At 41.1% G+C, this 415,045-nt stretch overlaps 7 protein-coding genes, 1 long non-coding RNA gene and 2 other non-coding genes across 53 annotated transcripts; 4 read left to right on the top strand and 6 right to left on the bottom strand.

Annotated features, from left to right (window-relative positions):
- Positions 1-29,673: 29,673 nt before the first annotated feature.
- DCAF6 (DDB1 and CUL4 associated factor 6) lies at positions 29,674-113,166 on the bottom strand. Of its 13 annotated transcripts, none has more exons than XM_040567586.1 (22): positions 112,896-113,166; positions 100,261-100,322; positions 94,944-95,036; positions 89,474-89,659; positions 84,941-85,054; positions 83,799-83,934; positions 81,563-81,777; positions 77,583-77,676; positions 74,531-74,650; positions 74,053-74,298; positions 68,789-68,950; positions 62,805-62,864; positions 57,043-57,148; positions 53,072-53,214; positions 52,226-52,309; positions 51,726-52,050; positions 46,793-46,834; positions 41,156-41,294; positions 35,032-35,188; positions 33,662-33,750; positions 31,704-31,809; positions 29,674-30,111 (listed from the first exon to the last, which is right to left on the bottom strand). In XM_040567586.1, the coding sequence occupies exons 1-22, from the start codon at positions 112,987-112,989 to the stop codon at positions 30,047-30,049; spliced, it is 2,838 nt and encodes a 945-aa protein (XP_040423520.1). In that variant the 5' UTR covers positions 112,990-113,166; the 3' UTR covers positions 29,674-30,046. The 13 variants fall into 13 exon arrangements, with proteins under 13 accessions (XP_040423520.1, XP_040423523.1, XP_040423534.1 ...); XM_040567589.1 differs by having other exon boundaries at positions 53,099-53,214; XM_040567600.1 differs by lacking the exon at positions 62,805-62,864.
- Positions 113,167-113,448: 282 nt separating this feature from the next.
- MPC2 (mitochondrial pyruvate carrier 2) lies at positions 113,449-120,915 on the top strand. Its single transcript, XM_040567744.1, has 5 exons — positions 113,449-113,686; positions 116,551-116,591; positions 118,780-118,864; positions 119,919-120,030; positions 120,673-120,915. Exons 1-5 carry the CDS (start codon positions 113,581-113,583, stop codon positions 120,728-120,730), a joined length of 402 nt encoding a protein of 133 aa, XP_040423678.1. The 5' UTR covers positions 113,449-113,580; the 3' UTR covers positions 120,731-120,915.
- Positions 120,916-127,137: 6,222 nt separating this feature from the next.
- On the bottom strand, positions 127,138-169,198 carry MPZL1 (myelin protein zero like 1). Of its 3 annotated transcripts, XM_040567719.1 has the most exons (7): positions 169,194-169,198; positions 161,430-161,476; positions 145,172-145,332; positions 143,377-143,590; positions 135,582-135,714; positions 132,120-132,225; positions 127,138-127,473 (listed from the first exon to the last, which is right to left on the bottom strand). In XM_040567719.1, the coding sequence occupies exons 1-7, from the start codon at positions 169,196-169,198 to the stop codon at positions 127,372-127,374; spliced, it is 768 nt and encodes a 255-aa protein (XP_040423653.1). In that variant the 3' UTR covers positions 127,138-127,371. The 3 variants fall into 3 exon arrangements, with proteins under 3 accessions (XP_040423653.1, XP_040423645.1, XP_040423664.1); XM_040567711.1 differs by lacking the exon at positions 169,194-169,198 and having other exon boundaries at positions 161,430-161,548; XM_040567730.1 differs by lacking the exons at positions 161,430-161,476; positions 169,194-169,198 and adding an exon at positions 148,490-148,694.
- Positions 149,545-161,076, bottom strand: LOC121075006. Its single transcript, XR_005822686.1, has 2 exons — positions 154,329-161,076; positions 149,545-154,139 (listed from the first exon to the last, which is right to left on the bottom strand). It is a non-coding gene; the product is annotated as an uncharacterized LOC121075006 (long non-coding RNA).
- Positions 163,698-163,769, top strand: TRNAP-AGG. The gene has a single exon. It is a non-coding gene; the product is annotated as a tRNA-Pro (tRNA).
- Positions 164,044-164,115, bottom strand: TRNAP-CGG. Its single transcript has one exon. It is a non-coding gene; the product is annotated as a tRNA-Pro (tRNA).
- On the bottom strand, positions 165,689-199,987 carry RCSD1 (RCSD domain containing 1). Of its 2 annotated transcripts, none has more exons than XM_040567703.1 (7): positions 199,004-199,987; positions 175,586-175,693; positions 172,997-173,086; positions 171,668-171,739; positions 170,148-170,351; positions 168,686-169,331; positions 165,689-167,706 (listed from the first exon to the last, which is right to left on the bottom strand). In XM_040567703.1, the coding sequence occupies exons 1-6, from the start codon at positions 199,007-199,009 to the stop codon at positions 168,702-168,704; spliced, it is 1,110 nt and encodes a 369-aa protein (XP_040423637.1). In that variant the 5' UTR covers positions 199,010-199,987; the 3' UTR covers positions 165,689-167,706; positions 168,686-168,701. The 2 variants fall into 2 exon arrangements, with proteins under 2 accessions (XP_040423637.1, XP_040423630.1); XM_040567696.1 differs by lacking the exon at positions 199,004-199,987 and adding an exon at positions 176,073-176,459.
- A 7,940-nt stretch (positions 199,988-207,927) lies between these two features.
- Positions 207,928-215,599, top strand: CREG1 (cellular repressor of E1A stimulated genes 1). 2 transcript variants are annotated; one of them, XM_040567568.1, is made up of 4 exons: positions 207,928-208,403; positions 210,981-211,100; positions 213,117-213,301; positions 213,927-215,599. In XM_040567568.1, coding segments are annotated over exons 1-4 (582 nt in total). In that variant the 5' UTR covers positions 207,928-208,127; the 3' UTR covers positions 213,928-215,599. The 2 variants fall into 2 exon arrangements, with proteins under 2 accessions (XP_040423502.1, XP_040423509.1); XM_040567575.1 differs by lacking the exon at positions 213,927-215,599 and having other exon boundaries at positions 208,047-208,403; positions 213,117-213,305.
- Positions 215,600-221,048: 5,449 nt separating this feature from the next.
- On the top strand, positions 221,049-279,094 carry CD247 (CD247 molecule). Of its 2 annotated transcripts, none has more exons than XM_040567558.1 (8): positions 221,049-221,239; positions 269,726-269,832; positions 271,727-271,780; positions 273,152-273,235; positions 273,894-273,929; positions 274,957-275,013; positions 276,744-276,785; positions 278,293-279,094. In XM_040567558.1, exons 2-8 carry the CDS (start codon positions 269,749-269,751, stop codon positions 278,356-278,358), a joined length of 423 nt encoding a protein of 140 aa, XP_040423492.1. In that variant the 5' UTR covers positions 221,049-221,239; positions 269,726-269,748; the 3' UTR covers positions 278,359-279,094. The 2 variants fall into 2 exon arrangements, with proteins under 2 accessions (XP_040423492.1, XP_040423489.1); XM_040567555.1 differs by lacking the exon at positions 221,049-221,239 and adding an exon at positions 224,980-225,881.
- Positions 279,095-292,781: 13,687 nt separating this feature from the next.
- POU2F1 (POU class 2 homeobox 1) lies at positions 292,782-399,393 on the bottom strand. 27 transcript variants are annotated; one of them, XM_040567382.1, is made up of 17 exons: positions 398,322-399,393; positions 397,861-397,905; positions 336,402-336,467; positions 329,619-329,719; positions 326,747-326,800; positions 324,985-325,104; positions 323,109-323,288; positions 317,374-317,500; positions 309,085-309,179; positions 306,570-306,743; positions 302,714-302,855; positions 300,346-300,491; positions 299,331-299,510; positions 296,611-296,716; positions 295,415-295,760; positions 294,512-294,600; positions 292,782-293,307 (listed from the first exon to the last, which is right to left on the bottom strand). In XM_040567382.1, the coding sequence occupies exons 3-17, from the start codon at positions 336,457-336,459 to the stop codon at positions 292,997-292,999; spliced, it is 2,229 nt and encodes a 742-aa protein (XP_040423316.1). In that variant the 5' UTR covers positions 336,460-336,467; positions 397,861-397,905; positions 398,322-399,393; the 3' UTR covers positions 292,782-292,996. The 27 variants fall into 27 exon arrangements, with proteins under 27 accessions (XP_040423316.1, XP_040423446.1, XP_040423263.1 ...); XM_040567512.1 differs by lacking the exon at positions 398,322-399,393 and adding an exon at positions 398,242-398,297; XM_040567329.1 differs by lacking the exon at positions 398,322-399,393 and having other exon boundaries at positions 397,861-397,976.
- Positions 399,394-415,045: the final 15,652 nt, after the last annotated feature.

The raw sequence follows: 415,045 nt of genomic DNA, 5'->3' as shown, positions 1-415,045 counted from the left end.
ACAAAGCCTACAGCAAAGTAAACCAAACTGTAAATGCACAGTCACCAGATACAGTCTACACATCTATATCACGTGGATCCACATTGAGCCCAGGAGTCTGGTCTTGGTTCTGACATCCTGTGAAGTTCAGCTCACCTCGCAGCTGCTTTGGGACATTGAAAATACAGCCTTGAGCACATTTTTGCAAGAACTTCTCTGTTCTGACACCTCCTCTAGCCAAAGACCTGGTGTCACTATTCCAAACCCTCAAACACTCCCATAAATAACAGAGCTAAAACTCAAATCTGCAATCTAAACTCTAGAATTGCTATTGGGAAATGACATTAACTCAGAAGCCACTGTGAGAAATACAAAATATTTGGCTTCCAGTTGGCTTCACTGGCATTTGAGTGGTCAATCCATCTTAAAATCAGTACTCTGAAAACTGTACACAGCCAAGTCAGCAGGAAATGCTGATGAGATATCAAAATCCTAGAAATCAAATTTAACTTCAGCACTCTGCTTTTTCTTCTCATCAGTGAGCATCCAGTTCTTATGGCTCATTAAGAAAAAGTGCAGTTCATTAAAAAGTAAAGGATAACTAAACAATTGCCTAAACCTCTCTGATTCCTCACATTCCCTATTTATACAGCCTCTAAACTGAGGATTCTTTCCCCTTTGCCATTTTGCCCTTGACAGACTAATCATTTAATTAAATTAATCCCTAAATCCTTTTACTTAGCTTCTACACCAGCAATTTTGAAAGTAAAATAATCAGTTTTACTGCTTCCTGTTAAGGAACAACCTGTGTCTTGAGGGATATCTCTGGAAAAAACAGGCAGCCACATTCATCCTAGATTTACGCTTATAAACTCACTGTTTTCTGTGGCAGAAAACAAGGCATTAACTTAACCGTTTTGCCTTTCCACTATCTCATGTTGATCACAGGCACTGGATACAGCTACTGTGCTCCTGCATTCACGTCCATCTCATCCCAGGAGGAGTTTCCAGGGTTTGCTTCTTTGTGTCTGTAGGATACACTCTTTAAAAATCTTAGTGCCTTTCACTAGTGAGGGAAGAGAAAGGGGATGACCCATAAGCCTGAGCAACTCAGAGAAAACAAGGGCGTGCAACAGTATGGTGTATCCCCAAGAAGGAAGCTAGTTTGCCATCTGTATGGCCTGAACACAGTGCTTCAATATGAAAGCAATATAGACTGCATCAATTTTTTTTCTTTCTTTCTTTCTGCCTTGGCAGTTTGGCAAATATCACTGTCTCTCAGCAGTGCTCACCAGTTAGTCCTAACTGCTATTTGAGGCTCTTTTGGCTCATTTCCCTCCACAGACCGAAACAAAACAATTCAGCAACTGTGTTTACCCTTCTCTTGCTGCCACCCTGATGTTCATTAAGAACCTTCTACAAAAGGGATATCAGAACAAGCCCAGTTTGCTGTCCGGGAGTTAACAATATCTCAGATGGGAAGTAATTTCTGAGATGCGTTGCATCTCTACTAATCTCCTTTTTCTGTCACCTGTGAACATGAGGAGAAAAAAACTGTTGAATGATTGGAAATATGTGCCTTTGAGCTTTAGCACTACAAACTTTTTTGATTTACAATCAAAACAGAGACAGATTTATTGATTAAAGTCTGATCTCTATTGGACATAAAACAGCCTCAGAAGCCATCAGGCACAATTCAGTGTGGCTGTTTTCCAGGCTTTTCTTTCCCATTGATAACTTCCAGAGAAACATATGTTCACACCACAGAGCAGGTGCTCATTTCAAACTGGGAAGCCAGTTTTAACTAACCAAATCATATTCTTAAGTAAATACATATTTAAGTTTTATATACTTATCTCAACACTTGATAGGGGGTACCCATATTTAGTTTTTTCAGGGTTTGGCAATCTCTGTTTTCCCAGTGGCTGCCAAAAGAATGTATTTCTAAATCAAAAAAAAAAAAAATTGAACAATTCACATTTCTAAGCAATGAATTAAAAAAAAATTGCTATTTTCTACATAGTTTATTTCTATATGTGTCTGTGCCAGTTCTTTGACCAGTCCACCCTGCAGAAGAAATGAGCAGCATTTGAAATGAAGCAGCTGTTAAAAACAAGTAACTAGATCATGGTGTGTTGCATAAACAATAGATCCAAGATGCACCTAAGTGTACAACCAGGCTATTTCCATGGAAAATTTACAGGTAATGCTACTGTTGGGTTTCTTCCATTTCTCTCTCTCACACTCCTTTAACACTTGTGTATTAAGAAAACCTTGAAGGAGAGAGATGTTAAGTGATGGACAACAGCAGTGAAGGTTGGTGTGAAATTTGTTCTATGCATGAAAATCTTTGTTCCGGGTAAGAACAGCTCCTTCTCGTAACTTTGATAAAAAATCCTGACATGAAGGTAGAAATAACCAAGATGGCAATGGGAGGAGATAAAATTTCACCCTTTCTGCTGCCTGCAACTGACAGGTGAAACCAACAAGGATGTGCATTGAATCTAATCGGGTTTCTGAGGTCTTTCCCTAGCTCTAGCTCTCCTGTTCGTTGTTTCACTGCTAACATAAAGATAACTCCATGTAAACGTTTGGGCTGTGATCTGCAACACGGGTGTCCTGGCTTTGCCACGTGCCATCTTTTTATTAAAAATACAACTTTTAAGAATACGGCGGGCCGGCAGCAAGATGGCGGTTGCTGCCTGCCAATGGCCGCAAGGTGGCAGCGCCGCTCCCCGCCCGGAGGCGGGAGACAAAATGGCCTCCGGCGGCTATTAGCGCCCTATCGGCGGTTTGGACCTGGGGACAGCGGGATGTCCTGCTTCAACACCGATCTGCGAGAGCAATAGGAGGAGGAAGAAATTAAAAAAGAGGCGGAATAAGTCAGCTGGGGGCGGAAGGGCGGCTCTTCGGTAGTCCCAAGGGAGAGGCACCTCATCCAGGGGACGAAGTGATGCAAAGCCTAGCGGGCAGATTTAGCTGGGAATTTGCAGGATGGATAAGCTGATGAAAAGAGTCAGGGACAGTAACAGGAAAAAGGGGATGTAAGGCTCGTCAGATGTCCTGCTTTGGCTAAGAGGAGCCCCGCTTACAAGCCTGTGCAGATTTTCTTTAGCAGATACTTCTGTCACAGCTTGTCCAGAGCAACTTCCCTGACGTTTCTTACAGAAACTGATTTCCATCTGCTTTGTAATAAGATCCAGTGACTGTAATTTGATCTCAATTACTTTACTAGACCATAGTATATTATGCACTGCAAAAGACCATTAGAAGTCATTTAGAATTGAAATAAAGGTAGCAGCTTTTAATTTATGACAAAAAAGATTGAAGCTGTATGTGGGCAGATGGGCTTCAGTGAGACTGATATAGGGAATAAGAATACTTGTAAAAGGCGAAGAAATTCATTAGTAAAGAAGAGAGCAGACTTTTCCATGAACAAAACCCAGAAAAACTAATTTAGTGTTGCTAATATACTAATTACCTTATGTAGATTAAGAATATTTTAGCTAGTGATAAGATACAGGAGGAGCCTGCTCAGAAATAGTGTTCCTCCTCCTTAAGTTCCTGTCTGCAGAGACCGTGTCCAGAGCACCGTCATCTGTAACAGCCTGCAGCAGGGAGCTCCACAGTGTCCTTGCCCAGCATGTGGATAAATACCTCCTCATACTTGCCTTGAACTTGCCACCACCACCACCTTTTATTGTTGTTCTTTGCCATTTATCTGCCCTGTTTTGTTCTTCATTTACTTGTGATCGTTCATGTTGGAGATCTTGTAGTTCACGTTGCATGTAGAGGGATACAGGCCCCAGCGCAGACACTTTTGAGCCATCAGGTTCCTTGTATAAGCCCGCCCAGATGGTGTGTCCTACTGTCATATGGCCCCTGCCAGGTAATGTGCCATCTGCACTGACTTCTGTGACTTGATGCAGGTGGCATGACTGTAACACATTTTAAGAATGGGAAGAGGCTCCTTATATCCCACATTCTTTTTTCAACTTTTAATCTGATCACCTTAGCACAAGGCATTCATAGAACCTCAGCAATGGCCTTCATCTATCACAAATTTTAGCAGGAGTGTCAAATATGTAGTGGAAATAAACACCACAGATTACTTGATGTGGAAATAATTTGGGAAATAATGTCATAGGTATTTTTCCCCCAGACTTCAAAAGTTGTCAAGTGCAAAAATTGAGGATGACTTGAAGGTAGATGATTTTAAATAGCAAACACACTGTTTTGCCTGACTTCTACTTTGTTAGTCTTGAATGATCACATTTAGAAGCTTTTCCAGTAACAAGAATAAGAAACATAGTTTTGTTTTACAGGGAGCGTGCTTTTGACAAGTTTTACATTACAGTGTGTTCTAGATCCACAGCATTCAGGAAAATGCAATAGAAAGGAATGTGGTAAACTTGCTAGATGTAGCTGTGGGAATCAGTCTATAGTGTGTGGACTTGGAGAACAGGAAGAGAGAAAAAAAAATATGTTTGGGAATTGCAGAGATACTCTGACACCTTGCAATGGCAGGAGTATGATTAATACTGTATGAACAGGGGAAATGTACGTGCCTACCGCAGCTGAAAGATTTCCAGAATTGTGAGCTAAGACTCAACCTTGAGTCCTAGTCAAGAATTGGGTTAATTTTTAGTGGCACAAAATGTACACCTCTTTGTGAATAAGCACCAACTTGATTAAAACCTGTAGCAAGGCATTGGGTTTCTCAGGCTCGGAGACAGAGCGTGCGAGACTTGCAGTAAAATTCTATCCAATATTGCTGAGGTGTTTTGTTTGTTTGCTTGTTTGTTTTGCTGTGCTCTGTTTTCTTTCTGTAACAAAGGATCTGCATTCAGCAGATAGAGGACAATGTGCAGCTGCTATCAGTGCACACCATTGTGTAACTCACGGGCTGGAAGAGCATGACCCTCCCATGACAGGAGATATCTCTCAGTCCCAGTGCAGGGACTCTGAATACACCCAGGCTTCCAGACTTACAGTTGACACCCTCCAACAACAGCTCCAGCCCCATTAACCTTTCACAAACACACCATGTCTATGTGCTCTGATGGCTTATTGGGTATAGCTTCCCACCAACGGTGATACGGATTTTTTTTCATTACTGAATTTTAAAAAATTGCACTGTGATGTGATAGCATCCCTGGTTGTATCATGAGAGTTTCATCACAGTGCATTGAGAGGAAACGGAACAAGAGGCAAGAAATTCAGGGCTCTGAAATCATGTTTTGTGAAATGCTAGGGAAAAAAAATAAACTGATTCTGATTGCTTTACTGAAAAAACATTACTCTCCTTTCTGCTTTTCAGAAGGCTTCAGGCTGCACACTAAGGTGCTCAGCTATAGTGAAAAAGATGGTATAAAAGATAGAGTTCGAGCATATCATGATTCAGTGCAACAGACAGGGTCAATTATTAAATCTGCCTTCTTCAGTCTGCAATGTTTCCAGCATTTTGTAAGTAAAGCTGTTTGAAAAGTTATTTTCTGTACTGCAGCATTAAATTAATGTATCTACTTTTTCATTGTATTTATAGTTGAAAGAATTGAGCAAACTTCCCCTGCTCATTGTTTCTGGAGTTTCTGTCCCTTCTATACGTCAATTCCCTGATCCTGCAAGACCTTAATTCCAACCTGTATAAAACCCATATAAAAATGTACATTAATACAGATAATACTGCTACTGCAACAGTGAGGTAGGCAGATCTATCACTACTGCTGCATACTTTTCTTTGTTAAACACTAGATCAGCAAGGCTCTGTTTCCAAGCTGTATCTACAGGAGGAAAATGTAGGGTTTAGAAAGATTGCACCTAGTCATTCAGAATCAGCCTGAAAAGACAGCTGTATGCAAATTGATGTAAAAAGCAGTCATAAAGCTTAACACCCAATGGCAACAATTCACACTCTTGTTCACACTTTGAAAATCCTCCTTGCCTTAGTTTTTCTCTTAGGGACACACCTTTCCATGTGTTTTTATAAGACAATTTCTCACTTTCATCTTCTGTTGCTCACAACATAGCTAGTCAAGTAAAGGCTATAACTCTCAGCAAACCCTTCCAAGTACATGACAGGATAAGGTAAGAGTGTTATTATTGGCATTGTCATCACTGAAAATAATGCATTTTCATTACACTGGAATATACTTCTATTTCTAAGATCTTACACAAGACAGAGGGGTGATTCCCGCCTTGATGCAGCTAGCAGTTCAAATTCAAGTTGGTCAGGATGTATAGTCACAGCGAAGTAAAAGCCCATGAACATGGCTTAATGAGTGTCAAAACACTATATTTTTTTTTTAAGGGAAGGCAGAATAATTGTTATTCATGTAAAAATTCCAGAGGAAAACAAGGGATCATCAAAAATCCATTTTACCCTTTCTGGTCAGGGAGGGATTGTAAAATGCTCTAAAAGACCCTTTACATAACTCAGTGGATTGATCAACACATGGTAAGGAGAAACAGGACAAATGCAAACACACCTCATCTAAACAGCTATATGCATATACCCAGTATGATCAAATACGGTGGGCCCCGTTCCTATTTCTTTTCTTTAGTAGCAAATTTTAGAGATAAAATGCAATAGCTCACAACATCCATTGGATAGAAGACAGCAAGTGATTTTCCTCGGGTCCTTAAAACCTCCTGAATACAAATTTATTTCTTAATAAGAATATATATTTTTTAATATAGGAAAGTTTCTAAAGACTTTAGTCAAGCAGCAGACCAAGATCCTAAGGATGGATATCAAAAAATTATGGCCTCCGTTCCAAAACACATGTTGTATAAGGCAGAGTCTTTAAATGATAGCACAGCCCATCACCATCATTTGCAGCCACAGGAAATTAAAGAGCTAAAATTAAAGCTGACAGGCAGAGCTCAGCATAGCACTGCCTGCAGCACGTTATTTCCTCCATGTCATTGCCTATGGATCTATGAAGCCTGCAGTCCACTCATCTATAGATCTGCTGGCAGCTTACAGACTGACAGCCTAAAGGCACTTTGATACTGCAGACTCCAAAATGCAGAGCTTTGTGAGCTGTCAGCAAGGCTGATTACCAGGAACAACCTGACAGCTCCGGAAGAGAGCTCAGCACAGGCAAAGGAGTGGAAATTAGCTGCCATTCAGCTCCTTGCCACCCTCACCATGCCCTCGCTGCTGCAGCTCCTGGGCCAGCGTCTCACGGACGCAGGACAATGCAAAAATTGTTGGTCATTCATTAGAGTGGTCTGAAAAGGGGAAACCAATTTCTCTGATCCTGCTTCATGTCTTAAACTTAGCTCACAGCTAAAGTCAACACACGTCATGGCTATTTGCCTCCATCTAATACCAAGAGAGAAATTAATTAAATTTCTACTTATATCTCATTTTATACCTCGAGCAATATTAAAAAGAGCGTTACAGAAAGACACTTTTACTTATATTTAAAGACAGAAAACACATTCTTCCTCACAAAGGAGAAGCCTTTTCTGGAGTCTGAACTGGGCTGAGTCTATTCTCAGAAGAACTTGGAATGAAGGGGTTTCACCATGAAAAGAGTTGTTGAATAAACTCCCACCAAAAAAAACAACATTTTTTTCTTACGTTACTCATCTCAGATAAAGTGGTGCTGGTCCTCCAGAGCAATCTGCTCATCTGCGAAGTATGGTCAGGGTTACATGTCTCCAAAAAGCCAAAATCCTCTTGATGGTTATTCTGAAAAGCAGAAGAGTCCATGTTTCATTCAGAGTTTTTTTTGATGGTTATTCTGAAAAGCAGAAGAGTCCATGTTTCATTCAGAGTTTTTTCTTAAACTCAGTCTTGCCTGAAGCCAAGATACAATTTCTCCACCAGCTCTGTGGGATTTCTTGAAGTTACGAAAACAGCATACTTACTGAGCTTTGACAAGTCTGGGACACAATTTACTAGAGCCTTTCAGATTTAAGGGTCACTCAAGCACCCCAAAACCAACATTTAAATTTCCAGTGCAAGGTCCCAGGGTCCAGTGTTTTTTAAGGGGGGGACCTACAAAGATCATCAAGTCCAACTGCTTGACCACTTCAGGGCTAGCCAAAAGCTAAAGCATGTTATTGAGGGCATTACCTGGATGCCCCTTGAACGCTGACAGGCATGGGGCATCAACCACCTCTCTAGGAAGCCTGTTACAGTGTTTGACCACCCTCACCCCTGGTGACCATCTGCCAGACAGATATACCTCCATTTACTACAGCCCTTTGAGCTCTACCATTGAGCCAGATCATCACCCAGCATAGTGTGAACCTGTTTATCTCACAGCTGGACAACTTGTCCAGAAGGATACCTTGAGGGACAGTATCAAAGGCATTACTAAAATCTGGAAAAAATTACATCCAGGGCCTTCCCTTCATCCACCAAGCGAGTAACCTTGTCATACAAGGAGATCAAATTAGTAAGGCAGGACTTTCCCTTCATGAACCCACATTGACTTTGCCTGATAATTGCTTTGTTCTTTAACTGCCTTTCAATATTGCCCAGAATATCTTCTCCATAACTTTTATTTCCTTATGTTTAAGTGGAAACTTTGTGCTATTGTAGCTTTTAATTAGTGATATAAATGCAATGTTACATTTCTTTGTATGCCCAGCCCACCTTACCTAGTGGTCTGGCAGGTATGAATTCCTCTTCTTTTATCAGTGTTGAAACTCACCACTTCACATGCTATTTAGAATAGGCTGGCATATAATCTTCCTTATAAAGAGTCAGTACAGAATACCCTCCAAGAACAGACTATAGAAAACAAATGTAGAACATGAAACTGGAGTTTGAAGTTTTAAATAAGTGTACTCAGGAATTCAAAGTCTGAATCAGTATGATTAAATAAAACAGCCTAAAAAGCTTATTGCCTAATTGCTAGCCTTAATTTTGACTGCATTCTTGTTTATCCTGTTGTCTTTTTTTGTTGTTGTTGTTTGTGTGGTTTTTTTTGTTTGTTTTGTTTTTGTTTTTAACTCTATTTATTGTTTTCTTTCATTATGTTGGCATGGTGGTTCCTCAGACCAAGACAGTCAAGTTGATATCTGGTATGCACAGTGCTGGAGAATCAGCAGACTCAAGGGGACATGGCAAGAGAGTCATCTGAATGCAGTCTCTTCAGACATGGTAGACCCAGGAGTTGAGAGTGCATAAAATCCCTGAAATACCAGTTTATTTTGAAAACAACTTTATTTCAATAACTCTCTGTTCAACATCACAGCAGGACGGAGAAGAAGCTACATCCTAGTAACCTAATAATCCTAATAAGGTTATAAAGGGATTGTATGAATCTTGCCTGATACCTTCACATTTCACATGCATGGAGCATCAGACCTTCATTTACCATCAACACTGTACAGAGAGGGCATTGGTTTACAGAGATGCAAAGAGGCAATGGTGTAATAGCCAGCCTAGCCACTGCTCTGAAGGACCACTTTAGGGTAGCTGCCACAAATGAGGCTTCTTCTACCCTCCTGGAAGGATAGCTCCTGGACTTTCCCCATGACTTCTACCTAGCGTTTTCTTTGTGTCCCATAGATCTCAGTTTAAATGGCCCTGAACATTTTCTGCATTTGTAGAAAACCTGGCCTAAAAGTAAACTAGTCTGTTATCCCCTGAGATAAAAACAGGGGTAAGGAGAGCAGGGATTAATCCAAGCAAGTGGAATGGAGTTTTGGTGCTGGATATTGCCTGAGCTCCCTTGTCTTTCCCTGCCAGCTGGGGATAACTCACCCAGCAAGGCTCAGAAATTTCTGAGCATTTGGGTAAAACTCACAGAAGAAGGATGACAGGCATCTGGATGACTCTGCATCTGGAGAGCAGGCAGTCAGAATTGACTAGGTTACACAGCACCATGGTAGGATCACCAGCTCAAACGCAAGATGCAGCACAATGGAGGAATTGTGCACGTGACTGCTTGGTTCCTGCAACAGTGAGGTTGTGTGGCTAGGAGAGGCAGACGATTTGTGAGAGAGACAGATGCTGTAATCTAGCAGTTGGAGTTGGCAGCTGTTTTGCACAGATCACCTTTGAGAACATTTTAATTATTCCCCGGTTTTATAGAAATCTATTTCCTCCTCCCTCTTTCTTCTGTACCTTCCATCGAGCAGACCTGCCAGCTCCAGTGTGAGTGAGCGTAGGAAGCTATTGCTCATTCCTAGCCATATGTTTCTGTCACATGTTTGTGTGCACGAGTGACAAATCCTTCTGAGCCTCTGAAAAGCTATGGGAGGTACTGCCGTTCCGCACTCCTACCTCCTTGCTGCAGTCACAGCCTTTGCTGCAGTCAAGGCAGCTCCCAAACCAGCAGGGAAAAGGAACAAGACCGACAGGCCGGGCAGATGTGGGCTGTGGGGGAACACCCTTAAACTGCAAAGGGGAACGCTCTGGCCATGAAGCAACCCCTCAGGAATTACAGAAGTGCCGGTCACTCTGGAGAGGAAAATGTTCCTTTCTGAAGAGGAAAAGTTATCAAGGGAAAGGAAGATGGTGAGATTGAAAGTCTGGCATCTCTGTTATTGGCCCTCTTTTTCCACTATCTAAGGATTTTTACATATCTGCAGTTAACACTTTGTGTCCTCTTAGTACCATTGTCATTAGCTGCAGTGAGGCAAACGAAGCTTAAAGGTAATGCTTCAATTTTCTCTCTGTCTTTCTTTCTTGAAAGAGTAAGGGCCCCAGATATATATATATATATATATATATATATATATAGTCCATGTTACTTTCTGACAAATTTGGACGCCCGCAAGACCTTAAAAGAAATTCCGTTCCACAAGCAGAAGGTAAAAAGAAGCAAACCTCAGCTAGAAGCCGCATGAAAGGGAGCGCTGTAACAAAGATTTAGAGGATATGACAGAATGAGATGTTCCCTTCAGGAGTATCTTGTTATCCTTGGTACCTTCTCTGATGGCAATAATGACTTTGGGCTGGCATGCTTAACTCCTGAAACTGACATTGGTAGCTCTTGATTAATCAGAGGCTGATTAGTTAAGAGCTTCCCACCAGCATCACTGAAAAGAAGACAGAATTTTTTTCTTTTCAACGCAGAATGAAAGACTACAGTTTTTTGCTTTTTGATGTGAAGAGTACATGGAGGCTTGAATGTCTCACTGGAGTTGGGAGTTGGTGGGTAGTAAAATATAACCCTCTGACAGTCTGGACGTCCTGTTGTCCACACATTACAGTATTGCTAGTTATTCTTTAAACCCAGTAGAAGAGTTTTTTTATAGCAATTTGTGATTTGCTAGATGTTTCTCCCAGCTTTCAGGAGATTTTATTTTCTATGAGAGATGTCAGTTGTGCTAAGAGCTTGGTCTTTGCAACACCTCAAGAGAAAGTAACCCATTTTTTACTCCCTTTAATCCATCCCTTCATTTCCTTTGCTTTTCACATCCTAGTGTTCTCCTCATTATTTTCAACCAATTTGTCTTCTTGGAAAAATTGTATTTCCTCCCTCTATACCTTTCTGACTTTCAGTAAATTAGCTGGTGCCTCCATGACAACAAAATTGATCATCTCTTCAAGCTGCCTCCATAGGTCTCAGGCAAGCTGTCAGTTCATGGGACCTTGTCTTCTCTGACAGCTCTCTTGCTGGTTTTCCTCCAGTGTACTTCACCGGAGACTCTCTCCCTGCTAAGTTAAAGGAGACATTTCTATTGGTGCTTTACCCAATTGTTCTGCCACATTTCCTCCCCTGGCTGTCAATGATCGCTCTCTTTTTATCCTGTTTGCTTCACAGACTACTCTGACTTGATGAATCTGTTTCGAACCTTTCTATTTCTTTCCGCAGGCAGCATCAGTGCGTGCATCTCCCCTACCATTTACTTGTTGCATTTTCTCACTGGAGCCCTCCACAAAACTGGACTGAAAGGTTCAGTTTTTGCATCCTCTATGTTGCCTGCCCATCACAGACGGCTCCACTGCCCACCATGTCTCATAACCTCAGTTATCCCTACCCCTTTATTTCCTTGTTCATGTCCTGCTTTGCCTCACTCGGAACTTAAAGGCACTATTTTCCAAATAAAAAAAGACTCCATTCCCCAGGTGTGATGGCTAAAATGCAAGAGAGAATTCAGCTTTTACACTGCTTTCCCTCCCTCCATTTAAGTTGCTCAACAGATCAGTCAGGAAACAGATTACGTAACTCAGTGTTATAGACTTATTGCTGTTTTTTTTTCTAATTAAGCCAGACAAGATGATTGCTTCTCATATTTCCCAACATCATTTAAATCCATTAACTATTCCACAAAGAAGGTACATGTCTGGTTACAAACCTGCCATAAGGGTAGAAGAGTCACCATTCATAACATTCATCTGTTCAGTCAAATAAGCATTTTGAAAAGATTATTATTATTATTATTATTATTATTATTATTATTATTATTAGGATACTCTGACCTGGAAAGATGTCAAAAAAATGAAGGTGAGCAGACTGCCAGAATACCTGCTAATTAGCTTTAGCTTCCTCCAGTCTCAGCCTACAAGCGGACTATAGTCTGAAATCATTTGGCTTGGGAAGCCTGTAAGACATCGTTAACTACCTTGCCCTAGCTGAACACTTCTGGAATCATGGGGATATGACCTTTCACAAAGAGGTATTTGACAGCAGGAATTCAATATTAATGTCTAGTCACTAGCTCAGAAAAAAACAAGGGACACTTTGGTGGAGAACAATATCTGCACTGTCCAAATGTACACTGGAGAGCAATCAGATTTTCTCAGCCCAGAGGAAATAGGCATAACTTCTCCAAGTGAAGGCTGAAAAAGTCATTTGGGTTAGAGTTAGAAAAGAAGCCATGGCCAGAAAGGTTCTGTCCCCCCACTCCCTATTGAGCAATACATCCTCTAATTACACAGAAGTTAAACAAACAACAACAAAAAACAGAAGAAAAAAACCCACTTTCCAAGTGATTTTTATAGGCAGCAGGCTGGGTTTTTATCATTGCTGGGGGAATTCTGTGATTCAAGACAGCTGCACTAAGACTATACAGCTGTCAACCCCCTTTTGAGAGAGAGAGAACTGTAATCTCATTTATACCCAGCTCCTGGAGAGGATATTTCTGTTCTAAACATCCTTTGGTAGCAGTGACAAGCAGTTGAGTAAGAGGAAAAAGTCTGTGGAGACAGGCTAACCCAAGGATTCCTCTGCTGAGTGGAGAAGCAGCCACAAGCAGCTCTGTGCTGATGCTCTAACCTCTCACCTCAGGTACCAGTATGTCCTTTCTTCTGAGTGGGTTGCAACTCACTCAGAATTTCTGCTTGTAAAGAGCTTAGAAATATTCTGCATGTTCCACACACACTGTAGGTTTCACCCTCAGCCACACAGCAAATTCCTTGCCACTAACTGTGCAGCTATCAGCTTCTTACTGCCCTAAATAGCTCCTCTGCATCACATTTGAACAGCTACCGTGCTCGAAGCTGGGATTCCCAGCCCACAGATATATTAACGTTCCTGCACAGCTCCTCAGCATGGGAAATCTAGTAATAATATTATACCGTTTCTTTCTCCACTGATACAGTTTTGCAATAAAAGACTTCTGGATCTTCTGGAGCTGGCAAAAATAGGAGGAAAACCAACCAAACAAACAAACACTCAAATTCAACAATGCACCATTTGGCTTTCTCACAGAATCATGAACACATTTGTCATGGTGGAGAGGGTAAGTCCCTAGCATAGTTGTTGTGTTGTATAAGAGGCGCCAGGATAGTTTGGCCCTAGACTTAAAAAGGTGGCTCTAATTTCAACTAAAAATATATTTGCATTCCTTCTGCCTTATTCTTAACCACACAGCTTCCATATCCCAAAGGCATAACCCTTGTGTTCTCCCCTTCCTCACCAGGTTCTCTTTGCCCAGAGAAGCTGTGGATGCCCCATCCCTGGAGGTGGTCAAGGCCAGGCTGGATATGGGGCCTTGGGCAACTTGGTCTAGTGGGTGGCATCCCTGCCCATGGCAGGGAAGTTGGAACTGGATGATCCTTAAGTCCCTTCTAACCCAAACCACTCTGTGATTCTGATTTAGTCACCAGTTCTTCTAAACAAGACACAACCCTCTGTCCTTGACCCAAAGAGTTTCTCAGCTCTTTCCTATCTCCCACTTTAAAGAGCCATCTCTCTCCCAGCTCTAAGTGATTCACATTTAACACAACACACCAAAGAAAAACAAACTCCAATACTTATTTGATTTCTTCTCAGTTAGGCAAAGACAGGAAAAATTTATGTACTTGAACACTGTATTATACACAGTGCATCAGTAGGTAATATATTAAAATATTCTAAGATCACAAAACAGACAGCTTTTTCCATTTGCACTAAAGTTGACAATTATTTTGTATTTCTTCTTGTTTAACTAAGGCAAGCTCTGGATTCTTTCTGAACAGTATTTAATTACATTAAATGTTGAAGTACATTATATTGAATCATGTATTTAATGAAGTAAACCTTGTTTATTTCCAAGTTAATCACACAGTGTTGCTTTTACCCAAATTTAATCTGGAGGGTACATTTTCAGTTTCACTATCTTAACAGCTCAGTATTACATAGATCTTGCTATCTGCTTAACAGATGTTATAGCTTAAGGCCATATTTTTCTCTAGTTATCACACTTTCTGTAGAATTTACTGAGGTTCAAGGTTGTAGCAGTCCATAAAGCATGAGGGAGTACTTCTGTGAGGTATGGCCCAGCTAGGCAGTAGAGAAGGCGCTGAACAAGCCAGGTAGGTATGGAGCCTCTGGGTCACTTTGAAAAGCCCACCACACATTTCCCTGCTATCACATTGCATTTTGCAGGCAGCCTCAACTTTGCCCCGTGGTCTGCATCCAACAGTCCCTTACAAAAGGGTGCAGTTTTTATCAAATCACATGTAGCTAGGGTCCTTCTTTCCATGCCTCAGAGAGAAGACATCACAAGTAATTTCTCCCACAGGAATACTCCACTACCAGCAAATGCCTATATGAAAACTTTCACCTTATCCCAGAATATCCACTTACCTACAAACAAAAGACCCACTATTCCCGCAACGGCCAAAACACTCCAATGGTTGGTGCAAAGTTCTCCCCTTTATGTATCTCCCATACTCGGAAGGTGGTGCAGGAAAATACCTTCACAGCAAGTACTTTGTAGGTCAAATTGAGAAGGGCTGTCCTCCAACAGGGCTTTGAGCAACCCGGTCTGGTGGGAGGTGTGGACCTACATGATCTTAAAGGTCCATCCCAACCCAAATCATTCTGTGAAAGATTGTGTACTGCAAAGGAAAATGCAAACAGGTTATCTGGCAATTGACAGCAGAGTAAAGGTTAACATTAGTAATTTTTTCCCATCCTGCCATAATCTTGCATCTTCCACAGCAGAGAAGAGGTGGGAACTTGAATCTTGGCTGAAGCTGGGGAAGACCATGGTGTGGGACACTGAGGACTCAGCTGTGAAAACTAGTGGAAGAGCCATTCTTGCTCAGCGGGTGATCAATCCCAGCCAACTGAGTACAACAGCAAAAAGGATAGGAGGGTCAGAGACTTGGACACAATTAAAAGGAGGGTAGTCATAATATATGTGGTAGAAGAATTATATCACAAATCGTATAGCTCATAAAACTCCACCATCAAGGGAACCTCTCATCCCACTCATGAGCATTGGCCCATCATGGTCCATCAGCGATGCCAGCAGGCTCCCTGCCCAAAAAGTGCCTTGGCATTTAGTCAGTCACTCACGTTCCGCTTTGCTGGCTCTCTGGGCTTCGTCACTGACCTTTCCTCCAAAAGGTCTGGTGGTTTCTGAGCCACACCATGGCAGCACAACCAGCAGCGGAAGACTTCAGCACTGGAGGACAAAGTGCTGCTGAGTGTGATTTCTCTTCCCCCTGGCTGACTCCTGTGGCAGGGTAAAAGGCTCCGTTTTTTTCTGAGAAGACGATGCTGGGGAAACCTCATGCCAAAACTGAGATTCAAAGGGCTGCAGCAGACCAGGGTTCATAAATGAGGCAGAGCAAAAATACAGATTAACACCATTCACACACAACTCCTTCAACTATTTTTTGTTTTTTGATCTGTGTCCCATACACCATCAAAATTATAGTTCTGTGACCTGTGATTGTTGTTATAAAACAAAACAAAACAAAGCAAAACAAAACAAGTAAAGTGCAAAATAGTCATGATCTCCTTCAAATGTCTTCATATCCCACACCTCCTAGGTGAGTAGAGAAGCTGGAGATAAATAATTTCTTTTACATTAAAAAAAAAAAAAAAAGTCAGCTCGTTTTGCACGGTGTTTGGTTTGGAAGAACTAATATCATTTGGAATTGCTGGCTTATTGCATTTGTTAAAAAATATTTTTTTCTTACAGTGTTTTTTGCCTTCTCAGTACTAGATTTGGGCAATTTTATTTTATTATTTTTTTTTAAATTTGGGATTATTTTCTATTACCCAACCAACTTGTAGTTGGCTGTAGAGTCACGTAAAGCCTTCCAGTATCTTTCCAAATGTCTAACAAGATTCTAATAAGACTTTTTTTTTTCCTGCCAACATATATCTTGAAGAATACAAATTGGAATTTTAAATATTCTCCGATCCCAAGCCCACTTTCCTATGGTTTATGAGTTCCTCCTAACTTCACTCATCTGGAGGAAAATGACTGAGGCACATAAGACTCCGGTAGACAGTACTTATTGGTAATTACAACAAGCCCCACAGGTTTATCACTGAAAGTTCAGTATTTTGAGACCAGCGCTTACACAAATTTTATGCTAAAATGTCTCTAAATTGTAAATATAATCCACTTGGATTATTTTTTTTTTTTAGGAATGAGAATGTTTTTCCTAGGGAAAAAAAAATAACAACACTGAAAGGGCTCTGTCTTAACTCTGGGGACCTACTGAGATGAAAGCAAAGATGAGGAGGTGACCAGCTGGCTCAGAGACATTGAGCAGGATTAGAAAATCCTATTTGTTTATTGCTGATTTTGGCATTAGCTTTCTGGTTTGAAAAATCCTGGTGTGGTCTGGAACCTTTTCTTCACTGGCCAGCGCTAACCACAGACTGTTTCCATTTCACAGCTTATTGGCAGCATTTGCAAAACTGCTAATGTGTGAGTATGTTTTCTGATAACTTGAGTCAAGTGCTGCAGGCACTCAAGAGTCTCATGAGACCATCCTGTGTAATGTAGGTATGTATATGTAATGGTTTTGCATAAACCATACACATTTAAGTCCTCTTGCTTTTCCTCTGCTGTAAAGTTGGTGTTCATCTGCATCATTCAATACATAATTATTAACTTATTTTTAGCGTGTGCATTTCTTTAGCTGTCATTTTTTACCAGCTTTTTGCTCACACATTACAATTCATATTTGTTGATGTCCTCTGTGTTTGATACATCATTTTAGGAATACAATTATCATTTTCTGCTGGCATCACCACCACTTTGAGTAATAAAATGAAATTTACCTTCAGAACCATTACAACAGGAGATTTTTTATGAAACACTAAACAAGAAGCTCTCCCTCCCCTCAAAAACTGACTCAGACAAGAACAAAAGGAGTAATCATGGATGATAATTGCATTGTCTCATTCCATTTTCTCCTTAAATCTTATTATAGCTGTCCCAAGAAAACATGCATTACACAGTCTTAGTAATGAAATAGTAATTCTAAAAGCTAATTGTCTATAAAAATCTAGAGTTGATCCTTTAGTCCTTGGTAACAGGGATGTAATTGCGTTGGTGTGCCACTTCATGGAGATCAGCACTAGAATATTAAATCCAGGTTCAGAGTACTGACTTTTCCATCTCATAAAGTGGTGGAAGAATAAAAACACATTAAAATATTGCAGTGAGAGTATTCCAACACAGAGATGACTTTTCATTCTTCATGGCTCCGTATGTGGTAGAAAAATGCATGCAAGATCCAATGGCTAAGAGCTGGTGAGAAATTCCAGGGTCTGAAGCAGGAGGATCAGACAAGCTGATCATCCTGGTACCTTCAAACCTTAAAATCTCTTAAAAAGATACACAAGTTAGGAAAACAATAAAATATTTTCAAGAATTCCAGCCAAGAGAGGAAGCTAGAATGAGAAAAGAAAACTTATCAGCTGTGTTATGGACAAGTAATTTTTTTTCTCCATTCATCATCTTTTGTGCCATGGTAACTACCTCAAAATGTTGTTCCAGAGGTTCCGAACAAAGGCCAGACCTGGAAAGTGGAGCTTCAGCCATCAAACCTTGCCTTCCAGCCATTGCGAGGCAGCAAAACAAAGCAACAAGAAACATTGCTGCTCACCAAGGGAAAAGAAGATATTGAAGATGGAGTCTGAAATGCTTTATGACTCAAATTTACCCCTGTTGAAAGAAAAATACATCAGCTCTGTTTGGGAGTGGCTGAATAAAGTGTTAAGAAAGGAACATGAAACAATATCATAAATTATCCTTTGTTTTTCCCCAGCTTTTTCTGCAGAAAGAAATCATTAGGAAACTTAATTTGGACCCAAGCCCGCCATTTATTGTCTCTGCAATGGCCCCAAGTGGATGGTACAACAAAGTCCAACATCTGAAATGCTTTGGGAATTCAGCTGACAGAGATGTATCTCTGATGAGAAGTATCACATGGATGCCTGTGATGCAGATCAGCAGTATAGACACTGAACAGTGAAATTTCTGTGTAGATAATGTTTAATAGATCAATAAAAATACATAGGCATGAAATACCATATTCCTGTATTTTATAACAGAAAGAAACAACCATGCTCATCTTGTGAAAGAGAGAAAAAAACAACCCTGAATTCAGTTATTATGTACATCCCTAGCAGACAAGCTCCATAATCGTTAATCTACACAGATGAAAGGATGGACTGATATGTGCATCTCTTTAGACTAGAATTTAACTCTGCTTGCTGCTAAGGTGTAAGAGGTTCCATAAATGGAGATGTATGTAGGAAAACTTATGTAGGAAAATTGTATCTAGGAATTTATCTCACTTTAAGATAGACCACTGTATATCTGAAAATCATTGGATATAAATTGAAATTACAGAAATGTTTTTGGTTGTGTTTTTCATAGGGGAAAAAAACACATCTGTAGTAATTAAGATCTCTGTGATGTAGTGAAATGCTACTGCCCATGTCAGATTATAGACTATAATGGTCTCTCATTTCTAGTCAGAGCGTGAACAGTATGAGTTAGAAAGAGAGTGAGCTGAAGATAACTGAAGGTTAACTGAAGGCTTGCGGGACTGATAAAGTGTTAACTACAGTTTAAAAAAATACCCGTTTGTCTTTTATTTTCACTGACATACCCTGGGGATAAGGGAAAGTGATTTTTTTTATGCACGAGAATAGCATGTCTTCCAGCAGTCCCAAGAGATGAACAACATTAGTTACAAAAACTACAAAGGTAATCCTGGGTTTTGATCCAAAATTGTTCTGAGGAAGTGTCAGATTTAGATTCTGTGCCTTTAAAAACTGGCAGTTTAGCAAAAATGTCAGGCCGCATAATTTCCCACTGGCTAGAAAAATACTGCTGATAAATTTTCAAGTGGAACTGAGCAAAAATCCTTATCTCACTCAAACAGTGATTATATTTTTTTTCTGTTTTATAATAATAAATAAGGTGTATTCTTTGCTTTTCCTAGTATACCAAACTGTAACATGACATTGGTAAATTCTGATTCCTTATTTCTACTGATGGTTTTTAAGAGCCTCCCCATATCTTGGTTAAAGGATTGAACATTAATCTATTAAAAAAAAAAAAAAAAGAGAGAGAATTAAATTCCTACAAACTCAATAGAGATTAATTAATCTACAGCTTCAGCGACACAAAATCCCTGAACTCATCCCTCAAGCAATGCTGTTGATAAGTAAAGCAGAAACATTTCTCCTGGACTTTTCAGGTTGTATCACACATCCAGATGAGAGGAAGCCCAGAGCAAATGGACTTGGTCTAAAACCACTGCCTCTCACAGCTCAAAGCCATGCTCTTTAAATCAGTGCATCCATCAGCTGATAAGAGCTTCAAAGACGAAACAGGGAGGGACAGGTGTCAGATTAGAACAGTACCAGGTCTCTGATATGAAATGTTTAGAGTGAGGCAGAAAGCCTGAGTGGGGTCTTTTTGGACAAAAGGGTAAAATGGAAATGTCCTATAAAAACAACTAAAAAGTAATTAAATAGGAAACCATACTCAGCCCTGCATGGTTTTAAGCGTGGATTTCTAAAGCAATTCTGCTTTGATGACTGTTGAGCTCAGTGATATTGAAGTTGTAAATGGATGATACTGAGAATAGTGGCAGTAGCAATAAAAGGAGAGTCAAAAATAGCTCAAAGTGGGCCTCACCAGAGATCTTTGACCTGATCCCCATAAGCACACTGACATTTTGGCAGCTGGTACCCTCACCAAACATTATCCTGAGGTTTTGCAGTCCTAATAACGCCTTGGTCTAGTTTGTTGAGCTATACTCAAATTTACTAGATCCAGGAGCTCTAGCTCACCTGACATCAGGCAGGGAAAAAAACGGCACAGATTTTGTTGGTACAATCTGTCTCTGGGAAAACATCATTAGAGAAGAAATGCATTTTTAATTGCCTCAAGGCTTGTGTTGGATTCCAGAACCTAGGATGACTCTTAAAATCAGGACCAAAAGTCCTAAGAAACCCAGTTGATACAACTGAATTCAACTGAAAGGATGAAACATGTGCAGGTTCAGAAGCAGAAGCACGATGATGTTTTCCTGCAGAAACAAAATAGGTATTTTGCTATTCCTAAAGAGCCAATTCACTTCTTAATAGTCTGCTTTTTTCAGCAAGTGGAGCTGAATTTTTTTTTAAAAAAATGTGCTTGTAAAGCCAGGCAAGTTGATTAGAAATAGCTAGTATTTATCATGTTCTTTGGCGGAATAGTTAGATACATTGGTTAAAATGAATACATGCTGCTGGTCTCTCCAAATAAATGATTTTAAATAAATAACTGAAATTAGGGCTGTTGGACAAATGAAAGAAAAATGAAACCAGAACAAAAGATAAGCCAAATATTATTAGCTCTGCAAGAAAATGGTGTCCAAATTTAGCCCATGCGTTTTTTGTTGGAAGAGAGAAGCTAAAATTATCTCCAACTAAACCAAGGCTCTTGCATCCTTGTCATTTAGAACATATTTCAGTGACATGCAGGCAAATACTAGAATTGTCAATTATTTGCAACCGAAAAAAAAAAAAAAAAAGAAAAGAACAACAAAACAGAGGTTATAGGAAGAGTTATTTATCTGCTCATCTGACAGCCCAAATGAAATGAGATTAGGCAGAAGAACCCAGGCACTATTTACAACAGGAACCTTCTCTGGAAGTAGAATTTTATTTCCCTTTGCTATGCCATAATTAGGAATGTCACATTTCCTGGGAAAACAAACCAACAAACAAAAACTAAAGCATAGAAGAAGGAAGGGTTTTGCTTCTTTTTTTTTTCTCCTCAAAAAAATGAAAATATGAGTAAGAACTGAAATATTTGCTCAATTAGACTAAGATTTGTTAATGTTTTGGAAAGCGCAGAATGCATTGTTCATAACCTAGTAAACGTATAGGAAGTATATTTGGCTCTGTTAAATACATGTAGTTTTTTAATATGTTTTAATGATGATATATTATCAGAAACAGTACTCTGATGCACACTGACTAACCTGAGATAACAGCAAAATAGGAAAAAAAAAATAAAAATACTGCAAGTGGAAAGCAGCGACGGCTGAGCTGTGCAGGGAAAAGAAAACACTCAGAAATTGTATGTAGGTTGTGGATACCAAAGCATATCATGTTTCTGAAAACAATCTTGGAAAATGAATTTAGTATAAGAATATATTCATTATAAAATACTTCACAACATGCACTATATAAAAGCCACAGTAAAAGTGATTCAAAAGAAAACAAATAAACAAAATAGAAACACAAAACACACAGAGAAAACAACCACCACCACCATCACCAAAAAGCAGTAACTGCCTGTAACTACATTGACTTTTTATACAACATTTGTGCTGGCTGTTTTGTTTTTCCTTATTTCTGCTGTGAGGTACAGAAGCTTTCTATGTACTCAGGTGTTGCATGCTTGATAGAGATGGCTGACAAAGCACGCTGTCTCTCTCCCTTAAGATAAATGTTCCTATTAAAATGTGGTCTTGGGCCATGCTGGAACAAGGTGTTTCTTTCTTTTTTTTTTTTTTTTTTTTTTCCATTTTAATTTGTTTTGTGAACAGAATGCTTTAGGGAAATTTATTTAGGAGACATTTCAGTAATGAAATCCATTACCTGTGCTCTGGTGCGTGTGGGTGACACTGACAACACCAGGTTCACGATTTGGAGCTGCTCAGGATCCCAAGCCCTCGGCTTGGGATGTGGTTGTCGCTGCCGGAGCGCTTTGCACCCCGGGGGAGCGGGCAGCCCTCCCTGCCTTAGCTGGCTGCTGCCCCCGGCACCATCCCTGCATGTTTTAGGTCAGACTCAGTGAGTGGATCTGGGAAGGAATTAATGTTTCGAATCATATTTTGCCTCCAACCGGATCTCCTCCCATGTGCCAGCCCAGGGAGGTTTCTGGACCTACGTGCCCACACATCCCTGTCAGGGCTTGCTCAGGGAGCGCATGGAGCCTGTGGGGCACCCCCTCTGATGCTGCCTCTCCCAGCCCAGCATTTAGCCCAGAAGTTGCGTTTTTTTTAACCTCACCACATCCTCCTCAGTTGCCATGGAAACCCACGAAAGACTGTGGGATGCCAACGCTGGTACAGCTCCGCTTCTGTCAGGACACAGCTGCACCGGTAATGGGCTAATGGCTACAAGTGGAAGAGGCACCTCGTGGCCTTTGTGCCCTATGGTGAGTGAAGAGCTCCAGTTTTACCTGTGCCAAACCACCTCATCCGGAACTGTTATTCCCATAGCAATCACAAGGAATCACGAATTTAACCAAACCTTTTCACACTTACTGTATTGAGAAAGAGCCTTACGAGCAGGCGGTTCTGTTGCTGTGTGATCACCAAGGGCTCCCCCTGCTCTCCACCCTCGTGCTCATGGCCACACAAAGCCCCCAGGGGCAGGGCTCCAGCCACCCACTGCATCTTGGGCTCAGGGTCTTCTGTGTCCTTCGTCCCCACACCGAGCCACACCGCCAGGATAGAGATTGTGAAAAGCAGGGCGAGATAAATCATTTTTCAAATGAAAGGATCACGCTCGTTCGGTTTCCCATTTCTGTATTGTTTGCCCATCTCTCCTCTGTGGGAGTATGTCATGAGCCACATTTAGAGCCTGCAGGCAGCAATCAAACCCATTCAAAAGAGCAGTGTGACACTCCTGTGACGGGAATGAAGCAGCTGGGTTTTGGAGCAATCAGGCAGATTTTCAGTGAGGTGGGGGAAAGCACACAACACCCGCACACCAGTGGGGAGCAGGAGCAGGTGGGGCTGGGACAGGGTGAGGGGCTCCTGCCCCATGGGGGGCCCGCTGGAGGCACTGACTGCGATCCCACTGTGTGCCAAAATTGAAGCCAAATGGTTCTGTCATGGCACCTAACACACACAGGGCTTAGCTGAAAGGACGTATGTACTTAAAGAGTTACAGAAACCTTCCTTGCTGTTTATAATCCTAGGTAAAATAACCATAAATTACTTTAAAGCATAGCATTTTCTCTTTGAAATGCTCATGAAATGAGACAGATAACAGCCCCATGTATATATATTTTTTATGTACAAATGTGCTGAATCAGCTTCTCATGCCCTTAGAGCTAACTGCTGAGGACCATGACAACATTAATTAATCCAGTAAGAATTTAAATGAGAGCACTAACCCATCTTGCACATACTACTGAATGGCCATCACATTCTGATGAATAGAAGTCCAGTTCAGCATTTGAGCTGGTGCGATGTTCAGCCCACTGCAAATAGTATCTTGTATTAATTATATTTCTTTTAGATGATTTAACAGTTGCAGGTTGATTTTCAATGTATTTTGTTTTTAATCAAATTTCTTTAGCTATGCATGGGGATCCAATATAAAAATGAGGAGCAGATATGCAAGAAGTACCATATATAACATATGTTTGGAGCACCAGACTCAGCACTGGTACATCTTGCTCAGTGACAGATGCATCTCTGTAAACAGATGAGAACTAGAGGACAAAAAGGCCCATTAAAAATTAATATACTAATCATAGGGCATGAATTATAGCACATTCATGCTGGACACAGAGGGGACATCAGGGTATTGCATCTGAGAGGGAAGCGATGGAGCGTGGAGATGAGTGCACCTGAAGCGCACACATAAATCTCCCCGGCAGCTACCAAATGGGATGCTCACTTGTATTTGTCGGTGCAGCAGAGGTGTCCTGGAAAGGACTGGAGCACTGAACTGCTTGGTGCCGCTAAAAATTTACAGCCACAGCTCTTATAGCTCTCCCACAGCCAGTTTCTTCTTCCCTCCCAGCTCTCCATCTTTCACTACTCACCAGGAGAAAAAAATAGTAGCTAAGTGCCAGATTGCTTGGGGTTAGGTCAGGCAGGAGGAAAAATTGGAAACAGGATCTGAACCTTGCATCGTACCCGAGGGGAAGGAGAAGACCTGCAGAACTGTGTGAGAGCAGCTGCAGGTCCCCTGGGATTTGTTTTCTAATTAGTAACAAGCCCATTAACAAACTCTAGTTAGAGAGCTTTTCACTGAAATGGAAACTGCCTAAATTAGTAACCATCAGGCCTGACTTGGAACAAATCTGTCAGATCCCATGGATTTGCGCACAGCCCTCCTCCTGCAAAATAAGGGAAGCCTGGTAACAGGTTGAATCATGATCAAATGAAAAGATCTTGCTTTGAGAGTAGCATGTGCCTACTCTTCAAATCAAAACATCTAATTGTGCCCATTCTTAGTAAGTTTTTGGACTTTAATTGGCTCTATCAGCAAATGGAAATGGATCAAGTGGGGGAGCATTGGCAGAAAGTTCTTAAAAGTCACAGAGAAGACAGACGGTACCTTTTCATCAAAAGAAAAGAGCAATTACAAATAATAAAAAGAACATTTAAAACACAGATAAATAAATTTAAAAAAATAACTCAAACTCAACAGTAGAGGATGCCACCGAAGAGAAACTGGATGCTTTCACAGATAAAAGCGTTCAGGCAGGCTATAATTCATGAAAATAATTTAAAAACGATTTAGTCCTGGGTTTTGAAGACAAAATCAATCTGTATTTAGGCTGGGCAGATCACCTCATGCCTGCCCTCTGTGCTGTTCCCTGTACTTCGGCTGAGGTCTCTCAAAGCGACGTGACCAGACCGGGAGGAATGCGGGCTCTGACCTAAGCCGTGCTAACTGGCACCTTGTTTTTTGACAGCGCTGTCAAGCAGTGACATGAAACAGTGAAGCACAGAGGGAGGATTCCCAAGGATTTGGTGGTCTTTGCATTAGGTTCACTGACTCTATGAATAATAGGCCCCAGCCTCACAGACTGAAACTGACTCGGTGGTATCTTTCCATACAAAAACGATTTTGCAGACATCACCACTCAGCTTTCCAAGACAATGTCTCTGAGCAGATTCTCCCATCCCTTGCACACAAGCACACACACCTCCAATGATATCTATTTTAAACGCTTATTTCTGGAATTTCCTCCTCAAAATCATCCTCTAGGGTGTTCTCAAAGTGTTTAAGACATACACAGTATTCTACCTTAAGGTTTTATGGAAACAACATTTATCTACTGCTTACAAAGATTTTACTATTAAAGGTAAGGCAGGACGATGTCCTTAGTGAACCTCATCCTGCCTCCGCCAGGGGAAGAAGGCATAAAGGGAAGGAGTTTAGGCAGATAACTGTTTCAACAGGCTCAGCATCTCCGACATTTAATCAGGAGAATGCTTCCTACAGCGACCATCTGCCCAAGCTTCAAGACACCAAATTATTTGCCAGGAATCATAGCAGCACAGCAAAGGAGTCGCTTTTGATGCTTGCAGCAATCCTAAGAAATATCCTTCTAAGAGACATTCCATATATCTAGAATTCTATATACTATAAAAGTGAGTTCAATTACATCTGAACCTTGGCTTTAGATAATGGCTCTTTGTTTTAATCAATTTTCTTCCTGGGATGTAAAGATTTACAGCAAGCTATTGCAGGAGAGAAAGGCAGCAGAATAGGGGAAGAGCAGCTTGAGCAGACTGACAATCTTCAGTTCACTTAGCAGGAAAATAAGATGCACCCCAAATTCTCACTCACCATCCTGTCCATCAAATGTCGGCTCTTAATATGGTAATTAGAAACTAGAAATTTTTGATATGTATCTCTCAGCATCCAGCTAAAAGAACTGGTCAGCTGATGTGTAACAAGAGCATTATGGCCTGCTACTGGTGGGTCTTTTCCTCTCATTGAATTTACTGAAAGGAAGAACAATGGTCCCAGGCATTGTATCACCATGGTGGTTACCAAATCGGCGTGAAGTAGACATCCACCGATTTTCGTTTCTACACGCAAACGAGTGGTTGTACACGTACAGATGCGGCTCGAGTGGCAGCGCTAGGGGGAGCTCCAGCGACATCACCGACCTCAAAGGCCCGTGTCCAAAACCAGACCCAGACCATCAGGTTGCCTCCGGAGTTGTGAGGTTTGGGATTGTGGGATGGTTTGATGTTTTTATACTTGTTTGATTGCTTCTGTGTACGCTTGAATAATATTTTCAAGTTTTTCCTTTGTTGCTACAAACATTAGAAATTTGCCACTGTCCCTCCAGCTCCTGCCACCAAGTCCTATTATTCATAGAATCACTGAATATCCCAAGTTGGAAGGGAGCTGGCAAGGATCATTGAGTTCAACTCCTGGCCAACTCCTGGTCCAACTCACAGAACCACCCAAAAATCAAAACCTGTGTCTGAGAGCATTGTCCAAACCCTTCTTGAGCTCTGGCAGGCTCGGTGCTGTGACCACTGCCCTGGGGAGCCTGTCCCAGTGCCCGACCACCCTCTGGGTGCAGAACCTTTCCCTAACACCCAGCCTGACCCTCCCCTGTCCCAGCTCCATGCCGTTCCCTCGGGTCCTGTCGCTGTCCCCAGAGAGCAGAGCTCAGCGCCTGCCCCTCCGCTCCCCTCGTGAGGGAGCTGCAGGTCGCCATGAGGCCTCCCCCAACCATTATTGCATGCTTCTAGGAATGGAGACCTAGACCAATTTGCCTAAAGGGTTATGAAAAAGAAAACAAACACAGTGGATATCTTAGTTTAAGAAAAACTGCTTGAAAAGCTTCACTGAAGTTTGAAAAATGTTTCAAGTATTAAACTTTTGCGCTTATTGAGGTTCAACCCTCCTTTTAATTAGTAAACCCACATCTAAGCATCTGTAAAATAATAATTAGCCTTTGAATAAACAAGAGACCTTCTGACAATAACATGCTTATTGGAGATCTCTGGAAAAAATACTCACAAAATTTTTGCTTTTGTTCTGTTTTGTACAGTCTTCGCTGGCAATTGCTAAGACTAAAGCAAAAGCAGCAGAAGCAGCTTTTCTATTTTTAGAAACAAAGACATCCAAAGTGATGATTTATAAAACCTCTCTTGTAAAGACAAAAGCTGTCATTTCCATGCATTTACTTGAGAGAAAAAAAAATGAATTATATGTAATATGTATACACGTTTCAAAGAGATGGTTTGACTCTATACACAATTAACTGGTTAAAGAACTGACAGATTTTTACAATACATCTTTACAAGGCAATGGACCAAGAAGGGCCACAAAAAATTCTCCCTGAGGAAAGACACTGAATTTGATAAAGCCCCGCAAAATTTTCAATCTGTGAGGAAAGAAGAAGAAAACGCAGCACAGCAGGGGGAGTGTTTTAGAAATTAAAGCCAAGGTCTGCTGCTTGCAACTTTTGCATTAGCTTGTTTTCAAAAGGCAAAAGTTATTAATTTCTACAAAGAACCTCAAGCTTCAGTAGGAACACCACTGTCAACCATTTTGGAAGAAGATACATCTCAAGTATTGTCTTCAGAGGCTCACCTATAGAAGGCCTAACAACTACACCAAACACTGTGCTGTTGTGTTTCCTTCACAGAAATGCTCCAGACTCCTTGCTGTGGAAGATGTCCACCACGGTGACAGATGCCATGCAGAACAGAAACACAGCTCTGTTCCTCTCACAGCTAGCAGCTAGACCAGAGCAGACAACCCCACTAATATACACACCAGGTATGCTACATATAGCTACTGTATAGTTCTTTAAATCGAATGAAATGAGTGCTGTGTTCTGTTATAGAAATTTAAGGCTAATTTATATTTGATAGTAAAAATATTCCTCAGTGCTACGAGCAGTAAGATGTGCAAGGTTCTAGACCACTGTGTTTCCACCACAACCGTTAAAAAAAAAAAAAAAAAAAAGGAGGGGGCATATAACAAAATCATGGAATATTCTTCCTTTTCTTGCTGGTCTGAAAATGGTTGTCCAACGCAATACATCCTGAGGAGAAACTCATGTTTTGTTCCTTCCTCCAACACCAAGGCCACTTAGACAACCTTTCTCCTTTTGTCACCAGTAAAGAGAAACACCCATACCAGAGATTACTTTCACTCCATGCCTTAAACAAAACAACTTACCTTGATTTCTCTCACTCTGCCTTGCTCATGGGTAGATACACTCTCAAAATGCTCACCAAATTCGCATCCCCTGTTGCACTCACCTCCTCTGGGTGTGAAGTTTCCCATTTTCCACAACTCTCCAGTGTTCTGTAACATCCAGTTTTCTCAGCACCCTCTGCCTCCAAAATATTTCCCCCCCCCAAATATTTCTTAATTTTCTAGTTTCACTTTGGATCGCTTTTAAAGCTTTTATACTTTGCTCTTCCTCACTAATTTCATGTATTCCCCAGACCAACTTTTCTTCTCAACTAGTTTAATTCCTTTAAAAATACAAAAAAGTTAAAAAATCCCTATCCATCTCCTTGCTCTTCTCCTCCTCGTGTTGTTCTTCCCTCACCCTTTTGCTACCACTTGGGTTTCATGTAATTCCCATTTATTTTGCCTCACAAACCTCTCTCTCTCTCCAACTCAAACGCTTAGTTTTCCCATTTCCCTCTATTTCTGTAATTTATATCCTTTCTCCACATCTTTTTAACATGCCTGCACTGTAAGACTCAGGGTGCAAAGTCTCCCACTCTGGTGAGAGAGTGAGAGATGACCCATCTGATTTATAATCCTTCTCGGCATTCCCCAATTCCTCCTGATGGAGCCTCTTGGCACCTGCATCCTTGGCAACAACAGCCATTAAGCAAAGCTGCTCTGTTCCACGTTCTTTTTTCTTCCTTCACTTCCTCTTCTCCACTGCCATCTAAAGCATACGGAGGATGGTTATGGTTTGGTACCTTTGTGACTGAACTACCTTGCATCCCAAACAACTACTCCCAGGAAGTAACAGAGGAATTTCCAAATTCACATTCCTCTAGATAATCTATACTACATTTTCTCTGTTCTATATCCAATGGACATTAAGGTAAATCTGCCATTGTTGCAAAGAATGCATGCTCAGACCTATCAGTGAAACAGAACTATTTCACCAGCACTACCGATTCAAGCATGGAGAGTATGAAGTGGCACTATACTAAGACTCACAGAGAGAGAGTTTTGTGTATGTATGTGTGGGTACAATGGGGATAATGAGGATATAATTACAAGCTGATAAATCGATGGTTGAACAAAGAGAAAACACGGCACTACTTAAAACAACCAAATCTTTTAATTAGAAAGCAACAAACATGCAAACAGCAGGTATAGAAATTTATTTGAACCAACGTTTTTACTATAATGAAAGTTACTTGAAAACATTGATCCAAGCTCCCACATTTGCAGGTTAAGGAAAATATTGCACTTTGCATCTTCTAGCACCCCTCATACATGGCAAAACATTTTAAAAACATTTTTGCTTATTTTACTTGCACACTCTCCCAAAGTCATGCACACGGTCATTCAAAAACAAAAGGTTAGGTTATCCAAAAGCAATACCTTAGAATTGCACTAAAGCTCTGTAAGGAAAAATATAATTAATGTCTTATACAAATTCCATTAACGTCTAGGTGCTTGCACACAACTGCCAGTTACTCTTCATCTTCATTTTCATTCTCCTGACCAGATCCTTCTGATCTGTCACCTTCCAATCGGTCTGTAAGGCACAGAGAAGATTTAGTAAAGAGAACTTCTGAAGCTTTGGGGTATTGGCAATTTTTATAATTTAGTATCCCTCTGGGCTATTACACAATGCACAGTGGCTGTGGGTTATACAGTAACAGAACCATGAAAGAATCTGAAACTGGACTGACAGCAGAGATCGGGTAGATATATTGTAACAAGAAAGAACAGTGACAGCAAAAGCTCTAAAGGACTTCCAGGCATAGAAGTGAATTTTGTGTACAAAAGGAGAAACCTTGTAGGTGCTGACTGGCTGTCAGCACAGGAAAGATGAATGCAAGCATGATATTAAAAAGAGACAGTGAATCCAAGAGACTGAGAATAATTTTCTGAGGAGCTAAAACTAGAATAGCTGCGATTAGAAAATCTGTATATTCCAGAAAACAGGGGAACTGCTATTTGTCACCGTATACATGAGGAAAAAAAACAGTACTTTTTGATGTAAATATTTAGAGAAAGGCAAATACAGAAATGTGTGTGGGAACACGACTGCCTCAAGATGTATCACTCAAACATGCACTGTTAGGTTAAGAAAAAGTTCACCCAGCAGGAACACAGAAAACATAATAAATGAAGAAAAACACCAGCTAATGTATTCATTGACAGCAGAGGTGAGGCACGCCACTGAGCTGGATACAGTGGCTTTGCTCTTCCTTTCCTGTCCGTCTGCTCCTAACAGATCAGTGGGAGGTGAAAGAGGAGCAGCAGCTGCTGCCAGGCAGAGCTTCCCTCCTGCCTCACTGTACAAGCCCACTATTCTGCTCAGCAAGTGCTGGACTCCTCACGTTCAATATTTAACACCATCGTCACCCTCATCTACTAGGTTTCTATGCCTTGTGTCATACCAGCCTCCCAAAACTTCCCCTCTCTGCTTCTTACCCAGTACCATGCCTCCATTGTCCTACTTCTTCAGTTTCAACCCACTGCAGTCAGCTTAAGCACTAACATCCAGGAACATGAGTTTCCAGTGACTATTATCCCTGCAACCCCTCCTATCACCAGTTTCAGACCCTAGTGAACAAGGAATGCTAGTACCTGCAGCAAAAGGTTTGCTCACTACACAGTCCTGGATCTTCCCACCCTCCTTCATTCCCAGGCAATCCCAAGTCCACAACGAGTGTCAGTTTCTTATGATTCATTCCAGTCACCCCAACACTTTTTCCATCACAGCCCTCACCTCCTAGAGATCTTTTCTTACTGAATATGTTTCAGCATAGAATTAGTACTACATTACTAATAAACACATTACTAACAAACTATTACAGGGTGGAAACTATTACAGGTATGGGAACATCTAAAATATATTGTGCGTTTTTCTTGTTCTTTGTTTTGAGATAAAACAATCAAACAAACAAACAAAAAAAGAACAACCAGCTGCAAAATGCTGCAAGTCTCACAGTACAGAAGCTATTCCTAAGTACTTCTATTAAGAGACTCATGAAGAACCACTGAAACCTCTCACAAACCCCAACGTAGCCACATACAGCTGAAGATCTTGATGGTTCCCCGGTCCATCTGCTATTTCATAGATCAACGTGGTGGTCAAGTTCTAAAGAAGTCTCTCACCTGCTCTTATATGATTCAAAGATGCCAACATTCGTAACATAAAAGAAGCTGGAACAGTAATAGTGTTTCTTGTTTCTTCCAGCATTAATTCATTACGCGTTATAACCTGGCAGCAGGGAAGGGGGAAAAAAACAGTGTAAAAATGAATACAAAATTGTAGTGCATCAGTATTAGTTTGACAATACAAAGTTTCTAGTTTCTATGCATTTACAGAACCCAAAATTACAGTATTTGTATGTGGTATGAAAAGTAAGCTATCTGCAGGCAGAGTTCACTGTCTAGTTGTCTAACTAAAGAGTATTCTAGTAAGATCATCATTCTGTTGTCTGTGTCCATGGTAGATACTGAGACAGGCAGCTGAGAAAAAAACTTTTGTAAATTAGACCTTGCAAGAAATAAGGAGGACTGATGAGAGAATGTGCTGTTCCAGATGGCAACTGTTGCAGACAGCAAAGATCTAGCACTAGCACTGGCCAAGAATGTGGGAAGGAAAAGAGATGAGGTTATCCTAAACTCCTACCTTCATGCTGCTTAAAACTTTTGGAGAAAATCCAAGGAACACAAGCAATTATTCTATCCCAGTTCAGGAACATTCTTCAGCTCCATAATTCTTTCTGAACATGTCTACAGCTTACCTCTAAATTACTTGAAATAGCCATCTCTTACTGCCTTAGTTTCAAGGAAGAGAAGTCCACTAACAAATACCTTTAAGCTCTTTTGCCTCCTTCCTTCCTCAAGGTAGTTCCTTGCCAACGCTCTTGCTTTGCCATTAAATTCTAATCCCACACCTTCACTTGCCTCTCAAACCATGTTTTTTTTGGTTATCACAAAGCATAAAAATTTCTTTAGGTGGAGACACATTCGGACCTTAGTACGGTCCTTCCTCAAAGACCATATGCTGTAAGGCAGGTAAATAAAGCATTTCTTTTTTCCTTGAGACTCATTCTCAAGCCTGTTCATCTTCTGAGGAAAATGTTCTTGCAGATGTCTGCAGTGTGCTGTTCCCAGCCAAATCAAAGCTCCTCTTTTCTGTTATTTTCATCTATTTATCAAGCACTTTTCACAGCTGATCACTCCCAAAAAGAAGCAAAGTGAGAAGATAGCACGCTGCCATTTTTCCTCTTTCATCTTCTATTTCTCCAGTGCATCATCAGTAACACCTTTTTGACAGCCTGTTCATCTTTTCAGCTCCTTCTGAGGCTTTTTCTGTGTCCAGAGATTTGTTCCCATCGTCGCCATTTTTTCCTACTCCCTAAGGTCATGTCCTCTTTTAATTTTAAATGTGGTTCTATATCTATACTAAACACTCTCCAAATGTAATTCTTCCTCCTCTCTTGCCTTTCCATGGCTATAAAGAAGTCAGTTCAGCTATTTTGGATACTTATTGTAGCCAAAATTAATGTGGTAAAAACTCTATCAGGTTCTCTTGTTCTCTACATAGATATTTCGATACTAGGATCAAATTAAAGAAACAAACAAATCAAAACCCATGTAAAATCACAAACTATACTGTTGTCAAATTTACTGCAAGTCAATTTTTAATTGAAAAAGCTACTAAAATTCAAAATTACTAAAAATCAAGTGACAAAATTCTCAATATGATAATTACTTTTTAAACAAACTAACATAAATGTGTGCTAAGACAACTAGTGCCTTGATTTCTGACTCCTGCCAGTTTTTCTTCCTTATGTGACTGTTCATACCTTTTCCAACTTTTCTCCGTACATAATTTATTACTGTATTTCGTACCTATAATTTCTAGGAGTTAATGAAATACAAAGTGCCTCTGTGTGCTGCCAATTATAGGAAAGTTAGCTGTCGTAAAGGACAGCTTTTTATTTGTAGCTCATTTGTTTAATATTAAATAATTGTTAATTTAATATTAATGATTTACAATGAAGACTTTTGTAGACCTGGAAGATGCAACATTACTGTGGAAAAGGAGGGAAGGTTCTTACCTCATCTGCAAGTTTTCTGTTAAAAATCCTGGATTCTTCCAATGGTGACCAAATTTTTATATCATAGTCAATACCGGAAGAGGCCAGAACTAGAAATAAGTAATATTAATAATTCTAATTAAATATGCCTTTACCAGTATTTTCTGCACTTAAGTGGAGTTGAAGAAAAATAACTTCACTTACTGTACTACTAGAAACATTTAATTGCAAAAGTCAGCTCTATGCTGAACACACAACTACATAATTCTCCCTATGGGACGCGAGAAAGAAGACATATGCAAACTTCAAGAGACCTTTAAAATAAACAAAAAAGAAACCACCATAACATAGGAGCAGAAAGTAAGAACAAACTCAGCTACTAATATATTTCTGATGGTGATCTGATAATTATACGCATTAGTAACAAAGCCTTAGGACTTCTGAATTCAGTTACAAAGACAGAAGCAAGAAAATTTCAAATATAGTTTTATATTCGATAATTTTGATGTCCTTCATGTAAATTTCTTTGACATTCAAATATACAAAAGCAATGGACACTCTCATAAACAATTCTACAACACCCAAAACAAAATTCCATTTTCTAGATCATTGCACAAAAACACTATGGAGATAAGACTTCCATAGAAGCATCTCAGTAACTTGAAAACTGTACAAGTTTAACAATCTTATCCTCGTCTGGTATTATTATAACTTTATTTGTTTACAGCTGACTGTTACTCTAGAGCCATGTAGGCTATGAAGAAAAAAGAAATAACATGAATGCTTTCTTTGACTGTGTCAGAAACTGTAGCATCGTTCAGATATTCCATCCACATGTCAGATGACATCTGATTCCTTCTACTACTTCTGTTCATCTTTTCTATAAATATTTCTCCTGAAATACAAACTGATAAAATTTCTATGAATTTTATTTCTTTTAATCTCACAAAGACAGCGAGTCTGAGACACACTTCACTCAATTTTCAAACAGAGAAAGTAGAGACCAGACTCAAGTATCAATTCCCACAGTGTTGCTGGCATCTCAGTGACCCCATATTTCCCTCACTGTGTCATGGAAAACATTTAATGTACTGGAGGGAGCAATAAATTGATATTCTTTTTACTGCATCTTAACTTTCTATAAATACTATGTCAGTAACATTTTCATTCCAAGAAGTTATTGAGTAAGGAGGCTTTCAAGGGTTGAAAAGTCATTAGTAAAAGACCAAATCATAAGCAGTATTATCTAATTTATATTGGAAGAACAAAAAAGAGTTTGATGAAAATCTACCATTACAATGCTCTATTGATCTACACAGAATTGAAGATTGAGTTTTGAGACTTTTACTACAGATAACCTGAACACAGCCTGTGAAAAATGATCATCTTACTTGGGTCAAATGGATGAGGCTGAAGACAGTTCACCACATGATTATCAGCTTCCAGCAGCATGAGATGTTCGGCAGTATGTCGATCCCATATAAAAATATGGCCACAATCTGAACCACTCATGACAAAGTTAGATCCCCAAAAATTGGCTTCTTTTATCTGCAGTAAAAACAGAAATAAAACTTACTTTATAACACCAGCTTGGGAAACACTAAAGAGCATACTCCCATTTCTACAATAACATTGCATCTGAATTAAGAGCTCTGCAAATGGAGAAAGACCACTTAAAGAAATCTGAAAGATACATTTAAAGAAAAACAATAAAAAAAAAGAAAATTCAGAAGGTTAAAGATCTTCAGAGCAAATTGGCTGCTAACAGAAAAATGGAGAGGAGCTGGTACAGACACAGCAATTTGGAAATAAGAGAAATTATATTGTATCTGAAGTTCTACAGATAATGACAGCAGATATGTTACTTTCCAGAGTGATGAGATGGATACTGGAGACAGGGGTACACGAAACACTTTTTGGGACGAGTTTGGTAAACTAAAGTGAGTGACAGGCTAATAACTAGTGGGGATTTTCCATTTACAGAATAAGAGGAGACAGAAGCTTATTAAAACTGGGGGGTGGGAATTAACTGTCTCTGACAGATAAAAAGGGGTCATGGAATCAAATATTTTAGTTTATTTTTCTCTATAATCTATCAGATAAGAACTAAGACTTTCTGGTTCAAGTCCAAAATTAAAGTTAGAAGCCTTGGAAAAGGAAGACATGCAAGTAGAAGTGAGTCCTAAGCTATTACAGCAGTACTTAAGTAGATGAAAGTAGAATCATGCCTCCCTGCAAGTGCAACCAGTAATATTATAGTTTTACTGTGTTGTTTTTTTTTTACTTTATTTATTATTGTTTTTGTTTGTTTTGACACAGTGATGACACATTCTACTATATATGGTTGCTCCTACCTTTGTTTTGTTAGGATATCCAAGCACCTTTGTGAAATGTTTGAAGTGATATGGCTAACATTTGACACATCTGTAGTTTTCTCATTCTACCAGTGAAGAGTACTTGTAATAAGGGCCAAATTGATTTTATTATATATATATATTACTTTTTTTAAATTTTAAACACAGACGATGCTTTACTAAGTTTACAGGTGGCATGTTCTATGAGGACCTACAGTTCATACTGAAGGTCATTCTATCTTGGACCAATTTAGGGAATTTTACTTTACAGTGACCGGACTAATATCATACAAACTATATTCAGTATTAAATCACTTATCCATCAAAAATAATAATTGGATCATCTCCGTTTTCAGCCTACAGCCAACTCCTCTGCAACTTCATTGATAAGTTAGTTTGACCCTGGATAATAATTGGCTGTAGCTAAAATAGTCAAGGAAGATTTCTTTGGTGTTCACTGGAGAACTATACATTTGTAGGAGGAAATTCACCCCTGAGAATAAGACAATGATAATTTTACTTGAAAGATGCAAAAAAATACCAAGTTTTTTTTCATAAACCAGAAAAAATATGAGAAAATTCACAAATACAGCATTGTGAATAAAGAGCGCACATTTTTTTGTGAGTGAACACAGGTGGACTGGATGTGCCACTGACTGAAGCATATGACAGAAGAATCCAAGGTCCAGAGAAAGCTTCTGGAAAGACGGCCACTTTTCACTGTAAATGTATAGTTCGTTGCAGAATTTCACAATCAGTGAAATGATGCAGACAACATGCATTGGGCTCTACTCTTCCGGCAGCTTCTTCAGGAAGATCTGAATGTTAAGGGAAGATGACGGACAGCTTCCTTTGGAGCAGAGGGACCATCTCAATAGAGATGGCAAAGGCTTCCTCTCTCATTCAGCCTCTTCCCTCGCAATCAGCCTCTGGTATCTGCTTGTTCTCTCCATCCCATGAAACAAAACACCCTCTTAGTAAAAGGAGAGGGGGTCTTAGGGAACAACATACTCATGTTGTTAGGCTAGCATACTATACAGGGATTTACTGCATCTTCCATTCCCTTTTCCTTGCATCAAGCGCTATAATTCAGTAGGTATTTATGTCTTAAACTCCTTAAACATTCATAGTCTCATCAGCATCATTGTTCCAGATATTATTTGCTAACAATGCTGTGAACGCTTTTGTCATGAAGTCACCGCCTCCTGCTAAGAGGCTTCAGAATGGCTAGACTGTCTTGTCCTTGATTCTGAGGATTAAAGAAAATAGCAATATAGCCAATTCCCAGGTAACTAACTTGACCTGTATTTGACTTGCAAAATATTCTGGGAGACAAGTGAGGAGCCAGATCTAAACTGTTTTCTTCTCTTTGTCCCCATCCCTTCCCTGAAAATATGGTATTGTCACAGGCTTATAAGAATAATGTATCATCCAGTAATCATATTATTTGTATTTATATTGTATTGACTCATATAATTATTTTATTAGACTAATATTATTTTATTTCTTAAATACTATTTACTTATAATTTAGTATTTACTATACAAGTATTCATTTATTTATTATAGATTTACTGAAAATCTATAAAAAAAAAGTGGGAAAATCCTGACTCACTGAGTGTCTCACAGAACTGCAATCTCATGAGTTCTGGAACTAACACGGCTGAAGCAGTCCTACAAAACAGAGTAGTATTACAATGCATATGATCATGTAAACAACAGAGAAATCACAGGCCAGAAGAAACTGGCAGGAGTATCAGATATCCATTTTCTTGAAATATAACACATTATTACACACCTGTTATGTTCATGATAGTCTTATGACTACAGCCTAAAAGATTGTGACTTGTTTAATTTCTGTGCCAAAAAAAGAAACTTAGACTAATTTTCAAGAAACAACAATTACGTTGTTAAATGTAAAGTAATCTTCCCATCCCAAGGCCTCTCTTGCCTTCACATCTGTAACGCAAATGACATCAAACTACTAGTCTGAGCAAACAAGAATGGGTTACTTCCTTCACTAAATGTTATAATCACCTTCAGAAGTCATTTCTGTATTTACTCAAAGTTAAACAGTAAAGTAACCACTGCTCAACTATTTGAAGTAAGAAAAGGCTAGGCAGCAGTATCTTTCTCACTCTCTATCTTCTACATCATCCACAGGGTCAGAGGTTAGATGGGATGGCAGAGGGAGGAACAGTCAAAGAATGATGGCAGAGGAAGAACATTCAAAACTCAGTCACAAACAAGGTATCAGCTGAAAGCTTCAAAATAATCCAATATTTGGGTGAGAGAAAAGTGTTGGGAAGTCAGAAATGTAAATCTACACAAAATATTACACCTTAAAAAGTTATTAAGTACCTCTTATTATTTTTTTCAAATTGACACATGCTGGGCAGAAGAGATGCCTATATAAACAAAGTATCCTATACAGCAAAGTTCACACAGATGATTTTCAATGTTTGAAGTTTAGCATAAAATAATTTCATAATTTATGGTATTTAAGAATGTCTCATATGTAAGGGACAGAAACTTGACTTTGAGAGAGGGCTAAAGACCATCTACACAGAATTCTACTATGGAATTATTTTCCAAGTAGCACATCACAATAAAGCTCTAAAGAGGGTAATGCCTGCATCCTTTCTTTTTGCATAGTCTTCTCAGAAAATGCACAGGCAAAAAGGACAGACACATAGTCTTGCCCTGCACTTTGCCCCAACTATCTTACTTTAAAAATTGCCATGATAAAACAATCATATTAGTAAGCTGAACCATTACCACTGTTAAAAATATGTACTGCATTTCCAGCATAAGTATGTCCAGTTTCAAATTTCAGGCTTGGGATCTTGTTAGACCTTTGTCTACAGAATATGTACCAGTGATACAGTCAGTGCAATCAAGTCATCTTTAAGACTAAAAATAAGCCAGACAAATAGCATTCCTGGATTCTGTAGTGCAAGACACATTTCCAATATTTTTCTCTTACAGTTCTATTTTTATTTTTCAAATAGAAGTGCATCCTAAGTATGTCCAATAATAAATAATCTTATATTTTAATTCTCAATTGTGCCTTCTTTCTGCTTTCTTTATATTCCCTTAAGCAACTGTTTATTTTATATTTCTAATACTTACAGAACTTAATTTTAGTGTCACATAAAATCAACAGATTTCAGATTCACATTAAAATATTTTGTGTTTTCAAATTTATATGCACATTTTTACTGTATGCATACATAACCTATCTGCTTATTAGTTACATACAAATGCTCTATTAAAGAAAAGAGTTTCTTTAAAGCTAACATTTTAAAATGGGAACTTGGGGTGAGTGGATTGAGAGGAAGAATGGCAAATATATGAAAGAAGATACAACTAGGACAGGAGAGAAAAATACTAAGGAAGAGACAACAGAAAAGAACTGAAGGCACGAGGCAGAAGACAAATTTTGAAGAGAAAGGACAGTCTGGGCTCACAAGAACATTCTTTTTTTCCTAGAGGTAAAAAGAAAGAAGAAATCCCACTCCTCATCATTCCACTACCATTGCACAACCTGCTGCCATTGTACTTTAAGGTCTGTTTCATGGAAGAATGGTAATATCCACTCTCCTGGTGACACTACTCAAGGGGATATGTGGCAGGGATGTGTGTGCTGGACATAAAAAGTTCCGGGCCTGCAAATGGGGCAAGCAAACATCAACATAACATTACTATTTTTATTTTTTGCAAAAATCTTTCACTTTCTGACAAATAGAAGAATTACCCTCAAAATATGCTATTAATTTTTTTTGTAAGATTGTCAAATTAAACTCTCAGAAGTAAGGAAGTACCGGAATTATTAATATAATATGATATTATTATATTTTTACTATATATTAAAATAATTGATGTTCATGTAATTGACAAGGCAATTTCAACCCTGGATAGCTCAGGTGTATAGGATGTAAGACCTCTCTAACCTGTCTCCTTCATAAATTCCAAATGAAAATCATCTCTCTTCTTGCAGAAAAGAGGGTGTCCATCAAAAAATAAAAATAAAAAAAGATTAAAATGAATTTTGCCACCATAGAAACCTATGTGGGAAATTACACCCTCTTCTTCCATTGCATACATTCCTTGTCAGAGGTGCTCACGCAAAACAAAAGCTGAAACACAAAATCAAATGCTGAAGAAACTAAACAAAACGCATGAAATAATCCATAATAACAAAACATACACAGATGGAGACTGAATTGAAAACACTGACGCAAGCTTAGCTTTAGTATCTCCTGTCTCTAACCGTTTAATGCTATGACTTTTAAACTGATGTTTGTTTTTTTTTGAGTATTTAATATTAATTTGTGAAATCAGTGCAAAATCTTGTCATTAATCAATTTTATTCTAAGTGCTTATGCATATTGAAACATGCTTTTACTGAATCATTTTCCCAAGTGTAATTAAAGCCATTCATACAAACTCTAGAAAACTGGTTTTGGAGGAAGAGGAACTACTCTCAGATCAGCTGCAAAATCATACACCCGCTACTTCTACAAAATACCGCCTAGTATTGAGAACTTGACATCTTCAAAGTACTGTAAAAAAGACAAAAAGAAATATGAAGGAAAAAATGCACTACTGCTTTACATACAGTAACTGTATTTTTCTTAAAATACAACATTTTATATGAAAAAGACAGGGTATCTAGTACAGATATTAAAAACTAATAACTAACAGTATCTGCCTTTTTAAAATTTAAATATGTCAAAGCTCTTCAGAATTACTATTGAAGTATATTTGAAGCTCTTTTAATAGAAAGTAATGATTAAATAAGAATTTGAAGAGCTTGGAAGGAAAAGTGAGGATTCAATAATAATTTTGAAGGTAGTCACATTTTATACCACTTAAGCTGACAGACAAAATGAAAAAGAAGTTAAGAGAAACACCCAAGATTTAAAAGGAAGTTAAGGAGACGATCAAACTCCCAAAAACTTACATGCTTAACACGGTGATACACAAGTCATGCTAATTTTAATTTTCATTTAGAGCAAATTATATGGCTGCCAACTGAATATACAAGTAGAAGTGCTGACAATGTCTGTTTTGGCAGGCATACTAATTCACGCCATAAAAAATCAACAAAAAATTGCCAAAAAAATCTACAGTTCCAAAAGCAAACAAAGAGTTTGTACCATTGTCCGGGAGTTCCGATGACCTTTATAAACCATCTTTATTAAAGGACGTCTAATATTCAAAGTCTCCAGTTCTTCCATTTCTTTTCTTTCTTTCCTCCTTCTGAAGAGCTCCTGAATGCGGGCAACAGCAGATCGTCTACAAATAGCACACAAAGAGAACGCTACTGAAAGACCATCTCCAAACACTGAAATGAGCTATCAAAACAGGGCTATTAAATAACAATTAGGCACTCAAACACACTCTTCATAAGTTTGGTACAAACATCAACATTATCCCAAATGTAAAATTACAGACTTTAAATTTTTCCATCCTGGCTTAGAGCAAGAATAGCATGCAAGACAGTGGACTGTCAAGTGATGCAACATTTTATTGCCTCTCTGAAGTATAAACTTCAGATGTTATTTTAATTTTATTATTATAAAATTAATGTGCTGTTTTATTCTTCAGTGCTAGAGATATACTCCTAAATTCTGAAGTGAAAAACCTATGCCCAAACAATTTTTTTCGATTTAAAAAAGTTGAAGGATCTAGTGTGTCTTCTAGTGTTTTGTTGTTGTTGTTTTTTTCCGATTTTCATGAAATGCATTTCTCCTTGCTATTTCCTTATGACAAGACTCAAGGCTTAGACAGCTTTAAAAAGTTCCCACTACAGACAGAAATGACTTGAAATCATTTATAGTAGAAACTATCTGTATATTAGCACTGGTCCTACAGCAGAAGACTTCCTAGAATAATAGAAAAAAAATAGCTAAATACTATATTCTGTTTTGTGACTGTTTAGTTCCAGGAAACTACTTTTTGATTAATCTGTGAAAAGACTCTTGGTGCTGTGTTTTTCATGTTAAGCTCTTAGTTTTCAGATTCTCAAAATTCCAGTTATAAACAAACTGCCACGACCCACCACCTGCATCCAGCTCTTTTTCTTCTTTTATTCTGTGTCAAGGTTCCTATTAGGCTTGAGGTCCAGAACACTGTCCAAGGGGAACGTCATTCCCAGAAGAAGCAGGTACTCATTTTTGCAGAAAGCAAGTAATCAAGCTATAACAGGAATTTATAGAATCCCAAAAACTAATCTGAGCCAGAACTGAATACATTTGTAACCTCAGTACACTGCTATGAGAAGGCTAATAACCTGAAGTAGTCCTTAAGCAATATGGTAGTATTTTAATTGCTGATTCTAGAGACTCTTGCAACATGAGAGTCTTCTTTCCCCCCCCCAAAAAAACACTGGTTCTCTCTCTTAATTCCCTCTACCAGTGATCTGTACAGATTTTTGTTTCATTTTTGTCATAGGAGAAATTTGGACAAAAAGAAGATAAAACAAGTGTTATTCTACAAGCTAAACAAAGATGGAAAATGAATGCAAGCAATGAGTTATTAATACAGAAGATATATATATATCTTATACAAAACTGTCATACTAAGACAGGTCTTCTAATACAGCTGAACTTTTAAAATATATTTTAATACTATTTTTTTTTTACAGAAATTAGAAGAGATTTGTAAATGTTAGCCAATAAATCCACTTAACAGTGGACTAATACATTTCCTGAAAATTTGTCTAGCAAACAATCCCAGAAAAAGGACTACTACTATTAACATTGTGAGACTTTTCTACACCCACTCCCCCAGCAATTTCGTATCTAGGCAATTTTCTGGTTCCTCCTTCCTATACTACACTAAATAAATACACTGAGTTTGTTATTTAGTCCTTACAATATATGGAGTCTCAACTGTAATTTTCAGCAGATTTAAGAACAAAGATCTTCAAAGTCCTTATACACTGAAGAGGAAAGAAAACAAAAAAAACAAACTCATGTTCTACATCTATTATGCTTTAAAGACCATCAAATTATTTTCCTTACTGGTTTACTTCCATGTGAAGGAAAACGATGGGTGGCATGTATATGATAGACTACATAAATAAAATACTTGCAAAAATTTAAGTAGTTATTCATACACATTTGGTTTTGTTTGAAAAAAAAAAGATATTGTTTCTGTGAGAAAGTAAAAGCAATAATCATTTAATAATTATTCTGTTACCAACCACATCAATGATCATGGTTTTGGAAACAACACACAGCTATTCAGCACAGTGAGACCCTTTTGGTTCCAAGACAATGCCTGCTAGCCTTACAGCTACTGCTTACTATTATTCCCATTTGGATTTTGGGATGGAGTGTATTTATCCACATTAATTATCAAAACTACGTGTAGTAGAAAAGTTGAGAAGTTAATCATTAGGTCTGACAAAGCAGTAAACTTGTCTAGCTCTTTTAGAAGGGTTACTTGCTAGATAGCAGCTAAAAAGGTCTTGGGATTAGAAGATGGTGTTAAAAGTAACTAACCAGTATCCCTGAGTAGTTTCTTGAATAATTTTTGGTTTTAGCATCTCTATAAAAGTTAATGTCTCTCTCTACATTCGTCTAACGCACACATTACAAAAAAAAAGTCAAGGATATTCGACACTCAGAATCATGCATTTTTAAATAAAAGCAGAAGCACAAAAGCAACTTTTGATAAAAACACTGTCTTTCAACTAGATTCATTTCAAAGTTAAAAAAAATCATTTTGGCTCTTATTTTTGAATGGCATGAACGGGCTGATATTAATTCTCTTTTACAGTCAATGACTACCTTCCACAGTGAGAATGTAGCCAAGCACATGTGACTATAACTGTGATACTGTTATCAGGCATTCTAGTAACACACTGCTAAAAGCAGGAGCCTGGCAGAAGCAAGTCTTCTGCAGTAAAGATATATATGAGCCTAATCTAATGCTATTTCAGAACTAAGAACCTCTCTTAGAGGTTTGGTTTCTCCATAACTACAGATTTTCTGCACATTTTTAAGAAACGTGAAGAAAAAAAAGATGGCATTTGTTTTAATGGCTTTTTAATTTACACTTATATTTGTGATAAGCAATTCCTGTCCATGACAACATGAACTTAGGCAGTAGCCTAAGCATTTGCATCATCAGATACAGAAGCATGCTGTGCAATTCTTTCCTCTTCCAAAGTTTGGCCAAAGCTAAGCCTGACTGCGAGCTGCTGTTTCCTCTCCGAACTCTACACTCTTTGTAGTAAATTTAATTATCTGAGTATCAGATAATTAAATTTATGCACATTGTGTTGGCATTCTTCAGGCAACTCCATCAACTGATGAAACTAAACATTATTTCTTCATATTCAGGCATCAAATAATGAAGATGCCTGAGAAATGTAGGATATAGATTATTATTATTATTATTAATTTTACAGAACAGAAAATGTTATGTCTTGTATTGCCAAAGAAACTGAACTTTGGTTTAGTTATGCACTCATACCGTGGGTAGTTCTCTGACTTTAGAATAATTCAGTACTACTGTTCCCTCTGAATGTATAAAGCTAAAGAATGTTTTGCCAAATTTTGTGCTACTTCATGTACTATCTTACAATAAAGTTGGTGTGGACAGTCTTGATGAGATTGCGCCCAAGACAATATACAGTACTTCCACCATCTCAGTGGAATGTACCTTGAGGTAAGATAAAAAACATTATTTCTAAAAATAAGGACACAGGCATGGAGTAGAGTACAACTTTGTTCCTTACAATCAGCCAGATTGAAGACTTTGAAATCAGTTGTTACAAACATTAAAGATCAAAATAGCATTTAAATTAAACCCTACATGAGTGGAATAGGCATTCAGAAATGAAACCATTATATTCTTTCAATTAATAGCCAGAAAAATGGAAAAAGATTTAAACATACAAGCTAAGTCAAAAAACTTTTTGTCACATAGGATGTTTTCTGTGTGTTCAGAAATTGTGACATCTAATAAAGAATCACTTTAAGAAAAGATATGCAATTAACACAATTAAACCAGTTTGTTTATTACAGTACAATATTTTTCTTGAAAGTAAAACACAAGATTTCTCTTAAAAATATATTTTTGAGAGCTGCAGACCTCAGTTCCCCATGTATGTTACCCAACAATTTCTGGCTAACTAGCCCTGCTTGTTTTAAAACAACTATGCTTATCTATTAGTTAAAAGAGTGATAGTCAAAATTAATGATACGTTTTTCAGAAGAGGGAAAACTGAACATCACAATTATCCATCAGCTGAATCTGTAAACAATCTACAGGAATTCAGCTACAAACTGATCCAGTGGAGGCCTGATGCAGTGGCTGTGACAAAATTAATCTGGTAACCTTGATAACCCTGCTTCTTCTAAACACCATTATTCCAAACTGATCACCTCTTGAGCTGCAGCAGATAGTTGTAGAGTTCATGTGTAGTTGCTTCCTTTTTGCATCCCTTGTCTCAGCTCTGATTACTCAACTAAAACAATATTGATTCATCCAATACTAAGGGTCTGTGTCTTCTAAGTTTCCAAATTCACTTACACAGCCAAACACCTCTTTCTGCTAAGTACCAGGAACCCTGCTCTCTTCTCTTCTGCTCTTTGAAATTAGTCTTTTTTCCTTGTTGTCATCTTCTCACTTCAACTATTTTTCCTATCCAAAACAACTGCAGGGAACCCAGGATACATCGCCATTAACTTAAAAGCTGTTTCTCTGATGCCTTATGGTCATTTTTTCATTGACTGCAGAGAGGAATCCACCTGCCAGCTACCATGTTCCCGCCCAAGAAATTCCAAGCGTGTGTTGTAACACAGCGACTTTTTACGCAGGCAGACAGCGACAGGACAAGGGGGAATGTTTTTAAATGAAAAGATGGGAGATTTAGATTAGATACTAGGAAGAAATTCTTCAATTCCAACTAAGTTTGGAATGCAAAACAATGAAATGTGTCTGTGGTATTTTCCTCAAAGCATTTAAAATGCAGGATTCAGGTTAAGTTTTCTATAACACCACATCCTATGCCTTTTCCTTTCTGGCCACGCAAAAGCAATATGTTAACTTTCATCATTAGAATTATTTTTACTCATTTGTTTTCCCATTTCCCTTATCTATAGCCTTTGACATTAAATCACTGTAGATTGTTTCTCCCTCTTATCGCACACGGCCAAACACAGTTGCCCAAATTACTTTATACATTCTTAACAACTAATTCACTCAAGTATTTCAGTGAGGAATATGAGATCAAGTGACTATTTCACTTAACTTCATTAACAGAAATATTCTGTAAGACTTAAAGCTTCTTTTGCTAAATATGTATTATCAAATATAACTTTGATAATTACACCTTGTTCAAGCAAAAGAAAAAATATATGTATAGAATGGTCTTTGAGATGTGTATTCTTATATCTTTTCCAGAACTGGGTGTTCTGCACTGCAAGACAAAGCAGATCAGCAGTGACACATGCAAATATGACACGTTCCTCAGCTGCTGAATAAAAAAAAAAAAAAAGGTATTTGCTTTTCACAAACTACACATTTTTCAAATTCCATTAATTTCTGCGACACACAATAAAAAGGTTAATATGTTGTTAAATGTTTATATTGCCATTTCTTTTCAATTTCCATGCAATACATGCAGCTAAATATAACTCAAGCAATATGTTCTGTAATTCATAGCATTTAAAATATAGCAATTCTTAAAATACCAGTTAGACATGAAAAACATGAACCTGATAAATCCATTATACAGAAATAAAAAAGAGGAGGGGAGGAAGAAAATAATGAATTACCTCATTATTCTATCACCTATCGCTGTTCCTCTGATATTATATCTAGTAAAGGGAACAACAACTGAAGTCATTCAAAATTGCTGGATATCATGTTTTTAAAGGTTAGCATCTATTACAAAATGAGTTCTACTTCTTCCGAGATTTGTTTTCGTTGATGCGTTAGTATATGAGACTATTTTGATATCAGCAAAAATAATAGACAGATTACATATTAGTACACAACGTTGATTTTATAAAATGCAGTAATTCTTCATAGATTATAGCAGAAATGGAAGCAGCTGCATAATCATTTCCATTTTACATTTGCATTTGTTTCAAATTTTAACCTAGTAGTTTAAAATTTTCCAGGCTTAGCATTTGCTCATAGATCAGCTTCTGTCGAAGTCCAGATAAAATTAAGTCAGTCATTTAAGTAGGAAAACAGCCCTGAAACAGTTACTTTGACTAATGTGAAAAATAAGTTCAGTCAGTTAAAAAAAGCTGCACTCTCTCTACATGAAGCACGCATATCTTGCTTAGATTGCCCCCCAGCCCTGCCTCACACAGTTTACAATGTACAGTGTTAAGGTAAGCCATGTTATCTATCTGTTCCAACTAAATTTACTGAACTTAGTAAGATTTAAAGAAGATATGCTATCGGCATACTTCATCAAGACTTAAAAACCTGCTTATCTCCTCATGTTTGTAAGAGAAGGGATCATTTCCTATGGATTCCCTAAAACACCCAAGAGGTTATTTTCTCTGTTGAGTATTTAGCTAAATGCTCTGCAGTGCAAAACGGGCTTTTTTTTTTTTTTTTTTTTTAATTGAAATATACTCTGGGCAGTTCCTTCTACAATTACGTTAAAAAGAGCATGTATTGACTAGCCCATTATCAACATAAAAACGTAAGTAACTATTTAGCTTCTTTCTGTCACTGGTCTTCATCATCCCTATAGTGATGCTCAGGGGTTGCAGAAATGCTACAGAAAAAAAGAGAGATGGCACATTCCCAATTATTTCTTTCAAAGAAAAACTATTCCTAGATGATTTGTAGTCAACATTCAGTTGACTTACCCAATTTATCAACCCACAAAGGACTGTGATATTTCTACTTATTTTGCTGCTAGGCCCTTTTAGGGCCCTTTTCAAATTATTAATGTAGGGCTGCTAGGCCCTCTAGGCCCCTTTCAAATTATTAACGTAGGTGTTGAACAGTCTTTCCTGACAGTTCAGTTTCAGGTTAGTTAGGGAGAAACTATCTACCCTCATTATGTTTTGAAATTTTTAAGCATCTACAATAAGAGTTTATGTCCCTTGTATCAATACTTAGATCATGTAAGTGAAATATAAAGACCCAGTTCTTGGTTTGAACACATTAAAATTTGGATTTCTACCTAAGCACAATTCAAATAATGAAGGTTCTGTAAACATGAGGTTTGCAAGTGGACAAAACAAATCTATTCACAAATCTGAAATCTACATCTATCTTACTAAAAAAATGCACAAAACCAGCAAAGTTGAAGCAGCAGGAAATTCATCTATTTAACTGCAAGTACTGACAAAACAGATATCAAAGGGGTGCTTTGGCCATTTCTTTTCCTTAAGAAGTTTAAGATCATGATTTCAGAGACTCAGAAGTATACCCTCCCTTTCTCAGTGGAAGAAGTTGCACTTTACAGTAAAAAGCTGACTCTAAGACAGTTTTCTTTATCTTTAATTCCCCAACTATCAAGTTTCTCCTCTACATAAGCAATATGTATTTATTATGTATTAGAAAAAAAAAGCCCTAGAATTTACTGCAGATAAGAAAAATACTGATGTTATATACTGGAAAAGGCTTATTAGTCAAACAACTTTTAGCATTGTTTCAGAAGGCTACAGCCTATTATTTTGTCCTAGAGAGATTTTGTTTTTTTTTGCCACTGTATAAAATAGGCTTATAAAAAAGTAGATTATTGCACTCTAATTTTATAACCTTCTCTGGAAAGAAAAAAAGCCACAAACAACTCCTCCCACATATTCTAGAGAGATGAAATCTACTATATTACTTCTGTATTAATGCCATTAATTATCTCATAGAGGTGACACATGGGAAACACAATTATTAAGTAAACCTGGGAAGATGAGATTTAGTAAAGGAAGTGTTAGGTAACAATTTACTAAGTGAGAAAAGAGAAAATGTAAGCCTATAGGAAATATTCTGGTAGAGTTAAGCACCAGTCTTACAGGCAATTTTATTTAATATATTGCTAATGATCTTTGAGCAAAATGTAGGAATGTACTCATGCTGTGCATTGAGGACACAAAGTTTGTTAATTTTATGAATATAGAAGGGACTGTAGGACCTTGAGAAAAAGAGCTGGGAATAAATTCAGTAGTATAAAATTGATGGTTATGTACTTCCATGCTTCCTTCTGGTAAACAATGGGAACACATTAGCTGGAAATGAGGAAGTAGGAAAGAGTTCAGTAATTTGACTGATCTTATATCTCAGCAAAAGTCACTACTATGAGACAGCCATAGGTGAGAGAGGGAAGGGATGCAACTACAGCCCATTGGTGCTTCTGAGAATTTTGTCTAGACAAAGAGCAATCATACTATTATTCCTAGCAAAATCCAAACAGCACAGTGTGCATAATTCTGGTCTCCAGCTTCAAGAAAGTAGAACTAGGAAGAGCAAAGGTAGGAACCAGTAGGATGGTGGAAGAACACCACAAGTTTTTACTGCTAAGAGTACAGAAAATCTCAGCATGCTAGCAAAATAAAAGCTGATAATGAACAGGGTGACCATCACTCAAATGATAAGCATTGGGCATGGAAAAACTATTATTTCAATCAAAGTACTATGTTAGCACAAACCAAAATGACTAACTATAAGAATGTTTAAACGCAACTTTCCACTTGCTAAGGTGCTGGGGGAATTTTATGGAAATTTGGTCAGTTTCTGAAAAAGATTATAGGTTGTATCATCTGTCTTAACAGTAGAGAGGACTTCCAGTTCCTTTCACTCCTTTTCATGAGAGATATAAATACTAAGATCGCTTATAGCTAGCCTTTAAGACCACCAGTGCCTACTTTTTCTCTCTGGAAGTCCAAATTGCTTTGGGCACACATAGCTGGTCTCACTTTTCTTCAGTATAACAGTGGGCATTTAGAAATGCCTGAAACCAGAAGAATAGGAGGAAAAAAAGTAAACATATATCTGAGTCACTCGAAATTAAACTTCACTGCTTGCACAAACAAACAAGACAACAAAATGAGGTGGTCAGGCATTAAACCTGAGTAATGAAAGCATGGAAGCAATCCTAAACCAGTACTGACTAAACAGAAGCTTTTGTCAGATTTTATCTGGGGGAAGAATAAGGAAGGAGGGGGCTGCATAAAGAATTTTAACTGCATTATTAATTTAGTTGAATGATTTTTCCTATATGACAGATTTAAACTCCTACAGGAAGAAATGTTACTATATGCAAAGGAGGAGAAAAACAGTGCCAGACAAAAGTGCAACTTCATTTAAGATTTCCACACTAGTGGGAAGCTAGTGGGTGAGGCTATATGATACCAGGAATTGTCATTCTTATTACATTACTCCAAGAATTATTACATAATAGAGATAACGAAGTGCATGAAGAGAAGCTAAGAATCCTACTTGAAAGCAGAAATGGGATTAAAATTGCAGAGCTTTTCACAGCTTGCTCTTTGACTGCTTCAGCCACACAATGAACATTGGCTTTGCGGTAGAAACTATTTCAGCCATTAGATATATACCTGCAATTAAGGTCTACTTACTACTGCATGGACAATTAATGGATTCAGACAGAACCTGTACAAGACGACTATTTCATAAAAAATATCATTTAGTAAGCAGAATTATTTATGCTGTGTAATAAGAAACCACCAGCCTTTTTGTCACTACTAACAATGTGGTGGCTTATAATTGTATTTTTTTTAAACTGCAAATTATTCAAAACTTCTTCTATACTCAATTATTAAATTTGTTCTGATTGCCTAATGAAAACATACTGTAATGCTTCCAGTAAAGAATTTGCATTGCTAGCATAAGAAATTAATAGCAAGAGAACACTGCCTTTGAAGAGGACAGGAGTAAAGCTAAGGCACCTGACAATGGGTTACATAAACATCTGAAATATGTGAAAGGTATTTTCTTAACTCTAGCAATAATGAGGTTGCTTAAATAATTACTATAACTTCTAAAAAGTCCAACAACTGAATTTGGTGAACAAAAGTATTAAAAACAGCAATACTGAACTGGAGGCTAAGTTTACTGAATGATCAAACAATAATGAATATATGTCTACATTTTACACAGAAAAAATATACAAAGTGTACCAAATGCACCTTTTATTAGTGATGACAACCTTTAGTAAACTACCTTGTTTTTGGACTGCTATACATAGATATTCAATAACTGAGAAAAAGGATTACAGAATTTCTCCTTCAGATAATAAAAAGAAGAATGATTGTTCACGTAAGTCTTAATGTATGTAATGCAGAAAAACAAAACATTAATGAACAACAACAGAGAATAGCTCTTGCTTTGTCAAAGACAGAATATGCAAAATACAGTTCAAAGAGAAAATTTAGGCCCCTGTGCCCTATATGCAATTTTATGAGCTTTTGATAATTATGACTCGAGTGAGAATATTCAAAAATGAACTGCAAATGTTTAGCCTTGAGGTGCTCAGCAGGCACAAAATAAGCAAAAGCAGGTATTAGGTCCGTGGGAGCTTGCCTGGCTAGGAGGGAAAATACAGCTATACATATCTTATATATAGGCAAAATAAAACTCAGTCATTAAGCTTGTCTAGCTGTCTAAAGAACAACTTCTTATAATTAAGTACATAAAGCACTGGCCTCTAGTACTTCCACTCAAAAAAAAAAAAAAAAAGGCATTTTGCCAAGCAGTAACAGAGACAAATACTCCTCTAACCTGTGTCCTGGTCCTCCTCGGTATCTTGCCCCTGGGATCAGAACAGGATCATCATCGCTATCATCAGTTTCTTGAAGAGCTGAGGTCCTGGTAGAGGACTCTTCTGGAGCTGCAAGCCCTGAGGATTCTGGGTGTGACTGAGGTTCATCGTTTGCAGCAAGCAAGTTGGCAGTGGATTCAGTACTTTGCTGACTTGAAATGTCTTGATGTGCACTTTTTTCACAGGAGGTTTCTTCCTCTATATTTCTGGATCCAGTGTCAACACTGGGGCTATTTTCTTCTGGTTGGATTCCAGGACGCTCAGTAACAGGTTGATCTGATACAGCTAATAGAAAATATTAGTGAAAATAATCCACTGCATCAATTATTATTGCTTATTTTAGAAGGCATTATAAATGGTCATAGGAATTAAATTATACATATTGAGTTTATATTAGAAATCTAGTTTTCCATTCCCTACTTCTTCATATAACAATACTGAAAAGAGTACAGACACATACTTGCTTCTGTCGTCTCTATAGTTTCATCTGTAGTTTTCAATTCTTCATTACTTGTGTCTTCCTTGTGAGATTCATCAGGAACTCCTGAATAACAACTTAATATTAATTGCATGATTTCACTTAGATATGCATCTATAGTGTAAGAAAATCTACATGGTACTAGCAGTCCTAGATCAAACCAATCAAAACAATGCCCTCCACATTCTACATCTCACTTTACTGAATTTTTGGATACTAATCACATGAAAGTCAGTATATAAAAAACTATCTAGTTGCTCAGGTCAATACATTAACAAAGAAAAAAGTATATCTTGTTCCTTAATAAATTTATATCCTACGGATGAGAATTTAGCTGCAAAAATAGCACTAATAGTCTTGAAACAAAAAGATCACTTACTGAAAGCTATTATTCCTGAAGACAGAAATTAAGTTATCCCTCCATTAAAAGAGATTTAAAAAAAACAACCCACAATTCACTAGAACCAGTAATTTGACTTGACTGCCCTTTTAGCAATGAATTGCTGCAAGACATCCTCACATAACAAAATACCTAGCACTCATTATGACTGCAAACAGAAGTGCTACTATTTTTCAATAAAAATTAGGGCCAAAATGCCCTTAAGAAAAAAGAATGAGGGTTTTAGAACTAAGAACCAGAAAAGCTAATTTTGTTTACGTTTATTTGCATCTATCTCAGGTCAGTATCTTTTTCCTTCCAAAACGAAAGGAAAACAAACCAAACCATGTTCTCTTATGGTTATATTCTGCCTTCACATGCATGTGTATGAGACTCCCATTGTGTTCAGTGGTAGTCATGAACATATGACAGCAGAATTTTTACCTTACCATTACAGAAGTAATGATGTATCTTACTTGTTTCTTCATCTTCAGGTCCTGACTCTTCTGAGGCTTTTGTTTTTACAGAATCTTCCTGGCCTTCAGTTTTGCAATGACTTCCACTCCCTCTAGAGCTTGAATTTGTGCTGCTCCTGGCAACGTAACATGTAAAAAACAAACAAATAAACAAACCAAACTTAGAAATAATGTAAACTAATAAGAAAATCAATGCAAGAGCACAGCCTTCATCATCTTTCTCACTGCAGTCTCACTGGCAACTAACAACCTTCACAGGAATTTCAAAATTTTCTCTTATGTCCATTGTCACTCATTCCAGAGCCTTCCTCTGCATCACACAACCCTATTGTTCTCTCCTTCCACACACATGCACACACTAGTTTGTTTTTTGAAGAATAAAGGATAAAGGATTTCCTTATCGCTAATCACATTTCTCTGTGAGAACTCAACAGGATTTGCTCTCTTTCATTATTTACACAGTTTCGGTACATATAAATGATCAGAGAAGAGACCTTATTAGGGGTATTACAAGCTGTCAACTGAGCACTAATTGCATACATGCTCTTATCACATCTAATTCAAAAATTACTTTAGATAGCATTTTCTGTTTTCTTCACTGTTAACTATTGTTTCGCTACCTTCTGAGCCATGGACTTCTGATGTTGGCTTTTAGTCCTCAACCTTTTGTTATTTTTCAAGGTTTACTCTAAGCTGCTACTTTAGATTTACTACCCATTCATGTTTAGATTAGATAATTACTGTTGAGCACAAGTTTTTCTTTCAGAGAAAAATTCCTCAGGAAACATAACACTGTTTTTGCAAATATTGTCAAAACTAATGCTTTTGGACTCCCTAAAAAACACCTTATTTTAGAAAATGAAAAGCCTTCTTCCTGATCTCTCTTATTCTTTCCCTGTCCTCATCTTCATTTTGGCCTCTAAAAGTGAGGCAATTCACTAGACAAAAGTAGATACAAAGATGAGTTATAAGAGTTATAAGCACGATTCTTGAGAACGTAGACAAGTATTTTCTTACCTGTGTACATTAGTACTAAACGATTCTACAAGTTACATTGTTAGAAGCAGCACGAATCATGCTTTGCCTAGATTCTTGAGAATCTAACCTAGGCTTCAATGTTTTTATTTTTTACATTAAATATGAAAGATTTTACTCATCTTGATAAGCCATAGTCAATTTACTGTTGTACTGGATTTGGAGTATGCGGAAAGTTTTTCTTAGCCCTTGCATTTCTTCTTCTAAATCAGTATTTTTCAGCGTTGTTTTTGGACAGACAGGAAGGGACCTTTTGGATACCAAGCTGAGTTTTTTTTTTCTAAGTCATGCCTCATATGATATAACCACTTTTATGAATGTAATCACACTCCACCATAGAAGTGATGAAGATTTTTTTTTTTATTTTTTTACTCTTAGAAATCTACTTTTCATCGAATTTACACTCATCTATTACTCTGCTTTAATTTTTACTTCAGTGGTATTTTTCACACCAGCAGAGGTGTAGAGGGTGTTTTGTAGAGAATAAAACAACACCCTATGCTTTCTTTACACTAATTAAGCCTTACTATCTGCTTCCATAGCAAGTTTTCTGTTTCCCCAAGTTTCGGAAGGCCCTCTATTTCATTCTCACAGCACTCCCAAATTCTAGATCACCTTTCTGTTACTTGTCCTCAACTGCATGATTTTTATTTATTTTTTACACAGGATTTCACCCTACCTCTACTATTTCATTCTACACGGGTTTTTATTTAGCCTCTGGACTGACAGTGCCTGCAGTTTCGTCACACCAGGAAACACTTCTTCCTCTTAACACAACCCACTGCAAAAGCTCCATTAAGTCAGCTCACTCTTACGTGCAGTTTCTTTATTAATTTACCTACCACACCTTGAACAGAAGTTCAACACAGCAAAACATCAAATACGTTCTTGGAAGTCCAGACAGGCTCTCGATACTACACCATTTATGGTTCTAGAACCCATTATTCTGTTGGAAAACAGTACTGCATCCTGCAAATTCCAGTTCCCATAATTTTGGTTCATTTCCCATGTACTGCTTCTTTTAATGCCTTTTTAACAGGACTGTTCTACAGCCTTCAATACTGATACCATTAATCTTAACAGATCATGATGTTTAGTCCTTCATTCTCCTTTGACACTATATTCGATGTTTCTTTCTCATTCACATGGTGTTAACTGTTGGTGCAAGAGATTTGTTAAAATACTAGCTATTAGACAGAATGTAAGTACCATTTTCTTTTTCCAAATTTCTTAGATGGAGAACCTCCAATTTTCCTGAATTAAATTCCAACTCCTACTTTCACTTGAGTTGCATCCAGCTCCTGTGACCTTTTCATCAACATACTCAACTTTACAAGTAATATACAGTATTTATTTACTTTTTACTTACTCACAGTATTTCTTAACTGCCATTCCACCCTTGCTTCAGTAAGATTAAATCATTAAAAGACCTTTATCCCATCTGTTTTATTACTCTTTGAAAAGTTTAACCGAAGTTAGGTTTAGTAGTTTTCACTTAGCCTTTAATTCTTCAATTACATATTTTTGTAATGAGTAGTTTTCCTGTCCCTCATCTCCATCTCCTGTACACACTACTTTTTCTCAATATTGGTTTTGATGCAGCAGTTCATTGAAATTTGCTGCCTTCAAAATCATTAGGTGTTTGAAGTATAAAATTCATTTTTCAATTTATATATTAAAAAAAAAAACACAAAATTTTGATGGTGTTTAAAAAAACTGTTTTCTGTGATACAGTGATAGCTAGTACTTCATTACAATAAAAAAACACTATCAAGAAAAAACGAACAAAACATTTGTTAATGCTCTGTTCCTCTTGGAAAAAGAGCCTATCCTAAAAATAGTAAACAAAAATGATGACAAATCTAAACACAGAATTAGTTAAAAGCATTACAACAAAAGTAATTCTTTCAAAGCTTGCTAGATTTGGACTCTAAATAGAAATACAGTCTGAGAGACTGCTCTAACAGAACTGTCACAATATTTCAAGTTCATTATAGACAAAGTGTTCACGCTGTGAAAACACACAGATCACCGTTTGAACTTTCCAAACTGCTATGGACAGAATTGTCCATATTTGTTTTACGTTTAAAGCCATAGCATTTAAGAATAGCTATAAACTTTTTTTTTTGTTGTTGTTGCTTTTTTTTTTTCTTTAAGTAAGAAATGCTAGTGAGCATTTTTATTTACTGTATTTACAATAATTTTAAAAACATGGGTAAAGGAATAGAATTAAGAGGAGATGAAATAAGGACTGTGGTTGTTTTGGTAGGTACTGAGATGTTCTAACAATAGACATCCATACAAAACCAAGTAAGTCAGGTCAGTTAGACAGTATGGGTTTCTTTATTATTTAAAAAGGATGCCATCACTGTAATATCTTAGCAATCCATGAAGTTGATATTTTAACTATATGAATTAACTTGATGAATGCATATTCATCAACACTCCTCAATCACAGAAATAACAACTCCATGTTTTACAACTCAGGAAGTGTGCCACAGAAACACTTACTTGCTGAATACTGTATAAGAAATCTGGTAAAGCAGACAATCAAAACTTGATTGCTAACTTCTGGACGACCTTTCCATCACCATACTACCTTGCTTTAATAAGATTAGTGAATGCGATAATGATTCTCAGTTTTGATGGCAATAGGTAAGTCTTTTTAATGTTAACATAGTGGGAAACCTATAGCAAAATACCATAAACAAACTCTTGCATAAATTCCTCATTAAAGTATGACTGTCGTTTACATTCTATATGCGCTAAAGGCTCCAGCCATTTCAAATTGCATATATACCTACTGGAAAACACACATATATCATACGGAAAAAATATTTGTACCTATGCTAGATCAGTGTCAGTGAAATACAGTTGTCATTAACAAGTCAAAAGCAAAATTGTCTTACCACTCATCAGTGAAGTCCAGTTTTATTGTGCTCGTAGTTGTTCCTTCTGTACTGTAGTGCAAACTTAAAACTGGTTCACCTGTTCCCGTTCGTGGCTTGTCGCTCTCTGTAAATATGGGGTTGATAAAGTTTGGATGAGCAACAGCAATGTACATAAAGATGTTATATTTCTGAAAATTCATTTAATTATCTTATAAAAGGTCAAATATGGTAGTAACATGTACAACATCTATGTAAGATTGGTTACAGCCCAAGCAAAAAGTTAAGAAGTTTCAAAGAAAACACACCAAATTTATACTTTGCAATGCTTTAACAATAGCCTAAAATTATTTGTATTTACAAGAGCAAACAAAGAAAATGCTGCCCTTCAACATGCAGGTGAATAAAATTGTCAGCTAAGTATGTGTATACACAATATGATCCTTTATGAGCAGATCTCTTTTCTATCAAGTATCTTAATAAGAACATACAGTGCTTTAGAAGTGGTGTTCAATCCTCTCTGTCTCATGTAAATACACATGAAGAAAGATGATGAGCTATATTATATCACATTACAATAACTCTAAGCAGTAAATATTCATGACATCCAAAAGCAAAAGAAGTCAATCACATTGAAAACCATTGCAACTCTAGCAAACTTCAGCTGAATATATAGTTTGGAGGACTGTTCAGTGGGCACTTTCAAAACGGAACTGCTAAATAACATTGACCTTGAATAAAATCCAGTCACACTACTTACATGCATGGCCCAATTTCCATTAATGCTTAAGCTAGCCGTGGGCAACACTAAAAAGTTAACGTAAAGTCCCATCAGATCAAGCCTCACTACAGAGGTGCCATTCTCTCAAAATTCAGATGATAGCGTTTGCTTAGTATTAGGCACCACTCAAATGACCTGAAAGTAACCTACATAATTTCTCTTTGCACAAAACCTGAGCTTTTTATTTCAGGACTGTTTGGACAAAAGTGTACCAAATTTTCTTTGTTTTATAGAGTACAGAAATTTGACTAAAAGTATACCTGCAGTACTCGCAGCAGACTGGCACTTATAATAAAGTAAAAACTTCAGATCATCTTTGGGTAAACAACAACTGAAAGCTAACACTGAAAAAGCACAAGCATACAAATTCCCCATGCAGAACAGCAATGGCTACAATATTGCCACAGGTTATTTATTTTAAAAAGAAAAACGAAACAAACAAACACAATTAAGTTGTAAGAACCATGAAACAGCACGTAAGAATTTAACCTAACCATTAATGCTCATTTGTGAACTGCTGGCGAGAGAAATCCACTCAAAGTGTCACAGAGCAGTAATCAGTGCTCTGAAGAACTTTGACTATGTATTTCTATTCTGAAGAGAATCTTTTATGTGAAAGAGCATTGATATTTGGGCATCCCTTCCTAAACAAGTACAAATACTGATTGTTCCAGGATACTGCGTATGTTATCAGTAGCTGGACACTATTAGAGTAAAAGATAACATAGTTGAGGGATTGTTTATCTTCTTTGTCACAGGTAGAGTCAAGACATATCTTTAAATCAGGAACTCAGATAATTAGAAGACAGACAATTTACCACCTTGAATAGTCCAAGACAGCCATCAAACAATGGTAATGCTATAACCTGATGCTACTATGCAACATTTGCTTCATCACAAAACTAGTTAATATTACCAAAGTAACTGAATAGCATTAAACTATAATGAATCGAATTGAATGTTTATGAATTCATAAGAGTGCTTTCCTGTCTTGAAATCCTGTCTTAAAAAACCTAAAGCAGGATGCTGAAAGACTGTCTTCTGACTTACTGTGGAAGCAATGCCTGTATTTATTCAGACTCAAAATATTGGAAGAATTGCCCTCTTTGCTTATATGCTTACAGAAATAACTGAGAAATGACTTTTATAAATTCCTGGAGAAAGACAGCTCTTAAACCATACTGTGTAATCATTTTTTCTTGTACCTACAAAAATGAGCTATGATTTGGATTGGGTCAGTTTCTTCTTTAATCTGTCTTTAGGACATGAAATTGACACTAATAGGAACATGAAACTTTAAAAGATCAGACAAGAATGTGATAATAAACTGGAGAGAATTAGTTGTGTAGTTCAACTAAATTATACTAAGCTCACTGCTAATGGGAAGCTGAATGGGTGCCTATGTGGAAAAGGCTAATAAGCTTTGCTTAGTGCAAAATTGAACAACCTTTTAGAAAAGCCACATAAAAATCCAGAAGTTGTGAACTCTGTTTTCAAGCACAGAGTGACTGCCAAAGACTGAATAGATCAGAGGAAAGCAATATTCTCTTTTAAAAGCTTAATCTCATCAGACCAGATCTATTTCACATTGAGAGCCTAACAGGGAAAGGAAGAAGAAAAGTTGCATAGCTTTTGTGATTTAGGGGACAGCTATTCCTAAAACTATTAATCTACTTAAAATCCTAGTAAAGTAAAAACTGCTCCAACAGAAAGCTATAGCACGTCAACACCTTACTAAGCTCTATTTCATATTCCTCAAAAATACCTTGAAACTTCACTTTGATTTTACAGCCAAATACATTATACTTTAAAGATACTATCAACAACTTAGTCTTATTTCATATTCAGTCCTGTCATAGAAGACATACTCCCACGAAACAGTCTATTCTCAAGGTTCCTATATGAGGAAGGTACTTTTTAACATCAACCCTTACAACTGAAGACCAAATTTCATTCATAACCTTTTGAAAAATAAAAACTGAAGGCAATGCCCCATGCCTTTTTCTCTTAGAAAATGAACCTGTGCAAGTGTAACTTCACAAAGATTCGGATTCTTACCTATGAACTGGTAAGAGCATAAAGACAGGTTTCCAGACTGTATTATCTAGTTAAACTAACATTATAAGGAACTTTACGCTTGTTTCCCACATCTCAAATGCTGGCCTCTTCACTGATATATTAATAAACACATGTGAAGAAGACAGATGTCTTTTCATTAAAAACTTTCAAAATAATTCCCATCCAGCACTAATCATGATCTCCTCATAAGACAATAAGCTTTGTACATTCTTTGTACATTCTACAATTTCTCTGTCTGGTTGATTCCCCTTCTAATTACACTTTGTACTGTGTTTTACGGAACAAAGCAGTACAGTAACATGCTGTGCCATGCAAGAGGCACAGTTCTAAAGTGAGCTCTGCAGGTATAAGCTGAAGAATTTTGGATCTGGAAAGCTCTGTAGGCATACCAATGCCCAAGAAATTTGTCTGTCTGAGGTATAGCCAATCAGCTGGGACACAACACATGCTGACATTTTCCAGGACTTAAGGTACAAAGAAATGAAGAATTAACTGTGCTGTAGTTGACACACCTGCTTGTTCAGACCCAGCTCACATATCTGTCAAGTGGCACTGAACAATCTGGCATGGACATCACACCGTCATGTTGACGTCCCATAAAACCTAGAACTAATGTGCAAATACCTACAAATATCACTGCTCAGTATGGCACCTGTGTATTTAGGAAGAAGCATTAATATGGTATGGCATGCATATACTCATTTGCACTTCAAAGTTACCAAGCTAGTGCTCTGCCTTCAGGTTCCCTCTACTCATATCAATTCAGGAAGTTCCTAGAAGACATACTATTGCCTTTGCACTGGAAGAACTCTTAGAGTCACCCTTCATTATTACAATCACAGTCAAACTAAACCTCCAGCGTTGATCATTACAATCCATTTGAAACCTATTTTGTACAGATGGGAAGAACTTACAGCTTCTGCTGGAATGTCAGAAAAATGGCATTGTAAATATATTTTTGTAGTAAGTATCAAAAGATATTTAAACCCAGAAACGGTTATAAAACATAAATGCCAACAAGAGGCTGGTCCAACAGAAAGCCAACTAATTCAGTACAAAGTCAAGAAAAAAGGAGTAAGAACAATAAAGAATTTCTATACAATAAGAACTGACAGAACTCCCTTATACTTGAACAGAAATCTCAAAAAAGTATCAAGTGAAAATAATGCAGTTTAACTTCAAAAATCTACCCTGGATCTCAGCAAGTTTTTTTTTTCTTTTCTCTTTTTCAGGAAAAAATATCCTAATATATGACTTCTGTTTCCAAATTCTTATTTTATGAAACTAAAATTTACACTGTCTCTGTTCAGGTGATCCTTACCACCACAAAAGAAAAATATTACCTTAAAAATTTCAGACAACAGGTTTACCAACTAAATCCAGATAAATACATTTTGGGATTTTTTTTTTCCTATTAAAAGATAGTTCTTTTACGAGAAGAAACCTCTTCACATTAGTTTAACTTATTTCTTAATGCAGGAAAAATTATTAGAAAAAAATAAAGAGTCTATTACAACTACGCAATTAACAATAGTACTGGACAAACCAGTTTTCAAGGCAACCAATCCTGCTTGAAGAGGACTCTGATGCAGACTTGGGAACTGATTTCTGGGACCATAACTTCTGCTTTTATTTTTGTTGTCGTATGGGTTTAATTCTCAACCTCAACAAACAAACTATTTTATCAATAACTATTTTTCCATTTTTTTTCTGTTGAAGGAACTCCAATAAGCATATAGACTACATATGTTAATTCTAGCTCATTCTACTACCATCAAATAATGCTTTTTCTGAGTTCATAAAAGAGAGCATAACTTGGCCACTCATAATAAAAAAAAGTTTTCCAGCTAAACATGAATAGTGGTGTTGACTATTGAACCATGAATAATAAGCAAATGTACATAGTTAGATTTAAAACTATTTCATCACAAAATGTAGTTCCACAACATGAATTTATTATGTCAATAAAAAGCACAGCTTGATTTTTTCCCCCATGGTCTGGCATCCTAAAATTAACCATATCTCAACAGTTGCCAAACAGAGCATCTTTCAGAAATGGGACTTCAAAAGAGCATTCTAGTTTAGAATATGAAACAAGAGGAAACAGCCAGCTCTTTTTTGATATTTGAGATACTAAAGCTGTACTGAGGCTTTCATATGGAAGTAAACATAAAGTAGAGTGTATGGAAATCTATTTTTAAATTACCCTCTATCATTTATTAATTATTCAGGCATAAATATTCACCACAGATGATGTTGGTTCAGCTGGAAAAGGGTGTCCTTTGGCCTAGTTCACTGCTCACAAGTTAGACTGATGAATAATGGGCCTAGAGAAAACTCACGAGCTTGCTTTCTACCACCAGCCCATGAGAAATCTACAGAGAAATAGTAGTACTTGTCTAGCAGAAGGGGTACAGGACAAAGGATTACAAAGGTAAGATGCATGTGAGTGCTATAGATGCTCTTGAGTTACCCAAACCGTGCAAGTACAACAATGCTGCATATATCTCTTGCATAAAATAAACTACTTTGGCATTACATGATTACAAGTTACTTCAATGTTGACAGTTGCACTCTGATCGAAGAAGAACCATCCAGAAAAAGACTGCTTAAAGAATTAAATTTTGCTTTACATTTAAAAAAAAAATCTAAATGTCTGTAGACTGCATAAGACATTTGTTGTACCTACATCAAATGCATTTAGAATTGAGCATAGGATGGCTTTTGAAAACAACAATTAACCTTACTCTGATACTGGTATTGAGAATTAAATAATTAATGAGTTTCCAGCAGATCTGCTTACAGAATGCTACTTTATGCAGATGAACAGCATTTTGGACTGTTTATCATCATGAAAGGCAATTTTAAAAAAGAAGCATTGCAATCAACTATGGCTGGGTATAGTGCATTTCCTGTCACGCACCCTGTTGCTCATCAAGTGACATGGATCCAAGCTGTTTGTTAACCACAGAAGAAGGAGAATCTGAAACAAAAATGAGATTTCAACTTAAAACATAAGCAGCAGAGAACTGCACAGCAACGTCACGATCACATGTTAGTTTAAAATAAAAAATAAAAAGCAGCAACATAAGGAAGCTTTGGGTTTGCTTTATGAGCAGCCAGCCATATTGCATTTTCTAGGCATGACAGAAGCAAAGCCACTTGTTTCAAATCACTACGTATTTCTTTAGGTAATCACTGAACAGCCTGAAGCTTGCTGACATTGATATTGAAAATGCTTGTCCATTACCAAGGCTTTTGGCATGTTGTTCAAATTTCTAAAATGTCACAAAGAACACTGAAGAGTTATGACTTCAAAGCCTTTACCGGCTTCCAAATGTATTAAATGACAGTAGTACTTCAAACCATGTGCTAAACGTAACTTTCAGAGTATTTATACTTCAACATAAAATACTCATGGCATACCAGTATCTTCAATATTTATACCTATGAACATAAAATGTAAAAGATGAGAGGATTTGCAGATATAACAGCATATAAACTGTTTTTGTAACATTAAAGCACCAAAATAAATCCCACTCAGATGACAGTTCAATTCAATAGCATTCTTAGATGCGATACCTCTATAGCATCTGATGATTGAAAATTTTTTCATGAGTTTAACACAGTACCACATCAACCAGTCTCATAAAAATTCTCACCTAATCACAGAAAAAAAAATGGAGGAAAAAAAGCAGCAGTTAATGCATTTTCCCACTGGATACTACCAGTTAATAACCATCACCAGCACTGCATTCATTGTGCAAACAAATGACAGATGCTAAGTTCAACATCGTCTGTGAAGTCTATTTTCCTTGTCATCTCTGAAGACCAGACATTACTTCCATATTGCTGTAAAATGGGCTGATGTACATAAATTAGTGCAGTATTTCAAACATAATATTGGCTAGGCTACCATATCTGAGTTCCACTTGTTGATATTCTGTTATAAACAAATTCATGCTAAACTAAATGGCTTTAATATCCTGTATTATAAATACAGCCATAGTGTGAAAAAAAAAATCACAGCATGCTGAAATAATTTTAACATTAATTTAAATTCTATATAGGGAAAGCAATGAAATAATACATTCTCTCCTACAGGAGGCTCACTTTGAGGTTTGGGCCAGAATCAACAGCATGACCCATTTTGTAGAATAGACATATAACCTGCTAAATTAACAAAGCTAATTTAAAGATACATCCTCAAATGAGACTTCATTCCCAGCTACCGGTGCAAGAATCACAGCTTGTTTCTTCATTACACTAATACCTAGCATTGCGTGGGAGGGGAGAAGCAGTGAAGACTAAGGGAGTCTGAGGCAAGTTCCATGTGTTTTGGAGGCTGGCTTGTTTTGGTAGCTGGGCTCGTACCCTACTTCCGTAATTAGGGAATAGAAATTGGCCTTAATTTGTCTTCATCTTTGTTCAGCCCTACCCATGTCTTGCACCCAAGAAACCTAAGCCAGACCACAGAATTTGTCCTCCGGATTTAGATGGGGCTTAGCTCTTAAGTATGAGACCTGTAACATTAATATATTTCACTTTCCAAAACTGAAGTGTACTTTAAATGTAATTTCTAATTTAGAAGGGAAGTGCTTATAGGAGAGCATTTTCAATGGAGTAGTAACCCACTTTTAAGAATGCAAATATGAGGAAAAAAGCTGGTGTAAAGATGCACTGTGTCATACAATGATCTGCTTCTATTCCAGCTGACTCAGCACAGGAATTGGTATGCATCTCCCAAGGGCGGACTGGGTTGAATCACATTCACAGCTATGAGCCCACGGCTGGGATTAACTTCTAGCGAAGTGCTAAAGGCAAAGGAGGTCTTGTATAGCAAGCTGAGAAGACTAAATCACAGAAGACAGTGATTCTCAGTTGAGCCCTGTTCTTACAGTCCAATTCTTTCCACATGCTTATATGTCCTGTTTAAGAGGCATATCATGCTGCCTATCATTTTACTTGGCTGGAAATGCTAATCTCATCAGCTCTTTAATTCGGGCCAACACAAATAGAATAAATATGACTAAATAAACGCAGTATAATTATAAGCATAAGAGATTACATTTACTACCCTTACCAGTACTTCCAAATTTTATTGGCTTTAAGTTATAGAACAGTAAGTAAACAGCAGCTTTGTTTTGCCATATGTATCGTTCAATCACTCAGTAAAAATGAAACAATTTCTAGGTAATAATGCTAATATAGGCTTAAGTGTCCCACATTTCACTATTATTTTGATATCTTCTTACAATTTTAGTGGAATTAATCCACTAAATTGGACATTAATCCAAGAAATTAAACACTTGTTCTAATAATTATGAGTAACTGCTTTGTGCAATGACTAAGCTCCCTGTTACATATTTTGAACTTAAAATAGATGCATTTCCATACTTCAGCATTTAAAAATTGCAAAGAATCTAGTAATAAAAACTATCTAGTAATAAAAACTGCATTTTTATTACTCAGATTATATAAGATACGTGCACACTACACACAGCTACAGAAACATGTCCTGTACACATTGACTTGTAATACCAACTCTGTTTCTTTTCCTTCAAGATCAGCTGGTTCATATTTCTGTAACTTCTCGTATTGTATTTTATTCACTTGAAGTTCTCAACAAGAGAAACAAAGATCTCTTCAACGCCTTGCTTCAGTTTATGACCCATTACTAGTTAACGGTGATATATACGTGGCATATCAGCATGTGGCAGAGGAGCAGTAACTACAGGTTATAAAGGTTTAATTTCTTTGTCGTTTGCATATAGCACATATACAGTTATTTAAATTCTGTGTAGGATGTAAATGTTATGAAATGCCTCAAAAATGAAAGCCAAGTCTAGACTTTACTGGAGAAAATATAAAATAAAAAATTTATCGTAGTTTCCTCTTAAATAAAGTGGCTACCAAAAAAAGTCCACATCTGTTCAACAGCTAAGAAAAGGCTTGAAGACAAAACAGACCTGATACACATAGCATAATCAGCTTCTGAAACCCTGCCAAGTTTACACAATACTTTATGTGAAATATCCACTGAAACATAGTCTCTTTGCCATCTGAAAATGAAGTATATTCTTCTCCAGCATCAAATCAGCCCACTGTGAATCATTACTTAGTTAACTCATCTTTGTATCCAACAGCATCATAAGCTTTTGAACATACTTCTCACACTCCTCTAAATAGTATACTCTACCACTCCCCTCAATAGTGAGGGCTGACTATTACAGGAAGTTTACAAATCTTCATGTAACCACTACAAGTCCTTAGGCTAGGAGAAGACTGAGTAACTACCATACAGTCTAATAGCATGGCAACCTTTTCTATTAAGCCAGTAAGAGCTTTCAGCACTTGACATTTTCTACTGTTAATTTCTTACATGACTGAAGTATTTTTCTCCCCGTGTCTATGGCTATAATAGCTGAGCTGCTGTAATTGCAAAGACAAGGACTGAGAATGAAATACAGGGCAGAAGAAATGACCTTAGTCTTACACTGACTTCCCAAGAACATAGCAAGTATAAATTATATCAAGGTAGAGATTGAGAATTTGCAGCCCTGGGCCAAACGAAAGCTATGACTTCATTTCATATGGTGGCAGATGCATTTTAGGGTGTAATTTCTGTTTGAAAATTTACAACTAGTAAAAAGATGGTGAAGGGTCTGGAGGGCAAGATGTATGAGGAGCAGCTGAGGTCACTTAATCTGTTCAGCTCAGAGCAGAGCAGGCTGAGGGGAGGCCTCATGGCGGCCTGCAGCTCCCTCACGAGGGAAGCGGAGGGGCAGGCGCTGAGCTCTGCTCTCTGGGGACAGCAACAGGACCCAACGGAACTGCATGGAGCTGGGACAGGGGAGGGTCAGGCTGGGTGTTAGGGAAAGGTTCTGCACTCAGAGGGTGGTCAGGCACTGGGACAGGCTCCCCAGGGCAGTGCTCATGGTGCTGAGCCTGAGAGAGTTCAAGAAGGGTTTGGACAACACTCTTAGACACATGGTTTGATTTTTGGGTGGTCCTGTGTGGAGCCAGGAGTTGGACTCAATGATCCTTGCCAGCTCTCTTCCAACTTAGGATGTTCAGTAATTCTATGAAATCTACCTTTCAAGGCAATCATTTAATAAGTAGAATGGTTAAATTTGCAAATTCATTGTTACATGAAGAATGACATAAATATTTGAGTACTAGTTCCATCTAAGTCTGTGTATGTGCTCTTTTGCTCCTCAGTGATACTAAACAAAACAATCGGACCTTCCCATTAATTACCCTAACATTCAAAGGACATTGCAAATCACAACTCCAAGAGGCAGAGGTAGGATCCAAACTAACTACAGTACATTTCTGATTCCTCTACTCAGAACAATCACTTAACTTAAAGCTTCAAGTTTGTGTCATAAGGGATTCTACAGCATGCAGACCCACAAGCAACACCAGGAGTAAGAATTACCGTGCATATTTGAAGGAGCATAAGGAAAGAGATGGGCAAGACAGTATCGAGTGATACTCAGACCAGTGCATACTTCAGATAGGCAGTAAAATATCCACAGACTTAATTCCAGCTGAACATTCTACAGATACGGTTATAACCTAACTTTTTTTCCACCTTAATTTCAATTTTACAATCCAAAATGAAAATTGGAGATCAAGATCTACTTACTGCAAAGGTTTTGCCTCTATCAGTACATATCTTTGAGTTAATAAATTCTGATGTTCAGTTTGCTAAAATAAGATTTGTAGGTTTGTAATTTCAGATTCGATTATTATTATATTAGCTTTTCCTGCCAGGAAACTGATGCCACCTACAAAAACACTGCCAACGTCAGTTTTCTTGTTCTCTTCCTGCAAGTAAACAGGCACCTATAATCAACATGACAGCCCTCCAGGATTAATGGTTTTCAAACAATCTGAAAACTCTGTAAAACTTCCTGCTGTAGGAAATAATTCAAAGTTTCAAAGTTCAGTAAATACATATTGCAACTAGAACACTAGCCACTGTTATATCAAATTGTTCCGCAAGGCTCCAGATAAATGAATATATTAAACCATAGCAAGCCAAGCTGTGAATGTATGTCAGTCCTTACAAGCAGTTTAGCCTTACCCCAACTACCACAAAATTTATCCACAGAAAAAAGCTGCTAGATATGTTGCCCTTATATTTACTTTAACACTAAATATACTGATTTTTCACACTTACAGCATGCACCCTGTTCATTTCTACATAGTGCCATGACAAATTTTGCTTCAAGCTTATGTCTTAGGTTTAACTCTTTATTCATAAACATGCTTCTATTCCAACTTAGAACTTTCTCAAATATGTCTTATTATAAAAATCTCCAAAGCTTTCTTATAATCATTTTTAATCTAAGACAAGAATGATGAAAGGAAAGGTCATATTTTAAAAAACAAAGCATATTTGGGGACTTAGGCTTACTACAAGTACTTTCCCGTATATTTACTGCAAAAACATAGCATTTAAGAGTGTCAAACTTCTGTTTTTACTGAATTGTTACCTTGATTTAGAACACATGCTAAATCAAAGCCATCTTAAATGTTACTACCAGATACAATTAACTGCAATTCAGTAACAAGTGTGTAAATAGATTGCCCTGTTCAGGACATAGCAATTTCTTGGTTAGCTGCTCTAACAAACACTGTACATACTTGATTGTGTGCACCTAGGAAACTTTTTCCATATATTATCATTGAACTATATAATCCAAAAATGTTAGATAAATGAAATCTGTTATTATTACTCTTTCCCTAACCATGTGATGATAAACACCACCACATGCAAAGTAAGACGAGCAGCAAATGCATTAGCTGTCTTGTTCTGGAAGTGAAGCATCTCAGCAAACAACAGCAGCACAAACTATAACTACGTTAGCTGCTTAAGAAACCTTGACAAATGACAACCTGATGCCTGAGGGTCCTGTGAGGAGCCCTTAGAGGATGACTGATCAGAGGAGGACTGTGGTGCTGAACCCTCAGCTAGCTCTCGCTGTCTCTGTTGTTCCTTCTTAAGCCTCAGCCGCTGTAGACCCCTACGGATTATAGCTAACTCGGGTCCCATTAACTCTGACAAATGGAAGAAGAAAAAAAAAAAAGTATGTAAAAGAAAGAAGCATCAAACATACAATATACAGAAGCGGGGGTGGAACAGGGGACTGACCAAAGAGAGAAGCAACAGATACTAAGTGTAATTAAAGTGATAAAAACTTTACAAATCAGTCTACTGACATCTAGAAATGATAAAATTAAATATTTTAATTGGTCTTCTCTTCTTAAATGCACAAATCATAGGATTTTAAAGTTCAGAAAGTTCAAAATTCACGTCATACAATGCACCCCTCCCCATCTATAACACTTAAAACATTTATCAAATAATTATGAGGAAAACAAGACAAGATAGAAAGAAAAGAAAAAAGAAAAGATCCTGACTGATACAAAACAAAGCAAATGACAGAAGTATGCATTCTCAGGTTCCTAGCACACAGAACAAATCAGAGCATTTGTAGTGGAAAATTATGCAGCTGTGGTATACAGGTAGATTTTCAAAATCAATGTGATGGCTTTCTGATGTGAAAAAAAAATTCAATTTTGGTCAAAACAAACCTGTGCAAAAAATAAAATGTGGATTATGGAAAGAGGTGACAGAACAGCATCTAATGAAAAAAAATTACATTTTACCATGAACTCATGTTTATCTCAGACATTTCCAATGGGTGAGGACTCAAAGTTTAGAAGCACTGTTAATTGGTCCACCAGAGAAATCAATTTATTGGATCATAAAGATTTCTTAGTATTATTCTCTTAACGTACTATTCTTGCAGATCAATCTTTAGGGACTTCAATGTGTTCGTCATTTTGTCTTTATTCATTTTTAAGTTATAGCATTTTGGCATAGACCAGTCTACTGTCTGATTATCAGTATTTATTTATTTATTTTGCAAACTACTATAAAACAGGTGTCTAAGTCATTTTTCATTCTTTCTATGTTCTTTGCAGATTTCCTCCACTTACACAAGCACTGTACGGGAAGTGCTTCTGTTCATACAATACAGACTGTCTCATTATTAGCAATAGCTGAAGCACAACATTGAACTGAACCGCTGCTAACTACTCTCACCTATAATAAAGGAGGGTCAAGAAGCTGATTCAGACTCATATATTCACATCAAGTACTCTAGCTAGTTTTGCTACAAACTGGTAGCCCAGATCTATCCTGAAAGCATTTTTATCAAGGACACCCTGGAGTACTTTGTAGACATAAGGAAATCTGCAAAGAAAAATATCAGCACTATGAAATCTTCAAGTACTAAAGAGCATTACATTGGCATATCACCTTTCACCCAAGCAAAAACTAAGCTTTACACATATTCTGTAACCCTCGTTCACTTAATGAAGCACGCAAATTTAAAATTTTGTTTCACGAGAAGAAACAAACACAAAGCTATAATCCAATCATTCAACAATTTAGTGGCAGGCACTGGTTAATACCCACTGTCTTAAGCTTTAATGTCTTCGCCATAATACCACTTCTGGAAAATACAACCTGCCAGTTTATGGTTGATGACGTATAACAAGAAGGAAAAAGATATAATTCCTAAGAGGAATATGGTATGAAAGAAATTTGCTATGAATAATTTTCGTGTGATGTGAACGTTTATGGAAATTAAAAAAAAAAGAGGAAGTACTTTATGGAAGTATCAATGGTGTCTCAATGGTTGTCAGTACTTGCTGCTGATTAATCTCCACTCACTTCCAGAGACAGTTACAATTTAAGACTTAATAAGAACTACAATTCAAAATGTAAAGATATAACTACTATCTGGAATAAGTTTAATTACAGCATCTTTTAACACATTTCAGAATCTCTAAGCAAACGTTTATTTTGCCAGCAAATGGACCGAGGAAAGAGAAACTGAAAGGAAAAAAAAAAACAAAAAACGGAAGCTATTGCCCCTTTCCCATTCAAAATTTATATGCAAATCTACTTTATATCAGGAAGACATTAAATTATTTTTTACCTTCATGACAAGCATTAAAGTCTCCAGCAATCGTACCATCTCATTATAGAAAAAAAAATTATTCAAATGTACTGACAAGAGCAGGCTACTGAGATGTGCCTCAATGATCTTGTTGATTATTTGCAACTTATTCAAATGCTTCAACTGTATTCCTCTAGAATATACATTCTTATAAAGAGACTTTTCCCAACAAGCTCCAGCACTGATTGGAGCTCCGACTATTTTTTGAATACATACTTCTTTTTTTCCTAAAAACAACAACCACCACCACTACCACCACCACATTAAGGGATGAAGTAATGCACATGCAGAAGCTCAAATGCTCATCACATGGTATATTTTCTGGAAGACCACACTAACAATGTATTTGAATTATATGTGTAAAGGTATTGCTATTTCAAACAGAGGCTTACTATCAGCATCTCTATTCAGTACAGAAATCTGTAGAAATGAGTTATGAAAAGCTGTTTGTAAGCCTGTTCCATGGTATGCCACAATTCTAAAAAAGTCATTACCCTAGATCATATTCCTCATTTGCTAACACTTTGCTATGACATTCAAGCTTGTATCTGCTACCACTTAGAAAGCCTCTCACTTTTCTTCTTCCATTTTGCAAACTGTTTCTCCAGTCATCCGTCTTTTACAACACACCTCTATCTGGTCTTCTTACTCAACCCCACGATATTTAAACTAACATGCCTGTCATCACTTTCCCTGTCCTGTCACCCCCAAAAGCAGCAGGTTTTATTCACATCTAAGTGCAGCTACACAAACTCAGGGAAATCCTGTTCTTGACACAGAGTTCAGTGTTTTCATATTATAAACTGGAGGCTGCAAGAAAAGAAACTCTTCTGACTGAGCACCATCATGGGTTATGTAAGTACACAAACATTGCAAAAGGAAAATCTACATTGAAGCGTACCCATTCATAACTCGATTACTGCTACTCTTCCCAAGATCTTCCCCTCTCTCTGAATTTGTCCATGTTACCCAAAGAAGACTTCTACAACATAAGTGTTTTTTAAAAGCAGTGCAAAATGCTTACTTTGGCATGTTTAAATTAATTTAGATTTAATACTTAATACTATTAAATTTACTCCTGCAGGAGTCCTGTAGACTACTTGAAGATGATACTTGATCCTAACTAAATCTGCATATGGTAATAAGGAATACCAGACATAGGGACTTTTTTTTTTTTTTTGAAGCAGCAGCAGCCCATCTGACACCCTGTGTAGGTATAGTCAAAGAACCTATCAAACGTTATACTAGATTAAACTAGAAAGTTTCCACTGTCTGTCAACAAAGCAAAACAACCACCACTACCACTACCCCTTCCAAATCTGAATACAAGGAGAGTCTTAAGTCTAAAGTAACATTGGGAAAGAGGAAATGCTCTACACAAGAGCTGAATTGAACAATAACAATTTCAGCTGCATGCTAGCACAATAAACTTTTACTTAGAAATTCGGACATTCTGAGACAGAGAAGAAAATATATGATAAAGGTGGCATGCATTCTTTAAAAGGCAGGATAGAAAATGAGTAATTCCAGAAATGTTATTTAGTGCATTATCATTATGCAACCTACAAATTTTCAATGATGTATCTTGAAGTAATTACTTTTAATGTGGGACATACTCAATGCTGGTCAATGCTCCAGAATATACGAACTACTTTAAAAAGAAAAAAAAAAAAAGAAACACAACTAAATGGACCAAAATGAACCCTTGGTAATGGTGTGTGTGGTCTTTGGTGGCTATTCTAGTTCCAAAGATAGAAGCTGCTGAACTGGGTTACAATGAATTAGAGCAGACTCCTAATTTTTTGTGTGTTGTGAAAAGCTTGATATTGCAGCAAGCCTACACAAACAGTAATAAAAAACATAGGTGACTAAAAGCCTCAGCTACTAAACAAGTTTTCTAACACTCACTTATGGAAATAGTATCTGGATTGTTTGTATTGTTATGCTTCTCCTCACTGTTTATTTTCTTTAAATAAGAAGTATCAGAATAACTGCAAGGTTTGAAAGAATGACTCATTTAATTAATTTCAACGTATGTCTTTAGTTTCCCCATCTTTAAAATACTATATACCTGGTCATTTCTCAACTGTCTCAGAGATTTTGGCTGCAGCAGCCACAGTACTCTGGAAGGCAAAATTTTTTCTGTGAAATCCCAAACTCTGCTATACTCACTCCCCTACATCCACTTAGGGCCTGAAGATGCTGTCAGTCATCTTTTCTAATTACAACAACGTGGCATGTTTGTTTTTCATTTCCCCAACAGAACTGGTATAAGATAAAAGGTGAATTTATACCAAAAAAGTGTGATTTTAAAAAAAATCAGATTTGAGCCTCTAGATGTTCACATCAGCCTATCTCCCACAGTTTTGAAGTCTAGAAACTCACTTTAAAAAAGTAAAAAAAAATAAAAAAAAAATCTTATGCAACTCTAGTGGCTGTGGCATTTTTTCCTGCATGGAGATGCAAAAAGGAAGGTCAAAGCATAAGGTGCTCTTTTACTTCTGCTCAAATAAGTTTCTGACATTGACGGTGAAATATATTTTCTTCCCCCATCCTCTTACCCCACCAGAAGAACAAAGTCTGTATTTAAAACAGATGAGCTTCTTCAAGATTGACAAACTTAAAAAGCAATATGTAGTACAAATTATCAACCAATAATGGAATCTCATGCAAAGTGAGTCCTGTCTACCCAGATACTTTTGAGAAGAAACCAGTAACATTGCTGACGTGTGTATTACCTCTGATTAATAACAGGCATAGATTCTGCTGTTCATTGCGCTGACACTGCTACAGCCAAATCACAGTTGAAGAAGGCATGACGTTAATTATACGTCAGGAAGAGAACAATGAGATAAGGAAAAAATAAACTTTTTTTTTTTTATACACTTCTATTTCAGAGGACAATAATGCTTACCCCTTTCTTCAGACAAATGAACACAGTTGAGTTTTACTCCTTCTTTAAACTGAAGCTGTAGTCACTTTGTAACTATGAAATACCTAGTCTCACTAAAGATGTTCATGTGAAAAAAACCAACAGATTTAGATCAATTACTCCAAATACCCTAATATAAAATTCTTTCTTATTGGAAGGGGTTTTCATAAACAGTGACAAGATGAATTACTTCTCACCAGACTGATGGAGCACAGGTTGAGCTGAGGCCCCCAAAGAAGGCCTTTGTTCATTATCAGGAGAAGACAATAATGAAGTTGAAGGGGGACTTCCTGTTGAAGATGATGTTGAAGGAGCTTGGGCTGACATTGTAGAAGATGAAGATGATTGAAGTTGTTCAGAACCATCTACTTCCATTGCAGTTTCTGATTCTGTACTATGTGGCATGTTATTAGTAGCAGGAGCATCCGCCCGATTAGTCCCACCTTTGTTTAAAAAATAAAAAAAAGCAAACAACAAAGGCTCAAAGGTAAACTCACTCTGTCTCCAAAGACCCCTTTGCACTATCATTCACACGACATCCAGATGTATTCATTTCTTCAGAATACACTAAAAATTTAGTTTACACCTCAGAAAGACTGATATTCAAGGCCTTTACATTCAGCATAAGCATACTTCTTATTGTAACTATTATTCTTGAAAAAAAAAGGAAATCACCTCTGGACCGCGATCTTCCTCGCCCCCGATTGCTTTGTGCAACTTCACTAGCTTCTTCAAACCATCTTGACAGCATGTCTGACATCCTCTGCATTAGAGAGACATTAGGACTTTGCTCCCCTGTAAAAATAGTAATGCTAAAGTTTGACAAAAGCATTCTTCTCTTCCATTCATTCCTCCCCCCATTACCTCTTCCATTGAAAAAAAGAATGCACTACATACTACATAATTACATAACTAGTAATCCTCTGAACCAATGCCACTTTTCCATATAACAACAGTGCAAAAATTGCCAGCTGAGCACGGCATTACAAAAAAAAAAAAAAACAACTCCTAAAGCTTTTAATTATTCTCTACTTTACAAATAACTTTTGTAAACATGACATTGCAAAATTTATGTCATTCAGTTTAAAATGCTGGTTAAATAAGAAAGCCCAGATTATGTTTTTTACAGCTAATTATAAAACAACAAATTTTATCATAAAAAAAGACATGATGCTTTTAACATTTCCAGAATGCTTTGTGATTTACTTTTACCTCATGAGCACAATTTAGTAAAACAGTAGAGCTCTTTTAGGGTATTTAATTTTTACATTTGGATTGCAAAGACTCTTAAGCAGCAAAATCTTTGCATGCATTTTCTTTTAACACAACCCAAAGTATTTCCTTCTCATTTTATTTCTGATTTTATTACATATGATTTTTTTTTCCAGGAAAGAAGATTCCATTTGTAAAGGGCTGAAATGGAAAGTTTGAATCTTTAAATGTGTTTTGTATTCTATAAAATGTTTATTTATCTTCTTGAACACACTGACAGCTTCCAATAGAAAATGATTCCACTGGACCTGACCATTCCATTCATACTGCTGTATAATAACTTCTGCTGGTCCCTCAGCCTCTTTTGAAATATGTAACTTTTAAGCAACTTTTGAAAAAGTTTTGTATTCAAAGACCTTAAGAAATGAAATCATTGTGAAGTACAATTACTTATCAAAACATATATGGAAAAGATATTTTAATACCCTGCAGACTAAAGCTAACATTGAAAGATTCCAGAGCATACTCAGGAAAAACATGTACAATGAGAAAATGCCTCTCCTAAACATCAATTCTGCTAACCACATAGATGCTATAAAAGCTGCCAGACTCACCAAGTATCTGGAACAACTGGTTATCTGTCAGGGCTGCATATAAATTTCACAGCTAGGATATACCTTGAATATATCATCACCAGACCTTATTTTTAGATTACTTCCTTCACAGTTGAGTTTAAGAGACATTGTTGGGAAGGGAGAAGGGAAGGGAAAACACCAACCTAACCCACAAGAAACAATGCCCCTCATTCTCATTCCAGTGTCCACATCTATCCTCATTTTCATACTGTGGGTCTGACCCTCCCCTGGGATCCCCCACTCCCTCTCTATCTATACCCCAGGTAGAAGAGTTCTGGCCTCAAAAGCTTAAAACAAATGGAATGCAACAGCCAAAGAAAACAGGCAAAAGCCAGCTAATGATGGGAAAAGGGAGATAATGAACAGTTAACAGAAAAATAAGTCACAGGTCACTGCCTGCCTAACTAATGCAATACAGGTATTCTCCTGAACACATCAGTCACTATTCTATCAAGCAACACACAGTAAAGATACTGAAAGTTTGTTGTGACAAAGGAAAATCTAGCTAGTGTCTGTACTGGAAGAGTCCTTTTCTCATGTTTTATTTTCTCCCTGGAAGATTTACTTGATAGCATGGGGAAATAACAGCTAGAAGGACACTTAGGGTATTTAACTAAAAAACAACTCATATAACAAGTAATTTTGAGCAGAGACAAAGCTGCTGTGGAATCATGAAAGCACCAAGTGAGCAGAATGCGAAACTGCTAACAATCAAATCCTGTGATATTAGAACAAGGGTCACATGATAAAGCTAACAGAAACTAAATTTAAAAGACAGGAAAGAAAGAAATAATTTAAACAGTAAGCAGTGAAATTCTGGATTTTTGTTTGCCATAGGAAATACTATGGACAGGTTCAAGAAGGGACTACAGAAATTCACAGGCAATAGAACCATAAGGAGAGCCTAAAGGAACAGATAGGAAATGTACCCTCTGAAGTTTCTAATCCAGTAACTGCAAACAGTGGCAGAGCAGCAAAGGCAACAGACTAAAGTAAGAGGACAGGCTTGCAATCTCTCCCCAGATGGCATCACCTATTGTCAGTGTTGGATACAGAACCCTAGTCTACATGGACCATTGGTCTGTCCCAGCTGAACACATCTATTCCAGTTTCGGGAATCAAGAAGATGAGAAAACCAACAAAGAAGATCTGGAAAGGGAAATGATAGGCAGAAAAACGGAGGAAAATTTAAGGGAATTATTAGTATCCCCACAACCTTTCTGAGCTAAACAGAAAGGCGTTATTAGACAAAACAGTGATAAAGCATCCTCTGACATGCTTCAGTATCTCATTTTTTGACACTAAAGCATAACTTTTGAAATGTTCCACCTTCTGAAACCTCAAGTAGTTGTGTAATATATTTACAAACATACATATTATATTATACATTACAAACATGAATATATGAGCATAAAAATTTTGTCACTACATATAAGTGGTTTTATAAAAGTGAAAGAAAAAATATTAGAAACCTATTGCTTTGAATTCCAGTCCCCTACAGAGCATTTCATTTGCAACTTTGACTGTAGATGCAGCTTAACTACAAAAAGGGAAATATGCATTTGTTTTACCTCATAACCAACAATAATGAAGCAAGCTCCCCTTGATTTACAGCAACCTAACAGAAGCAACGTAATTTTTCTGGAGAGAAGATTTTCAATTTAGACAATTTAAAAAATCACTACAGAACAGCAGTTCTCTGTTAAGTTATAAGTAAACACTCTTAAGACCTGGCTGATTCTTAAAACATGTGGACAGTTTTTTATCTGAAGCATTTCCATATTTCAGGAATACTTAAGAAAAACTGGAAAAACAAACAAACAAACAAACAAAACAACAAAAGAGAAGACAAAGGCAGCTCCCAGCAGCAAACACATTACCATCTCTCTCCCGTTCACTCTCAGGCCTTGCTCTTGGTCCAGTATCTGACCAATCTCCTCTTAGCCTCAAACGTTTAACAGGAGGTTGCCGTAACTAGGAAAAAAAAAAAAAGGTATTATATAGTTATTCATATTGAACAGTACAGAATTCTGAGTTTAAAAATAAATGCCATACCTCCATTTTCTTAAGTTACGTAAATTTGTCTGTCACACAAAAAAATTAGTATCAGCCATATGCTCAGATCAGCTATCAATAAGCACAACACTGTATATATATATACTGGCAATAGTTTTAGCTATACAGAATTTCAGCAGTCTAAATCAACTCTTAGAAGTACTGCAGCTTCTATTTTACTCAGTATTACCTTTACCGTATTAATTGCGACATTCCATACTGAACAACAAATTCAGCCTGAATTCCACAGAAATATTCACCATACAGAAATTCATGCAGAAATTTTTATGAACAGAAACTTAAATTTCTTTTCTACCCTGTAATTTGTTTATTTTTTGATAACAGTGTTGTTTTTTCAGCAAGAAGTACAAAACAAGTACTATATATGTGGTGCTACTTTTGCTAACTTGAAAAGAAACAGCTTTGCACATTCAAGAAGGCAGTTCAGAGTTTGAAATTAAGAGCACTGGCTGGATATATATGGCTTATACAAAGAAAACCAAACAAAAACAACAGTATTGAACTGTTGTGCTGTCAACTTGGGATTAAATGTGAAACCACTGCAGTAAAAGCATATTAAAGTATTAACTTTCAGGAGCCTGCAGATTCAGAAAAAAGCTTTACATTCCTTCTACTCTGTAGAACTTAAAACCAAACTGAAATAAAAATAGAATTTAAGTAATATTATCTGGCAAGAAAAGAATACAGGACATATTCTGTGCCTAAAGATGAAAAGAATACATAAAATCTGCTAACAGGTGGTCACAATCCTCTCTCTGTATAAGGCAAGCAATGAGTTCTCTACTGAATTATTTCATATCAGATTGCCGTTACATAGGAGAAAGGGAAAAATGCAGAACCATTCATTTGTGACAAACATTTTTCTGTGTTTTTCTTTGCTTTTTTTCCTGTCTCAATCAGATAACAGTCTAACTCAGCTGGACATTCTTTCTCAGTCCTATGAATCTACACCCAGTTATGGTCAACAGTATTTGTAGTAGTAATAGGTGACTATTGCTCATTAAATACATCACTGTCTTTGCTACTAACAGGCCACAGACTTAATATGAAGCTAACAACAGCATGTACTGCTGGCTCACTGGGCTTTGTCTAGACTTTACTTGATTGGAGCTTTCTTGTAGCTCATTTAGCTGCAACAGCAATTGTCTAGTGACTGGTTGATTATTACCTAATTTGCTGTAGTTTTCCTTAGAGTTGCATAAATGCATGGTGTGCAACCTGTTATTAACAGCTTTGACATATACAGGAGGCTGCCAGCTGCTTAAATTGCATAAAAAGAATCAACTATGCCCATGGGTAACGAGCATAAATGCGGCATTAAGAAGTACAGGCATGGAGTGAGGGCAAGAGATTTTGCACATGTGGACGCATGGGAGGACACCAGAGGCACCTTTCTCAGCAGCCCATCAATGGTTCTTTAATGTACTGTAAAGGTTGTGCCACAATGAGAACAGTTTCAGGGGGTAACAACAAGTATATAAAAGCAAAAAAAACATGCCACATTGGCAGACTAATAACTGTCGTCCCAGTGAAGACAGCAGGATGCTGACTTACTGTGAACTCCCTTGAGGCTCCTGTTTCAGATTAAAGATAAAGATCCCTGGACCCTGAGGAGCTTGTGAAAGGGTGAACATAATGCCAGAAAAATTGAGTGGATAGTTGGGGTTAGGTGCAGGGGGAGAGAATTATATAATTTAACTGTAGGTAAAGAGATGCGTTTTAAATTGATTAGAAAATTTAGGCTGGAAGGGTCAGCATCACTGTAACTGAACTGATAATAAATAACTGCTTGCGGTTTGTTTACACTGCTGAATCTTTTAATTCGGCTCTATAGCAGTGGATCACCTCATTGGTCTAAACATTTTGTCTCCCCTCATTTCTGCCATTAAATGACAACTTTTACTAAAGAAAGTTTATACTTGATTTCAAGTAATATACATTTGGTGATGTGGAAAACAGAGAATACACCTGAAGAGTGACTTGCCACAATTGCTGGTCTTATATCCTGATGTCACATAGATGCTTTCTTATCTTTAGAAAAGGAAAACCAGACAAACCTCTGTCTACAGTGCCTGATGCCTCACACAGGTAAGTGAACATGTGTGCAGACTAACACAATACTCTGCTCCACGTACTTATTTTTAAATTCTGCAACTCATTAAGTTGCTAAAATGAAAACATCCTGAAGACTAGCACAAAAGACAAGACTTTCCTCTAAGCAAAAGCTCATTGTAGCCAGAATTGCAATTTGCTTGTAACTGCCTGAAATAGTGCATATCTACAGTAAATATGTATTAAGAAAAGCCAGTTACTAATTCCATCATCAATAGGTGCTGTGAATTCACAACGTACTGAAGAGCAGGTAACAAATAACTGAAAACTGCATGCCCATATAATGGTAGGCAATACCAGGCATTTTGTGTCAAAGTGGTTGACTCCATACATTAGATACGGAGTACACAAGTTTTGTCACACCGCGTAATTGACACATTTCAATCTGTGAATAGACTTTCCTTGACCTCAGCCTACTACTGAAAAGAGGGAAGAAAAGTTCCTTTTCCATTTCATACATATGGCAAAAGCTACATTCTGCTTTTAACTACGATTCTCTTTCTGCTTTAGTTCACAAGTCTTCAACCTTTTGTGTTTTTTTTTTTAATAAGTATGTTCAGAAAACTGTACTGCACAATTTCATTGTTATTTCAGAAGATATTCTCCCTTAAAAGCTACTGATACATATCAAGTGTGCTTTAAGGCATTTTGGCTAAGTTTTCAGAATCTCAGAATATATTATATCTTGAATTTAATATAGTTCTGTTTTATATGATTGAATTACAGGGGTACAATAACTGAGACCCTCTTTGTCCACGGGGATGAAGCAAGTCAAAGTGCTCCGTGTCAAAACCCCTATAACGTAACTCTTCTTTCAGCAACTTTTAGTGTTAAACTTCCACTGAAAGCCTCTATGAGTTAGGAACAGCAAAGTTTCCTTTAAAATTCCCCTGACCTACTATATTAGTAGGATTATGGTTGGACTTGATGATCTTAGAGGTCTTTTCTAACCTACATGATTCTACAGTAAGAAACTCTAAATTATCACAGAAATAAAGCTAAGAAGTGATCTGTGGTTCTCATTTCAACACAGGTACTCCAAACTCTAATCAACCCTGAGAAGATACTATAATTTTCTAATAAAGTGAAACGGTCCCAGAACCCATTTGCAAAAAAGGCACTAAACGGTCAGCATCCACAAGATAACTTACATCCCATCTTGTGTGTCTGGATCTAGTTACAGAAAGATTATAGCTAACTGTGAATCTCTGCAGCACTCACTTATTTGTAGAAAACGTGAAACTGGGAAGAATTCAGAGATAACCATTTTGTGTGCTTCCTGCTGCAAACAGCAGGTATTCCTCTACGGTCAGCCTATTTTATGCAAGACACTGAACAGTCAGGGTACCAACTTCTGTTCATATCAGCCTCTGCTGGACTTCCAGCGTAAGGGAAAGAGTCTATATTTGCTAATCATTGGTACAACCAAGACCTGCTTCTTTGTTGTTCTCTTATCAAAATATACTGGACCAAAAAACAACAACACACACACACAACTCCCCAGCCCCCCAAACCTGTCTGTGTAGACATTCTACAGCTATTTTTAAAACAATGCTTGAGAATGAAATGATGGCTCATGATTCATTTCAAGGGAAATACAACTAATAGGTGTGCCCCAAGGTGGTGGTAGTCGTGAGACAAAACATGAGAACAGGTCTTCTTAATCACTTGCCTCTTCTCGCCTCTCCTCAGCAGAAGGAACTTTAAGTTCTCGTGCTGTGTCATCCTTGGGATCGAACAAGTAGATGTAATCTGAAGAATAACTAACAAGGATCTCTTGACCATCTTCACTATAACATAGAGACGTTACTCTGCAGGATTTGTTATTGAGATGAGGAGGAACAAAACGTGCCACCATTCCAACAGTGCCCCTACCGGCATAATTCCCTGTGGGAGAGAGAGAAAGAGAGAATACATTTACTATTGCAAACTTTCAACCAGCAGTTTCTATATACTCCTTAGTTAACATCCAAAGAAAGATGACCAGATTTCTCTAGGATGACCTAGAGACCTATGGATTCTCTAGGATGACCTAGGCAATCTGTAGCTTTTGCATTAATTTGGTTCTGAATACTAACATATCAGATCTTTCCAGTATATTTTAATTTTTGTTTACACACTCCGTATGTAAATTATAGAGAAAGATGAAAATTTATACACACAAGCATGTTCATACATCACCCATCACATGATGGTGTGTGGACACTATCTGTAAAATTTAATACAAATGGAAATTTTGAAACATATGAAAACATATTTACACAGCAATAATGCAACTATGTATCACCACACAAATTAGGAATTCATTCTACAGAACTTTGAAAATTTAAGGACATCTGTCTCCTCTTTACTCCCCCAAATGATCTAAAAATTACCAGTTTTTCCTTGAGACATAACACTTATCCCTTTGAGACTGCAGAACTACATGATATATCAGACTTACATGATAACTCACCTCCATTCTATACACTACAACAATCTTCAATTCTAGAATTAGAAACTTGCAAGCAGAATAAAATTACCTATAAGACAACTAACAGAGAAAAACAAACTGTTCCCAAAACACATTTGCCACAAAACTTTCCTGCACAGCCTGTCTGTTTTGGCTCAGCATGTGCAAAAGTCTGTCCTTGACAAGTTTGGAGTTTATCATCTCACACTGCGTTAAGGACTAAAACTGAAAGTTTAAAAGGTAAATCAGTAGCTTGCTTACTAGCAATTATCATGGAATATCTCATCCTTTAAAAAAAAGAAAAAGATACAAAAAAGCAACGCAACAGCAAAGCACTAAACTCTACACCAATAGAACCAGAAAAACAAGTCTTCAAAATTTTGTCTTCTCTCTACTTTCCCCTATAGGCCTGCATACCCAAATTCATCTTACTGTTGTATTGTTACAAAAGTAGGTATAAAAATGAGAAAGTTCTGGTGGTTTTGGTTTTGTTTTGATTTTGTTGTTTTGTTTTTAAACAAAACTTCAGGGGAAAAGTAAAATCTAACATTTACGTAGTACCTTTTAATCAACCTCCCCAGAATCTGTTCCTCAGGCAGTTCTCACAGAATTTTGCTGACCACTATGATATAAGGGAGAAATCTTGTAAGAACATTAGCCAGCTGAGAAGATTGTTTAATGTTTATTAAGTGATCTTTACTGTTTCCTTTCTCCTCCATCACAATAATCAGCAGGAAATGCTGCAAGAAATGACAGATTGTGACACTGATTACTTTTATGAATGTGTATACACAGCTATGTATATTAATTCGCACATATGTCCAAACATAATCATACATTATGAGTAAGAGACACATTAGAATTGCATATTCACTGTGGCTTGCCACTTTAATTTTTTTATAAAAACCTTTTAGATAAGCATCTGATGCATGCTTCCATCTGAAGAATTTGTAGCTTTTCAGTAAAATTATGTTCGATATAGCAACAATAACTGCAAAGCTAAACATATTGAATGACATTATGGAGTTCATAAGAACCCTTCCTGTAAGGAACAACACACTGCAGCACAGCAGAATATAAGAAGGAAAGACTTTAATTAAAATTTGAGTAGATCAGAGAAGACTGCAATCATTTGCTTTTTGGAATCTTGAAGTCATGTGTTTCAAGACAAAGGAAGAGACGTGACAGAATGGCCTTTTCTGCATTCAGTATATAACGTATTCTAAAATGGATAAAGAGATTGATTACGTATTTGAAGATTTCTATATTACCAAATATTAAAGTGAAACGACTCCACTACTGAAAAGCACAGTTCTCAGAGAACAAACCTACACTTCAATCAGTATTACACTTCAGTCATTCACCACCTATTTTGGAAACAAACAAACAAACAAAAAGAACCTGAAATTGGAACTGCAAATAGTTAGAAAAGCTTACTATATTGTATGTTTCCCACCTGTTGCTCTTGTACCAAGCATTCGTCGATCATATATTCTTACTGAGCTATCAGAACAACCCACAGCAAGATAGTACGGGATTGGTGGACAGATAGCAACAGAAGTGGCAGCACGCCGACAGTTTATTAAAATATCCTGGAACAAACAAAAATACAGCGTTCAGACAATAGATTCGAGCATTTGGAGCATAATTTTATTTTTTACTTTAAGACACAGGCTCATTAGTCACAGAGTTTTTGAGAAAAACAGATCTGGCCTTGTGTCGATAGACTGTAAACATGCCAAACAGAAAATTCACTACAGAGAAGGAAAGCTATCAGAGAAAGAAATATATCATGAGATCAAATGAAAAAGAAAAAACAAAAACAAAACAAACTAACAAAAAACAAACCACAGGAACAAACATTTGAGAACAGATAAGCGTAACAGATATAGAATTATAAACTAGCTTGCACGTTACATTTTCCTATGCAAACACAGATAATGATTTAGCTGGAAGAGGACCACACAGAAAGAGTCTAAGAATTAGAATAAGTTTCACCTATGAGCAGATAGTTGGATAAAGAATTTTATTTTAATATGATTGGGATTCAAAGAAACCCCTAAAACCAGGAAATGACACTTCAGTGTAAGTTTTTCTTCAATTCAACACTGCTTCTGAATTCCAAACACAGCAGACACAACTAATACCTTACCTTCTGGAGAGTATTACCCATGACTAATTTGATCTAGTATAAATCGTTATCAAATCTTTCCCTATGGAGGGACAAAAGATGGTCAAAAATACAAGGGTGCAGCTGATTTTCCAAGATAATTTTTTGCCTCCAACTCTGCACTCTACTGTAACTGATGTAATCAAAACCAACAGATTCAGTTTCAAGGTAGAATCGTTTCTACCACATCTGAATCATCACACCAAAGCTCATAAACTAAAAAGATCCTAAAGTGATACTAAAAAAATAATAAAAAAAAAAATGCCCAAACAAACTTTTTATTTTGTTTCTTGGGAAATATGTTGTCATCTCCACCAACGACCCTGAAATCTATTATTTCTAAAAGCCTTACCAGAATTCAAATCCTATGTTTGTATGATGTACAGCTCTACATTTAGGTCATCTTTATTAAAAGATTTCACTCTTACATCTTTACAATCTTCCTTTGTGCAACTTGTTTTGATTCGAGTATCAAACCATCTTACAGTGCCATCTTCACCACAAGAGAGGAAAGTATAGGGATCATTTGGTACTGTCATAATCTGATCAGGAAAAAAAAAAGTATTAATACTTCTGAAAATACCATTAATTTCAAAAGAAAAGCATCAACATTTTGAGCAGACTGAAGCAGTTACAACTCAAGTCATGAATTCTACTTACAAAAAGACGAAAATTGAAAAAATGCTGATATATCTTCATTTTCAATAAAAGATCTGAACTACTGAAAATAAACTGTGTGGTATGATGCACAATGTGAAAAATGTATAGGCTGAATCTTATATTTATTTCTATTATTTTTTAACAAGCAACAAATTTATTACTTTTAGTTTTCAGATAAAGAATCGATTTGCTGCAATAGTTCATCAGAAGCTCAGTTTAATTTCCATCGAGTAATAGAAGGCAGTAAAAAACAAAACCCTCAGAAGTCTGAATGACATGAAAGTACTAAATTGCTTTTATTTCCATTGATTCATTCATTTACATTCACAATAATCCCCTGAATCAACTATGCATTAAAGGCTGTTACTAACCTACCCTCACTGCATTTTATTGTTGTTATAAAAGGGCACTGTACTGCACCGTTTTCCTGATTTTGGCCCTGCTCAAACTAGGGAAGACTCAGCTGGTGTCTCTTGTCTATGGCTTCATTTAAGAACCTCTCTTAAGAAAAAATAAAAAGGCAAGCAAACATGTTAAAGCTGAACACAGGCTGATGAACACACATGAAATATCATTGAACTTCTATGAAGTTACTGATAGTAGCAGTATTGTAGGTAAACAAAGATTCCGCCAGTTTCTGCAACATGCTTTGTCTGGTATTTAAGGGATAACACGTTTCAACAATGTTTCATAGAGCTACAAAATCAATAACAGTGTAATACACTAATTCAACACAGAGCAAAAGATTGATTCTTTGATGCTTTTTATGCAATGATTTTCTTCAAACTCTTAATAAAAATAACCTATGGATATCTGTAAATCTCTCTACCTAAAATGTGATTACAAATGTAATCTGCAGGATTCAACTGTTCCTCTTGTAATGCTCAGTATGTTAACTAAAACAATGCATGCTGTGGCAAATTATACTGCTGACAAATAAGAAACTTAACAAACAGAACAAAGCCAAGGGTTTAATAACAATGGAACAATAAAATTCCAAGATATGACTATGATTCTTCAATATGTGAGCATAACATACTGAAAAGAGCATTTTTCACTCCACATTTACTCATGTTAACAATTTTATTGGTATAGTTATGAAAGACAGGAATTGCTCTTCAGTCCATTAAATCCTTCCAGCATTTTTGATGTGCTGTGGTGCAAAATTTGCCTTAAAAACATTTACTTTCTCCCAAGAATGTTGTTGAACGTGGTATAACACAGCAAACTCTTTTTTCTAGTAGCCATCGTTTATGTTTGTTCCCACTTATACTATTTCACAGTATACACGTAAAAATGTGGTATATACCTACACTTGCAGGTGCCAGTTTTTATGCATGGTGCTTAAGAACATCCTAATTGATTTATAAGCACTAAAATAAAGAAACAGAGAGGTACAGACCCCAATAATTAAGAGTCACTGTTAACATATTTAAGTTCAAACATCATAAAAAAATCTTCTCCTGCCTATTCCAATAACTTGAAAAAAATATATAGTGATGTGATGATTTTACTGTGTAGAAAATGTGAAGTTAAGAGTTGTACTTTCTCCTCCTAAAATGGAATTAACAAGAGCAGTAGTAAAGAAAAGCACTCGGCTGAATAAAAATAAACTTGCAATAGCCTTGTATAAACAAATTCTCCAGAAACATGTTTCAAGAACTTCTCTCTCCTTCTCTACTTACTCTATTCTCCTCAGAACTAAAAACAATTGTCCAATTATCTCACAGTTCATAATGATCTACACAAATTATTCCCTTTCAATGGATGCTTTTGTAATGTCTGAAGCTCCAAGTTTGAAGTGCAACATAAATCCAAATCACATTCAAATTTAGAATTAGTACCTCCAGGCCAGATTATGTTAGCTTTTGTTATTTAGAGAATCCAGTGAGTCAAAGTTCTATATTTAATACGATGATGTGGTTATATACAGCTGAACTGTAACATCACAAAATTTTAAATGATTTTCCCACTCCAGAAAGCTCCGAGCAACGAAGTTGCATTATGCCAGAAGCTGAAGCTGCACGTCAGTCATTTGTTTCAAAAGAACTGCTATTTACTCCATTGTACTTTCACATGTCAAGGCTCAAACAAAAAAGGTCTGCTATGCCACACAATAACACAAGCATTTAATGTTCAAGTATCAAACAGGTTTAAGACACAGTAACAGAACTTACAGTCTTCACAAAAGTACCTTTTCCTGACAAAATGTTTTATAAACCTATGCATCAAAACTTTTTGAAGATAGCTCAAACTATTAATTTTTTGTTATGTTAAACCTTGGTGCAAAACAGACCAATAAGATTAATGTCAAAAAGGCACTTGTTAAAATATGCATCATATACGGGAATTGGACATAACTTCCATTAACTGTATTTAAAGACAACCAAAACAGTATCCTATACTGTCATTCAAAACAACAGTAATGCCCTCTTTTTCACATTATTTGCTGGTTTCAGTCACTTCATGTAATCAACCAAACTGTTGGTCAACCCAAGTTCAGGCAAACCAAAACTTGGGACTGCCACAGTGACTTCTCCCGGTGATACTTATGCTGCCACCAGCACTTCCATTTGCAGTACTCATAGCAGCTTACCCATGACCCTGAAACTCCAAGCACCCCAACCCACTGTTCTAATGACACTTCTGCCACCACCCACTTGTCTCCTCAGCCCAGTGTCCATAACTGTTCTCCTATTCCCAAGCCCAAAAGCTGTTTTATACCATACCCCAGGAAACAGAGGTACCAGCTGAGCCAGTAACTGGCTGCTCCTCAAGTCTGTAGCCAGCCAGCAAGGAGGCTCTTACTGCCCCAAGAAGCCAGAACACTGACCCATCCTCAACTGAGGACATTTCATCTTTAAGAAACAGTATCTTTGTCTGCAGATGTTCTTATGAAAAGGCAGGCTTTATCTGAGGCACAGAGCACATCCAGTCAATCTGCAGAACCCGAAGACTAATATACGCTGCTATATATAGTCAGCTCCAGCGGCAACTGAGGTAGTTTAAGCTTCTGGCTGAGGGCCACAGGACTGATGCTATTCAAAGGGAATGGCAGTTTCTCAGTCAAAGCAATCTCAAAACTAAAAGCAGACAATGTGAGCCTGGGATCCAGTTTTGCAAAACTGAAATTTAGTACTTAGACTACAATTTTGAATTAAACCCAGGCAAAAACAAACATAAAACAAACAAAACACCTACGATCCCATAAACATCTACTCAGTGAATACCACAGGGTTTGCAGGACTGACTGACCTATAAGGCCACTGGCAGGCAGGAAATGTTTCTTGACAAATCCTTTAATTGAACACTTAATATCAACTGTAAGGACACTTGTTACATGATCAAAAATGAATCCTAGCAGTGCTTCAGCCATCTTGTTTGCTCACACAACCTCTTCATACAACCCAAATTCAGTCATAATCTAACAATTTTTTAAATACTTCATTCACTTAATATACAAAAAAGAAAAAGATGTAAAAACTTCCAGTGAAATCTGAGCTAAATAGTAACAAAAGCAACGGATTTGGAACTTAATTTTCTTTTATGGAACATTCATAATCTAATAAGAAAATAGCATGATTTCACCTATTTTAAAAATAAGTTTTACAAGCAGCAGATTTTGCTGTAATTTAAATAAGTACGTAAATTAATTATTTTGCTAACTGAAGTAACACTTTGCTTCTTCATTTGCCTATTTATATGACCAAAACTTCCAAGTGAAGATTGAAAACACTGGATCTAAATTTACAAATAAACTGTTAACATATGACAAAATAGAGAAATTGCCTAAAACTTTAAATACATTTTCAGATTAAGTTATTTACATACATTTTTAAATAACAGTGTCTTAGGATTATAATAGTGAAAAAGGGTTAAACTGGTGAAGAGTTGTTTTTGTTGTTGTTTTTTTTTTTTGGGGGGTGGGGAGGGGAATAAAAATAAAGAAGTGAAACATAGCCATCACCCCTTTCCCAATCACCAACTTCAGAAAGAACTTCACAGCACAATTTAAGCCATTTTTGCTCTGCAGAGAATTATTTTAGTGAAGGTTCATTCAGCTAACGTATTTTTATAGAAGGTGGTCTTAATGACACTCCCTTTTGGAAAAACCTCCATTTAGATAAAATATGTCTCTTTTAAAGCCTACTCTGTAAGGAAAAAATCTAAAAAGGTAGAAGGAAGGTTCTTTAATTCTTACTGAAATAAAGCTTTCATCGTCTGATTAAAACCTTATGAAACAATAAAAGAAAACATGTATTCTAGCTCTTTTAAAATTACTGTATACTTTTGCAAGGTACCTCATAGGTGGTTCCATAGTGGCACGTATACTGGCATTGTCTGTTGGTCTCCGCATCCTGCTCAACATTAGTATAAAAGATGACCCCATCTCCAGAACAAGATACAATCTGTTTGTCATTGGTGCATGGTAAAAATTTTGCACTAAAAATATTGGCCCGATGTCCTGAGCGAATGGTTGTTAAAACCTATGAAAGAAAAAGATAGGCTGTATCAGGTTAACCTTTTTAAAGTAAATAAAGAATGGCAAAATAATACAGACTCTGGTACTATAAAACATCAGTTACGTACAGACTGCTGCCAGTGATGAATAGTTTAATGCCAACAGAACAGAAAAGCTGTCTTTACACCAAGTTTCTTCTAAGAACAAATTGGTTCCACAAGAGACATTCACTTACGCACTTGCCCAAAGTACTCTGCAAAATGAAAGAACTGCCACTGTCTCTTTTTAAAATGCTAGCTATGTATCACATTAGGTTTCTCAAAGTAAAACATCAGTGCAGGATAATGCAGCCACCCTGCATGACAGTGAGGAGAGACTTAAAAGATCTGGAATGCTGTGGGTAAAGAAGAATTAGGCATTCTAATCCAAGCCAACTTTATAGACTTTAAAATTTGATACTATCCTTAAAATTAATCCACTTTAAAATGAGATCTAAAGCTTATAAGAAAGGATATTTTGAAACCAGTCAAATAAAAATCTAAGAACATGACTACCAGGCAGTAAACTAAAAGTTTAATTCAGTCTCAATGAATGTCATCCATCTACAGTACAGCAGAGAAGCATATAATTTACTTTCCAGTTGGTTTTAAGCATTTTGTGATGAGTCTTTATGTTTCCTAACATAATTTTGATTAGGCTATTAGAACTGAAAAAATCATTCATGTGCTTTCCTGTACACTGGTGAACATTCTATACTTACATTATTTTGCCTATCTGTAGCGTTTAAACCAAATTTTTTTTACTACTACTTTTACTACTACTTTTACTACTACCAAGTTGTTTACAGTAACAAAATCACTTCCAAATTTCCACTCAGTTAGCTTAATCAAAGAAAACATTATGCAAACGTAGTTGCTCTGTCAGCAATAGCTGGTGCGTAATATTTTACAAGTTTACAAGTATTTACAGTATTTCATGGCTTTTAAACAATTCGCACATAAACACAGGGAAAAAGATTGTGTATCTGCATATTTTAAGATACACAAAGCTTGTTATTGGAAAAAAAAAATCAGGAGATACAATCAATTCATTTTATTTCAATAAATGTGCCTCAATTTAGATTTGTTCAGACTTCTCCATTTAACTGAAAACCTTAAAAATCTAGATATTCAAAAGAAATGAGGAACTCATTTCAAAGAAGTAACTTAGAACAAGGAGTCCATAAGGTACCCTAGTTCACGGCTTAAAGAGGTGTCATCTGACAATCCCACCTCTGATTTCAGTCATTGCTACTGTGAAAGAAATATTTTTGACCTCACAAGAAATCCTTTTTGATCTCCCTAGTAAAAGTCTAAACCATACCATATTAGATTTCCTTTCCAGTTCTCCACTGCTTCCTCCCTATCACTGAATATAAGCAGGCAAGGCAGCCTTACTCTTTTTATCCTTCTCTCATCAAGTTACACGTGTTTCCTGAAACTTCACCTTTATTCCTCACAAACCCCAAGCTAACGCCTTTGCTTTTCATTCAGTCAATAGCTAATCTATTTTAATCTGCTGCTTCAGTTTTCCCCATATGCATATCTCAATGTAGATGTGGTGGAGACCTACATTTGATGATTACGCTCAAGCCCAGATAAACTTAGATTTTTCTTTCCCTCTCTTCTTCTCTCCTCCGTAGTAAACTGAAAGAGCATTCAGAAATGTATATATGGTGACGTTCTCAGGAAAGGAAAGAGTTTTGTCACAGGCAGACCCAGCCCAATCTTGCCTGTCCCTCGAGATCCTGACTATGTTGCGTAGTATTGCAATAAAGAGTATTAAAGTATTACAGCGTTTATTATCTGCAGATTTTCCATGCCCTTCTCGACTTGCACTATACATCCCTTTCTGCTCTGGTTATTACACTGCCTTGGAGGCGGGGAAAAAGAGAGGCACCTGTTACAAAAAAGTTGCTTGTCCTTTGGCTGTAAAACAGATGAGAAAATTAAATGCAGACAGCCAATCCCCAAAAGCCTAGCATTAGCTACACAGTGTAAATGCCACTGTCTTACTCCATTGGGGCATTTTACTACCAATGTACAATAGGCTACCAACAATTAACAACCAAGTAAAAACAGGGGAAAAGATTAACAAAAAAAAATTAAACATGTTTCAAGGCTTGATTAGCTATAATTCAGATATCTTCACAACTTTTGCAATTGCTTAAGTAATACATTACACAGAAAATCAATTGAAGAGGCAACAAATTCAAGATTTCAAATTGCATCTCTTAAGAGCAAAGAGTACATCTTAGGGACATGATTACTTATTTATGTAGCAATCCCAGAGGCTTACTACTTCCCTAACAACACATATTTTGCTCCAAGAAACACTACACAGTATGAGCACTTTTTGGCAAAGTAAATGAAGAAGTAAAAAGTTGTTCTTTGTAGTTGTGTTTTTTTGTTGTTCTTGTTTTTTCCCACCATGTTGCTGTTTGGCCTTTTTCTTATAAAAGGACTAAGCTATGAAATTGCCTGTTTGATCATGCACTTTTAGAACTTGTGGTAGCTACCAGGCTGTCTTTTTTAAACTTGAAATGTTTAATTTCCATACCCAGGTGGAAACTCTTTATGGTGACTTTATTTTCCTTTTTACCATAATGAACAAAACAGAAGTCTTAAAGTCCCACCAAAAAAAAAAAAGTTTTTTAAAAAAGTGGTTTTACTTATCTTCCACTTTAGCTCACTTTTTGAAAAGAGGCCTGTTGAAACAAATGCAAGTCAAATATCAGTGGTTTCCTAACTCTTCCAGGATGTAGCTAGAGATCCCATTCAAGATATTTAGCACAGAATCATTTACAATCCAGCCACTTCAACAGTATTTTCTTTGTGCCTTTCAAAGCCCCTCATCCTCAGGTGAAAAGTAGTAATTCGAACTCTGGAAAAGATGTAAACTCCCAGTCCCACTAAGCACACTCCAAAGCCTCTAAAACACTTTCTCACAAGCTGGACCCTTTACCTCTCTGAAGGCAAACCAGGGTACAGATTCAAAAATCCTGAGTAACTACAGGTAAGAGTCCTGTGTAAACACAGGACTGAGAGAAGTCTTAGGCCACATTTAAAGGCTTTGAAAACTGAGCGCTCAACCTGATGTAAATACACAAATTCCCATCTTTCTGTACTTGTGGCATAAAGAGCTTTAGCTCCAGCCAATTCTTTTTTCTTTTTTTTTTCTGGGTGGGGGGAGACACCCCACAGGGACAGGGTTGGGACATACATTGAGATGCCTAAAACATTTATTTTGATGGAGGTAAGTAGGCTATAGTGGGTAGAGTGAAATCAAACGGGAAAGAAAGGATCCACAAAAGGAATTAGTCTCAGCCATCTCAAGGTATAACAAAGCACTTCTCTTTTGATTTAGACTTGCAATTACTATTAGAAATCACGGTAATACATTCCTCCTCAGATGCACAAAGCACAAATATAAAACCTATTCAAACTTGAGAAATATTATTTGGAAAATTTCTCCTTTTGAGGCACGTACTAACAATTAATACCTCTATGTGACCATACACAACAAAAACTAGACTTATGTACTCAACACTGGTGCAAATGACAAGTAAACAAGAATAAATGCTTCCTTATTAAACAGAATATTTTACTAACACAGAAGACGATATTGATGGCTGAAGTCTATTTCAGCTAATCCAGCTAGCTCATAGCAGAAAATACGGTGGTAATGATATCAGCCAAAATGACAGAATTACAGCAGAGTTCTGGTACCAACTCCAATTTGTTCCCTATTGATTCTGTTATTTACGCCAGAGAAAATAAGCTAACACAATTGTAACAGTCATTTAAAAATAAAATGACTATAATAGTAATGAAAATCATACCTCTACTACATTTCAGGAAGAACACTGGTTATTAGGTCTTTTTGCTAGTACCTGCTGTTTTATAATTGCATTTGCATATATGGAAAATCTATCTGCTCTGCTGTTATGCAAAATGCACTTAAAAGCAAAATAACTCCGCTGAATTAAAAACAGGAAAACGAAAAATCTCCTACATTTCTCATTTCTCTTAAGTGGTGCAGTAGTACACAATGTGGGGGGAGGGGGACAAAATCTTCACATGGAAGCATGAAGTTTAAGTTGCTGCATATATTAAAGTGTTAGAATATTATTACATAATAAGATAATTAAACAGTTGCCAGACAGTGATATATTAAAGTCCCTCCGATAACATTCACTTTGAATTATATCCTTCATCCTCTTCCTAATTGTCTCTGACACCTCTTCTTCCCTGGTCTAATGACACTGATCTGGACTTTGTCAGATTGGCACCAACAGTTGAAATGACGAGATCAAGTTTGGAAGCTATGGTTCATTTGGGGAAGTAAGGAAAAGGGCCTTACCTGTAGGCATCACTCCAAATCACTACTGTTTTTCCATCACAGCTCTGCATTGCTGCCTCCATAACCTCCTATTAAAACTTTCTTCCATCATACCAACCACACATTTTGGTTCTCCCCCTATATTTAATTTCTCAGCGCCTCTTCTGGGTTTATTTCTCAAAAAGTTCTGAGTTTGGTTCTAAGCAAGCATGAAAGAGCAGACTTCACCTGAACACTGCTGCATAGAATCCCCAGGACTGAAGGATACGTGCAGAGTATCTGTTCCTGCAAACTACCTGCAGTTCCTTCAAGAGCAAAGTATGGAACATTGCTACTATGTGATGGACACAAGTAGCTGATATTACTGGAAGTCACTTGACTGGATCTTAACTCTTGTCAGTGCAGAAGTGGAAAAGCAGAGGTTTTTACAGCACTTACCTTCACAAACCTGCTTCCCCTACTTCAGCACAAATTTTTCTCCATCCACATACGCGTACACACAAAGCAATGTCATTTCAAATGGTAATAACTTTTTAATAAAGGTTGACACTTCATTTCAACAATGTTACACAAAAAGACAACTTGGTATATTACACAGCAGAAGCTAGTATAATATTTTAAAGCTAAAATGAAGACAAGTCATCTGACTAAAACATTTCACAATTACTGAATACTATTGCTAATTTTGACACTAATCTGTTGTGAGACCTTGTTCCTTTTGTGTCAGACCACCTACCGTAAAATGGGATAATACCAAAGTCACAAGGGATTAGAATACTAAGTTTTTTAAGCACCGTGAAGTTTTATTCTCATTTATAAAACACTATAAAGTGCCTGATATTATCTTTGTCAGATAATAATTAGTTGCTGTTGAAAAATAACAACTTAAAACATATTTGAAAACTATAAGTATTCAGAAACAAACCTACCTTTCTGCTGTAAGGATTACTAATTACCAGATTGGTATCATCAGAACCAGATAAAATATATTCTCCTGTATCATTCCAGCAAATTGTATTCACCTGCATGAATTAACAAAAATCTGTTTAGACTTGCATTACAATTTTCAGAATATTAAAACATCAAAATAATATACTTATTCAACACCACAAAGAAAAGGAGTTAACTAATGCAATTTAAATGATTTCATTTCTAAGCAGCTAGCACACACAAAAAGTACTTTTAAAATAAACTGATAAGGGAATCACCTGCTTTACCTACGGCCTCTCCATTTGCAACTCAGTTGCACCCTTTGCTCCTGAAGAGTCCATCAGGAAAATTAAACCTTCACACAAAGGCCTCATGTCCCACAATTTTACATATTCAAGTGCTTTCATGTAGCAAATATACTCCACACATTTCTCTGAATTTGAACTAGAGGACTTCAAAACACTCTCATCATTATATCTTCACATCATCCAAATTCTGAGCATCCATTGCTTCTTGGTCACCACACCTTCCCAGGGATCTTGTGAAAAGCAATGTAGAATCCACCCCAGATCCCCCTCTGAGGCGTGTGAGCATGCTGGGAAAGCCAAATCCTCCACTGAGGTGCAGATCATTTGGGGAAAAATTTACAATATATTTCCCAACCAATTTTCCTTTTCACGAGACTGCGTTTAATACTGTGTTAATGAAACAAAGCTGTAAATGCACTCAAAATCCAGGAAGCTCAAAAAGTATCCTTAGAGTGGGCAGGTTTGCCTTCAAGCAGCAGCTCATGCGTAAGCACCAGAGACTGAGTGCATGGCCGTTCTTATCTCAAATAGCCTCTAAAATAGCTTTAGCTGTCAAACAGCAGCCATCAACGCTTTCCACTGGCTCTTTCCTGTCAGCAGGATAACTCTTGTACTGTGATGTGTCAGAGTGGACTATATCATCAGTCAAACCACCCTCCACTTTTTCTACGTCCTTTTCTTATGCTTCCTTTTTCATTCGAATGTCTCATTCTTAATCTGAGCCCGAAAGACAAAAATCTTTTTGCTTAAAATAGAAATACCCGTTTTAGTTACTATTTTAAGCAGAAGCTTAGCTGGGGTCCTTAATTAAGCAAAGTTGCAAAATGAGAATTAGGTGCTCACATGGATGGATCATGTGGGCACACGGGCAAGCAAAAGGAATTACCAGAACTTGACATATTCATGGGGGAGCTTTACATTAACTCTAATAGGCACTCAAAAAAAAGAAGAAAAGAGACCTTAGCGTTACAACAGATATGTCTATAGCAGGCTTGGCACAATGCACAGCAGCAGTCAATGTTAAGAACCATTACGAAATGAACAGAAAAGCAAACATCATTCTGTCAGCGTATAAATCCAAGCACAGCAGATCTGCATCCACACTGCAGTTTTGGTTTACATGCCACTCCCATATTCTCAATTTCTACTAATGTCCATTTGAAATGAGAAGTTATGAAAAAGAATGACTAGGGTGATCATAAGTGCCTAATTAAGCAAATGAGGGGAGATGTGTCCCCCCCCCCAAAAAAAAAAAGATGGAAAGGAAAGCAAAGAGAATATAGGAAGATGCAAATGGGAGGCACGACAATTATCTGAGTTGCAGTTCCACAAGCCTAAACAAGACATCAATATTTTCCTTCTAAATTCTGATTTCATTCAGGGTTGAGCAATTTCAGCATTCCCTACCCAAGCCAAACTTGGTTCAGAAAAAAACGTTAAGTGAGATAACTTAACCAAATCTGTGCTAGAAGTCTGCAAACCATACTGCCTTTTTAATCTGTACCAGAACACCTTGTCAGAATTACTGGTAAAATCACTGAAGCCTTTCAGTGGAATGATCTTGACTCCTTCCCCTACCCCCTGTGAGCACTCCCTTCCAATAACTGACCAGTTAATACAGAACACTTTTCAGTGTTCAGTAGATCCTATTGACCAACAGTGACTAATAACCCCAATAAATATGTATATGGACACTGAAACCAGATGGTCAATGAGGGCAGATTAAAAAAAAAAAAGTCCTCATGTCCCATTCTAAGGTAGAAAACTCACTAGTAAAATACATCGTAAATGAGAACTAGCTAGAAAACTGGTTTGTATCTCCAAACAGTGTAGAAAAGCTACATATCTATTACCTTCAGGCCACTCAATGCCAAACTAAAAGCATAACATTACAGTTACTACACAAAGAGTTTGAAATTCTTCCTGCTAGGGCCAATGGGGATATGGCAAACACAAATGACAGAAAATTACCAATAAGATGAAAAAGTCAGAGGGTGTGTAATTAGTGTTTTTTTTGTTTTTTTTTTTTTCTATTAGGTATTCCACGCTATCATCTGTATCTAATTTTGTTTGCTTCTTGACTAGCCTTGAAAGGAAGCAGCAAGCACTTTTAATTCATTAATCGAATAGTTAAGTAAGTTTACTATCTTTGGGTTTTCCTCAAAGACAATGCAAGAGGCAGTGCAGCCAATCCTTGAGACTGAAAAAGCAAACTCCTCACTCCTATCCTTCTTCTGTAAGCAGGATAGATCAACAGCATAGGAAAAGGAAAAAGGAAATAAGAAAGTAAGAATGTCTTTAGAGACCCAGAAAATCAGAAAGATCTCCCAACCAAAGAAAGGGGCGAAAAGGCATTACTTGTTAACTATGGAGGAAGAAGTGAAAACTACACATTCTAACCACATGTTAAACATACTTCCTAAAGTCATTTAAGCATAGCTTTAAGGACCACGTTTAAAAGCGACTTGCTCAGAAATGCTGTGCTGAAAGAGATTGACAACTAACATTTGATACTGAACTGAATATGCTTAGAAATGAGAAATTACTCTTTCAGGTGATCCTCTTCTCTCTAATTTAAAATGTAGTATTTCCTCATATCAAAGGATCCACCATCTATCTACATTTATTTTTTCCCATTCAATATGTTTTAAAGTTACTGTTTTCTCTGCTTTCCTCACCCTTTGTTGCTGCTGGTCTAAATTGACTCTCAACATTTCTCCGTCAGATTTGGCCGCCTCATACAGAAAGCATCTCACCTAGTTTTACACATTTGCAGCTGAGCTCCTCACCACATAAGCTCCCTTTAGACATAACCCCAGAAACAGCAACTTCTGGGGGACATATGACCTCACTCAGAAAATGCGAATCGCGTTGAAAGAGGCAAATTTACACCCTGGAAGGGTGATAAGGTTCCCAGCAGACATAGGTGGCTAGGTAGACTAATTCAATTACTTCACCTATTACTGCTAGAGGTCTGTTCAAGTGAAGTTAAAGAACAAACGTAAGAGATGAGAGGAGTGGAAAACTGCACTGCTTCAAAGACTAAAGTACCTAAACTCTGAGATAGAAATACTCGTATCCCAAACAAAAAGGTGCTATGGCAATATTAATGCTGCAAGAACATGTATTGCAGTTGTTACTTTACTTCTGCATTTACTTTTATTTTGCAGGTTTTTCTTAAAGCAAGTAGTAAGAAATTATATTGAATGGTTTGTAAGTTATACTATACTGAGTGCTTTGTAAATTTAACTTCTATTTTTTTCAAATTGTAACATATCTTAAACACCTGTATATAATGCTATAAATTCAGAATTAAAACACTTTCCACCCAGCAAAATAATTAAGTTTGGCACGTGTTATAAAGCATATGTTAAAAGCTAACATAATAAACTCAAACTGCATTTTCAAATACATATCCACCACGTAGATCCAGACACCACCAAATTTGAAATTTCTGTTGCATGACACCAAGGTACTTAACTAAAATACAGATTAGTCACTCAATTTTTTATTTATTTATTTTTTTTTACAAGTAGCAAAGTATTACTGTTTTCCCCATTTTATAGGGGCAAATGGCTATTTTTACAAGGAAGCAAAGAAAACAACAACAACCAAACTAAACAACACTTCAGGAAAAGCATTTTGAGGAGTACATTTGAGATGAAAAACTACTAGAAAAGAATCTTCAAAATAAAAATCACTGCTACAATCTTAAATACAAAAGCTGGTAATTAACTTTCTACACAGTGTCATTATAAAACATTTCTGGTCAGGAGGGGAGGGAGAGAAATTAATGCATTTGGCATTTAAGCCAGCATCACCTGCAGCAAAACATTAAGGTTACAACAGCAGTCAGTACAGCAAGAGTAGCATACTTTTTAGGTACAGCAATTCTAATCCTTGCCTGTCCCAGTCTTTTGCATCTCTCAAAAATACACATAAGTTAAGATCCTACTTCTGAACTCCAACCAGAAGGTGAGATTTTATTTAACATGTTCTTTAAAATTACTAGTGACTGAGGTTAACAATTGTAACACTATTTAATTTAAAATATAAAGAAATTTTACATTTGAACAACATTTTAAATAAATTTACACTTGTGTTTTCACGTTTTATACCCTTCACTTTTCTGATATTTTCTACAACAAAGACAATGCTTTAACAATCCTGAATTTCTGCTCCATTTGTCAAAGGTAATATAGCAAAGAATTCTACCACGATAGCTGTAATTTCGTTGTTCAGAGGATAGAGCTAAGGGTATTCATTACACCAGTAATTCTGTATGTAGGCAAGTGTTCCCAGCTTGTTTTCTGACACTGATAAATGAGAAACAGTGTTTCTGCTAGAGCATGCAGCCACTGGATGTTAAAACGAATCTCTCTGCCGTGTGCCTAGTTTGACTTTTTTTTTTTTTTTAAAGAATATGGTTTATAATATTCGTAGCACTTTCAGAAATTAAGTATTTAAATAAGCAATATTTCTAGCTACGTTTTTGCCTTTCAGGGGAGGCTTATTTTTTTCTTTGTCTCTTTAAATAAATGTGCAGCACTTAATCATTTGCTTTTTAAGTGTGGAAAACAAATCACTTAAAACACTAATAGACATTTAAGTAAAAAACAAAAACAAACAAAACAAACAACAACAGAAAAAAACACATATCAACATAGCATAAAAATTGCTACAGATTCCACTCTAAAGTTTAAGGTTAGTTCTAACTGAAAAGATAAACTCCTATGTCAGGAAAACACATGCTTAACTCATTCTATAGCAGGATGGGTATTAAAGTATAGAAATGGGATTTTGTTTTTCTTCAAAGATAAATTGGCAAATGCTTAAGAAGAAACAAATACCTACAGAATTCATATGTAGGTCTCAATACACAGAGGTTTCCAGCTCAGCTTTAATATACGGAATTTGCATTCCCAAGTCAAGGAACTATTATTGTGGTAATGAAGTCATAATTTAACATCTTTTAACAAACAAAGAAAAAAAGCAACAAGTCACTTACACATCCATCGTGCACATTCAAGGTTGCTTCAAGTTTTAATCTTTGGATAAATTCTCTTCTCCCTGTGAAGAAAAATACTAATTACGTACTCTATTAAAACAGTAACACTGAGGAAACTAATTAAGACCCTACCAATGGGCACTAACGGGTAAAAACCTGAACAACAAAGAACTGGAATATAAATCTAAGTCTTGAAAGAATTCATTTCATTCTCATTTCATAAATGTTAGGACAAGCATCACATTTGCTAGCTTTTCCATCGCCTTTGAGAAGAGTGTAGAAATGGTGACATGCACGGTTCACAGGTTGACACTTCTCCTGAAAATAATAGCTAGAATGCTGAAAATAACCCTGTGGGTTTTTTGGTCAACTTAGCTGAAGACAGCAAGCATAACAGTTTTAGAAGTATGACGTATCTTATAAGGCATACGAAGGAGAACGTGTTTAGGTCTCAAGCAGCAAGTAAAACAGTGTATTGAAAACAACATGACCTCTTCCTAACCTAGGTGCTTAAATTAAATGAAAATTGGAGATATTAGGTTAGAGTGCTTTTGTTTCGTGAAAACAGGTTACAATGAACTTAATAACCCTGGGAAAAGACTTTTAGAAAAGGAAAACACTGATAAGCCCGATCTTTTTACTAAAATCCTAAAGCCTCTTAAGCTCAAAGGATGTTATCTTATTTTTTCCTGTATTTGTATAGCTCTGAGAACAAACCTCTAGGTAAGATGCTAGGCTATACTGTTTTTGAGTACCAAACCTACTCAGTTCATTCAAAATTAACTTTCCTTCGAGGAAACTAAGGAGACAGGGAGAGAAATTCCCTGCACCTGAAGACCCTACATCTCATGACTTGTTTTGGTCCAGCTCCCAGGAGAGCCCATCTCAGCGCCCAGTGTTGTTGCCTCCGGCACTCCAGCAGAAATTTGGGGCCATAATTTCTCCTCTACCTACTCATTTCCTCATTGTGTCTTTTACTTGCCCCAGATACAATCCTGAACTGGAAAAGACCACCTGATATCTGTGCCTGGTCCCTCAATCCCAAGCACCTGACCGTGAGCATGAGGTATGAGTTAAAGAAGAGGTAGAGTTAAACTTCTTTCCAACACCCTCTCTGTATTGTTGGTGGGCTGTTATCTACAGATAAATCAGGTGGTGCAATGAGCATTCAACAGAGATAGTACAGAAACAAAACGCAAGTAAGGGGCACTGAAGAAACGTTAAAATGTGTTGCTTCCCAAAGCCTTTCTAAGTGATAAAGTACTCAACTCAATAATAAGACAACAGAATGGATTGTTTCTAGTTTATCTTATCACTCAAAACTGGAACCAGCAGATCCCAAATGTTTTTTTCCCTAAAATAAAAACAAAACTACATGAAGAAAGAGATCTGAAAAAATCATCTCTGCATTTGCTGTTTTTAAAAGCTGAGTTAGCAGTTTGTGAAATCTTCCTTGTACTGCAGCAATAACTTCCTTAAAATTATTGGTTTGATTAAAAATTTCAGCCATAAATAAATACTAGGGTTTTCTCTCATTCGTCACCTGAATATTTTTGCAACTTCCACATTTTCACCATTAAAAACACAATACCATTTATCTTGCTAATAAATGATTAATAAGACTGCATCCCCATTTCACTCCAGGTGCATCACAACTCTTATTCCTTATACTTTCTAAAAGTCAAATTCCCCTTAGCAAGGGCTCTGCTCTCCAGGGTGACAAGACACTTGGCAAATTCTTAATTCTCATTCACGTAACACAGTGGCTACCCGTTCCCTCCATCTCCCACTGAAGGCAGCCCTCCTGTCTCTCCCTCCAGCTAACAAGATAGGGCAGATAGTCTTTTGACAAAAGCCCCTAGAGTACTTCTTTCTGGCATCAAGACCTCTATCATTTTGGTTTGTCTTTTTTTTTTTTTTTTTTTACCCCCAACACTATGTACGGGCTCTGTAAAAGCCAGAAAATGTTTCTTTTCTCCTCAGCTATGTGCCACCAGAAAATGAAAAATTCACGTCTGAGAGGATGCTTCAATACCCGATTTCCCCTATTTGAGTAAGGCCTGTTTATGATAGGGACCAGCACAGACCACCTCACTGGACAGCAGAACATGCGAGAGGTTTCCTTTGAAACCCTTTAGGTGAACCTATTGAGAAACAACTTACAACCAGCAAAGCACTGTGAAGTTTCAAATGGCAACGGTGACCTCCGTGTGAAGTGTTTACACATCTAAATTTGGAAAGCTCTCAAGCTAGCACTGCTCGCACCCATTTTCAACAGACTTGATGCACTGTTGAAGCTTCAAGGGATAGCATCCCTTTCAGTGCAGCCATCAGTAAGACTTTCAGTTTTTGTCCATCCGCCCTTTTTCACCAAACATGAAACACTATTGAAGACTCAAGGAACAGTGCCACCCTCCATACAGTACCTCACTACGTTTTTGAGTTTTTTTAAGCTAGAGACTATAGGGCCATTTCCATGGCCACATTCTATGCATGGAAGAAGCCCCACCCTGAGACACTCAGTATGTGAATTTACATATGGGAAAGCAGGCAAAAGAGAAACTGCACACTTACTTTTACAGTATTTCTTCAGGGTGCTCCCCTGCACACAGCTTCAAACCAAGAGATGCCTTGCCACACACGCCTCTCTGGAGAATGACCTAACTCTGGGGTTTGAGCACGTATACAGAGGTCCAGTCTCACTTCTGGGAGAAATACTAAAATACCACAGTGTCCCTCACATTCCCCACGTGTAACAGTTATGACATCATTTCAGCCACAATCCTCAGTTTACAAATTGCTGGTCAGGTGCTTTCTACATTGATATTTTGACAAGAATAAGTGTACCTCTCTTTTGTAAGTGATTTAGTCAGTGGTACTTCAGAACAGGTGACAGCAGCGAAGTTTAACGCTTCAAGCATGTAAGATCTTTGTATGTTTGAAATTGTACTCCAGAATTTCCTATTGAAAAAGTTGAGATCATTTCACGAAGGAGATCTAGACTTGAAAGTGTGTTTGTGCTATACAGCAATATAACCAAACTTTGATCCGAAGCCGCGCTACCACAGCGTGAGAAACTGAAGACAAGCCTTATTCCAAAAAGCAGTAATAGATCCTGTTTGTCAAATGAACGCGCGTTTATGTCAAGCTGGCTCTTCCCGAGGCCAAGTCCCTCGGTGCTCGCTTGCTGTGACATTTGAAATGCCCTACTTTAAAACTGAAACAGAGCCAGCGTCTGTTCCCAATGCAGAGCACATGTTATCTTGCACTCCAGGAGCATTTCAGAACCACTCTTGATTTTCCAGCATAGAGTTTACGTGTTGGCAAGGCCAACTCACGAAAAGATGGCCAGTCCAGGTAATTTGTAAACGGGTTATCTCGCTGGGCGATGTCAAACTCTGCACAATGATTGAGGATAACTTTCGATCTGTGTCTCAACACACTGATTTTCCTTAGCAAATGTCTTTGAATGTTCCACACAGCAAACAGAACTACCCCATGCAGTTAACAGGACTACAAACAATAAGCACTAAATTAACTTTCATCAGGAAACATTAAAATCCTTGAACATGAACTGAAATCTCAAAAAACATTTATTAGCTGCATTGACTGAGAGTGGCCCCATTTTACAGACACAGATCGTGACACACAAAACGAAAGCAGCTTATCAAAGGAGAGAGTGAATTACCAGTACTGCCAGAAACCACATCCATTAGCGTGACCCCACAGCCCTTTGATCGAGCCCTCCTATTATATTTTCTAATTGTTCTGTGCTACTGTATAAATGCCAAAAAAAATATGATAACTCTTAATTTTTAAAAGGTTGATAAAAGCACCTTTCAAGTTACAATGGACAACTGCTTCTTTATGATTTAAGTTCAAAACAGACAACCTAAATTCTTCTCTGCTTTTAATGATAATTTAACAAACCTAAAGGTCTGAACAGTATATGGAAACACAAAATATTTTAATTTCTATGAAGATATCTACTTGCCATTTTAATCTGCAAGAGCTTTGTTACAGAACACGCAGCACCAGGTGACTTAGTGCTAATCAAGCCTGTGCTTAAAACCCAAGACATACTTCAGAATAAGCTTCACGTATAAAGAAACACAGAAATTTCACATATTAGCACTAAGACTGAAACTACATAAGACAGGACAACATGCCCTGATCTACAATCCAGCAGGCCTATAAAGTCTCTTGGTGAGCTTTTAGATACAGAATTGTATAGCAAAAGAAACACAAAATTAGATGCACTGAAATTAATCAGCTCGGTAACATTATATATTTTAGGGTAATTAATAACCATTCGGAAAAATACTTCCATTTTGGTTTTCTTCTACCAAAACTGCAAGAGTAAGTTACTTCAGGTAATGACGCAGATGAGAGTTGTTTGCATCAGTAGAAGTGTCTGTAGCTGACTTTTACACGTATTTCAGATTCTGAAAGTATCTGCTTCTGAATATAAGCTTCCACTGGGCTCCACCACTGATAAGGCCACAAGCATTTAAGCTTTAAAGCAGAGAAAATAGTCATGGATATCTTGTTTATTTGCTGTTTTATATCTACCACATTTTATGCTTGAAAGGTACTTAATATATAAAATTCATTTGCATTAATGTCAATTTTTAAGGTGTTCGCAGTGGCACAAGTGTGCTGTAAATCTACCTGTTTTAGAGATGGCATTTATCAGCATATTGTAAGTACTGGCTTGTGAGTGAGCATGCCACAGTGGCAAGTACTAAGTGGATTTCATTCACAAGTACACCATATTCTGACAGCTATCCTGTCCCACTCACGCTGTCCATAGCAAAGTCTTTTGTATTGCTCTCACACCAGATTGTAGCTGAGCAGAAGATAAATCAGCGCGATTCTGCAACAGGAGAAATGAAAATGTGCAGTTTTCAGCAGGTTTGATATTCATTCAGGTACTTAAAGTAACCCAGTGATCATACACAAGCTACTCGGTGAGATAAAAGGCATTGGAAATTTGTATATTATGTGATGAATATTTCTAATTTCTGCAGAGCTGAGGACAAAAAATTATGCAATAATACAAAGAGAAGCTGTATCTATGCAACAGACAGCCAAAGGCAAAAAGATAACAGGTACCAACAGACTTTTCTCAACACAAACCTATCTGAAATAGCTTGTGTGATGAACCGGATATATGATTAACCCAATGCAAAACCACTTTCTGTTTTCTCCACAAGCATTAAAACACGTCTCTCACATAAACGACCCGAAATTCTAAAACAGATACCAGTATGAAACTGAATAGTCATCAGATAAAGAAAAATGCACTTGGGCCCTGTTTTCTTCTCGTCAAGAGGTTTCCACTAACTGAAGGCAAAAAGCAACAGTGTGCAGGATGTTGCAAGCCGGAGGAAACAGTGCTATTGCAAGTTTGGATGTCTTAACATACCACAATATTAACGTGGTATGAAGGGAGTAACATGGGCCTTGCTCACAAAACTTCAGGAAACACACTTCATCACATCAGGTACTCGGTGTCGTTTTCTCAAGTGCTTCTTGTAGCACCCTAGGCTAACGAGGAGCTCGGTATTGCAGCAGGAGCAGAGGATGTCTGTGAAGCAGAAATGGGGATATGACTGCCCCAGCGCAGCAGTGAGGATGGCTGGCAGCAGAACCACGAGCTTCTGCCACCTCCACGCATTTCAGATGAGTACCAGAGCATGGAAAACGGAGGCAAAGAAAAAGTTAGGGGAATCTGCTCTTAAGCACATCCAAGCAGGCTGAATGCTGCTGCCAGTCCTCGCATTCACCTTTCAGTGCCCATCAGCGGCTGCTGCCGCTTCAGCAGCGAGCACAACTAACCACCACGTGGTTACTCCCTTGCCCGTTTTGAACCAAGGTTCTGGGGTAAATAAAAGTCTCCTATTTAAAGTTGTCTAAGCTAACTCAACCCACATTTCTAAACAGATTAGGAAGTGATTATATAGGAGCTTACTGGCATATCTAGAGAGACGTGCCTTCTGGCAAAAAAAGCAGTCTGCCTTTCCCACAAAGATGTCTCAGCAAAACCAAGAATTTGGGCAGGCTGGGACCGAATTAAAGCTTATACCATTCTGCATACTTACCTAATTAAAAAATGCTGTCTAATCCTAGGCAGGATGGGAATTGTAAACTGTCATATTTGGGGGAAGACGTGAAGTAGACATAGATATACACAATCCATAGCAGACAGAGCTACATATCGCTGTGAGATTACAATCGTAAGCGCTTGGAAATTGCCCAGGATTAGAGTTTAAAAACAGACAACGTCAGAAGTTGAGCTAAAGTAGAAATCAGAGTCTTGCTAGTAGATGACTATTCAAGCAACACTGTGACATAAATTGGATTAGAAGTGGGGATTCAAAAGCTAATGAGAAAAAAAAAAAAAAGCTTACTTTTAAAAGTTGCTTGGTGCAATAAATTATATGTAAATGACAAAAACAACCAGCCTAACTGGTTGTTTAACTCCAGAGAGTCAATTTTTACTGAAGAGAGATTTCAAGACTTAACAGTGTTTCTAGAATAAAAACAAATGAAAAAGGAACCTAATTTTTCTTCCTTTCCTAGGAAAGCTAAATAATGGGAACTACTGGAAAAATAACCTCAAAGCAATGTAACCTAAAAAAGGAGGGATTTTTCTGGTTTTGTGTAATAGTTTTCTAGAGTGGTGAAGTTTCAGTAGTTGAACAGAGGCTGGACAAACATTGCTGACAGCTCAGACCACATTCAGTTCACAGGAAGGGAAGCATGACCCTCATCTTCCTCCTGCTAAATAGAGAGCAGCAGCATTTACGCATTCAGTTCTCCTGAGGAAAGCTTGCACATCACCGAAGAATGATATTAAAATTCACAGATGTTACTCAGATTCCATCTCATGATATTTATGCTCAATATTTAATGAGTCAACCTATACCAAAGCATCTGGGACACGTCTGATTCAGTGACTCACTGAGCCTCAAAGATGGACAAGAAGAAGCTGAGACTTGCATTTCATTACCGAAAAATCCAGCTTGCTTTCAAGACTGGCATACTTTATACATGGACTGATCTTCTTCCGCATTGCCAGGACAGGGCTGGTCTCAAGTATCAACTAGTTCTTGATACATGATCAGTTATACCCTACTGGACTATTTTGGGGACATTCAAAGCATAGAAGATCAGGAATCAAAAGCGAAGTCACAAGAACTCGTCGTATTGCAGTGCAACAGTTTAGAAGTGACTAAACACGAATGTACTCAGTGTTTACCCTAATGCACTTAATGGAAACAATCCAACTGGAGGAAGACTGCAGGGAAGGAAAGAAAGGAAAAGAAAAAAAAAAAAGATATCAAAGGGATCTCCCACATCACTGCCTCATCTTGAAATACAAATCCAGTACCCGACTTGTTTCTGCAGCAAGAGACAGCTTTCATGTATCCCGGGCTCATTATTACAAGATCAAGGTGCAACTTAACGATGAAGCTGTCTGAACCACTCAGGATCAAGACACAGGCAGTCACTTACAAAGCAAATACATTTTTTTGGACAAAGAGTGTCTTTAAAAGCATACAGTGTAAATTCAATGAAAATATTGCAATAAAAGAATAAAAAGATATTTAGAGCGCACACAGATCTATAGTCTCCAGCTGCCTGAGACTCCAAAGGATATGAAGTAAATATATTTGCATCCTAACACAGATTATATGAATGGACATATATATATATATGCAGATATCTGCATATGTATTCTAAGTCTTGGGACTACAGTACAGTATATATTACACATTATTTATACATATTACATATTATTTATATATATTACACAAAAGGTTAATCCCTTTTTAAAAAGTAAAATAGTTTAGCCCATGTCATGCAAAGGTGACAGAACTACTCAAAAGGGCTCTTGAATTTCTGAAGGACTGAAAATAATTTTTTCCACAAATTGATGTTAATACATAAAAACAGAAGCTGAATTCCTACCAATCTCACTCTCTTATTTCAGAAGAAAGCGACAGAGAGCAGCGAGTAATCCCATATCCCGTGTACCAATTTTCTTTTTAACAGCAAATGTAATAAGGTGTTGGCAATCACTTTAGAAGTCCTACTTTAAGTAGGAGCAAGGTGGGACTAGTTTTGGTGGGACTAGGAGACAGAAGCAGTAACACAAACCGTAACAATCAAACCACAGGAGCACACAAGGAAGACGTAACTGAGGTGAGGTCAGGTCAATGGTATCGCCAACCACAAACAAAGACCCCCTGGGCAGCAGCAAAAGAGGCTGGCAAATTTCCACTGTGCGATGCCACATGGCAACACTACTTCCAGGCACAACTGGCTCCTGCACCTCCCCTTCCATAGCTCAATTCACCTACAAGTGAAATAATCACAGGGGTAATAAGAGACAGCCCGTTAGAGCGTAACGAGAACTGAGCATTCAACACTCAGACACCAGAAATACCGAACCAGCCTCAGTCCTGCCTCCTCGCTCACATCCCTTTTTGGTTCTCTGGTATGTATCGAGTTATAGCCAGCCAGCTTCTCTTTATTTGTTGCCTTCTCCAGACGATTCACTTTTTATTTTGCTTTATCAATAGCACGCTGCTTTCCACAAATCACTCTATTAAAACCTTTAAAGTGGCTGCCTTGATTATCTCAGTCGATTTATTTGGAACTAGAAAAAAAATCATTAATCGTTATGGGGTAGGATCACCCCAACATTTTAAAAAAGTGGTTTTATACATATGCATTGTGCCTGTCTATTCTTTGGTACCAGCTTAAATGAGACTGTACTAGGGAATTTGCTTCAGACTTGGTCTCTTCATTAAACTCCTCCAAACCGAATTCGTTACCAACGGGTCTCAGTGACACACCACTCTTTCAATTGCCCATCTGTAAGCTCACCGAGTACAGTCTTTTTACTAACAGAAAAAAAAAAAAAGAAAAAAAAACCCACAGCCAATTTGAGGCAATACCTACTCACTCTACTCTCTGGTGTTTTAACAATTAAAAAGCAGCATTCTTTTCCTGTAAATGCTCTTACACATCTTAAACTTCTCTATACAACCACTGAAAATCCAGCGGCCATACACATAATAGACTGAGCACATTAAAGGTGTTTGGTATTGTTTCAAAGAAATATTTTCCTCTCACTCATTCATCATACTGCCAACTTCAATTCTGACTCCACTATTTTCTGTTATTCAGAAAGCATCACTAATGAAGCAAATCTGGGGAGTACAGCTGCATCTTTCAAAAATCTTCAGCTTCATAAAGCATTTGGTGTGTGCGAGCACACATCGATACAGAGCTGGTCTGCTGGGCACACACACACCAAGGCGCAGTGGAAGATGTACGTCAGGAAGCTAAACGACTCACATGAAGAGAGCAGTCATTCGAGCCCTTGCGATTGGACAACCAGGCAAATTTACAGAGCTCCTTTTTCAAGCAGCAGTTAATTTGCTAGACATGTAGAAGGAAAAGCAGCATAAAACACCTCTCTTAATTATGGTTTTTAGCTGTGACAGATGCAGTCTCTTTAATTGATGCCGGAGAAGAAAACTAATGCAAGAGGTTTAGAACATGAAATGTAACAGCACACCTGAAAATAACCAAACATCAAAAGCATTATGCAAAGAATTAAAGATGAAGGGCTGATTAAATACTCTGTGCCCATCTCCAACTACAAAGGTGGTAACTGTAATGCTGCCTGGCCCTTTTTACTCTGTGTTACTTACAAAGACTAAGATGCCACATGTTGAAATACAACTGTAGTGAAAGCTGGGGAAAATAACACATCCGTGTTCTAGCTGTTTTCCCTAAAATTCAGGTTTTCATCTCTGCTGTTTTGGGGTGGGGTTTTTTATTTGTTTGTTTTTGTTTGTTTTGGGTGGTGGTTTGTTTGGTTTTTTTGGTTTTGTTTGGTCCAAGAAAAAGGAACAGAGAGAATGAGAGCTTACGGTACTTTAGGAAATTCACTCCCTGGGCAGCGTATTTCAGGATGAATGAGACGTTCAACAGCAACACCCAATCCTACCCATGCGGATCCGGTAAGCTGCTACTAGTTTTATGTTATTAGTTGTTTATAAACTCATAACTTAACGAGCTGGAACACGGCTGATATCAAAGCTACATGGTTGGCCACACACCTACCGGCTGATGTGGCCTATCCTGTTCTTCATCCCTGCATATGAACAGTGCAACTAACTTGCTTTAAATCTGTGATTAGTTTTGGTTTGTGTGATGGTTCATCCTGGGACAGAGGGGGAGTGAATGGCGCTTGGTTTGTTTAGTAAGTTCTCCCATTTTCTACCTATATAATAATGTATTTGCAGTTCTCCCTGTAGCAACAGCGGCTGAAGCTTTACACAATTTGACCAAAACGAGCCTTACTATAAGAAAATCGGTAGTTTCTTTTCTTAAATTTATAGACTTCAAACCTTTTCTAAATCTTACAACACAGGATGAGAAAGCCATAGTATTAGATATGCTACACCCTGACAAAAATTGCCCTAGAACATGAAAGTTTTTTTTTTTTTATCAAGGTGGGAGGGAAGCTCAGCAGACAGCATCACAGCACTGTGTCTAACAAATCTAGAAAGCTCAAAAATGTCATATTGCAAGGAAAGAATATGATAGAAAACCATGCAAACAAGAGTACCAGAAGCTATGGAGACTTTACATTTTGAAACTCACTTTTATTGTACCAAGCACAATTCCTGACAATCATTCTGAAAACCTTGGACTTGATTACTCTCTGCAAACTATTTTAAACTAATGGAGTTTCTGTGGATAACCTACTACGCCAGTTAATTTAAAAAAAAAAAAAAAAAGCCTTCAGTCTTCTTCACAGCTACACGGAGCCATCCTTAGCAGCACGACCCTTCACAGAAAAGCAAATAAAGCTGTCACATTAAATACTTCAAAGGAATTATGGATCCACTTCCTTCTTGCAATAAACCCAGGCTGCTACTCCTCTAGATAAATTATTACCACAGTTCATTTGTACGTGGGTCCTCATTTTGGCAACATCAAACCCTTCACCTTCTATCAGAACCGATGTGTTCATTAGTCACAGAAACATTGCACAATGATAAAAAAAAAACTGCAGCAAAGATTTTGGGATTCTTGGGAAACTAGCCCGTCTCTGAGTAATTACATTTGTCCTCCTAAATTCATTTGCCAGTTTCAAGGCAGAATTTAAGTTGGATACTAGGGTTTACTGCCAATGTTTTTCACCATAAAAGCACTGTGATGTTCAACTGGAAGTAGCAGGAAGCTCAGCTTCCACCCATGGCCCAGCAGCAGGATTCTTCCCACTAGCATTAGGCTAAGCCACTGCCCCAAGTGAATGAAAGCAGAGTGCTACTGACAGCCTCCTAGAGCAGCTTGGCTTTCTCTGGAGACTTCAAATACAAGCACTGTCTGAAATCGAGACTAATTAGCCCACAAATGCTGAGGAAAACATAGCTAACACAGATACACTGATAAGACCCACTTTTTCCTTCTGTCACCACATGGTGAAATCGCTCTTAAGGAATGATAACGATCCAGAGGACACGTCCCAGGCACGCACTTAGTGCCCAATCTGCACTAGACTTTCCTTTGGAACTTTGTCCTGAACTGACAAGTTTCAGGGCAGTTATTTAGAGATCTTGCAAAACCAGACAGAGTTTTGCAAGGACATAAATTCCCGGAGTGAGCTATCTGCCTGGGAAGGTACGATACGATGTGCAGATCCCTCTCGGAGCAGCTGTTTTTGAAGGCTGGAAGAGGCTATAAATAGAGTGCCACCTGATTGCCAGTCCACATGAAACTCAAACACAGAGTAAATAAGAAACGGCAGTGAGTTCTTAGGTGTATTCGTCCAATTCCCAGGCACCTCTGGCATTCCCTGTATGTTATATTTCAGTATAAGAACATCACCCAGACGGATGGGTCAGTATAGAGGTATCAGACGTGTGGCACACATCTGCCAACACACTCTGAAGTGCGTTGTTAGTGGTGTACTTGCTGTGAGAGCTCTCTTGTTGGCTGCAAAAGAGCATACAGACGTATAACCTGCTTTATTTTGTACTGGTGCTCGTAAGGGTTTTGACAAATTTACCCCCCAAAAAAGGGGAAAAAAAGCACGAATGACGGCCAGGTGTCCTGATGCTACTGCTGAGAGCAAACAAAACGCTCGGCTTCCATTTGTTGTGGCGGCTGAGCCGGTGCAACAGGTAGCAACTTGCCTTCCAGCTCCGAGGAGCTGAGCGAGGCCCGACAGGCGGTGCCACCTGCCTGACTTCAACCAGGTCCCGGAGGCGAAGGTCCGGGGGAGCCCCGCCAGCCGGAGCCCGGCCGGGCAGGGACCCGCCCGCCAGGCGGCACAACGCCCGGCCCGGCGCCCGGTGCGCGAGGGCCACCAACGCCATTTTGCCGGAGGAGGGCTGCGGGCGGCGGGCTGACCCCGCAGCGCGGCTCCCGCTGCCCTCGGGTCAGGTCCCTCCCGGGCACGGGGCGCTCCCGCAGGGGGAACCCTCCCGGGGCGCCCTCCCGCGTCCCCGCCGCCATCTCGGGGGGCTCGCTGCCCCCCACCGACGGTTCCGACGGTTCCGACGGCCGCCCCCCAGCCTTTAACCGCCCCCCCCCCCCCTTACCCAGGTAGTGCCTCCGCAGCAGGCCGGGCTCCTCCAGCCCCAGGCTCCGCTTCCTCACGTCCCACAGCAGGTGGGGGCAGCGGCCGCGGGACATGGCCCCCGCCGGGGGGGGGCTGCCGGGCGCTCCGCTGCCGCCGGCCGCCCCGCGCGATCACCATGGAAACCGGCCGGCCCTCGGCCCCCCCCGCCCCTCCCCGCCCCGCGGCTCCGAGAGGGAGAGGGAGAGACAGAGCGAGAGAGAGAGAGAGAGAGAAAGGGGCGGGGCCGGCCGCCGCTCCGAGCCACGCCCCCCGTGGGAAGCCACGCCCCCCGCCGGTGAAGCTACGCCCCCAGGGAGCGCTGCCCCGCCCGGGAAGTGACGGAAGGGGTGAAGCCGCGCGGCGGGCGGCCATCTTGGGGTTGGGCGCCGGCCATCTTGGCGGGCCGCCATCTTTGAGGCGGGAGCGGGCCGGCGCCCTCGCCCTTCCCGCGGAAGGCCGGGACGACTCCTCCCGGCAGCGCGAGGCGGGCGGGGCGGCCGCAGCCAATCGCGCCGCGCCCCTCCCTCCGCCCCCCGATGGCTCCACCAATCAGCGCAGTTGTGGCCGGCGGTGGGCGGGGCGGCGGCTGACCCGGCGTGCTGTACCGAGCGGCTCGAGCGGCGCAACCGGAGCGGAGCGAGCGGCGGGCCCCCGCCGTGCACAAAATGGCGGCCGCCGCGGCGGGGCTGCGCGCCTCGTACCACCGCCTGCTCGACCGCATCGAGCTGGTGCTGCCGCCGCGCCTGCGGCCCTTCTACAACCACCCGGCGGGTAACGGCCCGAGGGGTCACCTTGGGAGCGGGGGGAGTGGGGACGGGACGGGGCTGGGCTGGGCTGGGCTGGGGCTGGGCTGGGCTGGGCTGGGCTGGGGCTGGGGCTGGGGCTGGGGCTGGGGCTGCGCCGCTTTTAGGGACCTCCGCCCCGTAGGCTGGGGGTCGGCGGTGTGAGCTGGGGGGGCGCCGACCTTGGCCTGTCACCCCCCGGGGAAGCAGAGAGGGCTCACCTTTAGGGACCGTGTACGTATATAGGTGTCTCGGTGAGAACAACGGCCATAATCCGCACTGATGGCTTCAGTAGGAAAAGCCACGGGACAAGCAGGTATCGGAACCGAACCCCTGCCGCTAGGTTTCAGCCTCGAATGCCTCGCAGGTGGGTCCTTGAGAAAGCCATGAGACAGATGTCACGCCGACTGCAAACACGCAGGTTAAAGATGAAAGGCTTGTGCTTCTCTTTGAGATAACCAGGTTTCTGGACTAATTTAGGACTGACTCCTCCAAGTGCCATTCTCATTAAATTATAAATCACTTGGAGCAAGCGAAGGACAATGCGTGCTTCTTCTGTGGCACAAAGAAAGCTTCCAGGAAAACGCCTGGTCCTCTGAAAAGCTGTTTGTTTAGTTGACACCACACAGACTGAGGTTGCTGGAGGACAGCAGAGGGCAAGGGGTACAGCACACCAACTCCCTGGCTGCTGCAGAGCAGGGAACATCGCTCTTTGCAGCCCCAGAGAAGTGTGGGCTGAGCTCCCTCCCCTTTGGCCTCCTAAGTTCACTTCTCCTGATCAAACTAAACTCTCCGGAACAAAGACTTCTTACATTTATTATAACTTTTTTTTTTTTAAATAATTTATTTACACACATGATATCCTCTGGTAATGTCCTTGCTCCGATGTGCTGCTGTCAAATTCATCCTTGAAAATTTCTGTGTGTCAGGATCTAGGACAAGCTCGCGCTGCCTGGCAAATCTTGTTTACTGGCATGCCTCTGGGAGAGGTATCCCCCTGACAGCACTCAACAGTCTTCCCTCATAAAAAGCTTGGCTTGGCACCAACTGCTTCTGCCTTTTGTAGTCCGTAGTTTTGAACTTTCAAGTTACCTAATGTTAATAAAAAATAACATCAGATGTCTTGAAAATCTTACTGCTTGTTTAGGGAATGTCGATTCGATCACTTGTACACCATCCCCCCAGTTCTCTGGTACTCCAAATTTGAACTTGTGCTTCAGAAGAAAATAGATGATAGCAATTAAATCTACTTTTGTGGAACCTCCGTAAGTTGGGTTTATAAAGAGCTGTATTTGCAGCCTGATACAGAAATACTAAGTAGCTGCCTGAAAGAAAACAATGACTGAAATTTGCATCCTGGAAAAAAAATTCACGTGTAGGGAGAAACGTTCTCTTCTTAACGGGAAAAGTGATCTGCTAGTAGCTGTTAACTGCTGTTTTAAACTTGATCGCTGTCACGAGCTGCCTGGGTCTTGGAGGGCTTTATGCAAAGCTGCCAAGCCCATTTTTGTTGCAGTTGTGCTGCCCTTCTACAGGGCTTAGTTGGCTTTAAGGTTATGGAGCAACTGATATTCATAACAATAAGCCTTATCCTGCAAATTGTAAGTGGCTTCACGGGTGCTTGCTGCAGAAACCTGACAGTTAATTTCTCCAAGTTACGGTTTCAAACCTGTTTTAAAACGCACAGTATAAAGAGTTACTGTAAGGCCTTTTATTAGGCTGAATTGTTAGTAAAAAATTAGCACGCGTAAAAAGCAAACAACCAAAGTCCTAGTGTTTATAATGCATACTTAAAAGCTTTGAACCGTAATATGTAACGTATTAAAGCAAAAACTTGGCTTCATCTTGCGTGTCATCTGAGTGCTGAGCAGTGGCCTACAAGACCTAAAACTGAATGTGGTTTGATGAAATCAGAAGCAGTGCCTTGACTGTACTCCAGTGCAACAGGTTGATATCTTGGGTTGTGGTCCCTCTTTTGAAGACTTGGAGCAGTAGTCCTAGGTTAACGATTTCCGGCACAGCTGATGGTCTGCGCGTTATAGGTGTGGCATTGCGGTGCTTTGTGTTAACCAACCAGTTGCCATTTTAGCACCACTGAGAGAGAGATTTTACCCTCCAGATCCCATTCGGTTGATTTTTCTCCCTTTCTTTCCATACACTTGTTCCTCTTCTCCCGTAATCCTCCTTTGACTATTGGTAGAATACTGGGGTGAGAAGTATTGTTTCTGCTAGACGAACGTGGTTATTCGGAGATGCGTGTTAGAGGTCCACGAGAACACCCTGATACCTGTATTTGCAATTTGTACTCTCTTTAAATGTCTAATGCTGCTGTGCAGGATGTCTTCTGTAGCATTAAGAGATAGGTTGAGATTTGGACTGACTTGTTACGATACCAGTAATAAAATATTTTGGGGTTTTATTTTACAAGATTCAATTTGCAAAGATTTCAAACACTAATTCCATTAGTCCAGTTACAGAGTAATTTTTTAATCATTATATAGAAACTGGCTTCATTCTTCCTGGGCCTGATCCTAACTTTTCCATTATAAATGCATCTTGTTTGCTGCAATACCCTTGTTTGCTTGAAAGTCCTTTTTTTTGCTACAGAACATCTATTGCAAAATCACATGGACTGATTATGTAACTGAAGGTTGATGCACTGAGTTGATGAAATGTGAGTATTAGGTGATACAGCCTGTACAGTGGTAGAAGCTGTTCTAATATATGCATGTGTGTATTAGTTTAATTCATTATCAAAAAGGAAAAAAAAAAAAACCTAACAACTCAAAACTTACTGTGGGCATTGTAACAACCAAATCCCACTGAGTAATTTAACTCTCTTTTCTCCCTTAGGTCCCAAAACAGTGTTTTTCTGGGCACCTATTATGAAATGGGTAAGTATAAGATGCCAACTTATGTCTGGATGTTGATCAGAGGGCAATCTGAAGTAACCCATTGGGCAAGCAATAGTTTCCCAGCAGGTATCTGAGCCTCCAGAAAGGTTTAATGCCAAGGCTCTAATTTTTAATATATGTGGAGGAACAATATTAGCCTTAAGAACATGTGGTGCAACATGCCATGGGTATAAGGGGAAAAACAGAAACAAGGCTTTGTGGAAAAACTGTGCTCTATATTGAAAGTTTCACAAAAGCTTTATTTTGTGAAACACTCGCTGTTGTTCAAGGTAGGCGTGAACTGGCATAATTCAAAGCTCTGAAAGCATGTATTTTGGGCAGCAGTAGCTCTCTGCTTCTTGTGTGGTTCTGCTTCCCAGTTCATTACCCTACCTGTCCTGTGTTTGTGCATGTGCGAGGTATATGGCTAGTCCTAATTCACTGCTTTCCTCCTGGTTATTGTATTTGTACAGATAAAGTAAATGAGCTCTAAAATCACAAAGCTGCTCAGTCTCCTTGTTTGATAACAAGCAAGGATATAACCTCCTCTTCCTATTGCCAGCTGGTTTGTAAGCGTGCTGTTGTGAAAACCCAGCTTCGTATAGGCCATGGGCAACAAGTTATGCTCCAAGCTGTAGCTCGTTTTCGTTGTCAGTCTGATCCGCTGCTGCGGTAACTGTGTGGTTAACCTTCCCCTTTTTCAGAGGGTCTCCCAGGCAGTGTGCTCCTGAGCATAGAGGCAACTCTTTTGAGCAGGTTTGCTGTCTGCTGCTGTATCACAAGAGCTAATACACAGGTGGTTTCTTCTTCTGCGAAAGTGCAGGAAGGCCTCTCTAAGCTCACAGTGAAGTTCTTCATTGAGAAATTAAAATGACTTTTCCCCTACATGGCAAAGGCAAGTTGACTGCTGTTACCCAAGTGGGCTGAGAATCTGTACCTCTGTGACACCACTGCAGCAACATCAACCCTGTAAGTGAGGCAGCACACAGAAATCTCTACCCTTAAAAACTTCTCTTGATTAGAGTACAAAGTAGCCCTTAGTGGCAGTGAGATAAAAGCTTTAGGGCTTTTTTGTTCATTTATTTTGGTGAACCTCTGTAACAGAACAACAAATTGCATTTCCAGTAGATGGCAATAACACAACAAAATAAATGAAACAATGTATTTGCTAGCAACATTCTCAAATAGGTCAGTTGAGCTATTTGTCACTTCACTGGGAAGTTTTCCACTGAAATTATATTAAAAAAAAATAAAATTCACTTTTACCTCCTCAGATGAAGTTGAGCGAAGACTGCATGGTGTCACATGTACGTGTGTAGCAACAATATCTTAGCCTGAGCTTTAGTAGGAAGGGCCTTATTTAGACAAGGTTCTATTTGCTGCATGAAAACCAATTAGTGCTTAAAGCAGCTGTGCTTAAGTTAACCTTGTTCTTAACCTCATACAAAGTTGCCACTGCCTGGGATTTTACTGCAAGCCAGTTGCACCCCCCGTAACTGTGTTCTTATTTCCACCACAAGGGACTAGAAGCATACCGGGTGTCAAAGGGTAATTACTCTGCTCATACAATGCATCCCATCTCCTGCATAATGCACACAGAATAAACACTGAGCTTTAAGGTAACTTCACAAAATCACTGAATGGTTGAGGTTGGAAGGGGTCTCTGGAGACCATCTAGTCCAACCCTCCTGTGCTCAAGCAGGGCCAGCTACATCACATTGCACAGGACCACATCCAGGTGGGTTTTGAATATCACAACAGAGGGAGACTCCACAGCCTCTCTGGGCAACCTGTTCCAGTGCTCTGTCATCCTCACAGTAAAGAAGGTTTTCCTCATTTTCATAAGGAACTTTCTGTGTTTCACCTTGTGCCTGCTGTCTCATCCTATCGCTGGGCACCACCAAGAAGAGTCTGGCCCTGTCATCTTGACACCCTCCTTTCAGAAACCTACACGTGTTGATCAGATCCCCCTGAGCCTCCTCTCCTCCAGGCTGAACAGGCCCAGTTCCCTCAGCCTTTGCTCATATGAGATGCTCCAGTCCCTTAATCATTTTAGTAGGCCTTCGCTGGACTCGTTCCAGGATCTCTGTGTCTCTGTTGTACTCAGGAAGATTCCCTTTGTGAAGCATTTGATATGTCATGGTATGTCCTGGTGCTGGATTTATGCTCGATGAATTTCTCTTTACAGGGCTTGGTATGTGCTGGAATGGCTGATATGACCAGACCAGCAGAAAAGCTCAGCACAGCGCAGTCTGCAGTGTTGATGGCCACAGGTAAGGCCAGTGTACACCATGTTTTTACAAAGCACCATCTGAACTGTATTCATTCCTTTTTGAATTGTCAGCACTAAGCCACTTCTTTAGAAAAGGCTCAGCTATAACATGCCAGATCTCACTGTTGCTTTTACATGATAACTGTAAGACAGACCTATACCTATTAAATCTGTAAGAGTCCTGTGAGTATTTACAGTTTTATACGAGTGTCTTAATTTGGAATTGTCCAAAGTGAGTTTTTTGAGTTAGGATACAAATTTGATCCCTTGAGTTACAATGATACCACTCGTTCCAGTAAGGGACCTCCTCTGCTTCAGGTCAAGAAATTTTGACATCAGTCCAGAACACAGTGGCTTTTTTAGAACAGACTCGAGGGGCTTAAACAATGCTAGAGTAATTATACTAACGTAACTGGAAAGAACTTCTATGTGCTACGAGAACTTGGAGTGGTATACAGACTACTGCACTGCTGTTTGCCATGAATTTTCACACCACCAATACCAATATTCCATACTCAAGTTGTTCTACCAGATCTTGTCGGGGTTAGACTTGTGACAGATAAAGCTGAAAATCAAAACTAAGGCTGCCACCTTCTTCCTTTGCTGGACTTTGTTTTGATACATGACTCAATGCTACGTGCTTTGCATGATATGTAAACCCTTCTTGACTGGTGGTTTCTATAATCTCTAAATGGGTGCAGCAAACTAGATATACTAAGCAAAATGCCACTTCCCTAGAACTGTGCCAGCACATTAAGGTTTGTACTGCTGTAGAGTATAGAGGATCTTGATTTGATACTAAGACTGATTTATGTTATTGTCTGGCTATGGTATTCTGGAAAAATGCAATACATACCCGTAGCTTTCCCACTGGCATTTGTTGTGCTTCTAACTGAGAAACAGCTAATTAGAAGAAAAACAGCTGTCCAACATGAGTTGTAAAACTTTTGTGTACTTAAACTGGCCCATGAGTCTGTCCTCAAGGTTAGGGGGAACGCCTGAGTATTTATCTACAAAGATGTAATGTTGTTTAAACTTTTCTTTTCATTCAACAGGCCTGATTTGGTCAAGGTACTCACTGGTTATTATTCCTAAAAATTGGAGCCTGTTTGCTGTGAACTTCTTTGTTGGCTGTGCCGGTGGCTCTCAACTCTTCCGAATATGGAGGTATGTATTAAGAAGGACTTCTCTATGCATTGTAATTAAGCACTCACGCCACCTAATCTTAACCATGAATTCATAAATTCTACCAGCCTTCATGTCAGTACAGCAGGAAAGAAGAACTGAACAATTAATTAAACATAGCAGAACTTTTTTGCTACATTTTTAGTTTTCCAGATGAGTAGGGGGAACACTTCTAAATATTTTCGTTATAGCTAGAGCACATTTTAAGGAAAGACCTATGTAAAGTTTCTAGGTTTAAGGCATTCTTTAAAAGCTGCAGGTCTGACCGACAAAAAGCCTAGACTACCTCGTAAGCTTTGTGCTTCTGTCAGCTTTCACTGATGAATCTGATCAGTTCCAGCGAGATCAAAGGGCTCTTAAGTAGAGCAGCATTTTGATTTTTTTTTTTAAAGTTATTTCTTGAGGGGAGAATTTGGAGTTCTCTGGCTCCTTCACTACTGGACAGAAATAATGCAAACTAACTTAGTAACTAGTTAGTAGCTTCTTACCTAAGCTGAGCTACACATGGACTTGAGGGTAGAAACTCAGGATAGGAATTTTAAACCTCCTTTGCTGAATAGGTTATGAAGATGCTGTTACTGTAACTGGAGCTCTATCCTCAGTCTGTGCTTTTTTTTCCTACAGGTATAATCAGGAGCTAAAAGCAAAACAACAAGATCAGCTGCTGCAAAAAGATGCTTAACCCTACAGGTCAAATCCAGCAACGCACAAACCCTTCCCCATGGGACCTAGCTTCACTAATTTTAACCTTTTTTCCTCTGAGAAAATGGATGGGGAATTCTAAATGTCTTGAAAGCAAGTGTTTTCTAAGTGCAAATAACAAAGTATCTCCATTCACTTAAATAAAGTGCAACCTTTTAAATTTAAGTAGAATCCTATGCCTTATGTTAGGGAAGTTACATTGTCTCTTTAAAAGAAACTGGTTGTGGATTGTGCCTTGAATTGTTTGTTGGGCCCCACCTTATCTGACTCTGCTGAACACATGTAGGAGTGACATGGTATCAGTGACTGTCAGCCAAAGTCCCAGACGGAAGTATTCTTTTCAAATATCATGCTGAGACGCTGTGTGGGGGTTTTACCATATGTTCAGAAGTCAGTGACAGTGGCATCTGCATTTTATTCTCTGATATTCTTCCTTGGTAGTTTAAGGGTATTCTTTTCAGCTTCAAGTTATCTGTATCTTGATTCGTTTCCCAGCCACCACCACCTTTATCAAAAGGAGGGCAAGCCTTTACATGCCAGTAGCGTGGGTTTTGGTTTGTTTTTGGTGGTGTTTTTTTGTTTGTTTTTAAGCTTCTGTCATCCTCTACAACTAGATGGCACAAGTAGATGGGCACATTTAAGTACCTGGTTCCTGGGAATGTGAAAAATAAACAGCCAAAACATCTGTTACTCACTTTCTGTGCCCTCCTTAAGTACATACAGATTTTCTATGAAGTTGTGCAGTCAGAAAACTTGTACGTGTCAATCCTCCAAAACTTTGGAGGAAGTGGTCTGCTCCCGTCTGTGGCATGTTCATGAATGAAACGTCTGAAAGTCAACCTCTCTCCCTATTTAATTTCCTGTAAAGAAAAAAATGCGCCACTGTGAGACAGCTTCAGAGCAAAGGCTATATGTTATGCTGCAAAATCCCATCTGTTGCTGAGAAGCATAAGGCAGTCGTGCTCAGAACATGGCATCTATTGGCTTCCCCTGAGATCAGAGGTCAGAGACCTCTTCTGCCAACCTTAGGAGTCAATATCCAGGGGGAAAGAAGATAACTGAGACAGAGTAGCTTCTTCAGTATTCAGGTTTCAGTAAAGTGAATGCTTTGAAATACTGGAGTTTGGCAACGGCCTCTGATTAAGTCTCTCCTCTGCCCTACTTTTCCCAATCCTATTCGAGGTACCACTTCAACCTGGGAAGGGTGGAGAGGGGAGGAAACTGTTCAATAGTTAACAGCTACGGCACCTCGCTGTGACACTAAAGTCCTTGCCTTTCTCAACTTATGTATAAAGTATTAGCCAGTAATTGTAAAGTAATTGTGCAGGGCAGCATTTTCCCTTCTAAGATATGTGCCTGATACTCAGTCAGATCCCCTTTTCCAGAGGCTGTCCCGCCATGGAGGTGTTTCTCTCCTAGCTGTATTCTGCTAGAGACCTGTGCTGTCCCCTCAAACATTTTTACTTGCATATCTTAGTTCTCTTAGCTGAAGTGGTAATACAGGGTATCATCTCAAATGGTGAACTCTCCAGCTGTGTGGTGTCTGCTGAGCTAACAGACTGCAGTGACTGAAGAACAACATTGCCAGGAAGAAAGGTAGCGTATTTCAGCCCCCCGACCCTTCCCAGTTCCTGACCAGATGAGACTCATCCAACAAACCAGTAATGGGGAAAAAAAAGTGTATTAAAATATTCACAAGATTACAATAGAAAACATGAAAGTCCACTCAAGAAAAAATATCTAAGATAACTGTTTCCAGATGAGTCTGTAAAAGCAAAACCACTACCAGTTGATACCCTGGCTTTTCATGTAATCAGGACATGCATTTCATATCTAGCTCCCTCACACAGATTATACACCTGTCTTACAGGTGTTTGTTCTCTTGCATACCTCCAAGATGGAGGTTTATGAAAAGCATCCAGTCTATGTTACCAGTTATATTTACCACATAAAAAGAGCTGGCATTGTAGGGAGATAGAAGAGATTGCACAGCACGCTGATAACAAAAGGCATTGAACTTCATTTTAGAGTGCAAAATCACGTTTAAATGAAAGGGCTTAGTAGCTTTAGGGCAGTGAAGAGAAGGAGAGGAGAAGCCTCAAGAAGAGTACAAATGCTGAGCATCGTTAATATGATTTTGTAGTCTCCCGTGTAAAATGTTACCTAAATATTAGCACCACAGTGGTATGGCCACAGCCCAGAAGTCTTACCCACCTTCACATCTTTGTCAGTTTACAGAGAAAACAATTCCATCACCTACTATACAGTAAGAATGTTTTGTATTTGAGGTCTTAGGTAGATACATTAATAATGCAAAATTCCAAGACAAGATTTTGAAACAGACTGAAAGTATTTTGATTATAAATCAAACGGCCCACACTTTACCTCAATGAATCCACTCTAAGGCAATGCAGCTTCTAAGTTGCACATATACATGTACTGCAGTTACAAGACAGATGGTTACCTAAGCAGTTCTCACAGGTTTAAAAAAGTTAAAAACCTAATTCCAGCTTTTCTAGTCACAAACTGAAATAGCACTAAAGCTCTGAGAAAACAAAACCCTACAGTTCTCCAGTTATCGATGACACATCATGCAATTAATTATAGGGAAATATGTGCCAGCCTGTAATGGCTCTCAATGCCATTCAATGAACATGCTGACCATCTCCCTCACAGAACAACTGCTAAAATCAAACAGTGATGGAGATTTGATGTACTGAGTACAACTACTAATTTACTTAGATTGATACTTTATACGTAATCATCTTCAAAATCCATTTCTGGTGATCAGTAATAAGGAAGAAAATATTCATTGTTAGTATGGGCAAAACCCTCACTTTAGTGTTCTGTTCAAAACTGGGGATGAGAAAAAGATGACTGATGCCATTCATATTCTTGTCTCTAGAGGGTGCAACCTGTCTTAGCAGCTAGAGCCCAGGCTGGCGCGCCAAAACTGCTCTACAGTAAGTACAAGGTCACTTTTACATGTAAAAGGGAAGCCAGTTGATGTATTTTTTTCAGATTTCAGTAAAGCTTTCGATACGGTTTCTCACAGAATGCTACTTGGACAAAATGTCCAGCATACAGCTAGATAAAAACATAACACAATAGGTGAACTATTGACTGACGGGTAGGGCTCAAAAGGTTATGGTAAATGGCGTTACATCAGGCTGGCGGCCAGTCACCAGTGGGGTCCCCCAGGGCTCCATTTTAGGGCCAGTTCTTTTCAATGTTTTTATAAATGATTTGGATGTAGGACTAGGTGTTTTGAGTAAGTTTGCTGATAATACTAAACTGGGAGGAGCTGTTGACTCTGTCAAAGGGTGGAAAGGCCTTGCAGAGAGACCTGGACAGATTAGAGAGCTGGGTCATCACCAACCACATGAAGTTTAACAAGAGCAAGTGCCACGTCCTGCACCTGGGACAGGGCAACCCTGGCTGTACGTACAGACTGGGCGACAAGACGCTGGAGAGCAGCCCTGCGGAGAGGGATCTGGGGGTTGTGGTTGACAGCAAGTTGAATATGAGCCAGCAGTGTGCCCTTGCAGCCAGGAGGGCCAACCGTATCCTGGGGTGCATCAAGCACGGCATTGCTAGTCGGTCGAGGGAAGTGATTGTCCCGCTCTACTCTGCGCTGGTGCAGCCTCACCTCGAGTACTGTGTGCAGTTCTGGGCACCACAGTATGAAAAAGGACATTAAACTGTTGGAGACAACTTCTACATCACACAGACCTTCCCCAGCTCCATCCAAGCCACACAGCACTTCTTTTCAAAATAGATGGACCTAAAAAGTACTAGCAGCAGTACTGGAACTGGTCAAGAACAACACGCTCCATTTTCCTACGATTACATGCTGTTTGTTTCCACCTGCAAAACAGCCTCGGAGAATTAAGAGAATACCAGCAGGGGACATAGAATTGAATTTCTGGTCACTATTACATCAGGATCTGATGACCTTGACTGACTTTAATCTTTGCTTGCTACCCATCGAGGAAATTGGAAGTCCTCTGTCACCTGAGACAAGTAAGCCAGCTAAGCATCAGTCCCTTTCATCAGCACAGGTTACCACACCTGATTAAACAAGCTAAGACAACCTGACTGACAGAAAGTTCAAAACAGTTTTGTCTCATACTGCCTCAAGTTCTCTTGACTTCAGCCTGAATAAGTTGTTTAACAGCTACATTGTAGAAGCTGTCCATTCCAGCTAAGCAACTTTGCTCATGATTCCATGACCAAAAAAAATAAATGAACAGCCTTCACAATGGAGAGGGATTCAGACCAATTTGTACTACTGTTCTTGGAGATAAAGGAGTTTGTTTCTTTCTTTAAAATAAAAAATAAAATAAAAATAATAAAAAATACTTCAAAATTCAATCTGCCTTCACACAGAGGATCCAAGCAGCTTTGCAATGAGACTCCTCAGTAGAGGCTATATGAGCATACCTGTAACTAAACAAACACAATGACATATTTCCTATAGTTAGCACCAGAAGTAACAGGATTCTGCTCAGCTTCTCCAGTATATTCCAGAAAGAAAATAAAAAATAAAAAAAAATCAGAGCCAAGGACAGACAGCCCTATTTTCTCACAGCACCGAGATTTTGATAGTTAAATTAATCACCCTTCTCCCTTTTACTCTAAAATGTCTAGGGAGAAAGATGTAATGCACAGGGATAAGCACAGGCAGATAAAAATCAAGTTTCCCCATCAACCATGTCAAAGGCTTTGTTTCTTGGTAAGTGTAAAATACTGGGGAGAAACAGCTTGGTTCATAGGGAAAGCAGCAGTAGGGTTCACCCTGATTTTAGTGATGCTCGTTACAAAGGCAGGTGTTGTCAGGAAACCAGCCAAGTGTGATCCCGATGAAAGTCTGTGTACCCAACTTTGTTGTGAAAAATGACTGAAGAGGAAGCCAGACTCTTCTCACTAATGTTCGCAGACAGGACAAGAGGCAACTTCTGACAGAAGTTTAAAACCAGGATATTCCATCTGAACACATGGAAACGCTTTTTTACTTTAAGTGGCCAAATAGGTTGCCCAGAGAGGTTGAAGAGTTTCCATCTGTGGAGATACTCAAAACCCAACTGGACGTGGTCTTGGGCACCTGCTCTAGCTGAACAGGGGTGGTTGGACCAGATGATCTCCAGAGATCCCTTCTAACTTCAACCATTCTGTGACTGATTTTGTGAAACAGATTGAATTAGGAAATGGCTAAAAATCAGAGAGAAGGGGTTATGGTAGATCAAACTAAAAGTTATCTACTGGTACGGAAAAGCCTACACCACATTAGGATGTACAAAACAGAAACCCTTCTTACTATATGCTAGTCTGAAAAGACCTCAGCTGGAGTGCCACTTCAAGTCCTGAACACTGGATTTCAGGATACAAATGGGTCAGCTAAAGAAAGATCCTCTTCAGCAGAAAAGGATGATTTGAGATCCCTATCAATCTATGAGGAGTATAATCTCGAAACAAGAAGCTGGGAAATTGTATTCAAGTAGTAGACTTGCAGAGAGGAAGGAAATAAACTGCCCTCCGCATCCTCTGTGCAAATAAAGATTATGAAAACACACAAACAAACAACAATAACAACAACGACAAAAAAAAAATAAAAACAGCAATAAAACAAAAGTGAAGCTCTAAATTTCTTCCAGAGGTCATTCAGCCTCCATTAGAGGCTTTTGAGAACTGATAAAGCATCTCTTAGGAAGTAACAAAGGTATAATGGAGTAACAAGGGAGAGATGAGGGAATACTACAACTTCCAGAGCCCTTGGAGCCCATTTTGTTGTGCTTATATGAAGTGACACAGTTATAAGGAAGAAACATTTCATTGCCTCAGACTTTCAGTGAACTTTTCGACCACCTAGAGTTACTGCTTCTTATCCCTCTAGCTCACTAGCTCTTAAATTTTCACAGGTAAACTACAATTTCACAAAAGTCATTAGGTCAGCACTATCGCTGTACCTTAAAGGACTAAGCTTGAATATATGGGCTTGACACAGAAGTAAACGATTCTGCGACCTGTGTTATACAGGTCAGGTAGGCCTAAACATTTCCTTCACTTGCAGTGGTAAGATAACCATTTCTGATAGCTAGGAGTCACAATGTGGCTTGCAAAACCAAGTGAGAATGTCTACCTCATGCAAGAAGGCAGCTTGTACTGAGAATCTGACCAAGGAAATATGAATACCCTGTGAAAGTTACCTTTATATTCACCTCAACAACAACAACTAAAAATAGGCCCCATAAGCAAAAAAAAGAATCTCGAGGTCAACCTAGAATCTTAGTTATCTTCCAGTTTCTCCGTTAATAATCAAGATAAAAATATTTAAAAACTGTGATGTGAATTTCCACTTTCTCATCATACAAGATACAAAAAAGAATATTGGCAATTTATAAGCAGAATTCTTACCGCATTTCAACATGCAACATTGGTCTCACTTCTGTACGATTAAATAGACTATTTACACACAATTCATATATATCTTTCCCTCTGTATGCACATGCATTGGTCCTAGCCTAGGCATCAAAGGCCACATGTGAGTTCTCTGGGTCAAATTTTGTTTAAGCAATTCCAGTCTGAATGCGTGTTTTGCATTGGATAGGTTAGGATCTCATCTCAGTTCTTCCGAATATCAGCATAGACCACAGACTCTGACTTGTTAATCTTGTCGCTGTGCTGTCCTCCGGAGTGATCTAGCTGCGCGTAAATGACTGGGCCCTGGAAACAGAATAAAAAAAGCACAATCAGTATTGCTCAGAATAGGTCATACTGCCCCTCCCTCCTGCAAGGGCTACAGCAAGACCAAAGCTAAAACAAGACCACACAGCTCTTATGACTGCTAGTGACACTTTAAAGCAAGTGGAATGAGCCCTCACCTATAAATGAGCTCTAGTCTGCCACCTTGCTCCTATTGGGAGCGTGCCAAACAGCAGGATTTCCTCCCTTTAATAATGCTAAGGCTGCTTGCCTTCTCACCATCAGCAAAATACAGAATCCTTCGTTCTGAAAAGCAGCAATTCTTAGATGTTGTGGTGCAGAGAAAGATACAAGGCTTACTCGTATGCATGCCAGATTTAATATTTTACAAGATAAACTACGCTACATCTTTACCAGTAGATAGCAGAGTGTACTTCATGTGCTTACTACCATTCAAGTCCTGTAAATCTCAGCACAGCTGTACCACTTGGATATAACTGAGGGATAAGATAAACCTGCAGCCACCTCAGGACACCACAGTCACTGCCCAAGCAAATGATGGGATCAAGGCCCACACAGCAGCAAGCCAGAAAATACTAAAATGGTGCAGTAACGCGGAGTCTTACCTCACTTTTGAGCCAACCCTGCACAGAGTTAAAAAAAAAGTGTAAAACTAAATCCTTGGTCAGCTAGGCCATCAAGGCTCTCTTTTGCTACCAACCAGTCCAAGGTATGGTGCAGATCTGCAAACAAGAGAACTGCCCAAAGCCATCACACCAGACCTCCACACGTCAGGTATGCTTGGCACCTTCTTGGGCCGGTCTGTTCAGCACTGCCCAGCACTGACAGATATTGCCAGGTTTTCCCTTGAAAAGACTGCAACACAGCCACACGCCTCTGTTATAGCTGCTGGAGTGAAGTGGAGGACATTAAAGCACCGTCTTTCAGCAGGGCATGCAAACACCCCAGCACTTTCCTAAAGGACCGTGTCCTCCAAAACACAGCCCACAGGAAAGCAAGCTGCAGCTGTTCCAGATGGGCTGAGGGCAGGACTGCAGCCTACAAAGAGCAAGTGCCTGACAAGACAAAGGTGGGACCTTTACGGAAAGGGCTGACCCGCAGCTCCAGTTCTGCACACCACAACTGACAAGCACAGGGCAGAAGGCTGCGACCACCTACCAGGAGATCTCTGGGGAGAGGCCACACACAAACATTACCTGCACAGGAGAGAAAGGAACTGTTCTGTTAGGTGGAGGGAAGAGGGGGAAAATTGCAAGGACAGATCTTCTTGTTCAGTTCTTCTTGTTCGAGGCTTTTGCCTTGAAACCATTTCACCTATTTAACTCCATTTCTGTTTCCCTTAGGTCCAAGGGAGAAGAAGCCTTCACAGATATTTCTCCCACTCTCTTCTCTCCAGTACTTTTGGTATGCTGCCAAATTAGAAAGCATCTCTACGGAATTGACACAGAAAGCTTTCCATCTATCTTCCAAAGCAACTAGCTAAAGATGAAAAGGAAATCTTCAAAGGACCATAGGTACACTTCTGTACAGCGGTTTTCCTTCCAACACAAAGGCAAAGCATGCACCTGCCGTATAACTCATTCTCCTTGAGAAGCAGTTTAAACCCAAACTTTCTTCCTTCCAGGTAAACCACTTCCCAAGTTTTAAAGAAAAAGAGTAGAGGAAGGGGATGGAAAGAAGGATGGAAACTTACAAGCAGATATAAAATGCTGAATAGAAATAACACTGTGGAAATGCTGAAAAAAAAATATATAGATGTCCTAGAAAAGTTGGGATTTAGAGTCTCATTCAAACCACCTTTTTTTACCCCACTGTTGATTCTCACATTGTTCTGATCTCCAACACTGTATCTGGATTGCAATTAGAGCTAATTGCAATCTAATTGCAATCTAATTGCAAAATATACAAAAAGGTAAAGACAAAGTGAGCCTAAAGTTTATTTGTAAGTAATTTAGGAATTCTCATTTGCCTGAAACCATAGTTTAAGGACATGGTAAATTCAGCTCTACAGCACTTTGTATCAGTTCAAAAAAATCTACAGCTTCATAAAATACTCACTATGACATTTCAAGTTTGCTCAAGAAATTCTGATGGGTCAGTTTTCTACCACAGGAGTTCACTACTCAGGATCAGTTTTATCACTATTCTGATTTTATGCCTGGTTAAATATAGTTATCCTGCACATCAGGTGGTGATGGAGAGGCTGACTTGCTGTGGTCACCTGATCCAAATCAAGCCATCGTTGTCTGGATATGTTCACTGTCACCTAAACAAATGGTAGATTAGCTGACGCAGAGAAAAGGAGGAGCAAGAATTTGCTATAAAGCCTCACCTGATTTATTGCCAGCTGAATCTTAGTGAAGACTTCTTACATAGGTAAAAGCTTCAGAAAAGTCTAAACAATTCAGAACTTTCACCGAAGTCCAACTAAGATCATTCTGACTCTTCAAAACTAAAAGAAAGAGCAGCACTGCCATAAAATAACCTGCATTTCCTGAAGTCTCGTGATTTTTTTCATTCAAACCAATGGAAAAAGAGGAGCAGGTATACCCATACCTTGCTAAAAGTTTGTCAGCAGAGTCATGAATTGCAAGTTACAGCAAAGAGAAAGGAGTCATGAAGTTAGACCACCATGCCATGTGGTTTACAGTATTCTCAAGTTCTTTAGATTCTGGAAGATGTTGGAACTACGACAGATTCCAGCCCCAGGAAATCTATCAGAAATTTAAGTCAGGATTCCCTGCACCATGAACTGCTCCCTCCTAGGGTCCTGGTGTCCAGCCCAAAGCTCAGAACAGAGCACAAACTAAGCTTGTTCAGGTATTCCTAAAGACCAAAAGCCTGAGGTCTACATTGAAGTTAATGTGGCTTTAGCGCTCCCAGCTTCTACACTGACAGGCCTACCCACTTGGGATCTCTGTGCCATACTGCTCTGTACATCATAAATGTACTTCTGAAGAAGTAATGCTTTAAGATGAACAGTACTTCAGCCTGCCCACAAATGAGTAATCAACAACTCGCAAAGCACAAATACAAATGACAGCCACCTTGGAGCAAGCATTTCTTGGGACAACACGCTGCCTCCCAGTTTGCCTGTTGCAACCCAGATTGTTAGCTAAACAAGGACACCCAGCTGGGAAATGCATTTAGTTCCTGCCTTCAACAGAAATGTATTTCTCTCTCATCCAAGTAACAGTCATAGTAGAATACAAGTCACTGCAGAATGATGGCATGGAAAAGAAACACCATATACAAATTTGACAGGACAGAACGTATCTGCTAAGAAGAAACAGTGAAAACAAATGTTGTTGAGTCACTCAGCTGAACATTCATAGAATAAGGCAAGCTTTATCTAGGTCTTAAAGGCAGACTGCTATTAACAGACCCACTCCCGTCAAAATCAGAACTATTTTAAAACCTTATCACTTGATTATATTGCTTTTATGTTCAGAGAATAACTGTTCTCTGAAGTCATCAGGCAACAATGTGGGCCTACATACTAAACCTTTGTCTTCTGGAAGTACTGCACATGTCAAGAACAAGATGTACTTCAAAAGCAGACTGTAAGCCCCCAACAGAGCAAGGACCTTGACTTTATCCATCTCACTCAGCACTGTATTTTTTTTCCTGTAGTATTAACACATATCTCCATTACCTCTTCAAGAGAAATGAAGAAAGCAGGTGTCAACTCTGATTTAGAAACCTCTCAGAGTCCACACACTACTCCGTAGACACTTCCTAAACGGTGACTTATTAAGAATTAGTCCATTTTGGACTTAAACTCACTCAGGACCCATGCCTCCATGGGAAAATTGCTGAGCATACACAAATCAAGAGGTAAGAAACACCTTACCAATATGGAAATCCTGCACATTGTTGGCCGATAATTGTATATTGCACAGAATCCCTGTTTGATGCATGCTCTCTGCACTCTGACTAATTTCCCATGAGATGACTAGTCTGAGTAAGAGCCACCTTGGTCCTTCAAAGTCAGCAGAACTTTGCCAACAGCAGCAAGAACAGGACAAAGTTTCATAATTTCAAGCCCACAAAAGCTAGGTGGCTCAGCAGAAAAGCACTCTGGGCAGCAAGAGTAACTTCAGACTAACCATCACTGGTCAGTGTTTGCATTGCACTGGCTCATTTTCACGTAAAGGCACTGCGTGCCACTTAGAGCATATACCTTCACATCGATGAGAGATTAAGTAAAATTCCTCCCCAGCACAATCCCAGAACAGCCTAGGCAGTTTTGTAGAGTGTTACACATCTAGTACATAATGTTATCTCCACGTATCTCCAGCAGCTACCCACTACCAATTCCTCATCTTCTTCAGGATCTCACACTTGTACTTCACTAACATCTGTCTATGTTAATGCACAAGATCAGAGCCATCTTTTTCGTACATAAGTACAAGAAGGACATAAAACTCTACCTCAACTAATATCAAAATGCTATTCTTTCAGATGCACTACATCTTTGAGGGATTACTGCCCATCTCTTGTTCAGATCAAACACCCCCCCCACCCTCATCACCTTAACAGACAGCACCTAATTCACGTGTCCCACCCTGCCTTTAGCTTTTCCATACCATCTCCCCCATGCTCCGGGAGGATCCTGCTTCGGAAAGAAGCAGGAAGCAGTTTACCTGGTGTGATCTGGCGGGTACGCTGTTTACCAGACCCTCTGTGTCGGAGGGTGACTTCTGCGGAGCCTGCTTAACCGGTGACATCAAGCTCTCAGATGTACCGCAGCTGACGAGGTGGCAGAGCAGAGTTTGCACGACAATGTTCAAGAGGCACAAACACACACACACACAAAAAAAAAAAGGAACAAAAACAAAAAACGAGTGATGGCGAGATGAAATTGGTGGCAGATTATGCCAAAGTAAAAGTGAACATAATGGATTCTGGAATAAACACATATAATTCTCCATCTCTCCCATGTCATTTCTCTGTCCTTCCTCCTAGAGTCTCACTGGTGAGCAACGTGAAGGAACAACTTTAACATGCGACAGCAGCTCCTTCAAAATTCTTGTTCCCTAGATATTCCCATTTAACCCAACCAGTCTAAAACTTTACAAACCCACAAATGTGTTTTCTTCACTGAGGCTTCAGACTCAATTAACTTCTAACTACAAGCTAAGTAGCCCCAGTCACTGAAGCAAGTGTTATACCACTGCTACAATTAAAGTGAACGCTTGCAAGAGCCACTAGCTCTCCATACTACAAAGGTACTTCCTAGCGAAGTCCACATTAGTTCCCTTGCTTTCTGTTTGGGCTATGATTCCAAAACAATTCTGCCCACTCACAACAGACACTAATCTCTGGAGTGATTACTTTAAGAGGCATACATGACATGTAAGCTATGTGTCCAGATACAGCTACGTGAATATCTAAACAGGCAAACCTTGTTTGAAAACTCAGAAAACTGTCTTGTGCTGAGAACTAACACCTCTGGAAGAAGGTTGCCAGTTTTCATTCATTGCTTGCTTCTTCCCATCCGCTTAGAGCAGGACTGAAAAGAAAACAAGCCAATGACAGAGAAATGAATACTACTGAGCTAAGTATATGAGCAGATGTCTTCAAACTTAACCTTGGCAGCTTCTGGGCAGTGCAGTAACGGGTCTCTAAATGCTTAGTCTATCTCCTCTTAACCCATGCACCCGGGAAAGAAAACGGGCCGTCTCCTCCACAACAAACACAGGAGTTCCCTTTGCTACCCTCTGATCACTGAGCATCCTTTCCCCACAGTCTTTTTAAAAAGACAGTGTACAAAGCAAGTACAGAAAGAAACAAATAAGGACAGTGACATCAAGCAGACCACCTCCTCACAGGCAATCATTTTTTAACCTTTGGGAAGTCTAACCATAGAAGATTTAGCTCTACAAACATGCCGCAGATTAAAAAAAAATAGAAATACTGCAGACCCAGTAACCACAGCAAGGGGTTTCCGCTCTGTCTCAGAGACAGAGCAGCCCTTCTGTGACCAAAATGACATAACAATGAATTGTTTTCTTTATTCACAAAATTCCTAAGATCCACACTACCTAAAAGTCATAATTCCTTTTTAAGCAGCTCATGCACTTAGATGACTGCATTTGTAAGTTTCCAAATGGCAGAGCTGTCCGAGCCAGAAGAACACTTACAGGGAGTGTGTTTTCCTTCTGTCATGGAAAGAACTCTGAATTTCCTGTGCTCTAGTCAATGCATTGGCAAGTTCACTGCTGGAAGAGATGGAGGGACACCATCTGGGATAAGCAGCAATCCCACCCCAGCCAGACATGAGACAATGAAACCCAAGCACCCAGTGAAATGCATTGTCCCTTTGCCAACAGATTCCAGCACAAATTACAGCGAAGTTATGTTAGCACAGAGCTAGCCGGTTAGTCAGCAAAAGAAGAGGATATGTGTACACATACACACAGGTATTAACAGCAACCACCAACTTGATTAGTTACCATGGTGTCTAGTGGGACTGGAAGAGAAGACCCAGCCCTGTTACATTCCCAATCTGGCGTCTATATCAGGATCTCTGTAAGGAGAGGAAGATAAGCAGGATCCGATCCCAGCACACCAAGGCAGAAAGGAAAACAAAAAACAAAAAAAACACCAAAGTCAGATCATGAACGGAAATTGTGGCCATGCAGGGTTCCAGATGCCGCGCAGTGCCCCAGCCCACCTCAGTTCAAGGCAGAGTTGTTATCTAAGAGTAAGTACATCTCACTGCTACCACCACACACTAGGTTAGTGTCATGGAGAAGAAAGTCCATAAGTTTGAAGGGGGTCACAGCACATTTGGTTTCTCTTAGCATGTCATGCAGAGCTGCCACGGTCAGCAAAAGCAGTATTCAAACTTCGGAGTTTACTTTCCTGGGAGAGTAGTTAAATCTATTATACGAAATTACTGCACGTGACCTCCTGCTCCAGGCTCAGCTCCAGCACATGTCCTTCAGCAGGAAGACAGTGGACAGCAGGTCACTCAGAAGCAAAGCATGTGGACCATCACATGTACACTCCTGGTGCGTGACTCTGCAGGTTTCTTCTCAGTTTTTAGCAGAAGGACACATGCAGAAAGGGGGAAGCAGACTTTCTGCACAATTTTGAGCACATGCAGCTGCCTTCACTGCACTCAGCCTTACCATTGGGAATAGCCAACTCACTTTCTCTAAGCTCTCCAACTGGGAAAAGGACAGGGCAAAGTTCAATTTAGAAATCCCCACAAGTTTATTTATGGAGTTGTTTTCTTTAATCTGACAGGCAACCAAGAAAACCTGCAGGAAGCAGGAATATTTGTTGGGGAAAGAACAGAAGAAGGTTATAAATCTTGATTTTGTTTCTAAGATTACAGACATAATTTTCATTCTTTCTTACCGAAGCAAATGGCCATCTAAATTAGAGAGAAAGAGAAAAGAGAAAGCACTTCCCCCACCACCAACAAGCTCCATCACCACAGGATTCAAGTTTGCTTTTGTTAGGTCTTGTTGCATTCTCACATCCCCACTCAAAGAACTGTGCTTTATTTAGGAAATATCCCCCTAACACACAAAAAAAAAACTTTGTAGGGATGGTAACAGTTAACTAAAACCAGACAGTTGAATGAGGATGGATGTGGAGTGGTTACTCCTTCCTTACTTTAAAGAGTGGTGATGAAAGGGATTTTGGCCAGTGTACCACTGGCTCAGGAGCAAGACACTGGTAACTGAAAAAATCAGTCCTCATCCCAACAGAGCATTCCTTAAAACCGCACGTGGCACTTTTTCTTTGGGAAGGGGGAGGCTAAGGGAACAAGGGAGTAGGGATGGGAAGGGGAACAGAACAGAGCTAGGGGATCTTAGGTTAGATGTTCATAGGGCACATAAGCTTGTGGCAGGGGATCAGCTGTAACATTTAGTGATTATCAGGTGCAACTCATGGTCAGTGGGTCTTTTCAAGCACAGCAGAGAAATAATCATTATGGGCAGATGGCCAGTCTTCCACATGGCTATACCCTACCTCTAGTTATGGTTGCCAAGACTTGGCTGAAACAACTCCTACCCCCCTCTAATCCCTCCCTCTGATCCTACTGCTGTTCCTCACATCATACACAGGTGAGGAGGGAGATCTCTTACCCAGAGTAACGTTTTTTAGAGTTGTTCTTTCTGATGACAAGACACACGACAATAGAGATGAGCGGTGTGAGACCTGTAACCGTACCGATGACTATCCCTGCCACCATGGCAATGGGGAACGCAGGCAGGCTGTCTGGGGAGAGAAGGGAGAAAACATTCAACTCTTCTGCATTCCCTGATTAACAGAAGTGCAAACCACAAATGTTCTTGACCTTGGATTCTTTTAGAGCAGAAGCACTAATGTAATTTCCAGGAATTAAAACATGCAGCCTAAATGGTAGCGATTGCAGGCAGCTAGCAGAATAATGTATGAACAGAGCAGACACCGAGAGTGTTCTTTAAGTCACCATCCTTCAGAAAAGGCTTTATATTGAACTAAGAATTTTTTACATGTCAAAGAACACAAGTGATAATGATAACAACCCTATCTCATTTTGTGTCTGAGAAAAAAAGTTACGTTCACCTTGCAATTCCCAGTGAGGTCAACAGGAAAAGGCAGGCACACTTGAAAGCAGATTTGAACTTAACACATTGCTAATCAACGAAGAGCGCTGAAGGTTGGGTGTTCTCTGGGTAGCATGCAGCAAACAGCCCAGTTACTACCCGCAATCACTCTAAGAGAATTTATACATGCTTCTGGTGTCTCAAAATACATTTCTATACATTTTCATAGCGTCATTCTTCCCCTTCTTAAGTCAGGATCATCAAAAGGTATTAGCAATATGCTTACAAGAACACAGTATTGCTTTACTCACATTTTCCCCAGTACAATTTGGGGGAAGGAGAGGCCAAGAAAGAGCAGCCAGAAATAAAAGCCAATCAGAGAATGAGTACAAAAGACTTACAGGAGAAAGAATACACAATCCACCATTATATCTTTTTGCAGTAGCAAACAACATTCCCCCTCTCATCTTGTTTAGTACAAGGAACACCTTCAACCAAAAGAATCATCTTCAACAAGAATCCATGGTACGATAGTTCCTTCCACCAAACACAAGTAAATCAGCATAAGATGCAATAGGTAGAACACCTTATATAGAAAATCATTCTCAGATAACTGCATCTGACCACCACAGAATTGCTGAGTTTGGACGGGACATCTTGACATCATCTAGTCCAAACCCTCTGCTCAAGCAGTGCCAGCTTGTGCAGCCTGCTCAGAACTCTGTCCAGTTGGGTTTTCGCTGTCTCCAAGGATGGAGACTCCACAAACTCTCTAGCAATCTATTCCAGTGTTCAACCATGCTCATAGGAAAAATGTGTTTTCTTATACTGAGATGAAATTTCTTGTGTTTGAATGCGTGCCCAACGCTACTTCTCTTGTTGATGGGCACCACTAAAGAACTTGGCTCAGTCTTCTTTAGATGCTCTCTCTCTATCCTCAGATATTTATGATTATAAATATTGATATCTTAAATATAATTACTGATGAGATCTCTCTGAGTCTTTCTTCTCTTTTGCAGGCTAAACAATCCCTATGAAAGGTGGCCTAGTCCCTTAATTATCTTAGTACCCTTTTGCTGGATTTCTCCCAGCAAGGACCATGGACCACGCTTACATACAGCATTCCCAACAAGTCTACAGTCGAGCCCATTTTGACACACTTATATAGGAGGGAATAGCACAACACAGTACCCTGCTGATGCAGGGGCATCATACTAACACAACATTTAGTATTGTTCATTTTGAGTTTAATGACTTCCAGGAGAAGGGCTGCATGATCTCTAGCCATTTCACTGTTCATACACTCATTTGACTGAATACCATATCAGCAGCTTTCCTAGCTTTTCAGTGTTTGATGCCAATTCATAACAACTCCGCAATTCCAAGTCTTAGTAAGAAATTAAAGATGAAGACATTAGTGCCACAATTTAAAGGGAGACATCCTTTTTTCAACAACGTTTGGCAACATCTGCCATTAAGGAGAAGAATCTTATGAACAATAATACTTTTCAGGTACAGAAGACAAAGATTGCCTTTGAGCCCCACGCAAAGAAAAGTGGATTTCTTTTGAGGCATTTAAGAAGTAGGAGTTCCGAAATTTCTCTACAGGTGTAGGAATGACTGTCTGTTAAAGCATCAAAACAAACATGCACTTCTGCTAGCAGACCACCTCCCACCTTGTACTTAAGGGAAAAAAATAAGCAACACTTTCAGAACAAGAAAGTGGCCATCCAAAACTATAGTGTCATGTCTGCTAAAAAACTGATATTAAAGAAGATGACAACAGACAATCTGATATATTTGTTATTTCTTTGATTCAGGTGAGATTTTTGGTTGACTGGATTTGAGTCAAGAACAAATTATGCTCTGTTGACAGAGTTTTTAACAGGCTACAAGAACGCAACTGTTTGCACATGAAACTAGAGGCTTTATTACCTATCAAAACACAAACCAACAGACTACAGAAGAGCCTACACAATTTTATGACTGCACAGTTCAGCTAAAGAATTGTCTCCCACCCCTTTTCTTATGTTCTTCAGTATTGCACTGTTATATGAATTCCTCATAAATATTTGCATAGCATACAATGATTTCATTGTAACAGACAGCCCCAACAACATAACCAAATGCTAGCTTTCAAAGCTAGTGTTTAAGTTCATAGTTTAACACGAGCCAAAACTCAAGCCTTTCAAGGAACATTTTTCACTAAGTATCACAGTGATTCAGAGCATCTTCCATTTTCTCTGGAAACGTGCTAGAATTTGTTTCATTTCATAAAGCTGAAGTTTTCCAATGCTGGTAAGTAGAAAGATTTCCATAAGACAATTCTAGTTTTTCCCCTCATGAGAGTTCAGATCAAAGAGGGACTGCCTCCAGATAACACCAGCTGTCTTGAACACAGTGTGTTAAGAAGCTTCTTATTACAGGTAGGGGAAGCCTAACATAAAGGACTTGGGATTCCCTACAAATTTCCATCATTTATGCTCTGAAGAGTAGTCCTTTCCAGATTCAGATACTCCAGTGAAACATCAGCCTTGCTTCTCATCCCCACTAACAGGATTTTTCCAATATACTTGAAGTATCGTTTTGTGCAAACACTGCGTAGACATTTCAATGAAAAACAGCTGAGTTAGCTTGGCAATTCTGAACAGTGAAGTCAACGCAGCAACTTATTAAATGTTTAATCCAAAATGTAAGGCTAACCAAGCATCTGTGATCAAGACCATTTAAACGTGTAAAGTATGGTGTCCACACTGAACCTTTAAAGGGCAGCTGACCCAAATTGACTAAAGGAATATTCCATATGGCATTCCATATGGCATCAGACTCAGCACTAAAATTGTGGGGAGTTGGCCAGGCAATGATGCCCTTGCTTGGGGACTAGCTGGACATCGGTCAGCTGGTACTGAGCACTTGCTTTGTGCATCACTTGTCTTTTTGTTCTTAATAAATGTTTTTTATCTCAATCCACAAGTTTTCTAATTTTGCCCTCCCAATTCCCAATTAGCTTCCCTGCATCCAGCTGGGCAGGGAAGAGGAGGAGTGAGCAAGCAGCTGTGTGGTGCTGCTCTTCCTGTGCTGCTGAACTGGGCAGGCTGCGACTCCAGAGTGAACTTGAGTCAGAGGGACTGGGACCTGTGGATGAGTCCACGTGGGACCATGTACACCCCAAAGTACCTGTGGCCATAGGTAAGTCCACTCCAGCAGGTGTCTGAAGGGTCCTCTGAAGGGACCGTGGCCCATGAAAAGGCTGTGCCAGAACAGGTACACCTTGAAGCAACTGTGGCTGTGGATAAGTCCATGACACAACAGGTGGACCTCTAAAGGGACTGTGGCTCACAGATAACACAATGCCAGAGCAGGTACACCTCTAAGGGACTGTGACCAACAGACAATCCCAAGCCGCAGTAGAGGAGAGGGGAGGAGTTCACTGCAATGTTAAACCTGCAGCAGTAGAGATTGCAGTGGATTATGCATTTAAACTGTTGTAACCCATCATCTGAATTGCACGTTATGGGGAGCACCACAGCAAGAACCACTCAAACCAACTGAGGATGATCCTCACAAGAAGCGGTGCAAGTGCAGCCGTGGCCCAACCTGAGCTGGCTTTGGCATCCAATAACCCTACACAACACACTTCCTCTCCGGTCCTGAACAACCACCATAACAGACAGAACCAAAATTACAGACTAAATGACCATTTTATGGACATTTCACAGGGGCAGTCAACGGACTAAGGGAATTATACCTGTATTAACCGACAGTTGATGACTAACAAGGATGTACTGGAAAGCATGGGACCTGGACATGATGTAAACGGTATAGAAAAAGGGGTGGATACTGTCCTGTTTTGGTTGGGATAGTGTCAATTTTCTTTGTAATAGCTGCTATGGCGCTATGTTTTGGATTTGTAATGAAAATAGTGCCAATAACAAACCATCGTCTTAGTTGTTGCTGTACAGTGCTTACACAGTCATGGTCTTCTCCATTTCTCATACTGCCCTGTTAGCAAGGAACTAGCAAAACTCCTGACCCAAACTGCCCAAATGAATATTCTGTACCCACATGATGTTGTTCTCAATAATAGAAGTAGGAGGAGTTGGCTGAGGGCTGCCATTGCACAGAGCATCTGTTAGCTAGCGGTGAGTAACTGCATTTTGCACCACTTTTATTTTTTCGTTTGGGGTCTAGGGAGTTGTTGTTTTTTTCCTCCTTTGCCTTTTCTTTCCTTCTTCTTTCTCACAAAATTCTGTCTCAATCCACAAGTTTTCCAACTTTTGCCCTCCCACTTCTCTTCTCCCTATCCAGCTGGCAGGGAGTGAGCAAGCAGCTGTGTTGCACTAAACTGCTTATCAGGATCAAACCACGACCATGCCTTTGAATAATTTACAACACCAGCCCCATGACTCAGAATAATTAAATTTATACCTAGTTAAAAAAAACATGCACAAGGGTCAAGATCAGCTAAGATGAGGATGGATTACATGCTATTACAAAAGCATTCTGCCTTTAACTGGAAGTACTACAAGACAGTATTACAGCTACAGCTATTATCGTATATATAGCCTGAAAGCCTGTTTTCAAGGTGTTCCAAGAGATCTGAAGACAACTGTTGTAGAATTTTCCCTGTGGTACAAAGTACTGCCAAACACAGAGTTCCTTTCAGAAGCGATGAGATTCTCTTGTCCCGATGCTCTGCCTATGGGGAAATGCTACACTAGACAACCTTTAATTTCTTTGATTTTAGGCTTGTTAGGAACCAGTAAGCAGAAGTACAACTCAAACTCTTGCAGCAGTCAAACTGGAACACCAGTTACTTTTCCTAAATGAATGATGAGGAAAAAAATACTTCAAGTTCTCATTGTTGTTTGGTCTGATGAAAAGATCCTAACAGTTGAACCATCCAGCAGCATTTGCATCCATACAGCTTTTGCAAAGGCAGGATGTTATCTGAAGGCACATTATTTCCTAGAACTATATCTTCAGAGCTATCTCTAACTGATCCTCCAATCCACACCTTTTTATCTTGCTGTTTCCCACACAGCAAATTGGTTATAGCTCTGTTGCAAGCTTCAGGACAGACATAAAAAAAAGAAATCAGGAACTTTCTTTTCCATAGGCGTATTGGGTTTACACAGTAAGGTGTCAGGGGAACTGCATGAGCTGCTTTCACAGCCAGCTTCAAGAGACCCAGGAGTTGCTTTCCACAGGCAGGATACAACTGAGCCCATCAGCCAAGCTGATGGCACCTCTGGGAAAGCATATTTAAGAGAACAAAATGTTGCACAGCAGTGAGGAGGGGAAAAAAAAGGAAAAAAGGAGGGACATGGACCTATGCACATCAAGGTCAGAGAAAGATGGAGAAGAGGTGCTCCAGGCACCAGAGCCTGCAGCCCATGGAAAAGACCACAAAGTATGTTATCTCCCTCCAGCCCACAGAGAAGATCAGTGTGGAGCTGCAAAGATATCAACACTGCAGCCTGTGGAGGACCCCAGGAAGTATCTACCTGCTTTGGGTTGAAGACAGCTGTAGCCCAGCCTGGAGCAGGTTTATCCTGCAGGACATGGAAGGAGGGAACCCATACTGGAACAGGGGAAATGTTTGTGGAGAAAGGACTGGCAGAGAGAAGCTGTTATGGACTGAACCAAACCTCTCATTTCCCATATTCCACACACCACTCAAGGCAGGGGAAGTAGATTCAGGAATGAAGGATTGAGGTTGAGCCTGGGAAAAAGGTGGGGAGCTGCAGAGGGGAAGGTTTTCCCTGTGACAGTAACTGGTAAGTGATCTCCCTACTTTTAAAATGACAAAGCTTGTACGTCAAGGTATTTTCTCTCTGTCTTGTTTCCAAATGGGAAGTGAGAGAGCAGTTGAATGGGCATCTGACCCATGGTCAACCCCCCAAAATATGCAAATTAAAGTATCACCTCTGTTGCAAGAGGCAGTTAAGTGAAGTAGCACAGAAGAGAAATAGGTGCAGACATTTCCTTCCATACATCATGATCCTTTATTTTAGGGAAATGCAGAGTCATTTGGAGATACTAAATTCCATTTTATTATCTGCAGATAATCCTCAGGCTTTGCTTTTCCAAGATGATTCATTTAATATTGAGTTCTTGTCTTGCTGAAGCCAACACGCAAGTCTGTTGAAAAATATCAGCTGAATTAGCATACTGAAATGTCTTCATTTGTTTAATTTGGGTTAAAATCTGAAGAGGCTTTGCCAAGACAAACCAACATTGCCAAACCAGTGGCTGCTTTACTGCTTCTTCATAGAGACTACCAATAGAGTAAAAGAAAAATAAACTGACTTGTTTTATATAGATTGCAAACTTCTTCCAAGAAATGGAAAACTAAGTGACCTCCAAAAGGTCCCATCCAACTTGAGCTATTCTGTGAAAAGACATGGGTATAGACCTTGCCTACAGTACATGGAATGATCTCATGAGCAAGGGTATACTTGTAGCAGCAGCATCATTCTAATTAGAGTATACACATGGGTAATCTCCTCTAACACATTAAAAACTAGTGGAATAGTTGTATCAGCATTGTCATTTATGAGTCCAACATTTACTCGTGTTTTATTAAATACAAATTTGGAAATCTGATCACTGTGAGAACTGTTTCTTTGCAGGAACTGTCACACTTTGGCTGAACCCCAGCTTACCTAGAACAATCAAATGTTTTGGGTGGCCGGGGAAAATAAACAGCCAAACTGACATATGGAACATAAGCGCTCTTGAACTGTGATCACCATTCCCAAATACTAATCAGAAGCTTTAAATAACTGGAAGTAGCCAGCCCTTGCAGCTTACAACGGTCACTACGGATACTTTAAGAATGGCTGTGTAAAAGAGACTAAGTGGACATCCAATAACCTTTGCATGGAAGATAGTAGCATCTCACTGTCAGCAGGTGCTCAGGCCAGATTATTAGTTTTGTTTTCCAGTATATATATATAGTATGTATTCAAAAAAAAAGAGCCTGCCACTTGCTCTCCAAATTTCGTAAGTCATCCTAACCTTTGATGTAGCATAATACAGAAAAAAACACGTTCATAGGAATCTTAAATAAGATGAGTTTTCAGCACAGTTTCCATCAGCTTTTGCTAGTACTTGTTAGAAGTTCAGGAATTCATGGAAATAGAGAAAAAGTACATGACATTCATTTTTTTTTTAAACAGCTGTCAGACTGTCAGGACTATTAGGACCCAGAAGAAGAGAATTAAAGAGATGGTTGTTCCCTCCAGGCCACTCTCCCACCCCCATGAAAAGTGATATAGACATGGAAGAGGGGAGATGAAGAAAGGGAAAATAAAATTAAAAAAGAAAAATCACACAGGGTGAATACCTTTCTCCACAACTCTAACTCGGATTTCTCCTGGTTTGACAACAATATCAGGTGGGTTCTTGACATCACAAATGTAAGTGCCGTTGTCCCGGAACTGCATGTTTGATATACTGATGGAAGCATCTTTCTTGTTAAGGTCTCCAGTCCAAGTGATCCTGTCTTTAAATGGTAAGTCCTTTCCAGGGTATGACCTTCCATTAAAGTAATAGAAAAACTGTAGTCAAGGAAAAGAGGATATAAGAACAATCCAATTAGAGATTATAGAGCTGCCATACTTCTCTCACTACTACAGCATTCTCCTAGAGTTCACTGTATAATACACAGCTAGCATTAGACATTTGTGTGTTGTGTTTTGTTCCCCCCCCCCACCTCACCACCCTAGTCTGACTTGTTATGTCTTGATCACGTAACCATGCTATGGCTTATACCTCAATCATACTACCTCAATAGACTGCAAGTTTTGATTTTCTGTTGTTGCTTTCTTTTCCCCCCCCCTCACTTTTTTTGGGGGTGCAGGGTTTGGTGGACCAGAAGGTGGGGAAAAGAGAACAAGGCTGGTAACCTGGGAATAATTAAAGAATAGAACTTCTTCCAGATCACAGCCATCTGTCTTTCAGGTAGAGGAAGCCTTCTGCATCCTAGCAGGAAATGGTTACCAAGCTTCCTATCTTGTGAGTTGCTGCGTGACTTGCAACTACGGTATAGCTTAATTAACATGCAATACGTTCCTTACCTGCACCCCTCAAGAAGTCCCACTAGCAATTTAGAGCACATCTAGCTGTGTTCCAGAAACCTTTAAGGTAACTAAATATAATTGTTTCCTGACTTCCAGATGATTAAGTCGCACATGGCTCTGCATTCCCTGGACCTGACCAAAAATCATTGAAGAACGAACCTCTTTAGTACTGTCTTTGAAAACTGTACTAAAACTGCACCATTCCTCACTATACCTGACCAAATTTAGAATATACAGCAGTAGAAGTGCATAGAGCTGCACGGGACAAAAGCCCACTTTCAGACATATTGGATGTTTAAGCACTGGTCATAATCTTAAGAGACAGATCAAGGCTGTAAAACAGAAGTACATTGTGAAATAAAGAATTAATCTTAACCAAGACTCAACCCAAGTTTTCTTCAGTTCAGCCTCCAGAGCATGGTTAAAGAAATTTAAGACTATATTCTAGCTTCCTCTTTCTACAGTCTTCTTTACAAAGCAGTCTCTGTGCCACAGAAGAGACTGTTTACAAACCAGTCCTCTTCCATTCAGGTCATCTCCCATTGCTTTACCTGGTCCTACCCTTGACCTGAGGGTTGTCTGTTCTGCAACTAAGGAGATTGATCTTATTACAAATACTTTCAAAGGTAGACTAAACAGTACACAAAGAGAAAATAAGCAACTTGCACAATGCACAATGTTACACTGTAGTAGTGATAATTCAGATTCCACGAGCAGCTCCACAGCCCATTTTCAAGTATAAGAAGATAAAGAATTTAGAAGATTCTTAGCTGCTCATCTACTTCCACAGAGCTACCACACCAACATACCTCTCCTCTGACTAAAACTACTAGTATATTTTCCAGATGCTGCACACTCCAGCCTTTGCTGAGATCTAACATATTGCAATACATTTAAATAACTCTTTAAAAAAAAATACTAAAATGAGAGTGGTGGAGACAAAACACACAGAAGAAGGCTCCAATCCACATTTACTTGACCTCAGAACCAACTAAAAGATCTCTGAATACTTATCACAGCCTTCCACCCCAGGTAGGTTCCTCTACAGCTGTTCCTTACTGAGATACGAGTTGCTGCTCCCTCTGGTTGAAAACTCCAAGAAACAGATGCTGCACTGCTGATCACTTCCACAGATGTAAACGTGCATGGAAGCTTTGCATCTGTCCCATTCTCCACAAACATTTCTTCTGGAGTGCTGACCTCTACTGCGGATACTTCAACTGTATGAAAAAGGCAAAGAGAAGAAAGAAGGAAAAGAAGAGGCATCAGTGCTGCTTTGAGAGTCAGGAAGTTGCAGTGGTAACAGTTCATATTGCATTGCTTTTAAGGGAAAATTAAGAAGTGGCAACAACAACTCCTACAGCAAGTGTGTGTACAGGCATTGCATTATACCCATAACATAAACAAGTATACAGCAGGTCAGCTCACTACTCTTTCCTTGTATTATCTGCTACAGGATGTTTTCCTTCCACAGATGTTTCCTCTACAGCACTTTGTGGAAGTCAATTCTATAGTGCAAAGGATGAGCTTACACTCTTCCCTTCTAGCTGCCAGCAGAGACTGTAATAAATAAGCCCCACTGGAGGAACTAACATCTTGGATCCAGCTATTACTCAATTTCCTCTAGAGCTCACATCTTGTTTCCCATTTCTTCAGCTTTTCTCAGCTGTAGCTGGAAAAAGAACTCACCTTTACTAAGCTGAGGATTAAACCTCTCTGGGTCCCAGCCATGCTATCAGCTTCTACTCTTTGGCATGGTTCAAGGTCTTCATGTCTAAGACCTCATAAGTAGTCACTCAGATACAGTTTAGAAGCACGAGAGTAGTTTTTTTTCCCCCCACCATGAGGCTTATGCATGGTAAAAGCAACAAATAGACCACATACACCGCGCAGCTATTAAGTAATCAGGGTTAACTTTGTGATTGCACCAGTAGTATGCCTACAGGGTAAGTGAAATTCATCAGGATTTGGAAAAAAAAGATGAATATATTCTTTATCTGTCACTTTTTAAACTGCAAAGACGCTATCCAGATTTAAACAAAGATATACCCATAGATTTATTCAAGTTTAGTTTAAAAAAAGGAGAGTGACCTTGTAACACCAAAAAATAATTTCTCTCATTGTCTGTGTCACATTCATATGAAAGCAAAAGTCTTGGAAAAATATCTCTACAGGTGGGGGCACACATGACACATGCCCCCAGTAACTCAAATGAAAACCATGTTTTGATAAGGTCAAGACTTACAGCACAGAGCCAGTACTAGTAAGCTGCTTCTGATCATGTGATTCTGTTTTTGGGCTACAATATCTTATATTTTCAGGATTTACTCCCTTATTAGAAGAGGAGAGCAAGCCTTTCTGTTTCCTCGGTATCTTGATTTACTTCTTCACTTTGAATAAACTAGTCTCAAAGTAGGCAAACTGAAGATAAACACTACAGTTGAAGACAGTTAAAAAAAATAAAAACACCACCCAAGTTAGTTCTTAAATGATGGGCTTTACGCTTTCAGTCAATGACAGCAAACACCTCGGTAACCAGGGCCACGAGCACAGCGGGTACCAGCAGCCAGCCCTGCAAGTGGTAGGTCCGTCGGTGAGACAAGTGAGCAAGGAAAGAGGAAAGCACCCCGGGTAAGCCAGGCACTCGGTGCGTGCACGGCCACGTAGGGTCTGCTGTCCCTCTCACTCAGCCAGCCTGGCAAACAAGGGCAAGGCAGAGCACGTGCCCAGGGGACACGGAAGGGCCATGCAAGCACTGCAAGGGTGGAAGAATTAAGCAAGACAGTTTAATTACAGTAACCAAAACCAGAAGAAGCCACCATTCATTCTTCCCTCTGCCTTTCGAAGGTCACGCTGTTCACTCCTCAACCTCACTCTCTCGACGGTCCCATCAGGTTATCCCCAGCTCCCCAGCCTACCCCGTCACCATTGCTCTTGCTGCAAACGAGTGAAAGAGAAACAGCACCCTAAGAGAGGGGGATTTTCATCAGGAGGTTCTATCAGAGCTTCTTTTCTCTTGTACGAACCCTTGACTGCAGGCCAAAAAATATTCTTTTGTAAAACAATTACCAAATATTTGTTTGGAACACACAAAGGCTTCTAGCAATTCAATTAAATGAACTCAGAGCTGCTGTGCTTTATGTAATTTTTCCAGCTAATGGAGTGGAGAAGAAAAAAACTAATCCATTGTTTTGAGTCCAAGCCACAGAACAAGTCTGCCTTTCAAGCATAAAACAAGCAAGATGCCCTCAGCATTTGTGTAGGAAGAAAATAGTCTGCGCAGACACTGTCTGCTTGTACGTGGTACAGAGAACCCCTTGCCACAAACAGGGAGTGGGTAGCAGAGATCTGCTTCCAAAGAAGTCCCTGTTCTAACTTACTAGCAACTTGTGAAAGAAATGTAGCAAAGCAAGAAAATCCAAGTTCTTCCTTCAGTCTAGAAAGGCAGGAACTATATAGTGTCCTGTACAGATGTTTACAGTTTAATTTTCACTTCCTACTTGCTGTCTCAACTTCATGTCTTTCTTTGCTTCTTCCCTCCCTGCCCCCAGTTAAATAAAAAGGTCACCCAATATTCGCTCTTTCAGCATGCACAGCTTGAACTTCTTCCACTCTACTGTCTTACAGCATCAGACAAAATGACTTGGAAGTGGTAGAGGGGCCACAACATTTGACATTTGTTTTTCCTTAGCTCTCTGCTCCCATACTTTTACTGATACAGTGGCAGTTCCCACTACCCTGAAATCTTTAACCTCCTCTACCATAAAAAAAATAATCCACGTGGGTTATCTCCAGCTTTAGCTCTTCTCCTTCTCTTTCCACTTTTGCTAGAGTGACATCCTTCTTCCAACTCCATCTATTTAAATACTTCAGTTGAAGAAAGCTGAATTTGGACTCATGTTCTAGTCCCACTTATCCACAGGTCCACTCCTCAAGCTTTCTCAGCCTTAACTCCACTAAAGAAGAGAAAAACTATCAGGAGACTGTCAGAGAGAATGCAGTTTTAGGAAGGGAAGGTCTGCAGGCTAGGTATGGCAAAGATAAACATTTATTTGCTCTTCTCCCATCGATCCTCACTTATCCCACCATCTTGTCCAACTGCCAAGTCCCAGTATTTCCATCCAAACACCTCTTCCAGCCTTCAATCACTTTAATTCTTTTCAAGAGAAAAATGCTTTTCTTTTCACCTACCGTCAAAATGTGCCTCTCCAGTCATTTCTTTTTCCATCTCTAGTGTAGTTGGATTTGTTTTACTCCAACTACATCAATCTTTCACAAGTTATATTTTCAGCCCCCACGCTCCAGTGAAAACACTCCAAATCACAAGTCCAATGACTCATCCCCTACCAAGCCTCAGGACCGGTGCTCCATCCTTACCTTCCTTCTCAGACAACCCTCCTATTCTTCAGGTAGGACTAGACACTCTCACTTCATCTTATCTTTTCTTCTTCTAGTGGATCTTCATCCTTCACCAGTGCTCTCTATTTTCTCTCTTCCCTCGGTATCCTGTCTCTGGGATCTCATCTGCAGAACAAGTTCAGCTGCCATCGCTGCACTGACTGCTCAGATCTGTCTCTCTGCTCAGGGTCTGTCTCCTTCTGTTCAAAGGAAAGTCTCAGTCTGACACCTTTGTCAATGCGAAGCTGCCAGCTCACACTAAATGGAACTAAAGCAGGGCTCATTTCTTCCCCCTGTGCCTTCCACCACCACATTTATCACCACGGACCAGTGCCACGTCCAGCTCAACCTGTGTAGCGTTTTTCACTTTGAACTCTCTCCAGTTTGAGGGTACAGCTGGACCTTGCAGAGTCTTTCAGTTTCTAGCCACCTGCACAGCTGACAGTAGTCTAAAAACTCCCTTTTGTATCTTACTCTTCATTAACAGATATTTTTCTCTGGATTTGAGGGGTATTTCTGGGCTTCTGTCAATAGATAAGATTCTTTTCTTAAAGTCATTTCAATTCCAAGCTGCCCTGCATCTCTCCCCTTTTTCCATTTTACAAAAATAAAAGCCATCTGCCTTTCACAGCAAGTGTCTCATGGCCTATTTCCTAGCAGTTCTTATTCAGGATCAGTTCAACATCATCTGCAACAGCTAACAAGTGGGCAGTAAGGGCTATCATTACTTTAAAAAAAAAAAAGAAACAGCACATCTGTTGTGCCCCCACCTCCCATGACTTTATAGGAACATCTATATGCCACATTTCTCCTAAAAGATTCTCTTTTAAATATTTACTATTTAAAAAAAAAAAAGCAAGCTGTTACGACAAGCTCAGCCACCTGCTGAAGTCACCACACAGCTGACAATGCCTGGTATCTCATTTCTCCTTTACACAATCCCTTTCCTCAACTGTACCTATCAGGCTTCTGAGGCAAGTTATCTTCTTGACATTTATATACAGCTGAGCATCCTGGGAGACCTGTACACCTTCGGGGTGCCCAGACGCTTTGGCAGTATACTTCAGTTGCCCACCCCACGAAGCCTGTTCCCAGCCCCCAGCAAGCCCAGGCACTGCAGACCACCTGCAGACCCACCATCAAGTTATACATCACACTTGTCTAGCCTACGCTTTGTCCTCCAACATATACAAACGATGTGACCATGGCTTTCAAAGCAGAAATTATTGCTCAGGTTTCCGTGCTGCAGCCCAAATCCTGAAGCACAGGACTTCGCAGATTTCAGGCGCTAGCCCTAAACAGTCAGGTCAAAATGCCAGTTCACTGCAACCTGGAAGCATACAAGTTTCAGTAAAAGCACAAGCAGTCTTTAGTCATAATAGTTTTATATTAACTGCATGACAGAAAGCAACTCTCATATGGGTAAAAGGGTTAACAGTGCTTCACACAGATCACACCTCCTCTATCAGGTTAGTCAAAGCAGACAGTCACCCTCGATACTTCAGCTGGACAAGAAATGAAGACATCTGACAAAGTAAAAACTAATTCACAAGCAGCAGAAGGCTCTCAGGTCATTTGAATTCTTAACTAGGTGGTCATTAGAAAGATACCCAGCTTTGCTGATGAGTTTCTTGGGTGCACAGAGAGAATTAAAACCATTGTTCAATTTTTGCCTCGAGTCACCGAATCCGCAGAAGCGCAAAAAGGAAGGACCGACCTTGGCTAGCCTCTTTTCCACAGTATGGACGAAGTTAAAAACATTTACCACGTACCAGAGCTTAAAAGCCGAACGCTCAGCTTCCATAACAGGAAGTTACTGCTGATGTCCTGCTCTTTGAACATGAGCTGAGGTTACCATAAAGAGCAATCATCATTCATTTTCCCCAAACACCACCCTCAACACCAGCTGGCTGACATCCAGGCAGTTACAACATCTAAGGCACTGTCTATATCTAGTGATTGAACAACCTACATACAGGTTATTTATTCTATATGTATTCTACATATAGAATAAAAGATTGGAGGGGAAAAAAAAGAGATATGCAGTTGTAAAATAGAAGCAGAGTATCTGCCAGACATGTATCACCCAATATGCGGCAAGGACAGCTGGAGAGTCTCAGGACTGAGAGCAACATCCCAAACGCTTTTTTGCTCTCTTGAAAAAGACAGGCATTAAGGCAGTTACTAGGAACTGCAATATTCACTGCTCCAAGGGTAACATTAACATTAGTAAGAAGACGACACCATATATGTAAGATCTCTGCTTTCCTCTGTGAATTGATGACGGAAGATGCAGTATTCACCATACACACGTCCAGAACAAGCATGATCCACTACACAGCATCTCCACCTAGCCAACTTTACTGATGTCATATTGTTTCCATTTACCTGTTGTGAATGAACAAGACCTTCCTAACTCCGAAGGTGCAGTTCTACAGTAGCTAAAGCAGACCTGAAGATCGAGAGCTTATTGATTCCATTGTAAAAACCCTGGCGTGTTTGCCAGGATGCACAAAACTAGTGAAAAAGTTGCATGTTTTCAGCTAGTTTGACCCTGACCCAGTTCACAGCCCCCTGGCATCCATACATCAGCAGTTCTTGTGAGTGGCAACAAGATATTGCTTTGAAATCACCTATGTGGAGGAAGCCTTTGTAATTACCCAGCAGCAAAGCATGGGAAGATAGAGTCAGTCCGAACGGGTAGCAGACAGGCATCCATAACCACAAGAGTTTGCATATGGTTAGTTAAACAAATCATGGTTAACTCTTCAGCTTTCAGTGGGATTAAGAGCAATCAAGCTCACAGTTTTCAACAGTAACACAAAAAGGTTGTAGTATTACACTGGTGAAGTTTACTTTCCAGTATCTTTGACACGGGGCACACCTCCACAGAACAACTCTTAGAGAGGATGGCTAACCGCTGCCTTCAGGGTGCTGAGAGGAGTCCTCCTTGCAGGTCCCTCAGAGGAAAGATCCCTCAGAGGGATCTTTGGCCAGGTCAGCTGAGACTAAGTGAAACGAGCTAGCAACTTAATCTGTAGAGGAGACATTGCATATGCGACTGGCTATCTAACAGGTCAACATCTGGATACCTCCCCCATCCACTACCACTAACTGGTGATATCCAAAGCTATACTCATTCTTACTTTTTCTCCTAGACATCGTCCCTCACCCTTTGGAGTGTCTGCTCAAACAGTGCAAACTTATTTCAGTTCCTTCAAAGTCTCTTACAATCATAGAAGCATTGAGGTTGGAAAAAAATCTCTAAGATCATCGAGTCCAACCTTTAACCTAGTACTGAAGTTCCCACTAAACCGTGCTATTAAGTTCTAAATCTACACATTTCACGAATACCTCCAGGGATGGTGACTCAACCACTTCCCTGGGCAGCCTGCAATGCCGCACAACCCTTTCAGTAAAGAAATTTCTTCTAATCTCTTGAAATGCCTCCAAAACATTTGGCAACACCATCTGTATAAATCCAACAGTGCCTAAGCTGGCAGTGCTTACAGATCGATGCCCACTCCAGCTGACGTACTTTCTCACCATTCACTTGTATCCCCTGGTTGCTTCCACTCTTTTCATACCGGTTAATGAAAACCTTCTGGGCAAGAAATGGTTTTATTCTACATTTTCGTATTTAGAAATAGGGCACGCACTAGCTGGGAAAGGTTGAAAATGGGGCTTGGAAGCACATACAAGGAAATCCTTTCTTGGCACTGAAGCTTTACACTAATTAGTTACACCAATAGTTAAAAGTCCTTTGCAGATCATAGTGTCCACACTGAGATCATGGACCCAATTAAAAAGTTCTGTTAATTAAGGCTATGAACACCCCAAAATAAACTTGATTCCTCTGGATCCACCTCAGCTTGATCACTAGGAGTCCTAACAAAACTAGAATGCAAATTAAAGCTGTAATCACAGGCATCTGATTTCCACAAGCACTAACACAGCTTAAGTGGAAACTTCTATCAGATCACTAAGCACTGCATGCTGACGGTGGCTGCAGTTCCATGCTGCACTGCCATCCTCTCAAAACGCCTAGTCATCGGTTTACTAATTAATACAAACAACTTGCTTCATTTATCTTAAAGATGTCTGGCAATACAGTCATTTATATCATTTATAAATAGCCTCGTATGGATGAAAAATCAGGAAATAATCAAAAAGTCTGATGAAAGAAAGATGAAAAGATTCAGACAGGCTGCTACAGGTAACAAGCTGACGACAGAGTCGCAGATCAGGAAGATGGAAATAGATGCATTAATACAACAGTCTCAGCGGCTCACATTTCTGTGGTTTTGTCGAGATCTTTAAAGTCAACATACCTGTATGTTCACTGTGGTTTCCCTAGCAGCCCAGAAGTTTCCAGGAGAAAAGAGGATGTGGGATTTTCTAGTGACTAAGCTTCGTAAGTCACCAAAACAATCCACACTTGCAAAACAGCGATATTGGGTATTCGTTACTGAAAGCAAGTGCATTGTGAAACAAAGTCCACTGTTGACATCTCTCTCAAACTACAGTCACATGACATTTAGCTATTTCCCCCACCTAAAGTTTCCCCATACATCCCTCAAGAAACAACAGCAGTCAGCTCCTTACAAAACATCTTATTTTAGAAAAGCAGCACAAAGTTACAAAGTTCTCCTCTTACAATACAGCCACCTATGTCTCTACATGCCATTATTCTCTCACTGTAAACAAAATATCCGGTGGAAAAATCCTGTCTTTGATGGTCTTAATAGCTAGGAGAAGACAGGCCTAAATCATTCCTCTGAAATTCCACTAAGATCTGTTTAAGCATCCAGACGTAGGATAAAATTTCCACACGAAGACGCAATTTTACCTTAATACACAAGCAAAATCCTCCATTCCATCCTTCCATATGCCATTCCACCCAGTAACAAAAGATGCTGTGTTTCATAAGAACACACAAGTATTAAGGACCACATACCTCAGCCTAAGAAAGAATATGCTGTGGCTGACCACCTCTACACCAGAAATCCACCATGGTGTTATCTCAAGTCCTAGTAGGTGTATAGGTATAAAAATGCATGTACACATGTGTATATTCCTACGTATGTATTCTTGTACGTCACTGCAGTAGGTTGACTTTGGCTGGCTGACAGACACCCACCCACCCAGCTGCCCTCTCACTCCTCCTTCCCAACCAGGGAAATATGATGAGAAAATAAGATGAGAAAGCTCATGGGTTGAGATAAGGACACGGTGATCACTTGTAGTTACTATCACAGGCAAAACACACTTGACATGGGGAAAGTTATTTTAATTTGCAATAAAAATTAGAGTTGGGTTGTGAGAAAAAAAGAAACTAAAACACCTTCCCACCCTCCCTCCTTGTATTCCCACTCCCCCAATCTCACCTTCACTCCTTCATTCCCAACTCCTCTGCCTCCTTTCCCTGGCCAGGCAGCCAGGGGTACAAGGGAGCTTACGATCAGTCCATAACAGCTCCTCTCTGCTGCTCTTCCCTCCTCACACTTCTCCCCTGCTTCTGCATGGGTCCTTCCCATGGGCTGCAATTCTTCAGGAGAACCTGCTTCCGCATGGACTCCTCCGTGGGCCACAGCCTGGATATCTGCTCTTCCCTGGTGCCCTCCATGGGCTGGGGGAAACACCTGCCCCAACACAGCCTCTTCCAAAGCTTCCACCACAGGGCAAGCGCTGCTCCAGTACTTGGGGCACCTCCTCTCCTCCACCTCACCCTGCCAAGATCTTGCCACAAACCCAATACATTCAGATAGGACACAAAGCAGTATCAGCTACAGAAAGGATGACTAGACTAAAATCATACCAGCCAATCTTGACACCTCAATTTCAAAGCAACAGAAACTAAGTTCTGCAGAGGAGGCTGGAATGGCTTAGTTTTGCTCTCAGTCACCGAGCACCAGAACAGCATTTTGCTTGAAATACCCCAGATATTTCGAGTATTTCAGACCACTGAAGGAAAGTCTTGTCTCTTCAGTAACATGGGCAGTCCTGCAGCACCCTACTTGTGCTAAGAAACTGAACTGCTGACTCCTAGCCCACAAATACCACCTTGCTGCTCATCCTTGTGCAGACACAAGCTCAGAAGAGCAGCTGCTAACACAACATTTGCTTGCTGTTGGCCTCTTTGCACATTCAGCTGAGCTCTGCCCTGACTCAGCAATGAGGAAAAAACACAGCATTTTGTCACCTCAAGTGAAAGTAAACCAGTTTCACTGCGAATCCTTAAGCAGGCTGCAGTAAAGCTGTCAAAGCAGTCAGTAACATCAGTGCACCTCAGCCCCGTATATCCCTGCGCACCTACTTTGACAGAACTTACAGACAGCAAGCCTTCAGAGTCCCTAAGTGCCGGTGCCAGCTTCAACTCCCATGCCAGAGAGTCAGTTTTTCACGTAGTCTTCTCCACCTTAGGCAAGGCTGCCCGTTGTTCTGCCGAGGTACAGCAGAACTTGTGTAAGGTTTACATCCCTGGTCAATGCTTTTAACAAGCAGTGAGGAGCACGCACGAGAAACAGCAGAGAACACCTGAGCTCCCCTGCAAGCTAGGCCATGGCTTTCTTGTCCTATCCTGAGGAAAACATTTAACTGGTGTATCTGTCCCTCAACCTGGAAAGCATAAAACTGCGACACTTGTGAAGGCACAGAGATCCATGAACAAGCGTTATTGTTGCCTCATGCCCCACTTAAAGAATCAGTCATATGTCAGGTTTGGGCAGATGCTTATTTAGTCTAGAAGCTGATAACATCTAGCACTGTTCTAATGCTTTTTCCCCAGGGATCACAAGACAATACTTCCCTGCCTATGCCGGAGACCGGGACACCAATCAACAGCTCAGGTACTTTCCAAACCAGACACTGCACTTTTCCATTCCACAGCCTTAAGTGGTTTTCCTTCCACGACCAAGTTTACAAGAGTTCAAATTCATGTAAACAGTTCTTGTTGACAAAGTCAAACTGAAAGAATTAAAAACCCAAAGTGACAAGTAAACTCACTCAAAGAGCAAAGGGCAGCTGGAATTGCTGATAACAACTGATTTACTTCTAATCATGGGATACTGACACAGCTACCAGCAAGCACGGCAGATTACTCCTGGGCACAGGGAAAGATTCATGAAAATAAGAATTACGACTAAAGAAGGGCGACGATAGAGAGCACACCTTAAAAGAGTCTCCTTGAAACAACAATTTTCTCCTACATTGAAGAATATCTTTAAGCTTGTTTAACTAAAGAACTGAGAGAAGCTGAGCACATATGCTCAACATGTGGCACAGGTATTGAAGAAAACATCCCACCATCATAAACATTTCCTGGGATGATCACAGCAATCCACTAAAACTGTCACAAAGTCTACTAAAGAAATTAGAGTATTAAGGGTCAGAAGCTGGAGACAAAAAAATTCAGGGATGTGGATATGCAGATTTTACAAGAAGACACAGTGCAAAGGCACAGCATCAACCAGACCCAAGAAGTTGTGTGTTTTTATTATTCTTACAAATATCAACCCACAAAGTTGCAATCAGCTCAGTGACAACAGATCTATAAGACACCAAAAACATTTGCAGAAGATACTTTGAATCATTCAAAGTATTAGTAACATTTTTACACTAGTCATTGGTGTTTTCACCAGCCTCAAAGGCAAACAGAGTTGTTGTTTTTCCCGCTGGCATACAGAGGGATGAGATTAAAGCCATTAAATAAAATTCCATCCCTTAACAGAGTGAGTATGAGACACATACAGGTAAAATTAAGTTATCCAAATGATTACCCTCCTCAGCTAGAGGGGTCACAAGGCCAATCTGTTCTGGTGTGACCAGAGACTTATTTCAGCAGCTCAAGCAAACGTGAAGCTCTTTGAGGTCTATATCCCTTACTGCTTCACTGATGCTTGCTCTCACTAATCTTTCATTTACTTGCTAACCAGACCTGGTAGCAAACTCAGTCAGCTCATAACTAGCTATAACATGCAGCAGCGCAGCCACAAAACCAAAAGGGAGAGCCCGTGTAATGTATTTCAAAGTAATTCTTGCTCACAAGAATTTGTCAGTGGTGGTGCCAATTGAAATAGCTCCCATGCCCACTTACAACATAACCAGATGAATCTGACCAGGAACTAATCCACGTTCAAAAGAGCACACACCTCTTCCATTATTGTTTTTTTTAAAACCAGACCAGCAGCCTAGCCCAATCCACTGTACCCCACATTTGGGCAACAGCTGCGCAAGGTCAGGAATGAGTGACTAGCAGCCAGCCGCTCAGCCGCCTCTTCCCAGGCAGGCTTCTCATTCTGAAGAAGCATCGATGGCCTTCCTTGTGGCAAACTCTACAGCAAACTCAGCTCATTTCTACAGACACCCCTCCCAATTAGGGCAGCACCTTCGTCCACGCCCATGCTCACTGTGTCAGGCAGCAGGGTATGCGGCATCTCCACGCAGCCATCATCTCTTCAGCTTCCACACTGGAAGAGTCAAGCAATCAGAAAACTCCAAGGCACGTTAACGAGTTGGATCTTAACAGTCCTGGTGCTTGTACAGCTTTATAGAATTTATTACCAAGAAGGAGCCTTGTTTGCCGTCTTTCACTTAAGCACATTACAAGAACAAATTACTAAAGTTGTAACAGATGGCAAATGGACAACTGAAGATAAGATCTCCTCCACTAGCTATGTTGCCTATCTGAAATAAAACTACCCTCATTTGCCCCCATATCCTGAAGTGCAAGTACTTAGTAAAGTGCCACCTCCCACTCAAGTGCTGCACAGCCCAGTGCTTTACCCCACTCAAGGCTCAGCCCCCTAATCTGCTTCCAAATACTGGAGGAAGGCTGTAACCAACATTTTGGAGCAAGCTCCCTGAAGTCCCCTTAATATTATGTGTATTAAGCATCGCAAGCATACTGCAAAGCAATTTGTGCAGGATTTGAAGTAAAAGTTCACAAGACAACCAGCCTTCCTGTTTTCCTTACGCACTTCAAGCCAAAACCTAGCAGCCAGCACAAACTGGAAACATCTATCTCAACAGTTAAACACAAATGCAGGAACTGAAAGACACAGGAGCAACAGGGAACAATACACAAGTTCCTTGATGTAACCATCTACAGAAAGTGGCATCTTTAGGACAAGGATCAGAACGATCCGGCCACTTCAAAGCCATGGGGGTGAGGAAGAATCAGTGGAAATAAGGGGAATTGCAGGACTGCAGGGTCGTCTGTCAACTAGCTCAGAAAACAGCACTGACGTTAACCCTGCCCTGAAATGCACATCCACAGCACTCGTGCTATGGTTATAGCTTGCTGCTAAACTCTATTCTGAGTAAACACTTGCTCTCTTAAATAACTGTTGTCTTGAGATAAGAGCAAATCACTGCAACTAGATTTGCCCCATCAGTTCAGTACGTCTTGTCCTTTCCTGCCACAGCTGTCTCTTACACAAGTCTTCAGCATCCTTTCCATCACACTAATCACTAATATGCGGGGTCTTACTAAACCCAGATCAGCCAAGTAATGAAGATAAGCAAAAACCTCAAAGCCAACTATAACGACGTAAACATTTTCATAATCAGAGCTTCCTGCTTTCATTTATTCCTAGGGTACCTTGAGATAGCATTCAATAATTCAAAGAGGATTTTTTTTATTATTATTATTATTTCTGCATACAAGACTGTTTACATTTTTATCAGTTAATGTAGGTGGTGGAAAGAGTCACACACATCTTATGTGATCAAACCACATCACATATCAAATCACTCAGAGCACCCCCACTATGGGTGCTAACAGATGACTTCACGATGACCTATATAGTACCTCTCTAGTCAGATAATAATTCTTCAGAAACTACTCAAAAATTCTTTCAAGTTAAACACGACAGGACGCCTGGCTTGTAAAACCAGGTTTCACTCCTCTGGTCTCCCATGCAGACTGCCAGTACCCCGTACGGTGCACAGGACGCTCACAGCCTACTACTCGCAGTCAGGATGAGACAAGGCCACAAGTGGAATAGCTGCTGAATGCATTCCTCGATCCACTGCGACTCAGCATGCAAAGCTTCACTTCTTACCCAGAGGTACAGGAGTGTTGGGAGGCTGGGCTCAGGAAGGACCTAGGCATTTTACCAGCCGTATTTTATCACCAAACTATTAAGCTACATTCTTTTCAACTTACTCAAGAACTCGCTGCTGCTACAAGGTAACCTGAGCAGCAGTCCCACCCCGGCCCAACTGGTAGAGGGAAGAGTTTTTCTACCTTATCTCTTCCCTCTGCAGAAACCACTGAAGTGCTGCAGGCAAGGAAGTCTTCCTACCTACAGCACCAGTTTAGAAGAACTAACTGCTTCTGACTGGGTGAGCATGGCAATCCTGACTAAACCTGTCACAAACACGAAGGGAGCACTGCAACCCTGACTCAAAATGTTGTTTTCATGAAACATTTCAAGCAGCAACTGAAACGTGCAAGTAAACTGAGAACCATAATACACGCTTGAAGTATTTAACATCCCAATACTTCTCTGCTTGTTACACTGACCTGTGTGTATGTGCATCTGTGTACGTGTGTGAGTGGGTAAAACAGGGTAATAAGATAGAGGGAAAAAGAAGATCAGCTTGGTTGGCATCAGAAAGATGAGTAGAAACATCAATAATATTCTTTTTGGTTATGTCTAGACTTTCTTTAAAAGTTTTGGAAGCAATCAGGCACCACCCTTGTGTTAAAGACAGATGCAATCTCACTAAGTGATTACTTACATGGCTTACGAACTCAGATAATCTCTTTTCCTGATACTGTAACTAGCTGCTCAAGGCTCACCCACCCTATGAGAGAACCTAGATTAACTACTCATGGCACAAACATCCACAGGATCACAAGTATTGCATTTGGGAATGATTCTTCGTTCTTACAAGTAAACGGAGCATTCAGGTCTTCAGACGACTGAGCGTAAGCAAGATAAACTCCTAATGCACACATGCAGTCGTGCACAAGGAAATAAGCTAAATACAGATAGCAGATTTTAAGCTACGGAGCAACGATTACCTGCCTGACAAAACAGACTGTGATGGTTAAACCAGGCCTGCACAACACATCCCACTTAGTAACATTTCTGTCTCGCTGCAGACTACTGGCCACAGCAAATGGGTCTGCCATCAAGGCCATCAAAAAGCAGAAGAGCCACAAACCACAGCAGCTAAACTATGCAGCACATTACCCAACCACACATCACATCTGAGCAACTGAGTGGCAACGGCCCTCCGAAAACGCTGCTTCTGCCTTTTCACTTGCTTGGCAGTTTTTCATTTCTCATCTTCTTATTAGATGAAACTACAGCACAAGGAAGGGGGAACAAAAAGGGGAACCTTGAAAAATGGGAGGAATTGAAACAACACGTACAAGTTGAAAGGCAGAGCGTTACAGATGACTGCTTACAACCTTAAACTCTAGAGAAGGCCATCTTTTCCTTACTGGTCACCAAGTTACCTTGCACTTGCAAGTAGAGTGAAGAGCCTGCACTGTAGTTGCTTATTCCCATGTAAAGACGTAAGCCTTGTGCCAAATCCATATACACAGAAAAGAAAAAAAAAGGGGCCTTTCCAAAGAAGACAGGAGGATTAAATGCGTGTAGTGTAAGCATGGAAAGAAAAAGCCAACATGGGAGCAACTTCTGATTTGGAGTTCAAAAAATTCAACAGTTTTAGGAATGGGAACAGAGTCACAGTTCAATACAGATAAAATAGTGCTTTTACCACCCATTTATTCCTTTAAATGGTAATCTTGCATCACCCACCCTACGGAGGGTCTCTTTCAAAAGAGTCTCCTAGCTTTGCTTGTTTTTAAGAAACTGTGTTTGGTTACACTGTAACATGTATTTGGTGCACTGCAGAGCAATCTTCTACTCCTAGCTTCCCATAGCGTGACTGTAGTTGTACCTTTTGTTGTGGTCGGGGAAGTATGCACCCTTCTTTCTCTTGTCTCCATGTTTACTTTCGAAAAACCTAGTTTTACAGTAAGCTACGCATACGCCTTATTTACCCACTTCATTCTAAATATTCAGCTGCCTCCAAAGGTAAACAGCAAGCCTTAGCAATCTCTACTTATGCTTACTGCAAAATACAGAAGTTTAAAGTAATCCAAAGAACAATACTATTTGGAAAGAAGAAGTTTGAAGTTTCATACACCACTGGGCAAAGGTCCTTATCATAGCTGTTCCCAGACAGACTTATCCCGAGATGCGAACTGAGAAGCCGTCGGGCTTCTGTAATGGTTGCTATTAGCTTGCTGCGCAAAGCGAGTATTGCCTGACAAAGCCACGTCCAAGTGACACACGCACCACCAGTCCCTGCCTGGCACCTACACACACACACAGGGCTACTCGGGGAAAGTTGTGTACTTCCATCTCAGAATTACGTGGCAGACGTGGAACTGCTCGCCCTACAGCAGAGCACGCCAAAGCGAAGTAAATCGGCATTCCTGCCTCTCTACCCCTCCAATACCAGCCTGGCACCCGCTCTCCCTTCCTACAAGGCACAATTGCATCAGCCCAAACGAAGCGCCCGTTCCTCCACCCGCACACCTCACCCGACCCACCGCAGGGTGCTCTCCCCGCCGGTCACCCCAGCTGCCGGTCACCCCTCGACGAAGAGGCCCCGCGGCCTCCCCGCCGCGCCGCGCCCCGCTCCGACCCCCCCGGCGCACAGGGCGGGGACGGCGGCTCGCTGCCACCACACGCGGGCACCGCGCCCTGCCCGCGCTGCGTGCCCGCAGCCTCCCCCCGGGGCAGCCCCGGCTCCAGCCCCCTGCGTGCCCGAGGCTCGCCCCGCCGCCGCCCGCTCAGCCCCTGCCCCGCTCCGCAGCGCGACCCCCGCTGGACCTCGCCCCGCCGGCCCCCCCCCCCGTCGCCCCCCGGCCGCCATCTCGGGCACTCACCGGCGGCCAGCGCGGCGGCGGCCAGCAGCCAGCCCGCTGCCATTTTCCTCCTGCCACCTCCCCGCGCCCCCATTGTCCGCCCCCGGCCCGCCGCCCCGCCCCCTGCCGCTTCACCGCCCCCTCCCGTCGCCGGGATAGGGCCGCGCCGCTGCCACTCGCGCACACCTCCCGCGGCCCCATCGGTTCCTCCCGCGGGGATTGGTCGGCGGGGCGGTCCGTCAAAGCTTGGACGCCCTATCCGGAGAGGCGCCGCGCGGTCCCGCCCCCCGAGCCTGGTCGGGGCGGCCCGAGCCGCTGAGGGGGCAGCGCTCCCTGCCGCCGGCCGGCACCTGCCCGGGGACGGGGCTGCTGTGTGGCACGGCGCGGGGCTGTGACAGAGCCAGGCACCCAAAGTTCACTCCTTACCTTCACAGCTAAATATATATGTATATATATATGTATACATATATACATATATACATGTGTGTGTGTGTGTATGTGTATATACATATATATATATTCAGGGTCCCCTAAACAGCCCAACCTTGGCCTGTCTAGGCGTTTTTCCAAGCCAGCGAATCTGAAGATTATTTTTTTTTCAGACCGTAATGACTGAAATAATGTCTTCTGCTATTTTCAGGAGACAAAGTGAGGTGCTAGAGGAAGCTCGGTTTGTCCTGAGGAGCACGTATTGCATTTCTACGCCGTGACAAGACTATTAAGGTTGTGACATGTTACTGTTAAGGTTGTGACAAAAAGAACTGGGAGCACTTCTCAGTGTAAACTGTTCAATATAGGCCTACAAGCTCTGCACTGAAGCAAGAATTACACAATTCCTCAGCACTTAATCTCCACGACAAAATAACCCAATTAAAGGTGTAAGTGCTGCAGTCCTCTTTCCCTCTGGCTATGCAATTCCACTCCCTGTCCATTGATAACATTGGTATTTATCAAATTTCTCAGTAATTCAGCTCATTTAGCTGGCCACAAACTCATTTTCTCTGTCTGTATGTGTGTCTGTGTGTTACCCTTCTTCCCACTGCATCCGTTCCCTGCAAGGTCAGCCAGGCAGCGGTGACAGAGCAGGTCTGCCCAGACAGGGGTCAGCACAGACAGCAAACTCCTGGCAGGCTGCTGCAGGGTTGCCCTCTTGGTTTCTCAGCTTTCTCACATGCTGTAAAGCCAGCATCCAGTTCCACTACAGACAGAAAATATTTTTTGTCTTGTTTGTTCCTGCTTGTCACAAAAGGAAGATCTAAAAAAAAATAAGAATAAATTAAAATTTTTTATCATAGGGAAGAGGTTAAATCATTTTTTTCATGGTTACTTTTTAGGTTAAAAACTCAGACCCTCCTTATCCTGATATTTTGGAGGATGCCCTAGTTTACTTGACAGACAACAAACAGGATTATCATACCAAATAAATAAATAAATAAATAAATAAGGATAACGTCTTCTAGGAGAAAGAGTAGATATATTCAGACTGATTTTCTATAACAAATACAAATTTTATATATCCAATTAAAAAACCACCCAACACAGTGATTTTGAAACAGCAACAGAGTAACAAAATGAGGGACAGAGGGAACAGGCTCTATTTGTAGAAGTTAGTATTGGGTGTCTCTCACAGCATTCCTTTTCCTCTGCAAGTTGAAGGCAGAAATTGTGGCTGGCAGCTCGTGCTACATTTGTTTTCTCTGATTAGATAGAAATGTAGTGGTTCATTCAAGACTCAAGAGCTGGCAGCAGCATGGTAATTACATATGATACTTGAAAAGATTTGTAAGTATTTTTCTGTCGTTCAATTAAGAACGGTTTGTGTCACCCGCTGTGTGAGGCTAAGTGTTGTGAGAAAAACACAGAGGAAAAAGGTGCTGCTGATTAGCTATTGCAGTGCTGAACTGATGTGAAGGAACAGCCTGAACCACAAGTATGCCCAATAACCTTGGTACGCAGAAAGTCTGTAAGATGAAAGCAATTATTTTTCCTGTCTCTCCCTCCTAGCTTTCTCCCAGTCTCTTGTAACATAGAAAAACTTGAAGCCTGGAGTCTGGTTAGAGCCTGTTACTGTAAGGAAGCAAGGTCCCGGTAACGAGGGACGTGCCTCGCGTGTAGAGCAGCACGCTCCATGAGCCCCACGAGCCCGGCAGTGACACCCATCCCCTCACGGGCACCCCAGGGAGCTCCGGGGAGCAGGGCGCGGGAGAGCGCTCGAGGCGGCCGCTGAACGGTCGCGGCGCCTCCACCGCGCGGCTTCGTGTGGAATGAGGAGAAACTGATTGTTACGTCGGCTCGTTGGTCTAGGGGTATGATTCTCGCTTAGGGTGCGAGAGGTCCCGGGTTCAAATCCCGGACGAGCCCTGCTTTTACTTCACACTTCCCTTTATTTTTCAATCCCTCGGTGCCTAACCGTCACTTCGTCGGACGGGCTGCGGCAGGCAGCTCGCAAACCGGCGGTGACCAGGCGAGACGCGTCCCCCAGCCGCAGCAGGGACGAGCGGTAGCGCGGCGGTGGCGCCCCTCTCGCCCCCTCCTCTTCTCCCCGCCGCGCCCCGCCGCCGAGCCCGCGGCTGCAGCAAAAGCTGCGGGCGGCGGCAGCAAAACGGAACGGGCCCTTACAGCCGCCTTCCTCCGAGGGCTCGTCCGGGATTTGAACCCGGGACCTCTCGCACCCGAAGCGAGAATCATACCCCTAGACCAACGAGCCGCTCTCTATTGCCTCTCCCCCAGCTCCGCACTTCACTCTTCCCGCCCAACCCGCCTGCCGATGGCTGCCCCTACGAGCAGCCGCCGCCGTGACGAGACGGCTCGGCTCGGCTCGGCTCGGTTCTGTTCCCCCCGCACCGTCGCTGCGGAGGCGGCCACTGCGCGGCTCGTTCCCCGCGGAAGGGAGGGGGAAACGCGGAACGTCCCCGCCCGCCTCCCCGCACCGCCCCCGAACGGCTGTGGTTCCAACCCGCCGGCCGCCGCCGAGCCGTTGGGCGGACTGCGCCATTACCCGGCGCGGGGGGGCGGCTTGCGCTCTCCTCAGGCGGCCGGGCGGACCGACAGACGGACCGACGGACGGACGGACAGACAGACGGCGTCGCCCCTCGCCCCGCTGCGTGGGGCAGGGGGTCGTGGCGGCAGCCCACCCGCTCTTTCCTCAGGGCCGTGCTGTGGTTTAAACGTAGTCCGGTCACAGAATAACCATAGAAATGACACCACAGCTGCAGCGGTCTCCTCGCTGTTGTGCTTTTTTCCTTTCTCCACTTTTTGTTCATTTCTGCTCTATTTTCCATTTCTACGCCCGCAGTTTACAGGTCTTCTGGCCAGGAAAGTTTGTGCTTTTACTTTCTTTTAACCTACACCAAAGGAATTAAAGAAAACATGTCAGCATTTTGCGTATTCAACCATTACTGTCCCTACCACGGGCATTAAATATTCCTGCCCGAGGAATTTGGCAGATGTCTCTGGGTCTGAAGAGGTGTCCCCGCTCAGCACGCTGAGCCACGCTGTGGTCTCCATTTCAAAGCTTTCTGACTCTACACCTTGTGGACAGAGGACAGTGCTGCCGTTTATGGGCCCAAGCCCACATTTCCTGGTGGTAGGGATGGGGCAGGGACACTTGTCTACAGGTACCTTCTGCATTTGCAATGTCATGGTACTGGCCAAAGAGTTGTTTTTTGTGTTTTGTTTTGTTTTGTTTTGTTTTTTTCTAAAATTGCTCTCACTTGGCTTGTACAGGTGAGTACTTGTGAGGTTTGTGTGCAGCCTGTGTTAACATCACCGCTAGAAGCACATGTGGATGCCTTCAGCTGAGAAACGGGTGTCTTTTTTTTCCAGCAACTTGTGAAGCTGTCAAGAATGAAGATGGTGAAGCAACTCCTGGCACAGAAAGTCTACTCTGTCGATTGCCAGAAGCTCGGAAATCTCACAGGAAGGATCACTGTATGTTGCCTTGTGGTTGTTTTTTTTTTTTTTTTTTGTGCTTCCCCTGAACTACAGTGCTGTTGGAGAAATGGCATTTGCTTTCTTCTGCTCCTAGATGTCTGTGGAACTGGGACAGAGAGTGTGGCAGTCTCCAGTGTTACTGCTCCCCCAGAGGACATCCTCCTTTGTGGATTAAGCACGTTGGTTATTGCTGTTCCCCAGAAGTAAAAATACCACAAATTAAATTAAAAATTTAATGTTAAACTGCTACAATGGCAGTGGGAATCCCTCCTCTCTTTTATCTGCTGTTGCCAGCTCTCCTCATCCTTCCTCAGGCTCCTACATTCCCCAGGAGGAAACACAGAGATTTTGTTTTGTTTTTATTCCACCGTTTATTTCTTCTGTTTCTCCCTCAGATTTCCACTCCCTTGCTAGGGACACATTCTCTAAACAGGCACACATGTATCGATATATACAGTAAGGCACAATCACTCACATCCAGGTGGGACATTCTGCTGAGAGAGGAAACAGGTTACAGCAAATGATTGCAGCCTGCCCTGGAACACAAGCTTTAACAGATTAAAAGAGATCCAAAGGCAACAATACTCCACAACATGGCTCAAAAGGATGTGGGGGTCATGTTTGCCAACAAGCCTCTTCTACGCGTCAGGGGCAACACTGCTGGCTCTCAACGGGCGCTCTCACCTGGGAAGAGAAAAGGCAGGGCATAGAGGCTTCTCTTTGTGACTGTAGAGCTGGTGAACAGAAAGGGGATATCCCCCAAAACCATGGGTTTTGTAACAGTGCCATGCTTCAGAGCCCAGTCTAGGAAGGATGCGGGCTGTGTTGTGTAAAATGCTTGTGCCTGCTCATAGGGACAGGGACAACACAAGCCTCCAACTCTGTTCAGCTTGACGTTTGCTAGGAGGATCTTTGTGAAAGATGAAGAGGAGCTTCCTGACTCTTGTCTTTGGTCTCTACAGCTGTGTCCGTACTGCTGAATTCTGGGTGACTGGCCCCAAACTGTTCACAGCCCTGACAGCTGGCTGACTCCGTGGCTTGGCCTTGGGCACTGCTGGCCAGCTGTCCCCAAGGCAGGCTGCTGCAGAGGGGCTACGCCTAAGCTCTGTGGACATGAGCCCCACAGCCCTGAGGCACAGCAGCTTTGTATTCAGTAATACAGACACAGCTTCAAGCACTAGTCAGGAAGCCAGGTGGGTAAAGGCCTGTTTTCTTTCCCTGATTTCATGTTCTCTAAGTGGAGAAGCTTTTTTACCTTAACAAACGTTAGTCCCATGACTTAACTAGCACTCCAAGAGTGAACACAAATCCAATACGATGCCAATCTGATGTTCTCATGAGGGACTGGCTGTCTGTCCCCCACCCGTTCATATACAGACTGGCCACATGACTTGAACCAGCTCAGCCATCTAAGGTCTCCTCTTTGATTAAATAAAATTAACTGGCTGTTTCTAGTAAGCCAGGATGCTTTCTGTCACAAATGGCACTAAGTGGTTACACACTCAAAGTTTCAAAAGAGAATCAAAAGTTGGGACAGGGCCTGGAAGAAAAACAGACGGACAGACAGGCAGCCTTTCTAAATCAGGACTGGAGCACAGAGTTGGGTAAGAGAACATGCCCTACTGACCTACACAGCACATCTTTTCTGTGCCTCAAATCTGTCGGTTGTTACTTTCCACCAGCATTAAAAATACCCCAAAGTTGAAGCACACAAAAATTGCCTACCATGACTGCGCGTTTCACAGATTAGCCAGCTCAACCCCCACTTTGAAAGCATTTTATGCTTTACGAACAATTTCCTAAGAGTCTTCCCCATATTTAGGATTCACATTGTCTGCCATACAGCATACATGGAGAAAACATACTTTTTTTTTCCTACTGTTAAAACATTATTTACTGAAGTTTGAAAACCCAAAATATTTCAAAAGAAGCTACTGAAAAGGCACCATACACATATGTATGTAGCTGATGAACTTCATCCAAGACCAATGCAGGGGAGAAGAAAATGACATTTTGGAGCTCAGCAGGAATAAGGAAGAGAGGGCCCAGGAGTGGCGGTGGCCGTTGGGTCCAGGACAGGACACATCAGGTCTCTCAGTCCCCAGCAGTCACCCAGGGACATCAGCCAGCACCTCAGTTTTGACTTCTGAAGCAATTGTAAGCCAGTCTCTTGTTCTGACTGTCACAATGGTGCAAAGCACAGAGCCAGCGAGCAGCCACTCAGCGCTGGGATCAGTCTGGACCTCGGGGGATATCCATATTCTACTCGTCTCCTGCCACCGAAGGTTTTCCAGTGGCTTCAACCTTGATTGGGTTAGATGGCTCCTGTTCACACATCATCTTCTGTGTCCTGATTGGGTATGTCCTTTTGAGAAGAAAAAAGTAAGGAAATTATGAAAAATAATCAGAGTTCTTAGTAAATAAGTGGGTGGGGAGTCTTGGGGGTGCTTTGGTAGGTTCCATGCTAGATTGCTTCCTTCAGTCACTCCTTGCGCAACCAAGGAGGCATTTGAAGAGAGGACAGGCAGCCGTTGACGTGAACCGAGGTATTTCCTCAGGCCTCTGTGGCTACAGGATTAGTAGCTAGAGAATAAGTGCAAAGCTATATGGAACAAGCCCTGCTTTAGGCAGTGGAAATCCTCTTGTATTTCAAGTGTTGGAGGCCTGCAGAGGCTCCTTCCAGGGCTGATCATCAAGCTGGTGTGTGTGTGTAAACGCTATTTTTGCTGACACAGCTAATAGGCTAAAAACATATATATATGTATATATAAAGTGTACATATATGTATGCATGTATATATCCAATGTGTGCATGCACACATATAAATACATATATAGGGAGAGGTTTGTTGAGCTAGTATATACATGGCAGAGCTAGTACATCACAGAATCACAGAATGGTTTGGGTTGGAAGGGACCCGAAAGATCATCTGATTCCAACCCCGCTGCCATGGGCAGGGACACCTCCCACCAGGTTGCCCAAAGCCCCATCCAACCTGGCCTTCAACACCTCCAGGGATGGGGCATACATGTTTTCTGCTTTCAAATTGTTTCAAAACAACGGTTGAGCAGGGTACCTGGTATCAGAGAGCTTCTCCATTTCACTGAAGTCAGAATCATTTGTTTCATCTTTGCCTCTTCTCCATCTCCTCTCTCTGTAACATCAGCCCAGAGGGCTGGTTGTTTAAATGCCCTGACTTAAAGACCCTGCAGGCCTGAGATCTGATGCTCTTGAGGTGTGGGGAGCAGCAGAAATGTTGGTATGTTCTGCCACGCTTGCCTTTTTCATTAGTAAGCAAAAACCTCTGGTAGTTTAGGAGCCGTCCTCATGCTGACCAGACTTACCTAACACGTGTCATGATTACTCTGTGCCCTGGTCCTGTGTGGGGGATGCTGAAGGCTCACTTGCAGTCTCTAAACCCACTGCGTCCTGCTGCGGTTCAGGTGCCAGTGGTGTTTCTTCAGTGTCTGACGTTTTCTCTGTGTGTGTGCTCTCACTGGTCTCTTTCGCTTCGGTTCCTTCTTTCTCCTTGTCCCCCTTTTCCTGTTCACAGGCACTGCCTTCCTCCTCTTGTCCCTGGGGACCCTCGCACACCTTTTCCTCCTTGTCTCCAGAGGGAGGCTGGGGTGAGTTTTCCTCCCCTGGGGCACCATGCGACACCTCCTTCTCCTCTGTATCCCCTGCATTACTCTTGCAAGGAGTCGTTTCTTCTGCCTGTTTTTCCCCTTTTTCTTCATTTTCTGATCTGCTGGATACTCTCCTCGATGGGGGCTTCTCATCAGTCCCCACCTGTTTCTTTAGCTCTTTGTTCCCTGTTTCATCCTCTTCTGTCTTGCCCTTATTCCCAAACACCTCATCCCCGTCTTCTTTAGCACCGTTTTCTGGAGAGGAGATGTTGAGCCCTGTATCTTCCCCGTCTCCGTAGTCAGACAGAGATCTTCGGAACCTCCTGGAGGGAGGCCGACGCTTTATTGATCCCCGCGTCCGCACCTTGAAGGTAGGAAAACCAGACATTGAAGAAGTCAAAGAGCAGTACTGGAAAGCAGGAAAGCACAACAGAGGAAAATACCAGGGGAAACTTGATTGATGCAATGGTTGCCTCATTTTTCCTATTCACTACTTAGTAGGTTAAGCAGCTCCCTAAAATATACCTCCTTTCCCTCTGTAAACCTGGTGCTGGAGATCATTGTCCCAGTTTAAACTGTGACTCCTTGTCCAAGTTAGACCCTAAAGCAAAGACGCTGATTTCATTATGCAGCTGTTGCTGACATGGGATGTCTCAAAGTCTTCAACTTCTGGCAGTTTGGTGGCTGAGGAAGGAGTCTGCACTCCAGATGAGGCTGAGGAATGTAGGCTACAGTTCCTCATCTAAGTGCTGTGCACTCTGTGGAACACCTGGCAAACTGTCCTGCTCTCCGTGGCTGTATAAACAGCACCTCGGCCACCTCCGACACTTGCTGGCATATGACACCATCTCCTCACAGTGCTCCCTGCCCAGCTACCCGCCACTCAATTACTGCCGAGCCAAGGCAACTGAGTGCTTCCACTTCACCCCTTCCCTACAGTCACGGGGCCAGGAAGGCTGCTGCAGCCACTGGTCCACAAAAGTCTGTGGACAGGTAGGCGGAGAAGACCCACAGAACTACCCCAAAAGGCTGTCCCAAACCCCGCGCTTAGATCTCCTCCCTTGGCTACAAATGCGCGCTGTTACAGCAGGACCGAGGGCTGAGGCCTCCTCTTCCTCCTCATCCCCAGGCGATAAGCAAGCTTCATCCTGCCGTGCTGGAGACCTAGTGCACTCCCTACCTTGTTATAGAACTGCAGCTGAGTGCCTTCGGGGGGTTGATCAAAGCTGACCGGCGTCTCGCTTGCTTCAACGGGCTGCGGCTGAGTGCCCGGGCTGCTGGGGGTTGAGGGAGGGGTGCTGAACGGAGAAACCATGACTTTCAGGCCAGGGCTTTTGGGAGATGCTCCCGGCAGCAGAGCAGCTGGGGCAAAAGCCAGGTTGGCCTGCAAAGAAAAATCCCCGTCAGTGGTGTGTGTGACGCCGGTGTGTAATACATGCATTAACCACGTGGAGGAACCCTTGCTCTCGCTACGGGAGCTACCACATCTCAGCTGTCATAACCCACATAGCTTCTGGTTATGGGTCTCTCCTGGTGACACTGTCAACAAACAAGTCTGGGCAGAGCAGTTATGACTGGACATTTGCCCTTCCCCAACAGCTGGATCTCAGGACGAGTTCTTTTGTCATCCTGAGGTCTTTTGGGATTTTCCAGTGACCCCACCAAGCCAGTATAGCCTGCAGTGGCTGAGCCAGGGTATGAACAAGCAGCCAGCAATCACCTTGAGATTTAAACCACCCCTGTTTGTGCCCAAGCAGACTTCACATTTTCAAGCCTGGTCTGCGGGTCTTCTGAATGATCCATACAACCACGGGGAGTGAGAAGACCATGGAAAGAAACAAGTTTGTGATTAACTGTGGCAAGGCACTTTGTGGTAGCCTGTCATTAAGTTCTCTAGACAAATGTCCTTGGGTGCATTAACAGGGACACTGCTATGAATAGGCCTACGTTGTGTCAGGGTGCCCAGGAGGCATTATGCTCAGAAGTCACACATGCTGCCAGGAGAGGCAGCTGGCAATGATGGGGCACCACATCTATGGGCTATCAAGTGCTGAGCTGTCCTCAGTGGCATGAATCAGGTGCTACTAAGAGTCACAGAAAGGGCAAGAAGCACGGGGTGTGCTTCTGCATAACTTGGGGAATCGAGACAAGGAAAGCACAGAGCTTCGAGGCACAGGTAGGGAATGCCAGAGCCCCAGGGGTGCTCACCCACTCCCAGGATTTTAGCTGCCTGTGCTCCAGGACAGTTCCCCAAGATGTGCAAGTGACCTGTTTAAACTGCTGTGGAGAAAGAGCTGGAGGAAGCCTCAGCCACAGCTTCCCTCACCTTCGCTTGCGAGCTGCATTTAAACTGAGGCTGCTGCCCTTGCTCCCTGAGCTGCGCTGCTGCCATGCCCACACCTGGCCACGTGCACCGCACGTGGTCCAAGTGAGCCTGCTCTACGCACTGACCTGCCGGTGGCCATGCCTGAGGACAGCTGGACTGTTTCTGAGAGTGGCTACCATTTCCAGACCTGCTCTGCCCCCTTGTTTGTGTATTGTGGGACTGGGCCCTAGTCAGTGAGCCTGCAGTCCTGCCTACCTAACCCTTGGCTCCTGGATCACCTTCCTTTGTGGCTGCCCCACAAGGGAAGTAGCCCTGGTAAATGCCAAGAACTTTGGATTTGCTGGGGTAGCCATGAGGACTCTCACAGGACTTACCTGCAGCTTTTCAATCATGGGGGAGCTTTTCACCTTGACCTTGGGAATGGGGCAAGCATTTGGAGATGGCTTCTGCAAAACAATATGAAACATGAAATGGTCACAGCAAAGTAGGTGAAAAAAAGGAAACACAACTAAGGCACAAAACTTAAGAAGAGATGAGTGGCAAGTGCTTGTAGGGGAGCAAATGAAGCCTCATATAGGGTCTTCACACAAAAGTTTGCCCTCTTCTTTTCTAACCATACTCCCCTTTTGTTTTCTAGACACCCTAGGGCTCTACATATAGGTATCCTGCTTTTCAGAAAACAGGGAGCCTTCTGGCTGAAGTATCTGAGTTAGGTGGTGCACTATGGCTCTGCTGCTATGGTGCTTTCAATTTTATTTAAGGACTAGGCAGATTAAAATTCTGCCTCTCTGGTAAACATTACAAACTTTTTGTGGTGGTAAAGGCTTTCTGCTTCCATTTGACTGACAGAGTTAAAGGGTATCCAATTAGTCTGGACAGGAAAAATCTAAGTGGCCAGAAAGGTAGAGCTCTGAAAAGCTGAACACAGTGTGAGAAACGGAGACCATTGCTTTGAGAAGTATATTGGTCTTTTCAGATCTGAAGGAAAATGAAGGAGTCTAAGACTTCAGAGCCTGTGCTCCTTTGACATGGAGACAAGAGTCTGTAGCTATCGGAAAATAAGGACCAAGAATCATCCCTTTGTTAAGGGCAGGTGATGATGTGAAATTTGGTGGCTAAACCTCATACCTTGAAATACAGAACAACTGAAATGACTATAAAGCGTCTGAGCATAAACCCTGGGAAGTAGCAGCCAGCTTCTTGGGACCCACTCATTCGAGGTTGCTGTATGTATGACACCTCAAGACAATATTCTGCAGGTATTGCTGAAAAAAAATCCTATTCACTTTAGATGAATGACTCATTTTTTATGAAGAGCAGAACTATTACACCATTGCATTCAAACCTCTAGTGTTCATCTGATAGCAGAAACCAGACTAGAAGCCCCCTGTGCTAAGTGCTGTTCAAAGCCAATAAATGCTAGCGGTTCCTGCTGTAAAATGCATGAAAGGTGGCAACTGGGTGGATCCATCACTGCTCTAAGGATAAAAACAAAAGCAGTAGAAATGGGATGTATATCCCTGCTACAGGAGTGGGAAGCAGCTTGCAGCTGACTGAGTCAGAACCTGTGGGAAGGTTTGATGCTGAACAACTGACGTCTTCTGCTGCACAGCCTGATGTCTGCGCTACCTGCAAGCTCATGTCCCAGTAGAGAACAGGTTGCAGAGAACAGAGACTTTGCCCCCTGCTAAATCGATACTTACTTGCTCATTGTTGAGGTTTGTCTCGGTTTTGTTGGAATACAGTGGAAGGGAGCATGGTGGTTTCCTCCGAGTTGGCTTATGTGGTGGTACCTAAGAGAAGAAAGCAACTGACTTAGCAGTAGGAAAATTAGTTTTTTTAAAAAGGAAGTGAAACTCAAGCACTGAAGAGCATGCTCTGTAAGCGACCTGTTTGGATGGCAGGGCGAAGCTTACCTCAAGGAAACATCTAAAGGCACCACGTGACATTAACATATGGGCATGCGTCCAGTACAATAGCTGTGCTCACAGCATCTTAAGCCCAGTCCTAGTGTTGGAAAAGTATTCTACATCTCTTTCCACAGCGTGAACCACAAGACTGCAGGCTTTGTGCACAGGATACTCTTCTGAACTGCAGAGGGTGGGGAAGTCTTCCCAGAAACTTCACCTTCAAAGCACCCTGCTGGAAACCCCCTCACACTGGAACAGCTTGGCATTGTTCTCTTTCCTGTCTTATTACTGAGACTTGTTTTTAATGAATCTCAGCTTCCTACCTGGTTCATGACCATTCTGTTCCAAGTCTGACATATTATAGGTGCAAAAAGGGGAATTCTGACTTTTTCAGCATGCCCTACAGCCACGTTTATTCTCTCTAATGAAGAAGAGCAGCTCACAGAGACAAGGTGTCAGCTGTAATATTTGACTAAAGAAACAGATTCTCCAGGGCAGAAGGAACAAAGCAACTGAACTGCAGGGACACCGGTTCCTTCTGAAAGTCCTTGGGCTCTCAGAAGTACAGAGATCCCACTAGGAAGGGACACGTAGCACAGCACCTGTACAGTTGTTCCTTCATAACTATTACCTTGGTCTTGAAGACAAGGTGTCTCTGTTTTATTATGCCACATTTGTAGACTCCTGCCAAGCTGCTAACACACTTTTTATTTCTTAACATACATTTTTGGAAACTATTGTGAATATCAAGGAACATGATATTTGGATAATTTTGTTACCTTCTAACAGGCAGGCACATGAAAAATCAGATTATGGCATCTGCCCTTTAGAGCTGACTGTTTTGGGGGACCAGTAGAGTTGATTTCACTGAACATCTGGTGGTGCTACACCCAGCTATGGCAATGTTCCATCTCTAAGTAGCCAAAAGCAGCCCTGCCCCTTCCCCTTACATCACACGAGGAAGCAGTAATATCATGTTTTATTGAAACCCTACCATTTTGCAACCATGCAATGTTGCATTGTGCCACAGCAATGTGTCAGAGGTTCCCCTTTGCTGGCACGGGTCAAGCAAGGGTTAAGGACCATCCAGGCAGCCATTAATCTGAGGCCAGCCTGAGAAAGCGTGTGGGGAAGTGACAGATGGCTTGGAGAGAAAAGACAGGAAACTTTGTCCTCCTCAGTCCCTGGAGAAAATGAGTTTTTCCCCCACTGTGAGGCCCCTCCACCCTGCCTGGGCTTGGGAACAGCAGAGGTCTGTAGATAACACAAGAGAGGTCTGGGAACTTGCTGCCTTCTAAAGAGTGAGGGACTTGGTGCAATTAAATCCTATACCTTAAGAAGAGGAAATGACTGTAACGGGATGGATGGAGCAGTGCACTGGTGACTGGAGGGAAGAAGAAAATAGTGCTTGGGAAGAGATTGGCTACTCCCAGCCTGTGGCCCAGCTACGCGACTGTTGACCTCTGATAAGCTGTGGCATGCCAGCGCTGCAGGACAGAGGTCACCACTGCATCCAGCCAAGGACAGGCCTGGTGACAGGGAGGATCCCCTTAGGCCCAGCCCGCGACAATACTGAAATCAGCTGAGCAACAAAAGGAAACAGCTTGGTTTTAAAGGGGTTTTAAACCCATTGGCTGCACAGGGCTGTCAGTAAGCATTTATGCTTCTAAAAAAGTGTGTAGTGATACGGGGGACTCTCCTAAAATGTCAGCATCCATTCATAAACACTTTGACTTTCCTGTCTTCCTAAGAGAGGTATTCAAGTGTTTCGCTTATCTGGTGAAAGACAGCTTGTGAGTTGGATACTTGGCATAGTGTGCTTTCAGTAAAATAAAGCTTTGGCATAACACAGATAGGCAGAGAGTCTGAAATGTTGTCATGCAAAGAGGTAACCAGGGCAAGTAAGGAGACAGCTTTCTGTCTTGGAACTGTACAGAGGGAGATATCCAAAGGAAACCTTCTTCTGTGAACAAAGGGCTGGTGACCTGCCACTGGCTTTTATACTACGTGTTTGCCTTCTTTTGCCATGGTTCAAAATTAGCTATTTGATTTCTTCATTGCTGCCTCCTGCCCACAAAAGCCAGCCCAGATAGCACATGCCTCGCTGTCTGCTACTGTTAGGGATATACGCATATCCTACCTGGCTTTGCAGCATCTCTGTTACAGTGTGAACATATGGCTCTACCAAAATATTCACGCACAAGTCAGCAACGCATGGAAGATACTACCACAGCTTGCATTGCACTACAAGACAAAGCTTTTGGGGGGTTTCAAAATCAATGTGGATTTATGCTTAGGTCACTGAGGCTCTCACTTCTATAGGCAGAGGCAAGTGCCTCATTTCCCACTCCATTACCTGCCGGTGGCTGCAGAGCTCCTTACCTCTTTTCCAGTGATATTGGCTGCTTGCTCTTTGAATTTCCCTGCTAGCTGAGCCACTGAGGGTGATGCTGACGTGTCCACCTCTGAATTGGTCTCTGTTGGCCTGTTCTGACAAATCAAGAACAGTATGCTTTGAGCAAAGGCTGGGAAAAGCAACCAGGCTAGAGAGGAGCCTGCATATGTGTTACAAAGTTCAAGAGTAAGCAAGGATTTAAAGCAGAGTTTCTCACATCTGGCATCAATCATCCAGTCTGAGAGCAAAAGGTTTGGGAATCCAGGACATAGCAGCATGTTTAAATATCCAAGATGGTCAATAGAATCACAGAAAACTAGTAATTCATGCAGCACCTTTCATCTCCGGCTGAAAATCCCACACTCGGTATTTTTCACTGGAAGTAGACTAAGTATTCCAGGCCAAGTATCTGTTCTCTGTCTTTGCCTAGCAGTGAACAGATGGAATTGGGCAATAAATGGCATCCCCATGCACCTTCTCAGCCCTCCCACCTCTTTTTGCTGCCCCAGTGACAAGTGCCTTTCCTTTTCCAGTGGTTCTGCTGGGAGAAGCCATTCCCTGTCCTCGCATCAAGTCAGCATCTGCTTGGGGATGTCCCTGTGCTGCTCTGCTTTTTATGGCAGTGAAATACTCAGGCGGGTGGGCGGGAGGAAGGAAATACCAGGGCTGAGAGAAGCTTCCCCTCTCCTGGACCAAGAACAGGCTGAGAAGTGGGAGGGTTGCTGGAGACTGGATGGTGCAGCTCTTCCCACAGCACACAGCCCTGCTCATCCCACATTTACCGTGTTTTCTTCGCTATGTCTGTATCAAGCAAGAGGAGCCCAAAGCCTAGAAATCAAAGCTGATGAAAGGAAATCTTCGTTCTTTTTCTTGGATATCTGATGCAGTGAAAACTAAACCAGAGGAACTGCGAATATCTAACCAACAATCCCTGTTTTGTCGGAGACTGAGACCTCAGAACAACAAACCAGGCTACGAGCCATCAGAAAGGAGCCTCACACCTCCCCTCCCTATACCACCACCATTAACGCACAACCGGCACCACAATTCTTGTGTGACTTGTTGTTCACTGACTCCCTTGAGTCAATGTTTGCTATTCCCTGTTTCCAGGATCCTGACTAGATCTCCCCCCTTAAAAACTTCCCGTACGCTTCTGACCAGCTTTCCTGCATCCATCCACAAAGCCATATCGAGCTGTTTCTACCAGTAACTTCTGGCACCTCTCCCCCCAGTTCTTCTCAGCCTTCATTACAGCAATTAGAGGCAGGGGAAGTGGCAGATACAGGGAAATGAAGAAACAGTGAAGCAGGCAGATCAGCAGGGCAACTTGCAGCACACGAAAAATGACGGCTGAGCAGTTTCCAGCTGCAGGCGAGCTCCACGCTGGGCAGGAAGGGCTGGCTGGAAGTAGGAGGGAAAGAAGGATGAAGCTGGGGAAGGGAGTATGAGTCTGGGGGCTCGACTCAGCATGTCACAGCCCAGGATACTTGGAGACAGCAGAGCTGATGCTCGAAGCAGGGATTTGGTTAAGGCTGAGGAGCTGCAGGTGCCCAGTGTCTGTGTGCAAGGTTTGCCTCCCTGGTAGACCCGTTTCCTCTGGTATCAGCACTTCCTCCACAGCCCTCTGCCTTTACCCAGAAAAGGCAGGGCATTTCCTCTTGGCCTCTCTGACCTCTTGTCGTGGGGTTGCTGTATGGTCGTTCTCCTTCAGTTTTTAGAGCTCCAGTCTGCAAACATGGCGCCCTTTCTCTGGATTTGATCAAAGCCATAAAGCTGGAGTCATTCCATGCATTTCTTGTTTTGCTGGTAGCAGGGCATTGCAGCGCGGCTCTCAAGCGCGTGGAGCCTGTGTCCGGCACACAGGAAGCAGCGAGCATGCCATTCTAAGATTAGAACGAGTAGCCCACGGGCTGTGTCCTCCCCAAACTGCCAGCTGCAGGCTCTCCGATTACGCTATGCCTTTAGCAACAGGAAAAGTCCTTTCTCAGATCCCTTCTGGCAATTGCACTGCCGTCCTGCATCCAGCTTTTTCTACAGCTTTTTATTTTTTCCCCCAGCTGGTGTGCCAGGCTCCATGCCTTCTAGCCAAGGGGCTTGTCGTACTGGGGCACTTGGATGCAGAAATTTCCCTCCCTTGCATGGGAAGAATGCTGTCCCTGACTTCCAGGGGCTGCACGGGCAGTCTCCTCACCGCTGCAATGAAGGTGGGAAGCTTCACTTTCTCAGTCTCTCTGCGGAGCAAGCACCAGCCCTCAGCCTCCTCCACCACCGAGACACGTTTGCTCCTCTCACCCCAGAGCTCGGTGCTGGCTCTCTCCTGCACCATGACACTAATGCGTTCTCTCCCATTCCTGGTGATTTTCCCCCTCTTGGTGACATAACCTGCCGACAATCTGAACGATGAAGAGGAGCAGCTCTGCTCTTGTTTGGAAAAATTACTGAGGCCTGATTTTCGCACCTTTACCAGCCAGCTGCAGGCTCTTTTAGCTTTCAGAAATGTGGTCAGCCCGCATGGGCTAAAAACAGGGAGCTAGGGTATGAGACTTACTCCATCAGTAATTTGGTGACTGCTACTCTGAGGTCGTTCACTCTTCAATAAAAACAAGTGGCTAAGCATTGCACGTTCTGAAAAATGTCAGACAGAGCAGCAAAACAGGAATTCAATTGTACCATCAATGTAAGCATGACACTGTCTGCAAAAGAGGAAGTGCAACTAACAAGTTCTCTGTAAGGGGTTTCGCTTTCCTCTTCCAAATGAGTATATAAATTTGAGTAAATTTGAAGAGTCTTTTTTCAGTCTCATGTTTCTTCATCTGAATTTAAAACTGAACCTGTTACAGTTCACCTGAATTGCACAGACAGTTTAATATGCCAGAAGATACTAGGGCTAGACAAGGTGCAAGGGAGAAAAGAGGTGTAGAGACTGCAGTTATTCCCTGTGCATACTGTTTGGGTGCTCACAACGAGCTGGATTTCCCTGCATTTCAGCTACAGGTAGGGGGTATCACTACAGACAATGAGATTCGTATGAAATCAGAACTGCAAAGTCCTGGGGAAAACTGGAAAGCTAGAAGAGGCTTTGGGGATGAATTTGAATGTCCTGCTGAGAGTGGTGCAAAACTAGCTCCCACAAGCCCTCAGCCAGCAGTTTTGGTCATGACCCAGCCCCTTGCAGTCGAAAACTGTCATAACCCCATGTCACAGGACTGGTACCCCAGCAGTTTTGTCACTGGCTGTAATATGGTAGTGGCATTGCTAGTCAGAAAGGGTACCAGTGGGGGTCAGAAGTGGACATCGAGAGAGCTCAGGTTTGGATTTGTGCATCTGCTCTGGCTGATGAAGAGCAAAGGCCTATTAGCTGCTGTACAGCAGAGTGTTTAGGCTCACGCAGCACCTAAATACTGGCTGAGTAACAGCAGAGATTCGTACTGCCCTGCTCTCCTTCTCTCCCCCAGGCATCCTCTGCCGTGCCTGCTTTTGCAGTTACAACACTTTGGCTGCATGGAGTGCCTTTTATCTGCAGATACAGGTGCCCTTAGCAGCGCTTCACAAGGCCGGAGTGTTTCGTGGCTATGAAACCAGTGACTGCTACATGACTGTTTGTACAAGTTCTGTGCACTTTCCACCCTTATTTTCATGCAGCTGCATCTAGACATGGTTTTGAGGTCAAGCCCTGACCTCTGCATCCCTCCCCTGCTTTGAAGAGTTTCACAGGAGCCATTCCTTGCAGTTGGTCCTCACGCGAGGCCGTCGCGCCAGCTGTTTTCCTGTACCCTGTGCTCGCACGAGCTCTGCACAGATCCCTCATGACTCTTATGGGGTTTTTCATTGCTGCACCATCTATCCAACAGAAAGCAAATGCGGCAAAAATAATGACGAATGCAGGGGCATTCACAATAAGGCAGAAGAGGCTCAGGGCTAGTGTCTTGCTCTCAGAAACAAGATCCAGAAATAGTGACCCTCAGCAGCCAGCTCTCTGCGCTGCGCCATGAGAAAAGAGTGGTCAATAAGCTAGCTGCAAAGAAGAGTGGGTCAGTGCCTTTGGGGTGCAGTTTCATAAAATCCTGGTTCTGGCAGGGAGCTTATGTTTCCGACTGCTCTCCCTCCCTTGACCTTTCCTTCCCCCTCCCTTGTGCCAGTGTGAGTTTGTGGGGCTGTGCTGTAAACCAGATCACTGAAATGATCTGGGCTAAAAATACCTCCCCTAACTCTTTACAAGGTTATTTTTAACCCTGATCATCTCAGTAACCAAGTTGACGGCACAGTCCGACAAGTGCTTGCACTTCCATTGCGGGAGGGGGTGGAGGGACAGCAGGAGTAGACCGCAGCTGAGGGCCCAGACCTTCCCGCCGACCACCAGAGCCTGAGGAAGAGCCGTCCCTATGTGTCCTCCTGCTCACAGGCCCCACGTGACCGAAAAATATTTTTTTTTTGCACACCTCTGGTATAGCTGAACGATTTGCTAGAAGTTTCGACCAAGCGTTTCACAAAAGCCCTACAAATACCATGGGGGTGATCCCCAGAAGCCCCGTTTCAGTGAGGAGCTGCTGTGCATGGCCCTGCCCCACTCACGCTTTGCTGACAAAGTGCTGACACAATTTTTGCTTTCTCTCAGTGAATTTTCTTCACGTCCTCCCACTCACTGATTAACCGGGTACCTGGTTTTAGGAGGTGTGCTTTTGTTAGTTCAGCACTGAGGGTGTATTTTGAACTTCTCTCTAGCCACAGTGCTGTTTTCAGCAGCTCCCATCCTTGTCCTCCCTCAGCTGTGCTGATGAAATTGCTTGCAGGACTGTGCCCTGAACCAGGCTGCAGATGTAATTCAGACTAAAAATCACCCGGCTAAAAATAAAAAGGAAGGTTTAAAACCAACCTGAGTTAAAAACATTCAGGACAGTTTCCTGATCTGCTTCTCCATGCCGTCCCACAGAGCAGCGCTGGCACAGCGGAGGGGGCAAGGTGGGCACCTGGAGTGCTGATGCCTGTGGTGTGGCACGAGGAGGAGCAGCTCCACACCTATAATACCTGCTCTGCTGAGGAAGGGATGGGGGAGGCATCTGGGGGAAGGAAACTACTTCAGTCCGTGCTCCTGCCAAAATAAACGTCACCACACTCTGCCTGGGGTCCAGCGAGAAACACTGGGAAGCAATCCTGTGGTTTCCTTTGAAATTAAAGTGAATTCAGGAGGGAGCTGGCCCAGCAAAGCAGCACTCCCAAGGCAGACTCGTGCTTTCTGCCCACAGCTTTCCCAGACACCACGCGTACCCCTCTCGTTTTTCAGTAAGGTAGCGACAGGACTGAAGGAGCCAGCCGGCCGTAGAGCTTGTTTGCTTGGGAAAGCTTACACCACATACCCTGGGGGAACTAGCTCAGCTTGCACAGGGAGCAACGCAACCCTCATCTGATAGAGGGGCCTGTTTTCAGCGTAACTGAACTCCTTCACAACCGGCTGGCCTCAAAAGACCCATTCCCAAACGTCTCAGGTACCTGTTTCTGACACAGAAGACAACGTTTTGGGCATGCTGTGTTGTGCCGGAGCAGGGGGTGTGCCCTCTCGTGGGGCTCCCCTGGGGGTGGGAGTGTGGGGGTGCTGCAGCTTCCCCCCTGGAAGGACTCCCCTGTGCAGGTGGGTTGATGGATTACAGACATCCTACTCGCTTGCACATCAAGCATCTGAGAAGTGGTGACAGCGACAGCGCCTCCCACATTGCCCCAGTGACTTGGGGTGTCCATATCTACAGGTATGAGCTAATCCCTTCTCCCTGGCCAAACTTTTTATTGGACTTGTGGCAAAAATTGTATTTCATATAAGTCATGTTTGTCCTAAGTCACTGCGTATTCACAAGTCACACCATCTAAGGTACTGTTCCTGTCCATCCGGACAGGATGTGAACTTTTGTGCTGGAGAATACAGCACGAATGCATGCATTGTGTGAGACCATTACTATGTGGTTAAAGGCTGCAATAATATTCAATATTGATGCAAAACATATTAATATGTCTGCATGAAGTGAATTGATAAAATCTTTCCTTCAGTTAGGAGGACCCTTGGATTACCTGTTCTAAAGGTAAGTGTCCAAAGAGGCCAACCTACCAAACCATCCTTTTCTACGCCTAGGTTCATTTACTGTTCAAGGAAGAGAATACAAAGAAACCTAGAATGGATCCCTGGGTGTGCATCTTAGTCCTAAAGCAGAAAATAATGCAGAACGGGCAAGTTTGGGTTCACCTGGGCAAATGTGGCACTTTTTGTTTTGTTCAATGGCAGGAACTAGGTAACTGAATTTTAATTTTCAACCTCTTCTTACAGGCACCAGCTATTTTCTCTCTCATGTAAGTGCAGATAAGATTAGACAGACAGCTTGCAAGGAACTCCCCTTTAAATGAACTAAAGAAAGCTCAGAAATAGTTTTTAATTACAACTCGACTCAAATTACCTACAGAAAAATCTCTCTAATATGTAGTTTATAGTTTCATTTAAAGCCATCTCCCTGCATATCCCATTTAGATGAATCCCAGTTTTCGCCCTCATGCCAACATAATTTGACCTGAATTTTTTATCTAGGTCCATGTGAGCACATCAGTGGCATAAAGATTATACTGAAAGGGGAACATTGTTAGGACTGCAAAAGGAGAAATAAGTTAGAAGGGCAGGTTCAGAACACAAACTCCCCCAAAGGAGCAAACTGAAAGGCAAGAGGGTGGGAAAATAACCAAGTCATAGCGTGAGGAACTGAGCAGCAAAAATCGATAGAGTCCACACACAATCAGAGCCTGTTAATTCTTCTTGTGATCCATGAAAGTATCACTGAGGCCTGAGCGTAGATTACCCAGGAAGTGGGAGGGGTCACACTTGCGTGGCCCATTTTTTACATCCCTAGAAGGAAATCTCACAGTGACTGTTCCGACTGGAGCTCAGCAGTATACTGGGCCCCTGGCTCAAGAAGCAACACATCCCAAGATGTAAGCCTTGAATAAACAAGCCTCTTCTTGCTACGCTGACCCCTCTACATCCCAGAGAAGCATCTTTCTTCCTGTCTCTCTCTTTACCCTTCTTCACAAATTATTCTAATTGGAGACCTTCCAGCTCTCTGTTTCAGGAGGGATTTATGTGGTTTATTTATTCACTTGGCCTCTTATCTGGCAATGCTGCTGCTCCTTGTCTGGCCATGGTAAATTTTAACTATTGGCAGAAGCCCCAGCTAGAAGTGGCTGCAGCTGTGCTTGCTATGATACCTTGGAGCCAGTCCTGTCCATCACTGTGCTGGCGTGGCCTGTAGCACCCTGGGATTCGGGTCCAAGGCTCCTACCTGCATTTCCTACTATTCATTACAGAAGAGGAACGACAGTGCTGTGCTCCACCACATCAAAGGTTTCTGTGAGCCACATCTCTGTGAACTTGGCAGACAAGAGCTTTATTGCGGTTACTTTCCAGGTGAGGACAGGACCTGAATACCTTGCAGATCAGTCAGGTATATCCTCCGTGCTGGAAAAGAAATAGTAATTTTCTACTTCTCTCCTTCTGTTGTGTTTTCTTTGATCAGCCTTTATCAGAAGCTAAACACCCCCGTTTCACAAATGTCAGGTCTCATCTTAACTGCTTCCTTTTTGTAACTTTTTCAGTGGAGAGCAAGCTTCTTGTCCAAGTTCAAACCACTGCAGCCTCTCTCTTGAAATCTGCAAATAAGTTAGCCACAAGAATAATTCCCAGAGGTACAACAACCCTCCTCAGAAATGGTATTCAGATCAACACTTATCCTGCCACAGATGAATTAATGTAGGTTGAGTGCGTCTGAACTCAGCTGCAAGGACGTTACATGGCCATAATGATGGTGATAAAGAGGAAAGAGCTCTCTGACTGTAACACAGAGCAGAATAGTATGAGGAATAGGGACTTCAAAGGAGGCTTGTATGTTTGTTTTTAGGGGAAAGGGCAGGAAAATCTTACTTTACGTAAAATATGTAATAATATATAAAATTTTCCTTTGTTTGGGAAGAGTTTACTTTAGGAAAACATTTTTTTCTCAAGACTTACAGTGGTCTGGTCTTGATTTTCCCCTCTGAGAGTTCCCTTGTGAACTGCTGCCATCTTGGCACTCAGGGTCAAGCACTGCACAAAGGGTAATGGGAGGATGTTTCAACTCAGGAGTGACGAGCAGCCTTCCTCCAGAAGACAGCAAGCAACTCCCAAATACAGTGCAGATGTTTCAGAACTACTGGGACTCAGATCTACCAGATTTAAAGGTTCACATAAGCAAGACTAGGGAACTGGGTTGGGGTGGGAGATACCTGTAGACAGAAAATAGTAAAGGGAAAAATGCTTTTGAAAGGAACGGACAAGTATAACTTGTCCATTATACTGTAACAAAATGGTTGATGTACTTGCACCTTACTTTCTAAAAGTAGATGGGAAACTCCTGCTGGTTATCCTTTTTCAGTGGCTTGAGCTCTACCTATGCCTACATGTAAAAGGGCCTGGGTAAATAGCACAGTGGTTGGAGCGTCGTTTTTCTGAAGAAAGCTTTGTTGCCTGTTTGGATCAGAAGCTTGCTCAGGGTCCTTTTCTGGTACTTTCCTCCAAGTATTGGAATTGCCTTAAGATTGTGAACATCAAAACAAATGGTTATCATCAATAAAAATAATAATAATTAAAAAACCACAACACTCTAATTGCACTGGGCAGCAGACACCACTAAGTAGGTGGCTGGAGTTAGGTGGTGTGGTGTGCCTGACATGTAAGTGAGGAGCTTTGTCCTTTGCAACAGAATTGTAGGAAACATCTGTAGCCATCAGGAAATTAGAAGTGGCAAATACCCTGTCTGCTTTCCATTTCAGAGAGTGACTACAATGAAAATAAAGTGAGATAAGGGTTATTTTAACCTACCCTCTGAGAAGTCCCTCCCTTTGCTATTGACGCATTCCTCCTAGCAGAGTGAGTGCAATGCTAATGTTATGTAGTGCTGGTTTTCATGGTTGATGGAAGGTCAGTACACAATGCCAGCTTTTGCCACCTTTTCCAAAAAGCACCTCTTTTCATCAGTGTAAGTGCATGAAGTCTCAGTTTAACTTGATTAGGTGGGACTTCTGGGCTCTCCTCGCAGCCTCGGGGAGCCAAGGTGAAGAAAGCAGCCTCCTGTTTGCCTACATGGAGTTTGTTAGTACCATGTCCTAATATCAACAGTCTGGTCTGGAAAGGCCCTTATATAGGAAGAGTATGACAGCCACCTTGTACTAGTCTTTGGCTGGTGTTGGAAAGTTTTGAGGCTAGATTTATGACAAGTTGTTCTTTTCTTCATGCCGTGTTATGTAATTCTCAGGAGTGCCTGGCCTGGCCTCTGCTTTCTAAACAGTGCCTGGTGAGCTTAGCAAAACCAGCAAGTACCACTGCGAAAGATACAAGTTAGACCTCGAGTCTCTCTTTTAGTAATGACAGCATTTAGAAATTGCATAGTGCCTACACGTTCCCAACACAGTACAAGTCATTTTGCTACCACAGCCTCACTTCAAACCTTCATGGGTAGGAGCCTCCGCTGAGAGGGCAACATGCTGGTTTGTGCGTTTGCACCTGTACCTAAGAACTGCTGCATACAGCATGGAGACCGTCCTGAGGGAGATCGGGGTTTTATCTGTCAGGAGAGCACTCGGACCACTAGGACATAGGTGCGTGCTTTCCGCTGCCCCAGAGAACCGCAGATTCTTTGCTACATGTTGGCACAGCTTGAACAGGCAGGGTGGCGAGTGCTTGCCCTAGCCCTGCCCTAAGCACTGGGTTAAAAATCATCTCTTGCTAGACAGACCAAACAGTCCCTAGCCTGCACCCCTTGAGAACAGAACTGAGCTCAGGCTGTCCACTTCCTGAGCAAGTATCGTATCACATCTGTCAAAGGCTGCCAAGAAGGGTTTGATCAAGTGCCATCACTACCAAAAGAGGCAGTGATCTGCAGCACCTGGTCTCTGCTAGGCTGTACAGGGGCCAGCAAGTACGTAAGCTCAGCCTGTCCCCTGTGGAGACCGGAGCAGCTCTTGGCTCTGCCCGGTACAAGATGAGACATCTGGCTGGCCAGCCAAGACGCGCTGCTCCGGGAAGGAGGTGGCAGACCATTTGAAAAGTAAATTTATTATTTTCGGTGTACGTGGAGTGTTTTGGGACTCCTTGACTGAGGCAACTGCGGAAACCTCCAGCAGCATGTGAGTGTCACCATTTCCTTTCCTGTGAGAAGCGCGTTTTGTGAGATGCCCGATCCTGTTTGTGTTCATCGTGCTGAGAGTGTTCTCCTGAGGAAAGGAGTGGACAATAAAGATGAGGATGTGGGGCAGGGGAGATGTAACAGGGAAATGCCTAATTTCTAATGCCACCCTTGACCAGGTCAGAGGGGCAGCTCCAGGCTTGTTCAGGAGCAGAACTCCAGGCACTGGCTGATTTCTATCTCAAGCAGGCAAATGCCTTGTGAAGCAAAGGAGCCAGCAGAGTCAGGCAATGATTGCAAGGGTGTTTTTCCAGGCCAAAGACATGGATTACAGTGTTTCGGTTCTACACAAATAGTACTGTTGATCCTGCACAGAATAACTTGCCCTCAGCTGCTCAAAACCCAGGACAGAACTTTAGGCCAGGGCTGCATAAGTTCCACCCTGACACTCGGTCCTCCGTGGCACACTGGTTCTCCACAACACACGCATCTGGGGATGACTGCACTGTGTGAAGCAGAGCAGTCTAAGATTTCCTGTAGCAAGGGATCAGAGCCCCACAGTCACACAGTGTTGCACAACTTCTCGTGATGGTATCAAACTGGATGCATTCATCTGATGCTGTGCTCACGCCAAGGGAATCATTAGGTCAGACACAGCATGAACCAGATCAGGTATTTGCATTTCACATCTGTATCCATGGGATGTCACCATCCGGATTTTGTGTGATACAGAGTACCTTGGGCACATATTGAGATGCCCTGTTGCCATAAAACTCTTCCGAAGCAAGTCCTGAGAAAGTCCAGCACCTACAAAGAGCTGATTCCCTCCCAGAAAACCATCTTTTTAACGGAATTTCAGTCTGGTTTCTAACTGAACTGATTTTTAAAAAATTTGTAATATGCAGCGAGACTATAAGGGTGTCTTAAGGATGTTTTACTAGACAACAGATTTCATGTCTTGGTCACGTGCATCCCTTGTTTTTATTGGTCTGTTTGTTGAGCTTACCCTTCCTGTCTGTAGCTGCACAGCTGTACTATAACAATTGTCTGCATGCACAGTCAACAAGTAGAGTCAGACTATGGTTTCCCTAGACCTTTAAGTCAACAATGTAAGAGGAAGGAGGAGCTCAAAGAAGATGTTGAAAGTAGTAAAAATGAAACAGTTGAAATGAGATTCAGAAGGAAGAACATGCAAGAATAAGGGGTCAGAAGATACTGAAAGGGCAAGATGACTCCTATTGCAGTGGGCACACAGGAAGCCCAGGTGAGAGGTAGGAAGTATAATAAAAGCTATTATTATACTGTTAAGTATCAGTGAGCGATTACAGAGGGGAGAAGCAGTGCCATGTACAGTAAGAAGAGACTGTAATCATCAAGATCACTAGATTTTTAAGATAAATGACAACATTTGCTTGCAGACAATGAAGAGGAAAGGGTAGAAGGACTAAGTGGAGAGGCAAAGATCTACACTGCCAACAAGGCCAGATGCCTACTGACAAGGTGACTGAGAACGCGGGGCAAGCAGATAAGCCTCATTAAGGTATCCAATCCATTCAAAAAGAAATGGGTTCAGCCTTTCCTGTAAAAGGGCTGTGCTTATATAATTGCCTCATTACCAGCCCAACACAGCCGCTTGCACACAGGCCAAGCAGCCAACATGGAAATAATTTCAGGCAGCAGGAAAAGGATTGTGGATAAAGTTGATAGCTGGCTAAATCCAGTCACATCAAGCCACGCAAGTGGAGAAACAATGAAAGGCACAGAGGCTCCGTCCATACACGCAGTACAGCAGCCATTCTCTGGAGCAGCCCTGTTCAAGACGGGCTTTCCTATAATCTGAAACAGCACCGTCTTCAAAAACTCGTCAGTGCTGGGTTTTAAGCCCAGATGTACCACACGGGGTTCTCCTTTTCATGTTCTTTGGGGTGTACTAGTGTCCCTATTCCAGACTTATTCGGTTGTGATGAGGACAACACATGTCCCTTTAAAAGAGGCTGAGATATTCCAGGTGTAACAGCTTAAAGAAAAAAAAAAAAGAAATACAGTGAGATTCACAAGCTAGTAGTTCAGGATAATGCTACATTATAAATGGTAATGTATTTCAAACCATCTAACTGCTACCCAGCGGTGCCCTGCACACTGCAAATGGGAGCTGAGCCATCAGTAACCTTCAGCACTGACATATAAAGATGCAACTAATTTAAAGATCTCTTCAATTACTAAGTTTGACTATATTAGAAGACCAGATGAAAGTGTCCTCTTTTTATGAAGGCCTGGGAACTCAATGCCCTGCCATTTCCTTTGACTTAATGTCTGTTTAAAAATACTGGCTGTATTTATCTGGAACAAACAGTTTCAAGAAATTGCTAGTCATTATAAATGAGCTTTTGGCCTTAAAAGAACAGTTTCGATGTTGCAGAGCTCTTGCTCCAAGTGAACACCAGCGACACATCTGCAGTCCTTTTCCATCAAGTTTACAATAGTGCTAAGTGTTTGGAGGGAAATATTTTGTGTCTCTAAAACGAGTGCTGTCAGTGAGCCAGAGTCTTGCAGCAGATAACACTGAGCATTGCTGTTACTCAAGAATACCAAAACGTGGACTGGGATGCTGAAAATGAGGTCCCTTACTGCCTCAAAGTCACAATGACGGAAACTAATTGGCATTACTTTGGCAGCAAGATTGCTGTATCATCAGAGAGCCAGTGTACCACTGTCCTAAATCACTGAAGATCCCTGCTCTCTTTCAAACAGCACCACTTTTAATTTCCAAACTTAATCTTCTCTAAACGAACACCCACACAGCTTTCAACTTAGTTCAGGAGGAACTCTGGCTTTTCTTGTGTGTCAAGCAGGATATATTGTCCTGTCATCAACACCTTCTCTCTATCTGATGGGAGCCCTCTAGCAACAAATGCTGTCTGAAAACTTGGTTGATACAATCAGACATGAGCTACTGCAGATAACTAAAATGCAGATGAAAGGCATGTGGGAGGAAGGAGAGGGGTTATTTCTCAGAAATTATCCTTTGAATAGGTAAGTCACTGAGGTTGTGTTGTTTAGAAATCCAGAGACACTCCAGATCTGGAACAGCTCCTTCAGAGCCAAGGGCTGATCTCTCCTCCTGGTACAGTGATGCTGATGTCCTAATCTGCAGCTGACAACAGCTGTGACCAAGGCTGCAGCCTGGCTGGACTGGAGCACATGGCTTCCCATGTGTCCTTAGCAGCTTGTACAGCCAATATCTAGGATCTGTCCTTGAAAGTCATGCTCCTAGCAAATGCCTCCATGGGCGGAGGGGTGAGATGGTGGTTCTGAAGAAGAGCAGAAGCCACTCTAAGACATTACCCACTTACCTAGCATACTTTTCCATCAGCTCCTTGTACAGAGCTCCATTCCTGGCCTGGGATTTTGCCAGGATCCTCCTTGGCTTCCAGATGTTTCCCTGTCAGACTTCTGACTGCTGGTTCTACTGGTCTGGGAACTGCACACAGCCTGTCAGTTGCCCCAGATTAACTGGTGGTGCCTCTCTGTGTGTATTTCCAGGCCTGGTCTCGGGACCTCTTGCTGCTCTAGAAGGATGAGCGGGGAACTAACACAAGAACAACCTGCAAAACCCCCCAGAGAGTGGGCAAGTGAGGCAGTCTGTGAGGCAAGTGTATCCAGTCTCACACAAGCCCAATCTCTCCTCAACTGAGGCTCAGGGGAGACAGCTGGGAAGGCGGGAGGTGCGTGCACACTATTTGAGAGTGGGGAATACAATGCATGAACCACGGTTATCTGATACAGGCCTCTGAGACAAACAGCTTTCTGGTAATTAAAATGTGCCTTGTAAAAAATCATGATTTTAAACCACTCGAATCATAGCGTGGCTTTGAGTGACTTTCACAGCACTGCAGCTGTAGACACCACGCGAGGCTACACTCTGCTCACACCTACACAAATTGACACACACGGGTAGCTGCTCTGAAGGAAATGAGCTGACCTAATGGAACAGCCTGTGCAGGAAACAGCTTGGCTCTATGAATCACCTTTCAACTGCTATTCGGTTTGGCTTCTCCCTTGCTTGCCTCATGTGGGGTGAGGAAAAAAGCCCTGCTTGTAGCGGAGGTCTGAAATAAGATGAACTTTGACCGGAGGAGGCTCAGACACAAGGTGCTTCACGTAGGATGAGGAAGGACAGCTCCTGGACTGACAGAGCAGTTAAAAAAGATGACCTTTAAGCATATGCATAAGCAAACTGCACTAATTACCTAATCTGAAGCTGTTCAGAAGGCCAAATTAGAAATCAAAGTCACTGAACTGTCAAAAAACAGACACAGAGAACGTGAGAGGCAGGAACAGTTCAAAATACTTTGGTTAAATGCTTTAAGTAGATTGTGATACCTCCCAATTTAAACTTGATACTAGATAAAGTCTGGTTGCAGCAGCACAGAGATTCAACTCTTCTCAATTTATCGTGCTGGGAACAGAAAATCAAAAGGGTAAATGAGCCTACACAGAGCTCCCAACTGCTGCAGCTTCCAGGACTCATCAGTTAGGACCGTGCTATCTTTGTAACACATTGCTATTAAATTAGGTCTACGCTGGATACAACCAGGGCAGAGAAGGAGGTTCGTATTTATCTAGGCCAGGAATTTAGTCTAAAAAGATATGCAGATATGTAAGGGAGGAAAGCGATAGTAAGCATGCAGCTAGCGGCCAACTTGAGGTGTGAACGCTAAGCTACATCCACAGAGATGTCTTTTTAGTGTGACCCTGGAAGGCTCAGCAGCCCCTGTTGCATTTAGGAGCTGGGTCTGTGCAATGGCATTCTCAGCAGCTGCCTTCCCTTCGGCTCTGCCTGGAGCTTCTAGGTTGTGAGACCTCTGAAAAGCCGGGCCTAGGCTGGGCCGACGAATCCGGGCAGCTGTAACTTACAGTTATGTTTGAAAATGTCCTTCTGAATTTTCAAGCCGAGTCTGGATCAGCTGTAATGAGGCATTAGGAAATTAGTGATTTCCATAGGTAAATGGCTCTATCATACACCCTAAGGAGAATGCAGACAAGCAATTCCTGTGCTACAGCTTAGCCTTTGACATGGATTTTTTACGTGATCTGTGAGATAATTATCTCTGTTTCTGAGTTGACCTGCTTATAAAATTATCCCAACAACCCCATTAAAGAGAAACGCAATGCTTGTAGGATCTTTGTAATACCCTACCTATTCCAATGCTCTATTTCTTTTTCTCAATGGCTGACTGAAACTCTTGCACGTTCTTTCTGTGACAAGAAGAGGGACTAAGTTCCTTCAACCTCAGACACAGTTTCTGCAGGTGGGGCACCGGAACCAGGTGTACAGGAAGTGTAGGCTCATTGCCTGCATGCCACTCGGTGAGTTAAATCAACACTAGGAAGCTCTGGCCAGCATGTCTCTGGATTCGCCAACCTTAAAATGAAAGGTTCTGAGAAGAAAAATGATATTCAATTTACAAGAAAATGATCCAGCAATACTTAAGTTGCAAAGCAGATGCAGAAGCAATACATATAACAGCTGCATTACTTGATAGGTTTCTTTCCCACAGGCTACAAAAAGAAAAGGCTTCCAGCTTTGGCCTTTGAGAATCTACAGCCTAAACTGATGCTTGCTACAAAGGCTCAAAGAGCTGCTATGGATGATGCAGACCTCAGTTTGCTGGGTCAGGGTGTGAAGGTGCTGCAGGAATGGGCCCTGTAAGACTGGACCTTGAGCTCCGTGCTTCTGGGCAATGCCCTGCAGGGTCTGGCTTGGAGAGCGTTGCCAGTGGTCACTCACTGCAGGTGCCCAAGGCCAGAAGTGGAGATGCCAGTTTCAAGGGCAGGAGACCGGGGTGGGAAGTCGGAGTCAAAGATGGTGCGGGAGGAGAGAGGCCAAGAAGAAATCCTGTGGTGACTGTGCATAAAGGTTTCTTGAGTTATACAGAGTAGGGCTTGGTATTACATGAGATTAGAAGTACTGATATTACAGGAGAAGATGTTGATCTGGGAGATGAAAGAGCTATACAGAGCCCGACTCGATATTACATAAGATTAATAGTCCTGGCACTAGTGAAAAAGACAGCTGTGCTGAGAAGGGAGATGAAAGTGACAGTGCTAAAACTGTTTCCTTTCTGTGAGGGTCACTTGCCCAACTTGTTACATGTATGTGCCCTGTTACCTCATACTCCCACGTATTCATCAATCCGCCCCTTTTCTTCCACTCCGCTCTGTTCACAGACACCTGTTATCTCAAGGATCGGTGTGCATGTGTGTACTTGTTTGCACTGACAGCCCCTGTGCCTCCAACGAAATGAGTATCTTGCAACTGGCAATGAAAACACTGGGTTTTCATGGTGGGACAGTGTTCATAACTCCGTGCTCTTTGTAAAGACTAACAAGGAAACCAAATTAAACTGCACACATCTCACAAGTTAAACACACTCTAGCTGCAGGGCCCAAGAGCTGAAATTCCTAGGAAACCTGGCACACAAGCTCAAGTGTGTGTATATGAAAAAAGAGGGGAGGAATAAAGAAGACCTTTTTCGTCTGAACTTACATCAGTGGAAGACAGCACTCAGCAGAAAGGTATTTGAAGAGGATTGGCTTGAATAATCCATGATTGCTGTGGCAGCACACAATTTTAGAGGATAAAGAAATCCACCCTTAAAACAGGAAGCAAGAATCTAAAGTAGCATTGGTTTTGAATTATACAAAGGCAGTAGTAGAACACTTCCCAGAGTCTTGCAGGTAATATGTCAGTTTATTTTGACTTAAATTTCCCATGGGTAGAAGTTTTAGGGCTTGAATGATGTGATGTAGCAGGAAGGAATCATAAATGCTTTCGGGTCCTGATGCTGAATAGCCACTAACTCCTGCTAGCAGTTCCACGCATGCAAGGACTGCAAGAACAGCATTGTCCTGCCCCTCTGGTGACCCCATCAATACTGCTTGGATTCAACAGAAGGTAGCTCCTGACATTGTCTTTTTAATGTTCTGTCATGAGTTAAATCACTCATAGAAAAGAGGTTTCCTGTACATTTCAATAATTATTCCAAACCCTACTAGATCTCACTGCTAGAAATCCTTCCTGCTATTTGGTGAGACATACATCTTCCTTTCAATTTGATCCCATTATTCCCAGGCACTAAATGATTCTGTTTCCTCTGTATTAAAAGGTTTAGACCGCTGTCCTCTGTCTGACTGCACAGCCACCCTGACTTGTTTAACTCCATTTTTCCGAGTCAGCTTTCCCTCTCCTTTGCATTTTTGTGTAAAGACACAAAACTCTGAACAAGCAATCGGTCTGCATCCTCTAGATGCTGAGGCTTTCCAAATTGCGCACACTATTCATTGTCCTTGAAAAGCTGTGATCTATATAAGCAATAAATTTCTTGCATTGAGAAGCAGTATGTAGCCTGGTTCAGTGATAAAGCATCAGGTAAAGGTATTCTATTTTGGGAAGTACTTCAAGGCACTCAGAAAAGTACCACTGCGTGCCATAGCTACCAACCTGCACAACAGCACAATTTGAGCTGTGGTCCTATCATGCTAAGAGCATGCATTTCAGAAGCCTGAGATGAACAGTGGTTTTGTTGAAGCTGGCAGTGGTAAATCAATATCCCTTGCAGACTGGCCACTAGTCATCCACACTGGCTAAAACAGCATGTATCTCATTACAATGGATGAACAGGTTTACTTGCACATGGACACCAGGATACAAAAAAAAGCTTACCACCTTGTTGCCTCTTGTATGGGGTTCAAGCTCTTCGAAAACTTGATGCTGACGAAGAAAAATGTCATGCATCTGTATCAGCTGTCAGTTTATCAAGTGAGGCCTGTGTCTTTATCTGAAGAAGACTTTGAGAAGAACCTTTTAGCAAGCAACATGTTCATATCTGACAGGAATTTGGTCTAATCTCTTCTCTCTTTCTCAGAGGTGAAAGCTTCATTTGGCACTACTGGGGCAGATAAGCCTCATCTCTGTCAGTACATTATCGGAACCCATGTACTGAGGGTAAGATATCACAAAGATATGCCTCATAGTGGATGTGAATGTAATAGCATTGCTGGCAGAAGACCATAACTGGATACATTGTGCCTTGGATGAAGCGAGACGCCTACCTGAGGCACCCTAAGAACAAAGTGCCCATGCCTCTGACAAGACCTAGGTGTGAAGCAACCATGCAGTGAGTATGTAAAGTAACTTCTCCTTACACAACAGATCTCCTGTCTCTAGACCAAATTCATCCTAACGCATGCTGTACTGCAAGCTGATGAAGACATATAATTGTCTGTAAGACACCAAAATAGGCTGTGTCTCTGCAGTAGGTATCAGGGCACCTACAAGCAGCAAGAACGCTTCACCTGCAAAATAGCCAAGTCCTCCCAAAAGGTTCTTTTGCTGCTGGGTACAACTGTTATCTCAGATCCCCAACGGAGGGTGCACAGTTGGTATTTCAGGAAAAGGAGCATCCACCCCTCTAGAACTGTTAACCAACCACAAGGAAACAGAGAGGAAAATCATCCCTTGTTTGTATGGGCTTGGTCAATCCCATGAGGAAAACCAGCCGAGCTTCCTAGCAGCATCTATGGCAGCTATCTGTAAACCAATGCTGATGTTTTCCCCTGGTCTTCAGATAAGCAGATCCTGGGAATGCGGTAGACAAGGTATGCATAATATGCTGCTCAGCAGTAATGTGTCCTGCCAGTTAGACTGTAGAGTACAGGAAAGAAGGCTTTTCCAAAGAGCTATCAGCATGACCTGGGATACTCGGACACCCAAAAGTTAAAATGAGGAGCAAAGGAAAGGAAGGGTTATAAAGAATCATCTCTTCTTTACTGGCACAGGAAAAGCTTTAATTCTTAATTCCTTAAGAGCACACCATTTACTCTGGGTCTCCTCTGCGTACAAGTAAGGGTCAAAGCACAGCCCATGGGGTTTGGTTTTGTTCCCTTCTGTCCCTCAACAGGGGGTCTCATCCAGTCTCTGGACTGTGGAAGTCCAGCTCTGCTGCAGACATGCTATTTACTGTCAGATAGGTCCTAAACTTGTCCAGACCTGAGGAGCAAAATGGGGTCTTACAGTACCTCTCCTACTGCTTGTCAATACCCTTTCCTTTAGTTAGACAGACATCCTGTGTCACTTTGATGAGTCTGGGGGAAAACATTGAAAATCAGTGCATTTGAGGTGAAAATGTTGTTAAGCAAAATGAAAAATGGAAAAAAAAAAAGTGAAAAAGGAAGGTTTTAACTTTTGGAATGAGAACGAAGCTTGAAAGCACGAAAACCAGAAGAGCTTCCTGAGAAAGGTGAACTGTTTCCTGGCAGAGCTAACCATGGCATACTGCCTGTACTTATCTTGATCCACAGCTGCAAGGGTGGGCAGAGAACTCACTCAACCCAGCTCACCTCTGCATGGATTACTGTCCTGCTGCTCTGACGGCCATAACGCACCCAAATTTCAGCCCTCTCGGCTACACAGTAAGTACCCTTTCTTTATTCCCCTCCACTTCAGTCCTCTCAGGTGATACACCCTTCATGCAGTTTTCCTAGGGTCAGGGTAAGCAGCTCTGCGGAAAGACAGTTGCCCTGCAGTTTGGGAGACAGCGTTATTCCCCATAGCTTCTGGAAGGATGCAGCAATTAGGGATACTAGACCTGGAAATGTGCTCTGTTGTAATGTCTGGTTGACCACAGCAAAAAAGAAGAAATGGCTTCTGACCTCTCCTGTATGAGAGAGCTGAGGGACGGGATGTGTTTGAAACCCAAGAGGTTTCCACAGGTGAGATGTGGAACAGAGGAGTCAGAGGAATTTTCTCTGAGCTGCTCTGTTGCTAGATAGAGTGGGGCAGGACCCAGGGCCTCTTTGTGGGATCTTCACCCGACACAGGACAGGGCTACTGAAAAGAGCAGTTGATGCAGCGCTCCCCAAACGTCCCAGAGGAGCACACGTGGTGTGGGGAGAGCACAGGGCTGTGGGCTGGAGCTACGTCCAGAAGGGTGCACAGAAGGGAAGTGGAAAAGTGAGCAGAGAACTGCTCTCAGGCCTGCTGAGCTGGTGTAGCAGCAGGCAAAATGAAGATCCAGCAGGAGCTAGCTGCAGAAAAGAGATGGGAATGGAGATATCAAAGAAAGACATGAAATCTCTTGGTAGGCACAAACGAGAGAGGAATCTTCCCGAACTAAAGCTGCTTGCTGCACCTTCGCAGCTTGGGGAACCCACTGCACCACAGGGAGCCATCAAACTGAAACCATCTTGGATTGCTTCCCTTTGTTTTGTGAGTAAAGTTCAAATGTCTCCATGCTCCCAAGCTCCTACAGAGAGGCTGGAAAGAGGAATGCCATGACTGCTGTTGAATATGGGCTGCAGAAAGCCACAAGAACTTTCAGTGGATGCCTTCACCCACAACATTTTCAGCAAGGTTTAGTACAGCTATGAGAATGAGACAGCTTGGACCAACTCTGAAGGTGTAAACTAACAATTCCCAATCCTTTTTGTACTGAGTGCAAAGATTTAGTGGCTGCTTCTTTTACAAGTAGCTTAGCTTTCACTAATTTCACACATTTTAAATACGAACTCCTGAAGTTAGCAGTCTGTCTGTAGTAGAACTGTAGTTCTTTTGGTAGTCATGGTCTTTTTTCTGTAGTTCTTTTGATTGGTCATAACAGTGGAATGAAAACCGATTCTCAAACCTATGTTGCGTCAATGAGCTGGGTCTTCACAAAAACAAACAAATTAAAAAAAAAAAACATCAGCAGACTCACAAAATTATATGAACTGGCAAGAATGGGGTTTGGCTGCTATTTTCTCTCTCTTGGGGACATGAAATGGCTACAGGTATTGGTTTCAACGTGGTACATTCCTGATAGCAGAATGTCTAAGACTGTAGGAACTCTCCCCTAAAGAGCCCCAAAACTACACTAACCTCTCTAAGAAAGCGAGCCCAACTATCTTGCTTCTGTAGGTTTTCCAAAAACAGGGTCTCCCTGCCAGAGACGTGATGGAAATCAGCTGGCTAGGTCAGCCCTCTGCCCTTGTTTTTTCCTAATGCTCGTAATCCTCATGTGTCCCACTAGAGCAAAGAGCTTGCCAGTTATGCCAGCAGCAAAGCACAGAAGAGCTCTGCATGCTACCAATGAAGCAAATGGGGAAATGACAGAACTTCTCGTTCCTGTCGCACAGGAGCATTAAATGTATTTTTAAAGCAAAAGACGGTAATGAGCCTCTGTGTCCTGCTCACGCTGTCTGTGAAAAGCTCTCAGGAGGAAACAGAGCAGAGAATTGGCAGGTGGGAGCTCAAGTTTTTGCTCTTTGCTCTATTTTGGTCTAATATATTCTTAATTTGGGGACATGAACCACCTTTTTGGAGGGTTGGGGCAAGGGGGGAAGACCAAGTGTGCTACTTTAAAAATGTTCTGGGAGTTGAGATGTTTTTAAAAGTAAGAACAGATGCCGAAATCTACAGCTGATCAGAAAACAAGGTAACACAGCAAATGAGTGGGAAATAGAGGTAAAGGGGCAGAATCAAAAGGAGGAGTCATAGGCTAAATACTTTAGAGAAGCTTCCTGACAGTCAGACCTGCTGTGTGTGTGACACGTGTCTCCCAAAAGGAAATGAAGGCCCATGCCTTACTGCTCTAAAACACCCCTGCAGCAGACAACAGAAAATACTTGAGGGGTGCAGTCCCCTGTGTGTGCAGAGGAGAGGAGATGGGGCAGAGTCTCCTCAGCACGACAGAATTTCTGTTTTAGTCCTCATTTATTCTTTGTTCCATATGTGGCTTCCTGCGCACAGCAGTTACAACAAACTAAGAGTTCAACTCCCCCTCTGAGACATCACAGGACACTACTTAGTGAAAAGGAATAAAACAAGCATTAATGGTTCCTGATGCAGGCTCTGTCCAGCCTAAAACCCCTTACCAAAGCTACGTATTTGTCATGCTGCATATCGGCTACGCTGCATTGGTTTGAGCAGTGCGTGGTCCTTCTCCACACCAAAATTTTTCAGTCTGTTGAGGACTTTTCTTGTAATGAACATGGCTGATCTTTAACCCTCGCCTGTAGGGCAGGCTAGCGCAGATAACAAGGACTGTGATGTTAACACCTGGGTGTTATCAGAACTGCCCCGCTGAGCTATGTGCTGCAAATCTTCAAAGAACAATTATAGTGGTGCCTCAAGCACACTGCTCCCTGGCTTTGTGGCATGTCCCTGGCTGTTGGTGCCACATCAACACAAAAAAAGCCTTCTCTGTGAAGATAATATAAAGTGTTTAGTAAGATCTGTGTTTAGCTGAAAGAAATACCCAAAGTCCTCTTTCGTCATTTGAGGTTTTGCCAATGTTGCAATCACCTTTCTACCTCCTGTGCCCCTCAAAAAAAAAAAAAGTATTTTTTTCCTCTGCAATCTAAAAACCATTTGAAAAGCTAGTGAATCCAACCTCACATGAGCAAAGCGAGCACTTTCACTCTCATTTTGTATGAATGGGAAAGGAGGCAAGGAGAGGCAAACTGCCTTGCCTCAGAGGCTGCTACACAGGACAAGGCTTGGACTTGGAACGCCAGGGCATCCTCACTCCTGCTTCCACACCCCTGTCCATCAGCAGTGCCCATCAAGAGACAAGAGCTCCTACTCCCTCGAGGCACAAGGCACACAGCACGAAGAGAGGCACAGGAACTGTTCCGTGGGTGTGCTAGCCCTTCACCCTGCTGAAGCAATGGCTCTCAGGTTCTCTTTCCTGGACCAAAATGCTGCTGATAATGAAAGTGAGACTGCACGATCCACGTGGAACAGGGGCGACAAGAGGGTCTAAATCACAGCTGCTGCAGTGTGGGTTGGGCAGGAACGAACCCCAAGGTGTCCACTAATCCTGTACGGTTTGCTCACTTCTCCTTATGCACCCAATTTCACTGATTTTTTAAATGATTAAAAAATGATCCCATTTAAAACATTACTTTTTTTTCCCACCTCAGAGAATAAAAAAGTAAATGGCAGTCCTTCTTCATTCCCCTTTCGCAGATGGAATTTCTCCCCACACTGACCCCCTCCTCCAAATCTGGACTAAACCCTGCAAAATATTGTGAGGTGGAGTGGTGGTGAGAGGCTTTTATCTGAACCTCAGCGGAAAGGTATTTTGAGCTGCCTTAGTAAGAAATTGCTTTGCAAGGTGCAGCTAGTGCAGATCTGCGAGTCAGCCATAAGCAAGTGGAAATAAAAGTTTTCTTTACCTCCATGTCCTGCCAGAGAGGTGTCCTCAGGGCAATCTTTCTTCCCCACCCCTTTCCCTCTTATCTGTGGGAAAACTTCAGCCAAGCCAGAGCAAAATCGTGCTGCTGTGGAGGGTATGTAATATCCACGCTCCTGCTCAGCTTGAAAACTGACAGAGCCCAGTGAGCTGCCCTGCACTACGAACAAGGAAGAAGGGCGGGTGGGTGAGAGGAAGGGAGGGAGGGGAGAGGAGGGGGAGGCAAGGCAATCAGGGTTTAAATTTAGACACAAATCTAAACAGATACTGTCCTTCCCGGAGCGCTGGGCTCATGAGACAACAAGCAGCAAACTTTGCTGCTGTGCCCAAACTTGGGGACACTGTATGTGTATTTTCTCCCTCCCTTTCTATCCACCCTTCGTATTTCTAGCACCTCATCTTTCTTTCTTTTTTTTTTTCTCCCCTGCCCCGTTTTGCCTCTATTTTTTTATATTTGCTTCTTTTGCTTGTAGCTGCTCCCCCCACATCTCTGCGTGGGTCTTTCCCTTGTCCACTCTTCTCTCTCCAAGCCTGCAGGGTCTCGTCCTCGTTGTTAAAGATCTCTTTTCCTTTAACTCTAGCTTCTCTTCTCTCTTCCTTCACACTTTTCTGTAATTTCCTTCACAGTAGACTGTCTTCAGAGTGGTTAGAGGGGCAGAAGAGGAGCAGAAAGCAGGTGGTGATTGCATTTGAACAGAACATAAGGCTTTGGTGCCCTGGTCCACGGCTGGGACTCCCAGGCACAGTATCAGCAGTCCTGATGTGCTGTTGGGCAATTCCCAAATGAGAGACTAGGGCTTCACTTGGGAAGGTGAGGCACAAATGCCGGCAGAAGCAGAGGGTCCCCAGGCAAGGTGTCACGGGCTAGCTCTAAAGCAGAACTAGCTCTTTCTGCTCTGAATTCATTTCTCACACTACCAGGTCAGAAGCTGCAAGTCCCTCCTTTTGCAGGGAAGGGCAGACTTGGACACTGGAAATGAGAAGCTTCCGTGGTGCTACAAAAGCTCAGATGGGAAAAACTAAGCCTCAGGAATGTTTTGCTACGGTTTCCTTTTCCATTCAGACCACAGTGTTGGAAACTATACATCTCGTTCCTGTTTTAGCAACTGTTTGCACATGCTCCTTCTCAAGAATTTCAGTCCCCACCTCCTGAGAACAGGGTGGTGCAGAGGAATTTGGAAACACTCCCTTTGTCTTCTGCTGGCTCCCTTGCTTCGCATGCAGCTGCAAAGTGACACAATTTCATGTCATCATCTTCGGATGATACCTTGGGGGCAGAAGAGGGTTAAAGCATCTTTTCTGAAAGGGATGCATACTTTTCCTTCACAGTGTTTCACAAGTCCCTGCTGGCTGTGGAGGAAAACACTCCAGAATGAATTTAACTGTGACCCTCATCATATCCCAGATTATTGTTACCAATAAATCATCTCAACATAGTTGTTCTTACAGTACAGTTAAATTTTGCTGCACCACATGCTGTAGGACTCCCGTGGTTCTTTAGAAAGTACAGGAATTAGTATATTTAAATCATGATCTCCTTATCTCCCAAGTTCAATATACAGCGGTTACTCCATCCTTAGCCAAAAGAATGATACGCTGAATTGCCGCAATCTCCAAGTTAGGCAATAGGACTAATTAATCTTCTGTTGATGAACCACTGGATTAGTTGAATCCCCTCTGTTGTAAGCAACCAGCAGATGCTGCATGCAACTAGAAATCTAATAAAATAAAGATGAAGAATCTAAAAGAAATATAAAAATGAAACTCCTTCTTAACTGGAAATCCTACTGATTCCTTAAAGTCATGATAATGGTGCACTGGGAGAAGGGACAGGAACTGCAGTGCTGAGAAGCAGGGTGAGGTGGGGAAGGCAGGATGCTTTGGCTGCCCACGCCTTGCCTGTTGCAGGGGCAGAAGGAGAATTTCATGCTCAGGGATTTCACTGTCAGTGTTGGTCACGAGTGTCATTGTCAAGATGTCTGCCATGTAACAGACTGTAAAAATCAGATACCTCTGATGGTTGCTTCATTCTGCTCAGGGTGTGTTTCAGTATTTTCTTTCTGCTTTCAGGGGTTTTACCCTGTGGAGGAAACTGTCTGCTTAGGCCTCCAGAAAAGGAAACTGCTAGGCAGAGATAGTATCACTTTACCCGCACTAATAAAGCAAAGGGAGTTACAGCTGCCCCACCACGCTTCTTCACTCTATTTATTTATGCTCCAAAGTATCTCACCGTAAAGTAAATCTTTTCTGCCAGCAGAATTCTCAGTGCCATTGCTCTGAGTATGGTACACAATTGTCAGTTTATTAAAGTTCTTTCTTCTTTCTTCCAGAAACAGGGTGCATGTTTTCCTCCACACAGGAAGACATGAGGTGTGGATTTGCTCTAGGTTTTCTTGTTTCTTGTCTGGAAACCGCCAAAATCTGCAACAACCAACCCACATGCTTTAACTGCAGGAACCTTGTGACAAATGTTATTAAGGGAGGTTATACTCAGGAACTGGGTGTTTTACATGATGTGTACGTGCAAGCATGAATGTGAGATATTTTGGAGCATGACTCTCTGCATCTCTGTGTGCATCTCTGTTGACAGACCTTCTGGGATATAGCAGCGTCTATGAGACTAACTTGCTGGTATATGCAAATATTTCTACATCTGTTCTTCTCAGGAGATAAAAAAGAAAAAATCCAGCCCTCATAAGTGACATTAAAACAGACTGTAGGAGGAAATTTCATTTGAGTGAGAAAATGCTGTGATTGAGGACCCCTGGATTTTGCGGCTTCCCAGCTGGTTCTCTTCGATACGTGTGAGGCCAAAAGAACGAGTTTGCTTCAGGCCAAACAACTGGAGCTCCTGCTCCATGCAGCATGCTGGGGGAGAGGTGCAAGGCAGTCATTCACCTGGCACGCCTGAAGAGGAGGCATAAGTAGTTCTGCCATGCTCAGCAATGCCTCATGTAATCTTTGCTAGCCTCTTGCACTTTGGCAATGAATTACGGTGAAAGGGGCTTCTCCATGATACCAGACCAATACAAAGGAGATGGGGGGACAGAGCAGTTCTTTGTTCAGAGACGACTCAGGAAAGAAAGCCTTTGAGGGCATCTGAAACTTTGACTCAGATAGTTGTGTCCCCACAGCTAGCGCTTTGGGTGCGTCCGTGTGGGTGCTGAATCTGGGATGGTATGTTTGTGGGGGTGGTGGATTAGTGAAGGGTGGAGGGAGCTGTGGGTCCCCGCGAGACAGATTGAATCTCTGTGCTTTGTTAAGGTGTTTGGTTAGAGGTTATTAGAGTTTGCCTGTCAGTACCAGTATCCGAGATTGTTCTGTCCATCTCTGTGTCCATATTTGGCTGGTGACGCCCTCATCATTTTCCAGAATTTTTATTATTAACCAGCAGCTGTTACCAGGTTGAGTTTTTGACCCTCCCAAAAATGGGGTCTCAGCCTTTCTTGATCCCTTTCAAGTAATTTAATTTTTAACTGAAAAAAAGGGGATAGGATGACCACAGAAAAAAGCACTTGCATTTCAAAGAGCAATCAACTCTAACAGCCAGCATCCTGTTTTGGGCTGGGTTTATACATCAGCTCCTCTGACAAAGGCAGGCTTGCAGAAAGTGAACGTGAACAACATTTTCTCTGGGAAACTTGCTTTTTGAACCCCCTTGTTCTGCTAACTGCATTCTGAAGTATCTGCTCCTGCTTACCCTCACCTCGCCCCTCAGCATTAAGCTAATGCTCCAAACGCTCAGCCTCACCCTCCTCTTCAGGGAGTTATCAGCAGGAAATGAAGTCAGTTGGAACGCTTTGTACTATCGACATTTTTTGCTCTAGTTCTGCAGCTGCAGTGAAGCACATCTGAGAACACACACACACGCTCACGTGCGACCACGCGCACACACACAACGACTCACGTGCCAGGCACCAAGCTCGCCTGGGAATTGATGTGACTGGGCAAGCCCCATTACCAAAGATGCTTGAATTACACGAAGGGATGTGGCTCTACGGGTTTCTTGCTAAGCTGTACTAGGCAGGGAGCGCAAGACTGTGTGTGTGCTGTGCAGTGGCCACATAAAAAAGTAGCTGATTGACACTAACTGAAACAGTTGAATCATTTCACATGTTCCTGATTGCCAGGCTGCGTCTGCGTGCTAGCATCATGGTTCTGTGCAGATTAACCAGGCTTCTTCACCTAAACAGAGGAAACTTAAAAAAAATACTGTATTGTACAGGGAGCATTTCACCTGCTAGGCCTTGCTACAGTGGCTGTGCTCTTAGGAACACGACCACAGTGAGGTACACCACCCTCATTTATACCAGGCCACCTAGGACTGGCGGTGGTGTACAGGTAGCTAGAGTCACCTCTAGCAGCACTTGAATTTCTTGGGAGAGCTCTGCTTTCATGGCTGATCCACTTGACTTCGGAGAACAAAGTGAACTGGGGTACTATGAGGCATGGCTGCACCCCCTTTATATTAATACTGTGACAAACATCATCAGCATCAGCCGCTGCCAGTCTCTAGACTGAAGGGCTCCTCTACCAGTTCCTAGTTTTAATGTGCAACAAGACCCAACAGAAACACAAGGTTATGATCGGAGCGTGGTTGTGGACACAGTCCCTGGGAGCCGTGCTGGATACAGCCATGGTTTTGACTACATCTTTCCCAGGCCAGTCCTACACATCCCCAAGCATCAAAGAAAGCAGTGTCGCAGCTGGCCCTCTCAACAGCTTCCTCAGCATGCAGCCCAAGCCCTGACTGAGCAGCAAGATTTTCTGACTGAACAATGAACATTTCTGCTCCCTAACAGGTTATGTGCAGAGGAAGCTTACTCTGCCATTGTCTGTGGTGGTTGTAAAAATGTAAAATGACTTTTAGCTGAATCCCAGGCCCGTTCTACATTCATTTCACCTTTCTTTTAAAAAAATCTATAGATGAACGGGGCAGAAACTAAATTCCCAAGCAACTTCATTTGGGAACTTTGAGGAGAAGAACAAATAAATGCATTATGCGCAAGCACGCAACACCTTCTAATGTTCAGCAACGTTCTGTGTTGTGTGAAGTTTCTTAATAGTAGTTGTAGTGCATTGCTTGACAGGGCTGGTATCTCCTCAAGCTGATAACTAACCTCCAGTTTTAGAAGCAATTTGCATGGTGGGTCTCATATGGCACCCAGTGTTGGCACTCCAAAGCCCTGAGCACTTCAGCTTTTGCCAGAGCTGATTCAGAGGTCAGTCCCTTCTGTCAAAAGCGGCGGCGAGTGACTTTAATCACTCTGGCTGTCATTTTGGAGCGGAGAGCTGGCCTGGCTCACAAATCAAGCACTGTGCAGAGCCAGACTGCATAGCCCACAAGCGTTATCTGGACAAAGGAAGGTTTCTGTTCATGGACAGACTGCAGGATCTAGACAGGAAGCCTGGCCCAGCTCGCAGCTAGACTGTGTGTCTGAAGAGAAAACCTGCCCAGCCCAACAAAGAACCACGCTATCTGAAGAGAGCTGGCTTGGGGCAAAAGCAACTATGAAGAGGGCAGCCAGAGCATGATGACACACCAGACAGGATGGAGACCTTGCTGACTTTCTGGCTAAAATACACCTTCTCCAGAGATATGGCCCCCAAATTTAGCCTCCAAGCTAAGCTACACTGAAATTGAGATCATTCCACTAACTGGCCAACACCTGGAGGGAGTAAACAGGCTCAATCTACAGTAAGATGTTACTGTACGTTTATTGTTTCGGTGATGTAAATAAAACATAAGTTGAAAAGGAGAACTAGTGGCTAGCAATACTTTCCTGGCCTTGTTATGCAAGGATCCTGGAAACCCCTAGACTCATTGCACCACAACAGAAAGAATCCTTCTCCTTTCTCTGAGATCTAGCTGGGGAAGTGAGAGGGGCCTGGAGATTTACTTCAGATAACACACTGCTTCGGAGCAAACTGAAAGGATTAAAGTCTGTATCCCCCACCCTGCAGGCTGGCCCAGCACTACTCATGCAAGAACAGAGCCAGTACAAGCCCCCTTCATTCAGTGCAGTGTGTGAGACAGCCTAGATGCCGGTGTGCACTGCCCACAGTGGAGAATACTCAACAAATCCGCTCTCTTTTATCAGAGAGCCGATGGCATTTGCCTCAATAACTCCTGTTCAGCGCTGAACACCCACTGGGCTCAGCCCAAATCCTCCAAGAGGCCTGCGAGCAGGTGTGCTCCGGGCGGCTCCTGCAGCCGCAGCGAGCAAGGCTGGGCAGCAGCACCCCTTGGCGGCTGCTGCCGGGGAAGGCTGCGGGAGCGCTGCAAGGCTGCAGAGGGAGAGGGTGGAGAGGAAGAAATTGCAGATGTGGTGGTATTGTTTCGGTAACAAAATCACAAATCCGGTCATACGCACCCTTCCTGGGGAAGGACAGGTAGCCACGTTCAGTAAATACCTCCAGCTAATGAATTTAAACTCCTTAACTTAAAAGCGTTCCCCCTTTCTGTGTTGACTGTTCCCGCTAAAAAAAAAAAAAAAAAAAAAAAAAAAAAAAAAAAAAAAAAGGAACTGCAAAAAAAAAGGAACTGACATTTCTCTTTCCCTCATCTCCTTCATATTCTTTCCTTTCTATCCCTTCTTACTTCCATGGCATCCCTTCTCTCCTGTACTGACCCCACCAACCACCTCCTGTCTGCTCCGTATCACACTCTCCTGCTCCCCAGTAAGATCCCCCATGCACCATCCTCACCCCACCGCCCGTCCCTTTGGCTGCAGCTGGAAAATACTGCCCTGCTCCCCCTGGTTCCGAGGGCAGGACTGCTGTGAAAATGAAGAGAAAGAAGTGTTTCTGTGTATGCATACGTGTATGTTGGCGAGAGAGGAAAGAGGAAGCAATGTCTGTTTCAGCTAGCAAAATGAAAAGAGTTTGTTGCAGTTTGTCTTCCTCAAACCCTTCTTGTTCCTAAACCGTTTCTTCTAGACCAACTTTTCTTCTAGACCAACTTTGCCCCTCTCTTCCTTACTCTTTTCACTTCTGCACAACAGTTGCTGCCTGTTTCCCTTCAACACTTTCCACTCCCGCCCCTCACCTCGATATAGTCCATAAACCTATATATATAAAGGCAACTTTTCACACGGCCTCTTCTTATCTCACACCTCACTCCTTTTCCTGACCTATTTTCTCCTGAGATATAACTTTGCCCCGAGATGTAACTTGTCCTATATCACAGGCAAGCACGCTTTTACTACCAGTGCTGCTGGAGCAGGTGCTCCCTGCAAGATCAGCTACCTACCCAAGCTACGTGGCTGCACACAACGGGTTGAGCGCAACGGGTTTTGGTGGTTTGTGGTTTTTTTGCCCTTCAGTTGAAACAAAGCAGGTTTCTCCCGAGCATTGCCAGGAGAGGGCAGCAGTGGAAGGCTGTGTTTTGGTGGCCCCAGAGGGAAAGCCAGGCTCTGTTCCTGCTCTCTGGAAACAAGCGGAATACTGTAGGAAATTTCAGTCTGCCTGTACACAACTACAGGACGGTACATAAACGGTAGAGAATGGATCCATGGTGTATTTTTCCTCGAGAAGAGGTGGTTTTCCTAAATTCGGCCCAACAAAATGACTCATGTGGCACACAGCCTGGCACTCCCACAGGCCTTTCGGTTGAATCCACCTGGCAGCCCACGGCCGGATCCTTTTTCTCAAGAGCCCCACAGCCTTGGCCAATGCCATGATATGCACGTGCTGTATGATGGGGCACCTGGGGACAGATGTCACCTGAGAAGCACTGGTTGTGTGATGGGAAAGAAGCCATGGTTAGAGCCCTGAAGTGCCTCTTGTAAGCATGTAACCTGCCCCAGATGAAGGGTTGAATACCATCATGGTCTGGACCTGGACGTTTATCAGGCAAAGAAAAAGGACTCCAGAAGGGCCATGGGGGACTCTACCTCTGTAACGTATGAGCATTTCCATTAAAACAAGTAAAGCTGAAGTAAAACTCTTGGCATATCTCCTGGGAAATCAAAAGTCTGCCTATTTCAATATGGCTTTTGGGGGTTTGACCAGAAGAACATTGGGATGTTGAAGTGATCATATCGCAGACATAAATCTTGGAGAAAATCCTTTTCAAAGGTGAAGCTTCCGCAGTCTTTGCAGGAGGGTTCTGCCTCTCTCTTATGTAAGGCTGTTCTTTAATAGATTCCGTCAGCATAGAATATTTTGTGACCTGAATGTTTTTAGACTGAAATTCACCTTCGCATGCAGCTGGATATTGAGCTAGCAACTGACCCATCAAGCTGTCAGATGGCAATCTCCCATCTTTCAGGAAAAGTTGAATCATGTCTTATTATTATCCCAATTATTTCTTTATGCAAACCTTTATCTTGTGACTGAGCACAAGATAACAAATAAAATGAGGCATACCTCACTATTTATTCATGTGAGCAACACAAATGCTCCCACAAGCTCTACAGTCCCAGCTAGTTTCAGAGAGCCCTCCCTTAGTGTACTTAAACATGTTTTTTTCCTGAAGGAAGGCAGGGCACAGACATTTGTCGCCACACTGCACCAGCTCCTGACGTGAAGTTACCTGTGCCCGGGGACGGCAGGACAGACGAACACCCTGTGGACCTGACCGGGCGCCCCGGGCCAGACCGAGGGGCAGCACCGTAGGCTGGCTGGCGCCATGCCCGGAGCCGGGGCGCTGAGCCCTGGCAGTGGCTGTGTGGCGGGTGCGGGCAGCGCCGCCCTGCCTCAGCCGCCTCAGGGCAGCCGTTGGCTTCAGTCACCGCCCAACGGCCGAGCCGGGCGCGAGCCTCTCACCCGCCCGTCACGTGATGGGCGGGAACGGCTTCCCTCCCCTCCCGCCAGCAGTGAGACGTGATTGGCAGAGAGTTTCCCGGAGAGGCCTCTCATTGGCTGCCCCCTTCCCAGCGGCCCCGCCCCCCTCCGCCTCTCCTCCCGGACGGCGAGCCGGGGCTGTCAGAGCTGTTTACAACGCCCGCACCCCGCTGGGCTTATCCCCGCCTCCCTGCAGCCCTCATTGGCTGAAGATCTTACGGCTCGCCTCCGATTGGCGGAGAGCAGAGCGGGGCGTGAGGCCCGGGAGGCTGCAGCGCTCGCCAAGCGGCGGCTGGGGACGGTTGGGGTCGGTTGCGGCGATGGCGGCGGTGCTGCTGCTGCTGCTGCTGTGCGCGGCCGCGCTGGCGGCCCGCGGGGCGCTGCCGCCGCCGGAGGAGGCGGCGCGCGTGGCGCGCGTGGTGCTGCACAGCTGCGACTGGGGCGCGCTGGCCACGCTGTCGGCGCAGGACGGGCTGCGCGGCCACCCCTTCGCCAACGTCTTCTCCCTCAGCGACGGCGTGCCCGGGCCCGGCGGCGGCAGCGGCGTCCCCTACCTCTACCTCACCGACATGGAGATCTCCGTCAGGGACCTGCGGGTGAGCGGCCGGGGGCGGCTGGGGCAGCGCAGCCGCAGATATACGCGGATATATGCGCTATGTATATAGATATATATACACATAGGTAGCCCAATAAAAGTAATATAAAAAAAATATATAGGTTCATATATGTAAATATATAGAGAGGTTCATATATAGGTCCATACATACATGTTCATGTATGTAAATATACATATAGGTTTGTGTATGTAAATATACATGTAGGTTCATGTATGTGAATATATAGGCACATATATATACAGGCTCATATATATATATTTAGGCCCCCTAAAAATGAAGTTTTCAGGCACACAGGTTGCCAATGCAGTGCCTATTTTTTCATGGTTCACCTCCAAAATCCTGTTCGTCTCAATGGCAAGCAGCAGCTGGATTCTCTTCAGTAAGACTCAGGGCTATGTCAGCGTTTTCTGAAAGCAATGCCATGTGCTAGATGGGTGTTCCCTGCCTCTTTTGTGAGGACGTCTCTAAGCCCTTGAACACCTGACCCTAAAGCGGTGCACCGCGCTAGGGCCAGGCGCTGGCCTCCAGCTGGCGGCACGGGGCCTTCACTTTGTTCAGCGGATGACCGCAGGCGGCTTTCTGTGCAGCAATAAAACGAGAATGTGAACTGGGTTCCCAATGACTCTTCTTTCATGGTAAGGTTTCACAGTGAAAAACTCGATCAGAGCATATTTGGAGGTGAAAAGAAGAGGATTTAAGGAACTTGGGTGAGAGGGCCAGGAGGAGCAGTTCTACGGTCAAGGCAGTCCCAAAGTAAGGTACAGTACCCCAGTACTGTGAGGGTGACAGAGCACTGGGACACGCTGCCCGGGGAGGCTATGGAGTCTCTTCTCTGGAGATATTCAAAACCTGCCTGGATGCCATCCTGCGCAACGTGCTCTAGGTGATCCTGCTTGGCAGGGTGTTGCACTAGATGATCCTCAGAGGTCCTTTCCAACCTCAGCCATTCTGTGTAGACACCCCATAGTCCTGCAAAGTCCCCGCTGATCATGGTCTGGACAATATCAAAGCAGAGCCCTGGCAGAGGAGGAAGCTGACACTTCAGGAAGTGCTGAGCAGAGAGATGAGGGGCCACAGAGCACTTAGAGAAGGAGAAATTAACAAAAAAAATGTAAAAATGTCTGGAGAACAGCAAGTTGGCTGTGTGGGTCTTGAGTAAAGTGGACTCTTGCACAGAATGCTGAAAGAATAGTAATCACTGGAAGGTCAAGTGCACACCAGAAGACAACACGCTGCCATGCCAAGGTTCTGCATGTGCGTAATTGGCCTCGTTGCAACTCTTCTGCTGGGCTGTGGCCAAGAGAGAGCTGACTGAAAAGGCTCAGAAACAGTGACCATAAGAATCCTTTAATAAAGAGAACCTTTTTGTTTTAGTAACTGTTACAGCATTAGTAAAACAAACACAAAACTTAAATAGCAAGAACATTTCAGACTTCGTTTTACCCTTAACCTTTTTTGTTTATTTCCTGTCCCTCTCGTTACTTTGGCACATTAAAGTAGTTTAATTATGTTTTCTACACCACTTAGATATATATTTTTCTCTTGCACAGTACCTCCTCTGCCATACCTACAACCCAGAGGAACTTGAAAATGATGACATAAATTGATAATGTACCATTTCCTTCAGAAAGTTCCCCAACAGATCTTTTATTCAGTGGCTGTAGGGCAGAAAGATTTGACTTCGACCGTCACGCGGAGGGAGACATCTGATAAGAGATAGTGCTGAATAATCATGAATCAGCAGTTTTTGTCATTGAGCAACTTCCTGTCTGTGCTGTGAGTCAGGTGGTGGCTCCTGTTTCCTAAGTTCAGTCATGCACTGCATAGCACTTAAGTGACGTTCTGCGGTGTGGGCTTTGTCTGCCTGTTTTGTTTGTTTTTGAGATGAGATCTTATAATGAAATTTCCCAAAGCATGCAAACTGTCTTTGCTGGGACAAAATGAACTTTATCACGTGGTATTCTGCAGTAGGCAATCCTGTTTTGCACAACTTTTCTAGCTGTCCTCACTACATTCATTTTAGAAAAACAGTCAGGTACAGGTTCCTTAATTCTTCAAGTTAGGTGTCTTACTTAAATACCGAGGGTTTTTTAAACCTAATTTTTAGTATTCACTTTAAACTTCAAAAGAGCTGACCAGTTTGGGGTCAGCCAGGGGGCTTGTGTTTTCTTTTAAAATTTGGTTGTAATGGATTTCAGCACCAGCTGTGAAACCCATATGGTTACCTTTCAGTAACCATTTGTCCTTCCACTTAATGAATTTCATGGTATCTTCTTGTCTTCTGTGTACTGTCCTGTTATGTATGTTGGATCATAAACGGAATTCGGAGTTTTAAGGACTGCTGTTCTGTGAGGTTTCCATTTTATGCTAACAGATGTCAGCAGACTTCTAAAATGTTCACCTAAGTCGGCTTTCAGATATAACTAGGAAAAGATGATCACAGCTTTATTCTTTTTACCAGTAATTCTGAATTGAATAAAGCACCAAAAGCTGAAAACATGGTATGACTTTTTTTCCTCGCAAAGCTACATAAATCTCTTATCATTTGTATTTCAGGTCAATTCAAATGCCTCCTTAACTGTGTCTTTGGCACAGACTCCTTACTGCAAGAAGCACAAATATGATCCGCAGAATCCCCTCTGTGCCCACATAATCTTCTGTGGGAGTGTTGTAAAGGTAAGCAGCTGAAAGTTGGTGCTGGGCAAGACTGCGCATTGAACAGGGTTGCATAGTGGATGGAGAAGAGCTCTTAGCATTTCCGTGCAGAAGATTATGAAGGGATATCATGTGCCATGATACCAGAAGGCTATCTCATAGTTTGTGTGAGGAAAGCCAAGTAACCAGTTGGTATCTGCAGGAGCAGTGTTGGCATGTCTTTAGCAATGATCTTGAGAGGACAATATTGCAATGAAGAAAATCATCCTACTTCCCCTAGACCAGTTTTGAAACTGAAAAGTCCAAGACAATTCTCTTGTGAGTGAAGCGTGAAGGCTTTTTCATATCTTGCTCAGTTAAGTTCTTTGGCCCATCCAGTCTGACATATGCATGTCCAAAATTTTATTGAAGTTAATATTAATCCACACTATAAAGTTACAGGCATTAGACATAGAAAAAGTTTATTGTATCACCTGGCAATGTTGCTGCCACAGCAGTATTCTTTCTTGCACCGGTACCTTGGTGTCACATAGAAAGAATTTAGAACTGCGTGTGTTGTTTGTTGAAGATCTTAATCCCATTATTGAGGATGAGGACTAATTATCATTATTTTCTCTTATATGATAGCCTGAATTCTTACTTGGTGTTTTCACACCTCCTGTATTTGTACATTACACTCCGTCAATCCTTTAATTGCTTTCATGAGTTTATCATCAGTACTGAAATTATTTTAATTAGTTCCTCTTGTACCATATCCAGAACTCTTAACTAGTTGATTTAACCCTTTAAAAATTTGCATGTAGTATATTAAGTAGTCACACATTTCAGCTCCCATTCTCTTGTAGATTCTGTTATTTCATTTTGCATGCATGTATATATGTTTAAATGCACATGAACACTATTTGATTTGTTAGTGTCTCTTTGAGTAAGCAGGGGCAGAGGAGGCAAAATTACATCTAAAAAAAATGCAGCAAGAATCCATACTTCTCCATTTTGTGCTTTTCCAAATAACATCCAAGATCATGCTGTATGTTTTTGCTGCTTACTGATTTGAAGAATCAAACTTACAATGGAATATAAACATATCAAGTTAAATCTACCAGTATTAGGATCTAGCACAAAACATTTTCTAGCCTTGGCTTTAGGCTGTTACTCAGTTTTTATTCTTAATTGAATACCATTCCTGCCTAAGTAATAACAACAAAGCCATTTATTTTCCTTGGCTTTTGTTTGTCTGATCAAGTTGTGCACACTTTAATGTTGAAGAATATGGAGAAAATGGGAAAAAAATCACCTCCAAGAATACAATTCCAAGTTATGTATGGGAAGTTTGAATTCAAAAAGACATTTCAAGAAACAATTCCAAATGAAGGTTTCAGTCTCCATAATTGGATAGTTAGCATCATTATTTGCTTTCCCACTGAAAAACCTGACATCTTACTCATGCCAAAATAATTTTCTGGGTCTTTTAATAATTAAAAGCAAAGCTTTGCTCCTCATTATTCTGCTGTTTACTCACTGTCCCTCTAGCAAGAACTTCAAGTATCTAAGATCCTTTAATACATGTTCTGTGGACTTGGATAATTTTAATCTGTACAATGAAGATTTTTTTCATCATCAGCATAGGGTGTAGTTTTATCCAGTCTTCTTCAAACAAGTCAGTGTCAGGTTGGATCTAGTTTTTATATTAGAACAGAATCAATGCTGCTTCTAAAGCTGTCAGCCTGCATCTCTCTCTCTAAACAGAGAACAGAATACTTATTTTTATGTTGATGAAGTACTTTCTTCCTCGTGCTTTTACTTTAAAAGCACCCTTTTGATTTAATATTAAAAGCAACTACCTTGGAGTGTTTGCCTCTCTCATGTACAGTTGTACAGCACTCTGAAGATAAGTGGACTCTGCCACAGTAACGAGTCCTTTGGCGTAAAGTGTGGCTGAACTGAAAAGAGCACACTGCAGTCAGCAGTGTGTTTTAGTTAACATTTGTCTTCCATATGACTGTATCTTAATGTAGTATTTTGCTGGTTATTGTTCAGGTGAATGATTCAGAAGCGGCCATAGCGAAAAAAGCATTATTCAGTCGGCACCCTGAAATGGAAAGTTGGCCTAAGGATCACAATTGGTTCTTTGCTAAATTCAACATCACCAATATTTGGGTACTGGACTACTTTGGTGGATTGAAAATTGTGACACCAGAAGAGTATTACAGTGTCAAGCCTTAGTAAGTATGTATGTTTTGCATGCTTAACTCATTATATTTGGAAGCTGTAAAACTTTTCCTTATTATTAACAGTGTATATTACCTGTCTCTGTTTTTTACATACGTTTATGTCTTTTTCCCTAAGTAGTCTACTGGATGCAGTATCTGAAATCACAAGATAAGTTTGAATAGGGGACCCACCTACTTAACGATATAAAGTATAATATCTCTAAGTAAATCTCTATGGATAACTATCTTGTACTTCAGCTAAAATACAGTTTCTTGGGAGGAAGGACTCCTGCAGAGTGAGAACAATTGTTGTCCTTTATTTGGATTAATTGCAGATTATGTTTTGGTCTAATAGTTAAACATAGCGAGACTTCAGTATTTATGAAGAGTCTGATCTCACTTAAAGCTGTTCTTTTGTATCTTCTGCTTTATACAAATATAATCAATGGGATTGCAGCAATATTATGTAATATTTTTTTCCCCAAAAATTGCTTTTGAATCTTTCATCGTGATACTGAAGCATAAAGAAATTCTGTTTTATTGTCCACATAAAACTAAGTCTTCAAAGCTTTCAAATATATCTTAGCATGGTCTACAAACACACATTCAATTTCATTCTTATTCTTACTCCTTGTAGGTAGAGGAAGATCCTTGGTGATGGTGATAGTACAAATGAAGTACTTTGGATGACTGTTTCATGAGATACTTCTTTTTCCTACGTATTGCTGAGCTGAATTAATAATGCAAAAAATCAAACACCTTGCATTGTTAATGAGCTTGTGTAACCCTTCTGAAGCAAATGTGAATTCGCCCTATCTAGCACAGGTTGAATCATGTCATACTCAAAATCCTTTGTGCATAAGCCATAAGTAAATTGTATTCATTAGACATGAATCTGGGAAGTTGTTATCTGTCTCTTGACAGTCTGCATTTAGAAAGGCTGTGTTTACTGCAAACTAAAGGATTAGTCCAGTTCTACACTTCCAGTGCCTTAATTAAATCATATCTGTTTGCAGGCACTCTCCAGTTTTATTCTATTTTTAATACCAGGTTATTTTAGATCTTTATGGCAATGTACTACAGGATGGCTCAGCTGACTGTGGAATGGAAAGCATTGTTTGTGTTGCAGTGATGAATGATACGTTGAGTTCTGAATTCTGTAAGAATTTTTTTTCATGCACATATACACTCACAATTTGAGCCGTTTTTCTGTTTTGCTACTTGTATTGAAAGTGCTATCAAATATGATTGCGTTTATGCCAATATTACATGTACCTCAGGCTTTTGATAAGTTCTTGGTAAGTCTTTGGCTGGTAGTGGTTATGTGCCCTGACTTTAAAAGAAGTGTTAGTAGTAGAAATAACGAAAATACCTGACTTCAGTATATCAAGAGTAGTGGCTTGTAAGTTCAATGAGATTGATGTAAAAAGAAATTGGTTACTGATTTGGATTTTGAAATCTTCAGCTTTCTTAATCTGATCAAATGGCAATGTAACAGCTTTTACTACCTTCAGCAGTAGAACTGAGCAGATTTGTTTCTTTGGAAGCCTTATGCAACAATTTTAGGTCTGTAACCCAGAAGTGAGAAAGAAACTAGTACAGTATGACACGGATGATTCGACACTTGCAGAGAATGAAAATTAATGAAAGGTGTGGAAAATTAATTCTCTGTTTCTTAAAATAAGCCCCAAACAACCATGAAAAAAAAATTAACACCTCTTTATGTTCTGTCACATCTCCCAGGTGCTAAGTTCACAAATATCCAAAAGCAATTATGAACAATTAAGTTAGATTTGCCTGTGGTAAAATCATCTACTTGACAGAGTAAAGAATGTGAAAATTTAGTGTCCTTAAAGGCAGGTCCACATTGTAGAACAGTGGATTTGGACAGATCAAATCATCTCTACGTCTTAATGTCATCATTATACTGCTACTTATCTCAAGTACTGGAAAGATTTGTGAAAGCCTTTTTGAAAGAGCTTACAAAGTTTTCCTTCTCTGCAAGGGGAAAAAAGGTATTTTTTACTATATTGAACACATTCTGTGCTACTATTTAGAATAGTTCAAAATTAGAATATGGAAACAATTTATGTTGAATAGGTAACACTGAAATTAAATAAGATATTGGAAATATTTTTATATAAGGTTATTTTTATTAATGAAAAGTGTGGAAACTCAAATGATCCTATGGTATGGACTTGATCCTTTCCATGGGGACACCGGCATGTCTTACCTGTAACTCCATAACTTCTGATGTACGAGATTGATGATACTGGGCTTTTGACGAAATTAAACTATTTTTATGACAAATGGTGTTGGTTTTATTTATTGCACATTCAAGAATATTTCGCTCTTTCACAGAAGCGCACACTTTTGGGTTCTTGCTTTATGGTCGTTCTGAAGTCTTTTATGCTTGCTAAAGTATGCCTGGCTTTCCTTTCTTGGTTGAAATAAGCATCTTTGTTTCACTTTTCTTTTTTGCATCTAGTACTGTGAAATAAATCATAAAATAATAATGGCGGATTTTGTGAAAATGAAGACAAGGAAGTCTTATTTGACTATTTCTTTGGCTAAGGCTTCTATTTTGTGAATGACTGCATCGGTTAGCTTTTTACCAATATTTTCTTATTCTCAAATCTGATCTAACTTAAAGCTGTTCTATTTTATCTTCTGCTTTATACAAACATAAATAGGTCTTGTTAATATATACATGTGTTAGTACAAGGTATACTACAAACTTGTTTCTTGTAATTCAAAACCTAAGGTACTGTTTTCAAATTAGGCTTTTCACTGTTCTTTTAATCGCTAACAAAAACAGATCACTGTCTAATGCAAAACTGCATTCACACTGTTAAAAGAATCACTTTCATTTAATTAAGGGTTTGGTATATATCTTTTTTTTTTCCTCCTGTGTTGATTATCTTTTCAGATTTGAAGTTCCATTTGTACAAGTTCCCCTGTATTTTCTGATTTGGACAGCAGGTTTTTGTTTGTTGTTTTTTTTTTTGGTAACAATTAGTCTGAAATAGTTTTATAACTCCTGAGTTTTGTTGGATCGATTTTAGATCATCCAAATCTCCTTGCATTTGAAACTTGAAAAGACTCCAGCCAGATGCTTCTTTTGGAAAGTAACATAAAACAAAATGGTTAAGCTAGGTGTACAGAGTTGGATTTGAGAGTTAATCGGAAAAATACTATCTGGAGTTGTTATATCTATGTATCTCCTTGAACACTTGGCTAAAAAAAAAATTTATAAGTAGAAGTGGAATGTAGGGCAGACTAGGGTATAAATCATACTAAATGTCTATCTGTTTTTACCTCTTAGAAATAGGTTTGTAAATGTTAACATCACTGAAGATGTTAGCTCAAGAAAGTCATCAGATTTTTGTACTATTTTTCCTCTTCTTTCTTCTCCCAGTGCTTACCTTCATTGTATTAGGATTCACTTTAGAGAGTTTCCTTTTTTTCCTAATATCTAGAAATAACATTGTGGTTTAGAATAGAAGAGGCCAAATATAATAAATTAATACCACTATAAGCGTATCAATATTTTGACTTCTGATCATGTGTGTCCTCTACCATGGCATGCTTGACATATCTGAGGTTATTCTAAATAGTAGTGTAGTCACTGTCTGTATCCAGGAAGCTAAGTATTTCTGTTCATAGATAAGAGCCTGTGGCATAGGATGACCTTAGGCAACTCACTAAGTCATAGGATGTTTGTTAGCCAGGAATCTAGTTAGGATAATCTCAGCCCGGCACTCTAACGATACAGTAACATTTTTCCTTTGCCTACTGGTCTTGCTTATTGACCTGTTTGTGTTTATACCTCTTAATTTCCATTTTCTTTATTATGTTTTAATGTACTACTTGTGTCCAGAGTGTTGAGACATGCTATATCATTATAGAACTGAGCCTATGTATATCAGATGTCAGTTTAATCCCTCATTCAGTTCTATCTGGATTTATTTTTTTAGGTTTTTAATACTGTATCTGTGATCTTCAGAATAAAACAAGCTTAATCAGACTATTAGATTAATATGAAAAGTATTAATCATGACTTGATGTTTGCAACAGCTTTTTCCTGAATAACACACTGAATTTAGAAAGATTCAAAATTGAGTCAACTGTTATATTATTGCTGAACACAAGAGGGTGCCATAGGCTTGCATTCAAGTTGATTGCTATCTTTAATACTTAAAATTGGGTACTGAATTCTTCATAACTCAAATGTGCTGGGAAAGAATATGACAGAGGGCATGATACTAAGAAATTCTTTTTCCTACATTGCTTTACATTATGAATGCTTTCATCCATAAACACAACAGCCTGCTAGCTGCTAAAAAAGAAGCATTCATCTTTTTTGTGTGTGTTTTGTAATCATTTTGTGCTATGAAGTGCTTAGAAGTAATGTCCATGAAAGTGATTTACAGGTTTTTAAATTAAAAACCTCTAGTAAAGGAAATTGAGATAGGCATAGAACACCTTGAAACATCAACTGGGAGCAGCTACCTTCAGACTTGATATCTTTTATTTCTCTCAGTGCTTATTAATTCTAGCAATTCAAATCAAGGTTGTTCACTAGCATGATGTTGCTTTGGCTGTTGGCTGAAACACCCATTTGTGATTCATAAGAAATGAATATTCAACAGCTAGTTGATACTGTTGGACTTGGCTTGTTTGAGCCAGTAGCACAGCCTTTGATTAGGAGGGCAATGGCGTTTAATGCTCAGAATAAGACCCAGTTAGTCAAGACTGCCATCTTAAATTATTGTCAAGGCCCTGGGTGTGCCCCAGCAGTTTGGGCTGCCTGTGCTGGAGACCAGCTCTGCCTTTGTGCAGATATTTGGGTGCTGAGAGAGAGATGGGAAAACCCGCTCCAAAGCTTCTCCTGAGAGCTGGGCTGGAGTTCAGGCCCTTGCCACCTGCCTGGTCCCATTGGCTTGGCCTCAGTGCTGCCTCTGCTGTGGTTGGCCCTGGTTGCTGTCACCCAACCTGCTCTACTCTTCCAGTTCAGGTACTGTGGGCCTGGGTGCTCGGTGGTGAGGCCACTGACACTCTCAGCTCACCTGCTCTGGTGAAGCAGCTGGCCCTGGGTATCCCTGACAGTCCTGATTGCCCTGCTGAAAGCTCGGCCTTTGAGCTTTGCATGCAGAACTCTGGGAATTGCTCCTGGGGATTTTTGCCTCTTCTGTCCAGAGGCTTCCTCAGAGTTTGTGTTGAGTATTACAGTATAAAAAGGTTAGAATGTAAGATCCAGTCATCCTGGCTATAGTAGCTAACGTTGTGGAAACTTATGTAACCATGCTGTCCAGACACTTGTCCTCTTTTTTTTTTTTCTCCCCCTCAGCTGTATACAGATTTGGAACAGGTATGAGCTTGAAGCCAGGAAGCTCCTACATATGTCATGACAGTTGAGAGCTCGGTAAAGGAAACAAAACCTGTCAGGTTTTGCTCAGGAAAGGACAGTCACGACTCAGCTCTCTTTCTACAGTGGAAGGCAGCTGGCTAGTCAGCTCCTGGAAGTATAGCTAACTCTGCCTATCCAGACAGACCATGTGACGGGGTGTTCAGTGTTGTGAGGAAAAGGGGCACTGAGTATATAAAAGGGACTATGGTGGATATACTAAAGGTACAAAAACCCCACTTTTTAAAAAATTGAACATCACTAGTTGTGCTAGTTGCAGAGCTGTCTGGAGCCTTATGGTTGTTTGAGTCCAGACATGCAGTTAGTTTTTTGAAGTGATGAAATGTCATATCATTTAGTGAATATTCTCTTTTTTATTCAAAGGATTTGATAACTATGGTGATGGTTCTGAATTGTTTTAGGTTTGTTTTTTTCTCCTAGATCTTCATATCCTAGATAGAAAAGCCCTAACAATTCCTTATTTACTCATTGCTTCTGACTCCAGCAGCTGTTAGTCTTACTTTTGCATATAATTTTTCCAGTTTAAACAAAGAGATGTCACATGGTAGCAAATCCAACACATCCTGCAGGCCTTGTCAAGAGAGAGCATACTTTCCCTCAACTTTAATAATGGTCAGTGTACCATACAGGCCTACAGCTACTTTACGTTGTCTGTTCTACTGCTCCAGGTTGTAACCTTTCCCATTTTGCACCTATCCTGATTGCTACAAACACAAGGTAACTTGAGAAAGCAATGTAGAGGGTATATGTAAATATGTGTACAATCATGGAGAAATACGAACTTTCAAGAGATACTAGGTAGTATGTATGTAATTGCATACGTAAGCATGTGTATTTATGTGAAGAAATTGGAGATGCTTTCTATTTCTGTATTATTTATGCCAATGCAACCTATTAAAAATCATCCAGTATAAAAAAGTTACTGTTTCTAGATCGAAATCAATCACTTAGGGATGAGAAATAGAGACATAATTGCACAAAACAGGCAGCATGACTGTAAGAAACTTGCATAGCTCCTTCGTGTTGGCATTTAGCCAAAAACAGTTGCCTAATCAAGCATGAATTGGATTTTTGATTTGTTTTAAATTAATCTCAATTCATTTAACTGTTTTACCCCCAGATGAACATCTGAAAAATCCAGAAGAGGTATGTGCTGGGGCGAAGGGGGGAAAAAACATGGGAAATAAAGTTACTTATTTCTGATCCTAGTATCTGGCTTCCACTACCTTTACATTCATGGAAGACACAACCTTACTGATCAGTTGCAGTCTGTACAGCCATGCAAGAAAATACTGAGGGTGGTATATAATTAAAAGTACCATTTCCATAATGTGGGTTTAGTGGTATTTCTTTTTTTAAATATGCTGTAATTTAGTCAGGGAAATTCATCTGAAATTAACAGGTGAAAGAAATGATGTGAGAAAGTAGCATGACTAGCTTAAAGTAAGAGAAGCATTGTGCTTCCTTCTTAAGATAAAACATAAGTAGTGCTCTCTTGCGTGCATTGAAAGAGAAATCCAGAGTAGATCATAAAGGCTTCACTGAGAATGAAAGAATCAGGCATTATATATTCAGTAGTCTCAAAACTAGTGAGTTTTCAGAGAGGGGTGCATTCCAGGTTTCTACTAACATCTACTATATGGGTTTCCAAAACCAATTTTGCATTGAAAAATTTTAGGACCATAGCAGGAACGAGGAACTACTAGTCACAAGAAACAAAATAATGAATAGGAATTCGTTCTTACATGGCATCAGGGCCTCTTTATCATCTCCCGTAGGAAACATACGCTCATGACTATGTTTGTCTTTATGGTGCTGCACAGGTGTCTGTTTTCTTTTTATTTTTTCCCTTTAGATGTGGCAGGGTTTCTATTTGCACAATGCAGCTGCAAGGAGTAGTCACAGTCGAGGGTTTTTTTCCCTTGGAAAAGCAGTATTTTCACACAGAGGGGAGCAGTTGTAGTGAGACCAACTTCTGTTGTCTCCCTGTTGGGAGCTGCAAAGCAAGACCTGTATTTAGACACTGTCTTTTTTCCAGCTTTCTGTATGCAATGCTGGCAAAAGTGCAGGGCAGGGACTAATCCCCTTGGAATGCAGCAATTATCACTAAATAAGTATTAATTGCTGCATTCCAAGGGGATTAGCACAGTTGAGCCCAATTATAGCAAAGCGAAGCTTCACTGTAAGGCACTATGGTGCATTGAAATGCACTGAAGCAATATAGGACTGTCACTCTGCAACATTTTGTCAATAAAAATTGTGGGCTTACACACTGTAAACAGCTTTTTTTTTTTTTTTTCTTTTCGGTGTATTAGTCTAGCGTATGAATGGCATGCCTTGCTAGGGGCTACAGCTTTCTCACCAGAGAAAATTGTTGCTTATTTAAGACCCATTATCTTTGTGTGAACATCTCCAAAAACGATTTTGATACTTGTTGAGTTAGTTCTGGCACTACAACTGTGATTCCCTACTGGATCGGGGGCAAGACTCTGCAGCCTGGATTCTCCTGTCTTCTCCATCAGGTCAGCCAGCTCTGCCATCAGGTGATGCAGGTATTAATTTTGCCTGCAAGTACTAACTGTCAAATTGGCTTAAGAGAACTTTTGCTAACGGACCTGTTCTCAGTCCCAGCAGTGTGTGATGATGATTACAGGCAAGCTCTCTGTGGTTGCAACACATGAGCCAGAGGGCAGTGTGTATTTATTTTTTTTTTATTCCTCAGTTCGACTGCAGTGTGGGTTTGTTTTTTAGTTTTCATTTATTTCCGGTTAAAACTGCAAACCCTGCTGCTTTTTTTTTTTTTTTTTTTAAATAGTTCAGTCAAAGCATAACCAGTAAGTATGAAAAGGGGATGCTTCTGGGGATGAATCAGCCCCTTGCATTAGAGCTGTTCCAGGGTTTCTTGTGCCCAGAGATAGAATGGTATATTGATGCACAGAACCAACTGAATGCATGTCTTGTCTATTTTGTGAAAGATGTTACACCTTGCAGATAATGAGCTGCACCTTAACCTGCGTTAAACACAACTGAGTTGTACTGTACTTGGGGACCAGTTCAATTCCCTGACCCATTCTGTTTCAGGAGCCATATATAAAATCTTGCAGTCTTCCTAGCACAGGTAATTCTTGAAATGTGCTTTCCTCCACCCGTATGTTTAGATAAAGAGTCAGGTTAGCTAAGAGCTTTTCTTAACCCAGCAGGGAAGGTTTTATGTCTCTACTGTGGCCTTGTCTGTATTGAGAAAAATAGCTGTTGGTTCAGCTGAACTAATGTTGGCATTAGTCTGTAGGCCAGTGTTATCAAGGTTCTTAAAGCCTGACTGAAATAAGCAAACTAAAACACTGTTTCATTTAAACTGTTGGTAAAAATGCACGTATGAGATCGCCTAATGCACAACGTAGGTAGGAGCTGCCAAAGTTTTAATTGTGCTATGTAGTTCCTAGAGATGCAAAGATCAAATAAGCTGAAAAGAAGGTGGCACTATAAGAAAATCCTTTATAGTGCAATTGCAAGACAAATGAAGACAGAACAGCTTTTTCCTAGAGCAGAGACCACTTCCCTTTTTTCTGCAGCCCTCACCTGTATGTGATTTGCATCTCCAGTGTTGTGTTTGTTACGAGAATAACTCATAATACAAGTGTGATTGCTCTTTTGAATAATTTCATTGTACTTCAGTTATGATGATAAGCTTGCCTCTTTGCAAAAGATGAGGGATTGGGAGGAGAGAATTTCTAGGGGCGCTATCATGCAAAGCCTTTTTCTGACTCTGCCCACACTTCTAAATGAAGTCCGTATACTCCATTTCTCTGACCTTTCCCTATCTAGACATCAAAACACACTGGCCCAACTGCTGTTCTCCCAGTGTGCCTACTGTGGCCATTAATCTTGCTTTCTTACACAGCTCTTCATTCCTTTTCCTTACCTTTGGCCTCAACTCTTTATTCAAAGTGATAATTTGCTGGCTTTCTGCCTGAGGGAGAAGCTGTGATCAATAACAGGAGGAGACGGGTCAGCAGAATAGTGATGAGCAGTGCCATTTGCTTCTCTGAAGACACTGTTACCCAAAAATATCAATAACTGGTATGATATTATTTTAGCTTTTAAATAAGGCATCAGTGAGATTTAGGCAGCCTGCAGTGGGAGCAGGGCTCTTTTTCCTCTCACTAATTCCTTATTTCAGTCAATCACCTGTTACATAGCAAGGTGGACAGAAAGGGCTTTATCTGGCTCGCCTTGGAGTACAGACCAGGTACCTGAGCGCAACCGGATCTGGGACTTCCAGCTCCAGTGTGTGGCAGGTCTCGTGGGCTGTGCTTTGCTCACTGCCTGACAGTGAGTCAGAGCCCATCTCCAGCCTCCTCTTGCAACTTTTCGGGTAGGAAAGCCGCACAGGAAACCCTCCCCGAGGCTAGGGGAGGGCAGAGGCTCAGCAGTAGTGTCGAGGTATTGCAGAATGGCATGCAGCACTGGATTTGGGGCACTGTAGTAACACCGGCGTCTTAATTATTTTGATATTGACTAGTACCATATATAATAATTATTAAATAAAAGGATTATACTGAATTATCAATGTATTAGCCTTCATTACTTCAGATGGCAAGGTGATGAATTTCTCGGTCTCTGTCTTCCAAGAATTTCAATTGACTTTGCTTTTGAAAGACTATAAATCCTTACTTCTTATATGCCCATAACTCTCACCTTGCCAGTCATCTTTGGACTACTGGGAAATAGTTATCACCAATGCTGTTCCCGTATCTGCTGGGGATGCACATTCCTCTTCCTCCCTCATTTCTAAGAATTAGAGTTGGGAAAAAACAAACAAACAAACAAAAAAAAAACACTATTCCTTAAGATACTTCTGTTCACTCCCAACTTAAGCTCTCATCCTGAAATATATTAGTAGTATTACTATTATAAACGTTCAGCAATCTTATGTTGAGCCAATTGTATTTTGATGGTGGAAAGGTTGAGCTTTTGGTTTTAAAGTGAATCTAAGTCATGTTTTATGGCTTTTCTAATTCACAGTTGTCTAAATTTACTCTTTATTTTGGTTAATAAAAGTGAACATGTTTATTCACATTTGAAAAAGATCATGTGAGGTTTTTTTTTTCTTTTTTTTTTTACAAAGTGAGAGCTGGCATCACTATGTCGATTAGTATTTTATCTTATTTTCTTATAAGTGCCTTTACACTTCACCAGAGAAATTACTTCTTTCTTATATGTCTCCTTCTCAATAAGACTTTTCTAAAACTCCAGATTTCACCTTTCTTAATTTCATTTTGTTATGCTGGATTGCTCCTCCTTTTATCTGTAAAAGCTTAACTGCCCTGGTTTTATAACACGAATTTCAAAAGTATATCGAGGTCCTCAAGTGAAGGCATGATGAAATGATAGAATACTGTTAACACAAGTTGCTTTTTTGTTTTTTTTTTTTCACCTCATGGTGCAACACATTCTCCAGAGTGACATTTGCTGGGTTACTGTTCAAGTGTGCTTTTTCTGTTGCCTGTGTAGTTTCCACTGCTGCCTACTGAGTGTTGCTTTAATACCACCAGATTTGATCACTAGCTTGGCTTTGTAAGGAAACAAGCATTGTGATTCTCCTGACTCAGTCTGCCTCTCACCACCACCACAACAACTTTTGACCTGGGGGGTCAACATCAAATCAGCTAAACAAAGGAGACTCAAACATAACCTGCTCCTACTTGTAGTTTTGTGTAGGTAGCTGTAGAGATCTTATTAGTGCCCTCAGAGCAGCAGAAAAAACAGGGCATTTTCACTTTCACAGGGGGCTGCTGGGTTAGTCAGCACACATACAGGCACATGTGCTTCAGACCAGTTACATTATCCGCAGCTGCGTGCCTGGCCCCACAGAGGGAGGGAGAGCTGAGGGTACAGGATGGCCAAGAGGGCAGAAGGGGCTTAGGGGAATGTGGCAGGTGCCACAGTGATTGTGCTGGAGGGAGAAGGTGGACCTGCAGGAAATGAGGCTTTGTGAGCACTGCAGCTGGGCGCACCTGCCCTGTTTTGTGTTGCTCTGGGTGCTGTGCTAACGGAAGAGCCTAGGCTGTGGGGCTGAAAAGTCCTGTAAATTCCCAGGACGCAGCCAGGTTAAAACTGCGCTTCCTTCCTCTGGACCCTGCTGATCTACCGCAGCATCTCACTAGAGGCCAGCTTCAAGCAGCAGGAAGGTCGAATGCCATGGCCTGCTCAGTCAGTAGGTGTGGCATATGTAGCTCGAGGCTGCCCAGCTTCCTGTTTCAAGCCCAGCGCGGAGGAGATGCACACTGTGCTCTCCCACAGAGATGACACGGGCTCTCCTCTGTATGGGCTGCGCTGGCTCTGAGGACAAAATGGCTCCAGAGCGCTGCACGCACAGAGAGTTTTTGGAAATACAAAGGTGTGGTATGTTCACATCAAAAGGTACCTCCAGTTCAGAGATACGTATGACTGAAGGGAGCCAGGTAGTGCTAGTTGTGCTGGTGTTTTACGTCCTGTGAAAACTGCAAAGACAGATGGAGTCCAACTTCCCATGATGAAGGCCGACACGTAGCCTGGGGAGTACAGCAACTTTCAGGTGCTAACGTTAACTCCGTATTTCAGTCAGAGCTTTAGAAATAAAGCTACACTTGATATCTTTACCAGTGTAGCTAGCCACTCTTGAACAAGCAGCTATCACTTATAATTTTAGACTTCTATTTAGACATGGACATAGTTATACCCCTTTTGAAGTCATGCTGAATTTGATACCAGATACACTTTCTAGGCCCCTCTTAGAGCTACTGAATTGGAATGTCCTAGGAACCATCAAAGTTTAAAAAAAAAAAAAAAAAAAAAGAAGAGAGAGAAGAAAATCTTGTAAAGAGAAAATAAAAATACAAAAGGAAACCATAAGCATCAATACCAGGAACGTAAAACCCAGACCTCAGAAGCTGCGAGGCAGAGGAAGGCACGTGTGTTTTGGGGTGGCTGCCAGCAGGTGGACTCCAAAAGCCCTTATAGAAGCAGTGTTTCCTGTGGAGGCAGCCAGAAGAGCAGAGCCCGTGGAGGTGCCTTCCTCCCCATTGCCCCACGCCGCTCACCCCAGCACTGCTTGCCGGAGTGAGATGAAGTGGAACAGGATTGCCGTCTTTGTCACCCTGCAGGCACAGCTCCATGTTACAGGTAAGGGAGGCTTTTATTTTGTGAGGCGCTATTTTAAGACTCTTGAGGTGAGGGAAGAGCACTGTGCTCCATGGTGGAATCTCCAGCACTTGGGTCACAGGAGAGAACCTGCACATGATCTTCAACCACATACATACCCCTAATTGCAGTTAGCTATGAGCTGGTTCGGAGCTGGGTTTGCAGGACTGGTGAAATATGAACTCCTGTGCTGTAACAATGTCCTCTGGCGGGCCATGAGGCCGGCTGCTGCAGGTGGTGAGGCAAGTTCTTCTTGTGTCAGAGTGAGCACTGTAGCCCAGAAACAATTAGTTGTTAAATGAGGTTTTAGCCCTCAGCTGGGTGGTCTTCCCTAGGATTTAAAAGAAGTTTGATACCAGAATGAAAATGTGATCAGCACAGGAGAGGTTCTCAATCTATTTAGGTAAAGCTAGAGCCATGCTACATACAGTGGGTGATTGGTGGCAATGCATGCCAGCAGGCTGGGTATAGAAGAGCGTATGTCTGATAAAAGCAGATAGGATCCTTCCCATTGTATCTTTACCTCCATGCTTGTCTCTGCTGGACACAGAGTAAAATGAAAACGCCTTTACCTTTATATATTGATTTGTGGTGGTATATACATTGGCCCTGCTTGGACAGAAAGTGAGGCAGCTTTAGCATGCACAAATCTTCAGAAGTCACATTAATTTTGGGGGAGAGGAATGTACTTCTTCATAGCTTAGGAGATCAAAAGAGCAAGAAAACTGAATGTACATCCAGGGAAGGCCTAGGCTAAAACCTGAGTTTGGGGAAGTCAGCAATGACGAGATATGGGTAGGCCGCATTTGATCGTGCATTAAAACAAAATCCACTGGAAGAGTTTCACCAATGTATACAGTACAAGTGCTTAACAAATACAACATCCTTACACTAAAGAGCTTTGGCGACTGCAAAGGACTTTTTACTTACAAGTTTTCTGGAGATCAGAGAAAGATTTTGCAGCCGCTTTGGCACCATTTCTAGCAATCCGTGGACATTGTTTGAGGAAGATTTTAAGTACAGTCGCATTCTCTCTGGTAAGTATGCCTTCTGTTTGTGCAGCATTTAACAAGCCTGTGTCCCTTTCTGATACTTAAATGCATTTTGTATGTTGTTTTGTATGCATAGGTGTGGGTCCAAGATATAAACAAAGAATAGAAACTCCTTTTCCTCGACCTTTGAGAAACAGTTTTGAAGTGTATACAGCCTTAAGATTTCTCAAGAAAAAAATATTTTATAGGGCTATGAAGTTCAGGAAATTACTTTAGCTCAAATAGTATCTGAAGATACCTTTTTGCATTTTCTCCTTTTATTCTGTCCAAGATATCAATATTTCAGGCTCCTATTTGTACTTTTGGGGGAGAAAACTTTTATTGAAAAATATGTAATAGTTTGCAGAAGGCTAGGGGCAGCCCTATGAGGGTCTTTTGTGCACAGCTCTTGGAGTATGCACACAGGCAAAGAGCACATGGGATCAAATTTTGAGCAAGTTACAGTTGCCATTGATTTGAAGTGGTTGCCTGTGAATTTGAGGGGAGGTATTTTTCACTGGATAGCTGCAATAGTTCAAAGACTAGTAGTATTTAACGTAAGAGTACAGGTAGCATAAAAGAAAGGTAACACTAAATTTGTGGAATTGTTGCTGTGTTATTGATACAAAATACACAATAACAAACATGTAAGATCACCATGAACTTAGCTTGAAGATGAGACCGAACAGATGAGGCTTTTCAGCTCAAACAGAACAGAGGCAAAGAGCTGCTGCTTCCTGGAGTGTTTTCAAGCCTTCTTAGCATAAAGTAAACTTTTATAAAGTTTTCATAAAACAAGCTCAGAGTGGATAGAGAGTCAGTAAGCTGCATATCACCTTAGAGCGACTTTATTCCACCTCACTGTAAGGCATTTGTGCTTACTTTCCAAGCAGCCAGTCTAAAGATGCTACCAAGACTGGGACTGATGAACTTGTAAAGACTGTCCTTTTGGTCTTTTGAGTACTGACGCAAATACGTAAGGCATGAGAAATGTCTTGTTTTAAAATAAATAATTCTAGAGATGGGCCACAAATTCTGATGCTGATTTTGAATTACTGACATTAGACCACAAATTTCAGAATGCTCAATCCTGACCTTTGAGCAGTTACGGAGAAAAGGTTTAATCATATGCTTGTTTAGTTTTCTGTGTGGCCTGCTTCAAAGGTACAAAATTGTAGCTCTGGAAGCCTAGCTCAGGTCTTCCTATAATCCTTATATTGAAAAGTATCTAGAAATAAGTCTCGAACTTCTGAGCAAATTTTTTTTTTAATTATCTTTGTTACGTAAGAAGAATATTAAAAGACCTACACAAATATTGCAATCAAAATAGCAAAAATCTTTGTATAGTTTACAGAGCTTTTAGTCTGAAGTATGGCAGGCTTTAATAGCAGTAAGTCAGTACTGTGGGCGATGTTGTAGAATTGCTCCCTTTTTAAAAAAAAAGAAAAAGCTGATGACATTTGATTTATGTAAAAATATAATGCACTCATATGTATACAAATATATATGTCAGAGTTCTTCAAGGAGAGTCTTTCCCTGTTTTTCACTTCTTTACAAAATCACGTTTTTCAGAATTGGACAGTACACTTCTTTTTTTTTTGCTAACTCTGCGGAAACCAGAGCCTTTGACGGAGATTACTAGCACAGCTTATTTTCATAAGATTTTGCTAGTCTGCGTAACTGTGGCTTCTGCCCATTGGGTGTCATGATACCAGGAGCTGTTTTTTCAGTTGGTTCATGGACAGGAAGATAAAATGGACAGATCACGGGTCTTAGGGTTCATTTGTTCCTTCCTTTTTATGAGATGACTTAGCAGATCTGCAAACTATAAGACTTGTAAACTTAAAGTTGTTTACAAGACTATCCAGAAAACCTAAGCAAATAAAACCAGACAACTTTGGCTACTATCTCCATGTCCTTGTGCCCAGTCTCTTAAGTTCTCCTAGCTGAATTCTTGCTAGACCAGGAAAAAAATATAAAGGCTTAATTTTACATGTTTTATTTCCTTTTTCTCTTTTCCATTCACAATGATTCATTAATAATTCATGAAAAAAAAAAGGCAACACTGTGGACTAGCACATTAGCAAACTGAACAAAATGTAGGCAAATGTAGCCTTTCTTTTTAAAGGGCCATTTGTCGAGCACTTGCAGTATTATATTCAATTCTCCAATGCTTGTTATAGAGTAAGAGCTTTCTGTCTGAACCCTTCCAAGCAAAATTCCTAATAAATGAAGTAAGAAGTTAATGATTGTGTTCGTTTTGTTGTTTTTCACGTATGCTAGATGGGAAGTATACACAAAATAGAGAAAGCTGTCTGAAGATATATTTATATTTCTCTTGTGTGTATCCTTAAGAATATGTGTATAAAAACACAAAGTGGGGGAAAAAATAAGAAGTTTCCTGGCAGCTTAAAGGGGACAAGAACTTAATTTATGAATGGACATTCATGCGAGGAATACTTTTGACAGTCATTTTCCGTTATTCACGCAAATTTGAATTGTGACAATCACCACGCGTAAACCTGTTTAAAAATGAAAAAAGAGAGAGAAAACAAATTCTTTTTCTTCACAACTTCCAAACTGTAACCGAACTCCCTTTATAAAGTAAAGAAAAAAAGACTTACTTGCACAACTGCAGATGAACACCAAATACCCCCTTCACTTCATCATATAATCGAATGACTATATGTTATGTAGGACTGTCAAATGCAATCGCTGTGCTGGCAAGAAAATACAGTACATTGCTAGAGTGGCATGAACGGAAGATACAACTTGTTAAAAGTACTTATAAAACATTTATCTTGCTAAAAGGATCTACTTTGATTGCATGCGTACTTGTATGTATATTGTTGATTTTCGGTGTTCTGACAGTCAACAGCTAAATTAAAGTCCTGATGCTGCTTTTTTTTTTTTTTTTTTTTTTTAGCATTAAGAAAACAATTTATGCCGGTCCAGAGTCTTTAAGAAGCTGAAGTTTTACAAATTTTTCCGATTTCCACCTGTGTATAATGTAATATTTTAAGACTGGTTTTGAATATTGTTCTGTAAATTAAGTTCTACTCCTTCAAAAAATGTCGTATTTTTAGTTTTTAAAATATGGCAGTCCAAATCCAATGTCTTCAGCAAAGCAATGGAGATATTTAACTCCACATTGTCCTATGCAACTGGTTAGTAACTGCATATGTAAGTTAGATAAAATATGCGCGCAAATGAGAAACTTAGTTTGCAGTTCTTCCGTCTACTCGCTCAAGTGCACAAATCTTGGGAGACAGTGGAAATGCATGTATTTAGCCAAGTACAGTGGGTATGTCCATCTTTGTGAAGGTTAGACTTACGGATGTGTAGGTCTTTCACTCTTGACGATTTAGGTATTAAAAATAGGAGTGAAAACATCTAGCTCCTAAGCCTCAAAGGTCACAAGCATTGGTATCTATGCCAGTTGTGTTTAAGGGGTAGAAATTATGGTAATTTTTGAGCCATATACACTGGAAATATTTGAATCCCTACAAGTTTCTTAGGAATAAACTATCGACTTTTAGAAGCCCTTTATGTATTTTCTTCCTAATACTTTATTATATGTGTGTCAAGTTTTTACAGTCTCGCTCTGTTCGGTCTTACCAATTGGAAATGGAGACAATCAGGTAGGACAGACACGCAGAAAGAAGGAGAGAAGATTTGAGAAAGATGGGAGTTTTCCATCTCTGCATGCTTTCCATATGTGAGAGTGTGTTAAACACAGCACTTCTAGCAAACACGTTGCTGAGTCCGATGAAATGCTCAGACTATTTAGCCTACTTCTGTCATGGAATGGCGTCGTGGTGAAAACTTCATCTCTATATCCTGACTGATGTTCATCTCCATCCTGCCTCTTTCTTAGTAGCAGAACATTTTTTTTTTAATTTATTTTATTTCTAAATGATGGAGAAGCCATAAAGATAACACTTAACTCTTTGAAAGCTCAGATAATACAGAAGTGAGATAAATTAGAATTAGATGGAAGCTGATGAGGAAAAAAGGTTGAAAAATTGTCAGCAAATTATAGTATAAACTATCACAAGTTTTCCTTTACAAACCTGCATGGTTCAGAAACAGAAAAAGAGTGAAACAGCTATATAACCTGTCACTTTTTTTTTTTTTTTTAAGGCAATTGCTATTTCTGGGGAGCAATAGGCCAACCTGCCACAGTACTTGTGGTTGGCAAGCACTGAAAATAGTCTTCTGGTCAAAAAGCAAATCTAACTTGTAGAACCTGAGAACACTTTAAAAGCTTTCTTAAGCGCCCCAAAATTTGAATCTCAAAAACATATATATATATATATATATATATATATATATATAAAATAAAGTCAGTGAGTAATGAACTGAAACACTTTTCTAATGGGGTAAGATGCAATATCCAGGAAATTAATAAGAGAACACTAATTTTGGTGGTGTGCTATTTCTTTTTAGTGGCTATTGAATAAAGGAAAGAACTGTGTGATCGAAAAAAAAACTTCTCCTGATTGTTCATTCAGATTTTATGATCAGTTTATTCCAGCTAGAAGCATGAGTGTTTTACATTCATTTCACTTAAAATGTTGCTGTCATCCCCATGACAGCCAAACCTTAAATAAACAAAGCTAAATATATATTAAAATGCTTCACAAATATTTAATGCATAAGTATGTGTTACAAATTCATTCAAATTCCTCATGGCATGCATCTCGTCACAAAGTAAACTGAGGCTCAGAATGGGGAAAAAAAAGAGAAGTGTCCAGTTGGTAATTAGATGGATGAGAGCAAGCCCTCGTACTTACATGGATCCTGCAAGTAGATCAAGATTTTCTTTGTGCAGGCATTGATGTATGGGGGCAGAGCCTGAACTGATGAGATACTTCGGTTAAAAATACTAATTCTGAATTCTCTAATACAGAAATTAAGCTCAAACTAAAAATTAGCATACTGTAATTTATTACTTTATCGCATCGATTTGAAGCAAGAGTTTTGTACAGTGTGACAGAATCCCTTTTGAAATATTCTTATCAAATATCAGTTAAGTGAAAGAGATCAACTTCCTATAGTTAGATACTGCGCATTCCTAGTATTCAAATGTTTGTTTTGTCATTTGGAAATAGCTGAATGGTCTGAGTGATGACTTTTAAAGCTATAAATAAATTGTGCGGCTGGGTTGGGATCTTACAGTTGGCGGTTAATACAGCAGATTTTTAAACCTTTAAAAAGAAAAATTTTGACTCGTATCATCTTATACATTAGAGCCTTATAATCACTAAGTGTTAGTTCATTTTTTCAGAGAATCCTACATCCAGTCTTTGGTAGGAAAACTCATTTCTGTCTCTACCTGGTATCTGTTGTTGCAATTTACATCATTTCCCATCTGGCCATGTAAAACTGTTGCAATAAAGAAGCCTTACCAGAACTATCTGGAGGAATTGCTCTCTTTATCTGTGTTTCTCTCTCCATGATGTGAATTCACAGAGTATCATTGCTTTGGGCTTTTATGTAAGTAAGGTGATTTCAGCAGCACTTTTTGCAAGCATGAGGGGGCATTTATGAGGAAAAGCAGAATGAAGTCCTGTGAGTTTCATTACAACCCATTTTCTGAAGGAAGGAAGACAGCTTACAGAGAGAGAGAGAGAGAAATACTTATATAATTGATACCTTGTAAAAAGAAAGTCTATCTACAGCTGGTTTCTAAGAAATAAGCAAACAATTCTGTGAATTACTCTGCATACAGTTCCTCTGTTCATGAAAGGTCTTGTAAAACAGATTAGTTTCTTTTGATTTTTTTTTAAGAATGTTATTTAAATTCTACAGATTTCTTACTACTAATTTTCAGTTGTTATTTTTATGGTTTATTACCTAAAGGCATATCTGGCCAAGTTAGTGTGCACGGGTGAACTCATTCTTGGAGTCTTAGTCGTTACAGACTAGAACTTGTTTAGGGAATTTAACAGATTTTCAGGAGAGGTGTATGGGAATGGTATTGTATGAAGTAACGTAAGCACGCATTTTCCTTTCTGATTTTTTATGTATTTTTTTTTTCCATATTTCTCAGGAAATGCCAAAATCCTTGCTATCTGTATTAGTTTGGCACTTTATAATCTGTTGCGATTTGAAGACTTACAAATGCAACACAACCGAAGTAATCCGTGTAATAACTAACTGACTTTGGAGGCTTACAGTAGCAATAGATTTGACCTCATGTTTGTTACCTGCGATTTTTTCTCCTGTTACCTGCAACATATTCTTCTTTAGTAATGGGTTTATGATTCTTTTAATCTCTCCCTGGAAATTTAACTTCTCTGCGTAAATTTTGCTGAAGACTACTCTGATGAATAAAGTAGCTGAATGAAATCTTTGCGGATGGTGATCTTAGAGAGTTTTGGTGAAAGTAAATGAAATTAAACCCACATTTTTTAACATCAGTCCCTTACTTTCCTTTTCCTGGGAAGAAAAGGGAGTAACATCCAATTGCAAATTGTCTAGTTTTTAACTTCTTGAAACTATTGATCTTCTACATGTAAAACCAAGCAGTTGTGTATTATGAGAGTAGCCACACCCAGCAGACCAGAGAAGATAACCAAGGTTAACCAATCTGGATTTCTAGCTGAGGGTCAAACGTCATTCCCGTTACTTTAAAAAAACGAACATCTAACACATACTATAAAAGTCCTACAGAATTTAGCTTCTCAGGTTGTTTTTTCATCCTCCGTTTTGACAGATAGACTCTACTTTCTGCATCAAGCTCAATTACAGCTTGCTTGCTGAACGTGTGGATTTCTTTTCCCTTGCAAATAACAAATAATTTTATTGAAAACAGCACAATGTTGTCCATTTTCTTTATACGTAAAGTTTGTGAGAGAGCTTAAAGGAGTAATTTAAGGCAACTGTTTCCCAGATGATTAGCAATGCTTTCTCAGATGAAATCTGAAGTTCTGATGAAGATCGCTTGTAACTTCAAAATGTAATCCATCCCCAAAAGTTTGAAACTAACTGCAGATCATCAAGAGTGTGGTTGGTTTATTTATTTATTTATTTTAAGAGTTGTGCCTGAAATATAATGAGACGAGAAGTTCTGCATGCTGGGTTCATTACTTGGTCTTTTTTCTGAGGATGCGTTTTTGATTCCATCTTTGATTTTTATCCATGATTCAAATGTTAAAAAAATGGAGGTTCTCATTAAATTATTTCTCTCTAAAAGAAGCAGTTTTAATTTACCTTGTTTGGAATTCTCTTAAATTTCAGATGCCTCTAGTATTAATGCAAACTAGACAGAACTGGAATTTTCCCTGTCCTGTCTTTTCATGCAGATAAATTAATCTCTTCTAATAACTCACATGTTATTTTACTACTTACCCCAAAATCCAGCAGTGCTATAATGCATTTGTTGCTGCTGTTAGGTATGTCTCTTCTGATAGAAAAGCAGCAGATTTTCAGGCTTGAGACTTTTTTCTTTTTTTTTTTTTTTTGTTTTTGTAACTCTCTTGAAGTTACAGCTACGAGCCTTCAGCCCTATCTTATTGTAACATCTTTTCCAAGATGTTTTTATCTGATTTTCTTTCTCAGCTGCAAAGAAGTAGCTAACAGGTTTGCCCCCTTTCTCTTTCTCTCTTGCTATTCTTTTTACATCTTGAGCCAAATGTCTATTTGTTAGACATGATGGCTTTAGTAGACCAAATACCAAGTTTAAAATCAAGCTTAGAGGGAAACGATTTTCTGATTCTGCTAAGCTTTCCAAGTTTTTTTTTTTTCACTATTTTCTATTAGGGTAGACGAAACCCTTCCAAAGTGTTTTTTTTTGTGAGACACCAAGCAGTCTCTGAGCAATTACTGTTCTGTGTTTGGGAAGAGGGAAACCCAGTTTCAAGTCCTTGGTCTGTCTGACTCAGAGTAGGAGTTTGGCTGGGACTCCCACGTGCTGAGCTAGTCAAGAGACACCCGTTGGTTTTGATGAGAAATTCTGATGCGAGTCTAAAAACATTCCCTAACTAACGTGTCATCAGAATTTGTAATGCAAAGTGTTTCTGATGAACTGGTGTTACCTACTTAAACCTATGTGTTTTAAAACAAAACAAAAGAACTCAATAGAGTAGATGTATTTTTGCTCTGGAGAAGACTTGGTGTTCTCCTTGCCTGTTTTGAGAAGCCTTATAATTAGGGTCAATGCTACGTGGGGGAGGGTGTACCTGGGAGTTTCCCCATCCACTCTTACAAAATTTTATGTGTTTTCTCTAGAAGTGACTCTATTTCAGCAACAGCATAACCCTAAGCAAGCTCCTGTGTGTGAGTTTGTCTGCAATACAGGGCACAGAGGTGGTATTCTCTTATCCCCAGGTACATAAAAATAACGTAATTACGAGTATCAATAACATCTGCTTATATGTTGATGATCCTGCCAATTCTGAAACCACATATACCTATGCAGGACTGTCAGATTTAGAAGAAGGTCCTAGGCTGCCAAATCTTTAAGGTATGTAGGGACCTGAAGGAGTCAGCAACATGGAATATAATCGGGAAGAGGCAATCTGAGAAAGCCCAGCATGTGCACTGAGCCGTCTGGAGCAATAAAGGAGGGCTTCAGGCATTTAAAAAGATTTGGAAGCCTTGCCTCTAAATATGCTGTCTATTTGCTGTAACAGTAAAGTGGGTATAATACTTAATTTCTGTCAAACTTTCCCCTTCTAACTGGGACATGTTAGTGTGTTAGAAAATGGTGCTTATTTGAATATACCTAACCTAGCTTTAAATTAGTGTTCTTGTTTCGGCAGCTCTCCAATGACAGCAGTACAGATTTTACTTCAGGCTAACTGGCTGGGCTTTTACGAAAGTGCTCAGCCAGATTTTTGCAGTTTACACAAAGATCTATGCTGGAAGGAAATGTGCTGTTATCAGCTAGTGTAAAATCAATTTAGCTATGTTTCTGTGAGCTGCTGCTGCCTCCACAATGACTGCAGTACGTACAAAAGTTTTGGAAAGGACACGTTTCTCATTCTGTTCCTTCAGATCCAGTGGGGTCTTCACCTCTTGAAACTTCAGGGTCATATTACAGTAAAAACATAGTAGCGTTCAGATTAGAAAGTACATTACACCCAGGAAAAAGAGTGCTTCTAAGTAGCTATCTAGCATTTATTTTTCAATTTGCCTGCATAAATGATTTTACAAAATGGTTTTATTGATGTCTGCAGTTAGATGTTGTATTCCTGAAGCAGTGCTTTGTTTTGAGGTTTTTATTTTCAACGTATTTCATTCAACTCCACATAATCTCGTTCAGTTGTAGTTCTGAATATATATATTTAATTTTATCGGATTAGGAAGGTTGCTGTTAAGACAGTAAGCAAAATTAAAATGAATGAAATATAAACTTTAAATCAGGAATTTTGAACCTTGGGGTCTCGTCAGAGACATCTGGAGGTAATTCTGACAATTCCTATCATCCGCACTGCTTCACAGATTTGTTCTCCCCTTAGTGAAATAATGCTTTTTTAGATAGAGCAAGAAAATGGGAAAATGGGGACATAAGTTTTGTACTTTTAATAGTGGCTGATTCACTGAGTGACATTTAGAAAGCCACTGCAATATGTGTGGTCTTTCCAATAAGCCGGTGTCCAAATTTATTTAAGGTGGGCTGCTCTGTTAGCTTATTTGATATATGTATATATATATATATTCTGTAACTAACTTTTAATTGCTTCTCAAGTTGTTGATAACACTTAGAAAGTATCAACACCCATGATCCTGAAGAAGATATGCTACTTGATTAAACAAAAAGAGTTTTATTTGCATATTTCAATGGTGTTTTGAAGACTGAGACCTATGAACTATGCTTTGGATCCTCTAGTGTAGTCTATTTTATATATATGAAATGAAAATAGCATCTGTGTTGAATTTGCTGCTACATTCAGTAAGTGGCCCTTACTGCTTACAGGACAGCCTTTACTTGCATTGGGAGAATGGCCAACCTCTCTCCCTCCCTCTCTTTAAAAAAAACCTTTACCATTCCAGATTCAATTGAACCAATGAAACAAAAAAGTAATTGATCATCTGTGGGCTCACTATTAGTCTTCCCAAAGTGTGGAGAGAGTAAAAATAATGTTCCTTGCAGCCTATATGGTATTTCACGCTTAGAAGGCATCTTGAGATCTTTAGAAAATGTGCTCTAGAGATGAAAATATTTACCACTCCCTGTGCTGCCCACCGAGGAGCCCAACACATGCACACTGCCACTCTGAACGTTGGTGCAGCTCTTAGCGTGGTGGTGTTTAACCTGTCTGGTGTCTGAGTGTTACTGTTTAGAGACTGCAGAATTGGGATTACAAATATATGTGCACAATTATTCCAGCCACCTCTCCCTCCCATGAGGATACCTATGCTGGGACAGGATGATTGCGATACCACAAATATCTCATTTAGACTAATTCAAACATACATTATTTTTAATGGAAATAGTCCTTGCTATTTCAGTAGATGTTCAAGTGCAGCTCTCAGCTGTCTGTCTTCCTATGACTGCCTGCTTCTTTTCTCATAGGTAGCTTCTGGCTACTGAGGACTTGCCCTGTGCATTAACTATTAACCAGACATCAAAGCAAGGACTTCCCTTGGGGATTGGCTGCAGTTTATTTGCTCAATGTATGTAGTCTCTTTGGCCTCGGGCGCAGAATAGAGCACCTCGGTCTTGAACTCCCTGGTCTTTGGCTTCTGAGAAGCGAAATTGCCTAAGGGGAGCTATACTTCAGCAAAGCTTTTGTTCAGGGTGTGCTGGCTTATACAGGGTAATATTTATAATGTGGCTTGGAAAACGCTCGGTGTGTGACATTTACCTATTATCTGGGCAGTATTTGAGAACCAGAGGGGTGTGAGCTTGCTTGAAACCTACTTGGGATGTCTATTTATTTTATTATTATTATTTTTTCCAGAGCTGTCACTCTATTGAGCCTTTCAATCTTGGGGCCTTGAGCTGAGGGATGACAAGGTGGGGAGAAGCATGAAATATTTTGAAATAGAGCCCTAAAGGCAAGGGGCACTTTGAATGGAATTTACATATAGCTCATCAAAACATTGCCTCTTCAACATCTGTAGGTAGAGCGTAAAAGAGCACTCACTTGTGTATTTGTGCAGAGGATTTGAGAGAGGTGATGACTGCTGTCTAAAATACACTGGGAGTAGAAAAGATGAAATAAAAATGAGAGTGCACGTTAGAACAAATAGCTTTAAACTGGTTGCTGAATTACTTTAGGGGGATAGAAGGTTTTGCACTACGTGAATAGTTTTGGTGTAGATTATTCTCGGGGCAAGGGAAGTAGAAATTGCTATCTTTTTCAGGAAGAGCTTGCTGAGTTTATGGAACAGATTTTATCATATGGCCCTATGTAGGAGCAAGAGACAGTTTGCCAAGGAGATCTTCCACAGTCCTTTGTTCTTGTTTACATGTTTGAAAGGTATGCAAGAATACACAGTGTTTAATCAAGCATATTAGAGGCAAATTTGTGCTTCATAAGTCAAGGGCCAGAGAAAAACACAGATGCTATTGTCATTGCACAAGTGTATGTGCAGACAGCAATACAAAAATGTGTGAATGGCTTTGTAAGGATGCACCACAAGCAGGTCTGTGCAAGCCCATTCAGTTCATATGTGCTATTTGGTAGGTTAGCATTCAAATGTGTTTGGCTTCCATTATTAAGGGCATTTTAAAATGTAAATTTAATAAGGAACAAAGATGATCTTTAGCAAGTGTTTGTTTGCCGCTATTTATGTACATATTAAAATTACAAAATCTATTTATATTCTTTCATCTTTTATCAAATTCACAGCAGGTTTTTTGTTGTTGTTGTTTTGTTGTTGTTTTTTGGTTTGTTTTTTGTGGGAAAGTGAAGTTTTGCTCTTACATACATGCAGTTCAAAGTGGAGAGGCAAGAATGTTTTCTCAGCTAGTTTGAGGAATAATAAAAAAATTTACTTTCAGCTTGAAATTACTATTTCAAAGACAGGGAGTGGTACTGCTTCTGGGACCTCCTCTGTTTCTACCCTAGTTCCTCTCTCTTTCTGAAGTACTACCCGGCTTTTGTCTTTTAAAAGCAAGAGGTAGAAGTATATCTTTCTCGTTATTCACCTTCCCATCAGTGATGCACCTGAGATTTGTTATGTTATCAGACTTGGCTGTATGTATGAGGCTGAGACATCCTGGGCTACAAGGAGCGAAACGGGTCTAATTGGTTGTGCCGTGTGATGAGGTAGGAGAACGGTGCTGCTCTGCCATAAAGAAATACACCCTTGATATGTCTTTAGATCAGTGTTCTGTTCACATTGCTTACCCAAAGGTGTAGGCTATTCCTACAGTCACCTCCTTCTCCTCCAAGAGGACCACTGTTGGTGGGAGGATCGTGTCAGGTCATGAAACAGCAGAGACCTATCACTATCATAGTGTTTAATGGGTGACATGTTGCATTCATACCCAGCATTGTGTATTGGGAACTAACTGTGTGAGTGTTACACCCAGCTTAAGAAAACAGTACAGGCTGGCTACACCAGGCTTTTAACCATTACTAGCATCTCAGGAAGTATCAGTGCTGCAATATGAATAGGAATCCCCTAAAAGCCTCAGTGTAAATGGACTCTTTTGTGAATGCAAACAGGAAGAAGCCCCTGTGCAAAGTCAGTCAAGCTGTGCAGTAAAATCACTTCTTGATAGTTGCAATTACACTGTGTCTGAAACGCATTTTGGTCCTGTAGGGCAGACAGGACAATGAATTGTGTCTTAACCTTGTCCCTGAATTATGTGGTAGCCTTTGATTCTGTTTGGGCTGTAACATGATTTGGGAATGTGGCTTGACACCACCTATACTGCAGAATAAACTGTGTTCTTAGCAGGGTTTAGCAATTATCATCTCATGAGCACATTCTACTCTCCCTGTGTAGAATTTTTTTTATCTTTTACTGCATCAGCACTTGCTGCTAACCACATTACATTCATTAATTTAATTATTTCTTAGAAATTTGCAGTACTTTGTAAGCATGAAGGTTCTCACACTATTCTTCTGAGGTAGTATGTTCCTGTCTTTTCTCTTATAATGTGGTAAATCAGGGCACAAAATATTTAACTGCTGTTCAGAAAGTCTCTGGCGAAGCCAGGAATAGAAATGCTAACTGCTTTACCTGTTAGCTACATGATGTTTCCTTGCCTAAACTCATGATGGACTATTAGAATGGAAGACTAGAGTAGAACTGGTAAGAACCTATTTATTCAAAACGTTTTTTTTCAGGACCCTCGGTTATGAGTTTTCCGCCAAAGCAAGAGGAAGTTGTTTCTTGTTGCTATTTATGAACAAAAACAGCAATATAAATAGAAACCTGTGTTAAGATAAGAGAGGTGTCTCCATATAAGCTGTTGCATCGAGAATAAAAAGGACTGGCAGATAAATGAAGTGCTGAAGCAAGTAGTAGATGAATTGTAAGATACTATATCTTTGCAATCACCAATTTAACAAAAAATAAAATCATCAGGCAAAGCAAAACCTGACTGTCAGAAAATAAGTGCCACATCCAGCGTGCAGAGGCCAGACCTTCTGTACAACTGGGCTGAAGTGAGATGTACTGGGTACAGTGGTACAGCTGGGATGCACCTCAGGATGAGCAGTATCAAGAAATAACAGGTAGAAAAACAGTAGAGCATAGCTGAAACACCAGTGATCACCGCAAGATCTATCGACAAAGTTATAATTAAATTTGTGCACATATTTATGATGATTTGCATTAAGGATGAAACTTCAAAACTGACTGAAGGTTTTAAGAGTCCAAATAGCAGAATCTTAAATGGCCTTGTGTCTCAGGAGTGCCAAGAACTCGCCATGTGTAAGTTAAGCTGCTCTGAATCTTCCTATATCAACCAATTTGAATTTTAGAGAGAGGGAGAAGGAAAATAAGGTGGAGGGAAGAGAGAGGAGAGTGGAGTGATAACAGCATGTAAGACGGGGCACAGTATTTTGAAGAGAACAAACTTTCTGAAAGAGAGATGGAGGAGAAAGGAGAATGCGTATAAAGACGTAGCAAAGATCCTCATGGGACAATTTGCACTAGCTAGTTCAGTGGAGGAGAGCTAGCAAAATTCAAAATAGTAATGGTTCATACCAAGATTAGAGAGGAAAACAGTATGGTTTGTTGAAATGGCATCTTTGAAACCTTTTCACAAGCTTACCAGTATTACATAGAACATCGTTAAATTCTATTCAGTGCTTCATAACAGGATGCTGAAAGGTTATGCAGTTAAAAGGTATTATATCATAAAAGAACAAAAAATCAGTTAATATGTTTATGTGGTTCAGAAAGATCCTAAAACTCAGATTATCTTGTTCTTATGCTCTTGGACACCTATTACTGATCTCTGTCAAAGACAGGCTGTCAAACATGAACTTTAGGTCTGACACTGTGTATGGGTTGGTCATAGGAGCTGCATTGAAGACTGGCTCTTCTAGAGTTGTTAGAGGGTCAGTTTGAGTCTGGGGTGCACGCAGAAGATAAGAGCAAGAGAACAAGCAAAAGTTACTCTACAGACTTGTTCAAATGATAAGCATAAAGAAACATGGAGATGAGGAGTGAACAACATTATCAGTTAGCATTTAGGTTTAGATACAGAGGGCATTGGGGTGGGGCAAGTCATCTGATAACAGATAAAAAAATATGAGAATGGACTTTAAAAATGTAGAATCTTTCTATGATACTGCCCTAGTTATTACTGGGAACACTAATGACATGGGAAACTGCAAGAGTAAGGCCACAGTATTTTTCTTAAGCAACTGTCCCTAGGACAGAAATGGCAAAGTTGACTTTTCCTTGAGAGAATGGGACATCAACAGCTGACGTTAGAAGAAGGTCAAGATGGAAATGACTACCAAAAACATGAACACGCTCTTCTGTAGAAAAATGACAGATTATTGTGTTACTGCCAGAAGGGAAATCTTTGTTTTGACTTTGTTTTTCTTTTGAAAAGGCGATATTGCGACTGCTGTGTTAAGTTAAAGGCTTTAGCGGAAAGAAAGGGCATCAATTCACTTCCTTGGTTTATTCGCTCATTTCTGGCAACGTTTTAATAAAGAACAGCATTTTCTGTTTGTTTCAAGCAAAATATGTGTGAAGGGCAGTAGTAAGGTTGTAAGTTCCCAGGGGCTTGCTGTGAGACTGGTCAATGTGTCTGGGTCTACCCAGCTGTCCTTGGATTAGTGCTGGGTAGCAAACTCTCAGCATGGCCTGCTCCTGGTCTTGGCAAATAAGCAGGACAATGAACATCTGACTAACCCAAAACGTTGGCAGCTGTAACTGAAGAGGTATGTAAATTTAAAACAGCAGGGGTTTTCCAAGGTGTTGAAAAGGAGTGGGGAGAGTGGGAGGTAGAGGAGCCACCAGAAGTTTTCTCCAGGCTTAGAGGTTGAAAATGTTTGAATGTCTTCCCCATTAGAAGTGCCAGGCTAAGGCAATGGCTACAACCAGAGGGGCTTTCACGACGGCTCGGTGTGGGTGTAGAAAACGAAAACACAGTAAGGCCACAGCCTTCAAATTCCTACAATGAATAAGTTCGGTAATGTCACAGGGTCTGAAGTTGTGATGTTAATTCCTCTTATCAAGGAAAGCCACCATGACCCTCGTGCTGCTGGGAGTCACCTGAAGCTGTCATGCTCCTTTTCCATTTGCAGTGCTTTGGATCCGGGGCTCTCACTGATTTGCCACGTGAGCTTCAAACAGCCGCTGCCTCTTTCTGTGCCTGTTCCCCCTTACCAGCCTCTGTCAGATGTTTATGTGGATTCTGATTGTGTACCACTGTATGTGTTCCAGAAATTAATGCACAAATGGAAGTTAAGATTAAACAGAAACACACGTCTTTGCAGGACTGAGGTGCATGCCATCTTTTGGGGTCAGTTGCTATATTTAAGCACGTATACCTGTAACACCTGAAACAGTGTCAACTGAGCCACCTGGGGCACTCAAGACTAGTTAATGATATACAGTAGCAATCGGGTTGCTGTTAATTTATGGCACTGAACACTCATCAATGAGTAAAACGCAGCCCCTATGGTAAAGGAGTAGCTGAGTACCTCTGACAAAAGTCTACAGGTAATTAAAAGCAAGAGAGCTCAAGATGTTTCTTGTTTTGTTTTTAGTTTCTGTCTCCAAAGACAGTGGTGGTTTCTTGGAAGAGCAGCCTAGAAACTAAGTCTCTTCCACTGCTGACTTGTTTAGGGCAAGAGAGGCATTTCAGTGCTGAGGCTGACCCCTTTTGTTTTCAATGCCTTTTGTGCAGAGCCTCCAAAACGCACAAGTTTCAGGCTGCTTTCCCCTCAACTCAGCAGAAAATGTTAGTACTTGCCGATCTCTGTGACAGAACAATGGGTGACAAACTGCCTTGTCATTTCAATCAAAGCCACCCACACTTGTCATTTGATTTATCCAGGGTTAAACCGTTTATTACACACCAGCTTGGGCTGCCCGGGGTAGCTGTTTTTCTTAATCTCTTGTCATAACTGTTGTAGGTTGGAGGAGGGAACGAAAGCACCTGCTGGCTGAAGTGACAGCTTCATTCTAGGAGCTGGGGATTCAGCTGAAAGGGAAAACAAAGGGGGACGTGAATTACTGGGTGTGCAGCTCAGGAGGATAATGTGTTTTGTAGAATTAGGAGTTTGTTTAAAAGAAATTATATAGCAGTTCTCATCACCTCCTACTTCCTATATACTCTACGTCTTCCATCTTTTTTTCTATGTTCCTCTTGTTCCCTTCTCCCACATCAAACTGCTTTTTGGGTTGTTTTTGCTAGGAGGCTTTGCTGTTTTAATTGGACTATATTCAGCAAAACTCACTAATAATTCTTGTGCTGGTTTTTGTTTAAAAACGCAAATGTGTAAGAAAAGATGATGCAGACCCAGCTGGTATAATCAGTCTCGCATTGTAACAGCACACCTCCAAAATGCCTTTTATTTTTAACTTTGCCATGTTACTTCTCAGTGTGTTAACTGTGTCTGGATTGTAAACTTATTTTTCTTCATCCCATCTCTGTACTGTTAGGGAAATACTGTTTGGTGCCTTATCTGTTGGAAGTGTTTTGAATCTGACTTGCTTTGCCTCTGACTTACCCTACCGCTAAGTGGAAATACAGATTTATTTATTTTTTTAGTAAGTGCTATGACACGTGCAGATAAGAATAGCTATGTTAATACCTTCACCCTCATACGTGACTTTGCTCGTGAAATATACATTAGTAATTTCCTGAACAACCCATTGTCAAAAGCTGAGTGGATATATAAGGGAAAGATCATTCCACCTGTGTCATGTTTCCTATATTATTTCTTAAACATCTGTTGTTAGATTGTACTGTGAAGAATATTAGCTGGATAAGGTTTCAGACTGACCACGATGACATGATATTTTATATAAGCAATCAAAAAACATCAGCCGTGTCCATGTTATTTTAGGCTGTTTCAGAGAAGTGACAAAACAGTGTCTTGCTCTTTTTTTCCTTTTTCTTTTTTAAATATAAACACTATCTGACAGTTGGTGTTAATGCATCAGAGAACACAGTGCAGAACAAAAAATAAAGGAATAAGCTAACAGTATTAATTTGGGGTTTGAAGTAAGAAGTCCAGCTACACATATAGCACAACTATGGATCCTAGGAAGCTGAGGGAGAAAGGGATAATCAGTTAGTTAGTTATGCTTCCCCAGACACTGGAAATAAAATGGTTGTATTTGAGTTATTTTGAATAAATAACCTACAGGAGACTTTTTCATCCCGTAAAGAACTTACTACAGGTGAAGGACTAAAGTTGCACTAAAGGTGAATTTTCATAGTATGTTCAAGTGCAAGATATCGCGAGCACATATTTTTTATAACCTAACTCACCTACATGCTGGCAGTACTACCAACTGTTTGTTACTAATGGATAGCTTTTGATGTCTCAAAAAGCATCCTGAGCAATTTCAGTGACCCAGGCTTTAAAATAATATAACCAGTTATGGGGTGTTTCCTTATTTCCTCCTAGTTTTGCCAATTCCATGTTGATAAAGGAAACATTTAAGAGATGATATCTCAATACTCTGCATGCGGAAAATAGGTGTATTCTAATATTGCAAATGCTTTTCAAGAAAACACAGCATGCATCACAAAGCTGTGCTCTGGGGCATCTTTATGGTGATGGCCATCAAAAGAAGGGCTTTTTTTAGATGGAACGCAACATTGGTCATCTGACGTGTGTTTTTTTTTTTTGTTTTTTTTTTTTTTTTTTTCCTGGGGAAAGCCCTGGGAGCTCTGAACAACGGGACTCATGCCAGCAAAGAGTAGAATTGAGGAACTTCTTAATATTTTCCTGTTGGGTACCTGCTTTATTCAGACCCTGTTGTGGCACGGCAGCCTGGGCAGAGAGGCTTTAGAGCTGCTCATCTGAGATGAGCTGTCATGTACTTCTGCAGATGCAGCACTCGGTATCGTTATGTTTCCAGCACGATGCTTGTACCTTCTTTCTCCACAATACGCAAACCTCTTGGGGGCTCCAGGAAAAGGGCAAATTTACGCTGTGGGACACAGCTTCTGTGCAGGCATCCAGCAAGAAAATAGGTCCAGGGTAACTGCAGAGGGACTGTGGAGAGCAAAGTACAAAGAAAAATTATTACATTCCCTGTCTTTTACCAGGAGACAATTTATGAGTGCTATTAGGGAAGAAGCAAAGGAGAACTGAATAACTCCAAAGAATTTGTAGTCCTTCCTTTTCCTTCCTTTATTCTTTCTCTATTCTTTGTTATCCTCCCTCTTTCCTACCAAATCATATCATTGGCACTAATCTTTTCCTTGTGTAGTAGTCTTTGAAGTATAAATCCATACATCATACAGACTGATATGAGTGAAAATAATTGCATGATTTGAAAGAGACTGTTCCATGTCTGAGTTCAATTTCAGTTTTTAGATCCTCAATTCAGAGCCTTCTCTCAATGACTAAGTCACACTAAGACCAAATAAATGAGGGATCAGAATAGAGTCCTGTGAAGTTCCCTTCTCTGATTGTAAAGAAAAGGGAAGCAGAAGCCACCTTACGTTCGTGGAGGCAGGAGAGCTCTGTGACACAATGGATGTCATCAGACAAACATTAAATTATTTATAAGGTGGTGGCAGGTGAATCTTTTAGCTTGATGCTGTGAGGGGCTTGGAGCTAGAACTTCCATTGAGATGAATAAGAGCAGTGGGAGGGACCTCCATGGTCATGCAGAATCGGGCCTTCTGCGGTTACATGGGATTATTTGGTCACTGATGCCCCATTTTGATTGTAACTTCTTACAGGACGATTTAAAATCGGAGAGCTTTTCTGTAAGATGTATATGGAAGGGGAGGAAGGCAAAGATGAAAAAAAGGGGAGGAGGGAATGAGGCAAATATTCTGTAAAAGGTTAAACTACTTGCAGAGACAGCCCAGGTGGGAACAAAAGGGAAAGCATCAGTTAGTGGATCAGAGGATAAGCAGCAAAGCAGAAGATTAAGGGGAAAATTGTAGGTTTGGTGGCCCAGTAACTTACCTTTGTATCGCCCTCTTCATGTTAGAAATGATTCTGGGAAGCCAAGCTGTGGTTCAGAGAAAAGATGCAATTCAAACACTGCTTTGATCGTGACCTCTAAGGCAAAGGTAGAAATGACCTTCCTAAAGTTTTGCTTACATAGATAGGGATGAGCACAGAATCTGGGAGAGAACTCTGGAGTCATCTAATAAAAGATTGTGCTCACAGCATTAAGTTGTGATAGCAGTGTCTTTCTTGCAGGTAAGTACGTAGGTTTGGATAAACATCTATGTTGTCCATCTGAACTGTCCTTGCCATTCCTTGTTTTTCTCCCTTTAACATTTTCTGTCCTCAGATATTTCAGCTTCTCATGCATTGGTTGTCTGTAAATAATCCTTCCTACTCCTTCACTAACTGGCCAGCTAAAATTGGGATTGAACCGCTACAGGGTCAGTTTTCCATATGACAGAAGAACAACAAACACGCTGCTAATACTTCAGCAACAGAAGAACAGTGATCAATTACAAGTTGGTTAGTCTTTTATCACAGTGGGTTGAAATGCTTCTGGGTAAATTCTGTGGAAAAAGCATAAGGGACAGGTAAGGTGTACGTGAAGTAACAGAAAATGCAAAGCAGCTTTACCAGAGGTTGATTATGAGGGTAACTAAACTGATTACTGCGTAAGGGATTATTGCTTATGTTCACATATGAATGGATGGTAAGATTTATCCTTATCATTTTTCATGGTGCTACATGGAGCAGAGAAGGCAGTTTAGAGTAGGTATTGTAAAGGGCACGGTGAAGTGACTAGCCGGAAAGTGTCAGTAAGACATGCCGCAGAAGAAAATTGGGGCCAAAGAGGTGATTAGTGGGAATCTTTAATAACTTATCTGGATATTACTGTTTAATTTCATAGCTAATAACAGAGCTAGAAAAAGTAGGAGTATGTGAAGAAGATCTGCTGATGATGCAAGACTGGAACATGTCTTCAACACAAAATCAGACTAATATCAGACAGTGTTTCATGGACTGGTAGAAGTAAGGTGAAATGTAATAGTACGGAGTGTAGGCATGTTATCTGTTATTTAGATACAATTCCCATTCACAAGAAGATATGGGGAACTGTACTTTTATATATTTATATTAAAAAAAAAAGTTGGAGCAAAACAAATTAGAGTAGAATTAATATTAAATTAATTGTAGACGGAAATTAGAGCGTTTGTGTCCCTTAGAGCAGCTCAGGTTCTGGAACAGCCTGCCAGCATGAGCAGGGAAATTCGCCTGCTGAAGTGTGCCACTAGTAATCTTAGAATGCGGCATGAACAGTGCTCGTGCAGCTCTGGGATGGCATGATAGGAAGGCATTCTTGGGTTACATCTATAATAACGCATCCAAGGAGTCACATTTATCTTTGCTGAGAAATCCCAGAACATTGCCAACTTATTCCCCTGTAAATTATGCCTTTATAATTAACAAAATGTCTGTAAATTGAGAAGCTTATGGTTTCCATTCTCTCCTGTAAGATGTACGAGGAAGAATTAGATGTAAATTGTTATCTGAAGTTCAGAAAAAAGCTTGTAACAACTCTAATGACGGTTAAGGAACTACTACTGCATGAAGTTATGTCTTTTTTTAAACATATTTGAATTGACTGCAAGTATTGCAGTGCCTGGTATGTTTAACCACAGTTTGTTCAGTGGTGAGGCATTCAGATCGGTGTCAGCCAGGTATGTCAGAAACCTCATGCTTGTTGCTTGAATGGTCTTTCTTCTGCCTTGGCATACAGAGGAGTTGTTTGCTTTTTTTTTCTTATGGGGAAGTGAATTCTTAGAGTTTCCCCCACTTCAAACCTACTGCCATGTTTAGCCTTGACTTCTGTGCCTTTGTCAGTGTTTCCCCCAGTGATTTTGATTGTGCACATCAAGCGTTCATTTACTTCTGAGGTGTCTTAATGCATAGAGAAAGGGGCTCGTTAATGGTACCAAACCTGAAACAGTCAAGTACCATTAATACAGCAACGCTGGCCCCTGTTCCTAGAGCATGCTGCTAAATTCAGAGGGAGCAGGACTGACCCTTAGTCAAAACCAGCGTGTGGGATTCTTTTTTTTCCTGTATTTCTTCTCAGTGCTGAAGGTGTAATAAGTTTGCAGGAAAACGTGGCTCTTGGAAGGAGGGTGAAAGGTGGCAGCTTGGCTTTCTGTCAGAGTGCCTGACATTGACATAATCCCAGCCTCGATGCCAGCATGACTGAACTCAGTCTTGCAAAACACATTTACCCAGTTCTGTTTGTTACAGAACTGTCAATACGGGATATTTTTGGCAAGTGATTTTGTTTGTGTTTCCTTAAAGCTTTTGAATGCAATCCAATTATTTATATAATCCTGCCTTTTTTTTTAAGCGTGTGGGGTGGGCGGTTCAGATGCTCTACTCTTTCCACCACTTCCTATCTGAATTTGCTTGTACCCCGTCAGTAACGCTGTGCCTGCCTGCCTCTACAGATGTCTTCTGCCCTTCTGTAGAGTGTGCACGATCCCTGGCTGTGTGCATGGCTTGAGGAGCTGCTGAATGGTCAGCAATGGTCACCTGCACTGTCACCTCTTGCCCTCATTGCGTCCTGTGGTTTCGCTCTGAAATTTGCAGAGATGCTGATGGGCTGGAAAGCTTTTCTGCAGCGGGAAGGGGTATACTGCCAAACAGGTTGGCTTTAAGACTTGCGTGGAAGAAAGTCGTGGCGGTGAGAGCCGCTCAGTAAACATCTTCAAGTGTCGGAGCATCATCGGGTTGTGACTGGGGTGCAGCTTGGGCAATGGAACATGTGCAGTAGCGGCACAACCGAGATTATAAACAAGCAGAAGAAAAACCCACGTAGAGTCAGAAAGACAGCGACTTCTGTGAACGCCTGTGTTTCCGCGTGTCAGGCTGACTCCCGTGGGGTCTGCTGCTGCCTTTTATCGTAAATGGTAGCACACAGCTGAGCTGGTACTTGCCAGGCAGAAGGGAGCCGCAGAAACCACGGGTTTGACCTTTTCAGTGAACCAGTTGGGCCAGGTCCGCAGCCTGATAGGGCTCTCGTGTGTGTTTTTGATTAAAGGCTAGTGTTTACAGGTCTCTGCAGTAAAGATGAAGGTGGCCTGCATCCCAGAGAAGGTCATTGTGGACTAAACCAGAGAATTTTTTAAGTCAAAATGATCTTGGCATTCAGTGGTTGAAATTTCTCCATCTGAAACCGCATTGACTAAATTTAAAATTTGGTCTGTTAAAAGTTTCATGCATAATTGTAGTGAATTATACTAGTAATAAAAGGTCAATTTAGCAAAGATATGTTATTGAGTTATGCCAGAACAAGAAATCCCAAAATATTGAGACTTAATATTCTTTTCTGGAGTTAGTTATAAATCTTTTATCTGTTTTGATTTTTTTTTTTTTTTTTTCAAAAGTGTCCCTATGACACAGCCAGAAGATTCTTCGATTTAGAAGACTTGGTGTTTGCTATTAATTAAAAAAAAAAAAAAAAGACTATGACTATTAAAAATGAAATATTACATGAAAAGGTATATGATTTATTTCTACTTCTGACATGTCAGGAAACCAAACCAAAAGTGGTAATGACCCAAATATTTTGGTTCTAATTTTACAAAATGAGAATATGTATAAGTTGTAATCTCCACAAAACTGGCACTCTGAGCTTTGTTGTGCTCTGTGAGCATTTAAGCAAAGACTAAACTTTTTTTCTTAGCGCTATTGTGATACCTACATGTATACAAGTTTGCAGCATGAAGTATTAAAACTGTCTTTTTGCCACTTTTTCTCATGCCATAACATCTTGGTTCTTCAAACAAAAGCAACTGTGGCATTAGCAATGAAAAACGATTTTTGTTTATAGCACTTTAACAAACGCAGCTTGAACTTTTCAGCATGCAAACTCAGCTAACAGTCTCAGAAACCAGAAGGTTTGAGTTTCCATCACTAGAGTGACTGCAGAGCGCACACGCTGTTTTCCTCGAAGTGGACCGGGGCAAAATCAGCTTTTTTTGGCTGAGTTATCAGGTTCATCATAAAGCTGAAAAGAACATTCAAGAGAGCAATGAGCGCAACAGCTCACGCTTAGAAGTGAAGGCAGCTGAGTTTGCTGCTTCAGGGAGGACGTAATCTGGACCCTGGGCAGTTCCTTCTCTTTTAGCATAAATGAACCGATCAGGTATCGACTTTAACAATTTATTTCTGCAAAGAAGAATGTCCCAGTAGTAAAGCGGTATAAATACTGAGTACAATGTAGTATGTGCTAACAGCTGAAGATCAAAAGAGAGCGGAGGAATGAAGTGCAAATAAGCTCTTAAATACAACCTGATATCGTCGCGGACTTTTTGTCTACTCCCCTGTTAACAAGTTAGCCCTCTCCATTACAAGCGCTAGCAGGCGGTACGTTATGTAGTCTGTGCAATTCATCTTCTCCTTCTCAGGTGCCCTGTGAGCAGCTTTCAGTGCCTGAGCATCCGCCAACTGACAAGGCAGCTTTGGGCTAGATTAGGGCAGTATTTTAAAGGAGAGACGCAGCATGATCTCCCGCTGAGGCTTTGGTTTCGGCTTATTGATTAACTTGTCAGCGTCTGCGGCTGCGGTGATCAGGCTTAGCAGCTACACAACCAGGAATGTTATAATAAACTCTGGGAAGGAAGAAAACAGCTGATTTTATAGGTCTTTTCTCCATGCAGTTAAGATATTAAACGCAACTTGGTGTAAAGCACCACAGTCTCTCTAGTAGCCCAAGATACAATCTGCAGACTTCATTTATTGACCTGATTTTTTTTTAACCTCTGAAGAATAAATTTCTGACCTCTCATTAAATTCTCAATCTTGTCATGACTCTCAAAAAAGCGATATTTTTTTTCTTCAAACCTTGGCTGCCATGGTTCATGAGATTGCTCGCGTTTTTAAGATTTCCTTTTTCTTCAGAAAAATACATAGATATATGTGTGTGTATATACATATGTGTATAAGTATATGTGTGTAAATAAATTTTTCAATGCCAGGAAAAACTTGAGAGCATGGATGGCAAAGACTGGTTAGGAAGAAAACAGAAGATGCTAATCTTTTTCTGTCATGATCATGGTGTCATGAAAGAAGGTATGAATGGAGTTTTTGGCCTTTTTGCTTGCTTATGGTTATACAAGCATCAGTGTTAAAATGTTTAATAGTGGATTAAACAGGGCTAGCCCACAGGTGTCAGTACTAGCACATGCATGTTTTTTTAAGCAATAGTGTTGTCCCTGGTAAGGTCTGGCGACTCCTCTAGGAGTATCAGCAAAGCCTGGACTGTAGGCAAGAAAACTTCTCTTGTTCTGCCAGAGAATGTCTGGTTTTTGCCAGGGAGAGCAGCCCAGCCCCTCTGTGTAGAGGAGTCCTTGCAGTGAGCCCTGGGCTCAGCTGCCTTCTGGTGATATGGGCACACTTCAGGGTGCTTGTCTGCTGGTGGGAGACATCACCACTGCAAGGACAGGACAGAAAATGCTGTGCAGATGAAGTAGCTTAATTTTCTTTTTTTTTTTTTTTTCTTTTTTTTTTTTTTTGTAGTGTTTAGGTCTATTCCTTTAAATACAGGAGGCAAATTATAAATGAATCTGCAGGCCCCTCTCCGCTCAAGTGGAAAACACATTATCATCTGCTTTTGTTGGATCTGTTTAAACCTGCTCACCCTTCTATTCTGTAGCTGCTCTTTCTGACACTTTCTTGTGCTGTTATCCAGCTTTTTATCACCACTCCCCAAACTCCTTCCACTGCTCTCCTGCCAGACGCTGAGGTACAAGAAGGCAGGAGCGACACAGCAGCAGCCCATGAAGGTGGTTTCTCGCCAGTCAGGGACTGGAGCAGAGGGAAGGGACTCTGCAGAAGGAAACCACTCTGGAGGTGGGAGCGCTGCGCTGAGACTCATTTCAAAGGTGGTGCAACTTCCTCCGTGCTGCGGTCCCCAGCACCCTCCTGCTCAGGGGGGAAGGCAGGGAGGCTTTCCTGCAGCAAGGCAAAGCAGGGCAGGTGCCTCCCTTTCTCACTGAGCTTTTCTTCCCCTTGTGCGCCTGTGTCTGCCTGGCTGAAGGTCTCTGCTGATACTAGAGTGGTTTGTGCTGCTGAGCATCGTCCTCACTCTCTTCTGTAACCCACCATGGAAATGAAGGAATGGCTGGGACGCACATACACGGATATCTCTCTATGTGCACATGCACAGATACAATCATGTTGCACATATGTGAAAGGAAAATGGCAGTGGATGAACCAAAATGTTCGAGGAGCTCATTTAGACTGGATAGGATCATTGATTTAACTCAGTCCTACAGTTTTGGAAGACAGTGTCAGAGGAGAATCTGTTATAACTCTGTATTTCTTTCCATATGTCTGTCACTGACTTGTCTGTAGTTCCAGGAGCAGAATGCTCTGAGGCTACATAAATGCAAAGGAATGGGGAAAAGCGAAAGATGTTGCTTTGCAGACATTTGTCAAAAATTCAGTATAGGTTTTTATTTGGATTATTTAAAATCTGCCACATGTTTGCATTTAGGTGGCTTAATCTTTTTGATCATGCAAAAGACCTTCAAGCCCTTTCTCACAAATGCTGTGTGATGCCTCTGCATTTCTAACTGCAGCTAGGACCCGCAGTTCTAAAACACCACAGCTCTATGGGCAGCGTTACATTTTGTTGTTACCTCCATTCTATGAGAACATTATGGCCTAGCCTCATAAGACAATAATTTAACCTTTTTGATGTTTATTCTGACTTCTATATGACAGTGCATGAAATGTTTCATTTGCCATGTTTCATTTCTGCATCTTAACAATTGTTGCTTGCCCATGGAAGCCAATACTGTATATTCCCGAGAGCACAACCAGGGCTTTCTTGCCCTTTGACATAGTAACTTGACTTATTTTTCCCTAAATCTCTTAAAGTCAGTTATTCAGATTGAAACTTTCCAGTTGCTCATTCTGAAGGAGTGGGAGTTGGCAAGAAATATTCAGAAAACTCATGCTTCTATTCTGGGTGCATCTTATGAAAGAGAGGGAGAGAGAATTTGTGTATCGGTGGTTACTCTTTGCGGATATGAATTTGTTTTTCCCTCTGGCAATTTCATTTTTCAATTCCAGAGTCAAAGCTGCCTTCTGACGAGATCTGTATTTTGCCTTGTAGAAAAACCAAAGCAAAGCAGAGTAAATTGAGACCCATGGCCTTCCCTTTCTGCCTCAGCCTTTCAGGCAGCGTTTGCGCTGGGGCTGCCCTGCTGCACCCTGCGCCTGGCTGTGCAGCACAGCACCGTTTAGCGTGGTTTTCTTTCCCAGTCTCCTGGGAGCTGCTGAGAGCTGATTTCCTCGGCTCAGGCAGCAGAGTCCATGATGTTGGATGTCAGAGCATTGCTTCCACTTCTCTCTGTGGGGCTCTCCAGGGATAGCTCATTTCATGGACGAATGCAGCAACTCCTGCCGAGACAGCCATGTTTTGCAAGCAAACAAACAACCCCTCGCCATCACCAGCTTGCTGTTTAAAAAAAAAAAAGCGTTGGTGTGTAAAATTGCATCATATATGTATTGCCTTTGGGGTGTTGAAAGGGCTTCCTTTGGAGCCAGGTACTTCAAAGGAAAACTAGTCCCTGTGTATGCTGTGCCATGCTCTGTAGTGGGGCTGGTGCTACACCTGTGTTAATTTGGTTGGAAAGCTGTGCAGCCTTTCTCTAGCGTCTGGCACCCATCAGAGGTGAGGTGTAGATCACAAGTTCCTGCTGATTCGGGGGGGAGAGCTGTCAGATAACTCACGGCTTTTCTCAGGGGGCTGCTTGCTGGATCCAATCTGCTTCAAGTCATGGGTTTGGGCAAAGGATGTCTGTGCCTCAGACTTGAGGAAAACACAACGTTGGTGTTGCCCTGTTCTAGACGAGTGCTTCTTTTTGTGTTCCCTCCTGTAAAAAGAGAGACTGAAGAGCCCTGAAATCACAAAGAGCTCTCCTACACTCGCTTTGAGGCGACGATTTCTAGCTTGGTTAGAGCAGCCTTCAGCAACCTCAAGCAAGTGCTTTTTCAGATGCACCTGGTATTGCCTGTCTTTGCTAACAAAAGTCTCAGATGTGTGTTTGCTGGGGCGGGTGTGTAGGGGGTAGATTCGTATCAGTCTCAGGGAAGCGTAATGTCTCGCTCCGAGGCTTCAAAGGGGCTGGGGTGTGCGTGAGTGAGGGACCGTGAGTCCCGCTCAGCCGCCGCAGTTAGAGGTGAAAGGGGCTTGGTGGGCATGGATACTGCGATTGCTGCCTGATAAGTGAAGGTGGCCCCTTTTGAGCCTCTTAGAGGATGGGAGAAAATGTGTGTGGAAAGGGTGTTTGAGCTCTTTCACAGTCAGCTCCACAACTGTTTTTTTCAGTAATACCTTTCAGGCTGCCAGAAATCGGTGGTCTTGAACAAGGAAGAAAAGTTGGAGAAATGGAATAGAAAAAATAAACTTGACCTTACTGGTATAAATCTATCCCAAGAGACAAAGAGGATGGAGATTTCTAAAAGAAGAAGCCGGCTTATGCTGTGGGAGCGGCGTGCAGCGCAGCGGGCTGCACAGTGGTGGAGGTGAGCAGATGCAGGGAGCCAGCCCCCAGTGACCCCATTTCCTGCCTGTTGGCAGGAGAAAGCAAACAGAAAAAGCTCCAGCAGTCAGCTGGGAAACCAAGTTCCCGAGGTATTCCACAGGTGGCATGGCCAGCCCGATGCTGGTGTGGTGTGGCATGGCATGCCGGGAGGAGCTTCTCTCCACTGGACGTGGTGGAGGATTTTCTGAGGCTGTACTGGGATGGAGCAGCAAGGGGCTGGAGCAAGGAAAGGCATTTGCCTTTCTGAAAGCATCGTGTCGAGCGCTGATTTGTATGGTCCGTACAGAAACACCGATCTGATCCTTTCTGATCAAAGTGCAGCATATCTAGTGTGTAACAGGAGGGCAAAGAGAAGTTGTACCATATCTGCAGGGAGAAATGTGAAATCCGATTTACTAAAAAGGATGATTAGTGATCAGGAAGGAAAGCTGTAACAGAGGTGAACAAGCTGGATAGGTATCACAATTGTGATTTAGCTGTCTAAAAGGATAATAACGTAGTCATTTTCCACATAACAGTCTATAAAGTTATTATTAAAATCAGCCTGGGAAATGTCTGGCAGGCAGTGCCCACAGGGGACAGCAAGCACAAAACAGTGCCCCAGGCTGATTTTACGGCTGTTTTGTGTTCCTTTCTGAACTGTCCTGATCAGCACTGAGAATATTGTTCAACTGCAGGTGTTTTCATGCTTAGGAGTCCAATTTTGTCTAACTTTTTACAGCACAGAGTAATTTGAAAGAACAGGAGGAGCACTGAACGGTCTGCAAATAACTATGGAAAATAATTTAATGAGGTCATTTTTATGGTTTTCTGTCCTGTTTCACCATGAAAATTCTCTGCATAAAGCGTACTTTCTTGGCCTTTTGACAAGGACTTTGGAAGTTTGTGCATCAGTTGTTTGGGTAGGATCATTCTGATTTTAAAACATTGCAATCGCCTCTGTGCGTGTTCTATAGCTTTCCATTCCTGTGTCACCTAGCAAGGTTATAAGCTACATCTTTAAAGAAACTCACACATGGTTTTTTTGAAGGTGCTAGGATTCTTCTCTTTTGACTTGGAGTGTGCATCTGTGGTTTGAGGAGCTCAGCTGCAAATGACTGAGACAGTAATGCCAAATTCGCTGGAACACTGCAAGCAGAACACAGACCAGGCTTTTTTCACTTTTACGCTTCTGCTCAAAAATAAAAATAAAATATTATTCCTGACTGACATATATATATATATATCGAGATATATATATATATATATATATATATATATATATATATATATATATATATATAAATCTTCCTCCGTTAGTTGGAAATGAGTAATTATAGAAATTAAAACAGCCATGCATTTTTTCCATGAAAATGGTGGTGTCATCAGGCACACAAGAATAAGCGCAAAACATTCTAATTAGAAGAGTTGGTCGGGGTTTCTGGAAGGGAAATGAGTTTACAGTTTTCCCCCCAGGTGTTCATAACTTTGATTAGCAATTTTATTGCTGATTTCAGCACTTACAGGCAACTGCATGGATGGTGAAATTTAAATTGCTTGCGTACCCGTAGAACCTGATTGTTCATCTACCCTGAGTTTGCAGAAGGTAGTCGCAGAAGAGGAGCGCGATCTTGATTAGAAGCAAGTCTGTGTGGAGACAAATGTAATCCGTTCACTGTAATTACACTAATCTGCTGAGATACATTCAAATAGCAGAATTTCTTTTGTTTTTAAAATGTAACTTACTGACACTGCATAAAAAACAAAGTACAACTAAGTCTGAAATAAGATTCTTTTTATCTTAATTACTCAGTTATGCCTTGAATTACAAATTGGTTGTGCATGAACTCTAATCCTGCATGATATCTGCTATTGGGTTATTCTGCAGAGAGCATAACCCTCAGCAAAATTAATGTAATCTCTTAAAAGCTGCAGAAATGTTAAGCTCTGAGCAGCCTATCTAGGGGATATTTCTAAGCCATAGTCAGCTGAGAATTTTAGGTGAAGCAGGATATTCAGTGCGGTACTTTACTTAGCGTTACGTAGCTTATAAATCCCACTGTAAAACTGTCATCTGCTTACTGTTCCTACAGAGTACTTAATAATTTGGCCTGGGATTTGTTAAGGATTTTTTTTTCATTTATATGTTCTGATCTTATAATAGTGCTAGAAATGTGATAGAGAAGAAAGAAGGAATATTGCTTCCAAGCTGGGAAATTGTCTTAAAACTGTACGGTTCACATCCCAGATTGTCATCATGGTAATAAAATACCTGAGCAGATGCCTTTTCTTTCCCAATCGGTATGACTTTTTTGACACTTCACCTATTTTGATCATAAAGTTATGACACTGAGATGCATGGCAGTGGGGTGCTGGAGGAGAATGAGGCTTGTAGCAGGAAAATTCAGCTTTAGGAGGTTTACAGTGTTAGTTTGGTAAAATAAAATTGTTTTCAGTCTATGCAGTTTTGCCTATTATTTTTATATTAACATTTTCTTCACAGTGTTTTCTCCAGTCTTTTTTTGATTTAAAACAATGTTTTCTCATTGACATCTATAGCTATAGCTTAGATATGTACGTAGTTTGAGATACAAAAATACAATGTGACAGTGGTTGCAATTATATTCTAGAAATTTCAGGTGGCTACGTGAAGTCTGTTGGCTAGTGACTCTGTCTCAAGTCTATGCTGCAAATTGACTAAACGGACAAATATATGGTGAATTTTTCCCCATCATTTTTAATTTCAATTTTATAGTCTAAACAACATCGAACAGTGCACTTTGCTCCCAAGCAGCAAATCCAGTTCTTTTTGCTTGATTCATGTGGGCTTTTCTCTCATCTATATCTCAATCTTTGTATCCTCTGCATATGCTGTGTTCCTCCTCAAAAAAGTTGTTTGGAGAGTTAGATACACGTATTTGGTCCTCTGCAATGAATTAAACCGTCTGTTCCTTCCTGCTTCTTTTGCCTTATAATAAATTGCACTAATGTAGCTCTTGTAATGGACTTTGGCTAAACCATTGCTATTTTTTTCTTGATGCATAAAATATAAAATACATAAAATATAAGAATTATGTTGTTTTAAAGTGAGAACTTCAGAGACCACTCTTTTTTGCTGACCTCTGATGAGTAGGCGTGTGAAAATGAATTGCAGAAGAACAAATTTTGAAGTTACTCTGAAAGCAGGGCAGAATACTGAAATTCTAAAGAAAAGAATAATGAAAAGTTTAATATTTTCCAGAAGCAATATCACAGCATCATAGCTTCCCAAACTTAAACTAGTTACAGTAAGTAGATTCTTGTATGATGAATATGGTGCTAGAAATAAACATCTGTGTCTCTTTTCATTATTTTTGCTTATCACTGCACGTTTCTTGCATGTCCTTGAAGGCATGTACATGTCTGCTTTGGGATTAAACCTATTCTCACCGAGTTAAATGGCCTGTGCTAACTTCCATTGAAATTAATGGTGTGGAGAGTGAATTGACCCCATGACAGAATCTGGTCTTTAGTGGGAAGAGAACTGGGCCATTAATTTACATTCACTCATGTTTCTTCTTCCATTTGGAAGTGATAAACCTGAATATGATCCTCCTAAGCGCCAACAGTTTGGATAGCTGTACTCCTAATATTTTCCTCTCTAAAAACAGGGTAGCTTCTTCAAACAGTTTTCATTATATAGATTGAAATAATTAATGCACATCCAACAGCTAATTCAGTGCAATAACACTTGTGCTTAATGGGATTCATTCCATCGTAGCGTATACAAGAAACTCCCAGAGGCACAAATGAGGCTACTGCATAGCAGCTCAGCGTAGTGTTTGTACCTAGCACCTTCCCTCTCCCTCCGTATCAAATAGGGAATACACACTAAGTCCAGGTGTGATTAAAGGACAGATTAGTCACAGCCAATCTCAAAATTAAATAATTAAGGGAGAATACTCTTGTTTTATACAAGCCAGTGCTTTACCTGGACAGCCGACCTTTGGGTTATGTATTTTAAGTAGTACAATATATATAGCATACAGCTTATACAATAATATATAGCAAACAGCTCTGTGGCAGGAAGAAATTTTAATGGGTAATAGCAGCAGAACAATTTTCGTAGAGAGTACATAGCAAAAGCAAATATAATGCTAAGGAGCCTTTTCATGCTTAGTAGAAAATTTATCACCTGTGGGCATTTGAGCATTGGGCAGTCTTACACCCCTTCCAACAGCACTGTAACTGCCCTTTCCAGTGCTGTGCTTTGACTAAAGCTTAATTAAGCTCTGAGTATTATGAAAAATTGAGATAGTGTAAATTTCCTTTGCACTCTAATTCCATCTTGGTTGCACACAGAAAGCAAACAAATGCTGTTTCCAGGCAGTCTTTTTATCTGCCAGCTTATCTCAGAGGTTTCCTGATAAGATTTTTTGTGGGGAGAGAGGGGGTGTTTAGAGTAAATAAAATGTGAAATTTTTCATCAATTTTAGAAGCAGCTTGAAAGACCTTTAAAAAAACATGTTTCATGAGATCAGCAAGCATTTGTTTAGGCACAGTGATAGTGTAATGAATAATTCAACACGTACAAAATGAGAGTAAAGATAATATCCCATCTTAGGTGGCTGTTTCAGAAAAGTGTACGAGTTTTCAGAAAACTCTAAGGTTTGAACAGCATTGTTCTGTAAACTGCATCTGGTCCAGTCACCGGCTGAGAGCTTCTCCTCTGCATTTAGACACAAGGAAAAAATATGAGGAACCTAGAGGCTCCACAAACAGCTAGGACTTTCCTCCAGGAAAAACAAAACATAAACCCAAAATCTAGTCATAAACAACAAGGCAGGGTTTCTGTGGGCAGTGTTTCTGGAAAACTGTCTTTTCCTGAAAAGCTGTGATGGAAAACTAACAGGGTAAATTCAGTGCCATAGGTGAAATTAGTTTAGATCGCAGATGATAGCTCACCCTTCCAGGTACCAACAGTTGTTGCTCATACTGATGTACATGGATGAGGCAGAGAGCTCTTCAGAACAGGGATCCTCTCTTTCTACATGCTTTACAAAGCGCATCGTGCGCGCACTGCACTTCACAAATAAGACCAGCAATGTAGCTTACAGCAGTGTGTGCCTTCTTAGAAGCCCTGTTTCCTACTGAGGTCAACCTCATGCAATCTCTGTCTTTATCAATTGGCTGTTTCCACCAAATTTAAGAGGAGTCAACAGGGTGCCAACAGACAACTAGGTTTCTTCAGGTTGTGTGAGGACTGAGGGTGGCTGGACGGAGGGAGAAATTCCTCTCAGTGCCTGCGTGGTGGCCGCACAAGCTCAGCAGGGACCTGCTTGGTTGCGGTGGCTGGAGATGCATGGTGAGCAGCACCTCTGGGCCCGGCTGGAGTTAGGTGAAGGGCAGGAGACAGCTTAAGGCATGTTCAGGGGTGCTGGACAGGTGTTTTTTCTAGAGTGGGAATAAAACCAGGGGAAAGGGGTGAAGCAGAGATTCTTTGTAAATTATTATGGCGTGTCATTTCATTAGTTTCCCCCCGCCCCGTTTCTGCTGACTTTTTATGTCTACAATTCAGCTTGCTCTTGGTTTAATGCAAATACAGATCAACCCCTGAAATCCCATTACTATTATCCTATATGCTTCATGGTATAAAAATAGTAGATCCTGACATGTTTGTTTTGGTGGGCTGTTACTAAATTCTAGTACTCATACTGGTAGCTTGACTGTTACTGTAAAATGTTGCAATTTTCCTTTAAAAAACAAACAACTGTAATAATCCCAATGCATTACGTTTTCAGATACTTTCTGCCCCTCTGAAACCAACACATTCAAGAACTGTACAGGGTAAACTGCAGTAAACAGCATTCCTGTCATCATCCTATCCTTTTTACCGCATAGAGAACGTGAACTGGTTGTTTTGCCGTGAAACGTTTGCAGGGATCAATGGAGATTTCCTGGACAGAAGGAATGCAGAATTTGGCCCATACTTTTCAGAGAAGCTTGACCCAGAGCATTGCTATGGGTCACTACAGCTTTGTGCAATATTGTCTGTAATTACCGCTAGTAAGTGGTCTCTGAAGATAAGCCTCTTTTGGAAAAGGATTTCATGTTTTTAATAGGTCTGTGAGGTAAGCCTAAATACAGTGTGTATACCTGCACTGTCAGCAACAGATAACATTGAACAATTAAAACTGCAACATATGAATGTTCTTACAGAAAGCCTACAATGCCAAACAGTTTGTTTAAAATAATAATAATAATAATAATTAGTACCTGTATTAATCTTCAATATCAGAAAATCTGATTTCATTTTTTCCCAATTCTGCATCATTATGTTTGTAAATTTGGTGTTCTTTAGATAGCTTTGCTTGGAAGCAATCATATTCAATTTCAGCACAGAAGTTGTTATGACCAACAAACAATTGGAAAAAAAAATACAGTTAACACAGTAGAAATGAACTGACAGAGCAGATATCTGTTCATTATTTAATATTTACAGAAGGAGCCTAATGGCTAACAAACACCTCTGCTAACGTTATCATTTATTAGTGGTGACATAGAGGTATACTTTAATGGGTATATTGGATACTGGAATTAACCTGATAAATTTTAATATTAGTTGCATGCACTGTAGATATGGGTAAAGCATGATAGTTTCATACATTTCAGTCACAAATACTGAGGTAGAAGGGTTTAAACTTGTTGTAAATATACAGGATTTTTTTTTTGATGAGAGCTTAGGGATATTTTTTTTTTGCTTCTTTTGATTTTTCCATAATTTTCTCTCTCCATAGAGAAGTGATTAAGAAGATAAAAACTTGTAGTGTTTGAGAACACTTCAACACTTCCGACAGTTACAATATTACTTTTGTTATCTTTATCTTAGGGATGGCAAAATAAAGGCATTGCTTAAGGCCATTAATGATAAGGATGTTCTTTCCTTTTTCCACACATAAATGCATTGCTTTTTAACAGTCCTTAATTCAGTCAAAATCTCTACATATTCTCTTCAAATTTACTATTTCCTACCTACGTATGAAGAGGTACATCTCAAAATACAGCCGTTTTTTTCTTATGCTGTAATGCAAGCTGAAATAAGGTATTCTATAATTGGGTAAGCTCCCTAGGATGTATTATAACAAAACGTAGTGATGGGAGGCTTAACCACAATGATATCACTTGGCAGCGGAGTGCAGACCTCACCAGTTAAGTGTTAATGGGGTCATAAAGCCATGCCCCGTGCCTCGCTAGTCGGGTCCGTGACTCATGCCCATTCCCTTTAGCAATGTTTTACTTTGCCGTAATGTTTTAAATGTGCTGTGTGCTATTAAAATGTGAACGCACCCAAATTAGAGGAAAAACACTTCAAAGGGGGAAGAAGAAGTGATATCTTCTTTTCCAAAGGGGAATTTGGAAGGGGCTATGGAGTTAGTATTTGTCATTGTCCTGAAACCCTTTAGTGAAGGGCTCCGCGGAGGACCCAGGCATGATTCGTTGCAATGTCTGCATTTTGTGGTTGCTCTTCCATTGGCTCTTTGTTATGAGACCCCTGAAATGCTTACTGTTCAGGGTTGTTTTCAGAGAAAAAGGCTGAGCTTTGGCAAGCAATGACAAAGAAAGAACATGCAGGGAGTCAATATTTAACTAAATAAACAACCTTGCTTTCTACTCTGTACGTAACCACTGTTGCATGTATTTGTCTGCATCTTCTAGCAGAGGCAGGACGTGACACAAATGGCTCTTTGTTAAGTGGGTCAGTAGCAGGGGGCTGAGTGCGATGGCAAGGCCCTCACTGAAACCTCTCCCGCCCCGAGGTGTGTGGCTGCAAGGTATGGAGCCTCAGCCGTTGGGGCCGGTATAACCTCCTTCCTGCCCCATAACCCAGTGCCAGCACTGCCTCTGTAAGATGACTTAACTATTTCTCTGCCTGTCACCAAGCTTTGCTAGTAATTTCTACGCCTTCAGCAACTCAGAAGCCTTTTTGCAAGTGGAGGTCTATACAGGGACTGCGGTGAAAACATCTCGAGACTTTGCAAGTCTTAAGACTGTCTTCCCCCAGTTGTCCTGCTGGATGTCCTAAAGCAAATCTTACAAACTTTCTGCAGTGTTGAAAGCTGGGCCACCTGGATTTTGCAAAATGTTGCTATAAGCTTAACTGAAAAAAGCAGATGGTTATTGTTATTGGGGGTTTGGTGTCCTTCCTGTCACTTGCTCTTTTGGCATGGGTTGGATCTTGTGCTGTCAGTGAGCTCAGATGGAAATTAATCCTGGAGAAGGGAAAGGAAAGAAAAGCTGGTTTCATTCCGCTACCTCAAACCTCCGTTTTGGTGTGTTGTGATAGAAAAGTTCCCTTCTTTTCTCCTCTACTTGTAGCTGATCAAGAGAGTTGGATTTGAGCTCAGCCTGAGACAGACCAGCCCCATTAAATCTTTTGTTGTGTTTGTGCATCTCTGCACTGATTCTGACATGAGCTGTGAAAACAGAGAAGCCCTTCCCTGCACTAGCACTGAGACAAGAAAGGTGCGCTGATGAGTCTGCGCTTGCCTACTGACTCTGAATATTTTGTGTACAGCTATTTCTATTTGTTTATTGCCCAGCTGGTAGAAAGCCACTCATTGACAATAGCGATAGTTAATGTAAGCTTAATGAATTTTGGAAGTCTGAAATTGGGATAACAGGGAGCGGGGGGTGCCTTATAAATCTCCCAACTGGGAGCCATTCTTCATATTATCAATATGTTTGATTCCTGGAGCCATCGGCATTGTGCTAGCTGCAAGCTGTTTAGTATACTTGTGCTTCCCCTGCTTTTTGTAAAGTCTAACTTTAAAGTCCTACTTTAAACTGCTAGGGGAGCCTCTACTGCATCCATGAGGTGCTCCCTGAGCAAAGAAATGCATCTGATTGTGATCAAGAGCATCTTGTTGCCTGATTTAGTGTCTCTGCCTTCAACCTTGCTGCATAGAGACTCTTTGGGATTCCCACTGAGCCAAGATGTGGAGATTGAATTATTTTAAGAAGTGCTCCATAATGTGCATTTGGTTTTAGATCTGAGCTCTAAAAGAGAGGCCACTATGGCAGCAACAAGGCCATCTAATAGAAAGTCAGGCTGGAGTGAGTTATGTTGTGGGATATCCAGGCAGAAATCAGTAAGGGAAGGATTAAGCAAGCTAGAAACAGCCATCTGAGTGGTAAGTCTTGTCTCTTGGGGCACTTAACACAAGATTGGATTAGACAATAGAAAATTTACAGCGGGAAACATCTTTTGGATAAGCTAGATTGAACTTCTGCTATTCCTGATAAATAAGGGTCTCATAAAAGAACATGTCTAACATAAAAACCCTACGAAAGCTGAAAGAGTCACACAGCTTGTATCTGTTACCTGAGCTTGTTGGGTATCCGGGTTCTGCAATTGCTGTACGCAGTTTGCTGTCTCTAGGAGGCATCACAGGGTTTGCTCCAGGAAAGCCCTTTGCACCAAGTCCTTGCAAAAGCGAGAAGTGAAAGCAGCTGCTTTTTCTGAGAATGACTGACTGTTTTGATGAAGTGAGGAGTCCCCTTCCAGAGATGAGCAAGGCGCTCCCCTCCGTTCCCTTTCTGACAAGGCTCTGGAAAGGTTCTGAGGGCAGAAAGATTGCCTTGTTAAAAGCATGTAAAAAGTTAAATTTTGCCTTCAGACTAAAAAGGCAGATCACTTATTGTTGGGTTGTTGGGTTTTTTGCACACACTTGGTCTCTTTCAACAAATCAGCTGTTGGAGATCTTCTTGTCTTGCACCTGTTACAGTGCCTTGGACTTTTTATTCCATCGTGTGCTAGAAAGTGTTTGGCCCTCTGTGGCATTATAATCTTTTCCATCTTTTGAATGTGTGTCTTCCCAAATGAATCAAAAAGAAACTTTCACTATTTGAACTTTGTGCTAGTGCCTCCCTGAAAGACATCCTAGCAGAAGTATGAAGGGCTCACCAAGTTCCTCAAGCATCTTAACTTGACCTTGTGTTTCCATAACACTGACATCTTGTGGCAAAAGAAAGTGGAAATTAATGACCTGAAATACCTTCTATTTTCCCCTTTTTTTCCTATTTTTTTTCTTTCTAAATTTAATTTATTCTGGCTGCCTAAAATCTGGTATTGTAACATGAATCCTGGTAATATCATTGGCTTGCTCCTTCATTTTAAAGCTGAGGCTAACAGCAAACCATAACATTGAATTTCATGGACACAAGCTGTGCTTTGGCCATGCAGTGTTTCAGAAACAGGTGATGATGTACTGATGCAAACCACAAAAGTCGTCTTCAGTGCTAAAAGGACTGCTGGTGAAGGAAAAAAATATAATAATATTAACAGCTTTTAACTTTTTTTTTTGCCAAGGAAAGTGGTTGGTATGAAAGGACAAACCTGGAAGTCCTTCAGGAAGCAAGCTCAGTGGTGTTTACCTGCGGTGGGTTATCCTATTCTCCTGCCATAAGAGACTGCTGGCCTTCATTAGGTGACTTAATTTAACAGACATGGTAGTGAGGAAATTTTGTGCTGAAGTGTTTGCATAACAAATGCTAATTAGCCCTGTAATCCTGATACAATGTGATGCCCAATGGGATTATCTTTAGTCTCCACGCAAAGGGAGAAGCCTCCTGATTTCATGCGCTCGGTTTGGTGCAGGCCATGCCTTTCCCTTTGCTCATTTCTGTTAACTGGATACCGTGCGTGTCAGGCCTGGTAATGTACCACGCGTGGTGTAATCCAGGCCTGTTCCTCCCTCTGTTGTTTCCTCACTGATTTTTCCTTCAGAGTGCTCATACAGCAGCATGGAAGAGCCCCTTCCTTCTGTGAGGGAAGGAGTATTTGGCCTCCGCTTCTTCAGTCTCAGCTTGTCCCAGGTTTGTTTATTTATTCATATATATGAATATCTATGAACAAGAATACAGAAATAAATAAAATGCAGGATATGTAGAGAGATATTCTTCATGAACAGGCTGATCTTCTGTAACGCTAGGAGGCTGATTTCTAGGCGTTCAGTCTGGGCCCCTGTGCAGGTCCATGCCCGCAGCAGCCCGGGCAGCCCTTGCGGGTTCAGCAGGGATCAGGCGCTGGGCTTTGGCAAAGAGACACACAAGTGTGTCCTGGGGGGTGTGTGCCTGGAAACACACACCTCAGACGACATTTTGGGGTATAAGCAATGGGATTGAACCGGGCTGAACCGAGCGCTGTGGTTGTGAGTTTCTCAGATCAGCGCCAGCTTCCCCCCCACAAAGTTCAGGGCTGCTTGGGGAGCTGCCTGCCACAACAGGGCAGACGTCTTTCTTTAAATAAAGCTTTAAATAGCTGCATGTGAAGTTGAAGAAAGATGAAAGCCTTCATTTATAACCTGTTACTGAGTGTTGGTAACCTTTAAAAGCCCAGCTTTCCTGCCTGCCGTGTTTGTGACGTGCCGTAAGCTGTGCCGCATGCCTGCGTTTGGACGCCTTGCCTTGAGACCCTCCTGTGCTTTACCCGTGTGCTGAAACTTGGGCTGGTAAAACGCTGGTAACTGAAAAGCTGTGGTGCAACTCGTGGTGGGCACTGTAAGGTTAACAGAGCAGGAACTACCAGCTAAACGTTGGTTATTTGCACTGTGTGCTGCGTGAGGGAGCTGGGGTGGGAGCTCTCGCCCAGGCTGGGCTCCGTGCAGCGCCCGGTACCTTCCTGCAGCTCACCCGCTGCAGCCGCGCAGCCTTGGCCTCGGCCCCCCAAACCGCAGCTCAGGCTGACGAGGGACCGGGCTCCGCTTTGCACACACTGTGCAGATACTGAAGGGTGGTAACGCCGCCTCTAGTGCTTTAAAAATCAGAACTGATCCTGTTCACGTGGATGGATGCTAACTGTCTTAACTGCTACTTGGCCGTTGTGCTTTGCATCTAATCTGAGCTCTGTTTCAATGCACTCTGCATCTTTTATCTTTCTCTCTCGTGCTTTCTAATCCAGAAAGCTGTTGCAAAGGTTATTATTTAGAAAGTGCTTTGTACTTTTTATTTGAAAGAACTCAGATATCAAGCACATCAAGGAAGGCGAAGACATCTGAACTAATTAATTTTCATGGTTCGTTTCTAAATGTTGGATTTCATCATTGTCTCAATAGGTATTTTTACAGGACCATCACAGCCAGGCTATGCCAAGCAGAATTTCCCTTTCTGAACAGCTTTAGTCCATTACCTGTGGTCCCGGAGGCCAGGCTGCCCCAGATAAGCACCACATAGGCCCTTGAGCATAGGCACAGTGTCAGCCAAGGTCGAGCACAGCTGACACGGAGCTACAGCTAAGTACCGTGCACTCTTGACTCCTCCTGTGTACCCCTCTACATCTCCTGCTCCAGCTCCTCCTGGTCTGGGGAGGTTATCAGCCCTGGAGAGACACTGGGCTTGAGATCCTGGTGTGAACGTATTCCGCCTCAGTACGGTAACAGGGCCAGGATCCCCCAGAGGTTTCTTCAGCAGCACCTGAGATATCACCAGGCTTCCTGGCTTAGTGCTGGGCTTCTTGCGTGCCTTGCATTGTATTTCAGGTCTGGGTGAAGCTCTGAGCAGCCCTGAGCTGCTCCTGGACAAGTCCAGCTTGAGGGCAGGGTACGCTGAGGCAGACTGCTGTGCTGTGCGAAAGCAGCTGGACGACCGCTAGAAGCCAAATGCCTCTGAGGCAGTGCAGCTGCAGCGCGCGATGCTGCATTTTAGCGACCGAGTCCAACAGGATTCAGGCTAGTTTTGTGTTGAACCAGTGCTGGCATACAGTGCTGTCCTGCGACTGTTTGGAAGAAAAACTCTAGGAAGCTATTCTCAGCTTGTTTGTTGGTTTAATGCACGGTGTCAGGCAAATAACTTAATCCCTCTGTTTCCATTTACTCCGTGCGTATGAGGTTTGATAATCCTGAAAATAATGTGGTGAAAGTTATTGTTTATAGAGTGCTTTGAACCCTGTTCTAAAAACCATAGGAGTAGGAAGGGAAGAAGGAAAACAGTCTGGGATCTTAATCTTATTTTACTTCCATGGATTTGTCTCTAAATACGATTTTAAAGAATTGAATATGGACTCTTAGTTCAGACAAGTAAACAAATCTAGCGTTTGGAAAATGTGTTTTTTCTTTATCTGTCTGTGTTAGCCTCTCAGTGGGAGCAGTGATTGTATCATCATCTACTTCAGAATTTACAATTACATTACCGGGTTTCCAGGCATGGATTTTCAGTCACGCTTTATACAAATCACATACTTGAGCAGTGCTACAGACCACCGTCGTTAGCTTTATTTCTGCAAAGGAGACTTCCTCGCGGTGCTGAGTGTGTAGTGCCTGAATGGCATCTGCAAATTTAATGAAATCTTCAGCGTGGCCTGATGGGCTGGGGAGAAAGCACAGCGTGCAGAACGGCCCTGCTCTCATCGCTGGAGTAACCGAGCACCTTGAAGTAGTACATTAAGTGGTTCAACAACTATCCATCACATGTGGTTAATAAGAATTGCCATACTTTGTTCACCTGAGGAAGGAGATGAATCATACAAATACTTTTCAATTTATCTTCCTAGAAGGGTTTCACAGGCTCTTGATCGTTCTCATCTTCCTCTTTTGAACTCCCTCCAATTCTCTGTACAAAGCACACTTTGGATTCATTTTTAAGTGATTTTTTTTTAATAGCTGTGCAATACAACATTTCCTTTGGCAGTGGTCCTGGAACTGCATATTAGATCCATGTTTACTTAGGCTTCTTGACCTGGATCGTTTTTATTTTTCAGCTACATTTCTGAGCTTCCTACACGTTTACTGATAGAGGAGCAATTTAATCAGTTCTAGCTGCTGAAAACCAACACTATTACTGTGCTCAGCGTGATGCAGTCAGGGTATAAACATGTCATGCAACGTGGACAAGGAAATTAACATCAACATCTGCTGAGTAACGATTTTATTGAGCTCTCCATTAGGGCACTAGTAAAATTATTTCTTTTTTTTTTTTTTTTTAATCTACTCAGAGAGACCCATCCTACAAGAGGCTGCTAGCTGAGGTACCTGTGCAGAGAATTGAGGTTTAAAACCTCTCAATCAGAAAGCGAATCAGGGTGGCTCATGGACATATCCTGATATATGGGGTGAAAAGTCTATCCCTCCTGCCCACAGTTCCCCTCTCACATTTAAAGGTCTCCAGCATCCCCAAAACGAGAGCTGCCGTATTTTCCCATGCACCCACTTCTCAGTTGATGAAGGAATCCCCAAGCAGCCCCAGAAGCGAGCCCCTGCAGGAGATGCTGTGGGGTTTACCCAGGCAGCAAAGGCTCTGTGCGAGGCTTTCTTGCAGTGCCTGTGGCGTGACCTCGGTTATCTCCTTGCAGAGCTTGTGCTCGCTCTCTGTGCCCGGGCTCTACAAGTGGGGAAACGTCCTGTGCTGGCTGAGAGATCCGACCGTGGAGCAGGTGCCCAGGGAGGCTGCGAGTATCTCTACCCTTAGAAGTGCCCTGACTCAGCTGGATGAGCTCCTGGGCAGCCAGGGCTGACGGACCCTGTTCAGAGAGGGGGGTTGGACCTCTGCCGGTCCCCTCCAAGCTTGTTTATGCTCTGACTCTCACTCAGGTTTCCAGCTCCTTCACAAGCAGACAGGGTTGGCCTCATACTGGCTGTGTTTTTACAAAGTGCTAAGGAGCACTGCCACACTGGTACAAACGGCCTTGTTTTGGTGATGTTTGTGGTCTTTCTGTGCAGATGCTGTAACAGTTCTTGGACTGATGGACCCCAGGCTCTGCTACATACTGGATGGATTCCTCTTCATTTACGCAGTCATCGTGACAGCCCTTTTTGTGAAAGCTAAGGTCAGTCTAACCAAACAGTGACATATTTGGCTTTTGTGGTGTAAACATATTGGGCTGAGCTGGAAAATGGAGGTGGAGAAAGAAGCATATCTCTTAGAATAAGACATTTTGATTTTCCTTTTTTTTTTTTTTTTTTTTTTTTTATTTTCCCCCTCTCCTTTTCTGGTGCCAGCCTGGGTAATTTGGGTGAGTTCTTTCTGAGGGTTCAGGAATGGAGGGGAAGTGTACATACTATGTAAGAGTATTTGATGCCACAATTATGGATGCAGTCAGAGATTCTGGATATGGTAGCTGGGAAATGGTTAGTCAAGAGCGATGTGGCTTTGCCACTGGAAATAGGGCAGAGGACATACAGAAAACTCAGGATATATAAATGCCAAACTCAGGAAGGAAGTATTAAAATGTCTCAAGAAGTCAAGACATGTCTGATAGCACGAATGTGATGATGCAAATGATAGAACCTCAAGGACCACAGGAGAGGAGCTTGGGGATGGGATGGACATGCCCGATGGGCTGTTCCCATCCAGCGACTGGTGTGGCTGAGACAGGGTGATGCTGGGCTAGCACCCGACCTGCCCTGCAGCGGGATCGTTTCTCAGGCCTGCAAAGCCACTACTGACCTCAGAGGGAAGGATGTGTGGCGGAAATGGGCAGAACTCAGTGCTGGTGAAGGAGCAGCTCTTTTGTTGCCAGTATAAATCCTGAGCACGGGTGAAAACACTGATCTGGGACTGGAAGTCTTTCTGAGGCTGCTGGAGGGAAAAGCCACTCGGGCACACAGCGTGCGCACGGTGCCTGGTGGCAGGAGCTCCGCACCTTGCCCGTGGCGATGTTCAGGAGGGCTCAGCAAAGCTTCCACAGAACCAGAAGTGTGAACTTGGAGCAGTGAGCTGCTGCAGCAGCAGTGCTCTCACCCCCAGCTCATTCAGCCCCGGGCATGCTCGCTGCCCTGGTGCATTCAGCTGTTTGCTGATACGGCGCGTAGCGTCGAGCTGTAGCAAAGTGAGCTGTTGCAGGAGGGAAGGAAGCAGAACGAGGGAGGAAAGCCACATCTGTGGTTACGCTGGGGTCTCTCAGTCAAAAGCAGCAGAGGCGTTGTAGCTGAAATGCCATCGTCATACAGCACCGCAAGGCCGGTGGGGCATTTTCTGGGGAGGGCCCCGTCTTGACCCAAACCCAGAACTTCTTATAAATCTTCCAAGCTGTGGAATCTCTCACCTCGCTTCCTGGCCCAAGGAGTTGTTTGTTGTGGCCTCTGCCAAGGGTACAACCTTGTTATGTTTTTTTTATTTATGGACTATGTGGCCGATGTGTGTGAACAGTTAGGCTCTGTTACAAGCAACATGGGTTAGATGCTTGGTATGTTACTGGCCCTGCCAAGGGTTCAGTGAAAAGAGCGGCACTTTCATTGGAAAAGGTGTGGAGTAGGTAAACTGTAATTACTACAAAATTTAATTTAAAAAACTAAGTCTTCCAATAAGACTTCACACCAGTTCACTGTGCCCATCAGAATCCTGGGCTAATGTAAGTCTGCAGAGCTGTGAGCTGCTGTGACCTGCAAGTAAAAGGGCCTGTCTTCTGGGAGCAGCCTGGCATGCAGAGAGAAGTGCCAGTGCAGCAATGACCTCCATTGCCTGTAGCCCCATCAGTGCCGTGGGCTGGCTGGGTATGGGTTGCCCAGTTTCTGATGAAAGTAACTTGTAGGAGAGGAGGAACAAGGAAAGGTTGGATGTGGTGCTTAGGGACATGGTTTAGTGGGTGACATTGGTAGTAGGGTGATGGTTGGACCTGATGATCTTGGAGGTCTTTTCCAACCTTAATGATTTTGTGATCCTATGAACAAAAGGACTGAAGGGAGCCGCTGTCTCTGCTCACGGTATGGTCTCTCTTCCAGCTTACCCAGGCTCAGGAACCACAGCAGCTGCCCGGCCAGGATGATGTGTACAATGTAAGTAACAACTGTTTTGTGTGTGTTTGTTTCCAAATCATTCTATCCAGACAGACCTTTTGGGGCACTTACATGTAGTGAATTGCCTATGGAGCTGAGAAACAGTGGATCAACCAGCTAATGAAAGCACTACGCCCAAGCAGGCAGCACAGCAGCTGTGAGGAGCAAAAATAAAACCAGACAAGGGCGTAGCTCCTCTTGTCGCTTGTCTGGCTGGATGCTAGTTGTATGGGCTGTAGGTTCCTGATGTGATCCACCAACCTGGAGGTATACCAGGACCCCAGACAGTGTTGGAGGCTGCGCTGCGGTATGTAACGCCGACAGGAGCTGTGTGTGCAGTGTGTGCAGACTGTTATGTATGATGTGCACACTCTGGTCTTCATGCCTGTTCCTCTGCGGGTGGTTGGGGCTCTCTGATCACCCTTCCTAAGGAATATGCCTTAGCAGCAGCTGGCGTTGCCACCACCAGTGTTTCTGGTGCTATTTGACGAGGGTTGAGGAGAAGGCAGACGCTCAGGACAGCTGCATTGCAGGCCTGGGCAACTGCAGCTCTTGTATCACCTGAAGCACGGGGGCTGAGTCACCAGAGCCCTGCTGCCTCTGTCCCTGAGCTTTCCTGCTGCCCCACAGCACGAGAGCTGCTGTGTGAGGCCGAAATGGAGGCACACCCCATCTGCCATGCCCTTAATTGTAGCCAGCAATGGAAGGCTGCCCCTGCAGCGACAGAGGATGGAGACAAGATCCTGACTCTCGTTCTAGCTAAACAGCTCACTCATGGTAGCATTAAATGCTGGCTATGTGTCTGGTTGCCTTGATGTTGTTTTTTTCTCTCACGCTCTTGACCATAGCCACATCCTGTGATGAGTGCCACTGTTTAACTCTGTAATGTATGAAAACTAATGTTCTGTTTTCAGTTTAAAGTGTCACCTTTTCAATAGCACTGAATACTGGCTTACGTGCTCTGTGTACAGAAGAAATGTGCTATTCTGACCCAAAATCTCACCTTTGCCTTTTTGCAATAAGTAATTAAACTCTTATGTCTTCAGTTACCAGTGGGAGAGAAAGCATGGCAGTCAGAGTCTGTCTCTCTCACTCCCCTTTTCAGCTCTGTTCTGCTTAGGAAAGGTTCTTGATGTAATGGCTTGCAGTTTTGTACTTCACAGACCACTCTTAGAGGCTTCCATAGCTTCATTGCAGACAATTTTGTTGACAGAAGGGCAAAAATTGAGGGGTAAAACCAATTTCCAGCTCACTTACAATACTCATGAAGTTGGACTTCAAGCTGGGCATACTTTCTTTTCTTGTGTTAAGTCAAGATCTGTTTTCTTATGATCTTAATGTCCATCACTGCTGCTTGCTTTCTTGTTTCAGAAACTGTCTCGTGGGCACAGAGATGAATATGATGTTCTGGGAGCAAAGCGAGGTGCAGACCCTGAGATGGGCGGGAGACATGAGGTAACTTCCTCCCACACATGCCCCTTAGTTCTTTTAATCTGGTTCCTTTCTTCTCACATCTAACCGCCGCTTAGGCACACCGGCGTTCAGCACCCACTTGCAAAGCACCAGTGCCCTCCTTGAGAGGGACTGGCACAACCTGTGTAGTAACGCAGGCAGCGTGACGGGGACAGAAGTAAAACCTCCCCTCTCCCTTTGATCTGTGCCCCTGGTGCCCCCATCACGTTGCTGAGAGCCTGCAGCCACACAGACTGGAAGTGACACCCAGCCTGGGGCGGATGCGGAGCAGGCGAGGCGGGAGCCGGTGTTTCACGAGAGCACTCCACACGTGACGCCGCCAAACGAGTGCCAGCAACGTCGAGCAGCTGCCAAAACAACTGCTGCTGCTGCAGAGCCCGACAGCTTCAAAGGAAGAGGGAGGGGAACCCTTCTGCATCGGCACGTAGGGCTTGCCTGCAGGTGGCAGCTGTATCAAACAGAGAAGAGCTAAGTTTTTACCAATTAGTAAAGTCAATTTTCTGGAGAATATGTTGTCTTAACGGAGCCTTATGGGTGGAGGCAGGATGGGCTGTACTTGTCACTTGTTCACAGAGCTGTAGCCATGCCTTAGAGCAAATGCACAGGCACACATGAGCAACCTTCTTCCTTTCTTTTACAGCAGAGAAGAAAGAACCCCCAGGACACCCTCTACAGTGTGAGTAGAGAGAGCTAAGGGGTGGGGGTAGAGGGTGAGGATGGCTGAAAAGAGGAGTTTTTAATTCACAGAAGACTTTTTTCTCCCTGACTTGTTTCAGCTTAGGTTCAATTTAACAGCTCCTTTCAAAGACATTCTTTTTTTCTCAAAATGCTTGAAAATTTCTGCCCCTTTCTCAGTGCCAAGAAAAAAAATGTGGGCTGCCAGGGCAGATGGAGAAAAGAATTTGGATCAACATACCTGCTGACTCCTTTGTTAACCATTAGTAGGGCTTAATTAACCAAGCTTTGTCCCATATGAATGATGATGCAGTATTTTATCTGTTTGTTCTCCACCCTCTCTGGCTGCTCTCTAACAAAGGGCAAATGCCAGTGCCGCTAAGAGCGGCTGCTTAGGAGCATCTTAATTTAATAGATTTAATGCCGGCTGAACGTGTTGGTCTGTGCGCCAAAGGACAGAAACATGGATACTCATGTCACACTCAGGGTCTTTCTGAGTGTTTGTTGAGAAATGAGTTCGTTTCGAAGTCCGGCCTTCATCGTTACTGAATCAGGAGCTCTGATCACTGCTGGTTCTAAGAGCTGGGCACTGCTTCCCTGGATGGATGAAGAAAGAGCTCCTATTAACCTTCACCCTGCCACATTACAGACTCCCCTTTTCCCTAGGCCTGAGAGGCACGTTTGGTTTTGCCTCCCGAGCAAATGTTGCTTAAAGATTTTCTTTGGAGAGCTTTGGTGTAGCATGTGGCACTAATGTAGATAAATGACTTGTTCTAGTGCAGGGTTATATTCATTTAAAAGTCTTGAGATGCTGTGGTGTTGCTAAGCAGATTTGATCGTGCATGGCTTATACTTCAATGCGCATCAGTCGAGATCTGCCACTCTTCCTTCACTGGAAACGTGGAACTTCTGAACTGGGGTTGGGACAAGGCAAGGCAGCCCCACAAGTGCAGGAGTGGGGTGCAGGCAGCCGGGGGCTGGCTTGGCTTTTCCAGTAACACTGACTCTCTCCTCTTCTCTGCTTGCAGGCACTGCAGAAGGACAAGATGGGCGAGGCATACAGTGAAATTGGAAAGAAAGGAGACGTGAGTACTCTTGTCCTTTTTGATGAAAGCTTGGGATGAGGCATTTTCACTGCTGCTCCCTTGCAGACTGGTAGGCCAGGCTGCTTGTAGCTGGTTGCGCAAGGAAGCTCCGGTGTTACACAGCACCTACAGAGGAGCACAGTTATCTATTTCCTGTAGCAACCAGCGTGTTAGATGCAGCAGTAAATTAGATATGTAACTACAGAGTTATAGCAGCCATGAAACAAGGTAGAGATTGGACAGTAAGGTTTGTGACCCTCAGTGTTAGAAGCACAGCCCATAGGCAAGCAGCAGTGTCCCTGAGCAGAATGAATAATATCAAGGGGAAACACTGCAACTTTTGACAGAAAAAATCTAAGTTACTGCAGTTATCCTCTAAAAGGAATGAGGAATATTTGAAGGAAATGCCTGATTTCAAGGGCCACAAAGCTTGTGGCCCAGCAGCCCACATCAGTTGAGCACTTTCCTCCAGGGCAGCTCAGAGCTGGGGTTTCATGGTTTCTCCTATGGGCTACTGAGAGTGGTCTGCCTTACAACCACAAGTCAGAATGTGCAGGCACCTTCTTGTTCGTCTTCAGACAAGCAACTGGGGCAACATTCCCCTTCCCCCACATCCTTTCCTGAACTTTTATAAAGGAACACGTCTAAAGGTAGCAACGAAGGCATAGCTTTAGTTTAGTAGACAAAGTGCTTATGTTGAAAAGAAACTATCTTGGGATGCTGATTATGGCAAAATGAAAAATTGCTGTGACCTATACAGGTTATACTTTGAGTCAGTGTCTTATATATAACCTTTCATTTCCTGCTGAAAAGTGAAAAAGGGATTTCACAGGAAAGTTTACTATTGAAAAATGGAAAAGCAACGCTGACATTTAATCCCCTCCTTATTATTCTAAATTAATATGATTTGAATGATATGAATATATATCATAATTCCTTATGGAATTATATATATGTTCTTTATTATATATCTGAATATAACCATAATTCTATGATTCCATGAAATGCCCATCTGCCATATTCAAGCTCAGTTTGAGCTATGAGTTTATGAAGTCTCACCATGTTCTTGTTTAGGAACATTTCTATTACTTGCAAGGTGGGGAGGGGAACAAAAAACTTGCCAAGATTGCACTTTGTTGGTGCGATCTGCTTGTACCATGACGGCCCCTGTACCTACTGTACTGAATCCACTGTGACTGGCCTCAGGCAGACTTACCTGTGCTTGCAATGAACTTCACCGCTCACAGAACATGTGACAGAGAATTTAATTTACTCCCCCTGCCTGTCCAAGAGAGGGCAGAGTCGCTCAGACACCAGCTGATGTAGCAACAAAAAATACAGAGCCATTTCTTCCAGGTGTGCCCTCAGCACATAGAACAACAGGTGTCTGTGGGAATGCTGCCAAATCTATGTACCTACAGCAAATCAAAGGAATAGCAGCGTTATAACAGGATGGCTGGAAACTATGTCAAACCTTGTTTCCCTTTTGTTTCTAGTCATCACCATTTTTACCGTCCACAGCCCTTGCAGCAAATGCTGACAGGCAGCATGTCTGGGCTGCTCCAGGCTAGAAGGTGCTTGCCAGCAAGTTTTCCTTCTGCGCAGAGGCTGGGACCTGGCCAAACGCAGCTGCCGACCCTCAGCGTAGCATGGGGACAGTCAGAGTTTTCTTTACTTTTGTGTAATAGGAAAAGCACCCATTAATCTGTGCTTGTTTTTCTTTCCCAAAGCATCAGAGACGGCGAGGGAAAGGGAACGATGCTGTTTACCAGGTAGGCAACACATCCAGCAGTTGCTCCCATCATCTATCTTCACAGCTTAATTGTAGCCTCCAGATACTAACCACACTGTTCACAATGCATGATGAGGCAGAGCTTTGGAAGCAGCTTTCTGAGGATATTTACTTAGGTTCAGAGCAAAGACCACACTGTTGTGACTTTATCAAAATTGGCTGCATGTTCTAAATACAACTGGCAGGAAAACTCATTTAGGAATACTGTCAGGAACCATCTCCACAGTCCTGCAGCTTGGAGAATCACCTTGGACTATGGCAGGTGATGCATATGGTCTGGGCTCTGAATTGCTTATTGCTTAAGTGGAAACCTTCAGGTTGCCAAACAGCTGTTGTAACTCCAAGTGTCAGTGGTTCAGCCCATCTCACTACAGCGTGCAGAGCACAAACTGATCAACCCTTAGTGCACTGGGGACATTGTGTTGCCCACACATAATGGAAGGCAAGGAGCCCACCATGACACCTTACTTGTGACACCATGCAAAATTGTTCCAAAATGCATTTCACATCCTGTAGAAGCCTGTACATTGCCACTGACATCACATTACAAAAATAAAACATTAAAAAAAAGTCCTGATGCAGCACATGCCAGGGAGTTTTCCTGTTAATGCAGTGCATTTGTAACTAGTGGTACCTTTCTTCAAAACCTGCTCTCCTGAGATAGTCACAGGTACTACTAAGATAAGGAGCACTATCTTATTGATGTGCTCAACAAATATTCATCATATTTGTGAGCAGAGCTAAATATTAATAGCAGAGGCGGGAAGGGTAGCTAGAAGTTTTAAAAGCAATCACCATACCTCTTGCTATATCTTCAGTCTTGAGAGTCCCAGTTACCTTGGCTCTGGCAGCCTTTTGGGCTGACCTGTGGCTGCCCCATTTTTGACTGCTCCACTCTTGGAGCACTACGCGCCACAGAGGCAGCAGGGATACACACGCGGAACTTGCACACTTCGTAGCTGACTTACCAGCACCAGGAGCAGGCTGTCAGAAGATGGACTGCTGCAGCGCAGGAAGCGGGGTGATGGGATGCGTTCCTCAGGGTTCAGAGCCAGCTGAAGCCCCATGGCCAACTTACCCAGAGTTGCAGCTGCCCTTCCAAATTATTACAGAGAAGTCCTGAGAAAAACTTTCATGATTTGATGTCTGTTCATTTAGTTGGCAAAGTTCACTCTAGCAGCAGTTAGTTAGCACTTAGTAGTCAATAATGTGCAATTAAAACGTACTGTAAAGATCTGCATAACCTGTTAAAATGAGTTGCTGTAGTCAAACATTCATAACAGATACTTAGGATGCATCTTGCCTTTGGGTAAGAGATGGTCACTGACACCATACCAAGACAAAGGAAACACTTATGAATAAAAACCCTCTGTGGGGAAAAGAAAAAAATCCAAACTATGCTACTGAGCCCCTGCCACCTTGTTCCTGACTAGGCAGTCATCTAGGGGGAACAAAACACTCACCTCACCTGTTTTTCTCTTTTTCAGGGGCTCAGTACAGCGACCAAGGACACCTATGATGCTCTCCAAATGCAGCCTTTGCCGCCCCGCTAAGCAGGGGTCACAGAGGGGATGGGCAAGAGTGAGAGATGCCCATATGCTCTGGGGAAGGAGATGAGTGAAGGCCTTTTTCATCCAAAACAAGCACCATGTATTTTCCTAGTGCAGCAATCTACTTCGGCTGGTGCACAGAGGGAGTATGTCTGGACTTGGTCAGTTCCTTCTCCCTTCCCTCTTGAATCATGCAACTGCAAGCTTTAGCTATTAAAATGTACATATCTGTAAAGTTTTTTCCAATAATAGTAGCTATTAGGCTGATTTTTGTAAGATTTGTGTTGTAGGACCCTACCATACCTAATGCAGCTCTTTCTGTAGCTCTTACTTACCTTCCAGGGCTATCAAGTCATGTAATTGCAGTTTCAAGGCATTTAAAGACCCTTGTAAAGATAAGGCTGTAGTTATTTCCTGCAGTATTTATCTTAAGAACATTTGACAATGGCCAGCTAAACTTTCTGCTTTAAATTTACCATTCAAAAACTGCTGCAGTGTACAATTTTTTTTCTTCAACTGTGAAAAGTGACGCACTGTTACTGTAGTGAAGGACAGAGGCTCAGTGCCAGCTCTTCAGTATGAAGAAAATCAGTGCTACGCTCCCACAAAAAAATCAGGTTGTGGCATCACCACTCATGCAGCACCTAGAGGTAAACAAGAGCCAGGTGACCTGTGAGCGATTTCTCAGAAGGCAGACGATACTCCTGCTGCAGTGAAAACAAGGAAGATGGACTCTGATTAAGAACGCAATACTGGGAAAACCAGGAAACCTCACCCTATAGAATTCCATCTGGCTGGAGCATGCGTCTGCCTAACTCCTGCCCCTTCACATTCACAACACCTACAAACATCTCTGCAGAAGTCTCCCCTTGTAAGAATTTGTGCGCTGATGCTAATGTCAGAAAAACAAAACATGTCTGGGCAACAGATTCTCTGTACAAAAGCCAATGTAAATGCAGTTTTAAAACCAGTTGAAATCATCGGGTTACTTGTAAAAGATGCAGGTATCATTCCAAAATGGTAACAATTCAATAATGTAATGCATTTGTGATGAACTAATAAAGTTAGTGTCAAAGATCTGTGTGTGCGTGCATGCAGCGAACAGCTGCGGGAATGGTGTGAGCTCGTTAGCTGACCCATTCAGGCTGCCTGCACCAAGTAGAAGCAGCAGCACAGGCTCCAGGCAGGCTGCTGAGGATGGTGCTCCAACAGGAGCGTCTACACGCATCCTGGGAGGTGGTGGGAAGTCATGTTAGAAAAATGCTTTACGCCCAAGTATGAAAGTGACATTCACCTCTTGCTGCATCCTCAGTTTTGCCAGTGACTTACTTAAAAGACTGCGTGATGAATGCCTGTAAGCAACTCAGCAAGGAGAAAAATAGCCCTACAAAATAGAGGTTATTTTAACATAGGTCATCAGCCCAGACAGAGGGAGCAGAGCTAAAGCAAAACTGGGGGAACAGGAGCTGCCTAGGTGGGCACTGCCTAGGTGAGGTTACACGTCCACTTCTTACAAGACTAGGTTAGAAGTACGAAGACTTGCTGAAATTGCTGTAATATAAATTACAAGGCTGTGCCTAACTTCTTAAGCATTGAAACTGTATCTGCATTCAGTGCTTGTATCGCTTGAATAATGTTTCAGAGACTGTAAATTAGTGCAAAAAAAAGAAAAAAAAAGTAAACATCACATACCTGGCAATGAACGTCTCACAAAGAAGTTCTGAGATTCCTTACTGTTCTTTTTCTGCAGTGACAAGAAAAATCTAAGACAACTGAGCTGGTAAATTTGCTACTGCAAAGCACTCTTGTTCTTGATGCAAGAACAATGAGTACTGAAAATGTCTTTTTCTTGTTTTTTGTTTGTTTTTTTTTTTTTTAAATCACTTTACCATATTTGCAAGATATAGAAGCTGAGAGTTTCAACAGTCTTAAAATGCCAACCACTCATCATAGGGGAATAAATTCTTAGGAAAAAAAAAAAACACCACCACCTTTATGCTCTTTTAAAGGGATCTTGATCTCAAAACACATCCAGCACTTGTTTTGGGGACACTCACCGCAGGTGTCAGCTGAGTCTTCTCTTTGCGTTCAGGAAGCAACTGAAGCTGTTTTTCTTTTAGGAGAGAACTCATAATACAGAAGTAGAAAACAGCTTCAAGCAGAGTGCAAAAAACCTGGACTCACCTACATCTTGACAAGACAGAGCGCATGAAAGACCAACCTCCTGGCCCAGTTTGGTGCACCGGGGGGAAGGGGAACTAGCCTTCCCTGACACATTTAAAAAACACGAACAAGTGCATACATGTTAAAACACTTGGAAAATGGTTTAATGATGTTTACAACAGAAATGAACTGTACAATTACAGTAAGTTTAATATATATAAAAAATTACAGCAGACAAATGCATCTACACAAAATCTACCTTTTCATTCTGATTTACTGTAATCTACACAATCTCTCAATGCCTACAGCTATCTGCAGGCAACCACTGGGAAAATAATAATAATAATAATAATAATAAAGGACATCTTTAAAGAGACAGCATTTCACCTTCCTCCTCACCCCTAGTGTGATCAGCAAGGTTTTGAAATGTGCGGGACTCTCACATTTCAGTCTCAAGAAAAGCTTGGGTTGCGTTTGGGTACGGGTGCTCCCACATGGCCCTCAATTTCAAGTGTTCTGCTGACCTGAAGGTACAAATGCAGTACATGAGGAAGGGCAACAGAAAAAACTCCAAGCTAGAGTAAGCAGGCGGTTGCACAGAGCAGTTACACAAGTAAGACTGAAAATGTCTTAGTTTGAAAAGAAGCGAAAAGGGACTGCCCAGACACTACAGTCATTCTCAAATCGTCTCTCTGAAAACTACTGCCAGATTTAGAGGAAAGGGCTTGTTCTTCGACTCCCGATTCTTCATACAGAGGGTTAGTTTTCAAACTAACGCGTTAAACATTTTTTTAAAAAACAAAATTTAAGCTACTTGCTCTTTGGCCCATCCCTTAAAAACACTGAAGAACCCTTTACTCTGAGAAAGAACCTCAGGTCCATGGGAAAATAATTAAAAGAATATGCTGTCTCTTTAAAAAGAAAGAAAGAATCCCAGTTGGGAGCGGCCATCAGTGAAAATGCAATCCGAATTGGCGGTCTGGTGGAAATTCTTCATGGAATATTATGTACAGTTTAAAAACCCTTAGTTTTTTCTTTTATTATTTATGAACACCTAGGCAGTGAAAACTGTTATGTTAATACATACATAGACACACCCAAAACATACAAAAATACTATTATTTCAAACTACTAAGAATAGGACAAGTTCAGTTATCTCCATGCTATGACTTTAAGAGCATTACACTGAAACAAACAAGAATTTAAACAACAATTTTTTAATATCCCAGAAATATACCAAAATATACATCTAAGCTTTGGAATTACTGAGGTTAGACTAATGCAAGTGCTGGGTAATCGTACTTAATACACAAGTCTAAGGTTCTGCAGGAAAGAAATTATCTTTGGTATCTGCATCAGGCTAATAATATTAACATTTGGATTTTGCTTTGGGATAGAGCTTGTATGACCCTAGAACCAAACACCCCCCAATCAACTGAGATTAAAAAGATCCATGTAAAAAGTTCCTCCATTTGCAACCCCCCCCCAAAAAGTTAAAAAGTCACAGGCATCTACCTAGCATAAAAGGTTGAGAAATACAATGCATAGTTGCACAGTGGTGCTGCAAAAATAAAAGAAATCTAGAAAAAAGGAGCTAGAGGAGAAAACGAAAAGCTTCTTCTTCTTCTTTCAGGGATTTCTCACAACAGGACAGCCTCTTCCAAGCAGTGACGGGGGGAGGGGGGAAGCTCAGAAGTGCACCTCAGCGTGTATTAATCAACGTCACCCAGCCCCCAGAGGGTTAAAGCACCCAGCAGAGCAGCCAATCCTGCACCCAAGCCTTCAGCTCCTCAACCCACCTGCGAAGCCCCCTCCCAGCGAGGCCTCGGGAGGTGCCCCCCAGCGACCGGCCGGCCTCGCAGGTGGGCTTGGTGCTGAAGACGCCCTTTGTCTTTGGTTTGTTTGTTTGTTTTGAGTTTATACAATCATTAGGAAATCTTTGGTTTTGGCTGGAAATTTTAAAAGAACAAAACAAAACAAAGAAACCGCCCCCTCCCGACTTATAGCAGCCACCGTGACCTGACAAAGCTTCTCTCTCCCAGGGGGCAGGGGAACTACATTCAAATAAAGATGGAACAGGTTCAGGAGGCAGCTTCTGGCCAGGCTGGGCAGCGGGGAAGGGATACAGGATTGTCAAATAATAAAGAAGAAAATTAAATATTTGGAGATTTTTCTTGGGTTCGGGGTTTTTTTGGTCGTGTCGGAAAGCGAGTAGCGTGTCTGCAGCAGGGGGCTGGGGGACCGCCCGCGGACTGGGGAAGGGCAGCGCGGCCCTGTCCCGTGGGGAGGGGAGGGGGGCGGATATTCACAGACTGATCAAGAGGACCCCTTGTAACCAAAGGAAATAAGATACGATTGCAATTTGCCCTCACTTTGCAGTAGCTTTTAAGCAGCGACATTCAGAGGCGTAAGGGGGTCGCTCCCCGGGCTGCAGGTCACGGGGTGCTATAGGCCAGAGTTCAGTGTTCGTCAGAGGAGGGAGGGCAGACTTGGCAACTCTGTAGGGTTTGGAGAAAGTTAAAGCAAGTTACTCGGTTACGAGTTAGAAATGAGGTATACGACAGCTCCTGTACCTGTGGCGGATAAACACCCCACACCTACTCACACCTAGCCTTAGACACTACCACAGAGGAAGGAAATGGAACAATGGCGCTGGTGGGGACGAAGAAGCTACCATGTGGGTGCTCCCCACAGCCACGGGCACACGAGGCAGGAGCCAGCGCGGCCCCAGCCCCCTTCAAAGCCCCCGCGGGCAGCTCTGCAGCCATCCCTTCCCTGTTTCAAAGGAAGGCCCGGTCCAGCTCCCTGTGAATTTGCGGGGAGTGGAGCCCAACGCCGCCTCTTCCTTGCGGCGTTGCTCCCTCGGACTCGCTCGGTGCAGGCAGCACCAGGATCACTGCGGCCGACATGTGGAGGGTGGATGGGGGAAGAACTCAAGGTTTTGTCTCAACTGCCTTGTTCTCAGGACACTGTCATTGGTGCTCTCATCCTTGATTATTTCTCAAGGGGGCTGTGGGATCGCCACCGCTTGCCCCTTGGCATGCAGTTTCCAACGTCTTAGGATTCCTACTGCTCGATAATTTTAGATTTCTATAGCACCACAACATGCCAGCTTCATCCGCACTCAACATTATCACATTCAGAGAATAGGGCTTACGTAGCTGCTGCTACAAAATTCAGCAAAGGCAATATGAATCCTGAAGTGGGGCCTACCGTAGATGAAAGAATTTTGGGAGGAAAGGGGAAGCTACCTTGATAAATCAAGTATTTCATGATTTTATGTAAAGGTCTGCAGGGAGATACCCACCAGCAGACTGGAACAGTTTTAAGACAGATCAGCGTATTTTGGTCTGAGCTACTTGACAATGTCCTGTTTGGTAGAGAGATAAGATAAGGCAGAGGGGGGATGTTCCAGTTCTGGGGCTCAGCCCCCAGAACGCCAAAGGGTCTCATCTTCCCTCGCCTCCCACAAGCTGTTTCATTTCCTTCCTCAGATTTGTTTTCCTTAAAGCACACCTTGTTTTCCACTTCTTTTGTTCCAAGTGCTCTTTTCTTTGAGAAGTCATTTCTTCAATATCCCTATTACCTACCTATAAATCTAACTAGCTCTTTGAAAAGTCACACAATATTAATACCACTTTTACATAATGTCAGAACAACAATTCTATTAGTAAAGCTTTCAGTGAAGTTCTGCAACCCGATTGGTGTCCGGAGGAAGAGTAGCTGGACAATCCGCCTCTCCCCCTTCCTCCCTCCCTTTCTTCACAAGAGCTCATCAAGTTCACTGATAAAACAACTCAGCCCAATAGCATGATACATGAACATGTACAAGGCTACTTCGGGGAGCAAAGAAAGGAGTCTTCGAGGCCCTCCCCGTTAAGGGGAGGGCCCTTTGCAAAAGCTGTTGAACAGACTCTGACCTCGGACTACACTGCTTCCACACACGAAGGAAAGAAACAGTTTTCCCTGACTGTATCCCAACATCAGCCCAAGACCTGCAGCACTGGGCAAGCCCCACACGCAGTTTGTCTTCACAGAGCCAAAGCAACTCTATGCAGAAAAGGTGGGAGTACCCACAAGAGATGAGGTCCTTACAGAAAGGGACACTGACCCAAAGCTCAAAAAACAAAACAAAACAAAACAATAAACCACCCAGCTTTTCCTCTTACCCGCTCTGAAAACAGCAGAGCTGACAACGTTATCAGTGCCTTTGGTTCCCTACGAGGCCACTGGGAATTCTCCCGCCCCAGCGGAGTCGAGCTCCTCTCTACATCGCCACACAGGGGCACGCACGCTGGCACACACATGCACTTGCACACACACACACACACACAGAGACACGTGCCCCCCTCTCCCCCGTGCCATAAGCCTCGAAGGGAAATGAGAAGGGAGCCTTGGGGTCCGGACAGCGGGGCCACAAAGCCCTACCAAGGCAGCATCACTCGCTCTTCGGCTGCTTCCACCACAACGCCAAGACACGCCGGGAGAACGACCCACTCCCTCTCGAAACAACCCTCAGAGCTCCTCTCCCACGACAGTCTCACAGTACTTCAACCCGTTCAGGCACACCAGCCAGGTGTCAGGAGTAGGTTAGCTTTCACTTCTCAGTTTGGTTTTTCTTCCATAGTTTTTGGTCTAGACAGGATTAGCATTGCTATTAGAAAAGGAAGTGTTTAAAAAGTTTTCCACCTATTCTCAAGCACTACAAGCCCTACATTCAGTAACAAGACAAGGGGGATAAAAGGAACCTATTTCACTTTTGCTCTCCCAGATAGATTAAGATGCGACAACCATTCTTTGCCCTCCCCGGAGTTAAACACAATGGACCCAATTCAGCTCTGGTGCAACTCAACTAACAAACGGATTTACACCTGGGTCGGGTCTAACCCAGTATAGCCATCTTCTTTCCCCCGAGCCTCCCGAACACACATTGCCTAATCTTTAGATCCCAGCGAAGGGTAAGGGAAGGCCAAGAGGGAGCGAAGTGTGCGCACACTCGAAAGGACCCTGAACAGCAACCCAACCAGTAACCTGCATGCCACCACGTGCCGTGCTGCAGATTAGACCACAGATAAACCAACCGAACAACAATCCCAAACCCAGGAGCGACAAAATGTTTCCTTTGGCAAGACAGATACAAGGAAAAAAATTCATGAGCAAACATTTTCCTTCTAACACAGTCAACCCCCCGCTCTGCCCCGACATCCACCCGCACCCACCCGACCCTATAAAGTTGTAACCTATAAACAGGATCTCAAATACATACAGCATAATCATGTTTATCAGTCATAATAAACATCAGTTCAACTAAACTCTACAGCTAAAATTATCTCCACTATTTATAAAGTTTGCTTTTCTCTTCTGATTTTTCAGTTTAAAACCAGTTCTGCGACAATGCTAAGCTATGCTGAGGTATTTTATGAAGGTGCCAGAAGCCAGCTGCTACCCACGCGTATTGTTCTCAGAGCTGTATGGTGCTACCTTCCACAGAGGACAGATGAGGGAGGAACAAGAAGGGAAGGGGGGGATGGGAGGGGGCCCAGATTTTTCCAATGCAGGACGGTTCTTAGCAGCGCAGACTGAACAGAAAGCAGCCCCAGTGGTTGCTCCGTTACTGGGAATTTGGTCAGAAAAGAAGTACCTGATATATCCTGACCGTATCTGTCTACTCCACTAGAAGGTGTCTCTTCCCTTCTCCCACGGTAAAACTATCTGTAAGTCCAGTGCAATCTTCCTAACACCCTTCTAACAGCATCCCAGGGGGCAACAGCTGTAAGCAGATACCCACTCAGAGCCTACTAGGAGAAGCGGGAGAGCTGGATGAAGATACGTATGCCGAAAGAAGACCAAGCACTGTCTCATGTGTTAGTTTGTCTGCAAAGATATGTAAGTACAGGAATCTCCTCTTTTCGTTGTTCCAAACGCACTGGAAGGACTTTTGCTGGCATGCATGGAGCCCCATACTGCTTGGAACGTGTAGCGGAAGATAAGAGCATTTTAAGAAACTGCAAGCCACGAGTGCACTACCAGCTCTGCATTGCTTTGGAGAGCATATGATTCTGCAGCCCAGTGACATCTCTACATAATCTCCACTCTCATTAAAAACAAAACCCAAAGGCATGGGCTGCAGCACCCTTTATGACAAAGTCTCTGTCAAAAATCTGTTCTAGTGGTCTCCCCGCTGGATAAAGAGAAAGGTTCACAAGCAGCGACAGGAGTTGGATTGGACGACTGAAAAGAGCAGAACCTCTGCAACTATCTATCTTGAATCCTGTATTGCTATAGTATTTTGGAAAGGGAGGGAGAAGTAAGAAGAGGTATTGTTACAAAAATACAAAATATTCTGAGTTGGCTATGTGAGGATTGGCAACCACAAGTCCAGTGGGGAGCAGCAGGTTAGCTTGCTCCTTTGGTAACACTCCACCCTAGCCAATATTCAGATGTGAATCCAACAGGCGTACCCATGCCCTGTGGATAAACATCATGTAACCGTTTCAGGCAGAATAAGAATAGTGACCTTTAATACAGCTAACCTGGCAATACATTGACCTACATTTTAAACTCCTCGTTTAAAACCAAGTATCATTGAACGTTTGGGCCAGACAGGCTATTTTGTCTGGCCCAAGACAACCTAATGGCCACGAGAAGCTACTCGTCTCTCTAAGAATATCATAAAGTAAAATTTTATCTAAGGTATCAATTGGTATTTAAGGTAAATCGGATGCTTTGGTTGAGTATCTATGGTATGGTTGCAGCTGTAACAGATACTGTGCTCCATTTATACTAAAGAAAGAGGGAACTTCTGTTTAAAGAAAGCTGCTCCGTAGGAACATGCACAGAGTTAAGGAATTAACACTACTGTCTCCTTCAGTAACAGCTGGAGAAACGCGTGATGAGCCAAAGCATACTGCAAGGCTTACAGAGGTGACATTAGAACAAACTAAAACATCAGGATGTAGTTGCAAGAGAAGTTAAAAAAGCATAAAAACTTTAAAAGAAATTGTTGCAATGGATGCACATGTAGAATTTTCTCCAATGCGTTTCAGTAACAGCCATTCTCTTACTGCCCCCTGAGCATAAGTGTTTGTTTGTTTGCTTTTTGGTTTCTGTTTGTTTTTAAAGGAATCAATTTTGCTAAAAGATTTTTAGAAGATCAGATGTATTCATTTTTTGTCTACATCTACTGCTCACTACAGAATTAAAATTAAATTAAATTAAAATAAGAAAAGGAGTAAAATAGAGGCAAGGGATTGCTCTTGACCAAATGAAAAGCTATCATACTATGCAAGAACATATGTTGTTGTGTGTTAAGACCAGCAGATAGCTACTTTGCTCAGTGCTGGCATCCTCCTTATTAACCCTAGAAGGTGCAACAAATCACAAGCTCTAGCTGGAAATACTTCAGGATCTACGCTGTTTTTGCTGAAAATCTTTGTCAGCCTGTTCACTTAAAGATAAAATGCAAACTTGAAGCTTCTGATGTTCTAAAAGGACCATACTTCAAGCCATCAGAACGTTTGTCTTCCTCCTAATGTTCTGGCGTTTTAGTTTTCCTTTGCAAGGCAAACCTCAGTAGCACTCAGACAACTGCTGAGCAATAGCAGCAGCACACTCCTACATGGAGATCCAACTAACTTTCAAGTATGTTCTCCTTGAAGGTTCACCAGAGCACAGATTTCTCATTCTTGGCAAAATTACTTTTTCAATCCAATTTAACTTGTATTTTTGACAACTATTTACTGAAGCAGAGGATCTGAAGAAGTCGTGCTGCAACGATGGGTCATCACAAGTTACCCAAAGAAAAACTAAACAGTGAGTTGAAGTGACACGAGCCAATTGGCTGAACAAAATAAAAATCCCTTAAAAACCAGGTGCTTCTGCATGTAACAAGCATGCTATCATCCCAGCAATTTTTCTGAGTGCATGCACATACACACCACTTCAAAGCTACATGGTAAAATTAAAATCTACTCAGACATACATATTAATAGCTCAGAAACAAAAGAAATCCTCTTAAGGAGATTTAGACAGATATGACTCTTGTAAGCAGCAGTATCTCTGTGTACTTTTAATGATCTGTTCACCAATCATTTTACAGTGACTACAGAGAGCAGCTTCTGAGGAGTTCAACTGTGTTGAAGACAAACTGGAATAAATTTTCCTAACAGAAAGAATTTCATCACCAGCCTACAACACCTCACCCTGAAGCCGTTGCCTGTTCTTCTTTTCTTCCAGACCTCCAGGGTATCTGTGGCTCTGTAAATCTCTTGCTTTTTGACCTAACTGTCCTTGGCTATAAATGAGAGAGTTTTTCACCGTCTCTTTTCCTGCAAGTATCCTTTGGCATTGCAAATATGAAAAATAACCCTCACACCTGTAAACACGGACGCATGGAGCTCAGAAAGAGAGATGCTATTATCCTTTTCTAACGCACTCCGAAATTTCTTGTGATCCTGGCTGACAAGTCAATACAGGAGCAAAGGTACCAGCACGCAGCTAAAAAACCGCCCTAGAAACTAACGTTCTCAGAGAAAATCTTCCCCTAACAAAGGAAAGAATTTATGACTGTTACCACATAATAGAAAATCACTTCTGTTCAACATATGAACCCACTGATACTGGAATCAGAGACATTACTTTGCCTCACTGGAGCAAAAAACTGATTCTGTTTGCAAAATGTATGCCCTGTGACTGTCAGCTGGTTTGCAACAATACAAGTCCTTGACTCATTCCTGTACTGTCTACTGGGACAATAATTCTCCATTTTAAACACTGGTAAACTCAGACAAAGATCCTATTTGCTAGGTCTGTGCACAGAAAATCTCTTCAGATGCATCAGTTTCTGCTGTTAGCATGATTATAATTTTAAAAAGAAGCTTTAATTCTAGTACTTGATCTCATTCACATTCCTTTCGCGCTCTGAAGTCGCGTATGCGTCCTGTTATAACCAGATAGAGACGTACACCTGATTTCTGTCTTTCACCCAAAGACTGGAGGTTGCCAGCACCCGTGAGACAAAACATTCCTAGGGATGAGAAGCAGGCTCCAGGATCAAAAGTCAGTCACTAGGATGTTTTAGGAAAATGAACCAGAGCACATTGGGGTTTAACCAAAGCACGCTGGTGACTCATGCCAGGGGATATGTGCTGTTTGGGTTTTACGTCAGCTTCCGCAAGCAAAATCAAGCCCTTTCCGGATATGTGGCTATTCTGAGTTTCCAGTTTCTCTCAGAAAAAGACTTGCTAAGAAATTCCCTGGAATCTGGGCCCCAGAGAGGGTGACGGGGTAGAGAGGAGGAGGGCAAGGGGGTATATTAAGGTGCTCACACCAAAGCCATGTGACCAATGCAAAGGTAGTCAGGAAAAAAAAGCAGATTTTTATAATAAATAATCCATCCAAGCTGCATTAGTGTTCCAGATATGTACTCAACAAGACCCTCTCCCAGCCACAAACCAGCAAGAATGGGACATGAAAACTCATTCAGACAGCTAATGGCACAGTCTCTCTGAACTGTGGAGAGAGGATTTTATGCTGATTAAGGCCCACCCTTCTTTGAGTTTCCTAGATATATGCAAGGGCCATGCCCCCACCCTGCCACAAAATCACTAGGGAATAGAAGATACATTGGAGAAAAGACCGACAGCATCTCTCTTTAACAAAAAAAGCTTCCTGATAAATCCTATTTTTGCACAGGTGTGAAAGTAAGTGGGAACTTTCAGACTCAGGAATGAACATCTATAGCTGCAGTCTTCCCCATCCTCTTACTTCACTGAACTCAAGCCCCATGGGACTTGCATTCCTTTGGTAGAAACTAGCCCACGCTACGGCCTCCAGACCAATATAGTGGGTACCAGCATCTCCTCTTCCACTTCTTCCCTACCTCCCTGAAGCTCACCCAGCTATACCTTTTTCTGCTCTGAAGCTATTACTGTGGGAAATTTACATTTATGCAGTATTATTCATAGCCCTAAAAGTCTTCTGTGCAGCCTGAAGTCATAAAGACATCAGACACATCAAAAATATTTAGATTTATCCATACTGGTGGGATGAGGGTGGGACCTGTTAGATTAACAAACCCCTGACATTGCCATTCTATTTACACATCAAACAAAAGAAAACAAATTAAAATCAAGTTAAGAGTCTGCCCCAAGGATAATACAAATTACCAACCAAAAAAAAAAAAGATTAAAAACAAGCAGCAACTTTTATATAAAATTAATAAAAACAAAAGACAAATGAAAAAGAAATTGTCAGTAGCATCTATCGCCTCTCTGCATCTGAACTGCACTTATACAAACTAGTCCATTAGTACAGCAGCTTGCTAGAAATTGACTTTGGTTCAAGCTTAGTTTTAAAAAAATAAAACATAAAAAAATCAAAAACACATTAGAAACGGTGGACGGACATTTGTTAGTTTCCCTGCTTGCAGTTCACTAGTTCTGAAGTTTTTTGGGATAATTGGTTTAAATATTCAGTAAAACAGGAAGGTGGAGATTTAGAGATGAACAGCAAAACCATGGCGGTGGGGGGGGGAGAGATAAGGGATTCTGCCACTTGAGTGCAAACACAAATCCCACAATGCTGAGGTTGCAAACCAAAGCATATGTAGAGTTTAAAGTTGCTGCCTTCTGGATCTTGGACGAGAAACTCCAGGATCCCCCTGAATCATCAACAAAATGAACGTAGCTGCATTAGCTCATTATTTTTGAACACTCTAGTGACAACAGAAAAGCAGGTGGGAGGAAGGGACTCTTCTAATAACCTTGCTAGCTAAAAGAAATTTAGTTTTATACACATGGCAGAAACCTTTAAATCCATCAGGAATGGAAAGTTCAAAGTGAACTGCATTGCAGTGATCCAGTCTTCTCTTTTAAAATTATTTTTTTTGGTTAAGATACTAGATTGTATATTTAAGAATATACAGATCTAACTTCTGTACAGTTCATTATTCTTCCTCATCCATGCAGATATTCTTTGCTACATGAAGCAGAATCAACCTCAAAAAGGTATTTATGGTGGCAGGTAAGTCCTGACGCTCCGGTCAGAGATGCTTATTGCCGTACGTTTACGTAGTTCGCAGCATCACAGCTCAGACACTCCATGAGATCACCAAGGTATGTGCAAAGCCCCAGAGTCAACTCTACTGTGTTGGCATCAAAGATGGCAGCTTCTGTTCCAATGGTTTCTGCTGCTGTGTTTTGCAGCCAGAAGCACTTTTTACTAGAAATTTCTCCTAAATGCAACGTTGGAAACATGAGAAGTAAATGGAGAGGAATACTGCTATTTTTAGCGAGAGTCTGACATTTTGAAATCCTGCACCAATTCATCTGTCAGAAATCTAGGACTGTAAAGGCTGCTTTATATACTGCCAATTAGCTTGAATAACTCGACATTTTTAAATATTTGTGTGTGTTCTTAACAGCAAAATCAATTCAACAGAACAAAAGAGCCATCAGTGTACCACACAATCTAGACTCCGGAGGTCAAATCCCACTCTCCGAAGGAAAGAGGGAACATGCACACAAAGCTACGAGCAAAATTTGGCCATTTCGTCTAAGTAATTGAGAGAAGGAGAACTGCAGTTCAGAACTAATTCCTACCTCTGCTTAAAAGCATAGACCAGCCTAGAAGTTTGCACACCATGATCTCTATGGCTACGCTGAGCTTCCTGCACAAGTGATGGAAATTAACTCTCCTGACCCCTTTAAGTAGCCATTAGACAAATTCAAGGATGAGGAAACTGTTCAGAACATTCCCAGAAGATTAGGACAGTCTATTTGTGCTCCATTCTTCCTCTCCACCCTCCCACCCTCCCCCCCGGTGTGGGAGCTCGCTGAAAATAATCCAGGAGCAGAAGACAAACGCGTCCAAACTATATATATAAAAATAATAATAATAATAATAATCATAATAATAATAGAGATACACCAGTAATACAGGCCTGCCTAAATTGTACCAGTTAAGAAAGGAACCCCCAACACGATTGATACGATTATAAACACCTTGTATGACATAATGGCCTGTACAACAGACCAATAAAATGATAATTAAAAAGAAAGATATTTAGACCAAAAAGAAACAAGAAATCCCCTTCCTATGTTTGAGTTGATAACCCACCTTAACTTGTCATTGTGACTGCTGGAAATGATAAGTAGTCCTTTCACTTTTTTTGTGTTTTTTTTTTCATTTTTTTGTGTTTTTTTTGTTTTTTGTTTTTTTTTTACATTTTTGGTTAGAAAGTTCTCCGATCCATGAAGCGATCCTGAAAAGACAGTGTTTATTATAAAATTAGGCAAATGTCTGTCCCAGCTTTAAATCCTTCCTGTTTTGCTTTTGTTTTTTATCTTTTTCTTTCTCTCCCTTGTCCCCAGCAACACGGCGAGAGGATGCCCATCACATTTTTCAGTTTATAAACCCCGCTGGCAGCCAATCCCACCGCACAGTGAAGCAGGCTGCTGGCAGCACAGCTCAGCCCGGCTCACTGTGCCTTGGAGGCAGTAGTGGTGGTGGACGTGGCCCCACTCGCAGAGGCCACCGTGAGGAGAGAGTTCTGGATGGACTCGGCTGAGGTGGAGGTGGCGTGAAGGCTGGCGACTGGTCCAGAGGCCCCTGCGGAGGCTGCAGCTGCAGAGACCAAGCTAACCGGGTTGCTGGTGAGCAGAGAAAGGTTCTGAGGGTTCAGGAACAGGGGGGCAGTTACGATGTTAGGAGTACCTCCAGCATTGGCAAACACCAAGTTTCCAGTTGCATCCAGTGATGTTATTGGAAGAGAGCCACCAGATGCAAGAGCTAAAAAAGGGAAACATTAAGCAGGGAGGAGATAACATTAGCAGTAAGCAATAATGCAAAATGTGCCTAAAAGCAACAGGTCTCTGCATTTGCTTTCTCGGATGGGAGTGCTCTCTACCACTAATGACAGTCATCACAGGTACCTGATTTATTTTTTTTTGAAACAACAACTTTTTATGAAGAGGGGATGAGACCTTGCAGATACTAAGATGCTTCTGTCATCTGCTCTTAATTCCATCATGTTTTTCTTCAGTTCTTTAGGCAGAACACTGGTCTATGTTTTCTGCCAAAGAAAACCTGTACGCTCAGGTAACCTGTGTTGGAAAGGGTTGAGATGTGTGTTCACATGAAATGACAGGTATCAAAAGATGAACGCAAGGTCACGTAACCTTGAGCATAACTTTTTAAATGCTGACATATAACCATGGTTACAACTCACTCTCACAAGGTTACACGGTTCACTGCCTTACATTATGGTCTAGATTTAAGTATGACACTTTATGAAATGTTTTTTTTCTTGTACCCTGCAAATAAGATTTGTTAAGCTAGTTTAGAAAACATATGAATACACAAGGTTAGCTAGCTGTTTAGGCACTTGCACCATCTAGTTTTCATAGATGACAAACTACGAACTGAGAACAACTCTTGTTAAAGTCAGTGGAAACATTACACTGCATGGCACTTCCAAAACTCTTTACTCTTCTGAATATGCATTTATGGATTTAAAGTTCTACATAAGGACTTTAGGGAGGTAGGATATTTTTTCCTCGTTTGTTTGTTTAAAAGACATATGGGGACTAGAATTTAGGATCAAGTCTTGCTCAGAACTGCCCTCCTACAGACCTCAAAACAGCATAACTACTCAAGTTTACATTAGAACAGCTGTAAAACACAAATCTCTAACCTGCTGGAAACACGTGTGTCTCTATGCCTACGCGGGGAGGATAACAAAATAAATTCCAGATCACATGCGGCATCTTAAAGGCTTCCTGTGGATCTCTACAAGATCATACATGGTTCTAACCCGCTTTCTGAAGTTGTACCTGCTCTTGAATCTGTGATACATAAAATGTATTTGGGCATTTGAATTTTGAAAAACCTTTACTCTTATAACACTTATGTCCAGTGCTCTTTTTCGGTAGAGAATAATAAAGCACAAATTCAAGTCATACGATGGAGACACATTAAAAAGAATACTACTGACCTTGAATAGTTGCCAGTGTACTGTTGCTCATCAGGGCTGGGCTGAGAGCACCACCTAATGTCCCTGGATTGAGACTGAGTAAGGCACCTCTGCAGGAAGCAAGATCATAGAAGAAGAAACAAAGTGTTACTTTTAAGAAAAAGTGTCCTTGTTCAGAAGTACACCATCATGTTAAAAAAAAAAGGGGGGGGGGTGTCAAAGATTAAGGCCTAATTCTAGTCTTTATTTTAGTTCTTCCTTGATGATGTCTTGAGTAGATATGGCCTTTCAGCTGTGTGGTTAGCAATATGCCTGAAGTACAGGCACTGAAACTGCATGAGTTGTTTTGATTGTAGCTGTAAAATATTCTTGTAAGGTATTCTGGGGAAACTGCAACTTGTTAGAGAGCTATCATCACCTCCCAGATTCAGATAAAAACAACATCAGTCAAGAAGAAATGAAGAAACAAAGAGTCATCTTTCACAGCAACGCTTTTTAAAACTAAAACTTCACCAATGCATCTTATATATCTTTTACAGCTTCTTGATCATGACGGAGAAAAGAATACAGAGGTGAGAAGTGGATCTAGGCTAGCTCTCCACTATAGATGATTCTGTGATTCATCGGTAAGTTGCAGCTCTTAAGTCAAGCTCTGCAGTGGGATGGATGACTTAGCAAATCACAACATTGCTGCAACACAGCTTTTTCATCTGTAAAACGAAAACAGTATTTGTGTACATTGACGGGAATGGCAAAGTCTACTATCTGTAAGTAAATCTTCAGAATTTCAGGTAAAAGATACTAGAATCGCCGAGTGAGCTACCAGAAAACAGCAATACATAAAAGCCCATGCAAATTATTCCAAGAATTCTCCTTTCCTCTCCTGTCACTTAACTTGCTAGAGTGTGAAAAATTCATCCTTACCCAGCTGCAAACTGCGAGGATGCCATCAAGCCTGGGTTTAGTCCTGCTGCAGCAGCCATGGCAGCGAGACTTGCATTTGCAGGCAACTGTGCAGCTCCTTGTAATGCGGCTGCTGCCGCTGTTTGCAACCCTGATGCTGTTACCATCACCTGGCTGGTCCCAAGAGGGGAGGACAAGGGAGCGGAGGTTGTCTGTGTTGTGCTGGTCTCACTGGCACTGGATGCCTCTGAAGTGGAGGCTGAGGCAGAAGGGGAAGGACTCAGGGAGGGTGATGTCACTGCTGAAGAAGCTGGAGGTGCTGTTGAAATCACTGTTGCTGTGTTGTTGGAGTTGGTTTCTGTTGTGCCTAGAAGATTGAGTCTGGTTAGATCGGTACAAAAACCAGATATAACTGAGCTGAAACCACTACCCACCTGAATCTGTATGTCCAACTGAAAAGGAGACAAATACACATTTGTGTAGGTCCAAGAAGCACCCTGAGTCCAAATGAAAAGGACTACTGAGTTTGGTGCTCAGACTATGATGAAATGACACTGCAAGAAGAGGCTGAGGAGCTCTAGAAGCTAGCAATGGAAGGTTAACATCTTTCACTTCACTATCACCTTTGATTTTATCCCCAGGAAAGTCAACCAAATGGTCACGAAGACTGAACTTTCATAGTGGAGTAACAAGGAGCAATTACAAGAATGTCCTGGGATACTCAAATGACCAGTACTGAGATAAAGGAAGACTTTCTAAAGAATATTAAGGGGAAAATGGCAGAGGTTAATGTGGGGACAAGGAAACTCAGCCCAGGAGCTTTTTTTTTTTTTTTTTTTTTAAATTGAGAGAAGAGGAACACTTGGAACCAACATACAAAAGCCAAATGTACGATATCTCAAAGATTCTTTATCTGTCATAAAAACATTTTTCTTTCCTGTTTTCCAGTTGCAGCAAAGCAGATTATGAATGTCTGAGACATCTTCACATTATGCACGGCAATAAAGCAAAATCAAAAACCTATTTTATATGAAACTTGGGCAATAGAACCCAGAGAGTTGTAAATTTCTCCTGAATAATAAACTAGAAGAAAGGACATTAGAAATCCAACAAAATCTTTACCTTCATAAAATCTCAATTACTTGTTTGACATAGTAATTTACTTGACAACTAAGAACAAGTGAATTGTGAAGAAACGGTCATGGCATGCACCTTACCTGTGACTGACAGACTAGTTACAGCAGGACTGGTCAGAGGGAGCACAGGATTGACAGTCAGGGTAGTAGCTGCACTGCTAGTCACAAGGCTTGGCGTGGTTGCCACCTGGAGGTCAAAAAAGAATACAACTGCTAAACTGTTAAGGAAAAAGACAAAAGCAGTTAGCTACTAGACTTGGATTTCTTTCTTCTCATCCTCTGCTGAGGAAATTACCAGGGAAAATACTGCATATACACTAACTTTTTTGTAAACCCATTACTTTAGTATTCAGTGGGCCAGCCACAGTACCTTCTCTAATTACCAGCAATATTTATTCCTAATAATTCAGCATTTGAAGGGAGGTACATCCATTATACCCACACTGTTTCAGGACTGACTGTAAGTCGGCCTTCCACCTATCCCTCCCTCCAGTGACAGAATCTTGCTTTAACAAAGTCACTCTTCCAGAAAGATTTACAAAACATATTATTTATTTATGGTGTTTTCTTGTTTAAATATCTTTTCAGCTCCAAATCTCTTTCTCTGATAGAATGATTTAAACATCACAGCATTACCAAAGGTATTTAGAGTAATGTGTTTACATGGAAAAACAGTGTAACATTTCGCTTTTACTCAACCAAACTATGAGCTCTATATTGGTAAGTTTCCTTGTGTGTGAGGAATGATTTATAAAATTAAAAAAGTTCAGATGTCATTAGCTTATTTTACTCGTGGATAGCTTAGAACAAGCAAGCTACAAATAAACAAGATAATGCGGAGAAAAACATCCTAAGATTCAAGGCTGGAGGAACTAGCTTATAAGCAAAAATTAAATATAAGGAGAAAAAAGGACTTTTTATGGACAAAAATGGTGTTCAACAGTAATATTTGAAGGCTGTTATACATCAATGAGAGAAACAAATACTTTAAAATTTCCCAAGAGAACATAGCAAAAATATAGGCTAAAACCTTCCTCCTTTCCCATCTCTTACCTAAGTTTATTATCAGAGAAATCTCTCTCATGCTGAACATCCTCTTATAGGAAGCTTTATGCATTTTAAACAAGGCTGGGGCAACTGGGACAGGTCTAAGAGCTTTCTGTTCATCTCAAATAGTCCATGAAATAAAGAAGCACTAGATATACAATGTACTTCCCACTAACGCAGCCTACATATCACATCTGTCATCTGTCCACCAAACAGTTAAGGCCAAGGTCACAATCAATATTTCAGGGCAGTAAATGACCTAAAATTAATACAGCTAACCCTTGTGGTTATGATGACTGACTTATGCCAATACAAAAGGAGGTTGCCATCTAAAGGAGCATTCACCTCCAATCCTGTCTCACAGCTCTAGTACTTGTGCAGTCAGGGTGCAAGTTAAATTGGTTATCCAGACATACTGCTGAAAATTAATCATTGTTCTTCACATGCTTAACTTGCAGTCAAGCTGGTAAACTGAGCCCAATCATCCTATAGACACATAGTCTCCAGACCTGACACAAAGAATCAACAGAGCATATCGCCAGTGAAGGCTGGGGGTGGCAGGGCTAGAACGTCCATTTGAGTGGTAGCACAGTCTTAAAGGAAGCTCACAATGAGTGGAAATGCTTAGGGAAACATCACTGAAATAATTGAGACTGTGGTTAACATTTCAACTTCTCATATACAATGGCAGTTTATAATAAAAGAGGAATTTATGTAGGGAAGCTTTCTTAAGTTGCAGTCCAAGTACATTTGCATGATTACTAAAATACACTATCACAAATCTCACTTTGGTAGCAAGGCATGTAACCTTGCTTTCCAATTGTGGGGAAAAAAAAAGTACTAAGTACAGTCAACACATCCCTTCCCCTCAAACAAAAAGTTGCATGCACACATCCTGAGACAAGGATGAGGGGAAAGAATGACACATCACCAAAATTAATGATTTAATGAAGTAGTGGAAGATATTAGCTACTACAATGATGAAGGTGGAATAAATACTACAAAAGGACAGCTACAGGCTACATCAATTCCACCACAGTCCTATTAGCATAGCTACTATGAAATCTAACAGCTACTGTTTCAATTTATGAAAACAGACCTCCATGGACATTGGTAGCAAAGGAGCTGAAGGAACCTTGATGCAAGTGTTTTGTTACTCTTATTTTCATGAAGTTTGTGTTTACCTGAGGCAAATACAAGTTTGGGAAATTAATTACATGAGCATTAGCTATTTTTTTCCTTTGTTCCATGCCCTTTTTTAGATGTAAACCATCCCTGATCAAAAGTGACAACAACAATAACACTGGACTTGTGTGACTAAAGTCTCCAAAAGATATGTTTTACTGATGCTCATCTACTTATCACTGCAAACAAAGTAAGATAGGAGGGGTAGAACTGCTGAGCAATTTTTATTACTATTATTTTATTTTAAAAGGTTTGGTCAAGAGAGAAAATCCAGAAATAAACCAGAGTTACTACCTGGCAAATTTACAAAGCAATAACCCAACTGCAAATTTGCTAGCCAGAATACTTAGTCATGAGCTGGCTAAATAAAATACTTGAACTGAAGACTGCTTTGTAAGCATTCCCTCTCTTTTGTAGTATGCAAGAAGGATATTTAAAATGCCAGTAAAATATAGACTTGTGAGAACAAGTTTGCTGTACAAAGAAGGTGTAGTACGTGCAACTTCCACAGTGAGCACAGTAGAATTATCTCTTCCAGTGATCTTTGTCAACAGATTCTTGACTCTTACCAGTGAGGTTGGGCAAGGGAAAATTGCTTTGATGGGCGAGCTGCTGGTTCCACCACTGCTGGGTGGGTTGATCCTTTTCTCCTTCTGGCGCCGGTTACAGAACCAAACGCGGATCACCTCCTTCTCCATGTTTAGCTGGTCAGCTATCATGGTGATCTCCTCCGAGGTAGGCTTTTGGTTCTGAGAAAAGGAAATGGGTACTTGAAAAGCTGTGAAATTACCTTCTGAAGTTTTACATTATAGCTTTTCCTTCACTACGCAGAAATGTGGATGGGCCATTTATACCCAGAATCTGCGGTACACTCTCTAGAGAGAGACCATAATAGATACTTCTGCCCTACATTTTCGAAGTTGCAGAAAAATTTCTACCAATGGTAAGCTGTGTTCCTCATGGATGGATGATGAAGACTAAACCAATATGCTTCTTTTTGAGAGAAGGGATCTGACTTGTGAATAAATCCTTCAAGGAATTCTAGATATTGATAAGGAAATCTCTCTTTTAGCATCTCCTAAAAAGTAATAGAAAAGATTAACTACAGCACTAGCCAAACGAACCTCAATCACAACTTATAATAAAAGATAGATTGAATGGGCTACCTACAGAGGCTACCTGCACATATGGCTGCACAAAGCACCTAACAAAAGTAATATAATGCCAGCTAAGAACTTCATATTATGTATGTTTAGACTGTCACGTCATTCATCCAACCTCAGAAAAGGTAATCCTTTTTTCTTGTTTTTGCTGTGCATAGTAACAAGCTTTGAGCTATTGCTCAGTATCACTCAGTCAACAAACTGCAAGAACCGATGAGATTTTGGTGGGGTGGTTGTATGGTTGTTTGTTTGTTTTAATTAAAATAAAGTAGGCACTGATTGTGTGCTCCTTGGAACAGTCTTTGTATTCAACTTCTTCAGTACAAGCATTTTCCTAAATGGTATAGTAATAGCAGATGCAACGTTAAACAAAATTTCTTCATTGCTGTATAGGCTGAGTTGAACAAAAGTGATCACTGACCTCCAGGAAACTCTTCTCTAAGGCCACACGTATGTTGGTCTCTATGCTGGTGCGTTTCTTCCTCCTACGGTTCAAGCCTTCGCCCCCCAGCCCTGGAGAATTCAGGGCACTTGGGCTGGAGAGTGTTGAATCAGATGAGAGGTTTTCTGAAAAAAATAAAGTTAACACAAATGAGGAGATTTTATTTGAATACACTGCAATCTCATGCAAGTGTTCCTCAATTGTGCAAGGCATGCTATAACTCACTCTGTATCTACTCCGGATATATAGAGATTTCTGAAGATCACATGTATTAATTGCTGTACTTCAAAATTACAACATATACTTGAAACTTCTAAGCTACAAGTAAGTCCAGAGGGTGCTGTCTTTGCTCCTGTATTCTACCACAGTACTCCTTTTATTATATCTATACAAAGTTTCCTTCTCCCTTATCTCATTCCAACTCACACTCACTCACTGCAATCACAGTTTAAAGAAAAATGCAGTAGCTGATATCCAGAAGCCATAGCTATAAGCCACAGACTGAAAAAAATCTGAGCAGCCTGAAATTTCTCTTACCTACTCTGCAATACAGTAGAGGAAGAAGAAAGCTCACAGCCAGCTTCACAGTGTTCAACCTCTTTTCTCTGGAGATCCTAGCAGATACTCTGTGCTATGCAGCTCTGCTAGATAGCCTACCCAGCCAGCAGCTCCCCCTCTCCTTAGCTTCAGAAGGTCTTTATCTGTCAACCCCTAATCCTGTCTTTCTGGCTCCACGGAAGACTGAAGAGAGGACATACTTTAATCCACTCTGTATACGAAACTGCAAAATAACCGATAGCCAGGTTCCAACAGGAAATTTAATCAAAATGACTAATTACGGCTGCATAACACTGCAGACCCCTCTCTGCACAGTGGTTTGTGCATGATAAGTAGATGCCAAAGTTCACAATCCCTTAGACCACTCTGGTAGGCTCAAATGGGCAAGTACATTCACCACATTATTTTCTAGATTACTTTTTTTTTTAGTAATAGCACCCATAAATCTGCTGGAACTCTTCTCCCTTGTGAAAATCCCACAGAACAAGCTGAGTTCTATAACAGTAAATTCTCCAACACTCTGATGTAACATAATGGAAAGCATCATTAGTATGCTTCTGCTGCCTGCTTTTACCTAAAAGTAGATGAATGGCCTTTATGGTCACCTGAATCTTTCTTCCAAAGATTTTCAAGAAACTGAATGAGAGCCAAAGACAATGGTTCCTAACTTCCAGGCTGTGAAGGACCCCATCATTGTTTACAGTCCTTAACTTCACTTTACAAATCCAAGTATTTCTTCAGGTTAGAAGGAAAAGCAAATTATGACACTTGTTGCAGCACCGGACTTGCTCAGTGTTGCTGGAAGGTTTGGGGACCACTGTCCTGTGGACTAGAGCATTTGCTGCAAAGATCTTCCTATGTCTTCTATCATAGATCCCAGATTACCTAAGGATAGCCTGTCAGCACAACAGAAATGACACTTCCTTCTTTCAATGTAGGACAAATTTTAAACATTGCATCCAATTAATTTCAAAATTTCAGGGAATACTGTCATCTTCAGCATTAAGCCCTCTTCATTTTGATAAAAATAGGAGGGCACACACTGTCTCTGCCATCTGTTTAGCAGATCCATCAGCAGTTTTATACTATGTACAGTTATATACTTCGAAGAAAGAAACGGCTGACAGCACTCTTAAACATTTTCTGTCCTAACACCTAGCACCACCATCCAAGCTCCTTTTGCTGGCACAAAAGAAAAAAACAAACAAACCAAAAAAAAAAAAAAAAACTCTACAACACTGTCATCATGAATAACTTTTCTCCCAGGAAAAAAAATAATTCTGGAAGGAAAAAAACCCTAAGCCATAAAGAACTCTTCCTATGGGGAGAAAGAGAACATTTATAAGGACCCTTGTAGAGAGATGAAAAGAATGCACACAGGGGACGTGGGAGGAGATGAATGCAATAAGCTCTGCTTACTGAAACAACAAACCATGCAACTCTCTCTATTACACATCTGAAAAAGAAAGCTAGAAGAGGATTAGAAGTTATATGCATTAACATACACGAAGGAGGAAAACCATGACACATTATACCTCACCCCATGCAATTATTCAGCTGACTGCAGAACACAGTTCTAGAAGTTCACAGTGGAACTCTTTCAGATGTATATGGGCACATAAATAGGGAAATATGGACACTTATTCCTATACCCTTGTTTGTCCCATGGACAGTTACAAAGATTGGTGGCTTCATAAAACCGTAAGGGCACCAACGAAGCAGTTTTTTCAGTTTTTCAAAATCCTACTGATTTTGGTAGGCTGGTGAAGAAATACACAGACTCATTCACCTGCATCATTGAGCCACTTTTCCAGAAGTGGCTTTAACTTGCACATGTTCTTAAAGCTGAGGTTCAAGGCTTCAAAGCGAGAGATGGTAGTTTGGCTGAAGTCATTTCCATAGAGTTTGCCCATAGCGAGCCCAACATCACCCTGGACAAAGAAAGAGAAAAAAGGGATTCACTAACACAGGTACTTCCAAAGCAAGGAATCCCGCCACACCCTTGTGTTCCTAGTGACTCCACTGTTGGGTGGGATTCAGTTTCATAGAAACTTGCTTGGCACTAACAAGATTCATGCTAAAGCAAATAATGATAAAGAAATGTCATATTTTCAAACTACAGGCAGTTTAACCATGTAACTCTTCGCAGAAATTCCCTCATGCTCTGTCTTTTTAGCATTATCACTAAGCAGAACATTCCACTGAATATTAACTTGTAATTTTTCTCTTAGTTCTTTAAAAAAATTAAAGGCCAAATGCTCTTTGGGAACAGATTTACGTATCTACATATTTCACACTGAAGAAGAAAAGTTCAAATAAGAAATGCCGTGAATTCATGTCCTTGAATTAGTAGGAAAACACTCCTGAAGAGATGAATGAGGTTTGTCTACAAACTTACATCACATTTAAATAAATGCAAAAATACTCTTATCTGAACTTTTAGTATCTTCTGTGATGTTCAAATCAAACTTTTCCCCACAGATATGCATTTCAAAGCAGACAAGAAGTTGAACCATATCAAATACTGATTAACTGTAGTCTTCACTACCATTACCCATCTGCTAAAAGCTATCCACAATAGCTTTTATGCTATACAGACAAATGATCACATCTTTACATCTGTTATTTCTTTTCAAAACTCAGTTTTAGCTAGCTTTCAGACATTCTGCTCATAGCTAATACACTTCTACGTAGTTTACACTTGGATAGCCTCATTTAAAAAAAAAAAAAATCCATTCTTGATCATGGCCACTAAAAAACACCATAATGTTCTCTGGTTTTGTTTTAAAGCATGAAGGTCCTGCCCTTTCTGAAAACTTAGTAATTTTTTGCTATATGTTCTAAATTAGATTAATTTAGATCTTTAAACACAAGAAGCAATGAAAAGTCTAGAAGAAAAGACTGAAGAGCTTGAGCGTAGTTAGTGGAGCTTAATTGCAATTGAGTTAGTTGTATGGTGCATAAAGCTTGCTTTCTTTCCTTTAGGTCAGATCCACAACCACCGCTTGACACAAGTATACTAACAGCATGCAGAGTGGCCACATCCAAGCAAGGAAGAAAACCTTTGCTAAGCCTAGCAAATTGTGCAGGTTGCATAAGGAAAAATTCCTTCCTAGAAGGGGACCAGAACAATTGGCTTGTAAGCCCTTCAAACAGAAGAGGAAACGTGTGGAAACACATTTGTACCTCCACCCATATCCCAGGATTCTGCACATTTCAAGCCTCATAAATCATTCCAAGAGAAGTAAGTAACATGGATGCTCTAGTGAGTTTATGAAGAAGAAAACCTGGCTATGTAAACCATTTTAGAGATAAGCTGATTTATATCCTGGCAGGAAAGACTTATGAAATTTGCTCCAGTCCCCTGACCAAACTTAATTCTGGTATTTATGTTGTTCTTACTAACATTTGCCATCTGATTTAAAATGAATAGTTAACCATTTCTTTGTCAATAGTTTTCAATGCCGAAAGGTGGCAGCATTTCAGCTGTAGGCAAAGCAATTTATGTATTAGGATGATAATTTTATATTTTGAGATGGGCCACTGAAAGGATGGGTGGAACAGAGGATGAAGGTACCTTACAGATGTCTGATCTACTGAACAGATTGAATGACACTCTGGTAATGAAATAAAACTGATTATAAGGTACATCGCTCTTGTATATGTTGCTCTGCTAGGAAGCTTGGATGGACTAGCAGAGGCAGTATCTTGTAGAGAGCAACAATTACATTGTGTAAAATGTACGTTCACATAGCTTCAATCTGTCCTGACCAAACAGTTACATATCTGCAATAACACTAAGATGCAATGTGTTCATTGTATCTCTGTATGTCAAACAGAAGAGACATTTTTAAGGAAAAACTGCTAAACAAAAGAATTTAAATACATCTGCTCTGGAGAATTTTGGGGGCAGAAGGAAAAGACACTGCTCAAATTCAAAACCTTTTATATTGCTCTATGCAGATAAACTAAGTGATTAGTTTGCAATGCAAACTTAAATCTTTGAAAGGCAGGGGTGGGGTGAGTTTGAAAAAGCTTACAGTACTACTGGAAAATAAAAAGTATTATCCTCTGAAAGGCAATCTACTTATCCAGATATAAGAAACCAAAGAAACAGGGATTTCTAATTATCCAACTATGCAATTAAGTAGAAGTTATTAGAGTTGCCTAATTATATAGGTACACACTCAATGCAGGATAGGAATGATTGAATGCCATTTGATCACTTTCTCTAGGTTTACCTTTTTTAAGCTCAAAAAAAAAAAAATACTAAAATGCAAGCCTGAGCAGTTATGTTCATTTTTCCTGACCATGAAAACTCACAACAGGGTCAATAAGGAAGGGTTAACCCATAGCTTAAAAACTCAAGTTGAGGCTTTAAAATCACCTCACAGTAGGGCAGATTAAACATAATAACTAAAGATCTACATGAACCTCCTCAATCAGGCTATAAGGAAGCTTTTATATTTTACTCTACTCTGTTCTGCTTTATTCTGGTTTTCATGTGTGTCCATCACTGTTATATTTCTGTACCTCCCTCTAGTGGAAGGAAAGAAGGGAAGAAGGCACACATGCCAACAAAACACACCTAATTATACTAGCAACATTCTGTTCTTCAGTTGTAATTAAGATGCTGCCAGGAACTTTGATTATGAACCCTGACTTTTCAAACATTTAGAACTTTACCAGAAAAATAAATCTGACTTCAGAACAAACTTTTGACTAGAGTAGGTTTACTTATTCCAGGGGTGGACAAATCACATATACTGGGTTGACTGCTGAGCTCAGGCTTTTAAATACCTACTTTGATTTTTGTTTGGTATTTCTTCTGGCAAAACAAGCCTGTGCTTCACATAGGCTCCTGCCAAAAGGAATTGTTTACCTGGACAGATTATTTTGTAGGAGAACATTTAATTTTTATATTAATAAGAAAGGACTCTTGTATACAAGCAGCATTTCCCTTCAACAGAATAACAGAACACATAACTGCACATTGTACTTTTAATTGTACTCCTCATTCGACCATTTTCAATACGTTCAAATTAGTTTTCTTCATCTCTATTGGTATTTCTGAGCTTTTAAATAAAACAAAACAAACCACAACTCCAGTTCACCTCTGTAAGCAGTGAACTTCAAAGGTAACAGCCCTTTCAGGTTTTGTTTAGGAACCTTAGCAAAAGCATTAAATACAGAAATCATTGATGTTTAATAGCAAAATACGCTTGAGAGATAAAACCCTTTGACATCCAAAGCAAATTCACAGTTGTGACATACTTTTTAAACACACAGAGCAGTTAATTGTGCTGTATGATTTTCTGGAACTTTGTACTTCTAAAGGCAGCTTTAAAGTGCTTTGTCCCATTCATTTTAAATCCTATAGAATGAATAGAGCACATGCAATGACATCTGGAGCTTGTAAATGCATGGACCTGCTGGGAAAACAGCTATGCTTTAAAACCAACAGGGATGTAAGATGTATGTATGGCTTTTTCTGCTAGTTCTTAGAAATCCCCTACATAAAGGCCAGAGCATAACCCTATATAAGAAGGTACTCCTAGGAAAAGGTGGAATTGTAGTCTCCCTCCAGACTTCAAAGATGAGACCTCAGATTCCACACTGGCAGGCACTAAGGTACACAGTCTCACCTGAGTGAATCCAAGTTTGATCCGTCTTTGTTTGAAAGTCTTGGCAAACTGCTCAAGCTCCTCAAGGTCACTGGGCTCCTCCAAGCTGGGAGTGTCAATTCGCTTTGGTGTTGACTGGCTCTGTGGAAGTGGCTGAATGGGGGTCGCTGCTATTGTGCGTGTTGGGGTTGCTGGCTATTAAGATAGAGAGCAAGGAAAAGATGAAAATCAGACTTAAAAGAATAATCAGCAAAAATTAGATTTAGAAAAGGTACGTAAGGTTTCTATGAGAAAGATCAATGAATTTGGCATTTCCAACAATCTGAAAGTTCTTCCAATTTATTTACATTCCTCTCAAGAACAAGCAGTCACAATCCAGAAAACTGTATTAGTATGACAGTCTTTTAAAGGCTCTGTCAGAACCAATTAAAGAAAAGTAAGAGATGTTCAGTGCAGGAGATAACCAACAACTTTCACTTGCTACAGAAGCTGCTCAAAGAAAGGCTGAACACTCCTACTTCATACAGTTCTATCATTTATAGACTGCTTGGCATTCATCCCCTTTTAATCATTTTTAAATTGAATTTACTACTTGTGTGTGGTGGCAGATTGTCATCAGCCCCAAAGATTCAACTCTCCTATTCAATCTTGGAACAGCAAGCACCTACAGGGACAGCAAACATAGCAAGTTTCCTCTAATGCCATCTCTTGGGACTGACTTAACTCTTCCAGTAAGAAAAAACAGATCTCTCTCTAACCCTTCCATTTAGACTTGCAACAATAAGGGTAGATGTCCTGGCGATATGAGAAATTAAACAAAAGCAACCTAGAGAAAATAATTCCTTTTAGATCTTTTTTTTTTCCCCTGCATAAAAGGCTCATTTTCCAGGAAGTCAGCACAAGGTTCAATATTCCTGAATATTAGCATACTGTTAATGTTTTGCTATGCAGCAATAAGAAGAATCTGTGGAAAAAAAAAAACTGAGCATGATGGAAAATATTCACAGGTGAACAATATATATTAAGATCTGGTATTGCACAGTGCATGTTTTATGTGCAACAGAAACACTGGAAATATGCTTTGAGTATAACTCTACTTTTTATGTGCAATAGATAACCTGAAATGCAGAGACAAATCTTTCACTCTAGTTAAATTCTATTCAGTTCAGTTGAATAGCTTTTATTATGCCCTGATCTGAAACTACAGGCTCCTTCAGCACAATTAAGAACAGCCTCAAGTCTATGCAACACCAGAATAGCTTGCAAATATCCAGAAATGGCTGTTCTAAAAGAAATTCCCCATACATAGCAGAGTCTTTACGTAGATCTGTATGTTGTTTTTCTCCTGACTTAGTACAGCAGTATTGTGCAGTGCACAGCAGATGGTAGAGGAAGGTCAGCGTCTATACTTCCATTACTTGAGAAATAATGTGATCATATATGATCTTTCCAGGATTGCAGATACGTGTGTCACACTATAGGGGTTTTTAGAGTTTTTAAATTTACATTAAACATACTGGATAATTACTGCAGTGTCTTTATTGGCTTCATCCCCATTATATAGTTTGTTTTCTCTTTGTGGTTTTGATACTTCTTTTAAATCCAAGCATAATCTTTAGCAGGGAATCATGCTGCTAACCAAAGTATGAACTACAGAGGTGAGACAAATTCCATTTTCCACATGGTACATGAAAAATACTACAGGTGATATAACAGAAAATATAGTTCTCCAAGACTCAGACTCAGGTGTCTTATTACAGACTAAAAATTTCTTACATGTAACCAGGTTGGCAAGGAGATACTGGATGATATTACACACTATTTTAGAAACAGCATGCAGTCATGTAACTAAACTACACAGTAAAATCCAGAGTGAAGCAAAATTAAATTTGCAGGCACGTGCAACCTTAAAATTGCTTTTCTTACAGTCTGAAAGCTTAATCAGAGCTTTAATATTTTAACATATATCTAACAGAATATTTTAATGCATTTCTGACAATACCTTTGCCTTCAGAGAAGGTAACTAATAAGATTGGCAATGACTTGGCAATAATAGCAGAACAACTAGGGTAGAATAGAAACAGATTACCACTGCAATCTTTTTTTAAAAATGAAAAAATAATAAAAAGATACCACTCCGTAATCTTCTTTTTGAGGTTTTTGGGTAGCCCACACTTTGTTCCTCTGAATTTAAGAAATGTATATATTGTTCAAGAAAACCTTACAAGAGATCAAATGCTGCTGTAGTTCCATTAACTCAAAATATCAAACATGAAAAATTTCAGCTAAAAATAAGAATTAAGAGCATTAAGTGTGCGGGAAAAAAAGCATATTAGAGTAGAAACTTGTAAAACTGAAGTTACTGATAGTTCAGTTCTATACTGAATCTATCCAGAAAGACAAACTCACTGTTATCGCTGTATTTGCAGCTATAATATAGCAGCGTTTACTCCCGTAACCAATACAAAGAGTCCCCTCACTTGTAATAATTCACGGCCCCCCACAGCAACTTCTGAACTGTAGAAATAAGCCTGACCTGCGAGGCAAGGGTGATGCTTGGCTGAGACTGCAGGAGGTTGGCTTGGCTTTGCTGAGGTAGTTGCGTTAAGAGATTCTGCGCTTGCAGGAGACCTGGAAAGAAGAAAGGGTGGTTTTGGTTCGTCTGTACAGCAATGACTAGGACATGACATGAGGTGAAACAAGGCTCTTGCCAAATAATTAAAGTTATAAGAAATTTGAGAAGGAAGCCTTTATTTTTATCCCTGTAGAGATACTTCCAGACTCCGGACTTTTCAGTCCAAAATCCCCTTGTATTTTCCTGTAGCATTTATGGTGACAGACAGGTGAAATGAAGTAGCCTGTGCCACTTTGCTCTGTAGAAACTGTAATGGCCTAAGTTCTCCCAGTTCTGTGTGCAGGAATCATTTATTGCCCCTTTCAGCTTACAGATGCTGCAGGTGAATTTCTCTCCGTAATCAAAGCTGACCAAGAGTCGGGGAGCAAAAAGGACTTCAGCAACTGAATATTAATCAAATACACGGACTGGGCTCTTTAATCATTCTTCACCCTCTCCATGCTACCCCATGCCAACCGCCTAACAAGAAGGCAAATTTCTCTGGCAAAACAAACGTCAGAAGACGAAACAAGCCCAGATTACCTCCTCCTGGCTGAAATAAAGAAGGAATCTTTTACAAAAGTAACAAGATACAGAACACCGTTTGAATTGCACAAATAGAATAAACATTGCACTTAATATATGAAAGCCCCCACTATTATGAAATGACAACATTAAAGAACAAGTGAGACTGATACAACCAACATACACAATATGCTGTCACTCTAAAAATAAACTCTTTCAGTCTGCTATTTGCACAGCTTATGAAATCTCTCTAAAATTGAGGTATATGCTTGAATCTACATAATTTAACCAGGAGTTATCTGTTTTTTTTCTGCATTACTAAAATATATTTTAAAGGGTAAGAATCGTGACAAAGATAGACCTACAGTTAGTCAACTCCCTTAATTTTATTATGAATAATACTGTACTCTGTATGTAACTCCTGACTACGTCTATCAACTTCCCCTATAATAATTTTAGAGCCTGACTAATTAAATCTACGTTTAGCGAGCATCTTCAATATACCAAGTTCCTAAAAACAGGGGTGACACGACAACAACAGATGGACGCTATGGCCACTCAGAGGACAGAACACCAAATAAGTATCACATAAGGAAAACTGTGCAATTTGAGTTTAACATGGCCTGTTTTGGCACATCATGTGCACCACTCACGACCAGCTATCTCTTACCAGAATATAGACAGGGGACGCAGGAATTCAGGACTTGATAAATAGCGAGTGGAAAACTGGATGTTTTATGAGGGGTTAAGGCCATAGGAGACAAAAGCTAGGACTATCATGGAGTAGGAAGGAGAAAATGTAACTTCAAAGAGGGATACTGAACTACAGAATTGTCTTCTGATCTTATCATAAAAAAAAGCAACAAAATGTTGAATATTTGTTTTTAGATAAAATGCGTTACTGTTAAAATGCTCAAGACCTACAGAATAAAGCTGGCTGCTTATGCAACATAATATGGCAGCATAGACAACTACATACATTTTCTTTGTGTCATGTAATCAACGTGTTTCAGCTGTTTTCAAAAGGCCTCAGGGTGGGAATAGATCACTTCAAGGAATTTCCAAGATCACTACATACTGGTAGCTATACAATACTTTTTGCAAGGCAAATATCTGCTCACTTGAAAGATGATCTCAGCTACCCAAATCTAATTATTGATCAGTGAACGGTCATCTCTACGTGAAGAGTTTTTGACCTTTATTTAGTGACTGTAAATTTTAACTAACTTGAAACAGAAAGGGACAAGCCATCACAACAATGCTATAGAGCAGCTGACCAACAACGAAACAAAAAACAGGCAACTGACAGTGACCACATTTGACCCGTAATCCACCTGCTAACACAATCGATCACAAGTTACTGACTCATCTTGTGACTGTAATCAGAGTAATTAGGATTGTCCTTTTGTGATTTTTTGTCCTCAAAGAAATCCCAGAGGATATTTTTCTGGCAACAACACTTCTGCTGAAGAGCATGAGATGACTACACTTTTCCTCATTTTCTTCTCCCTTGTACATTCTGAATTAATTATCACTGAAGGACAGAATAAAATATTCTGAACCTGTTCCATACACTCAGTTTTTACATCATTTTATCCTACTTAAGAAATACCCATACAAGGTCTCTCAGGTAGAAACGGGAGAAAGAACAAGTTAGTTGAAGCTGAACCGCCAGCTGACTGAAGTAATAATTGGGAAAGCAGCTGAACTGTTTTGGCAAAGCATGTCATGCATATACTTTGGGCTTCTATTGGCTTCCCTGAGAGGGCAGCTGCAGTTTAGCTTTTTTTTTTTTTTTCAGACATGACTTAGATTAGCCTAAACTCCACCTTCGTTTTCTCTGAGAAGAGACTATCAATCCCCACTTTGGTTCAAGATAACTTCAGTGACAACATACAGGGCACATAGCACTGCCTTTAAATATAGTGTAAATTCAAAACTGCGCCTTTTAGGTAACTGCTGTGATATTTGCGTTGCAGACTTTTTCATTTCCTCAGGGACTGATACGGGTGCCAATGCTGATTAATGTCTTTACTACAAAATGACGGGGCAGAACAAATTCTCAGCTATTTTGTGGACAGTACCCAAAAAATGGAGAGTAGAATATGTTGGAAGCCAGGGTCTAGACTGACTGGACAAATGGTACCTCGTGAAGGTCAAAGAAAGAAAATGCAAAGTCCTGGTTATGAGCTGGAATTACCCTGTACAGCAATACAGGCCGGGTACTGTTAGCCTAAAAAGCAGTTTTGCAAAAAATGACCAGGTGATGCTGGGGGAAAACACAACGAACATAACTCATCACTGTGCCCTTACGCTGAAGGAGGCTAACCACCTCCTGGGCTGTATTAGTAAGACCACAACCAGCAGGTTAAGGGCTGTGATTCTGCCCCTCCACTTGGCACTTGTGAGATCACAGCTAGAGCATTGTGTTGAGCCTTGGGCTTCCCAGTACAAGACACAATGGCATCCATGATTACACACATTCAGGGCCCACTAGGATGGCTAACAGGCTGAAACATCCATACAAGGAATGGGTAAGAATGGGTACGAGTGCTGGATTGTTCAGCTATTGCTGTCCTCAAGGATAGAAACGGAGTCTTCTTGAGGGTGCACGCAAGTAGTAAGCAGCTACAGATTCAAACCAGAACATGAAAAACTTCAACTAGAAATCTTCCTCTTCAAGGAAGGAGGGCTATTGTTGTTAGGCGGTTATGTTTTTTCTTCTTGAGACAGGTACCCAAAGAGGTTGCAGAATCTCTAGCCTTGAAGATGTTCAAATCTCAACTACACATGCCACTGACTACCCTACTGTAACTACATGGGGTGTAACCAACACTACATGACCTCTACAGGTCCCTTCCAACCTACATGATTTTTTTTTTTTTGAATCTGTAAGAACAACCGTACTTGCATACTTAACTTTACAGAGGTAGAGCCCAAAGCAGAGGGTCAGAAATAGCAAGAGCCCAGTAGTATTACTGCAGTAAAAATAGCAAATAAAACAGCTGTGTGAAGCTCCAAAAGAATGGCCATATGGACATAAAGATTTATGTAATAGAAGTATCATGTTTTAGAGGTATCTACTTTTGTTTAAAATAGTTAAAATAAATCCATCTACCATCACACAGGCTTTTTCCTTTAATATCTACAAACAGTGTGAATAATGACCCAAAGCCAAAAAAATCCTCCTGCCAGCCAACAGTCCCTAAGGACTGACCTGGGCTTCAGCTGTTACTGTCAAAAATGAAACCACAGATAAAACTAACATTCAAGTGCCATTTTTTAAAAGTTGGCCCAAACACACAATACATAATTCATCTCTAACTGATCTCCCTAAAAGAGGGAAATTTTTAATTGAAGAAAAACCTGACTGCTTTTTCTCCGCCAAATATGTTCATCTTCTCACTAACATATCCTGGAAGTGGGCATACAAAGCTAAACCACTACAATGTCTTAATTTGATTAACTGAAAAAAAGAGAAAGGGAAGAAGGAAGGGTATCACACTACACTTTACATAGTGTCATTTGATCAACTTTGTTGATAGCTGTTGATGCAAAAATCTCCAGGGCACTTGGGTGTACCTTGGAAGAACTGGGTTAGATGAAACAAAGTGGGGACTCAGAACTGAAATCATACTGGGAGTGAACACCGTAGAGAAAGTACTGATTCATGGATTCCTACAAATGTGTTGCACTGAGATATTAAACTGCTGCCCCTTTTGCAGTATCCAGGCACCCTTTAACATCAGTTCAAGAACATGATGCAAATATGCTGTGCAGTTTTGAAGACTATCGCTTCAGTGATCCATGCAAAGGTGCTGCCACACTACTACAAATGACAAATCAACATTTTTACCTATTGATGCCACTTGGATGGTTAGAACCAAAGACTTGATTTCAGAGTGTGCAGTAAACATTAACAATTAAATTCATAACTTGGTAATGAGTATTTGCAGCCCAGGTGGAAGTCATTCTTTAAATTACTTTGTCCAAGTTCTTTCTCATCCCACTTTTAAGATTTTCCCTCATCTGGGGCACAAATTTGGGTCAGTAGTTGAATAAAATGTAGTTGTGTCACCAAATACACTGTCATTAAGATTCTCTTGAGAATGAAGAGCAGGGCATCCTCATCTGTGTTCTGATGGCACCAAAGCCCTTACACCTGGTTCACATAGTATATTATCAACAAAATAATGATGAATCCTGGAAGGGCGGTACAGGTGCACAGTCACAAATGAGACCAACATTTGTGTTACAAATCTGATGCATCTGAGAAGAAAGAGGCAACTTTTTTTTTAATCTGTAGTACAACTACAAAGTATCTAAGAGCAGGGTTGGATTGGGCTTGCTGCCATCATGTCAGGTATTTTTACAATAAAAAATGGAAATCATACAACACCTTTAATAATAAACAGCGATAACTTGAAGAGGTAGGACCAGATTTAATGGTTAAAGCTAAACATGAGCTTATCTTCCTTATTTGCTTTTATAAATACTTTCCTTATAAGTATCTTAAGTTGTTTCTAAACCAGCTCTCACTCCTTGACAACAATGCAGTCTTTTCTCACATCTTAACTTCTGTTTGCAAGATGAATTTAAATGAAATGCAGCACCATTCCCCCCCCAATCAGATTTTTATCAATATAATTTTTATTGGCAATATCTTCCACATAGAAAGGTGAATGGTCATCTGAGCATATTTTTAAAAAGCAAGTACAATTACAGTAAATGATGTTGAACTGATGATTCTAGAGATATACGTATCACTTCACAAAACAGATACAAGAGGTATAAAGAGAGCACAACATGCTACCTTCTTGCATGCAACTTTAACAATAAGCATATAATGGTTTGAATTTGAAGGGACCTTAAAGATCGTGTAATTCCAATCCCCCTGCTATAGGCAAGGACATAATTGCTCTAAATAAGAAATTGTTCCAAATTTCTATTTCCATGTAATCTTCTGCTTATCTGCTGAGGCTTGAAACAATTCCTTCAAGTATGACATTACCTATTAAAAGTTACAAAAAAAAAACAAATTTTTCCTTTTTTTTTTTAAACATAACACTGAATAAGTAGAAATCGTGGAAATGGAATTGGACATGTGGCAGTGGATTTATGGGGAAAAATTCACATCTGCTGCCGTGATCTGTGCGTTGAAGAATGCAGAATAACAAACTAATATTTTTAGTATTGGATTTCCTAGAATTTTGCAGAAGTGGGATCTTAAGGGGTTAAGCCATGGGATTCAAGATTCCCTTCTAAGAATCTATATAAGGCTGCTGACGATCATGTTGCTCGGCCCCCATCATCTTTTCAAGTAAAAGAAGTTTCTCTACCAAATGTTTGCACGGCTTCTATGATGTTGCTTAGGGATACTATTCTTTACTCATTTCCCTCAATACTGTTCTCTTGTATCAAAAATGTCTCACATACATGACATGACAAAATATGTAGTATGGTATGTAAAGCAACAGATTTCTTCCAGAATAGATAATTGATGAATAAATCTGAATTTTTATTTAATTACTAAATGGGTGCATATATATAAAGCTGTATGCAATACCAATAAGGCATCCAAAAAAACTGAATGTCTTTTTTTAAAGAAACTTTTATGCTAGTTTCTTCAGATTATTTATTTTATGAAGTTGACTAATGCAGCAATAGGACAAGAACAAGGAAAAGTCAGCTCAACAGCAGAGACAAAAAATACACACTTTCTCAATCTTTCTCATAAATGATAACATGCTGTTTGAGATCTTCTAACAATAACCATGAAATACTGCAGAAAGCCATACCCAGAAAGTAAGATAAGGGCTATTATGACATATATGTTGCTTTACCACTGAGTGCTCATGAAGAAAATTAGATCCATTCTAGCATTCCAGTTTGGAAGGTTGTCATTACTAGTGGCTGATGGTCAGAATACAGAATATAAATTTTCCTACATTTTTGAGCTATTCAGTTGCCCAGGCTGCACATTACCAGTAAAACATGGTGTTTCCATACATACTGTGTCACTGAAGACAGCAATATGCAGGTCTTAACTGTAGTCAAGAAATCATTTTCAGAGCAGGCCCCTGGAAAATATACTATAAAAGCCTCTTCTGGTAGTTACTCTATTTCAGAAGACTTAAAACAAAAAGCCCTCCTTCCTTTCTACAATGCAAACAACTCATTTTGAGAGATGAATATAATACTCTTCTGTTAGTTTCCTTCTTTGTGAAGCATCTTCAGAGACTTTTTAGAAATACAGATATTACAGATATTTAGAAAACCCAGGAGAAATTCCCTGAGAACTGTAGGCAGACATGAATGTTGATTATTGAGTTTTTCAAAACAATGCTTTTTTTTTGCCTGCTGTTAGCTTAAAAAAGTATTTTAAAGTTTGAACAATCCTGAATATCCTTCAACAACTTTGGTGAAGTTTGTCTTCTAAAAAAAAAAGTAAAGCTTTTACGTTCTGCTTCATTTCAAGAAACTAGTACATCACTAAATGCCTCAGTCTTTTAGTCATTCTCTACCAGTGTTGGTATAAAAGCTCTCCTAAATCAAATACTGTTAACTGTTAAAAGAAGGTTAATTTTGACTAGCCCTTTATTCAAATGTTAGAGCATTCAGATGGTAAGAGAGCTTCAGCACAATAGAAAGCCAGTTCTATCCAAGTCATAGTGTGTAAGAAGAAACGATGCATGGAACAAAATTGAAAGGAATAGAAGAAAATGAGGTGCAAAGAGCTGCTTTACAGGACAGCCAAGCTCTGGAAGACTCTTCAGCCATAACAGGATATGCCTTCTGAACAAGAACCTTTGGATTACTAGACCTGAACAACTAAGTGGAATTCATGTAGAAGAGACAGGAAAAAAAAGGCCAATGCTGATAGAATCCAGTGGAGTATATCAGCCATGGCCAAATACAGTTGTCTGAGGGTATCAAGAAATGGTGTAACCAGTACTGTGACGTATTTAAACTTGAATGCATTAGTTCTTTGAGTGACGCTCCTATACAGCATCTTAACTGGTCTAGCACTACTACCTACCACTCAATTTGCGTTTAACTTGCAAGCCATACCCAGTCTATTGCCAAAATATTCTTTACAAGTGCTGTTATATGAAATCAAGCATTCTAGCTGTTTTCCCCAAGGTATAGTAATTATTTCAGTTTATGACAACATTACCTATACTCTCTTTAGGCTTAAGGACTTTTTTAGTCTCCCACAAGAACGCTAGATTTTGTAACCTTTTTCCAGTCTGAGAATTCTGTAACCCTTTTAGCATGGATCTAATCCAGAAAGCCCAGACTCTCTCCAGGCATCTACCTCCTAGGATTATGACTGAGTTCTGGAAAGCAGTCTTCCTAGTAAGCTTCCTTCTCTAGACCCTGGCCCAGAAATTCACATGCCGCATTATTTCCCAAGCGTCCCTGCTAACTAATGTTCCCATGACAATCTCTGGATTGATCCTTGTAGAGAAGTCAGATACACAAACTTTGATATCAGAGGCTGAGGTCTAACACCAAGAAAGGGCCAACCTGTTAAAGAGTCTCCTAATTGCAATACTGTTATTTCTCCAAGGGAATATCAACAGCTAATGAAGGCATATAAACCTCCTCAGTTTCAGCTTTTCCTCCAAGAAGCTATGGGTTTTTTTGTTTGTTTGTTTTTTTCTTCTGGCAAGGAGCACTTACCCTGCTGCCCCTGCGGTGTTTGTGAGATGATGAACTGTGCTGGCTGCAAGTTGGTTGTTGGATGCACCAACACAAACTGTTGCAGGTTGAGATTCTGCTGCTGAAGCTGCTGCAAGTGCTGCAAATCCTTAAGGAAACAGGAGAGGGGGGGAAAAAAAAAGAAAAGGGAAAAAAGGGGGGGAGGGGGGAAGAGAGCTGTGTGTTAGACATTTAAGTCATCCATGAATCCCAATTTAACTACATTTCCCAACCAGTTACATTATACCATTCAGAGATAAAAAGTGGATGTCAAACACAGCAGTTCTGCTACTAAATATCTTTTAGACTTACAATATGAATTTCACTGTCCTTAAAAAAAAATGTTTACTAAATAACCCAAAGCCTAACACTGTTCTGCTTTTAAAAAATAATAATCAGTTCCCCCCCTCAAAGTGTGTAAGTTTTCAAATACTTTAGCATACAAATAGTCAGCACTTGCATTTCTCAGACTTGTTTTTCGCAGATGCAACTCTGCTACAACATTCATTGTTGGCAAATCAATCACATTAGCTAGGAGCTATTTTTGTTTATAACAACAATCTGCAATTACCATTTTAATTAGCAACAGGAAAGCAAAAAATTACAGATTCTTAGTATGCACTCTGGTTGTTCAGGTCAAAATTTGGGAAGCAGCTAACTCAAATAGTATACAATTGTATTTGATTAATTTTGAATGAAATTACAATAAGCTTAGTAGACACGGCTACAGCTACGGTCAAAAAGGAATAACCCCAAACATTGCACTATTGTAGAACCCTGCTTTTATGTATTTAAACCATTCAGAACTGTTAATTTTCTATAATTAAATGATTGGTCTTGATGTAAACGCTAATCTCTGAGAAACTGAATCATCACAGTTCAACTTGCTGTTTAGCTGGAGAATGAAAACGAAAGTACTTTTTAAGAAAATCCCTTAAAACTAGCCCTGTTATCTTTTCCAGAAAGGACGATAACTGAAGAAAATTAAAGCACAGCGTAAAAACAGCCAACTGAACAGTCAATATGGGAGTTATCCATACACATATGCAGAATCTTTCAGTCTTCCCCAGAAGCAGCTATTTCAAAATAGCTGCTCCCTACCAAGCTGGTGACCAAAGTCAGAAATATCTTCCATTCTTACAAGCTCCAATTCAACAAACAAAGCACTTCCCAAAACTTTCTTTCAAATAAGTCGCTCGGATACCTGAGTATCTGTTTGTTGAATGGAGCTGCTCACGTCAACATACCTCCTAATGTACTTCAATTAAAGTGAGCCAGACTAATGAAGACCTGCTTCTTAAGGCTTATAAACTAACCCCCCATACATTTTGACTGACACAAGTTAGTGAGCTCTCACACAAGCAGCTCTGCCATCAGATGTGACAGGCCATCAACTGCCAGCAACAGAGATGGTGATGAAAAGTCAAGACATACTGACAAGGATAACTTTTTACTTAACCAACATTAAGTACAACCATTTGCAGAATATATCTACCCACCCATGCCCTTACGGTATTTTAAAGATGTTAAACTAAGACTTAAAAGCTGCAACAATCTTTTTCTGGGAAAGGGGGACAGGAGCATCAGTGGATGGAAAGGAAGACTAAGGGGTTGAAGAGTCCCTTGATTTATGAGACCACAAACATGCATTACAAGAAAATGACTACTTAACCTGCATTATAAAGACACTGGCCATCAATCACTGAGGCAACTTCGTCACATTAAGTCAAAAGCATGCAGCGTAATAATACCGTAGACAGACACCAGATGGCATTGACCAAACAATGCCCTTTAAGAAATGGAAACTTCTATTTTACAAGAAAACGGTAAAATAATTTAACAGTGCCCCCAGCACAAGAGAGTGTTTTTTAAGTTTGCTTTCAGAAAAATTGAGAAGTACTGCAACCATTCCTATGAAATCAAGGTCAATTTCTTTCATTAAAAAAAAAAAGACTTGCTCCATTTTTTTTTCCCCAGGAACATTCTATGTTTCTTCTGGCTTCACGTCAAAGTTATATTGGACAGAACTGCTACTAAAAAACCTCCTCCTACTTCTTGAGCCCAGTGTGACACAGACCTCCACTCATTTATTCATTGATATTCAATACTCTACTGGTTATCTTTGCAAACTAAGCAGACCCTCCAGCACAGAGGGCCTCTCACACTGAATTGGATGTGAGTACTAGATGTAAAAGAAAAAAAGAGTAAGGCAAGGTGACTAAGGCAGAGAAACTTGTGTGGAAAGAGACAAATGAAGAGAGGCTGAAGGATGAAAATACAGGTGGATAAGAAAAGATAAAAGTATAAATCCAAAAGGCAGAGTTAGGAAGAAAGTTTTGAAGAAAAGAGTATGGACAGAAATATATAGGTTGAGGGCTTCCCAACACTAAAGAAAACAAACGTAAAGTCCCCAGATGACCCAGTAGATCTCACATGATTTGAAAAATCACCACAGAAGAGTTATGTACAAGAAGGAGTACAAATAACAGGACAGGGTATAGAGTAGTGTATTTCTAAGATCAAAGAGAAGGAGAGCTTTTTGTTTAAGACCAAAATATTCATAACACAGTACTCAGCTAAAACATTGCAGCTCTTATCATCAGACTCTTATACTTTAATATGAGAAAGCTGTTTTTAAATCAAGGCCTCAGGATAACTGGTATAAGCAATCGTATTCTCTGCATCTGTCTCAGTAAATGGTATCTTGGCTGAGTCTTGTTTAAATACAGAAATATAATTATGTAATGTAGAATGGAAGTGATACCTCCAAGGCTAATCGCTCAAATAGCCCTACTGGTGCCTCAGATTCATTTGAAATCCAACTTTATTTCTACCTTGGGAAAGTTTTATTATTTCATTAATTGTTGCACTGCAATAAATCCCCCGATAGCAACCATGCAAACAACTCCTGACATGGTTTTCCTAGGCTGTTGTTTTCTGAATTGTAAACTGTATAATACTATTGCAAGTATGTAGAAAGAGATGGACAGACTTTCATGGAAATGTCTTCTGGTGCTTCCCAAGAAGTTAGCAAGATCAAAGCAATCCAGTTCCTATCTCAGCAAAATAATCCACCAAGAGAAGTGGAATATCTTGATATGAGGACTTCTTTTATTCAAGCTAAAGTTGAAAATTTGATGCCATTGTTTCAAGTTAGATCTTCACTAAATTTCAGTATCTCTGCCACTTTGAGGTTTACACCATATAAACACTGACGATGGATCTGAAAACAAGTTTACAAAGAACTCCAAAATTTGGTACAACTGTTTAGTGATGATTTAGCATCAGCCCAGCAGCAGCACTAACATCTTACCAGATTTCTGCAGCAGATACCTTACGTTAACTGCAGTGCACATTAAAGAAGTCATGCTTGTGCAATTAGTTAATTAAAATAAATATGGTAATCCCCCTGCTGCAGAGACCTGCCAGTTAATCAATTATTCAAAAATCATCAAATAAAATAAACACTCAGCTATTTGTATAATCAGCTATGTGTTTACAATAGCAACACAATGCGGAGCACTGCTCATAAAACCGTGTTGAGACAGGTCAAAAAACATACTGATATCCAACTACAAACTTATACAGTAGAAGTTTTCCATAACATAACACAAACTATGTCCAGCAGCTGCAAAAGTTATGCCCTGCACTTTTATTGTAAGAGGAAGCTAAAACAAATCAGCCAATCTACACTTATATACCAGAATAGCCTATCCTAAAAGAGATTGTTAAACCATAAATTTAAGAAATCAGGAGCCCAAGAAAACAAATGAAATGTTAATTTGTTCCACTTGCACTACAAATACACATTATATAGCGGCAACTACATGATCACATGCTATTTTTCCATAGAGCCTCATTCAAGCGCACAAAATAGACAATGTTCACTTCAGAAGCTCCTGTTTGATGGCATACGCTTAAACATTTCAACTCTACACAAAGCCTTCTCAGAAGGCTTTGCAAGTTCTAGAGAAAAACCCAGTGCTAAATAAGTCATTGTAAGTGCACACATTCTCATAACCTCCCACTGAAGAGGAAGAACAGGATAGCAACATCTCATACATGAACAAAAGTGACACTGAAAGCATCGACCATGTTGGCCAGGTAAAGGTAAAACCAGAAAGCTCAAGGTACAGATTTAATACGAAATTTTAACACTCAGCTTTTCAGTAAAGCAGACCTCACTATCCTTAAGTTGTACACCCAGAGGATAAGAGGCACACGACTATGGATCACTTACATTTAGGTCAAAAGGATGCATAATAGCAGATGAGAACAGATGCACAGAGAGATGCAAGAAACTAACCATCAACTTCCTTGACATAGACATTTTCTATCCTTTTGTTGAAATAATGTCTGTCTTATGGCTATATACGAAGGCTTAAAATTAAGAGATGGTCTTGGTAACTCAGTTTCCTTAAATGTTATATCCTGGAGTCATCTCCAGATCGTGACAGTGAATTGGGATCTTTTGCTAAAAGCAGTCACATTTGATCACGTGAGTCAAGTGTGACAGTGCACCAAGAGTCTCAGCAGGCAAGGTCAATACTGGCCTTTGAATTTGGGCTTCTGGTATGGTATGACAGTGGCCTCTGCAGGGACTGTCAGAGGTCAGAACTTTTAGACCAACACCACAGAGCTTGGTTTCAGCTAAAAAGTAAAAAAAACAGTAACAGAACCAAGCTCCACAACAGGCTTCACAAACAGCTGTGACATTTCCATTCTTAATCAGTCCTCATCTTCACTTCTTAGACACTTCACCCCAATTGAATGTAAGTGAAAACAGTCTGAATAGAAAGCATTAGAAAGCCTTTAAAAGCCGCTCATGGTAAGAAGCAGTCACCTTGGAGATTACATACCCAACGTACTTTGTACAGCTAGACTAATCATACTGAAACATTACATACCAAGAACTTTACTCTATGGAGAAATGGACCCCAACATTAGCAACACAATCACCTGTAAATAGTACTCATGATGCCTGTCCTCTACATTTGGTTACTCTTGTCCAGAAGTCTAAGCAGTTTCAACAGTACTCATGCTTATTGTTGAGTCAGTGGTGCCTCATTCTCAACACTAAATTAAGCCAATACTGGAAGATTCAGGAGTATCTTTGCTGCTCCTAGTAAGTAGAATTTCCTTGGCAAGCAGTTCTTCAGAGGTAAGAATTAACAGGTCTTTAGCAGCAGGCCATAAAACTGGACAAATTCTGACACAACTCATTCTGGCAAGATTTTCTCTAGACAAACAGGAATGCTAATATTCTTTGTCACTGAACTCTGAGCATTAAGCACCAAGCCAAGTTAGCACACACATCTGTCGAGTCAAGCTGCCTTTTTATTGTTTGGACCTGAGAAGTATCCTTCATGGTATGTGGATATTTCTTCCCATATCTAAGTCTCAACAAGTGGCATTTCTATGGGCCTCTTTCTCTATCCATTTTTCTCCCCTTCAAGCTAACTACAAGGAGCGAAATACTGAAAACACTGCATCTGCTCAGATTCTGGAACTAATTCAGAAGTCCAGTGGAACTGCTAAGCAACTGGTTTACATTCTCAGCTATAGCTATCAACCTCACAGATAAGGATGAGCAAGGAAAGACTAAGAGTACCCTCAAGGATTCTGGAAACTCATTGAATAAGGAATAAAAATATTACTTCAATGATGCAATTTGTCAAACTCCTTCATTTTCCACCCTCTCAAGCCTCAAGGCTCACCTGTGCAATCTGTATTGGCTGAGATAGAGGGATCTGCGTCATCGGCGTTGCAGCAGAGGCCGAGATGGTGGCACCAGCAGCGCTGTGCTGCTGACTGGCTGAATGCTGCACTGCAGCTGCCAGCAACTGTGCCTGCGCCTGTTGTAGCAATAACTGTTGCTGGGCTGGCGTCAACGTGAGCTATAAATAATTAGAAAACAGCCATTAATATCGGGAATAGCCACTTTAGCTACATTAACTAGCCCATTACTAGTTATATTAACCAGACATTCTTAGAACTATTACTACAGTTCAACCATTAACTACCCAATCACTTTGGCCTTCAATAAGGACAGCTGGCTACTCAAACATGCTGTATGAATCAACCTACCACAGAACTGACATAAACCAAACCGCACGAACGGAAACATTGGCACTTAGTGGAACCCACTGAACCTAAATTTACTTCTAAGTTTTCTCCATAACTCTACCAAGAGGTTCAGGAAAAAGGTAATTAAGTAGCAAGCAAAAGAAAAGAATCGGTAATGCCAGGACTTGAAAGGAAATTTACACCCAGCAGAACAGCAAGTGATTAGCCAGATGAATGAGAGGCAGGAATGCTGGCTATGGCTACTGAACGAACTGATAACACCCCAGCTGCTTCACATTATCATGAATCCCTGCCATATTCCATCACTTCCATTATGCCCTAAGATATAAGTAAAGAACATGAGATCCATTTGTTTCTCTCCAAGTCTCCCCATCCGCCTTTTTTTTTTTTCATTGTTATTAAATAGAATAGAGTTGGCAACTTTACATCCCTTTCGTTTCCCAAACACGCATTATCTCTGTGAAACAGGTGGCAGCAGTCTCTCCTTTACATGTAAATGAATCTTGATGCCCATATTCACTACAATCCATATCTGCCTAGTCCTGGAGTCCTATGTTCCACTACTGCAGACATTCATAGAACAAAACCAACATTTTTCTCATTCTCAAAAAGTCTTGAAGCTATTAAACCCCACATACTCTATTACAACAGTCTCACTTTTAAAACTTTCAAATATAATTAAGCAGAAACTTCATAGGATGTTGCTTGCAATCTAGCTTACTAGAAGATTTAACAATTGAACATGAAATTAAGATATTTCATTCAGCTGTAGAGATGACCTAACTTAACACTTCAAATTATAAGTATGTTGCTAGAACTGCCCTAAATTCCTTATTAACATGTAAACTCTTAAAGCTGCAAAGCTGATTACATGGAAGCAAGCTCTCTAACCAAACCAGCCTATTCACAAAACTTACTGTTTTTTGTTGTTGATGATGTATTTAAACTCACTGAAAGCATTTAGAACTATTTGGAAGCACCAATTAAACAGCTATCCTATAATTCCTCCAAAAACCTTGCAATTAAAAACTCAAAATTGGTAGGTTGAAATAAAAGGATTGAATAAGCTTAAGGCACAGACCATCATAAGTTACTTAAAAAGAAATTTATACGAGAAGAGAAAATTAGTGACAGCAGTTCCATCATTTCTGTTCATTATCCTAACTCAGGTATCCAGTATGATTTAGTCTCATGCTTGCATGCCTCATTTTAATCTTGCAATAAAGTAAAAATCCTCTTCAAGACATCAGTGACTTCCTGATTTGCACACATCGGTTTTATTGCAGAATTTTATTTTTGGAGATGTAAACAGTTTGCAACAAAAAAAGATGACTTAAGTGTGGTTTCTTTAACAGGAAAATATTTTATAGTCCCTGTTTCACTCCAGCTTCTTCCTGTGTTAAAGGAAATGGCAGTAACCTTCACTGACAGTTCTACGGGGACAGCAACAGTGCCATCGTTTGCCGGACAGGAGGCTTTACTACAGTACTCGTGGGTAAATCTTACCCCGGTGATCTGTCCTCCGGCCAGCATGAGCTGGGTTTGGGGTATGGCCGCCTGCACTGAAGGCTGCTGGGAAGGCTGGCTTGGCTGCTGAGAGTCCCCAGATTCTTCATTAGATTTAGACTAGGAAGAAAAAAATACAACTCTTTATAGTGTAAAACAGATGTTAATGTATAACACTGCTATCTCAACACTGCACAATAAAAATCTTTCATCTGCATACAAAAAGCCCTTGGGTTTATTTTAAGAGTGGGTTTAAGCAATGGCTCTATGTGCCCACCATCTCAGCTATGATTGCTCAAATATGTCTGTAGGTAATGCAGTTTGAACAAAACAAAAAGACACTCAGGTCTTCTGTGACTCTGACGTTATTTTCAGATCTCATTTCATTTTATGCAATGCAACTGAAGCTGACACTACCTTGGCACCGTAAAGAAAGAAAAGGTTGTTAAAATTATTCATTGCCTAAAATCCTCAACAATGGAACATGGGAAAGGAGATTGTGTTTCCATTTTCTGTATTTGCATCCTGCACCTCTAAGTCATCACATTGTTTGGCTTATAGAGAACTCGTTTGAGAAATCCTCGCAGGTTTATCCACTTACAGCAGAATGCACAGTACATACAGTGCTTCTAAATAATCAAGGTTTAGCATTTAATTGAATGCTGCTTTATTTTTGAAAGGTTTGTTGTGGTTTTTTTGTGTTTTTTGTTTTTTTTTTTTTTAAACAGAAGAAATTGCGAAGACATGAGGGAGGAAATGCAAGTGCATGAAGAGGGGGAGAGAGTTTTATGATAATTAAAACTGGTTATGCAGAACATTAAAATTCAGCATAGATTTGCATATTTTCCACCACCTGTTTTGGGGACTGCAGAGCAGGCTAATTAACATAAAGGCTCTGATTAATTCTGCCAGTCATTGAGCGATAATTACAGCGCAGGACTGTAAACATTCTGCACTGGAGATACAGCCTGTTTGCCAACATCTCTCTCAGGGATGGAAGTTTACCATGGCAACCAAGGCAATTTTCTGCCTCCTTCCTCTCAGAAAGGAAGGTCACCATACCTCCTCTTCTTTCCAAATTGTTATTATGTATAAGTGGGACCACATTCTATTGCATTTCATGTAATGCACTACCTACGTCCTTTAGTAACAAGCAATACTGAAAACAGTTTTCAATAAAACTATGTCCCTTGCCCCTTAATATAGTAGTGGGAAGAAGTGGCACGTTAACCGATACGCTGAAGTGTTCAGCATCATAAAAAGTTTGAAAGCTTTGTTGTCTCACGTACATTATTAAGCATTTACTCTGACTTATTTTGAAGTTACTGTATGTTTACACAAGCAATCTATGCTAGTCATATGACACAGCTAATGTCACATTATATACCTATATTCAGCTACCAGAAATAGGGGACAGTTTATGAAGTAATACTTGCTATGTTTAAAGGAAGTGAAGTGGAAGAACATGAAATACCCCTGGAGTTGTACAGTTTTCACGATACATTATAACAACTGACTGAACATCAGAACAAAATGAAGACCACTGGATGTTCTAACTACCTCAGTTTCTGAATCCTTACAACCCTAATCCCGATTTAGAGTTGTGAAACTACTATCCCCTACACCTATCACTTGCAAAACCGGTCAAAATGAGAAAACAGAGTAACATATCAGGGGTTCAAAGGTATCTCCGACAGGACCAACAAGTTGTTTAGAAAGCAGAATGAGAGAAGGACGAACAGCAGAACGAAGCAGTCTTTACCTGTACATTTAAGGACTGAGCAGCAGCCTGTAAACTTGTTCCAGCGAGCTGGACCTACAACACAGTGCAAAAATGGAAGTGAAGTAGTGTTGAATCCATAGAAAACAGTGTAAGAAGGAAGTACCCACCCCACAAAAAACTGCCCCAAGAGCAATGCCTGCCCCTCTAACAGTTGAATCACTGAAGTATAAGGGATGAGCTCCAGACCAGAAAAAAATTAGACGTATATCTGTATGACTCAGTGTTATTTGTCTACCTCTTGTGGAAGGTATTCCTGCCTAGGGACCCAGATATTAAAGTGAAATTGAGTAGAAACAGAGCATTTTGGGGGTGGACAGCCTAACCGTTCTGCTTACTGTATAAAAATCCACAGTTCAGGGGAGGGTGCTAAGCTCTACTCATCATCCTGCTAGTTATTTCAGAATGGGTCTTACCCCGAATATGCACACTGCATTCACCCGCTTCCTTATACAGAGGAGCAATCACCTGCATAGCACAAAACCCACAGCATAAAACTCTTCCACAGATCAACCCAAACAAGTATTTGCAGTCCTCAGCCACTGAAAAGACTGTCTCAAAACAGAGGACTGGAAACCCTTCACAAAGGTGGTATTGATTTAGGTATACTCAAAACTTGAATTCAACATTTGTGATTAACAGACAAGTCCAAAGTAGATCTTGTGTTACCAGCAAAGAGAATCTGATGTTTCAGAAACAGATTTTTAAACACTGTCATCTTATCTAAAAGAAGGATTTTCTCTGTATAACAAATGCTAAGTTTTTATTTACTGAAGACTGTTTTTAATCAGTCTCTCCTTGTTTCTACCACCACTCCTGCTACAAATAAGGAATTCTATTAATTAATTACCAACACTTTCAAAGGTCAGATTAACAACCTGTAGTGAAGTCCATCTCTAACCATGTTTGAAAACCACAGCTCATTGGAAAACCAGACAACACAAGAAAAAAATAAAAACAAATCAAAATCCATCACTCTGGCCTCTATAAAAAGATGTCCCCACATAACGTACATCACAAATGTGTCAACGTATCTGTAAGCACAAGAAGGAGAGTTTTAATTTAAATTGAAGTATGTTAAATTAATAACTTGAGTATTTGAACAAGTAACCCTTAAGAGTCACTCTGGAAATATTTCCTACTGCTCTGGATGAAGTCCTACTAGACTTCCTAAGCACGTTCTATATGCAAGCAAACACTCTCAGAAAAGCTCCTCCTCAACCACAAGGAAAGTACCAGTTTCCAATTAATGTAATCTGAACTTTTAACATGAATTAAGAGCAGAGAATAATCTAAATAATAATATCCTATTGTCCAAAAGAACAGACTCAGACTTATTTTTTTTTAATCAATTACATAATGATAAAAGACTGTAAAAGACTAAGTGTATCACACTCAGGTACAGCCAGAATATTCTTGAAAATCTTTGAGTGCAGTCTGGACACCCCTTCCACACACAGACATTTTCTAATTAGGAATTAAATTGCTCCTGAATGTTGCCTACATCCCAATATTTTGTATTAGTCTGAAGGAAAGCAGCATGTGTTAAGGCTGAATAACATCCCATAAAGAGCAGTCATACTAAAAGAGGATAGCCAGTTTTAAAGTACGGTACCACACACCCACAGGTGCATAAAAAAAGCTGAGATTTTTCTTTGAACTAGAGTTTCAAGAAATTAATCACTTTACCATACATGAAGTTACAAAGGTCCTTACAACCGTTTAACTAAATACATTTCCGGAGCAAGATAAAGCATTGCACTAAATAAAATTACTGCCCTGTATCAACAAAACGAAGCCTAAAAACCAACCAACCAACGAGCCCCCAAAAAACTCTTCAGGACAGCTCTGTCTCCATGTTAAACACATACTGACAACCCACAAATGACAACATAGAAAGCAAAGCAAGTTCCCAACATCAGCCCAATCACACTTGTTTCCACCAACATTTTTCCTGCTTCTCCATAGGCATGAAATGCAAGGCCAGGGTATGCTCTTTTAGGAGGGCATAAAAGCTTCAGTAGCTCAATTATACCACAACAACTGTGCAACCCCAGACCCCAAGCATTCAAGGTCAGCCAATTAACTGCAGTATTTTTAAACTTCAAACTTGATGTCGAGGAAGGGAAAGAAATTAGGGCATTTGTTTTTATATATAAAGTGTGATCAGGTTAAAAAACTACAAATACGCCCCTTATGCTCCTCTTCACCTAAGAATGCCTCATTTTGCTTCAGCCTACATCTGAAGATCCGCTTTGATTTCCTAAACACAGTAGCAGCAGAACAGAGGAATGGTAGTAGAAGCCTCAATATTGTCCTATGTACACGTACTTTTTCTTTAAAAAAACATTCAAAAAACCTCAGAGAACCATATATGCTTAGTAAGTACCATCATTTCGTATTTTTAGTTGCTATGTAAGAGCTCAGAAGGTTGGAACATAGTGCTGACTACCCTTCAACACCATTTTTGTTTCCCTCGCTAGGCAGTGACAGTTTCAGAATCTTGGCAGCTGCTGGGCTAACGCAATCCTTTAGCAGAAAGGCTAAATTTGACCTTACATTTCAACTCAGTATGCCCATTAACAATTTAAAAAAAAAATTTAGGCAGTTACAAGTCCCAAATAGATGCTTTCTGGTTCTCCCCAGTAGCTCTCACCCTGACACAGTCTACAGCCTAATGCAATGAAATGAGTGCCACAGTAAAAACTTTTCCCCAGCTAAGCTACTTAAGCATGTGGTGTGCCCACATATTCCTTCACATGACTACCCATTATTCACAGAAAGAGAGAATGCAAGAGAAGTTGCATTTGTACCTGCCTGAGTGTCCCTGACTTTGAAATGGGTTTTCTCTTACCTGATGAAGGTGCCCAAGGAAGGCCTGGGCCTGGGCTGTAGAGATTGCTCCTCCGACAGGCACAGGCTGCTTTTGAAAGTCCAGGCCATTTGTTTGCGTGCCTGGAGGAAAAGAGATGTTATGAACTATTAGCTATGACTTTTACTGAAAGAGAATATGATTGTACTGAGACTTACAAATATTTAAGTGTAATTAAAAAAAACACTCCAAAGAATAACAAGAATTTAAGTTTAACTGAAAAAGGCTGTCACTTACAGATTTTGATAATATAGCTTTCCTCATCTGAACTGAATCAGCTCCATACTTTAAATTCTATCACCTTACCTACCCCGTGTACACCGTTATCCCCATCATTCTTTACCATGGTTTGAGAATCAAATGACTACACGCTGATACAGTTGAAATATGTTTCAGTTCTGCATACACCCTCTATTCAGTACCTGAATGCAATCTTTAAGTTCAGGAAGTGGCAGGAACAAGGTTCAGAGATAGTCACCTTTCATTCAAGACAGAAAAATAACACTTGAAGCAAACAGAAGTACAATGTACATAGCAGTTATGGGCCAGTGTTTTACTCTTGTGATAAAAGATCTCTCCCCATTTTCATGAATATTCGTACAGAGCTCTTATGACATAACTGACTGTGCTTACTTTTGCTCATATACTTTCATGCAACTACAAACTGATTATTTTCCTACGTTTTTGTTGTCTTCTTCCAAGAGAGCTTGGAAGACATGTCCACAAACTATCACCAGATAACCTGGTTGTGAGGAAGACAACTGCACACTTTTTCCACAAGAAATTATCACAGAATTCTCTTCTACAAAGAGGAGAACTATAAACTATACTATAAACTATACAACTATAAACTTCAAAGAATCATTCTGTGGGGAGATGATAAAAATCAGTGTTAGGGACTACCGGTTCTTTATGTTGGGTATTACTACCTACCACGGCTAACAACAATAAGGAAAAGCAAGTTTGTCAGGCCGTATGGAATTTCTAAAACAGATGATGCAATCTTAAAATCGAGTGACTAAAATGAAGTACAAACAGCTTTAGACTTGCATGCTTGTATCTTCACAACAGATCTTGTTCATTGCTTATGGACAGGTGTTCAACTAATTCCTACTTCAGAACTCTTTCATCATCTACATTTTTTCCTCCACAAAAATCTAGCTTATCTACTACGCAAAAGAGTCACAGTTGTTACGTAACAACAGGGGTTTGCTATCCCTTAGAAACATCTGCAAAAAGCAAAGAGGCATAAAACTTGATTACAAAAATATACTATCCAATATTTTACACTGCAGTTTGACCTACAGACAGCTTACAGAAATAAAACTTCAAAGATGGGGTCACTGTTCAATTAAATCCAGATATAATGTAACAGTTAAGCACCCATGTAAGGTGTACCTAAGGTGGCCATTTGATGTATTTTTTTGGTGGAGGTGGTGTGAGGGAAGAATTGATGAACTGTGTTTAACTCCGTGCTTTGGGCCAGGTTTTACAGACTTAAAGAAGTCTATTGCAGCCAAAGATCCACAGACAAGTTAAAAATACTGAAACTTAACTACAAATGATTTTGCTTAGTGAATCTATAAATCCAATTCAAAGTGCATGGAAGGACTATCACTGGCCTGAACTAATCATGAATATGAGTTAGTTGCATTTTGCCAAAGAAAGTTAGGTAAGAAGATCTGTTGGAAGAGCTAGAAGAGTCCTATCTATTTCCACTCTTTGGAGTAAGATGCAGAATTCTCTCAAGGCAAAAGTGGGATTCTCTCAATGGGAAAATGACTAGGTCAATATATAAAATTAAACTGATGAACAGCTACTGTAATTCAAGGAAAACAATCTACAACCTCCTAATTTAAGCAGATGCTTTGAATCAGCTGTTTTCAATCTGCACTAAGAAATCACCAAGAGTAGGGAAAAAATAAAGAAAATCTAGTGTAAGACAGGTGTTCTTCATTCCAATTGGAAACTTGCAGGTTTCAAAAAAAAATTACCCATTTCTGAGCAAACTAGCTGGAACCCTCACCTTAAATAAACAGGTGAAGTTGTTCGTTGTTCTAGTTAATTGTCTTACAAAAAGAGCTTCAAATCATGATACCATATTAAAAAAGCACTGCTACGTGTGCGCATAGAGATGCTCCAAGCTGGCACTTCTGCTAACTCTTGATATGGAGACTTGAAACAAGCCCCATAGGGTTGACAGTTTCAAACAAAAGCAAGTTAAAAGGCTGAGCCTTAAAATATTCGTCGGTCCCAAAAAGCAGTTTAGACAGGTACTGAGAGAAATTAACATTTTCTTTAAGTAAGTGCTTGAAGTACTATAACTCCTCCTCCCCACACCTCCCAAATCCCAACTCCAAGCAACAACAAAAAAAACTAAACCCCACCTGTTCATACTCTGTTCTACTTGCACCCTATGCTTTCTTTCATATCTGGAATTACAGTGTCCCTTTCCCCTTTGGATGCAGCCTTAGTTTTAGGAGGAACGCTACCAAGGTTGCTTGCATTTATCACAGGATGCCCACATCTTTTGAAGAACAGCAGGGAAAATGAACTTTGAGACCAGGATACAAAAGGCTTTGCTCTTAAGATGCTCCTAAGGATGTGACAACATGCCCATGGAATCCAAGAAATCTGGTAAGGAGTCTGGAAAATGAAGCTGTCAGAATCAGAAGGCCAACACAGTGCAAGGACATGGAAAGACCAGAAAGCCACTTTGCTCAAGATGAGTTAAATGTAAAAAAAAAAAAATAATTAAAAACATGGCAGATGCAATCACAAGTACTGCAATTATAATACAAGCATTTACATCTTTTCCATCTCCTTCCTAGCTCTCATACAACTGCCAGTGATCTAACAGCTCATCAACACCAAAAAAAGTGGGAGTGGAAAATCTCAGTCTCCCCTCTCTTCTTGTTTCCAGACACATTGTCCCTGTCCTACCCCTTCTGATAGTTCATGGACACAGCAGTAAGTCAATTCACATTGTTAACTGAGTAGAAAACTATTCAGGTGAATTGTTCCTTTTCTCTTTTGGACAAGTTAATTCATATCTCACTGAACTGGCAGAAAACCATCTTAGCTTAGGGCCTGATAAGCAGTAGATGATGCAAACAAGGGGAGGCCAGAGAGATGGCAGTAGGGAAACAAGCCTCCCCCCATCTCAGAAAGTTGCTGGGTTGCACCAAGCACTAGGATGAAATTTCACCCTTATAGCCCAAGTCCAATGCAACTTAAGCACCTTTATATTCTGGAATAAATTCAGCCATGAGGTTAGCTACTTCAGGGAGCTGATTTGGATGAAGACTAATGTAGTAAGTGCAATTAATTTTCAGATGAATCATATCTTTGAACCATCTCACTCAGTGCCACTCCAAGGAGAGGAACAGAACATGAACTACCGGGGCAGCCTGAGCTTGGATTAGTTTGTACTGTCTTAGAACCATACCTCCAGAGGACAGACACAGGACTAAACAGAGCAGGAAGGAAGCACTGCATCAGCACCCAGGAGAAAAACATGCTTTCAAAATCCTAAGACCACAATTATCAGAATTTAGCCCGATCTCACAAACTGCTGAAGAAAGCAAGAGGAGAGAAGGACTACAAGTCTGGGGAGATGTGGAATACGGTGCAAGAAAGGTCTTATGAAGGGACAGCAAACAGGGAGAAGGAAGATTTCCAAACTAACTTGAGTGGGTATCTATCTGCACTGTGCTCTGGGAGACATCTTCCAGCACTGGTATAACATTTCCACATCCATACTGTGAGCAAGACAGATCCCCAGCACCAAAAATTGTTGATTCCCTATCCACATTACTAATGAAAAGTTTAGTAGTGATATACACGCAGCATTCTAGCAGTTCAAGAATATTTCACAGTCCCTCTCTCATAGACTTTCTTCTTCTGGAAACTGGAAATTCAATTTCCGGAAATGAGGCAATGCATACAAGAATACTTAGAAACCTTATTTCAAATACTACACTTAAATTTTATTATCTTGCTGCTATGTCAATGCATGCCCCAAGGCTACAGTTTTCAGAGACATTATAACTTTGGCTTTCATACTACTGCATTCACACAGCATTTTAAAAATATGCATTAAACAAGAAAAAAAAGGTTGAATTGTTCTGGAAAATTTTTGTACAAAAAGGAATCAAAAAAGGCTACCAGTTTTCTTTATGACAAAGTCTTACTTTCTCTCTTTTTTTTTTTCCAGTAGATACTAGATGGCCTATCTAGCCACTGCTCACGGTTGGAAAAGAGTTGTGTGGTTCTGCAGTTCTGAAGAACAGTTTGTTAATTCATGTTCTTGTGAAAACAGCTGTCCAACAACTCTTGCACTCATTGAGACTTTGTTGTTTTTAATTCATCTGAAATATGGGTTATTTTTTCAGATGCTTACAAGAGAAGTCAAATTAGCACGCACATAAAGATAAAATCTGTTTCAGGCATTTTATTGTGACTAATTTCAGCAAACTTCACTGTGTTTTCTGCAGGAATGACCTAAACAAACAGCCACCGAGGATCAAAAGATAGACGAGCAGTGCTTACACAGACTCAAGTGATTTACAAGTGTCACCAGGAAATAGACAATTACTGAAAAGTCACAAGAATCTGAACTGAGTCCATAATCCATAAAAATAATCTTCATGCATGTGACTTCAGAGCCTGTGCTCCTTAGACAATCAATGGCATTCCCCATTCCTTACCATCTGACGTGACTTCTCAGCAAGTATGCACAGAGCCCAGAACCAAAATCAGAAAACCCTGATCAGAAGCCTAAAATTACTTTCCATGAGTATTGCTTTAAGGGTTTAACGTCTGTCAGCTGGATAACGCAGCTGATACTGGAGCCCCCAGAGAACAAACATCACAGAAGTTATTAATAACTACCTCCAGTGGTTTATGAGCACTATATGCTTGAAAACAAAACAATGACCACAGAACAAAGGACCCTCAAAATTCCAATATTGTTGTAGTCTGGATAACTTTAGAAAAATAGATCACTAAAAGTCATGACACATATGAAATGAATGACTGGGAACGTTTAAGTTACAGAAGCAAGGTTTGCAAAAGGTCCAAACACCACTAAGAGTCAAACTTTGGTAATAAAGTTACCTTAATATTATAATATAAAAATTACATCGTAATCCCTTTTGTAATGAAAACATCTACGTACAGCTTTACTATTCATCCTTTCTTTATACCATGACCACCATCCTTATACTGATAAGTATGTGCCAAGGGCAGCAGAGCCAGGGTTCTACTTAAAGCAGGTGGAACACTTCTGTGATAATGGACCACCTCCGAATAAACCAAGTCCTCCTCTTTAACAGCTCAGTTGAGGCAGAAATGCTAGTTAAAGCTGCACTTAAATCTAAACTCTTGAGAAAGCATACACAGGGAACTGAGGTCAGACATAGCAGCAAGTCTGAGTTTATACAAACCCGTCAGATACAATGGTTCAATAAAAAGGGATATTTAAGACCATTATTCTCTCGATGTTATGATTATGAAATATTTCTAGCCTGTACATTTTTGAAATAACGTTATAAATCATGCTAAAGAGTATTAAATAGATAATACATCATTTTTGTACATAAAAAGTTTTGATGCTTCCCCTATTACAGATACAACTGCAAGTATAAAAATGGAGATGCCAATAAACAAAATACATTGTTAAGTGAGCTGAGTTCCTTTTGACTGACCCCATCCATGACAGAAAACATCCAGCCTCTCAGATCAGTATCAGGAACATTCAGTCACTGTTACTGTTAGCTGTATTAAAATCTTGTACAAAGAATGAGGAAACACCAGCATAAAGTAAATTGCTAATTTCAGCACATCTTCAGAGTTCAAAATAAAACTTATTATTGAGCAAAAAGGAGGAAAATAATTCTCCTTACATAAGGTAACTAAACTTCTCTCAACTCAAGAACATGTTCCTTCCCATTACAATTTTCTCTCCCCAAATGCAACCCTGAGCTCAGAGAAGATTCTGAGTTTGACAGAACTATTTACTGTCCATTCAGAATTGCCATTTCTCATTTCTAAAATGAACCTTAAATTACCTGCAGAAAGGAATTAAGGCATGAGATAGCATGACTGAGTTATGGTGACTTAAACTTCTTCAACGGCTTACAAATTGGCCACATCGTAATTGTGTGCCAGAAGGTACAATGGCCCCAATACACAAGCTACTCTGTCCCAGCCAAATTTCAAGGTTCTGTTCTAACACATGACAACATTATAGAGAAGACCACCAACAGTTTTTTAATGTTGAGAAGTTATGCCTTCTGCCTTTGCCCTGTTCCTGAGAACTGCTGTCACTTGAATGAAGTCTAAAAATGGAAACAAGATTAGTCAATAGCCCACATCTGCCAGGGAAAATTTCAGCCCCAAAATAAATGGAGGTTAGAGGTGCCAAAGATACGTTCTGACAGGAAAGAATGGGATGACTTATGGAGAACAGTGCCGCGAGACTTTCTGTAACATCAGAAGTATTACAAATAAGAGGAAGAAGGAAGGGGGGATCATATACGAATATTGATAACGTTTGAGTAGTGCCCTGCATACAGCAGGACTAATGATTTGTTTTCGGCACAGAGACAAGCAGCATTCTCAAGTCTCTAAAAACAGTAGACGCAGGATTTTTCTGGGGTGTGTGTTGTTGTTCCTGTAAACCGGTAACGAAATTTTGCTTTTCATTTCATATCCATTTAATTCCATCAGAAAACATCTGTGCACCAATTCAGCATTTCTTACCTGTGTTCCCATCTCCACTCTCCATCGATGGTTTACTGGTTTCTGACGGATTGTTCATTCTTGAGTCTGCATTGAAACAGAAACAAAGATGAAGTAACAGGAGCAAAAAAAAAAACACAAACCTATCCATGCTTCCTTGTCCAGGAAACATACAGAACATCTGGGATTTGGTAGGTAGTTTACCCTAATTCAGCTTATTTTATAATAAGAAACGAACAGAAGCAGAACGCAATACTGCAACTTCCAAATAAATACTGTTTCAACATTGTGTCATTGTTCACATATGCGAAAGCATGAAATTGAAGGAATAAAAGACAGCATGTTGGAAGCCAAGGATAGGTAGAACTTTATTTTAAGTTCAGTGGAACCAAAAAGCAAGAAGGAAAAATAATTAAGAAGGAAGAAAACTATAAACAGATTCAAAAACACTAGGTCTGACCACCAAGGCCTACGTTCTCCTTAAGCCTTCCACAAGAAAATGAAATTTCAGTCATTATAATCAAATAGATACCATTTATGTAATTCTTCATTTTTATTTTACAGGAACGTCACCAATATTATTTGGGATTCCCTATATATTCATGCAAAAACCTTACAAATGTGAAGTATTTCTCTTCCTTCTCCCTCTAGAAGGACCTATTGAAAAGTCTGCTCTGGACCTGAAAGCTTGTCAGCTGAGTACAGTGCAACAGAGAGGGCCTCTCCAGATGGCAGACAGAGACTACAGTTTCCATACACAGGAATCCATACAGATGTTTTGTGTACAGCATCAGCTCTACAACTTATCACCCCTCCTTCCTAGCTACCAACCGTAGTGTGTCACATTATTGCAAACCAGATCTATGAAAAGAATCTCAAGACAGACTAGCTCATGAAATGAAGCATAAGCAAATCCTTAAGCACATTCTTCCATTCCCATAACCCGTTAAATACAAGATCAAATGACCTCAAAATGAAGTCTTTAACCTCAGGATTTCTCTTGCTAGGTGCTTAAAAAGGTTACCTCTTTCATCAAAGCAGTGATTTCCAAAATACCAGTGGGCTGAAGAGGAATACAGTAACAGCATAAACTCCTGTATCTTTCCCCAGGTATTTCCAAGAAAGCCCAGACTCTTCATTGCTTGGCAGTCTAGGAGAGTTGGAGATGAGAAGCCAGACTATTGCCATGTGCTACAATACCACCTGCTGCTGCCCAGAGGAAACCAGTGCCCTCCTCGGGATACCAGAGCCAGAGGCAAGGGCAGAGGAGGGACACACGTATGAACCAAACAGAAGACACTTGGGCAGTGTCTGAATGAAAACAGGAGTCACATTGAAGCTTGCCTGGGCATATTGGTTAACTAGATGGGGGAACTAGTTAGAAATGCAACATGTAAGAGAGAAAAAGGTAGAAGATGTTACATTTGGAAAGACTCCAGTAAGTATTGGAGTCTTAAGTCTTAAAAAACTTAAGTATTTTTAAAACTAATATAATTTTCCATGTAAACAACTGCTGCAGTGGAACCAAGTGGGGCCTAGAAAACCCAGAGGATCATAACGAAAAGGAACCTGCCCCAAGTTATTTCAGCCTCTCCAGTCTCAGCTCTTCTTAGAGAGTTCCTAGGGCTATGGATCACATCTTTTAAATGTCAGCTGTGTGTATACTTGATACCTCAACTGGCCTCAGACGTGCTCCTTTTGAAATGTTACTCTTAGTACAAAGGCAAACACATTAAACTGCCTTTTGGAACGGGGAGCAAGTGAGGAGAACCATTCCAGCTGAAAGCTCCTGGCCCACATTTCAGCAAAAGGCTGAAGTTTTGCCCTGATTTTCACAACCTCTGGGTAGCACATTCAAGGTACGAGTTTGCAGCCTAGAACAGAGCTCTGCTAAGGCTGCAGGTACAGAATCTGCTACTTCCCAGCTCCTTGCGTTGTCATTTTACACATTTGGATAGCATCATACATACAACAGAAGCAGAGAATACGGTTCCACTGACTACACAGGAAATAAGCTTTTTTCATGTTGGTTGACAGCTCAGATGGAGCTTTGAGCAACCTGGTCTGGTGGGAGGTGTCCCTGCCCATGGCAGGGAGTTGGAACTGGGTGGGCTTTAAGGTCCCTTCCAACCCAAACCATTCTGTGATTCTCTGATGTGCCACTCCCTGCTGATGGATCTGAGTGTAAAAGAAATAAGTCATGTTTTTTATTTAGTAGCTATGTGTACCTTAAATTGAGTTTATTGTTGTGGTAACAGCATGCTTATTTAAAATTATTACAGGCAACATTCATTTGATAGCATTAATTTGTTCCTTGACACACAGGTGGCTACTGAAATGTTTCTGGGTTCACAGAACACTTGAACAGGACTCTTCTCTTTGGACACAAACATGAAGAGTGCTCATCCAGCAGGAACATGAGCTTAAAAGCCCAATATACCCTGCTGTGGAAAGTAGGCTAACTTATGGGGCTGTTGGATGTAAGATCTCTTTTAAGCCCACAGCAGGAGAGTCTGAGCTCATGATAACGCTGATCACAGAGGGGAAGAGCACAGGCTGAGGAATCACCTTTCAATAACAGGATCTGCTCGCTGAACACCTTTGTAAAGCTCTTGGAAAAGAAAAGCATACTGCACCCTATGCTACTACTTTGTAGCAGAAACCAAAGCACTACAGCCACCAGGCAGGATACCCATGGTAGCATCAACCAACAGCACCTGGAAGGGAACAGGTCTGTCCCATGAGCAGGAAGCCAAGCCAAGCTCTGCACTGACTCTTCCCTCTAAACAAGGATGCTCACACAACACACCTTCCTGCATGACAAGCAGGTTGGTTCAGGACAAAGGCAGAATTGTACAGGCCCCCTTTCCACAAGGCGAGACATGTTTTTCTGCCACGCTATAGTGTAAAATAAATCCTTTAAAAAAGGGGCTCCAGTGTTTGCTAGTACTAGACATACAAATAAAGTTTACTCAAGTAGCAAAAGTGTGTATAAGTGACAAATAATTTATTGTAAGGATTTATCCCTGACAAAGGCCTCAAAAGCTGTTATTGTGAAAAAGCAGCAAGTTAGATGAAGAAGCATCTTTCTAGTATTGCTCATGTTCAAACGAAGGATAGCATCCATTATTTCACCAGCTGACTGCTAGTTGTTCAGTCTGTGGGCCTTCTGCATGTAAAGCATCAAGAACAATGCCGCTATTTCCATTGCAAATGGTATGGCATACATCTGAAGCACAGAACTGCCACCAGCAGAAAAGACATTTCTGCAGGATACTAAACCTACAGATTTATTACATCAACAACAACAACAAAGATTATTTGCTTTATATATACTCATCGCTGCTTTAAAGTTAAAAGAATAAAAAAATGAAGTGGGCTAATTTTATACATATATATACACGTATATGTGTGTGTATATATATATAATATACATAAATATAAAAGAAATCATAATGCCCTCGCCTTTTCTTCTTCCTTTAGACCTTTCTTGGGTTTCAAATAAAGGCCCTGGGCTACAGCTTAGCCAACATCATCTCAAAGTAAACTCCACAGAAGGAAGGATCGAAAGCAGCAGGTGCATGATTGAAATCAAACTCTCAGGAGTGATTCCAGTCAGTACTGCTGCTCTGCTAGCAGTGCTGAGCCACGCTTTCGCAGATCCTCAGTAACATTTCAGAAGGCATTCGGAAGAAAGAAGCAGACACCGGACCAACGTGGAGTATTAGGAACTGTATATGCCTAGCAAAACAAAATCCTGACACAGAATTTCACTGTATCCTTTCATCCATTACAGTAAAACTGGCTAATACTCCATCACAGCCAGCAAAAATGTTTCACTGATGCACATGGAAATAAAACGAAGTTCAATGTGAGTGAACACACACAGAGAACTCAACTGAAGGTTTAGAGTAGATTTATTTAGAGCAGATTTAGAGTAGAAATTCATTTTCAGAAAACCATTTCATGTTCAGAAACAAATATTCAGGTGTCTGCTTTAAAATTTACCATCCAAAAAATGTACTCTTTATGAACATATGTAATGCAATTTAAGAAATCTGTACAGTGAACTTCAGGGAAAGAGCCTTGAAAACAAAATCTATTGCAAAACTAGGATGATCAGTTTTTTGAAAATAACTTAAAAATACATTTAGAAGAAATTATGGCATGCCTGTTCTGTAGTCCTGATGGAATCTCAGCTCAGGAAATACATTATCCCAGTAACCTTAGGCACAGCTTGCAACGGTATCAATGGCAACCACTGTGGACTCCACCTTATTTTCTCTTACGCTTTAAGAGCCCTGCTATTACATTAAAAACACACAGATATAACATACATTCTGTTGGGAATGCCTCACTGCAGCTAGTAAATTCTTTGAGACTGAGACCCCCCTCTTTCTTATTTTAATGCTCTGAAATTTAAGATACACAGATATGCAAGTCAAGTCCTAAGTCTCAATGTCTGTTAAAGGCTAAATGCTTCTCAGATTGAAATCTGAAAAGCAAAAGGTCTGTATTAATATCATCCAAGCCCAAGCTTAGCAGCATATTGCTTCAGTGCAGAGGAAAAGAATTCTCCTGGATCGAGGGAAAGTGGAAAAAAAACAACACATTTCCCTGGTATAGGCACATACAATATATACATATCATGCAGCTACTTGCTGCCGATTCACTGGTGAGCTTCAGCCTTGCAAACACCTTCTCTAGTCTCTGCATATGTGATTAAGCCTCTATGCATAGTCAACCTCACACTCTCTATTTCCATATTAAACGCTTATAAGAAAGAGCTGAGCTGGTACCCACCTAGAACGTAGTCACTGCAGTCCAGCATTGCTGTGGTATCCTCTACAGGTTCAGACAGTCCAAGGAAAGGGAGAATGGCAATTTCTATCAAATCTACACTACTGCTCTCAACAGCACAAGAAAGGGAGTGGGGAGGTGGGGGAAGAAATACAACTTCAGTTACACCATAGCAATCTTCAACTGAACAGGGAAACTTCAGTTGCTCTGTGGAGTTTTAGTCTCTCCTACTAGCTGTGTCTGACATTGTCAAGGCGACTGAAGCGTGAAAAGTTCCCCTTTTTGTAATAAAATAGAAACAAAGATTGCAGCTGGCAGTTTCCATAATGAAGCTTAATCAGTATGCGCCTGATTAGGGCCTTATGCAAATCTCCCCTCGTTAGCACAGCAGCCAGCACTTTGAAGTCCATGAACAATTCATTTGCAGAGTACACTGAAAGCGCTCCCTGCATAATTTAAATCACGGTATAAATATTTATCAGCTCATTTGCATATTAATTGGCAGTGCATGAAGGGAAAAATTATCTCCTGAGTGCCAGCATAATAATTAGGGAACAAAATGAAATTTCTTCCAATAGCTTGGCTTCTCAGCCCTAACTCGAGCACAGTACCACAGGGGAGCAGGGAGGGAAGAGAGACAGAGTTCTGTTAAAATGCCACCGAAATGACACGTACAAATTAGAAACAACTCTACAGACTTAAGCACCTTTAATCTTATTCCTGCTGGCAACAATAACTTCAGTAATAAAGGGGATTTGGAAAAAGCTTTCTACACAATCCAAATAATCCCATGAAAACAATTAGCAAGGTAGAAACCGAACACAGAGCTGTCAAACTGGTGCTTGCACATCTGTGTGGCGTTTTCCACATCGTAACACGGACTGTCACAAGAAGGTCCTGGGCAGGAAAGAGGAACACCAGGGCAAGGAAGCAGCACAATTCTTTTTAAATGACTAAAGAGCTTGGTGATTCATTATCTGGTAATCCCTTTGCAACGGCCAAGTTAACAGCAGTGGATATGTCAAGTATTGTGTAACATTTGACACCCACTAATCTATCCCAAGTGAAATCAAAATAGATTTAGTTTTTTTGCTTTCCAATGACTTCCAAGGAAGAAAAAAAAAAGCTATTATTAATCCCTTCCCCAAGCAAACACAATATAGCTAAACAAAGCTTACTGCGGAGCTACGATTTTTGAAAGGGACATTTTACACCAGACTTGCAGCTTTGAACCACCCAACGATAATCAGAGCACACTTGCTGCTGTGCCCATAATACGCTGAAGGACTGGGAAATAGGGAAGAGGCTTTGGTCTACGGAGGAGTCGATCCTCTTTTCCAGAAGTGCTCCACAGAATTAAATGTACCATAGAACTATAATGCTACATTGAACCATTGCAAATAGTTTGATTACCATTCAAATACCAGTGTCCAAAACAGCAAGAACATTTACATCAAAGTGTAATGTGGACATCCCAACATATAGTATGCCATGTTCTGATCAGGAAAAGAAGCGTGATGATCAGTGCTGGTGACTACAGGGTTGGGCCAGATGTTAATGTGAATTTAAAGATTTTTTTTTTTTAAGCTAGCTGTACTTTTCTTCTCCTCATTTCTGAAGTGAATTCAAGCACCGCCTCTCCAAACAAGAGAGTGCAAGAGAAAAGGGACTTCTCAGTCATCTGCTACTGACTGGAATTTATTTCCACACTTGACCTCTTCTTCTGTTCAGGTTCATATCTCTACGTAACAGAAGATGTTCCCCACTATATATTTAACATGAGTGATCTACACTTGAAAAAGATTGCAAGAAGGGAACATGTTCCCAACCACAGGGAAACTGTGTGTACAAAACAGGTCTTCCTAATACCTGGTGTCCAACTCTGTTTTCTAGAGAGTCATGTGTCCCATCAAGACCTCTGAGGCGCATCGCTGTTCACGGACCTTCACTAAACTACGTTCATCCACGCATGCTTTTGGATCACGCTGTGAGATAATCCGCTTGCTTCATCAGAGGAGCCGGGACACGAACAGTGACACTAGACAGAGCAGGTGCCAGCTCAAGCACTGGCTGAGCCCAGGCAGCCAGCAAGAGGTCAGCAGTGCCATCCCCGGGACTCCCCTCAAACAGGAGGAGCTGGTCCCACACAGGTGCAGCATCAGAAGTGTGCGAGTGCAGGAAGCGACCGTTAAAGGCAGGCATGTGTGTAGTGACACACGGCGTGTGGCTAACAGCACGACAGTAAAACAGTAGGCGAAGGCCAGGGAAGGATGTGCCTGAAGTAGAGCTGGCAAGTGCCCTGGCATATCCTTGTGCTGGTCAGCAACCACGCTATCAACGGTGTGCTGACAGCTAACAAGAAAAAGAAAACCAAGTTTTTGTCCCACTCCTGATCGTGCTGACTGATATTCCTTAACACACCCCCTCAGGCAAACACACGCACATTTGAATGTAACTCCCATTGACCTGCTAATTGAAATAAAGCCACATACTTCGACTATTCAAACTAAACTTGACCAAAAAACAGTACTTCCAGTGACCACTTCATTCTTCATAATATTATCTTGCATTTTAGGTAAATTCTGAATTTTTGGCCAAAAAAAAGCTGTTGTTCCATCTAGGCCGCACTACTCCAACATCTGATAGGCCTCGGAAGGAGGCCTGAAGACCTAAGTAGAAAAGTGCTCAGGGAAGAACAGTGTGGATCACCTGGCCTCAAAACCAATGGCAGAACGTGGTTATTTAATTTTCTGTTTAGGTTCTGCCATGTCATTGACTATTGTTCTGTGGTGAATTCTCACATTAAAAGTTACTTAATACCTTGAACCAAAGTCACACCTGTGGTACCTGCATTTAAGCAAAATACCACCACTGGTTATGCACAAAAAGCTTCACTTTTCCTCCAAAGGTACCTCCAGAAAGAGAATGGTGCACACCTTGTGATCACCTGTGGAGAAAAACCCTCTCCATTTCCCATGCTCTTCAAGCAATTCTACAATCGTGATATTGATGATTCCTCCCTGCCCCCAGTTCTGTTTGTATTTTTCCATAAAACCAAAGAACTAAAGCCACTGATGGAGTCAGGTATGGCAAAGGCAGATATTCTTCAGTCAAAACACTGTAGAAAAGCTTCAGGAGACTTTCTACCCTATTCTCTTCTTCTCTTTGCTTTTTGCGCATCTTCCATACCTTCCCACTTTAAGTGTTTTTGCTTCACTGTCACCACCAATTTGTCACTTTATTTACAGAGTCCTAATGATTGTACTTCATACTTTATACCTTACTTTTTGGAAAGGGTATCTCATTTCCCACTGCAGCTTATGCAGCTCTTGGTTAGACCTGCTTTTGCATTTTTTCTTTTATTCCTCCTCCTGCTTCTTCCATTTATTATGCCCAATTCACTGTAACTGTAAATTCCACAAAATTATTCCGCAATGTAACATATTATAAATAAGTGATATAAATAGGGAAAGTTGTTACAAACTAGGGGGAAAGGATATTTAACCCTTATCTTGAGGTGCTTTGTTGGTTTGGGGTGTTGTTTTTTTGGGGGGAAGGCATGGGGACTACAGAAACAATGCAGAATTAAAGGGATAAAAGGCAAAGCTATTACAACATTCTTTCACTGTAACAGTTATGGAGAAAAAGCACCTCCATTTTTATATAGGCATGCTTCCGTATATTAGTAAAATGTCATTTATTACATGCTCCCAATGACAGCTAGGAAATTTCTGCCACTAGGCAGCTCTGTGACAAGCATGACCTTTGTAAACTTCCCAACATGATTTCTGATAGAACATGGCAAGATTACCCAATAAACCAACAGCACATTATTACACTGTTGTACAGTGTATTTGGAACAAAACATGGTATTAATCACAACATATTAGCATTCTGCCTTCATTACTGCATCAGTGTCTAGTATATTTTATCATGAAGAACCACTGAAGAAGACTGGTAACAAAAGCTTTCACAATGGTCCATGACTTAGCACTCCATCAACACACACTGGATACACTCGGAGCACGGCTGCCTTCTATGTGTCTTGTCAGCCAAGACCAGTAGATACAGCTACCTCTAGTCTGACATTACACAGAGCTACTACATTTAACTCAAGACATTTCCAAGTCTCCATTCCACAAACTAAATGAAACCTAATAAAAGTTTCAAACAATTCCAATGTGCTATTAAAAAAATAAAAAATCACGTACTTCAAAAATAAACTGTGATTGAAGTTGGCACAATCCTCTTAGGGTAATTACAGACAGACAGACAGCAGCCTGTTCGTAGTTAGAGCTGCAAACCAAGCTCTAATTTTAGCCACCACCTTTGACTTTGGCTAACAAAATTGATTTTATCTGAAAATTGCTGTTTGCTCTGAAAGCCAAAGAGCAGTTTTCTGGAAAAGTCTAATAAAGTTGGCCTGTTTTAGAATTACAGGTCATTATACAATTACTATGAACTGGAATTTCAGTCTACATCTAATTTGGCTTCTCTCTCTCAAACTCAAGTCATAACTATCCTTTCAAACTTTCCATTGCAAAGTGTCTTTCATAATTCTCTTGCATACCTTTTTTGAAGACGATTAAGTACAGAGACAGCAAACCATAAATGCTAATTCATCTTATCAGTGCAGGACAGCAGACATTCGTAAGCACCTGACACATTAATATAAAGGGTTTCATTTGTGTGTTTAAAAATCTCACTTATTTTTGTCCTCAGATGATAGTAGCTATAATGGTTTAAGTCATTTTTATGATAAGAGAACTGTGGTCATGAGAAACTCACAGTACAGTACCACCATATGTGGAGGGGAAAAAAACAGGGAGAGTAGTCAGAGGCGGAAGAGAGAAATTAAACACTATTATTCAAGTCACAGTATTATAGCTTTCGCAATCAAACTATGCCTTATTTGAAACCCATGTCTAATACTATCATCCCAGTGCATCATCTGAACAGTGTTGCCCTCCTCTTAAGCCATAGCTTACAGAAAGGATCCATATAATATCTACATACAAGTTTCTCTTTCATTCTGATTGTTTTCTTTTCAGAAGCACAGGATATAAATTCAGTGCAAGTTTAATAATTCTGTAGTACAGACAACCCTTTGTGTTCAAAATCACACCTTCGATCCACAAGTCGTAACATTTTCTTCAAAATCATAGAACATTTTGAAGAACAGCAAACATCAGATCTTCGCGTTTTCTGATTTAAGAACTCATGTTTCACTCATATCATGCTTTCAAGGTTTTCATACTATCACATAACAGCTTCAGACAGTTTTATTTATTTTTATACTGAGCACTACATCATAAGCACTGGCTCCAGGATCTTAATTCAAAAAAAAGTGTGCCCTATCACACATTTGAGAACAAATTTGTGTTATTTAACTAGCACACGCTGCATTTGCCATAGAACTGCTGCACAGTTGCACTTTTGAATAGTTGCAGGAAGATACTCGCTCTTAATTTAACTAAAAATAGCATGAAAATGAGCAAATCATGCTGATTCTGCCACACCTGGTGTGGATCCATAATATTAAAACTGATGTTCATTCCTCTACTACACTTGCACATGGAAAGTAGCATTCCAAAGTTATGCAGGAATCTTTGAAGTCTGTCAAACCATTTTCTAAATGTAAATATTTGAAGGGAGACACCTGTTTGAGTTTTTACTCACATATATGTAGGTCTCGCCTTCCTTTAAAATTACTGTTTTGTCCAATTTGAAATACTTCACACTGACAAATATTAAAACACCCAGAGCAGGTGCACATTGTTTAACTAGTGAATTTTCTTATTATTTCATTACATTTACAAGATTTTCACACCCTACATTGCTTTTCAGAAAAGTACTACAGGACACCAAGTAGAGGAAGACTGAAATGAAGACTGATGTGAAGTTACATGAACAAAACACAAGGGAGGGCTGAAGAACACTATCCGTAAAACTTCAGAATTTAATGAATAAAAAAAGGAAGCAATCCAAGGGCACAGATGTGCATAACAGCAGTAATGAAACTAAGGAAAAATAACAGCCTTGCATGCTTTTGAAAGCTTGCATGGTTTTACGGGATGAATGTTGCAGCTTGTGCAATCTGGAGAACCTGAAGCACTCCCAGCCCGGCAGTGTGAGGAGCAGGGTGATTTGACTTTCCTTGCTGGGAAAGCCAGCCCATGCTCACGTATCCCCTGGGGCTCACACCAGCTTCCAGGCCACACCCCACGGCAGTCGTTTCTACACTAGCCACGTGCTGGAATGACATTTATGGGAATGCATCTGCCACACGTGCAGTGGCTGCTGAAACCACTGTGCATGTGTTTGAATGGACAATGTAAAAACACAGCCCATGCTGTGTCAGGGCACCCTCACTATTCTGCCCTGCATCCCTCCTACACCCCAAGCAAGGAAGACAGCGTAACAATTTACAATATCAAATGTTATGCCAATACACATGAAAAAACGAGCATTTGAGTAAAATACTGGAACATGTAAATCACAACACAATTTATTTGTCTGGCACTGTATGAACGCTGCTTATGCTAAGCCCAACTACTGAACTGTAATATTTGTCTTAGCAGTCCTCCGACCTGTTACATTTCTGAAATATCACTGCATGCGCATTCCAAAAGCATTACATTTGCCTCCCCATGCCCACACATAGCAGGGACAGGCACTTAGAACTGAAACACATTATTTTTAAACTCACCTGTAAATCAAAATATAATGCATTGTACAAACATGCTGTTTCTCCGTTCTCCGCTTTGATAAAGTAGCGATTACTAGTCTAGCTTGATGAATAGGGGCTCTACAAAGAATAGACTAATTCAAAATATAACTTAACCATACAATTCGGCTCAATTCAAATCCCAGAACCTCCACGCTACCTGTCATTAAATACACTACAGTTCACTCTCAAAATACATAAATCAAAGTCACCAGTTTAAGTTTCTTATGATTGCTGCTGGAGCCAAGCGGATACATCAAGATCAGCCGCAGAGGTGGTATTTAGCTCTAGTTAGCATTCGGAGTGTTTGCCAAACAAATTAATAGAAAAAAGCCCATGCAAAATCTCTACAGATCATGGTATGAACTGAAGTTGCACCACTGTTATTACCATCTTTTGCAGAAGCTGCTTTTGCTCTCTTTTCCTTAATAGCTATCTCAAATCTGAAGCAGGATATTGCCTTAGTGCCCTCAACACACTAATCCAGACACTATTAACACCTGTAGTAGGAACTACAAGATATGTCATGAGAATGCTACTTTCTGAAGCTTAAATTATTTGATCTTAAAGAGGAAAAGGCCAAATTGCAGACAAGCTGCTTTGTATCTTACAAATTTAACAAAAACCTGCAAGATGCAAGGTCCAAAGGAAGCAACAGAGCTATTCACACTGCAGACACTGATTCCATCCACCCGCAAACCTACTGAGCATCTATCATTTTGGCTGGTCAGAGGTAGCATAAGATTCAATTTGCTATCCATCAAAAAGATTTCCCAGGCACCTGGGTCTTTAATTTATATTTTAGGAACAGCAGAAAGTGAAAACCTCAACATAACTACACATACAGAGTATTATCTACATCAACTCTTCCAGGAAACGTTCACAGGCAGAGTTTTGCCAATTTTAGCAGCTATGCTAAAGCAGATAAGGCATTGATTAGCTTTTCCAGGAAATAACCACAAGAACAGTTTTACTAGCAGTAATGCTGCAGGGCATGCAGTAGCACTACCACCTGTGGCTGTGTTTGCAGAGGATTTGCTGGGAAGACATGCACGTTTTCTTTACATGCACATGGACACAACTGAAGAGAGGAATGTGATATTTATTTCTAGAGCAAACTGTAGCAGAAAAACTCTTCTGAACTGTCCCAGTTTCTGTAACCTGGTTTTGATTAGAATCATTCATTGAGAGATACAAAATCCGCTCCAAAGAAATTCATGATCTAGTCCCAAATTACAGGGTAAAAAGTCAACTGAAAAAAAATAAGTCAAAAGAAGCAACAACAAAATTTAAAAATTGATACCCAAAAGATTCATTTTTTCCTCAATAAAAATACACTTCATACAAGCACCAAAAATTAAGAATAGGACACTAAATTTAGGATCTCATGTAAATGTCGGCAGGCACTATACAGGGTTATGGGACACAAGTGCTGAGTCAGCAGAAGCAGCTGCAGCCCCTCTCATCCCCACTGCTCTGCTGCCTCCTCGCTCGTGCTGCCATGCAGGGAACTACACAAGAGAATTGATCTGTGTTAAAACTAACCCAACCACAAGGAGAAAACACTAACCCAGCTCAGTTTCTTAATCCATGGGGAGAAACGTTTACCCTGGTGAACTGCAAAAGCAGCATGGAGGCAGGAACAACCAACCAGGGATCAGGCAGGACTGCGTCAGCAGCAGCAGTATTAGCTTAAAACTTTCACTGGCCACAGCTTAAATCCACTTGTATGTTACATTTTTGGTTTACAAGCTCTATCACACAACTTACATGACAAACATAAGAAATCAACATCTCACAACAGCTACTATTTCCTCTTTGGGACACTGACTCTCAGCCCTAATGCTGACGACTCAACCCATTAGTGTACTCACACATGCACGCACCCTTCCAATTCCACTCTTCAGTACATGTTTTTGATTTCTGGTCTCCCCACATACTCCACTTCCATGCTCAAAAACAGAAACTCGATTAGTACACTGTACGACTTAACTACTTAATCATTTGTTTCCATCAGAAGTGTTGCAGAAAACGTTAGAACTAAAAGGTTTAGAAGTTGAGAAAATGAGGAGCGCTGACGGGTAACTAAGAGAAAGAAGCAGAGTAACATCTACAATTACACCAGCAAGACTTTGTAGCTAGACCTTGCTTAGAATGCTAAACCCCAAATTCAAGAAATTGCTTGGACGAATTTTGAAAGATACTAATTAACTAATTCTACAGCATCAGTACAGGCTGAAAACCTGAATCTTCAAGGGAGAATGGAAATGATGTGATCTATGCTGATGTCACCTGATCTAAGAACAGAACATTTACAGGCAGGCAGCCACCCATTAACCCTCAGATTTTTATTATTAATTTATTTTTAAGCACTGAGGTTCTCCCATATTTCTCAAAGCTTCCAAGGCCACTGTTCTTCAAACAGTTTACATGCTCCAGTAAGGCATTCCTGCAGCAAGGTACCAAGGCAGTCTGCCAGCTGTGGTACGAAAACAAGAGCAGGTGAAAACTGAAACCAGCAGAGGAAATAGCACAAAGAGCACGTCAGCATACAGTGCTGTTTTAATCACTTTGTCCGCTCTTGGTCAAGAGACAAGTTGATGTAGCAAGAACGAACAAGAAAGAAGCAAAGTACTTATGTTCCAGGACGTCATAATCCACAGAAATCCAGCTACAAACAGCCTGAAAGCTGCTAGCTGACCACTGCTACTGACTTGAATGAAAATTGTTCCGCAGCCTTTTAGGAAGTCGTCACAGTCATCGCTGGGAGAAGAGCGATTTCAGTGTTCAGGAAAAAAAAGTCAGGCTAAGCTCTCCAGCAACACAATATTACACTGACATTTTAATATCGCACTGACCTGAACTAACATGCCAGCTTAAAAAAATGACCTGTGTTGCATTTTGCCTTCCCAATCCTTCACTATCACTGAGAAATTATTCATTACATATGCAAAGAAAGTTTGCAAATTCACTGAGATTTAACTAAGTTAGAGGCAGTAACACCAAAAGGCCCATGTGCCATTACATTTCCAACAAGCCTCACAACAAAACACACGAACGGCTACGAAATTCAGAACCCTGCATGAATCTGCAAGAACCACGAATAAGAGCAGCTTTGCTGTCCAAAGTGTCAGTCTCAAAATGACAAGCCCTTTCTGCCTGCCTACTGGCTAGTCTACACTCCTCTTTTCTTCTTTTGAATTTTCCCCAACTTAAATTGAATGCAAATAAGCCAGGTGTGGTCCCCAGAGCAGTAATCTGCAGATAGTCCCCACCGAGTTCCCATAGCAACTTGCACAGCTGGCCATGAGAAAGAGGTTGTATCTGCTTCGTTTTGGCTACAGTTTAAACACTCAGCAAGTGAAACACCAATTATGGCATCCTCTAAAGGAAACATCTACTAAAAAGCACATCCATTTTGCCTTGATTAATACAGGAAAATAAAAGTATGGATATGCCCCGAAGTTCAGCAGCCACTCAGCATGCAAAATGAATATCTGTTATTTACAGAACAGGAGGCAATGTCTGCAAAGGAAATAGCTTTTCTCTTCTGCTGCAAAGTACTGAAGTTTAAGAAACACTACACCACTCAGAAAACGCCTGTCATCTTGTAAATCGTAATCAAGAAAATGCAGCAGAAAGAGAGAAGAGATATAAATACAACTCCTGCAGGTCAAGTTACAGGTCCTCCACGAGACGGCGGCTCTCCTAAGTACTTTTTAGTATTTCCAGTTTTAATTGTATTCTTTCTGTCTCAGCTTGCTAAGTCCCCATCTACAGATATAGCTCTCCTGTGACTGACAGGCGAGAGCGTAAGACTTGTAAGCAACAAACCGCATTCCTTACCTACAAGCACGTATCCCATCTTCTGCTCATCGCCCTCCTTCCTGTGTCCTGCACGTGTAGCTCACTGCTCCTGCCTACGCCCGAGCACATGCTTCTGCTCCTAGCTGCTTCCCCCGGCCTTTCACCGTGTCCCCATGGGCTAACCCAGGAGTAGAAGGCCAGGGGCTCACCTGAAGCTGCAGGGGGCTGACTGGCCATATGTCCATACCTACTTGCTGGTCGGCTGAGCAGACATCAGAACAGGTAAGGACTGCACTCTGTGCTTTGCCTTTAACATCACCATGCACAGGACATCTCCCTGCTACTCGGTCTGTTGCAAAAAGCTGATACTTAGGTGAAAATGCAAAAACACCGAAGGCACATAAGGCATCTTCCTCCCAACCCAGCTTTCTTCCTCCCACAGATTACACTTCAGACTCGTTGGGGCAGTGGATGTTTATCAACACTAAGCAACCCTCAAGGGATTTTTCTCCCCCATGAACCTTTTCAACATTCCTTTGAGTTCAAGTAAACTTTTAGGAGTCATCCTGCAGCAATGAGTCCCACAGCTTAAGCACACACTGAAGACCTTCCTCTGTTATTTTTTTTAATGTTTTCTTCTGCAGCATTACTCCATTCCCCTAGTTCTTGCACAAAGCTGACAATCTCTAGCCTACACAGACATCTATAAAAGTGGAAATGGCCTCCTCACAACGATCCCCAATGCTGCTTTCTGCATTTTTTTCATGTAGGGGGAGAAGAGCTACACAGAACAACATAGCATCAGACCATGACACAACACTATTTTTTTCTAATTTTGCTCTGCACCTTGTTCTTTTCCTGGTGAAGTCCTAGCATTCAATTTGCTTTTTGACTACTGTTGAGCACAACGATATAGCAGGTATTTCCATGAGAAATCATAGTATGAAAGATTTTGCACCTGGAGTGGTAAGAGCGCTTATCCTACCATACTTAGGATCCTCTCTCTGACTTTTTCATCACTTTCATGAAAGCTACAGGAGCTTGGTATCGTTGAAATATCATTTGTTTAATTTGGTTTCAATTGGCCAATTCCTTGAGGGAGAGCTGAACAAAACAGTTGGACAGAAATGACACAAGCCTCTCTTTCCTTAGGAAATCTGGCTAAATATAAAAATAACAACATGATGCTTATTTCTTTCCAAAGAGTAGGCTGTTAATAGAAATAGACTCAGTATCAGTCAGTTCCATTTGTGCTGACTTTTCAGAATGCCTGTCCTTGTACCTTGTTTAACCCTCTATCTACATGAGATCTCTGTTTTTAAAGAAGATAAAGGCAAGCTCACCCAGGAACATCCAGCTTGTAAACATATGAGAGGCCACTGTTATGCTAGCTGTCTTATATAAGATTAGGCATTTATGTGTAAAAGTGAAATAAGCAAACAAATAGTTTAATGCGTATCCTGGAAGTTAGCTATACATTTTATTCATCCATCAACATACATAAAACACTGTAAAGCTGTGAACTTCACCTGTTACTTCACCTGTGGGAACTATCCTTCATCTATCAATCCTGAAAGCTGCTCATTTGCTTAAGTAGTTTGAGTTTTCCTTCTCTACCCTTTCTACATTCCCTTCCAAATTTCTTTTCAGACTAATCAGGAGCACTTCAAAGGAACAGCTGAGCTGGTGGCATTAAAATGACCAGGGAAACACACAAAGCTTTAACAGGGTACAACCACTGAGCAAGTGAAACATGCCATTTAGTGTTAAAAATGACTGCAAACCCACTCAATTGAAAGAAATTATGATTCACTGGGGGTGGGATTTGTATTTCTATTCCCATATAGCCCTGGCACAGTTTGCACTTCTAGAACCAAACACTGTATTAATGTTAACAGTCCATCTTAGATTAATAAAAGGCAAAGAATTAAAACCTGAAGTCTTTTGGTCTGTATTGCAAACAATAGGTATATACATTTTACAGAGAGAACTGAGATGGGCTTAAAGATGGCAGAGTCTGGAATTTGCGAACGTGAGAACTCAATAGATTCTGCACTGGAAGTAGAAATGGCATTTAAAAAAATATATTACCAGCTAATACTAGTATAACAAAAATATTTAATGTCAGGTGTTAAGGAGGAGACACTCCAAATGAAGTTACAGGTATGCGCGCACACACACAAATACACAATCTGACTCAGACGTATCTTTTCTACAACAAAGAGGCAGGTTTTGGAAATCTCAAAACCACGAAATATTTAAGCACACATCAATTCTGTTCTCTATAGCTCTTATCTCTGCTGCAGGTTTCTATTCATGAAAGTTGATGCATGCTGAGGATAAACTTGCAATGAAATTGCCCATATGTGATTACAGTGTCATTTAGCCAGATCGGCACTTACTTATAAACAACTCAGGTGAGGGGGTAGATGGGGTTCTGGAGGAGGTAAGAGGGTGGATTGAAGGCTTTGACTTGTAAAGCATCTTGGAGATGAGCACAACATTTTTGTGACATTAAGCTCTCCTGTGTAACTTAGGCCTCAACTTCCAGGTGATAGGAATATATGAATGATAGCGTACCCGCTGTAAAACACTCCAAGAGATGGAGCTCTATTTTCTTAGCTTCAGCTACAAACTTGAGGTCCCTTTTTATAAATACAAGGTATGTGTCAAGACTAAAATCACCCAGAATCAGCTTCCAGCAACTGGGTCTTGTCATACACCTTCGGCTGGTTAATGAGGCTTCCTTAAACTGAAGTCTCCTTACTTATTGTGAGCAAGTCGCTTGCTCTAACTTGGGTTAATCAAGTATTCTGAATTTTAAATTCAGTTTGATAAGCTTTTCAAACTCTGAACACATCAAAACTCTTCTCGGAAGCATCTTTCACTTTGCTAGCAACTTTTCTAATACTACAAATCTCCTATTACCAACTTAAGTGGTGGTATACCAGTCTAAACATTCCCAAATTAATTTATCACAATTCGATTCATATTTGGAGTCCACATGCTTCAGAGCACAGGCTCTTCCAAAAGTGAAATCTACATGTCTTCCACTATATGTTTAGCAGGCACTATTGTGGCTAAATTAAAATACCTGGTTTGTTTCCCAGAAAGACTGGTGAATCTTAGATCTCATTGTAGTAACCGATCCAATATTTGCAACTCCACCCAGCGGTCTTTGCATCCTCTGAAAAACTTGACCGTTTCCGTATTTCTTCCTGATCACTGGCACATACAGAAGAGTACTTACCCAAGAAAAAGACAGAGCTAGTAGATTCTGACTCTCCATTAACAACTACATTGGATTTTTCAGTTATCCTGTCCTTAATCCTTTTAGTACGTGTTCCTATTGATTTTGTATCACTTTAATTTGTTAATCAATACAGCAAGCCATTCTAAATCAAATGTATTACAAAAGAGTGTATTTTATCAATATAATTACAAAACAAAGCTTTAATCTTAACAAGAAATGAAAAAGCTTACAGCAAATTCATCTGACAAGACCTTCTCTCCTACCCCAGAAAAATCATATAAATTGACATGAGATAATTTTTGATCAATAAAAATAATCTAGTCTCTCAAGTAGGCGCAACTAGCTTCTAGTCTTTGAAATGAACCTGCACATTTTTCACATTATTGACCCACTCGTTTTTCCCACCACCTCTCTGCAGCTTCCTCGACAATTTAAGATTTACTGAAATGTAAGATCAACAAATTAGAGAGATTTCTTTCCAGTCATTGTAAATTACTAAATGCAAACTGACTCATGCTGCAGATTTTAGAAATCCAGCTCAGATATAGCCTGAAACATTCCTCTCTCTCTCTCTGTATTCATTTACTTTGAGAACAGCATTTTATCTCCATTTTTAGGAAACACTTAAGGCCACTCACAGGCAGGTAGGTATCCAACAATGCTCAAAGACTGCATTCTCACTCGTGACCCTGATGTTACAGAGTTAAGAACCTGTATGACCTTTTCCTTATCAGCAAACACTGTAGTTTTCAGTCATGCCAGCTCCAATCAGCAAGCTTAATGGGGAGAGGGGGGAAATCTCTTCAGAAAACAGGTTTAGAAGTCTGCAAATTGCCAGCTATCTGAGGTATAATGCAAGCTCACCCTCCCACGTTTCAGCAAGTGCCTGCAGCTCCACAGGCTGGTCAGTCAACCTAACAGCTCGCTACCACTGGCAGGGGGGAATAAGAAGCCTCACTGTTTCCTTTTTTATTTTTTCTTTCCAACTTGTTTTTGTTTGGTTTTGGTTGGTTGGGTTGTTCTGGTGTTTGAAGGTAGGGGGAGAAGTGCTGCTCCTTTCAACAGCAAGCTGCTGTGGTGGTTCACTTTGCCTCATGAAATCCTATCTGCAGCAATATTCATCCTTTATCAGTGACACCCAACTGAGGGTTATATGTAAATTCTGCAACAGAGGCATTTACTGGCATTGCTTGAGCTTTATCAGCTTACTAAATACAAGCAGGAAAAGCAGATTAGGGTATTATTCCAAACAATTCTTTATGCACTTGTATTCTGATAGCTCGAGAAAGGCAGACATTGTAATTCTGTATGACCGCATCAGACAATGTACTTCAAACCACGCCTGTCCTCCTTAGTTGCCAACCAGGACATGACCACTTTGGAGAGAAAACACAGGCTGCTGCTTCCACAGGACAGCAGGTAGCAAACTGATGAAGCTGTAGCTGGGACTCGGTCTCCCACACCACCAGAAAGATAACTGAAGACCAGACCCCCGGCTGGATTTCTCTGCCTCATCCATGGGAAAAGGGGGAGGAAGCCATGTAAATAGTTTACTATCTTATTTTTTATTGATTTTTTTTTTAAATCTATAGCTTCCCTTTAAATAGCAGTGTAAGGGCAGTTGTCTGTCAAGCAAGTCCTGTTGATGTAAAGTATATACCAGGTAGCAGAGGGACACCTTTAATGAGCCAGCACCTCTGAGCTTATTCTCGATTTCCCCTATTTTTACATTATTAAAAATATCAGCCATCAGTATTTGCGTATTTCACTGAGTTCTGCACCTCTCAGACTGCTTGGCTGCAATAGTCAACAGCTAGGTTCCAGGCTGAAAGCTCCTTTGAACAGTGTCCCTTGTAATTCCTCTTAAATTTTACTTCATGGTGCAAGCTGGAACCTTATGGCATTACTTCAGCTTACAACTAATTTGTCCGACCTGTGCAATAAATAATCAGTTTGACTATTAAAATTCTTTTTGTCCTGCCCAACTACAGAAACATGCACATCATATTAAGAGCCCCTTTTATTGGTGATTAGCTCACCTTACTGTTTTTTAAGAGAGATTTTTTTTTACTAATCTTTTAAGATAACAACCACACTTGAAATGCGAGGTATGTTCACTTCTAAGTCATGCACCTGCTATTTTAGCTGTGCTGTTAAAATTCTCTAAGTGGTAATGTTAACAGCACCGACCTCCCCAGCATTGATTTTGCCTTTCATGTGCTCCTCCTCACTTACAATTTTCATCATACACCCCTGCTGCAAGTAATCATCCTTGCTATTTCTTTGTCAGGTTTCTGGTTCCACTTTGATTACAGCAGACCCTATCCTTTCTCCAGAGGCTCTCTCGTCTGGAAAGAGATTTTGCGCATAGCAAAATTTGAACTTCGCTTCCTTAAGCGGTCTTTCCAGATACACACTTATATTCAAATCAACAGGTAACATCTGTTTAAACAGTCATAAGAACCTGTTGCAAAGAGACGGTTCACCCACCTTAAAACTTGCCTGATTAATAGTAGGTACAAGAAACCTCACAGTGGACACCCATGGAATAGCCTACTTATTAGAGAAGTTTCTTCCTAATCCCCTTTCGTTAGCACGTTATTTGTTCCCTGTTGTATAATGGTTTTTCAATTCTTTACAAAGGCTTTACAAAGCTTTCATTTAACCTAACATAATGTACTGTAAATGAATAATCCCCTTTCTTTCCTGATCCTGTTAATCTTTTGGCCTCAGTTACATCTCACAGCAGTGAGATGCAAATGTTAATTATGCAAGAAGTATAAGATCTGTATTTTGATTTCCATCTGTCCAATACAAGTCCGGCACAAGAGGCAGATAACTGAGTGCCTTCCTATCACCATGGGAACATGATTGCCAGGAACACACCAAGCACAACATCTCATATTGACTCCCAGAAGCCCCAGTCAAGTACCTTCCATCCATTAGAGCCTCCTTTATCTCTTTTGTTGATTGATATTTTTCACAAACTCCTGATTATTTCCACTGTAGCTCACTCTTCCCAAGGACTGAAGAAACACCATCTTATTTTGACTCATGTAATATTTCCCCCTTGATAGCATTATGGCTGTCAATTATCTCATCTACATAATTTATGTGAATGCAGAAATACCGGAAGCATTTTATTGGTGTGACAGTGGAAACACCCTAAATTGACAAAGCCGTAGTTGCATCCCCTCTTTCCCTGGCCATACCTTCTTTAGGGTGATACCAGCACTCAAGTGACCCCACAGTTAGCAAGTTTCATGAGTTCAGAAAACCGGACAGCAGAAGCTTAACCCTCCTGAAAAACAATTTCTGCCTGCTCAGCCCCCTAACCTGGATGACTCTGGTGTCAGACAAGTACAACGGAGCAAATGCTACTGAGCGTGGGACTGAACACAAAATCTAGCTTGCTTTGAGTTGTTGTTTAAATCACAGCCTCATTACATTTAGATTTTATAACTAATTCAATCTAATAGCATCCACCACCGGAACAGAAAGTTCTCCTTTTCCTTCCTTCCCCCAGTCACAACACGATGGCTCTACCTCTGCCCTCACAGTGGCCTTGGTGCCTATCTAACCAGAAGGACAAACAATTTGACCCAGTGGTCCAAAAGCAAATTAACTTGATAAAAAGCTAAAGAAATTTACTTTCTTTCAAGTTAAATCAGAAACGTGTGTAAGTCAACATGAAAACAGACACAAAGGACACAGAAGAAGTGGTCTGTCCCTTCAGCGGCATCAAACTTATAAAGATTATTTTATAACTTCTGCATGAGGGTGAAGAGAGCAGCTTCAGCAGGGTGATGGCTTACCACTGTTATAAAGAGGCCATGCTCCCCATTTGGATCTGCCACCACATGTAGCTATGTTCTGCTGGCTTGCAGTAGTGAGACCCTTCCAGAAGGGTACACAACTTGCCAGAACGGCAGAAGAATTTCTAAGGGGAAACGAGGAAATGCAAGATGAAGAGTCTAGAGGCAAGGAGTAAGGGTAGATATTACTCCCCAGTTCAGCTTCAGAGAGCTCTTATGTTGACTTAACTATGCGTAGAACCACAATTCAGTACACAGACTCCTCCTTCTGAAACAGCAGTGTATGGTTATACTGTAAAGTCTGTAAAGAGTGATGTAATCAGATATACAAAGGAGTCACCGCTCAGGTCATCATCACACATCCATAGTTCAGAGCAGCTGCTGCTGGTAGCCAATTGCTACCTTCTTTGGCCCATTAGCAGCAGTACATTATAAAGTTAGCTTTCCTCTCAAGTAAAGCACCGGACTGTGATCACCCAGAAGTCTCATGCTGCAAAACACACTTGCAGTCTTACGTTCTCAGCTTCCTTCACCTACAAGGCAATGTGCAAAAACCAATGCATCAAACAACGTCAAGAGAAAGCCAGAGCCACATCAACACATTTTGTCAACACTGACTCAGGACAGTTGAAGCAGCATTCATCTCTTAGAATTACTAGTTAGATTTTATTGATCAACAGCTGAAAGATAAGCATGTTCAAGATCAGTTGATATACTGCTCTGACTGAAAAAAAAAAACACACAAGGTTGAGTTCTGTCAACTCTTTCCACCGATGGAGAATGAAAAGACATCCTGAAACTCCTTTTTTTTCTGTGTTGTTTCTACTACCTACCACGGTAATGAGGAAAAAGATGACAGAGCCCAAGCCATAGAAATATTTACCGTGGGTTGAACCAAGATCTGATACATGTAATGTTCTAATGGAGAAAGCTGAAAAAAGTTGGCACAGCACTGCTCAACTTCAGAGTTTTCCTTAAACTCTCAGTCTATTTGCACTTTAACAGAAAGAAATCCTTCAAGAAAATATAGGTGGCTAAATATCGTTCTCATATTTTGCTTAAGTTATACAAAGTTTTTTCCCCCCCTTGAAACGACACAAGACAGAAGCGTTAAGAAAACACAGGCAGTAGCAACGTAATTCAGTGGGCAATCAAACTAGCAAAAGGTTCTTTTCTAAAGTACTTGCCTCTTGCAGTTTTTTCTCTAACCAGATTATGACTGAAGTAAGAGCTTGTCCTTTTTGGTACATCAGGGACTCCACCTACAAAAAAGCTGTTCTACACGTCCTCATTTCCAGGAAAGTTTAAATCTGCATCACCCCAGAACAAGAATCCATGTGGCAGAGAAGCCATCTTTTTGGCAAGCATTTCTTTTGGCAGCCGTGTCTTCTGCAACACATTCCATGCCCCTCCACTTGCTTCCACCCCAGCTCTACTCCCTCAGTTGTGCCTGTGTGATTGCTTGTACTGCCTCCCAGGAGCAGGATTAAAGAATTGATCCAGGTTGAAAGTAACTGTACAGTTCACCATACAGAAGAGTTGTCTGCCCTAAGGGCATGTTCTATAAATACTCACTATAGATTAAGGATGAGGTTCTGATTTCATGAGCTTCTGCTGCAATAAGCATGTTTATAAAAGACCTCTTCCCTGCATTAATGTTCTGATAATTGATGCGACTTCCATTCTTACTGAATTCTTTCCCTTCATGGGAGTAGTAGCAGAATTTCTTCTATTTGACTTCTATTCTACTAGACAATGCTTAAGAAACCAGTTGCCTCCTTGAGGCATCCATGCCCCTGTCAAATGTAAACTAGTGGACAAGGGATGGAAAAAGTTATGAGATGAGATTATTTGATCATGCTGACTGTTGATCCCAACTTTCTTTGGAAATCAAGCGTAAAGATAACCTTGCCAAAAAATCCTGTCAAACTGAGGTTTAATAAAGCTTGTAGGGTTTCAGTATCATATTTAACTTAGAGCTTGTAAACAGGTTAACAATAAAAATACATTCCCAAAGAAAGAAAATCTCTTGTTAATACATCATTTTTCCCTGCCACCTGGAAACTATGTAAAGGCATACTCACTCTGCTTTTAAATCTCCTCCTATTCTCTCCCACTCTGTAACAAAATGCATATGTATTCCATAGCCACTCAACCTCAACTTCAGGGACAGGCCACTCTTAAATCTACCTTGTTTGCATCATAAACGTTCTGTAAACCAAGGTTAAGGTGCAAGAAAAATCTTGATCTCAAAGTAGATGCAAAGAATGCAAATGCTTGAAATTAGGACTGAAACAGCATGTGCTCTAGGAGGACAAGCCTCAGAGATCCAGCTTTGTACAAAGGGAAATGCTGTACTCAAATTTAATCAAAATCCGCTGGACACAGCAGTTGACTCCACAGCTCTGGTCATCTGAAAAGTAGTTTAATTAGACAGGGAAATAACTATTTTCAAGTCCTAACTTCCATTCTTCACTACTTCCCCACCTTTCCCCATGAAGGAGGAAATTTCCACAAGCAGAGTTTTTCCAGGTTCCTCCTCAGGAAATCCTCTCAGATCAAATAAGAGAGCTGCCATCTGTTACATGGAGCAACACACCTTTTTAAATAGCACATGCTGAAATGCAAAAAAAAATTATTTTAATTTTAAAGCAGCACTGTGACTTTGAACTTCTGTGCACATCAAACAAGCTCAAAACGCATTTGAACAAACAATGTCTGCAACTTCTACACACACATTTCCAAAAAGCCTGGACTCCAATACAGCTTGCATAAACAAACGTAGCAGGAGTGGAGGAGGCAAAGCTGTCCCAGTAATGCTGTAAGTACCTGCCTCATAACGGTTTGGTTCTGTTCAACTTTCTCCACCTGAAAATATACTGTTGTTACCACCTATGAGGAAGGCAGGCTACATTACGTTTCATATAGTATATATACATTATGCATTGTTTCATGCACCAGTAAACACTAAGTAGCATTTGTTACTTTAATAGCATTTAGCCCATTTGTACACAGCATATTTCTAACCTGCATCATTAGTCCTGATTTCCCTATGAGCAAAAACGGAACATTTTAAGTGTTTTGCTTAATACCTATGTAGGTTCTGACTACCTGAAGTCCTATTAACTTTGCTCTGCAACTGCCTAATAAAATTGCTGAGCAGCTTACTTCAGGAAAAGCAATACAAACACTGTATACAATATATACTTGTTTTATATTTGGAAAATTGCTTGACGTTGCATGAGTTGGGTCTTTTTTACTATGAATAACATAGATTTTACAGGTATGAACGGCATACATCACTATTCCAGCCCAGAAAGCCTTGATTTCTTAAAATTAAACAATAAAGTGAGCATTTAAAGCTCTCCCTTTACTACTACCACCAGTACATTTCAACAGAAAACAAGATACCTCTGTTAGCACAGAACACAACCAGATATGCACGTTTTCTCCAAGAAACAAAATACACATGGCTCTGCAGTCTTCATTGGATTAATTTTTTCTCCACCTTGCCCTGTGCAAACTCCAGCTTGCTTTAAAGCAAAGACCTTTATGGTTTTAAGTCCCTGGAGATGCTGAGAAGGTGTTCTCAGTGGAGCAAACTTTTCCAGAGAAATCACACTTTGATTTGAGAGAATTCATTTCTTTTGGCCTTTGGGAGCACTGCAAGTCGCATGTATTTGTTCAAGTCTTTACCTAGCGAGAGCAGAATCCCTTCTAGGCTTTGTCAGGTTTGTGCTGATCTTGCAACATCTGGCTGTGTATGACTATATTGTTCACATTTTTAATTTTGTGCATCAAGGAGTTTCAACCTAATCTTTTAAATAAGTGTTTATCCATTCTTTAAAACAGGAACTTAAGACAAACCTTCAAAAAATACCAAGACACTTACAGAGTTAAAATATATCATTTTGAACAAGAAAGAAACAGTTGATTAGTTTATAACAAAAATATCCAACTAGAAAGTCACAGCGAGGTAAAGACTGAAGTGAAGTGCTGTGTAGGCACATGAAACATTTCTAATATTGACAAAAAGATCACAAAAGGCATTAGCAGACACAAAAGGTATCCCAAGTGGCAGAAAAACAATTTTATACATTTGAAATATAAAATGTTATTATTCAGGAAAAAAGTAAAAAAAGTAAAAACAAGGAAACAAAAAATAAAATACTGCAGAGGAAGGGAAAAGGCTAATTTAAGAGCAACCCTTCCATTTTGCACAGCCACAAACATCTCAAGCACCTACATTATAACTGCTCACATAATTAATTCAGCCTAGCAGTCAGAAACAGCAATACTGAGACACCCACAGTTCAGCATCAGTCTATGCTTCGCTGTAAGGAAATTTTTCCTGAAGACAGATGCCACCCGGAGGAACAAAACCAGAAAAACAATCCACTGCCTGACCAGAGGCAACGCAGGGAGAGATTAGAACTGCGAGCCTTGCTCTCCTCCTGAGACTTCCAGCCTGCGCTCGCAGAACAAATCCACGCAGCCGACAGCAGTAGCAATTTTCTGAGCTGAGACAAAGCAAAGCCACACTGTGGCTACAAGATGAGCAAAAGGAAAAAGCAGAATGGCCTCTCGGAAGGGCCTCATGGAAAAAGCATACGCATTGCTCCTAATGGCAAGCACAACCGTGAACACTACTTCTCAGTACCTCGGATCACACAAGTGTTCAGTGCACACTGGTGAGCCAGGAGACGGGTTTTTACTAACTGTAATTTTTATTTTTGAAGTAGGTTGTCAGCAGTGGTTCTCTGTTTAGGAAACCTGTGTTCTCTCTGCTGAGAAAATTACATCTTCTGGGGAAAGGAACTGTTGGGCCGTGCCCATGCCTCCCTTGGAGAGCTGAGCGCTTACACATAACAGTTGATAAGCAGCCACAAACATGACAGCTTCATTTCCTTTCTACTTTCTTACATTGATGTTAATACACAGCAGGAAACGTAGATCTATTTGAAATAGTAATTCATTCTGTTAATTAAGCTATCCAAGTACAGATATGTCCAGAGAGGTTGCAGAGTCTCCTCCTCTGGAGATATTCAAATCAAAACCCTCCCAGATGCCATCCTGCGCAACGTGCTCTAGGTGATCCTGCTCGGCAGGCGGCTGGACAAGATGATCTTCAGAGGTCTCTGCCAACCTCAGCCATTCTGTGATATCAAAAGTATCCACGGGGCTTCAATGTAAAATTACATTCTGCAGGACTGCTCTCTTCCAGTGTGGATACTATGCCCAGAAACAGATGAGGAAGACCCAGTGCTTTCTTACAGACTGCAAATTCCAGGCAGCAATGCCAAAGTGCAAGCCACCTATACAATACCCCTGACTTCACCACAAATAGTCAGTTACTTCAACACAGCATTACAATATATACTCATATAAATAAGTATTTTAGAAGAGAAATCAAGGGAGGAAGCTGAAGTTGGGGGATCTTCCCTAAAAGTAAATCAGAGAACTGCTAAGTGGAGACAGTTTACAGCTCTCTAGGTGACAGGTTAGGACTATACTTTAAGAAGTACTCCACATCTAAAGACTTCTACTGAGAACAGATCTCTCCGACTTTTAATCACTACATACGTATACACATCCAAAAGTCAGTGCAACAGACTTTCCAGGGACTAAAATGAGGTTTAGACAGGTAGATACATAGACAGAAGAAAGGATCTAACTTAAAGGAGTTAAGATTATGACAGTAGTCCTATCTTCTCTGTATAGACTGCTCTGTCATGGTAAGCAGAAGCAGCAACAGATCTGATTAGAATATAGGTTTCATGGCTTTCTTTGCTACTGTTGCTGCTTTTAGCATGAAATTGTAATGTAAGGGCTAATATTCCTGGAAGTGGAAAATCCTGATCTATGAAGAAAGAAATATAATGCTCATCATATTAACTTCGGGCATATGAGACCTGGTTTCAGACCTCCCCATTTCTAACGTGCAGACAAGTCACGAGAAAATCCACAGGAAATAATTAGACACCAATTTTATCCTGATGGTACTTTTAACAAAGTAATTCCATACAAGAGAAGTGCTATATCTAAATACCTTTATGGACTTGCCCTTAGTGCCTCAGTTATTATCTGTAAAAATCCTTCCTGCCTCACAGGATATTGTGAGGCAAGATCACGAGGCTCTCAGATACTGCAGTGACAATGATCTAAAACAGAGATATATGGCTTGATTCCAATCCCAGAACAGAGAAAATCAGCTAGAAATAGTTCTGAGCATAACATCTTTAAAAATTTCCACATTCAGATGTGTAGCACCAGAAAGTGGAATGATGGTGAGATCAAATAGATCAGAAAGAGCAAGAATAGCCTAGACTGGGTCAATGAGAGTAGATAGGAAAATAAACATAAAAGATTAAAAATTACAGTTGGTGTGGGGTTTTGTTGTTTCTGTATTGGTGAGAAGTAACAACTAGGTTTCACTTTAAAAAAAACATGCAATCTTCAAAAAATAGCTCACTGGATTTGACACCAGTAATCTGAATTAAGATGGCTGATTATACATTGACTTTATTTTGGAGACTCCTTAGACCTGAAAAAAGCCAAAAACTGTTGAGAACAGTGACTAGAGACAAAGAACCCAAACTGACAAGATTAAGTCAGGACTAATTTTATCAGTTACATCTAAAAGCTCCAGGACTTGATGCCACTGTCTCCATTTCAAACAATAAATGTGTGAGGGATAAAAAGAAGGAGGAAGGGATGCTATAGCAAAACAGCAATACCAAAGTCACACAGAGGAAAAAAAGCCACCAGAGCAAGGGACAGAAGCCAGCACTGCCATGCCCAGAAGTCAAGGCGATGAACCTGTCTTAATATTCCTGACAACTCCAGAAACAGAAGTACACAGAAGATGATGATTCCTTTGATCTGATACAAGATGGCGTGTAAAAGAAAGCCAGGTCTCCAGTACCACAAGTTACAGTATGTCAATAACCTGTGCTAAACAGCTGTGTGCCTACAGCTGCGTAGAATAGCTCAGACTAGTTTTGTCCTCCATAAAAGCAGACTGCAGTCAAAACGATGTTGACCAAGTACTTGTACGCAGACAGTTACTGTATGTCCTTCAGAGTAAGCGGTTACCACGAGGTAATCTGTTTGGATGCCAAGTCCAAAGTCTCCTCTCTTCTAATGCTTAGTCAAGAAGTCAACACTATCATGGCAGAACACACAGGTAGTTCTTTCCTAAAGCACTAGAGCACAAAAAAAAAAAATCACCAGAGGGGGACTCTACCGAATGTGGCTGAACTGTTGCTACACCTATTTCTAATTATTTTCACATTTTATCTTGCCCATAGCAACAAAAACCTCAAGTATAAGGTACACAACTCAGAGCAGAGTAGTAATAAACCTAGCAAGTGTTACTCAACATTCAAAATCCACCAAGCAACTCTGAAACTTCTCAGAAGTTCCTATTTCATGCTGCTGCCTGAAAAAAAAAAGCTGAGTAGAATAAACAAGTAAAACAAATCTCCATACTGTAACTTAGAGCAAGCTAGTAAAAAAGAGTCTGTTAAAGTGGCAGAGAATTCAGAAAGCTTCTTACAGTTCACAGCGCGTGGAGTCTTGCTTATTGTTGTCTGCAAACCAAAGAATAAGCAGCAGAAAATTTTATTTGTTTTAACTCAATAAATTTTACATTTTGTGTGATGAGGATCAGAGTAGTTAAACAGCTTCAAAGCTCTACCAGGAATCTAATAAGAAATATTAGCCCTTTGGGAAGGAGTAGATGATGTAATGGACCATTTATCCTGGACTGACCCCGTGAGAATCTCAACGACTAGAATAACCAACCTCACATTTCAGAGCTGTGATAAGCAAGCCTTTCCTGAATGACTAAGAGTTCAAAACGAAGACAAACCTGAGAAACTTCTGGTGGCACCAACACGAAAGAAATAAATTCCATTTTCACACTGTGGGAGAGAGTTATAGATATAGAAAGCCCTTTTAATCTCAGTACCAAACATTCAATCTGTAGGGCTGAGTCACATATGGCAGCTTGGCACTAGTACTAAGGAGCATTCAGGACACCACAGACATGCAAGAAAGCTGAGATGTTGAAAATGTAACAGCAAAGTGACAATCTTAATGTCAACACAGCCCTTGTAAAAAGAACATAACCCGAAAACCTCTTTTAAAAGTCTCTTTCTGGGAGTTACAGGAGTTTAGGTCAAAAACAACCAACAAAACAGCATGGAGGCTAGAAAGGCGCTTGGTGACGGGATGGCCACCTGCTTATGGCACCCTGTGATTGCACCATTGGCTCAGGCATGGGGGGCTGCCAGATAAACCTTTTCCCCCTCCATGCCTGCAGCTCCCTATCAACTCCAGAGACGCATGCTGTCAAGAGGATAGCAGAGATTGCTGCTCCGACTGAATAAAATTCTTCTTTTCTTGGAGGATACATTTCAGCCTTATCAGGTCAGCAGCAGATGATAACAGAACAGGCAGAAGTACACAACTGGTGGCAGAGAAGAGCAGGATCTCTCTTGAAGCAGTCAGAGCACAGTGTTAGGTTCAAATCCACCTGAATTATTATCGGAAAACCCACAGTTCCACCAGTCCTGTGCCCCAACTGTCACAATAGGAGATATAGCTGTATTTCAGTTGGTTGAAAGATTCCTATCTCCACATCATATTCAGCGCTTTTTGAAGCTAAGGCACGGATCTCAGCTGAAATCTGGTTTTACAAGCATCAGCATGGTGACACGAAAACCTCCTGAAGACATCACCGTTTCTTAAAAACATTCAGCTTATTTCAAGAACAGCAATAGAAGGAGTCTTTTCCACTGTTAGGTTCTACCTCAAGGCACTGGACACTGTAGTTGAAAATTTGGAGTTCATGTAAGTAACAAAGTCTGTTTTGAGTAATTAAAACTAAGCCTCTTGATAGTATGTTATTTCATCACTTATTTCAAGAAGGCTTCAACAGGCGAAGTCCCTACTTCTACTATGCGTTACTGGGTTTTGTACAGAACTTCCCAGATAAAACTCATAAAATTCAGGCCATAGGCCTGTTTCATACAGACATATTAAAAAAAACATAGTGGTCCCTTCTGGAGTTTAAATATTCAGTAGAGAAGCAGAGCTCCAACAGAACAATTAAGCTGGCTTTTCACATGTATGTTGCGTGTTCTTACAGGAAAAAAAAGAAAGTGATTTGAGTAATTTGAAAACACAAGGTTTTAAATTAGTGACAAATTGTGCACGGCAAGTGGGAGAAAACAGACAAAACAAAGGTTCATCTTCCAGTCTCAGACAGCTATAGCCACCGCTATTAATCACAGCATCCATACTTATCACAAGAAGAGGTACTACTGCTACCTACACAGTATTCTACCAGAACATCTGAAGTTACGGATTTTGCATAAAATATGAATCAAAATAAGACAATTCTGTAGTGCAAGTACATTAAATGCCAGCCTCACTTCCCCCCAACACACACAGCAGAAAGCTAAATGGGCCAATTACAAGTGGACAGGGAAGTGAATTCAATTCCTTTGCAGGGATGCGGGCTGTGTGCTTGTGTGGATGTGTAAAACCTTACTCCCATGCAGAGTGAAGAAAAGTTTCACTAATTACAATCAATATGACTTATTACAAGATTCCTTACGCAACTTGATCAACAGGAAAAAAAAAAATCAAACTTGCCATGAAAAATCAGATTTCAAGATGGATTTTCCTTGCTTTGTAATCTACAAAATAAATCAATTAAAATCATTGTTACTTCTTTAAGTGGCCTTGTTGACATTTTGTCTGGAATTACCAGAGTATATACTCATAAAAGCATATACTCCATGAGGTGAAGTGGTAGCATTAAACAGCAGTGCCAAAAACAAAATAAAAATGCTATGGTATTTTGTTTTAATCGTTACATATTTAACTGTGCTATACAAACTACTAAAAATACTTTGTCAGTGAAAATGCAGAATTAAGAGATGAAAGCAAACAGAAATATCAAACCAAATAAATATCCTAGAAAATGATTTATTTGTGAAGAAGCAGAAGTTGGGAGAACATAAATTACAAATTCCAGGAAATACTTGTCTGGAAATTGTAAAGCATACAACTTAGGCATGAATTATGCTATCCCATACAAATTATTTATGGCAGAGTTTTTGAAAGATGAAAAAAATCAGCTCCCCAAAGGTGTCTTAGGAATTACTAGGAAATTTTGTCACTGAAGTACTAGAAAGTTTAGTGGCTGTTTTAGGCTTAAGGTACAGCGTTTTATACTAGTTAAAGTTTTTGCATATGGGTGATACTTTTCAATGCTATTTTTAAGTGTCACTTGATTAAGTTCAAATTTTAAACCTGTCCAGGTCTGAACCTTTGCTGGTACTTTTCACCAAAACTATGGAACAAATTGGTGTCCAAATCTTAAAGAAAAATAAATCAATAAGGCTTAAGAAAATATTCCTATACCTTTAAAGTCTTGTGGCATGCATTTCCTCATAACTCTGATTTAGTCCTATTTTCTTGTTCCTTTATGAAATAAACAGGAAGAAATTATGAACTTCAATGAGATATGCAAGTGTAGCAGGGACATAGAGACAACATGTTAAGAAGAAAAGAAAACATCTGTATTTCCTTCCCATTCTCTTCCACCTGAAATAAATTCTTTGGCTGCAGTTTGTCTTCTTTTCTGGAAGCATTTACACAGTATCTAATGCTATCCACCACCATGACTACCCCTGGGGCTTTTATGAGGGTGGGAACAATCAGTATAAGAATTACTAGGGACATCAAAGAGACAAAACATTTATTGAAGAGGGAAGAGGAAGAGAGAGTGTGAGGTAACGAGGGTCCTACTGTATTTACCTTATGTGCCAAGCATGTGGACAGCAATAAAAACCATGTAGGGAGCAATTTTTGTCAGAGAAAGAACACGGCAGCCTAATGGGAGGCCTTTGTTCTTCAAAAGGGTCTCCTTTTCCCCTTTTGTGCTTCACTTAATTCATGGCATCTGAGCTGCTCTTGAACTTGACAGACAGAGAGAAGGAGGGGGGAGAGATGGAGAAAGGGGGAGACAGACACAAAGAAAGAAAAAAGAAAAAAGGACTTCAAAGAGTTTTCCTTTGAAAATTCACTTGTGCTATATGCATTGCTGAAGGTTTTGGATTCAAAAAAGGGCAGAAAACATTTCATATAATTTCATCATGGGGATAAATTGTCCAGTGCTCTTATTAAGGAGAGGTAGAAGGAAGGAACAGAACAAAAATATATAAATAAATAAGTCTCTGAACTAAGGAATATAAACACAATAGAATTATTCCCCAGGGTGCTTTTTATTTATTTTCATGTTAAATCTTATTCTCAGTGGATCCCAATACATTTATCAGAATCTTATCAAAAAACATCTGGCTTCCAGTAGTCACCTGAAAAGCATACATTTTATACACAGCCCAATCAGAATTCCCAGCACAGCGATTCCTGCTCGGACAGCAGCGAGAGAGCATCAAAATAACCAGCGCCATCTGCGGGGCGAGCTCACAGCCAAATACCGCCTGCATCCCTCCAGCAGAACGCAAGACCACTCCACGCAAACTGCTCCAAAGCACCAGCTCCCCCCAAATGGTTTATCGTTACTTACAGTAGGAATCACCACATTAATTCTTCAAAACACAAAGCGGCTAGAACTCAGTTATCAAAAAAAAAAACAACATCAAGGTGCATCTGAGACAGACTCCCAAGTTTGGTCTCCTCCGCTTTAAATTGGTTGAGCATGCTCCACTAGCTCACCAACAGCAGTTAATATTAGCGCTCGTAATATATTCGGCTTTTCACCCTCTTTAAATATCCATGCCATAGGCAATACTTATATGAAATAATTCATAACTGCAGACTGCACTTTTCTCAAGCATCTTTTTTGTTCTCTCTAGACCACCACCTCCCCTCAGTACTGTGCAGCAACTACATGCATACAATTTAGATATTCCTTTGTGGATTTTTATCTGTGATGTATAAACTGAAAATGCCAATAATATTTGTAATAAAATGAGATTGCAAAGCGTACAGACAGTCGTGTGTCAATATCACAATAAATTATTAATAGTTAATCATTAAGTTAATTCCATAAGAGACCTCTAATGCATAGGGATCTTAAGTTGTCCCTTATTGACAATTACCCTGTCTCCTTACTGATTTACATATTCTGACAACATAAATGTCTACCTACAGAACACTATTTCCAGAGTGCAGAAAGTAGCATCCATAATGCAATGTACCTACTTGATAATGCTCTTCTCATTACTTCACTACTCTAATTTGAGAGCAGATCGCTTCTCCATCTGAGCAAAAAAAGATGGGATTAATTTAAAGATTTGGAGTTCGGGCACAGCTTACACCACTTTTCTTTCTTTTTTTCAAATAGCACTATGAAGTGTCTACTTTTTAAGGATATGTATTTTGATGAGCTTGCACAAAGCTAATCTTATTTCAAAATCCAAATGTGCAATTAGACTATGCAAATTATACAAACATGCACATTTATACACTAACTCACAAACAAGTACAGCTCTAGCAGACTGCCAGTGCAGCCACGGACATAGCAGAGTTTAGCTATCGCTGTGCTCTAAGAGATTCCCTCTCATGTTGCCACCATTTTTATTGTTAAAGGCAGGAATCCATGTTACCGCTTTAGAACCTGTACAAATTCCTCAGAAGATCAGGCATCTATTAAGAACTGTTTTGCCTGATGTACAAAAAGTACGAGACTTGTTCACAGTTATCAAACTTAAGAACTAAGCCAAAATGCATGCTGAGTTTAGGGTTTTTAACCCCAAGTCCCTTTTTTAAAATCATATATTTTGCCCCTTTGTCTGGAAAGAGAAAAGCTTCCTACTTCTGTAGGTTTTCCTTTATGTATGGAACTTAAGTCTAAAATGACTGATAGCCTACTACACCACCCATAAGGTAACCTGGGAATCATCATGAAATAAAACCTGTAGAAATGTTGTTTCTTTAACAGAAGCTTGCTTTGTACAATTAAGAACTGTGTTTTCTGAAGTTATTCTGCTTTAAAAGAAATAATTTTGGGGGAAATTCCACTACGGAGTTGCAGAATCTGTACCTATTATGTCAACTTTACAAGCTAGATAATGTATTTCAGATTATGGATACTAAGTAGAAGCAAAAATAGATGGAAGTAAAGAGCTTAAAGAGCAATTTAAGCAATTGAAGATAAAAATCAAATCTGTTTTGTGCAGCGGGAGTGCCTCTGAGTATTAATTACATTTATAAAACACTTTGAATACTGACAGTGTTACACCCATATGAAGCAGACAGCACTAGGATATTTACAGCGTACTAATTATAGAAATCTAAAATATCAGACTAAAACTAAACAAACTTTGGGGAAGAGTAGAAGCACTGAATCCAGAATTTCTACTGCCTTCTATAGGGTCTGGTTTGCTCCCACACTTGTTTCTTCGCAAAAGGAAGTTTACCTTTGCCACCCAAAGCTCTTACCTGAAGAGAACTGCAGTATCTGACTTGATGCTGGAAAGCATTTAAGATCTCACAGTCGGCAAAGAAAATATATTAATGATTACAGAGACTTCTGTTTCTGAGAATCCTCCTACCACATTAAAAACAAACTGTACATAAACATGTTAGAATTACTTTTATTCTACACAAACCCAGAGTCTTGATCAACTTAACTGCATCGTTCTGTGAACCCTAGCTTGTCTGCTAAGTTTTCATGTTATATTTGACTGAGTCTTTTCTTGTACATTTTTAAGGACAGCTTTAATAATGTTAACTCTTGAATGCCTGTCATGAGTCCATCTTACTGTCTTCAACCCCTAGGATCCCTCTCCTCCCCTTACTCGGTTTCATGGAAACTGCAGAAAATTTTCTAAATACTTCTGCTTTTCTGTCAAATTGGTTGAAATCAACCAAGATTTTAGAAAATTAATCAGGGGCCTGGAAACAAAGACACCCCACTAAAGAAACAAAGTTAAAAAATTCTTTCATGTAATACATTTCATGTTTCAATTCCTATAGAACATTTCCTCTTGCTTAAGCCAAACAGTCCCAACAACCAGATTTTGACAATCTCAGCTAAAAGTAGGATGAAGAACTTTTCAAGTATATGGATAGAAAACACTATAGCCAGCTAATATCTATCATGATGGTACTGAGTGGCAGAACAGTCACAAACTAACTCCTTAGCAGACTGGTCCTAAGTTATTTTATCACGTGCATACTGGAGAACAAGGTGCTAAGCACATCTTCTGAAGAAAAGACACTTCTAGAATAAAGCTAATACTTAACATTTAGGGCAACAAGCAGAGTATAGTCATATACCATACTTGAACCAGTCATCAAAAAAATAGTTTATAAAGCAACCCAAATAAAGCATACTGCATTAATCCAGCATACAGATCGTAAAAAAAATTCATTCATCATGACACTGACTGGAGGCAGCAGTGTTATTATTTTAAAGTTAAAAAGAAATCTCATCTGTTTACTTTGTTAGTGCAGCTTCCAGGCATACGCTTTCAGAAAGGGAATGCATATATTGTATAAATAACTCTTGTAGAGTATTCTTCCTCCTGTGATGTGCACAGCAATCACCTTTCTACTTAGAGGCTTTCTATTCTCAAAGTCACTATGTAGATTATGTATTCTGTCTCCAACTATTTACTTCTCTTAATTGTGAACATCCGCTGGGAATACTTCAGGGAAACTTCAAAGAACGTCTCCAGAAATGTTGCTACCAAAACCAGGTAATTGCTCTGGTATTTGGGGTTTAAGATACATCAGACTTAAAGGCTATACTAGATATATGAAGGAAAAAAAAAAAAAGAAAAACCATACACATCACAATCATAAGAGCCCTCTAAATTCTCATCCTCTTTTTAAGTTTCTGATATCCTTTCCCAGTCAAACCAAAGTAAGAACTCTAGACTTTCTAATGCCTACAGAACTGGAAGCAATTAAGCCAAATATCTTCTCATGCCAAAGATACTTTACCATATTGCTTATTTCTTCTTCTAAGATTTGTCCATTCAAAAGTCAGTATAAAAACAGTGTGGCCCAACAAGCAGCCAACAGCTATTCCCATCTTTGCAACCTTTTCCAGAAGAATGGCTCTTAAAGAAGGAGATGCTGCCTAAGCAGCTTTTCTTACATGCACATTCTCATACAGAGATAGACTTGCTACTGACATGAAGGAAGCAGAAGAACAGACGGGAGTCGCTGTAGCAGTTCTTCCTATGCTATAAGAGCCACCAACTCGAGGTTTGTGGGCTAGAAGCCCTCCCTTTTTTGGCCTCTCCATCCCTCTCTCACACCAACTGCTGCTGCTGGAAAGACTACTGTTGACAGTAGTCTGACTGTTGCTGAAAGACTACTGAATGACAGAGCTGGGTACACTACTGCTTATAGAAACACAGGATTAGATAGCACTTCTGTCCCCCAAATGAGGGGAGGTTTGGTACATATAGAGGACAGACTGTCAAGTAGTCTCAAACTCAGCCAGGGAGTTTACTTAAGCTTTCCTAATCTGATAAAGCAGAAAAACAAGGAACCACGTCCTTATCACAAGCTGTCAAACCAAGCTTATGAGAACAGCAGCCTTGAGACCTATGGCTTCAGTGTAATCCAGAAGCTTCAGTTAAATGGTACTGTAAAAACTACACGTTGTTTTACCATGTATTGATAACACTTTCTTTTTTTTATTTTTTGAACCAAGAGAACTCTTATCTCCCTGATACCTCCTTTAAAATCACACGAAGAGTCTATCTACTTCTTGTCTTGACATGATGCAACTTCCACAGCATCTAAAAACTCCCTTTGTGTTTACTTTAGAGTGGCCAGGAGACTAAAAAGAAACTGGAGTAGAGGGAACAACTTTGCTCATGGCAAGGCTTTGTGCACCATTCACTAATGGGTATTTAAACAAAGACTGACTCATTTCCTCTCAATTTATTGAATCTTGTCTTACTGTAGTGAAATGGCAAGAGTGAACATTTGACATCACCTTCATTTTAACAGCAACCGATTAAGATATTGCAGATACGTGACTACCGCTCCATAGAAGCAGCAGCTCACACCAGGCAGCCTATGAATGCCACTTGGGAAGAGCGCACCAAGTCCTGACAACTGATTAATTACCTTTTCCAATGCACTGTTAGTGACTCCTCACTTACCTATCCTCATGTCTTAGTAACTGATTTGGGTTAATAATGAAGGATAGTTTTAAGAGCATTCACTACTAATTCAGTCAAAAAAGCCCACTGGTACAATAGTTTCACTATCTGGATGTCATTTCTTTTTCAGGAAGCTGACGTAATACAGAGTCAAAGCTTTCTTGGTAGCCATACTTTTTCTATTTTTACTAGTTATTATTGAGAATTCAAAACAAAAGATTCCTGTCATCAGCACTGGGTTACTATTAAGTGCTATGAGCTCCAGAATATCCAAAAAAACTATCAAAAGCTAACTGAATATCATAATGCCGATATTTGACAGCAATCAGAAAGCCAAAAGCTGAACAGATAGTGCAACAGAAGCCAAATGCTGCAAAGGCTTATTGTAGCTTGAACAATGCTCCCTGAAAATGACAAATTGAATATTGAGTAACACAAAACAGACTGGGGATTCAGAAAAAAAATCAGAATCTAAAAACTAAATTCAAGACACTTGCTATTTCTTGGGCAGGAAAAGTAAAGGAACATACCTTCGTGTGTGGAGCCATACGCAGTTAAAAGTAACATTGTCCCAGTAGTAAAAGATAAGGATTATTTATTCAAGCAGTACTTAAATATTAGTTGAAATACTGGGGGAAGAAGGGAAAAATTCATTATCTATCACTGTATATTTATTCAGTATATTTTATCTAATGATCACAAAATACTTCCCAAACATTAAAACCTCAGGCACCCAACAAGACAAGGAAGTGTGTGTGAGTGGGTAGGTGGGGGTGTTTTGGGTGGGTTTTTGTTTGTTTCTGTTTTTAACTGGGAAAAGTGAAAACAAACCAAAGCCCCACACCCTGAGAAACATGTCAGTCTGGAAACCTGCATAAGACTCTATTCAGAGACAGTATAGACTGGTGAAAATCTATGAATTTCTAACCTCGTATCTCTGAAGCTACTGTGATTATCATATTTAACAGCAGCATACTAATATTTAACTTGGTATCAACCCTTATTTTCCAGACTTTTTCCATTTTGTTTTGCCTTGTTACAGAACCTAGTATCTCAATTTTTTTCTTCCTGTGTCAGTACACAATTTAGTTGCCAAAACAGTATTACTGTTCAATTTATTACATATTTCGCATCTTATTTCTTTGCTTTCCAGTTAACAGCCTGGTATTTACCACGTTGAATTGGTTTTCTCACTTCCTAGCTCACTTACCAACAATATCCAAAACCTTACAAAGCAACTGCATTATGTATATGAAATAGCTGTAGCTGAATATGCGCAAAGTAAATGCATGCAACCTTAATGGAGCCAAGAAACAGCAACACCTCGGGGTGGAATTTTGTTCAAGGGAGAAGGAAAAAATCCTGCTCGTGCTTATGAAACAAACCCCCTCAAGGAATTTCAGCTGAGACGAAATTATCCCTAAACAACAATAAAATTAAAATTTGGTGATGATGGCTAGACGCCAAGAGCTGCAATACTCTTGCAATAGGCAGTGCCTCTCAGGCGCTGGCTCCAAGATCAAAGCTCAGAGACCTTGAAGCCTCTGACTTGGAAAGCAGGAAGACAATGCCAAGACCGTTGGTTTATTGTGCCACTTTGAAAGGCTGAACCTTCCGGCTTTCAGCAAATTTCCAAAAGCACACCGAACTCCTGATTCGGAAAAGATAAAATCCTACCCCTTGCCACGGCTAGTACTGTTCTACAGTGGTACTCAGGAAATTTTCAACCATCCCTATTCATCCAAGTACCAGCTTTTATTCTTTCACTCATATTTATTGCCACATTTCATCAGAATCCTGGTGACCAGGCATGCTAGAGACCCAAGATCTACATGCAAAAATAAGTTTTTAACTATTAATTAATTGTAATAGCATTCCTAGACCATCTGTTACTTTGGTAAAGTCATTAAACTGATTTGAAATATCACAGCTGAATATACATAATCTTTTTCAGGTGAAAAGCAACTGGGAACTTAGTGTTGCTGCTGGATTAGACCTGCTTGTTTCCAAGTGCTGAAGGAAGCTGAAGCCGTCCAAGCTTTATAATGACAGGTTCCCCATTCTGCAAAGAATGTAATCAGAACTACAGCAACTTCATAAAAGAACAGTTTATTACCTTGTTATATAATTTCCCCTTGGTTGACGTTAAATAACACGTTAAATACAATATTTATTTTATAACATCAAGCAATTTCTACAGAAGGGCTGGCACTCCATCAAGCTGCATGAGTTCAGCAAGAATGTTCATTTCTTCTCCTTTGCACTTGAGAATTAACTGTTAGGGTAGCCTTGGTACACAGCAGCAGGCACCAAGCTTCTCAGGAAGAAAGCTCGCAAGCACCCTATCATTTCTCCATAGTGGTCAGACGCCTCTGATGAGAAGAGCATGTTCTTCCAGAATTAACCTCACATTCAAGGCTTCGGGAAGGTAGAGGGTGTCTTTGAATTGCTACTCAATTGAAAGGCAATTTAACTGCCTTCATCCGAAAACCCAGGGAAGGCTGTTCCCTACCACTGTTTTAAATACCAAATGCCCCATTTCGCAGCAAAGGCGCATGAGAATCTGTTTCTACTACAAATTTAAGTTCTGTCACTCGACTGCAGTTCTGCACTGTGCTGCCAGTTTACAATCTCAATTTGTAATGCATTTACAGACTCTATTCCCACAGAGACTTTGGAAGGGCAAAAACTTTCTCACTAGGACACTATAAATACAAAACAGGCTTTTATTACTGTAAATTTGGACTACCTCTTCAAGTCATAAGTCTTTACACACCAAACTACCAGTGAGCAGAAACAAATGCATCAGTGCCCTGAGCAGTCTGGCTTGTATGGTTTCTTGTGTCATCATGTCTCTGTAACACTACCGGGTATCCCTGACCAGCCTTGCCAGGAGAACTTCTGTCTGTCTAGAAGTGACACAAGGTATTATGTAGCTTCCTGTCCCAGTTCACATTTCAAAATGCTTTTTACTCTCTCGGTTAAGTAGAGCAGCAACACTGATGTGCTGAAGTCATGAAAGCACTGTATTTAGTAAAATAGTTATATATACACATGTAGTCCATCACCTGCCTTAACCACTCAATGCCTCACTAGGTAAAAATCAGACTTGTAGAATGGAAACACCCTATCCCAATGCTGAAGTCCAAGTGCACCTTATTAATGCCCACCAGTTCACTCTGAATGCTATACAACTATCCTGTGGCTGTAAACACAGCCTCTGCGTACTTTTGAGAGAAAACAATGCATTTCAAGCAACAGATTTGTCCAGGTGTTCTGATCTAGCACTGCTTCTTTCTCTCCACAATCATAGGTAAAATAGACATGACTCTTAGAGATAACGAGCAAGGTCAGGAGCCAGTCACTTCAGATACGGAGTTTTTACTCCATGAACCTGCAAGCCTGGATGGTTAACCGCTGTCATTTCTTTCTTGGGGAAGGAGAAAAGAGGGGGAAAATTTTCCTGGCACTCCTAGTAGCAACATTTTCACAGAAAAATAAAAAAAGGAGCCCTTAGCAAAACATTCAAATGATTATTTAAATGTGATCGATCCCTCTCCTCCCCATTGCTAAAAGAAAACAAGAACTGCAATCTAGCAATGCAGATCTCACTTGAGCTTTTTCTCCATGGGCTGGGGCGGAGTGCTATTGTGCAGGCACCACTCTGTCCTAAGCACTCTGCAGCCGCTACGCACGCCTTTATTTCTGCATTCAGCTTGCTTTGGCTTCACACACACAGCAAAGAATCTCACTGAAAAGGTCATTAAAACTAATCAACAGTGGCAGTGTTCCCAAAAATAAGGTGAGACATGGGAAAAGTGAGCAAAACTGAAAGAAACAGAATCAGATTGTGACCAGCAAACTAAGCTTGCGTCACAGAGAACAAACCTCAGAGGAAAGTCAGAGGGGGAATTACATTTCTATGGTAAAGATGGGGGGTGAACACCAGAGAAAAATGGGAGGAAAGCTGTGTAAGCTTTCACTCACACAAGCAAAAAAAAAATCCATCTCTATTCTTTCCCTTTTGAAGTGCCATAAAGAAAATAATACTCCAGCTGTTAATTTTAAGATTGCTCTGCTTCTTTTTTCTTTTTTGGAACTTGAAAAGTGATTTGAAACCAGTTCTTGCAGGATCCTCCCCTCATTAGAAAATTCTGATCACACAACTAAAAGCACTGACACCTGGATGAACTGAACTGCTTGCCAGTGTTACAGCAGGAAGAAAAGAAGAGAATTCATCAATTGCACTACTGAATATGAGTTCATTTATCCAGAAAAAATGCGCATCTTATTGAATGAAAGCAGTATGAAAAGAAAACGCCTCTGCAGTGGCACACCATCCCAGTATTTAAACAATCAAGTGCTCAGGCTGTCTTTTTTTAATATAAAAAGGAAATAAATTCAACACAGCTTCTCAGGCAAAGGTTCTGAAACTGAAAATATCAGACATCCATGTTCTTCCTAACAGGTCTGTGTGTTTCCTCCCTAGTGCAGACCTTGCACAAATTCAAAACAAAACACCACTGAGTTCAACCAGTTGAGATGAGGAGTCTCTAGATTTAATTTCATTCTAGAATAAAGAACTGAACTATTATGATGTACGTGCATCCAGTAAAACATGGCAAAGGGAAATCCTCTATCTCAAAAAAGATCCGCCACATGCACAATGCTCTGCATACTCTCAGAACTGAAATCATCCCTACAAGTCACATAGGAAACCCTGCAATCCTCTCAGAGCCCCACAAGGTTCCCCTAAATGCTGTCATCTCTGCAGTACAGGCTGTGGGCAACCTTTTTAAGGAGAACACTTTGAGGGTACTCCCCTCCAGTCTGACTAAATAACCGCCTTGTCTGTTTATTATTCCCATCCCACAATTAATGTTTGCTGTCTACAAATGAAAGATAAGTGTTTATTGTAAACACCCTCTTTTTTTCCCCACACATTTAATGCTATCTGAGAAGCTAACAAATGAGAAGTGGAAGCCAATGCAAATACCACAAACTCACAGCCAAAAAAATACTAGTCCCTGCCTGAAATCTCGAGGTTGCTTTAAACGCTGCACTTACTCCAATTGCTTTTTTTAAATGCATGCACTAATAGGTAATTGAATGAAAAAAAGAGCAAGTCCACCATCCTAAGATTTCTTCTTCACTTAGAGACTTTTCTCTCAAGAAGCATTCACTCCAACAACACTTTGCAATTACAACCAGGCAAGTATCTCTTCATACCTACTACACCATAGGCATAGACGCGAAGTTCACCCACATGCTCCACTGCTCACAGATTGAAGTGCATGTGGAGTATTATTTTCCTCCAGAGCTGTTCTTTTCCTGCTTCTTTCTCCTGTTTCTTTAGTTTTTGCACTTTTTGATAGCTTACTCCCCTATCTTCATGCTTCTTCCCCCTCTCTCCCAGTTTTTTCCTCCACCATAGCACTGCAGCAGAAGTAAGCATGTGTACGTGTTGTGAGCAAGGTGAGGAACATGACACGAGACATTAAAAAGAAAAGGGTTTAAAAATATCACTTCCCCCACCCCCCCCAAAAAAAAAAAGGTTTGTCTAGAAAAAGCAAAACCATACAAACCCACAAGCTTAATCATAACAGCCATTGTTAAGTTACCAAAATTAACCTTTCCTTCTCTCCATTTACTACAGAGGCAGCCTACATTTTACAGCAATTTCAGTGTTTTAAAAAAATTGGATCACCTGACATCATTAAACAGAGTCACCTTGTGCGAGGCCATCACCACTGGTTCTCATTGGCGATAATACAGATTACAGACTAATCTTGGGAGGTTCGTTCTGATGTGCCTGTTGTGCACGAGGACCTAGATACACAGGGTGTGCTGCTTCAGGGCTACAGCTTGGAGCCATCAGCTACACTGACTGTAGAGGGAGCCTCGGGAGCTGAATCTCAGGACATTCAAATTAGTTAGGAACACAAAACTCTTAAAATAAATACAAGCAAGTTAACTGTACCTATATTTTCAGGTTTATACAGGTAGCTTTATCAAACTTTATCCTGTCAACCACGTATATTTTTGCTTTTAAAATATCATTCACATGTGTGTCAGTGAGCAAGCTATTTCCCAAGATTTACATTCATTTTTAAAGGAAAGTTCTGGACTCGGAACTTTATTTGTCCTAAGACCATTTACGTAATGAACTGGAAATCCCCCAAGGGCTATAGCAAACCATCACCCTTTCTTTCTGAGTGTGTTATTACAATAGCTTGTTTGCTCAGGTTTGTGCCTTGAATACAGTACCTTCTACTGTGCTTTGGGACAAAATAAGATGCATGGGAACACAGCACTTCAACTGCTAATGGTATGTTTGTTTCAGTAAAATCAGGGCTTAATGTCAAAAGGACAGACGAACTCTGTATTAACAAACTACTGAAAAATGCCTTTTTTTTTTTACTCCAGCAAACACACCTTGCAGACGGAAAACTAAAAAAAAACAGGGATACAGGGGAGTCTCGCTGTTAAAACAGACACAGTAATTTCCTAAACTGATGATTCAATATCTGTAATTTAATGATTACTGCTGAAACATGTATCATTTCATTATCAATTAATTTAACATCAATATAGTGAGCAAGAAGAAACAATAGCTGAGGTCACCAGGAAAGCATCCGCACGTAGCATGGATGCTGGCAGTTAATAGCAAGTCAAAAAGTACAACCATGCTATCACATCTGATGATTAAACCCAAAGAATGTCAAAGAACACTCTGGCAATAATACATGAAACGAGGAAGTGTTATTTTTTTGCTTTCCCAACAATGAAAAAAAGTATTTTTATTGTCATAGCACTTCCAGCAAGTTGATATTAAAAAGGAGATTTCATGCCAAAGTTGGCTGTTTAATCAGATAAAAAAGGCTTTCCTATTTCCCATTGTATAGATCAAGTTGGCTACAGGAGCCACACAGAGCTTTGAGCAGCACATTTTTCCGCGAGCGCTGTATCGTTTGATCATAGCAAAGCACAAGGGCTGCCGGGTAATCTGAATGAGAGCTGCAGAAAGAGTGAGCCAGGCGGCCTGCTGAGGCCGAGATAACCGTGTCACCCCAGCACCCTGCAGCACTCCCAGCTGCAGACCTAGGTGCGGGGGAGAATCCCACGCCTCCATTCACAAGCTCATCGTGGACGTTCCTGCAAAGCTCCCAATTAATGCTGCATGTGTTTTACAAAAAAAAAAAAATATATATGAGAACTTTGAAAAACCTCGGCAAGGCCAGCCTCCCTGCACTGAGGAAGACTCTCTTGATTGCTTGCAAAACATTAAGTTTCAAGCCCTTACTGCATCATAAAGTGATATATAGAATTTTCTATGTAGGTCTTTGCAAGACATGTAGCAATTTATGAAGCCAATAAAACCCTGTCCTCTAAAGGCAGATTTCATTATTAGAGGACAGGACACCTTTAAAGAGGTGTCTTTCTACCTGCGATGTTGTCCATCGCATCCAGAAGCGGCACAGGACTGGTGGGTAACATCTCCTGATATGCAGAATCGTGACGGAGGGACCTGCTGATAGGTCGGGCAGGACCCCTGAGCATGATCAAGTTTAGAAGCTCAGCTTTCTACCGGGCAGTGTCCCCGAACACCTCCCTGATACCTGCAGCCTCCTAACCTTTCTGCAGTAGCGAGCAGCCTCCCTCAGTCAAGTCTTTGCTTTCCTCTGTTAACTCCTCTTTCACACATCCTGATTCTGAAGCATGCTTGGTTCCGGGCTGTGCAACAGGCCAAGTGACCTACACAACAAGCACGTTAGCTCTTTTCATCCAAATCCTTTTGTAGCTGCTGACCTGGGGAAAAAAGTCTTCAAAGCTGCAGCCAGAAGTACCAAACCACCACCATTATCCCCAACCCCTGAACAAAGGCAAACTCAAGCCACTTTTAGCCACTGTATCATGAAATGCAAGCTACTTACTTCGACATACTTCCACCAACATTACCACTCTCTCATGCGATTCCAGCGCTGGCAGTAAATTGCAAGATGGATTCTAGACTCCGTATAAGCCCAGCACGTAGAAGTCTCTAATGTGAATAAGTACTAATGTACTGCTTCATTTTTATACTGTATTTTCACATAGAAGCAACAACACAGAACTGAGGTCATTCCAAGTAGCTTATTTATTTTCTAAATAAATAGAACATAACTGGCCCTCATAGAATAATCTGTAGCAGAATAAAGAGCATCGACAGTTTATGTTGTTTAATTTATTAGTTTAAAAAAACAACAAAAACACACACACACAAGGGGGAGGTTGTTGTTGCTTCCTCCCCACCATGACTCTCATCATCCTGTTCTCTTAGAAGTTAAGTTTGAAAGAAACAGCAGCAGGTTCCTTTCTGGTCTATGTATTGCAGACAGGCCATAAGCCTGGACACTAAGGACAGTAAAAAGACTTGCACAGTAAAGCTGATTTTTTTTTTTTTTCCATTCCAAGTTGTCATTCTTTTTCAGACTTCAGTTTAAGGTGATCATTTTTCCCAAGCATTCCAGAAGAACTTCCTACACTCCCCTTTCACTTCAGAAGAATTTCCACTGCCAAGACACCTGCAGTCCAGAGCTTTAAATTCCACGTGCATATAAATATAATAAACAATATATTAAAAAAATAATTAAAAATAATTAAATAATAAATTCCACACGCATATAAATATATATTCATATATTTATTCAGTCTAGCTTTAACTGCCACAATACTATTTCTAAATGTAACACTAGTTCATGCATACACTGCTGGGAACTGAATGATCTAATCTCCATGTGACTAAAAAGTTTGAGTTTTGAGTTAGCAATTTTTCATGCATAGTTAGTTACGTCAGTGTGTCATTAAGAAGCTGTATTCCTTCCAGTGCTTTAGTGTTTAGAAATGAATAGAAAGAAAAAAATTAACAGCTAAATTACAAAATGCTACTCTGAGAATCATATAAACCTAGCCTTTAGACCAAAAGACCAAAAGCTTTAGCAATCAAATCATACCAGTACTCTCAAATTAATAAAACCCTCCATGTGCACAGGCATTATAACACGATAAAAATGTTTGCGTTTTTCAAAAAGTATTTAGAGATTTTAACACAAGCTATCCTAGCAATAGCACATTTATGGTGATTAAAGAAAAAAGCTACTAAGCACAACTGTTACCAACATAAACCAGCAAATCTTCAAGCACAGGACCTCTGCACTTAGATAATGGGAACAACAGCACCTGCAACAGCATTTTGCAGCCTGCTCTGTATTAGGAGCTCATTACAAAAACATCTCAATCACATTTTTAACTCCAGTTGCAGCATGCCAGAATTCAACTTCCATGATATGCTCATCAGAAATGACAGGCTACACAGGATATCTTTTTTCTCGTCTGCAGAGAGACAACTGCAACTTTAATTTTCCTGATATGTTTTTCATCTTCCTTACAGGCTGTCTGTGACATCCTCCCATTTGCTAGTGGATGTGTTTCAAGTCTCCATCTTTCTTCAGAGGAAGAAAAATGTGAAGAGGTCATTTAATTCTAACCTCACCTAAATGGATATATGCTCAATACAATTTAATGCAAATAACTGCAGTAGTAAGCCACAAGAAGAAATCCACACATCCTACATTTTCTGTTGTTAGAAGTGCTGAAAGCCTTTCTAATAACAACAAACTCGGGCCCTATCTATATACAGAAACCACCTTTGTCAAACTAAGCCAAAGGTGAAGAATCTTTTCCTTGCCAATGCAAAAAGGCTGTAAAAAAAATACCTGGCATGCCACTCTAATACGCTTTGTGCTATTCACTGATAATGCAAGAAGTCAGATGGCCTCGAAGTCTCAGGCAACCTTTGAGTTAAGCCATTAAGCCAGCTCTAAACAGATACACAGTTATGTCAACAAAATAAATGCACCTAGTTAAGCTCGATGTTTTTATTCACATTTTATTGGGGCTAAACGTGGAAATCATATCTCTTTACAAATACAGGAAAAATGCTAAATACTCCTTCGGCTCTCAGAAAGCAATGGAGGATGGGCGAGAGCAGGCAGCGAACAGCCAGCCCTGCTACCTGGGAAATGGAGGTGCGCGGCCCAGTGATAAATGGGAGCGCTCGCGGAGCAGAAAGCAGCTGACCATTTCCAAAGGCTGATGGGCAGGAAGTTTCCTGGTGCAATTTGCAGGTCAACAAATCCTTGAAACAAGACTAGGAAAATACTTCACCTGCTTCAGAAAAGAACAGGACAAAGAAAGGCAAGCCAGAATTGAACAAAGTCCTCGGGGAGAAGAGACAACTGGCCACTGCTACATTGCGTTTTCAGGTTTTAAAGGTTTGATTCTCCTCCTCGTTCCTAACATACCAGCAAATTTTTCAGGCTAATAGAGCTAAAGGAGTTGAGAAAAACACAAATGCAAGCTGTCAGTTTCCCAGACTTGGGGGTAAGCGGCAATCAGGTTTAATTGGAGCGGCCTAGATGACGTTAGTGGCCATTACATTTAATAACCCAGCCAGAGCATCACCCAGCAATGAAGCTGGGGATGAAGATAAAGCAGACCGCAGTGAAGTCACCGCTCTGAATTCATGACATCATACTAGTTGCCATGGCAACTGGCCAGTCTCCAGCCCAGTCCTGCCTCCCCTGCAGAAGCCGGGAGCACCTGGGCTGCCACAAAGCAACACGCTTACTCCAACACGCAGCGATTCAGCAGCGCAGGCAATCAGATATTGCTGTGAGTAAATGGCCTTTTCAATACCTCACATCTCGTTCACCTGGCGTGAGACTTTTTAAACGCTCAGGCACGTATAAAGAGGCCCGGTAAAGTATACACGTGATGAAAAGGGTCTAATTGAAAAACTGATGGGTTTCTTCCGCAGCACTCATCGGTTTTTTCAGCGCGGAGCAATTTTTCTATTTGTGCTTTCCTCCCCTACGCACGCGTCTGCAGGCATATACAACAAACCTCTGTTCCAATAGGAAACACGGGGTAAAGAAAGACTCCAAGGGGGGAAAAAAAATCTAAGGCAGGGAGCCCACAGCTCCTTTGTTTAAGGGCTGCCCCAGCAGAGCCTTCAAACACCAGTTGGGTGTTGTTCACGCACTCGCTAAATGCAGTGCATCAAATCCGCAGGCTTCTACAAGCAGCCGCAGAGCAGTCGTCTTGCGAATAAAAACTTCACCCCTTTCCTCTAAACAGCCCTTTTCCATGAGGAATGGCTGCCATACCCAGTCCGCCACCGTTTGCAAACAAATGTAAAAGCTTCAGAAATTAAATCTTTTCCAAAAAAGCTAGGCAGTCAATACAACGATTTATCAGGTCACGCTTAGCTTTCTGACTTACGGTTAAGTATTAAAGGCACAAGTATTTGAAATTGCAGCATCAGTTGTGGCATTTATTAAAATAAATCTCTCAGCATTAGAACAGCACATTAACTTCTTCTTAATAACTTGCTGAATAAAAATCTAGGAGCTTTAACATCACATACTCAGGTCAGTAATACCACGTACAACATTTTGTAGTTCAACCTTGAGGAGAGTTGATTAGCACCAAAGCAATCATTTCAAAAGGAATTTTAACGAACAGACCACGCTATATAGTGAAGTACAAAGTACATTTATTTGCTACCTCAATGGTTCTTACAGAGCAATCTACAAATTTCTGCTGGACCCGAGAACACTTCCACACAACCGTATGTAATTAGTCAACCTGTCGGCACCGTTTCAGTATGCACTGATGTTTTCTGTCAGCTTTAAGAAAACAAAACTGTCCAGGTTACCAACTAAACAACAGCACCATGTTTCTGTCCCGGCTTCATGCCTTTGTTGGACCCTTCCTCTCTTGCTATCAAGCACCCTGATGACACCAAAAGCGAAGGACAGAAGTACAGAGGTAATCTGCCTCTGCAGTCCCCGCTCTTTATAAAGCTCGTCTCAACAAATGAGCATTAGAGACAGCAGGGAACGCAAACAAAGCAAGGAGTTTCAGAAACAGATGATTAGCAGACAGCTGTATCCCACGTGTTTATCTTCATGTTCTGCTAATACAATCACACATAACCAAGAATGATGGCCGCTACCAGAACGAGTGCAGCAGGAAGATCCCTGGTTTAACTACCCATCCACAGCATGAAGTGTGCTCAGGAAACAACTGCCCACACTTGACTGTATATTACACAAAAACTGTCCAGCACAGAAATGAGCAAAGAAATGAGCATGCCTTCCGAATGTTTTTAAAAGCCTTAGGAACAGATGCTACCACTGGTGATAATCATTGGTGTACACAGGCATAAATCCTAATACACCAAGTACAGTTAATATAACTGCCACAACCTTGGAAAACTGAAAGCAGCAAGTAAGTTGATAAAACCTCAAGCAAGTTATGCCAGAAACACGTTCAGATTTCTCAGCTTCTCTATAATCCTAAATTTCTTGAAGTGTCTGTGCTATACAATTTACAGACCTACTTGTGATGTGAATACACGACAAATGGCAGTGAATTCCCTTCCTCATTTGTAAATAGAGCATTTCTAGCTCAGCCCCACATCATATGAAATCACTACCTCAGTAAATAATGAAAAGATACCACTCTGCCCGCAGTTAATTTTGCTTTTTGAGAGATTGACAGATTAACTGATCCCTTGAGCAACTAAAAACGAATGTGTCTTCTCTGAGCGCACACAGAAAATTACGGATTGTCTCAAGACTTCGGAGAGCTTTTTATGCAACTTTTAAATGAGCTTGTGGAATGAGGTTTACCCCTTCTGTCAAGCCTAACATTTGCTTACATTAACCCTACATATGGGGAATGAGACAGAACTGCTGGCACATCTTTGTATGTGGTATTTTTTCCTCATATTATTCACTTGTCAATACCGTTAAAAGAAGCACCAACTGATTTATTTATTTTTAAGATCTTTAGAGACGCCCACACCACCTGCAATCCTGACAGAGACACCACAATGCAAAGAAACTCTACCTGCCCCTCCTTTCTCCCCAGCAAACCAAGCTGAAAAGCTCTAGCAGCTTTAAGATGCAAAGCAACTGTTCTAACTCTTCATGCCTTTATTCAAACTTCCACACAGCAAATCCTTTCTACTGCTGCAGAGTTCATCTAAAAACATAGAAAAAATGATAAGCATTCAAATTCAATGCTATACACTTTAAACTTCGCTGTTAATACATAGTTGTGTTTGCTACAGATGCTGTTAAAAGTGTTACAGAACATTCCTGGATCCATTTTCTATTTTAACTACGTTGGAAACAATATTAACGAAGTAGTTTTTCAGCACAGGCACAGCTCAGTCGCATTCTCTGGAAGTTTTGTGACAGTGGGCTTTAGTCAGTCCTCAGCAGATTTTGAGCGAGTCCCTGCTGCACCACAGAACAGAACCATATAAGGTGCAACCGTGCTGCAAGTAGGTTCCCAAACAAATTAAATCCTATCACGATAGAGCACAGCATTTCTACCTCTCAAAACTCTGAGATATTCTTTACAACACCATTGTCTCCTGCTATAATGAGAAAAGAAGTAATCTCCAAGTAAAACAAAAACCAAAATTCTGCAGATTTCTGAAGTCTCTGCCCATAGGCTAGCTCTAGAATACGCTCAAGACCCTCAGTGGGTCTCACAGAGCTGAGAATCTGCTCAGCTGTGGATCCTTTCCATGCAGTAGTAACAAATGCTGAATGTTTAACACCCACCCTCTTTTCTTTCCCGTATCCTCACAAAGTATGGGACATCAAAAAGAGATTCCAGTTCTCTGGTTCCCATGCAAGCAATTAGTAGGGAAGACCCAGGGGCAACCCCAGATTGCTCCACAGAGCTGGAAACATGCAGAACATGCACAGAACATCATGTTTCCTGAACTCTTTTGTGATGCTGATGAGCACTTCGGGATAGGAAGAGAACCACCCACAAAACCTAAAATGGACTGAGAATTAGTAGGAAAGTGTCTCCTATTTGTTTGAAAGAAGAAAATACCAAAATCACCATGGACCGAAGATCTATCTGACCCTCCTCCAACAGCAGTCAACAGCAGACACCCGGGTACAGGTGTAAAAGCAGGACAAGCACAGGGATAGTGCCTTTGGTTATGCTCCCAAATGCCAAGAATTTGCAGCTCTGTGCTCACCTGAGCCAGAGGTGAAGAACAACATGCAACTGTCTGCTTAGCCCGGCTTTGTAGTACCGTGCACAGACAGAAACATGTAAGCAGCTGAGGTTTGAAAACAGTTTAGAACTGAGATGTAAAAAAAAAATCTGTAGCCCTAGGAAATCGTTGTTTTTTTCAAAACTGAGTAAAGACAACATTGGAAAATTATAAGGTTTCTAGTTTACGCTTTTCCAGTGGATGTCTCCTCTTTCGATAACTCACAGAAGTCTGACCTACAACTGCTGCTACTTCACCAGTCTTCGAGGGCAGTGCTTGGCTAAATCTGGTAGGAAGTGGTGCACCCTGGCAGCCGAAGGCTTCTTCCTTACTGTGGCACATCCAGCCTAACCAAAGAGTAGCTGTGTTGGCAGTAAAATAATAGTCGGATAAAGGATAGCAGTGATGTGATTCGAGCAACTTGCCATGTGTGACTGATTTGAAGTCAGAAGCTGCTAGACCTGGCCTAAGCAAATACACAAAAGAGTAGATTCTCAGCTGTTCTGAAAGGTACTCCTGAGGTCCCATGTTCAACCAGCTTTGTTGCCAAAAGCTTTCCTAAACGATATTCAGACTGAAGTGAAACAGCAAGTAAAGATAACCTTATGACAAAGCCTGTTTAAGGGAAACTAGTAAGCCCCCCGTTTTGCTTGAGGTATTGGACACATTCATAATTTACATTCTGTAGTTCAGATCAACAAAAAGTCAATTAAAAAGTACCATTGGAAAGCCACATACTTCCAGCCCTTGGAACAAACATTACAAATGGAAAGTTATTGCTCCCTTATCCCCCCTACCGCCTGTTTCTCCCCAGGATCCCACCCCGTTTCTGCCAGTTTTACATAGGCTTTATTGAAACAAACAATAGTCCAAAAAGTGACAGCCCCCTACTCTTCCTGCCTCTGTTCCTACTTCTTTTTGGCAGCAACCCACCCTTAAATTGGATTAAGTGTAACATGAACTGTACCCTCAGGTATGATGACAAAGCAACTCAGCCGATCCCTCACTCACAGATTTCAATCAGAATTATCTGGGTGACTCCAGGCAGCTTCGACCACAGTCCCTGCTAACCCAGCTAATTTTAACCCAAATGGATTAGACAGCACCCACACGGGCAGCCCCATCAACAGATGCAAGGGAACAACAAACTCCAGCAGTCAGAAGCAATGACGACTTTCCTGCTACAATTAGAGCTAGAAGAAACTGTCCGCAGCCCAAGCTTTCCCATACGTTTTCCAAAGCATCTACAAGCATGGGTGTGTGTATGTGTGCTGGAGGACAGGGTGGGAAACGCTTGTGTGGGTTGGGAGGGAGAGGGGCAGCATTTCCTGGCATTGCTGTATCTCCGCAGCCTTAGAAATAATCAAATTCAATTACCTGTTTAAACCTACCTTTGAAAATTGAAACAGAAGAGATAAGCTGCTGTACTAAAGATCAGCAGGTAAGAAAAGAATTATGGATAAATAGAAAGGCATCTTTGCAACAGGACTCCTGAAAGAAACTTAAAGCACATTTCTCATTCAGCAGACCATATTAACTAATAATATAGAAATGAGTGATTCATCAAATGTCTGAGTCATTTCTACCTTTATTCACTGTATACTCCTCCCCTTGGGCTATATCCAAGCAGTATAAAGCTACAACTTCACACTGGTATGGTCAGGCACAAATTACTAAGTCACATGGTATTTTTCAAATAAAACTGAATCATCAGAAGGACAAAGAGAACAAACAGCAAAGGAGCTCACTGCAGAAGGGATGGTGGCTTCCCAACAGCCCTTGAGCCTTAAAGAAAAGGAGAAGGGAAAAAGGAAACAAGCTACATCTCCACCATCATTCAACAGGTTTTTGTGCATGTATTTTTTAAGTCTTCCACAGTATTTACTATTTTAGTAATTTAGCTGTTCACGTCTTCATTTTCCAAAAACTTTGTGCCATGCCATACAGTGTCAAACACTGTCATTTTACAGAGACTGCCATATGCTACTTCATTTCTATACAGCCAAATCTAATTTCTGGGAAGAAGGGGGAAAAAAAAAGATGATGAGCAAAAGGTTCGTTGCCACAATGTCACAATTTATAGGAAAGATCATGTCTCAGACTGATCATGTTAAATGGCTGAAGCAGGGATATCAGTCAGAAATTTAGCAAAAGTAACAGCGTGTGTAACTTCCCAGGTACTTTTGTTAGTATGTCCTTTTGAGCCACAGTCTTTTTAGGGTTGTCTCACCGCAAGCAGCACTAAACCAACAAGAGCCACTTTGAGGTCTCATTCACAATTTTTATTTGAGCGTTTCTGCCATGACTACCATTAATGCAATCATACCTGCGACAGCATAAGCCATGCCAAATTGTCAGCATCTGTTGGTCTCTAAGCCACTCTTTTGCTTAAGTGCAGTTTCATTACCAGTTTCGGACATCTCTGTACAGCCTGCTCCTAGAATAGGAGGTGCTGCACAGCACCCGTGGCCCTACACCCCATTGCTTCCCTTGGGTCAGCACCACTGGAGATCACCTTGAGCTCATCAGCTGAGGTTTCGCAGTGGTTTACGTCAACCTAAAGGTGAAGCTATACAACTAAGCTAACAAAAATACTCGCTGCTGCTTCTGAAAAGAGGAAATTTCACTTCTCTTCCTTCTTTCCCCTTCTTCCTCCACTTTCACCCACACTGCTCACCCACCCTCCCTCCTGCACTGGCCTTAACACAGCTTTAGGTGTTTGTTGAGCTGATTTCAATCCACTAAAGCAAAGATCTAAAATTATCTCGGGCCAGTTTTCCACCAGGTTAGCAAGTTAAACTTGAGCATCCTGGAAATCAGTAGGCGCCAGGACCGGCGCCAAGGAAGAGGTATGATCATGCTGCTGAGAGCATGACTCCTCGTTTCTGCCAACGGGAAAGCCATCAGATAGAATGAAATTACGAGAAGACTCGAGTCAACATATGTGCTTCTTGTCCCCTTCCTTCATTGGCCCTGCTATTTGTCTAATCGCATTGTAAGCCAGTTCAGAGAGCTAAACCAACAAAAAACCTATTCATTATTTTTGGCAAGGGTTGTTTTCTGCCAATTTAATTCCCTGAACTCGCTCAGCAAAGGAGTCAGGCAAGCATCTGCACCAGCGCAGAGAAGGGGGCAGGAACACACAGGGAGAGGAGGCCAGACTCAGGCTGATTTAAATTGTCACCGAACTGCATACCCTACAGCAGATCTACATCACGGCGTAGTTAGAACTGACAGTAATCTGTGCCTTTACAACAGGAGTCCTCCACCGCTGATGAGGGGACACGAACGTGTCGGCACCGAAACATCCTGAGCAAAGTCTAACCTGGGCACAAGCTCGCACAATCACACGCACAAACAGAAGAATCACAGTCCTCTTATCTTCGGAAGCGCTATAAAACATTAGCTAATTATTCCCCTGGTAACACCCCTGTGAAAAGGTTCGCTATCATTCCCATTACACGGATTTAGCCCAGGACTGCAAAGCAAGCAAAGCTGGTGGCAAACTCGGGATTGGAACCCACTAAATCCTCTATACCAAACCACCACCTCGTCACTCAGCTGCGCTGTTTGTTAACCCCAAACTGATTCAATTAGCCAGCAGCAGTCTAATAAAAAAACCCTTTTGCAAAGACTTTGACCTTTCTGGTGCATTGTAGTTTCCGACACAGTTATGTTAGCAACAGCAGGTATTTGCTAGGCAGTTGTGGAATAAGAAGCTAGAGAAAGGAATAACACTGAAATTGTAAGTAATTATTTCTACTTCTGGGGAGAAAAATAAGCACACATGAAGCATCGTGAGGGTCAATTCATAAAACTCAAGAAATTTAACACAAAGAACTATAGAAAGGAAAATGTATTTATGTGCATTTTTTTCCTCAATTAACAATTGTCAAACAATTTCAAGCAAAAAAGAGCAATTGCTCAATATACACTAACCAAGACTGGTATCTTCCCTTAATTTTATCAACCCTCCCACACTCAGTCCAGCGAAACCCACGCTTAACTCGCCTGTATTGCAATGCAGCACAAAAGGAAAAGGGGTGGGAAAATTTGTCAACAGAGAAGCAAATCTCTGCAGCAGCAGCCAGCCAGCACTGTAAGTCTATCCAGCAACATGAGCTGGCCTCTCATTCACATACTAGCTTAAGCACCCAAACCACGCATATCACATTTGAAGTCATGCTTAATTTTATTCAACCCCTTCTTTTGACAACAACTTCGTCACAGAGATTGAAAATGTGTCATGAAACAGTCATTTGCCAGAACTGCCACTTATTCTCTCAAGATAAAAATAAGAAAGCCATAACTGTAAGTAACTGCCTAATTGTCAGCTGTATAAAACATCGATATCAAGATTGTCTTATTGGCAACAACACTTTGAGGGGAATTGAGAGTACTGCTGGGGAAAAAAAACAGTACAAAAATAAGCTGACTAGATACATACACATTAAAAATGCTGCAATTGTTTTGAAGTCTTGAACTCTAAAATTTGAGGAAGGCAAATGAATACATTATTTCATAGTACAAACAAGTACTGCAATTTTTCCAGAGAATCGGGAGATAAAATAAACGTGTCTCTGGAAAAAAAAACACTATTTAAAAGAAAGAGGCTGGATGGCAGATCAATCAACAGCATTCTGGACAGGATGTTCTATGCATCTTTGCATATTTGAACAGAACGAAAACAGCAAAAACAGCCTGCTTTAAACGTGGGATTTACCATCTAAACTTTGACGATAATTATTTAAGTGACAGTAGCGGTCAGGATCTCATTTTTCAGGGTATTATTGGGATTGACCACAAGTAGGAAGAACAGTTCCTCACACAGCCGAAGAGACTCCTAACAGAGGATATGCCGGTGCTTCATAGGCCTAACGGACAGACGGAGCTGAAGGTTACCTCACTGATTCCGTCAACTGAGGCAACTCCAGACATCATCACCATTACTTGCTAAGACAAGCATCCAGAAGCTATCCACGTTCAACATCAGGAAGTCAGTATAACACTTATTTGCTTGAATTATTACTGCAGGGTAATCTCTGAGAAATTGCTAGTGACAGCAAAACCGAGATTTTTCCCTCAAGATGACAGGGTGGGAAGCTCAGGTTCTCTCCTTTTCCTTCTCAGAAGGGAGGAGTTAAGCTCTAGCTCCCGCAGCTGATGGTGTTACCACACTGACACATATCCACACATCTTCCCAGTTCTGCGCTTCATGTGGCAGCATGGCTACTGACACAGCTTAACCTTTTCTTCCAACCGGCTGCTAGACTGGTCAGTCGTGGTCAGTTTTGAGGCGAAAACAAAGAGGCAGAACCACCTTAATAACTAAGCAGAGGCAATCAGCCAGTAGAACTACTTAATGGGGAGGATGAGCCTTCCTGCTTCTGTCCCTGATAGAATAAAAGCTTAAGAGACAGCCAAAGTACCAGAACATACCCCCCTTGCAAAAATTAGCAAGCACTAAAGCAGCAGTGCAACCCTCCACCCTCACCACAGCCAGGTAGTCCATAGGGAAGAAAAAAATGTTTCTTTTATTCTCCTACCAGTGACAGAGAAGACCCAAGAAGCAGCTTCAAATCTGACACACATCGGCAGGAAAGTAACATAGCAGTCCTTGCTCAAGACTGAGGAGCAGTACCCCGACACTGGCCGTAGCACCTTCCAACAAGCAAAGATGAGGCCAGGGTTTGAGAAAAGGGACTTCGCACTAGCACGCTGCCTATAGGCTTCACTGCTGAAGACACATTTCTATGCGCATCAACTGGGATGTTGAAGTAAAATTTTAAGCTACGACGCAGGCACACAAATGTATGTTGGAGAGAAATGCATTCATATTTTGGCATGTAAATAACTGAATTTGGAGTCAAACCCCAGCTCAGCTGTAAGACTGCACAAGGCCACTGTCCAGTATTCTGTTCTATAAAAATTACTAAAACGTCAGGGACAAAGAAATTTTGTTTGCAAGATGCAATGTACATTTTTATCATCCTGGATAAAATATCTACAGTCTCAGCAGTGGTTAAATTGCTGCTATAAAGGAAATTGTCCTCAGATAAATGGTTTCCCTATGAGAAGGTTTCAGTGCTACACCTCACCCCAGGTCAATAAATCAAATTAACTGCACCTTGTCCTCTGGCCAATGACATCATCGGCTTGACCACATCTTGTGAAGCGAGTGCAAAAACATATGCTATTTAAGGCATGAAATCATATTACTGCTTTTTGTCCAGCCAGCCTTGTGCTCTTGGTCTGTGAAACAGTCAGTCACCTGAACAGTCTCATTACCGCTTCCGCAGATTTTTTTTTTCCTGTAGTATTCAAGGCCTGTCTTCACCAAGGGTGAAGAAAAAGGATAAATAATCTGAGCTATTATTTTTTGAAACCAAAATGCTTTTCATTAGCTGCAGCTTAGTATTTTGATACAAATTAAATTTAGTACCAGACTGCAAAACACACTGCCTGCATTTGTACGTGAACTCTCCCTGGGCATGTTTCAGAAATGTTTACATGCTAATCTGGCTCAGTTACTTTGAAGAACCCTGCTGATGGGTCTTTTTCTCCATGGGGAAAAAACAATGGTCATGAATGAAAACCTTTGTTTTTTTTTTTCTCTCAGATCTGAAACCCATACCTGCATGAATAAGAATTACTGCTTCTTCCTAATAAAGTAGTCCATTTGTTTTCTAAGTAGCCTAATATCTGGTTTAACACTGAACTACTCTAGATAATTTAAGAGGATTAATTTCAATTTTCACTTGGTGGTCTTAGGGCACAATCACAGCAAACTTATCTTCCTTTCTAGACCCTGTACTGCCTAGTAGCATCTTCTGTCTTGAAAGCCAAATCTAAATGGAAAAAAAAAAAAAAAACAACCAACCAGAGCAGTCAGAGATACAAGCAGCGACAAAAGCATCTGACACACAGCACTGTTAAACTGAATCCACACTAAGCAAAAAGGTGAATAAGATTATCCCCAATGTATTCAATTCTGTTTGTGTTCAGAGGGAGGAGGAAAGCTGTTTAGATTTTGAGTGTGTCTTCCACAGCTCCCTCAGTGCCAGGAAACGTAAATTAGAAGCAACTCTCCTTTAAGGAAAAGAATCAAGGACAAAGGGACCAAAAATGCCCAAGCCTCTGAAAAGCAGATATGAAAGGAACAGCTTTACAGTCTTGAGTTGCTATAAATTAAAAATAAGCTTCTTATTTAAAAGACATGAGTGTTTGAGAATCTATGAGCAGATCTGATGCTGCTCAAGCCCCAGGAGGGTTTTGTTTTTGCTGGCAGGGGTGGAGAAGAGATTGGGGGGGGGGGGGGGGGTCATTTTGGTTATTAGTAAATAAATCAAGCAGCAGAGAGTGAGGCCTAGGCGCCTGCCAGAGGAGCCAGGGCCTAGCTCTCCCCCCTCCTCTCCTCGCACAGCCTGGGTTTGATCTCGGGGCCCTGTGGGTTGCCAAGAAAATTTTTAAAAAGCGAGAGCGAGAAAGAAGAATCATATTGAACCACAAAAGCACATGGGGCGAATGTAAAATATAAACACGGCGTTGAGCTCTGAGTGGCTGTTATTAAAGGTCTGAATTACTAAACATGAGAGGCGGGGAAAGCCGGGCAGCCATTTCAATAATATAAACCTCCCCGAATTAGACATTATTCAAATGAGAAGGGGAATGGGAAGCGGGGGGGGGGGGGAGCCGGGACCCGCACCCCCAGCGCCAGCCCACCGCGGCTGCCGGCACCACGCAGGGAGGGGATGGAGGAAAATGGGGCAAGAAGGGGAAAAAAGGGGGAAAGGAGGGGGAAGGAAGGGGTGCGGGGGCTGCGGGGGGAACAGGGAGACGAGGGGAAACAGGGTAAAGAGCGGCTGGGGGGCGACGGAGGGGGGCACGGAGAAACTCCGCGCACCCCCCCCACCCCAAAAAGAGCAGTCACCCCGCGTCGAGCCTGCCCTTTGGGGGAGGGGGGGCGGCTTTAAATAATAATAAAAATAATAATAATAATAAAAGCGAAGCACGCCGCCGCCCTCCCCCCTCCTCGAGGCCATCCGCACCCAACCACCCCCCGCCTGCAGGCCCTGGGGGAAATAACCCCGGCCGAGGGGGGGGGGGGGGGGGGGGCGGCTCTCCCCGGCCCTCCTCCCTCCGCCAGCCCCCCCGTGGGCCCAGCACCCCCGGCCCCCCCGTGCTGCTCCTGCCCCGCTCGGGGCACCGGCGGCCGCCCCCGGGGCCAAGCGGCTTTTAGAGGGGGGGCGTGCGGGGAAAAGGGGGGTGAACCCAGGAGGGCTGGGGGAACCCAGGCGGGTTGGGGGAGTAGGGACACCCCCCCCCCCCCCGGCCTGCCTGCCTGCCTGCCTTCCTCCCTCCTCCTCCTCCTCCTCCTCCTGGCTGCCCCCCCCCCCCCCTCCCCGACCCCACCGGCGGCGCCGCCGCCCCCCGTGTCCCCGCTGCCCCGGCGGTGCGGGGCGGCTGCGAGCCCGGCTCGGTGCGAGGAAGGGAGGCAGGAGAGGGAGGGATGGAGGGAGGCAGGCAGGCGGGCGGCGTGTGCGTGTGTGCCCGTGTGTGTGTGCGTGTGTGTGTGTGCGCGCGTGTGTGTGTGTGTGCCTGCCCGCACGGGGAGGCTGCTTTCCTTCTCCCCCCCGCGCCCCCCCTCCCGCTCCCTCCTGCGCCGTTAATTATAATAATCCGGAGTACTAATAAATTATGCTAAGCGGGGCGGGCGGGCGGCGGGGGGGCCGCGTGTGCGAGTATGAATATGAATATGTAAAACGCAGTAATGATTACCTGCCGCTGCCGCCACCGCCGCCGCCGAACTCTCATCTTGACTCGCTGCTCCTCCGTCCGCCATTTTGAATATTTTAACCAAAATCGGCCGCCCGGCGGGCCCTCCCCCGCCCCCCGCCCTCCTCCCCTCCCCTCCCCCCGCCGCGCGCGGCCCCCCCCCCGCTCCCTTCCCCTCCTCCCCTCCGCGCCCCCACTGCGCAGCCGCCAAGCCACGGCGCCGCCGCCTCGCTCTGCGCCTGCGCGAGCCTCCCTCCCCCTGCCCCCTCCCTTCTTCACTCCCCCACCCTCGTTGCTCTGCGCATGCGCGCGGCGCTCCGTCTGTCCTCACCCCCCCCCCTCCGTGTGCGCCCCCGCGCAGGCGCGCGGCCGCTGCCCCTTCACCTCCGGCCCTGGCGTCGTTAAGGCGCGAGCCGCGTTTCAGCTGCCCCCTCCAACCCCCGTGCTGCCGCGAGTGGGTTGACCTGGTCTCCGTCCCGGGGGACGGGTTGACCTGATCTCCCTCCCCCCCCCCCACTCCCGGGGTGCTGAGGGGACGGAGGCTGCCGCCCGTTAACGGCCGGCGGGAGCTGTTCCCACCCGTTGGCCGGTTTGCCGCCCCAGGGAGCGGTTAGCCCGGTGTAGGGACGAAGTGCAGGAGTCTCGGAATAAAAGCTGTATGGAATAAAGGCTTTAGGCTGAGGAGGCGCTTCCGAAAGACCTGTCTGTGCAGGTGGCGGGGTGGAAATTAGTGGAACCGCCTCCGTGAGACAGGTGCGCTCCGAGCTCCCGGCAAAATTAATCCCCTATGAATAAAAAGGAATTGAATACGAGGAAAATGAAATAACAGCCGTCGGTCCTGCGTGTGAGTGGCAGTCTGTTACTCCATCAGAAAAGAGCAATTACACAAGGAAACCAGTCTCCAAGGAACCCCTCACAACGCACCTCACAACGTGGGCACTGCCATGCTTACAGGGCGTCTTTCGCCAATGAGCGTTTTGCCCTCTTCCACCTCAAATTTCACTAAACCCAAAGGAAAAAGGAATCAGGCTTCGTGCCCCCATCATTTAAGAAGCATAAATAACAAGAGGCTAGAGAGACATTCAAATCAAATCAGGTTTAGATTCAGAACTTCCAAATTCCAACAAGCAATAAGCCAAGCAGGCTGAGTGACAGAACTTTGCTGGCTCTTGACAGATTTGGCAGAGCAAAAATAAAACTTGCTAATATTCCTAGCCTTAATATTGCACCACATATACGCTATCGCCAAGCTTTGTAACGTGCATTCATAAGAAGAGCAAACAGAAGGTGCAATAGTGTTCATTGAGGACCGGGTCTTAACGTTTTCCAAGGGTCATTAACTTCACCGGGTCAGAGTCCAAGCTGAATTTTCTGCTGGGGCTCAAGATGTCATGGAATAAGATCAACCAGCAAGAATCCATTCTTGCAGGCTGTTGCTGAAGAAATTATGAACTGTATCAGAGGCGGTTGCTGGAATTTTTCATTGCAGGGAAGAGCCCAAAAGGAAAGGCTGAGGGAGGGACACAGCATGGTTTCTCTGGGAGATCCGAATCAAAGAGGTAATCTTGGTATTTTCATTTAAAATTAAGTTCCTCTGGCAATACTTTTTGTGGTTTTCCTTTTGTTTTATTTTTGTTTGTTTGTTTGTTTCTATTATAAAATAACCTCTCAATACTGCCAAAAGCAGAAATGGAAATGGACTGTGCTATGAAACAGCAAAACCCTTGCCCTAACGCTGTAATTCTACACTTGCACATTCATTAGATGATATTCCCTACCGGTAATTAAGCACTTTGTCATGCAGAAGATCTATGCTTAACTCACAGGAGTGAAAATGTAAACAAAGGCATATTGTCATGCCCCTCTTCTGCTCAGCCATGATCCTCCTGGGCCAGTTAATCCAGTTTTATGGCCAGGTTATACCAGCACTGCAGCACACAGTGGCTGCACCGTGCCAGATAAAGGTGTAGAGAAAGGGCCGGCTAGATTAAGCCTCTGCACAGCTCTAATCTTGCCTACGCCACTTATTCTCCCGTATCTTCCCATCTCACCCACAGACTCTTCTCAGTCCTGCACGCTGCTTCCGAGTCACCTGCAGGAGCTTCTCTTCAGGAGCATTTGCTCCCAGTACCACATCTGGTTTAGTCCTTGCCCTCCCGCAGCTTCTGCATGCTTAGCTAGAACCCACAGCCACCGAAAAAATGCTGTCTGAAAACAAATAGTTACTGGTTTTTCCAGTAGCTGCTAACCTGCTCTGTGTTTTCTAATTGGCTCTATGGAGAACTTCCTTCTATTTGGCCACAGGTCTGCTTGCCCTCTCTGTTTGAAAGTTGCTCTGGGTCTCCGTCTGCATCTTCTCCAGTTTGGTTCAAATGCATCTCTACCTGATGCCTTCCCCAACATGTCATACATCCGTGTGGCTATATATCGAAGAAAGCTGGCAAATCATCTGTGATGAATAATCAGTCAGGTAAATTTCACCTCTATTTCAATTGTGAGTTATCTGCAAACAGCTTGTGATTTCTACAGACGTATTATTTGACGGTATTTGCCATAATGCCCAACCAGCGGCTTATTCATGAGCTAATTTCTGGAAATGTTTGAGACAACTAGACACAAAAATGATAAGAAGATTACTCCTATGAGAAGCTGAGCACTCCAGATTCATTTCACAGAAAGACTGAGGTGCAAAACTTGGAGTTGTTTGGCCACAGTGAGTCTGCAGTTACGCACATGCTTACATGCTTTGCTGAAGCAGGGCCTGAAGTGGTGAGCATCTTGCAGGACACCCTGTTTCTGTTCTCTGACTGGAGTTGTCTGCTCCATAAAATGATTTCCTTCAGGGATTTTGCTTTAGAAATACTTCCTGGCAGTGAAAAACAATACAGCGTTCAAAATTAATACACCTGCAAAGGGAAGAAATAGTATTTCAGGATCTTTTAAAGCTCAGCAATAAATCAGTGTCTGTTGTTTTGATTTTGATTCAGATATCTCCTAATTCATAGCCCTTCTTGGCCTGCTCTACTTGTGTCTATAACCCCAGATTTTCCATGATGGCTATATTGCCTCCTCAATTGCAAATCTCCTGCCAGAATTAATTCAGTACTGTTTCAGAGAGAAATATATATATATTTTTATTAAGGTGTGGATGCAGGGGACGAAAGAAAGACAGTTTAAGGTGGGGAGACAGGGACAAAAGAATCCTACGATTTAAGCAGAAAACAGACTGGGAAGGAAAGGAGCCTTTTCACCACACAGCTCTAATGCACAGAGAAATTAAGAACAAACTTATCTGCTCTGCTCCAGCTCCACTACGCCACTCCAATCTGAATCCCTGACGCTGCGTTTCTCACACAATGTCCCTTCTCTCCATCATTTTTTCTTCCCATCAGATTTCTCTCTTTCTCAGGGCACTTCAGTTTCTAGAATGATGTTGGCTGCAGCTTTCTCTTCTGCTCTCCATGTTCCTTCTCTACACTGCAGCAGAGTCCTCTGCTTTAAAACAGCCTATCTTTGCCCCACACGTGTTCAAGCATACCTACCCCAAACCTCCCCATTCCTTTCGCTTCCAGACGGCTCAGATTGTCTCACCTTCAGTTAAACCTGTCTGCAGGCCTCTTTTTACCGCTTTTCATGTGTAATACACATCCTTACAGAGAGCCGACAGCCTCTCTGCTGCAGTCTCTGTTGTAGTTACAGAGGACACAGTCTCACTTTTAACACAATGCAGAGACATACAGCAAAAGGCAGCCTGTGTCTCAAAAAGCTTGCAATTTGGAGAGATGGCAAGCAGAGAAAGAGGGAAAAATAGGAGCAGTAGCTCCTTAGTTGAGAAGGAGAATGCAGAGATCACGCACAGTTTCTCTGCTGTCACAGCACAGACACTGGTGGGACTGGGACCTCGGCCAAGGTGCACTTGGGGCTATGTGGTGCAGTCCTTCCACCACAAAGCTGTTGGCCTTTCTCCCCTGTGTTGCTCCCCATCCCCGTCCTGTTCCTCAGCACGGAGGGGAGAGTCCCACCAGTCTCTGCCCTCTCCCGTGTGATGAGCATCAAGAGCAGCAGAGGGGTGTGGACTGTCCATTGCATGTGCAGGCTCTCATTTTCCCCTGCGCACTCCTCAAGCTTCCTCCGAGCAAACTGCTTTCTAGCTCTGTTTCTGTCCCTCTTTTGTTGCCTCTGGATTGGAGAAAGGATGACTCCGAATCTCTCACTGCTGAGAGCAGTGACTGGTCCTGTGAACCTCCCAGCTAATGAAACTAGCAGAGAAGTTGTGCTATCTCATAAACCTCTACCCCTCCCAGGTGCTAGCTAACTGCTTTTTTGGAGATAAGAATTGGGGCACAGACAAAAAGAAACATGGTTTTCATTTTCATATTCAAAAAAAAATAATTCAGAATAATTCATCCTCAGGAAAGGGAGAGGTAATCACTAGGAGGTCACTTATCTTTTCAGGTGGGTTTTTCAATCCGTTTCTCCCACTCTGCTGCTTTGGCTGCATTTACTTTCTCTAGCTTGATTTTTTTATGCATTTCAGTGTCTGTCATCAATGCAGCCTCTGAGTGCCTTCCAGTTTCCATCAATTACATCTTACAAATCACCGACTCCGAAGGTTCAGGAAGTTATCACTGTACCTTTTTATCAACGCTAGACCAGGGCAGGGGATCCAGGAGCATGTCCTCAGCCACCTGTGTGGCAGGGCAGCACAAGAGGAGCCCCCGTCTCTCCATGCTCTGCATGATGGAAGGACCCCCTTCAGCTCGCTGAGATCCACAACTTGTCCCTCTGCCCGCAGAGGGACAGGGATGGGGTCCTGCAGCTTGATTCAGAGCTCCTGGGGAGTGGGATTTCCATTTGCCTGATCCACGTTGCTGCTCAAAACCGCCACGCTTTTCGGTGCTTTTTTGTGCCCCCCCACCTCACTGCGAAGGAGCACTTGAAAATTTTTCAAGTTTTTAATTAACCCTTGGGAAGTGCTCAGAGATCACAGTGATATATTAGCGAGGCTGCAGCTTGGCAGACCCCATAAAGAAGTGATACCGTGTCAGAAGGAGGTATGGTTCTCTCCCTAATAGAATAATAGGACCAAAATCTGAAATGTTTTATGAACAGATAGGCCAAACCTTTACTATGCTAAGTTAGACGGAGGGGAGTTTAGAAACTTTGTATGTGTAAATAGTGACCCGGGTCTGGAGGATGTGTCTGAAAAGATCAGGTGAGGAACTCATGGTATGCGTATGCCCTTGGACGTGTAAATGACTTAGCTTAGTATGCATGCCTGAGTTGGCTATTGACGACCAGACCACCGGAAGACCCCGAAAGACCACCATTAGAAACAAATGTGAATAGTCAGGGGTATTTACATACTTTAATGAGTTCCGGGAAATAGTGTGAATAAGTGAATTATTTCTTGGAAACCCAATGAATACGTATGGTTTGATTGTATATAATCCCTGTAGCTTGAACAATTCCGCACGCACACTAGGTATAGTGATCCCTTGTGCATCCGGCGCCACAATTAAAGAATGCCTGCTTTCTAAAACTCCGAAGTGAGAGCTTCTTTGACCGACTTTTACAGTAACAGAAGGACAAACTGCATTTTGCACCTCTATGAAAAAGTGGGCTGCACTTGTTCCAGCCAGCCCCAGAGCGCGCTTTCTGCAGCAGCCCTCGGGAATGCTTTGGTGCTGCTTACGCGAGGAACCAAATTGTTTTTGACCTCAGCGAAGAGGGGGCCAAGAGGGATGCATCTGACACCTTTTAGCAACCACAAGGTTTTCTGTCGAATAGACACAGCCCGCAAGACAAACACACAGCTGGAGTTGGGGTGCTTTTGAAAACATTGTCTTTATTCTCTACCTCCCTTTCTTCCAGGACAGGCGCTTTGCTTATTCCCTCTTCAGAAAGGACTTTTCTGGCACACAGCCTGGCTGGAGATTAGGGATTCTCTCTGCCCCTTCATCCTTGAATATTTCCTTTTAATTTCACAGTTTAAATTCCAATTGTGTAATTATATTCTGCCTACCCCAAATTCCTCTGTAATTTCAATTGGACACGGTGTCCTTCACTCTCTAGTCTGAACTCTCGCAGTGCTGTGGAGCGCTGTTAAAAGGCTGCCACGCTCCGCTCTGGTCCCATTTCACGTATATGGAGAAAGAGAATGGACCTAGATCCCTTTGAACTGAAACTGCTGCTCCATATAGGCAAGACAGGGCTTGCTGTAGAGTGACAAGGCAGTCTTACCCCGTGGCAATACATTGGGTGTTTTTCACAATGCCTCAGTCTGAACAAATTTTTGGAGTAAAAGTCTGTCTGGAGGTATTTCTCCCCCACAACGCATACCCTTTGATCTCAAATAAAGCTGTACGGGGACTCCCCAAAACACTACTTTGCTGAATTTATGTGGCCTGAGAGTACCTGCTTTAACACGGCAGAAATGCCATAGTGAATTAATTTAGGTTCAGGGAGCTATGTAGCAACAAAAGGGTAGGCAGCACAGATGCCTAATTCAGTAAAACACTTTCCAAAAGCGGGCAAATCCCAAGCATTTTATGACCCAACCCCAATATCTCTTGCAGATTTTGCTCTGCCAGCATTTTCCCTCAATCCCAACCCTGGTGCAAACATCCCGATTTATTTCATCACGGCATTTTACATCAATGTGAAAATATTTCTGCTCCTCCTGTCTCCTCTTGCTTTCCTCTTCCCTCCTTACTGTGGCGCAGCCGCTTTGTCGGTGTGCCTGCATGCTGCCCTTCAGGTATCAGAGAGATTCACCCTGCATATTTCCACCGCCTCCTGCTGTGGTCTTCTGTGGAAGCTCGTGGGGAAGAGGGAGAAGGGGAGGCAGCGTGTTTTGATGGGAGAATCCTCCTCGATCAGTCTGTCTGTCTTTGGAACAAACTTCCTCTCTAAGTACAAGTTCTGTGGCGGGCTCATGACAAGGAGCCGCTCACCTGCTTTAAAACCTTTATAGGCAGCTCAGCAAAATGCAGTGGGTTTACTGGAGAAACGGGAATTATTTCATGCAGGTCCTTGCTGGCAGTGCTGTATCTACATGAACCTCTGTCACTTTGACTTTTGATGGGACTTCGGCTTCATATATACTGCAGATTTGGTCCTGCTCCCGAGGGAAGCCTTTATGCCTACTCCCATGGCAGCAGACCTGAGGCTGCTGTTTGTGTCTCTGGCAAGCAGCAGATAGATCGGGTGAGATCAAGTAGACCATATTTCCATGTTTCCTTGGTTAGCTTATACTGTTAAAAGTGAGTTGTTGTTAGGAGGAAACAGAGCATGTAATAACTAGAGTTGGGTTTTGTTTGGCTTTGAGTCATAAATCTTAAAGGAAAGGAAAGAGCCATCACGTTCATCCCCAAGTTTGTCATACAATCAGCAAGGGGCAAGGCAGTAGTATGGGCAAGAAAATGAAACATGTGAAGGTACAAGTGCCAGCGGGGGGAAGTCACTGTTGCTTATTGTCAGTTTTGGTGTGACACAGAAAGTTCAGCTAATCCTCTTAGTTACAGAGACACACGGGTGGGGGGAGATTGTTATCTCGAGCAATTTGCTGGCTCTACTCCTTTTTTCCTTCGAATTTCTTTTCGCCTAATTGAGCAGCATTTCTTCCCGGGACTGGTTTGCAATAATCCTGGGGCCTCATCAGGGAAAACGCTAACAAATATAGAAGGGAGGAGCAGCCTGAGTGGGGCAGCTATCACCACGAGTTTCTCTCTTTGGAAGGGCATCAGATTTGCCTCCAAGTGGTGAGGGTGAAAAATGAGATAAAGATTCGAAGCAGTACAGAGCATGTTGGTCAGAGCCAGCAATCACTAGGAGAGGCGTGTCTTGGTTCGAGCTGCAGGGACAGGTAATGAGCAGCACCCAGGAGCTGCAGGGTCTGAGGTGGAGCAGGGTGAGGGCTTCACCGGCGCCCATCACAAACGCGTGGGCTCCACTTTCATTGCCAAAGGGAAGTGTCTGCGGTAAATCTAATCAAGAGTCAAAAGGTGAAGGAGAACAATAATAACCCGGGAGGTTTGTTTTCATTTATCCAGGAGATAAGGATTCAGCTACAGGCGTAGAATGAGAAAAAGCCGCCTTGTTCGGAGCAGACAATTATTCCACCCACGCTCTCTCATCATCAAGGTTTTAGTATTACAATACTAAGAGTATTTAAAAATTTCTCAGCCCGAGGGCCGGCAATGTTTGTGCAGGTGCTCTGCCAGTTGCCACAGGTGTCATTTTACAAAAGAACTGAATAATTACACGGTATAGTCCTGAAGATGGCAGCAGCTGGGAGCCATTCTTTATCAGCTTCCCAACATTGTGATGCAGGAGCAGGGTTGGTGTTACCAGCAGGAGGACACATTTGAAAATCGCAGCCTTAGCTCCTGAAGGGCTTCATTCATTTCCTGAAGGCTTGAGACTGTTTCCAGCACTGTGATCTTATGTCCCAGGAAAGTGGGAGCTCTGGTTCCCAAGCCCTAGTGACTCACCCTGGAAAAGCTGAAGACACTGCTGTCTTCAACCTGCCTTGCTGAGGTGCCGGAGGGAGTTAACTCAAAGAAGAGGTGGCTGGACAAACAATGTGTCCACTGCTGACCATTTCAGCTCATAGCCTGATGCACCAATGTAAACCACCACTGGTACCACTTTACTCCGATATCCTGGACCAAGAAATGCAGAAAGGAGTGATTTAATCCAGGATCATATCAACATATTTCACTGTGGAGAATAAAGAGCTTATTGCCCCCAGCTGGGGAGATGGGTTACCTTGCCAGCTAGGGCAGCTAAATCCAACAGACTTAGTCAGAGCTGTCAGACGGAAAGGGCCAGAGCAGACAGCACTCACCAAGCAGCTCTAAAACAAGCAGTGTAGTGCTTTTAAGAGAAAAGATGTTATTCCGATGTCCTGCTTGCACAGGACAAGGAAATGGCAAGTTTGCTGTGTACATCACACCTTTCTGGTTTAGTGTGAGTTCGGCAGTCTCGCTCTAGCTGTGGCTAATGTGGGGCCTGGGACCACCCGTGGGCTCGCAGATCTGCAGGGTACCTGTCCATGCCTGGATTTGGCCCAACCATGTTCCTGTGACACACACTCGGTGCCTGTGCGCTGGTTTCCAAACAAAGGAAACCTCAGGGGTGGATCAAACAAGAGTCATGGTGCATTACGCCAGGCTTTTGGCTCAGATGCTTGGAGCGTGAGGGCCGTGTGGTGTGTTTTGTGCCTTCAGGTCACTTTGGACAGAGCTTCTGAGACTCTACTGGATGCCTGCATAATGGTAATAACTGCATTTCCTTATTTCACGTAGATATTGTGAGAATAAATGCATTTAGCACTCTAATTACCAGATGCTACAGAGATGAGGGCATCTTCAATAGGTTTCTTTCAGTTCTTTTGTTTCTTTAAAGATATGGGTAAAAAGACGTGGGCATTTGATCAACACCAGAATTTGCTTTTCCAGACTGTTCTAGTTTATGGTTAGGTTGTGTAGGGGAGCAGGGGCAGAAAGACAGCAACTTGCATCCATGCTTCATGTGTCCAGCATGCGTGATGACCTCCCTGGGAGCCTACAGTGCTTCACACGGCACAAGGGGCAAGGAAAGGGCAGGAACTGCTGCATTGAAGGATCCGTCCCTTCCTCATGCAGGTCTGCACAGCTAGCTAGTTGCATGCGGGAGTACACTGTGCTCTTTAACCCTATCAGCGAGCGTTTGGGTTTGTAATGCTGAAAACGCTTGGGAAAGTCACGTGTGTCTTAGCCACATGGATACGCTTCCTGAATCCTACTCTGTAGCATCAGACTGCAACTCTGACAATGATGGAGCATTCACAGTTGCAGAGAGCGTAAAGCGATTATAAGCATATTAATTATACGCATAATGACTTTTTAAATTGTGTTTAATAAATACTTTAATAAATACCCTGTGTTTCAGATATACGACTGTTTTCTGTTAATCAGAAAACCAATGTCTAAAGCCGCTAGAAGAAAGAGACAGAATTGCCAGCTGAATATCATGAATGAAAAAACATTCACCACTGTGACCAGGGCCAACATATTTCCCAGTGGCAGCTCCCTGTCTTCCCCTAATTCCCTCCTCCCTGTCCCCTCCCTCCTCAGACGCACACGCAGGCACTATGGGAGGAATGACAGCTGTTCTTCATGGAATGACAGCCCAGGGATATTGCATCCTCCCTTAAAAAAAAAAAAAAAAACAGGCAAGGTACAGAATAAGGTCAGTGAAGGGAGACAAAGGGGTCTCCCAGAGATGGCAAAGGGTAATTTATTGACAGATGAGATAGACGTTACTACAGAAAAATATTAAATGGATTCTTTTCCCCTGTCTTTGGAAAGGAAAAAAAAAAAAAAAAGTGGGAAGGGTTAGGAAGGACAGATGCCAGAAATAGAGACAAATTTCCCAGGAGAGGAAGGAGAAATCCTGAAGGAAATTAGGATCATGACACAGAAAAAAAAAAATAATAAAAAAAAATTGAAAAAAAAAAAAAGAGCATCTGAAAAGCTAAGAAATTCTGCATGGAAACAACAAAAAAGGGCAGTGGAGAAGGAACACCACCACTAACGGCGGCACCGCTTCAAAGGCACTGTGAAAGAAGGAAGTGCTGGTAAAACAGAGCCTGATTAAAAGCCAGCGTTTGAAAAGGGCTGTCGGGAAATTGCAGAGCTGTGCACGCACCCAACGTCAGCCGTGAGGAAGACTGCGGGAGCGCTAATCAAAGTGAGGCTGAGGGAGCATATGGAGCACAGAGATTTTATTAAGGACAGTTGTGAACCAGGGCTCGTATAATGGGAGCAACCAAGCTCAGGAGATGGGAGGGAAGAAAAGGCCAGGTCTTCTGGTGCAATAAACCGGCGTAGCGCTGTCAACTTTGACAGTGTGTGAGTCCCTGCTGCAAGGAAAAGATCTGAGTGGAAAGCTTAAACAGTGGGTGTTGTTATTGTAGTTTCTCTGGTCTAGAGTAGTAGATTTCCCCAAAATAATTGTGCAGGAGAGGACAGGAAAAAACACTGGACCAGCGTGCTCTAGTTGGGGTTCTCTAAATCCATGCTGCCCCTGCTTGAGACAGCAGGATACCAAGGACGTGACATGAGAAGAACTTATGATTTTCACCAGTCAGGGCCTGATGAACACCGGAGGAGTCACCAGGGAAAGTTTCCACCGAGATAAAAGCAACAGAACAAAAGAAATATGACGTAGAACAGATTTAACTTACATTCACAAGCAGGCTAGATTTAAGCCAAACAGTTTATTATTCTGCTCTTCTGGCAAGGAACATGTTTTTTTATGGTGTGTAACTCAGTCCGTGTAGTAGAATAAGGGAATAGGAAGAGCCTTCACGTGTCCACTGCCATGTGCTGTGCCTATCCTGTCCTGTCACTGCCCAAGTTGAAAAGTGGCAGAATTAGTACTAGAGCCTGGTTTTAAATGTTCTAGAGGGGGAGCACTCATCCCCGCCCTGTGGCTGCCATGCTCAGGGCTGAGGGAAATAGAAGGCAGTCTACATTGGGCTTGGAGGTTTGGTACTCCAGAGGCATTAGCAGGCTTTTTGTGAAAACAGGACAAAGCAAAAAGAAAAGACTGAGTCTGCTCCAGTCTTACGGTGGAGTTTTACGCTGGTGCATCTGAGGGTTCACCCAAGGCAGAGTCCCGATGACTCCTTCATCTTGGAGACAGTGATTTGGGTGGCCACAATGTGGTCACTAACACCATGCCCCCAACTCTACTAAAAGATTAATTTTCTGTCAAATCAACAAGCTGATCTGACATGCCCCATGCCCACGTCGCTGCTAGATGTGATGTCAGAGATGTGATGTCTGCGTGCTGCCTGGAGGCTGGGGAGGGCACGGTGAGGGAGTGCCACTGCCGCTTCCTGACGTTATCCTGGATTAGTTCTAAACATGAGACTGCTTCTTTCCAGCCTGATCCCACAGCCCTGACCTCTACCTGAGCTTCTGACTCCAACCCTTTCCCACAGACAGGACACGGCATGTGAGCAACAGCTGGCGGCAGGCGCTTTTCCCGCTCAGGATTCAGGCATCTCAGAAGATGGCAGATGGAGCTTTAACATGCCAGGAGAAGCTGAATCTGTGTCCATGTGGACGTGGAAGGCTCTTTTCCTTCACCATCAGCTGTGCTGCTAGCGAGTCCCACATCAACTGTTTCCCTTGGAATGGATTATTTCAGTGGTCTTTGGGCCAGAAAGATGAAGCGCGGCTTGGCGGTTGGCGGTCAGGAGCGCTCACATGGGAGGGGATAAACCTGCACTAATGAACCCTTAACTCTCTCACATTGTATATTCTCTGGAAAAAGGCCTGGAACATGTCTCCCCCTCTCAGGCGAACACCTTAATCACGAGTTTAGAGTCACGCTTGTGTTCTCTTGAGGCCAGCAAGTATTTAATTGTGCCACATACAGCTGAGTGATTGCTCAGGGAGAATGACTTTGTTAGTGAGATGAATTTTCAATCTTTTGAACTTTTCCAACAGACTTCCTCTATTCTTGCACAACCTTGGGCTCAGCTTCTGGGTCTCACATACTCTCAGATGCATCTCTTTCTCCCAGCCTGGGCCCATTTTGTTCATTTAATTTGTAGCTCTTTTAGGGTGAGAACATCTTGAATTGTGCTGTGTGCCATATTATTACAATGCAGCCCGGGTGCTGGTGAAAACCTCTGGATGCTAATGGAGGAACAGTACATAACAACATCCTTAGCTGTTACTCTATCACATAGAAATGTCCAAAAGGATGCCGAGACATTAAAAGAGGTCGTAAAGGGGAAATATCTGGAAGCGCTGAGCATGGATATCAGGAAAAAGAAGACCTTCCCCACAAAGGGGATAAGTCTGTCTGCATCAAGGCTAGAAATGGTCATCAGGCACAGCTCTTCAATAATGTTACGATAGGCAGAGGTGGCCCAGTTTTCTTCATGAAGAAGGTTTGTGGTTGTAAGGGTAAAGTTAACTGCTGGTTTAAAATGCTCATTTTCTGTGTGGCAAAGAAAGTAAAACATTTATTGAAAAAAGGGGGGAAAATGAGCTAGAAGCAAAAAAAACACCTGTTCCTGTTCCCCTATGCATAAAATGAAGGGTATATTCCCTATTAACTTCAGCAACCAACACTGAAAAAAAATATTTGACATCTTCACATAAAAAATGCCACTCTATCTTTGAAATTCAACATAAGTACTTTTTTCTTAATTGGACAAATTTTTTGAAAACATGGGTCTGACTTCTCAGAAATACTTTTGATGGTCTCTGCCTTTTTCTAATGCTTTTGTAGTGGAATAGCTATGATTTCCTTTTTGCAAAACAGAGACTATTTCACTGAAAATTTCTAGGAGAAAAATCATTTCCACTTAGCAATAGCATTAAAGCCCTTGAATTGGGCCACATTTTGCTGCCAATGCAGTTTCAGGGACACTTGGAAAATATTTTGAACAGCAGGGAGGAAAACTGATTACCAATACACAGTCTCTAAATGGTGTGAATACTATGGGTTATTTTCCCTTTGACTGTTTATGGCCTGTTTACAGTATAATCACACTGAATCAGGTCATAACACGGCTCTTTTTTTTTTTTTTCTTTTTTTTTCTTTTTTTTTTTTTGAGTGAAAATAGAATCTAGCATCATTTTTTATTTACTGCAGCTCCCCCAAAGAGCTAAGGAATTTCCAGGTGCTAAGCAAGGATGCTCTCTTCTCCAAGGCATTCATAACTGAAGGAGAGATGAGGAGAAAGGTGACTAGGAAGAATAATAGGCAAGTTACTCACAATTTCTATGCACTTGAAATAGCTACATTGTTGTCATCATGGCAGAAATGGAGTTATAAAGGGGACTTAGTTGTGGATAGAGGAGAGAGATTGCAGATGACGTGAGGGGTTATTTTATGGTATATAGCTGTCATCAGACTGAGCAGTGGACACATGTATGAGATCAGTCCAGAGAAATAATATTCCTATCACCCCATCCATACCAGGCAGTGGCACTGTGTTATAGGATTAGAAGAAAATACTTAGTTGTTTGAACTTGTAAATGGCAGCTTAAAAGGGTAACAGCTCTGTCGTGCTACAGATTGCCTGTTAGATTGTTCAAGTAAAAGCCTCACCCACATATCTGCTCAGCAGAGAAAATCTGGCATGAGAAATAGCCAGCAATAAAATCCTACATTTCTAGCATCCCTTGTAGCCAGTGGGGGGGGAAATCTTTTAACTAGCGCTGAGAAAGCCTGGGCATGGGTCACCCGAGGAAGCAGAAAACGCAAAGCTCTGCCAGAGGTCTACTTCTGGAAAGAATCTTCCCAGACACCTCTCCAGTGAGCCTATGGGAAAAATAATATTGTTCCCAGTGTTAAGAAGGATGAATACAAAAACAAACAAACAAACAAAAAAGAACAGTTTACTAAGCTGATCCCTAGGATTTAGCAAAGGAGACGCTTTCCAAGAGACAGCTTTTTTTTTTTCTATTGTTTACAATATGATGCTATCTCACAATTGGGATTCCTTTCTGTTGTGAAGAAGAAATGAGCTTGAATGAGAAAATACACATTGGCTTAGATTATTTTACTAATAACCCTGCTATTTCTTTTTTTTTTTCATTTGAGACCCTGGCCCATCAGATAAGCTCTCAGCTCTACCTGGGATATATGAGCAGCCATCCCTGTTCATACGAAGGGGATGAGGTCCTACAGAGGAATGCCTGGCTTTAGTTTCCTAAATCCTTTTCAGGCAGTAGAAAAACAACCTGTTTTTCATTGGTGTTCAATGTCTAGTAGCTCCCAATTACTCCAATACTCCTTTTCAGAAATGAGTAATGAACTGCAGTGGAGGAAAAAGCTCCCTCAGAATGTAACAGAATAGTTTTCTCAGCACTACTCTAATACTTCTACAGCCGTAATAAAAAATATATATAAAAGGGGAAGTATTGATGAACACTAGCTTCAACCAAGAGCTGAATTTCCTAGTGCGCTCCAGGCTGAAATTTCTGAAAAGCAAAAATGCTCACTTGCAAGCTATCTCCACAGCCCAGGTCAGCAGGCAGCAATTAGTTTCTCAGCCACTCACTCTTCTTTCCATCTTCCTGATGGATATTTCATCTGAGTTTATGCTCTCCTCCCTTGCCTTCTCTTCACCTCTCTGCCTCTCTTTCCAATAAGGCTGTGATCTGTCACGGACTCTCAATGGACAAGACCTATACATCCCATCACAACACTGTCATGGGAAGTTGCATTAGACAGGCCAGGATGAAAAGCAGTTTGGAAGGGAGAGAAGCTGTCATGCTTCAGGGCAGAAACTTGAACTCTAACCAAGGCAGAGAGATGAAGGAGGGCTTTGGGCCAGGCGGGGAGAAAATTTGACTCAGGGCAGGTTATCCCATAATTGCCCACTTAAGCTTTCTTTATACCTTCTAAGATGCATCTTGTTCTGGGCAACATCAGAGAGAAGGGGTGGATCGCTGGTCTGATCCAGCAGGGGAATGAGTTTCTTCATTCTTTCTGCTGGTGCACTGAGTTTATAACACTTTCTGAAGCCACAATGAGATCCCTCTCCAAGCATGACCCTTGCTCTGCCAGTGACAGCCAAAATTCCTTCCCCTCACCCCGTCCTTCACACTTCCACCAGCAACACAGAGAGAAGCCGGTACAAAGCCGGGTCAAGATGATAAGAACAAAGCCTTGAAGACTGCTCTTAGATACCAGCTTTACTTCAACTGAGGGGGGAATTTTCAAAGAGGTGAACTCTTCCTGTCTCTCTCTCAGGCAGGAGCCTCCTGGGAGGAGAAGAAAACAGCTTTCATTTTAGCGAGTCATGATATTTATGGCCCTTTTATGAGTTTTGTTTGAAAATATAAAAGTAGATGGACTTAAATCTGTTTCAAAAGAGAGGAGATGGGAAGGGGAGAGACAGAGCATGTGAAGGGCAGGTGGGTCGGAATCATCTGCCCACGTTCAAAAGAAAATCAAATACCTTCTTTGTTTTAATATGGACCCCTTCTGCCAGTCATGAGGATAATGTCTGACCTCTTCTTGCATAGGCCCTTTTATCCCTAATGACTTACAAATTTTATATGTCTACTACCACCGACCAAGAACACTCGCCTTGGGATGAATCGTGACAACTACTAAATTATGCAACTGCAGCACCATGCAACAGGTCAGGTCTGCTTGCTCCCAGGAAGCAGACTTTCAGATCACGTCTCCTGCAGAAGTGAGAGCTTTATACTGTATTCCTGAGGGGCAACTGTCAGCTTCTGCTTGCTCACATACCAGAGTCTCATGTGGGCTTTTATCCATCCTATTTGTGGTGTCTGTTCAGCAACTGAGGTTGCACCCTCTTGAGGGCCTCCTGCTTTTCATGTGTGGAATCTCCTCTGACCCTTTGCCTCTAGGCAATACTTTTGATCCAATTCACAGACTAAGGAGCACATGCCTTGCAAAATTATTGAGGGAGGCAAGTTTAAGTTGAAGAACTGGGTTTTGCGTTTGGTTTGGGACGTAGTTAGGCCTGTGGTCATTTTATCTGCTCTGTGAATGAACCTTCATAGCTTGTGGCAGCTACTGAGAAATTTCTACAAGCAAAATGTACAAAGTACATAATGTACAAATGTACATTAATTGGTAGTTTCATAAAGGCTGTTGTGGTTTCATAAAGCTCTCCTCCCAAACAAGGAGAAAGAGATGTTCTGCCAAACTAGCTGAAGGCCTTGTCCTGGATCTGCATTCAGTACAGAGTCATTACAAAGATCAAATTGTTAGGATGGTCCAGGAAGATGTGTGGAGTCACACAATGTTTAATAACAGATGGTGTGTGCTGCATCTTTCTTTGATATGGTGCCCTGCAAGAATCAAATGCAGAGAACACGAACAGGTGAATATTTGAAGTTAGGCAGTATGTAACCTGAAGCATATAGCTGTCTGGTCAGTTGTAAACAGTTCTCACCACCACAGTTATTCTGTAATGTCACTCAGAAGTCCAAAAAGACTCTAAGACCATGTGCTCTGGGTAGATCTTGTGGTAGTTGGGTGATGCTGTAAGAATGATCAGTTCCTTTAAATGTTTTTGTTTTCTAACTAGCATCACCTACATCTTGGTTCAGTTTTACACCCGCACACATGCCCTTCTGAATGGAATCATTCTTCCTTTCATGGTTACTTGTTCAGAGTCCTTGGTAAG

Source organism: Cygnus olor, chromosome 1 (assembly GCF_009769625.2).
Source record: "Cygnus olor isolate bCygOlo1 chromosome 1, bCygOlo1.pri.v2, whole genome shotgun sequence".
Lineage (NCBI taxonomy): Eukaryota > Metazoa > Chordata > Aves > Anseriformes > Anatidae > Cygnus > Cygnus olor.
Note: the sequence above shows the minus strand (reverse complement) of the source record. Positions and strands in the feature narration are given on the sequence as shown.

Coding starts and splice junctions, on each gene's coding strand:
- DCAF6 (XM_040567586.1), bottom strand. CDS start 112,989: ATGTCCCGCGGCCGCTGCCCCCACCTGCTGTGGGACGTGAGGAAGCGG. Junction 89,660..94,943: donor GTAATCCTTACAGCAGAAAG/GTAGGTTTGTTT, acceptor TTTCTTTCATAG/GTTTTAACAACCATTCGCTC. Junction 74,651..77,582: donor GAGTGAACGGGAGAGAGATG/GTAATGTGTTTG, acceptor CTATTTTTACAG/GGGAGCAAAGTCCTAATGTC.
- MPC2 (XM_040567744.1), top strand. CDS start 113,581: ATGGCGGCCGCCGCGGCGGGGCTGCGCGCCTCGTACCACCGCCTGCTC. Junction 113,687..116,550: donor CTTCTACAACCACCCGGCGG/GTAACGGCCCGA, acceptor TTTCTCCCTTAG/GTCCCAAAACAGTGTTTTTC. Junction 116,592..118,779: donor GGGCACCTATTATGAAATGG/GTAAGTATAAGA, acceptor TTCTCTTTACAG/GGCTTGGTATGTGCTGGAAT.
- MPZL1 (XM_040567711.1), bottom strand. CDS start 161,502: ATGGGGGCGCGGGGAGGTGGCAGGAGGAAAATGGCAGCGGGCTGGCTG. Junction 145,333..161,429: donor CGCCGCCGCGCTGGCCGCCG/GTGAGTGCCCGA, acceptor TTTTTCATACAG/TTGAAGTATCCGCAGTAGAG. Junction 127,474..132,119: donor TACCCGCCAGATCACACCAG/GTAAACTGCTTC, acceptor TTCTGTTTCCAG/GGCCCAGTCATTTACGCGCA.
- RCSD1 (XM_040567696.1), bottom strand. CDS start 176,369: ATGAGCAGGGCTGTGTGCTGTGGGAAGAGCTGCACCATCCAGTCTCCA. Junction 175,694..176,072: donor GAGGTGGGAGGGCTGAGAAG/GTGCATGGGGAT, acceptor TTGATTTGTCAG/AACAGGCCAACAGAGACCAA. Junction 173,087..175,585: donor CCAATATCACTGGAAAAGAG/GTAAGGAGCTCT, acceptor TTCTTCTCTTAG/GTACCACCACATAAGCCAAC.
- CREG1 (XM_040567568.1), top strand. CDS start 208,128: ATGGCGGCGGTGCTGCTGCTGCTGCTGCTGTGCGCGGCCGCGCTGGCG. Junction 208,404..210,980: donor TCTCCGTCAGGGACCTGCGG/GTGAGCGGCCGG, acceptor TTTGTATTTCAG/GTCAATTCAAATGCCTCCTT. Junction 211,101..213,116: donor TCTGTGGGAGTGTTGTAAAG/GTAAGCAGCTGA, acceptor GTTATTGTTCAG/GTGAATGATTCAGAAGCGGC.
- CD247 (XM_040567555.1), top strand. CDS start 225,824: ATGAAGTGGAACAGGATTGCCGTCTTTGTCACCCTGCAGGCACAGCTC. Junction 271,781..273,151: donor GCCAGGATGATGTGTACAAT/GTAAGTAACAAC, acceptor TTCTTGTTTCAG/AAACTGTCTCGTGGGCACAG. Junction 276,786..278,292: donor GGAACGATGCTGTTTACCAG/GTAGGCAACACA, acceptor TCTCTTTTTCAG/GGGCTCAGTACAGCGACCAA.
- POU2F1 (XM_040567319.1), bottom strand. CDS start 337,519: ATGAAGAGTCTGGGCTTTCTTGGAAATACCTGGGGAAAGATACAGGAG. Junction 329,720..336,401: donor GAGTGGAGATGGGAACACAG/GTAAGAAATGCT, acceptor CTTTTCCTCCAG/GCACGCAAACAAATGGCCTG. Junction 299,511..300,345: donor TAGAGAAGAGTTTCCTGGAG/GTCAGTGATCAC, acceptor TCCTTTTCTCAG/AACCAAAAGCCTACCTCGGA.